Source organism: Bactrocera neohumeralis, chromosome 4, assembly GCF_024586455.1.
Source record: "Bactrocera neohumeralis isolate Rockhampton chromosome 4, APGP_CSIRO_Bneo_wtdbg2-racon-allhic-juicebox.fasta_v2, whole genome shotgun sequence".
NCBI lineage: Eukaryota > Metazoa > Arthropoda > Insecta > Diptera > Tephritidae > Bactrocera > Bactrocera neohumeralis.
The window spans coordinates 33,783,618-34,360,333 of NC_065921.1; the positions used below are offsets into that span (position 1 = coordinate 33,783,618).

At 36.1% G+C, this 576,716-nt stretch overlaps 24 protein-coding genes, 5 long non-coding RNA genes and 1 other non-coding gene across 46 annotated transcripts; 18 read left to right on the forward strand and 12 right to left on the reverse strand.

Moving 5' to 3' along the window:
* Window positions 1-36,410: 36,410 nt before the first annotated feature.
* On the reverse strand, window positions 36,411-74,624 carry LOC126755451 (protein Optix). Its single transcript, XM_050468028.1, has 4 exons — window positions 73,093-74,624; window positions 65,677-65,795; window positions 57,140-57,389; window positions 36,411-39,320 (listed from the first exon to the last, which is right to left on the reverse strand). Exons 1-4 carry the CDS (start codon window positions 73,374-73,376, stop codon window positions 38,597-38,599), a joined length of 1,377 nt encoding a protein of 458 aa, XP_050323985.1. The 5' UTR covers window positions 73,377-74,624; the 3' UTR covers window positions 36,411-38,596.
* Window positions 74,625-74,911: 287 nt separating this feature from the next.
* Window positions 74,912-75,450, forward strand: LOC126756718 (uncharacterized). The gene is made up of 3 exons (XR_007666631.1): window positions 74,912-75,127; window positions 75,201-75,303; window positions 75,370-75,450. It is a non-coding gene; the product is annotated as an uncharacterized LOC126756718 (long non-coding RNA).
* Window positions 75,451-107,915: 32,465 nt separating this feature from the next.
* LOC126756058 (uncharacterized) lies at window positions 107,916-255,482 on the reverse strand. Its single transcript, XR_007666543.1, has 2 exons — window positions 255,448-255,482; window positions 107,916-109,733 (listed from the first exon to the last, which is right to left on the reverse strand). It is a non-coding gene; the product is annotated as an uncharacterized LOC126756058 (long non-coding RNA).
* On the reverse strand, window positions 117,102-123,388 carry LOC126756057 (uncharacterized). Its single transcript, XR_007666542.1, has 2 exons — window positions 123,201-123,388; window positions 117,102-117,471 (listed from the first exon to the last, which is right to left on the reverse strand). It is a non-coding gene; the product is annotated as an uncharacterized LOC126756057 (long non-coding RNA).
* LOC126756055 (uncharacterized) lies at window positions 144,989-145,672 on the forward strand. Its single transcript, XM_050468871.1, has 2 exons — window positions 144,989-145,231; window positions 145,298-145,672. Exons 1-2 carry the CDS (start codon window positions 145,097-145,099, stop codon window positions 145,430-145,432), a joined length of 270 nt encoding a protein of 89 aa, XP_050324828.1. The 5' UTR covers window positions 144,989-145,096; the 3' UTR covers window positions 145,433-145,672.
* LOC126756044 (ATP-dependent DNA helicase DDX11) lies at window positions 150,425-154,841 on the forward strand. Of its 2 annotated transcripts, XR_007666540.1 has the most exons (6): window positions 150,425-150,752; window positions 150,802-151,179; window positions 151,440-152,606; window positions 152,675-152,872; window positions 153,510-154,396; window positions 154,519-154,836. XR_007666540.1 is itself a non-coding variant. In XM_050468854.1 (5 exons), exons 1-5 carry the CDS (start codon window positions 150,552-150,554, stop codon window positions 154,170-154,172), a joined length of 2,607 nt encoding a protein of 868 aa, XP_050324811.1. In that variant the 5' UTR covers window positions 150,425-150,551; the 3' UTR covers window positions 154,173-154,841. The 2 variants fall into 2 exon arrangements, 1 of the variants encoding a protein (XP_050324811.1); XM_050468854.1 differs by having other exon boundaries at window positions 153,510-154,841.
* Window positions 155,406-164,140, forward strand: LOC126756047 (chondroadherin-like protein). Its single transcript, XM_050468858.1, is given in 10 exon segments — window positions 155,406-155,527; window positions 156,201-156,496; window positions 158,493-159,037; window positions 159,098-159,320; window positions 160,817-160,953; window positions 161,026-161,178; window positions 161,251-161,431; window positions 161,496-161,529; window positions 161,531-161,636; window positions 161,703-164,140. Coding segments are annotated over 8 exon segments (1,497 nt in total). The 5' UTR covers window positions 155,406-155,527; window positions 156,201-156,496; window positions 158,493-158,631; the 3' UTR covers window positions 161,960-164,140.
* On the reverse strand, window positions 164,743-168,405 carry LOC126756050 (ornithine decarboxylase 1). The gene is made up of 8 exons (XM_050468863.1): window positions 168,163-168,405; window positions 167,350-167,441; window positions 167,141-167,298; window positions 165,804-165,927; window positions 165,565-165,738; window positions 165,223-165,468; window positions 165,092-165,160; window positions 164,743-165,007 (listed from the first exon to the last, which is right to left on the reverse strand). The coding sequence occupies exons 1-8, from the start codon at window positions 168,335-168,337 to the stop codon at window positions 164,867-164,869; spliced, it is 1,179 nt and encodes a 392-aa protein (XP_050324820.1). The 5' UTR covers window positions 168,338-168,405; the 3' UTR covers window positions 164,743-164,866.
* LOC126756053 (uncharacterized) lies at window positions 169,908-174,987 on the forward strand. 2 transcript variants are annotated; one of them, XM_050468867.1, is made up of 2 exons: window positions 169,908-170,361; window positions 173,642-174,987. In XM_050468867.1, the coding sequence occupies exons 1-2, from the start codon at window positions 170,320-170,322 to the stop codon at window positions 174,632-174,634; spliced, it is 1,035 nt and encodes a 344-aa protein (XP_050324824.1). In that variant the 5' UTR covers window positions 169,908-170,319; the 3' UTR covers window positions 174,635-174,987. The 2 variants fall into 2 exon arrangements, with proteins under 2 accessions (XP_050324824.1, XP_050324825.1); XM_050468868.1 differs by lacking the exon at window positions 169,908-170,361 and adding an exon at window positions 170,507-170,527.
* LOC126756049 (hairy/enhancer-of-split related with YRPW motif protein) lies at window positions 198,854-202,716 on the forward strand. The gene is made up of 3 exons (XM_050468862.1): window positions 198,854-199,032; window positions 199,095-199,309; window positions 201,367-202,716. Exons 1-3 carry the CDS (start codon window positions 198,860-198,862, stop codon window positions 202,299-202,301), a joined length of 1,323 nt encoding a protein of 440 aa, XP_050324819.1. The 5' UTR covers window positions 198,854-198,859; the 3' UTR covers window positions 202,302-202,716.
* LOC126756056 (uncharacterized) lies at window positions 203,520-206,814 on the reverse strand. The gene is made up of 2 exons (XR_007666541.1): window positions 206,401-206,814; window positions 203,520-203,667 (listed from the first exon to the last, which is right to left on the reverse strand). It is a non-coding gene; the product is annotated as an uncharacterized LOC126756056 (long non-coding RNA).
* LOC126756052 (nucleoporin seh1) lies at window positions 212,441-214,030 on the reverse strand. Its single transcript, XM_050468865.1, has 5 exons — window positions 213,817-214,030; window positions 213,299-213,739; window positions 212,988-213,193; window positions 212,783-212,925; window positions 212,441-212,725 (listed from the first exon to the last, which is right to left on the reverse strand). The coding sequence occupies exons 1-5, from the start codon at window positions 213,925-213,927 to the stop codon at window positions 212,556-212,558; spliced, it is 1,071 nt and encodes a 356-aa protein (XP_050324822.1). The 5' UTR covers window positions 213,928-214,030; the 3' UTR covers window positions 212,441-212,555.
* LOC126756051 (nucleoporin seh1-like) lies at window positions 214,312-215,925 on the reverse strand. The gene is made up of 5 exons (XM_050468864.1): window positions 215,754-215,925; window positions 215,263-215,703; window positions 215,003-215,211; window positions 214,804-214,946; window positions 214,312-214,735 (listed from the first exon to the last, which is right to left on the reverse strand). Exons 1-5 carry the CDS (start codon window positions 215,862-215,864, stop codon window positions 214,566-214,568), a joined length of 1,074 nt encoding a protein of 357 aa, XP_050324821.1. The 5' UTR covers window positions 215,865-215,925; the 3' UTR covers window positions 214,312-214,565.
* Window positions 216,201-223,410, forward strand: LOC126756046 (potential E3 ubiquitin-protein ligase ariadne-2). Its single transcript, XM_050468856.1, has 4 exons — window positions 216,201-216,384; window positions 216,514-216,919; window positions 220,343-221,727; window positions 221,790-223,410. The coding sequence occupies exons 2-4, from the start codon at window positions 216,853-216,855 to the stop codon at window positions 221,934-221,936; spliced, it is 1,599 nt and encodes a 532-aa protein (XP_050324813.1). The 5' UTR covers window positions 216,201-216,384; window positions 216,514-216,852; the 3' UTR covers window positions 221,937-223,410.
* Window positions 225,872-232,852, forward strand: LOC126756048 (uncharacterized). Of its 3 annotated transcripts, XM_050468860.1 has the most exons (3): window positions 225,872-226,356; window positions 226,456-226,642; window positions 226,708-232,852. In XM_050468860.1, exon 3 carries the CDS (start codon window positions 226,761-226,763, stop codon window positions 228,063-228,065), a length of 1,305 nt encoding a protein of 434 aa, XP_050324817.1. In that variant the 5' UTR covers window positions 225,872-226,356; window positions 226,456-226,642; window positions 226,708-226,760; the 3' UTR covers window positions 228,066-232,852. The 3 variants fall into 3 exon arrangements, with proteins under 3 accessions (XP_050324817.1, XP_050324816.1, XP_050324818.1); XM_050468859.1 differs by having other exon boundaries at window positions 225,872-226,642; XM_050468861.1 differs by having other exon boundaries at window positions 226,180-226,642.
* On the forward strand, window positions 233,103-234,453 carry LOC126756054 (zinc finger protein 239-like). 2 transcript variants are annotated; one of them, XM_050468870.1, is made up of 4 exons: window positions 233,103-233,218; window positions 233,277-233,452; window positions 233,546-234,108; window positions 234,170-234,453. In XM_050468870.1, exons 2-4 carry the CDS (start codon window positions 233,363-233,365, stop codon window positions 234,366-234,368), a joined length of 852 nt encoding a protein of 283 aa, XP_050324827.1. In that variant the 5' UTR covers window positions 233,103-233,218; window positions 233,277-233,362; the 3' UTR covers window positions 234,369-234,453. The 2 variants fall into 2 exon arrangements, with proteins under 2 accessions (XP_050324827.1, XP_050324826.1); XM_050468869.1 differs by having other exon boundaries at window positions 233,305-233,452.
* LOC126756045 (regulator of nonsense transcripts 3B) lies at window positions 235,699-237,862 on the forward strand. Its single transcript, XM_050468855.1, has 3 exons — window positions 235,699-235,911; window positions 235,996-237,327; window positions 237,392-237,862. Exons 1-3 carry the CDS (start codon window positions 235,801-235,803, stop codon window positions 237,728-237,730), a joined length of 1,782 nt encoding a protein of 593 aa, XP_050324812.1. The 5' UTR covers window positions 235,699-235,800; the 3' UTR covers window positions 237,731-237,862.
* LOC126756043 (locomotion-related protein Hikaru genki) lies at window positions 247,266-274,919 on the forward strand. Of its 9 annotated transcripts, none has more exons than XM_050468844.1 (10): window positions 247,271-247,469; window positions 250,059-250,360; window positions 264,029-265,228; window positions 265,752-265,976; window positions 266,718-266,815; window positions 267,461-267,535; window positions 268,758-269,094; window positions 269,242-269,724; window positions 271,050-271,232; window positions 271,858-274,919. In XM_050468844.1, the coding sequence occupies exons 2-10, from the start codon at window positions 250,213-250,215 to the stop codon at window positions 272,067-272,069; spliced, it is 2,961 nt and encodes a 986-aa protein (XP_050324801.1). In that variant the 5' UTR covers window positions 247,271-247,469; window positions 250,059-250,212; the 3' UTR covers window positions 272,070-274,919. The 9 variants fall into 9 exon arrangements, with proteins under 9 accessions (XP_050324810.1, XP_050324808.1, XP_050324809.1 ...); XM_050468847.1 differs by having other exon boundaries at window positions 250,186-250,360; XM_050468846.1 differs by having other exon boundaries at window positions 247,271-247,455.
* Window positions 274,920-345,872: 70,953 nt separating this feature from the next.
* Window positions 345,873-348,115, reverse strand: LOC126755439 (V-type proton ATPase subunit S1). The gene is made up of 4 exons (XM_050468015.1): window positions 347,855-348,115; window positions 347,697-347,799; window positions 347,368-347,638; window positions 345,873-347,308 (listed from the first exon to the last, which is right to left on the reverse strand). The coding sequence occupies exons 1-4, from the start codon at window positions 347,932-347,934 to the stop codon at window positions 346,596-346,598; spliced, it is 1,167 nt and encodes a 388-aa protein (XP_050323972.1). The 5' UTR covers window positions 347,935-348,115; the 3' UTR covers window positions 345,873-346,595.
* A 1,964-nt stretch (window positions 348,116-350,079) lies between these two features.
* LOC126755232 (N-acetylglucosamine-1-phosphotransferase subunits alpha/beta) lies at window positions 350,080-359,221 on the forward strand. Of its 2 annotated transcripts, none has more exons than XM_050467644.1 (4): window positions 350,080-350,372; window positions 350,431-351,837; window positions 351,902-352,092; window positions 359,133-359,221. In XM_050467644.1, exons 1-4 carry the CDS (start codon window positions 350,256-350,258, stop codon window positions 359,170-359,172), a joined length of 1,755 nt encoding a protein of 584 aa, XP_050323601.1. In that variant the 5' UTR covers window positions 350,080-350,255; the 3' UTR covers window positions 359,173-359,221. The 2 variants fall into 2 exon arrangements, with proteins under 2 accessions (XP_050323601.1, XP_050323600.1); XM_050467643.1 differs by lacking the exon at window positions 359,133-359,221 and adding an exon at window positions 352,151-352,912 and having other exon boundaries at window positions 350,083-350,372.
* LOC126755238 (decapping nuclease DXO homolog) lies at window positions 353,458-355,604 on the forward strand. Of its 2 annotated transcripts, none has more exons than XM_050467660.1 (4): window positions 353,458-354,750; window positions 354,800-354,944; window positions 354,999-355,234; window positions 355,295-355,457. In XM_050467660.1, the coding sequence occupies exons 1-4, from the start codon at window positions 354,198-354,200 to the stop codon at window positions 355,366-355,368; spliced, it is 1,008 nt and encodes a 335-aa protein (XP_050323617.1). In that variant the 5' UTR covers window positions 353,458-354,197; the 3' UTR covers window positions 355,369-355,457. The 2 variants fall into 2 exon arrangements, with proteins under 2 accessions (XP_050323617.1, XP_050323616.1); XM_050467659.1 differs by having other exon boundaries at window positions 353,968-354,750; window positions 354,999-355,230; window positions 355,295-355,604.
* LOC126755235 (protein disulfide-isomerase A3) lies at window positions 355,655-358,529 on the reverse strand. Its single transcript, XM_050467655.1, has 5 exons — window positions 358,226-358,529; window positions 357,392-357,479; window positions 356,973-357,325; window positions 356,674-356,787; window positions 355,655-356,610 (listed from the first exon to the last, which is right to left on the reverse strand). Exons 1-5 carry the CDS (start codon window positions 358,366-358,368, stop codon window positions 355,845-355,847), a joined length of 1,464 nt encoding a protein of 487 aa, XP_050323612.1. The 5' UTR covers window positions 358,369-358,529; the 3' UTR covers window positions 355,655-355,844.
* A 2,713-nt stretch (window positions 359,222-361,934) lies between the features above and the next one.
* On the forward strand, window positions 361,935-362,905 carry LOC126755243 (proteasome assembly chaperone 2). The gene is made up of 2 exons (XM_050467667.1): window positions 361,935-362,070; window positions 362,133-362,905. Exons 1-2 carry the CDS (start codon window positions 362,029-362,031, stop codon window positions 362,568-362,570), a joined length of 480 nt encoding a protein of 159 aa, XP_050323624.1. The 5' UTR covers window positions 361,935-362,028; the 3' UTR covers window positions 362,571-362,905.
* Window positions 362,906-371,839: 8,934 nt separating this feature from the next.
* Window positions 371,840-375,471, forward strand: LOC126755236 (elongation factor 1-alpha 1). Its single transcript, XM_050467657.1, has 2 exons — window positions 371,840-371,951; window positions 373,572-375,471. Exon 2 carries the CDS (start codon window positions 373,588-373,590, stop codon window positions 374,977-374,979), a length of 1,392 nt encoding a protein of 463 aa, XP_050323614.1. The 5' UTR covers window positions 371,840-371,951; window positions 373,572-373,587; the 3' UTR covers window positions 374,980-375,471.
* LOC126757691 (small nucleolar RNA snR61/Z1/Z11) lies at window positions 372,913-372,988 on the forward strand. The gene has a single exon (XR_007666770.1). It is a non-coding gene; the product is annotated as a small nucleolar RNA snR61/Z1/Z11 (small nucleolar RNA).
* A 2,133-nt stretch (window positions 375,472-377,604) lies between the features above and the next one.
* On the reverse strand, window positions 377,605-403,071 carry LOC126755230 (uncharacterized). 2 transcript variants are annotated; one of them, XM_050467641.1, is made up of 9 exons: window positions 402,572-403,071; window positions 401,850-402,159; window positions 401,570-401,791; window positions 401,318-401,510; window positions 385,571-385,717; window positions 385,327-385,466; window positions 381,356-383,309; window positions 379,270-379,488; window positions 377,605-379,200 (listed from the first exon to the last, which is right to left on the reverse strand). In XM_050467641.1, the coding sequence occupies exons 1-9, from the start codon at window positions 402,933-402,935 to the stop codon at window positions 378,826-378,828; spliced, it is 3,924 nt and encodes a 1,307-aa protein (XP_050323598.1). In that variant the 5' UTR covers window positions 402,936-403,071; the 3' UTR covers window positions 377,605-378,825. The 2 variants fall into 2 exon arrangements, with proteins under 2 accessions (XP_050323598.1, XP_050323599.1); XM_050467642.1 differs by lacking the exon at window positions 402,572-403,071 and adding an exon at window positions 402,424-402,525.
* Window positions 379,074-380,941, forward strand: LOC126755252 (uncharacterized). The gene is made up of 2 exons (XR_007666474.1): window positions 379,074-379,161; window positions 379,325-380,941. It is a non-coding gene; the product is annotated as an uncharacterized LOC126755252 (long non-coding RNA).
* On the forward strand, window positions 397,398-400,116 carry LOC126755241 (zinc transporter ZIP11). Its single transcript, XM_050467665.1, has 2 exons — window positions 397,398-397,782; window positions 397,916-400,116. The coding sequence occupies exon 2, from the start codon at window positions 397,992-397,994 to the stop codon at window positions 399,018-399,020; it is 1,029 nt and encodes a 342-aa protein (XP_050323622.1). The 5' UTR covers window positions 397,398-397,782; window positions 397,916-397,991; the 3' UTR covers window positions 399,021-400,116.
* Window positions 403,072-410,805: 7,734 nt separating the features above from the next.
* Window positions 410,806-454,793, reverse strand: LOC126755237 (uncharacterized). The gene is made up of 6 exons (XM_050467658.1): window positions 453,920-454,793; window positions 414,954-415,176; window positions 414,370-414,527; window positions 414,059-414,296; window positions 413,580-413,999; window positions 410,806-412,098 (listed from the first exon to the last, which is right to left on the reverse strand). The coding sequence occupies exons 2-6, from the start codon at window positions 415,059-415,061 to the stop codon at window positions 411,727-411,729; spliced, it is 1,296 nt and encodes a 431-aa protein (XP_050323615.1). The 5' UTR covers window positions 415,062-415,176; window positions 453,920-454,793; the 3' UTR covers window positions 410,806-411,726.
* A 51,095-nt stretch (window positions 454,794-505,888) lies between these two features.
* On the reverse strand, window positions 505,889-506,923 carry LOC126755244 (basic helix-loop-helix transcription factor amos). Its single transcript, XM_050467668.1, has one exon. The coding sequence runs from the start codon at window positions 506,737-506,739 to the stop codon at window positions 505,993-505,995; it is 747 nt and encodes a 248-aa protein (XP_050323625.1). The 5' UTR covers window positions 506,740-506,923; the 3' UTR covers window positions 505,889-505,992.
* Window positions 506,924-576,716: the final 69,793 nt, after the last annotated feature.

Consider the following 576,716-nt stretch of genomic DNA (forward strand, 5'->3'; position numbering starts at 1 on the left):
TCAGATTTTGACAATTTTCGGTCATAAGATGGCACACCCCAAAGATCGAGATCCATTGATTGATTCTTTATTTGCATACTGGTAAGTGAAAGAATCAGATTTATTTAAATTGTTTTATATGAGAAGTAGACTACAACGATTTTGCACATATTCGCACTGGAATATAATAATGTCAAGATAACATTACATGCCAAGTCCGGAGATATTAGTTTTTTACCTACTTATCTCGGATGTAAAGTTTAATGACTCTGGTGTATTAATTTATTCATTTATTGAGCTTTTAGTTTAAAGGAACCGGAATGGGCGTGGTTATCACCCGGTTTTATCCAATTTTACTACGTCGGTAGACTTTAACCAAAACATTGACCTCCAAAGGTACATATATACCCTGAAGACACAATTTGAAAGGCGGTAAGCAACCAGGCTCTACACGCATACTATTACATTAGAGATATTATCACCAGAATGCAGACTATTAATTTCCAATGATTTGACTAAAACCGCAAATGGGTGTTAAGACGGGATTTTAAAGTACTTCCGTAAACATACGTTCATTTTCGAAAATACGGTCATTGTTACAGTTCATCGCATGTTATTTATCATATTTAGGTGCGCTTGCATGTATTTAAGTGGGTACGCATGATCCCATGCCGTGGCTTTACTGCATTATAGCTTACTTTGTGATAATCACTCTTCCTGAAAACCGAATGCTTCCAAAAAGCGGATTTACAGATTTTGCCGACTAATATATCAATTTCGGTAGCAGAGTACAACAACAACGCATACAGCTGCAGATTATATCACTTGCAGGGAAGGTACTACATAAGTTGGTGACTATTACACATTCATATGTACCTTCAAACAAACACACACACACATGTATGTATATGTAGATATGCATATGCTCATAATACTCGTAGCTGTAATTGTCGGGCCGCCGTATAATCGATGCGTGTGTATTTAACGATATTTTAACAAAAGTCCAATTCGCAATTGCCGGTAATTGCTGTGTATCACTCAGAGTCCTTTTTGGGCGCACACGGCATTGATTGCTTCTCTGCTTCTGTAGCATGTACACACACCACCACAACGACATGTTCATATACCCATTTGTTTACATACACCGTTAATGTTTTGTCACAAAGTCCATATGGTTTATCTATAGTTTTCTACCTCCATACACACATACAAATATATTAAAAAATATATGTATGTATATGTGTTTACATGTATGTATGTATGTATGTTAGCAAACTCTATTTATTTGCCTCAGCGCTTTAGTTGACTGCTTATGGAACCCTGCGTATGCGTATGTGTGTATTTATCTGCTTATTTATAAATTTGTAATTGTTGGCTGCTTCCATGCGACTCTATTTCATTGTCGCATCTACCGTTTTATTTGTTTGCGGTGTGATTTCGATTTAAGGGATAATACGCCATAAAGGCAACACGATTGACTGGACGAAGCTGTGTTAACTCGAACAATAGGAGCCATGGCGGTTTGACAAAATATCCACACACACACATATGTACATATACCTACATATGCATGGATATGGGCTGGCTTATGTGCACAGTTTGAAGGTGTATAGTATGTTTCTATGGTTAGATCTTTACAGATGAGACCGGATTATGTTTAAGTTCCTAATCTTCTGCTGTCAGCCAGCTTAGCACACTTTACGGTATTATTTTCAACCAAATATTTACCAAATTTTACAAATGCATGTTGGCGAATATAAAATTGGCACCGTCAACCGAAAAGAATTATAAATACTTCGCAGTCATTGTCACCTCTGCACAACATCCAAATATAATTTTTTTGACATACATATGTACATATGTATGTATATATAGCATTTTAAATATAATATATACATATATGAATATGTACATACATATACATACATACATATGTATGTAAGAGTTCGCATACACCCGCGCTTCGAAATGTAATATTTTTATACTCTCGTAACAATGTTGCTAACGAGAGTATTATAGTTTTGTTCACATAACGGTTGTTTGTAAGTCCTAAAACTAAAAGAGTCAGATATAGGGTTATATATACCAAAGTGATCAGGGTGACGAGTAGAGTCGAAATCCGGATGTCTGTCTGTCCGTCCGTCCGTGCAAGCTGTAACTTGAGTAAAAATTGAGATATCATGATGAAACTTGGTACACGTATTTTTTGGCTTCATAAGAAGGTTAAGTTCGAAGATGGGCAAAATCGGCCCACTGCCACGCCCACAAAATGGCGAAAACCGAAAACCTATAAAGTGTCATAACTAAGCCATAAATAAAGATGTTAAGGTGAAATTTGGTACAAAGGATCGCATTAAAGAGGGGCTTATTTGGACGTAATTTTTTTGGAAAAGTGGGCGTGGCCCCGCCCCCTACTAAGTTTTTTGTACATATTTCAGAAACTACTATAGCTATGTCAACCAAACTCTATAGAGTCGTTTTCTTCAGGCATTTCCATATACAGTTCAAAAATGGAAAAAATCGCATAATAACCACGCCCACCTCCCATACAAAGGTTATGTTGAAAATCACTAAAAGTGCGTTAACGGACTAACAAAAAACGTCAGAAACACTAAATTTTACGGAAGAAATCGCAGAAGGAAGCTGCATCCAGGCTTTTTTGAAAAATTGAAAGTGGGCGTGGCCTCGCCCACTTATGGACCAAAAACCATATCTCAGGAACTACTAGACCGATTTCAATGAAATTCGGTATATAATATTTTCTTAACACCCTGATGACATGTACGAAATATAGGTGAAATCGGTTCACAACCACGCCTTCTTCCAATATAACGCTATTTTGAATTTCATCTGATGCCTTCTCTGTATAATATATACATTAGGAACCAATGATGATAGCGGAATAAAACTTTACACAAATACGGTATTGGAAAAATATGTAAATGACGGATAATGAAATCTCGATTATCACTTTATCATGCGAGAATATAAAATGTTCGGTGACACCCGAACTTAGCCCTTCCTTACTTGTTATATAATACTAGTGGCTCCGGCCACGCGTTGCTGTAGTTTACATTTTGTGTATACTATTATTCATATAATAAACTATTAAATACAGTGAAAATTTTATTTACAAATAAATGGGAAACCCTTTTGTCGGTATAAGAATCCAAGGGATAATTTTGAATATGTTCATGAAAATAAATTTCATCGGAAAAAATAACGAATTTGAGGCTGCTTTCTTAATGTCTGGTTACCAGCCTTTCTGTGAATTTAATTAATAGAGCGCCCATTTAATAGAACTTTCACTGTATTTTTTTATATATGAATTATTTTTACTATCCTATCTTCTAAGTTGGTTCGATCTGAAAACAGTGCGCTACATTTTACTAAAATCGCTTCAGTAGTTTTGGAGTCCATCGCGGACAAACTACGTGACATGTACTTTTGATACTATATACATATGTATATAAAGAATATACAGTTATGTCCCCTCCTCCGTGCAGCGAATAACTGAAGTTATATATTTAGACGAAGTTTGATGCAGAGAATCCAATTGTATATGGTTTCACCGAGTACAAATATCTTAGAAACAAGGAAAATGCATTTTGTGAGAAAAGCTTTTCTCATTAACTCGTCTCAAAACTAGTGGTAGTAACTGTAATTCAAACTTCCATTTTGTAAGTCTAGTCTATTTTGGACAAGGTAATTTTTCATTTAGATATTCATACAGGTTTTTTTGCAGTGACCACGCCGAAACTAGAGGCGACAAGTTTTTACTCACCAATTTTAAAAAATGCTACTTAATTATGGGTCAATGAGGGCTATGCAATCATTTGTAAATAAGAGCTATTTTCAAAATTTCTAACTGGACATATGAGCACCAAAGATCATCAATGCAATAGACATCCAAAGGACGCTCTTTCGGCGAAAATACGAGTATCAAAACAAATTACAAAATAATTTTGGATGATTATCTTCAAAGGAACGTGTTGGCCATATACTATTGAAATTTTGGCACAGAGACGCTCTGAACATACATACGTAGTGCCAGGAGCTCAAAATCGACGAATTCGATCACAAAATAATGGCAGCGATGTTAAAGTTGTATGAATTGGGCTTCGAATCGCTTCCGCATCTACCGAATTCTCCGGATCTGGCCTTCGGTCTTACTAATATAATTTTCTTATTAACAATTCACCTAGGTAAAAAATTGTAATAAATTTTTGTTTATACTTAAGTACTGATCTATTACTCTATCTGATTCTGTCAGTTCGGTTCATGTACACGAAGCGAACCGTTTGTCTTCAAATCAGCGATAGAGAACAACTTTGAATCACTAGCGATCAGCTTATACCTGATTTGTTTACGAACGTTCCCATCAGCTGAAAATAGCCGAAGTGATATATATAGCGGGATTCTGTAACCAGTCTCTAGTCTCTAATTGAGACATTTTGAGGCAAAGTCTCAATTTGAGACTAGTTACTATTCACTAAACAGTTTCTAGCGTTAGTCTCAAAATATTGAGACCTGGTAGTTGGCAGGTCACAAAACTAAAAAGAACTCTTGTCTGCCATTTTGAATATACTGAATAGAGATCATCATAGATATTAATCGATTGTCGTTTCTTTATATTTTGTAAGCAACTCAAACATGAAAAGGTTAAAAATAAATCAATTTTACATAAATTTCGTAAATATTATGAAACAAAGTCAACATATATTTTTATTTTTACTGATAATTATGTTTTTTGACTATCTTATAGAAAATGTAATATTTGTTATCGACATATTTATTTTCATTCAAGTGTAAAAACATCTCTGAATAATGAAATGTAATAGATTTTGTGACTGTCACTTACAGAATAGCAATATCATCTCAAGTCTCAAAAATTGTCTCTAACTTAAAATCTCAAATTTAGAGACTTGAGACTGTCTCAAGTTACAGAATCGCACGGATACTCTTGCTTCAATGATTGAAATGATCGACAGCGTTCGGTTTGTATATCATCCCCTAAGCACTGATTTACTCGTGCACTTCTGTTCTATTTCAAATACTTATGTATGTATAAACATATGTTATATGTATATGTATTATACATGCATATATACATACATTTGTAGTATGTAGTACTCGATGGTATTCCTATTGTTTATGCATCGAAAATTTGTAACATGCGCACACTTTCAAAGCTGATACATTTTTTGCCACACATGATTCAAACCAGTCCAGCAGAAAATTGTTGTTGTTTGCTGTACTCATAGATTTACTCATAGTTTACCCGAAGTTTCACATCGATTCAAACAATCGTCGCAACGCAATGAACTGACATGATACGATTGGAACCGAACCCAGCCATACCGTTTACTCGATCGTGATTGCCGAAGAAAAGATTGTTCGTGTTGCATCAGATCAGTTGATGCTGGCGGCTACTCGAATTGATCAACAGTGTTGTCTATGCTGAACTTAATTTATTTGTACATATGTATATGTATGATAATGGTAGTAATATGAGCGGTAGTTTTGAAGGAGCGCAAAATCAAAAAAATAAGTACGCAGTTCTCCAGGATCCATAAATGCTTTGAAAGAAGTTAAAAAACTTAACCTTACGGAAGAAACTCGTCGGGACGCTGATACAATTTTGAAATATATGAACAAAGTTGAGTGTGCTTTCATAGCCTCCATATGGTCTCCAGTCAATTAATGAAAGTCAAAAGCAATTTATGATGAATGCAAAATTATTGCAGGGAATTTAGATCATGTCAAGTAAAACTCCGGCATCGGATGTCGACGTCGGTCACACTTCCGCACCATGTAGCAGGACAGGAATAATGGGTGATTTGTAGATTTTGTTTTTGATTCGTCGATGAAGGGTTTTAATTCTCAATTGCCTCCACAGTCCAAAGTAGCACTTGTTGGCCAGAGTGATTCTGCGTTGGATTTCAAGTCTCACATTGTTTTTGTTTTTGTATATGTAGTTCCAAGAAAGACGAGTTGAACTACAACTTCAAAGTTATGACTGTCATCTGTGAAGTAACAGCCAAAGAGGTGAATGCGCTGACAGTTAATTTAATGACAGCAGCTATTTCCTCTTACCCTTGTTCCTCACCAGATCCAGCAGCAGAAATAACGGTAAACGTTAGTAATGCCAATGTCATCGGCAAATGCTAGCCATTGTACATTTTTGTAAAATATATTCCCTTGCCTATTTAGCTCTGTGACTCTTATGATTTTCTCCACCATCAGATGGAAGAAGCCGGGGATAGGCCATGTTTATGACTGCCATTTACCAGTGAGTGGTCAGAAACGACTCTTTTATTTTTTTTTGAAACCATGTTTTTTTGGCGATTTTTGTCAAAATGTTTTATATATGTATTTATTAAAAAAAAAACTTTTGCTTTGAACATTTTTGTTTTGTAGCACACTTCTGGAATTCTGTAAAAAAAAAACAAACTTTTATAAGAACGAGTGTAAAAAATTACTATAATACTTGTTGTATAGCCCAGATTTTTCAAAACAGCTTGACATCTGCGAGGTAAGTTCTGCACCAGTTTCTGGCATCTGCTCCGTGGAATGGAATACAACGCCTCCTTAATTCCATCACAAAAATTACCCGAACTTTTGATTGTTTTTTGCTCGATCTTAACTTTTACATCGTTCCAGAGGTTTTCTATTGGGTTAAGATCGGGACTTTGCGCTGGAAATTCTAATACATCAAAATTTTCGGTAGATAACCAATGCTTTACTGCCTTAGCTGCATGTTTCGGATCATTATCATGCATGAATATCCAATTTACAGGCAGTGATTCAAATGAGAATGGCTCCACGAAAACGCAACCACAACATGACATTACCTCCAGAAGACCATGTTTTAGCGTTTTTTAGTGAATAAAACTCGGGTTTAAGGACTGATGAAAATTTTGGACGATAAACAAACTTTGAACCCGATTAGTTTGTTCATCGGGTCCAATCACCAAAAAACGATTTAAAACATGGTGAAGGATTTCGGCCATAATGGCGTGGGAGGACTTAAATACACATTTTCAACAATTTTCATCACTCCTTTCTATATGAGTCGTTTTTAGCGAAAGTAATCCGGGTTATATAATTTTGTTTAAACTTTTGGTAGAAGTTTTCGGGGTTTTTCGAAGCTAAATGCGTCCATAGAGGTGAACGTCATTGAGGCGTCTTCAAAATGTTCGCGAAAAAAAACGAGAAAAAAGTACATGTTTAAGCCAAGTTCTTCATTAATTTCGGTTTCCATAATGGCGCGTGAGGACTTAATATCAAGCATAATCATGGTTTACCGTTACATATTACCTGGATCAACGCAAACACTCAGTCGAAAAATATAAATTTGACCTTTATTAGAAATAAGGAAAACTTTGCCTCAAATATTTGCATCAATAAGTGTGCTCTGTGAATAACTGTATTTAAACACATTATACATTAGGCGCATTTTTTTTAAAAAGGCTATATAAATAATCTTCTTCTTCTTAATTGGCGTAGACACCGCTTACGCGATTATAGCCGAGTTAACAACAGCGCGCCAGTCGTTTCTTCTTTTCGCTACGTGGCGCCAATTGGATATTCCAAGCGTAGCCAGGTCCTTCTCCACCTGGTCCTTCCAACGGAGTGGAGGTCTTCCTCTTCCTCTGCTTCCCCGGCGGGTACAGCGTCGAATACTTTCAGAGCTGGAGTGTTTCCGTCCATTCGGACAACAAATAATCAATTATTGTTATTTTGCTGAAAATTTAAAACGATTATGAATTGAAAACTTTCATATTTAAAAATGTAAATATTTTGTCCGCATTATTTTATGTTTCAAAAGCAGAGCACTCCAACAACATTACAAAAACACAAGCAAGTGCGTATTCTTTGCAACGATTCCCAGATGGCCTTTTTTCGAAAAAAATATGCCGAACCATATGTAAGTATGTATGTATATGAATATGTGCATTTGATAATACGAGTAGTTCAGAGGGGTCCGTCTATCCGAACCCATATGATGATTGGTTCTAGTGAATTATCTAAGTGAATTTGAATTTCAATTCAATTGAAATTTGGTAAGTTTGCGAAACCAGAGCGAGACGAACGAGTAACAAGCCAAAAGGCAACATTTCCGCTTGTCTTGTTCATCAACGACCTCATGGCAAACGAACCCAATTATCTTTCAATAAAGAGAGCACAAAGCATCCATCCTCAAGTTACACAAACTGTTTTCTTGCTTTTACTGCCCATTTTGTTGTTGTTGCTCATGTTGTTGTTTTGTTCATTCTATTGTTTTGTGTATGTAGCGGATTTGTATTTACTAAATCCAAAAAGCCAAAGTAACATCAACAGCGAAGTGGGAAAATGCTTTCAGCATTTGTTGTGGGCTAAAGCCGTTCGGGGGTTGCGGCAAAGCCATGAACTTGTGAAAGGGGATGCGCAGCATTAGCTCCGCAAATTCGTAACTTGGCGTAGTTGGGCTAAACTGATTTAGCGTGCAGAGAGGGCATAGCTAAATGCGGCGAGTCGGGAACGAAATACAAATCTCGCCTGCGGGCAAGCATTTTTATTAATTCATAATCAAATCCAGACAGTTTGCGTACATATACATATGTAAATGCATGCATGTACATACATATATAAATACATACATATGTATGTATGTGCATACTCGTTCGTATCTATTTAGGTATGCCCTGCACTACCCAATTGGTAATTGTGCTGTACGAAGCTGCTTTGAGAAAACTTTTTTCACTCTGTACGAATACTTCCCATACAAGTAAGTATGCATGTATGTATGAACATATGTATGTATGTACATACATGGATTATTTCGCTTTGCTCTAGTGGCGGTAAGAAACGATGATTCTGATTTGACTTCGGCGTCCGTCATTCCTGTAATTTAATACTATTTTTCAATTTTCGGATTTTACAAGCATTCATAATAGCTTGCGAGCGCTGTTGGATAGAGCGTACAATAGTCGAAAGTATTTAAATAGACCAAATATATGTACATACATTAGGGCAAATAGTATATGATATAAAAATTATTCACATATTAATGTAAACATAGCTGTGTGTACGCATTTTGGTCAAAATTGCCGGTTTACTGCTTCAGTTTTTGAACAATCAATTTTCCAATTGTAGCCATGCAAGCGAATCATTCACCCATTTGAAACACCTAATAAAGATATTAAATTTGTTCGTTACGCACGTTGCACTGAGGTCTTTAGAAGCAAAAACGATCGGTAAGCAGCAGTTGTACGAAATTATTTACTTTCACATTGGTTCTCTCGTTTTCCTTTTGAGATTGAAGATGAAATACGTACTATGTATTTGTATAATTCTAATAGAATAACAATATAATGTATATAGTCCAACCTAGAAGACATAGACCATGTATTAAAGGTTCACTTAGGCTACAATTTTATTTAATTCCTATTTAAAATTAATGAAGGTAAAAGTTATTAAGATATAAAAATACTATTCCGAAGTCTTCTTCACTTTGTTACTTTATTACTCAACCTGAAACGAATAAATAATTCCATCTTATCGTTGTACAAGTTACTTTGCCACTGCAGGTTAAAGATTTTCTCTGACACTTCCTTATGGAGGAGTACTAGACTATTTTTGTTGTTGTTTTTTTATAGTAGGGGAAGTATCGAAAGACGGAGTGCGGAACTTTAAACCGCTAAACCTAACCTCCTACTCCCAACTCCCAACTCATGACTCTACCACGGAACCACCACGAATTACAGGGACAGGACATTTAAGTGCGGACTGGCGGACGCCTAATCTGTTGAAAAAGTCTCAGTTTTGTCATTATTTCTCAGTCAGTGTCGTTATCGACTGTAAAACTAGCACCGAGTGTGGTTTTTAGTTTTCCCCTTGTACTTAGAAAGCGAGAGCAATAAAAGAACATGCCCAGAGTATTCAATGCTCTCTGAACACGACGACCCGTTTGTGCTAATGTCATTGTGGAATATGTAAAGGTAGCTTCTAAAGCATCCATTTCTGTCGTCTGTCTTATTTTGTGTGGAGTTATGTGAAGTCGCTTTTCTACGCGGATAAGCCCGACACAATTGACGCCTTGGAAGCGAATATCCGACGTGTTTTGCTGACATATGACCCCGATTGGGCCTCTCGACTGCAATTTATTCGAGGGCGAGGCGGTCATTTGCCCAAAATCATTTTAAAAACATAATGACAAACTCGTATCTGTACAATAATGTTATAAATAAGACAGGTAAATAAGGGCTAAGTTCGGGTGTAACCAAACATCTCTTACTCTTTCAACTTGCCAGAATACACTTTAAGATGCTTAATATTGGCTCAATGCCAAGTTTTCATTTCATTTTGTTCATTTTAGGTTCAAAGATACACTGTCATTAGCTAAAGAGAGGGCCTCTTCATTAAAATAACTCCCACATTGGTATAAAGTCTCCTGGAAGTTCAAACATCTTTATATGAGATATAATATGTGTAGGGTTACCATATTCCTTGATTTGTGAGGGAATTCCTTGATTCTGACCTTCGGCACTGTTTCCCTGGTTTTCGTGAAAAATGCACTGATTCCCTGGTTTCCTCCTGAATCGGCGATTTTTTAATTATTATTTTTTTTTCGCAAGTGCGTGGAAAAAGTAAGCATCACAGCGGTTTAGTCTACTTGGGCGTTTTGAATTTGCGCGCCACGCGAATATACATATGTACATACTGTGGCGTAGCTACAACTTCGGGCGCCCGGGGCCAAGGATGTTCTGCCGCCCCCTTTATCTACCTACCTACAAGTTTCATGAGGTGGTTCGAACAAAAGTGAATTTTTACAAAATATCTTCGATATTAAGTGTATATAATTTAGAAACTATAAGCCACGCAAATTCTGAAGTTCCAAATTCTCACAATACGGTTTTTGATGAAATTGATAGTAAATTTACAAGACATCTTATTAAAAGCCATAGAAAAAACCCATTTTCGCCATATATCTTGTACACTTTTGAACAATTTGCAGGAATTTTTGTAAACATCATTTTTGAAAATTTGGAAAATAAAAGTATTTGTTACATTCAAAGCATAGGGTAACTGTGAGAGTGACACGACGCTAGGCAAAGCTAGAAAAGTGCATCTTTAAGTTCTATCACCATTTTTAAGAAAGATATAAGCCAAAAGATATAAGACAAATTCAAAGACTGAAGAGTATTAGAGTAAAAAACAATATTTTTCATTGTTATTCAGATTATTACATTGTGAGTGTACAACTCTTTATCTTTTATAATAAATTTTGTAAAAAAATTTGTTGAAGTATTTTTCAGAATATTAAAAAACAGCGAAGATCGTTTTTCCGCCCCCAAGACGTTGCGCCCGGGGCGACGGCCCCCTTCGCCCTCCTCCTAGCTACGCCACTGTGTATATACATGTGTAATTCATGGTTGCGTTCCAATACTTGACCGAGTTCAACTCGCGCAGGTTTTTTTCGTTATAAAATTCCTGCGCGAGTTGAACTCGGTTGAGTTTTGGCACGCACACCATATGATATCGCCATCATACTCGTACATGTATACCGTCGCATGGAAATGCGACTGCATTATATGTCATCATATGTTGAGACAATTCAGTTTTTAGACTCGAAAAATGTTCATACAAGTATTGACGGCAACAAAATGGGGACCGCGAAATATCAGACGAGTTTTTTGCGCAATCTGTTAATGACCAGCTGTGTCAATTTTTCAAAGCTAATAAGAACGCTGAGTCGTTTTCCGAAATCTTGATAATAGTTCAGTATTTTTTATTTATCCCTGGTCGCAACGCAAATTTCGAGCGTATTTTTTCCATAATCAATTGTCCATTGATGTATGTATGCAACGGGACTGATTTTGACTGAGACTGAAATGGAAACCCTAAATATGTGTGTACTAAGGGAAGTACTGAACCCATTGAACCCATTTTTGACACGGTGTTATTTTATTATCAAAAAAATTTTTTTTTTCGAATTTCGATAACTTATCTCACATATACACCAATATTTTCGACAAAAAGTGAGCCAGACGTACTGGGCCCACATATTTGAAATGTTTGGGGTCTTGAACAGTTATGGTCCGACAATTTTTAGATTTTATTTATTTTAGTTAAATGGCTGCTATAAAGCTCTTTTGTTTCATCCTGCTTGTAGAAATAAATGTCTCTGGCGAATTTAGTTATTGATTTATAACAAACCCGTTATATCGGGAGAGGGCAGGGTTGTAATCCGATTTCATCCATTTTCAGACTCTTCGATAGTTGTTGTCATAAGAATTGCTCAAAGCAAATTTGGTTATTGTAGCTTTAGTTGTTTATTTTGAAAAAGTATTAAACATTTTTTGAGCTTGAGTTGAGTCCGACTTTGAAGTCAATCGGGAGTGAGCTATAGAACCTAAACAATGAATTAGAAGTGTTAAATGCTTTTAGGTTTAATGATTTAACTATGAAATATTTCATAAAATTATATATATATATTTCTGAGTCCAAATGAGTCCGGCGCCGTTATTAAGCTAAAATACAACCATACATACATTTTGATGGCTCTCATATGTAAGTATAACATACGATAATATAAGTATAACATCAGATAAAATCTTCTCTCTTAGTTTCACAGAAGGTGTCATTCCATCGGCATTCCAATCTGCTTAGTTGAAGAAGGTGATACAATGATATGCAGAATAGGTTTGATGCTATTATCCATGCGCTCTTCTTTATCATTCTCAGTTCCGCATTCCTTAAGCAGTATCTGCTTATGCATCTGTATGTGTAATCTGCATACTCTTTGAGCATTAATGAATGCAGCTGGATAAACAAAGTCAGCATCCAGATTAGAAAATGGAGTTCTCTCGCTTAACGGAACGAAAAATAACAAAACAATCGTCGTCCGTAACTGCCTTGTAGGAAATTCAAGGGAATATATGAGTATATAGTAAATGCTTCTATTCTCGTTTTACGATTGAGTTAACTGTTGGTAAACTTTTAAGTATAACTTAAAATAAATTAGTTTCATAGTTGCATCATAAATACTTTTACGACAATTGGCACATTCTCTCCTATCTCGAAAATAGGTAAAGCGATGAAACCAGGTTTTCCAGTGATGTTTAACGTCGACTGCGGAATCACAAAATGAAAAGCGTCGGAGACCCTATAAAAGACATTAGTCGATTTAGCCATATCCGTCTGTCAGCCTATCTGTCTGTATATACCAGAACTAGTCCCTCAGTTTTTGATTGATCAAAATCAGACTTTTGTATGGAAAGCATGGATTATTGTCCAAAGAAACAATACAATCTCCGAAGACACTGCTCAAATCAGACCACTATAGCATATAGCACCCATACAAACTGACCGATCTAAGTTCTTGTATGGAACCTTTGATATTTACTACTATATTTATATTTAGTTTACGTTGTTTTTATTTTTATTCAACATAGAGAACATTGCCGTTGTTGTACATGCTTCCACTTGAACTGGACCCAACATTCCAGCAGGGTTTGCTGATTTTAGTAGGCTTTATGGTTTTATTGTAACATTGTAGTAAAGGATGTTTAGAAATGTAGCAACAGACTGATGTATTTATATCTCGACTCTTACATACATACATACGTATACTTATATGTATGTATGTACATACATTCGCGCAACAAATTTCCTGCTTTCATTTTGCGCTTACCGATGTCAGGCAAACCCCTATCTACTACATTTGGCGTGTTTATTCGCGCCATTGAGCACTTTTTAATCATAAAATCTGTTTCTAAATTCAAAAGCCACTAAAAAGGAATACATACATACATACAAACAAACCTTGGCGTAAATTAAACCCAATATGGTTGCTCATGAATTTTGATGTTGTGGCAGTGTTGAATTGTTTTTGTATTGCGATCGAAAACCTTTTTATTTAATGTACTACTAATCCGCTTTAAAATCTCTAAACTCTATTGCAACCACAACCACAGAGCTAACCCCCGAGTCACAACAAAGCGAACCAGCGAAGGAAATGCATGCGATATTCTCTTAATCTGCATTTCTCTAATTGCTGACGATACAACAAACACTTTGGGTCGCAGCAGCATTTATTCAACGCTTGTCGCCCATTGTTCGATCTCTGCAGTTTTGTCATTTGTCGATTTCGGCGCTTATCAGCCGCACCATCATCATTACCACGGCCGACATGGGCAACTTGTCACCAACGGTGTCACGCTACAATGTAACTCCAATCCGAATATCCGTGACAACACAATCAAGTTGGCAATCTTGATCCTTGGCTGCCTGCTCTCGCCTCACCTTGCCTGGCCCGGCTGAGACTGGCTGAAATTCAGTTGGCATTCAATCGCACATTGACATATCGTATTATTTTGGTGGTTGTGGTTGTGAATGTGTCTGCTCCGCATCATAAATGGCTTTTAAAAAGGTTTTATGACGCTTTAACGCCTTCGTCGAACAATGCACCGGTAGAGGCGTATCGTCTTTCGCCAACATTCATCTGGCGAGTTGGCAGTCCGCCGTTGTTGTTGCATACCACTGTCACCACACTTTAGCATCGCTGTGCTCATTCAAATTACTTATTACCTTTGTACAACTCTATTCTCTTTATAAAATACCATTTTATTACTTATTCCTAAGAATTCAACCGAATCTTTAACTTGAAAATCCTATTAAGCTGAAAGAAGTCTCCAAATTCCATTGCAGTAATTGTGGTTGCTTGCCTTTTGGTAACAGTACTCTTCGCTAATGAGACAATAAGCATAAGTGTCAAATTATTTGTAACCGAGGGCGCGCCCACACTTGGATTCAGTTTCAAGGACTGTGCAATGCTCTTTGGAAATTAAAAGGAAATTTTTTATTGTCTACATATTCAAATGAGTGTATGTATATACTATTATTATTTGACTCCACTATGTACATATTCGAATAATGCATTTGCCTTAGCACGGATTATTTAAGTAAAGTCCTTTTGATTTAGAACATTAACCTCTATGTTATGTATCGAGCGAGATCTGTAGCCAAAACTAGTACCAAAGGAATAATAGGTCTAAAAGCACCAGAGGCTAGTGAAACTTATAGCGAGATTGACTTTGCTAATTGTTCGGAGGACCTCTTTCGGTTCACTATCTGAAGGATCTTACTATCGCACAAGCTCTTGTTATTGGGCAGTCTGGAAGCCCGTAAGTCCAGAGCAATAGGGCGTCAAATGAATTTGGTGGAAGAGCGTTCTAGCAAGCTCATTGGCCTTGCAGTTTCCGGCGATTCCGCTGTGACCGGGCTCCATACAAGTCGAATGGAAAAATCTTGAACCTATTGATAACGATGTCATGCACTCCTTGGGTAGTTTTGAGCGCACAGTCAATGAGCCAGTAGGGCCACTTGGTATAATTCCCTCCACCCATGCCAATACTTAATGCAAGGCATTTCCCTTAATTAATGGAGAAATTAATGAAAGACGTAAATTGGAAAGTACGAAAGGTAAATGTAATGGGGGAAGAAATTGCATTTTTAGCACATTTTTCAAATTCGTTCACGACCTTTTTTATATTGGCTGATGTATCGTACTTATATACATACTTATGTATGTGTATTTATACTGGGAAGCGAAAGATAATCAGCTGTCGGACCGATTTTTATTAAAGTTTAAAATTAGATGAAGATTTTAAAACATTGTTTTTAAAATATTTTTCACTATATCATTCATATCATCATCACTCATTGATTCAACAACTGTTTTCGTAACAGCTGATGTAAAATAATATCTGAAGAGGCTCACGTTTCTCTGATTAAAACGACTTTATATTCACGCATATATTTTTACCATTGGGTCGTTCACTAAGTAATTTCGTTTGATGTTAACAGCTTTTTGCAGTCAACTTTGGACTTAACCGCTTTACCGTTATTTCTTTGAACAGCTGATACAGTAAAGCTTGTTTGTAAACAATTGGTGGTCGAAATCGTCGAATAACAAGTCTAGCGGTTAAATTTGTCTAACGCGACCATTGTAGAAATATACAAGTAACAAAAGAATCATATGATCGTCAACAGCTGAGATCACCCGATCGAAATATGTAGTTGATTTTTGGGCACAGAGATTTTAAAAATAATAAAGAGGTTGCAGTATAGGCGCGTTACTGATATGTTTTGGGTATTAGGTTCCCCCGGAGGCCTATTTTCACCCATATAATATATACAATACTAAACAAAACTATTTCTAATAATTTAAACAAAAATAGATATATTCTTCAAATATTTTTAATAAAATAGAAAAGATTTACCAACATTTTGATACAATATTTTTTTTTTTTTTAATATCAGCAAATTTTTTAAATATATTAATAGTGACAGGATTGATTGTTCTCCATTGAGACTAATCAATATATTCTTAAATTATTTTATTTGCTTAAACTTCTTAAAACTACTTAAGATCTACATATATGGAAGATCCAAAATGTGAGTTCGTTTTAAGCGTCTAACATCCATACTGTTGTCTAGTAAATTTATCGCCAGTAAGTTTTCATGATTAGACAATCTATCTAAATACATTCGACAAGATTTGCTGATTTCGTCTTTAACAAAAGGCATATTTAAGTCTTTGTGGATTTCGAAGTTGCTTACATACCAAGGAGCACTTACAATGCTTCTTAAAGTTTTCGATTGATACCTTTGGAGGATATACTCGCCCTACCCCATAACTGCATTGCATACGTCCATACTGGTTTAAGGATTGACTTGTAAAGTCGTACTTTATTTTCAAGGCTAAGTTGTGATCGCTGACCTAAAAGCCAGTACATTTTTTAAGTTTTAAATTTGAGTTGCTTCGTTTTTTCTTTTATGTGTATCTTCCAAGTGAGACGTTTGTCCAAATAAAGACCAAGTTATTTCACAGTTTCAGTTTCAGGTATTATGGAGCCATTTAATGTTACGGGGGGACATTTCTCAGCCCTTAACTTAAACGTTATTTGAACGGATTTCTGTGTATTTACTTCTATCTTCCAATTCTTTAGCCATTTTTTCGACAATATTAAGTTGTTCTTGTAAGTGAAGTGAGGCATCACTAGGATTAAAACTGGTGGCGATAAATGCCGTATCATCAGCATAAGTTGCTACCTCTAAGCCATTAGCGATCGGTAGGTCAACTGTAAATATTGTATATAATACGGGGCCCAAGACGCTCCCTTGGAGTACTCCAGCGTCAATCGAATAAAGCTCAGAAAATGCATATTTTTCCTTGTCATAAAACGTACGATTGCTTAACAATGATTTTATACATAAGTTGGTAGTAATTCGCTGGAAACCATTTCTTTATTTTATAAAATAACCCTGGGTGCCATACTTTATCAAATGCTTGTTTAACATCTAAAAAAACCCCTACGCAGTATTGCTTACATTCGAAAACACTCGTGATAATTTTAACAATGCGATGACATTTATCAGGAGTTCCATACCCCCTTCTAAACCCAAACTGGTGTTCAGGTAATATGTTTTGGTCCTCTAAAACAGGTAACATTCTCTTTAAAAATATCTTTTCAAATATCTTAGAGAAGGTCGCCAGTAAACTAATTGGACGGTATGAAGAAGGGCAGTGCTCCGGTTTATTAGGTTTTGGAATCATTATTATTTCAGCGCATTTCCATTGACTTGGATAGCATAGCATTGTAGATGTAAGTAAGTAGTCTGATACATTTTTGGGGCAGGTGTCTAATAGTAAGACCATCAATTTTATCAAAACCAGGCGATTTTTTAAGTTTAATTTTCTTTATTTCAGTCGTTAATTCCTTGATAGAAATTCTTCGAATAGGCAGGCTCATCTGGCAAGGCGATTCTAGGAAGTTTAGTACTTCAGTAGTGTTTTCATTATCTGGAATTACGTTTGGTCTAAAAACTGAATGTAAATGGTAAACAAAAGCTTCGGCTTTCTCTTGATTATCTCTGCACCTGTGACCATAACTATTTTCTAAAAAAAAAAAAAAAAAAAAAAAAAAAATAGGTAAACGTAATCTTTGATTTGAACATTTTAACAAACACGTACTTAAAATAATAAATTGGATAGCATAACACGGCAACACACTCGTGCCTTTTCTAAGGCATTTGGCTGTTTTAGTAGTAGTAGAATATTTAGGAAACCCTAACGAACTGCCTGGGCTTTTGCCCTGAATCTTCCCTCATTCTATTGCATTCTTAATGTATGTAATTTCTGTCATTCTATAAGCTTTCGCCTGCATATGTATGGGTGAAATTTATAAGATTTGTTACTTGTACGTTTATACAATGAACGCGACCGATCACAAGCAAATGAGACGTTTAGGATTAATTTCCTGGCTTGAAATGAGTTCCCATGTTCTTACAGAACGAAAATTGCTTCCTCGCATTAACGACTGTGATTTGCTTATAAAGCAAGTGACTTATTTTTGAAGCATATTGTTACTGACGACGAAAAGAGGGTTGTTTACAAGAATTTAAAGCATGGTCTAAAAAGGATGAACCAGCTCAAACTACCTCGAAAGCCGATAGTCACCAAAAAAGCTTAGACAAAATAGCAATTTGGTGGGATTTCAAAGAGATCGTTTAATGCCATGACTAATTCTGAAATTTAATGTGATAAGCTGGACAAATTGAGTGATACACTCAAACAGAAGAGGCCAGAATTGATCAATAGAAAATTTCTAGTGTTGCGCTCTTGAATGAGATGTACTACCACACCCCCCATATTCTCCAGACTTGGCAAATTCGCATTATTACTTGTTCCAAAAACCATTTGATCCTGGATCAAGGATCAGAAATTATAAGAGCGTGGAATCAATCCCTTACGCGAAAGATTGGAAAAGGTATTGGTAAGGTATAAGTAAAAAATGGAGAATACACTCAGTCCTTTTTTTACGCGATCTCTTTTTACGCTATTTCACTTTAACGCGGTTATTTTTGCAGCGCAAATTCCTTTTTTACGCGAATTTCTCACTTTAACGCGATTGCTTTTTTCGTTTTTTGCTTGGTCTTATACTTGCAGCAGAATTGGAAAATTATTTTGTAGCAAATGATACTGATGCCGAACGTGCACGAATTTTTCAAAAAGAATCGAGTCTCTGCATGTTAAGATATAAAGAACTAAATCGGAATTTATTGGGTCCAAAAAGAAGCATTCAAACAAAATTAACTGAATTTATGGTGCAAACTCAGTCGGAGATGCTAAGTCAATCAGAACATCAATCCATAGTTATTACTATTGATTCTGATACAAATTCTAGTGATATCACTGCCGGCCCTCAAAATATAAGAATAATTTCCACTACGGATAATGACAGTGATTAAACAGCATTCAACGGTTTTTTCAATAAATCTACCTATTTTCTATTTTCTTCTCTTTTATATATGGTTTTTGTTTTGTATTTTTTATTTTGTTATGAATGAATAAATCATAAGTCTGAAATTTGAAACTTATTGTATTGTTTTTGAATATTTTTTTGCGCGTATATTTTGTTATACGCGATATTTTTTTATATTCGGATCCAATTTGTCAGTTAATATTGGAAAAGTAACCATTTTTACGCAATTTTTTACGCGATTAGTGGCAGAACCAAAAATCGCGTAAAAAAAGGACTGAGTGTATATAATTTCATAAAATGTTTTACACAATAAAAAAAAATCGTGTTTAAATTGCACTAAAAAAAATGAATGCCCAATTTAAAGGCATATGTACACCACTCATATACTATGTACATATGTATGTAAATATACATATATGTATGTATGAGTTTATGGAAGCGTTCGTACTTCTATGCCAACTTTACCTTTGAATGACAGGAAGAGCTTACCAACTTACTCACTTATTAACGGTTGTTTACACTTGAATCAAATAGATGTCACCGTTGGAAAGGGAGCGAAAGTCTTAGCTGGTCTTAGCTGGCAACGAGTTGAAGCTCGAGGCATTTGCATATTCACATTTTATTTTGTTTGAATTTCCTTAGTTCGACAATTGGATCTTGAGGCACTTCAAAGCATTGTTTGCCGCTGCGCACATCCGACTTTAAATTGCTCTCGACGAGCAAACAACAACAGCAATAACGCTCACTCCTAACTAGTGACAGCTATGTCAATTTTGAGATTGTTCATTTATGAAGTCGTGCAGCAACAGAAACATGGCAAGCGGGTGGTGCAGGAACTGCGTTGGCTGGCAAAATTCGGGCATTTGCTCAAGTCTGACCATCTATTTGCATAGAGTGAAAAAGTGGAAGCTGCTAAAAGACTGGCATGTGCTCTAAGTACACAAAAGGCGCAGAGGCACATTTGTCATGCTACCAAGATGTGGACAGGAAGTCGGTCTATTGGCAGTAGCGATTAAATAAGGCGTGAAATGTCAAAGGGTTGTAGAGGCTAGAATCTCATTTTCTTTGTTTGTTGTTGGTTGCTTATTAAGTAAATATTTGGCGAAAAGTGACAAATAAATTTCCTACAACAATAAAATAAGTAGGTAAATAACATGGCTACATATGTAAACTTGTAAGCAAAACGAATACAATGTGTGGGTTAAATTGCATTGAAAAAGTTAATTTGCCCCATAAAAAATATTTAAAGAACCCTGAAATGATGGCTAAAATTAATATATCGTCTAAGTATTTTTGTTTGATTAAATTTTTTTAAGTAAATAATTTTTTCACCAAGTGTTTTTAGTAGTTAAGAAATATTGAGGAGTCGAAAAAGTCTTTTCGTATTTTGTCAATAGATGTTGTTGCAGCCGTATATCTCCAGTGCTACTGGTCATATCATATAGTGTTGGAAAGGTGAAAGTTTAAGCTTCATTTAATCAAAAAAATAAATAAATTCGGCGAAGTTGAAGAAAAGTTCAAAAATGAGTGAAAATAATGGTGAAATTCGCTATATTTTGAAATTTTTGTATTAAAAAGGGAAGAGTGCCACGCAAGCCACAAAGTCCAATTGTAGATATGCAATAGAAAGTGTTATAACAAACATATCCACACATTAAATGTACTTCTTCTTCTTCTTCTTCTTCTTAATTGGTATAGGGTTGTGCGCTGGGTTTGGGACCCGCCACGTAAAAATCAGTACCAATGAAAAAGGCAAAACAGCCTCGGATGAGAGACCCTCCTTTTGATTAAATACACTTACTCATTAAAAATTTGCCACCACAAAATTTGTAAATAAAGTTTAATTCTCTATTTTTTAATCCTGTCAAAATAAATATTCGAGGTTACCTAAATTTACAAGAAATTGAATGCCAATGAATATGTTCAAAACATGATTAAAAATAACATACTACAAATCCTCATCGTTCCGATATGTGGAAGTAAAATGTTAAAGGTCAAGTTGTGTTTTTGCGATTTTCAACTTTATTAGTGAATGTTATTCTAGTTACGGTACTTTTCTTATTTTTCAAACGGTTTCTGCGCCAATGGCGGGGCCTTACTTATCTCTTCGTCGGTAATTATTGAGTCAGTTGATTCTAACTCATTTCAGTGATAATAAAATATATCTATATATTCATGTTTATGTATATGAATACATACATATGTATATATGTATATATGTACCTGTTCATACATACAAATATATGCAATACTTATGTGCGACTGTGCGTGCGTCTACAGCGCACAACTCGTTGACGATCGATGTTCGTCGGCCTGTCTTCACATCCGGAATTACGTCTGCCTTTTGACACCAAAAAATGGCCAACTGGCAGTGACAAAACAAACCGGCGCACTGATGTACTATCTATGAATGTACATATGTATGTATGTATATGCAAATGCGATAAGTGTAGAAATGAGCGCTTACAATTGTCAAAACGTCTCGTAATGTAATGCTAAATAATTGATTTTACACTCAAGCATTTAATGTGTCACACAGATGACAGTTTGGGAAGTTCCAACCACACGGAAGGAAACCGCAAACTCCAACCGCTACATGCTCACAACATATATACATATATGTATATATGTATTTCAAATGCACCGCGGTTCAGCCCATCAGCACCCACGAACAATAGGCAAATCAGCTCGTAGCTGCACGGGCAGTTAAATGGATGGCTGAAAAAATTACTGCTGTTGTTTCATCGAATTAATTCACATTGTACAAACGGCGAAATGCTCACAAACATTCATATAGTAGCTAGGTATGTAGGTAAGTATATGTAAATATGTAAAAGTATTTGTGGGTTTGAGCGCGTGTGTTGGCTTGTACAATTTTTAGGGTGACACGCAAAGTGCAAACAAACAGACAGTTCGCCACTACCGCTCTTACCCGTCCGAACGTACCCACTCATTATGTAACGCACACATTGCATTGCCTAGAAGGTGGGAGATGACTCAATTAGTTTAACCACAAAATAAGAGCGTAAAAAGGTTTATTTAAAATTGAATTTATGCACCCTTCGGTAGGAAGAAACTTTTTATTGCTTGTTGACTTAAAGAGACATATTTTCAAACAGTGGAATCAACGTGCAAAAACTCGTCCAGACTAATCGGATGTTTATTTTCGAGTTCCGACCGATTTCGATGTTGTGAAATAATTTCCCATTATTAACAAAGATTTTTTCATATTCTTTTCATTAGCTTAAGACAAATGAGATCTCTTAGATTTAGATTAGATAGAAGTTCATATATGATATTTAAGAGAATGCTGAGATCTTAATGATGGAGGAAATCTAATGTTAAGATAATAAGAGGTTCTAAAAAAGTTAATGGAAACTGTCGTTGATGCATCAGAAGGTTGCTAGTGCGTCAAATTTTTCAGGAAAAATGTTTACGGCCTAACTGATGTCGGGAAGAAAGAAGGGACAGGGGTTGATGGAAATTTATCGATTTTCAGCCAAACTACGAGTCCAATGGAATACAGTTACAAAGCAGAGTTGTAGGTAATGAAAAAATCTACAAATTTATAATAGTACATTTCTCATATAACCTTAATGAGAAAATTTAAATAAATATCCAAGTTGTTGAATAACTCCGCATTTTTATTTATTTAAAATGTTAAGGAGTAAATATTTCGATTTAAAATCGAAAAAAATCTAATTTCTAATAAAACATTTTCAGCTTTATGTTTTTTGGCATATCTACTTTCTAATGGTGTACCAAATATAAAGAATTTCTCATAAAATAAAAAAAATATCGAAACTGTAATCGTTGTCTTCGTCGACTTCGTACGAGGCGAAAAATATGAGAATGCGCAGAGTCGTAAATCACTTTAAAGCAATAGTTTTGGGCTGGATTACAAAGTGGAAATGCATTTGCTAGTGGGAAACGGTCTGTGGCCCACTGTCTTATTCTCACTCAACGTCAACATGGATTTAAATGCAAAAACAGACAGTTACATGTATCAGGCCCACCCCGGTGAAAGTGTTCAAATGGTCGTCATTAAATGAGCAAATGTAGTGTAAATAGACAAACGCGATTTGAATAAAAATATGCACCAGTAAATACACTTTTGGCATCTACATATTAGCATAAAAATAAGAATCTGCATACTAGTTTGTGAATTTCTCTAATATGCAAAAATATTAAGTTAAAGAGTTGAAAAGGTCCACCAGGGATTTCATCTTTAGAACGGTACGTTTATATGAGAGAGTGATGTTTCGAGTTTATCATCATAAACAAAGTTCTCATTAATCATCCTGAAAGTGAGTAGTAGAGGGATTACAGATACTGTGGTCCATATATTCGGTACAGTTTGTTGGATTTGGGCGTTAGATCATAAGGTGGCGTACTGTATAGGCACTGTTCGTCCAAAGTTTAATCTTGTTATGGTAATTGCTTCTCGATTTGAACACTGAAAAGGTTGAAAGCAGTCAAGCAGGCCCCGAGGTACATATATGTCTTTACGTACAAGTGGGCGTTCATTGTCCAATCGGCTCCTATAAAGCTGTCTTAAACCATCTCGGAGGTAAAATTTAATGTCTCTGGCGTATTTAATTATTGATTTAAAGCGCTTTTAGTAGTTTTTAACAGTACCGTTATACGGGGAGTGAGCGGGTTTTTGGCCTGATTTCACTTCACCCTGTCGGTAAGGATCTTATAGAATTCATCGTGAGCGAACTTTGTTATTTTGGCTTGAATTGTTTGATAGATATGTACATTAAACCTATTAGAGAGCCCCTAGGTGCCTTTTTTACTTGTATAGCGATTCCATGTGCCGTTCAATATCTTAGCTTGGTGTTTAGTTCAGACATTGTGTAGGTTTTAGTTTAATGGTTGTGGCAGTGGCCCAACTATGTACATCTCCAAACTCGTCCTTTCTTTTTTGAAAGCAACCCGTTGACCAATTTTCATTAGGATGTCTAAATGTTTACTCAAGTTAATATTAAAGAAACAAAAAAGCTAAAAATCCCCCCTCCCCCACACCTATAAAATATATAGATATCGAAAAATGTAGTCATCAGAGTTAAAAAGGGCCGTTTTCTTCGATTTCTGGTTAGCAAACATCTGTCAGTTAAGTTCTGGTTAAAACACGGTTATTTACCGAAAGAAAGTGTCTTGGTTAAGTTATAGACTTAACCTAACTAGACTAGTAAGCTATAGTTAAGTTAATGATATCCATAATATTACTATAATGCATACCGCCTTCGATCTTAACATATTAAAAGAGTATTAAGTGCTTGCTTGTACCGTAATTTACTATGTCTCTCTCTCTTTAGCCTCCATCTAAGGAAACATTACATTTTACAGCAATATATTGTACATTAAATAGATCTCATTCAGTTAGGAGAACGTCGATACGAATTTCACGAATGCAAGACATGAGTTTGACGTCTAGAACGATCATAAGGCTTTAGTATTTTGTCTCATGTCCTACAAAAATTTTTTATATTAGTCTATTCAAATATTTTAGGTATTAGCGCCATATGGTGGAGCAGTGCGTCTCCTTGACATGACATGACTGGCGCCACGTTATTGGCGCCATTGACTTAGTTTAAGGTAATCAGCGCTTGCTTTTGCGTGGGCGCAACTATAATACCGCAGCCTTACTTCAAAACAACCAATTTCAAACGAAATGCCATCCCCATTTTAAACTTTCATCGAAATGTCATAAATCGTCTCTGAAGCTCTCAGGCTGGTTGAGCACTTATAGTACATGTGTATGTAAGGTAAGTATGCAAGTACTTTCACACAAGAGCAGACGCGGCAGTAGCATTCGTTTCCGCGTCTCAACATCATCCGCGTCAATAAGTCAACTCATCATGCGAGTGCACCAGCTTCTTATTTGACCCGATTTCCTCCTCTGTCTCGGCTGCTTTGGATGTAGATTTGGGCAGATAATTGCTTGTCCGCTGAAGTGGTTTGCTCATCACCGCGCACAACACTCAAAAGTGCGACTCACCTTGTAATTTGATTCGAATAATTTTCTGAAAATTATGAAGAAGGAAGCACTTACGAGATCATGCACTCACAAACAAACGCTCCTTCAGTATATGCTATGTAAGCGCTCGTACATATGTATATACTTACGAATTGTATTAGGGTAATCAATATCTTGGGTCTAATGATATCAGGAGTTATGGATTGTAATACAGAATTTCTTTAAAAACACAGAATTACTATAAAAGAAATTGCGGTTTAATTAAGCGTTCTCAAGATAAGCGGGACGAACTAAGTCGATTTAGCGAACTGAAATTTTGCACATGTCCTTTTCTTACTAAGAAGCTAGTCTTTTTGATGAAACTGCCGATATGGGACTACTTAGCATATGTAGCTGCCATTCAAACTGAGCCATCAAAATCGTGTCCCTGTGTGGAGAACTTTTATATTTCTCAAAATATGTATCTTCCCAGAATTTGGCTTGGATTGTTCTTCAAGGCAACGCTACAATCTCCGAATATATTGTTCATTTCCGACTACTACAAGTTTACCATACAGTTGCATTCGAACTGACCGAACAAAGTCAACCATCGAAGCAGCTAAAGTCATTCCAATGGTCTTTTCCTATGCTGAGAATGCGTTACAAGTATTTTCCCTAGAATTGTTTTATCAATAGGTGCATGTAGATCCTGAATGTTTCTGGTATATTTTTGTACTCTAAGGTCGTACTTAAGGGTAGGTCCTTGTGGCATTTACTACAGTGGCCATATAAAGGAGCGCAAGTTTGGTGTGGGATTCGTGGTGGGAGAGAGACTTCGTCGCCGAGTACTATCATTCACTCCGGTGAATGAACGTCTAGCCACAATCCGCATCAAAGCGAGGTTCTTCAACATATCGCTGATTTGCGCCCACGCCCCGACGGAAGAGAAGGACGATGTGACCAACGATGCCTTTTATGAGTGCTTGGAGCGCACTTATGAGAGCTGCCCCCGCCACGATGTCAAAATCGTGCTTGGCGATTTTAACGCCAGGGTGGGCAAAGACGGTATCTTTGGTACTACGGTCGGTAAATTCAGCCTCCACGATGAAACATCCCCAAATGGGTTGAGGCTGATCGACTTCGCCGGGGCCCGAAATATGGTTATCTGTAGTACTAGATTCCAGCATAAGAAGATTCATCAAGCTACCTGGCTGTCTCCGGATCGAAAAACTACCAACCAGATCGATCATGTTGTGATAGATGGAAGACACGTCTCCAGTGTTTTAGATGTGCGTGCGCTCCGAGGTCCTAACATCGACTCGGACCACTATCTTGTTGCAGCTAAGATTCGCACTCGCCTCTGTGCAGCAAAAAACGCACGGCAACAAACACAAGGAAGGTTCGACGTCGAGAAGCTGCAATCACAACAGACAGCCGAACGATTTTCTACTCGGCTTGCACTCCTGCTCTCTGAGAGCACTCGTCAACAACTCGGTATAAGGGAACTGTGGGACGGCATTTCAAACTCCTTACGTACAGCTGCAACCGAAACCATTGGTTTTCGGAAAGTGCAAAAGAACAGCTGGTACGACGAGGAGTGCCGTGTCGCAGCGGAGAGAAAACAGGCTGCCTACCTCGCAATGTTACGATCGACCACAACACGTGCGGGATGGGATAGATACCGAGAGTTGAAGAGGGAAGCGAGACGCATTTGTAGACAGAAAAAGAAGGAGGCCGAAATGCGTGAGTACGAAGAGCTTGATAAGCTGGCCGACAGGGGTAATGCTCGAAAATTCTACGAAAAAATGCGGCGCCTTACAGAAGGTTTCAAGACCGGAGCATACTCTTGTAGAACCCCCAAAGGTGATCTAGTCACCGATGCCCAGAGCATACTTAAATTATGGAGGGAACACTTCTCCAGCCTGCTAAATGGCAGTGAATGCACAACACCAGTAGAAGGCGAACCCGATTCCCCAATCGATGACGATGGAGCAGACGTTCCATTACCCGACCACGAAGAAGTTCGAATAGCAATTGCCCGCCTGAAAAACAACAAAGCGGCGGGGGCCGACGGATTGCCGGCCGAGCTATTCAAATACGGCGGCGAAGAACTGATAAGGAGCATGCATCAGCTTCTTTGTAAAATATGGTCGGACGAAAGCATGCCCAACGATTGGATTTTAAGTGTGCTATGCCCAATCCATAAAAAAGGAGACCTCACAATCTGCGCCAACTACCGTGGGATTAGCCGCCTCAACATCGCATATAAGGTTCTATCGAGCGTATTGTGTGAAAGATTAAAGCCCACCGTCAACAAGCTGATTGGACCTTATCAGTGTGGCTTTAGACCTGGAAAATCAACAACCTACCAGATATTCACCATGCGCCAAATCTTGGAAAAGACCCGTGAAAGAAGAATCGACACACACCACCTCTTCGTCGATTTCAAAGCTGCTTTCGACAGCACGAAAAGGAGCTGCCTTTATGCCGCGATGTCTGAATTTGGTATCCCCGCAAAACTAATACGGCTGTGTAAACTGACGTTGAGTAACACGAAAAGCTCCGTCAGAATCGGGAAGGACCTCTCCGAGCCGTTCGATACCAAACGAGGTTTCAGACAAGGTGATTCCCTATCGTGCGATTTCTTCAACCTCCTTCTGGAGAAAATAGTTCGAGCTGCAGAACTAAATAGAGAAGGTACCATCTTTTATAAGAGTGTACAGCTGCTGGCGTATGCCGATGATATTTTTATCATCGGCCTCAACACCCGCGCCGTTAGTTCTGCTTTCTCCAGACTAGACAAGGAAGCAAAACAAATGGGTCTGGCAGTCTCCAAAAATAAAAGGCAGAAATATCTCCTGTCATCAAACAAACAGTCGTCGCACTCGCGACTTGGCTCTCACGTCATTGTTGACAGTCATAAGTTGTAGATAATTTCGTCTATTTAGGAACCAGCATTAACACCACTAATAATGTCAGCCTAGAAATCCAACGCAGGATAACTCTTGCCAACAGGTGCTACTTCGGACTGAGTAGGCAATTGAGAAGCAAAGTCCTCTCTCGACAAACAAAAACCAAACTCTATAAGTCACTCATAATTCCCGTCCTGCTATATGGTGCAGAGGCTTGGACGATGTCAACAACTGATGAGTCGACGTTGCGAGTTTTCGAGAGAAAAGTTCTGCGAAAGATTTATGGTCCTTTGCGCGTCGGCCACGGCGAATATCGCATTCGATGGAACGATGAGCTGTACGAGATATACGACGACATTGACATAGTTCAGCGAATTAAAAGACAGCGGCTACGCTGGCTAGGTCATGTTGTCCGGATGGATGAAAACACTCCAGCTCTGAAAGTATTCGACGCAGTACCCGCCGGGGGAAGCAGAGGAAGAGGAAGACCTCCACTCCGTTGGAAGGACCAAGTGGAGAAGGACCTGGCTACGCTTGGAATATCCAATTGGCGCCACGTAGCGAAAAGAAGAACCGACTGGCGCGCTGTTGTTAACTCGGCTATAATCGCGTAAGCGGTGTCTACGCCAATTAAGAAGAAGAAGAAGGTCGTACTCACTTTAGCATTCGTCTTCCATTATAAATTATGGCGTTTTTGATTAATTTTTGATCACCCTAGTACCACCGCAGGTAGCATATACATATACGCGTATACTCGAATAATTTGTAGTTGTAGAAGTTTTACACCGATATTCGAAAATAAGCGTCTATCTGCCACGATCAAATGAAATGCATAAGCATATTTACCAGACACATACATACATACATACTTATACATATATGTATGTATTCAATAAATATAAGTGTAAATATGTATGTATGTACACACTGCACCCTGAACGCTTCTAATCGTCATAGATCGTACCAGTCAGATATCGGATGGCTGAATGAATTCGAAGTTCTTAACCGCAAGCAGCCGCTTCCGAGCTGCAGTCAACTGACAGGCAACGATCCCAGAGCCACATCTCCCCAAATCGATCTCGACACCTCATCTACGGATATGCATATATACATACATGTATGCACTTTGTGAGTACGAAGACTGCATATTATTGACAGTGACTCGTCAATTTTCTTGCATTTGTCTGCTGACAACAACAAACTGAACCAACAGGCAGCAGCAACATCGAGCGCGAAAATTGCCAACCGATCTGATTCGGAGCGTTGCGATGCCCCGTTGCCCAAGTACAGACACATTCACCCATATGCGTGTACGCGTGTAAATATGTGTGCATATTTGAATTTGTGCACATATTTGCTTAGAGCGCATCTGCACTTCCCCGCCGTCACGAAAGAGGCCGTACGGCTCTATTTTCATAAGACAGCTAAGTAAACCACTCAAGTAGGACATCAGCGTCATCATCAGCGCTTAGTTGCCACGGTGTATTGAATTCATTTCGTATTATTTAAGTTTTGTTGGCGTTTTTGTGTTTTTTTAATGACAGCCGCTGCGTCGGACGTGTCATCGTTGGCGCCAGTCACCAAACCAGCCGGCGGACTGGGAGCCAGCACCTACATGTTGGCAGTACCACAATAGTCAACAGCCACAATCGGCGATGAGAATCGCATCGGTGCAGTGTGAACCGTCTATTCTTCTTTTGGGCCAGAGTTCGGTAAGATTTCGTGAAAGGAACATGTGCTTCTGGTCGACATCATGTGGACGCTCGCATTAATGTGTGCAGTGTGTGCATGTAAATATGTTTGTGTATATATGTAGTTATAATATTTTCGAGTGTGGGGCAGAGCCTCTTCTTTTGTTATTGTTTACACAGAAATGGATATTTTATTTCAAAACAAAACAATACAAAATGGCAAATTACTTTGTTAATGTCTTCCCGAGTAGATCTATATGATTTTTTCGACACATGCTCGTAAGCTGAAACCGATTTTATGTAAACAGTTATGCATGTGTATGTGACTTATTAAAGAAAATAAATGCTAACCGTACGCTACCGAAATCTTAAATGAAAATTGAAATCCTCTTCGATGTTGGGCGAAGCTTTGTAGCAGAGCCCGGAACTTACTAATTCCTTTTTATTATCTCTATTTTTGCATGTGTGATGTATCAGTGGGGTATTTTGGAGTTACTTAGTTACTATGAACTAGAGTGCCAGGACTGTTATGATAGTACTAATGAAAGTTAATTAATAGGCGTCTTAAAGTGCCCATACACGAGCACACAAGTGCGTTCGATCGGTATGAATTCGTTTGCCCATATTTCATCTATTTCTTTGTGTTTCGTTAATAAGTTATTCCAACTTTTTTTTTCTCAATTTTATTTTTATATAAAACCTATCACTTTTCGTTTGCCAATTCATATTTTATAAGATCAATAAATTCTGAAAAAAATATATAAGAATATGTCCCAAAAGTTATAGATGGGAATTCGAAATATTATCGAAGCTAGAAGGGAAATAGTAAACGAGCGTTTAGCAGATATATATGTATGTATGTATATGCGCTTGGGCAAAAAGCGAAAACTTTGAAGCGTGATTTCTCGGTTTTCCATTTTTACGATTATTTTTAATTAGCGGGCAGGATAGAGAAAAACCAAACGTCTTATGGAATTGGGGCAAAGTTTAGTAACTTTGGCATAAAATTATCTTCTATTTAAACTAAAAAAAACTAAGAAAAGTCAAGTTTGAACATATTTTTAAACAAGATAAAGTAAAATTTTTTGGTCAAAACCACTTTTTTTCAATTTTTAAATAATTTAATAATAAAACTAGAAGATAAATTATTAAAAAATATGAATCTTTTTGAATATTTTGTTTTGATAGAAATTGCGACCTGCTTCCTGCCCGCCGTCCGAAAAATGCACATGTGAGATGCATCGGGCAATTGCTTCGCAAAGGCAGAATATCAAAGATTTCGTATCCAAAAAATTTGTGAAAGATGTTCAAATATATAACTATAAAGCCTAGAATTTTGCATGAATCAATTATTTCTTTCCCTCCCAAAAAAATCCTCAAAAAAATCGATTGAAGCCTCTAAAGCACACTTTAAGACTTGCCATTGTTCGTCCGCGATCTTCACTGTTCCGCGACACGAAAGAAATGAGATTTTGTTCGCGCACAACGCCATACACGACACACATGTGCGCGCACCGATCGTAAAAAATCAAACATTTTGCGAACATGGATCGGTGCGCGCACAAGCTCATACACGAGTAAACCGCATGCGAACACATACCGATCGAACGCACTTGTGTGTCGTGTATGGGCACTTTAACACAAGAAGTAAGGAAGTTCGAGTGTAACCGAACATTTTATGCTCTCGCAGTTTGCATGGATCTAAGCGGGCAAATAGTGATACATTTAGTTTGGTTGATACTGGGCAAATAGTTCCTGAGGTGTAAGATTTCATTTAAAGGCGAGCTGTGCAACACCCATTGTCCAATTTTGATACCGGCTCCTTCCGTGCCATCATGAGTATAAAGTAGCAGATATCTACATACATATGTATAGTAATAAGTACGTTTTGAGTACGTCGATCCACGGTCGTGTTTTTAGGAGTTCGGCAGATAGTGCGAAATTAAAGCGGCAAAGTCATTAAATATATATAAATATTAAATTTTGATTTAATAAATGTGATTAGTTGAAGCTCTACTGAAAAATTCAGACGTCAAAGCAAAAATGAAGACATGTTATTCTATCGGGTGATTTTTTAAGAGCTTGATAACTTTTTTTTAAAAAAAAACGCATAAAATTTTTCAAAATCTCATCGGTTCTTTATTTGAAACGTTAGATTGGTTCATGACATTTACTTTTTGAAGATAATTTCATTTAAATGTTGACCGCGGCTGCGTCTTAGGTGGTCCATTCGGAAAGTCCAATTTTGGGCAACTTTTTCGAGCATTTCGGCCGGAATAGCCCGAATTTCTTCGGAAATGTTGTCTTCCAAAGCTGGAATAGTTGCTGGCTTATTTCTGTAGACTTTAGACTTGACGTAGCCCCACAAAAAATAGTCTAAAGGCGTTAAATCGCATGATCTTGGTGGCCAACTTACGGGTCCATTTCTTGAGATGAATTGTTCTCCGAAGTTTTCCCTCAAAATGGCCATAGAATCGCGAGCTGTGTGGCATGTAGCGCCATCTTGTTGAAACCACATGAGTCAACATTTAAATGAAATTATCTTCAAAAAGTAAATGTCATGAACCAATCTAACGTTTCAAATAAAGAACCGATGAGATTTTGCAAATTTTATGCGTTTTTTTTTTAAAAAAAGTGATCAAGCTCTTAAAAAATCACCCGATATATCTTCCTCTGCTTCCACAATAAAAATAAAATACGCGAATGAAACACCAACCTTCAGACAAAGTGGACAACCGGACCGAATCATGCATAAGAGACCATTGACGCTAGGGTAAACAATAAGCAATTAATTTATCTTCTAACAAATATTGGTATTCTGTTCCATGGATAACCAAATAGCTTTCCCATTTTGGCTTACTATCCTACCTTTCCAAATCATTTCTTAATTCTTTCGAAACCTTAGCATCACGGAACTTAAAACTATGTTTTCAATGTCACTATATCCATAACTTTGCCAAAAAACCTTGATTTAATTGGTGCCTTAAAAATATTGACTAATGTAATTAAAGGAACCGATATAGACAACAATATAATCACCAAAACCTAAAGTTTTTAATCTACATCAAATCCAGTGGCGTAGCTACAACTTTGGGTGCCCGGGGCCAAGGATGTTCCGCGGCCCCCTTTATCTACCTACCTACAAGTTTCATGAGGTGGTTCGAACAAAAGTGAATTTTTACAAAATATCTTCGATATTAAGTATATAAAATTTAGGAACTAGAAGCCACGCAAATTCTGAAGTTCCAAAATTCTCACAATACGGGTTTTGAGGAAATTGTTAGTAAATTTAGAAGACATCTTATTAAAAGCAATAGAAAAAACCCATTTTCGCCCTATATCTTGTACACTTTTGACACAATTTGCAGGAATTTTTGCCCGAATTGGAGTTTTTAAATGCCATTTTTGAAAATTTGGAGAAATAAAAGTATTTGTTACATTCAAAGCATAGGGTAGCTGTGAGAGTGACACGTTGCGACGACAGAGTAAAATTAAAGATACTGTTTTTTTTGTCACTCCTACGTCGCAATGTGTCGCTCTCACAGTTTGCCCTATGCTTCAACTGTGACAAATCCGTTGGTTTCTCAAAATTTGTTCGGTTAAAGAAACTATGGAATTTTTTGTCTACATGAGGCTTGTTACAAATATATCTTGAAAATGGAAAAAAATTGTTGAAGTATTTTTCGGAATATTAAAAACCAGCGAAGATCGTTTTGCCGCCTCCAAGACGTTGCGCCCGGGGCGACGGCCCCCTTCGCCTCCCCCCCCCCCCCCCCCGTAGTTACGCCACTGATCAAATCAAAAGAATATCTTTGTTTACAGAAGTGTCTGCTTTTACAAGAAACTTAACTAAGTCAAAAACAGAAACAAGGCATTTTGAAAAAATAAAAAATCTCAGCTCTGCATTAGGATTAGTATATTCCTATACCCTACCATTATGACGACCGTTGTTATGTAATATTTTAAGATGTACGATTCAAAAGTGGGGTTGATCCCTGTTCAGATCAACTTTATTATAGCCAGTAATATTAGATGCCTGTTCCTAAAAGAACAGTATTGTCAAAAGTAAAAATTTATGAATCTTTAAAAAATGTCTAAAACGATGTTGATGTGAGTACTGTTAAATTTTATGCAGTCTTCGTTTTGCATCCATTCATACTTTCTGAGTTACAGGTAGCCGTCAAAACACACTGCAATAAGTTCATGACACGGGGAATAGAAATTTTTCTGGCGTATTTTGTATTCGGTTACATCGAAGCTATAACACCCTTCACAACTACAAAACATTGTAGACAAGAACTTGATTTTAATCGGTCAGGTTGTATGGCAGCTATTTGCTGTAGTGACTCGATCTGAACAATTTCCTCGGAGATTACACGTCAAGTAAAAAAGTTTTTCATACATGCAACAGGTTGTTGGTGAAACACGATTTTAAAAAGCCAAAACAAAGATATGTGATGAAAAATCGAAATTATTTTCAGAATAAATCAATTTCTACAAATCAAATAAGCCATTACCTCCTTTAAGGGTGAAATCCTTGTCAGATGAGATGTTAACTTGGGTTGAACAGCTAGAGACGCCTGACCGTTGTGATGCCCAGAACTCCTAAGTACGGAGGCTGCTATATATATTTCTGGCCTAGGCAACACTAAGTGTTGCCAGGTGCAATCTGACATTTCCATTGGAAAGTTTGACATTTTTTAGCATAACATCACTCAGAACGTTTTGTCATTTAATCGTGAATTGTTTTATTTACAGGGAATTAAAAAATCTCGGCCAAAAAATGGAATTAACTCGTGAACATTTTCGTGCGATCATTTTTCACAACTTTCGACGTGGATTATCACGACAAGAGTGCATCGATGAACTAAAATCTTTGTATGGCTATGAAGCACCATCCTATAGCACTGTGAAAAACTGGTACAACGAATTCGATAGTGGCCGACGCTCGCTCAAAGACGAATTCCGTGAAGGTCGTCCAAAAACAGCCGTTGTGCCAGAAAACATCGATGCCGTACGTGAACTGATAATGCAAGACCGTTATGTAACATACCTTCAGATAGAGGTATGCCTATGCATTTCTCCCACCAGCATACATTTGATATTGCATAAACACCTGGCTGTAAAAAAGGTTTGTTCTCGTTGGATCCCGCACAATTTGACAATCGCTCAAAAAAAGGCTCGTGTGGATTGGTGTAAAGAAATGCTGAAAAAATACGATCGCGGTGCTTCAAAAGACGTTTATAAGATCGTCACAGGTGACGAATCATGGATCTATGCGTATGAGCCCGAAACAAAACAGCAATCGACCGTGTGGGTCTTCCAAGACGAGCCAAATCCAACGAAAGTTGTTCGTGGAAGAAGCACTTCGAAGCAAATGGTCGCCTGTTTCTTCGGCAAAACTGGTCATGTGGCGACTGTTCCGCTTGGGCAACGTAGGACGGTCAATTCTGAGTGGTACACCACCATTTGTTTGCCTGAAGTCTTCGGAGAAATTCGAAAAACGAACAAGAGAAGACGAATCATTGTGCACAATGACAATGCGCGCTCTCACACATCGGCTCAAACCAGCGCCTTTTTGTCCGGCCAAAACGTCGAATTGATGGGTCATCCGCCGTACAGCCCTGACTTGGCACAGAATGACTTCTTTTTATTCCCACACATCAAGAAAATAATCCGTGGTCAACGATTTTCGTCGCCAGAAGATGCTGTTGAAGCATTCAAAAACCATGCTTTGGAGGTGTCTCAATCGGAGTGGAAAAAGTGCTTCGAAAATTGGTTTGAGCGCATGCAAAAGTGTATAAATCCTGATGGAGAATATTTTGAAAAACAATAAAACCATTGTCGTTGATAAATATTCCTATTTTCATTATTAAGCCAGAAATATTTATAGCAACCCTCGTATGGTTTAAAAATAGCTAACCACCTCTGTATATACTCTGTAATACTTAGCAAACATTGTTTCTGCTTTGTTGTTATTTCCAAAGCCACTGCAAAACTTTTGAAGTTAGGTCCCCCAAGAAAAGATTTCATTTGGTTTTCATTTTGTATTTCATATTATCTTAACTCATTTATCTTTATTGCATTCTAATGATAAGCTATATATATAGTATATTTTTGGATCTTATAATCTATTTACATTGACTCACTCAAAATTAACATGCGATTTACGTACATATTTTCGAATATATTTTTGATTTCAACTTTCGAAATTTTGCTTACTTTTCCTACAAAAGAGCTGCAGTGAGCAAAGCAAAAAGTAATTTCAAAAGAAAACATATGATACCTTCAAACTATGAATAACTAGAAATAATCGAAATGTTAATGCTATATTATGCGAATATATATATAAGTAGATTAAATAATGGTAATTTAATTTAGTTTTGATAAGAGCTATGCAAAACTGTTAACAATTCACTCAAATCGCTTCGGCATAAACTTCAATCTTATCTGTATGTTCATGTATGGGTGAGTGTGTGTGGATGCATGCATGTGACTGGGGATATGAATTAGTTAATTTGATTATATAGTTTAGAATCATTAGATCACGAAATGCCAGCTCCGTCATTTACATATTTATTTACATCGAAAACGCAACTTTGCACATACATACAGACATAGTAACCAATATTTTGATGAAATAACGAAATAATGCTGTACAGTGATTGCTAACATTGCATATGCATATGGTGAACTAACCTTTAGTGTATGTGTATGTATGTATGTATATTAGAGCAATAAACGCGGAGTGGAAAACGCGTAATTTTTTATTCATTTGGATTGTTGTCTGTGTTTAATGTACTTATTTGCACCGGAAAATGTACAAAAATTTGCTTAAATTGCTCTATTCTCCTATGGGTATATTCACAGATTTATCTTAGGTCACTACCCGCAGCTGAGTTATTAGCAACATTAGTTTGCTCATCTTTTAAAATTAAAATAATTGTTCGGTTGTTTGCGGTTATTTCCGGAATTCTTTGCACTACACCCACTGCCGACTTACTCTGACTCTTTCACCGCAACCGAATAAACGGAATTATTTGAGGAAAGACAAAAAACATAACCAATATCATCGGTAAAGCCAGTGAAATCCAAAATGGCGCTGTTAGGGGTTGGCTAAATAGAGATCTAGCTAGGAGTGTATCCTTAGACTTAAAGCCTATAAGAAAAATATTTCGGCGAGTACGTAGATTGTCTTTATATTTCGTGAGTTAGAGACAACTATAGGCATTGGTGGGACCAGCAAACATTCAATACTGCATGAACATTTGACTGAAACGACTGCATTTTGGAGCACTCAAAATGTCGATTTGATAAGTCATTCAGCGTATAGTCCTGACTTAGGACCGAATGATTTCTTTTCATTGCCGTACGTAAAAGATAAACTAATAGTTTCGACACCGGAAGAAGCGATTGATGCGTTCAAAACGCATGTTTTTAAGATACCTCAAACAGAGTGGCAAAGTGGAGAATATTTTGAAAAACAATAAAGCGATTTTCGATGATTGAATTTGTTTTGGTTTTTAAATCCCGAAATAGACTACATATAAAAGTCAATGTGCGTATGAAACCAAATGTGATATGCAGAAATAATTTATATATATTTTTGAAGTCTCAAAACACGGATAATGTCTGTGGAACTTCCAACAACACTCAGACATACTTATGTTTCTAAACTTTAAGGCCAGAAAACATTTTCCTTGAAATCACGGGAATTTTATTGTTTCAGACGAAATAATCAGCTTTAAAATTCAATTTGTCATATAAAAAATAACATGCGAGGAACATTCTTGAAATAATTATGTGAATGTGATAACAACAATGCAATCCTAATTACGGACAAGAAGGTCCGAAGAAAGATTTTGTTAAACGTGACAGAGAAGATGATACACTCAGAGACTCCTGAAGTATATCCTTGGAAGTTTCTACATATTAATTTTGCCTTTCACAAAACTTTTGTTGAAAATGTTTTACAAAAAGTTGTAAATAAATCGAACTTTTCGAACCTGGTGGAGTACAAAGATAATTATTATAATTCGCTACAACTCAGTTAGTTCAAGAACTGAAGTTATACATCTTACGAATACTTGCATTTCTAACAAATGGTTTTCGTATTCATGATTCATGTATTATCCGAAGGAATTTTTTATTTCAAGAAGCTATATTTTTTTTCAATTACTTCTCCATCTGGTTTCAAGTCACTAAGCTGGCCGGAATATCCAAAATATCGCTATTTTCCATAAATTAAATTGATAGATAAAAATAATTTATGAAAACTGAACCATCTAAGTACCACTCCTCTGTATATAAAACCGTTAGCCAAGTGAAACATGAAAGTGACAAAACCTTAACGAGGAGGGAAAGTCAGAGAGCACCCATGTACATACATACATATAAACCAGATTATTACAGTCAGCTTTAGTGCGATGTGCTACAATGTGTAAACCATCCAAAATCTGGAGGAATCGAACAAGAGTTTTTGAAATGAAAAATAAAAGTTTTATGTATAAACTATGATGTCTGAAAGAGGCGTAAACTATTCGCTTGCCGAAAACTATAATTCATTGTGAAATTTTTGACTGGCTCTCTAAAATGCCAGATTCATTCAATATAACACCCTTATTTGGATTTTGCAAACTTGTGTGCCTCTGTTGAGAGAGAGAGAGAGCGAGAGCGAAGATCTACTAATTGAAGTGGTGCCTAGTACTAGTGCTTGTATGGGTGCCTACGGCTGGTATATCATGTGATCTCCGGCGGTGCGGCATTGTGGTTGTTGAGCGGCAAATCCGGTGACGTGGAGAATGGTCGATGCAAGAGCTGGGCGCTGTGATGATGATGCTGATATGCCGAGGTGTCCTGCAACGCCGCCACGGTACTTAAGGTAGCCGCTATGCTGTTGGCTGTCGAGTTCAGTTTTTCTGGAGAATTGACACGTATTTTCGGTGGTGTGCAATCCACCGCATAACCTGGTGGCGGATAGTTTATGGCGGCATGCAGGTGACTGCCATTCAAGCCATGCGCCTGCGCCGGCAATTGTGGTTGTGGTCTAATGACGATCGGTTGAATGGGAAATTGCTGAGACATTTCTTTGAGGTTACTAAAACTTTGTAAATAACAACCGGCATTGAAGAGACTGGTCGCTGTGTCCAATTTGAATGGTGGCAAGCAGGTGGATAATGGTGTGGCTGTGGCGTATGTGGATGCTGCTACCAAATTACTAGCCGCAATGGAGGTGGCCAAGTCGCGCGGCTTGTCATCATCGACACTGAGACTCTCTTCGCGATCGTTGGCACCGTTCGATGTGGAGCCAGGACTATGCTGTAGCTGAATACTACTAGGAACAGGTGAATGGGTGCCCAGTGAAATATCTGAGTCCGATGTATCTGATGCTATCGGGGATGGTGCTCCCTCCGGTCGCCGACTGCGGCAAATGAGTCCAGAATTATTTTGATTATGTTGTATTCTGAAATGAAATAAGACATATTGGTTGTTAATATCTTGCTCGCAAGTGTACGTAAGTACATAATTTACCTACAGACAATGATGGAATTTTAAAGTTTCTTATGTGGGAAGTAGGCATGGTTATTATCTATTTTACTTATTTTCACAGTGTATTATATTTTCAGCGAGTTTGATTGATTTTACTTTAGTGGTTTGGAAGATATGTACATTTTACTAATTAGAAGGCGGGGCAATGCTCACTTAAAAAAAAACCACAAGAGCCTCTCACTACTGTGATACCCTGTAACAAAGTATAATACAATTTTGTATGCTATCTTAATTGATTAATTTAGTTGTAACACTTTTAGGTTTCGTTTAACGACGTGGTAGGTTCCTAGACACCTCTAAGTAAGCCTCTCCAAAAATCTATTCATAATAATTTTTTTTCATTGAGTTATAAAATTAATAAGAAATAAAGAATTTTTCCTAAAATAGTCAAATTTCAACCGTTAATATCTTTTAAACGGTTGGGTTTACGAAAAAATCATAAGAGACCATATTTTAGAGCATTCAATTTCCTACAAAATCCAAGGAACAAGATATTTTTTCAAGTAGTTGGAAGCGAGATATAAATTTTTCTATCTGATAATAAGAAAAAAATAGAAAACCGTTAGGCAGAGGACCTTCCCGTTACAATTAAAAACTCATATTTGGAGAGGCTTTCTTAGAGGTGTCTAGGAACCTATTTTTGCGAGTTCCAATTGAAAAAAAAAATGTTTTTTGAATCACCCTAATGTACATATGAATGTATATGTACATATAACCACACCCATATCTATACCGACTAGTTTTAGATGTACCAACAATCGTTAGGTGAAGAAACCAATTAAACTCTATGAAACATTATGCAAGGGTATAACAACGTCAGTCACTCAGTTTCTGGAGCAGTACTTCTCACTTATAACTAAAGAATAGAAAAAAATGATGAAAATTGTTTCTGATACTTCTAATTATTTATTATTTTTTTATATAAAAAAAGATTAACAAATAATTTTTTTTTTTAATTCTCTGCCTGCTCGTCATAACCAAAGTTTTCGTGGATTTAGATCCAAATATCAACTAATTCTTTAGTTGTGCTGTTCTGCTGTTGTGAATCAGCGGTAACTACTACGAGGGTGGCCAAAGTAATTCCGTTAAACACACAATCATTTAACAAAGCAACAGACACCTGAATACTCAGATTATCAAATCGTTAAATAAAGTTCTGTTTCATTTCCGTTTAGAAAATTCTCATAAACGAAAGAAAGACCTTCGCCACGGGAGCCAAATTAAGCTAAAGTTGGAAGGTCTCCTAATAGCAAATGCACTCACACTATTAACACTTACATATGGTATATAGACATAGGTATATGGTGTATATGAGTACGTTTGTGGGTATCGACTTTTATTCAATTCTAATTTCCAATCTAAAGTGGGAAGAAAAATGGGTAATTTGGGCGATTTCACGCCTTTAATAACACGTAATTTGGATGAAAAGCTTTCTATGATGTCAGAATTTTATTCTCACCATGCAATCACACATTTGTAGCGTTTCAGGTTCGCACCCAACTAATCTCACGAAGTATGAGTATTTAGTGCACATTCCTTATCTCACACGTTGATTTCGGCGAGCTTGAGAATATTTGGTTGAGTACTTATCAAAATTTGGTCTCAAGAAAAAACTACGGTTATTAAGTGATTAACACAGTCTGCGCCATGTTGTGCTGAAGGAATTCCAACATCTTAATATTGTTCCTCAGCACATTCGTTTGTTCGGCTTTAATTTGATTCCGTTTCGTTGTCATTTATTGAAGGTCAAAGCAAATAGGTAACAGAACCAGAGGGTAGGGGTACAACTGAACTCAGAGTAAACGTACCGTGGCTTACAAAAGTGTATCCGTATATGTAAGAAGTAGAGTGGAGGGAAGCGCTCATAACACTGATTGTTGCTTTGTCGTTTGCGAGACTTTTTGAGGTGATCATATTACCAATTCGGCCTCTTCACTTCAATGAATACTATAAGAATGCTTGACATGAGCCGATTAAGATTTTCCAAGTTTTGAATTTCAGTATTTCGTTTCGAACCATTTAGCCAGTTAGCTAGCCAGACCTGGTTTGTGCTGAGGCAGCTACACGGTTAAGCAGCGCACAAAAAAGTCAACTTGACTTCCGCCCGAGTGCCAATGGAGCTGGCCAACCAATGGCATCGTAATAATGATGTGTCGCTTAGGTAGGTGCCAGTGTATCACATTTCACAAAATCCTTACGCTGATGATACTCGTATATGGGACAACTTGTATGTTTAGTCAATTGTGTGGAAAATATTGTTTTTATGCGCTGAAGTTTGCAGTCGCTCTGATAAATACTGAGGGTGCACAATGTCTTAATTTTAATCAGAAGTTAGTATTAATTACGGCCAAGTAACCTTGAAAGCAGCTTCTTTGTCACGTACAATGCCAAGATTACGCCGATCTCGTGCCCAAAGTGCGGCAGTTACTTAAGTTAAGCTGAGAGGACAGGTAGTCAAGACACAAGACATCAAGCAGAAAGAGTTCATTGCAAAGTACTCGCAAGCAAAATGTAAACTCAAAAGAGTGATATCACAAAAAATGGGCTTTTTTTTTAAATATCTTAAGATATAGGATGACCCTTGGTAATGTGAAAAATGTATGGACACATCCTTAAGTATACCCTGAACTGGGTATATTAATTTTGCAAGAAGTTTGTATCACCTGGAAGGAAACGTCGGAAACCCTATAAAAAGTATATACATATATAGCATGACGAACTGATTCGATTTCGCCGTGTCTGTTTTCCGTCCGTCTACATTTACGCGAACGACTTCCTTAGTTTTTGAGATATCTCTTCAAGTAGCTACTCATTTATCAGAATCGCCAACATCACTCCACTATATTATATAGCGCCATACAAACTGAACGATCGAAATGAAGCGCCTCTATGGAAAGTTTCTTCATTTCAAGAGATGTCGTCAAGAAATTTTTTCCAAAACAAGTTCTTGTAAAGAATATTTTGTATTTGTGAAGGGTATTCTACTTTCGGTGTAATCAATGTTAATGTTTTTTCTTATTTATTTATGTATATACTAACAAATATATAATTAATCAGGTTTATAATGTCTATGTTTTTTTTTTTACTTGAACTATCCCCACTACTATCTCTGCTACAAATAGACTGTGTCCCGGTTAAATCAAACGATTACTAAACAAGCAATATATCATGTTTCTTCTGATATGCCGTCTTTATGGCTCTTGCTAAAAACATATGTATATGAATTTTAGTATCTATTGTTCAAATGCCACTTATTAGGGTAGAACAAATGGTTTTAACAACAATATCTCACTGAGCATTACATTTCATATTATTTGGCTATTTATAAGTAATTTTAATAATTAACCCAGGTGGTAAGCATATATGGGTATTTTTCACGAACATTACGACTCAATTATACGATTATGTTTTGACCATTCGCCATATATGTATATGTATACTGTGTGAGGTTGTAGTATTCCGCGCAGCAGATCCTACTCCTTAGAAGTGTGATGAAAAATGTACCCTATCAACTGACAACACAACAATTAGCCCACAAGCGCCGCACACGGCACGGCAGAAGAGCGGAGGAGAAGAGGTCGTGTTGAGAATTAAACAATTTAAAACTTCATTTGCGTCAGACGTAAATCAGACGTGTGAGACATCGGCGAGTTGAAGGCGCGACGTGTCAGTAGCTGCCACATAACGATGGCAATCGAACGTCGTTTAGATATGATGCCGAATGACTTATTTACGTACCGCGACGACTGAATGAATGCTTCTAAGCGAGTTGAGAAGGTGAAATTGCACAACTACAATTTATGAAACTCCACTTGTGTGTGTATAGTCGACGGATCCCCACTTATCCCCTGGACCAAGTAGATTTCGTCCAACAGTGTGAGTAATGTTATTGTCATTAATCACTCAACACGAGCAGTTACCGCCGCTAAAACTCATTCACTCACTGCTCACTGCTCGCTGACCACCTCTTATAACTCACAACTCACCGCCCATGGCTCGCTAATGTTGCGGTGTGAAGATGAGGTAGCGGTGCAGCAAGAAAATGCGACTGCACCGATTATTAATGTTATGTTGGGTCAATGGAATGCGAAGTGGAGAATGCTTTGCAGTGTAGGAAGCTAAACCGATAATTATGACAGAGCAAGAGTCAGCATGATTTCGATGATGTATATCCAACATTAGGACCTGTTGGCCCCTCACCAAATCGTTCGCCAATTGTTCACCTACCAACCTTCCAGCTTACCAACCGGTCTTCTCACCCCATTAGAACAATGCAAGTGACAACACACACATTCGTCGTTGTTTTGCTTTAGGAGTGGCGATGTGTCGGCTGATGACTGATTGGATTCGTTTTCTGAGTGAGTCTCAAACGTATTGTTCATCGTTTGGTTGCCGCATTGGCGTAGCTTCGTTAATAGAGTAATCTGTAGCCAATGCGCTGCAGGCTGCTGGACGATTGGTGCTTTGTGCCGAGTACTAGTCGCCAATTGATGGGTAAGTAAGTGAGTTGTCTGTGGTGGCGGCGTGTATTGATTATTAAGTGTCGTGCCGTGCTCCCAGTGGGGAGGATAGTCAGGAGGTCTGATTTGCTCAAACATGTATGTGTATGTGACTGTGTAAGTGCCACCATGGCTATTATTTTATTATGTCTTTAAAGAATACCGACTAACGATGGGTGAAAGACGTTAAACGGTTAACTCATCCCTTGCTAAGACTTAACTGATCACTGTCATAATTGCGTTAGCCTACGGGAGCCGCTGATTACAACAGTTTACAACAAGAGCAATGATGAGTATGCAAAGGTGCGGTTTAAGCGTATAAATACGTATTGCGTAAGACATTATTCTACAATTTTTCACAGATTGTTTTGTAAATAATAAATAATGTAAATATTATATACTTGTATCTACTTTTAGACGTAAAGTTAAAGAACAAGGCAGGATAGTTCGAGCACCGGTTCAGTAAAAAATAATATATTAAATGCCGTTTGAAGCAGTATGTGAAACTTATTTGCTATTTCCTGATGCTACTGTGCCCTGCAATATCCATTTCAGATGGATTCAAATCGTGAATCTGCGAAGACTAATATGTTATATAAGGTCGACCCAAGGATCAAAATGAACTGCTCGAAAAGCGGAAGCTCCTTTGGATATCATTATAAAGTGTCGCAAAGTACTCCATGAAAGGTTGGTTTTCTGTTTAGGAAATAGAAAATAGTCGCATGATAATAGATTAGGCGAATACGGTGGGTAGTTGATGAGTTTTGGTCTTCATTTAATTCATGTGGAATAGAATTTAATTGAGGTATGCACTGCGACCTTGGGTCTATTGTGCCCTTTCATGTGGAAAAAAACGCAAAGAAGCCATTATCTTAACCAAATATTCAGCTGAAATTCTCCAAATAGTGTTTTTACCTTAATAATCCCTCAGCCAACATTCTCGTAGTAAAATTTCACTGATACCAATAATTTCGCGATTTTTTCCCACTACTTCAGCGCGTACACTATATGTAAGTACATAGCTTCGGTATGATATGGTCCTTATTAGTCATTGAAATTCTCATGAACATTCTTAAATCGTATAAATCATGTAAATACAATTATCACCATATATTGTATCACATCAATTCGTATGTCTCAGCGTTCTTTTTATTTTCAAGCTTAACTCAAAACTTCGGTCTTTGCTCCATTTATGTTTTGCGAAATATTTGCACAATGAACAGGGCATATTAGATTTGCCGCGAAGTGTGTAGTACCAAGAACGAAACGTCGGAAACCCAAAAAAATGTGTACATATGTATGATCAGCGTGACGATCTTAGTCGATTTATGAACGTCCGCCAGTCTGTCTGCACATAGGTATGTACGTGAACTACAAATAATGCCTCATCCTTTGATATTCATCTGAAATTTTGCACTCATCCTTTTCTCCTTGAGAAACTGCTGTCGGAACCGCCGATATCGGATAACTATAGCACATAGCTGTCATGCAAACTGAACAAATCAATTGAAGAGCATTTTGGATTCAGTGCAACCTCAACTAATGATTAATCTGAGTAATGTCGACTAATAATGAAAAGTAATAAGTTTTAAGTGCCAGTTTACATATTCCCAAATGAATCTAGTCCAATACCTGCTTTTGACACTTCAATGAGCGATGTCAAGCAGCGTGAAAAACTGAAGAAGTGATTACTTTATTTCGTGTATTTACCAGTAAATAAATTATTAGCATGTAAGCATGTGTAATTCGGCGCCCGAAGAGGAATTACTCACACGCGCCAAGCTGGTAAGTGTAAGGCATTATTAGCATTTGTGGCGAGCAGATCGCCCGCCACGACCGACCACATGACAGGTCGAATCGCTCCCCATCTCGCCAATTGGAAGTGGACGTGGGTGTTGGTTGTTCATTCTGCCACTACGTCGTTATGGTTACACATACACATGCACACAGAAGCATATTTATACAATTTTCCTTGATGAATGTGCGTGTTTGAACAAATGAATTGCAATTCAAAACATTTTGTATTTATCAAGTAAATTGAAATGAAATTACACAGCACTAACACGCACACACTTACAAAAACAACGTTAATAACCTACACTGCACACGAGTGGCGTTGGACGACGCAAAGCGATGATGTTTGAAATAAATAATAACCAACAAATGCGGCATAATAACAGCAACAATAACAATAACGACTTGTTTGGGTTTGGATGTGTGGGTGTCGATGTGGGTGATCAATCAAAACACTCAGACATGAGAAAAGCAATCACAGCGCTATTAAGAGAAATTATATTAGGTAAGTGTTGGCACTGCAAGTAAATATGCTGGAAAATACTTAATTTGTTATTTATAAGGCAATAATTCAATTTGTACACAAGAGCTCATGGGAATAATATTACTGAATCGGTTGTGGTTTCTAAAGGCTGGGTATGAAACTGGGTAAATGTTTCAGAGCACTCCCTATGAAACAAGTAATAAATTGAGTTATCTAAGTATGTATAACGGTATTATCACTATCATCAATAAAATAGCATTAATTCATTTGATTTTAATCTAGTATATAAACCACAGTTATTTTTCCAACAAATAGAAGGTAAAATTTTAGCCTACGATCTGATGTGTCAGCTCGGTGCTCTCAGGGCGACTTGCGTCCATTTGCGCTTTTAAAATTTCTGCAAAAATAAAAATCGTTTCTATTTGGAGCAAACACGGTAACACGGTTCTTATATAAAATACAACATCACAATTAAACCAAGAATCTAAGTTTCCGCAACGCATTTGCACTGAATCGAAGTCCACAAGGAAATGTCGGAGATCCTATAAAATATGTCGTATATTTGATCAGCATGACAAGCTGAGTAAAGTTAGCCATGTCTGTCTGTATAAACGTGAACAGTTTTTGAGATATCGATTTGAAATTTCGCACATGTCTTTTCCCTTAAAGCGGCTGCTTATTTGTTAGAACCGCCGATATCGGACTTTTATAGCGTACAGCTGGCATAAAAACTGAATGCTCAAAATCAAGTTATTGAATTTCTAATTGTGAAGGGTATTGTGCTCTAATCTAATGTTTCTTCTTGTGTTTTTTTGTCATTTTGAAAACTTTAGACTTAAAACCAATTAAAAAGTTTATAGAAGACTTCTACACAAAGAAGGAATCGTTGCACCATAATTGCCGTCCGATTGTTAATGTCTTCGATCCGCTACTCTCCACTCTCCAGCGCTTTACATGTTAAATGGTAATAAATTACAAATAATTAAATTATTCCTTGACAATACTCTAAAATACTATTTTACTAACTTTTTAATTAAGTTTTAACTGCGATCTGATAGTCACAGGATTACCTTTTTCTCAAATGGCTATTTTCTATACACAAAAACTTAATTTTCGGAAGCAATTTTCTTTGAATTCGTGATATACCCTAATGTACTTACATGGTAAGAAAACTAGTTGAGACTCAAGTGCGTCTTGTAGAACACGAAACGAATAAACATAGACACCAATAGTCTTGAAACACTTGACGTCAACTCAATCGATTCAGCTACGGCGATGGCAGCAGTGCGAAGAAAGCGCACTAAGAAAGCAAATACGTGTGTACATATATATATGTACATACATACATACAGACAAATGTGCGTATGTATGCATGAGCGATAGTGTAAAAGCTACGGACTAACACTCGATCAACACTGACAGCAAAGATTGTTACCAGAAAAGACTCGATATCCAATGACGCTTTCCAACTACTGTAACGGAGGCTGGGAACTAACAAAAGCAAACACACTCATATTACGAATCAATAAGAATCGTAATTCGTGTAACAGTGGGAAAACGGAAGTAGCTTGTCTTTGAAAATTCGGAAAGCAAGCGTGTATCTACAAAATGTGAAAAGGAGAAATCAAATAGAAATTGATTGAGCATGAAAATGAAAGGGAGCATTTTTAACAATGTACATACATATAATTTGTACATACACACGCTTGTATGTATATAGTATATTCGTACGTACATACATATGTACTTGAGCTTTCCGCTTTGGACTGCGAAAGCAATCTAGAATAAAGGTGTTGCAATTCGCGCCATGGGAAATTTGTATAAAATATTATAAATATTCAAAATGTTTGAGCTCAATTGTAAAGAGAAGTTATGTAAACAGTTTGTCAACGCCAGGTCCGTGCTGAATTTGACACAAATGTAGATAACCAGAGCTGGTACTTAGTTGAGCGTTCGCTTTGATATGCAGATGAGGGTGGGTGGTGATTGGTGCATTCAATTAACACGTGCCCCTGCCGAAATTTAAATTCAGATTTCCATTTCATTTGGTAGTGCGCAAATTCATATAGACATATATACGTATATACATACACAAGTGTATCAGAAAGCCTTTATGTCAACAGATCGACTTTGGGTGACACTCTTCCGCCGGCAAAAGGTCCCAATTACTCTATTACAAAGTACAAGTGTCGAATTTATGGCGCTGGGAATGATGCTAAAGCTTATTGTGTTGTAAAGAACTTACTGCAGCCTCATCATTTACATGCATAATTTATAACTTTTGATTGAACAATTATCACTGATTTAATGTGTAATATTTTAGAAAGCAGCGTTTCGAATTCAGGGTAAATAAACTTAAATAGACAAAATGCCGAGAATGAGAATACGTCACTTGAAGGGTCTTCTAACGACATGAAGCGATAAATCGTAAGCCGTTTCAATTCATTTAGCAAACGGCAGCTGTTATGTAAATTGGTAAGAATAAATTTTATTATTTGCCCATCAATTATCACTAAAATGTTTCTGCCTGACGCATATATTGATAGAGTTAGGTGGTTTTCGAAGAACTTCTTCTATCTTGGAACCCTTTTGAGGAAATCCTGTTACTCTACAATAGAAATTAATTTTTCTATCGTATTACTACAAGCTTTTAGGCTTATGGAGCGTAAGGCTACTCCAATCGGAGTCAGGAAAATAATACATATACATATATGTACCTATGTTTACAGGATCCGAAGTGTAACCAATTAAAAAAACCATAAATTCGGTTTGGAAAATTATTTTTTTTTTTATTTTAAAGTACAAAATGTGTGAAAATAATCATAAATTCAGGACTAATTCACTTTTGCTCGATATGACCACCTTTTGCCTTAACTATGGTCTTGAGATGGTCAAAAAACGAATCGCAAGCTGCCCGAATGTGACTTGCTGGTATTTTGGCCCACTCACGGACAATGGCTTTCTTCAGCATCTCGAGACTGGTGTATTTTTTTATCTCGGAACTTGCTCTCCAAAATGGTCCAGAGAGAATAATCCATTGGATTCGCATCTGGTGAATTCGAGAGTCATTGTGTGGTCGTAATGAAGTTCGGAACGTTGTTTTTCAGCCATTCTTGGTTCACTTGCGCTTTGTGAGACGGTGCTGAGTCTTGGTGAAACGTCCATGGTTTGCGACCGAAAGGTTTGTTTGCCCACGGCTTCAAAGCAGCCTCCAGAACACTTTCCCGATAATATGTCGCATTTACTTTGACGTCAGGCTCGATGAAAACAGTTGGAGAGCGCCCATCTGCGAGAACAGCGAACCAAAGCATTATTTGTGGCGGGTGCTGTCTCCTGGTGGCCAAACGATGACTTAGATTCTCGTATGAATGGTCGGTCAAGTAACCCTATCGAATTGCTCAATTGGAAAAATTTTTTCGTCAGAAAACACAATGTTCGGAATTTGACCGCTTTCGGTCAAGCGAAGCAACTGCTTCGCTCTCTCAAGTCTTACTTGTTGCTGCTTCGGTGTGAGATCATGGACCTTTTGGAACTTGTAAGGCTTGACCTTGAGCTCATTTTTCAATATTCGTCGGATGCTGAGGTCGGATATTTTCAGTTCTTTAGCCATTTGATTGGCACTTCGTCGTGGATTTCGCTCAAGTCGCTTCTTCACTTTCCGAACCATCTCACGTGACGTTGCAGTCTTTTGATGACCACCTCCATGGCGTTTTGCGATGCTACCAGTATCATTTTAACGAGTGATGGTGCGATAAACAAAAACTTTAGTCACATTAAGGTGTTCGAGCTCACGAACAATTGCAGGTTGTGATTTTCCAGCTAAATATAAAGCAATCATAATATTACGTTTGAATTCCATCGCTGATCACTTGTTCCTCTTCCGAACTGTCATTCAGCAAATTTATAAACAGCTGATTCCAGTGCGACAGCTGCGCGAACGGTCTGAAGTTGGTTACACGAGTGCCGGACCCTGTACGTACTATACAACTTTTATGAGCATAGCATATCTTGTTTGCCCAAAGATTCAGTAGTTTTTAGCTCCTACTCCAAGACTTTTTATTTCCTGTCTCCATAGAGTAGGTCCGGTTAGATATCTAATCAAAGGATTGCACTTGGACTACTATATGCAGTCCTTTGTGAATGCTCTCAATAACAATTAATAAATAAATAAATTTTTGAGAAAACTCTATTAGACAATCTTATCAACTTCAAAAATAATTTAAAACATTATTACATAAATAAGCCCCCTCACCGAATTCAAGGAAATATTTGTTTTCAAAAGTATGTGGACGGATTCCTTGGCTAGTATAGAACAAATCTTGCAATAATGCCTCTACTGGAAGATTTGATGCACTATTCTAAGAGTTTCAGCTGCAAGTTGTATAAACTGAACATTTTCAAGATAACAAACTTTGAAAGAACATTAAACCAACCAGGAAAAAATATTTATTAACCGAAAAACAAGTGATGTGTATTATACCTTACCATCAAATTTGATTCGGACGGACAAAAAACTATATTTTTAGATATTATATTCCAAATCTTTATTATCGTCTTCAAAATAGCTCCCTGAGCCAATACAAGCATGCCAACGCTTCATCCAAATTTCCATACAGTCGTAATAAGCATCGGATGGGATCTTCAGTGCTTTCAACAAATTTTGGTTTTTTCTATTTCGGCTTGTTTTTGGAGCGCCATTCGTTAGATTGTTGAACAATTTTGCTGTCTTACTCAAAGGAGTAGAGGATCCTCAGTAACGTTTTTAAGCATTTCCTTAGAGACTCTACTATTTCTCTGATGTAAACATGATGGTTTTCAAGCTTCGTTTCTTCCGTTTTTCGATGTTGTCGTCATTTACGAAGTTAGATGAACGACTCTAATGAGGCAAGTTTTCGATGACTTCACGATCTTCACTGAACGTTTTATGCCACTAAAATATTTGTGTTCGAGATGAAATGAACTTCCAAGACAGAGGAGACAGAAAGAGGTCCCGCATTTGCTATAGAAAGATTCCACACACTGGATATGACGTAGAACAATAAGTGATAATCAAATATAAATACGTCCTTATCTCGGCGTAATTTATTGTATTGAAGAGTTATAAAAAAGACCTATTTCCTTCTTTTAATTAATTGTTTCCATTTCTAATTTGTTGTTAATACTTCACATTTTGTTGTAGGGTCAAGACTCTTTATCAAAACATCCTGTTTAAATATCGCTTTTGTTGGGTTATTAAACATATTGTCAGCCATCGCCTCAATTTTAGAATTTCTTTCAAGCGCTTTCACATTATTGGAGAATTGTTACTACTTTGGACTCAAGGTATAAAGAAAACAAGGTCCCGCTCAGCTGTCAAACCAAATTTTCTGTTCGTGTGACGTAGTTTGGAAGTGAGTTTTGAGTTATGAGATTTGAGATATGGATTCTAAAGAGCAAGAACAAAACAAAAGTTGATAAAAGTAGTGGTCAAGTAGTTCGTTTAAGTTTTCACAAAATCGAACTTACAAACTCTTAGTAATCAGGGATGGCGGACCCCTGATATATCTCCATAGCACATTTCTACGGTAGGTAGGTATATGTACATAGATAAGCGAGCATATGGTAGTACTACTTTGAATATTGCTTATACATATATGTATGTACATACATCCATATGCAAACCTATTCTTACTCTTACTCTGCAGTTATTAAGCGAAGAACGAAATTACGTGTACATAAAGGTCCGTTTAAATATCCAATTTGCTGACATGCAATAAATTTTGCAATAAAACAACAACAACAACGCATTTTCTTAAAATGTTTTTGAGGTCAACGGTAATGCAACAGAAAACAGAAGGGCATTGCGCTTCCATGGAAGTACTGAAGAAGGAAGAACCGACTTCACTCACTAAATACATAGGCGCCTTCACTGCGCCGTTGAAGAAGCTAAGGAGACAGCAAGCCTAGAAGGTGCAAACAAAACGTGAACAAGTTAAGTGTGCTGACGAGGCATAAAACAAGTGTTACGAGTACCTGTGTAAGTGTGTAAGTGAGCAAGCAAATAGCTCCAAAGTACGTGTGTGTACGCATGTAAATATGCTTATGCTATGGCGGTTTGCTAGCTTGCCAATGGCCATGTAAAGGCCAATAGAAGAGCGTTCAGCTGCTTGGCTTTGCAATAATCGCATGAAATTGCAAAATATATATTTTTATAGTTATGCGCTTTTAAAGAAGAGGCAATGAAAACCAGCACACAACACAAACTGTGCAACAACTAAAGCAGTAATCATAGAAAAACAGCGGCGCAACTACAATTGGAACTCAAAATGTTCTTATAATTATAAATTCACATAATTTTTAGTGGCATACATATGTATGTTACGTGAAATATTAAGTAGAAATAGAGGTAGTTTGTATGACAGCTTTATGCTATAGTGGTCCAGTTCCGACAATTGAGCATTGAGCAAATTCAGAGCAAATTTCAGAACGTTATGTTAAAAGCTGGGGGACTAGATCGCTTATATACAGACGAATGGGCGAACAGATATACATACGTACTTGGCTAAATCTACTCAGCCCGTCGGGACGATCATTGATATACATTGGTATGTATGTATATTATAGTGTCTCCGATATTTCCTTCTGGATGTTGCAATCTCCGAGACAAACTTAATAAACTCTGTTCAGGGTATGAAAAGAAAATCAATATATTCCTTATTTTTCTGTTTTTTTTTTTATTTTATACATAACAACACTTTTTTGTTCAAGTATCGGTCTGTTTTAAAACTTTGCATAAATACGAGTATGTTTGTATGATTTTCTTGAAGAGATTCTTTTAGCTTTATATGACCGATGTTGATGTTAACGTAATATGGTAGTCCGTAAGTTCAGAATATTATGCGATACAAGCGGAGTGGTTAAGTACCGTGTTATTGGCGTGTTAGCCTTTCTCAAGAGGAACAGACTAGCCTACACAATATGTATAGTAACAGAAAGAGCATAGAAACACACAAAAAAGAGATATGAAAAGTGGCAAAAGGTACTTTGTTTTTGTGAGAAGCAGCTGCATGACTCATCAATGTTGTAATGTTTAACAAAGGCTCCACTCCAAGGCTACAAAATATCATTGATTGATAAAACAGGTCGTAACGAAAATAAAGAAGGTGCTGAATATGAAATATTTTTTGTTTTTATTTTATTTTTTTTTTTACTATAATCCGCTAATATACATATATAAAACAACTTGTTCTTTCGTTAACATAACGACCTACATATAATAGTCTAAAATCATACTATTAGGGCACTATGGTATGCTCTTAATCGATTTCATCTATTTTGAACACCTTTTGACTTTGATACTCAAGTATGATCTAAAAATATTTCCATTATATCCATATTTGATTTTATTGAGATAACTCATGCATGATATTATATCTGGGTAAAGAGAGAACATGGAACCGATTTTAGAAATTTGTAGTACGAGGTAGTACATTTCATTGGTCTACAGTGGTTTTGTTGCCCTAGATATAAGATCGATTATAAGCGCTAAGGTGCTCGTATTCGATATCACGTGACTTGACAAATTATTGTCCGATTTCGCTGTTTTTAGGCTGAGACGTGGCGCACTGTGATAGCATCATTATTATCGCAAAGTTTCATTCCGATATTTGTTGATGCTTCATTTACCAAAAGGTGCTCAATATTTACTTTGATTGGAAAAATTATTTTTTAAGTATTACAGTTACATATATAGCACTAGCGGCCCGGTGCGTGCTTCCCTACGTACAAAATGAAGTAATAAAAGAATTTTTTTTTACATCAAATTCATTTATTCAAACAAAAAACAAGAAAAACGTTAACTTCGGCTGCATCGAAGCTAAACTACCATTCACAAGTGCAATTCTTTTGTTAACTATGTGTTTAGTTTGTATGGAAGCTATATGCTATAGTAATCCGATCTGAATAATTTTTTCGGAGCTAATATTGTTACCTTAAGCAGTAATCCATGTCAAATTTTGTGAAGATACCACGTCAAATGTGAAAGTTTTCCATACAAGAACTTTAATCCGATCGCTCAGTTTGTACGCCAGCTTTATGCTATAGTAAGCCGATCTGAACAATTTCGTCCTATATAAATAACTCATACCAAATTTCGTGAAGATATATCGTCAAATGTGAAAGTTTCCCATGCAAGCATTTGAATCCGATCGTTTAGTTTGTATGGCAGCTATATGTTATAATGGTCCGATCTGACCAATTTCTTCGGAGATTACATTGTTGCCTTAGAAAATAATCTGTACCAAATTTGGTGAAGATACATTGTCAAATGTGAACATTTTTCATACAAGAACTTGATTCCGATCGTTCAATTTATATGGCAGCTATATGTTATAGTGGTCCGATATCGGCCGTTCCGACAAATGAGCAGCTTCTTGAAGAGAAAATGACGTTTGCAAAATTTCAAAACGATATCTTAAAAACTGAGGGACTAGTTCGCATATATACAGACAGACAGACAGACGGACGGACAGGCGGACATGGCTAAATCGACTCAGCTCAACATACTGATCATTTATATATATACTTTATAGGGTCTCACTCCTTCTGGGTGTTGCAAACTGCGTGACAAATTTAATATACCCTGTTCAGGGTATACAAATATTTTGTTAATTGCTAGCTACTTTAAAACTTAATTGTAATCGTTTGAATTAAAATGGCATATCAGTTGGAATCTTAGCGATACGCGGTATCAAAATATTTCTCGTTTTCATTTAGCAGTTAAGATCGTAGCTTCAATCAAATTTGGCAACAACATACAAGGTCTGTCGCAAAAGAAACAGGACTGTTAGAAAAAAAAGCAGCAAAAAATATTTTTCAAAAGTTATATTTTTTTATTCAAAGTAGTTTCCTTGTGCTTCGATACAGCGTTTAGCACGGTCAATTAGCATTTCAAATGAGTGTTTAAGGTCATTTTTCGGAATGCTCTTGAGAATATCGGTCGTCGCCTTTTGGATAGCTGAAATGTCCTGAAACCAGTGTCCTTTCATGGGCAAATGACGTTTTCCGAAAAGAAGAAGCTTCGATAAGTGCCATATCAATATAGGAGTGGTGAGTGTTTTCGGTCAGGTGAATTTGGTCGTCGGTCAATTTGTGTGGAACAAACTTGAAATTTCCGTGGTTAATGAAGTCTTTGGCGATATTGAATAAAGGTGGTTTTTGGTCAAATAATCGGTCACAAGCGTCGATCGATGAGAGCAATTTTTGGTCATCAGTCAATTTGTGCGGAACAAACTTGGAGCACACCTTCCGTAGACCCAATTTATCTATCAACATGCGATGAATGGAGTCTTTGGTGATATTTAACTCCATTTCCATGTAACGCAAAGAAGATTTCGGCTCATTCTTAATAAATTCCTGCACTTTTTCAATATTGTTTTGGGTAATCACTGATTTTGGCCGGCCCGACTTCTGATCGTCACAGAGGTCCTCACGACCTTCTTGGAATCGCTTAAACCACTCATGCACATTACTACGGGATAGGCACTGATCACCATAAACTTTTTTCATGATTTGAAATGTTTCAGTAAACGTTTTCCCAATTTTAAAACAAAATTCAATATTTGCTCTTTGTTCAAAATGCATTTTACGACCGATGACCAAAAGCTGCTGTCACTTTTTGATCGATAACATCGATTGTAGTTATCCAATTGTCTTAAAATTTTTACGAAATGTCAACAAGAGATCAAACTTTTTATTTCATATACCCACCAGAAACAGTTATATTTAAAAAGTTCTGTTTCTTTTGCGACAGACCTTGTACAATAATCATTATGACTGTTGTAGTTAAAAGCAGCTCGCATCATTTCAGCTAAAATAGGACGACATATTCGTGATCGTCGTGCAAGATTCAGTACAAGTACCGGGTCAACAGCTTTATTTCGTGTCGTTCGACTGATTTTGTGCAAACTTCACATAAGGCATCTACTAAATAGTCCAAACAAAAACTAAAGATTTGCTTTGGATAGGTGAGTCCGTTCTTAAGTTACAAAATTACAACGAAAAGTGGCATTACTTTTTATATATATATAGATTAATTGCTACAATTTGCTTTTCGGCAAAAATGTCTTGCACTTAGTTTTGGCGGAGCACGACGCTTAATGGAAAGGCGTGTATTAAACTCAGAAATTTCAATACTTTTATCGTTTAGTGTATATATGCACATTTGTATGCAAGTGTGTGTGTGTGTATGTGTGTGTGTGTGTGTGTGTGTGTATGTAAATACCAATGCATTACTATGCGCATTCCTGTGTATCTTTGGACATGTGTTGGTATAATGAACACAAGTACGACTATTTACAAAGTGCCGCTCTATCGGCGGTCAATTTGATGTGGCAAGAAGTATGAAAAACTCATGACCGCAAATAAGAAATTGAGAAGCATGCGTGCGGCCGGGGTCAGCCGTGTGTTCGGTAGAGATCAATCGAAGATCGTACGAATATCATTACATGTAAGTTCCCAGCGGTGGTAAGCTTATTAAGGAAAGGGTTAACAATGTACAGTAAGTACGAAAAGTGATTACTCGCCTATGCCCATAGGAACCCATTAAGTTTACATATTACTATGCGATGCGAGTATATGTTTATGGATACTCCATCCGATAGTATCCGATTTCCTTTCACTGTACACAGCTTGCGCTTGACTTGCTTCGGCAAAGCGTGCTTGTGAGCCATCACTCCACAATCGATCAGGCAACCGCCTGTGTGGATCGTTTCGCACACGTGCAAATTGACACAGGACACACTGATTTATTTGTAACCAGCTGTCATCTGCTTAGTGGTTTTCAGTGAAATGCTACACTTTCCGCTAATGAGTTTGAATATTCTCCGATCTACAACAACAACGCATGTGTATTTACTTATGTGCGCATGAAGAAAACGCATTAATAGCTTATAGTATTTAAATGAATATTGCACTCACCTATTTTTGGCAGCAGCAGCTCGATCCCTCTGCCTCCGATTTTTGAACCAGTTCCCCACTTGAGTTGGATTGAGGCCGGTTGCTTTCGCTAGTTCACGCTTTTTTGTCGGATTCGGATACGGATCCTGAAGGTACCACTCACGCAGCAAACTTCTCGTTCGCTCCTTAAAGCAATGTGTCTTTTGTTCACCATCCCAGATCGTGGGTGGTAGAGGGAACTTCTTTCGCACTCGGTATTTATCCACAGGACCTAGAATAGCAATCACAAAAACAAATTATTTATGCGGATAATACATTTTTGTAAATTTTGACTAACTACCATTAGGAAGCAAGAATTAAATTTTCCTATTTATTTTAGTTCGAATAATCTAAAACTGTTTCAACATCTGATACTGTTCAAACATTGCATGAACGTGCTCACAAAAAAAAACCTTGGCGCTACAGAGCAAATATATTTGACATTATAGATAGATGTAATCATCGATGAAGAAAAAATTTTTGGTAATAATCTCGATTTTTTAAGACACTCTGAATTATACATTTTTCACATAAAACGACTTGTTTTGGGAAGCCAACATTTTGTCAAAAATTATTTATTGGTGCTTCTATAATTCTTCTTCTTTTTAATTGGCGTAGACACCGCTTACGCGATTATAGCCGAGTTAACAACAGCGCGCCAGTCGTTTGTTCTTTTCGCTACGTGGCGCCAATTGGATATTCCAAGCGTAGCCAGGTCCCTCTTCACCTGGTCCTTCCAACGGAGTGGAGGTCTTCCTCTTCCTCTGCTTCCCCGGCGGGTACTGCGTCGAATACTTTCAGAACTGGAGTGTTTTCATCCATCCCGACAACATGACCTAGCCAGCGTAGCCGCTGTCTTTTAATTCGCTGAACTACGACATTGACGTCGTATATCTCGTAGAGCTCATCGTTCCATCGAGTGCGATATTCGCCGTGGCCAATAGGCAAAGGACCATAAATCTTTCGCAGAACTTTTCTCTTGAAAACCCGTAACGTCGACTCATCGGTTGCTGTCATCGTCCAGGCCTCTGCACCATATAGCAGGACGGAGATGACGAGTCACTTGGAGAATTTTGTCTTTGTTCGTCGAGAGAGCACGTAGAAGCTAAGTCACGGATGCGACGACTGCTTGATGACAGGAGATATTTCGTCTTGCCCTCGTTCACTGCCAGACCCATTTTCTGTGCTTCCTTATCCAGCCTGGAGAAATCAGAACTAACGGCGCGCGTGTTGAGGCCGATGATATCAATATCATCGGCTTACGCCAGCAGCTGTACACTCTTATAAAAGATTGTACCTGCTCGATTAAGTTCTGCAGCTCGAATAATTTTCTCCAGCAGCAGATTGAAGAAGTCGCACGATAGGGAGTCGCCTTGTCTGAAACATCGTTTGCTCAACGTCAGTTTACACAGCCGTATTAGTTTTGCGGGGATACCAAATTCAGACATCTCCTTTTCGTGCTGTCGAAAGCAGCTTTGAAATCGACGAAGAGGTGGTATGTGTCGATTCTCCTTTCACGGGTCTTTTCCAAGATTTGGCGCATGGTGAATATCTGGTCGGTTGTTGATTTGCCAAGTCTAAAGCCACACTGATAAGGTACAATCAGTTTGTTGACGGTGGGCCTTAATCTTTCACACAATACGCTCGATAGAACCTTATAAGCGATGTTGAGGAGACTTATCCCACGGTAGTTGGCGCAGATTGTGGGGTCTCCTTTTTTATGGATTGGGCACTTAAATTCCAATCGTTGGGCATGCTTTCGTCCGACTATATTCACCGCTTTGTTGTTCTTTAGGCGGGTAATTGCTATTCGAACTTCTTCATGGTCGGGCTATGGAACGTCTGCTCCATCGTCATCGATTGGGGAATCGGGTTCGCCTTTTCCTGGCGTTGTGCGTTCACTGCCATTCAGCAGGATGGATAAGTCTTCTATTATTATTTGCAGTCATTTATAGTTATAATAATTTACGAAATAATTGAACACTCACTGTTCGACGAAACTGAGTAGCTTAAAACTAAATTCGTACCTTATTAAGTTACTTAGATAGAGATACAGATAGTTTCATAAGGTACCTCATAAGCAATTAGTTAGTTAGAAGTATTGACCGATATTTGCGATATAAAGTCTCGCATGGAAGTTCGCAAATTTTTCTATTAGGTTTACGGGGACTTAGGGAGTTATTAATCCGATTCAAACTATTTTTGACACACGGCATATTATTATCAGACAAGGATTCTCTCAGAAATTCTATATTATTTCTCAGAGCCTTATTGATATTTTCTATAAAATGTTCTATAAAGTGTCCGGGGTTCGTATAGATAATCGATACCTGACGGTTTGAACAGTTTTGGCACGATATACTTAGATAATTTTCGGTCATAAGCTGACACACTTCAAATGCACATCGTCCAAATTTGACATCAGCTCCTATAGAGCCGCCCCATACTTCTTGGATGTAAAATTTTATGTTTCTGACGCATTTATTTATTAATTTATCGTGCTTTTGGAAGTTTTTAACACAACCGTTATATCCATTTTAACAATATCGATAGGGGTGTTTAAGGAATTTGCTCTGAGCGAATTTGTTTATAAAAGCTTAAATAGTTTAGAACCCACATTTCCAAATTTTTTAGCTTAGGTTTACAGTTGCGGTCATATTCTTCTGGAACCCCTTTTGTTGATGTGATATAATTTTTTTCCATCGCTATTTTTTTTTTTTTTTTGATTCACTTTAAAGTCCATTCGAGTCGGAAGTCAACATGAAAACATGAAATGACTTTTTCGCTTAGCTTACCGTTTTAGTTACAATTTCGGCACTTTTTATTCGCAAAGCTTTTTCAGTCATTCAAAATTATAAAAGTGATGAAAGACGTTTTTGAAAAATTAAAATACCGAATACCAGCCGAAATACATATTTAAAACAGTAAAATATGAAGGTGTAAGTATCATGGTTTGGGAGTACCTTTCTTGGCAAGGTGTGGGCCCCATTTTCAACATAACATTGAATTTTAACCTGCTTTGACGTGGTTTTTCGGCTTCGGCTCACTTTTGCCACGATATTCAGCTGAAACAGACGATCCCTGGGTCGTAAACATATATGTATGTATATATCCAAGACTAATTGGCCGCAATAATACGTTTCATGACATTGTGGTAGTCGGAAAACATTGTTTCACAGACATTAACGCGATGGTGTTTTTGGAAGAATTTATTTAATTTGGAACCAATCGTGCTTCACTTTTATTAGGTTCAAATGATCGTTCAAAATGGTTTTCACTGATCCTTCCGATAATCCAACAATGACAGTAAGATCTCTGAAATTAATCGTGCATACTCAAGAACCGATTCTTTTATTTTATTGACATGTTGATCATCAGTTGATGCTGATGGCCGTCCTGGACGTGGTTCATCGTCAACGCGTTCTCGGCCCTCTTTGAATAATCAAAAACACTTACTCGCGACAAACAATTATCACCGAAGGCCTTTTAAACATTCTGAACGTTTTCACCAGAAATTTGATTCCGCACACAAAATTTAAAGGAACTTCTTTGTTGAATAATTTCACTCATCGTAAAAATCGCCGAATGCACTTTTTGAACTTCAGAAAGACAAGCGTTTACTAAACACTAATGATTATTTTGATGTGACATTCGACACAGATGTCACTGACAGTGACCGCAAACGCTTAGTTTACGAGATATTCGACTTTAAAGTTCGAAAATTCCCAAAATTTGAACATTTCAACAAGCTATTTCACTATTTTTAACACACTTTATGCACTTTTTTCAATTTAAATTCATTTAATTATATTATATATATATATATTCTCATTTTCGCTAAAATTCCTTCTTTTTATGTAAATTGATAGTTTCTCATTTAAATATAATAAACAAATAAGTAATATTATATTATATATAATAAACTACTTAGGTTACACCGGGTCTTGTCTGAATCAGGATTATTTTTTTAGATTGCCGCCAACGGAGAAAGGAGTACCAAGCCGAAGTACTTCAGTTACAACTTGAAAAATGTTGGAAAGAATTTTTTTATAGTTAAAAAAAAATCACATGAAAGTACAAACAAAGAAAACGCTGTCGTAGAAAAATCCTTCATATTTGGTTTTTAAGATGTGGCAAAGCTGGTTTTCCTCATAATTGTAAACACTCTAACCTTTTCAGCCATGAGAGTGCTAAGTGATTTTTAAATTAGTAAATTTAGCTAAAAAATAACAAAATAAAAGGGAAATGTGAACTTATTTCAAGGTTTAATGTGTGATCAAATTGAAAGGTGAATTTTTAATTTATACTTCGCGTGTTTTTCGAATCGATAAATTTTTTTTCTGTAAGTTGGTAGTACTGTTAGTGACATCTATGCTAAATTTCACCTCAGAATATTCCTTAGAATTTGTGATACGCGTCGTTTTGTGAGGCTCTAAAAGTGAATTCTTCGATTTTTACTATGTCTGAATTTATTGAACAAAGAAATGCGATAATGCACCATCTCATACTGCATTGGTTATTCGTGATCATTTCGCCACATTTTCAACTAATATCGTGCCGCAACCACCGCATTCGCCTGATTTACCTTCGTGTAACTACTGGCTATTCAGCAAATTCACATGACCATTTCGAGGACACCGCTTTGACTCAATTGTGGATATAAAAGCTGAATCAAAGAGGGCTGTGATGGCCATCACGACGGAGGATTTTTCCAAGTGCTATGATGACTGGAAAATTCATTGGCATAAGTGTATTGCAGCGGGAGGGGATTATTTTGAAGGAGATGAAATGGACAAAATTCACCTTTCAATATACAAAGTGAAAAATATTTAGTTAAACATTGAGAAATACCATGTGTTTTAATACAAATTTTTGAATTTTTAATCGCGAATATTTTGAATAATATAAATGTTAGTTATGAAACTTTAACGGTTTTCGTTTAATGGCGAACTCATCCTCCATTTTTACCAAGCAACATGTGTAACAAGTTTCTTTACGATATACAGCTTGCACAAACGGACGGACGGACGGACAAACAGACAAAGAGACAACCGGGTTTCAACTTATCTCTTCATCATCTGATCATTGATATATGTATATATATATACATATATGTATATATACATTTATATACATATATATATATATAACCTATAACTATCTCTATTAGTTGTAGGTGATACATACAACCGTTATGCGTACAAAATTGTTATACTCCGTAGCAACATGTTGCAAGAGTATAAAAATCTTCTTCGTCGCCAGACACCTTTTTGAGTATAGCTCTAACTATTTCTTGTCTTTTTTGATGCTACTGCGTTTTTTTCTGATCTCTCATTGACTTTTTTGGATTTTAATCGTGACTTTGGGCTGGATCATTGGATCATTAAGCTTTTTGGCTTTGATCATTAAGTCAATACTTAAAGACTGGCGATGCTTGCTTCGGATCGTTGTTGAGTTTAAATCTTCAAAACAGATGCAAACCGTCAAAATGTTTCTTTATGAGATGATGCTTCATATCCTTTCCCAATACTTGTACATATGTTACGGGGCGGCAAGAAATTTTCTCGCCTGTTTTGGTAACAAATGTAAGTAGTATATTTGGGAAATCTATATAAATAAAAATTAATCGTCAAAATGTACTATTTACGCTCATAACTCAATAACGCCTGGACCAATTTGGCTAATTATTTTTCTTAAATGTTCGTTGAAGTTCAAAGATGGTTTTTACGGCGAGAAAAATTCGAATAATTTCCGGACAACCCCTAAAAACAGTCCTTTTCTATTCCCCATACCAACGTTATATAAAAATGAATGTTTGTTTGTTAGTAACACTAAGAGAACGGTTGAACCAATCATGATGAAGTTTTTAAAGATTGTTTTTTGTGGATTGGGAAAGGCTTAGAAACAAAATACCTTATACTTTTCATGAGGAGAAGTCGGAAAATTGGACAATTCCAAAGAGTAACATTTTCCATACACATTTTTTCAATTTTTGTTTGTTTTGCTTTTCAATATTTTGATTCGTAAATTATTTGAATCGTTCAATTGCGGTCGCTTGCTTTTTTATTTCGGCTATCCAAAGGAAAAATTATTGAAAATTATTCAGTGAAAACTTTATGTGTGTTTCACACAATATGATCAATTGCATATTGAAATTTGTTACGAAGCCACAAAGAGGTCGCCGTAATATCGGTCGGCATTCTTTTTGCCATCAACGTAAGGCAGCCCAAGGAAATGCAAGAATTACTCCCAAAATGCGATGACATACATACGTGCGGAATTATGGATCGCGGTCAATCAGCTAGCGATCGTAACGACATCACAGCACGTAAACAATAGCTGCGATGTTTGACGGTCTTTATCTTGAAGCAACCTAAGGTATATATGGTGCTGTTAGATGCTGAATGTATTCTGTTGAGTAGCAAAAAAGAGATTTGCCGCACACACACATTCTTCTTTGGATGCGGATGGTGATTACACCAGATCAAATTGATGAAATCATTTCAGCGGCAATTCCTTATTCAGAGATAGATCCAGAATTATACGAAGTGGTGAAAACCAATATGGTTCATGGACCTTGCGAACCTTACAATCCTACTTTGGTTTGTATGTCTGACAATAAATGCACAAAACACTATCCAAGTGCTTTTCTTTGGGAAACGGAAATGGGAAATGATGGATATTCACTGTATCGGCGTCGCTCACCAGGCGACAATGGCAGAACATTTAGCTTTTAGAGGCGTGAATATCGACGTTAACAACGCATCGAAGTTGACAACACATGTATCGTACCATATTCTCCACTTTTGTCTAATTCACATTCAAAACTCATGTCAATGTTGAATATTGCAGATTGATGAAATCGATCAAATACGTTTGCAAGTACGTCACCAAAGAAAGCAACATGGCGGTTACTGGTCTTGAACGATACGGTCGATACGTGAACTGTAATAAAGCGCTTTGTAGGATATTTACTTTTGCAATTCATGAAAGTTTTCCGACTATTGTGCGTCTCGCGGTTCAACTTCATTTAAGTCATTGCGTATTGTGAAAGGTACAGTGTGTGCAACTTTTTAAGAAGCATGCCAGCAGTAGCATTTGCTGGAACATGATAATCACTGGAAACAGACGAAGGACAATGCGATAGTACTTCGCATGCCACTGAAGTTCGCATACTTTTCGCGAAGATCATTTCGACATAACAGCCTTCAAATTCGCGTTAATTATGGGATACGAAAAATGGCATTGCCGATGACATTTTACATTGTATTCGCTAAGAATTGGCAAATATCGGTTGATACTGCCAGTGGTTTGATATCAATTCCACCTCCCTTTTGTCAATTCACTTCAACGGAAGATGAACTCATCACGAATATTTATCCGAACATTGGCCAAATTATCGTAACTTCAATTGCTTGAGTGCACGCGCAATTTTAGCTGCCAAAATTACCGATGTTAGTGATTTAAACTGGAAGATTCAAAGTCAAGTTCCGGGAGGTTTGCGCTCAAATAAATCGATCGATCCCCTTGATAAGGAAGACGAAACCGTAAATTATCCAGTGGGAATGTTTCCAATATTCATTCGCCGAGTAATGGAACCCGGTGATTGCTCCAGCACCATTTGCGTCTCAGGGAAAATTGCCTTTGCGTTGACAATCAACAGGACACAAGGAAATGTCATGTTTTTATTATGTTTTCAAATCTTTGTATATTTACGCACCAGAACAGAAATCAAAAAATTATGTTTATTAAGCTGCGCTACATTAAAAAAATCTAGAAAAATCGAAAATAAATCATTTTCGACACAATTTAATTTCAACTTTTTTTCATTTCAAAACACATAATTTCACGCAGGACAACGGCTGCGGGGTCAGCTAGTAGTATATAACTCTGTTAAATTTTTGGAATTTATTTACTGAATAAAGCATTTTAATTTGTGTTCGTGTTGATTCGTCCTCGAGGTGTGTTCGTCGATCTTCCATGGAGTAAATGCTATGTTGATTGGGGTGGATTCGGCTAGTGATTGTTTGTTTTGTTAATATAGTACAATCGATTATGAATGTTAAATGTCTAAAACTATCTTTTAAGTAGTTTTTCAAAATTTCAAAGATTTTGTTCTTTTTAGCTGTTTTGAATTTGTCACAATAAAAAATTACCAACAAAGAGGTAAATATCAAACAGATGAAATCAATACAACAAAAAAAGCAATCGGAAACTGGTAGAAAAGTGGAGAACTAGCCATTTACATATGTAGGTCCAGTTAAGTAGTTTAAAGACTGCAAGACGGACCCTAACGCATGAAAAGTTGTTGACCATTTTAAGTAAATTAGAATTTCTGTACTTTCCAGTGTACTACCGAACAACTTCAACGCTATGAGGTTCGAGTTTTCAAAACTTTACTTTTGCTGATTATCAAAATATTAAAAACAAATTGTTTCACAGTGGATATTAGAAAAGCATTAATGATAAAATGACACATCATCCATTAATTTATAATTATAACTACGGTAGCTACATACCTAGTGATCGGCCGCGCAATTTTTCCGCTTCAATGTAGTGGGCTTCGAGCCACATTGCTTGTAATTTGCCATAAGAGGCTTTTGTAAATTTATGATTTTCTATTATTGCATAAAGCTCCCTGCAAAGAAAGGAAAATATCATTGATGTGCAATAAATTATAAAGAACATTCGTAACTAATTAGTCAAATGTAAAAATATACTTAAACATAAAAAATTTTATTTACAGTTATTACGTGTGTTAACCATTTCGCATATCTCTCGCAACACTATAACGAAGGCATTAGGATTTGAGATCTGCTATGGCAGAATTTAAAAATTTTATCGAGCAAAAGTTATCACTCTGTACCTATTCGACCTTAAGGCAATGCTCGAGATTGCATTTGACCTTAACCAGAATAGAATTAGCGATATTCCTTCCGAGTTAAACGTCTAATTGTGGGAAGAGATTAAGAGGTTGTAAATATTCAATCATTACATTTACATTTTATACTTCTACTTTTGTAAACCAATCCAAATGGACAGTATAGTTGGACAGTACAGTATTGAGGTATACAATAACTCCTGATATATGTTTGTATGTATAACAATATTATGTATTTCGTCAGTCCATTTGACTCAGTTTCAAGAAAAGCAACTGTCAGAACCATAGATTAAAGCTAATAATGAAAAAAAATGTTTTCGACATTACATGTTTTCGCTTGTGAAATTAAAAAGTGTATTTTTTTTTTTTAATTCTTCAACTAAACAAATTGCAGCACTGATCAGAAAACTGAATTCTTTTAACTTCTGCTACCTGTCACATAACAGGAAACAGAACGGTAAATATATTGCAACAAATATGCAAATTTTAAAATTTGTAATGGCACGATGAGAAGTCGGATAGTTTAATCAAAAAAAAAAAAAAATAAAGCTCAGCACTTATTTTGGAAGCTTTTTGAAGCATGCAGACTCTGATGAGATATCTCTCATTGATCGACGCATTCTAAATATGGAGGAGAACATATTAACACTTTAGTAGATCTTAAGACAACACTTTAAGATCCCTTGCCGTAAGAGTTCAAGTTCCTTGAATTGATTACCGTCGGCTAACATTGGCAAGCTTCCATCCATTATGTACCAAAGTCGACTGGTAAAATATTGTTAGAGTTATGTTCAACGGAATAAGACATATCCCAAATGATTTGATTTATATTTGGAGCGAGTTGCTACATATGTATATAAATATCAAGGCTAATATAATATCATAAGTTGAATATTTGGCATTAATCCTTTATTCATATATACAAAAAAAAAAAAAATGGAATGATCCACCCTTAAACTCATACATACATACATATCTACATACGTTAGTATATAAGTGCACATTCAAACTCAATATTTTATTGTCGCCGAAACAATTTTGGCGAATGTGGCAGACTCACCCCCTGCTAGGACGTCACTCTGCGGGAGATTGTCGCATTTAGCTCAAGTATTTTTGATGAGCTTTCAAGGAAGTTTGCCATAAGTCTGTTGTTGACACCTTCTTTTATCACCTATAATTTTAAATTGCTTTCGAATCATATTTAAAAATTAATTGTATGTATGTATATTAATAAATTTGTTACTATCTGGTGCCGTAAGTCTACCATGTTGTGGGTATAGTCAGGTAATTTAAGGTACATTTAGGAGCAGTTTTTTCGAGTTCATTTTGGTTTTGTTAAATATCGAATTTCATTCAACGCTGTTATTATCTCGATATGCCTTTGCAATTCGATACACAATTTACTACAAAAGATGCATAAGTAAAGTTTTGTAGTAAATTGTCAGTTTCATATTTTTATTTTATTATTATTATTATTTTTTTTTTTTTTTAAGAAATTTGTACAATAATAAATTATTTAACAAATAAATATTTAGCAGCGCTAGCAACAAGGGCCTTCGGCTGTCTATTTATTTTATTATCACATTGGTTCTAGAAGTATATTAATAAATATCCAGTCGTTGTCATATATCTTCAAATGAGAGGGGAAACATGTTTAATAGTTGTTGTAGAACAGTAAGAAGTAGGCTTGTGGAAGTCACAAGGGAAGGGAACTCAATCGTCCACCGTTTTCACAGATAATATTTATTGCCAACTAAGAGTCAATTTTATTACCAGATAAGATTACTTTCAATTGGCAATATTTTAGTGTGGAAATTTATTATTATACCCTGAACACGGTGAGACATCAATCCGAAAATTTGCATACATCCTTTTCCCCTCCCAAAAAGCTGTTCATTTGTCGAAACCGCCGATATCGGACCACTACAGCATACAGCTTAGGGTGATTCAAAAAAAAATTTTTTTTTTTCGTTTGGTACTCGGAAAAATAGGTTCCTAGACACCTCTAAGAAAGCCTCTTCAAACATGAGTTTTTAATTTTAACGGGAAGGTCCTCCAACATACAGTTTTCTATTTTTTTCTTATTATCAGATAGAAAAATTTATATCTCGCTTCCAACTACTTGAAAAAATATCTTGTTCCTTAGATTTTGTAGGAAATTGAATGCTCTACAAAAACGGTCACCACGATTTTTTCGTAAACCCAAACGTTTAAAAGATATTAACAGTTAAAGAAAAAAAAAAGTTTTTTTTTGATTATTGTTTTTTTGAAATTTTAATCTATTTTCATCATTCATAATATTTTTTTTCAGATGAATTTTGTTATATAACTCAATCGAAAAAAAAAATTATTATGAGAGCATTCAATTTCCTAGAAAATAAGAAACAAGATATTTTTTCAAGTAGTTGGAAGCGAGATAAAATTTTTTCTATCTGATAATAAGAAAAATAGAAAACTGTATTAGGAGGACCAGGTACAATTAAAACTCATGTTTGAAGAGGCTTTCTTAGAGGTGTCTAGGAACCTATTTTTCCGAGTACCAAACGAAAAAAAAAAAATTTTTTTTTGAATCACTCTAATGTAGCTGCTGTACAAACTAAACGATCAGGATCAAATTCTTGTACGGAGACTTTTTTTATTTTTAAAGGCTATTCTAGCTTCAGTGCAACCGAAGTTAATGTGGTCGTCAAACTTTCTAAATGACTGCATATTGACGGCAATAGTTTCCAGCATAATTATTAGGATAGCTGAGAGATATCGCCATTTCTTATGCATACCGAAATTCTCAAAAATATTTTATTCCCATATCTGCAGAAAACATAGTTTCATTTTCAAAAGACAGACCGATACTTGGATACTTTCGAGACTTCATCGCCAATGTTCTTATTTGCATTTTAATAGCTAAAGAGCGTGCAGCGGTAAGCAGAACAGTGTTTTTCGGAAGCTCATTTATAGCAAGACAAATATAATGACGCCGTTATTTTGATAAACACTCTTACTGTAACTTAGTACAGTGGCTTTGATCAAAATCCATGTCAAATTGGCAACTATTGCCAATCTCGGCATAAAAACCTACACATCACTTAGCATCAAGGGCGATCATAAATCTAGCCACCACTGTGATGTATAGTATTTACAAGCAAATTGATTTGCGCTTAAAACAAATAAGGAACACAAACAGCTTGAATGCCCCTCATTGCATATTCATGTTCACACACACACACACATACATGATTATGCACGCGCAATTCATAGGAATGCTTAAGTAATTAGAGTAGTCCTGAAGTTAATTTCCAACGTATTGTTGTCGTATTATAATGGGGCAATATTCAATTATTTTAATTGTTGAACAATGAGTCCCAACTACTTCCGCCTCGTGAGTGACTCTCCTCAAAAGCCAAGCATCTGTGGTTTGCGAATTGTGTGCTTCCAAAGCTGGAGCAAAAAGCGTTTAATGCTCACAAATGATCAGCCATTAGATCCGACCTATCCCGCAAATGCGGTGGCGACGGTCGTCCCATTGTTCGCCATGCGCCGAAATGGTTGTCTTCATTGTCAACGAGGAAAGCTGTGCAATGTTGTGGCAACGATTTTCGAGATTTCTCTGCTCCAAGGCAATTCTCTAAAGAATCTTAATTAGTAAATTAATAGCATTGTTTATTAATTTAAATCCATTATATTCTGATTACTGGCAAGTTCAGCAAAACACGCGATCATTTCGTTCTAATCTGCATATGTCGGGCTTATTTTGTAGACAGCGAAGTGCTGCTGCGCTGCTGGTTCATATTCCGCCTTTTGCCTCTGGCTCCGCTTCTGGTGCGAGTATCAAGTGTCACCTCATCCGTCCACAAAATGTTTAACTTACAGTCGAATTCCTTTCATTGTGGCACTTGAGCAGGGTTTGTAAAATTCAAAAAGACGGATATTTGGAAAACAATATGTTCGCGACTGCTACCAGCTTGGAAATTTATGCGGATATTTGCTTGCAGCATAAACGTACAAATATATGTACATATGCATAAGTAAAATATCTCCGCAACAGCAACGCTGAAAGTTTTTTAACTTAAAAAAATTATCAAACGGTTCTTAGTTTTCTGGTTAGAATAATTTTGCTCATATATAATCCATATACATTGAAATTCCTCAGAACCGGACACTCACCGTCGCAGTGTTTTTGTAAAACCAGTACCAGAAGCTGGAGCTCAGGACTATATTTCTATTGAACTAATAAATATGAGCCAATGTCAGCCAGAGTGAATGAATGCCCATTTTACCATTAGTTTCCGTTGAGCCACCGCAAACTTTGCTGTGACCATTTTATTTTTGTTAAACAACTCGAAAAACACCAAACATTAATAAGAATTTCAAAAATCGCCTACACAGTTTTCTTGACAAATTATATGAAATCTTGCCTGTTGACCATACAGTGGCGTAGCTAGGGGGGGGGGGGGAAAAACGATCTTCGCTGTTTTTTAATATTCAGAAAAATACTTCACCAAATTTTTTTACAAAATTTATTATAAAAGATAAAGAGTTGTACAAATTTTCAAAAATGGTATTTAAAAACTCCAATTCGGGCAAAAATTGTGTCAAAAGTGTACAAGATTTAGGGCGAAAATGGGTTTTTGCTATGGCTTTTAATAAGATGTCTTGTAAATTTAAATCAATTTCTCTCGAGAAAAAACACCAAACATTATATAAGATATTTTGTAAAAATCGCTTTTGTTCGAACACCTCAGAAACTTTCTTGACAAATTATATCAAATCTTGCCTGTGATCACAGATAATTTGAACGAAAAATTACCTAAATGGTCACCGTGTGCGGTCATTCGAACCTACTCATGTCCGGTTATAGGAACTGATTATATATGAAAATAATAATGAAAACATCTGTCCAGTTATGGGAGATGTCCGAGTCGATTTAAATTTGCCAAAAGAGTGGTAAAATTGCAAATGCGGAAATTGTTCTACGGATCATTCTGAACAACTTTGTTAAGAAACTATTGGTATGAAACCTGTTACGAGCGAGCGAGGAGCAGTTTTGCTTTCAAGGTTTATTTAAAATTTTTCATTAGTTTTTGAGATATCTGAATGAAATTCAATATGTAAGTGCTTTTTATTATTCTATCGATCACTTGTTGGAATCGGCCATATCGAACAACTATAACATAAATGCAACCGATGATTCAGATTCCTAATTTCTCGACTCTTCCCCATTAAGCTGATTGTGAACGAATTTAAAGCCTAAAACGGAGAGTATACTATCGATCAACCACTGAATTCACCAGATTTGGATTCGTGTATTTTTTTTGTTTTTGTTCCTCAAACTGAAATTGCCGCTCCGTGGAACCAGTTTTCAGTCGATCGAAGATATACATAAAACAAAATTTGCTAAAGGAGCTGAAGGCCATCTCAAAAAGTGCTTATGAAAAGTGTTTCGAGGACTGGAAAAGGCGTTGGCATAGGCATATTACGTGTGGTGGGGATTACTTAGAAGGCGACAAAATAAATAATAAAATAACTAAATATTTTTCATTTTATTTACAATTTCCGAGTACTTTTTTGTCACAAACTTTCACAGCTCCTTTAACAGTGTCATTCAAAGAGCGACTGTTATTCGGTTTTTTTAGATCTTCACAGATCCTGCGGTGTGTTAGTGCGCACATCACTACTACATTCAGTCTAGATTACGTTTAAGCAGACCAATCTCTCGTGAGGCGAATATTTAAAATCAACTCGGCTTAATTTCTCTTCTCATTTTGATCACAATTTGTGACCTGGTCTACGAAAAGGGAGCTAACGTGCGAAAACTTTTTGGATTCTATCACGTAAAAAAGCATCTCATCATCTCATCTTCCATCCGAATCAACTAAAAAGTGAAAATTGATTTTTTGACACCTAAGCCCCCTTTCCGTAGACCAGGTCACATATGGTTATAATAATGTTTCACATTCATTAAAAGTATAGAAATATAATGGAGATCAATAACAACAACAAGAGATTTAATATGCATTTTTTATATCATTGCAAAAATTACTTCATAGGGAGATGCCGTACTGCAAAGCACGAAAATGTATGGCAACTATAATATATCTAATATTCAGACATTCAAAATATTAAATTTTTATGCCCTCATTAGAAGGTGTATTTAATTATACCCTGAACAGGGTATATTAAGTTTGTCACGAAGATTGTAACACCCAGAACGAAGCGTCGGACACTCTATAAAGTATATAAATGATCAGTATGTTGAGCTGAGTCGATTTAGCCATGTCCGTCTGCCTGTCTGTCCATCTGTCCGTCCGTCTGTCTGTATATATACGAACTAGTCCCTCAGTTTTTAAGATATCCTTTTGAAATTTTGCAAACGTCATTTTCTCTTCAAGAAGCTGCTCATTTGTCGGAACTGCTGATATCGGACCACTATAACATATAGCTGCCATATAAACTGAACGATCGGAATCAAGTTCTTGTATGGAAAATTTTCACATTTGACAATGTACATATCTTCACGAAATTTGGTATAGATTATTTTCTAAAGCAACAATGTAATCTTCGAAGAAATTGTTCAGATCGGTTAAATATAGCATATATGTAGCTACCATACAAACTGAATGATCGGAATCAAATGCTTGCATGGGAAACTTCCTCATTTGACGATATACCTTCACGAAAATGAGTTGTTGTGCATAGAAATAATATAATATCGGAAGAAATTGTTCAGATCGGCTCACTATAGCATATAGCTGCCATACAAACCGAACGATCGTAATCAAGGGCTTGTATGGAACACTTTTGCATTTGACGTGGTATTTTCACGAAATTTGACATGGATTACTGCTTAAGGTAACAACATAATCTCCGAAAAAAATGTTCAGATCAGATTACTATAGCATATATGTATGTAGCTTCCATACAAACTGAACACATAGTTACTGAAAGAAATGCATCTGTGAAGGGTATATTAGCTTCGGTGCAGCCGAGTTAACGTTTTTTCTTGTTTTTAATTTAAATTGCTGGTATTTATGTCTGTATTTATGAAAATTTGTCTCACCTGAAATTTCCGACGTGATACGCAACAACCGCTCGCGCCCTGAGTACGGCTTCACAATTCAATATTTCATGCATATTCGGCAAGGCCACCGGTAGACTCCAGAGGAAGCGCGCCAAACGCTCTATGTCCCCCGAGTCCTCCAGCGTTTTGCAGACAATTTCCACTTGTGCGGCGGAGAAGGCGAGCGTTGGCACTGCCAAGATCGGACTCGGTGCTATAATCTGGTGTGTGGGCGAGAATGTCTCTGAGGGAGGTTGCTTGCCCTCCGTCGGTCCAACGGCCATTTTATTCGTTGAATCCACTGTGAACAAATTCGCATACTATTCCAGGCCACGAATGTTTTGCAATTTTTAGCGGCGGTAAGTGTAACAAAAGCAATAACAATAACTACAAATCCGCTATGCTCTCGAACTTCTCACGCCGATTTGAAGTTAAATGTAAAATACACACATACATACATACATGTGTCAATTATAGCACAAAAACTTTACAAATTTGCATTTAGTTTATTAAACACAATAAAAAATCAATTGGATCGATTGTGTCGATTTCCAGCTGATGAAAGGACACCACACTTCATTTCTCATGGACACTTTTAGCTGTGAATTTAAATACGATTTCGAATATTTAGACAATCTCCCTTTGTTTAACTCAATTCACAACACACTTGGAACTCGCATAAAAATTCGTTTTTACATTTTCAATAATTTGAAATAATTTTCAATACTTTTGCAGTTCGATCGTACGAATTCACACCCAATTTCACAGTACTGCTCCGCCAGTTCGGCTTGTAGGCTGAAGCTATTATTTGAACCGTTTCGACGTGGCGTGTGGCTTGCGAATTAATCCACGGCTAAGTGTAAGATCTCGCAGGCAATCGGAACCGGATAGGACATTGATGCGACCGCGGTTTATTCACTGCACTCCGAACCGATCGGTGCTACTTTGGCGACGGGGTTATTGCGCGTCCACGCGTAGGTATGCTTTGCAAGTAGGCGAATGCCAATTAACTGCCACCGCTTCTGCGTTTGTGATAGCCACTGTTACTGGTGGTGCCGCTGCTACCGTTGTGTTGCTACCGATGCTGCCAATACGGCAGCTGCTCCCGTTGCTGCCGTAGCTGCTGCGGCGACGCTTGCGTGTAAATTATCGGACTCGTTTCACCAAACTCGTTTTGCGTTTCGTATCGACGGTGCTGGCATCGAGCAGCACACTCGAATCGTTGTCGTTGTCGTTGTCGTTGTCGCAACCGTCAACAAACAAAATCAAATAATGGCCTGTAACTGAGCTCACTACCAAGCCGACAGCGACTACCCCGATGACGAAGCTGTTTGTATTTGTTGTGCTATTGGTGGTGGAGGCGCAGAGTGGCGGAAGCAACGGCTGCGTACAATGCTAATAACAACTACAACAATAGCAAGATGCCAGTATTATTGTAAGCAATACTACGGAATGGAGATAACCAACTGGTAGCGTATGCTCATTCGTACGCCACACCAACACATCGACAACCCGGGCACTGCAATCGAGGCAGCAGCCATCCAGTGAACCAGCATGCAGGCAAGCAGGCAAGCAAACAGGTATTAGGTAAAGTTGCCTTGATGATTCTCCTCAAATTCAGTGCAACAATGCGCTTAGTCTAGGCAAACATGTTGAGCCAGCACACTTAGGAGGCGTTTCCATAATTTATGGACCTACGGTGGTCTCGCTCTAACCGACGCCATTTTTTCCAATTGCAAGCGACTCGCTTACTTATGTGCCTTGACTAGCCATTTCGCTCTCACTACATGAAGGCACAGAAATGAGTGCACCGTACTCATCCACACATCTTAATGCACATTTTTATATGCCTGCATTGCTGAGAGTGCGGATGGGAAACACATTGTTGGTGTGCCCTTTCAACTTAACTTCTTTATGGAACAACAATGCGAAGCTTTTTGAAAAAATCTAATATTGGTAGGTACGTGAAAGTTTCGTTTCCATTTATCCTCGATTGGATGGGATCTATTTACTTAGCATTGTAAAATTCATTAATGTAAGTATCAAAGAAACTGGAGATACATACATACATATGTATAAGCTACAGTGCACCAAAAATTATTTTACAGATCAAATAAGGAAATTGTGGAAATAAAATGCTTTTTGCATTCAAATGTGTTCAATTTAAAATTCTATATGAGATATTCGACAAAATAACTATTTTAGATTATAGTAAGTTGATTTGACAATACTAATAGGTAGGCTGTTTTATTTTATTATTAAATTTCCTTTTTCCAGAACCTTAAAGGACTGTCGTTTTCCACTCCTGTTCCTACTAAATTCTTAATTATGTATGAAAATGCACAAAATAAATATTACGTGTACCACTCATAACGGCACTTTATTTTCCTTTTTGCAGTAGATTTCGCTTTTTATATTTACCGTATTTGCCGCTCAGATGAGTGACCACTTGTCTAAGCTGGAAAAAAATAAAAACAAGCCACGAACGAAGGAATACAAACAAGCGAAATTTCTGAGTTAATGCACCACTTTCTTAAAAAAGGTTTGCTCATCTTGGGAAGTTTCACTTTTAAGAAAAAAAAACTTTTAAAAAGATTGTCTTACAATTTGGAAAAACGTATTGTGCTCTAATGAAAGAAAATTCTGATGAAAAAATGTGTGTAAGATGGCCAAAATATACTGCTTTCGATCATAAACATATCGTTAGAACACTTAAACATTGAGGAGGTAAAAATATTTATTAGAGATGGTCTCAGTACTTGGTTCGACACGATAATATACTGGAGGAGAAGCAGAGGAAGTAATTGCCTTAAAATGGTAAACTTGTCAAGAATTGATTTCAGGACTAAAATATTAATGTAATGGAGTGACCTGACTGAAATCCGACAGAGCATTTGTGGGGATATTAAAAACAGAATTGACAGTTTTAAACCACAAAGTTAGAACGAGTTTTGGTGAAAATAAAATCCTAGTGGTATGCAATTGATTTCCGCAAATCTGCTGAAATCGATGCCTTTTCGGAGCTCTGCAGTCTTCAAAAATACAGTCTGTAACAACAAATATAAATTAAATATATGTTTTAATAAGATAATTTGAGGAAGTCCAGGGTTTGTTAAGAATAATAATTTAGCAATTTTGTACATACATACATATGTATGTACATAATCTTATATTTATCAATTTGTCCGTCTGTGACGGTGCACATTGTAGCATTGAGTTCATTATTACAATTGTTTTGCTCCTGCTTTCTCAAATACATTCGCCGAAACAAGTAATCGCTTCTTTATTGCTATCTCACTCTTTCGCCCACTCCTTAAGGCTATCCGCTGTTCCATTCCTATTCGCACCATTCTCAGCAGCAGAGGCAGCAACAATAGCAGTCGCAAACTTTAAGTATCACGCATATGTTGGGATGTATGCATATATATGTATGTACATATGTTCGTAGGGATCTACACATTGTATAAATATGCATGCCTTATTGTGGTGCCATTTAAGTAGCGAGCATTATGATTACTGTTGCATAGATGGGCACCTTCTGACTGGCAGCGTGGCTGAAGCACAATGAATCGGTCGGGTGGCTTCTTTTCGACGGACAGGCGAAGTAGTGCAGTGGCGGGATTGCTTGGCACGTCTATGCCATAATTTTTTGTTGGATCCCCGCATGCGTTTGGGGGATACGTGTTTTCCGCGATAGCGGTTGGGCGTTGCCATACAACGATAGCATTCCTAATATACATATTGTATATGTATGTATATGTATGTATGTATATACAGTCATGGATAGAGAAATAGCTCAAGTCAGCACATACACTATCGTAGGATATTTGATAAAACTAAAAAATGATTTGAATAATATATTTTAAATGTGTGCTATTTCTCTGTCCATGACTGTATATACATACATATTTACACTTACATATGTACAATCTGAAAAGCGGCCCATATCATGTTGTCAGAGTGTTAACAGATTAGTTGTTTACATGCCACAAGTAAATGAGTTCTCTAAGTTGCCACACAAAAATAAGACTTTCATGATGCGCACCGACTCACAAAAAAACAAAAATTAATTGCATGTCCCATCGGCTTGAAGTATGAAAGGGGATGATTCTTGGTCAGCCGATAGAACGAATTACATAAATGGATGTTGTACACATCGTGCTGTTACGTGTGTGTGTGTGTGCGATATTCTAAATGCGCGTCAGCGTTAACAAGTTGGCGGCCTCCGTAATCAACGTCTATATTATAACTGTTCTTTTGTCAGAGCAGTCGGCTATTGTGCAAGCGTGCGAGGAGCTACACACTCACATACATAGAGCGTGTGTTTATGTGTGAGCAAATACGGGCAACATGCCACATGCTACATGATTCTTGTTAAATCTGAACGATGACTTTTTGAGCACTTGGCTAAGCATTTGGATAATCGTATTACGTGATGCTTTTGGACTGCTTTGCTTACGTTATCTACCAAAATACAGGGTGTGTGCATGTCTATAGCTAAGAATATCGCGGTAAATACATTTGTGTGTGTGAGTTGATAAATTTTTACGTACCCATATTGGCACATAAGTAGGTATGTATGTGCATACATACATACATACATAAACATGGCTATGCATGCGTATGTATACAACATTACAACTACAATTTAAGGTTTCCATAAATCGCTTAGTTTACCATTCAATTATGTTAATTTTTAATAAATTCTGGAAATCATATTTTAATATTTCTTGATTTCGCAGGCTTTAAATATTGATTGAGATTTTTTGTAAAGTGGTTATAACGCATAATTCAAAGGTTAAGTATTTGATCATAGAAATAAAGCGACCGAAAGAGGAGAAAATATTCCGACGTACGTATGTATGTAGCTTTGAAAACTAAATTATTCGTAAGGATGCGAAGTGTAAATTTAAAACAGTTTAACAGCTTCTGGGTCATTTGGTACAGTGGCGTAGCTACAACTTCGGGCGCCCGGGACCAAGGATGTTTTGCCGCCCCCTTTATCTAAATACCTACAAGTTTCGTGAGGTGGCTCGAACAAAAGTGATTTCTTACAAAATATCTTCGATATTAAGTATATAAAATTTAGGAACTAGAAGCCACGCAAATTCTGAAGTTCCAAAATTCTCACAACACGCTTTTTGAGGAAATTGATAGTAAACTTAGACATCTTATTAAAAGCCATAGAAAAAACCCATTTTCGCCCTATATCTTGTACACTTTTGACACAATTTGCAGGAGTTTTTGCCCGAATTGGAGTTTTTAAATACCATTTTTGAAAAAAAAAATTTATCTTTTATAATAAATTTTGAAAAAAAATTTGTTGAAGTATTTTTCTGAATATTAAAAAACAGCGAAGATCGTTTGCCGTCCCCAAGACGTTGCGCCCGAGGCGACGGCCCCCTTCGCCCCCTAGCTACGCCACTGATTTGGTAGAAATAGTCTGAAAGACGTTAGGAGCTTGACCTGACACAAGCGGATTAAATAAATTATTGATTAGTTAATAATTTAATATTTTTAAATTGTTTCTGCACATTTATTATATATTCAGTCGGATAATTGCGCCGGGCTTCGGCTGCGGAAGATGGGAAACATTACCAAAAACTTAGTTAAAGAGAAAAACGGATCTGTAGGGGTCCGATGTCGGCGTTTCTGAAATATAAGCAGCCATGTGGTGAGAAAGAGACGTTTGCAAATTTTTTTAAAGTATGTGATTCAAAAACTGCTGATTTAATTCGTGTACATTCAGTTACGGAGATTAAAATAGAACCAAAGTTTTGCTTTGAAGCAATGGTATAATTATTTTTTTTTAATTTTCTTTTATGTAGTAACTTTTTTGCATAATAACAAAGGCTACAATATGTACTTTTAAAAAAGAGGAAAATATAGCATTCTCAAGTTTTACAGTTAGCTGTAATTTAAAAAGTGTAAATATTGCCTTGTGTTTAGTGACAAAATAATAGAATCAATAGCGAAATGATTTCATAAATGAAAAATATTGAATAATTGAAAAATAATAAGTAGTTATATTAACTTAATTAGATTTGTGGAATGAATAATTTTATCAATTATGAATTTATTTAAAAAAATAGGTCGAGCAACACATTGTTCAGAAGAGAAAAGATTGTGCGTCCAAAATTTGCAAGGAATGGGTAAAGCCAAATTGCAAACATATGAATATGTCTCTAAAATTGGTGTTTGATGCCTTATAATTTCCGAAAAAAAGTTTAAAAAATATGCCGACCACAAAAAAATGACTGCGGAAGTCGATCGAAATATTGCAAGATTGTCGATGCGCGATCCGTTTAAGGCCTCTGCATCCATTCAATAAGAATTATGTGAAAAAAATTTCTTCACGAACAATAAGAAGATAACTTGTGGAGAAAAATTGTTTTTGCAATTTCTGAAAGGCGCCAACGTTGAGAAAACGGCATATGTAGATGCAACCATATTCATTTGGTAAAACGACACATTAATTAGGGCGGAGCTGAAATTAAAAAAAAATATGGTTCGACATTTTATGGTATGAAAAACGAAACATACTTCGGGTCTTGCAAAAAATGGTTTTCGATCATGTTGTTAGCGTTATGGCTTGGCCAGAGCAATCAACAGATCTGAATCCAATCAAAAACTTACTTAGAATTGTTAAGGAAAATATTGCAACCGTTAAGCCGAAAAATAAGACAAAATTCTGAGAGAAGGTACAAAGGTCTGGTTTTCTGTTCCACAGAACACTTTCGGTAGCCTAATTAGGTCTATGCCTAGAAAATGTGCATCTGTATTAGACGATAAAGAATACACTACAACGTACTAATAATTTTTTCTATCAATTACCTTAAAACAATACTTTTTTTTATGTAAAAAATTTTGATTCTATTTTTTTGTCCTTCGAATTGAATTTTTTTTTAAATATATTTTTACCTTTGTTTTTGTAATTTTTTGTTCAATATTTTTACTGTTACCAATAGCAATTGATATGAAGTAAATAATAAAAATATAACTTAGTTGAATTTAAAACAAATTCATATTTTTTTAGAACGGAAAATTAGTACCATGGATGATTCTATTTTATTGTCCGTAAATGTGTGTATATACTCCTGTAATCAAATTGAAAGATGAATTTTGTCCATTTCACCTTCTTCAAAGTATCCCCTCGCACTGCAATACACTTATGGGGTCAGTAGGGTAATCTTTTTTCAATTTTTTTTTTGCATTTTCTGTTCCCTTATACCCTTAGAATTAATGTAGAAACCTACTTTACCATTGGAGGTTTTCGAAAAAGGCCCAAAAATAATAATACCGCTCGACGTTCGTAGCGCTCGGAGTGCACACCTCAAACTTTAAACGCGTTTTTCTCAAAACACACTTTTTTAAACTGGCGGACATGATTCCGGTCGAACTATTCAATTGATTTGCTAGTTTTTGCTATCGTCTCTGCTAGATTTTTAATTTTTTATAATTTATTAACAATGTTATGACAAAATTTATGTAAAACAAGTAAGGAAGGGTTAAGTTCGGGTGTCACCGAACCTTTTTCTCTCGCATGATAAAGTGATAATCGAGATTTCATTATCCGTCATTTACATATTTTTCAAATACCGTATTTGTGTAAAGTTTTATTCCGCTATCATCATTGGTTCCTAATGTACATATATACATACATACATATTATACAGAGAAGGCATCAGATAGAATTCAAAATAGCGTTATATTGGAAGAAGGCGTGGTTGTAAACCAATTTCACCCATATTTCGTACATGTCATCAAGCTGTTAAGAAAATATTATATACCGAATTTCATTGAAATCGGTAAAGTAGTTCCTGAGGTATAGTTTTTGGTCCATAAGTAGGCGACGCCACGCCCATTTTCAATTAAAAAATAAAAAGCCCGGGTGCAGCTTTCTTCTGCCATTTCTTCCGTAAAATTTAGTGTTTCTGACGTTTTTTGTTAGTCGGTTAACGCACTTTTATTTCATTTTTGAACTGTATATGGAAATGCCTGAAGGAAACGACTCTATAGAGTTTGGTTGACATAGCTATAGTAGTTTCCGAGATATGTACAAAAGACTTAGGGGCCACGCCCACTTTTCCAAAAAAAATACTTCCAAATATGCCCCTCCCTAATGCGATCCTTTGTGCCCAATATCACTTTAATATCTTTATTTATGGCTTAGTTATGACACTTTATAGGTTTTCGGCATTTTGTGGGCGTGGCAGTGGGCCGATTTTGCCCATCTTCGAACTTAACCTTCTTATGGAGCCAAGAAATATGTGTACCAAGTTTCATCATGATATCTCAATTTTTACTCAAGTTACAGCTTGCACGGACGGACGGACAGACGGACGGACGGACGGACAGACAGACATCCGGATTTCGACTCTACTCGTCACCCTGATCACTTTGGTATATATAACCTTATATCTGACTCTTTTAGTTTTAGGACTTACAAACAACCGTTATGTGAACAAAACCATAATACTATCTTTAGCAACTTTGTTGCGAGAGTATAAAAAGGAAATTTTAGTGGCGACAACCATGGACAAGAGTTATAGAATTAAAGATTTCGATAATAGAAGTAATAAATTACTAAATTTCCTCAGCAAATGCAGAGCTTTTAGTCTAATGCGTAAAAATCTCTTTGTTTGAGTTCAATATTTAGTTCAAAAAAGAACTTAAAGAGTTCTTGAGCGGCTCTAAAAGTTTTTGACCACTCCTTTAAAGCAACCAGTCAGTCGTAGTGTAAGTTTGTGGGCAAAGAATCCAATCAATTCACCGAATAAAGGCACTGAAGAATCGTTTTAAATACGCCGTCAATTTGAGTTGGATGATGCTATTAAATGCTTAAAACTACAATTCCGTTAAATAAAGACTTGAAGAGGTCTGCAGTATGAAGAACAGCTCTAAACAGCAACAGTTTTAGCACTAAGGAGGCGGGGGGTCTTTGCTTTGCTTATTTTGGGTGCTATGACGGACAACCTAAACATTGTTGTAAATGAAATAAAATCCGGGGATTCTCACAAATAATGTACAAAAATGGTATGTAGCAGTTTCACATAAATTTCTGTGGCGACTATAGGTCGCAACATTGCTACAGTTTCGACTATGTTAGTACCTTCATTCCTAGAATATGCGATTGAGTGCCAAGCTTGTATAGCTGGTGCAGAGTAGAGCCTCTAAGTCGGGAACTGGCTGGTTTAATATTGCCTCAACCATTCTGGATCTCATTTGGATAAACGTGACGTTACATTACATTGGTGTATAGTGTACGCTTGTCTTTCTGAATTACATAAAGTGCATTTGGAGATTTTTACAATGCATGAAATTATTTCATTAAATTTTGTGTACGGAATCAAATTTCTGGTGCCGAAACGTTCAAAATGTTGGAAAAGGTCTTCAGTGATAATTGTTTGCGGCGAGCAAGTGTTTTTGATGGGTAGAAATTATTCAAATTGGACGAGAACGCCTTGACGACGAACCACGTCCAGAACGGCCATCAACATCAACTGAAGATCAACATGTCAATAAAATAAAAGAATTTGTGCGGCGATTACCAGTTAGAGATCTTACTGCCATCGTTGGAATATCGGAAGGATCAGTGAAATCATTTTGAAAGATCACTTGGAATCATTTGGATCATTTGGAGAAAAGTGAAAGCAGAATTGGTTCCAAAATTACTGAATTTTTCGAAAAACAGCGACGCGTTAACGTCTGTGAAACAATTTTTTTCGACTACCAGGATGTTATGAAACGTATTATTACTGGCGATGAGTGCTTAAGGTCCAGAAACGAATGATCAATCGGACGAAGTCGAAAACAACACGTCAAAGCAGGTAATGCACCGTCGCTTCTGCATAGATTCTTCATGAGTTTTCCCCAAATTTTCCACCAATATTGTGACGCAACCACCGTATTCGCCTGATTTAGCGCTGTGTGATTTCTGGCCATTCAGCAAACTCAAACGACCGCTCGTTGGAAACCGGAGCAAATACAACCCTTCAACGTTTACAGCCGAACTTTCGATAGCTACCAGCAACATTTCCACTTTTATCCACTCTGAATATTGCCATATCTATTCAGGGGAGATATTTAATTTAAACTGCCCCAAAGAAATGAGAACTCAATCGGCCCAAAACTCTGTAATTGGCCCTCTCCTCGCTCGTATGTACCGTAATACAATAAAGACGAAAATATTACCTATGTTCTTGATATAAGTAAGTTAATATTTCATTATGCTCCATGAAAAGATAATGAAGTCGGCAACTGTGTCACTTACGCGAATAAATCAAATTCCACAGCAAATCAAATCATGTGCTCAGTGACTTAGTAAATAAGAAATTGTGTCGCAAATAGAATTGCGTCAATGGTTAGACCACTTTTCTTTCACTTTGTGGTAGGTGTATATACATACATATGTATGTAAGTATGCGTGAGCACCTGCTGTCAGTAGTGTGGAGTGCAGCAACAATACCTGTATTCTCTCCTGAGCGCAGATAATCAACTCTGAAATTGGCCACAGGCGTTTTGTGCATTTTGCAGCAAAAAACAATTAAATACCAATTAAAATGTAATAACTACTATGTTGTTCAGCGAAAACGAAGTTTCATGAAATTGTTTTGAACGTGACAACTGAAAATGCACAAGTATGTACGAGTATGTGGGTATGTAGTCTGTACACAATTAATATTGACTTGGATTTCAGATAGTGCAAAGGCATTGCCCAATTATTCACAAAACACCGTGGATAAACAAAACGGGGATGTTCTTGAAAGGCAAAAGTCATTGCATTAATTATGACGACTAAAACCCATATAACTGAGATACTAATTTTTATACTCTCTCAACATGTTGCTACTGAGTATAATAGGTTTGTTCACCTAGCAGTTGCTTGTATCATCAAAATGAATCAATTTATACATGTTTATGTACTTATAAATGATTATGAAGCGATAACTTCAGTGCTCACGATCGTTGGCAGCCAGAGAAGGTGAGTATTGCAAATAGTCGCCTCACATCAAAAAATAGTCGAAATCGGATCAAAACTTATCACGTCCCAGATAGCCGATATGTGAATCTGAGAGCCTACGTTTCATTTTTACCGAGAAACGGTCAATCTATGAGATATAGCAATGATACTTAGAGTACGTTTTTATACTCTTGCAAGCTGTTGCGAGTATTATAGTTTTGTTCACTCAACGGTTGTGCGTATCACCTAAAACTAAGCGAGATAGATATAGGGTTATGTATATATAAATGATCAGTATGACGGGAAAAGTTGAAATCCCTGTATTCACACGGAGGAGTAAAAATTGAGATATCTTGATGAGTACAAAAAGAATATGAATTTGTAGATGGGCGTAATCGGACCACTTCCACGCCCACGAACCGCCATTAAGGGGGAGCCTGCTTTAGAAGCTTCAAAAAATCGATTATTATTATTTTTTTTTTGCTTAAATCTCTTTAAAAATAATCTAAGAATATGTTCCCAAAGTTTTATATGGGAATTCGAAATATTTTCGGAGCTAGAAGGGAAATAGTGACCGACCGTCTAGCAGATATACTTATCGATTGGGCAGAAAGCGAAAACTTTGACGCGCGATTTCTCGGTTTTTCATTTTTACGATTTTTCTTAATTGGCGGGTAGGATAGAATAAAAGTAAACGTCGAATCGAAACGAATCAACATGCGTTGTATTTGGAATTAAATTCTCTTCTAGGTGAACCTTAAATACCTTAAGAAAGTTAACATTAATCCGGTTTTTAAACGATTTAAAGTAAATTTTTTTTTTAAATGCATTTTTTTTTTAATCTGCGAAAAATTGTTGAATTTTTCACTTTTTGTTGAATTTTCTTGGTTCACCCAGGAATTACAATATTGAAAATTAAAAATTTCTTTTGTTTTTTTGTTTCAGATGAAAATTGCGGCCTGCATCTTGCCCGCCACACAGAAATTGCATACTCGGGGCGCCTCTGTAAATTTCTTCAAACATGAACAATATCTAATGTATAATAATAAAAAATTTGAGAAGACTCTTCAAATATATAAGAATAAATCCTAAAAGTTTCATTTCAATCAGACATTTCTTTCCTTTCCAAAAAACTCCTTGAAAATATTGATTTTTTGAAGCCTCTAAGGCAGGCTCCCCCCTTTTAACCGTAAACCCATAAAGTGCAATAACTATGCTCCAAACTACATAAGATATAAAACTGTAATTTAGCACAAAGGATTGCAGTAGCAAGGGACAGATGCTGGCAAAAAAATTTGAAAAAGTGGGCCTGGCCCCGGCTTCTAATAGGTTTAGTTTACATATTTTCAAAACTATTTTCGCTACGAAAACCAAATTTGCTAGACACAAATATTCACTCACTCTCCACATAACGGTACTGTTCAAAACTACTAAAAGTGCAATAAATCAATTACTAAATACGCCAGAGACGTTAAGTTTTACCTCCGAGGTGGTAAAAAGTATGAAAGGGCTTTATCAAAGCCCGTGAAAAAATTAGACGTTGGGCGTGGCATCGCCCACTTTTTGGTGAAATCACATATCTCGGAACAAGACCAAACCGATTTCGGCAAAATTTAGAAAGTGGCACTCTTCTTATATTCCTATGCCACAGTGCGAAAATGGGCGAAATCGGACCACAACCAGGCCTACTCCCCATAAAAACAATTTTAAATCCAGTACACAAATCAAGAAATTATAAATATAATGGGATACATTTTAGTACTAATAATTTCTTTACAGAATGCCACCTTATGACCAAAAATTGTTCAAATCTAATTAAAACTGTTCAAGACCCTCCTAGGTACCGAAAATGTGGACCCCAGTATCAATAGTTGATTTTTAACGAAAATATCGGTCAAAGTGTGTGATATATATTGATATTCTGAGAGAATCCTTTCCTGACAAAGTAATTCTATGTATCAAAAATTGTTGAATCGGGTCAATACTTCTCTGAGCTCCCATATAACTAATATAAAGATTTTCGAACTTCCGGGTGACTTTATGCTGGATATAGTATCAGCCAATCTTTGAGTTATCTTAATGAAAATTACAGAACATGCTTTACTCATAACAGTATATCTTTGAACCTAAAATATATACAATTGGGCGATAACTTGACCTAGCCCCCATATAACTAATACCAGGATTTTTAAACAGCCGGCTGAGTTTACTACATTTATATAATTGGTGATTGTATATGAGATACTTTAGTGAAACCCAGTAAATATTTTTTTAGTATGTGGCACGATAAAAGTTAATTGATAAAATCTGGTCGGTACTACCCCAACATATAATATCTTTCGTTTTTCTAACAAACCTTTTGCCGAATAATAATTGCTAGGATTCCGATCTCTGGTTGTTATTTTACATCTTAATGTATTTCCCTAGCCTTGATTCTTGCAAGTTGCCAGAATATAAAATGTTCGGTTACACCTGAACTTACATAGCTCTTCCTTGCTTGTTCCCTAGTAAAAATGTGCCGTCGTGCTAAATAGGCTAAAATCGATTCAAAACTTCCATAGCACCTATATACTTCGTATAAAACCAAATAAATCTTTTATTTTCTTAACTCTGCTTTGATAATCCTATTGAAAAGTGCTCAAAAGATAATCCTTCGTTTGGGAGAAGTGTCATGGTTTTCTAGGTGTAATTTTATGATATTATAATATGTATTAAAACTAATCATTTTCTTTCGCTTTTCTTACTTATTTATGAATAAAAATTAATTGCTACTTTTCATCAATCATCTCACAAAGCCTGTTATTTAAGTCATAAAGTTTGTCAGATGGGTCGCTCACGTAGAACATTTACCAAATATAGCTCGTGTATTGTATTCTGATAGGCTGGACATACATACATACATATGTTGCTCCACTCCACATAATTGGGTATACTAGTGTTTGCACTAGGGTTTACTAGAGTTTGCACCATCCTTAAATTAAGAAGTGATCGAAAAGTTCGAAACCAGATAGTTGATGTTGTGATAGATGGACTACATGTCTCCAGTGTTCTTGATGTGCGTACACTTCGGGATCTAACACCGACTCGGACCACTATCTTATTGTAGCAATGATACACGACCGCCTCTGTACAGCAAAGCACGCCCGTCAACAAACACAGGGAAGGTGGGACGTCGAGTAGCTATTACCACAATTGACACTGAACCGGTTTTCTACCTGACTTGCACTCCTGCTCTATGAGAGCACTCATCAGCATGGCATTTCAAATTCGAAAGAACAGCTGGTACGATGAGTACTGTTGTGTCGCAGTGGAATGAAAGCGGACAGCCGCTTGGTACACGTGTTCCTTGGCAAGTTGGCTAAGTATAAGATAATCTATATCTCAGTACCTGCTCAACAGATATCGACCAAATTTAATATGTAATATTATCTTAGCTGTCCTACGTTCAACCACACAACAACCACGCCTACTTCCCTAATAACTGAATTTTAAACTTCATATGATTATTTCATTTTCCTCTATTCAAATGAGGCACCAATAAATCTATCTATCCCATTATGAACCAAAACTGTCTAAATTTGATAAAAACTAAAAAGATAGATACAGAGATTTACCGAAAATATCGGTCTAATTGGCGCAGACACCGCAAGGTTATAGCCGAGTGTACAACAGAGTGCCAGTCGTTCTTCCTTTTCGCTGTTTGGCTCCAATTGGAAATTGCACGTGTAGTTAAGGTCTTCTTCTTCCTTTGTTTCCATCGGAAAATCGAATATCGAATACCATAAGAGCTGGAGTGTTTTCATCCATTCGGACGACACGACCTAGCGAGCAAAGCCGCTGTCTCTTAACTCGTTGAACTATATCAATGTCGTCGTATATCACGTCCAACTTATCGTTCCATCGACTGCGGTACTCGCTGTTGACAATACGCAAGGAACCATAAATCTTCCGCAGAACCTTTCTCTCGAAAACTCGTAACGTCGACTCATCAGATGTTGTCATCGTTTATGCCTCTGCACCATATACGATAGGCGTACCACCTTCCACTTTTGGTGAAATCATATACATATCTTGGGACCCAACCGACCGATTTCGACTAAATTTTGTGCGTAGCTAGTTTCTCTCGCATTCCTATGTTACAGTAATCGGCTTATTTCCCATATAATACAATTTTAAATTCCATTTGATTCTTCCACTTTCCAATATACCAATCCAGAAGTAATTATTATGACGTGATACAATTTTCCGCTAATAATTCTTTTAAAGTATGACCAAAATTGTCAAAATCCAATTCCTCCTCCCAGTATCAATAGTTGACTTTTGAACGAAAGTATCGGTCAAACAATTGATATTCGAATCCTTTTTTCAATAGTCAAAAAAATCAAAAATTACTTGATTAGATTTTCAAAATGTTTAATCGGTCAATACTTCTCTGAGTTTACTACATGATTCGTTATCAATAAGGTACCTTAAAGGGCTATACGCATGAAAAATTAGGTGATTTTGGTGAATTTTTTTTAAAGAAAGTTCTAGATTGAATGTTTCGACGTTCTATGGACGTAATAAAGTATATTTTTAGTTATATAAATTTTTTTTTTTTTACAAAAATATTGAAAAATAACGGAGTTATGTGCTGTCTGCGGAGGTGCCAAAAAAAAAAGCACCCCAACTGCTGGCATGATTCCGGTCGAATGAGTAGCTGAAACAAAAAAAATTCAAAACGTTTATTAAACTTAAATATATTTTCTATACAATGTACTGCGATCTTTGAAAAATATCAAAAATTAAGAAAATGGCGTAATTTCGAAAAAAATCGTTTTTTTACGAAAAAATTGTCGCTTTTTTAATGCCAAATTTTTAATTTTCAACCAATCAAAAAGATCGTAGGTCGTTGTATAGTAAATGTGTTCAACAATACTCAGTCTTTATTTAAAGTCGATCGGTTAATTTCTCGTTGAGTTATGATGTCAGTAATTTTGAAAAAATCGAGAAAAAAGCGTTTAAAGTTTCACTTATGTATATATGTATATATGTATGTTTGCACCTCTTATGGGTCGCTGTTTAGAACGCTGCCATTCAAAAACTATTCAAGATACGACCTTGCCGATTTCACAGAATATTTTTGAATATATATACTATCGAAAAAGCAAAAAAAAAAATTTTTTTGAAAGTGTCACCCCTAGCCCTTTAATGAAGCCCAGGGAATATTTTTTTAGTATGTGGCATGATAATAGTTAATAGCTAAAATAGGGTCGATACTACACCAACAACCCACCAAACCTTATGTTCAATATGTCGGTCAGTGTAAGAGTTATATGTAACATATGTACATACTCGTATATATTAAACTGCTTGGATTCCGACCCTCCGGTTGACGTTTTACACCTTAAGGTATTTCCCTGGCACTGATTCCTCCAAGTTGCAAGAGTATAAAATGTTGGGTTGCACCCGAACTTATACCCTTCTTATTTGGAGTTTTATTTCTTCATACACGCTGAGCAACATTCATTCGCATATTAAGTTTGCTACGAAGCTTGTAACACTCCCAAGGCAACGTGGGAGATCATATAAATTATGAGTCGAATTACCAAGATGAAAAAGCTGGATGAACCAATGGTTCTAAGCCTTGAAAATATTATATATACAAAGCTGGCATTCAACTGTCTTACATTCCAAGAAGTTGGAAAAAAATTAAAGTGGTGTTTCTTCCAAAACCAGGCAGAAGAACACACGATAATGCCAAGAATTTTGACCTATAAGCCTCACATCCTTTATGCTGAAGGTACTAGAAAGGCTAATGGACTTACATATAAGAACAATTATGGCGGATAAGCTATCGAAGTCCCAAGATGCGTACATAAAGGGCCGATCAACCGAAACTACCCTTCAGGAGGTGATAAGTGTAATTGAAAAATCATTACACTACAAACAATACACCATGGCTGTATTTCTAGATATAGAAGGAGCCTTCAATAATATAGAAGTAAGTGCTATCATTAATTCTCTGACGCATGGTGGCATAGACGACATTGTGTGCTGATGGATACAATGGATGCTTGAGAATAGAAAGATTATAGCTCAAGGAGGGGTTCTCTCCCCGCTTCTATGGGTTGTAGCGCTGAACGAAATACTACTTCAATTACACGGTGGAGGAGTGAAAGCAGTAGCATATGCAGACGATATAGTTCTGTTGTTATCAGGCATGTTCCCTTCAACAGTCAGAGAGATTATGGAAAGAGCACTACGAATGTTAAGCGTATGGGCTAGGTGTTAACCCTAAGAAAACAGACTTGATGCTATTCACAAGCAGAACCAAAATCCCCCAGTTTCAACTTCCGGTACTAAACGGTACAACACTCTCTCTATCCCCCACAGCTAAATACTTGGGGGTAGAGACTGACACCAAACTGTCCTGGAAAATAATTATAGAAAAAAGAATAAATAAAGCATATATGGCCTACTATACTTGCTAGAGAATCGTCAGCAAGAGTTTGGGGCCTTAAACCTCGTACAACATTAGAAATTTAAATGGAATACAAAGAGCAGCATGTACTGGTGCAATCAAGTCATGTCCGACTGACGCGCTGAATGTGGTCCTGCATCAACTACCCAAGACATCTTTATTCACAAAACAGTAGCATGTTCTGCTATAAGAATAAAAGAATTGGGTGGTTGGAATCAGCAGAACTATGGACATAGTGGTATCCTAAACAAGCTCAACGTTAATAAATCAGACTACATTCTCCCGATGCTGGATTTCAATAGACACTTCTAGGTGAGGATACTCTCTAGACGAGAATGAAGAAGTGACTCAATAGAGGAGGAAGGTACCATCTCAGTATATACCGACGGGTCCAAAATGGACTGCGGAGTAGGCACGGGAGTATTTTCCGATTATCTAGACATTTCTCTCTCTATCCGTCTACCAAACTCGGCTAGCATCTTCCAAGCGCAAGTACTGGGCATAGAAAAGGCCTGCGAAGTTCTATTGGAAAACCACGAGACGATACGTAAAGCAGCAATATTTACAGGCGGCGCTCCTGACCTTGTCTTCGCTCATGACAAATTCCAGTATAGTCCACAATTGCAAGAAAGCACTGAGCCCAATAAAAGACGAGCTCCACCTAGACTTGATCTGGGTTCCCGGCCAAGGGAAAATTTTCGGCAACGAAAAAGCAGACGAGTTGAGCGGAGCTAATACCAAGCCCGCTAGCATCCATCAAAAGAGAGATCAATAGACAATTTGAACAAATAACAGATGGAGAAACATAACAAAATGTATTATAACTAAACAATTATGGCCAACATATGACAAGAAAAGAACTAACGACTTATTAAATAGGTCTAGGAAAAGTATCTACAGAGTTCTTCTTCTTCTTAATTGGCGTAGACACCGCTTACGCGATTATAGCCGAGTTAACAACAGCGCGCCAGTCGTTTCTTCTTTTCGTTACGTGGCGCCAATTGGATATTCCAAGCGTAGCCAGGTCCTTCTCCACTTGGTCCTTCCAACAGAGTGGAGGTCTTCCTCTTCCTCTGCTTCCCCCGGCGGGTACTGCGTCGAATACTTTCAGAGCTGAAGTGTTTTCATCCATCCGGACAACATGACTAGCCAGCGTAGCCGCTGTCTTTTAATACGCTTTGTCAATGTCGTCATATATCTCGACAGCTCAATCGATGCGATATTCGCCGAAGCCAATGCGCAAAGGACCATAAATCTTTCGCAGAATTTTTCTCTCGAAAACTCGTAACGTCGACTCATCGGTTGCTGTCATCTTATAGAAGGGTCACTGCACCATATAGCAGGACGGGAATTATGAGCGACTTATAGAGTTTAGCTTTTGTTCGTCGAGAGAGGACTTTACTTTTCAAATCAGTCCGAAGTAGCACCTGTTGGCAAGAGTTATCCTGCGTTGGATTTCCAGGCTGACATTATTGGTGGTGTTAATGCTGGTTCCTAAATAGACGAAATTTCAATCTACAACTTCAAAGTTATGACTGTCAACAGTGACGTGAGAGCCAAGTCGCGAGCGCGACGACTGTTTGTTTGATGACAGGAGATATTTCGTCTTGCCCTCGTCTGCCCAGGTCTGAAGCCACATTGATAAGGTCCAATCAGTTTGTTGACGGTGGGCTTTAATCTTTCACACAATACGCTCGATAGAACCTTATATGCGATGTTGAGGAGGCTAATCCCACGGTAGTTGGCGCAGATTGTGAGGTCTCCTTTTTTATGGATTGGGCATAGCACACTTAAATTCCAATCGTTGGGCATGCTTTCGTCCGACCATATTTTACAAAGAAGCTGCTAATTAGTTCTTCGCCGCCGTGTTTGAATAGCTCGGCCGGTAGTCCGTCGGCCCCTGTCGCTTTGTTGTTCTTGAGGCGGGCAATTGCTATTCGAACTTCTTCATGGTCGGGTAATGGAACGTCTGCTCCATCGTCATCGATTGGGGAATCGGTTTCTTCTTCTCCTGGTGTTGTGCGTTCACTGCCATTCAGCAGGCTGGAGAAGTGTTCCCTCCATAATTTAACTATGCTCTGGGCATCAGTGACTAGATCACCTTTGGGGGTTCTACAAGAGTATGCTCCGGTCTTGAAACCTTCTGTAAGCCGCCGCATTTTTTCGTAGAATTTTCGAGCATTACCCCTGTCGGCCAGCTTATCAAGCTCTTCGTACTCATGCATTTCGGCCTCTTTCTTCTTCTGTCTGCAAATGCGTCTCGCTTCCCTCTTCAACTCTCGGTATCTATCCCATCCCGCACGTGTAGTGGTCGATCGTAACGTTGCGAGGTAGGCAGCTTGTTTTCTCTCCGCTGCGACACGGCACTCTTCGTCGTACCAGCTGTTCTTTTGCTCTTTCCGGAAACCAATGGTTTCGGTTGCAGCTGTACGTAAGGAATTTGAAATGCCGTCCCACAGTTCCCTTATACCGAGTTGTTGACGAGTGCTCTCAGAGTGCAGGAGTGCAAGCCGAGTAGAAAATCGTTCTGCTGTCTGTTGTGATTGCAGCTTCTCGACGTCGAACCTTCCTTGTGTTTGTTGGCGTGCGTTTTTTGCTGCACAGAGGCGAGTGCGAATCTTAGCTGCAACAAGATAGTGGTCCGAGTCGATGTTAGGACCTCGGAGCGCACGCACATCTAAAACACTGGAGACATGTCTTCCATCTATCACAACATGATCGATCTGGTTGGTAGTTTTTCGATCCGGAGACAGCCAGGTAGCTTGATGAATCTTCTTATGCTGGAATCTAGTACTACAGATAACCATATTTCGGGCACCGGCGAAGTCAATCAGCCTCAACTCATTTGGGGATGTTTCGTCGTGGAGGCTGAATTTACCGACCGTAGTGCCAAATATACCTTCTTTGCCCACCCTGGCGTTAAAGTCGCCAAGCACGATTTTGACATCGTGGCGGGGGCAGCTCTCATGAGCGCGCTCCAAGCGCTCATAGAAGGCATCTTTGGTCACATCGTCCTTCTCTTCCGTCGGGGCGTGGGCGCAAATCAGCGATATGTTGAAGAACCTCGCTTTGATGCGGATTGTGGCTAGACGTTCATTCACCGGAGTGAATGATAGTAACACCAAACTTGCGCTCCTTTATATGGTCAGTAAATGTCACAAGGACCTACTCGTCTCTGTCCTTGTCCCGTCCATCGCATTTTTGGACGGCGGTGATGTCAGCCTTTATTTTTGCGAGGACATCAACCAGCTGGGCAGCGGCACCTTCCCAATAAGGGTCCGGACATTCCAGGTGCATGCCCTCAAATCGTAGTCCTTATTCCGTTTGCCATGGTCGTCATCAAAAGGGGGGTCTCTTATCCGAGGCTGTTTCAACATTTTCATTGGTATTGTTTTTTACCCGCCGTCCGGGACCCGCCACCCCAAGCCCAGCGCACAACCCTATGTAGGGAATAATTTGCCTTCTCACATTAGCTCGCTTTCAAACGGATGTTCTTAGGCTACCCAGAGGATACTTGGTCAAAGACCGGAAGTAGTGAGCTGCTTGAGCCATGTGTAAAAGAATCGCTTCTGGCCACTCCCAAGTGAATGGCGATCAGAGAACTTTCCTCACTTGCGTGAACTTCTACACATGATTCCATCCTCCATCTACAGAGTTACAGCTACCATAAGAGGGCACTGGCCATTTGGAGAACATGCGTCCAAAATGGGTATGCCTTACAACAACATCTGTCGAGGCTGCGAAATAGCAAGGAACAAGGAAACAATTTTCCAATTTCTCTGTGAATGCCCAGCCCTATTGCAGATCCGACACAGAACACTTGGAATCCATCAAGCAGCTTCATCGAAGCCTCAAAATGGTTTGAAAGAGAAGGTGAAACGTGATAGCAAATATAAAAGGTCTACGAATAGTGCATCAAATGGCACAGCCAGTGCTAATTGAGCCCGAAAGACAACAGGGCTGCACTCCTACCTACCTACATACCTACCCAAGTCCGTTTGTCTGCATATATGTATGTGAACTAGTCCCTAAGTTTTTGATATACATATGTATCGATCTAAAATTTTTTATACGTTCTTTTATCTTCAAGAAACTGCTCATTTGTCGGAATATTTGTCAGATAATAAACGGAGGTGCCATACAGACACCAGTCCCTGTATGTCAAATTTTTTTATTTGACAATACAGAGTTTTTCCGGAAAGTAATAGGACTGATTTCCTTCCGGCGCGACTGTACTTCGGAGCATGCGCGCATCGACTGGATTCGGTAGAGACCGTTCCTAGCTAACGAACGAGCGGCTGGTGAGTTGTCTCCCAGCACCTGGAGAGTCAGGACATTTGAAAATTTTAAAGAATTGTAACGATTGGTTCAATATATTTTATTAAATCGACTATTACTTTCCGGACAAACGCTGTATACATACATATGAGCATATATTCATGAAATTAGGCACGGGTTTTACCCAAAGCCAAACGGTACAATCTTCATGGAAACATTTCGGAGGATTGGATAAAGTTCCAATACAAACTGACTGATGAAAATGAAGTTCTTGTTTGGAGGGCTTTTTTATTTAACACGATCTCTGAAAAAAAATTGTTCAGACCAACCACCTCTCTATGTATGTTTTTAATTATGTAGTCTTAATATCAATTTGTTGTATTCGACAATCTGTTCTTCCATTTTCTAGCAGTAACTTTCTGCCTCTCACAAAAATATAAAGTCAATTCGATCAAGTTCAATTACTTTTCGGAATAATTTGCATGTACATATGTATGTATATAATGATTAGAGTGAGGTGTAGGGATGCAAACGATGCATCAATGTTTCTGAAACACGGGACGGAAGTATCAGCTTTGATAACTAAGGTGCGCGACATTGTTAAGTTTATTAGAAGAAGTGTTAATGCCAGTGATAAATTGCGGAAGAAACAAATAGACAGTGGAGTTTCTACAAGTAATACCAAGAAAATGATTCTTGACGTAAGAACGCGATGGAATTCATGTTTTTATATGTTAGAGAGATTTGTCCAGTTAGCCCCTATTTTAAGTGAAGTACTGCTCACTCGCCCAGAAGCACCCTCTATGGTTAATGCCTCCGAGCTGAACAAAATTAAGGAGGTGATTGAATTATTAAAGTGTTTTGAAATTGTGACCAGGGAGATTTCGGCTGATACCTACGTTACCATTAGCAAGGTTATACCTTTAGGAAGCTGTTTAACTGAAGCTCTGACAAAAATTTCAGCTCAAGACGCTATTGTAGGGAGCTAAAAAGTGAACTGCAAAAGAACATGAATAAGAGATTTGACAAACTTGAATTTAATTCAGTTCTGGCGTTGGCTACTGTATTGGATCCGAGATTCAAATTTCTGCATTTTAAAGATGAACTGGCTAAAAACCAAACAGTTTTGTATTTAAATAATTTCATAAAGGATGCAAATAATGGCGTTAGTACGTCGGAATCTTCGGATGAGTGTGCAACAGAAAACCCGTTTGATATTTGGAGCCATCATAAACAGTTGGCCCACCAAAATATGAAATGTAAGTTTTCCAATTTATCTGCTATTACAACAACGGAAGTTGAAGTGCAAATGTATCTTGGATCAGCTGTTGCTTCTATCAATCAGAATCCAACAGAAATGTGGGATGATATGAAAAATGTATTTCCTGAATTGTATAAACAAGCTTCCAAATATTTATCCATTGTGGCCACTTCAGTCCCTAGTGAACGACTGTTTTCTAAAGCTGGAGCAACGATCACACAGCAAAGAAATCGCTTGACAGGGAAAAGACTTTCCAAATTGTTATTTTTAAATTCTGTTTTAAATAAATAATTTGTTGTTTGTTCACAAACTCTTTATATCTTTTATTTATTGAGAAAAGGTTTTAATGGGTAGCTAAAATATAATATATGTATATCAATTAAAGGCGTACTACTGTATTTCACTTATTTATGGTTCTGAAATAAGCTTTTTATGCTACTAATAAAATACGTTAAAAAAGTTCAAAAATCCATCGATGTTTCGATACATCGATGTTTCAATGGCCGATGTTTTTGATTTCGATGTTGTTTGAAGAAACATCGATACATCGAACCATCGATGTTTCATTTCACGATGTTTGCATCCCTAGTGAGGTGACGGTAATTATTATTAACTTCAGTGTTCATTTGCAACATGATTTTGGGTATTTATTATTTTTTCATTGAACTGACAAAATTTTCAAATTTTTTAGTCTTTAGCCTTTAATAAATGATGTCATCATTATAATTGTCTTCTATAACGGTTGCTTATCGTAAAACAATTCCAATTCTCTGATAACCGTTTATTTTTCATACACCAACCCCTTCCAATAAGTCTATAGAAACGAATGCAGTATTCTGGTAAAACGTAAATATTCTAGCATTTTACTTAAAATATATGTACATATGTATATATGTATGTAAGTACATACATATGTACATATGTAGTTGTAAAATATTTGCAACAATTCAAACAGAAGTGGGTCCCATAGGGAGTTTTAGCAAATCACACCTGCTCGTGCCTTTCAAAATGTGTCAACAATGTGTCCTTATAATTTTATCCGCTCAATAAAATGTTTTGTGCTCTGTACCTTCCCAGCACACACACGCGAACATTAATTTGAAACTTTTATTTAGGTTTCGTTGATTTCAACCCTCCAATAATACATTTTCACGCTTAAGGCGAATTCTGTTCGACACAAGGGAACAACATATACATATGTACATACAACATATTACATATTTGGATATGTAAATATGTATATATTTATACATACATTCATATAAATATCATATATCCATATTATATAGTACACAGATATAGTACATTTATGCCCTTATATTCGCGAACTGGTAGAAATTCGCTACAAATTTTTTATGTTTTCAATTTTGATTATTTACATGTAAACATTATATTCTATGTACTATATGTGTGCATGTACTTGAATGTATGTATGGGTGTATGTTCCACAGGTCTGCTTGTCAATTCATATGCGGACGCTTCTAAACTGTCATCACACTCGTTGATGCTAAATTTTATTCGAGTTAACGTAATTTGATTTAGCAGCTAATGTATCCCGTTAGGAAACATTTAAGAGCGTGGCTATCATAGCGCCTGTTTTGTCACCTTCCAATCGAAAATGGTACGCACCCTAATATCTTCTATAGCTTTGATTAATTACTGCTCTAAATAAAGTTCCATATTCATTGTCGAAAAATCGATCTTATCTCAGTGATAGGCGTCCGTAGCTCAAAAATGTACACAACAAACAACAATATTCCGCCAGGCCATTGTGTCAGCCCAACACAAATCTATTTATCCATTTAACATGCGCAGACAAAATTTAACAAATTTCGGTTGAACATGATCCCAAGCACAAAAGAAATTGAAATTAGATTTCATCGTTACACAACAATTTATGTATGATAAAATAACGGTATAATATTGGATGTGGAGCAAATTGCTCAATTTTGGCTTGTTGTCCTAGACATTATTTATTATTTGTTTTGAATGGACCTTTATCGTTTGCCGCAGCTAAGGCGTATATGTATGTAGTATGGAGAACCAAGCCAGAAGACATTCTGCTTTAAAGCTTTTCTCCAAGTAGAATGCTATGATTAAATTGTAAAAATAAGAGAGAAATTGATAATTTTTAGCTTTTTTATGTAAATGCTTTTGGTGCATCTGGCAAGACCTAATTGATGGAATTTAATACCCAGCAAGTCAACTATAGGTTAAGACATGCTTTAATTGCCAGAGAGCGCTACACTTTCTTTCAATTTCTTATGACTGGATTGTCAAAACTACCAGAAATTCATGTGTACATGATACACTCATCCGTTTGTTAATAAGACTTATGAGTTTTAAAGTGTGTATGTATTAGTTTCCTTTCTACTTTTTTTCAATATTATTGGGGTTTCGCTTAATCCTGACTTGTAAGGTATTGTTATCTTTGGAGTCATCAGCATTTCCTGTATATCCCTCTGGAGCATAGGGCCTCTGATCTCTCGAGTACCGCTGGATTAACACATAAGGTTCATTTTGCCACAAGAACATTCATATATTATTCCCGATTTAGATGAATAAGCAGAATGCAGCTATGTTAGAAATGTCCTACAAATTTAGTTAGGGGCTTTTCACTTATTTATGTAGTTATATTTTATTACCGAAAATTTCAATACAATCCATTTATTCGTCTTGGCAGATAAGAGCGGTTTCTGATTGCTTGAATGGAAGCTATGATATATGTATGTTATAGTGTATATAATACATGTAAAATTTCGTAAAAAGGTCTCCTCAAATGGCAAAATTTTTCGTACAAGCACTTGATTTCGATCATTCAGTTTGTGTGTGTTATAGGGGTCCGATATCAGTCGTTCCGACAAATGAATAGAAAAGGACGCGTGAAATTTTTCAGATCGATCTCACTAACTGTGGGAGTATTTCACATATGTATATACAGACGGACATGCCTAAATCGACTCAGCTGGTCACGTTGATCATTTATGTATGCATACATTTTATATAGTCTCTAGCTTTTGACATATTGACAAACTTCACATATCCTGTTCATCTTTTAATGATAAGCATTCGAAATTTCCCCTATTGATTTTAGCAAAATTTACCGATTCATTATAATTAGCAGAAAACCTTGATTTAAGAAAATAACTAGCGATAACGGTAAATGAACATACATTGTTTAACTCTCAACTTCTTCTAATTGGAAGCAACTTATAAGAAAACAAGTAAGGAAGGGCTAAGTTCGGGTGTCACCGAACATTTTATACTCTCGCATGGTAAAGTGATAATCGAGATTTCATAATACGTCATTTACATATTTTTCAAATACCGTATTTTTGTAAAGTTTTATTCCGCTATCATCATTGTTTCCTAATGTTTATACTCGTATTATACAGAGAAGGCATCAGATGGAATTCAAAATAGCTTTATATTGGAAGAAGGCGTGGTTGTGAACCGATTTCAGCCATATTTCGTACATGTCATCAGGGTGTTAAGAAAACATTATATACCGAATTTCATTGAAATCGGTCTAGTAGTTCCTGAGATATGGTTCTTGGTCCATAAGTGGGCGGCGCCACGCCCATTTTCAATTTAAAAAAAAGCCTGGGTGCAGCTTCCTTCTGCCACTTCTTCCGTAAAATTTAGTGTTTCTGACGTTTTTTGTTAGTCGGTTAACGCACTTTTAGTGATTTTGAACATAACCTTTGTATGGGAGGTGGGCGTGGTTATTATCCGATTTCTTCCATTTTTGAACTGTATATGGAAATACCTGAAGAAAACGACTCTGTAGAGTTTGGTTGACATAGCTATAATAGTTTCCGAGATATGTACAAAAAACTTAGTAGGGGGCGGGGCCACGCCCACTTTTCCAAAAAAATTACTTCCAAATATGTCCCTCCCCAATGCGATCCTTTGTGCCAAATTTCACTTTAATATCTTTATTTATGGCTTAGTTATGACACTTTATAGGTTTTCGGTTTCCGCCATTTTGTGGGCGTGGCAGTGGGCCGATTTTGCCCATCTTCGAACTTAACCTTCTTATGGAGCCAAGGAATACGTGTACCAAGTTTCATCATGATATCTCAATTTTTACTCAAGTTACAGCTTGCACGGACGGACGGACAGACGGACGGACAGACGGACGGACGGACAGACAGACATCCGGATTTCGACTCTACTCGTCGCCCTGATCACTTTGGTATATATAACCCTATATCTGACTCTTTTAGTTTTAGGACTTACAAACAACCGTTATGTGAACAAAACTATAATACTCTCGTTAGCAACATTGTTGCGAGAGTATAAAAACTAACAAGCATGAAAAATGTTTATGAAAATAACACACAATTTCAACTATCCGAGCATAGGGGAGAATAAATCCAAAATTTTTGTGAGAAAACGTTATTATTTACTACAGAATGTAAAGCCCTACAAATCATCCACCATGTTTTCCTCCTATTTCTGTGGTGTATAATAATTTTTGGTCAAACACATAGGATAGATTTAAAAGAAGAATGCTATGTGTTGAATTTCTCCCATTTGAACTTGGAATCTGGCTAACTCACACTACTTTTTATCATATATACGAAGATAGCCATGCTCAACGAAGTCCACTAATCTTAGCTCTCTGATGTAATCGTCTTCATAGATTTTTAGAAATTTAGAGCAAAGACAATATCCACATCTATGTTGGCATTTAAATGTAGAATGCGTGATGTTCCGACGCTAATAGTGAATAAACCAATGCGTTCTTCAGAAACTCCTTTACCCTCTCATAAAAATAAGAATTTGAGTTTCATTATATTCCATTTTTATTCCATTTGAGTTATTAATTTTTTCCTGTTGCGCTTTGGAAACTTTATTGATTTGGAATAACTTCATAAGAGTTTTTACCAAGGAGCAACATTGATGCGCCGGCGTTTCATTAGGGTGCCGGTTACTGTAGGAGACGGTTGGCCGAGAATATTTGGAATCACCACGCCGATCACACCGCATTCCATCAAATATAGCGAATACTGTGAATGCCTTTTTTGTCCAAAATAATGGAGACGCAACGTAAGCTTCTGCTGCGTTTGTGCCACATTCCGTTGTCATAAACAGTCATTGACGCTCGTCGATGATCAGACACGAATGGAGTGCACTCGCAATCGTCAACAATTAACTGCACCTTCCCGCTAACCCCCTCACACAGCACTTATGGATGGCTGTGTGGGTTTCCGTTTCGATCAGAGCATATGATGTGCTAATGTTTGGGAATCTTTCCTTTTTGTAATCATAACAATAACAGAAACAGCAACAATAACGTTAGCTGCAATAATGGCAGCGCTGACAGCAGCATTCAGTATAAGTCGCAAATATGCCAGCAATGCGCGTCATATTGAAATGCATTTAATAATTTCGAGTTTCATGCGTCTGTGGCTGCGCGATTCGGTTGATTCAGTTGACTTGACCGATTTGACCACTTTGTCGGGTACAATGCCCGCGCGCAGCGATGCTCTGAATGAAGATGGAGATGGAGATGGAGATGTTCTCCACAGTTGGCGAAGTTGGCGCAGTCAGCGCGTTCGCGATCCATTAGCGATGGTTACTTGTTTAAGTTATGATTCAGTGACAGCGACGCTGATTGCGACATCTCGTCAAATTCAAAATGCCACTGGTTTTTGCTGCGCTTTTAATGAAAATGTCAGAGCGCCAAAACACCGTCATCTGCTTACTAGCCATTTGGCTGCTGGCTGTTAGCTGCCGACTGACTGGCCGGCTGACCAGTAACCCCTTCGCTTCGCTGGTTAACGCTGCCTTCTCAAAGCGGGCTGAAAACCGTGAAGTGCCTGACGCGAAGTTGCTCCTATCCGAGCATTTGCTGTTGTGTATGAACATGTACAAGGTATGTACATGTGTTCTTCTGCGGCTGGTGGTGATGATATTTTGTGGTGGCTCCGCTATGGCTAAATAGTGGTCTTTGCGGTTGTTTTTGTGCCGTCTGCTGCTGTGATGATGCCGCATACCATATGCCGTATGCCGCTAGCGGCATGTGGCAAGCCTTGCCGCAGTCAGCATGACGACCACTGATATTGCTATGCAACACCGGCAGAGATCGGCAACATAGCATAGTTTTTCATACTGCGCCGCTCCCGTTCTCCTCGGTACGCCGATTCTTTGCGCTTTTACGCCTCTGTCCGCTGTCTTTGGACACCGTGTTGATGTTACGCATATTAATCAGATTGAGGACGACAATTGGTAACCGCGACCTCTCTATGGTGACAATGAGTTTTGAGTGTTGTGAGATTCGCGCAGCACGTTGCAAGCATGCTGATGCATTGGCAGGCGGAAAGAAATGGTGACTCGCACTTGCGCGGCGCAGTGCATTATTCAAAATATTTTCATGCCTCATTCGTATGATCGGAGTTCGTAAAATCTGCACACCAAGACGAAATGTGTTTAAAATTAAGTCCGACAAAAACTTGAAAACCATTGTTCTGTTCATCTTTGGTTGGGCGTGGAACCTGCTCTGGGTGTTTTTTGCTAGAAAGCAGTTGAGTTCTTCATCATCTCCAGATGCAAAGGTGTTCAAAAGAAAATAACGAAAGATGGACATGGTTCCGCAGTTTTAATTAAATCATTAACACCAATTCGAAGTTCCCAGATTTTATTGTATTCTCAAGTTCATTACTGCCGATGCTGCTTAAACACTCAACACGTGTAAGATTCTCGTTTTGTAAATTTAAAAGACTGTGCGAGCTTTTTTTGAGTTTTCCTTCTTGCCATAGTTTGCTGCAATAATTTTTGGGAGATCTTTATTAAAGGTTTTGTAAAATGTTAAGAAAGGTGACATCGAAAGACATTGTTAAATATACATACATATATATCCATATATTCCATATATGTACATATTTATATAGGGATAGCAAACCACGCCATATTTTTTCCCACTCTTTCGACATTTCTTTTCAGTAAGGTTTGCCATTTCATCAGGCAAGGATGTGCGATCCAACAACGAGTCGAAGTTATTAAAATTTACTACCGAAAATCGGAGCCAGTGGCCTCAGCTTTAAGAGCGGGTTTTTCAATAAAAGCGATACAAAAGTTTTTTTTTAATAAAACGCAAACGGTTTGGGATATCAATGAAATTCTTTATTCTTGTGAAAGTATATTCGTACGTACTGCATGAGTTACCATTGCATCCCGTAAATATTACGATTTGGTGCGGTTTTAGGTCGGCGGCGTCATTGGGCCGTACTCTTTCGTGACGCTCAAGACCGACACGTTATTGTGAATGGGAATCGCTACAGCGCAATGATAACCTAATATTTTTGGCCCGAATTGATGCTAAGGACTTGGACAATATGTGCTTCCAACAGGATGGCGCCACAAGCCACACAGCGAATGTCACATTAGATTTATTGAAAACCAAGTTTGATGAACGTGTTATCTTACAAAATGATCCATTTGACGTCGTTAGACTATTTCCTCTGGGGCTACGTCAAGTTTATAATCTATGCCAATAAGCCAACGACGATTGATGAACTTCGTACGAATATCGGACGTGAAATTGCAGCAGTATCGGCCGATTTATGCTTGAAAACCGCCAAAATTGGACTCAGCGTCTGTCATATCATATGTATACAAGGTGCGTTTCAAGTATACAGGTCTTTTTGAATCTAGCGCCCCCTGGTGGCGCTATCTATATGACTATTAGAATCTGCTATCTTTATCGATTGTCCAGTGAGAATTTCATAACATTTCATTGATTGGAAGTGAAGTTATTGCGTTTTAAATGTCAGTATGTTTGTGTTATCGGTGCGAAAATGAGTTTCGAACTAAGAGCCAACATTAAATTTTGTTTTAAAATTGGTAAAACTGATTACCGTGATCAATTCTGAAGTTTACTGGATGGGAGAATCACTTGGACCAGTCTTTTGCCTGCAAAAGGATCAAATTGGATCAAAATGGAGATATACAATTTCATAAAATGTTTTACATAATAGAAAATCGAGTTTAAATTGCAATAAAAAAACGAAATTACTTAGTACGAGTAAACTACCCAATACTTTCTTTTAATTCAGAAAGTTCGATCTTTCAGACGGATAACTAGTATTAAAGCATCATATATACAATATATCATATGCTCTATTCTAAATTATTATTATTTTTAGCTGAACTACAAAACTCACCTGGGCGAGTGTCAACTAATGATTGCACAGTGGTGTGTTGATGGACTGTCAAAAAATGTCAAATGAGCAGGAAGCATAATGAGTGCCATTTCACCAATTCATTATACCTCAAGTCATTTTAAGCTGAATATACACTCATGCAAACATACATACATAAGTATGTACATACTAAACTGCATTTGAGAGTAGATGTGGTTTCATATATTTTTGTATTTATTGTTTTCATCACCGCACATAGCATTTGCATTCACCTCACAATTCTTTGTTTATAATCGTTCGTACTCGTTTTTGTAAAATATTTTCTGAATGCGCAGCTAAATATTAATAGCTGCCCCGCCCAGGAGGATATCGCGCTTGCCTTGGCTGCCACGAGTAATTTCGGTGCTTCCAAATGCTCACTGACTTTTCTCTGATGAGCAGTTCATTGTTTTTCCCATAACTCATTAAACTACTTGGAGAGCGAATCAACGGGCGGGAAGTGGCAAACGATTAACAACGAACACGAAACTGCTAACTGTTAATGGCGATGAATGCCCCGATTGCCCCTTGTTGCTCACTTTATTAAATGAGTACGCCGATACGAGTTTGCTCACTTGGCTGCTAGGCCACGATAAGTTGGTTGAGTTGGTGTCGGCTTTGGCAATAAGAAACTTGACAAGACAGAGACCATTAATTAGATAAGTATCTTGAAAAATTGGCCATTTGAAATGGTTTTCGCGTAATTAGATTTACTTTTCACAACATTCTTGTAGAGCGCACGGTTCGTGCCGCCAACACTACGATTAGATGCATACCCGGCAGGAAAATTCAAATGTTCAAGGAGAAGGGGTTCTTGCACAGTCAAGACATTATATAATATGATATGTAATCTTTATCCGCTCATCCATCCTAGAATGTAAATAAAATTAGCAGCGTTTATAACCGTAAGCCTAAATGGGCGAAATGATCTATTATCAAATTAATATAACAAAACTTGCACTTTTGGTATATACCTAGTTAAAAAAATTGCAAAATTTTGGGAATTTTTGATTGTAATAGATGATTCCATGCGTTTACATGTATCGAGTGTACCCTGCTAATTTCAAAGCAATCGGTCAAGCCGTTTTTGAGATACGATAGAGAAAATTTGAGAACACACAGCTCTGAGAAAATCGTGTTTAAACTTTCAAATATCAAAAGTGCTTGAACAACAGCCGAACAGCTGCTTCTTCTAACTAATGTGTCTTTAAAACGACTTCGAATTTTTAGAAATCACTTTGCTACCGTATTCTAGACATGTTAAGAAAGTAGTTTGTGAAAAAAGAAACGATTTTTTGAGCCCATCACGTGGCATGATCCACATAAATAACCGAAATTATAATCATTTCCCTACCAAATCGCACCATTTTAAAGTATTTGAAATATTGTAATTCTGTAACCAAATCAGAAGATTTTCGAACTTAACCCTACTGTTTGCTTTCAATTTTGAAATATTTTCATATTTTATTACTCTTGGTTGAGCTTGATATAAAGTAAAGTGGACAAAGTGACGAAACAAAAAGAATTCGTCTGTCCGTTCAAAGTATATTTGAAAGCTATATTAAAAAAAAAAAATTTACAAAAATATTGAAAAATAACGGAGTTATGTGCTGTTTGCGGAAGTGCCAAAAAAAAAGTGCCTCAACTGAGTTTGGCATGATTCCGGTCGATTGGTATCTGAAACAAAAATATTCAAAATGTTTATTAAACTTAAATATATTTTCTATACAATGGACTACGATCTTTGAAAAATATCAAAAATTAAGAAAATGGCGCCATTTTGAAAAAAAAAATCGTTTTTTTACAAAAAAAATTGTCGTTTTTTTAATGCCAAAAAATTTTTTTTTTGAAAGTGTCACACTGGTATAGCCCACTTAACCCTACTTGCAGGCTTTCAATTTTGAAATATTTTCATATTTTATTACTCTTGGTTGAGCTTGATATAAAGTAAAGTGGACAAAGTGACGAAATAAAAAGAATTCGTCTGTCCGTTCATACGTCTTACTGTGAAAGCGATAACTCGGGTAAAACAAGAGAAAGACGTTAGATTTCGTATGAAATGCTTTTGGCCCCGGCCAAGTGCCTGCTAGGATTGTGCAATTTTCGTAACCTAGTTAAGGTATCTCAATAAAAATAGGCGAGAATATTTATACCACAACCTGAAAACTGAAAAAAATTGTATTACTGGAAACTCCTATATTCCAGTAAACAAATGTTCAAAACTACCAAATGCTATGTGACCACTCTTTATTATTAACGCTTAAATTGTAAAATTGGGAGAAAAGCTGGTTGTTGTGGCTCCGCCCACCTTTCGGCAATATTTCATATCCCACAAACTACTTGCACGATTTGAACAAAGTTTGAAAATCGAAAACCCAGCCACGCCTACAGCCGATGAAATGCCATCAGCTTATTTTACATAACAGTAGATAACAGCAATTTCGCAACATGCTTTCAGAAGTAGGGGAAACTAGTCTGTATCTTCTCTTAGCTCACAAATGCCGAATATGAGAATTACCCTTTGTATAAACTTTTATTGAGATTGAATTGACGTTAGCTCTCTTTTATCCTCTTTATAATGAATTAACTAGTTCAAATAGTCTAGCTGACTTTTACTCCGTTTTTACCTCTCGCAAAGTGTCTCAATGAAATAAGCTTGAGTTATCGAACCAATAGTTCGTTTAACAGCAGATTTATGAATACCTACTATATCTACCAACATACATACATATATGCATATCAAAACGTTATTTTTTCAAAGGTACTATTTGTATTTAATCAGCTCAAAAAGAATTGAAATAATTATTCTGAAGAATTTTATTGCAAACAAGCCAAGTAAGGCGATGAACTATATAAATATATTCATATTTAGGTATGGGCAATCATAACGATTTAAAAATAAAACAGAATAGAATATAAAAAACACCGATATTTAATATTTTTACCAATGATTCCTTCGTACAATTATTTATGAATAAATTAGCGTCTTTTTGTCGCGTTTTAAAATTTTCTAGTAATGAACTAAATCAATCGCAACTGACCGATTTACTATAGGGAATGTAACTGCTATTAGCCGCAGTGCCTTTGCTGTACCACCAGCCCCACATACAGGTACATAACTGGCATCAAAGCGGTGCTTGGTGGTGGCAGCCAAAGTCGGTTGCGTATTTTTGATTAATCACCACTACGCCGTATGTTTCATGTGTCGCCTATTAAGGCATTACAAGCAATAACTAACTATTTACTTTTTAGTACATAAATATATATATACAAGGCGTGTGTATGGATGTGTGTCGAGCAATCAAGAATAGCGCCTCTGAACACTTTGTAGATAAGGTGAGGACTTCTCCAATCGCCTTTGTTTAATGAACGTTTATATTACTCATGGCGCACATATACATATGTATATATTTCTTTGGATGTATGTTTGTACGAACAGCAATGACAAAGTGATAATTATTATTGATTGCATGACAATTGGAATCTGGGCTTATTGTAGTCGAATATTTTATTATTTAATTGCTGCACTAACAGGTTGGATACTCATACCCTAATCATTGCGATGTAATATATTGCAAACTCTCTTGCTTTGCCTTTTTGTTTAAGTATTTCGATCATCTCTCCGGACTAAGCAAATAAGACATAAAAACCTAAACCAGATGCACAATATTTCAAATTGAATGAAACCAAAATTTATGTTTTATTAGCATTAGATCTTCTTAGAACTGAGAAAATATTCATCATTTACAAGAAAAAGATCAAAATATCTAACCTTAAGTTATTATTGTAGATATATAGAAATTTGTATAGGAATTCTTAACGACAGTGTGACAATGCATGAAATCGGATAATAGCCCCTCTCACTTCGCATATAACGGTACTGTTCAAAATTACTAAAAGTGCAATAAATCAGTAACTGAATTCGCCAGAGACATTAAATTCTACAGACGAGTTGGTATGCGAGGGCTTTATGACGCCCAGTTTGAAAATTGGACGATAGGCGTGATGCCGCCCACTTTTTGTTGAAATCACATATCTCGGGACCCGACCGACTGATTTCGACTAAATTTGCTACGTAGTATTCTTTTTATATTATTATGTCAACGTTTGAAAATGGAATCAATCAGACTACAACCACGCCAACTTCCCATATAACACAATACAAAACTCCATTTGATTCTTTCACTTTCCCCTACACAAATCAGGAAGCAATTGATATAACGGGTTAAAATTTTGCAGTAATAGCTCCTTTAAAGTATGCAACTTTATCACCAACAAGTAAGGAAGGGCTAAGTTCGGGTGTCACCGAACATTTTATACTCTCGCATGATAAAGTGATAATCGAGATACCGTTATTAGCAACTTTATTGCGAGAATATAAAAATGATGCCCTCTGAATTACATGAAAACATCTGAGAGATTTACTGATATTTTCGGTGAAAAATTAGGTTAGGTTAGGTTAGGCACTGAATTCTTCTTGTTCGATATAAGGGACCTTGAAAAGTTATAGTCCGATCACGACAATTTTTCCACAAGGGATACCTCAGCTCAAATACCGTATTTGTGTAAAGTTTTATTCCGCTATCATCATTGGTTCCTAATGTACTATATATTATACAGAGAAGGCATCAGATGGAATTCAAAATAGCGTTATATTGGAATAAGGCGTGGTTGTGAACCGATTTCACCCATATTTCGTACATGTTATCAGGGTGTTAAGAAAATATTATATACCGAATTTCATTGAAATCGGTAAAGTAGTTCCTGAGATATGGTTTTTGGTCCATAAGTGGGCGATGCCACGCCCATTTTCAATTTAAAAAAAAAATGGGTGCAGCTTCCTTCTGCCATTTCTTCCGTAAAATTTAGTGTTTCTGACGTTTTTTGTTAGTCGGTTAACGCACTTTTAGGGATTTTCAACATAACCTTTGTATGGGAGGTGGGCGTGGTTATTATCCGATTTCTTCCATTTTTGAACTGTATATGGAAATGCCTGAAGAAAACGGCTCTGTGGAGTTTGGTTGACATAACTATAGTAGTTTCCGAGGTATGTACAAAAAACTTAGTAGGGGTCGGGGCCACGCCCACTTTTCCAAAAAAATTACGTCCAAATATGCCCCTCCCTAATGCGATCCTTTGTGCCAAATATCACTTTAATATCTTTATTTATGGCTTAGTTATGACACTTTATAGGTTTTCGGTTTCCGCCATTTTGTGGGCGTGGCAGTTCGCCGATTTTGCCCATCTTCGAACTTAACCTTCTTATGGAGCCAAGAAATACGTGTACCAAGTTTCTCAATTTTTACTCAAGTTACAGCTTGCACAGACGGACGGACGGACAGACGGACGGACAGACATACATCCGGATTTCAACTCTACTCGTCACCCTGATCACTTTGGTATATATAACCCTATATCTGACTCTTTTAGTTTTAGGACTTACAAACAACCGTTATGTGAACAAAACTATAATACTCTCCTTAGCAACTTTGTTGCGAGAGTATAAAAATAGTCCAAATCCAAAAAAAAAATGTTCAAGGCCCTAGTTACCGAATATGTGGACCTCAGTATCTATAGTTGACCTTTGATCGAAAATATGGGCCAATGTGGGAGATATGCAATTGAAATTCAGAGAGAATCTTTTCCTAACAATATTAATTTTGTATATCAAAAATGTGTTGAATCGGGTCAATAATTCCCTGAGCTCCCATATAACTAATATAAAAGATTTTCGAACTTCCGAGTGGCCTTATGATATCTATCATATACATATTTGAGTTATCTCAATGAAACAGAACATGTTTTACTCACAATTTTATATCTTCGTGCCTAGATAGATAGATACGATTGAGTGAAAACTTGACCTAGCCCCCATATAGCTAATATCAGGATTTTCAAACATTCGGCTGACTCCATATAATTGGTGATTGTACCTTAATGAAACCCGGGGAACATTTTTTTAGAATGTTTGTGTAGTTAATAGATAAAATCGGGTGATACGTATAATGATTTTTCTGAGTCTTATACCGAATTTGTCGGTCAGTGTATGAGTTATATATAGTATATCTATGTATATATAAAATTGCTTAGATTCCGATCCTCAGGTTCACGTTTTACTTCTTCTTCTTTACTGGCGTAGACACCGCTTACGCCGTTATAGCCGAGTTAACCACAGCGCGTCAACCGTTTCTTCTTCTCGCAAGGTGGCGCCAATTGGAGATTCCAAGCGAAGGCAACTCCTTCTTCACCTGGTCTTTTAAACAGAGTGGAGTTCTTCTTCTTCTTCTGCTTTCCCCGGCGGGTAATGCGTCGAATACCTTCAGACTTGGAGTGTTTTAATTCGTTGAACTCGTAACGTCGACTCATCAGATGTTGACATCGTGCATGCCTCTGCACCATATAGCAGGAGGGGAATAATGAGTGACTTATGAGTTTGGTTTTTTTGGCGGGAAAGGACTTTACTTCAATTGCCTACTTAGTCCGAAGTAGCACCTGTTGGCAAGAGATATTATGCGATTGCTTTCGAGGCTGACATTGTTGTTGGTGTTGATACGGGTTCCAAGATAGACGAAATTATCTACGACTTCAAGGCTATGACTGTCAACGATGACGTGAGAGTCTAGTCGCGAGTGCGACGACTGTTTGTTTGACGACAGGAGATGTTTCGTCTTGCGTCTGGTTCATTGAAAGACCTATCTGTTTCGCTTCCTTATCCAGTCTGGAGAAAGCAGAACTAACGGCGCGGATGATCGATATCAATATCATCGGTCTTGAAACCTTTGGTTAGTCGCCACATCTTTTCGTAGAATTTTCGGGCATTACCCTTGTCGACCAGTTTATCAAGCTCTTCGTACTCACACATTTTGGCCTCTCTCTTTTTTTGTCTGCAAATGCGTCTCGTTTCCCTCTTCAACTCTCGGTATCCATCCCATTCCATGTTGTGGTCGATTGTAACGTTTCGAGGTAGGCAGTCTGTTTTCTTTTCGCTTTGATACGCAGTCCTAATCGTACCAGCTCTTCTTTTGTATTTCCCGAAAGCCAATGGTTTCGGTTCCAGCTTTACGAAAGTATTGCTGCTCTCAGAGAGCAGGAGCGCAAGTCGAGTAGAAAATCGTTCGAGAGTCTGTTGTAATTGCAGCTTTTCAAACTTTCCTTGTGTTTGTTGACGTGCGTTTTTTGCTGGACAGAGGCGGGTGCGTATCTTGGCTGCAAGAAGATAGTGGTCCGAGTCGAGTTTCCTCATGGAGACTGAATTTACCGACTGTTGTGCCAAATATACCTTCTTTACCAACCATGGCGTTAAAGTCGCCAAGCACGATTTTGAAATCGTTGTGGGGCAGCTCTCATAGGTGCTCGCTCCAAGCGCTCGTAGAAGGCTTTTTTGGTGACATCGTCCTTCTCTTCCGTCGGCACCTGGGCGTCAATCCGCGATATGTTGATGATTGATTTGATGCGGAATTTGGCTAGACGTTCATTCTAGCGGTGAATGCCAGGACTCGGCGACGGAGTCACTTTCCCACCACGAGTCCCACACTAAATTTGCGATCCTTTATATGACCACTGTTGTAAATGCCACAAAGACCTACTCGCCTCAAGAAAGAAACTACTTCTTTTTTGTTCCCCCCTTTACCACTGTGGTATCTGCTGTACCGTAATTAAAACAAAGATATATAATTATATCTTTCTTGATGAGAATGCAAACCCTTGGTTTACCTTTATTTCGTTTGTAAAGTTTGTTATAATTGCTTCTGTTCAGCATTTTAATGGTATTGTCTGTAACCCAGGGCTCTTGTATGATGCTGAAGTCGATGCCACCATCATTCATGAGGGTTTTCAGACTATCTGTAGCATTTTTCGAGTGCTATAGACTTATCGACATCTCTTAGCTGCTGGCTATTGTCGTCGCCTCTAGAAGGTGCAACCAAATGCGACCACGCTAATTTTAGCATCACTACCCATTAAGAAGTCTAAGGCCTGGTACGCGCATTTGTAGACCCTTCAACCCATAAGAATTTACTAGGAGTCAAACTCCAGGTGGGGACCTGCTGGATTATCTGAATGGTGTTCGACGAGGAGGAGTACTCGTCCATGATAGACTGTTGAAGGTTGCCCCATCGCTGAAATACCTTGCCGTTGTGCTCAGCTCGGCTACCCCTTCTTTAGCTTTTTGGCAGGGTTTTCAAAGACAGGTTGTAGGAATGGTTCCTTTTCTGTGAGCTGTTTGGCTTGCGTTAGGCGCTTTATCTCTTGGACATCTAACAAGGTGCCAGCAGCCTGATCTTTGGCTATCTTCCCGAGTTGGTTAGAACAACCAGTAATACTCTCTACCGTCTTTTGGAGGCGAGAAAGCCGTCCTCATCGGATTCCGTTATAGGAACCCGATACGTTGTAATGTTTGTCGTTGCCCTTGTCGAAGCGTTGGTCCTCGCAGTGTCATTTGTTGTTATTGTGTTGCTGTTATTGTAGCCATTCAAGTTTGGTCCCACGTTAGCCGCAGCATCTGCAGTCTGTAGAACTGATATGCATAGCGAAGGCGTTTAGTACCTGCAATTGCGCAGATGGGAGCCTTCCCATTTGGGACATGCGCCCTTTACTATTACTTGAGCCCCTCCGCCACCGCAAGGCGACCAACGCTGAAGGAATATTATTTTTGGGTTTCCTATACGACTTGCCAGGCGGACATTTTCCGTATAGCCACCTCGTCGTCGTATGTCTTATTTGCTGAGATTCGTCAAAATTCTCTGGCGCCGTATTGCTGAAATTATGTAAAAAGAAAAAGTAATAATTCATTCGTATCATCAAATATGCTCTTGATAAATCATAATTAAAAGCGTTTTTTAAATAAAAAAAATTATAAGGTTTTCTAGTTTAGCCTCCAAGATCGAAATACAGTGTCGATTGTACGATTTTTAATTATGGTATGTAAGTTCCTACAAACATTAAAATACGAATATTTTTCACGTTTGCCTTATATTTCAATTTTCCGGTCAGGCTTTTGTGGTAGACGTTGTATGGTCGACTCTTCGAAAAAAGAATTATATTTCAAAAAATACTCAACCGATTTTTTTTAATTTATGTCATATTGTGAAAGTGATTAAACTTTTGAACTTTTCAAAAAAATTGCTTTTGCCCAAAAGCCAGAAAGAAAGTCTGTTTTGCCGCATATACGCTCTCGTAATGTGTTTTGACTTAGCTTATTGCCTCATTTTAATGATAAGGAATGTATGTATTATATTTGGATTGTCGTTGTTGTGGGAGAATTTTTTGCGCGTATTTAGCATTTTCTTTTTATCCTTTATTTGAAATTGTATACCCTGAAGAGGGTAACACCCACAATAAAAATTCTCAATTTCTCTCTAAATACTATACATATGTACAAATAATCACTATGACGAGCTGAGTTGATTTAGCCAAACACTTAGTTTTTGAAGTATCAATCTGAAATTTTGTACACGCCTTTTTCTTACGAAGAAGCTGTTCATTTATCGGACAACTCTAGCATTCAGCCGCCATACAAATACAAGAAAAAGTTTTATACCATTGCAACATGTTTATACAGAGTATAATAGTTTTGTTCACCTAACGATTGTTTGTATCGCCTAAACCTAAATGAGATGAGATACATACATATATATAATTGATCAGGATGATAAGACGAGTTCAAATCCGGATGTCTGTCTGTCCGTCGGTCCGTCTATATGTGTAAGCTGTAACTTGAATCAAATTTAAGCTATCTTGATGAAACTTGGTACACATGTTGGGCGTAATCGATGCACTGCTAAGCCCACAAAATGCTCTTAATCGAAAACGTATTAAGTGCCATAACTTAGCCTTAAATTAAAATACGGAACTCAAATATGGCACAACGAATCATATTAAGCAGAGGCAGCTTTGGTTTGAAAAAAAGAGGTCCAGGCTCCTAATAAGTTTATTATATAAATGGTAAAATCCTTCCGAAAGACATAAGAACTATGTATTATGAAAAAAATTTTTTTGATTATTATAACAAATAATACACAGAACAAAAATCATTCGAATGTAGTGAATAATAAACATGCGATCCGGATTAGAGAATACGGATAGAAAAAACCCTGTCCGGATCAGTGGAATCCGGATTAGGCCAATTAATTTATTATATAAATGCTCCGAATGACAAAGCTATTTTGCACAGAACAAATTACGATAATGGAATATAATAACAGAAAATCGAAGTGAATCCTGTACTGATGTTAGTATATACATATGAATGTCAAAAATGCGCTGAATCCGGTGAATTGTTGCTTCCCTTAGCCCCCATATACCTAATAATGTATATCGCCCAAAATTTGAGTTAAATCAATGAAAATGAGAGCGATATTTTACTAGTAACAATGTATGATGGTATGTGAGAAGCATTTTATTAGTATTTGGCATGTTAATAATATATAGAATAGATAAAATCGGTCCGATAATATCCCCAAATCGCATATTTTAAAATAAAATTTTGGCAGCAGCTGAAGCAGGAATTTCCTAAACTTTGATTCTTGCATGGACAGCATCAAAACCTCCAAATTATGCAGATCGGACCACTATATGATAGAGTTGCCATTCAAACTGATCGACCAAAATCAATTTAAAGTTGATACACTTTTATACTATAAAATTTGCACCTAAATGGAAGGGTACTTTAGCTTCGGAGTAGCCAATGCTAACTTTTTTTCTTGTTTTAATTTCCTTCAACACAACTATCCGCCAGTTTGTTTTATCTAGTTCTCTGAAATCAAGCTGTTTCGTCAGCAGGAATATTCAGAGAAACAGAAAATTTACTTTCTTCTCCATCATATGATTAAAAGCGCCAAAAACTTTTCGTTTTTACCCTGAGCACCATCATTGGTTGCAAACGTTTAACTGAACTTAACGGAACTGGGTGCTCAACTAAATAACATTGAAAAAATAGTACACGAAAGTGAAGTCAAAGGAAAAATTTAAAATCTGCTGTATAAATTGCATATATGTATGTATGCAATATACTGTATGTATGATACATATGTATGTATGTAAAAGGAAAATGGAGATATTACAGTTTTCAATTGTTGGCGGCCACATTTCAAATCAATTTAATAACCAATCTTCGTTAAGTCCTTCATTTCTCATTCATTAATTAAAAGGAAGTGTTGACGCTGATCGGAAAAAAGGAAAACGAAGGATAACGCAATTGAATATCCGACCCACAATCGACAATGTTGGTAGCTGTTTAGATGGAACTAAAAGCTCACCAAGCATAAATATGTAAGCATGCAAATATGAAGGTGGAACAAATTTCTGGATCCATGTAAAGACCAAACATACGTAAATGTGGTAAATTAACTACTGACGAACCTAATTCTTAACAATCTTACGAAAGTTTGTTGCTGGTATTTTACAAATTTTAATACGCTCTCGAAAATAGCAATAAGAAAGTCGAAAGAGCGGCCCTTCACCAGTACAAACCTAAGACGGATGTGTGCTCTGAGGAACTTCAGAGAAAAAATATTGGCCCTTTTCAAGTTAGCTCTTGAAAAAATTACAGTAAATCAAAATTCGAATAGTTGTGGATAACTGACTATAACGACATAACGTTTTTCTTAATGTTGATATCACTGTTTGAGATTTATGGAGTGGAATTATTTTCAAGTATTACCAAAACTTCATGGTCATAGTCATAGACTCCCTACGTTTGCCTTGTGTCCACGATATTAATACTAATATCAACCTAAATAATGTTCATGTGAAACAAATTTAAGGAAGAAGCTTTTAATGCAATTCTGTTTATTATTACACATTTTGAACAACTGAAACGGGTTAAAAACAGATATTTGGTAGTCGAAAAATCTTTTCGTATTTCTAATCAAACTTCAACTTATTTTTTTATATTTATAATAATAAATAAATAAACAAATATGTATCATTTTGGTCGACCCTTTTTGCTATTTTTCCGCTAGAGACATTATTCCATCAGTATAAATCGAAATTTCCAGAACGGAAGCGAGCGAACCATTGTTGTGCTGCACGAACTGATACAGCATCGTCTCCGTAAACTTCACAAATTTTATTAGTGGCTAGCGTGGCATTCTTCCCTTTTTATACAAAAATTTCAAAATATAGCGAATTTCTTCATTATTTTCACTCATTTTTGAACAGATGTAACCTATTTTCAACTTCCCCGAATTTAATTTGAATAATGTAAAGTTTCATAAATCAAAATATAGGCTGTGAGGAATGTTTGGAAGAAACTTCAATTATTAGTTCACTGATAATCGAGATTTCATATATTTTTCAAATACCGTATTTTTGTAAATGGTTCCTAATGTACTATACGATTATCATCAGATGGAATTCAAAATAGCGATTATCTTGGAAGAAGTGGTTTGAACCGATTTCACCTATTTTTCAATTTTCCCGAATTTCATTGAAATCAATATGGTTTTTGGTTTTAATTTTGCCATTTCTTCCGTAAAATTTAGTGTTTCTGACGTTTTTTGTTAGTCCGTTAACGCACATTTTAAATGATTTCAAAATAATGTACACTATGTAGAGTTTGGTTGAAATAGCTAAGTAGTTTCCAAATTCTTATTAGATAGCGGAGGGCCACGCCCACGTTTCAAAAAAATGACTTTTCCAAATAAAATCCCTTGTCAAAATCAGCCATAGGCTGTGAGGTAAGTGAAAATGGAAAGAAACTAGTATCAAAAACAGGAGAGTAATGTCGAGTGCGATGGCCGAAGCCGAGCTAATACAGTTATGGCGAAAAAAAAACACAGCTTCGATTGGCTAGTCAAAACCGGCTTTTTTATAAATCTCCAAAGACAGTGTGAACAGTCTAGATTAGTAAATATATTAAAGTTAATACAATATTTTTTATTTTAAATTTTTGGTCGGAACATGTTATAATGAAAAGATTTCAAACTTCCGGTTGACTTTGTACCCCATATATCGGCCAAAATGTGAGTAATCTTACATATCACATATACATATGTATGTATAGGCTACAAGAGTAGTATTCATGGGCTACATATATCTCTGCACTTATCTTTTATCGGAAACAGCTAAATCTCTATTTTCCAAGTACAAGAGTTTCTCATCTTTTAAGTCCATAAAGTTTGCTAATCGTTCGGCATTGGTTGACTTCAATTTTACTTCACATTGCTTCGCACATAATTCCATTAATATACATATAACAGAGTCGACGACAAAGAACAAGTCTGAACTGACATTATTTTAGAAAAAAAAAAATAATTAATTTGAATAGCTCTGCGAATGGAAAGGGTCGAAGAAACATGCATTGAAATTCGACTTCGACTATGAATATATAACTTTTCACAAATACTACTATGCTAGTGTATAGGCATATTGATGACATAGATAACTTGATACGAGTCTCTTTGGTTCGAGAGAGAGATGTCAAAACTCGCATTTTTATAACATTTGCCAATGATGTCACTGCTGAAAAATATTAGATTGGGCATGTTATAAACAATTTTTGGGTATTTTGCAGTTTCCACATTACCATTGAGGTATGCAAATAGCGCGTTACCTTTATTATTTTTAGGTGCTCGGTTCCCCAGTAGGCCTATATCACCCATATATATAAATAATTTTGCAAACTACTGACATCTAATTTTACAAAATTTTTACAATGTACTAATTTTGTTAGTTCGTTTTAGCGCTGCTCTTCTGGCATCCCGCCTTTTTCACTAACTGCAGGTTGACGGGACCTTGTCTCGCTGCCGGCTGACAAGCGAGAGAGCAAGAAAAGAGATTCTGATCAAATTATCTATGCTGATGTCAACGCTAAGAAAGGCATCGAAAGCTAACCAAATCCCAATATAACAACCCCAGCAAAGTAATTAAAAAGTCACTTTTCATAGAGTCGTCGAGGTTCACTACGGATTGGAAAGCACTTTGCGCACGCGTGTCACTTTGATCAAAGGATCGAAAGAATCCAGATAAAGTCAGTGTGGAAGTAGACCAGATGAATCTTTTTCAAAACAACTTAGATAATATATGCATATGCAATTGATTACTCTCCCAGTCTAAATTAAAATGGATATATGTATCTGGTAAAACTTAGTACTTTCAATGTGAAAGTCAGATAACTAATATGTTACCACCAGCAAGCCTTCTGTAGTTCACATATAGTACATACGTATGTATGTATGTACATTAGAGTGATTCAAAAAAATTTTTTTTTTTTTTTCGTTTGGTACTCGGAAAAATAGGTTCCTAGACACTTCTAAGAAATCCTCTCCAAACATGAGTTTTTAATTGTAACGGGAAGGTCCTCCTACATACGGTTTTTTATTTTTTCTTATTATCAGATAGAAAAATTTATATCTTGCTTCCAACTACTTGAAAAAATATCTTGTTCCTTAGATTTTGTAGGAAATTGAATGCTCTACAAAAAAGGCCTATTATGATTTTTTCGTAAACCCATACGTTTAAAAGATATTAACAGTTAAAGTTTGATTATTTTTGGAAAAATTTTTTATTTCTTATGAATTTTATAACTCAATGAAAAAAAATTATTATGAATGATGAAACTCACAGTTTTGTAGGAAATTTACTGCTCTATAAAAATTGTCTCTTATGATTTTTCGATTAAGTTAAGCGTTTACGGGATATTAATCGTCAAACATCAATGCATATTAAGGTGGATCAAAAAAAAAATTTTTTTTTCGTTTGGTACTCTGAAAAATAGGTTCCTAGACACATCTAACAAAGCCTCTCCAAAAATCTATTCATAATAATTTTTTTTTCATTGAGTTATAAAATTCATAGGAAATACAAAAACGTCAATAATGAACAATCAAAAACAGCCTTGAATGACAGAGCCCCCTTTTGATGACGACCATGGCAAACGAAATATGGATTACGATTTGACGTTATGCACCTTGAATGTGTGGTCCCTTAATTGAAAAGAAGCCGCTGCCCAGCTGGTTAATGTCCTCGTGAAAATAAAGGCTGACATCACTGCCGTCTAAGAAATAGAATGGACGGGACAAGGACTGAGGCGAGAAGTCCTTTTGGCATTTGTTACAGTGACCATATTAAGGAGCGCAAGTTCGGTGTGGTGAGAGAGACTCCATCGTGGAGTACTGTCATTCACTCCGGTGGATGAACGTCTAGCCATAATCCGCATCAAAGCGAGGTTCTTCAACATCTCGCTGAATTGCGCCCACGCACCGACGGAAGAGAAGAACGATGTGACCAAAGATGCCTTGCCGCCATGATGTTAAAATCGTGCTTGGCGACTTTAACGCCAGGGTGGACAAAGAAGGTATCTTTGGCACAATAGTCGGTAAATTCAACCTCCACGAGAAAATATCCTCAAATGGGTTGAGGCTGATCGACTTCACCGGAGCCCTAAGTATGGTTCTCTGTAGTACTAGATTCCAATATAGAAAAAATCACCAAGCTATCTGGCTGCGCGCGTGAATATTTTCAGTCCATATTTTTGGCGCATAGCAGCTTTGTAACCTGATAACCGAAAGCGTTTATTTATTGCATTTGCGTACCTCTGAACTTACCTTTATATGCTATGACCTGCTCATCAATGCTTTGGTGTTCCTCTTGAGATAGATTGTTGAAATTTTCTTTGAGCAAAGATAATATGTAGTGTCCGAATTTTGTATAAATTGCCATAATAAATTTCTTTATTTCCTCAAATTTATTTCTCGGCATCGAATCTGTTTTTGCTGTTAATTTCAATTTTTGGGGTCATGCCATTCTAAAAACCGGCAGCTGAACTACGCCCAAGTACAACTAAACTCCAAGAAATCGACGAATGTCACCATTTGAGCAATTGAATTCACTGCCGGATTCTTGAAGAGAACACATATTGATCTGTTCCACAATTGAATTGGCTTATTTATTATTTTAATGTTTTCTTCTGACTCTTTCCAAGTAAAGTCTTGAAAGTCGATTGGTCTTTTTCTCCATTTCAATTAGGATAAATCAACTTTTTCATTAATTAAGTCATCCATATTTTCTGATTCTTTAGAAATTTCATGATTGGCAATATTTTTTATTATATCGATTTCTAACTCTTCACCATTTTCTAAAAGCACAGGGTATTGCAGTAGGAAATTTTTTTTGAAAAAGTAGTCGTGGGCCCGCGCTCTAATAAATTTAATGTATACATATGTACATATATCTCCTAAACCATTTAAGCTACAACAACCAAATTTGCTCAGCACGAATATTATTAAAAGTCGCATTCTTTTCATATTCCTGTAGCACGGTGTGAAAATGGATGAAATCGGACTATAACCATCGGACTACTTCCCATATAACACAATTTTAAATTCCACTTCATTCTTTCATTTTTCATTACACAAAATCAAGAAATAATTAATATAATGGGATAAAACTTTGCACGAATATTTAGACCCCGGTACCTATAGTTAACTTTTGATCGAAAATGTCGGTCAATGTGTGATATACATATACATATATAACTGCAATTAAGGGATAATCCTTCTCTTATAACGGTTTGTCTGTATGTCAAAAATGAATTGAATCTTCCCTTAGCCCCATATACCTAATATAAAGATTTTCAAATTTCCGAGTGGCTGTTCTGCATATATCGGCCGATATATGAGTTATCTCAATGAAAATAAGAGAGCGTGTTTTATTCATAACAGTGTATTTTTGTGCTTAAAATAGATAAATTTAAGCGAAAACTTGACCTAGCCCCTATATAACTAACTTTTAGGCCTTAAAGTAGTATTTCCCTGGCTTTGATTCTTGAAAGCTGCAAGAGTATAATATGTTCGGTTTTACTCGAACACTCCCCTTCCTTATTTGTTTTTTCATTATTTGTTTGCAAAACTGTCTAATTATTTTTTTGAAATTTATCTTTTAAGTAGTTTAATTAACTTTTTATAAACTTTCGCATGACTGACGCGCTCTACTTCGCTTCGAATAATGAGTCATAACATGATTGATCATGATCATGAACATCAGATGTGTATTTTAAAGAGATTTTGTGTATTTGACTCTTTAAACGATGCTAAACATAGAAGTTGCTTATAAGCAACTTTGGGGCTGAAAGAGTTAATATGCACTGTTCAGGATATAAAAATACATATGTAAATAGCGTTCGAAACGTATTTATATATAAATCAACTAAGAGTTAAAATTGGGACTAAACATACAAATAATAAATAAATACATAAATGTATGAAACACATACTACTGTGATCAAATTGAAAGGTGTATCACGCCTTCTTCGATGCAGCTTTTATGTCCTTTGAGTCAAAACGGTGTCCTCGGAGTGGTAATGTGAATTTGCTGAATAGCCAGAAGTTACACAAAAGTAAATCAGGCGAATGCGCTGGTTGCGATATTTGCGACTTCTCTGTTCAATAAATTCAGTCGTAGTAAAAAACGAAGAATTCACTTTTAGAGCCTCACAAAACGATGCGTATTTCTAATACTAATGAATATATATTTTGACGTGAAATTTAGCATAGATGTCACTAACAGTACTACCAACTTACAGAAAAAAATTTGCCGATTCGAAAAACACGCGAAGTATAAATTAAAAATTCACCTTTCAATTTGATCACAATAGTACATACATTATTTACATTTGAAATAAATATAAAAGAGGCTACTCACACAGGGATTGGATCATTGAACAGATTTCTGTTGAATCTAACTTGAGTTAAATACAATTGCTATTTAGAGGAGAGTTGAAATTCGAGAAACTTTCTAATTCAACAAGCACACTACTTACTTATTTACTTATTGATAAATGGTAGGTAACACATTTCTGAACAAAGTTTCCATTATAAATATTTATTTGTGCGTTTGTATGTTTCTACACGAGATCCATTATGTCGTAATGTGGAATTGTTCGGGCAGAGGTGGCCTGTAATTTGAACTCATTTTCTGCGCTCAGCCGGCAGCCGGCTGCCTGCAGCGGTTTTCTTCTCAACAATTATCCATTGTGAGTTGGCATTGTTGTGTTAATGAAATAACGTTCCTCTTCTTTGCCGTCCTATTCCGATTCCAATATGTCACATTAGTAACATGACTACGATGGCGACTCAATTTGCAGTCGCAACAGTTACTGATTTTTTAATTCTATTAAATGACAAAAGACACTTTTACCTTTGCGAAAAGCATACCACATACAAACATACTTATGAGACATATACATGTAAATATGTATGTAATATATATATATATCAGGTTCATATGTATGCAACCATTTGGAAAACGAAACTTTTGTATTACGAGGACAAAGTGGAAAATCAGTGGTGGATTATTGCCACAACTCTGCTTGTGAAACTCCATATTGAATTTTACGCAGTAATATGAATGGTTGAATAACGAGGGGAGTGGTTAAATCTGCGTCAAGGCAATGTGGTTCGTCTCAATGGAAACGTGTCATGTACGCTTATGACGTGTTAAGCACTAGCCCAATTTGGACTCGCTTATACATATGTATCATATATATATATATGTATGTATGCACATATAGACGTGTTGAATTCAAAGCATCCGGCGTATTGACAAGGCATCCTCACTGAAGTACTTGCTTCTGCCGCGCCCATTCAACTCACAATCAATTACACCTATGAATGCAGTAATACAAACTTTGATTGCAGAATGTTGCCACATTTGTTGAAATTACTGTAGGCTACAGCAAGGATTGAGCATATCTGAAGACCGAGTGCCATTAGGTTTTGCTTGTAAGTTGAAGTTTGTTCCCGTTTTTCCTATTTTGCATGAATCAAGGTCGCAGAAGTCTGCTTGTGGTTCCCGGCGAAGTTTTTCCCTGATCTGGTAAATTTCAGAAGTAAATAAGTCCACCTTCTAATGATGCGTGAGATCGGTATTTCTATAGAACAGAGATGATTTAACTAATAAAACTCTCAATTTCTCACTAAAAAATTAAGCTGGCAATCGCAGTCTGCTGTTGCTTACATTTACATTTGTGTAGCAAGCTTCTTAAATTCAGGAGCTGAATCCTTTCAAAAAGTATGGCAAGTTTGTTATATAATACAATACATGCGTATTACGTATGGTCCTTTATCAAGCCCCGTAAATTTTGGCACTGTAACTGTATATTATTCTACCCATGGCGAGAAGTCAATCTCAAGAGCTGATGCATGGCCTCGTTGACAAAGACTAACGACACTTATAACCATGTGCAATTATTGGGGGATGCAGCAAATAAAATATCACCCCTACAAGCTCATGTAAAATAATAACTGTATAAATACATACTATGTCAATGCATGTATTTAGGGTGGAGCTTTTTGAAAGAACCTTTCCACCTACAAGTATGATTTCTGTAAATAAATACATACCTAATAACAAACCTAGATCTTTTATAAGCAAGCGCCGAAAACTTCGTAAACTTCTTCATTCGATGGTTTTGCATGTATTATATTATTTTACCGAGAGAGTGAGCAGAAGTTTTATCAGACCTCTTGGCATGTCTCAAATAATATCTATTCTATATTTTCAAAATAGTAAAAGTTAAGTATAAAGAAGTGTTTCTTCGAAAATATGATCTAAGATTTTAACAGCAATTGTAATTCCGATGATAACCTTAGCGTAAAGTACAGCATGATTTTTCAGCGGCGCCGAAGCTGTCATACCCTTCACAGGTACATGAATATGAGAGTATAAAAAGTTGTTTAGCTTGATTCTGACCGGTCAGTTCGGTCAGGACAGCTATATGAAATAGTCAAGACAGGTAGATATATGAAATAGTGGTCCGATCTGAACAATTTTTTCTGATGCGTTGGTTAATAATCTACAAGCATGCCATATTTCATGAAGATCACTTGCAAAATTAAAAAGTTTTCCATACAAGGACTTGAGTTTGCTCGTTTGGATTGTAAGGCAGCTGTATGCTAAAGTTGTCCGATATTTGACCAACATTTCCAAAAGAGAGTTCATTAACTGAAAAGTAGCTGTAAAGTATGTTTGATTAATATTCTGTCTTAATTATATACTCGTCAGCACTTCTTCATAGGTGAACCGTCGGAAGTCGGAAGTAAGAGCTTGCGCTCACAACGAATATTTTGAAAGTAGAAATCCTCGAACCAAAGATACTAGCTTGTCGACATAGCGTCGAAAAAAGCATTTAATGCATTGATCTAACTTAATGTACAATAATAAATACATATACATATATATGAACTTTTGTATGGGAGTATATATACTTACATATGTATGGGTATATGTATAGATACGAGTTGAATTGCATGTACATATGTCAGCGCTCCAGCTGGGTAAAGTGTCATTTAATAATCATATTTGTATGTACGCATATCCTATATGTATTTGTAATGGTAGAAAATGTGTCAGAGTTACAGAAGCTAACGGTGACTCTGCCACCGAACAACCAACCCCATGTGAATTACATGAATTCGCCATCCATTCATTGGAACCATTCGTTCTTTATTCGTTCATTGAATCACAGCTTTATGTGTTTAAGAGCGTTAGCCTACCAGAGCACAGAACCCTTGGCAGATGAAAACTAATAATGGCGCAATAATAACTGATTTCTTCCCAATTGAATTCGTTAGCGAAAAAATCGCAAATGTCGCATTTGATGACGGACAATTATGCATGTCTGCTGATTGTCGGTGTTGTTGTACGTGAGCATGATTAATTGGTGGATACAATAGCCCCAATATATGTAGGGGCCATCGGAAAATGTCGCTACTTAGACTTGCAAATATAATACATACATACATACATAAGTACATATGTATATGGTGATTGATTTCCGCGAAATTTAAATCTTCAATTTGTATTGCGCATTATGTGTAATTGTTGAAAGATGGAAACTGGCCTTAAATAAATTATAGCTCAGAATCCAATTTATTGCGGGCATGCTATTCCACTAAAATATATGTATATGTACATACATACAAGGTGCGTTCTAGAGTAAACAGGACTTTTTGAATCTAGCGCCCCCTGCTGGCGCCATCTATATTTCGACTGGTGCGTTCGAATCTGCTATCGTTATCGATCCAGTCCAGAATTTCAGAGAATTTCATGACATTTCATTGATTGGAAGTGAAGTTATTGCGTTTTAAATGTCAGTATGTTTGTGTTATCGGTGCGAAAATAAGCTTCGACTAACGAGCCAACAGTAAATTTTGTTTTAAAATTGGTAAAACTTTTACCGAAACGTTTCAATTGATGAATCAAGGTTATGGCGATGAAAAGTGTGTGCACGGTTTGTTCCGCACAAATTGACTGACGACCAAAAATTGCTCAGAATCCAAAATTCGAAGGACATCATTAAAGTGGTCAAAAAGGACAAAAACTTCCTTTACCATTTTGTGACTGGTGACGAAACATGGTGTTTCCAATATGATCCCGAAACGAAACGCCAGAGTGCTGAATGGAAGGCACCGGACGAGCGGAAACCCAAAAAATCGCGCATGGAGAAGTCAAAAGTGAAGACAATACTGATTTGTTTTTTATGAATCCAAGGGTACTGTCCACAAAGAATTTGTTCCGCCCGGCCAAAACGTTAATGCGGTATTCTGCCTTGAAGTTTTGTGGCGTTTGGTGCGCCGTATTCGACGTGTTCGGCCCGAATATCGCGAAGATGAAAGTTGGCGTTTGTTACACGATAATGCACCGTCTCATCGATCGACGCTTGTGACCGATTAATTGACCAAAAATCACATTTTAACCATTAACCACTCCCCGTATTCACCTGGCACCGTGCGACTTCTTTCTTTTCGGAAAAATGCATTTGCCCATGAAAGGAAAGCGTTATACAGACGTAGAGGCCATTCAAAAGGCTTGCACCGGCATACTGGCGGCCATACCGGCCAACGAGCTAAAACACTCGTTCGACATGCTTTTGGACCGTGCAAAAAGCTGTATAGAAGCAGAAGGAGACTATTTTGAAAAACCCATTTGTTCTGTTTTTTTTTAAAGTCCTATTTACTTTGGAACACGCCTTGTAGTTGCCGTTTAACGTTGCATTCGTCTGTGCAATGCTTCGAGTGGTTGTTAAATTTTGATTGTTTTCTCAGCATTTGGTATTTTACCCAAAACTATAATTATTATTTCTTTTTTAGTTTCGAACACAGAAGAAGTATATTTCTTTATTTATAACTTTTTTTTACCTTTAACGTAATGGAATGTAAATATTCTAATATTCTATCTTTTAAGTTGGCCCAAACTTTACACAGTGTGCTAAATTCCACTAAAATCGGCACTGTATATATATATATATATATATCTAGATATATAAAATAAAGTCGTGTTAGTTACACTATTTATAACTGAAGGTTGGCTGAACCGATTTGGCTGACAAATGGTGAGGAGGTAGCTTAGAACCAGGGACGACATAGGATAATTTTTATCTCATTGTGTTAAAAGTCAATAAAATACCAAAATTATGTTTCAAATGATAAGCATATGTTCAAAATTCATGTAAGAATCGTTTGAAAATTGTATTACTTAAAAAAAAGAAAGAAATAACTAAAAAAAAATACCAACAGAGAGGTAATGCGAGAGAACACTAATTTTCGTATGCATGCATACTTAGTATATGGGTCAGATAATTTTAATATCACAAGAAAAAATGGCATTTAGATTTTCGTCGTATAGGCATTGCCGTTACTTTGCTAAATTATGGGCGAAGGAGGCAAATGGCGTCTGACATAAAAAAAAAATAGCGGAATAGCTGCTGTGTTGATAACAAGGTCTATTATTGGGTAGTCAAAAAAGTACATATATTCGTATTTTGTCAATAGATGTTGTCGCAGTCGTATATCTCCAGTGCTACCAATCACATTGTGTCATACCATATAGTGTTGGAAAGGTGAGATTTTTAGCTTCATTTAACCAATAATAAATTCGGGAATCAGCTGTTCAAAAATGAGTGAAAATAATGAAGAAATTCGCTATATTTTGAAATTTCTGTATAAAAGTGGGAAGAATGCCACGCAAACCACCAATGAAATTAGTGAAATTTACGGAGACGATTCTGTATCAGTTCGTGCAGCACAACAATGGTTCGCTCGCTTTCGTTCTGGGGAAATAAATATTGGGAATGCAGTTTTATTATACAACTCCAACCAAATAAGCAGTGCAATGGATCAGTAATCAGTCCATGAATATTATACCACGTGCATCCAAAACGATTGATGCTATAACCTTGCCAGCCGACTTTTCACGCCAGTCCTCGGTATATCATATGCACTTTACTAGGCTGATTGTCGATTGGACTCCAGTGTGAAATGATGGAGCCGTGTTTCTATTGTCACACATCGACGGCAAAACTCGGTTTTATTATGATTAAAGAGCACTCAAACACTCGTCAGAATCAGCAATTCGTAATTTTTGTTGGATTACGAACTTGCGCAGCATCCACTTTCCACAGAGCTTTCGCCTCTTTGTGGCGTCCACTGCATTCATTGTCCTCGGTGCTCATTTCGCCTCTTTCAAACTCAGCAAATCTCTTTACAAAGGTTGATTTTCCTGGTGCAGAGTCCAAATTCAACAGCATTTTTGCCCCAAAAAGCAAAGCTTTATTAACACATGAAATGCTTTTTGATTTACTTTTAGTAAACTAACACAAGTTGCTTCACCCAAAATTCTGTATTTCATTAACTGTTAGTTCCTCAGTTGCAAAATTTGTATACGTATCTTTTAAAGGTAGGGGCTGACTAGAGATCATATAGATGGTATTAGTAGTACCATGTATGTTTATATCAGCCATAGTAAAGCAGTCCGTCCAGATTGCAGATATTTCTCTCTTTATATCACATACGCTTACTACTTAAGATAGAAAAATCTTCAAGTTTTAAGGTTTGGTTTGGTTCTATAAGCTATTTTCTACCGAAGGACCTAACAATTTGTATCGAAATGAACTATTCTTTCAAATTTTATAAATATACAAGGTCTGTCGCAAAAGAAACACAACTTTTTAAATATGACTGTTTCTGGTGGCGCCACCTATTGTTGGGTATATGAAATAAAAAGTTTGATCTCTTGTTGACATTTCGTAAACATTTTAAGACAATTGGATAACTACAATCGATATTATCGATCAAAAAGTGACAGCAGCTTTTGGTCATCGGTCGTAAAATGCAAAGAGCAAATATTAAATATTATTTTAAACTTGGGAAAACGTTTACTGAAACATTTCAAATGATGAAAAAAGTTTATGGTGATCAGTGCCTATTCCGTAGAAATGTGCATTAGTGGTTTCAGCGATTCCAAGAAGGTCGTGAGGATCTCTGTGACGATCAGAAGTCGGTCATCCTCAGAAGTCAAAAATAAAAACAATGCTGATTTGTTTTTACGATTCCGAGGGTATTGTATACCGAGAGTTCGTCCCACCTGGCCAAACGATTAATGCTGTGTTTTACCTTGGTGTTATGAAGCGTCTTTTGTCACGCATTCGTCGTGCTCGACCACAATACCGTGAGGCAGGGTCCTGGCGCCTGTTGCACGATAATGCGCCGTGTCATCGGTCGACGGTCCATATTAACCATTAATCACTCACCCTACTCACCTGATCTGGCACTCCGTGATTTTTACCTATTTGGAAAACTTCATTTGCCCATGAAAGGACACTTGTTTCAGGACATTTCAGCTATCCAAAAGGCGACGATCGATATTCTCAAGAGCATTCCGAAAAATGACCTTAAACACTCATTTGAAATGCTAATTGACCGGGCTAAACGCTGTATCGAAGCACATGGAAACTACTTTGAATAAAAAAATATAACTTTTGAAAAATATTAATTGGTTGGTTTCTTAACAGTCCTGTTTTTTTACGATAGATAATTCCCATATGTAATATATACTTTATATAACGATTAATATTAAGAATCTAAACGTACTTGTTTATACATAAATGGAAGAGGAGTATAACCTCGTAAAAATGACCGTTAAACTTTACCAGGAATCTTGAATCTTCTTCAAAAGCTTTGGAAATAATAGATCTTGTAAGAAGACATCCATTATATTTGCATCGTTAGAAAGATTGGATTTAGGTCAAATATGCATCGTTTTGCTCGGTTTGATAATGCCACTCTCATAGAAACCCGCGTCCCTAATGGAAAAAAAACGGAAAAGCCGATTTTCACAAGCTTAAGACGGGTTTTTCATCAGAAAAAGTAATCATTAATACCAGGTCCTGCATATAAGACGGATGCATAAGTAAATCCCAACCAATATCCCGGAGCATCTGACAAGTTACTGTCAATTTGTATGGCTAAGCAATGTCCTGATGGAAGACACTTCCTCTCCTATTGGCCAAAGCTTGCCGCTTCCTTAAGGCTTAATTGTTTTGCTCATAGTTGATGAATCGCTGGCAATCCCATCAAAAGCATAACAAAACCGTCCTGACCGGTTAATCCAGGCTGGTCCCTGTTTGCGCTGGCTCAACGCGATTCGGCCACAACCATTCTCGTTCTTCTACTAAAGAATGGTACATTTCTTGGTGTCCACGAAAATTCCTTAGCGCTTATAACACCATTGAGTATACGATTTAATTGAGTTTTCTTAGAATTATTTTTAATAAAGATTCAATGGTTCCTTTTAATAATTGTGGTAAGCCGCAGGTTCTAACAGACAGTGATTTATAAATATAGGTGGAGAAATAATTTATAATTGTTTTCCTTCTAGAAACTTGCGCATATCAACCCAACTCCACTTGCAAGAATTTATTTTATTAGGTTGTTCTAGAGTTAAAATTCCGCAAAATCTGTAATTAACCAATATTTGTCATATTACGCTTTGACAGTTTTTAAACCGGTTAAGGGGTTAGATGGGTTTGAAAATTTAAAAAAATCGATTTTTTTTGTTTGCTTTATTAAATTCTACAATACCTCTAGAATATTGTCCTAAATTTTAAAGTTGATCTGAGTAATATTTTCGGAGATACAGCCTTGAGAACTTGTGCGCTCTAGGCTAGCTGCGCTAAGTGCCCCGTCTTTAAACGTGTTTTTCTCGAAACTGGGTTTTTGAAGTCGGTGGACACGATTTCTCGAAGAGTCATCGACCGATTTAGTTCGTATTGTGTACACGTTTCTAAAATAACATTATCTGGTTATTGAACGAAGGATTTTTTTGTTTCATTACAACTTATTTTTTAAGGACCAATAAATGGCGAAAATTTTACCCAAAAAAGAGATTTTTTGTTCAAAGTCTGAGAAAAAAAGGAAAAATTTAATATTTTTTTATTTTTTTCGTTCAAAAACGAGATTTAGATATGTACTAACGGAATATGCTTAGTTTTTTAATTTTATATGAACCAATAATAAGTTATGCTGTCCACGGCGAGAGCACTTTTTTGTGAGACACCCAGGGAAATGAGGTCTCTACGGCTGAATTTTCAAGATTTTTGTATCGAAACTTCAGGAGATATTGTTCAAATATGTAACTTTGATATAACATATTATATTTTTCAAATATATGATATATCAAAAAAAAAAAAAATTTAAAAATAGCTTTTTTTGTACCTTTGATCAAACTCTTTAAATTTATCTGTTTGGAGCGTAACATTAATAGTCCTCTTGTGTATTGAGAAAAATTATAAAGTATCAAACAACGTATTTTTAACGAATTCTATTTTAGGCAAATGCTTCTTTAATAGCATACTGATCTGAATATGTTGACTGTGGTTTACATAATGTATGTATGTATATTGATTTTTAATAAGATAATTTGAAGTTAATTTGGGCACTATTTTTCCATTTATTTAATGACCCTTGCACTGCAAACATTTCTGCGAATAAGAAAGATTTTATGGAACTAGAATAAGCATGCGTGCACCAGCCTTTAAATGTTACCAGAAATTGATACAGAAAATGTGTTGTATTAAGGTATAATACAGCGTACATACACACATCCATACAGTTGGCAAAAGTACAAGCGCTATATGCTAGCAATACATAAAAAGACGCGTTCGTTTCGGCGGGCGTTAGCTATCAGTGGATCAAAACTTTGAAGTGCTAACCATCTGCTACGCGACAACAGACGCCTCAGAAAATAGCAACCAGCTATCAACATAGCCATCTACAAATACAACACCTACTTGTATTATTTGTTTGTGTATAATGATAAGTGAGTTGGGCAATTGCCATTCAGTGAGGACAAGAGTTATCTCACTCACTCCTGTATTGAGTATATAAGCGAGAGGAGCGCCGTGGCGAAGGAATCAGTTTGACTGAGTAGATTGGGCGTTGCTTAGCTGAACACACCCCTTTCATCAATTGCGGCAATAGCCATATCTTATATATATGCATATATGGGTGTGTGTGTGTGTGTGCGGGGACGTTCACTGACACAACAGATACAATCAATTAGATACATATGTTTATTTATATATACTAACAAATGTATCTGGGTATCCGCATATGGATACAACAATAAATATGGCCTTTCAATATGATGCTTGTTTGTAACTTCGTTGGTATGTAATTTGTAAATACCGTTAATACATGCAAAACTGCATACATACAAGTACATTTGTAGATATACATACATACATACTTTAGCCTACATACAGTCATGGACAGAGAAATGGCGCACTTCTAAAATAAATTAAACAGATCAATTATTAGTTTGGGAAAACTTTAGAATACCGTCTCAGGATTTCGGGAATAAAATGGATATGGTCGGATAGCGGAGATTCTCCAGACCACTATTTCAAGTACGTATTTTTTCGATTTAAAATTAATTTTACACTTATATTTTTTATGTTCAGTAGCACTTCACTAATTCGTTCAAATATGTGCATCGCAGTACGGTAGTGTATGTATGCTTACTTTTTTGTTGTTACTTCTTACAATCGCATTCTAATGAAATTTGATTGGACAAATAAATAGGACACATGTGGTTAGTGTAAAAATATTCATTATTAATTGACAGTCGTGAAAAAAAACATTGTTTGAACTATAGCCGTTAAATAAAATTGAAATACTTAAAAAAATGATAGAAATTTGCATTGTCCTCTGAAAAAAAAGAAGAATGATTTCTGCTCTACAAAAAAAGTCAAAACTTCAACTCAGTTTGCCAAAATTATGAATTGTTTGAGAAAAATGCATGTAAAACAACGAAACATGCTGATAGAACCATCATCAGAAAAAACTAGGCTGATACTTTTAAACCTTCTCGAGGGACTATGGCTGAAATAAATGGGGAATTTGGGTTTAGCGTATCCAGTAAACTTGAACGAAGGCGTCTCAATTATGCTCAGTTGTTTGGACGAAACATTTAGAAAAAGATGTACATTTTTGGAAAAAGGTATTTTGGAGCGATGAAGCAAAGGTGAATCGTATTGGATTAGATGGCAAACCATTTGTTCGTCCCTCAGGTGTCGGGCATATAACTCCAGATACACAACAAAAATCCTTAAGCACGGCGGAAGTATAGTAGCATGATGAGCTGGGGAGCGTTTTCCTGGTACGGCGTTGAAACATTGATGAGGATTGATGGTAGCATGCTCCAATTTTCATACTTTAGCATTCTCAAAAATACTATGCTCGAATCGATGCCTGTGAAGCAGATTTTTATGCATGACAATGCACGCAGCTTAAAATGTGAAAATTTGGCTCGCTGCAGAAAATGTTTGCGCCCTGAACTGGTCAGCGCAAAGTTTCGATATCAACCCTCTTAAATTTTATATAACTATTTCTATAACTATTTTAATATGCAGAAAACTTTATTTTTTTTTTTAAAGAACTATTGAAAACATCCATTTTGTTTCATGTTTATATTAATAATACACATCGTCTTAATTCACGATCAAAGTGTTCTATTTCGCTGTCCATGACTGTATATGCACGACTGTGTGCACTCCTGCAGCAATGCTGCTGTTGACATTTTGAATAAATTTTAATTGAATTCACACAATGAAACTATTTACTTAACTTGCCACTTTGTGCAATGAGCTTGTGATCCACGTATTCCGTTGCGATGTGAATATACGTGCATATGTACATACATACATAAGTATATTTTTAATGTGCTTCGTTTTCTATGCATGTACATATGTATGTATCAACTGACAACCACGAAATAATTGTTATTGTATACATACATACAGATATGCTTAAATGCATGTAACGATGACAACGGGCTTAATAGAGCCACACAGCAAAAATAACAAGTATCTAACTATTGTGCACAGGAATACTGCGGATTCACAAGTGAATGTGGACATGAATAAATAATTGAAATCACAATTACAAAAATAAATACAAAAAGATAAATAGAAATATCATGCGGATGCGAATTTAAAGTATCTAAATGTTAGGGCGATTAGCCCGTTCGCTGATTGAATCGAATTTAGGAACTCGCGAAAGTCAATTTCACTCAGCCATATACTAAAGTAGATTTACCTGTAGCATATACTCTTGTCAGAAGACCAACTCAGCAGACCTAATCTCAGAGAATTCATCTCGGAATGTGGAATTATGGTTGATATTATTTGTTATGCCCCTATAATTAAAAAAAATGGAAAGTAGAATTCTATATTTTATATTGATATTGCTCTTCCAGTCGAAGCCTTTTAGCTTGTTGAGCACTTATGGAATTGTCTACAATTCAACTGCAATTGGCCGAAAAAATTATTAATTTGCATGTACAGTGCCAAATTCACGCAGTTAACGGGCTCCTGTGATTAACACTCTTCACTTCAAAGGGGCCGTCGCCCCGGGCGCAACGTCTTGGGGGCGGGCAAAACGATCTTCGCTGTTTTTTAATATTCAGAAAAATACTTCAACAAATTTTTTTACAAAATTTATTATAAAAGATAAAGAGTTGTACACTCACATTGTAATAATCTGAATAACAATGAAAAATTTTAATTTTTACTCGAATACTCTTCAGTCTTTGAATTTGTCTTATATCTTTTGGCATATATCTTTCTTAAAAATAGTGATAGAACTTAAAGATGCACTTTTCTAGCTTTGATCGCTGCAATATCACATATCATATCATTGTAATTTAACGGATATGTCACAGTTGAAGCATAGGGCAAACTGTGAGAGCGACACATTGCGACGTAGGAGTGACAAAAAAAACAGTATCTTTATTTTTACTCTGTCGTCGCGAGGTGTCACTCTCACAGTTACCCTATGCTTTGAATGTAACAAATACTTTTATTTCTCCAAATTTTCAAAAATGGTATTTAAAAACTCCAATTCGGGCAAAAATTCCTGCAAATTGTGTCAAAAGTCAAATTTTATATACTTAATATCGAAGGTATTTTGTAAAAATTCACTTTTGTTCGAACCACCTCAGGAAATTTGTAAGTAGGTAGATAAAGGGGGGCGGCAGAACATCCTTGGCCCCGGGCGCCCGAAGTTGTAGCTACGCCACTGAGTTAGGGGAAGTCCCGAATTCAAAATTCGATGATAAAAATCAATAAACAGAATGTTATCTCTACAAGTGTGATGGTGGCTAATATTGGAAGCTTAAATTACTTGTTATTTTGAAATCAAAAAATCTGCTATGCTTCAAGGACAAAAAACCTCTGAATGTCCATTATGAAAACAAAATGACTTCTGCAGCTAAAAAAAAGTTCAGTTCTCAAAACAGAAGCATTGTTCCCAAGAACGTCAAAGAAAACTTGAAAAATATAGAGCTTGTCCATTTTCCTTCCCACTTCTGACCAGTATTTCGGATAAGGAGTTGAGGTATTGTCACAGAATGTTAACCGTCCGGTCAATGACCAAACTTTCACCATTCGTTCAATGGCCGGGTACCCAGGTGGAGCAGATGTAGAAGTCGTTAGTATAGTGAATAAAAATTTTTATATATGGGGACATAGTCTATAGTTCTCGTAGAAATAACGAAAGCGGAGTGCCAAGGTCAAGGGATATTTAGGTACCTAAGCCGTCCCCCTCCCCTTTCCATTTCGGGCGAAAAGAAAGAAATGTGTTCAGTTGGAATTTTACAAGCGTAGTGAACAGCGTAGAAAGTATATAGAGATAAGTGAAAAAAAATATACAAAATAAATATTATCATTACACATCATACTAATAAAAAGGCAATCTCAACGTATATAGCATATAATGAAAAAAATCCAGAAAAAAAACAATTGGAGTGGAAAAATCTCGAGCTGCAGGAATTTTATGCATTTTTGGCTATTTTGATAACTTCTGGCGCAAATAATTCAAATACTGACAATGCAACTGTATTCATATCGATTATATTGCGCAGCAATAAGTATCAATCGCTTCTGGAATATTATTCGTTTTATTCGATTTGACGATGTCAATACTAGAGCTCAGCGCTTAGAAAGTGATAAAGCTACTCCAATACGAGACATTTGGACAATGTTAAATAGTAATTTAGCAAAACATTATAAACCAACAGAATACCAAACAATCGACGAGCAACTTTATCCATACCGAGGTCGAAGGTAGATTCACTCAATACATTCCATCAATGCCAGCTAAATATGGAATTAAAGTATGGTGGATATGTGATGCTGAAAATTCGTATCCACTTATTGGACAGCTTTACACTGGGAAATCGAAAGATGGTCGTGAGAAAAATGCTGGCGAAAGAGTTGTTAAAGACTTGGTGGCACCATACAAAGAATCCGGTAGAAACATTACAATGGATAATTTCTTCACAACTCTTCCACTAGCAAAATTTTTACTATCTTGGAACTTGACGATTGTTCTTACTCTGAAGAAAAATAAAGCATACATTCCACCAGCAATGGCTGTTTCAAAAACTCGAGAAGAATTATCCACTGTGTTTGGCTTTCATGAAAAAGTAACCCTAGGTAGTTATGTGCCAAAAAAAAAAAAACAAGGTAGTAATTGTGCTATCATCAATGCATCACGAAGCAAAAATTAGTGATAGTGAAAAGAAAAACCCGAAATCAACGAGTTTTATAACTGGTCCAAGCTGGAGTAGAGACGATGGATAAAATGCTTGGTAGATATACTACAAAAAGATCAACTCAACGATGGCTTCTAGCATTTTTTACAATATTCTCAATATTGCCTGCCTTGCAGCATATATTCTGTATTATGAGAATAATAAAATGCTTGTTTAAAATGCACAAATTATGAGGCGCTTCTCAACGAAAGTGGCGATTGAATCTCTTCTTCGCGATTCAACTGGAAGGAAAAAGATTACTGGTGTAGGCTACGAATGTCTTCAAAGTGAATTCAAAAAACGTCGCAAAACTAGAAAAATATGTACAGTATGTGCTTTTTTATATATGTACATAAATCTCAGCGGGTACCCGGGTACCTGGTTATTGAACGGACGGGGTATCAAGTTTGATAGTTAATAACTTTTATTAAATAATTGATTTTAAAAAATTTTGACGGAAAATGGGTGTCAAATAACTTTAATTTTGGGGATCCAGGCGGCCATAAAATTTTTTTGAGGAGGAGTTAAGAAAAATTGGCATGTAGATTGAAATGGATACCCGGGTACCGTCATTGACCGGACGGTTAATAAATAAATGAATGTATGTATGAACAAATTTTCCTAAAATATTTTAATTATCTCAGTAAGTAAAATATGCTATTAAAATAACTAAATGATATCAGCTAAGACTAGAATTAAAAAAAAAAAAATAGATTAAATTTATTGATCGAACGCAAATGTTCGTATTCGCAATAAGCTTAATTCATCTACGCTTACAATCTCAGCACCGCAAAAGTGGGAGTCCGGCCGCTTAGCCACTGTTTGGTATTATCGGCAGCAGATGCTACTCATTTGCTACATTCATCGATTTTAGTCCGGAAATATTTGGAGTCAGGTGAATAACTGTGCATGTGTACATTAAATACGCCTACCTGCGACTTCATTAGGATAATTACAGTATTCGTGCGAAATACAAGATCTCAACGGTCTGCACTGTAGTTAACACCGGCCACGCCTTCATCTGGCATCTAACCACACTACCACGGCGCTTTGTAAGTACGAGTGCGGAGCGCTTATATCCACTCTTTTTTGCATTTGAATGAATATTATTTGTAGATTCCAACTGAAGTAAATCCGAAAGTGCGTTGATATGTACATATACATATGTATGTATGTATGTATGAACTATAAGTTTCAGTGCGTTTCAGCATTCTAAGCTGTTCACTGTGTTTCCTCAGTTTTAAATTACATTTGAGTCCTCATATCAAATCTTTGTGTGTTCTGCTTACAACCGCCCAACTACTCAACTTGTGCATATTTTGCTATATCTTGATTATCTGCTGATTACTCTGACTGTGCCAGGCGCCGCCCGCTACCTGCGAGTCTTGTTGACTCCCAGTTGAGCACCAACGCGAAGCTACAAAACCGGAGCAAGCTCGCACACACGCCAAAACGCTGCTGCTGTGGCAGAAGTCGTGTGCGCGACTCCCAAATTCAAATCCATTCAAGTATAAGAAGTCAATCAGCTTCAAATGTGAAGGTTTTTCACTTTGCCAAATTGAAAGTGCGCCCGGAATCAATCGCCTTCGTCACTCCTTTTTTCATCTCGACAAGACGGTAGGCAAATCCACCCCAAGACATCGCACAAGAAACCCACACCACAACAACCCATTGGCTTGGATTCTTTGTCGCTGACATTCTCAAAGTAGCAACAAGCTTTGGCGTATATGTGTTGTGTATCGACACGTGACAACGCTGCCGCCTTCATGCTGCGCAGCTCATTCTTCAATTACCCTTTCACAGCTCATCGTCGGCATTATCGTAATCGCATCCTAATTGCAAGAAAATTACTCCCACGTGTTTGTGTAACCCGATCATCAAAGCGCATTTTTGAACATCATCAGCGACACCGACCAACCGGTTACAATTACGTACATAGCAACGCATGGATGAGCGGTCAGGAGAGTACTCGTATGCACCGCAACTTGTTGGACAAGAAGAAACAAGGCCGTTTTCTCAATGTCTGGTTAGCAGCCATCTGCCAATTTAGTTCTGGTTTCAAAATAGGTTTTTTTTTATTGAAAGAAGGAGTATTGGTTAAGTTTACCAGAACTTAACTGACAGATGACTGCTAATATTGAGGAAACGGCCCTTATCCTTTCAGTACAAGTGTATGTATGTATTAGTATAGTTTATTGAAAAAACCGCAAAACATTAGTTTAAGTTTAATTTTGAGAGATTAAATTAGTTAGTTTTTATCCTTTGTGAGTGTTCCGATTCGGACAAACTGAAGCTAATATAATTGAATTGCCAATTAACATAACCTTTCACTGGAGGAGAAACATAGATCAATATTATAGAGTTGAAATAACAAAAGGCTTTAGCTTCGGTTGCACCAAAGCTAAGATACAATCAGTTTGCACGGCAGATATATAATATAGCGGCCGGATCTGTAATATTCTATAACAAATTTAGTAAAGATATCTTGGTATTAAAATAGCTTTCCGTACGATAACTTCATATTGATTCAGTAGTGGTAGCTATATGCTATAGTAGCCCATTATCGGCGGGCAGCGTCTTCGAGGAGACGTGCGCCAAATCCAAGAACGATAGCTCAAAAACTGAGGCGCTGGGGACATCGTATATCGTATCAGGTGTCATGTCATGAAAAAAACGAAGACTAATAATCGACTCATCAGTATTGAGCACTTTTTGCCAAACATTTGGAGGTTTTAATATGTGCTCTACATAAAATGCTTGTCGCTTCTTCTTCTTTGCCTCAATTAGGTAGGGTAAATTTCTTACAACGCGGTCGTGAATATTCGCTTTACGCAATCAGTTGCGGAAAGAGTGTACTCAGAGGGCCGTCTTGTCATCTTTTATAAGCTGTACATCAATTTTTGGAACAGATTTGAATAGATGAGAAATGGAAATATCCAAAATTCTGTTAGCAACTCTCTCCGACTTTATTTTATTTGTTGTAACCAGCAATAGCTTTCCATATTGCAACCATGCTTTTATTAAATTTTACGGCAATATATCACCGCATGTGGTCATCATTTGATTTTTTGCAAATTGATTATGGCTAAACGCTTCTCATTAGTTAGTTGGTTAGACGTTACCATTTTCAGGACTTTTTATTCACTCTAAAAGAAAAATCGCATCATCAATATTTCAATTAAAAAATTTAAAAAATAAAAAAAGAATTAATTTAAAGGATTGTCGAGCTTTTTGACGCATTTTTTAGAATTTCTTTTTACCGCCATTAAAATCTTTTTTACACAATGAGCAAAAACATTAAGACTTTGTGCATAATTTAAAAATTCTTAATTTAATCTTCAAAATCTTTGTCGTCTCTCCCAATACACTTGTGCCAACCTTCTTCCAATTCTCGAAACAGTTGTTGAAGTCAATTTTTTGGAATCGCCTTTAATGCGCGTAGCGATTTTAAGGGGGTATTCTGATGTAATCACTTCGAAGAATTGATTTTTTTATATATTTTAACAGTAAAACCTATTGAAAATATGCTGTGAAAAATTCAGACCGAAATTCATAGTATTTGATAAGTTACAGCTCATAGTCGCCAACGTGTCGTAGCGCGTTTGAGTTTGCTGAATAGCTAAAGGTCCCATGAGCCAAATCAGAATTGTTTATTTTCAAAAATATTTTTTTTTAACGAAAAAAACAAGGTGACTTTTTTTTTGGACATTTTTTTTTTTTGAAATTGGCACGATATGAGTTGAATAAAATCCATTAGAGAAAAACTCACATGAAGAATCAATGCTTTTTGCGAACTTTGCATTATCGTGGTAAAAAACGAAAAAAAAATTTTTGGTACATTTCAAAATACAAATAAAAATGTATTAAAAATTTGTCGACCCATAATACCGGCCACTTTTTACGAATAGCTTCTCGTAAACAACGCATAACACTCAAATAGTATTCCTTGTTGACAGTTTGGCTGGTCGGAAGGAATTCGGAGCGCACCAGACCTGGATAAACGAAGGAAACTGTCAACGTAACCTTGAGTTTTCACCTGCTTTTACGTTTCGGCTTTGAAGTTGAAATGATCTTTCCAAATGGTTTTCACTGATTCTTCCGTTTTCAGTAAGATCTCTGATTATTGCGATGCTAGTAAGATCTCTGACTGTTGATCGTCGATTCTCCAGCATTCATTCCTTTATTTCATTGGCGTGTTGGTCATCAGTTGATGGTTATGGCCGTCCTGATTGCAAGAATATTAAAATGAAGAATATCTTTTTACAACTTACATACATATACATTAGGGTGTGCCCTAGCTTTAATATTAATATTAAGAGCTCATCTTTTGAGTGACTTTTTTTTACACATTTCGAAAGTTTTGAGCCTGTTTTTCAGTTGAAAAAAAAGGTTGCCTCGAAATGGCACACCCTAATATACATATACATATGTATATATCACAACTGTCGAAGAGCTCCAGAAACGCGAAAGTAGAATTTAGCCTTCCTTACTTGTTATAATCGATTTTATGCTGAATAAGTCTTTCGGTGTAAGAGTTATCAAAATAAGTTTACACAGAAATATGTTCCCTGCCAAGTCCATTTTTTTGGATTTTCGATTGACTTTACACCGTAAATATCAGTCAATATATGCGTATGTGATATTTTAATGAAATTGCATGGCCATGCATGTTTTCTTGGCCGCATTATTCGGCGTCAAATATGAATAAAGTATAAAATATTCGATTACATCTGAACTTAGCTCTTCATTACTTGTTTTTTTATTTCGTTATCACCAAAAGCTTCCTTAGGAATCAGTTGAAGATGTGCGCTCTCAGTACACCTATAATAAATATAAGAAATCCGCCAATCTTCTGACACTTTTCAAGGCTTATGTGGTTGGAATTTTTTTCGCAAAAGTGTGCGTGGTACCACCATGAATATTATATGAATATTATCCAAGTGCATCCTAAATACTGATACCATAACCTTGCCGACTTTTGCGTCTTTCCACCCTTAGGGATCAGTTCATCGGCTGAATCTCGATTGGACTGCAGTGTGAAATGATGAAGCCATGTTTCATCCATTGTCACATATCGACGCAAAAATTCAGATGCATTACGATTAAAGAGTTTCAAACAACGTAGGGCCTGCCTAAAACTCATATGTATTTAATACTGTAGTATAATATCATTTATGTATCAGCCTATCGTTATTTCAACCAAACTAAGTGGGAAAATTTCTTTACACAGGGTAAATCGGATAGTAACCACGCCCACCTCCCATACAAAGGTTATGTTAAAAACTTGATATGTATAGTGCAATACCCAGTATAAATATACAGTTTTGAACATGTTGTCAAAAAATTTTATAATTTTTGAATAAATCGATTTCGTCCATCTGCATATCTAGTATTGTTATACGTACATACATATGTATGTATGTAAAATTTTACTCAAATTATTGCTTGCACCAGCAGAGGAGACACCCGAAATTCAACACTAATAATTTTTTAGCAGAGTAGTAGTCACTTTATATACATCTCGATTAGTTTTAAGTGCTACAACAAATGTAATAAATATGCCGAAAAAACTAGTATAATCCGCGCAACATGTTGCGAGAGTATAAAAGTATAATGAATGAATATTTCGAATACTAAAGAGTGGTTTGCATTGAGTTATATATCCGAAAAGCTAGATGACGCTGCAAGAGGACAACAAAAATGTGCAAATCACAGAGAATGAAAGCTAGATGGCACCACGGTCAATGACAGAGAAAATCCAACAAGTAGATGCCGCTGTACGGAAATAACAACATTGGCAGTGAAGAGAATGTTAATAAAAGGAAAAGGTAGAAATGTTAATGAATAGAGATGACGCAAATGTTATCTGCAGAGATTGTAAACAGAGAATATAAAAGGAGGAAACTGCTTGTTGGCAACAGGCAAATGCGGGATGACGGGGGGTTTTTTTGAGCCAAAATTTATCGTGAGAGATTTAGTGAGCTCTTCGCCCTCAATAAAATTAACTTTTCATAACTGGTCATGCTTTCGCTATCGGTGTCCACGACGTTGAAAATCTTTTTTATAAACTGTTTGGAAAAAGACGAGGTAGAAACATTTTAACGCTTTTTTGTCGCATCTTTGTGAGCTCACGCTTTTAAATAGCGCGGTGAGCCTGTGGGAGGGTAAGTAAAACACCCAATTAGATTTTTATTGACCATAACTGGTTTAATGGTGGATATACTGAATAATAACATTTTCAATTCCACTCCTCAACTATTCATGAAATATTATCGAACGACAGCCATCTTGTACTAGAAATTTCAAAAATTTTGCGAGTTTTCACTGCACAAATACTCCTGAAATTCTTGAAGTTACCAAATGGAAAAAAACCTACCAGTTTTGATGGAATCGCCCCATACAATTACGGACAATTTTTAGAAAAGAGGAAAATATAGCATTGTAGTGACAAAATAATAGAATCAATAGCGAAATGGGTTCATAAACGAAAAACAATGAATTTAAAAAGCGTAATAAGTAGTTATATTAACTTAATTAGATCTGTAGAATGAATAATTGTATCAATTACGAATTTATTTAAAAAAAATGGGTCGAGCAAAACATTGTTCAGAGGAGAAAAGATTGTACGTCCAAAATTTGCAAGGAATGGGTCACGCGGAAAGGCAAATTGCAAGCATATAGAATTATGTCTCAAAAATTTGTGTTTGATGCCTTAAAATTTCCGAAAAATTATAGAAAAACAGGCCAATTCCAAAAAAATTGCTGCGGAAGTCGATCGAAATATTGCAATATTGTCGATACACGATCCGTTTAAGGCATCTGCAGCCAATCAATAAGAATTATGTGCAAAAATTTAGAAAGAACAGTAAGAAGATAACTTGTGGAGAAAAATTGCTTTTGCAACTTGGTTCCGAAAGGTGACAACGCTGAAAAACGGCATATATGCAATCTTATTCAGTTGGTAAACGACAAATTAATTAGGGCAGAGCTGAAAATTAAAAAAAAAAATGGTTCGACATTTTATGGTCTGAATGCAAAATTAATATGATAGGAAATGATAGTTCGGTGTGAGTCCGCAACGAAAAAAACAAAGAAATGTGCGTCCGCTACACGACTAGGTCCTTCAAACCCCGTGGCGACAATATAATGGTTTGGCATTGTTTCTCATATTGTGTTTCGGGACCTATGTTTTTGGATTCAAGAAAACATGGACCGCTATATATACGTTAAAGTTTTAGATAAAGTCATATTTCCAAATGCTGAATGGAATTTGCCTTGCATTTTGGCAATTCCAACAAAAGAGCAATTAGCAGATCTAAATCCAATCAAAAACTTACCGGAAAATTGTTAAGGAAAATATTGCCCCCGTTAAACCGAAAATTAAGACAGAATTCTGAGAGAAGGTACAAAGGTCTGATATTCTGTTCCACGGCTCACTTTCGGTAGCCTAATTAGGTCTATGCCTAGAAGATGTGCATCTGTATTAGACGATAAAGAATACACTATAATGTACTAACAATTTTTTCTATTAATTACCTTAAAAAAAATATTTTTTTTTAATGTAAAAAATTTTTATTCTATTTTTTGTCCTTCGAATTTTGAAATATATTTTTTACCTTTGTTTTTGTATTATTTATGAATTGTTTTTTTCCAATACTTTTACTGCTATCAATAACACTTGATATGAAGTAAATAATAAAAATATAACTTTGTTGAATTTAAATCAAATTCATTTGTTTTTTTTAGATCGGAAAATTAGTACCATGAATGATTCTATTTTATTGTCCGTAACTGTATATGGCATAGTTTTCTATAGTCTAATGCCATCCAAAAATGTAACGGGATTAAACCGACGTAATCTATATTGATATAATGCTTGAAGAATTCTACCACCCATGCTTTCTCAATTACCCGGTACCTCCATCAAGCTCATTTGTATTTTTTACCAAAAAGTCGCGAATACAACCCTCACCAGAGAGTGTAAAATATTATTACTTATGTACATGTTCTCTGCCATCCTTTTTCCCGTATGCCACAAGCACAGGCCGCTTAGCGGAAGACGGCGCAGGAAGGAGAATTGAATATTTTTTTTTTCAGTTCAAAAGTATGAATATGTGTCTCAGATACCATTGCCAGTCTCAATATTGTCTACGAGTGAAATTGCTTAATTTAAAACTAATTCAATTTTAGTGAATCAGGCACTAGTACTAGTTTTCGTAGTACACTTTGGCAAACGAGCAATCGGCGAATGTAACTGACTTAAGAAGTATCCACTAACACTCCGTCACCCTTTCTTAAACTTCCAAACGCGTAGCAATAAGTCAAAAATTTGCTAAATCGTGATTAGAAACTATTATGTAATAGAACAGCCCGACGCGATCACTGCTATATTAAAGCGTCCATTGCATATTTATTATGGTTCTAAAGCAGCACACTTTTTTCTCTTTATATTACTTATTTAGCACTTCAAATACATACATATGTACATATATACATATTTCAACGGCCCCGAAAAACAGTATTGCAAATTATATTCTTTTGAACAGTTTGATCATCCTTTCGCATATACGTTTTTATATACTCGTACATATGTATGTATGTATAAGTGTAGATATAATATAAACATATGTATGTATTTGTATATTCTTTGTGGTTTCATTGTCAAGTTCTGTTCATATTTGTCGCCTTCAGCCATTGCCTTTGTTTCATATTTTTATCTTCTACATCAAATCATAACCCACTTGACCAGGTTGTCATTGCTATTGGACTCAAGTAGCGAAAATAACGATTTTTAGCCATATTGTGTTGTTGGTTTGCAATGAGAAAGAGGCAAGCAAAGTTTATTGGTCAAATGCTCACCATTATTTTACAGTTGTTTTCTGTTGTTCACATTCAGTTTCGTTCCGGAAGTCATACATAGTGCAAGCTTCGCTGATTAACAAAACTTAATTCGTTAAAAGTAAATAAATACCAATAATAAAATGACTTTGCAATTACAAATTGAAAAGCTCAAAGGACTCGATAATTATAAAGCTTGGTCAATGACAGTACGAGCCTATTTAGAGTCCGAAGATTTATGGACGGTTGTGGAAAATGGCCCCGAAAATAATGAAGAGGTAATCATTAGTTTTTGTTTTTATGGGGCGTTACCTAAAAATATACGCACTTATTTGTTTCCTCAGTCCCTACTCAAAGACAAACGAGCTAAATTCATCATTTTGTGTTTAATCGAGACGAAGCTTTGCCAATTTATGGTGAGCATCCGCACAGCCCGTGACTTATGGACCTATTTGAGAACACAACATTCTCTTCGTTAAAGCCAAATACACTGGAACAGACCCAAAACAAATGGATTAATAATTGAATTATAGGTATACTTTCTATAATAATTTAGAGATATGTGATAGCATTAGTCTTATTATTGTCATAGTGATAAAAAGAGAGTAAAAACACTTTTAATTTTCTTAACACAACTACATATGTATATGATGTACTGTTGTTACAAAAATAATAATAAACCTTAATGACAATTAATACGAATAAAGATAGCGAATAAATATGTATATACAGTCGATGCCAAATTTGAACCTTCAGGAATTAAAATTTCCAGAAATTAGAATGAACGTTCTGAAATTAGAATCGAATATTCAAACAGGAAAACATATTTAATGTGACTGGAGTGCATCTATATGTTTGGTTATGTTGCATCTATTTTTTATTTAATGAATACTTACATATGTACATATACATATGTATGCTTAAGTAAACAAGAACATGTGATATGTATTGTACTGGATTGTTGCCTTTTGTTTTATGGTTTTTATACTCTTGCAACATGTTGCTACAGAGCGTAATAGTTTTGTTCACCTAACGGTTGTATGTACGTATGTATCATCTAAAACTAATCGAGATAGATATAGAGTTATGTATATATAAATGATCAGGATGAAGAGACGAGTTGAAATCCGGGTGACTGTCTGTCTGTCCGTCGTCCGTCCGTGCAAGCTGTAACTTGAGTAAATACTGAGATATCTTGATGAAAATTGGTGTGCGCGTTCCTCAGGGCATACTCATAACAGTGTATGTTTGCGCCTAAAATATATACAATTGGGCGAAAACTTGACTTAGCCCCCATATATGTATGTATTAACATGATTTTCGAAAATCCGGCTGACTACTCCATATGATTGGTGCTTGTATGTGAGGTACCTTAATGAAACCCAGTTAATAATTTTTTCGTATATGGCATGATAATAATCGATAGATAAAAGGAGTCGATATTACCCCAATTCCCATATACATACTACATATAATGATTTTCGTTTTTCTAACAAACCTTACACCGAATAGTGTATATGTTATATTTATTATGTGCATATATGTATTATATAAAATTACACCATTACACCAATTTTTTTATAATAAGTATATTAATAAAAATTTCCAAAATTATAATTTTTCGGAAATTAGAGTCACCTTAAAAACCAAATGGTTCTAATTTGTTATTGTCAACTGTTCAAATATTTTTGGAAGTTTTGAAAACAAAAAATTCGACAATTTGTTTTAAAATATTTATCACATACTCTATAAGTATGTATAACTAAAATTAAGTTCGTGTAATACTTTACAAGATCATTGAAATTTAAATAAAAAAAAACAAGAAAAAACCGGTAACTTCGGCTGCTATTTTTTTGTTTTTTTTTTTTGTTACCGGAGGGGGAATCTTCGAAAGTTACCGTCCTGTTTCAGACGGCATGCACGATTCATTCTACACGCGCATATGCCGCCATTGTTACCAAGTGCGGAACTTGTGGCGTAGGACGCCTACACACTAAACCCTAACCCCGTCTCCTCTAGCTATTTATTTTTCCTTGCGGGACCGCCGCTAGGCATTTCTTCACAAGGATAAGCTTTAGCCGGTTGGCTCTCGATCTATAAATTTTCCAACTCCATGTGGATCAGCTGTCTATCGCTCTTTCTCTGCCATTCCTTCCGTATTTACCAAATATGGACATGGCGATGGGTTTGACTGCTCTTTTTGTGGAAACGGGAATGAGAACGCGTGGCATATTTTGGTTTTCCATTAGAGCTGTCGCGAATCTCCATTCTCAGCAAAGTTCCATACCTGCTGGGACATATCTTGCTTGTTTTTTACATGCACTGCAAGACGGCTCCTTGTTGCATGTCTTTGCAAAGAGACCTTTTTCCCCACATTTGAGGCAGCACTGACTCCTATCGTCTGAGTTTTTGCAGGTTCTCGCCAGGTGGCCATTTTCCAAGCACCGGAAGCATCTTTTAAGGTTCAGCTTCTTCCTAATCCTACACACTACCCATCCTATTTTAATTTTTTTGGCTTCAATAAGTAGCCTAGCCTGTAAGGCGGGCGGATTTTATCAAAATCCCCTAGTTTTTCTATTTGTGTGCGAATAGCATTGGCAATGTCTTCCTCTCCGGTTATTTCATCCAGATCCCGGATTTCCAGTGGTCAGTGGTCTCACTCGTTAGGGTTTTAATTTTGGCTTGATCTCCAAGCACTTTGCCTATTTCGCTGGTGTAGTCGGCAGTGTTTCCATTTGCGCGTTCTTAAGTTCCATTAAAATTTCACCTTAGGTCGTCTTTCTAATCCGGGTTACACTTTCCCCCAGTTTCTGCAGGGCATCTTCTTTTTTAACAGCCCTTAAAATATCGCTGTATGTCATGTTGCCGGTTCGCGCAATCGCATCAGGCCTAGGTCTGTGCTTATATGCTGCCTTCCTTTTCCTTCTGATTTCCATCCAGCTATCTTGTTTTCCCGGTATCTGTCCTTTGTTGATTGAGATTGACTTATCTCCTATTTCCTCGTTATTTTTAACCTTATTTGGTTCCTCTCCATGGGTGGTTTCATTCTTTTTTGGAGGAGTTTGCCTTTTCGCCAGTTTTTCTTCGCGAGGTCTTTTAGGCGTTATTTCCGTTGTTGCGGGCATATTTAAGATACTCCGTCTTGCTTCCTTGCTCTTTTGGTGCTCCTCCAAGGCTTTTTCGTAAATCTTCGTTATATTGCCAACGAGGTCCCTAAGATTATTGTTGATTGTACGCTGCGGTGGACGCATCATATCTAACAACTTCTTAATTTCTTCACCAAGCTCATTCATGTGGTCGCCGCGAGGTTTTACCGCCTTCGCTTGCGGCGTGTTGTCTTGCAGCGCTGGTAGCGACGATCTTGTTCGCGTTGGTTTTTCTACGCTAAGCATCTTTAGGGGAGATCTACTAAGTCGCGAATACCGCTTAAATGGATTTATTTCTATTACTGGTGTCCTTTGGGAGTCAGTTCCTGGCACTTTGGGATTATTCACATCTCTTGCGTTTCCCGCGTCGTTTCCCAGTATGGTAGCATAGATTTTACTGCTACTGTTGCTGCTACTTCTGCTGTCGTTTGTATTGTTTGTATTGTTTTTTCTCATGTAAAATTCCATTTCTTTCTTTTGTACCAGCGCATCGTGTGTAGGGGGGCGGACCGAAATAAACAGGAGCGGGTGTACCCTCAGTGGCTATGCACCTACCCCAGTTCCCTGAGGCCTGTTCTTCGCTTTACTGGTCCCGGAAAACACGGACGGACCAGTGCTCGCCCGGGGCAACGCAGACTACTAATCTTGCGCCCAATGTACACTCTTTGACCAGAGCCCGAAGGGGCTCACATCACCCTACCCATCTCGGCAGCAGAGAAGTCGCTGAAAAGATTTAAAGGGACTCCCAGTGCGCCGCGATGTACATCGGTCAAAAAACTTTAACAGCCGCACCTGACATGGTGAACAGATGCTGACCAGGAAGCCGCTCATTATGAGTCCGTCGCGCCTGGATTTTTGTATTACCCACCATGCCCATGCATGGTGGGGGAGGACACCTACTTTTAAGAGGCGGTATCGGCTCACCTCTGTCGCAGGGGTTTCATCAGCTTAGCTGCCTTTTTTACCGCAACCTCCACTCCTGCCGCTCCTCGTCGGGGGTTTCTTATTCGTCATAACTTATTTCGCAACTAGCCTGCTACTACAGGCCGTCCGGCTACCCGCGACCTGCCGACCCCCCCGGTAGCTTAGAGCTCAGCTGAAAAGTCTGGCTCCACTGAGAAACCAAGACCAACGGGTATAAAAATATTCAGATGCTATAGTTAGTAGTCCGATGTAAACATTTTCTTCTGAGATTGTACTTCGACAAATAAAAAAGTTTTCAACACATCACAGCCATATGCTATAGTTATCCGATATCGGTAATTCCGACAAATTAGCAGGTCCTTGATAAGGAAAGGCCGTGTGCAAAATTTCAGACCGATATCTGAAATCTAAGATACAAACGAACGTGGCTATATATACACAGTATAGGGTTTCCGACGTTTCTTTTTGGGTGTCACAAATATTGTGGCAAACTTAATATACCTTGTTCAGGGTATTATAACGTTAAACCCCTCTCTTACCCTAAAGAACTGCACTTCACGTTAGTTGAAGTTTGATGATATCGGCGGAACTAAAGTGAAATTTGACAGCAGTAAAGATTAAACTAGGCGATTGTAGTAATAAATTGTCTTAGATTTAGCTTTTTATATACATATATATTTTTCTGCCATAAAGGGTTAGGTGTAGTCAGAGATATTAAAAAATTATATGAAAATGTAAAGTATTAAGTATCCTTCGCCAGACGCTAGTTTTTCATGTTGAAAAAAGTGGTATAAATTTCATTGAAATCTTCCCTGTGGTTTCCGAGCTACAGTTTTGAGAGCGCCCGAGAACCCTTACACATTATTGAATCCCTCGAAAATATTTGTATTGTATGTATATTTATTTAAAAACTTAAAATTTCAGAGAATACTTGAAATACTCTATGAAAATGCAAAACAAAAAAAACGATTTTTTGAAAATTCTGACTACTCTTAACTCCGTAATCAAAGAAGCCAAAGTTGCGCACTATAAATGACTGGAGTAGGTACTGCTGCAGGTGCTAAGGCAGCTGCACAAGCTTGTGGAAGTGTTCCTTCATCTAAATTCTTCACTAAACATATGTAATAAATAATGAATCTATAACATCATTAATTAACGTTAAATATTTATAATCTCATATTTAAACCACAATTAACTTATTCTTTCAGCCTCCAGCAATTTGAAGAGTTCTATCTACATCTAAAATTATTCGTTTCATTTATATTTGTTTAATGCAATTATTATCATCCGATTGTACGGCTCTTTCAGAAATTGTACTTACTTTCACAACGTGTGTAGTTGCTATTATGAATTCATTCGTTCTGTTTGTTTGGATGTAGTTTTTGCTGTCAATGCAAAATTTGTAGATACAAATAAAAACACAAACACAGAGGAAGATATAAAACTGGCGGGCGGGCATTGTTATATTTAATTTATGTTTTGAACTAAAAAAACTATTTGATGAGCACTTCAAGAAATAAAATCAAATATGTTTTCGCCTAAAAAATGTTTAGATGCTCCGAATGATTATGAATTTCCATTTACTCCTTACGAAATACAGAAGGAGCTAATGGAAGCCGTTTACAATACTTTGACCCAAAAGTCAATTGGTATATTTGAGAGTCCAACAGGAACAGGAAAATCATTGACTTTAACGTGTTCTGTTTTAAAATGGATTGAAGATCGTGAGGTAATATATTTCGTAAAATATTGTTGTCCTATTAATAATTTTTTTTAAGAATTTGGAGCGAAAAGATTTGGCAGAACGTATTTCTAGCCTGGACCTAGAAGTTAAATGTATTGGGAGTACTGTTGATGTGGTGGAAGATTGGATAACTGCCAGCTATGAAGCTACGGAGAAAAAGAAACAACTTGCGATCCACCGCCGTTTCCAAAAAATGTTGCAGTTACATCATGACCGATTGAAAGAAATGTATGAGCATCAAATAGAGTTTCAAAAAGAACGTCAGAATAATAATTCGAAAAAAATGGTACTAGAAAGTGATTTAAACCAAGAGGATGAGACTGATATCGTTGATTGGGATGAGCACTCTGCGAATTTTGATAGGCAAGACCAAGATATCCACGATGAAGAAGATAAATATCGTCCCATTCAGGTAACAACCTCATATGTAATTGTAGAAAATTGTTGCATTTATTTCATAGAATGCATAATTTATAATATCCTATAATATGATATCATTTATATAAATTATTTTTTTTTTATTTGAAATTCATTGGATAAATATATATGTATTAAACAAATTAATCATTAGAGCCCTAAGATTCAAAATATCGGAGTATGAATCGCAGATACAGTCTTTTATAAAATATGTTTTTTTCTCTACAACATAAATCAATTGCATTTGTTTTCCAGGTATTTTTCTGCAGTCGTACTCATTCTCAGCTAGCGCAAGTCGTAAGAGAAGTAAAACGCACGCCCTACGGGCGCCGAATACGATGTGTGTCCTTAGCATCCCGTCAGCAATTATGTATAAATCCGCAAGTGAAAAAATTGCCTAACGTAAGTGTCATTAACGAAAAGTGCTTAGATATGGCTCCAAAAAATAAAGAAGGCAAAGAGAATGTAGGGACCAAATGTTGTAAATATCGCAAAGTTAATTTGATGCAGAATCTAAGCGAAACTGCTTTGTTTAATATAATGGACATCGAGGAGTTGGTGACGGAAGGTGAATCAATAAATGCGTGTCCATATTACGCGGCAAGAGAAGCTGCGAAGTCAGCACAACTTATAATGCTCACATATCAAATGCTTCTGCATCGGCAGACGCGTCTCCAGGCAGGCATCGACTTGCGAGGTGCCATTGTCATTATAGACGAGGCACACAATTTGCTAGATACAATTGCTCATTTGCATAGCTGCGAGTTGACTTTGCAGCAACTATTATTAGTACAACAACAACTTACTAAATATAAAATGCGGTACTTAAAACGGTTCAGTGCAGTCAGTTTACTTAAAATCAACCAACTGATATTCATTGTAAAACGACTTGTAAAAATACTACAAACTGACACACCTGTCTCTGCAGGAAAAATGTCACCAATTTCTAGAGTTCTTCGCACATACGAACTTACTGCAGAAGCTGAATTTTATAACATTGACTTATTTGCTTTGCTACAGTTTTGTGAGAAATCCCGACTGGCCCAAAAATTGCAAGGGTTTTCCGAAAAGCCAGATTTTTCAAAAGCATCAGTAGATGAACAGTTGGAAAGTTCAGCTACAAAACAACTCCTTAAACAAATTGAGACTTTGCAAAAAAATAATCTTAAGAATAAAACTGCCTTTGAGAAAATAGATGTTGTAAATAAAGTAAATAATCAAAGAAGTTTCAATACCGTAACACCAATTAGCGCACCATTCCGCGCTTTCCTTACGTTTATTCAATCATTAACTGAAAAAGCGGAGGATGGACGTGTTGTTTTAAGGGTCGATGGAACTGGTGTTGTCGGCAACAGTACGCTTAAGTACATTTTATTAAATCCTGGTGCTCACTTCGCGGATGTTATCCAAGATGCTCGCTCTGTAAGTATTTCCAGCAACGTTTTTTTTTTATATATATTTAACATTTACAACATAATAAATATTACTAGATAATTGTAGCTGGAGGCACAATGCAACCGACCAGAGAACTGACCGAGCAATTATTTAGTGCATGTCCCAATCGAGTTCGGGAGCATTTTTATGATCACGTAGTGTCATCCGATGCAGTACTACCTCTAATAGTTGCACAAGGACCAACAGGTCGCCGACTTTGTTTCAATTATACTGAGCGCAGTACTAAAGATATGGTAAGAATTCAATTAAATGTTCATATCGGGTATCATTGGGTACAGAAGGTTAATTCAAGTTGAAATAAGAAGAGTATTAGATAAGTTGGTTTCAAACGAATTATTGGTTTTATCTGAAATAAGTAATTGTGTCGAAGAATTTAATCGGCTGCAATATCGTATATATCTTTAGAACACTTCTTTCGGAAAACCTGTATGGTTCGTTAGAAGAGTTTAAGGATGAACTCAATGGAACAACGGTTGAAAACTATAAGTTGGTAGAAATGCACCGGTACATAAATACATAAATTTGTACTATTTGTAGTGAACAATCGCCTGGTGACACTGTGACATTTTAGGTTTGTGGCAAAAGCAATGTTTTCGTGTTTGTAACACCTTTCGGTCATTGACGGGTATAACCACGATTATATTTGTTTACTAAGATTAAATAGTAGGTCATATAGTAATACGGATAAGCAAATCTAATAGGATTGACTAAATTGGAAGTGATCATTTGCAAATTACACCTGAGAGCCTATTTGAAGAAATTCTAATACGGTTTATTAATCCTATAGATACATTCCTATACTTCAAAACATTGATTTCCTTACGTTTGTATAACTAACTAATGAGACGATTTGTTTTTTAATTATTGTAGCTTACCGAATGTGGCATGATTATTCAAAATGTTTGCAATGTAATACCAGCAGGAATTGTCTGCTTTTTTCCTTCGTACGAATATTTAGACCTAATATATAATTATTTGCAAAAGTGCGGCATATTGGAGAGAATAGCGACGAAAAAACGTGTATTTTCCGAGACTCGTGCAGCTGAGGCGACAGGCTCGTCGGTCGAGAAGCTTTTAAATGACTACAGTGCGGCGATAAAAGCGCAAAGTGGTGGTGGAGCGCTTCTTTTCAGCGTTGTCGGAGGAAAATTGAGTGAGGGCCTTAACTTTGCGGATGATCTGGGAAGGTGTGTTATTGTCGTGGGCATGCCTTATCCAAATCGACAATCTGTTGAGTTACAGGAGCGTATGCGGTATTTAGATGAGACACTGGGCCCTGGTAACGGCAATGAATATTATGAGAATCTTTGCTTGAAAGCGGTTAATCAATGCATCGGAAGGTCTGTGCGGCATATCAACGATTACGCTTGCGTTTTGCTTTTGGACGAGCGTTATTGCAGGGCTGATATTCAAGCGAAGTTGCCACAGTGGATAACACGTAGCTTGCAGATACCGAAAACTTTTGGCGCAGTGCAAGCGGCAATGGCAAGATTCTTTAAAAATATTAAATCTAAAAAATTGGAAACGGTATAATATTAGATATAATAATCTTTATCAGTATTTCGGTCTTAATATTACATCTAAAAACTGTTGAAAAGTATTATTATTTACAAATCTTCGTAATAAGTAATAATTGGATGTGAATAACGCTTTTGTATGTTAAGTAATTTTTGTATTTTCTTCGGTAATTTTATATTGTTTTTTGTCTTTATTCTGTCTTAAAATCATTGAACATTTTAAAGGAGAGAAATTTAACGGTTGTTCAATTCACAACCTGTCGTAAAGCATCGTAAAATCGTAAAATTATAAATTTTTACACTTGTTTTTTTTATAATTTTACGATTTTACGATGCTTTACGACAGGTTGTGAATTGCTCAGGTATTCTTTGTCGGTTCATTTGTACATGGAAGTAAAAAAATACTATGTGTTTTTTATATTGGATTATAATATATGTATGTCAAAGTATTAAAAATTATTTATTTAAATTACAATTATTTGGCATATTTTTATAGATAAAAAATCAAATTTAATGTACATACTATGTACTTTTTAAGATATACCAAGGCTTAATCGCGCAGGAGCTACTTTTCTCATTTCGATATTTCTATTTCAAAGTTTTATTAAAGAAACATGTTATAAATTAACTTTTGCTCTGGGAAAAATTTTTCTAAAGGCACAAATAGAAAAAAACTGCAAGTTTTTGCTCTTTTGTTATCACATTAATAAAATACTAGGAAGTATTTTTAAGAATAATACATACCAATTTTAAAAGCAAGTAACATTTGAAAATTGCCTCAGTGTTCGCTGAAATCAGCTTTTGAATCATTCTCCACCAAAACCACTTCTGATTTTTGTCCCGTTCGAATGCCCTATATTTTTGAATTATTTTGAAAATGAAAATTGTTGCAAAATCAATCATAACACTGTATACATACATAATAATTGTAGGATTTTTTTTTGTAATAATTGTAGGATTTTTTTTTGTTTTTTTTTTAATAATTGTAGGATTTTTTTGTTTGAATAATTTTAGGGCTTTGTTGAAAAGAACTACTCGTACGGTTTTAATAAGTAATTTAGATCCAAAAAATGGTTTCTTCAATTTTTTTTGTATTTATTTAACTTTCGATTTATACAGAACATTAGTAATTTTAACCAAGTTTTATTATTCAACAGATGAGAATGGTGAGAATGTCAATTGCGCCTAGCCGAACAAACCCCATTCGATGGGATTACGAATGCGTTGAAATGTTCTCTCATTAGAATTTCTTTCAGTCTCTGGTTGTCGGTGTTACAGTTAAAACACGCGCGCGGGATTTCCTGTCTGTTCGATAAGCGTTGAGCGAGCGCAGCAAATCGCAGTGAATTTTTTTGGGACGTTGTGGCAGACGTAATGAAAATTAACTTACATAAAAACTCGAATTTTCAATAATTTTAAAATATTAAAATAAACGGAATTGGATACAATTATCATGAAAACAATAGTCCAAACCCATATACCTATGTATGTGAATGTTTTTGTACAACGGACACAGAACATTAGAGTAGCTTGAAAGAAAAAAACAAGAAAAGAATGAAATGCCTTTAGATATAGAGACCTACCAAGGAAGCAACAATTAATTTCACTTTTAACAAAGGGAATATCATACAAAAATATTAACGGTGTGTGTGACTGTGAATGTGGATTTGGGGGAAGAACAATAAGTGGGTAACTTTCACAAGCCCATTCTTTGGGGTGGTTGTATGTGCGTATGTGTGGTTCGCCTAATTTCAGTCTGTGTTGTCAGAATATTGATTTTCTTAAGTCACTGTTATACATACACAAACAAACATTGTAGAGCATGCACGTAGTGACCATGTTTGTAGAAGTGTGAGAGTAGATTACATACATGCTCACCTGAAATTAATGCAATAAAAAGAATTTTGGAAATGAACCCATCAACGAATATATAGTATAAATTCATAAATCGTTTATAAACCAAAATATATACTTTTATCTTAAAGTTGATTATAATAGAATATTAATTCTCTTTTTTGACCACTTGACACTTTGGTGGGTGCAGTGAATTCAAATCTATTTCAACCCACATTCTTTCACACTCACTTCGATTTGGCGCGTACCGATTTTCAAAGTACATATGAACTGGTGTCTGATAAGCTTATAGGCCAATAATAGGGGCAAGGGACGTAGTCGTTTCTTGATATAAACAAATAAAACCGATATTCATGACCCAGAGCGTCGAACTGTTGTGGACTAAACGCGTATGTATGCAAGTAAATGACTTTGCCTTTAATGAAACAGTGACCGAAGGCATGAAAAAGTCGGTACTTCTGCAAGGGATGACGATTTCCAATTTGGGTAAGTAGTAATAGTTTTTATTATTTCAAAAGTATCTTACTATTGCTTAAGAATTTGATTGTTATTTAATTTATAACATTTAAGTACTAATTTATAATTATCATAAATTTATATACAACTGTTTCTGTAAATTAACAAATAACCAGTGTCTGAATTTGAAAACTTAAAGGAGAATTTTTTTTTTTCAAACAGATAGTTAATACATGATCTGGTGTGTATTTTAAAGCTTAAAGTCCACTTTTGCTGTTAATGTAGATTATATTGCTTCAATTGAATCTTTCGGGTGATTTAAGGGGTAAGGGGTAGTTAGATATTTAAAATTTTTTTTTTAATATCTTAAAAATATTCTCTGAAAATTTCACTTGATCCGATAATTAGTTTTTGAGTTATAGTTTTGAGTACTAGTTTTTTGAACCGGTGACAACTGTAACTCGAAAACCGTTCAGAAGATTTTAATGAAATTTATACAGCTTTAAGAATACATAATAAACTCGGGCCTGATCGAAGGATTTTTATTTCTTCGAAAATTTCGATTTTTTAAGACCAATTAACTGTTGATATTTTCGCAAAAATTTAGAAAAAAATTTCCTAAGGCCGCCATTTTGTTAATTTTGAAAAAAAAAATCCTTCGATCAGGCCCAAGATTATCTAGTTATAAAACTAATTTTTTTCGTCCGACTGATTTTAGATGAATCTCCAGGGACTTATGCTTGTCACCGCAAGTACCTTTTTTTGGAACAGGGTCAACACAAACAACTATAACTTTGGAAATATTTTTTTTTTTTTTTTTTAAATTTTCGTGACTTCAAGTCAACACATCCTATAATAATGCCATATTACTACTTTTGTAAAATAACATGATTTAATAGTAAAAAAAAAATTACTGAAAACTCAAATTTTTTCGTGCCTCTGACTACCCCTAACCCCTTAAGTAGATGTATGAGAAATCTATTGTTCGGCTACAAATTTCTCTTGACGCTATTTAGCACCTTGTTTTGGGAGACTGCACTTGTATAATTTCCGGATATCAGTATATAGTATAACAGATTTCTATTTAAAAAGGATTTATTCTATTGAAATAAGTGTCACGCTATACACATTCGTCTTGTTCAATTTCTATTTCACTTATTAGATAGCCGGTATATTATGTATACTAGAAGGGAATATTCGTCCATAATTGAGTCGCATGCATTGTTCAGTCACCAGTTACTACATATGTAAGTTTATTTTATTTAATTCAGGTTAATTTGTGCAAAATTACAGAACTTGTAGTTTTAAATTCAGAACGTTTTGATTTATACATGCACATGCATGTAATGTATAATATACATTTGAACATATACACCCAGTAATGATACCTTATAATCTGAGCTTACGATCGATAGTAGGAATTTATTTTCTCAGTAACAGTTTAAAATATTTAGTTTTGTTTTTAAATTATTTTGAATTTTACATATCTGGGAATCGATATGTCGATATGTTAAGCTCAAGTAGGGAACTAACAATGAATGTCGTTCGTGGGCGTGTCTGAACAGTGAGTCTTTACATACTTACATATAAAAAGTATAACCTCATACTGAAGATGTTACTGGTTTTCTGTAAGCGTTGGCACAAAGATGGATGCTTTCTATCATTGTATGTATATACGTATGTAGATAGAAAATATAGTCAAGGTCTCCAAAGTAGTAGTACATTGCGGTTAGTTTTAGACCGCTTCCGAACATTGCTGAATTTTCATTGGAAGTTTGAACATTTCACAACTAGTCGTATTAGCAGTCGTGCAAGTCTCTTCATCCAATTTGGATTTTCGGTGTGTGGTGTTTGTAGACGTACTTGCATGCATTTTTATTCTAGCATAATAGGTAGATTTATATTTATATGTGCGATTTGTGTACATGCATCCGAATCTGCACGATTTCACATTCATTTCGCCTCTGATTGGGGCTTTATTCATATGATCATTAGTTAATCACATCTCCTCCGCTTCAACTTGCAGGCATACAATAGAAGTGAATTGATTTAGTGACAGGCAGCTTCCACGACACGACGGATTTAGAACGTGAATCAAATTAACAGCGCGGGTGCGTGCGAGATCGCTTACATAGTAGTAAAGAACTAAATAGTGACAGTGCAAAATGGCGGTGGCGACAAAAGGCAATGTTTTCGGCGTTACCAGTGGCAGCCTCTTCGTATATGGCCTGACGTTTGCGTTTTGGGCGCTTTCACTTGGAATACAACAAATTGACGCCCAAAATCCACCGCAACAACAGGTGTGTCCCGAGCAGAATGATATTGCACCCTGTATCTGTACGGTAAAGAAGAATGGTTTGGATATTTTGTGTGAAACCACGGACTTGGTACATATAACAAAATCAATGGGCACCTTGAAGGGGCAGAGTCCCATCATTTTCTATTTGAAATTACGTCACAACAACCTACCTAAACTGCAAGGATTTGTTTTTCTTGCGCTTGACATCCGCCATTTGACAATTCACAACAGTAGTTTAGCAGCCATTGAGGAAAATGCGCTCAGCTCATTAGGTAAGTGCGAGCATTTTTCACCTATAACTATTTACAATGTTGTGGAAATATTTCTTACAGGTAACGGACTCACACAGTTGGATATTTCGCAGAATCAAATGAAGACAGTACCATCGGCAGCCTTAAAGCATCTTTACCACTTGTTAATACTGAATTTGAATCACAACAAAATTAGTGTTATCCATAATAATGCGTTCGAAGGTTTGGATACTTTGGAAATACTTACGTTATACGAGAACAAAATTGTCACCATAGAGCCCGAAGCTTTCCGAGGACTTGAAAAGTAAGTGTATTTAGTGGTGCGTTTGCATTAAACATAATTCTAAATAAGGGTCTTCAAAAAATTGCGACTGTAATTCAGAGATATTTCGTTATATTTTGAAATTTGTACCCCAACGAACAAGTTATAGCAATATTTTATAAAATTATATATTGCATTCCAGGAATTTTGAATAAGTTGAAAAAGTTCTTCAATATTACTTGGGCACTTTGCTCTTAAGGAGGCTTTGACTGTATTCTTTTGTACACTTGGCCGTGTTTTTAGGGTCGTTGTTCTGCATAAATATCAACGTAAGTGGCATATTGTCTTCTGCGTACTGTAGCATCAATTCTTGTAGTATTGTAATATAATCGGTTGCCTTCATAGTCCCCTTTATCCTATGCAGCGGCCCCAGACCATTGTATGAAAACTATCCCTAAACTATAATGTTTCCTCCACCATGCTTAACGGTCTTTATCGCATATTTAGGGTTGTAGGCTGCATTCTACGGTCAGAATTAAATAAATTGAATTTTGTTTTGCCAGACCAGATAAAGTTACGCCATTGCTCTTTAGGCATGAAGAACATGTCCTTCAGCAAACTTAAGCTTTCGTTGCGCGTTCAACATAGGCACTTTTCTCGGGCTTCGGTTCTTCAGATTTTCCTTTATAAGTAATTTGCGGATAGTAGATGGGTCAACATCAATATTCAAATCACATTTTATTTATTTTGACGAAATAAATGTATTTTTCTTAACATTGCGAAATATTTTTTTTTTTGGACAGACATTGTTATATTTGACTTCCTACCGCGTGTTTCAATCTGGGGAACACATTTTACTGTTTGTTCAACCATGGTTTTGGATACATTCAGCTAGTTCGCTACTTTTCTGTCCGAATTTTCTTGTTTCACTAAATATTTAATCTGTTCTCGAGTTTTCGGATCGTCGTGCTTATCCTTTCCCATATCTATTCTATAAAAATTGGTTTTAATTGATTAATATTAAAACTAAAAGTATTATTTTTGCCTTATCTCTGCAAAAAAACACGTTACATTAAAACTAATTTAGTTATTGGTTTTGAATAACACGCTGTCCTTATTAAATCGCACAATTGCTTACGGACTTTGTTAAAAACAAAATGGCTTTTTACTAAATGTGTGCAAATACTTTGCATTTGTCTAACCGAATTTATTTTTATAAATAATGAGTCATAAAAAATGCCGGTTACTGGCGGAAATTTTCATGACTTACTACAATTTTATTCTTGTTTTGTTTTTATGCATCCCTGTCCTTATTATTTTTCACATAACTGTATGCTCTTTGGAGCGTAGTAACGCTATTTCTTTCCGGTCAACTGTTCGTATGTCTAAATCGACTGAAGAAAATATAAATAGAAGTTTTAATTTAAATGTTATAATTTAAATTTCGCTGTAACACATACATACATATATGATAATTCTACTACATACATCCATAATTAAATAAAAAAACGCCTTTTATGACTTTTTATTTAATTTAGAAAACTGAAACGATTAAATCTTGGAGGAAATGATCTTACTGCGGTACCACAACAGGCTCTCTCTATACTTGACACCCTGAAGAAATTGGAAATTCAGGAGAATAAAATCGGAAGCATTCGTGAAGGCGATTTTGCAGGTGTTGTATTATAATAGAAAAACGGTTTTGGAATTTGGAAAATGTTTAAAATACTTAATAACACAATTTAAGGAATGGAAAGTTTGGACTCTTTGATTTTGGCGCACAACATGATCACCACTGTACCTGCCAATGTGTTTTCCCATCTAAGTATTTTGAATTCATTGGAATTAGAGGGGAATAAAATAGAAATCATAGACAAGGATGCTTTCAAGGGATTGGAAGGTTGATGTTATTTTATTATATGCATAGTGCATTTTTAGTTTTCAATATAAACTTTTAAAATAAATATTTTAGAAAATCTACAATATCTCCGCTTGGGTGATAACAATATTCAGTCTATACCCAGCGAAGCTTTGCGTCCACTGCATCGGCTGCGTCACCTAGATTTAAGAAATAACAACATAAGTTTTATACAAGAAGACGCTTTTGCTGGTTATGGAGACTCACTGACGTTCCTCAATTTCCAAAAGAATGAGTATGTTGGCTACTAACTACATAAATTTGCTAACGAAATATTTTATATATTTTTATATTTTTAGCCTGAAAGTTTTACCGAGCATGATTTTTGAAAATCTTGAATTCACTCGAAACCCTCAACATCCAAAACAACAAGCTGTCGCGGATACCTCAAGATATCATGGAGCCAATCACCGACACGCTGCGCATAATTGACATCACAGGTAAACTCACTTGAAATACCTAAAATGCTGCTATTTATAATATTAAACACTCCAAACCGTGCATAGATAATCCGTTGGTTTGCTCGTGTGAGCTCACCTGGTTCCCGAAGCTTTTGCAAGATCTGAAGAACAGAGATGACGAAATGGCACAAAAAAAGAAGCCCACTTGTCTCATGCCAATAGAAAATCGACAATACTATGTACAAACAATGCCATTGGAGAAGATGCATTGTGGTGGCAAAAATTCTGCTCCCACCGTAGTCAGCAGTGCAGTGCTCACCAACGTAGCCCTCAGCATATTGGCCGCAGTGAGTAGGTTTTAAGTTTCCACGCTAAGTCGCCACGATGAGGAGCAATTTTACTGGAATTTAAAAAATCATTGCAAAAGATTGCATTAGAAGCGTGTTCGCTATTACACGCAGGGACGAAATACATTCATACATAAATATATATACATTGGTACCACGCCATAAAAGTGGTACTGTTGAAGAGTGTCATAGATACGCGCACATACATAATTGCAGAGAAGAATTTGAGTAAATTGTTGAAAATTGTATATGCATACATATCAAACGGATGCCATTGGGCTCATACACACATACATATCAAATAAGTACTAAGGTTTTGTGAAAAGTTTACGATAGCCTGTAAGAGAAATGCATTAGTTATACACTGACGGTTACTTTTTGACACATTTTTTTGCCGTAAGTTACCTAAAAGGGAGAACAATTGAAACTAAACAGCTACATGAACTGTATTTATTGCAACTAAATATAGATGTATGTTTACGCCTATTATTCCTATTCTAATGTTTATGAAAAAGTATTTGCTAAATATTTGCTGAAGCTATACATATGTTATAATTTTTACTTCATATACATATGTACATACATGTATATATTGGATATACATACTATAAAACGATTTAATATCAAAGGGAAGCTACTAATGCAAAATCAATGTCGTCGTTGTGAGATACAATCATTTTTGGGTTTGTGTATATTTAACAAATGAAAACTATAAATTTAAAATCTAAATTAAGATAGTTCACTTCAAATTCTATGCTTCTTACAAAACATAGCTAAGTGTGTATTTACGTTTATCACATTAAAAAATAAGAAAATCTCTAAAACTAAAAAGTTTTGTGCGTGTTAAATATATGTAAATGCACCAACATGTTATAAGAACTGATTACGGAATAAGTAGTTTGTGCTCATAATATGAGCATGAGAGTTGGAAAAATATATTATCGAGCTACATACATACATATGCATTTTAGAATCGGAAAAATGCATTTGGTGAAATGTGCTCCAAGTAATCTCAAAATTTAATTTGCTAAATTTACTTAAAATAATCGCTTTAATTTAAATTATTACGTAAAATGCTAATTTGCTTTGGCTGTATAAAATATTCGAAACAACTTTGTTAAATTTTATTAATTTTTTTATTTTATTAAAGAAAGCGATCAAATGTTTAATTGTAATATTATATTATTGTAATTGTATATTATTCCATAAAAGGATGTAAGTTATACTCATTCGTAACTTGTATATGTACCTATGTAATAACTGTTTATTGAATTATTTACACTAGAAATGTTGTTTGCGAAATGTTACAAAAATATTTTCACAATCTGTTTAACGTATTAAAACTCTCTGGCTTCATTAGCTTTTTGTTAAGAAATAAAAAAGTTATAAATACATACATACATATCAGCATGCGCCATGCAGTTGTAAAGTCGAGATTAAAAGATGAAAGTACGTTCTCATAAACATTTTCCAGATGAATTTATTTTCGTGTAAAATGCAAAATCAGTTGTTGATTGTTTGAGATTATATTTATGTGTACGAACACATACATATGTAAGTAAATACAAACACATACTCGTATGTACAATTAAAATATAAGGCAACACATTTTTAGTATTTAAATTTTTTACGAGTAAGCTCTATAAAATATATGCATTGTAATGAGTAATGGCATAGAATCTTTGAGAAACGAAAATATGAAAATATTTTCAAAACAGTTGGGTCAATAATCGAAGGTTGTATGTTTGTACTCAGAAACATAATTTTATTATACACTCGAATATACAAGTGTAGGAATTGAAACATATTGAAAATTTTTGAAATTTCGTTTAAGTAAGATTTATGAAAGTTAAAATATTATTTTGTACTCACATTATCATTTCATTCATCCAATATACAAATGTATTAAGTTATTATCAAAAGTTATTTCATATTTACGAAAAATCTTATATCTTTAATTTAAAACTTATCTGAATTATTATTTATTTTTTGTAATTAGAGTAATATATTTTCTGTATATGCTACATGCTAGCAAACTAATGAGCAGCTTTATCAAATAGGGTCAGATTTGGCAGCTCCTAGTTTGATAATGTGATAAGCATATTCCTCGATTTCCGTTCCGTTTTTGAAATGATAAAAATATACTTGTATTGAGTTAAAGAATAATAAAGAACAGCCTGTTTAGTCTTAACAACAGTTGTGAGCGTTTTATTCAGTCATTGTAATATAGGAGATTTTGATAAATCCTCTTTAAAACAGCAATAGCATAATTGTTTTTATATTCACGAGTTTTATTCATATAACGGTTACATGTATCACATAAAACTCGTTGAAATTGATAAAATCAAAAATTATCAGAATGGCGAGATCAGAGAATCAACCTATATCCTTCATGTTATAATTGGGCGTATGCATAAGGTAAGTTGAGGAATCGACTTTCTTTCTTAGTACTGTAAAAATAAAGTTTTATTTTTTTCATTAAATTGTATTATATCCATACTTGTATATTTTGAACTGAATGTATTTGGTTGTTTTATTAAAAAGATGTTTTTATTGAAGGTAAAAAAATTCATTCGATTTGAAGAAGTTTTCTAATCTACGAATAAGATTCGTTATATTGGGCGATCACTGCAATGAATTATTTGTTGATTGTACTCTATGAAATACTCACTAAAGAGACAATTCTCTTGTTTACTGATCCTGGGCGTAACTCGGCCGATATTTGGTATATTTTTTAACTATAATAGTAACCTGCATTATATGTATATATTATTAATATCACTAGAACAACCTTGCTCTGCAATATTAAAGCAGTGACGTGCTGTGTATATTTAACCTTTATACAGAATCTAAATATGAGCTTCGATAGAAAATTAAGCAATTTTTAATTAAAATAAAAGGAAGGATATTGTGGTTATTATATCAAATTGCTTTAAAATATAATGTCTTCGGCACCATGAAACCATTGAAGGGGCTTGCGATCGGCACCGTATATGCGCCCATATTTGGAAAAGCAATCAAATCTCCACACGATAGATTTGGCAAGTACGCATCCTCAATGATCTGTGTAATTTCGATAAAGAAGATAAGAATGTTAATTGATTTATGTTTGGTCCGAGATGTTTTAAACTTAGAATCGTTACACACCTTGTCTAATGCATCACAGGTGGGACCCCATATTAAAGTCTTAAACTTTTTAAGCTTTTCGTCTTCCTCCTAACAATGGTATATTAATTCTTTAAATTCTATTATGAAATCACAATGAAGATTTTTCATACCAAGAAGTGTTCCACAGTGACTTCCTGATGATCATACAAAACACAATTGAACGATCCATATACACCGTCATTTATGTAGTACATTTTCACATCCACCTTCTTACCGGCTCGCACTTCTCGCTTGGCGTGAATCTTACAAACCAGGGTGTAGGCTGAAGCTACGAAAAAGCGACCAGGCTCGGCAATTATTTCAACCTTTTCGTCCGGAAAATATTTATTCAAAGACATGTTGACAATTTCCGCAATCTTGAAAATAAAGAATGGATTAGTATTAATAAGAAATTGAAAAGTAATGATAATGTCTAGCGCTTAGTCACGGCAGTTGTAGTTATCGGTACTCACGGTAGCAAATTTCTTATCGTCAGCCCCTGGGAATCCACCGCCAATGTCCAACAACTTCATGTCGAAACCAAGCAATTCTCCGAATTTGAACAAATTCTTCGCTGTAGCAATGGCTCGGTTATAGGCTGGATAGTCACTGCAGCCGGAGCCAACGTGAAAACTGGTTCCAATCACCTGGTGTATGCGATATTAATGTTTGGTTGGTATAGTTTTGAATTTAGTTTGAATTTTATACTCACGGAAAGCCCCAAACTTTTTGCAAGGAGCATCAATGCCGCAGCATCTTCTTCAGCATTACAACCGAATTTATCGCCCAGTGGGCATTGTGCTACTTTGGCCTCACACCGAAAACGTATCACCAAACTTAAAATAAAATTGCTAGGCAGTTAGAAAATTCTTTGAAATACTGAGGTAGTATTTAAGGTTATTTGATGGTTTATACCAATTTTTTCTAAATATTTCAAGTTTATTGGGTAAACAGTACGTTAAATTTTCTTTCTTGACTATTATTGAAACAAAAAAATAAAGAGGAAATTTTGTAAACTTATAGAGGGAAATACAGAGACTGGTTTAAATTAAAAATATTATTAAAGAGTGAAGTTGAAAACCTTCAAAGAGCATAACCTAAATGGAAGCCTACACACATTAAATTGTGTTTATTTAAACATTCCACAGGATTTGGAATATTATTTATTATATTGGTCTATAAATATATTCGTACAGTTTACCATGGGATGACGTAACTTGATTATTATTCTATTGTTCCAATAACAATAACATGCCTTTGAGAGCGAATGTCTTTAAGCATCATTTTCAGTATTTGAACCGTCACCACCATTTTTTAATGGTAAACTCATACTCAACTTTTACAAGCTCAGAAAATAAAAAGATAAAAGTTCCATATTGACGAAAGATTAGATGAGGTTTCGAGAACCACAATTGAACTGTTGAACCACCGATCCTTTGTGGTGTCAAGAACTCCTAGATATGGATTCAAAGGCGTGAGTCTCTTCTTCTCATAGTTGTTATCCGAGTTATTTGATACACAAACAAAAAGTATGACGTTGTTGCTCATTGTGTAAGTATAAAAGAGAAATGATTAATAAAAATTCAAAGTGTATTAAAAACTTTGTTAAAACCATTGACGTTATGCGTAAAATACCAAATTCTACAAATTCTAAGCCGATTTTGAACGCATCGTATACTTTATGAGAAACTTTTTCATTTTTGAATTCTCTCTAAGGTTTGACCTTGCATTTCCGCGACGTCCGTTGAAAGAAAATAAAATACAATTTTAATACTTAAAACTTAGCGCGACAGAGATTGGATGCTGCGATCTTTGTAATGGTAGTCAGTCACTGACCCATCTGTGCACAGATATATGCATGAGCAACAAATAAGCTAGAAAACTGAAGTGTTCGTAAGAGTTTTAGAATGTTGTCGGCCGTGTTCTTTATAATTAATACTGTAGGTATATGTTTAATATGGAGAAATATTTTCCTCAAACATACCATAATCATATTGTTTATAGACATATTTTTTATCGTATAAGCAGACATCAGACTTATTGCCTTACTTTGATTCCGGATAGTGCTCAAATATTTTATAGATCTCGAATTCAGTGTCCACAGTGCTTGCCATAATATTTTTCTCTTTAGCATACTGGAGGTGACTCGGTGGCTTGCAAGGATTGGCAAATATGATGTCTTCGGATTTGGCACCCGCTTCCAGGGCCTATGTCAAACCTTTTTAATATATTTATTTAGTTAATCGGCATTTACTTACAAGTTTTATCTCATTTTTGGAAGCGCAGTCAAACCCGGCCCCCAAATCAGCTAGCTCCTTCACAATCAACGCATCGTCATTGCACTTAACAGCTGTAAAACAAAACTGAAGATGTGATCTTGTCTCTTGACATTTTCAAGTAAAGAAATAAGCAATTTTCGACGATATTTTGTACCTTGTGTTTTAAGACACCTGCCATAGTTTGGAAACATTTCAATGATGAGTGTAGAAGTTTCAAAAATAATATAATAATAATAATTGGTGTGTATGAACCTTAAGTTTATTTGAAAAAGGCTTCATCCAAATACCATTAAAGCGTTTTTCACAAGCAATCAATGAGAAATCTAGAAAAAATGTTATCTAAACTAAAAACTTTCAAATACTTAAGCTATAAAGAACAAGGCACGTTCGCTATGGGCGATTTAAAGATACTATGACCAACTTATTCAAAACTAGACCGCATGTATAAGATTTTACCCAGACATATGATTTTAACTTAAGCCCTTAAATTTAAAATTTACATAAATACACTTATGATTTAAATATTTTTGAGAATATGTATGTCTTCGTAAAACTGTTTTTCTACATATGCAATTATAGGTATTATATACATATGTATGTATATGTATGAATTTTTATGTACAAAATTGTGATCTTTCATCCTAAAATTTATATGTTTGCCTATTTTTACTAAATTACACAGTCACTGCTAAACATGTAGTAGTATTAAATATTATTTGTTGAACATTATTCGTAATCAATTGTACATAAATGTACATATCTATTACATCAAAATGCCCGGGCTTAGCTCACCATAATAAGGTTTGACACGCGGCATGTGTTTAATCCAGGTTTTGTACTTTTGGGAGAGAGTAGAAAGATTGCAGATATTTAACGCCTCTTCCATTTCTTCAACGTCAACTTCCTTAACGACTCCTTTAAGGTCTAAAACTCCCTCGTATGAGTTTATTTCCCCGAATTTGTACATGATTGCTGCGTCAAGTCTGAACAACGCACAATATGAACACGAACTGATTAAACCTAGAAATTCAGTATTAGAAACAAGCATTCTTATCACTTAAATATTTTCAATATTGAAGACGCATATATTAGCAAATATGCCTATATGTATTTAATAACGAATGCATTCCCAATAGGAAATGTAGAAGAATGCTAACAAAGGTAATTGCATTTCTTTTCGTGGTTATACACTGAGCAGGGTACGTTAAGTTTGCGAAGTTTGTAACAAATAGAAAGAAACGTCGGAGACTTTATAATGTAGACGCATAATGTATAATGACGAGCTGCGTTTATTCTATAAACTAAAACTTTCTATAAACTTGCCTTAGAGAATATGGATCTAAAAATTTGTTCTGGAAAAATCTTTTCGTACAATGGAAGTAGCACCGTCCACATTTATGTAGGTGAAAACCTACAACAACTTGGCCAATTTCAATTAAATTGTGGGCTGAGTTGAAACTCGAAAAGAGTATTTCCATGACAACTATGTGTAGAATTTAATAGAATTTAATTTAATACTTCCTCTTGCCCGCATTCACCTAATATGTATAAGAATTGTCGAACTTCCGCTTGACTTTATACCACATAGTGGTCAATATTCGAGTTATCTTAATGAAACGAAAAGAGCATATTTTTTTTGGTAATGGTATATTGTATTGTCAACAATGGTTAAAATCGGGTCAATACGAGGTACGTCCAAAAACTTTAAGGCAATTTTAATTTTTGTCAAAAAATATTTATCCGTTTGTCTACATTAATGTCGTCATTTTCAAAATCTTGTAAAACAACGGACCTTTAAGTTATTTTTATTTTTGGAAATACCATATGGAGGCTGGGTCATCGTTATACTCGTAGTATTGGTGCTGGCCAAGAATTCCTGAACATATTATATGATCTAAACGAAAATCGCCAAGCTCATAAAAACACGTAACACATTAGCGGCTACTACAGCAAAGTTAGTAATGAATACAGCTGAAAATTGTATCGTACTTCAGTAGCATGTATCATATGTATATAAACATAATAAAAAAAATTAACGATTGGACACTTCAACACATCCCTTACAACAAAAACATTCAAATACATTTTCAAACAGGTTATGGATGTGGAGCTCATTATGATTACAATACAGTTGTGAATGAGATATGCCAGATCGAATTCGCAAATATTTATTGAATTAGCTAATTTTGTCAAATGTGCGAAGTAGCAAAAGAGAGTAAAAATCAGTGTTAAAAATATTTTAAACTTACACATCTATAATTACATACATTCACGCATATTACATACATAAATAACCGGAATATAATAATAGCCAAAAATTCTAAAAATAATTTCCTGAACTTAGTACTAAGTTAGGAAGCTTAAAAACAAGAGTTTCTCGAGTATTTTCGTTGTGGCAAAGCAGTTTCTTCTTCCTTACGTTATTATGATGCGTGCCTTTTTGCGTCTGCGCTGCAACCAAATCATATAAATATGTATGTATATGTGTGTCATGCGAGTCTGTCAATGAAGCACAGTGACCATTATGTGTCAGTGGAGTCCGTTTTTAACAGCTTTTCTCACCCACAGCTCCATGCATTTATGCGTGCCAAAATGTCGCCGAAGGCATACGACTACGCAATGGCCTCGGCCTCAGTGGCACCAATCGGTTACAGGCGGCAGCATTAGTAAATATTTGCTCAGACTTTGCGGTTACCAGCAAAGCAATCGTTAAGTCGTGATTGGAATTTCGGAATATTTTCACATTTTCCTTGACATTCATGGCTCCTTGCCGGCGCCTAATGCTTTCTTAGTCTGATACACTCAGACCACGAGGTTTAACAAAGTGCAACAGAATCCAGATCCTAAATCGAGGATACGAGAGGATATGAAGATTTGGAAGTATGTATGACAGGTGCTCGCTGGAATGTTATTGTTGCATACTGTCGATTAACCTAAGGAGATCCAAGAATGGCACAGTTACTGAAAATAACAAAAAAGTCATGTTTGAAGGTGAGTAATTATACAATAGTTCGGATAGGAAAAAGTGAAAGTTTAGTGTCTGTGAAAAAATCAATAATAGAAAAGCAGCGAAAACGAAAACAAAACTTTCAGGATGTGCAATAATGAGTCGGGTGGACGTCTGTTCTTTAGTATCCTACTGAACACCTGTATGTAGGTGAGCACGTGATTGCATGTGTTATTTGTAATGAATGTGAAAATCTCACGTGTAAAATATAGTAAACAATGAATTTGCATGCACGCCTTGACCGCAAACACAAATCAATAAAAATAATAAGAGCAGAAAAATAGGGTAAATTAAAATCGAGAAGTAAAATTGAAACATAGTTTGTCTTACCTAATCCCCGCTAACAGAATGAATTTAACGGTTTTTTGAAAATTTCGGAAAAAATTAATAAATTAATTTTCAAGTTTAAAAGATTATATAATAACAAAAACATTTGGAAGAGTTAAGTGCAAGCGGAACCAAACACTAAGCTTTGATATACCTATTAATACCCTTCGTGGTTACAAAGTGCTGCTATAATAGCACCCTTAACTGCAAGGGGTTAAATAGACCTGAGGGCTTAAAACAATGTCTACTAATTATTTTGAAGTCTTTCTTCACAGTAGCAAACCATGCCTCGATTATACAACAAAGTCTTATTGTATAATATTGAACTCCTGTTTTGATAATGTCAAAACAATTTTTAGCTGAAGTTAACTAATCTCTTACATGGAGAGCCTATGGTCCAGTATTTGGTCTAATATATAATTTTCCCAAGTTGATAATATAAGGACCCCAAAAATGGCTGGCTAAAACATTGCTGACTGACTATTGTGCCGATAGGACTCAGATGTGTAATTACGTATCCATGTTTTATACTTTGTCACAAATAGAGAATCTCCTTAATTAAACGTTTGATCATTGTCACAGTTTTCTTTGAAGGTCGACTACAGTCGTAATTTGAAATTCCACGACTTTTATTCAAGTTTTTTGACTTAACTGACTCTCGTTGCCTTCCTGACCAGAACTACAACCACTAACTACAAGTAAACACGCTAGAAGCACTAAAATTCACACTCAACATGATACAAAAAGCCACATAATGTCAAAATGGAATATTGGGCTTGACAACTCCCCCTTTTTAGGTGAAATACCATAGTCTAACAACTACTCAACTAAATTTCATACTTAGTCATTGGTGGCGTAAACAGTTGAAATTGGTCCACACATTACCAAGCTCGCTTATACAAGGAGCGTTTCAAAGTAAGCAGGACTTTTTCAACTGGTGCGTTAGAATCAGCTATCTTTATCGCTTGTCCAGTGAGAATTTCTAACATTTCATTGATTGGAAGTGAAGTTATTGCGTTTTAAGTGTCAGTATGTTTGTGAGACTTCTTCTTTTCGGAAAAATGCATTTACCCATGAAAGGAAAGCGTTATGCAGACGTAGAGGCCATTCAAAAGGCTTGCACCGGCATACTGGCGGCCATACCGGCCAACGAGCTAAAACACTCGTTCGACATGCTTTTGGACCGTGCAAAAAACTGTATTAAAGTAGAAGAAGACTATTTTGAATAAAATAAATTGATTTTGCCGAAAAAAACATTTTTTATGTTTTTTTAAGTCCTATTTACTTTGGTAAGCACCTTGTACTTCATAAAATGATTTTCGGTTCTTCCACCGAACTCGATGCCGAGCATGTGGTCAATTTTTGAGTTATCTTAATGGATATCTGTGTATTTGAGTCGAACAATACTTGACACGGACAGTCAAAATCACGTAATCCCTATTAGTGTACGCTGTATTAGTTTGGCTCGGAGAAACGCCCCGAAAGTTAACAAAAAAAAAAAATCAGTTATTGATGCTGTCATTTGAATTTACATAAAACGATCTTTAAAGAATGCGAAAAATTCTCAACTTTATTAAGATACATAACTCACATATTGGCCGATATATGCGGTATAAAGTCTCCTGGAAGTTCGAAAATCCTTGTATTAGGTATATGGAATCTAAGGGAGGGACTCTATGGAAGCGATTCATTCGATTTAATACACTGACAAAACCTTTGTCAGGAATGGATTATCACTGCATTTATTTATATATCTCATACTTTGACCAATATTTGTCGTAAAAAGTCAACTATAGTAGGGACTAGGGTCCACATATTCGGATACCTAGAGTTTTGGCCTGATTTGGATCACTTCTGGTCATATGGTGGCATATGTACTTCAAAGGCTCTATTCGTGCAAAGTCATTATGAATAAGGTTTTTGGGGAGGCTTTCTTAGAGGTGTCTAGGAACCTATATTTCAGAGTATCAAACTAAAAAAAAAAATTTTTTTTTGATCCACCTTAATGGATGTTTGACGATGGATATCTCGTAAACGCTTAACTTAATCGAAAAATCATAGGAGACAATTTTTATAGAGCAGTAAATTTCCTACAAAACTCTGAGTTTCATCATTCTTAATAATTTTTTTTTATTGAGTTATAAAATTCATAAGAAATAAAAAATTTTCCCAAAAATAATCAAACTTTAACTGTTAATATCTTTTAAACGTTTGGGTTTGCAAAAAATATCATATACGACCTTTTTGGTAGAGCATTCAATTTCCTACAAAATCTAAGGAACAAGATATTTTTTCAAGTAGTTGGAAGCGAGATATAAATTTTTCTATCTGATAATAAGCTTAACAAACAGAAAACAGACAGACGGGCAGTTAGGTGAACAAAACTATTATACTCTGCAAGAATATAATAATATTATTGCCTTATTTTCAGCAAGTTTAATTTTAAATTTATCGTATCATATGTATGTACATATGTACGTGTATGAAAATTTAATTTTTTTGATTCTGAAAATTTTCAATTGATAACACTATAAAAAATAGTATTGGGATACAATTTTGGCGTTTGAGAACTCGTATTAAAGGGACATTTCGAAAAAAAAATTTGACATTGCTAATTTAATAAATGCATTATTAAATAAAATTAACTTCATTTAAAAATAATATTGATTTATAACGGTCTGAATTTGTAACAGCACCTATGACTGTACTAAATAATTATATAAATAATCCAACTTTTACAGAGTTTCGAAATTTGTACTTTGTACGTTCAAAATTTACAATTTTTTTTTATAACGTGTAAACCGACCTTACAAACCGACCGACAAAATGTTAAAGCTTGTTTAATTTCAATTGTTTGATGAGTAATTTGTTTAACTTTTTTCTATCCATTCTTTTTATAAATCGATGCATTTTCACTAAATATACTTGTTGTTTTAGATATTTCGCAAGATGACACCTTTCAAACCGATGTCTGCTATAAAACTTGAAGAAGAAGACGAAATATTCAATGATAATCCCGACGCGCCTTCGCACTATGAAGAACCGTCATTACGAAAAACGCAATATACCCAGGAAAACGAAACTAGTAATCAAAAATGTAATTTCAAAGAAAATAATCCCGTCCAAGACTACGAAACATCATCGGCATACGAGGCTGACGTAGAAAATTTAAGTTTAACCGATATCGAGAGTAACACGATGCTGCAAAGTCTGACGACACGCTTGTTTCTAACCTCTGACGGCTATGAATTTCAACGATTAGAGCAACCGCGCGGCGACACTGTTTCTGATGAAATAGTGTATGAGCCCGAAATCGCTACACACTCCATTGTCTTCGAAAAAGTGCGATATAAAAAGCATATACGCTATTTCCGTCGCACTCCGTCCAATTTGAGTTTAGACAACGTTGATGATAACAAACACAATGAGAGCACACCAAACGCCGATCCGCTCACTGATCCACCAAAACGCACTCGCAATGCCGCCGAAGCAAAACGCAGCCACAACGGCGGCAGCATGCGTCAACCACCAGCCGTCCAGTCTTTTCCACAAAATATACCCGCATATGTGCCTATAAATGTAATGAAATTGGAAATTAAGAATCCGGGGAAATTCGAAAGCGTGGTTATAGCAGAGCAGCGTGACCGCTTCGATAAATTGATGCCCGTTGTTAAATGGGACATCAATGGCAACTCGCTGGACGATGATTTTTACATCGATGACAGTTGGAATGATTCCACGGATATGAATTGGAATAATTCAAGCGAAAAACGTGTTTCCCAATTTAAATTAGATAGCGAGTCACAAAAGTCTAGCTTTCGCTCCAGTTCGACGACATTGGAAACATGGCTGGATGAAGACTTGCTGGGCGGCTCCCTCAACGAACGACGCCAATTCGCTGGTGGCAATCTATGTCGGTCCAAGGTTTAAAGCAACGCTGCATTGCATAATCGTGAAGTTGTGAATCCAATGTATTATTACAAGTATTTAATAGTATTCTATTTGTTAACATTGTTCATATATCTACCTGCAACGGATATACTCGTATAGCTTATATTTACATGCATACATAAAAACTTTTTACCTAACATATAGTACATACATATGTATGTATCTAAGAATGAAATTGTGTCTTAAATTAAGCAATAATATGTACTTATTATTACTTTATTTGCATTATATAGTATGTATGTATATACATATTTCATCTCAGCGCTCCTCTAATTTATACCACCACTATATGAATATACATATATATACATACATTCATATACGAAATATAATATTTGAAATTTCATTTGTCTTTAGAAACGATCTCGATCTGATCTTCAGTATATTCAAACCTTAAGAAGGCTAGTCCATATAAACTTCGCGCGCAAACCCAATCGATAAAGATTTATTTCCCAGATTGGTGCAACTTTTTTTGTGTTCGTGTGGAGTTTGATCTCTATATGCGATTTAGTGTGTACTTGACCGATTTCGAACACGTAAAAGAGTTTAAAACTGACGTTGAGCAACACGAAAAGCTCCGTCAGGATCGGGAAGGACCTCTCCGAGCCGTTCGATACCAAACGAGGTTTCAGACAAGGCGACTCCCTATTGTGCGACTTCTTCAATCTGCTGCTGGAGAAAATAGTTCGAGCAGGTACAATCTTTTATAAGAGTGTGCAGATGCTGGCGTATGCCGATGATATTGATATCCCGCGCCGTTAGTACTGCTTTCTCCAGACTGGACAAGGAAGCAAAACAAATGGGTCTGGCAGTGAACGAGGGCAAGACGAAATATCTCCTGTCATCAAACAAACAGTCATCGCACTCGCGACTTGGCTCTCACGTCACTGTGGACAGTCATAACTTTGAAGTTGTAGATAGTTTCGTATATTTGGGAACCAGCATAAATATCACCAACAATGTCAGTCTGGAAATCCAACGCAGGATAACTCTTGCCAATAGGTGCTGCTTCGGACTGAGTAGGCAATTGAAAAGTAAAATCCTCTCTTGACGAACAAAAACCAAACTCTATAAATCGCTCATAATTCCCGTCCTGCTATATGGTGCAGAGGCTTGGACGATGACATCAACTGATGAGTCGACGTTGAGAGTTTTCGAGAGAAAATTTCTGCGAAAGATTTATGGTCCTTTGCGCATTGGCCACGGCGAATATCGCATTCGATGGAACGATGAGCTGTACGAGATATACGACGGCATTGACATAGTTCAGCGAATTAAAAGACAGCGGCTATGCTGGCTGGGTCATGTTGTCCGGATGGACGAAAACACTACAGCTCTGAAAGTATTCGACGCAGTACCCGCCGGGGGAAGCAGAGGAAGAGGAAGACCTTCACTCCTTTGGAAGGACCAGGTGGAGAAGGACCTGGCTACGCTTGGAATATCCAATTGGCGTCACGTAGCGAAAAGAAGAAACGACTGGCGCGCTGTTGTTAACTCGGCTATAATCGCGTAAGCGGTGTCAACGCCAATTAAGAAGAAGAAGAAAAGAGTTTAAAAACTAGTTTGCTAAAAATTTGTGTTTCCAATGATATCACGGTAACGGTTGGAAATGGAACCGACGTGTTTTGAGAGTCTACTCGTTTGTTGGAATTGCCGAATCTAGTGATCATCTCCAATTTTCATAACATATTGAACTAAACAAATAATAAGGACTTTTGATGAAATGTGTATCGTTGCGGATTTTCAGCGAAATACGTTCCTATAGTGTTATCTATTAGGTTGCCAATCTCAAGTAATTTATGTCACGATTTTCAGCGAAGAAGAAGTGAAGATAACATTTAACCCAATCATAATTATGTACATATATACGAACAAGTAAGAAAATGCTATGTTTCATATTCTTGCACTTGCTGAGGTCAAAGCCACGAAAATACCTTCAACTGCAAATCGTCAACCAAAGGATAGGAATTCAAGCAATTTTATATATACATATGTAGATACATACATATATAACTCGTACACTGACCGACATATGCGGAATAAGATTTGTAAGAATAAGGAAAATCTGTATATGTGGTATAGGGGAGTTGGGCTAACAGTGAACCCATTTCACATATTTTCGGCTTTAACAACCGTACATATATCCAAAATAATACCTTGAGTTAGTTTTACTAAGATAGTTATATTACATTTTGACCACTATATATGGTATAAAGCCAACCGAAAGTTTGAAAATCTTGCATTGGGTACATGTAGGTAGGGTTGGTAGTTCGTGTATTTTTGGCACTACTACATATTAATACCGGAAAAAATGCTCTCTGAGTTTTAGTAAAGTACCTCATATACCATTACCAATATACATACTTGTATATGTAAGTAGTAAAGTAAACTAAATAGAGTTAAGGCGAACTCACATATTTGCCGATATACAAGTCAGCAGGAAGTTCAAAAATCTTTCTATTAGGTATATGGGGGCTAAAGAAATTATTGTTCCAATTCATCCCATTTTCGACATACAAGCTTAATATTATCAGAATAGTAAAAGAATCACATGGATTTAAAAATTGTGTTATATGGTAAGAAGGCGTGGTTGTTATCTGATTTCGCTCATTCATAAGGCAGCATTTGAGAGTTACATGCGTAATGATATTAAAATGTAAAAATTGGTCGCTGCAAGCTCAACAGAGACTGCAGTGGACTTTGGTATAAAATATGATGATACCCTAATCAGCAAATCAACTCTTGTAAGGATCTCAGAAACAATGGACATAATTTTTTATGTTAATAACAATCTAGAAAACCTAGTTCTAACTTACGTCGAAGAGGATATGCCATTGCGATGGGTCTACCAACATGATAATGTCCCAAGACATATCTGGAAAGGATGTCAGAAGTACTAGTTTCAGAACAAAAATATTAATATAATGGATTAGTCGTGTGGTCCCACTTACTGCCGCGCTCACTCTCTATGTACTCCAGATGTACCAAAGTAAGTAAAAATCGTGGAGGAACACTTTATACTAAATGTAAATTTCTCCACAGTAATTAAATTTTCGTATAACTAATTATATTTTCTTCTTATTTTTTCGAAAAGGTTGTTTATAACCAAGTTGTGAATTTGTTAAAAACTCGAACCATTCACAAATATTTGTCGAAAATAAATTAGAGACAAATACTTTTGCAAAAATTGTATGCATACATTTCTGTGTTCGATATGGTTGTTTTTAGTATTTCGAACACGTCTGTATATACATATGTACATATGTACTTATGTAACCCGTTGATGGAACGTCAAAGTAGACAAAAAAATACTTTAGTTTTAATTTAGAATTAAATGCGAACAATCGATCTGGTCTGCAAAGCTTCAGAACTACACCTATCTTTTAGAAAGAACTTTCAGATAGAGCGCATAGGTATTTTTTCCTTAAAACATGGCGAAATCATTAAATATATTACTGATAATATAAATTGATCTAGACATCTCTATATCTCATTTGAAGACGTGATTAATATATTTGTAACCAAATTCTGACAATTGACTCTTCGGAGGGCATAAGTATGTACGTAAAAAGAACCAGTTGAGCTTGTCGTTCATACTTGGTCATTGCACTCATGTATCTGAGTATTTATATTTTTTAAAGGACTACGCGAGCGTTGCGTTTATGGTTGGGTATACACGGGTGATTCTAGTGCATAGCACTCCAACTTCGTTAATTAATAATAATTGAAAATATACGCCTTTAGAAAGATATTTACATACCTGAAGTGAATATATGAAAGTATACATACATACATATCGCCACCTAAAATGCAAAATAACGTAACAACATTTTCGAAAATTTACAGTTGCGTGAATGAAACACGAAATAAAATGGAACAAGAGTGAAAAAAAAATTTAATATTGGTTAAAACTGGTTCATATGTGAGCGCAGAACCTGAAATTGCTGGACAAATGTAATATTATGAATGTAATTTGAAGTAGTGAATCGTAATCAATAAGATACTCAATTTCGAATTTTTTGATGATACGTTATTTTGCATTTTAGGTGACGATATGTATATCGCACTTTAACTACAAAAGTGGCACAACTCGAAAAAGGGAAAGAGCACAGTCAACACAAAAGTATTTTTGTGATTTTACTGTTAAGGGGGTATTCTGGTTTAGAAATTTAAAAAAATCGATTTTTTTTTATATTTTCAAAGTTTAACTATTCAAGAATATGTGCATAAGAGGATTTTTCAAAATTCAAATTATTTTCGGAGATATAGGCATTTTTCTGACCCGGCATCCAAACTGCTTCGGCCGGAACTAATCGAATAAAAGACTTTACGCTAAACTTTAAACGCGTTTTTCTGAAAACTGACTTTTTCGGAAAGATACCCACGATTTCTCAGGTTCAACTGGACCGATTTACTTGAAATATTTATAGAGTCTTCTTTAGAGGCTTGTCTATGGTTGGAACTAGCCCCATCCCCAAATTTTTATTTTTATTATTTTTAAAAAATTCGAAATAGTCAGAAAAAGTGATCCAAAAAAACTTTTTTTTCCAGGCAGTCGCCATTTTGTGAAACAATTTTTTTCCCACTTTTCCGTAGTTCCGGCCATTGCGACATTATTCTAGATTAATAATCTTTTTTTTTTTTTTTTTGGTTTCAGATAACTAGGAGGGTTGAAATCATGGGTATGGTCACGTGGAAATTTTTAGAGACCCCCCATTTCGTCAACTCATAATTTTTGAAACTTTTTACTTTTTTAGTTTTTAATATTTTTCTGTACTCTTCTAAAATTAACAAATAACTAATAAAAAAATGGATAGTAAAAATATTAATTGCCTTTTTTTTACGACACTTTGAAAATTAACTGAAATTCATGCTTCTAGCCCAGAATACCCCCTTAAGTGTGATAGTGATGACATTACAATTTCTTGGGTAGATAGATAAGTTTATTACGAATTGATATATTTGAAAATCGAAAACTTTTGAGTTGTGACTCTTTATCTTTTGTATTTAACGTACGATATGCATGTATACACATATCTATCTACAAGTACATACATACATATGTATGTATGTATGGACGTTTTAATGTTGTAAATCATATTAAAAACTTCCATATTTTTTATATGAGCAAAGTGGTGCACATAGATATCTTGTTTGTAATAATGTATATGTACATATCGTCACCTAAAATGCAAAATAACGTATCATCAAAAAATTCGAAATTGAGTATCTTATTGATTACAATTCACTACTTCAAATTACATACATACATAGTATTGCATACATATGTCCAACATTTTCAGGTTCTGCGCTCAGCTATAAACCAGTTTTAACCAATATTAAAAATTTTGTTTTCACTCTTGTTCCATTTTATTTCGTGTTTCATTCACGCCACTGTAAATTTTCGAAAATGTTGTTACGTTATTTTGCATTTTAGGTGGTGATATGTCCTTCTGAGGACCATTACTACCAAAAGTTATTCGACGTAAAAGCAAGACGTAGTAGCCACGACACACGTACATACCATACATACAAATATTAATCATAAAGCGACGTAAAAGTGCGCCCTGCACGTGCCAATCGCGCGTGAGAAACGTCTGTTCATTGCCTTTCCCACGCTTACAATTATTTTGTTTGAGGTTACTTGGATGCGTTCAATATTTTCGTACTGCTTTTACCGTCTTGCCGTGGCCCTAGGCGAGAGGCAACTTGGTTTAATTCAGCAAATGTTTTTTGGGGTGGCTCGTCGCCTCGACAATACTTGTGCCTGTATGTGTTAGTGTGGTATTATTTGATTTTGAACAAATAAAAAAGCGAATATGCACTCATGGTGATTACTCAGAGATCACAAACATCACAAGTCCAGTTGGGGGTGTTTGATGCACTTACTGTGTGAACATAACAAAAAGACATACTCATACATATACTACGTATATAAGTGGTAGTAGCTCATGAGTGAAGAGTGTAAGTCATAACTGGTAAGGTAAGGATCAGTTGAAAAAGAGATTATCTTCATTTATTTATTGTTCTTTTATCGGATGCATACTTGTTGACATACACATACTTATGTATGTATGTATGTATGTAAGTATGTATGTATGTATGTGTATGTTTTGAGTGTAAGTTGAGTAAAGCGACAAAATGGTGGACCTGTTGTATAACAGTAAATAACTAAAGTAACACAGGGCTACAAAGCATTCGCTGGTAACCTTATAAATTTAGCGATAATTAACATTCGATATCGAAACTACTAATTTATACGTTTTATCTGATTCATGTTCTCAACAGAATGATAAGTGCAATATGTGCACTTCATATAAAACAAGCTGACGTCACAGATTTCATTCATAATTACAAGTGCCTTTCTTTCAATCGATAAGAACTTAGAATTTAAAATTTGAACCAAATAAACCAGTGGCGTAGCTACAACTTCGGGCGCCCGGGGCCAAGGATGTTCTGCCGCCCCCCTTTATCTACCTACCTACAAGTTTCATGAGGTGGTTCGAACAAAAGTGAATTTTTACAAAATATCATCGATATTAAGTAAGTAATTCTGAAGTTCCAAAATTCTCACAACACGGTTTTTGGGGAAATTGATGACATCTTATTAAAAGCCATAGAAAAAACCCATTTTCGCCCTATATCTTGTACACTTTTGACACAATTTGCAGGAATTTTTGCCCGAATCGGAGTTTTTAGATACAATTTTTGAAAATTTGGAGAAATAAAAGTATTTGTTACATAATGTTTGTTTGGGTAACTGTGAGAGTGACGCGTCCAGCGAAGATCGTTTTGCCGCCCCCAAGACGTTGCGGCCGGGGCGACACTACATTTTATTCTCAAATATTTCGTAATCTTAACATAATATTCTGTAGTTATACATAAGTATGTATATCTCCTGTTGTCTTATTGAGTCGTTTTAAATATACTTCAAAACAAGTAGGGAAGGGCTCAGTTCGGATGCAACCGAACATTTTATACTCTTGAAACTTGGAAGAATCGAAGCCAGGGAAATACTTTAATACTTTTATATATGTAGAGTAAAGTCAGCCGAATGTTCGATAATCCTGATAAAGGTTATAAGGGGGGTAAGTCAAGTTTTCGCTCAAATTTATCCATTTTAGGCACAAAGATATACTGTTATGAATAAAACACGCTCTCTTATTTTCATTGAGGTAACTCACATATTAGTCACCCCGCAGTTCGAAAAACTTTATATTAACTACATGGGAACCAAGGAAAGTATTAGTCCGATTCAACCCACTTTTGACAAACAGACATACCATTATATCAGCAGGATTATCCCATAATTTTAGTTATATAAATCACACATTGATCGACATTTTCGATCAACCATAGGTACCGGGGTCTAAATATTCGGTACCTAGGGGTTTGAACACTGTTTATTGAATTTAAACAATTTTTGGTCATAAGGTGGTACACACAAAAGACATTATTCGTGCAAAGTTTTATCCCATTATATTGATTGCTTTTTGCTTTGTGTACTGGAAACTAAACGAATCAAATGGAATTTAAAATTGTGCTAAATGGGAAGTAGGCGTGTTCCCATAAAAAAATACCATCTCAGTGGTAAAATTTACTGTTTCTGGCGTATTTAGTTATTGATTTTTCGCGCTTTTAATGGTGTTTAATAGTACCGTTATTTGGGGAGTAAGCGGGGTTATCCTCCGATTTCATCCATGTTCACGCTGCTGGTAGAAGTTGTTATAAATTTTGTACTCTTCAAATTTGGTTGTTGTACCTTAAGTGTACCGTAAACTTATTAGAAGGCGGGGCCGCGCCCACTTAAAAAAAAATTTGCCCAAAGGTGCCCCTCGCGACTATCTTTATCTTTAGTGCTTAGTTATGGCACTTTATATGTTTTCGGTTAATGGCAATTTGTGGGCGTGGCAGTAATCCGATTACTCCCATCTACGAACTCGTAATTTTCTTTGTACTAAGAACCTGCATACTAAGTTTCAATTAGATATCTCAATTTTTACTCAAGTTGCAGCTTGCACGGACGGACGGACAGACTGACAGTCAACTGGATTTCAACCTTTTCGCCATCCTGATCATTTATATATGTATATATAACTCTATATCTATCATGCTTATTTTTGGGTGATACGTACAACCGTTAGGTGAAGAAAACTATAATACTCTGTAGCAACTGGTTGCAAGAATATAAAAAAGCGGTGAGAGAACCAGTGAATCTCTTCATGATAAGGATAAGCCCACTTTAAGGTTTGGTATGTCTAATGTGCTTTACTACTTTCATCCAATTACTACTGTCACGTAATACAAGTAACTTTCTGTGGGTGCGTGTGAGGATATCTAGAGTCATATATTTGTAGTCCTAACTACCGCTTCTCGGAGAAATTATCTCAAATTTCGTGTAAAGCAGTTACACACCAAATTACAGGTTCTTAAAGCTTTCCACTAACCCACTTTTAAGCACAACCTTAAATTAGCACATAATTCTTTTATAATTTTAACCGTGACAATTTATTACATGTGCATTTCGATAGAATAAACAAGAAAACCCCTCACCTTCGGTTGTACCGAAGCCATAAACCTTTTCCAAACACAAAAGATTTCATACAAAAGCTTAATTTTGATTGTTCAGTTGGTTTGACAGCTATGTACGTACATATGTACAGCAACTTCCAATCGGCTGCGATGTCTGGTCGGACCCGATTGACCCTCTTTTGAATCTCTTGAGGACTTCCACGTAAAACTCGGCGTTGACGGTTTGTCCAGGAGGAACACATTCATAGTGGACGATGCCTTACGTACCTCTGCTCTAACGAAAGCTGCATTTTCGTCGCGCGAAAATGTTTGTCCTGACTCTTCAGGTGCTCGGAGACAACTGATCAGCCGCTAGGTTAGGTAGGATCGCCCTCTACCGAATCCAGTCGGTGCGCGCACACTGCGAAGTACAGTCGTGGCGGAAGTAAATCAGTCCTATTACTTTCCGGATAAACCCTGTATCTGCTATAATGGTTCTACCCAAAAAAAAATCAGGATTGTAGCGGTGCCTGGATAATAATTCGTACCAAATTTTATGAAGATATTTCGACAAATACAAAAGTTTTCCAAACAGAACATGATTTTATGGTTCATTTTGAATGGCAGCTATATGCCATAGTGGTCCTATATCAGCGGTTCCGACAAATAAGCAACTTCTTAGAGAGAAAAAGACGTGTTGAAAAACTTAGATCAATATCTCAAAAGCTGAGAGACTAGTTCGCTTTTATACAGACAGACGTTCGGAAAGACGGATAGGTCTTACTCAATTCAGCTTGTCATACTAATCATTTATATATAAATATACTTCGTAGAGTCTTCGGCGATTCCTTCTGGACGTTTCAAACTTCATGAAAAACTTAATAAACCATGTGCAGGCTATAAAAACCTCAAATATGTGATATGTTTATTTTGGAATAACGCGCATTGATGGCACGACAGTGTTTGTTCCTTAAAAGTGACTTTAGCTAGTAATTTCAATGATTAACCAATATTAATAGGAACTGGTTGGATTATATAATTAACAAGAGCCATCCCTCGATCAGCGTAGGTGTAGTTTTAAAATCGGCTTCTTATTAGCTATAATTATCGCCAAATCCTTTACGAACCGTTCCCATTTAATTACTTCAGGAAGTTAAGTCTGAATGTACCAGAAGATTTCAAGAATAATGACCTATCTTAATAACTATTCTTGTGAAGACGTGGAACTGTAAAACATATTTTTGAACCTATTTAGATCGCACTCATATTTCAGTATAAGACTGCATTTTTGAAAATATATTTACGAAAAATATATCTGTTTGTATCATCAAGTAAAGTTATTTAATAACAAGTGTAGCCAGAGTTATACTCTTGAAAATTACAAGGATCAAAGCACGCGAAATACGCACAGTTGTTAGCAAAACTTTATATTAAACAAGTGAGGAAGGTCTATTACTAGAAAAACATTTTTAGGGTTCCTCCTAAGTGAATTTGTTTATTGTAATTTATGAGATATGTACATTAAACCCATTAAAATTTAAAATTTTTAGCCAAGAGGTGCCCTTTGCTACTACAATCTCACGTACCAAATTACAGGTTTATAATTAATTTAATGCTTAGTTATGGCATTTTATGAGTTTTCGATTCGATCAATTACGCCTATCCACGAACTCATCCTCACTTTTTTCTAAGGAATGTCCACAGACGGACTAACAACCACTTGGATCTAAACTCGTCTCAGAATCCAGATTTTTTATTTATCCATAACTCGATTACCGTTACGTGAACAAAACTATTGTACCCCGTAGCCACATGTTGCAAGAGTATACACATTTTGGTGGATTATTATTTTAAAAAATAGATAAAAAAGAATAGGTTTGATTCACCAAGCAGACTTGGTCACCGTTGTAGTTTAGTCTACTGTAATGAGGAAAATAGATTATACATTTAACTAAACTAACCATTCTCCATGATTAATGAAAGCTGTGAATAAACATATACATATACATATATATACATATACAGACACAGGGGATCTTACGAAAATTAAACAGCTAATTTGCATAAATTTTTCTTATAAAGGGCAATAGTTTGACTACAGACTTGATGACATTTGTAACCACAACACAATTAATCTCAGAGACACGTACATTACCTAACACACATATATGAGGCATCAGGCTCTTCGGAGTCATTTAATTTTTTCAATTTAAAATTCCAATTGTATGTACATATTTTCGAATGTATTTCCAATGTAGAGAGGATACAATTGGTAGTGAAAAAGAAAAAACTTGTTTCAAATTACACTCCAAATGAAATGGTTCTTTGTATTCAATTAGTCACATCACTCAAGTTGGAGAGGGGCGAGCTGCGGCTGTGACCATTATTGTGAGACTAAAAAACGTTTAAAAGGTAAACTGTGCTAAATTAGGAAAACATGCATTAACAGTTACTTCACACAACATATCTAGCTATTGAGTGTTGAGCACTTAAAAGCTGAAATGCGTAAATGCCCAGATTAAATTGTACACAGAAATAAGATTGTGTGCGACCATTTCAATTGTGGCATGTGAAAATTGATCACTTAATAGCTTTTGAGAATCGAAAGTAATCAATAAAAAAATTATTAACTTCTGTTCAACTCCTAGCTATCCCAAACATAGAGAACAAAGGGACCTCTAATAATTCAGCTCATTCGTCGTAGCAAAACTGCATACATGTGCTACATGTTCATGCTGATGTTATGATTTTCCGAAAATATTTTCGTAACTTTGATTCTTGAAAAGTAAAGAGTTGATAAAAATTAGCAATCAACGTCCTGCCCGTTAGAGTTTTTTACGTATGTATGTATCGTACGGAGTGATGCAGCGAATTGATGAGAATGGATGAGGCAAGGAATAGCGATCATCCTGTTCAAGTATTCCCAAAACACGAATACAGAGCTTCGGCAATTATCGAATGATTGATACGTTCGATGCGATTGATTCAAAATGCTTTCCACCAACAAATATGTATGTATACACACACATACATACATGTGCAAGTGGATATTGTTGAGCCACTCAAAGGCTCGTTTGCACACGTTTCGCCAATTTGATTTTAATTTTTAATTGCAAACGAACACGTCATTGTTCCGTTAACCGTTCGTGAAACCAATGACAGTCGCCGCTTTGGCTTTGAAGTGTCATTGTCAAGGTATCGATTCCCTCCTATCAGCCACTCCACACAGATGAACGAGTGGTTGTTGTTATTGTATGCCCTTGCACTGCTCCGTCGCTTCGTGGTTGCGCGTGACACACAATGACCGCAGATCCCCTGCAGCGCTAAATTTTCATTCTATCGACATATTTGTAACTGCAGAAAGGCTAGTCGCAAGGAAAATGCACACAAACAGAGTATTGTCACAGAATCTCTAATTCTAAGCGCATCTGTATATTTATACACGAACTGCACTTGTGTTCATAGCTACGTATGTTCGTATGTGTATGTACTTGTATGTGGGCACTTGTAGGCATGAATTTCCAATGACCTTAATTTACATTTTATCACATTTACATTATATACGTTTGTTGGTGTGTATGAAATTCGAAACACATTGACAAGTGCAAAAAATTAAAATTATTTATGATTGCAAATATTGTGTATAATAAATAATTCAGAAACTGTGACCCAAATCGCCAGCGGCTCTCTGCTTGCGACCGTTGCACTTTTGGACATCGCACCCACTTAAATGACCTATTTTAAATGGACGTGACCCGAACATAATTGCAGCGATATATTTAATTAGCGTGCATTGTTCGAAACAAATGCTTTTAGCGGGATGGCTGTAGAGAATATTTTAAGAGATTTGAAATTTAATTGAGTGCTATGGGGCACCGCTTTTAACATCAATATTTGATATATTTAATTGTTTACCAAAGAATATACATACATATACTTGTATGTGAAACGTGTGATATTTTAAGCAAGCTTCAGTTCATCTTTAAATTTTTCTGGAAATCTATCTACCTATCTATATATGTACATATTTAAAAAAGAAAGTACGTCTGTATGTTCTGAGTAAGCTCCGAAACGGCTGGAACAATTTTAATGAAACTCAGGAAATCCTGTAAAGTTTTGGTGACGATCGGAGCACTTTTTTTTGAACTGCCAAATACAGTTTTTATTTACTCGTACTATGATGATATTCTATTGTTTTATAACCCAAATTTGTGTTGACATATGTGTTGTGGATATACATATGTATATGTCAATATGAAACATATTTAAGTACAATGGAGTATATTGAAGTATACTGAAGTATATTAAAGTAAATAATTAAGGATTTTTAGGAATTCCAGGTAAGTTGTAGCGCCGCGAATGTATCCGTTTACTGATGCGTTTTCATTTGGTTGTTACAACGGAAAATTGTATTTTTCTTCCCCAATCATGTTTCTACACAGAATCATTGTAATAAATAAAAAATGGCACCCAAACAAGTATTACCAAGTATTGGTAAAAACAAAACCTCCGATTCAAAGAATGTTAAGGGAAAAACAAGTAAGGAAGGGCTAAGTTCGGGTGTCACCGAACATTTTATACTCTCGCATGATAAAGTGATAATCGAGATTTCATTATCCGTCATTTACATATTTTTTTATTTTGCTGTAAAATTAATTAGATTAGTAGTTCCTGAGATATGGTTTTTAGTCCATAAGTGGGCGAAGCCACGACCATTTTCAATTTTTAAGAAAGCCTGGGTGCAGCTTCCTTCTGCCATTTCTTCCGTAAAATTTTGTGTTTCTGACGTTTTTTATTAGTCGGTTAACGCACTTATAGTGATTTTCAACATAACCTTTGTATGGGAGGTGGGCGTGGTTATTTCCGATGAAATGTATATGGAAATACCTGAAGGAAACAACTCTATAGAGTTTGGTTGACATAGCTATAGTAGTTTCCGAGATATATACAAAAAACTTAGTAGGGGGCGGGGCCACGCCCACTTTTCCAAAAAAATTACGTCCACATACGCACCTTCTTAATGCGATCCTTTGTGCCAAATTTCACTTTAATATCTTCATTTATGGCTTAGTTATGACACTTTATAGGTTTTCGGTTTCCGCCATTTTGTGGGCGTGGCAGTGGGCCGATTTTGCCCATCTTCGAACTTAACCTTCTTATGGAGCCAGTAAACACGTGTACCAAGTTTCATCACGATATCTAAATTTTTACTCAAGTTACAGTTTGCACGGGCGGACGGACAGACAGACATCCGGATTTCAACTCTACTCGTCACCCTGATCACTTTCGTATATATAACCCTATATCTGACTCTTTTAGTTTTAGGACTTACAAACAACCGTTATGTGAACAAAACTATAATACTCTCTTAGCAACTTTGTTGCGAGAGTATAAAAATACCTGTCGTTTCATAAGTATTTATTAATGTCCTTAATTCACAGATAATTCACATTTACGATGCCCAAGCCATGCGTCGTACTTTCAATTCTGGCATTAACTTGAGCCCGATATGCTTTTGTATCCATGATAAGAACGATATTGTATTTACTAACAAGTATAGTACATATATGGGTGTAGGTAATAATCTTCACCCGCTCGAAACGAGAATAGAAGAAAATGAATATGAAGATAATTGATTAAATTAATATAATTAGGAGATAAATTAAATATTTAATGTTGTAATTTTATTGTAAAAAAAGCAAAATCTAACCCGGCGAAGCGAGCTGGGTAAGCTAGTATACTATATAATACATTTTTACCCAATAATTATTGAATAATTAAAAAATAGCTGTAGCGCCACTCTTCTATTCACTTTACTACCATTTATGAAATGTACGATTCGTAGTGTTCCCAGATCATAATCGAATATTTCCTTTGGCTCAGAGTGTATTTTTTTCCATTTGGAAAAAATAACATTTTTTTTTTTTCAGTTTCGGACTTAATTTATAGTTTCTTCTTAAATCTAACTCAAAACAAGTAAGGAAGGGCTAAGTTCGGGTGTCACCGAACATTTTATACTCTCGCATGGTAAAGTGATAATCGAGATTTCATAATACGTCATTTACATATTTTTCAAATACCGTATTTTTGTAAAATTTTATTCCGCTATCATCATTGGTTCCTAATGTTTATACTCGTATTATACAGAGAAGGCATCAGATGGAATTCAAAATAGCTTTATATTGGAAGAAGGCGTGGTTGTGAACCGATTTCAGCCATATTTCGTACATGTCATCAGGGTGTTAAGAAAATATTATATACCGAATTTCATTGAAATCGGTATAGTAGCTCCTGAGATATGGTTCTTGGTCCATAAGTGGGCGGCGCCACGCCCATTTTCAATTTAAAAAAAAAGCCTGGATGCAGCTTCCTGCTGCAATTTCTTCCGTAAAATTTAGTGTTTCTGACGTTTTTTGTTAGTCGGTTAACGCACTTTTAGTGATTTTTAACATAACCTTTGTATGGGAGGTGGGCGTGGTTATTATCCGATTTCTTCCATTTTTGAACTGTATATGGAAATGCCTGAAGAAAACGTCTCTGTAGAGTTTGGTTGACATAGCTATAGTAGTTTCCGAGATATGTACAAAAAACTTAGTAGGGGGCGGGGCCACGCCCACTTCTCCAAAACAATTGCGTCCAAATATGCCCCTCCCTAATGCGATCCTTTGTGCCAAATTTCACTTTAATATCTTTATTTATGGCTTAGTTATGACACTTTATAGGTTTTCCGTTTCCGCCATTTTGTGGGCGTGGCAGTGGGCCGATTTTGCCCATCTTCGAACTTAACCTTCTTATGGAGCCAAGGAATATGTGTACCAAGTTTCATCATGATATCTCAATTTTTACTCAAGTTACAGCTTGCACGGACGGACAGACAGACATCCGGATTTCGACTCTACTCGTCGCCCTGATCACTTTGGTATATATAACCCTATATCTGACTCTTTTAGTTTTAGGACTTACAAACAACCGTTATGTGAACAAAACTATAATACTTCTTAGCAACATTGTTGCGAGAGTATAAAAACGTATGAAAATTAATACGCAACGGACAGACGGGCACAACTAAATTGACTCAGCTCTTCCCGCTGATCACTTACAGTATATAGTTATGTATATATTTTTTTGGGGTTTCCACGATTTTTCAATGACAAACTTAATATACTTTATTTAAGGTATAATACTCGTAATATAACAATGTAATGACGAGGAAAAAAATAACCACGTTTTTGTTCTAGAAATATATCGTTTTTTGAAGCGGAGTAATGTTTAAGTCGAAGTAATTTATTTTTATTTCGAAGCTCTAGACTAAAATTTTTAGAATTCAATAAAGGTATAAACATTTGGTACATTTCCAGGTCTAAATAAAACTAAAGGCAGTATGAAATGCAGAATCTAAGCGAGTTTTGCAAAAATTAAAAGCTGTGTTATGCATTGTGTGCAACTGGTGGTCTCTAAATTATGTCAATACGAAGTTACATATATATTAGGCGTACGAATTTCACAATCTTCAAAAGCAGAAGAAAAAAGCTATTCCTTATTTTTATGAGAATAATGGGAATAATTTTCAACAGAACCTCCTAAGATAGCAGCCATGTAAAGTAAATTTGAAGTTCAAAAGGATTTATATTAGACGTATGGTCGGTTTAACTGGACCCGATTCAATTCATTTTTGAGATGGAGACATACTATTATAAGAAAAATGTTCTCTCCAAACTTCACAGTGACCGATATTTTCGATAAAATATTAGTAGGAACTGGGGTCCACATATTGAGTATCTGGGGGCTTGAATAGTTTTGGTACGTTTGGACAATTTTTCGTCATATGGTGACACACCTCAAAGGCACTTTTCGTGCAAAGTTTTATTCGTTTATTTATTTATTTTTACACCGTAATGTCGGAATGTCAGAATAATATTGCATACCAAAATTCGTTGAAATCGGTTAAGTCGAGATATGGTTTTCACTTGAATGTGGGCGGGGTCACGCCCAACTTTCAAATTTGAAATCAACTCCTACAAGGCCCTCTCTTATGATCCAGAAAGTAATACGACTGAGTCGATTTAAACAATTTATTGAATTTAAAAACTTTTAAAGTAGGCTCCTTCTGCAATTTCCAAGCATTGAAGGCGTTACGCAAGGCATTCCCCGGAATAGCCTTGAGAGCCGAGATGCATGCTGCTTGGATCCCCCTCTCTCAAAAGGCCTCTTTGTCTCGGGATCATACTCAAAGATCCATGAATCGTCACCTGGGATTACGTTATTCAAAAATTGGGGCTCACTTTCACACATATTAAAATTTTCTTGGCACACTTCCACTCGCCGAAATTTGTGGTCGTCAGTGAGCACTTTTGGAACCATCTTCGCGCACACCTTGCGCATGTTCAAGTGCTCCGTCACAATGTCATGAACCTCAGATTTTGATAAATTTAGCATCTGAGCAATTAAACGAATACTTAGTCGACGGTCTGAGTTCAAAACTTTATGCACACGAATCACATTGTCGGTGTTTGTCGAAGGCGAAGGTCTCCCAGCACGGTCTTCATCAGCGATCTCTTCCCGGCCCTCCAAAAACACCTGGTGCCACCGAAACACACCACTTCTTGCTAAAGCAACATTTGGGTAAGCCTGCTTGATCATACGCAATGTAGATTTACCGAGTTTCAAAAAGAATTTAGTCACGTACCTCTGCTCTAACGAACGATGCATTTTTGGCTTGCACCACTCACAGAAACACGTCGCGCGAAAATGTTTGTCCTGACTCTCCAGGTGCTCGGAGACAACTGACCAGCCGCTCGTTCGTTAGCTAGGAACGCCCTCTACCGGATCCAGACTGGATCATCCAATCAGTGCACGCAAGTTAATTCAACCAGTGATATGTAACATGAACATATCTATTATTTGTCATAAATGTGTAACATGACACTTCCGACCCATATAGACCATTCCTAGAATGTAAGATTAATATTTGAATCTAGGCTTAAGCAAAATATTGTATTGTATATAAGACGAAATAAAGAAAACGAGGCAGTTGCCCACGAGATCTTGGCGCTGTTATTAATTCGCACGCTGCGAAGTACAGTCGCGGTGGAAGAAAATCAGTTGTTTTACTTTCCGGACAAACCCTGTATAACTCCATATATGCTTATCCTGATTAGGTTTAGGTGATGCAAACAACCGTTAGGTGAACAAAACTTTTATACTCTGTAGTAATATGTTGCAAAAGTATAAAAATTAAGCTACCAATATATAGTATGTTCTCTTTGTGCGCTGGACTATTGGTTTACTTAAAAAAGTTTAGTGTAAAATGTAGTAAAATAGTGTACTTACAAAGACAATTCGTTTAGCATTATAAATACTAGTTATGTCGAAAAATACATATCAATATCCAGGTGAGTCTGACAACTGAAAGTTAAGCCGTTCCCACGACAGTCCCGTCGAAGTAACCGGAACGGACCTGGATTTTTATCCGGCCAAGGACTGTCAACTCGGCATCTCGAAAGTACCTCAGGAATGTTTGTCTGCCGCTAAAGTAACAACAACAACCGGAAGCTAAGAACAAGTCTTTCTAGCTCCTCCTCATACGCTGTGAAAATTGTCGAAATTAGAGAAACACGCGAACACCCGATATAACAGTTATTTTGAAAACTATTAGTGAAATAACTTACTCACAAGGCTTTAAATCGTTAATGTTGGTCAATATATGTATGTATGTGATGTGTTAATGAAGTTAAGTTGACAACTTTTCGTAAAAATTGTGTGGCACTGAAACTCTCTTACTTGTTCCAATGTCCTTCTTTAAAATATTTTTCTTCTTGTTAATAGAATGATGTAACTCCAATGAAACTATTTAAACTGATTTGGGCTTTGCTAATGATTTTTAATGACTTAGATATTAAATAAATTTTTGTCGAACATTATGTTTGCTTTCATAACAAAGTTGGTGCGTTTACATATTTTTGATTATCGTTTAATTCGTATCACATTTATTTTAAACCTGTTGCATTGTTCGGTTAACATGCATACAAAGTGAGGCCAGGGCAAGGGCGCCTGCAGAGTGGGCGCTCAAAGCCGAGACGGGCGCAAAGCTGACGAATGCGAGAAATAAGCGTCAATCTGTGAGCGCTCATTTTCATAAGAAAACGCACAGGCACCGCAGAGTGGACGCTGACCGACGTCGAGCGTAAAGCTGATCAATGCAAGTAAAAAGTTTGGAAACGTTTTCGGCGCCAACCCGCTTTGAAATACATAACTAATATATGTGACCTGGTCTACGAAAAGGGAGCTAACGTGCGAAAACTAGTTTTCTGGGAAACAGTTGTTAAAAATAAACAACATCCGAATCAACTAAAAAGTAAAGATTGATTTTTTTGACACCTAAGCCCCCTTTCCGTAGACCAGGTCACATATTATATATTCAAAAAACGTTTGCGGATGACGTCTTAAATCTTTATACAAATGGTGAAACTCATTACTTCAAGAACTTTCCTTCCCTTCTTATACTCTTGCAACAGAGTATAATACTACAAGTACCTACAACTAATCGAGACAGATATAAGGTTATGTATATGTACTATGTATAAACGATCACCATGATGATACGAGTTTAAATCCACGTAACTGTATTTCTGTCCGCCCGTGCAAGCTGTAATTTAAGTAAAAATTAAGATATCTTGATGAAATTTGGTAGACATGCTCCTGGGCATAATCGAACCCCGGCCGATCACAAAAAACGCCAACATTGGAACACGTATAAAGTACCATAACTAATCAGCAAATTTAGATACCGAACTCAAATTTGGCACAAATCACATTAAGGTGGGGCACCTGTGGTTTGAAAGTCTTTGAAAAATGGGCGTGGCCCTGTCCCATAACAAATGTAATGTAGGCTATGTTCGTAAATGCATCATGACGCGCATCATGACGATTGCATAACAAACAGAACGTTCAGAAATGCCAATATTGCAGCACTGCAATAATCAAGCGTTCAAAAAGACAACACTTCTATCAGCTGGCACTTCTATCAGCTGTCACTTCTATCAGCTGTCACTGTTTTATTTTAATTTTTGTATTGAAATTTAGTTAAATTATGTTAATAATAATTGTATAAATTATTATTTTTAAATTTTTAGTGAAAATCTCAGTAATGCGGAGACACAGTTATAGCTGAGAGTACGGTAGAATATGGAGGACGAGTTTAAATCGGGTAGAAGGAAAAAAATGTATTGTGGAAGAAAGTTGTGACCGAAGTTAAAAATGTAAATGAAAACAATAAAAATTAAAATGAAGTTCATCAGAAAAAGTAATAAAAAAACAAGTAAGGAAGGGCTAAGTTCGGGTGTCACCGAACATTTTATACTCTCGCATGGTAAAGTGATAATCGAGATTTCATTATCCGTCATTTAAATATTTTTCAAATACCGTATTTGTGTAAAGTTTTATTCCGCTATCATCATTGGTTCCTAATGTTTATACTCGTATTATATCGGGTGATTTTTTAAGAGCTTGATAACTTTTTAAAAAAAAAAAACGCATAAAATTTGCAAAATCTCATCGGTTCTTTATTTGAAACGTTAGATTGGTTCATGACATTTACTTTTTGAAGATAATTTCATTTAAATGTTGACCGCGGCTGCGTCTTAGGTGGTCCATTCGGAAAGTCCAATTTTGGGCAACTTTTTCGAGCATTTCGGCCGGAATAGCCCGAATTTCTTCGGAAATGTTGTGTTCCAAAGCTGGAATAGTTGCTGGCTTATTTCTGTAGACTTTAGACTTGACGTAGCCCCACAAAAAATAGTCTAAAGGCGTTAAATCGCATGATCTTCGTGGCCAACTTACGGGTCCATTTCTTGAGATGAATTGTTCTCCGAAGTTTTCCCTCAAAATGGCCATAGAATCGCGAGCTGTGTGGCATGTAGCGCCATCTTGTGGAAACCACATGTCAACCAAGTTCAGTTCTTCCATTTTTGGCAACAAAAAGTTTGTTAGCATCGAACGATAGCGATCGCCATTCACCGTAACGTTGCGTCCAACAGCATCTTTGAAAAAATACGGTCCAATGATTCCACCAGCGTACAAACCACACCAAACAGTGCATTTTTCGAGATGCATGGGCAGTTGGCCACCAAGATCATGCGATTTAACGCCTTTAGACTATTTTTTGTGGGGCTACGTCAAGTCTAAAGTCTACAGAAATAAGCCAGCAACTATTCCAGCTTTGGAAGACAACATTTCCGAAGAAATTCGGGCTATTCCGGCCGAAATGCTCGAAAAAGTTGCCCAAAATTGGACTTTCCGAATGGACCACCTAAGACGCAGCCGCGGTCAACATTTAAATGAAATTATCTTCAAAAAGTAAATGTCATGAACCAATCTAACGTTTCAAATAAAGAACCGATGAGATTTTGCAAATTTTATGCGTTTTTTTTTTAAAAAAGTTATCAAGCTCTTAAAAAATCACCCGATACAAAGAAGGCATCAGATGGAATTCAAAATAGCTTTATATGGGAAGAAGGCGTGGTTGTGAACCGATTTCAGCCATATTTCGTACATGTCATCAGGGTGTTAAGAAAACATTATATACCGAATTTCATTGAAATCGGTTTAGTAGCTCCTGAGATATGCTTCTTGGTCCATAAGTGGGCGGCGCCACGCCCATTTTCAATTTAAAAAAAAAGCCTGGGTGCAGCTTCCTTCTGCCACTTCTTCCGTAAAATTTAGTGTTTCTGACGTTTTTTGTTAGTCGGTTAACGCACTTTTAGTGATTTTGAACATAACCTTTGTATGGGAGGTGGGCGTGGTTATTATCCGATTTCTTCCATTTTTTAACTGTATATGGAAATACCTAAAGAAAACGACTCTGTAGAGTTTGGTTGACATAGCTATAATAGTTTCCGAGATATGTACAAAAAACTTAGTAGGGGGCGGGGCCACGCCCACTTTTCCAAAAAATTACTTCCAAATATGTCCCTCCCTAATGCGATCCTTTGTGCCAAATTTCACTTTAATATCTTTATTTATGGCTTAGTTATGACACTTTATAGGTTTTCGGTTTCCGCCATTTTGTGGGCGTGGCAGTAGGCCGATTTTGCCCATCTTCGAACTTAACCTTCTTATGGAGCCAAGGAATACGTGTACCAAGTTTCATCATGGTATCTCAATTTTTACTCAAGTTACAGCTTGCACGGACGGACGGACAGACGGACGGACGGACGGACAGACGGACGGACAGACGGACGGACAGACAGACATCCGGATTTCGACTCTACTCGTCGCCCTGATCACTTTGGTATATATAACCCTATATCTGACTCTTTTAGTTTTAGGACTTACAAACAACCGTTATGTGAACAAAACTATAATACTCTCGTTAGCAACATTGTTGCGAGAGTATAAAAATTATTCAAATAAAGGAAGGTGAGGTAAAGTAAATTTTTTATGATGAAAACATAGTGGTAAAATAGTTTCTTCTATCGATTCCATTGATATCATCTGAATCAACGGGGGCATCTTGAATTCCTTCGATTTCATTGTTGGTTTCCATATCGGCATGTGTTATTACATCGTTAATATGTTCAGAATAACCGCCCTTATTTATGATAAAATTGTGTAAGATAGCACAAGCGAGTATTACATTAGATGTGGCTTTAATGCTCGAAGCTTCAATATAATTTAAAATTTTAAACTGTTTCTTAAAAATCCCGAAAGTTTGTTCTATAAATACTTTGTCTTTTAAAAGACAAACATTTGTACCTACAATTTTTTTTTTTTTTTTGACTTCAATACCCTTCTTTTTCTTAAATTTAAAGAAAATCTATCATTTCTTTGTTCACAAATTTCGTTTAGTGTTAGATTCAGCAAAATTTCCATTCTAGTATTATACGCGTTCAAAAATGCAAACAAATGTATCTGCAAATTGTCAAAAATTGTATAAGAAGTATCAAACGTCACACTTGCAGTGTTGCTACTGTTGCTTATGCTGCAAGTCATGATGCATTTACGAACATAGCCGTATTTGTACATAACCCTAATTTACACAAGGTAAATTCTTCTAATTCTTGTTACGATAATGTAAAAAATAGGCGAAATCGAAAGACAACGCTGCACACTCCCCATATAACGTCAGAGACATTAAATTGTAGACATTGTTCGAATTCGGTCTCCTATTTCAAATATAAAGATTTTCGAACAGGCGGGTGACCTTATACCGGTTATTTCGGCCAATACGTGAGTTATGTCAATGAAAATGAGAGACCGTGGTTTATTAATAACAGTGTTTTCTTTCTTAATTTATAGCGAACATTTTCAGTAAAAGTAATAAAATAATAGTTCGTAAATATATTTGCCAATTAAGTGATATAAGTATACAAAAAATCGCTGCTGGATACAAGCAATCTGTGTAAAATCCGTTAAGTTGTCACAACGTTCCGTTACATGCGGTTCAAAATGTGCACTGAACGTATGTATGTCTTCTGTATAAAAGGGGAACTGAGAATAATAAACACATTTGTATGTAAATGTGATTTTTGGTTGACCTACATAGTCGCTTGACATAAGCACTTTAAGAAGAGAGGATACTCTTAATCGCACCCATAAAAACGGATATACAGACACCTGTTTGGAGACAGGAAATCCACAAGGCCTTTGTAAAGAGGAACACGACCTTGAAAACGTGGGCAACAGATGTAGGCCAATTCACTTGTTGGGGCCGCACACGACCGGCGTTAGTTCAAGTCGCGTGCTCCACGCGTTTGCATGTGGCCGGCGGCAGGAGACAGATAAACAGAACAACACAGCAGCACGTAGGCAACACAAGCCTAGTCTTTGTTTTCGTAGAAATGTCAAGTGGCTACCACGGCTGCAGCATCGATAACGGAGAGGCCTGCGTGTATCTGGCTTGCGTTGTGTCAATCACGCAGTGTCAATTATTGCTTGAATCAAACACATTTATAGATACAGATATACTATAAATATATTTATTAGTACAACAATGAAAGTAAACAATATCAGAACACCTTGTAACTCGTTACGCGCTTAGTTGGCCTAATGCCACCCCATGCAGCCGAATGCTCCGTTTACAACCAAACAAATGCACCAATAGCAAATTGACACTGAGAGAGCATATGCTCAGCGCTCTCACATTGTTTGCTCGTCGGTGAGGATCAACATGCTCTCAACGCAAACCCTTTGCGCTTGGCATCCTTGCGTGACCTTCTCCGACGCTGAGGGCTGTGACGTGTGCTCAATGCCATTGAAAGTTGATTTACTATTTAAGCGTATGTATGTATGTATGTATATGTGGATTTGTATATACATAGATAGTCGGGCTTTGGGCTTGTTGTCACCACCTTTGTCAGCAAAGCCGACACTGGCACATGCTTGGCTATAGCCAGGGGGTGGTTTGAGTCCAGATTTTTATTGGCGGCGTTACAATGAGCTTTGTGCAGGATTCGTTAAGCGGGACAAGGGTTCAGGATATGCCGGCACATGCAGGTCGCACGTTGGTCATGCGCTGCAAAATCAGTCGAACGCCGTTCGTACACACGATAAGTCACGTGTGGCTCTAGCTCTGGTAATAATTAAGCAAAAATAAATACATAGTTGGTTTTTATATAGGCATCAAGTTGACCACACATCTATAACTCTAACCTGTTCATTCAAAATAATTGTGTATTGTTGATTTCTACTACGAAAATGGAACATAATCTTCATAACAATACGCCGGTTCATTGGGGCTACGGAGTGGCTCCTGTGCCGACTACGCCGCACAGTCAGTGGGCTCCGCCACCTCAAAGTCATAGCTTGAAGCGAGCATTATCCGAAAGTGATTGTGATGAACTCTACTCTGAGGAATCCTCAAAGGAACAGTAAGTAACTCTCTTTTCAATTGATAGAAAGAAGCTAAGACTATCTTCTTCTGAAAATCTAGAGTTTCTCCCAGCGAAACTGGAAGTTGTCAGTTATTGACACGTAAGAAAAGACGAGGTGTTATTGAGAAGAAGCGACGGGATCGCATAAATTCTTCGCTCACCGAGTTGAAACGTCTCGTGCCAACGGCTTATGAAAAGCAAGGTTCTGCTAAATTGGAGAAAGCTGAAATCTTACAATTAACCGTGGAACATTTGAAAAATCTGCAATCAAAAGGTAAATTAATCGAAATGCACTCATATAAGCTCCTTTAGTGAACATACAATCGTACATACACAATTGTCGCATGGATATTCGCATGCGCATGCTGGATGTGCGAAGAAAACAGAAATGTGTTAAAATACAACTTGTTGAAGACGAGGATTTCATTCGAAATTGAAGGTGTTTTATGAGAAAATAAAAGTTTTGTGAAGTGCAAAAACAAATTTCTATTAAAAGTAACAAGACTCTAGGTGTCTGCATTTGTGACTAAGTTGAATTAAAATTGATACGTATAAAATATTCAAGCGTTTGCTGACGGAAATCTTCAAACCCAACGATTCGTCCAAAATCTAAGTGATCTAACGAAAAATTTAATATTAATGAAATAGGTGATCCACAATTAATTCTTATCGTTTATGACTTTTAAATAATACAATATAGAAAATTCATTCAGTAATACCACTGCAGTAAAAAAAATGAATGTCCCAGGGAAAAGTACTAGTTCCGCAGTTTTGATTTAAGGGCTATGCCAGAACTTCTGCAAAACGGATAAGAAGTGATACACAACACACATAAATTTTGATAAAATTTGAACTTAATTTACGCTCAAATAAACAGTTTGTTATAGTATGAAGTCTGATTTGCTTAATTATAAGCTCATATCTTCTTCTTCTTTATTGGGGTAGACACCGCTTATGCGGTTATAGTCGAGTTTACAATTTTATCACTTTTTCGAGTTGCTGTCTCATATGTTGTAATTAATGGTTCTTGGTTGGCTGTAATTGCAGTAGCAATCAAATAAATATCGCTAGAATTAAAAAAATAAATAATTACCTGAAAATTTGAAGAAATTTTCTGTGGATTTTTTAAGTAACTATACTCCCACTTTAGGATAACTAAAAAGAAAATAATGCTTATATAAAAAGGAATGATAATTTGTTCTTAAGCCTTAAACGTCTGGCAGTTCCGGGAACTATTACTGTTTTGTAAAATTTTCATGTATGACGGTGCATTTTTAAATATTTATAACATCACATCACATGTTGCTTTGATATATCCGTTATATTTTAGCTCAGTCGCCACTTGTGTGTGAGCTTTGCAGTCATTTACGTTTTGACTTTAGTAAGAGTGCTTTGAAAAAATAATTTCAAGGAAAATTTTGTATTTTCAAGTGACTTTTGCAAAAGTGATAATAATTATTTGGTGCTGAAAGTTTAGAATCTTCATCGTTATTACAATTTAATTTGATGTAAGTGTTGATAAAAAGTTTACAAATTCAAATATAAATTTTATAAAATAAAACTTAAACGGTCCCTTGATGAACCATCAGGTGCATGGAGCAACCGCCGGGCGTTTAATTTCACTGAATCAAAGAAAACCTCTATAATACAGACCATAATAATTTGTTTATCATTTCATTTATTAAAAATTTCTTGTAAAACTTTTTCAAATTTTTATTTTAGTTAAAAAACTGTTATATTTGCCTGCTGCCTACAAGTGAAAGCATTTTCGGGCACTCATAAACTCCGTTATGTCAATTATACGCCTAAACCGTATGCGTGAATTTGGTTTTACCAGTTTTCCCACCAAAAAAGCATTTCCCACGCTTTCAATTTATCATTTTAATCCGCCAGCCCAACTATCCCATAAACCACCACCACCTTGGTGCCATTAGTAGGATCAGCAGTCAATTGCCAACAGCAAAGGGAATTGTATGCAAGTTAGCAAGTGCCTTTGTCGCGCTATTAATTCACCCGTAATGCAAATAATTCTGTACGTTCCACCAACTATGAGCATACATACAACCATTGTCGAGACACCACACTAGCATAAACTCACCCTCTCACAGGGCAAAGGGGTTATTACACTAGGGCTATGAAATATGCTCTGTTGTGGGAATAAAAATAATGATAGTTTTTATTTAGTATTTAACATGTGAACAATGTGTGTGTCTCAGTATGTACGAGTATATGTGTAACTTAGTGAGTTTATTGATTCACAAAGCCAGCGCTATTGTTTGCATACATGACTGACTTTAATGATTTATTTATAACTGTATTTATTTATTGCAGGTATTGAATCGTTCAGCTATGATCCTCAACGCTTCGCCATGGATTACCATATTATCGGCTTTCGAGAGTGCGCTGCCGAGGTGGCGCGCTACTTAGTGACCATAGAGGGTATGGATATTCAGGACCCACTCCGCCTACGCCTCATGTCGCATTTGCAGTATTTCGTGCAACAGCGTGAACTGTCGGCCAAGAGTTGTGCCAGTCCCGGCGGCTGGACGTCGGCGTCCGCATCCAGTGGCTATCAGACAAACTGTAGTGCAGCACCTTACCAACCTTACCCAGGCACACCTACTGCTCATCCCAGCCTCAATCCCACGTATATGCCCACACCAATACATGCCTATCCCACGCTGAGCACCTCGCCAAGCAGCACTACGCACCTTCAGCCGCATCCGCACCACCTTCAACAACACAGCACACAACAGCAACAGCTGCAGCAGCAATCTCAGCAGCAAGCGGCGTCTGGACAGGTTAACCGAGCTTCTTCGGCCAATGGAACAGTGACGAGTGAAACGATGCCTATCATAAGTCACGCAACCAATCAGCCAAATCAACAACAACAACAGCAGCAATCGCTCTCAACGCATCAAACACAGGCAGCGTCGTCACAGTTGCAGCAAACACCTGTGTCACACGAATCACATCTTCAACAGCAACCACAGCAGCCACCACCACCTCAAGCGCAGCCGCAGCCTCAACACTACACGCAAGAACACACGCACACCGATCAACAAGTCGTCACTTATGCGGACTTATCCAACGCCCAGGCTCACATTGATCATCGCAATCCCACAGCGGCCATTGCCGCAACTGGTCTGAACTACCCTGGCTCCACACATTATCCGGTTGCAGCTGCCCAGGAGTACAATTCAAATTACGTGGCCGCGAACGGTTCCAAGCCTTATCGACCATGGGGTGCCGAAATGGCCTATTAACGGCCATATGCAAATGTATAGCAATAACTTATGCTAACTGTTGTTAAAAAACGGAGTAATGATATTCACAACCTAGTCACGAAAGATAAAAGAATTCAAGTCCAACTTACCTAATTTATTTGTAGAAATTATGAAATAAGGAAATATTAATGTTAACATTTTCTAACTGTTGTATACTATATGTATGTATGTGAAATCTACTTACATATACATATGTATGCATACAGTGATCCAACATGTACAAATATCCACTTTAAGGGTTTTTCCGGGAAATAGGATTAATTAATTTTAAGCTTTAATATACACTTGGTAAACGTGAGAATATAAATGATAAATATATTTTTATACAAAGTTATTGTAGATATACTTGTATAAATAGTATTAGCGTGCTACCAACATTTTTATTACCTTTTAAACCACGAATATTGTATATTAAAAAAAGGATTTTAAATATAAATAAACAAACCGTAAGTAAATATCAATAATAACTTCATCTCTGAATCTGGATGTACCGATTAAAGAAATATTCCAATTTTACAGAATTTTTATAGAGCGATTGATTATTTTTTGCTCAAAGGAGGTTTCAATAGCGCGAAACAGACGATTCTACTGAGGTCTGAGGACAGGAAAACTCGTTGGAGGCGGGATCCACTTGCCAATTTTACATAGAGCTTACGCATACAATTATCATAAAATATATGTCTAACATGATCTTGATATCTATATAGCGCCAGCGACATCGATGAATTTCATTTAAAGCTCATTGGAAATCATTTTGTGACTTCTCTTGGACGTCCACTGTTTTCTTCGACTTTGGTGCTGATAAGATGCAGAATTCAGCAAACACTATACAAGGTTAATGATAGTAACCCTGCAGAACTGGGCGCTAGTTCGAAGCCGGTGAAATAAGCGTTTACCAATAGACCACCCCTACTTACTTACTAGCCCTAAACAATGCGTTTTTTATTTCCGTTTTTGTATGAAATTGCCGCAAATAATGTCAATCACCACTTCCTAGTTTACACGGGAACTGGTGAAATAGTACCTTATATTAGGCTCCAAAAATAGTAATTACAATGTAGGATTCCAAGGGTAGATAAAAAGAGTACTTACATAACACCTTATGTAAGAATCGGTAAAAAGAATATCCATGTTAGAGGTACTTATGTCCGAGAAATCACTAATTATAATAATGAAATAATAACACTTACGACTGTTAATTTTTTTTTACTTTATTTTTATTTTTTTCTTGCTGAGAATACCATAGCTCAGATTATTCTAAAACCTTTTTTCCAACTCTATTTTAATTTTATTGTAGCTGCAGTTTTTAAAGTAGCGCTTCATCCACAGACTAAAATTATTGCATCTGAGAATAAGAAAGATCAGAAAAGTTTAAAATTAATGTTGTTTGTTGATTAAAATAAGTTCATTTAAATTGCAATTAAAGCGACTAGAATTAATTGTTTAATCAATTGATCAATCGATAAAAATAATAATTTAGAGAAGCCCAACGAATTGCAATGAACTTGACAATTAGCCATATTATTGTTAGAGTTTTTTTAAATTTCGCCTTTAACGGTAAGGCTTTTTATTGCGTTAGTGAACAAAATAAGTAATAATTTGTATTAAAAGAACAATTTTGATACGGTTTGTAAGTTATATGTGGTCTTAAACAAGTTTTCACTCGATTTTATTCAATTTAGGCACAAAGAAGTTCCGTTATTAAAAAAACATGCTCTCTCAATTTTATTAAAATAACTAACATATTTGCCCTATACATGCGGTATAAAGCCAGCTGGAATTTCGAAAATTTTTATATTAGGTAGATGGAGGCTAAAGAAATTATTGATCCAATTCATTAATTTTTTCACATACAGGCATGCTACGAGTATTAAGAAAGTATTCTTTTCAAATTTAAATATCTCACAGTTTGACTGATATTTTCGATAAAAAGTTCGCAATTGAAAGTTTGATCCACATATTCGGTAACTACGGACTTGAATAGCTTAGGTCGGATTTGGACAATTTTTGGTGGTCATCTCTTAGCTCGAATTGTATTCTGGGAAATGCATGCCCGATGGAACTTAAAATTGGATTATATGGGAAGTAGACGTGATTGTGGTCCGTAGTAGTTTGTTTTCGCACTAGAACATGGGAATGTCAAGATAATACAAATACGATCGATATCGTTCGATTGGGTCCTGATATATGGTTTTGACCGAAATGTGGGCAGTGTCACACCCATCGTCCAATTTTGACCTCGGCTCCTATAAAACCTTCTAGTACAATCTGGAATCTAAAATTTAATGCCTCCGACGTAAGTATTTATTTATTGATTTATCGCACTTTTAGTAGTTTTTAACAAAGTCGATATGTGGGGAGCGCGGGGTTATCACCCTTCTTAGGGGTTGTCGGTTAAGGTGACTTGTTCTGAGCGAATTTACTTTTCGTTTAATGGCATTTTGTGAGAATAGCAGTGAACCGATTACACCCATCTACGAACTCGTCCTCACTTTTTTGCGAAGGAGCATCATCCGTATCAAGTTTCATTAAGATATTTAAATTTTTACTCAAGTTATCACTTGCACAGACGGACACATATAACCCTATATTTAACTCGATTATTTTTAGGCGATACAAACAACCGTTAGGTGAACAAAACTATTATACTCCGTAGCAACATGTTGCAAGAGATTAACAAACGGTTTTTGCTTTATAATTGTTTTTGTAAATTCTGGAACCAATGCACCGTTCCAGAATTTACATATGTGTAAACAAACAGCGTTCGAAGTTTTGTTTTCAATTTCACCTGCGCTCTTTCTACTCTTCCTCTTCAAATTCGATGCTTGACTGTTGCGTTCATGCGTGTACATTTTTTCACTAGGTGGTTCCGCGTTCTTCTACCATACCCCTTTTAAATGATTAGCTAAGTTTTTTTCCCAAATAATGTACCTAAAAAAGCATTGACGCTATTAGAATTCAGTTCAGTATCTTCGTGAATTACTTTGGTTGTCCAATTAATAATCATCGGGACCATTACGGATCTGTTAAACACATTTATTAAGTGTTATTATATTTGGCAAAGTTTTCGCCAATTTTCCGTATTACCAAGCACTCCAATTCATTAAGATTTTTCCATTTTTCTATCTTGCATATGAGAGAATGGTTTTTGCATGTTCTTCATGCGCTTCTCGTGGTGTTGCAATACCAATTATAATTGTAATTAACATACATACATATGTATGTACATACATATATATGTATGTTAAATACATACATACATACATGTATGCTGTGTTAAAGCAGTTAGACTAATATTCAATTTACCTTTCTCACAAAATTTTCGAAGTTTTCGCTATTGAGGAGTGGAAGCAGTAGTTAAAACGTCACAGTGTAAATGACAACCCTGCTCACCATGCACAAAAATAATCATTATACTTCACTGAAATGGAAATTTCGCTCATGAAGTTTTCCAAAATACTTGCTGTTTCAAAGCAATATGTACATAGGTTTCAAAGTAGATTTGCATATTATTCTGTTTCAATAGCTATTGACCACTGGTCAACTCAATTTGCATATGCACTGCGGTAGTAGCTAATGCCGCAGCCGCAGCCATAGTCAAAATATGGTATGAGTATTTAAATAGAGGTATTAATATTTACAAAAAAGACACGTGTTTATTTTACGAATACGCAATAGTTAGTGGACTAGAACTTGAAAGTTTTGCATAATCCTTGCTTAAGGAATGGTCACTAATTATGTGCATAGTTGTATGGCTGTAGGTAAGCATATTGTGGATGCGAAGGGTTTGTGATAACTGCTCTGAATACTTTTAACCGAACTTGTATTCACAAAGGTTCATGAACATACAAACGTATGCAAATAGATGGATGAGTATATATGTAGGAACATGTTTGTTGCTTATTAGGTAGGTAAATGTCGCCTTCACAGATCATTGAACACACCTTATTGCACATCCCAGTTTTACGCAATCTCCTCATGCGCAGATACAAATTTGAATGAAGAGTTTCTACTCGCAGCATAACTGCATATAAATGCAAAAATAACAAAATATTGTTTTCAAGTAACACATACTTACTTTCATTCAGCTCAAGTACACTGTTAATAATCAGCTTAATAAAGTTTTGAAGTTTTCATTTAATTGATTTGAAAACTTCTCAACGTCACAAAATTGCGGTCAATGTGATATTTTCTATTCTTTTTGTACTCATGGTTATATACTATACATATGTATCTCCTGACTACATTATTTTTATTGCTACTTTTAGCCGTAACATTTATTCACTTTTTTCAGTTCGAGCACTTTCAATTATAAATGTCCACAAGTGTGAATATCTGCGAACAATAAGTCACTGCATTGATAGTAGTGAAGTGCGAGTAGCTCGTGTTAAATGTGAGAGACCTTTTCGACTCGACTTCCCACGCTCCATTCAGATCAATAGTCACACACCCCTGTTGAATCAATCGCCTCTATCGCAACTTAACTCAAAGTTCGCACTCAAATTCGACAGGCTTTCGAAAACCAACCCCAACTCGCATGCGCTTAGAAATCTATCTACTTTCTATTTAATTTCATATAAACATTCACACACATGCATGTATATATTATGATTTGTTATTGTAGGTATGTTTCCCAATTGCCTTCTCGGGGTGGTTCCATGGGTAGCAAATTCACTGCTAAGCGTTAATTGCTGTATGATTTCGACAGCAACAGGTTCCTCAGCAGAGCTCCGAATGTCGATCAAAACGATTTGAGGTTTTTATTGTCAACATTTTAATGCGGTTAAGTGCAATTAAGTGAATAATGTTATTGAAACGTATTTTATGTTATTGTCATTTTTATTCGAAGTACAATTTATTGTCATATGTGAGCATTTGCATGTGCTGATCTATTAAAAATTGCGAATAAAATGTTAATATTGAAACCAAACCAAATACGTAAATATGTATGTATGCATGTGGTGCAGTCGATAATTTTTCATATTTCATTCTCCAAATGGCAGACACTTATAATATAATATTTGCACAGGTGGCCCACATGTTATACGTTTTAACACTCGGATGATTAAGGGAATCGATGCAAATGAACACTGGCCGGATCAACGTGCCAAGGAGTTATTTCATTTGTGTATTTTATCAAAATATTTTAACAGTAATAGTATTGTATATACATATATAAATCAAGCTTTGCGGAAATAGTGATCTTCAATATACACCTGTCACCTTTTACGCAAAATTGCCGACTATGCCCAAGATACCGAACATGTGAACATCAGCACTTTCAGGCTCCTTACCGAAAATATGCGAAAAATTATGCGAAAAGTTTTAAAGTTTAAATAAACATCAAACGTGAAGATATCAACGCTTACATTCACAAAATGTTTTGTTTTACTAAATGAGAATCTCTAGTTCGTTTCAAAAATAATTTGAATGGATTTCTCAGATAAAATGAAGACGCCAAATCCATAGTAATCGGAACATTCTATTAGCAAAAGTTAAATATTTTCTCAAAATGAATTTAGTAATTTAATACTTGATCACGTTAGGAATGATTTTTCAAATTTTTCACAGCGGTGGACGAGGTAGAAACTTGTTGTAAACATGATTGTGTTCAAAAACTTGGTTTCGAAAAGTTGAATGGTGGACTAATAGTCCTCAAATACGACGATTCATGTTCCGAAAAGTAAAGCTTGGAAAAGTTTTTTTTAATAGTCCAAATTATCCTAGTTAAAAACCTTCAACATATAAAGAAAGTAGTGACAAATTTTAAGATTCTAAGAGCAAATACTCGCTTCATCTGGATAAATGTTCGGGTAAGTTACATTATTATAGTGAGAAAAAAGAGAGCGAGAATGGTAGCAATGTTGGTGGGATCGTTCTTTTATATCAGATTATTGCTGAAAAGAATGAAAAAAGAAAGTCGACCGGAAAATTATAAAAGAAAAGCTTATAAAAGGCTTTATATTGAAATATAACACATGTTCTCGACATTTGTCTCCCCATATATTAGGTTGTCAAATATCTCCTTTCCGCCTTTTTGTCTTTTGAATTTCGCGGCTATGTTTAAAGCGCTACAGAGCTCGTATCTAGCAATACCATACATCTACAACCTACCTACCTACAAAACGACGCTATGAATGATTAGTTTGGATATTACGTTCAACAGTTATAGACGTGTAACATGGAGTTCACTAACGCCGAAATTCGCGCTATTTTAAAGTTTTCCTTCGTTAAAGGCAAATCCGCTAGAGAAACGTTCCGTGAGATTAATGGTATTTTGGGGGATGGTACTCTATCACTTCGAACTGCGGGCGAATGGTTTCGACGATTCAGAGCGGGTGAAAACGACACCATGGATAAACCAGCCGGCGGAAGACCTGAGACGACGAATACCGATCAAATCATGAAAAACATCGATTTAGACTGGCATGTGGCATCTCGTGAAATCGCACAGAAGATGGAAGTTAGTCACCAAACCATTTTAAACCATCTGCAGAAGGCTAGATACACAAAAAAGCTTGACTTTCTGGACCGAATCAACGCCTGCCATATGCTACTGAAACGGAACGAACTTGACCCATTTTTCAAGCTGATGGTGACTGGCGACGAATGGATCACATTCGACAATATCAAGCGAAAACGGTCGTAGTCGAAGGCCGGTGAATCGTCCCAAACAGTGGCCAAGCCGAGATTGACGGCCAGGAAGGTTTTGCTGTGTGTTTGGTTGGATTGGAAGGCAATCATCCACTATGAGCTTCTCCCATATGGCTAGATGCTCGCTTAATTCTATCATCGTCCCAAACAGTGGCCAAGCCGAGATTGACGGCCAGGAAGGTTTTGCTGTGTGGGTCTTCTACGAGGGGGGTATTATGAAGTTGCCGTCTAGATGGAAACATCACTGTAACACTTTTTATAAAGCATTGAATAAAGAGCAAAAAAGCGGAAGGGAGGTATTTGACAACCTCATACTTCTATTCATCCTTATTTTTCAAAACCAAACTGGCACAGATATATCTGTTATATTATGTCTGCAACAAAACCACGATAGACAAGTGTTATTGAATTTCAGAGACAGTATTTCCTTTAATTATTGTGATTTTTTTTTGTCAAAAACTGAGTATACTCGTGGCAATACCACCACTTATATAGATATATAATATACAGATTTTCCAGCATCCGATACAAGCAAACATCATATTTTTCTGGCAATAGTATGTGGTGAGGCCAAAAATGGACAAATATCGAATAATCGAATTTTAAATTCCCTCTGGTTGATGTTTTTCTCAATTAGACTATTCTCTTTTGCTGTATTTGACTGTAAAGTTTTGTCAAAACTTGACAATATTTCACTATCTTTTTACTTGTTCAATATAAACTGATGAAATTGCGAGAGTCTAAAGTGTTCAGTTACACTCAAACTTAGCCCACCCTTCCTTATTATATCCTGAATATGTAATATTAAGTTTGCCATGAAGCTTGTAACACCCAAAAGAAAACGGCAGACACTCTATAAAGTATATGGTTTTCTAAAAAGAGTGATATGATTTCTTAAAAAAAAAAACACACGCACATTATTATGCTAAATATCCTCCACGGTCTCTTTTGAAGAAACGAATTCGATGAATCCAATTTTGAGTACTCTTCCACTAAAGTCATATGTCATGAATAACACGTTCCATATTAACTTATAAAGCTTGAAGAGAGTCTGGTTTATTGCTAAGAACTAATGATCAATAAGAAGCAGTCTAATGGTGCTAATGATGTTAAATCACAACTGTCTCCAAACATTTCTCTCAATGATTTGGTTGTTGCACATGCTGTGTGGCTCGTAGCCCCCGTCTTGTTGAAACCAAATGTTGTCATGTTCAACTTCTTCCAATTATGGCCATAAAAAGTAGGTTATCATACATTTATATCGTTCTCCATTGACAGTAAAGGTATCACCAGCTACTTTTCGAAAGAAGTACGGACCCATGATTCCACCAGAGCAAAAACCACACCAAACTGTCAATGGTTGTTCATAAATAATTTTTATATTTTCTTCACGTCAGAATCGACAGTTTTTTTTTTTTACCGCACCACTCAGATGAAAGTGAGCCTCATCGGAGGAAATGATTTTCTTTAAAAAATCTGTATCGTTTTCAAATTGTTCTAAGGCAAAATCAGCAAATTTACGAAGTCCAATGTCCCTGTTCTTGGGACCACAAATTACGGTCTGCAGTCAGCAAAATGTTCATTACTTCGAGCGGTTCTTTGCTTTTTTGGCGCTTGAACGTTATGCAAAGAAAATGTACGCTGAAAACTTTCAACAATTCGACGAATAACGAGCAAAGGTGGACGATTTTTACGACCATAAAATGGCAAAAGTGCACGAAATTTTGCAATTGGAGAAAGATTCTTTTGATAATAAAATTGAATAATTTGTAAATGCTTCTTCCAATGATGAAATTGTAAACATTACTGAATACAATGAAAAAAATCATGACATACTAAAATTTGACGAAACGACACATGCAAATGTATATGGTTAATGATCAGCGTGACGAGCTAAGTTTTAGTTTTAGCCATGTCCGTCTGTCTATCCGCCCGTCTATATACTTATACACGAATTAGTCCCTCAGTTTTTGTGATATCAATCTGTACCATCCTTTTCTCACCAAGATGCTGCTCATTTGTCGAAACGGCCGATATCAGACCACTATAGCTTATAGCTGCCACACAAACTAAACAATCGGAATCAAATCTTTGTATTAGAAACGTTTTCATTTGACGAGGTATCTACATCAAATTTTGGTTTTGGTTATTGTCCAAGATTCGAATTGACCGATCAAAGTTATTGTGAGTAATCTTTTGTATTTCTGAATGGTTAAATAGAAAGCAGCGTATAAAATTAGTACTTTGCTTAAAAATGTGATTTTAAGGAAAAAATGCCAATGTTACCAAAAGGAATATGCACCAACCATTATGTGGAGAGACACGTAAGTCTACTGCAAAAGTTATGAGTCTATGTTTCCGGATGTACATGGTATGATTCCAAGACTATAAAAAAAATGAAAAATCGTCAGTCGAAAAGTTGGAAGATCTCTATAAACTGAGGTACATATGTATGTATATTGTCCCAAATGGAAACTAGGTTGAAAAATAATGCCGAACTTTGCCGAAATAAATTATATTTTTTTGAACGGTACGAATTTTCCATTTTGGTTAGTACTTAGTGATTCCTGTATTGAGATATCTAAAATATCTGCTTCAAGTGAACGAGGGGTACAAGTAATTACGTACGAAAAATAAAATATTCAATTCAATATTGTTTTGTTTCAGTTCTTAATCAAGGATTTGACAGGGTATCATTGTTGACATTAACGACATTAATCACATTAACGATACGCGCGATTTGATGAAGCTTAGAATTTTAGAATAGATGATTGTATAGTATCAAAATATATAGGCGGCAGAAGTAGAGGCAAAATTACGATTCTTTTGACGCGGCTATTTGATGGTGCGGATTTAAAAATGTATACACATATACCCGCTCCAGACTGAGACCCGTTGGACAGGTGAAGAGATGGTTAGAGTCATACGAAGACTCGTCGCACGCAAGACATACTTATATTTAGTATGGCTTGGTCAATACTGGATAAATATGTTACAATATCCAGAACGAAGTTGCACAAGGGCCACTCTAGGTTATATGGTCAACTGTTGTTGTTGTTGTATCTGTTATATAATCGGCGGTTCGGTAGTAAGGTTCACGTAAGTTGTCATCGAGATCATGTAACGGAAGGTCCAGGAAACGCGCTCTTCGACGGCGCCGTAGGAGCATAGGGAGAGGGGTGTTAAATGAGTGGGGTTAGCTGGGCATGCAAAGAGATGGTTGGAGTCTTGCGGGGACTCGGGGCATGCTGGACATATATGTGGTATGTCGAGATCCATTCTGCATAATTAGGAGTTTAACTTGCTACAGTATCCAACTCGAGGCAAATCCTCTTCACCTCGTTCGGCCAAAGACGGCCGACGAGATGATGTATTCACTGTACCCTAGATATCTTCCTTGTCGTATAAAACATTCTTCAAATATTAAGCTCATATCTAAATCTTTAAAAACAATTCGAACAAAGTTAGATATAAAACAATCTCTATTTATTTAAATTTACAAATCAATATCTTAAGTTTAAATAATTTCATAGACGTACTCTCTAGATCAACATTAAGCAAATCTAAAATTCATTCAAACTAATGCCATGGCACTTGATTTGGGTTACTAATTGAACCTTTTTTATAGTATTTGGCAGTTGCAGCAGCAGAGACAGTCATTACAGGGGAATTTAGACTTGGTTCGTAGGACGGATAACTTCCTTCCGCTTTTATTACGGCGGCACATTTCCAATCCTTGGTATAATTTTCTACACAAACATAAAAAAATTTTAATATTTATGGTATCACTCCATATATAAAAATACTTCTCCAAATTCGCACACATCCATCATCACCAGTTGAAATTAACATTGTCGCTAACATATTCCAACAAACTCTCCAAACAGGACAGTTATGATCACTAAATTTGGTTGCTTGTATATCAAGTTTAGTGTTTGCGGATGCATCTCTAAATAAAAAAGTTTTAATTAACATAAAAACAACATTTTGGATAATGATCTAAATACTTACGTCACTCCTCGGATATTGACAATATATAAGTCTTTACTTGCAACCGCGAGCATATGAAATGTCCTACCAGGATTAGGTGCAAACGCTAAATCAGTAACTGGTTGTGTGATTTCATTAATTGCATCAATTTTAACCCATTTGCGATTTTCACTATATGCAAAAATAAAAACTTTTCCGGTATGTGTAGCTGTCTCGTCACTTCCCGCCTACAAATAGTTTGATATATTTCAAGTATTCATATACACACATAAGTATATACAAGTATGTACACATTATTACTGCTTAAATAATAATGAAGTGTTATAACTCACCGCTAAAAGTTGTGAAGATAACATGTATGTTGAAGTATTCCATGATATGCAACTCAATGGTAATTTATTAGCAATTTCATGCAAAACAGGCCATTGAGTGAGGTTCATTATATCTGGTGCTTCATAAATCCTAATTATACCATCAGCCGATGTTGTGGCCAACATTAGTCCCAAGTATTTAGGAGCGAATTTAACATCAGAAACGCTTGTACGTGAATCATCCAGTGTCATTCGACGTACCCAACGACGTGAAGGAGTCGATAGGGATGCAACTTTTTCTCCAACTATTTCTTCCCACACAGACGCCGTTCGATCAAATGAGCATGTAACTAGGACTTGCCCAAATTCTGGATGAGCCCAGGAGATTCGCCAGATAGAACCGGAATGTGCTTTCCAATTACTGGATTCAACCCAATTGCCTTTTTCGTCTTCATCCCAAACCTTTGGTAATAAAAAAAACAAAAAACCCAAGTCTTAACAAGAATAGTCGGCGTATATAAATCTTTTGGAGTACAAACCTTTACGGTTTGGTCACTAGAGCAAGTTGCCATTCGTCGACCGTAATAATCAAATGCGACATCGTGGATGACATCTTTGTGATCTGCTGATATCAGTTCAACTTCAAACATTTCCACAATATAAACAAAGTTAAAATGTACAACTTAGCGCGCGATGTACAATAAATAAAATGTAAAATAATTGATGAAAAAAATGAACTCGAATATCACGGCATGCAGATAACACAGGGTGACAAAAATAATGTAAGCCATAATAAGAAAACTTTTTTAACCAATAGTAGAACACGAAAAAGTTATACGCCAACGGTGTTTAACTTCTATGCTTTTATATTGGCGGTCTAGATCCTAGGTTAGGCAAAAGTTAAATATATACAATTCTAATAATATTGGAAAAAACATAGAATATTTGTGTTATTTATGCATGTCAACATATAAAATCATACTATGAGAAATAGTAGCTTGCTGTTAATACTAATGCAATAAATAAACAATGTATTTCGTATATACATATATAGAACATATGTATGTATGTATTTATAAGCATTATCCCATAATAGATACAATTCAATTGGTATTTTAACAACTTTAAACCAACTATCCTATTAACGAAGCCACATTACTTTTTTTTCCTTATTGAACTACCTACATACTAACTAAAAACAAATCGATATAAAACTACCTTAAAATATATAAAATATATTTTCTGTGTTGTCCGGCATACACAGTAACATATTTTTTATACATTTATGTTAATGCCAAGGAACTTGGCTAGGATTGCTAATTGTTCCTTTTTTATAGTATTTCGCAGTAGCAACTGCAGCGGTAGTAAAAGTCGGAGAGTGAAGATTTGGTTCGTATGGCGATAAACTTCCTTCCGCTTTTAAAACGACAGCGCATTTCCAGTTCCTTGTATAATTCACTACAAAAACAGAGGATAGAGGAGGAGAGGATATAAAAAGTTTTTAGTATTTTCAGCAATAAACTTACATCGCCAAATACGAACGCAACCATCATCACCAGTAGAAATCAACATCGTTCCCAGCATGTTCCAACACACTCTCCAAACGGGACAATTATGGTCACTAAACCTTGTAGTTTGGGTTTCAAGTGTCATATTCGAAGTAGAATCACTAAATTGATAAAAATTTTTATATTAAATATTCCATTTCATCATATAGTTATATACTTTTGTCCGCGAATGTTTACAATGTATAGATCCTTACTAGCAACGGCCAGAATATGAAATCTCCGACCGGCAGCAGGGGCAAACGCCAAATCAGTTACTGGTTGATTTATTTCACTTATGGTTTCCACTTCAGCACACTTTCTTGCACTTTCATTGTATGCAAATATAAATACTTTACCTGTATTCATTGCTGTATCATCACTACCAGCCTGTAAAAACTTATTTAATATACAGAATTTTACCCTTTTCCCTTAACTTACCGCTAAAAGATGTGATGAAAGTTTATATGTAGAAGTATTCCATGATATACAGGTTAAAGGCAATTTGCATGTTATTTCGTGCTGAACAGGCCATTGCGACAGGTTCATTATATCCGGAGCTTCGTATATTCGAATAATACCATCAGCGGATACTGTAGCTAACAAAAGTCCTAAGTATTTGGGAGCAAATTCTATATCGGTTACACTTGTGCGTGAGTCTACAAGAGTCGTTCGCCGCACCCAACGACGTGCTGGTGTCATTGTGGCTGCTACTTTTTCACCAGCAACTTCTTCCCATACAGAAGCTGTGCGGTCAAATGAGCATGTAGCTAAAACTTGTCCAAATTCGGGATGTGCCCATGATATACGCCAAATAGAACCAGAATGCGCCTTCCAGCTACTAGAAACTGTTAACTTTCCGGATTCATCTTCATCCCATATCTAGAAATTTATGTATTACTTAAAAATAAAATAATTTTCCAACCTCTTACCTTAACTGTTTGATCACTTGAACAAGTACCCATTCGTCGACCGTAATAATCAAATGCGACATCATGGATTACGTCTTTGTGATCAGCAGATATGGGATCGACTTCAAACATTTTGTAAATTAAACGAATATGTACGTTTATTGACAACAATCTCAAATTATCGTAGCAATGTTGCAGAAAAGATACAAATTTAATCTGTGAAATCCAACACAGGGTGCCAATAGACGCAATAAATTAATTGGGAAATTTTGGTTTTATAATAAAATGATGTAATTTGTCTAGTATTTATTAAATCCAATATGAAAAAATAAGCCAATGTATACCAGGTTATTTCTTCTAATTATTTTAAAAATATATTTGATTACCAATTTTAAAGTTTAATATATAATAAATATTCCGATAATTCTGTGTTACAATTCTACCATTTGTCAACGACCCATTACAGTTTCACGTAAAAGCAACTATTCCTATGTGCAGGTTCGGTCCTTTTAAGTTTTATTAAAAGTATTCATAGAAGAGCTTACATGATTGGGAAAAAGTGCAAACATGAATATAAACTACAAAAACGTATAAAAAGTGTGTGCCTACTTTTGACGCATTTTAGAGAAAATTATTAAATGAACAGTAGAAGGTAGAACAAAGCAAGTTTAAGACCACTTAAAAAAAAAAAAACAAAACGGAAATATATCTTTTATTATCGCGAAAACAATTACAAATATACATAAAACAATTAAAGCAATATAAAATGAATTTGTTACAGAATTTTCACTGTATATGAGCAATGAACAAAACACGTAATTTAGCAATAGCTTTAAACAAGTCTGTCGCATTGAATACTACCCCGCAAAGAATACACTTTACCCTTTTGCCCATCGCTTTGACAAAGTATTGCATATACAACACAAATCGTGCACCACCACCAACGTTTTAACAGCGATCACAGTCAGCAGCTATAAGGCCCTTGATGTCAATACAACAGATAGTGGTGGTGATGATCTTTATTTACTAAATTATCACTTTGATTTTGCAATAAAGATTGTTTGAAATATTCTGCTGACAAATACCGTGAATATAGATAAATTTTATACTGCAATCCACAATGTCAGCCGATTCTGACATGGAATACTCTGACAACGATTGTGAATACGACGATTATTATAATTCAGGTGAGTAAACTTTTGAAAAATTTTAATACAACTTCTGTGTTAAATATTGCATACATTTCTTATTTTCCAAAATATACATATGTTTGAGCACAAAACAAAGTAAATCAACTTTATAACATCATGAGACATTCCCGAAATTGTTGTGGTGGCAAGAGTCCTGGTAGAAACTTTTTGTAGATCCGACTGTTGGAGAAAAGGATATCTCAGGATCTAAAAAATATGTTTGACCATTCAAATAGTGGGTGATTTAAGTTTAGATTTGTTATCGGTTGTTGTTTCTTAATTCATATTTTTCTGATTCTTATACATACAAACTCAATTTTATCAGTTATTGTAAATATTTTGGAACACATTGATTTTTAGCTTTGTGGGCTGTGATAAGAGAATTTAATGTTTGCCTTGCTTTAGAGCAGGTATACAAAGATCTCATTATCTTATGTTTCAATTTGTAAAGCGATGTCTGATTTCAAATTAAGGTTAAAAAATATGTACATATATACCTGTATTTATTTCTGTCACTATATCGATTTTTTTTTTTCGAAACCCTTCAAATTTTTGTCTTCTCTTCATTTAATATGAAACTTATTTCCTTTATATCATTATAATAACAGTTTATTTCTACAATTCTCATTTCCCCCTTCGGTAAGATTAATGTACCATTTGCATAAAAAATTATGCTACATTTGTATACCCCGAATGAAGACTGTAAAATTTGTCCCGAAATTTATAACACAGAAATAAGAGTCTAGGACCTTATAAAATATAATACATATACATAGCAGATCCTAATATAGCAAAGAATCCCTCAGGTCTCTAAAATTTTACGCATTACCTTTTTTCCCTAAGAATATAACTGGTATACAAAGTTATCGATCGACAGGAGTTGTCTTGTGGCGCTTGCCCGGGGATCGGTCCGGGATGAAGGTTGTGTTGGAGGCCGGATTGATCAAACTGGAATTCATACTGCCTAGTTAAGCAAGTTCTTTGTTGACACTCCACTGGAGTGGCAGTGCATTGTCATCAACTGTTGCTTTTGATCAATGGTCGAAGTCTTTGAAAGACATACTATATACGATACTTTTTATCTCTTTATGTTAAAAGTCAATAAAATTCATAAATACCAGGATTATATTTCAAATCATCAGCATGTGTTCAAAATTCTTATTCGAATCATTTGAAAATTGTATTACTTCAAAAAAAGAAAGAAATAAATAAAAATTTAACACCACAGAGCTAATGTGGAAGAACTTAGAATCAGCAATCCGTTGTTATTGTTGGATTATGAACTTCACCTTCCTCATTGTCCTCGGTGCTCATTTCGCCTCTGTCCAACTTAGCAAATCTATGTATTTTCAGCGGTGCAGAACGCAAATTCAACAGTATTTTCCGCCTTTTACTTTTTGAAAAATTTTTTGTAAACTAACACAAGTTACTTCACCCAAAATGCTCTTTCTCATTAACTGATAGTTCCTCAGTTGCCAAATTTGTATACATACATAAGTATCTTTTAAAGGTAAGAGCTGACTAAAAATCATATTAGTAGTATCATCTATGCATCAGCCACAGTAAAGCGTGGTCGGGTCCTCTAGTACTATATAGTTCCGTTATTTTTTTCGCTTATGAGCCTATCTTCACGTTTAAACTTCATATTATACAAACAAGCCTAAAAAATGAAAATGTCGATGTCAAAAGTAATGATTTCAAACCGTATACGAATAATAATTGTATGTAATGCATATAGACAGTTTTTTGATCAAGTTCCAAAGGACTAAGTGACCCAAAACTCGCATGGTACACACGTGCATCAGAATGTTCGTAAGCAAAATAATATACATACATATGTGCACACATATGGTACATACCTATTTAACCTTTGCTGTCTTCACTCATAATGATATAGTGTATATGGGACAATATATACATACATATATGTATATTCATATATCGCTCATTTGCTGCAAGACCGGCATAAGTCAAAAAAATCGATTTGCCAGAAAACGCGTTAAAAGTTTTCAACTGACTCCAACCTTACACGAAAAACAGGAATCATATTCTCTTCTCAAGCGGAGCATATAAGAGGTATTCATATGAATTTTTCACTCAACATGAAGTATGATATAACGAACAATTCTGCATCATTAACTCAAAAATCACGTTTTTTGATTTATGCCGGTCTTGCAGCAAATGAGCGATATATATATAAATGAATTTAGATGAATACTTGTATATACGAGGAGTATGTGATTAAAAATGCAATGAACTGCGTATATCAGCTCGCATATTGTTTAGTATTTCTTATGAAAATACAAAAGTCATGATTTTGAAAAATAAGCATAAATGTATATACAGTTGAACTTCCATAAGTCAAAGTTCTCCATAACTCGAACTCTTGAATTGGCAATAGAGGTCAAAATTCTTACAATAACTCGAAATCTCTCTAACTCGACGTTCTTTTGTGGATTATGGTGATTCGAATTAGGGAAACCCCACATAATAAAAAATCTGTCAGCCAAAGTGTACTCTTAACCTAAGTTGTATTTGTTAATATGTGACATTAAGTTTGAAGTCTAAACAATGTTTTATGCTTCTGGCTGCTTTGAAAAGAATTACGTTTTACCCTTGATTTTTATATGTATATCTATCTATCTACATTCTTTGTATTTACTGATTATACATTTGCTATTTTACATTACCGGTAAAAAGTTTTTATACCCTACCATAGAGTATAATAGTGTTGTTCATCAACCGGTTGTTTGTATCACCTCAATATGAATGGTATGAGAGTAATTTAAAGCTTGACTCTGGTTGCGACTCTTGGTCGGTCAATGGGCGTGGCATCGCCCTCCTTTAAGTGAAATCTAACACCGCGGGACTTGTTCGACCGATTTTCACCAAATTCACTACATAACATTCTTCTGACATTGCTATGTCACATTAGCTACAACCATACTTCTCATATAACACAACTTTAAATTTCATTTGATTCTTTCACTTTTTAGTTTACATACATATGTATATGTATGTATATGAAAATGTGTCCCGTATTGATTTCCAAAAGTTTGTTTAATCGTCTGCTCATGCAAGCATTCTAATGAGGTTTTGATTGCACTTGGATGAAATTAAATCACATTTATGACTATTATATGACTAAGTATATCTTATTTAATAAGTAACAGATTTCATTAAGACTCGTAATACATTTTTAGAAGCCGATTTTATTAAATAGCTCAAAATCTCTTGTCGAAATATTATACTAAGGGAAATTTAAATATAAATTAACTCCTTTTGCTCCCACAAATACATCGGAATATATACTATAATTTTGTTTTAGTCGGAATTTACTTTGTTAGTTTTGCTTCGGCTTTATTTGTTATAATTAGTGCAATTTTAAATTCGAAAATCTAAAAAACTTTCAATTTTTAGGTGAAGACTGCGATGTGGAACGGTTGGATCCAAAGAAAACTGATCCTGAGTACTTCGAATTTGTATGTCTAACTGTCGAGGAAGTGGAAAAATTGCTCAACGAGTCTGTGGAAAAACTGAACACAATTCTTGAGATTACTCCTTCACTGGCGAAAGTGCTACTGCTGGAGCACCAATGGGACAATCAAGTGGTAGTGGATAAATACCGAAAGGACGCAAACGCATTGTTGATAACAGCTCGAATAAAACCGCCGAATCCATTTCTCAGTATACCTGATCCGTTGGCGCCCTCCACCAGCAAAGACGCAGTTGTATTTGGTACCAGTAGTAGTGTTAGTAGGAGCAGTAGCTGTAGTAATGATGACTCACCACCCAACGCTTTGATCTCATTAGGTATATGCAATACATATAACACCGTGACACCTGGCGGTGGCATGATCTCACAGCGCTGTCAAATGTGTCCAGTCTGTGCTAGCTCTCAGATGGGTGATAAATTCTTTAGCCTCTCATGTGGCCATGCGTTCTGCAAAGACTGTTGGTCAACGTTTTTCGATACGCAAATATTTCAAGGTATTTCCACACAAATCGGCTGCATGGCCCCCATGTGCAATGTGCGAGTTCCAGAAGATTTGGTCTTGACCTTAGTGACACGTCCAGTAATGCGCGACAAGTATCAACAATTTGCGTTCAAGGATTACGTAAAGTCGCATCCTCAGTTGCGCTTCTGTCCCGGACCGAATTGTCAAATTATTGTTCGCTCTCCAGAGGTTTGTGCAAAACGTGTCATCTGCACTTCTTGCCATACATCGTTTTGTTTCAAATGTGGCATGGATTATCATGCGCCCACTGATTGTGTAGTTATAAAAAAATGGTTGACGAAATGCGCCGATGACAGTGAGACAGCCAATTACATAAGCGCCAACACCAAAGACTGCCCGAAATGCCACATTTGTATAGAAAAGAATGGAGGATGCAACCACATGCTTTGTTTTAACTGCAAACACGACTTTTGTTGGATGTGCCTGGGTGATTGGAAAACGCACGGATCCGAATACTATGAATGCTCTCGTTACAAAGACAATCCGAACATTGCCAATGAATCGGTGCATGTGCAAGCTAGAGAAGCGCTCAAGAAATATTTGCACTACTATGAACGGTGGGAAAACCATTCGAAATCTTTACAATTGGAGCAACAAACCATTGACCGACTACGTGATCGTATCAATGAGAAAGTGATGAAAGGAAGGGGCACATGGATTGATTGGCAATATTTGTTCAATGCGGCAGCTCTACTAGCGAAATGTCGGTATACACTGCAGTATACTTATCCATATGCTTACTTCATGGAAAGTGGTTCGCGTAAGGACCTTTTCGAATACCAGCAGGTTAGTTAAAACAACAAATAAATAGAACTTTATGTAAATATAATTTTACAATCTATTTAAAGGCTCAACTTGAAGCTGAAATAGAGAATTTATCCTGGAAGATAGAACGTGCGGAGACCACAGATTTGGGTGATTTGGAGAATCAAATGGATATTGCTGAAAAGCGTAGAACAACGCTGCTCAAAGACTTTTTTCCCGTGGACTTTTGAGTGCCAATTAAATGACTGCAGAAAAATAGTGAAATTAATGTATATTTAAGTTTATGTTTCAATGATTAATCCTTATGCCATTATCTGGTGAACATGGCTGCTAATTGGAATGGATAAACTGCAATATAACCACAATGCGCTGAATATTTTATAGAATATTAAAGAAATTCACACGCATATACAAGCATTAACGTATAATTGCGTAATGTTTCCCATATATTATTTAAGTAGAGTATAAAATGTATATATTTCTAAAGCGATATTACCTCTTGGCAATATCCAAATGAATGTGTATCGAGTTGTGTTAAATATTGACGAATTCACAACAAAAACACTAACACAGCGTGTTTACACTTCGGTTAGTTAAATATCATTCAAATAATATTAGTTTTTAAAATACCTGAGAAGTGTAATACACAAATTTTAATGTGAATATCTGAACAAATTAGTAGTTCGATCAAAAGGCGTCAACTTAAGCCAATAAAGAGATGATTGGCATGTATTAGCTTATTAAAGTAACAGTTTAACAAGAAACTGATTATCGAACCCAGTAAGCGATTTAATTACGAAAGACGACATAGGTGCACTCTATTCGTTTCAACGTTCGTTCAACGAAACAATATATGTGTAATATATACAATGTGTTTCAGGTATACATATACATATGTATGAAAATGTGTAGTGTAGTACACTCTTATAAAAAATAATCTTTTTAACATTTTTGTTTATATATTTTTGAGTGATTTGAGCGACTAGTAACTTTCCACAAAGTTTTCCATGCTAAATAGAATCCAATATTACATAACATATACGGTACCTAAAGTTATCTGCTAAAGCTTTTTTACCCAGTATTAATTCCAAAATATGAATTAAATTTTACTATTTGACGTTTTGATAAGACTAGTGTGATGGAATGGTTTTGAAATCAGCGTAAATGTTCCGTTGGATGTGACTAGTTACTACCCAACAACAGATTTAGTGTCTCGCAATCTATTTTTATAGTGTATATACAATATGTGGTATTAAATTGGCTTTAGATCTTTGTTTTGTTTTTATACTTGGTTATTTTATTTTATTTTATTGTAAATTTTACTGTGTATAGTTCGACTTACACATTTTGACTGAATAAGTAATATTATGATATAAAATAAGTGTAGAATAATATGGAGCTCTAACCTGAGCTCTTCAATTGTATAATTAATTATAATTAGTTAACGTATCCCATCAAAGAATGCGGAATATATATAATGAAAACGACCATACTACGTCCCAGATGAGAAGCTGGGACAACATGATATTTTCAATTTTACTGCTATATATATTCGATCGCGTTTTTATTTTAATTACCTTGTAAATTTTATCATAAACATGTAACCACCCTTCAATTGAAACAATTGATATAAAAAAATGCTTTTTAAAACATCATGCGTATAAAAGTGTAATAATTAGAAAATAAAGTACATTAATAGCAATAGCGCCAGTCACTTTAATTTATTTTCTTTTGGAGAGTATTGACAGTAGTTTTGTTTGTATGTACGGGGATTAAATATATATTTGAGAAAAATGTAAAACCTCCTCTGTTGCATACCGAGTTTTGTTTAGCATTTCGATTATAGTTACGCTTTGGAAAGTCGTAAATTTATTGACGAAGAACATTTCAATTGTTATATTTTGGCGTGAGATATTTATCAAAAAAATGAGTGAGAAACATACAATAAATGACGTTGTTGTTTCGGACTCGTCCCGGTTACTTAGACTCAACTGTCGTGGGAACGGATGCAATAAATGACGTTCAGCGTCGTCAAAAAGTAGTATATCACAACTTGTTGCACAGAGTATTATAGTTTTGTTTAGCTAACAGCTATTTAGAACAACTGAAACTAATCGACATAGAAATAGGGTATGTATAGTACAACTGTATATAAAAATTATAAGATGACGAAACAAACTGAATTTCGGATGGATGTCTGTTCGGTTCCACCCTTAGTCCTTCTTTACTTGACTTTTAATAAGCTTTTGTAATTATATTTTGTACACTAAAAAATTACAATACAACTGGGTACTGGCTGGAAATGTAAGCCAGCATTAAATCGATATATCGGGTGATTTTTTAAGAGCTTGATAACTTTTTTTAAAAAAAAACGCATAAAATTTGCAAAATCTCATCGGTTCTTTATTTGAAACGTTAGATTGGTTCATGACATTTACTTTTTTAAAATAATTTCATTTAAATGTTGACCGCGGCTGCGTTAGGTGGTCCATTGAAAAACCAATTTTGGGCAACGAGCATTTCGGCCGGAATAGCCCGAATTTCTTCGGAAATGTTGTCTTCCAAAGCTGGAATAGTTGCTGGCTTATTTCTGTAGACTTTAGACTTGACGTAGCCCCACAAAAAATAGTCTAAAGTCTACAGAAATAAGCTAGCAACTATTCCAGCTTTGGAAGACAACATTTCCGAAGAAATTCGGGCTATTCCGGCCGAAATGCTCGAAAAAGTTGCCCAAAATTGGACTTTCCGAATGGACCACCTAAGACGCAGCCGCGGTCAACATTTAAATGAAATTATCTTCAAAAAGTAAATGTCATGAACCAATCTAACGTTTCAAATAAAGAACCGATGAGATTTTGCAAATTTTATGCGTTTTTTTTTTAAAAAAAGTTATCAAGCTCTTAAAAAATCACCCGATATAATCTATATAAATAAAAATGAATTGTTGTTCGTTTGTCGTAGTCCAGGGTAGGTCTAAACAGTGAGCAAATAAGGAAAAATTGCGAGTAAGATACAGTAAGACGACAATTCCATTTTACCATATAAAAGTTGACCACTTACTTTCTGTCAAACATTTGACGGTATTTGTACTCTCAGTTCCACTCGAATTGAAGAACGCATTAAAACAAGACTTTTGAATCGACAACATAATATCAACTTTGCTCATAACATCGTGTATTTAAATTTCAAAATATAAAAATAATTAATGTGTTGACATGTTTGATGGGTGCCAACCTTACAGTGTTACCAACTCTCAAAAATATTTTTATTATAATAATAAGTGTATCCGAACGTTCCATTGTTTTGTCCATAGATTTAGAGACTTTTTGCTGCGCTCCTACTTTAACATCCTTGGTTTTGTCATCTCATGTTAAAAAAAAAGAAACATTTAACAGTCGTACAAGTATGGGAGAATTACGTTCAAGAGTAAATAACTATGAAGTGGATAGACAGAGAATGGAACGAGTTCGTGCACATCGATCACAACAGCAGCGAGCACGGGATAATGAATTTAATCGATTCCACAGACGCAATGCTCCTGTAAACCTCGAACGAGGAGCATTTTCCTACGATCCGGAAATTGATTATAGTGCCGACAAATCTCTGACGATTGGAGAAATGTCAATCATTTGTCCACATTGTAAAGCATTAAAATACAGTAGTGAACCTGCAGGATTATGTTGTGCTGGTGGCAAAGTTCAATTGCCACAATTGGTTCCACCACCTGAACCGTTACACTAGTTAATGGGATCCAAAAATATAATAATTGCTTCCAAATGACATTGTTTGGTGCAACGCATATAGTACAAGACGGGTTCATGACCACTTTCAAGGTAGTAACCATAATTGTTTTAGTGAAATTCTAATTTGTATTTGTATCACAATTAATTTAACCAGTTCTTAAACAATTACAGATCAAGGACAAATTCATCACTTACTGGGGGCAATGCTGCCAGTGCCAGATGCAGATCATACATTTTTGCAAATTTATTTTATGGGCAATCAAGATGCGGAAGTTGATACACGTTGTGGTCATAATCCAACCGTCAAGCGAACCATTGTCCAACAACTGCAAACATTTCTTCACGAGAATAATGAATTAGTGAAGGTGTTCAAAATGGCACTGGATCGGATGCCATCAGACAGCCATAATCTATATATATAAAAGAAAGTGACGTTAGTTACTACGCTTATAACTGGAGAACGCCTGGACCGATTTCGGTGATTACCACCAATTCGGACAGGTCTCCGCCCAAACAAGGAGAATACTTAAGAAAATTCTGCAAAATTTTCCAAAAAAAAAATTAGGAAGAAAATAAATTTTCAGTTACGATTTTAAAAAGGAAATAAAAAGGAACATGATTTTAAATGCTGTATTGCCAGTAGATGGCGTTGTGTGCATCAACTTTTGACAGCTGCATGCATATGCACAGTTGGCAACCCACGCAAGATGCAATGACATACATATGTGACTTGAGTTTAGTAACATAAATATCGGCATTTTCTTAAGCTTTTATCGGCTTTCGTTAGTTATTGTAATTCAATTTGATTTAATACATTATTTTGAAACGATATATTAGCCGTGTTTTATCGGTAATTTTATGTTCACGGCTATTGTGAAAATTGCAAGCGAAAAGTGATTGCATAGAGGTGAGTTCAGTTTGATGAAATGCTCGTTGTAAATGGTTATGGTCTTTGTTATTGCGTGCTCATCGATAATCAACCCAAACATAAATTTCGGTCGTAAAGGTTGCAGTTGTGATTGTTGGCGAAAGTCGGGAATCACGCGATATTGTGCTCACACGTCGGAACTCTGGGCAATTGCAACGAATATCCGAAACTCATCGTTCATACGATGCATTGCAATACCCACTGATGTTTTGGCAAGGAGACGATGGATATTATATCAACATCAACATGATAAATTCATCGACCGGTAAGAATAGATATCATAATAATTTTCATTTCAATATGACACTAATGTCACTGATACCATTTTAGGTGAGGAAACTACCAGGAAGGTCAGCGGAATGAATTTTTACGCGTATTGTTAGATGATTCGCCAAAATGTTGACAACTATTTGCTTCGATTTCGCCGATTGTTTCAGCAATTTTGCGTCGATATGTATGCCAAAATAGAAGCGGAGCGCCTCCTTTTTATCACTTTAAATCAAACCAAACTACGTATGGAGCAGTACATTCATTTACGCCATGCAATTAGCACCGAAGGAAATGCATCTGATTTTGGTCGGTTGACTATTTTACCGGCGACGTTCGTTGGCAGTCCACTTCATATGCATGAATATACGCAAGATGCAATGACATATGTACGTCATTATGGCCGTCCAGACCTGTTCATCGCCTTCACGTGCAATCCTAAGTGGATAAAAATTGTTCAACTGCTGCTTCCTGGCCAACAATCAAGTGATCGGCACGATATCACCGCACGTGTATTCAGGCAAAAAATCCGGTCGCTCATGCACTATATTGTTAGGCATCGTGTCTTTGGGGATACTCGATGTTGGATGTATTCCATTGAATGGCAAAAAAGAGGCTTACCGCATGTGCACATTCTCATTTGGTTAGTCGAAAGAATACAGCCAGACCAAATTGATGACATCATATTTGCCGAGATTCCTGATCCCGAAACCGATCCAGACCTGCATGATGTCGTAATTACAAACATGATTCATGGACCGTGTGGCGCCATTAACCCACAATCACCGTGCATGGTCGACGGCAAGTGTTCCAAGCGTTATCCACAAAACTTGACTGCTGATACCATCACTGGCAAAGATGGTTATCCACTGTATCGACGTCGATCTTCTGATGATGGCGATAGAACAATCACAGTCAAAGTGAAAGGAAATGATTTCGTGGTCGACAACTCTTGGGTTGTTCCGTATTCGCCACTTCTTTCCAAAACATTCAGGGCGCATTGTAACGTGGAGTATTGCAATTCAGTGAAGTCCATCAAGTACATCTGCAAATATGTCACGAAGGGCAGTGACATGGCGGCTTTTGGTCTTCAAGCTCCTGACCCCAATGATGAAATCACCCGCTATCAAATTGGTCGATACGTATGCTGCAATGAGGCGATTTGGCGTATATTCTCATTTCCCATTCATGAACGCTATCCGAGTGTTACACATTGGGCAGTGCATCTGGAGAACGGTCAACGAGTTTATTTCACCCCAGCAAATACCGCTCAGCGTGCTCAAAACCCACCAACGACAACATTGTCCAGTTTCTTTTCGATTTGCCAAAGTGATCCGTTTGCACGTGCGTTAATTTACTCAGAGATGCCACTTGGAATGCTTCATCGAAGAAATTTCAACGTCGAAAGCAAGGTAATGTAGTTCCTGGTCAGCCGGATGTGCGTTCTACTGAAGCTCTTGGTCGTATTTATACAGATCATCCGAAAAATGATGAATGCTTTTACTTACGACTATTGCTGATGAATGTTCGTGGCCCAACATCATTTGAATCACTTCGAACTGTCAATGGTGTAGTGCTGCCAACATTTCGTGTTGCATGTTAGGAGCTCAAGTTGCTGGAAAACGATGCGCATTGGGACACAACAATTGCTGAAGCAACTGTTTCCGCATCTTCAAATCAGATACGCACATTATTTGCGATCATTATTTCCACATGTTTTCCATCGAATCCACGTGAATTGTGGGAGAAGTACAAGGATGACATGTCAGAAGACATTTTGCATCGAGTTCGTGTCCATTCAGAGAATCCCCATCTTGATATGAATGAAGAGATGCACAACCACGCTTTGGTTTTGATAGAAGACATGTGTTACCTCATGTGCGGCAGTTTGTTAGCCAGGTTAGGAATGACGTCGCCTGATCGTGGAGTAAACGACGCTTTCGAACGAGAATTACAGCGTGAACGTGAATACGACACAAATGCACTAAGCCAATTGGTTCGAACGAATGTACCATTGTTGAATCCTCAACAAAAAGAAGTCTACGATACGGTGATGAAGGCAATTGATGATGGAAATGTCGGCATGATTTTCCTTGATGCGCCTGGTGGAACTGGAAAGACATTCCTCATATCATTGATTTTGGCTGCAGTTCGTGCAAGATCAGAAATTACTGTAGCAGTTGCTTCTTCGGGAATAGCGGCAACGATGTTGGAAGGTTGCCGAACCGCTCATTCTGCATTAAAATTGCCATTAAACCTGCAAGCGGTTGAAGAACCGACATGTAACATAGCGAAACATTCAGCAATGGCCAAAGTTTTGGTAGCAAGCAAAATCATTATCTGGGACGAATGCACAATGTCGCATAAATGCGCGTTAGAAGCTCTGAATTGCACTATGAAAGATCTGCGTAATGACGCAAGACATTTTGGGGGTGCATTGATTTTACTCTCAGGCGATTTCCGGCAAACACTACAAGTAATACCACGATCGACCGCTGCCGATAAGATCAATGCTTGCCTCAAATCATCACCATTGTGGCGTTATGTGCGGAAACTTCAGCTGACGACAAACATGCGAGTTGCATTGCTAAACGATCCATCTGCCGAACTGTTCTCCAATCAACTGCTAACTATCGGTAATGGTCGTGTTCCTGTCGACGCATCGAATGGATTCATTTCGTTCCCGCCAAATTTTTGCAATTTCGTCTCAACGAAAGAGGAGCTCATCAACAAAGTGTTTCCGAACATCATTGCTAACCACAAAAACTACGATTGGTTGAGTGAAAGAGTAATTTTAGCAGCAAAGAACAAGGATGTGGATCACTTAAGCTTCAAAATTCAAAATCAAATCGTTGGGACACTGCATTCCTTCAAATCTATCGACTGTGTAACAAACGAAGACGAAGCAACCAACTACCCTGAGTTCTTGAATTCATTGGATGTGCCTGGCTTGCCACGCACAATTTACAATTGAAGGTTGGTTCAGTCGTCATCATGCTTCGCAATCTCAACCAACCAAAATTATGCAACGGAACACGTTTAGCGGTCACAAAACTCATGGCCAATGTGATTCACGCGAGGCTACTAAAAGGAAAATTCAAAGGTGAGGAAGTTGTCATTCCGAGAATTCCAATGATCCCAACCGATATGCCATTCGAGTTTAAGCGAATCCAATTTGCAATTCGTCTCGCATTCGCCATGACAATTAAATATCGTTGAGTGTTGTGGCCTGAATCTGGAAAATGCATGTTTTTCACACGGACAACTGTATGTCGCATGTTCCCGTGTCGGAAAACCATCTGCTTTGATCGTTTTCGCACCTGACAACAAGACGAAAAATATCGTTTCTCACAGAGTGCTTCAATGAAATTACCTAAAAATAATTTATATGACTAAACAACATTTGCTGGGTCAACTAGTTATATGAATAATAGTAGAAATTGTATCCCACAGCAACGCGTGGCCGGATTCACTAGTGTTTATATAAAAATACATTAAATCGTATTAATGAGAGCTCTTCAATAGAGTTTGGCTATGTTCGTAAATGCATCATGACTTGCAGCATAAGCAACAGTAGCAACACTGCAAGTTTGACGTTTGGTACTTCTTATACAATTTTTGACAATTTGCAGATACATTTGTTTGCATTTTTGAACGCGTATAATACTAAAATGGAAATTTTGCTGAATCTAACACTAGACGAAATTTGTGAGCAAAGAAATGATAGATTTTCTTTAAATTTAAGAAAAAGAAGGGTATTGAAGTCAAAAAGAAAAATTTGTAGGTACAAATGTTTGTCTTTTAAAAGACAAAGTATTTATAGAACAAACTTTCGGGATTTTTAAGAAACAGTTTAAAATTTTAAATTATATTGAAGCTTCGAGCATTAAAGCCACATCTAATGTAATACTCGCTTGCGCTATCTTACACAATTTTATCATAAATAAAGGAGGTTATTTTGAACATATTAACGATACAATAACACATGCCGATATGGAAACCAACAATGAAATCGAAGGAATTCAAGATGCCCCCATTCGCCTTGTTGATTCAGATGATATCAATGGAATCGATAGAAGAAACTATTTTACCACTCTGTTTTCATCATAAAAAATTTATTTTACCCCACCTTCCTTTATTTGAAAAATTTTTTATTACTTTTTCTGATGAACTTGATTTTAATTTTTATTGTTTTCATTTACATTTTTAACTTCGGTCACAACTTTCTTCCACAATACATTTTTTTTCCTTCTACCCGATTTAAACTCGTCCTCCATATTCAACCGTACTCTTAGCAATAACTGTGTCTCGGCATTACTGAGATTTTCACTAAAAATTTAAAAATAATAATTTATACAATTATTATTAACATAATTTAACTAAATTTCAATTTTTGTATTGATTGTATTAAAATAAAACAGTTTTGCACTTACTTTTCATCAGACATCGTAGTTAAATGCAGTAAACAATTTTTTGATAGAAATTATGAGTGACAGCTGATAGAAGTGTTGTCTTTTTGAACGCTTGATTATTGCAGTGCTGCAATATTGGCATTTCTGAACGTTCTGTTTGTTATGCAATCGTCATTATGCGCGTCATGATGCATTTACGAACATAGCCTTTAGTTAACATCATGCCCTAAATAACACTAATGGAAGTTATATTAAAATTGCATCAAACTGCAGATGACTCCTACATTGTTGTTATTTAAACTCGATAACCCCTTGACAAGTTATTAGAAAAGACAAATTATAAATAAAATAGTTCTTCTTATCGATTCTCTATTAATATTTTTAATAAATAATTTCATTAATGTTTAACTACAACTGTTTGTTACCAGTTTAAAATCTTTGATATTCAAGTCAACCTCACTGACACGAAGTTGAATACTGTAACACCAAAAAAGTTAAAGTTTGACAGCACTTCAACCGAAATTATTTGATGGGTTGAGTTGAATACCGAATTTTAAAACTCCAATCAAAATGTAGTTGGGTTGAAAACTGTAATAGGAGCCAAACTCTTTAAAATGCTCATCTAATAAATATATAAGTAAATTACAATAATTGCATTTACATTACATATACATATGTGTGTTGAATTCCCGCACATAAAAAAATCATTGAAGAACGCACCCATTGCAGAATCTAGTGACAGAGATAAAGAGATGTTTAACTCCTCTCTCACTGGAAGTGAGAGAACAATTGCTAAACGTCAAAACCACCTAAACTTTGACAGTTGATCGAGTTCAGGAGGTTTTGACGTTTAGCAATTGGAAACGAGCGATGGCCAGATTGAAATCTTACCAAAAAAAATATGTAAATGGAGGGATTTGTTGCATCGTTCAAGACCACTTATTAAAAATGTAAAACAATGAAAATTAAATAAATTTGTGAAATTTAAAGGTATTTGATGAAACGTTTTGTAATTTGAAGCATCATAAGAAAACATTTAATGATTGAGAGCTAACAATCTTAAATCCTATTATTGGGTATTGAAAGGACAAAAGTCAGTTGTTATAATATTCTTTAAAAAGATGAAAATAGTTTCTCCATATAATAAATAACCATTATTTAGTAATTTTTATTCGTACTAAATGTTGGGTATTGGGTTGATAAATGCCCAAAAATGTTATTTTGTTCAATCTGGCCAGAATGGAAAATGTTATAAAAAACGCTAATTTTGAGGCGCTCTCACACTGGAATAAGTTTAACATCCCTTTATTCCTGCTAGTGATATATGAATGGCTAATTCGATTAATTTGTTGTGAATGACTATTAAGCATGGCTATTGTGAATTGGCGCACCTTCTGCAACCATTTTTAACAAAAAATTGCGCCGCGCTTCAAAAAAAATAACCATGGCAACCCTTTTCTTATTGTGCAAATGCAGAGAATTGTAACTAAAATAAAATAATTAAAATAAAGCTTTATTTACAACAAATATTAAAAAAATGAATATACCGAAACGTTATAGTGAAGTGTTAGTAAGTGAAAAGTGCCCAATATAAGTGAAAAAGTTACTCACAATACACAAATTATCAATGTAAAAGTTGTCAATTTTTCAACTTTAAATGCAAATATCTTTAAAACTATAAGTCAGCGGCAACTAAATGTATATATTTTCGTGATCTGGAGAACGCCACCTTTCCAGTGACACCCATTTTATCCCCGAAATCCGGGGATGCTAATCTAAATCCCAGCCTTAATTTTCTGCGTGTATTAGTTGTTGTGCCGGTGCACCAAGAGGAAATATATGCAATTCTTGCACCGTGCAAGGGTTTTGCAAGAGCAAGAGAATACCCCTAATGGCTATTTATACAGGTAAAACTACTTTTTCATTAACGTATACGCAACCGTGTTATATAGTTTCACCTTAATGGATTATGAAAAATTCGTTAATTAATAACGAGTTGAGCTGTCAAAAACTGGCGAGTTTTCGTCGAAAATACTGTCAGATTTTTTACCTTGTTTTTTCAGCTATTAAGAAGATTACCGCTGTTACAGACAAGAGAATAATTTGCGTTTTTATTTAGCAAATGCAGATTGTGAAGTAAATTATATAAATTTGATAACAAGGTGTGTTTTTTTATTTTAGTTTTAATATATAAGACCTTTAAAATACGTATTTTAACAGTGCGAGTTATGTATTTCCACTCTTCCAGAATCGCTAGCATGCGTTCAGTTTGTTATGTTGTGAGTTATAGTTAATTGGGTAGTTTTATGGACTCTATTCATTTCAATATGTCTGCAGCCGACGAATTTGAGGAACCAGCCCCTACGCCAACATATAATTGTAAGAGGTGCAAAAAGGTAAATAAAGTTATGTGCTAATGTACATCAGACACACACAACCGTGTCATGTTCAATGGGTGCTTGTATTAATAAATATTCTTTCTGAAATAGACTTTCTCATGTAAAAGGGATCAGCTTCTTCATAAAAAAGAAGTACATTTTCAAGCAAAATCATCTTATGAATGCAAGTTGTGCTCCAAATTTTTCTGCAATGGTGGCAATTTGGAACGCCACATGAAGGTGCATAATGATGTCCGCCCATTTGTATGTCATATATGCGAAAAAGCTTTTGCACAAGCTGTAAACTTACAACGTCACTTTTCGGTGCATAATGGCGAAAGACCGTATCAATGCAACTTTTGTACCAAATCCTTTACTCAACAGAGTAACATGCATCGCCATCAATTAACTCACACTGGGGAAAAACCATTCCGTTGTAAGCGTTGTGGTCGCTATTTCTCTCAGCGTGTTAATCTTAAGAAGCATATAATGGGTCATTTGAATGCAAAACCTTACGCCTGTGGAATATGTCAAAAATCATTTATTCAACTTAGTAATTTCAAGAAACATTTGCAATCTCATGTAAAAGAAGGTGTTGAAGTAGATATTGCAGCTACAGTTGCAGCAGCTACAGCGGCAGCGCGCCAAAGTATTGAGTTGGCATCGCAACCTGTGTAAGTAAACACTTTTAATATGATAAGTGTAACCCCAATTGTTTGTTTTTTTTTCTTGCAGAGCTTTTGAGTGTGCAATTTGTCGAAGTATTTACGATAACTTTGCAGATTTTGAAATGCATGAGAGTGCCTGTACTGGTGCAGTGCAACCGAAAGTTGAAGCTCTGGACACAAATACCTCCGTCGACATGTACTCTCCAATGAAGTTCGAGGTTGCACATCTAGACACTCATGAGATAATTATTGAAACCACCCGATAAAGTTAATGTATTGAAATACGTAATATGCAAGTAATGTGAGAAATAAATTTAAATTGACCTAAAATAGGCAAGAATCATTAATAAATATTTTTTGTGTGCATGTTGTTGTAGCGAAAGAAAATATTGCTCACATAGTTTTTAGGAATGTAGTTGGTAGCGCTTGAATGGACAACAGTATGGGTCGGTTCCGGATACGTGTTTTCGAATTTCGTGGGACGAAACAGATGTTTTTATTAGTAGGTATTCAGATTTATTCGAAGTAGTGAATATAAGTCTAGAATCGCACTACGATTTGTAAATACAATATTATCAAACGATCGGAGTAAGTTAGAAAAAATGTATATGTGTGTACATAGCATATTTAGAACTATAATACGTGAATTCTCCGGTATATTTTCACATAAAACGTTCTCTCATAAGCAGAATGCTTCCTTTATAACCCAGATGTTGCAATATCAAGAAATTACTTTCAAGTTGCAATATGCTCATATTTTTCTACTACCTCAATCTCACTCTGTCGTAGGACAAGTTGACGATCAAGTTAAAACAGCTGATGCCTAGTTTTGGAAACAAATGTCATGCAATTTTCGGAAATATGAATATTTCGTTATATTCATGTATTGATATCAAAATATATGTAAGTATATCATGTATGTAATTTCATCCAACATTTTCAAAAATTTTTGAGGTTTGCGTCATAACGGCATCTTAAAACTAGTATTGTTATATAAAGTTGTATCAAGTTGCTTGCAGCCTACGTCACCGGTGTTAATTTAAATCAATTTTGATAAGTAGTTTGTGTGATCAACATGACAGCAAGTTTTTGATCGTGTAACTGCAGCGTAAACAAATAAAAAAAACTCCAATTTTGCTAGACCTATGATATGAACTTCACGACGAACATGATGCAGATGATTGAATGGCTGTACTAACAGTCCTAACTTCAAAATGTTTCCGTTTTCATCACTTAAAGTATATTCCTACACCACGACAATGGATAAGGATTCGTATTTGGACAAGGGCTGCTTACTCAGCAACGTTTCTAAAAACACTTATGTGCTGAACACATAGAGAGCGACGTTCTTAATGATACAGTTAGGTACTCATGGAGCTGTCAAATTAAATGTCTGACGCAAAGCGAAGCGAAATTTCTTTGTGAACCTGACATCTTGATATATGCTTTTACTCATATTTATACAACTGAAATAAAAGCATTCATCGAACTTTTCTATCAAAGGCTATGTTTGAAGCAAAGCGAAGCAAGAGCAGAACATAAAAACACCTCTAATTTCAAAGACTTGATTACCCTGTACAAACTTGAAAATCAGCTGGTTTTAATGATTAACATTGCAGTTGGAAGATTATTATATTGTAAACAATTTCATTTCCAATTCAAGCATAGACTTTAATTATATTGGATTGAATATTAATAATGACAAAAGTTGAAAATGGAGGAAAGCCCGATGTTAAGTCTGGAAAATCCGAAAAGGAGCGTACCAATAAACGTGCTCATAAAAAAGAAAAGCAAAAGCCGCAAACGAAGGTAAGTTTGTTAGTGCCTTAGATTATATTATTGTATATATATATATTTGGTATATATGTATATGGGACTTTACTAATATCATAGATCGTTATTCGACATTTGCCACCTACTATGACTGAGGAAGAGTTTCTGAAACAAATAGATCCACTGCCACCACATGATTTTTACTATTTCGCTGCACCCGATTGGTCTTTGGGATATGACGCTACCTGCCGGGCCTATATAACAATGAAGAACTATGACGATGTGTTTTTGTTTAGAGATCGATTTGATGGATACGTTTTTGTAGATTCCAAAGGTGCTGAGTATCCAGCTATCGTTGAGTTTGCACCATTCCAAGGACTCGTTAAAAATAAATCACGTAGAGTTGACAGTAAAGTGAACACCATTGAGCAAGAGTCGCATTATCAACAGTTCCTAACAAAGTTAGAAGAAGACCGAGAAGCTGCAAAAGGTGGTGAAAGCAAATTAGAATTTAGTTTGGATCGCAAAAAAGAAGAGAAAATCACTTCAACACCATTACTTCAGTATCTAGCCAATAAAAAAGAAAAGCGACGTGAAGAGGCCAAACGGCGACAAGAGGAGAAGCGTCGCCAGCGCGATGACGACAAAGAAAAAAGAAAACAGGCACAATCTCAACAACAAGTAACAAAAATTATATCAAATAACGAAGGAGGCGGCGGCAAAGGTGGAAATAAGTTGGCCAGTGGCAAGGAAAATATTGTCGGTGAAAAGAACAACCAGCAACAACCGCATGAAGAGGGTAAAAGCTCACGTTCCCAGAGACGAGCTGAGCGCAATCAAAGAAGGCGAGAGGAATTTGAACGTAAACGACAAGAACGGGATCAAAGAGATAAAGGCGGCGAAGGCAAATCAAATCAAACTAATAATGTCGAATCTAATTTGGCCAACGATAAAAAAAGTCGAGAACAGCCACAACGTGAAAATAAATCAGATGATGGGAAGCAAGCACAACGTAAAGAAGGTGGAAAACGTTACAGTGAACGTCGAGAACGAGATAGAAATCGCAACCGCAAAGATAAAGAAAAAGAGAAGGCCAAGGATTCCTCAGTTGGCGATGAAGTGCTTAAAACCGAAAGTACAGCGTCAGAAGCTATAAGAGCTGCAGCCGCTGCCGCAGTTGCTGGCGGAGAAGCTATTGTTAGCGAGTCTGTTATGAATTTTATACGTAGTGTAGCAACCGCCAAGGAGTTTGTCCCCAAACATAAACAACAAGAAATGAAAGATAAGCAGAGAAAATTGTCTGACGAAAAATTATCCGAAAAAGATGACGAAAAGGAAGCTGAAACGAAACCGACAATGGAAGGTCTGAAGAAATTTGATTCGAATGTAGAACTTGATACTCGTACGCCAAAACAAAGGGCTGCTGATGAACAGCGCCGTATTAGAAATAAGGTACTTGCACTATAGTCTTTAATGTACAAGATTTATTTTATGTATATATTTGCATTTCAAAAAGGATCGTCCTTCGATTGCCATCTATCAACCGAAAGCACGTTTACGTATTTCGGAAGAGCGTGATCCCAGTACATCTCAACCTCTAAGTAGTGGGAAGAGCGACACTCGTAGCAATCCTACATCTGATTGTGAAAGCGTAAAAAAAGAGGAAACGAGAACTAAAAAGGTGTCTCGTTATTCAGAGCGACGGGCAGAAAGGCGTAACAATAAGGACAAACAAAAAACTTCGCCTGATCCCATTGAATCCGATCAAAAGGATGAAATGGAACTGTCCAAATCAATTGCAGCTGAAAATGAGGTTATTGAATCCCAAGATGCAGCAAAATGCACTGAGGAATAAAAATTGTTTAAGTTTTTATCGGAATTTATAAAAAACCTCTAAATTAAAGTTTGATTTTTTTACATGTGATTTTAACTTTTAATTTTCAATATTGGCGATATCTTTCACAAATTACATTGAAATTTACACTTTTCTGTATTGTTTTATTTTGATTAATGGTTTTAATTTCAATTTCGTTTACCGGGATTTCCATCACTCAAATAGTGCCAAGTTAGCCGGCTACTAAAGTACTACGGTTTACAATCATTTGAGTATGAGTAATATACATATGTATTTATTATTCGTAATATATTAAACATTTTATCTGAAGAAACATAACTAGATATTATTGGATTTATGAATCTGTAATAAATAATTATCTTATTCGTGCTAATACTTCTATTTAACAAATGATATGCATTCTAAAGATGCGTTTTCGCATTATCACCGTGTAGTGAGAAAGAAGTTAAAGAAATTGGCAAGGGCTAAGTTCGGGCGTAACAGAACATTTCATACTCTCGTAATGTGCAAAGCTCTAAGAGGGGGAATAATTTTCTCAATTTCATTCTCGACTAATGAAAATCATTTGACGATCGATATCGCACATTTTCTCATTTAACTATAGCATAGCCAATATTATACTATACTTTGTTTATTTTGCAACGATATCGTACATACACTGACCGATACCGTATGTAAGGTATGTAACATATGTACATGAGGGCTTAAGAATACTTTGCCCCGACTTTATACCGTTTTGGATTTAGGAGACATCAATACCAGAATTAGAGGCTCTGAATTTCATTAAAACATCTCAGAGATTGATGAATATATATAGTATATGGTTCCTAGGGGAGGTATTGCTCAGATTTCATCCATGTTAGTCAAGAAGATACTCTATTATTAAAAAGACATAATTCGAAAAGTGGCATCGATAGAAACATAACTTGCTGTGCTATATTAATAGAAATAATAATAATAAATTGAAGTTATTGTGCTAAAGTAAGATAAAAGTGTACAACAAAATGGAATCATCTACGAACAAAATCCCCAACATAAGTACATATACATACATATATAAATCCATATCTATCCCGATTAGTTATACATAAATATGAATAAACAACCGTTAGGTGAACAAAATTATAAAAAAATTATATATAAAAAGCATACTGAAGCTTCAATAAAGATAAATGTAAATTGGTAAACATATACATATGTACATATGTATGTACATACATAAATTCTTTTGTAACGCAAATGTACCAAGCAAAATAACATTGACAAGCAAAACGCCGTTAATGGCAAATTTATACATTGGGATTAAAAAGTGTGAATGGCCCACGCCTAATAGGTTTATCCCCCAAACCATCAAGCTATTGTCACCCCAATTTGCACAGAACAATTCCTTTTGACACCTCTTACGATAGTGTGAAAACCGGTGAAATCGGATGATAACCCCGCATACTCTCAAATATCGGTTTTGTTAAAATTTACTAAAAGTGCGACAAGTCAATGGCTAAATGCGTCAGAGACATTCAATTTTACATCCAGGATGGTACAAGAGGACTTTATAGCAGCCGGTGTCAAAATTAGACGATGACAGCGGACCTATTCGACCAGTTGCAATCAAATTCGGTGATAACAGTACCCTCAAATTCCTATGTTACAGTACAAAAATATTACAAGTCTGCCTACTTCCCATATAAAACAACTTTAAATCCATTTGATTCTGGGGATGTTCGAGCAAGCAAATAACTGCAGCAATATTGCGACAGTGTTGCTTTTCTGCAAATACTCAGCTGATACTTATATTGCAACATTTTTGCGTCGAATATGATGCCTTGCGATACTGTCGCAGTGATTGAGACTCGAACATCCCCTCTTTCTCATTCAGCATATATATCAAATTTGATACTTGGAGTTCCTTATAATAGTATGTCTGTATGGCGAAAATGAGTTGAATCGGGTCAATTCTCCAATATGAGCAATGTCAAAAATTAATACAACAAGACCAGACCTTTCTCTGCCCCTTATTTACCCTGTAAAGTAATTCCCGACTTTCGAGCTGACTTTAAATCGTTTAGGTTGTTCAAAATGACTGATTTTTGAATAAAATGCAAAATTTTTCTTAAAAGTTATATAATTATATTAATGGTTTAGCGCTGAATATGAATGGAGTGAAACCATTGGTTTTCGGACAATGCGAAAGAACAGCTGTTACGATGAGGAGTGCCGTGTCGCAGCGGAGAGAAAACAGATTGTCTACCTCGCAACTTTACGATCGACCACAACACGTGCGGGATGGGAGAGTTGAAGAGGGAAGCGAGACGCATTTGCAGACAGAAAAAGAGAGGGCCGAATTGAGTGAGTACGAAAAATTTGACAAGTGGGGCGACAGGGGTGATGCTCGAAATTTGTACGAAAAGATGCGCCGACTAACAGAAGGTTATCTAGTGACTGAGGTCCAGGGCATACTAAAATTATGGAACACTTCTCTAGCCTGCTGAATGGCAGAAAAAGCATAACGACAGGAGAAGGCGAACCCGATTCCCCAATCGATGACGATGGAGCAGACGTTCCATTGCCCGACCATGAAGAAGTTCGAATAGCAATTGCCCGTCTGAAGAACAACAAAGCGGCAGCGAAGAGCTGATAAGGAGCATGCAACAACTTCTTTGTAGAATATAGTCGGACGAAAGCATGTCCGACAATTGGGATTTAAGTGTGCTCTGCCCAATCCACAAAAAAGGATACCCTAAAATCTGCGCCAACTACTGTGGGATAAGTCTCCTAAACATCGCGTATAAGGTTCTATCGACAAATCGACCTGGAAAATCAACAACCGACCGGATATTCACCATGCGAAAAATCTTGGAAAAAGACCCTTGAGAAGAGAATCGACTCACAGCACCTCTTCGTCTGCTGCTTTTGACAGCACGGAAAGGAGCTGCCTTTATGCCGCGATGTCTGAATTTGGTATCCCCGCAAAACTAATACGGCTGTGTAAGATGACGTTGAGCAACACCAAAAGCTCCGTCGGCATCGCGAAGGACCTCTCCGAGCCGTTCGATACCAAACGAGGTTTCGACAAGGCGATTCCCTTTCGTGCGACTTCTTCAATCTGCCCTTGGAGAAAATAATTCGAGCTGCAGAACTTAATCGAGCAGGTACAATCTTCTATAAGGGTGTATAGCTGCTGGCGTATACCGATGATATTAATATCATTGGCCTCAAGTTCTGCTTTCTCCAGACTGGATAAGGTAGCAAAGAAAAAATCTGAAAGTATTCGACTCAATACCCGCCGGGGTAAGCAGATGAAGAGGAAAGAAGAAACGACTAGCGCGCTGTTGTTAACTCGGCTATAATCGCGTAAGCGGTGTCTACGCCAGTAAAGAAGAAGAAGAATCTCCCATTGCCTTCATTATACAAAGCTAAAACTCTGTGAATTAATATTTGAATTAAGATTTTCTAATCCCAAATACGACATTAAAAAGAATTTAATCTTACATACCCAATTAAAAAATTAGAAAAAATTTAATCACACAAACCGAATAAAAAATGAAAAATTTTAGGTTTAATCCAAACCATTTAATTAATAATTAAAAAAATGGAAATTGTTTCTGAATTAACATTTTTTCTCGTCGGCGTCATTTTATCAAGAAAATTTTCAATTTTAAATTAAGATGTTTGGGATTAAAACAAACTTTAATTTGTTGTATTAAATCAAATGCGGGTTGCCTTCGTTTATCGTACAAGTTTTGATGGTAACTAGAATTTATCAGCCATCGAACATAACATCTCCCTGCTTTTCTGTTTAATTGTTTGTTTTCTCTTTAGGAGCTTTTTTCAAGGAAGAATGGTGATAGTTTTAAGGTGGGTCAAAGACATAGCGTCGACATAGAAACAGAAATATTTTTAGTGAATTTTGTATACGAATTCAATTACCACAAGTCAATTTGTACATACATACATACATTCGGGCATCATTTCTATTGTGTGTAATTGTATGCACACAACTCTATTGTTGATGGAAACAATGGTTTTTACTAGGACGACGTTTCCGAAATCGAAACGCATCGTATTTTGTGGGCAGTGAGCAGATTTCAGATTCTTCACTTTCTCTTTACATATTTCACTCATTGATGATTACCTCTGATCGTCTTCAATATATCAATATTAATTCATTCGATTTTTACAACTTTTCCCTTTGAGAAATCTACTCATTCATTGAACTAGAAAACATACCCTTATACTATAACTACTCATATATTGTATGTATGTATACAGGTTCTTGCAAAGTCATCTGCCATTTAATTTATTTTGCGTAACAGGCTCACTATTTTTAGATGTCACTCTTGACAGCCAATTTTAATGACAAGTTTTTGTTGAGTTCAACTACTCACAGACTTGCAAACATATACTAACATACACATACATACTATTCACTTTTACGTTCTAGTCGAATGAATGATCCAATAATATTAAAATTTGTGTGGCCACTAGAAAAAGTTAATACCTTGTAATTTTTTTATGCTTTTTCGTGCAGTTAATGACAGTTACTATTCGAAATGTAATACAGTTATAGGAGTAGAAGGAACAATTGGCACAACAAAAAATTCAGTTTTATGAAAATGTTAATATAAGTATTTAAACTTTTTATTTGTATGTGTATGTACATATGTATGTATGCATGAGTTCATATATTTGATAATTTTCGTATTGAGCAAGTTGTTTAAAATCGAATAGTGATGTTTGAGAGAATATTTTACATATAAAATATGTTTCTTAAGTCAATATGAGTTATGAGATAGCTAAGGTAAAAATTAATAAAGCAAATTGGAAGCCTGAAAATCGGCTGCGCAAAGTTGTGATCCTGCATAAGTTTTATTCAGTCACAAGCCGTGTCGACTTAAAATTTAAATGTTATTACTGCTTTGTAAGACAAAAATATGTTTTGTGATACACATGAAGGGTATTTAACTATACGGTCTGAAAGAAGATCAGCAATAAACTGAAGTGCTTTTAAATGAAAATTTTTTGAAAAGTTTTTTTGGTATACCTTCCTCTGTCTCTGCAAATCACAGGTACGTTGACGTGGTGCAGGGGCTTAAGTCAGAAGGTATTTTCGGTCCCCCCTCAACCTGCATAGGGTGCCGCATGGCACTCCTCAAGTTGATTACTTAAGGCCGCCTGAGTGTGATAACCAAGAACTGGCACCTCCTAATTCAGGGCGCTATGCGACTCGCGCCAATTGGATGATTTGCAGCCAGGAGGTAAAGTCGGCTGTATTCGCACGGAGCACCGGACCGCCGCAGCGCTCTTCAGGCGACATCCGCTGAGGCCGGAAATGTTAGTGCAATCCCCACAACAACTCCTCCTGCCAGGCTCTGCTGCAAAGGAATTGTACCGGAGGTGGGCGCAATAAGAAGAGAGGAGGGAGACAGATTGTCACCTCAATCAGTAGCTAGTTGTCTTGCCAGCCCAGACTATCTGAGTTGGGTTGGTGTGAGTGGCGCCAGCCTAAACTGGTATCGCAAAAGCTATCCCGAAACAGGGTGAGAGGTAGCAATTCCAATGCAGCCTCAGAGAGACCGAAGGGTGTAAAAACCGTGTCCGTTGCAAAACGGGGTAGCAGGATTCAGAAGCGACGTCCAGTTAACGCGGTCCCGAAAGAAAGGCGAGGCAGCAAAAAGGCAGCGCAACTGATAACGCAAGTAGGACAAACATAGAAGCGCAAGAGCGAACAGATAACGCTACTGTTGTGACTGTTGTGGAGGGTCAGCGCAAGTATTCAAATGCTCTAAAAGGTATACGATTGGCTGTGGTACCTCTCAACTATCCGCCGTCTATTCAACAAGGCCAAGCGAATTGGGAACCGGGAGAAATACAAAGTCACACCACTCTAGCTAAACATACAATTCTTCAAATGAGAGCAGAAGGATGTGACCGAGGGAAGGTAATCTAGTAAATGAAGGTCTAATGTGATGAAACACCAACGGCTCTTCTCACGAGGGATAACATTACCAAAATGGTAAACTTCAGAGGGAAGTTTAAAGTTACTATCGGCAGTAAGATTTAATAGACTAATTTCACGCCTCATCTACTGCTAAGGGACATTATGGTCGGTTCCCATACCATAAAGGAACTGCTCCGCAAAGAGAACTGTTTGCTTCATTGAAATCACTTCAAAATTTTTGGAATATATCGAGAAACAATTACTCTGTTATCTCACCCAAAACTTGTTTTCGCAACATTTGTCTTGGAAAAGTAAAATTTTTATCTTATCATCCGATTTATATTTTTCTCTAAAATAAGTAATTATATAATTAAGCAAGCAGAGAAGAGCAAATTCGAGTGTAACCAAACAAATCATACTATTGCTACTTCCAAAGATCACGAGTTTATTTTAAAATAGTTGCATAAGTCAACAGTCATTAAATTGTGGAACTCCTATATTAGGTACATGTATGGCAGAAAGAGATAGTATTGATCCGATTTTATTAAGGTATCTCACTAATACGAGTATATGCGGTTAAAGTCAGCAACTAGGGCAAGTTTTCATTCGATTTTATACATTTTATGCACAAAAATATATCTAAGGTGTGTTCCAAATTAAACAGGACTTAAAAAAAACAGAACAAATAGTTTTTTCGGCAAAATCAATTTATTTTATTCAAAATAGTCTTCTTCTGCTTCCATACAGCTTTTTGCACGGCCAAAAGTATGTTGAACGAGTGTTTTAGCTCGTTGGCCGTTATGGCCGCCAGTATGCCGGTGCAAGCCTTTTGAATGCCCTTTTCGTCCGCATAACGCTTTCCTTTTATGGGCAAATGCATTTTTCCGAAAAGGAAGAAGTGGCACGGTGCCATATCGGGCGAATACGGGGAGTGGTTAATGGTTAGATGTGATTTTTGGTCAAATAATCATCCTTCGAATGTTGGATTCTGAGCAATTTTTGGGCGTCGGTCAATTTGTGAGGAACAAACCGTGCACACACCTTTCGTAAGCCCAAATGTTCGATCAAAATGCGATAAATCGATGTTTTGGAGATGTTCAATTCCATTTCCATGAATTCGTGCACTCTGCTACGGGATAGGCAATCATCGCCACAAACTTGTTTCATCAATTGAAACGTTTCGGCAAAAGTTTTACCAATTTTAAAACAAAATTTAATGTTGACTCTTTGTTTGAAGCTCATTTTCGCACCGATAACACAAGTTTAAGTGTCAGCTTAAAACGCAATAACTTCACTTTCAATATATAAAATGTCATGAAATTCTCACGGGACAAGCGATAAAAATAGCAGATTCAATCGCAAAAAGAACTGGGGCCTTGAAGATTTTTGTTCCGATTTGGATAGTTTTTGGCCATAAGCTAACACACTTCAAAAGCATTATTTCTGCAAAGTGAATTGTAATGTAGCTTTAGTGGTTTAGGAGATATCTCTATTAAATACTTTATAGGACGGGGCTAGGCCCGCTTTTTAAAAAATTTTAGTTCACAGGTACACCTTGCTAATTGCTTGCGATCCCCTGTGAAAATTACAGTTCTGTAACTTAATTTAGAGCTGAGTTACGACACTTTATAGGTTTTCGATTAGGTCCGTTACGCCCATCTATGAATTCGTTCTCAATTTTTTGCCAAGGAACACGTGCACCAAGTTTCTCAACTTTGACTCAATTTACAGCTTGCACAGATAGACGGATCGATCTGAAAAATTTCTTCGGAGATTGCACCAATCCTAAGCCATTGCTTAAATCCATCTCGTTAAATGAAAAAGCTTTTCATTCAGGCACTTTATTCCGATAGTTCAGTTTGTATGACAGCTATATGATATTGTGGTCCGATATAGGCCGTTCCGGCAAATGAGTGGAGTCTTGGTGAGAAAAGAACAGGCGTAAATAAGCAGATAGATTTCTCAAAAATTAAGAACTAGTTCCTATATATGTACTATATAGACGGAAGGATAGACAGACGGACGTGATTAAATCGATTAGCTCCGCACGCTGATCGTTTATTTAAAGACGTTTCTTACGTTTCTTTTTGGGTGTTACAAACTTCGTGAAAAACTTAAATTGTCCCGTTAAGCGTATAATTATTTCGAAATTCACAATTAACGACTAACTCTTTTAAAAATATTAACAGCATTCCTACATACACTGAAGTGCTGAACACATAGAGCGCGACACGACATGGCAGCACGACAGTGAACTGTAAATGGCGTCGTGAATTCTTCTACATGAACATTTGTAAGAAGGCAGCGACATAACAATGGCCGGCATGTACACAATTTCGTTGTGGTCATACTAATACCTTTCACTTCAATAAAATTTTAATATTTTGTTCAAAGTGAAATTTTTTTGTGCAAAAAATAAGTAAATAGGCAAATTTATTTGTTTTAAATTATAAATTGTTATTACAAATGATATAACAGAGCTATTTTATGCTTTTATTTGTAAAGGGTTGTTAGAGCTTTGAATAATTTTACATTCTCTCTGTCAACTTTACTGTCATCCTACTGTCGTTGGCAAATATAAGAATATTTTGAAGTTAGCGAGAGCGACAACTGTCGGCCTGCAGTCGTGTAGTCGTGCAGCTGTCTAAATAACTGTGTCCATTAGAACGTGTGTATTTTAATATTTGACAGATGTCGCTTGCCGACTGTCGCGCTCTATGTGTTCAGCACTTGAATTGCAAATCAGAAGACGAATATGTGTAACTACATCCTCCCCTGGGGTAACCTTCAACTTCACGTGTTTACATAAACATAATTAAGATTAAGAAGTAGATGTAAGAAATCAAAAGAGCAAAAAAAATAAGTATCTTAGTAGAAGTATGTTTGGAAGTACTATACCAAGTCATATCTCATTTAAGGAATAGCGCATTAAAGATAAACTGTTAGATTTCAAATACAGAATAGCAAAGAGATAAGTAAACATAGCGTTTAATGTAGCATAAACTCAAAATATATTATAAAATATATTTTATTAATTGATAATGTTCTATATCGGACCTTCTTTCATACCCATAACAACCACTTTATACCAACATCGATATATTGAATGAAACATGAACAATAATTACACTTCTGAAATAATGGGAGAGTCAGTAGAAATAAAAATCATCAATCGGCAATGAGTTGTTGCTGAATACAACCCGAACGTCGAGAGCAAAGATGAAGACGTTTCCACCGTCTGGCTATACTGAAATTTTATTGCCAAACTATTGGCGCTTTGCCGTTAAAAGCCGATCAGGTGGCGCCTAAAAAGCCGCCTGTGTAAAATGTTCAAAATAAACAAATACCGGCAGACTGCCAAATGAAACAGCGACGAGAGGTTGTTTGGCAAGGGGGAATCTTCAAACTGACGTGTGGAGCAGGAGCGAAGGCCAATGTTCTCACAAAAGCTCTAAATGGGAAGCTTTTCAATAAATAGAGAGGTTGTTAGTTCGGAAAAGCATTTCTAGGACGCATGTCCTTAAGGCAGGACGAACAACTGCGTTCATATTCGTGTGCGGAAACAAAGAAATGTGGATGTGTATAAATGAAGCACATCAACAGCTTTCGATTTCAGTTCGTGTTGCGGATTCGAGCTGATCGGTTAAAGGCGTAGAAGTCTAATAGTGCAAAGTGTTATGTGAACTTAGGAAATTAAAGAAGATAGAAAAATTTCCTGAAAATTAATGGTAACCAAAAATTTGGATATTCCCATAATCAACCTGAGATGAGAAAGTGAAATAACTACGTATGTGTGTGCGGGTATGGAAAATATGGATTAAAATAAGAAATCATTATATGTTATATGATGAAGAATGAAAATAAAAAGTAAATTTCCAACTTTGGTGTGTGAAAAAATTTGAAACATTCCCTTCAATTTTCCTGCGTTCTTTGCTTTTGTATGTTTCTTCCTACAAAAAGAAACTAGAAGCAAATTGCAGCAGCCGTAAAATAATAGGAATAAAATCCATAAAATTACATACTACATTTACTGTTATATACACAAGTGAATATTTGATGAGCACATGCATACATGCGTGTACTTGCATGAGTATATGTGCCCTTTTGTATAACAACACAGGAAAAATATAAACATATGTACATGTACCTACATATACATATATTGTATATATAAATAACAAGTGTGAATTGTGTTTCGAATTTGTTTGTAACTAAAGTGGATTTTTCCTTTGTTTCGGGCATTTCTACATCACCGCGTATTTCGGATATGCGTGAAAGGCTGAGTGTGTGTGAGCAGTTATATTCACTCTCACAAATCATATGTGCGCCAAGTTGTATAACAATCAACACAGACGCTTTACTAAACGCTTAACATTAAAGCATACTTTTAGGCACTCGAACATTTCAAGCGGTAAACCTTTGGGCAAACAAAGCTAAAGAATTGATTGGGATATCAAAGTGTCGGAATTGTGCTCATTTGAGTAAATAAATATGGGAACCAGTTCAATAGAGACCTTTTATATTAAAGCATTAAATAATATATTAAAATATGTGTACCACTGCATTTGTGAATTATCCGAAATTCACTAGATCGTTATATGTATGTACAAACTTCGTTTAAACAAATTAAAATTATTTCTATGAGATTCACTAAAAACTCTTTGAAGAAATTCCCTTGATAATTAAAAGACGTACATTTTTCTGCCTTTATAATTTTATGTGGAACTATTTTGCTTGCGAACAAACTACTAGACGGGTATATTGTTGTTTCAAGAATTATCTCTTTTTATCTTACGAATATTATTTAGATTTGTAGCAATTAATGCGCAGAGAATCATAGACTTACTTAGCCTTTAACATAAACAACGACATTTTTAAAGCACAAAAGTTGTTGCATTATAAAATATCGTAGTCACAAAAAAACACAACAACCGTATTTTTTTCCTAAGACTTGAACAAACCAAATCATTAATAAACAGGAAAAAAGTGAACTTCGGTTGCACCGAAACTACAATACCCTTCACCAATGTAAAAGATTCCATTCAAGAACCTGATTTTGATTTTTAGTCAGTTCTATAGCAGTTATATTCTATGTTGGTCTGACTTCTGCGGATATTGTAAAGTTGCCTTAGACAATAATCTACTTAAATTTTGTAAAGACATATATTTTCAAGTGAAAAAGTTTTCCATACAAGAACTAGATTTTGATCGTTCAATTTGTATGACAGATATATACTATAATAGTCCGATATCGGACAATCCGCCAAATGATCAGCTTCTTGGTGAGAAAGGGACGGGTACAAAATTTCTTATCAATAACGGACGGACAAATGTAATGACTAAATAGACTAAGTTCGTCACGTTGATCATCTATATACATACATATATGCTTTATTGGGTCTCTGACGTTTCCTTTTGGGTCTTAGAAAGTTCGTGCCAAACCTAAAATACACTGTTCAGAGTATACAAATACTGTGTCTGATAAAATATAAAACAAGAAAAATGTTAACTTCGGCTGCATCGAAACTAATATACCCTTCACAGATTACATTGGTGCCTTAGATAATAATCTATACCAAATTTGGTGAAGATACGTTGTCAAATGTGAAAGTTTTCCATACAAGAACTTGATTCCGATCGTTCAGTTTGTATGGTAGCTATATAGTTAACCGATCTGACCAATTTCTTCGGAGATTACATTGTTGCCTTAGAAAATAATCTGTACCAAATTTGGTGAAGATACATTGTCAAATGTGAAAGTTTTCCTTACAAGAACTTGATTCCGATCGTTCAGTTTATATGGCAGCTATATGTTATAGTGGTCCGATATCGGCCGTTCCGACAAATGAGCAGCTGCTTGAAGAGAAAATGACGTTTCCAAAATTTCAAAAGGATATCTTAAAAACTGAGGGACTAGTTCGTATATATACAGACAGACGGACAGACAGACAGACGGACATGGCTAAATCGACTCAGCCGACGCTTCCTTCTGGGTGTTACAAACTTCGTGACAAACTTAATATACCCTGTTCAGGGTATAAACATAATAAGGTGACTTTTGAATTAAATATATCCCTAAAAGCGCAGGCGAAATAAAATTACCGCAAATATCTCGCTGCATATCAATTGCCCTAAATTATAGTTTGTGTTTTATTTTTCGCATATCTGCCTTACAATGTAGTTCTTGTGAATTGAACGTTATAATTACCCTATTTATAAATTGTTCAATTCGTTGTATTATGTGCGTGTAATTAATGAAGACACGGACAACATTCCATCTCTTTAGCCGGTTCGGTTTTCAGTGCTTTATTCAGCTATAAATGTCTGAAGTAGGATAAGTGAAAAAAGCGAAAATATATAAAAATAATTTTTTTTTTAAAACATCTTTAGGCTATTAAATGGCTGTAAATAACAAAGTGTTATATAAAAATATTCTTTGCAAATTCATACTAAGTATGTAAGCAATATTATCGAAAGCAGATAATATTTATGAAGTGCGAAATTCTATACACTGCAGAAAGCTGTTGTTAACTAGAAACAAAAAATGTTATCAATAACTGCACAAGAAAGTTTGCAACACTTGCGGCATAAGCCGATGTGGATACTTTTTCTGCTGATTTTCTTCGTTATTGCATTGGATAAGACTGCAACCGCGACGACCGAAAATGAACAAACAACAACACCAGAACCAGGTATGCGAATTAGAAAATAATTTAATAGAACTCAAAGCTTATTCGATGTAAATAGATATTTTATTTTAATTATATTTAACACTTATACACTGAGCTTATATCTACAGCGTCTACCAATAGGGAAGACGTGATGTTAACGGCTCCGCCATGTTTGTTTCCGGATTTGTGTCGAATGTTTTCGGTGTGTTCAGTAAGGTTTGCTATTTCATTGTGTCACGTTTCACTTTGATACAACGCTTAGAAATTATCCCAGAAAAAGGGCTTAATGGCTTCGTCAACAAACAAAATTGTCGCTATTGGAATGAGTCCAATTGTCATAAGTTTCAGAAAAAGTAATTACATCCCCAAAAATTAACTGTTTGGTGCGGATTGTGGTATGGCGGCAAATCCATGCTTCAAATCCATCCATCCGGCTTATTTCTTTCATGATTCACGATTAAACATGGACACATTGCGTGCAAAGCGCGTCAAGATCATGTGATTTAACGCCTCTAGATTAATTTTTCTAGGATTATGTTAAAATGAAATGTATATGCCAGTCAAACAGCAACGCTGGAGAAGGTCGAAGACAACACACTACAGCCGAAATGCTGCGCCTTGTCATTTGATGTGTTGGCCGACATTTTTTTCCAATCATAAATGGCATACAATTATCTGCATAACAAAATTTTTGACCAAATTTGAGTGTTTTATTTCATTTTAACATCACATCGTTCTTGTTGGTAGATACCTTATGTGTATTCGTACGGTTTGCCAAGAGATGGCTCAACTTTATTATTATTCCATAGTTCCAATATTCCCAACATGTGTTTGAGAGCTAACGTCCTTGTGGATATTTCGCAGTATCTGTCATTGATTTAAAGTACTATAAACAACAGTAATTTTTTTTTGTTTCATATTTGAAAAATTAACAAAGTGCAAGAAATTTTTTTACTCTCAGCTCAGCGGCAACATAATTATCATACCATTTGGTTACAATCTACTCACAGATAGCATAACTATCTTCGCTCTTTTCGAAGATCTAACTATTAAAGAATGTAGTATTCATGGACTGAGAACCTGTTTACCATTTGACTTTGTTACCATTAATTTTGCTAAAATAAAGCTTTTTATGAACTCTAAGCAATGAAAGCTATAACGAACTCGGTTTTTATAATAATTAGATTTGATATCAAACTGATTTCTTGCAAATTGTCTCTATATCTGTCTAAACGTTTTCGTGACAACTTGACGCCATTGGATTGAAACTTTGCAGGAGGGAACCGAAATCACAGCAGCACCAGAGGGTAGCCATTTACATTTTCTGGCTTTCGTAATGCTTAACTCACCGGTTCTACGGATTTTTATATCACGATTATATCACGGTGGAATAACTATAAGAATGAAAAAATACTGCAAAGATTACTTATTCTTTGTATTAATATTCCTTGATTATGTAGAAAAAATATTCTGCGCGGATGTAAAAACAAAATTAACACAATTCATATGCAGGTACAAAGCAGTAGTTCAGGCAGTATTCCATTTTTGTTCATTACTTTTGTTAAATTAATTTTAAGCGGGTGAGTTCTAATTTTTGAGATGGTACCATTGCACTAAGTTACAATCAGAGAAGAGGCGTATTCATAACCGTATTTATAGTTCAAAGGAATTTAAAATACCGTAACCCGAAATATGAATAAACAAAGATAAACAACATTGAGAAAATTAGATAATATGATGGCGCGCCGTAATTTTTGTGGTTTGCATTCGAATTCACATACTCTACTACCCATACAAGAACAACACTGAAATTTAATATGATGGCACGGCTAGGAATTTGCGCTCTCACGCAATTTGTTTTCTAGTTGTGTGCGTGCGCTCATGCGTTTACATTTCGTGTGCCATGAATGCGTAAATCACTCAAAATGAAATTAATATATTAATATACGATAGACGATAGACGAAGGGTAAATGTACAACTTGTGACTATCGACCAAACAACGGAAAAAACGATAAAGTTATTATTTATGAAAAAATACTCGGTATTAAGAATTATTAAATTATACAAATTATTATAATGTTAACTTTATTTGAGCTAACCATTTTATTTACTGACAGAAAGTACATGATGTGTCCATCTTTACAAAGTGGCGCAGAAACAAAATTTCACAAATTTATTTTCTAGCGGTACTGTCTTTTGAGATGCAGTTACGACCATAATTAGCAAACCAGTGTTTGGCCTCTGAATTCAACAAACCAATATTTAAACGCTGACTATAATGTGGCAGATTTACCGTAACTCTTACCTAGCTATTTCTTTACATCAACGGTGTCTTTCTCCATCAGGAAAATATGTCTTAGCAAAATACAAATTTCGCTTTTTATATTTTTACAACATGTCGTCACAGAGTATAAGAGTTTTGCTCACCTAACGGTTGTTTGTACTATCACCTAAAACTAATACCGGGTTTTCCAATAGAGATTATATGACTTCTAGGTGTCGTTTCGGCCATTTTTAAAATGCCATGGATCTGTATTTTTTTCCATTGTATTTCGTAATGCTTACAATTTCATCATGGAAAGATATACACAAGAACAACGTTTACAACTTATTTAATTTTTTTTAGCAAAATAATCGTTTTCCAATTGCAACATTTGCGCTTTTCCACACACAACACACACAATTTTATTGGGGCCAAGGGGTATTAATTTGAGGACGACACAAATTTTGAAGAATAAATTAAGAATTTTAAAATTATGAACAAAGTCTTACTATTTTTTGCTCATAGTAGTATATTAAGAACTTAATTTTATCGATTGTACTTCACATTAAATAAAAAACATTTTGTCACCTAAAATGCAAAATAACGTATCATCAAAAAATTCGGAATTGAGTATCTTATTGATTACGATTCACTACGTCAAATTACATACATAATATTACATATGTCCAACATTTTCAGGTTCTGCGCTCATATATGAACCCATTTTAACCAATATTACAATTTGTTTCCCTCTTGTTCCATTTTATTTTGTGTTTCATTCACGCCACTGTAAATTTTCGAAAATGTTGTTACGTTATTTTGCATTTTAGGTGACGATTTGTGTTTAATTAACAACTACTTTTTTTTTGTTTTAACAAATCATATCACTTGGGAAACCGTGTATATACAGGATAATTTTGACGAGTTGAAATCCGGGTGACTGTCTGTCCGTCCATCTGTGCAAGCCGTAACCACAGTAAAAAATATCTTGATGAAACTTGGTACTCATATTTCTCCATGTAACGGTTTTGTTTAAAATTGCGATAAATCATGCCTCATTGACATTAAATTTTATACTCGAGAGGGTTTTATAGAAACAGGTTTCAAAATTGAACGATGTACCAAAATCGAAATTGATCGTCTAGGAGTCGGTTTACCGAGTTGAACTATATTTTGTATATAAGATTGCCCTTACATCACTATTTTACAGTGCCAAAATGGGCGAAATCTCACCACAACAACGCCTACTTTCCATTTAACACAATTTTAAATTCGATCTCTCACTTTCCAATATTCCAAGCAAGTACAATGAGTGTATCGGGATAAAAGCTTGCACGAAAAGTGCCTTTAAAGTGTGTCACCTTATGAATAAGTAATGTCCGATTTGGACCTTTAACTATCCAAATACCCAGAAACCTGCATGTGGTTCCCAGTATCTATTGTGAACTTTTTACCAAAAGTATAGAAATTCGAAAAGAACCCTTCTAGTATGCCTGGGTTGAATCGGATAAATTTTTGCCTTACCCACATATACTATATATACTTAAAATAAAGATTTTCAGTCAATATGAGAGTTATCTTCATAAGTTTGAGAGATGGTGTTTTTCCAATAACACTATATCTTTGTACATAAAATTCATAAGGTATCTGGTAAAAACTTGACCTATCCCCCATGTAACTATTACCCCCATGTAACTATTACCAGAATTTCCAAGCATCCGGTTGACTTTACTCCTTACATATAATGGTAATGGTATTTGAGGTTCATTAAACTCAGAAAGCATCATTTTCGTTTAATATTAAGTGGTAATGAAATAAATAGATAAAATGGGTTCTACCCCTATCTTCAATATAACTAACATAGATTTCCCCACTTCCGATTGTGTTTATACTGTATACATCGGTCAATATGTAAGATATCTTAGCAAAATTAACTGAACGTTCAATATTAGATATACTATAATTTAATGACAGAAATATGTGTAATTGGCCTACGAATTACCCCAACTCGCATTAAGGAGGTACTCTCATCTGAACGCATACATTTTACCACTTTTTAGGGAAATTTTTTTTATTACAACAAAATTCAATCATTTTAATTTTTTAATATATTTTTATTTGTATTTTGAAATGTACAAAAAAATTTTTTTTTTCGTTTTTTACATTTTTAATATATATATTTTTTTAAATCAAAGTAGTCCCCAACAAAAAAAAGTAGTTCACTGGTCATGGTGATAGCGGCTGTTCATGTTGTCTGAAATAAAAAAATCGAATGGATTATTATTCAGTAGCTCTGCGGCTATCGTCCCTACCAAATATAATCAATTTCATTAAAAAAATGTCGAATCTTCAAAAAAATGAAAATCACTAAAAGTGCGTTCACGAAAATCTTGATTTTTTTCGTTAAAAATCGTTTTAATAAAAGCTATTTTGAAAATATTTTCGAAAATACGGTAAAATAGGAACCAATGATGATAGCGGAATAAAACTTTACAAAAATACGGTATTTTCGGATAATGGGTATAAAACGATAACTGTATATGGAAATGCCTTAAAAAAAAATAGCTATAGTAGTTTCCGAGATATGTACAAAAAACTTAGTAGGGGGCGGGGCCACGCCCACTTTTCCAAAACAATTAAATTTAATGCGATAAACTTTATATCTTTAATCGGTCGTGGCAGTGGGTGATTTGGCCCATCTTCGAATTCTTTTTTTCATCATGATAAATGACTTGCACGGTTTCAGAAAAATGATCACTTTGTATATCCCTATTCTGACTCTTTAGTTTTAGGACTTACAAACAACCGTTATGTGAACAAAACTATAATACTCTCGTAAGCAACATTGTTGCGAGAGTATAAAAATGTCGAACTTCAAACAAAAGTCACGAAAATCTTGTTTTTTTCGTTAAAAGTCGTTTTAAAAAAATATGAAAATATTTTCGAAAATAAACAATTCTGGTAGGGACGATAACTATAAATGAGTAGAAGAACATATGTAAATTTTAAAGCAATCGGTTGGATACTTTTTTTAGGAAAATGACAGTTACAGAAAATGATGATTCGAGGAAAATGCGTTTAAGACAGTAAAACAGGTAGGCAGTCGCTTGCGACACGTCGGCGACTATGAGCTGTAACTTATCAAATACTATGAATTTCGGTCTGAATTTTTCACAGCATGTTTTCAATAGGTTTTACTCTCAAAATATAACAAAAAAATCGATTTTTCGAAGTGATTACATGAGAATACCCCTTAACTACAAATAGTGATGTTATTATATTTTATTGTGACAAACCTTAGGCAGAATATGTCGGTCAGTGTGTGAGTTATATGTATGAGTATACTTGAGCAAAGTCAAAAATTGGCCCAGATCTTGGTCCAAATCTCATATCGCCAATATAATTCTATTGTTGACGTTTTCCACATAAACTCAATATATTTAATGTAACGTCTTCGGTTGAGTTTCTGTCACATATATCTCATTTGAGGATGATTGTTCAAATATTTTTGAACACGCTGAATGCTGAAGCAATACAAAGCATACATACTTATTACATAAGTAAGCAAACATTTGAAGTTATATGCATTTATGTACATGCAATACGCATGCTTACATAAGTAAATGTATGCATTGTTAAAATAGTGTTTCTAAAATCCGAGTGACTGCCCGTCTATCCGTCCGTGCAAGTTGTAACTTGAGTTAAAATTGAGATATCTTGATGAAGCTTGGTGTGTGGGTTCCTTAGTACAAAAAATATTTCGAGTTCGTAGATGGGCGTAATCGGACCACTGCCACCTCCACAAAACGCCATTAACCAAAAACACATAAAGTGGCATAACTAAGCACTTAATTAAGATACTCGTATAAAACTGTTATTTAGTACAGAGGATCGCAGTAAGTGGTACCTGTGGGGAAAATTTTTTGAAAAAGTGAGCTTGGCCGCGACCCTATAAAACTAATATCAGGATTTTTTCGAATTCGGCTGACTTTACTCTATATGATTAGTCTTTTAGTATGTGGTATGTTAATAGTATGTGATATTAAGAAAAATAGATAAAGTCGGGTCGATACTACCCCAACTCCCATATACTACTATACATATACAGGGTTTGTCCGAAAAGCAATAGGACTGATTTCCTTCCGCCGCGACTATACTTCGGACGTGCGCGCACTTACTGGATTCGGTAGAGAGCGTTCCTAGCTAACGAACGAGCGGCTGGTCAGTTGTCTCCGAGCACCTGGACAGTCAGGATAAACATTTTCGCGCGACGTTTTTCTGTGAGTGTTGCAAGCCGAAAACGCAGCGTTCGTTAGAGCAGAAGTACGCGAATAAATTCTGTGTGAAACTCGGTAAATCTGCGACAAAGACAGATGATCAAGCAGTCTAAGCCAGCTGTTGCTTTAGCAAGTAGTGGTGTGTTTCGGTGGCACCAGACGTTTTTGGAAGGCCGGGAAGAGGTCGCTGATGAAGACTATGCTGAGAGACCTACGATTTCGACAAACACAGGCAATGGGACTCGTGTGCGCAAAGTTTTGAACTCAAACCGTCGACTAAGTATTCGTTTAATTGCAAAGATGTTAAATTTATCAATATCTGTGGTTCATGACATTGTGACCAAGCACTTGAACATGCACAAGGTGTGCGCGAATATGGTAACAAAAGTGCTCACTAACGACCAGAAATTACGGCCTTTCTTGTGAACCGCTACCTAAACAAGGCTTGCATCCCAACGCTCCGCAGCCGCCCTATAGCCCAGGTGTGTACCCACCGGACTTTTTTGTTTCCTTGCCTGAAAAGGCCGATGAAAGGCAAGCATTTTGAGACGACAGAGGGGATCCAAGCAGCATGTACCTCAGCTCTCAAGGCTATTCCGGAGAAACCCCAAAAAAAAAATCATAAAAACAAGTAAAACCCCTAACTTTGGTTTCACCAAAGCTAGAATACCCTTCAACAAATGAAGAAGTTTCCATATAAGAACTTGATTTTAATCGTTATATATACATACATACCATACATACATATTTTATAAGACGTTTCCTTCTAGGCGTTACAAGTATCGTGCCAAACTTAATATACCCTGTTCAAGGAATTAAAAAAATAGAGCGTTTCACACTGATTTAAAATTTTTTAATTAATTTAGCAAAACAAAATGAAGTGAGTCTGTCTAGAAGAAGATTCTTTGGCATTTATTTTTTGAATACTGCCTCTTTCAAATGATGGCCGCGGCTACGTCTTAGATGGTTCATTCTTCTTCTTTACTGGCGTAGACACCGCTTACGCGATTATAGCCGAGTTAACAACAGCGCCAGTCGTTTCTTCTTTTCGCTACGTGGCGCCAATTGGATATTCCAAGCGAAGCCAGGTCCTTCTCCACCTGGTCCTTCCAACGGAGTGGATGTCTTCCTCTTCCTCTGCTTCCCCCGGCGGGTACTGCGTCGAATACTTTCAGAGCTGGAGTGTTTTCGTCCATTCGGACAACATGACCTAGCCAGCGTAGCCGCTATCTTTAAATTCGCTGAACTATGTTAATGTCGTCGTATATCTTATACAGCTCATGGTTCCATCGAATGCGATATTTGTCGTGGCCAACGCGCAAAGGACTATAAATGTTTCGCAGAAATTTTCTCTCGAAAACTTGCAAAGTCGACTCATCAATTGTTGTCATCGTCCAAGCCTCTGCATCATATAGCAGGACGGGAATAATGAGTGACTTGTAGAGTTTGGTTTTTGTTCGTCAAGAGAGGACTTTACTCCTCAATTGCCTACTCAGTCCGAAGTAGCACCTGTTGGCAAGAGTTATCCTGCCTTGGATTTCCATGCTGACATTGTTGTTGCTGTTGATGCTGGTTTCAAGATAGACGAAATTATCTACAACTTCGAAGTTATGACTGTCAACAGTGACGCGGGTGCCTAGTCGCGAAAGCGGCGACTGTTTGTTTGAAGACAGGAGATATTTCGTCCTGCCGTTATTCACGGCCAGACCCATTTGCTTTGCTTCCTTGTCTAGTCTGGAGGAAGCAAAACTAACGGCGCGGGTGTTGAGGCCGATGATATCAATATCAAGATTGTACCTGTTCGATTAAGTTCTGCAGCTCGAATTATTTTCTCCAGCAGCAGATTGAAGAAGTCGCACGATAGGGAGTCGCCTTGTCTGAAACCTCGTTTGGTATCGAACGGCTCGGAGAGTTCCTTCTCGATCCTGACGGAGCTTTTGGTGTTGCTCAACGTCAGTTTACACAGCCGTATTAGTTTTGCGGGGGAAATTCAGACATCGCGGCATAAAGGCAGCTCCTTTTCGTGCTGTCGAAAGCAGCTTTGAAATCGACGAAGAGGTGGTGTGTATCGGCTCTTCTTTCACGGGTCTTTTCCAAGATTTGGCGCATGGTGAATATCTGGTCGGTTGTTGATTTTCCAGGTCTGAAGCCACACTGATAAGGTCCAATCAGTTTGTTGACGGTGGGCTTTAATCTTTCACACAATACGCTCGATAGAACCTTATATGCGATGTTGAGGAGACTTATCCCACGGTAGTTGGCGCAGATTGTGGGGTCTCCCTTTTTGTGGATTGGGCATAGCACACTTAAATTCCAATCGTTGGGCATGCTTTCGTCCGACCATATTTTACAAAGAAGCTGATGCATGCTCCTTATCAGTTCTTCGCCGCCGTGTTTGAATAGCTCGGCCGGCAATCCACCGGCCTCTGCCGCTTTGTTGTTCTTAAGGCGGATAATTGCTATTCGAACTTTTTCATGGTCGGGCAATGGAATGTCTGCTCCATTGTCATCGATTGGGGAATCGAGTTCGTCTTCTCCTGGCGTTGTACTTTCACTGCCATTCAGCAGGCTGGAGTAGTGTTCCCTCCATAATTTTAGTATGCTTTGGGCATCGCACTAGATCACTTTTGGGGGTTCTACAAGAGTATGTTCCGGTCTTGAAACCTTCTGTTAGCCGCCGCATCTTTTCGTAGAATTTTCGAGCATTACCCCTGTCGGCCAGCTTGTCAAGCTCTTCATACTCACGCATTTCGGCCTCTTTCTTTTTCTGTCTGCAAATGCGTTTCGCTTCCCTCTTCAACTCTCGGTATCTATCCCATCCCGCACGTGTTGTGGTCGATAGTAAAGTTGCGAAGGAGACAGTCTGTTTTCTCTCCGCTGCGACACAGCACTCCTTGTCGTACCAGCTGTCATTTTGCATTCTCCGAAAACCAATGGTTTCGGTTGCAGCTGTACGTAAGGAGTTTGAAATGCCGTCCCACAGTTCCCTTATACCGAGTTGTTGACGAGTGCTCTCAGAGAGCAGGAGTGCAAGCCGAGTAGAAAATCGTTCTGCTGTCTGTTGTGATTTCAGCTTTTCGACGTCGAACCTTCCATGTGTTTGTTGACGTGCCTCTTTTACTGCACAGAGGTGGGTGCGAATCTTGGTTGCAACAAGATAGTGGTCCGAGTCGATGTTAGGACCTCGGAGCGCATGCACATCTAAAACACTGGAGACGTGTCTTCCATCTATCATAACATGATCGATCTGGTTGCTGGTTTTTCGATCTGGAGAAAGCCAGGTGGCTTGATGAATTTTCTTATGCTCGAATCTCGTACTACAGGTAACCATATTTCGAGCCCCGGCGAAGTCGATCAGCCTCCATCCATTTGGGGATGTTTTGTCGTGGAGGCTGATTTTACCGACCGTGGTGCCAAAGGTACCTTCTTTGCCCACCCTGGCGTTAAAGTCCCCAAGCACGATTTTGATATCGTGGCGGGGGCAGCTCTCATAGGTGCGCTCCAAGCGCTCATACATAGATGGCATTTTTGGTCACATCGTCCTTTTCTTCCGTCGATGCGTGAGCGCAAATCAACAATATGTTGAAGAACTTCGCTTTGATGTGGACTGTGGCCAGACGTTCATCCACCGGGGTGAATGACAGTACTTGGCGACGAAGTCTCTCTTCCACCACGAATCCCACACTAAATTTGCGTTCTTCTATATGACCACTGTAGTAAATGCCACAAGGACCTACTCGCCTCAGTGCTTGTCCCGTCCATCGCATTTCTTGGACGGCGGTGATGTCAGCCTTCACTCTAACGAGGACAACAACCAGCTATGCAGCGGCACCTTCCCAATTAAAGGACCGGACATTTCAGGTGCATGCCCTCAAATCATAGTCCTTATTTCGTTTGCCATGGTCGTCATCAGAAGGAGGGTCTCTCACCCGAGGCTTTCGTTAGTTTTCATTGGTACTGTTTTTTACGTGGCGAGTCCCAAACCCAGCGCACAACCCTGTAGAGGGGATGTTTCGCCTTCTCACTTTAGCTCGCCTTCAAACGGATGTTCTTAGGCTACCCAGAGGATACTTGGTCAAAGACCGGAAGTCGCGAGCTGCTTGAGTGAACTTCTACACATGAATTCATTCTCCAGATGGTTCATCCGTTGAGTTAAATTTTCGATGGCTCGTTCGAGCATTTCGACTGCTAACTGGCGAAGTACATACGAGATGTTTTGTTTTAAAACCTGAATCGAAGCGGGATTGTCCACATAGTTTTTAGACTTTACATATCCCGACAGGAAAAAGTCTAACGGTTTGATATCACACGACCCAATTGATTTGCCCAAAACGTTAAATTATCTGTTCACCGAAATGATTTCTGAATAAGTTCCTTGATTGATGCGATGTGTGTGAAGTGGCGCCGTCTGGTTGAAACCAAAAGTTGCCGAAATCACGAGCTGCAATTATAGGCATCAAATAGTCGATTATTATGGCTCGATAAAGTTCTCACCGACATCATTTTTGCAGATACATGGATCGATGATTCCACCCTCCTACAAATCACACCAAACTGTTGTGTTTTCCGGATGAAATGGCAGCCCTTGAATTTTTTAGGTTGCTCTTCGTCCCGAATGCAGCAATTTTGTTTCTTTGCATACCCATTAAACCATAAATGGGCCACCTCGCTGAATAAAATTGGTTCGAAAACGTCGGATCTTCTTGGGAAGATCGAGCGGCTTCAATTTTTGCACAGACTGTATTTTTTAAGCATAAAATGCGCTAAGTCGTTCCAAACGTCAGTCTGAGTTGCTGCGAACGGCGCGAATTCACTCTCCATGGTCTTCGATACTATTTAGAAAATAAAAATTAACACGTAAGAAAAGGCTAAGTTCGGGTGCAACCGAACATTTTATACTCTTGCAACTTGCTGGAATCAAAGCCAGCGAAATGCCTTCGTAAACGTCATGACGTATGTAAAACGTCAATCAAAGGATTGGAATCTAAGCAATTTTATACATACTTACACCATATATAACTTATACACCGACCTAAATATATATTTGTCATAAGATTTGTTAGAAAAACCAAAACCATTATACTTAGTCATTATACAAAATCAGCCGGATGTTGAAAACCCTGGAAATGGTTATATGGGGGCTTGGTCAAGTTTTCGCCAAATTGTATCTATTTTAGGCACAATGATATACTGTTATGAGTAAAATACGTTCTGAAATTTTTACTGAGATAACTCAAATATTGAATATATCCAGCATAAAGTCACCAGGAAGTTCGAAAATCTGTATATTAGATATATGGGGCTCAGGGAAGTATTTACCTGATTCCACCCATTTTGGATACACAGAATTACTACTGCAGGAAAAGGATTCTGTCTGAATTTCTATTGCATATCTCACACATTGACCGATATTTTCGAACAAAAGTGAACTATAGGTACTGACGTCCACATATTCGGTACCTAGGGTCTTGAACAGTTTTGGTTAGATTTGAACAATTTTTTGTTACAACTATACACTATAGAGCATTATTCGTGCAAAGTTTAATCCCATTATATTAATTGCTTCTTGGTTTGTGTACTGGAAAGTAAATGAATCAAGTTGAATTTAAAATTGTGCTATATGAGAAGTAGGCGTGGTTATTGTTCGAGTTCACTCATTTACACAGAGTGACATAGGAATATGAAAAGAAAGCCACTGGCCAAATTTTGTCGAAATCGGTTAGTCGGGTTCCGAGATATGGGATTTCACCAAAAAGTGGGCGGTGCCACACCCGTTGTCCAATTTCTACCTTGGTCTCTATATAACCTTGTCATACTATCCCGGCGGAAATTTTTTACGTTTCTGGCCCATTTAGTTATTGATTTTAGTAGTTTTTAACAGTACTGTTATATGGGGAGTGAGCGAGGTTTTCATCCAATTTGATCTATATTCTCACTATCGGTAGGAGTTCTTTTAATATTCCTGCTGGGCAAATTTGGTCGTTGTAGCTTTAGTGGTTTAGGAGATATGCACATTAAACATATTAGGAGGCGGGACCACGACCACTTTTTCAAAATTTTGTATCCACAGGTGCCCCTTGCTACTGCAATCCCCTGTGCCAAATTACAGTTTTATATCTTAGTTTAGTCCTTAGTTATGACACTTTATAGGTTTTCGGTTACTGGCGATTTGTGGGCGTGGCAGTCGTCCGACTTCGGCCATCTATGAACTTGAATTTTTTTTATACGAAGAAATTTATGTACCAAATTTCAACAAGATATCTCAAACAACAAAACTATAATTGTCTGTAGCAACTGGTTGCAAGAGTATAAAAATTGAGTAAGCTAGCTATACTTTCTGTGTGTCTGATATTTGAAAGAGAAAATTATATAATGTATCCGTATCAGTGTCTGAAACATTCACCCACCTCTTGCTAAAAAAATGCTATAATTTTCATACTTATAGTACGTTATACTGTACTTTTGGCATAACTTGAAAATACACAATTTCAGACACATATATTTTTCATTTAAAAAATAGTGACATATATATACATATCTTTAAAACAGAGGCAAAATTGTTTTTTTTCTGTTTCGTGATTCGTCACCTAAGTGTACCTCGTTTCACACATCTTTGGAGATTGTAATGTGGGCATTGCAGCAGAGGTCTTATATGTATTATAAAGGACATTAGTCCACATGCATCAAAAAGTAATATGCATATATCTCTTCATGTGCATACATATCTGTGTAGTCTAGGAAATAAACTGTTTTACACAAGTAATACAAAAAGGTATTCAAATTTCAGCCCCACTATCCCTTTTTGTAACTTTGATTCAATAGAAACCACTTAACCTAATTTTTTAATTTAACACACCTCATAAACCGTATAAAGAGCAGGAGATTCTTGTTTTAAATGCAGCATAACATTTGCAAGTAGTAGAGGATCTCTAGTGGTTTTACTTCACTCAAAGGCAAGTGTTTAAGCGTTTCAACATTGACACTCGAAGCTAATCGTTGGTACTTCGGTTAATTGCACTTTGGTTCTACATTTCAATTAAGTGCCAATGAGAACAATATTACAATACTTTATACATTGTATCGTGTTATTTTATTCTACATGTAAAAAGTGGCATTTTAAACTAAGATTTCTTTGAACTTTTTTACAGATGCTTCACCGGGCTGTAAGGCGCCTGATATACGCTTTACAGTCATACGACCGGAAACAACCACTGAACAACCGTATGCGAAATTCGAGACAACTCAGATTTATTTGCCAGAGGACTTTACAACGTCCGATGCAGAGTTCGTTGAAAGGATTAATATTGATCTGACCGCCCGTCAGCCTGGCGTCAAAGACAATAAGATGAGCGCTATCGTTAATCCCTACCAAGTCGATCTGGATGACCAGCACGGCCTGGCAGGGGTGCACGGTGCTGATGACACACTCGCCGCCATCGATGACGAGGAAGACGAGGCGGAAGACTCCGAAGATGGCACACCCAAACGGAACCAGAATCGGAAATTAAACAAGAAGCGGCGTTCTGGATCAGGACGTCGTCGCCGTATCGAAAACGAAAATGGACAAACACGCGGTCGTGGCAGCCGATACAAGCGTCAGGTGATCCATCATGATCCTGACGCCTCTTCCGATACGGACAAATGGGGCGGTAGTAAATTAGCTGCTGAAGGCGATGTTTACTATGTGCATATTGATGACATACTGGAGTCGGGTACACCCAACGCCGAACTCAGATTAAAGTTGCATAAATTGAAGCATAAAACGAAAGCAAAGAATTCCACATGCACTGACGTCGGAAACAAAGAGCAGTGCAAGCAAGCTTTAGCGAAGAAGAAAAAGAAAAAGGCAAGCTCCAACAACTTATCGAAGCAGGTAGTAGAGAACAAACAGATGCAAACCAAAGAACCCAATGCTAAACATCATCGTAGACGAGGTGATAGTCACGAAGAAAAACGAGGTGAACAGCGAATGCTGAATGGAGAGCTAAACCCGAGTTCACGTTATCGACGCGCTGCCTCAGGAGCATTGAAGCAGAAAACTGATATGACAGCGAGTGCTTCAGGCAGCTACAACGATTTGGTAGCGAATGTAAATGCGGCAGAAAATAGCGACTTGGAAACGATAAGAATTGGACGGGACCATAACAAAACTATCAAAAATATATTTAATAAAATAACTGACGAGCAGCTGCTGGACGATAGCGATGTGCCGGCGGTGTATGGCAATGAGACGGGCGCAGAGGCGCTGCAGCGCGTCAAACGCAAGTCCGGCAAGACAACCGGCGCATTGAGTCGTCCCAAAGGCGGCGGAGATTCTAGCTCAAAAACAACAAGTCGCAAAGATAAAGGTAAGCCAATTAGTCATGAATCATCCCACTCTAATTTAAGTGCATTTTGAGAAGCATACATTTTTCATCCCTAGTTCATAAGTGTCCTTTAAACCGAAAAAAGTGTATCAATGGTTACTCATTTAATATAGAATTTATGCGGAAGTATTACAGAAATGACATCGAAACTATTTTTCAGCTCTTAAAACCTTCTTTTTAGGCAAATCGTTAGTTTTGAAATAAAACTTAATTGATTTTGGTATTCATGGCGGCTTTCTGATATGATTAAAGAAAGTGGCGATCACTTTGAGAGCGGTTGAACAGACAAGCGTTCAACGGTAGTGGAGAATATTTATCGTTGCCGACGACTCTATATGTACATATACTTTCCATTAAAACATTGTATTAAATTAAAAATTACTCTTACTGCTTACTTTGAAGCAAATATTTCGTTTGTTTTCTCATATTGCGAAAAGTTCATAGTATTCCAAATTTGTATTACTTTCCACTTTAAAATTTAAATAAATTTTGTACTTTTACATAGGTATTTACGATGAAGAAGGAGGTTATTCTCCCGTACATCCCGATGAAACCGATGAAGAAGAGGAGGAGGATGAAGAGGAAGAAATTGACATTCAACAGCAATTCACTGAAGTATCTGAAATACGTTTCCCGGGCGAAATTGGACCATTGGGCGATAGAAGATTGTGTAAAATACGTTGCGTCAAAGGAAAATGGGTTGGTCCATTATGCGCCACTAATGAGGAGGGTAAGTGGTGAAAAGGCCAACAAAGCAACATTCACTCACACAGCTACATCAAAGTATCGAAAACATCATGGACATTACCAACTCGAATAACGTTACAGCAAATACACAAATCATTAAGCAATATAAACATACATACTTAGCAGTTAACACGTGGGAGCATAAGTAGATAACATACATTCATATACAATATACATATGTTCCAATAATAACACATTTTCACAATAAAAATATTTATACGCACTTTAAAGAGAATTTAAGGTAAAGAATTCAAAGAAAATAAAAAAACAACCACATGTATACCCACAAAGATTCTAAACCATTTAATATTATATGCGATTAAACAAATATATATGCGTACATATAAGCATAATTGTAGCAAATACAGCATTTAACAACATACATACATACTTATAATTCAACAACTTACATAAATACATAGAAACATACCTATTTACAACTGCAGTAGATGGAATAATGCGATGGAAACCAAATAAAAATGTTTTATGAGTACACTGACCATGCACACGTTTTGTTTTAATTTTTCAACGATAAACCTCATATTCATACATACCTATATACTTATTGCAAAACTCTGATATATGTACATATGCTCACTTGGCTCCTACATTCAGCAACATACATACATACATATGTGTTTTTTCTATAAAAGTCTGAAGCAGTTCACTCAATATGTAATTTATTTTGTAAAATTTCTCACAAATTTGTAACCCATTCCTGCAGACGATAATGGAAATGTGAAATTTCAGCCTCTGTACAAGAGTTGCCATGTGAATCGAATTCCGCCGCATTTGCTATTGAGCTATCGAAACATTTCAGTGGTAAGTTGAGAACAATATCCGCAATACACAAGGACATAGTGCAAATGAAAGTGTTCTTTGGCACATTTTCAACTGTCGGAATGTTATTTTTACATATACATATACAAACATACACACGTCTGACTCTTACGCTCATTCGCAACCATTTATGGGGCATTTCAGAAATTTTTCACAGTTTCGAATGTTTGAAAGTGCAAAGATTTGCAATTAGTATTGCTCAATGAACATATTCACACACAATATACATGTATACTTATTTATTAGAATTTATTCATTGTTAAAAGCTTTTGAGCGAAAATTACTTAGTATACTCTATGTCAACTTGATTAATTAAGCAAAGTGGGAAATCATAACATTTTTGAATAATATTAAAATCTCTTCAAACTCTTTTGCTTATATTTGCACTCACCCTATATATGAACTTTTTATCCACACCATATCTTTATCACTCGCTACTTCTTCTATATATATATATGTATATATGTATGTATATAAATGTTGATTCATTGTATGTACTTTTTGTTATTTCTAATAAGCACGCTCCGATTTTATCTCACCCATTATAAGTACGTTCTTGCGTTAGTCTTGCGTATTGAGCGCAAACCAAAATTTCCTTTTCGTCTTATTTAATTTTCTTTCTTGCAGACCCCGATACCGTCCATAAGAGGGTCGCGTCGCAATCGAACTTCCAAATCGACTTTTATTTCCAATACACAAATTGTGAGTTTTAACGTCTTAAAACATTTCGAGTGAATCGTTGCAAAACGCCTATTCTACACTCGCATCTTCCGCATGCTTCCCGCTACTCAATGGCTCAATGGCCGTACATGGCAGCGAGTCACGTGTGCTCATGTGTCTTGCGTGACCACTGTGTGTGTACGAGTTGAGCTTGGAAAAGGCTGTTAAGCATTAATGAGCACCCTTGTAGTGAAATGAAAGTACTTTAAGTAGATTGCCTGCATTGGGAGGGTACAATGTAGATGATGCTTGCATTTGGTAATGAATAATACTATTAGTTTAGCTTTGCTTTTGGACGACTTTTTTGATAGCTGACAGCACAAAGCACTTCATCTCACTTAACATTTTTCAAGGTCGCCGCTTAAATAAATAGACCTGCGCCCTCAGACACCCAAGAGTTCAACATCGTGCCGAGGTGCTTAGGGCTCTCTTTATTGACTTATAATAAAAGTTTACACTTGTACGAAAGTTCGCACTATATCTTTTACTTTTCTTTAATTATATAACTTTTGTGATAAGAATTATTAGTGGTTGACATAATTTGAGGTAGCTAATGCAAAGTATTATAGCAAAAAAGAGCTTACTCTGTGATTAACGCCGCATAAACGACGAAAACTTTTGCGAAAAACACAATAAATTCAGGGAGTATTTTTTATGCCGATTTGGAAGCGGTACTTACCCACATTATTTTCATTTTTAAAAATAAACTTACATATGGATATTCAGGTTTTAAACTTCTAAGGTCTGAGTAAAATTAATTAATAGGTGGCTTGTTCCATTTGACGAAATATTTCTACATACTTAATTATAATTAGTAACTTATAGGAGAAAATGTATGTATGTCAACCACTGATTTTTATTGAAAATTTAGATGCCCAAAATTTTCACAACAGAATAAAGCACCAAACACTGACACAATAATCAATTACCGAGTATGCTTTTCTGTCACATAAACACCTGCAACACTGTCTCGTAAGCCATCCTGTTTGGCTATCGTTTGTAATTTGCATTTTGGCTCGTATTTTTGCTCATCTCTATATCTTTTTTCTCTCTATCTGTCTGCGCCTGTTACTTTTTGTGCTATATTCTTCAACTTTATAAAATGAATGATAAAACGACAACATTTCTACTACATACTTCTAATGATAAACCCTGTATATTATAAAAACAAAATGCAATTTGTCAAATCATTCGCCACTCTCAGAATGTTGGCTGGGACTTGCCACATGGACACTCATTACAGGCTCGCTGTAAAGATCTAGGCATGTATAAGCTTCTTGGCGAATCTCGAGTGCTCTGCTCAAACGGGCTATGGGCACCGCGTATGCCCTCCTGTGTGCCCACAACATTACTTACCAATTTCTCCGATGACAGCGCGCCCTCCATTCGCATTAAGGTTTCCAATGGTTCGGGTGCATTTGAGCCATCCGGCGTACTGGCGGTACTGCCACAGAGTTCGATCTTACTAGATTGTATGTATCCACGGGTGCGTGGCATCCCCGATTGGACATGGACAAGTTGGTACAGGCAGTATATAACAGGTAAGTAAAAATGTATACATAGGTATACGTGTAAGGAATATCAAACGTTTAATTCTTTTTAGGAACTTCATTGAGCTATTCTAGAAATTTTAGTTTTTTTTTATTGTTTTTCTAATATTATATTTGACGACCTTTGTCCTTTTTTAGGCTGGTCTCATGAAGACAAAAATTTACGATATCGCTTGACAATTAAGGACATACAAAACAGTGATTCGGGTACATTTACCTGCACGTCACCACGGGGCTTAACCAATAGCATTGCAATTGTTGTGACCACCTCGACATGTCCGCAGCTACCAGAACCGGTGTCGCCGCTCACGCTACGCTTGGAGGGTAATAAGCTCGGACAGCGCGCCATGTATCGCTGCCCTCCAGGCTATCGCATAGATGGTGTTGCGAATGCAACGTGCTTAGCCTCGGGTAATTGGTCATCGCCGCCGCCCACTTGTCAGGCTGTGCAGTGTCCCCGTTTGGCGTTAGACGATCCACATTTGAGTTTGATCGAGCTAAATACGTCGGCGTGGGGGCGGGCGATGTTCAAATGCCAATGGGGCTTCAAGCTGACCGGCCCGCCGAGACTGGACTGTGAGCCGACGGGCGTGTGGAGTGGCCCAGTACCGCGTTGTAAAGGTGAGTAATTGTCACAAAGTGTTTAAAAACCTTTGACTTTTCAAAGACGAAGGTGAACTTTTTGAAATCTATATATTTTGCAAAATTTAATTTAGCTTTTATTTATTCCACTAAAGAAGCGACGGGTACCACGCGTGTAAGCATACACATCTAATATATAGTATGTAGTATTGAGGGGATTAGGTAGCTAAGTCAGCTATAAAGTACACAGTCTTCACCGAAAGTTAGTCTGCGTAAATTGTAAAGAACTGTGCGTTCCGAGAAATGGAAGCAACAAATTTGTTGTCTAAAGGCAACCTTCCTTAAAGGAACCTTTAATTTATCATTTAATCCGAAATTGTCTGGCGCTCTTTTTCTTTTAGAATACTACTATAGGAACAATTTTTAAAAATTTAGTTTGGTCAATTTTGAGCCATCTTAGAGGTTCTCGCTTAAATTAATTAGCTAATATAACGGCATTCAGTTTATAAAGTATAGCATCACATTTGTACATAATTTGTCGATAAATAAAAAAAATTGGGGGCAACTAAACAAACCTGTGGGTAATGAGTGACTTAAGTCCAAAATTTAGTTGAATGAAACCAAAAAGTATTTGAAATGGGTTTTTAATGAGACTCGTATTTATCAATCTATATTTTCATGTAATTTATAAATGACCGGGAGGGTAAAGTTTTTAAGTAAGAAGGGTTATTTAAAAAGGCCACAGACATCAATTTATTGGCAAAGAAACACAAAAGCCGAAACACAAACGCGCAGCGACATTGATTCCTGCCTACACGTCAAAGGAACCAACTCAAAAAAAAAAACAGAAGCACTGCCGAGTAGGGACTGCTGTTGGCGTTGTCAGCATCATGCAAAGTACGAGAATAATTGAATTCTTTATTGACAACTCAAACAGGCAACGCGAGCGGTGGATGCTGTTCAACAAGAAATAACTAGCGTCAACGTCAGCAGTGTTGAAAGTTGGAAGGCGACAAAAACCATTTTACTCGTACCACATTTTCACTTTACTTAACGCGGCCAAGAGCTTAATGTTTTCCATTTGTGATTACCCTTTTTGTTATTGTTATTTTTGGTTGTTTTTTAGTTCTGCTGTAGACATGTATTTTTTTTTTTTTGCAGTATAGTTGTAAGCCACTTTTCCCTCATTGTTTTGATGCGTTTTTGTTCGTTTTTTTTTGTTCAAATTGCAACATACATATTTCACTGCATCATCGTCATCTGCTCTCTTTCTTCTCGCTTTGCTCTATCTTGCACTCGTCAACCCCATCATCTACCCCATCAAAATGAAAAATCACGCGCATGAAAAATTTATAATGAAACAGCCATCCAATGTTCGACGCCGGTGGCGCCGCTAAATGGACGCATAGGCGGCACAAATCTCAACCAGCGCCGCCTGACTGTGGGCGCTTTGGTCACATTCAGTTGCAATGAGGGACACACGCTGGTCGGCGAGCCGAGCATCATTTGCACCGAAACTGGACTCTGGTCACATCCGCCACCATTTTGTAAGTAATACCGCTAGCAGTAAAACAATAACCAAACCAATCAAACCAAAAAGAATGGTGTTAAATTGAAAATGTAGAAGAGACGCGAATCTGTTCACACTCACTCAATACTCACACGCATACACAAACACGCACACACACATAGACCTATGTATGCAACCGTTAACCTTAAAGTACACATGCAAAGCTTAGTGGCGTTGTGTGTGCGTGTGTGTGTATGTGTTAAAAATAATTGGCAGAAAAAAGGCAAAATATAAGAATTACGAACAGGCGAAAAGGACGCTCAATATAAGCACAGTTGGGCGGTTCAAAGGAAAATTGGCCATTTACTATTCCAATTCGCTATTTCTCTTCAAAAATTTTAAACACCAAACAGCTGACAATTCAACCATCAACTAATGAACCATAATAAAAAGCCGATTACTCGTCCATATGTTTGTACTCACTATACGAATTTGCATATGTACATACAAACATATGTATGTGTGTTCTTAAGTTAGCTCAGTATGAATATACCTGATCAGATTCATTTAGGCATCAACTTCATTCTCATTGCTTTGTACAAATCTGTGTATCTTTTTCTGCTCTTGCTCTCCCGCCGTCATCTACTCCATCGACTGTGCAGGCAAATCGCAATGCCCCTATCCCGGCGATCCGCCAAATGGTTTAATAGCGCCGCTCAAATTCAATTACGATTCCGGCGATTATCTGAGCGTCCAGTGTCGGCCCGGTTTTGTGCAGTACAGCGAGAATGGTCCGCCAGAGCGTCCAAAATGTCAACCGGATGGAAATTGGTCCGGACCGGTTCCCAAGTGCCGCAGCTATGAGGAAGTGTAGCTAATCAAAATGGCGGACATGATGATGCCGGAATCATCTGACGAGTCCACACAACTCCATCACCCACACGAAAACAGCATGCTTCGTTACTAGCAACACAAGCAAGAGCTTCATGTAGAGGTACAGGGCAGAGACATAACACCAAACAAATGAATACATACATATGTATGTATGGCCATAATAACAGCGCACCAGGAATAAATAGGCGGACAAATTTATGGCGACCCAAACAGCAGCACATACACGCACACACATCGTATTATGTATGGAATAGTGTAACTTAGGGTAAATGGTTGGGACATATACGATGCACACACATACACAGCCACATACATGCATGGTACATTAGCAGCTATGCAAATATCCACAAATAAGTATTTGAAAATCTCGAAACTACTCTGCAGGAAATGTAGTACCAACTGTTAGTTTCTTTAATGCTTACTGTTTTATATGTTCATGGTATGTAAGACTATACAAGTTTTTACGAGCATCTTCAAGCCATTCGTCCAGACATCTGGTCTTAGTAAACTTACTAATTCCATTAACATAACCGGTTTCCACGAAAACAAAAAACAACAAATAAATATAGATTAAATAAATAGGATTTGAATTTTGATTTTTTGTTTTGTATCCGAAAAAAGCCGAACCAAAATTTTTAAATTATTTAACAACATCATAATATAACTTAATCCAAGTCTGAATTTCGTTTCTTTGCAATAGCTGCTTTTCAAAACGTTGCAACTGGGTTCATATTTCGTAAATTGTTTGATCACACTGCTTACAATACCCATTGATCCATTGATGAAAGCAGTTAACCAAAATATATGTTTAACATATACCAAACAGATAATTACATAATGTAAACAACTATAATACAAAAACTGATTTATTCCATTGTTTTATTGGTCATAAGTGCTCATTAACCTAATTCATGTTCCTAGTAGGAATAGAGAAAATACGATTTTATAAGATCGCATCATCTATCTGACATATTTAAAACTTGAATTTCATGTGCGATTTTGAGATTCAATTTTGAACTCAATCGGTTGTTAAATATTGAAGCCCAGCGCCACTTTCGGTCATAATTTAGGTCTGTATAGTCTATTTTATGTGATTCAAATATGCATTCAGATCGATTCTAAACACCAGGCTTCTGCCCACTTGACGAATCGGAAATACAACCTAAGCTACCCAAGTTTGATTCACGTCCGTATTTGAAGTAATACTTTCTGTTGTTTATAATGTGTACATATGTATAATGACTAACACGTGTGGAGGATGTCATTTAAATTTAGTTTTCAAACTCCAATATTCGTTGCACTAGGCTTCCTAAACGAATTAAAAAATCGTTTTGCAAATATCATACTTAATAATAGAATGGAATTCATCGACAACACAATTTTCGAATTAAAACGTTTTTTTTATAATTATTACCGGATATTAAAAATTTTAGATTATTTTTTTAAATTTCCTGCAGGGTACAAATTTTTTCCGAAATACAGCAAAAATACTCATACAATTATTGATCTGTAAAAGTTTATATTACAATTGGTCTGTTCTACAACAATTATGCATACAGTTATGAATTGTAAGATTATTTGTTGTGTACTGACCATTCAAAACAACAAAACAAAAAATTTATAATACTTCAGTGAGCGGGATTATGCCATTAAAAAAAAAATCAAATCTTAAAATGTATCTGTGTATTTGTAAAAAACTGAGCGTTTTGGGCAGAGAAAATGTTAATTCTTACAAAGAAACAATTTACTGCTCCAGTGTATTAAAGAGGATAATATTTATTAGGATAAGCGTTGTTAAATTTAAATTAAAAGATACTAAAAACTTATATTAAAAACGGATAATTGCTGATATATTTACAACATTTTAAATCGTATAATAACAGAAAAAGAAAAATATATATGTACAAGTATATTGATTTGGAATATATCTAATGTCACATTTGTGATGTGCGGACAGCTTTTCATTAACAGGCCACAAGGCGGGTATTGCATATAGTATTATGTCCCTTATATTGTATAATAAGATTAAATTGCAAACCAAATTTCCAACTAATGAAATGCCTATCAAACGAAGGGAAAGCGGAAACTTTAAAGCTCTAATAAATTTGTTCGATTAAAGGAATATTTTTCAATTTATGAAATCATAGTTATGTATGCATGCCTCAATGATGATGCACCCAACTGTATGGTAAACTCTCTATTTACTCAAACTTGAAATGAATTAAAACCCAAATGAAATTGCAAACTTTCACTTCGAAATTAATTAATTTGCTGTTTCTTGAATAATATAAGCAATAATGCTTTACTAAATAAGAGCATTATTGCTATAAGCCTCCTAAATGCATACAAATAAAAACACCATTCGTATATACAAATATACTTATAATATATATGCCCATAAATAAGTAACAAAACTTCCACATGTTGCTTATGAGTGCTGTAAGTAGACCACATACTCGTATTTCAGCTAATTGAACTTAAAACTGCACAACTTAGTAAGTTTTCTTTTCTCTCAAATATTAAAATATTCTATAAATAAATACCTACTTATGTACACATATACGTATACATATATATAACAGTTAAATTGTCCAAATAAAACCAAAACCAATTGTATTGTATAATATATTTAAGCTTATTTATGTATGTAAGTGAGTATTAGTGAAATTTAAGCGAAAACGGCGAAGAATCGTACAAGTTTGTGATCATTTAAAGGCAAAATATTTAAAAAAGTAATAACAATGTATTGTAATAGAAAGACAAAATGAATTATAGCGAAACGAATATATATTGAAAATAAAGTGCATATCTGAGGAAAGTGAAAGGAGAATTCGGAACGTGTTTCATTTTGCCATGTGAAAGAAACCCGAAAGAATGGGTAAGTATCGTGAAATGAAAGGAAGCGTACTTTTCTGTATACGTAGGTTGTCGAATGGTAAACAAATAGTTATGTACACTGCGCGTTGTTCCTGTGGTATGGTTGCGATATCCAAAAAACTGCAACCATTTGCTCGGAAGGGTATCGTGCGCGAACAAATTTTGTTGGATTCGATTCATTTTTAAATACCCATGCAGTCAACTGATGTTTTCTTTTGGGTTCATGATTTCGTAGACGTGTTTCGAAGTATCGCTACTGTGTTTTTTAACATTTCTCTCAACCGATACGAGCCTTTTCTCGAGCGATTGACAAATTGTATGGGATCCAAGATGAACAATTTCTTTTATAGACAAATGGCCATGCTATATGAAATTTATGCCTACTAATGCCTATAGTTGTCACTCGCACGGCATCAATAGTTTCCGGAACTACTATTGATTTTAGACGACCCTCACGAAATTCGTCTTTTAGTTATTTACGATCTGTATTGAATTCTTCATATCATGAATAAACACTGATCCTTGATGGAGCTTCATTGTCAACAGTGGCGTAGATAGGGGGGGTGGCGAAGGGGGCCGTCGCCCCGGGCGCAACATCTTGGGGGCGGCAATCTTCGCTGTTTTTTAATATTCAGAAAAATACTTCAACACATTTTAAAGATAAAGAGTTGTACACTCACAATGTAATAATCTGAACAACAATGAAAAATATTAATTTTTACTCGAATACTCTTCAGTCTTTGAATTTGTCTTATATCTTTTGGCTTATATCTTTCTTAAAAATAGTAGGCAAAATAGGCAAAAATTCGTGCAAATTGTGTCAAAAGTGTACAAGATATGGGGCGAAAATGGGTTTTTTCTATGGCTTTTAATAAGATGTCTTGTAAATTTACTATCAATTTCCTCAAAAACCATATTGTGAGAATTTTGGAACTTCAGAATTTGCGTGGCTTCTAGTTCCTAAATTGTATATACTTAATATCGAAGATATTTTGTAAAAATTCACTTTTGTTCGAACCACCTCATGAAATTTGTAGGTAGGTAGATAAAGGGGGACGGCAGAACATCCTTGACCCCAGGCGCCCGAAGTTGTAGCTACGCCACTGATTGTCAAAGTTGAATTCGGACATTCCATTTTAATTTTTTTTTTAGTTAAAAATCTAAGTAAGTTAGGTGTTCCACTAAAACATACCATGTGCCACATTTTTGATACCGTTTATATTTTGAATTAATATTTTTTGATAAGTTACTGCTTGAGCTATTGTGATATATATTTTTTTAAACAAGAAACATTTTTCATGTCTTTTATACGGAGAATAATTATTTATTATTTAAAGACTTTAACGTTGCCTATACGTTTTATTATAATTCATTTTTTACTTAAAGTTTTCATTAGTTGGACTTTCATTTCATCCAGAAAATGCAGGACGCGACGAGAATGTGTATTACAGTTTAATAAATCGTTTCCTTAACACAACAAGTTTAGTGGGGAAAATTTCAAACAAGCACGCAACCAAGAGAAGGTCAAACCACGTTTTTCTTCAACACAACCACATATGCATGTAAGTATTACTTATTACTATGTAGTACGAATTCAAAGAAAAGAAACATACATACTGTTTCAGCCTGTGTATTTACTTATAAAAGTGAACAAGGCTATTTTAGCGCGACTGTGAAGTTAAGCGCATTAAATTAGAGCCACTCAACCTAGTTTACATCACCAATGACCCTGCCCCACTATGGCAGCGGCGCTATGAAGATAAGCGAAATGACGTGCCCCAAAGGTGGGATTTGAGGTCTCAATTGCTGGTGTGGCAAACCCATTTGCATTGCATTAAATATGCGTGCCACGTGCATGTCCTTACGTTGTTGGACGCTTAACGGCGATGGCGGGTAGCTAATTAGTGGCCTCACTCTTCTAAAGTGTGTGGTCAATAAAGCATATGGATACCATACGAACTAGATAATTGGGAATGATTAATTTGGTTAAGCCACACAAGTTTTAAATATTTATTACAACTTTTTAGAAATTTTGTGACAATTAATCGAATTGGAGGAAAATTCATAATTTTTGTTAATAGTTCATTACAGAAGAGCAATATTTTGATGAAAATATTTTCAAGTTTAAACTGCATCGAAAAATTTCTTAGTTTGCTTACGTTAAATGGAACGTTTTGTGCATTTAGTCCGCTATTATACAAAATCACAGTTCGCAAATGATTTGCGATTTGCCTCAGGTCGAATATGTCCGCTAAATATGGTGCGGGTATATGACAAATTATATGTATATTGCACATGTATCATATTAACAAGTAGTATTTAATTTATCAGAGCACGATAACACGTCTACAAATTTTGTAATCACATGTCATATGGGTGCTGAATTATCGCAATTTCGGTCTTTGTATTCCCTAGGGGCATATCCTACCAAATTCTTACATGCCAAATTTAAATTAATAAATTTACATTTCCCTTAAGAAATAATTATTTCTTTATTTCAATTTTTGATGAGAGTATTTTACAGGTTTCGCCAACAGGTTCATATTATTCTATGAATATAATAAAAGGTTCATATTAGCTACAAATCATCATTTGACTTATAAAAGTACAAATATTTAGCAAAGATTCGATCAATATCGTGCAAAGTACTTTTATTATGGAGACAATTTTGCGAAACAAATTAAATGAGGTAATAATACTTATATGTATGTATGTATATGCATATAGGTATTTGTAAGTAATGGCAAGCTAAATCTATGACAATGGTGATTGTAATTACAAAACTTTCATTAATTATTTCTACCTCTTTAACTTTTGATTAAATTTCTCCGAGCTAAAAATCAAAACTAATTTATTTTTGCTATCACATTTAGGTATATACGCATATACTACATTAGAGTATCTGTTATATTCCAAATAGATTTAATATTTTTACGAGCGCCACCTGAAGTTTCCGAATTGCCCCAAAAATAAGAATACGAAAAAAACAAGCTAACCGTGCCTAAATCATATTTAATATATTTTCCTGTGTTTATTAAATAGGAAACAAGTAAGCCTATAGTCGGGAAAAAGCTACTATAGCACAAACCTTTCGCTCTGTAAACAAAAATCTTAGTGATTTTGTTCATAATAACATTCCTTTATCAGTTATATGCAGTTAAAGTTATACATCAAATGATTTGGGCATTCATACAAGTATAAGCGATTTATACATTCTGTGTTACTCATACGGCATGGCGTACTATATGAATCTAGTACATATGATGCATAACTTTAACTTCGAATAATTTTTAAACGAAGGATTAAATGATGTATATAGAGAGGAAAGTTTTCAATTAAAATATCAATTCCTCAAAGTTTTAGATTTATTTACTTTGGAAATAAAAAATATATTGCGAAAGATCCAAAAATCCCATGTAAAATATTTGGTTAAAGTAATAACACCCTAATACTACAAGTACATGCATATGTTCATACACCAGCCAATGACCATGTCTGAGATACATACATATATAAAGTTGAATAAAACAAATAGCTTTCAACAGCGTTTTGTTGAGAAACTTTCTGGTGATGGCGTGGCCGTAAGTAGGTGCTGCGATATTTGAAACAAACTAAGAAAATTTCCAAACAACAAATTAAGAACTAAAGTGAATTGTTTTCGGTTGGCTTATTGAACACTAAAGCAGTATGAACTTTCACCCATTTTCCTCTGTCAGAGTAATTTTCTCCTCTAAGTAGCTGCATTGTTGCCACAATTTTCCGAAAATATTTTGTATATACGGTATTTGTGAGTACATATAAAAATGAATCGACCTTCAATGGCCGACAGTTTGGCCGCAAAATGTTGAGAACTATTTGCTCTTCCGCCATTCGAACTTAATGCAAGTATTCCCAGTGAGCATTTCTATATATTTAACGCATTCATACCTGCATTCATATAAACATCCGCATTCAATTAAAATAAAAAACAGACAACGTGAATTAGCTTGTATATACTATGAGTACATACGTACTTAGGAAAATACATAAGAATTTCCTTCAGGAAACCACAAAATTCGTACCAGTCTGCAAAGAGCACATTATGAATTTCAAGTAAAAGCTATCCTATTGGATGCCAGTTAGTACTTCCTGGAGCCCCACATTAAAAATACAAATATGTTGCTTGAACTGTTGAACTATTCTAGTGCATCAGAACTGAACTGGTAAATTTGCATGCAGGGCGCTTTTACAAGTTATATCGAAATACCTATGTATGACTTTCGATTCGATTACGAATATTTATAAATTATAAAAAAATGTTTTAGTGCAAATTAAATGCTAAGAAAATGAATATGTATAGGAATGAAAAAATCTTAAATCTCAACTCGTTTAACTTTTCACAATTTAAACTGATTTTTGGAACAATATCAATATTAAACTGATTATTTATTGCGAATATTTTTAAAAACATTTTACAGTGTATTCGTATATTATATTATATTATATACTCGTATACGTTTGTGTATGGACAGAAAACATGACCGAAAAACTTATTGTGAGAAATTACTACTTTTTGTTATATTTCTGTTACTATTAATTTACGTTCTGTGCTTGTACCAATACCAAGGTTGGCTATGATCTCTACAACTTCAAAGTTATGATATTTAACAGTGAAGTGTGAATCAAGATGTGAAGTTGACTGTTTATTTGGCAGGAGATATTGCGTCTAGTCCTGGTTTACCACTAAACTCATTCTTCTGCCCCTTTTTTCCAACTAAGAGAAGGCTGCGCCGAGGTTCATGATGTTGCCGTTATCAGGTGCCATGAGTTGACGCTCAATTTATTATACGTTTCTGGACAATTGAAGACTTCCTTGGTTAAAGCTTCAAGTTTGTGGGATCATTCACTTCGCGGATTAGATAGAACACGCTAAATTTGCAACCGCCGGACATGCTTTCATTCTATCGTACTGACTGAGAACGGTCTGTTATGATATCGCCGCCATTATTGATTGACGCCAACGCTACAGTTCGGCTTTGTTGTTCATTATACACTCTATTATTACTCGAATTCTTTACGATGGGTTCCATTGGTAGTTCTAGTAGATTATATTCTCTATGAGATCAAAACTTCTAGCATTTAGACAACATCCTCATCCCCTTTTCACCGCAGCATTATACTCTTTTTAATAGTACATGATTCGAGCGTTCTGAGTTAAAAATTCAAAGCTATAGAATTATTTATTTATTGAGAATACAACGTTCTGATGCAGAGAAGAGCATTCGTCTCTTAATTGCGGTAAAAAATGCTCGGTGTCACAACGTGATCCTTGGTGTTTCTACAGTTACTGCAAAGATACATTTTTCCGGTACAAACGAGAGCAATAAGTAGATTTTGACATCGTGATGCAGATGCAGATTTCATGGTGTTATTACTTTTTCTTTTCTTGGATGTCTAAAATCCACGTCTCGAACCGGTCTTAGCTCGTATTACTTCCGCTGGTATACACAACAAATACATACATATGTATGTACATATGTACATTGACATAAAAAAATATCTAACCGCATGTGCGTGTATGATATTCGTGATACTGTGATAAAGCGCTGCGCCAAATGTCGCTTTGATTTTGGTTTGGCGCTCAGCCATTTTGCGCCGAAGGAAAACTGTAATGCCAATTCTTTGTCAGAGCATTCTAAATGGAAAAGTGCACAAAAATCCAATTCTAATCGCAGAAACGTAATGACTAGACAAAGCCCTTTTACGTTGCTCTTCCAAAGTTCACAAAAATCATATACATACATACATATGTTATCTTTACATACGCACATACATATTTATTAATAAAGGCAATGTATATATGGGACACAGCACTACACATAGTTACAATAACTGAACTGTAATAAATGCTGATTTTTCATCTCATTACACTTTCTGAAAATCACCTTATTCTTGTGAATAGCCTAAAGATAGCTCGACTTCAAAGTAAATGATTCATTTATTACGTAGCACTACCTGTTCATAGAGAAAAAGGTCCGAGTTGTTAAAACTGAAATTATACTAGTAAAGTAAAATTTTTGTTTTGTAGTAAAGGGTGTAGAAGTCAAACCACCATGGAACATTTTTGAACTCAAATTAGTATTCAGGACACTTCAAATACCCCACAGACCTCTTAGCACATCAGTCGCAAATTTTTCCTTCAGATTTGATGAGTAGTGTTACTGGCGACGAGAGCTAATATCAAATCTTTGCTTCAGGTTGAGGTCGTATGATTTGATGGAATTCAAATGAATGCAAATAAAAAACATTAAAGGAACGCAGAAAATCTGCCATGATGTGGGTTTTCAACTTAACTCAAAGATTCAGAAAACAAGTGATTATAGATAAAATAATTAACAAGTTGCCGTATTTGATTATTTTCAAAAATGGCGTCCCAGCCTGTCTAAGCGAGTGTTTTTACTGTACGACAAGGACCCAAAACAAAAAGCGAGCGAAGTTCTAAGTGATGCCATTTAGTTCGATCATATACGAAAATATTTATTCAGGGGAGAGCCCCTAAAAGTTAAAAGTTATACATTATTTCCAGTGAATTTTAGATTTTTTGGATTAAATTTTAGTAAAATTTGGATTAAATTTATGGGTTTGTGCTGTAAAATAAATGTTAAAATCTGTATCAAAAATAAAATTATAATCTACAGTTACACATCTCTCAAATCAAGTACAAAATTATATAGTTCCCCCTCTTTACCTCCGATGTCTCTTAGGATATCGCCCTATTCAGGAACTCAATGGATTAGATAAAATATGCCATACCAATGCAACATTTTTTGATGCCATGCCATGGTACCGTTAACTACTTATAAACTTAACCTGAAGGGGGGATTGAATTGCGATATTTTTGTCTTTATTGTAAAAGGACAGTCCGTCTCTTTCTAGTCAGTTCACGCGGATATCAAAGTCCGAGTTACAACACTGAGATTCTTACGTCAACAAAGTACACATAAAAAACAAGTAAGGAAGGGCTAAGTTCGGGTGTCACCGAACATTTTATACTCTCGCATGATAAAGTGATAATCGAGATTTCATTATCCGTCATTTACATATTTTTTTTATTTTGCTGTAAAATTAATTAGATTAGATCAATTTGTGTACTTTGAGTATTGAATTGTATTTTCATTTCCTAATGTATATATGTATTATACAGAGAAGGCATCAGATGGAATTCAAAATAGCGTTATATTGGAAGAAGGCGTGGTTGTGAACCTATTTCACCCATATTTCGTACATATCATCAGGGTGTTAAGAAAATATTATATACCGAATTTCATTGAAATCGGTTTAGTAGTTCCTGAGATATGGTTTTTGGTCCATAAGTGGGCGACGCCACGCCCATTTTCAATTTTAAGAAAAAGCCTGGATGCAGCTTCCTTCTGCCACTTCCCCCGTAAAATTTAGTGTTTCTGACGTTCTTTGTTAGTCGATTAACGCACTTTTAGTGATTTCCAACATAACCTTTGTATGGGAGGTGGGCGTGGTTATTATCCGATTTCTTCCATTTTTGAACTGTATATGGAAATGCCTGAAAAAAACGACTCTATAGAGTTTGGTTAACATAGCTATAGTAGTTTCCGAGATATGTACAAAAAACTTAGTAGGGGGCGGGGCCACGACCACTTTTCCAAAAAAATTACGTCCACATATGCCCCTCCTTAATGCGAGGGGCCAAATTTCACTTTAATATCTTTATTTATGGCTTAGTTATGACACTTTATAGGTTTTTGGTTTTCGCCATTTTGTGGGCGTGGTAGTGGGCCGATTTTGCCCATCTTCGAACTTAACCTTCTTATGAAGCCAAGAAATACGTGTACCAAGTTTCATCATGATATCTTAATTTTTACTCAAGTTACAGCTTGCACGAACGGACGGACGGACGGGACAGACATCCGGATTTCAACTCTACTCGTCACCCTGATTACTTTGGTATACATATATAACCCTATATCTGACTCTTTTAGTTTTAGGACTTACAAACAACCGTTATGTGAACAAAACTGTAATACTCTCCTTAGCAACTTTGTTGCGAGAGTATAATAACATTTGATTTTATCGGAAAATAGTCAGTCTGTTAACTAGTTGTGTTTGTATTTCATATCAGTTGTTCATACATAAGCCACTTCTACATATACATTTACAAAATAGTAACAAATCACCTGGCATTAAATAAATTGAAATCCTGCAAAAGATAATAAATCAATTTGATTAAAATAAATTGTATAAAACAAACAACTAACTATATACAACTACACATACATACAGATTTAGCGGATTTTAGCTGTATTTCTTTGTATATGTATACATAAGAGCACTTTCATGTAATTTATCGTGTATGCAATATGTGCTAAGAAATATGGAGAATCGACGGAAGCGAAGTCTAAATAAAGCGTGCAGAAGCAAAGAAGGAAATAATTTATTTACTTGGTCAACAGTTGATTGTGAAAATTGAAATAAATTAAATGTGAGTCAAAGTAAATTCGAGCTCAAAGATGTATTGGCTCAAAGAGCTCAGCAAGCCCAATCGTTGCAGCAATCGCTGATGAACGGTATACATATAAAGGGTGGGAGTAGTGTCTCTATTTATTTAGCAAGTATATATATACGCGGAACAAGCGAGTTACCTATTACATACTTTTGCGGACCTTTTTCTCCAACACGAATCTGAAAGTAAACATCTGAGATCAACTAGGCTTACCTGTTACAGGTAAACGTTGATAGGAACAGAGCGGTTAAGTAGGTTGCCGTATGTATTTCGGGATTAGGGAACAAGAACAAATTTTAATCAGCGAAAAAAGCTTTATTGTTTTTCAAAATATTCTTCAATACATTTGTATGCGTTTGAACTAATTTTCGATGCACTTTTGTCACTCCACGTTCTGAGCGCATTAATCGCCTCTTCAGGTGTCGAACACGTAGACCTATTTGTTTACCTTTTAAGTATGGAAATAAGAAGAAGTCATTCGGCCACACGTCAGGACTATACGGTGAAGGACTCAACAAATTGATGTTTTGAGTACTCAAAAATGCAGTTGTTTCAGTCGATGTGTGAGCGTTTGCATTGTCTTGGTAAAGGGTGATCCATCTACGTTGGTTGTCCTGATTTCTTGAAAGACAATTGGCAAACAGTTGATTTTGCTATATATTACTCAGAATTTACTGTTCCGCATTTTTCTAGTCGTAGGATTGAGATATATCCAGTTCTTCAAAAAAAACAAGCAACCGTGTGCTTCGAAGTGCGTTTGTTGCATTCGGCTCATCTTGAAACATCCATACAGTCGACTGCTGTTTATTTTCGGTATATACGCGTAAATGAACAATTCATCACCTATCACGATCATAGACATGTTTCGAAGCACCGTTATTGTATTTTGTTAACATATCTCTAGACACGAGCCGTTTTATAAACGAGGGAAAAACTGTGTGTGTGAACAATTTTTTTGGCCGAGATGCATATTTAAAGTTACTGTAAGCAATACAAATATCGCTCATATGTCAAAATATTCTGAGTATTTGTAACATTAAAAATGGCGAACTTTACCGTGATATGTGATATTATCTCGACCGCAGAGGCTAAATTTAATATACTATTGTGTTTTTGTGAATTGGTTTAGGCCAAGAACTAGACAAGTTCCATTATATGTTAGCGCTAAACCACATAATTTTTAAAAAGCGTGTCCATTTAGTTTCATTAAAATATCACCAACCTGAACGGTTTATATACAGGTGGGATGAGGAAATCATTTTATGGGGTATATCGGGGGCCGATAAAGTAAGCCCATCCCTTTATTGCTTTAATTTTGACACTTTTCAGGTATACTCGAGAACTGATTTTGAAGCAATTTTATACTTAAACAAGAAAAAACGTTAACTTCGGTTGCACCAAAGCTAAATACCCTTCACAGGTACATTTCTGTTAGTAACTATGTGTTCAGTTTGTATGGAAGCAATATGCTATAGTTAACCGATCTGATCAATTTCTTCGGAGATTACATTGTTGCTTTAGAAAATAATATATACCAAATTTCGTGAATATATCTTGTCAAATGTGAAAGTTTTCCATACAAGCATTTGATCCCGATCGTTCCGTTTGTATGGCAGCTATATGTTATAGTGGTCCGATATCGGCCGTTCCGACGAATGAGCAGCTTCTTGAAGAGAAAATGACGTTTGCAAAATTTAAAAACGATATCTTTATAAACTGAGGGACTAGTTCGTATATATATTCATATTCGACAGACGGACAGACAGACGGACATGGCTAAATCGACTCAGCTCGACATACTGATCATTTATATATATACTTTATAGGGTCTCCGACGATTCCTTCTGGGTGTTACAAACTTCTTGACAAACTTAATATACCCTGTTCAGGGTATAATAATACTCATGAACTGACATACTCATCGGCATAAAAGTTGATAGAATAAAGAAAATCATTAAAAGTAGTATATGGGAGTTGGGTAGTGTTGATTCGATTTTATCTATTTTAGCCAATACTCCATACAATTAACATGCCACAGACTAATAAAATGCTCCCTGGGTTTCATTAAGCTACCTCACATACAATTACCAATCATATGTAGTAATGTCAGCCGGATTTTCGAAAATCCTGATATTAGTTATATGGGGGTTTGTTCAATAGTCACACGGAAATACGTAAATCTTTATTTTTAGTATTTGGGGGCTAAGAGAAGTTTTAACTGGATTCATTCCCTTTTTTGACACATTATATATCTCATTGACCGATATTTTGGGTCAAAAGTGAACTATAGATACTGCGGTCCACATGTTTCGTACATAGTGCTTCCGCTCCTATAAAGCCTTCTTATACCATCTCGGGGTAAAATTTAATGTCTCTAGCGTATTTAGTTATTAATTTATCGAGCGTTTAGTAGGTAGTTATTAACAGTTAGCTGTTATCATCCGATTTCATTTATTTTAACAGTGTCGGTAAAGATGCTTAAGTGATTTGTTCGGAGCGAATTTTTGGCATAAGTGATTTTGGAGATATATACAGAAAACCCCTTAAAGGTCGAGGTGACGCCCGTTTTTTCAAAAAATTTTAGACCACATGTGTTCCTTACTAATCTGATCCCTTTTGCCAAATTACAGTTTTATATCCTAATTTAGTGCTTAGTTATGTCTATTTATTCCTTATATATTGGTGTTGGTCTGTGAGATACCGGACGGATGGACAGAGAGTCCATGATATAACTCTTTATCCATCTCGATTAGTTTTAGGTTATACAAGTAACCATTAGATTCACTAAACAATTGTATCTTGCTAGAGAGTATAAGAGAGGGTTGATCCTCTTGAGGTCTGTGAATATGATTTGACTGATAATACTTGTATGTGTTGCCGTGGGATCACTCATCATAGGTTATGTGAACAGTCACCAAATACTACTTGTTTGCTTCAAAAGTGATAAACACCAGTTAAAAGGGGATAATTTCTTTAAAATATTATTTCTAGAATAGCGTTGTAACTTTTTACGATGATCCATAAATATTTATTACTCCTTATATGAAACTATATCTGCTAAAGAGCAGTTGACTTTTTTACAAACCAAAATATTATTGATTTAATATATGTACATATACAATATTTGTAATCTTTTATTGGTGGTAGCGCTTGCGCTCGGTTCTATTTATTTACATTGAAAAACTCATTGAATATGACTTTTCATAACTCAAAGTTAAAATACGCAGTACATATGTAAATATTCAAAAGCTCATTTGCACTAGTTAGATTCTTCAAGTTCTTAAAATTACTCTACATAGTAGAAAGAAATAGCACGGAGCAGACAGTGTGAAATGCTTTGCAGGATGGGCTGTCATAAATGGTGCATTGAAAGCTTGGAGGCCAACTGTCCACTCGCTGTGGGCTGCCAGTCGCATAATATATACAAATGCGTCTTGAGTACTCAAGTGCCCAGCAGAATTAGCATTCAAATGCGATGCTAATTAGAAATGGAAAACAACAGAAAACACGGGCTGCATATGTACTACATATTATCACTCTGCGGTTGGAGTGCTGCAAGCAGAAGACTAATTAATTTCATGACTTGAAAATAAACATAATTGCGTTTGTTCATCAAGGTACGAATAATGTTATTAAATCAGAAGATAGTAGAGGTTTCGCTTTCGCATACACCTTTGCTTTAAGCCTGACCCAGGTTCTATTATTACTGTAGTGAGTCTTTATAATATGCAACATTCCACGATTTCTGAAAATTGCATAATGAACTCGACACTGCCCATTGTAAAATGAAATTTTATAAACACACAAATTTTATTACAAACTACTTGATTAAGATGAACTAAATTCGGTTCATAACATTTTAATTTAAAACATTAACATTACACGTGTGAGCCTCGGACTGCAACCACTCTCACTTGTCATAAAACGACATTTTGAGTACCTTCGGCTTCTTAATATTCTCTAGAGTATACTTTAATATGACGCCAAAAATATATAAAATTGGTAAAGCTCTTCCCATAGTTTCTTTTTGCATTATTGGGAAATACGGAAGGTATATTAACTGAATGAGTACGCCTTTTTGAATAAGACCTCTTATATACTGATTACAAGTATTTCTCTTTAGTAAACCCTCTGTACATATTGTTTAGAGATGAAAATATCTCCATGAAAATGGTCGAGATATTTCGCTCACTCTCTCCCGCAATACTATTTTCGAGTTTTTACTATTTAGCAAGTTTCAGCAACATATTTTAGTAGAGGGGTTTGGGTACTTGTTCCAAAGAGCTTCTACTGTCAAGTGTTCCCAAGGGCGCATTTTATATAAATTGCGCTCTAATTAATCTTCTGCATATGAAGTACATACTTATTTGCGACCCAGAAACGCTCAAGCCAAGAGCGAAACTTCCTGCCGATTTCGGGGTGAATGCTTTTATGCGTCAATAAGCTTTTATGTCATGGAAGGTATAAGCACGCACGGAGTTTAACGAGAGTAAGAAGTGGTGATGGAGGCCATACAATTTTAGACACTTCATTATTCTTTGATGACAGCGCTGCTGGTTTTTAGGTGTTATACAAACGTGCACACATAGACGGGGATTCATAGGGGTTCATGGGAACGAACTTGGCTATAAGACTTCTGTAACATTAAATAAAATGCAAATTATCCACAGTTGAGAGACAAGTTAGCTTTGATGTTCGCTTTAAAGAATACGTGCTCCAATGCATTTCTTCAAATGTAAATATACTAATACATAGTCATATGTGAGTATTTATATATGTATGTACGTACTCTTATGGCACATTCACATACAACTTTCTCTTCTTCGCATTGCTTGACAATTCATACCTTAACAACCAAGCGAGGAAAGTAGAAGTTATCCCAGAATGAATGCTTGGCTTTCAGTGTTGGCAAAGTGTGAAAAGATGAGAGTGGCCCAACATTTTGTGTCGCCTTGCTGCGTGGACGTACCTACAAGTATACAAACGCATATAGGACATCGAACTTTTATATCAAAGCAAATGTCTGACGCAAAGGAAACAAAAGTTGTATGTGAATCAGCCCCTATTTGTACGACGAATCATAGGCTCATATTCATGTTATTAGGATAACAGATGAATCCAAAGAAGAATTACTAAACATATGGCGCATACTTTTGCACGTACATATGTATAGTTCAATCAGTTTGCAGACTCAAATTACAGACTCAACACGTCTCGTCATCCTAGCCTTATATATATACATATAACCCTATGTCTATCTGATTATTTTTAGGTGATACAACAACCCTTCGGTGAACAAAACTATTATATTATACGTTGCAAGAGTATCAAATGTGGGGCGTAAACGTTAAGCGATGTGGCAGTCTATTCGTCAAATAATAGCGACTAATTTGTCAAATGATTTGCTTTCTATATTCGATTAGACATACCTAAATCCTCACAGCACTTTCAGGTAGTTTTTAATAATTTCAATTCCAACTTTTATAGCACCAACCATTCATTAAATTAAATAGTTCTGACACTTTTCAAATAAAATTTATACGAGCAAATCTTTGAGGTAGAAATGCTTTTATATTGTAGTAAATTTCAAACATTATATTTGTACAATGGTTTCGTTTTTACCAGAACATACATATATAGTTGTACAATGGTTTCGTTTTTATCAGAACATACATATATACGTAGTAGGTTTTGTACCGGCCTTACCCTCCTTATTGGTCTCAAATTTCTAAAGAGCGACCTTTGAAGTTTGGAAGCAAAATAAAGTGGCAAAAAACAAAAATTTGGTGAGTTCGGTGGAAGTGCTGCAGTATTATTCCAGCAAGCCACGGCTACCGAAGTTCTAATATATTGAAAGAATTAGTCCGGAAATTAGCATATAGACACCGTGGCCTTTAATTACGAAAGGAAGTTTTGGTTAGAAATGTCAATAAGGCTTTAAGAAACTCATAGAAACTTTAACAGAAAATGTTGATGGTTGAGAAATTAACCAATGATGAGGTGGCTTGCAGGGATACGATTATTGTGCTTTACTTTTTTCTTTGACTTTAATCATTTTGAATTATATTTAAAAATATTTCCAACCACATTTAAAGTTACTAATATGTGTATTTTTTTATCATGTAATAATAAATTTGTTTCGTAAATATTTATATCTACGAGTGGTGCAGTATTTAATCAATAAAAAGTCCTCATTTGTAACATTCTTTACAGACATAAATGTCGATTATTTTGAGAATCAAGTCCAAACAAACAAATGCAAACTTAGTTTCGTTCCTGCATATATATTAGGTGAGTATTGTGGAAGATTGTGGAAAACAGAAAGTGAATCTCAATTTCCTTGAAAACTGGTTGAACTACATATATTTACGTGCAAAAGTATGCGCCATATGTTTAGCAATTCTTCTTTGGATTCATCTGTTATCCTAATAAAATGAATATGGGCCTATCTATGATTCGTCGTACAAATGGCGGAGTTTAATTACACACAATTTACCATAGTATATACATATTTATTTATGTTTTCAAAAACTTGACAACTAATTCTTAAGTCATAATTACATGTTGAGATCTGGATGTATGTCTGTTCGTCCTTCGTCTGTCTGTGCAGTCTGTAAATGCTGTAAAAGCAACTAAATAAAGATAATTAATGTTGAGATCTGATGTGCAAGGGATAGAGATAGTGGGCGTAAAATAGGCCCTGTCGTAATGAAATTGAAGGGGATTTAGGACACATGTTCCTTGGCAAAAAATGGGAGAGAACGAGTTCATAGATAGGTGTAATCAGACCACGTCCACAAAACGCCATTTAACAAAAAACTATAAACTTCCATAACTCAAAACTAAGTTAAGATATAGAACTGCAATTTGTAAAAGAGAATCGCAAAAAGTTGCAAAAAAGTGAGCGTGTACCCGCACTCTAATAGGTTGAATGTACATATCCCCCAAACCACCAAAGCTACAAAAACCAAATTCGCCTAGAGAAAATAAATTTTCTACCATTAGGGTGAAAATTGATAAAATCGGACGATAACCCCGTCCACTCCCCATAAAACGGTACTTTTCAAAACTACTAAAAGCGCAAAACATCCATAACTAATTACACCAGAGACATTAAATGGTTGTGGCACCGCCCACTTTTTGGTGAAATCCCATATCTCGATACCCGATCAACCGTTTCCGACTAAATTTAGTACATATCATTTTTCTAACATTCTTTTACTACAGCACGAAAATAGGCGCGTACTTTCCATATAACACAATTTAGAATTCCATTTGATTCTTTCACTTTCCAGTACACAAATCAAGAAGTAATTAATATAACGGAATAAAATTTTGCAGTAACAAATCCCTTATATATCGGTCAATGAGTGAGATATCTAATTTAAATTTAGAGAAAATCTTTTGATAATAATTTGTGTGTGTACTAAAAATGGGTTGAGTTGGGTCAATAGCTCCCTAACCTAACCTAATACAACTTTATACCGCATATATCGACCAATCTGTGAGTTATCTTTATAAATTTGAGAGAGCGAGAACGGTGTATCTTTGTGCTTGGAATGAATAAAATCGCGTGCAAACTTGCTCTAGTCCAGCCTTATGTAGATACATACCTGAATGTATTACCCCAGGTTTAATCTTCGCAAGTTGCAAGAGCATGAAACGTTCGGTTGTACCAGAACTTAGCCCTTCCTTACTTGTAATTGTTGATTTCCTGTTTTCTTTTTATACTAACGGTGATACGTTCATCACCTAAAACTAATCGAGATATATATAGGGTTATATATAAATAAATGATCAGGATGACGAGAAAAGTTGTAATCCCGTTGACTGTCTGCCTGTCCGTTTGTCCGTGCAAGCTGTAACTTGAGTAAAAATTGAGATATTTCGATGAAACTTGAGGTGTGGATACCTTAATATAAAAAAAATTTCGAGTTTGTAGATGGGCGTATTCGGATTACTGAAACGCACGTACGTTGCATTCCTCTTACTTTCTTATGTCGTAGTGTAAAGATGGGCGAAATCGGATAACAACCACTTCCCATACTTCCCATAAAGCACAATTCTAAATTCCACTTCCTACGTACTTAATATTTAGACCCCCGTACCTATAATTGACTTTTGATCGAAAATGTCGGTCGATGTGTGATATATTTAACTGAAATTAAAGGATAACCCTTGCATGTCAAAAATGGATTGAATACTTCCCTTAACCCTCATTTACTTAATATACAGATTTTCGAACTTTGGATGACTTTATATTCCCTATGAAAATAAGCGAGCGTGTTTTATTGATAACAATGTATCTTTTTTAATAGATAAATTTGAACGAAAACTTGGCCTAGCCCCTATATAACCGATATCAGAATTTCCGAAAACCCGGCTGACTTTTTTCTATATAATTGGTTTTACGCCTTAAGGGGTCAGTAGGGTAGTCTGGTCTGTTTTTTTGACATTTTTTTATAGAAATTTTTATTCTACAATAGAACTTTTTCCACATATCATGAGGTATATCGCGGAGTGTATAAACAAACTTTTCCGGAATTTTTTGATGGCATATGTCAGAGAAATGGCTGGGAAAATGAGATGCGTTTTTCCACTGAAGCACAAAAACCCAATTTATTCTTAAAAAGTACGTGAATTGTTATCGTCCCTACTAGAATCATGAAAAAATGTTGATAAATAAAAAGTAATTAACGTTTTTTTTTAATTTTTCCCCAAATTTTTTTACATAAATTTTGTTATAACATTATCAATAAATTATAAAAAGTTATGAATCTAGTATGGACGATAGCAAGTCGTTTTGTGAACATTTAAAAAAAAAATTAAGCAATTCGGTTGAGTAGTTCGACCGGAAACATGTCCGTCAATTTCAAAAAGTGTGTTTTGAGAAAAACGACAACGCATTTTTTGTCGTCATTTTCCGTCGCACTCCACGATAATTTATCTCCAGATGGGTGTTGAAATCCATTTATGAAGTGCAATGTGGTCTAAAAATAGTCCATCCCCCAGAAGATAACAAAATGGAAAAAATTCAAACAGTATAAAAAATTAAACTGCATACAACGCCCCTAAATTTTTACGTAGTCTATTGAAGACGGAAGAAAATGTACAAAATGAAATAAGTTGGTGCTGCGAAGACAGCTGCTGAGTAGTTAGTTACACAAATTTATTAAGTGAACAATAAAAACAACAAAGAGAATACAACTAAATCAAGAACACAACTCCTACATACAGTGGCTGATTTTCCAGACACAGACTTCACCATATTGTTTGTTTTTGTTATCGTTTATGCTCCACACAGCCGCCATAGTCGGCTGAAGCTTGCTTTCAGTTTTTGCTGTTTTTGTGTTGGTGTCAACATTGGAACACCCGCTGTCAACACAGATGTAACAGCTATTCGGGAGCTTATTTTCACGATTGTTGAAGAAATTATGTTTTGTTTATGTTGCCTATTGTTGTAGTCTGCACTTGTTTTCGTTATTAATGTACACTGAAGCGGAAACGAAAGTATTTCTTTTTTGCTTATGTCATTTATTATATTGAAAATAAATATATTTTCGCTTCACATAATCGCCTAGTATAATTATGTGTGCAAAAAATAGTAAGACTTTTTAATTTAAATTTCACGCGAAACACAATCCGTTGAGTGGTCGAGAACGCGTTGGCAACGAACCACGGCCAGGACGGCCATCGACGTCAATTGATGATCAGCATGACAATAAAATAATTGGTGCTTGATAATCGACGATTAACAGTCAAAAATCGTACTGGCATCGTTGGAATATCAGAAGGATCAGCGCATTTCGAAAGATAATTTGGGCCTAAGTAAAGTGAAAGCACGATTCTTATTCATCTTATTTAGCTTTGTGTAACTTCTGGCTATGCAGCAAACTCAAACGACCACTTCGAGGAAACCGAAGCCATTACTTTAAAAGGAAGGACATGGATTTTGAAGAATAAATTAAGAATTTTAAAATTATGAACAAAGTCTTACTATTTTTTGCTCATAGAATACATATGTATGTATGTGTTTTTTATGTGCATACATATGTATGTGTGTTTAAAGGAAAGTTTAAATCTTTCAAAATTATACTTAAGCACTTCAATTCTGAGGTACAGTTAAAATTTAAGGTTGGATTGGTTGCATTGTAACTCTTACATCAGTGAGGCCTTAACTCCTTAATTTTAGTACATAGACCTACCTTCGACGTCAATTATATAAACGTGTCTACTACTCCATAACTGAAAGTTTATTTTGAGAAATAAATCCATAACTAAAAGTTTATTTCATTCGCTCATCGACTCTCTGAGGTATTCTAAGGTCCGTCGCACTTCGAATGGAAGTGGCATTGACTTTTGAAAACTCTTCGAAGTGTTTTGTAGGTTTACATACAACTATGGTATATGTTTGGAATAGTCTACTAATTTACTGTTTATCTTTATTGAAGCTTGACTATGTTTTTATACTCTTGCAACATATTGCTACAGAGTATAATAATTTTGTTCTCTTCCACCTAAAACTAATCGAGATAGTAATGGAGTTACATAAACATTTAGAGTTACAATATACAACTCAAGTATCAATGAATATATCTGAATAAAACTTTGCACAAATAGTGTTTTTAAGATATGAAACCTCGAGTCTAAGAATTGTCAAAATCGCCTTAGGCGCCATATATGTACCTAATTCAAAGATTTTCGAACTTTCCGTTTACTTTATACCGCATATATCAGCCAATATGTGAGTTATCATAGTGATAATGAGAGAACGTCCTTTACTCGATCTCATATAAACATTTCTGTCTGTCCCTCTTACTTTAAACCGTACAGGCTGGTCAATATGTTTGATATTTTAGCTTAATGATGATAATTTAGCTTAAGTAGTTAAGTTTTCTTGAGTATTATGTGGTTAATGGTAATTGGTCTAGACCTTGATATAAACTTCAAACCTCTTCGGTTGAGTTTGTATCACATATTTCTCATTTATATATGATTTTAATATCTATTTCGTTGATGTGATTAAAATATATACATATAAAACTAACTAGCTGACCCGGCAGCCGTTGTCCTGCCTGAAATTATGTGTTTTGAAATGAAAAGAAAGTTGAATTTATATTGTGTAGAAATCTTTTATTTTCGATTATTCCAAATATTTTCAATTTTAACGAAGCTTGATAAACAATATTTTTTGGTTTCTGTTTCGGTGCGTAAATCTACAGAGCAGATGGTTTTCCAACTCGTGAGCACGCCACGTATATCCGTCCTTGTTAAAAACATAGCATTTCCAAATTTATGCCACACACTTCTAGCGACTATCCTTGTGTCCTATTGATTCTCATCTCAAATGCAATTTTCACTGAAAACGGAATGCGTTGGAACTGATATGGAAAATTGTAGAACTCTTTGAAAACTGAAAAGGTTTGAATTGAAATGGCAAATCGTTGGAGCTCAGAGAAATTCGTAGAGTCAAGCATTCTGCCCCATTCTATAAGATAGTTAAATTCAATCAGTCGGGTTGCATTACACAGTTTCGGTGCTTGAAGATTGCGAAACATAATAACGCATAGACGCAAATAATGCGGTGTCATACCAAGCCTCTCCAAAGCACTTAGAAATTCCACTTGATAATTCGCGGCTTCGTCTCATTGTCAAGACGATCGATCGATTTGTATGAGCGCAAGTTTCCCGGAATTTGACTTTAAATCTTCCAGTTTAAGGAATCGTACTTACGATAATTTGGCCAATGTCCAAACATTCGTGATGTTCATCTTTCGTGAATTGATAAACGACAGTAGGAATTGATATCGAACCACCGGAATTGATCCATTTCCAATTTTTAGACGCGGATTTGAAGGCTGATTTGTCTAAATGTTTATAGCGAAAAGTGTGCGTACTTCACAGTACGCAATGACTCAAATAAAGTTGAACCGCGTACATTAATCAATAGCAACCTAAGGTAGAAACAATCGTCGTTTATCGGGTGGATTGTGTAAATTTGTCCTAATGCATTAGTTGATAACACACCTGGATGTTAATCTACTGGTTGGAATTGCTTTCTGCGCAACTATTTCTTTGACGATGCATTCCAGGTATAATATCAAGGTATTTCCGAATAGAGCAAGGTTCTTCTCGCAAACGGCGGTGTTTCCACTGGCTGTACTGTATTCTCTGGGTTGAAATACAAAACGTTCATGAATTGCAAAAGTAAATATCCTACAAAGCGCTTTATTGCAGTTCACGTATCGACCGTATCGTTCAAGACCAATAACCGCCATGTTGCTTCCTTTGGTGACGTAATTACAAACGTATTTTATCGATTACACCAAACTGCAATACTCAACATTTATATGAGTTTTGAATGTGAATTACACAATAATGGCGAATATGATACGATCCATGTGTTGTCAACTTCAATATTCATTCTTCTAAATTGAATGCTGAATGTTCTGCCATTGTCGTCTGGTGAGCCACGCCTATACAGTGGATATCAATCATTTCAAGTTTGAGTTTCCGAAAGAAAAGCACTTGGATAGTGTTTCGTGCATTTATTGTCAGACATACAACCCGAAGTGGGATTGTGGTGTCCGCAAGGTCCATGAACCATATTGGTTTTCACCATTTGGTATAATACTGCATCTTTCTCTGCATCAGGAATTTCCGCAGAAATGAGTTCATCAGTTTGATCTGGTGTAACCACCATCCAAAGAAGAATGTGTGCGTGCGGGTAACTTTTCTTTGCTACTCAACAGAATACATCCAGCATCTAACAGCACCATATATATGTACCATATGTTGCTTCAAGATAAAGTCCATCAAACATCGCTGCTGTTGTTTGAAAAGTCGTGCTGTGACATCGTGACGATCGCTTGCTGATTGACCGCGTTCCATAATTCCACATGTATGTCATCGCATCCTGGGAGTAGTCGTTCATGTGTCTTGGGATGCCATACGTTGATGGCAAAAAGAACGCCGACCGATATTAGCGCGACCTCTTCGTGGCTTCGTAAGAAATTTCAATCTGTAATTGATCACTTTATGTGAAAAGTAACGTTTTCACTGAATAATTTTCAATAATTTTTCTTTTGAATAGCCGGAATAAAAAAAGCATGCGACCGAAATTGAATGATTCAAATATTTGACAAATAAAAATATTGAAAAACAAAACAAACAAAAATTGAAAAAAAAATTTGTATGGAAAAATGTTACTTTTTGGGAATTTTCCAATTTCCAATTTCCCTTAACATTTAGGAGGATGAAAAATAGATGTTGTCCGATTCTCCACCCTAGCCGATATGCACGCTAAGATTCACGAAAATCGGTCGAGCGGTTTCAGAGGAGTTCAATAACGTACACCGTGACACGAGAATTTTATATATGTACATATGTATTAGATGTTTTTTAACTACATACATACACAGTATACATATAAACAGAAGCACAAATGGAATATAATCATTAAAAGATAAAACTAAGCAGCTTTTTACCTCCATTACCTTCAATATAAGTTGTTAATATATCAAATTTAGTTGTTGTCCCGATATTGTCGAATAATAAATGTTGAATTTTTTCGCAATATTTATCCGGCTTTTAACCTTACAAGTTACAAGAGTATAATATGTTCGGATGTGTTAAGATAGCTAGTGGATATTGTGGTTTTATAAAGCAGTCATAAGCTATGTCAATTTTATAATGAAATGTTTCAGTTAAACAGTAAATACACATACAAAAATTAACATTCACACGCGTATTTACCATATAAATACATACATATATACAAGTATAAACGTTTTTTCACCAAATTTTTTTCAACAACCTTTCTTACACGCTGTCAATTGAATAGTGTGATGGGTATTGCAAACCCACATAAGTAAGTGAGCCGCACTAGGTAAACAGAATTGCGGAGTGCAACGTTTTAATTCATTCATATATGATTACATGGAATGCCTCTCTCTTGCCACCAGCGACACCCCTCTAATTTGTTAGGTCTTTTGTCGATACTGCAGAAAAAATACGTAATAAAAAAATTCGAAATACCATAAATCCTAATTAACTTTTACTCTTTATTGCACATAAATGAGTCTTAAACCCAAGTTTGTATGAGGACGTTGCCCAATTTGAAGTGAAAGTCTACTTCGAAATCACCCACTTTAAAGTGACGCAGAAGATAACAGATATTGATTGATATAAATTATTCAAAGAGAGTCCAGATCGCGTTGACCACGAACCACATCCAGGACGCCATCAACATCAACTTATGATTAACACGTCAATAAAATTAACAGTCAGAGATCTTACTGGCATCGTTGGAATATGGGAAGGATCGGTGAAAACTATTTTGAAAGATCATTTGGGCCTAAGAAATGATAAAAGTATGATTGGTTCCAAAATCACTAAATTTTCTCGAAAAACAGCGTCGCATTAACGCCTATGAAACAATGCTTTTTGACTACCAGGATATCATGAAACGTATTATTACTGGTCTGAAATCTCTATCCAAAAACAGAGTGAGTAATCTTATAAATATAATGAATGCTTGTTTACAGTTGAGTTTCTTTCCCGAATCATGCAAAAACGCTGAAATCATTCCAATGAAAACGTCTAATAAACCATCAGAAGACCCATGTTCTTACCGTCCCATTAGTTTACTCTCATCGATCAGCAAAATATGGGAAAAGGTTATTAAAGAAATATTAAGAACTTTCGGGGAAGACAATAGAATTCTTCTAACTCAACAGTTTGGCTTTAGAAATGAACATAACACTCTTCATCCTCTAGTTAGAATAAGAAATTTCATAAGGAATAATTTCAAAAGGATTAATGGTCAAGAAATCTGCTTTTGACACAGTGTGGCATAATGGGCTCTTTGCAAATAGAATAAATTTAACTTTCCGATTGAATTAATTAAGATCGTTCAAACTTTTTAAAAAATTGCAGTTCCTGACTTCATTATTGGTAGTAAACAGTCCACAATTCTCTAAAGGATGTCCTCCAGGCGATTGCTTGTTCCTACTGTTATAGGGGCGGATCCAGAAATAGTTTTTTGGGGAGGGGGGAAATAAACATTTATTTGAAACATGAAGATTATTTATTAAACTATTAAATATAGTAGTCTGTATACAGTTTAATATCATGGTGGAAAAGTTTCAAATCGATCTTCTAATATCAAATCCTAATAAATTGAAAAAAAAACACATAAATCGTGGACGTGCATACTTTATTGCAAAGCATAATGCTGTAGTCACTGAGTACCGTTATAACAACAATAACTGTAGTCAGTTCGTGTATTGAATAGAAAAATTTCACAAAACAAAACGATGTGGTGCAAGCTTTGGTAATCTTTCGAGAATACCTTCTGCAGTGACATCAATGTCATGACGCGTGTGCAGCAACGCCAGGCCGATCAATCTATCTTGGAGCATGTTCATCCTCAGTCACGTTTTCATGCGGCGAAGTGGCGAAAAAGAGTGTTCTTGGCTCGCATTCGTCACAGGAAGTGTGCGGAATATGCGAAGAAAACTATGACTTATGGGGTTCGGTGACTTGTTGCCTTTTGACTTTTGCTTCTGCCCCAATGGCGCTGCCAGTGATCAAGTTTAACTTTGAGATTCCAACGTCGCACGACATTGTCATTATCCAAAAAGTGTTTGAATCTATCTATCAGGTGTCAATAAGATTTTCCATTTCTTTGGTTTTCAAAGCACATGCTTTTTCTGGAAGCAGTAAACTCAGTTGCAACCTATCCAATACTTCTCTAGAAAAGCGCGTCTTCAAATCTTCGCCGATTGTATCCAACAGAGGAATGTACACTGAGACCCTGTAGTATTCTTCTTCAGGTTCTTGATTTTTCTTCGTCAACTTTCCGTTCTGCCGCCATTTGAAAAACAAACTGTTAAAAAAGGTAGTGAACCTCCGCTGGCACCACTCCACTGTCAATCTGTACATTTTGGCTAATATAGAGCTGGTATCGGACTGACTTCATAAACTAACACAAAATTATAACTCCAAATGCAGTAATTTAGTTTATCAACACCTATTTGAACATGTGTCATAACCCTAGTACTAAGCTTTATAGTATATACATATATTCTTAATTTTTGTTTCTCCAAATTGGTTTTATTTTTTAACAGAGGGCAATTATATACTGGCATAATTATATAATGCTTATATCATAATAATAACCATTGTTTTAATTAAGTAGATAAGAAAATTATGACTAAACTCTTATTTTAATTATTACTCGACACCACTTTTGTACACATAAATTTGATAAATAAATAAATAATTTTTTGTATTTTATACTTTATTAAGAGAGTTATGTATTGGCCAACTCAATAATGTAAAACGAAAAGTGTACCGAAATTAATTAAATTGTAAGAAACCTTTTCAATTTGCCCACATTTAAATTGTTGCTGTAAATTCAGCACACCCTATTGGTTTTGTTTTTTACATATTTCCAGTGAATTCATTAGATATTCCTTTTTTGCTTTATTTTTGTTTTCATTTCTATTTATCAATTTATTTATCACGCTTGAGCGCAAATATTTTCTCACTCCGAATTCCTTTATTGGAAGAGGAAAACAGGAATTGGTTATCTTTCGTTTAGGGGAGGTGTTTTTGCCGAATATATATGTATGTAAGTGCGTATCTAAGTGTGTCTGTAGTAGAGGGATTGTAACAAATTGCAATAAATTGCGATTTCAAGCGAACCAGCTGCGACGCATCAATAAAAATGTAAAAATGATGCCAATTCTCAAGAACTTTGCTGTCCCTGTGCCTCATACCATCTCATCCCTTCCTTCACTACAGCAGCACCTGCACTTTTTACAAGAAATATTGTTACCTTGTCGGCTTCTTCAAGCTATTTCCTTTTTTCATTTCATTTCAAATTTATTCCTCATCCTTGGATTCACCTGCAACCGAAGCCAATATCTGCCAATATACCCACAAGATTTTTTTTTCACAAATAACATTGCGTTATAGTCAGCGGTAACGCACCAACTATCATTTTAAATTTTATCATGAACACACAAAAATACACCTACATACAATATTGATAGAAAATTTTGTAGGCAAGACCTTCCGAAGAACTCGTAAAAGTGTTGGTTTCATCCCAGTGTAATGACATGAAGCCAACCGTAAATAATTGAAAAATAATTGCAGGTGTGTATTCATTTTGTCTGAAGGTGGCAAGCAGAAAATAAAAAATATAAATATGCCCATATTACTTTTACATTAAAATGATAGCAATAAGTTAAGCCACTTCATGAAGTTGATTATAACATAGTAGGAACAAGAGAAGATGCGCTGAGTTCGGGTATAACCTAACATTTCATTCTCTTGCAACTTGCTAGGCTTAAAGCCGGGGTAATACCTTCAGGTATGTACATAAAGCTTGTTAGTTATAAGGGTCTAGGGCAGGTTTTCACCCGGAACCCGGAAAGATTCAGGACACCACAGTCAATCCGAAAATTAAAAAGTATTCTGCTTTAGATTTGAATAGTTTCATGGTTCTCTGCATGATGTAAAAAATTTAAATCTCAACTTTCATTTTCGTAACTAATTTTCTATCTTATTTATCTCAGGTTTTATGGTCATTTGGAAAATAGGATAGGATTTTACAGATAAAAAATAAAATAAGTACCCCGATACTTATGTTAAGTATATATTGACAAATTACCATGAAAAGACTTACACTAATACAACGTTTAATAGTCCGGAAGAAAGCCAAATCACAACAAGAAAAAACGTTAACTTCGGTTGCACCGAAGCTAATATACCCTTCACAGGTGCATTTCTTTTAGTAACTATGTGTCCAGTTTGTCTGGAAGCTATATGCTATAGTAATCCGATCTGAACAATTTTTTCGGAGATTATGTTACTACCTTAAGCAGTAATCCATGTCAAATTTCATGAAGATACCACGTCAAATGCGAAAGTTTTCCATACAAGCCCTTGATTCCGATCGTTCGGTTTGTATGGCAACTAAATGCTATAGTGAGCCGATCTGAACAATTTCTTTCTATATTGCATTATTTCTATAAATAATAACTCATACCGAATTTCGTGAAGATATATCATTAAATGAGGAAGTTTCACATGCAAGCACTTAAATATTCCGATCGTTCAGTTTGTGCAAATTTCTGGAATCGTATTATATTCATTAAATATTTAATTTGTATACTGTGAAATAATCAGATGGATCGTTAAGTTTGTTTATGGAAGTTCACGTGTTATTGTCTGCACATTTTCATAGTGTCCAGTTTCGACAAATGAGCAGCTTCTTGAAGAGAAAATGACGTTTACAAAATTTCAAAACGATATCTTAAAATCTGAGAAACTAGTTCGTATATATACAGACAGACATACGGGCCGGCGGACATGGCTAAATCGACTCAGCTCAACATACTGCTCATTTATATATCTATATACTTTATAGGGGCTCAGACGCCTCCTTCTTGGTGTTATAAACTTCGTGACAAACTTAATATACCCTGTTCAGGGTATAATAATTGTATTTAAGAGACGAGTACTAACGGATATTATTTGTTTTAGATATCCAATCTTGTCATTATTCCAAAAGTATTTCTGGAGATACAAAAACGAACATAAAATATAAAGTGATAATAAGTTCCAACTTCGCAGATGAGACTATAACGATACAAGTTTTCACGAATACCACTTTATAGGAGACGTATACATACATATAAATCCGACTTATAGAGTTTGGCTTTCGTTCTTTGGTCGAAAGGTTTTAGCTTTTCAATTGTCTACTCAGTTTGAAGTAGCACCTGTTGGCAAGTGTTATCCTGCGTTGGATTTCCAGGCTGACATTGTTGGTGGACTGGTTCCAAATATAAAATCGTTGTTTTATGAGCTGTCAACAGTGCAACGTATGTTGATTGGATGTAATAGTAAATACATCATTGAAAACAGAAAAGAAAACGATTATCTTGTGTGTCTATTCACGGCTCATGCAACTCCCAATACACAAATCAAATAAATATAGTTTAAAATTAAAAACGCTTCAAAGCGCATTAAACTAAAAGTGAAAATTTCTGGAATGGTATTATATTCATTGGTATTTAATTTGTATACTGGCAGTGAAATAATCAGATGGAGTTTTAAGTTGTGTTTATGAGAAGTTCACGTGGTTATGGTTCGATTTCGCACATTTTCACCGTGTATGATATTAAAGGCTGGATAACCTCACATACCAAATATTCAATGTGAGAAGTAAAAGTAGTTGACTTCAGTGATTTTAAAAATTATCTTTGTGTGGCAGTGGGCACAGTATCCTATTTTACTCATTTCCACACTCTGTCATGAAATTCTGGATAATTATTCAGCAAGTTTGGTTGATATAGCGCTCGTACTTTTTAAGATATGTCTCTTCTTCTTTTTTACTGACATAGACACCGCTTACGCGATAGCCGAGTTAACAACAGCGCGCCAGTCTTTTCTTCTTTTCGCTACGTGACGCCAATTGGATATTCCAAGCGAAACCAGGTCCTTCTCCACTTGGTCCTTCCAACGGAGTGGAGGTCTTCCTCTTCCTCTGCTTCCCTCGGCGGGTACTGAGTCGAATATTTTCCGAGCTAGGGGGGTGTTTTCGTCCATCCGGACAACATGACCTAGCCAGCGTAGCCGCTGTCTTTTAATTCGCTGAACTATGTCAATGCCGTCGTATATCTCGTACAGCTCATCGCTCCATCGAATGCGATATTCGCCGTGGTCAATGCGCAAAGGACCATAAATCTTTCGCAGAACCTTTCTCTCGAAAACTCACAACGTCGACTCATCAATTGTTGTCATCGTCCAAGCCTCTGCACCATATAGAACGACGGAAACTATGAGCGACTTATAGAGTTTGGTTTTTGTTCGTCAAGAGAGGACTTTACTCCTCAATTGCCTACTCAGTCCGAAGGAGCAGCTGCTGGCAAGAGTTATCCTGCCTTGGATTTCCTTGCTGACATTGTTGTTGCTGTTGATGCTGGTTTCAAGATATATGAAACTATCTACAACTTCAAAGTTATGACTGTCAACAGTGTCGTGAGAGCCAAGTCGCGAGTGCGACGACTGTTTGTTTGATGACAGGAGATATTTCGTTTTGCCCTCGTTCACTTCCAGACCAATTTGTCTTGCTTCCTTGTCCAGTCTGGAGAAAGCAGGACTATCAGCACGGGTGTTAAAGCCGATGATATCAATATCATCGGCATACGCCAGCAGCTGTACACTCTTATAAAAGATTGTACCTGCTCGATTAAGTTCTGCAGCTCGAATTATTTTCTCCAGCAGCAGATTGAAGAAGTCGCTCGGAGAGGTCCTTCCCGATCCTGACGAAGCTTTTCCTGTTGCTCAACATCAGTTTACACAGCCGTATTAGTTTTGCGGGGATACCAAATTCAGACATCGCGGCATAAAGGCAGTTCCTTTTCGTGCTGTCGAAAGCAGCTTTGAAATCGACGAAGAGGTGGTGTGTGTCGATTCTCCTTTTACGGGTCTTTTCCAAGATTTGGCGCATGGTGAATATCTGGTCGGTTGTTGATTTGTCAGGTCTAAAGCCACACTGATAAGGTTCAATCAGTTTGTTGACGATGAGCTTTAATCTTTCGCACAATACGCTCGATAGAAGCTTATATGAGATGTTTAGGAGAATTATCCCATGGTAGTTGGCGGGGATTGTGGGGTCTCCCTTTTTGTGCATTGGGCATAGCACACTTAAATTCCAATCGTTGGGCATGCTTTCGTCCGACCATATTTTACAAAGAAGCTGATGCATACTCCTTATCAGTTCTTCGCCGCCGTGTTTGAATAGCTCGGCCGGTAATCCATCGGCCCCCGCCGCTTTGTTGTTCTTCAGGCGGGCAATTGCTATTTGAACTTCTTCATGATCGGGTAATGGAACGTCTGTTCCATCGTCATCGATTGGGGAATCGGGTTCGCCTTCTCCTGGTGTTGTACGTTCACTGCCATTCAGCAGGCTGAAGAAGTGTTCCCTCCATAATTTAAGTATGCTCTGGGCATCGGTGACTAGATCACCTTTGGGGTTCTACAAGGGTAGTATACAAGAGTTTTCAGATATGTATGGTATATTAAATCTTTTCAAGCAAACATTTACACCATTGCCTCCAATAATGTGATCCTTTGTACTAAAATTGCTTTTTAACATAGTTTTTCGACTAACGTCTTTTTGTGAACGCGACAGTGGTCCGATTTTCCTCAATATCAACTTTCTCAGGGTTCCATGGAACACGTGAACGAAGTTTAAACGAGTTATATTTACTGAATTTACTGTAGTTATCGCTTGTACGGAGAGATAGACATTCGGAACCAATTTATTTCGTGATCCTAATCATTATGATAAATATAACTCCGTCCCATGTTAAAAATATCATATATAAATAGAAACATATATTACAAATATTTAGTTAGTATTCACCTGGACATCTGATCGATATACTATTATTCTTTCCAAAGGCATGTAACAAGTATATTCTTTAAAAGCGGATATGTAACGTTCTATTATAACATTATTTTAGATTAAATTAGATTCAATATAGATCTCCTTTTGATTTTGTTTTAATTTTCTATTAACTTAATCTTTAAACTTTAACTTGTCTACATATTTAATAGAGTGAAATAAAAATGTGGAAATTTGTTTATTCACTTAATTTCTCTTTGATATAAGTAACAAAATTTTATATTAAACTAGCTGGCCCCGCAGCCGTTGTTCTGCGTGAAATTATGTGTTTTGAAATGAAACTAAAGTTGAATTTATCATTTCATTTTTTTTCAATGTAACGCAGCTTGATAAACAACATTTTTTGGTTTCTGTTCCTATGGACAGAATAGATGGTTTTCCAACTCGTGAGCACGCTCGTATATCTGGCCGTGTGAAAAACATGGCGTTTCTAAATTTATGCCACACACTATGCGACTATCCTTGTGTCCTGTTGATTGTCATCTCAAATGCAATTTTCACTCGAAACGGAATGCGTTGGAACTGATATGGAAAATTGTAGAACTCTTTGAAAACTGAAAAGGTTTGAATTGAAATGGCAAATCGTTGGAGCTCAGAGGAATTCGTAGAGTCAAGCATTCTGCCCCATTCTATAAGATGCTACGTTACAATCAGTCGGATTGCATTACACAGTTTCGGTGCTTGAAGATTGCGAAACATAATAACAACAAATCCAACTTTGAGACGCAAATGATGCGGTGGCATACCAAGCCTGTCTCAAGAATTTAGAAATTCCACTGGATAATTCACGGCGACGTCTTCATTGTCAAGATTATCGATCGATTTGTATGAGCGCAAGTCTCCCGGAATTTGACTTTGAATCTTCCAGTTTAAGTCAACAACATCGGTATCTTTTAGTTGCGATAATTTGGCCAATGTCCGAACATTTGTGATGAGTTCATCTTTCGGGAATTGATAAAGGGAAGATGGAATTGATATCGAACCATCGGAAGTATTAACCGGAATTGACCCATTTCCAATTCTTAGCGAATGCGATGTAAAATGTCTTCGGCAATATCATTTTTGCTCGTATCCCAAAATTAACGCGGATTTCAGGGGTGATATGTCGAAATGGTTATCGCGAAAACTGTGCGATGTTCATTTGTATTCGAAGTAGCGATCGCATCGTCCATCGTTTGATTCTAGTGATTAACATGTTCAAGCAATTGTAATTGCTGGCTTGCTTCTCAAAAAGTTGCACACGCCGTACCATTGACACTACGCAATAACTCAAATGAAGTTGAATCGCGTACATTAATCAATAGCAACCGAAGATAGAAGCAACCGTCGTTTTTCGGGTGGATGGTGTAAATTCGTCCTAATGCCTTGCTTTCTGCCTAACTATTTCTTCGACGGTGCTTTTCATGTATAATATCAAGGAATTTCCGAATAGAGCAATGTTCTCGCAAATGGATCACAGACGCAAGTTGAGAAAAAACTCGTCAATGTTAATTTTGTTGCTATCGGTGTTTCCACTGGCAGTACGTATTCTCTGATTTGAAAACGTTCATGAATTTCAATAGTAAATATCTTATAAACCGCTTTATTGCAGTTCACATATCGACCGTATCGTTCAGGACCAATAACCGCCATGTTGCTTCCTTTAGTGACGTACTTACAAACGTATTTTATCGATTTCACCAGACTGCAATACTCAACATTGATATGAGTTTTGAAGGTGTAGTACGATACATGTGTCGTCAACTTGGATATTCACTCTTCTAAATTGAATGCTGAATGTTCTGCCGAAGACGATAGAGTGGATATCCATCATTTCCAGTTTTTGTTTCCGAAAGAAAAGGAGAGTGTTTCGTGCATTTATTGTCAGACATACAAACCGAAAACGGGTTGTAGTGTCCGCAAGGTCCATGAACCATATTGGTTTCCACCACTTCGTATAATACTGGGTCTTTCTCTGGATAAGGAATTTCCGCAGAAATGATTTCATCAATTTGATCTGGTGTAATCACCATCCAAATAGGAATGTGTGCGTGCGGCAAACCTCTCTTTTGCCACTCAACAGAGTACATTTAGCATCTAACAGCACCACATGTATGTACGTTGCTTCAAGATAAAGTCCATCGAACATCGTAACTGTTGTTTGAAAAGTCGTGCTTTGGCATCGTGACGATCGCTTGCTGATTGACCGCGATCCATAGTTCCGCACGTATGTCATCGCATCATGGGAGTACTCGGTAATGTGCCTTGGGCTGCCAATGGATGTTGATGCCAAAAAGAACGCCGACCGATGTTAGCGCGACCACTTCGTGGCATCGTAACAAATTTCAATCTGTAATTGATCACTTTGTGTGAAGCACTCATAACGCTTTCACTGAATATTTTTTTTTTGAATAACCGGAATAAAGAAAGCAAACGACAAATTTGAACGATTCAAATAATTGCAAAACAACCGACTTTTCCTCACGAAAACCATCCGTTTTTTTATTTCTAAACCTTCCTTGATCCACAATGATCAACCTCTGAAAATTTCATCAATATTGGTTCAGCCGTTCTCTTAGCGTTACTAACGAACAAACATTCATTCGTTTGTATGAGAAAAAGGAAAGGGCTATTTTTAGGGGTTTTCCGGCAATTATTCAAATTTTTCTCTCCGTAAAAGCCATCCTTGAACCTCAACGAACATTTTAAAAAAAGAATTATGAAATTTGGTTCAGTCGTATGAAAGTTATGCGCGTACATACATTTTTGCGATTAATATTTATTTATATAGATATGTAATATAAATATATTTATATATTTTGGTTTTGGGTAAATATTATATGATTGAAATATGCATTGATTAACCAACCTAATTCTAAAATCGCAGGTTGATATTTTTAGGGCTACAAAAAGTATGAATGAGGGTCGAAACTCTATACAAACAATTCTATCAACACAGGTAAAGGGTTCAGCTGTCCAAATCCTGTAGCTTTATCATCATGGTACTGTATTTACTGATCATACAAATTACAACAAAGTGAAGGGTAACGTCCGACCTTTCCATATGCACATTCGCTCTGTGATGAACAATACATATAAATTGCAGTGAGCAAATTCAATAGACGCATTGCAGTTAGCGACTGGTGCAGCGTTTGTTGACAAACCACAAAAAACACGACAGACAATCTACAAACAATACCCCATAACAACAACTATACAACCGGTAACGCGACGCATCAACGCCAAGGACAGTGGTTGGCCAACATAGCGGAATAGAATGATGGAATGCGGAAACGGAAGTGGATATGGAAACGGACATTCCTTCGTTAGCATGTTTTTATGCCGTAGAAAATGTCAGCTAATTGGCAACGTCACTGCACAAAACACAGAAAATAATTGAATTAATTAACTTTTAAATTTAGATTTTCATTTTTTAATCCCGATGTTGAGGTTAAAAATAAAATAAAAATTTAATTTTTATTTTTTAATCCCGATGTTGGGTTTAAAAATAAATTTTTATTTTTTTTAGAAAATTCGGACAAATGTTAATTCTGAAATATTTTCTTAAATTTTAATTATATGCTTGGATTTAATTTTTTTTATTTCTTTGCAACTTTGAATATTATACATTCATATGTATGTATATAACCTTCACGAAATGTAGGCATTGTGTTCAAAGCCTGCCATATTTTGCAAATCTTCACGAATGTTTGTAACAATTATTTTATTTTCTATATCAACATCCAGTTGCATTTGTAACTGGTTACTTGTATGTTTATGCTAGAGGACACGTTGAGCGGTTTGCACGTTTTCAAACCTAAATTCTTTTGCAGGCGTGCTGGCACACAACCATGTCGTGTCACGTTCATGGCCAATAACAAGTGCTACCGATATTCAAAGCCGCAAAAACGCACATACGTACGTATGTATGTACTTGCATGTGTTTACTAAGTATAATAAGCAGCACTGGTAAGAATTGTTAGCAACAGCTCAACCCCTTCAGCGCTAACAAAAGCATAGAAAAGTGTCAGCAACAACAACTGCGTTCAATTTGCCAAAAGTTCAACAATCTGAGACCACATCAAATACATTTTCGCCGTATTCCAAAAGCTATTGTCGGAATACATCGGCAAAAGTGTGAACGAGTAACTGTGAATACAATCTTTGAACTGCAGCTGAACTAGATAGCTATACTCGTAAACATCTGTCACAACCCTCGACCTCATAAGGCTTAGAAAACTTTCATCTCGTGTTAAATCAAAGAGCACGCATGCATTCCTTTGTATCTCAAAAACCAAAAAGGGTGCGTGTGCCTTTTGTTTTTAAAGGTATAACCTACACAATATAGTTCATTATCAAAGGGGAACTAGTCACTTGCGCGCTAAGTAACTCCGTTAACAAATGGAACAACTTTTGATAAAAATATTCTATTGTAATTAGAAAAAGCAGAGAGATTCTGGATCAATCAACAAATTTCTTCATTTATGGTAAGAGGGATAGGAGAGTACGACATGCAATGTAGTACGATAGATTTTTTTTTGTAATAAACCAATAATTGTGCAAATTTTCGCGTTTTTTCGTACTGTGTTTCAGACGTACTTTGCTAAAATTTTAAACAACTTTGTCTCGTATAGTTCAAAAGTTCACCCTTTTTAACTTAGCTCCCTTCATAAAATCGTGGTCAGTTGCTCCCGAAAGCATTACACAACATTGCCCTTAATGTCTGTTAAAGAATTGTGAAGTAACCAAAAATTGTCTGAGTTGAATAACATTAAAATTATTGCTAGTCCAGCAGCAAAAAAGGAATCTTTCACATCAAAGATACAGGTATACAAGTGTAAATTAATGCTACTTTATTCTTACCATAATGCAAATTGTCATCTGATTCTAGTGTATATGTGTAGTATAGTGCGAGTCATTTGTATAGGCGAAGCAAGAAGACAATCGAAGTACCAAAAATCTTCTAAAGCAAAACTCTACAAAATTCTCTGTACAAAATTTATATAGTGCTCGCCACACAACAGTTCGAAAACTCACGTGCACCAAAAATATGTGAACTGTTTCGCTTTTTCTTTGCCACAAAAGTGCCCAGGGTTTAATGTGGAAGGGAAAAGTTTTGTTCATTTCTGTACTATTTCTTTGCTTATACTCGTATTGTCTGCTAACGTGTTTCTTTTTAATGCGATTACTCTTTCTTTTCCGATTTTTTATAGTTTTTACTCCAGTTTGCTCTTAATTTTTATTGCATTCTCTTGTTTAGCAAATGGATTATGGGTGTTGATTGCATGTAATCCTCTTGCGAGCTCTGTCATCAGTTGATGTAGTTTCCACTGTGATAAGATACTTATAATGATACTGCAGCTAAGATAGCAAATACACAGAAGTCCAACATAAAAGCACAGAGAAAGTGTAAGTTATATTTAAATTAATTTTAAGTTTTGGTCAGAAACCAACTAACACTCTTATCTTGTACCACATAACATTCCACATTTAAATTGTTCGATTATATTCAAATTTAGCTTGGCCGATTAAAATTATCCCACTGTTTCAAAAGTCAAAGGGTCTGTCAACTGTCAAAGTTCAGGCGGTTTTGACGTTTAGCAATTGAAAGCGAAGAATAGCCAGATTGAAATAATACCAAATTTATGTAAACGTAGGGGTTTGTGACATCGTTCAGGATCGCTAATAAAAAATTTAAAGCAATGAAAATTAAAAAAAAAACGTCAAAACCCCATGAACTTTGACAGTTGACAGAGATGAGTTGGGCATCTCTTTATCTTTACAGTACTCGTCCGCTTTAAAAAAAATTGTTACTTTTTTAAATCCTTTATGCCAAGATCTATATCTTATCTTATTTTACTGCTATGAATTTATGTCAGTTCTTAAGTTTTCCTTTAATGGCGTTCGTGGGTGTGGCAGCGGTCCGATTATTCCCATCTACGAATTCATATTTTTTGCCAAACATGTGTACCAAGTTTTATTAAGATCTTAATTTTTACTCAAGTTACAGCTCGCACAGACGGACGGACGGACAGATTTCAACTTTTCTCGTCATCCTGATCATTTATATAGTACATATATATAACCCTATATCTTTCTCGATTAGTTTTTGGTGATAATATAACTCACAGATTGAGCAATATGTTCGGCAATAAATCAGCCAAATGCACTGGAGTTCAGATGTTTGGTGTCTGGGTCCTTGAAAAATTATATCCCGATTTGGAAAGAGTAGTGGTTGTAGTCTGATTTTGTCCATAGTAGATAAGAAAAGCTGGCTAATTTGCAAACAAATTTAGAAATTGGTTTAATAGTTCCTGAGATATAAGATTTGACTTTAAGGTAGGCATTGTCACTCTCATTGTGCAATTTTTACACTTCCTAGTTGTCAACATAACCATTATATGGAGAGTGGGCGTGGATATTACCTAATTTTAAATTTCAAAGCGTATGAAGAAGTGCTAAACAATATCTTCCCAGCACGTTTTGTTAACTTCAGCGGTCTGAAAAATATGTCTGTCTAAGTTTTTGCCAAACAGGTTTACTTTGCCACTGCGATTCCCTATGCCAAATAATAGTTATATGTGACCTGGTCTACGAAAAGGGGACTAACGTGCGAAAACTAGTTTTCTGGGAAAAGCTGTTAAAAATTATAGTCAGTTTCTCGTTATCTCATTAATTGTTCTCCTATTTTTTGACACTTAAGCCCCTTTTCGTAGACCAGGTCACAAATACATATCTTAATTAAATGCTTAGTTATGGAACTTTATAGGTTTGGTCCGATTAAATCCATCTGCAATACCGACCCCACTTGGGAGCCAAGGGTAGTATATAACAAGTTTCATCAGACGCACAGTCACCCGGATTTCAACTCGTCTTGTCAATCTAATATTTATATACATAACTGTGTCTATACTCTGTAACAACAAGTTGCGCGGTTATAAAAATATATTTAAATACAAATATGTATGTGTATAATTGTATTTATTTATTTTATACTATTGGATTTTCTAATTTATTAATTAAAGTTCTTAGATTTTAGTTTTAATGCATAATTAAGCATTTTAGATGGTTCATTAATTTTAATTTTTTAATGGCTTTAAGCATTACAACTTATATATCTCTTTGTTGATTAAACACTTATAATAAAAGCATGCAATGTAAATAATTTCATTCAGGAAGCAATATAAATGAGAAATTTTCTAATATATTTTTTTTTATTATTTTCGATTTTTAGCGCCCCTTATTACGAACTTTCTAATGTTTGCATACATATAACTCGACTGTTCCTATGATTTGAATAAATTTGCTAAAAATAAAAAAGATCTGTGTTAGTTTCTGAAGTGAAGTACAAAGTATTAATTAAAATTATAATTAAGAGAAAAGTATTATACTAAAATACTAATAAATTAAACTCATATTAAAGTCTCGTTTATAAAATGTTTATGCAATAAATATTATTGTATCAACAAACTACTCTTGTGTTGTACATACATATATGCACATATACACATGTATTTGTATTCACAACTTACATTTCTACTATATCAGGTGATGTAGTGCGAACAAGTATACTTGTGCCGAGTCCAATGCGCACGAAATGTTTTAACCACCGAGCTATAAATACAATATTAATGTGGCATGTAGGCCATATCGCCGCCGAGTAATGCGAACGTGCCACATTGCAGCGCACAGCAACTTGTAGTGGCTCGTAAATTTTGTGACGGTTATTATTTAGCAACGAAAAGTCGTCCATTTCCGCTTTTAAAAAGCGTAATCTGGTATTTCCGGTTGGTTCGCTGCACATTTCGTTTAGTATTAATGTACTGGCTTAGTTGCACAGCCAACACAAGCACAGGCTAATGAACGCATTCGTGAATGCAGTGCTTAGCCAAAGCAATAAATTATTTAAAAAGTGCAATTAAAACGCACAAATGCACATTAGCGGCCAGCGAGTGTGTTAGGATATGCTACTTACATATCTACATACATATATATGTATATATACTATTTATATATTAATAGAGATCTACTTAGGTCACATATCTACCTACATAGCAGTTAGGTATTGTATAAGAGTCAGACATTTAGAACGTATTAAGCGACCTAATTTCTGCGCTAGTTGCTCTTACGAAAAGGTGATTGACCCTTGGAGATTATTTGCTGGTACATAATGATATTTTATAACGCTTTTATTATCTTCATCTGAATGTAAGTATGTATGCGTGTAACTTTTTCTAGTCCGTCTGTAACTTGTGTAAAAATGTCCGTGGCACGGCATTTTTATAGGTGAAACCCATTAAGTATTCTGATGTCCCGAAACAGGGAGCTGAGGGTACACCAGGTGAACTTCCACAAAAATAAGATCACCTCTTTGGAGCTTCTTCTCAACCTAGATAAAGGCGGCTACATCATCAGGTAAGGTGGTCACTGTGCTAAAGTAACCAAACTACGCAACATACACCCCAGGCGTGAATAACAAGGACGAACGGCGATATTGGTGAACAAAAATGTATACTCGCATATTGACCTCAGCGTTTCCACAGGTGACCTAACGATTGTGGCAGTAAAGCGTGTCAAGGACGAGCCTTTACTCCTTGCAACCTGTTATATGCCACACGAAAGCGAGGCACCTTCGACAAAGCTTCAAAAGATGGCGGCTAAATTAAGCAGAAGAAAGCAGGTGTTGTTGGTGGACGCTCAATTCTCAATTTTATTTTACAAAATAATCTAGGGGTAGCTGAAGAGGTGAGTAACCTACGTATATAGGACCAACCTCCAGAAACGTCCTATACATAACACTCTAGTAGTAAAGATGCAATGTTAGAGAATTGGAGGGTGCTCTCTCTCTGACCATAGGTACATCTACTTCTCCATTAAACCCGATGCAAATATAAGACAATAGGTGAGAAGAAATCCCAGAAACACAAACTGGGATCTCTAGAAGCAAATACTATTAGGTAACAGGTTTAGACCTTGCATTTATAACTCATATGAGGAGCTTGAATGGAGCGTGAAATGTGTTCTCGAATGCGCTTAATACAGCTTTTCATTACGTCCCCTCTACGCTGCGACTCAACCCCTAAAACGTATTTTTCAACTGAGCGAAGCCTACGGAAAGCGAGGACTGTTGGAATGAGTATAAAGACCTTCGAAGAGAATAAGTTAGTGTGTAGGACAAAATGACAACCTTGGAAGAACTTTTTTTTAGCAGCTTTTAAAAGACCAATGAGGTGGCGAGGCTCTGAAAACTAGTATCTAAAAACCCCGCCTCGCTAGGTGTAATTCGCAAGAGTTGCGGAGAGTGGACAGGCAACTGTGAGGACTTATTAGCAGACCTAGTCAGTGTGCATTTTCCTGGCTGTAAGCACGCAGTAAGCAAGTGGTATCCAGTTAATAGCTGTTGGTCGTGCTATTCAACGTTGGATCAGAAGCCTGTTGACCTCCAGAAGGATAAGAGCAGAATGGAACGACGGTAGAATGACCACGAATTCCATGCTATATCCGCTCCCATGGACATTAATGGTGCATAAACTGCTAAGAAACTTAGACGACAAAGCTGCTAAGATAATGGCATATGCGGACGAAGTTACCATCATAATAACCATTCTCAATACTATCCAGAATTGGGCGTCGCAGGCGGGACTGGCGTTGAATACGGAGAAAATGGATCTGCTTGTGTTCACAAGAAATGCAACACAACACTCTCTCAAGGAAAAGCACCTTAGTGTAGTTTAGGATAGTAAACTGCTGTACAATCACAATGTGGAATAAAGAGTGAAAAAAGATAGCAATGCCTTATAAGACCAATTCTGTCATATGGTGCAGTAGTATGGTGTCCAAGCATGCGGAAATCCACCTACCGGAACCAATGGAAACGGTACAGAGACTCGCTGTACTGTGCATAACTGGAATTTAAAAAAACACTCTAACGACAGCTCTTGAACTAGTGCTAAACCTACCACCTATAAATCTCTTCGCTGAAAACTGTGCAGCAACATCGGCGTAGCGACCACTGCCTGTAGGAGAATGTACATATAGAACCTTCGAGAATAGTTCGGTGAGTAATGGCCGTTTTGCAAGCACCGACTATATTAATCCATTTTTCAACTGGAAGAGAAAGTTCAAAGTAAACACTGAAAACGATGGTTGGCTGGTCACTGGTTACTGTCTGGTGGTGGCACACGTCTGCAGAATGGAGCTGACAGATCAAAAAGTCTGCAGTTAATGTCAAGAGGAAGACACCGGGAAATCAATGGATCACCTCTTGTGCACTTCTCCAGCATTGGCAAGGCTACGCTTTAAGAATCTAGGAGCCCACGGTATGAGACACTGGAAAAGGTATTTAAAGTTAGGCCACAGAGTCTATTGTAATTCGCGTCAAGCGCAGGCATCCTAAATCATAACTACTCGTCATGGACCTCGTAACTGAACTCCATCTGGTATCGCAAAGGACCAAAACTTTGTCTATGCGTGACTCATTAGCCTATCAGGCTAACCTAACCTTAAACCAATATACGATGCTAAAAAAAATATAAATGGAAGCCAAAATCTCTAATTATTCAAAACAATATGTATTCATAAGAACACAAACTGCGTTTATATGTTGAATACACGAGGTATATGATTCATATTGGTTGTAAAACGGTTAAACGATTGCTTATGTTGCTCACTCCAATATCTTGTTACATGTGGTATTTACTAATATCAGTATAAAATCAACCAACAGGAAGACGTATGTACCGCTAATAATTTAAAGTCAGTTGCTAATGTCTATATGTATAATGAAAGTGGTCGCTGTAAATACATATGTGACCTGGTCTACGGAAAGGGGGCTTAGGTGTCAAAAAAAAGGAGAACAATTAATGAGATAACGATTATTTTTAACAACTTTTCCCAGAAAACTAGTTTTCGCACATATGTATATCGAAATTGGACTACATTTCGATATAATCTCGCAACTGTATAAAATCACAGTGTACATAGATACATATGTATCTATTTTTTTAATATTAAACTGAAGAAAATCCCATAAACTAGAACACAAATTGGAAGAAAAATGTGAAATTAATCTACATCTATTAACCAAAGCTAGAATATTGTAACCACAAAGTTCTAAAAATACCAGCAATAATACCCACACAAAACAAACAACAATCATGGTAAACTCTTATGTGGTTTGTGGGGGTTATAGCGTCGTAAATTCGAATTTAAGACCAACAAAATCATAATTTTTGCACATTAAAATCGTAAATCTGAAAGCATTTGGGGAAATAAGCAAAATTTAGGTAAGTAAAAACTATTTCGAGTTTGTTCTTGCTTATGAGTATGTATGTATGTATTCATGTATTCAAATACCTTAAATACCCTACGACAAGATGTTCAGAACGGGTAGAAATATTGGCAAGTGATGACGCTTAGAAAGTATGCAAATGACCTACAAGCTGTCACATACATAAGTATTTTTGTAACATATGTATGTATGTAGCAAAAATGTATGTATTAAACTTTGCAACAAATTGCGGTTTTTGACTCTGAGACCTCATCTGCTAAATCCGCAAAACCACGAAAGGTCACACAACAACTTTAAGAGTATTGTTGTTTTCGACTCTTGTGGTTTAAGAAGAAGTTTCTTTTCTGGATGTATATGCCATTAATGAAAGTACACGCATTTGGATTGCATATATTTCGGAAAAATTTGTATGTAGAATGTGCATTTTTGAAAACTACATTAAACATAAAAGCGTACCATGCTATTCTATTGAAAATATTTTTAATTATCTCTTTATTTTTTTTTGGCAATATTTCCGTTAAACATAAAAATGAACCAGTAGGCAAGAACTTTTGCTTATTAACAGTATAATTTGTATATAATCTGTATTCAATTAATTTTACTCAAATATAAATAAATAATTGTTAATTAATAACATATATCATAAATTATATATTTTGTATTGTTGTTTTGTTTAATTCATGAAGGCTTATCACATTTATAGCTTATCAAAATTTTGTCTAGCTCTTTAGAGATCGTTTCAGCGTGACGCTCCGAAAAAGCGATAGCGATGACGTTGAAAATTTCCTCTCTAAATTCAAACTAGATATCTTCAAAACTCTTCTTTTGAGAGTGGAGTTGTAGCGTTCCCCATTCTGTTCTCTTTCTACAAGAAACGCTATTAATTTGAATTTCGATTTTAAAATTTGAGAGAATGTTTATTACAGTGTATACTATCTGATAACGCAACAAAAATTCTTAAGTAGCTTATAAAACTTTTAATATTGTCAATTTCGAAAATATGGAAAGCTAACATTAAATAAATTATAACAGCTAACGATGGATATACAATAAATATGAAAATTTGATCTTAAAATTGTGAAAAGGCAAATTTCTATCATTTGAAGTTGATATAGCGTAAGCGGTTTGAAAGATGTGCACATTAAATCATTTGGCGGAGCCATGTTGACTAAAAAATAAATTTAGCTGACAAGTGTCCTGGCTGTTGCAATTTTTCGTACTAAATAGCCGATTTGTATCTTAATTTAGTGCTTATATGACACTTTATATGTTTTCGTTTGATGGTGTTTTGTGGTTTGCAATACCAACCTCACTTGAGTGTCAGGGAATATGTGTACCAAGTTTCAACACAAAATAAGTGCTTCAAAGATAGACAATAGCATCGCTACAACATACAGGAACTGTAGCAAGAGCTTTACAAGAAAATAGCTATGGAAGCAGAGTTCTGCGTAAAAAATCTCTCACATTTTATAAAAATAGGCAACTTCGACTTGAATTTGAAATACAATGAAATATAATTATCGTGAAAAATTTAATACCAACTGTATAAAACGTCATTATTTGGAGAGCCTATTGGTGTTTGAAACTATATCTTGAAGGTCGTTTGCTTGTATCTCTTTTGGATATTTCATCAAGGCGGCGGATATTCCCTAAGCATACCGCGTGTTTGGTGAAGGAATTTGTATCTTATTATGCATATCGTCGATTGAACATGTTTGGAGCTTTAGCCACGGAAATATAATAATAATGTGGTTTTAAGTAGCAACAGTCCCTGAAAGAAGCTATAGAAACGGAATGGTCTGAAATTAAGCAATCGGCAATAGTAAAATGAGTACGCCATTTAAAAACAGTTACTGAAGCACGTGGTGGACCAATAAAATACCAGCAGCACGCTACTCCCGTAGCATTTAATTTTGCTATCGCTACCGCTCTCACTTTGTCGGGACACAGCAGACCCATAGCAGAGTGGTAAAGAGCCCCTCTCTCACTGGAAGTGAACTTTCAAAAGCCGAACTTTGACAGTTGATCGAGTTCAGGAGGTTTTGACGATCAACTGTCAAAGTTCAGGAGGCTTTAACGTTTAGCAATTGGAAACGAGCGATGGCCAGATTGAAATCTTACCAAAAAGATATGTAAACGGAGGGATTTGTTCCATCGTTCAAGACCACTTACAAAAAATGTAAAACAATGAAAATTATATAAATTTGTGAAATTTAAAGATATTTGATGAAATGTTTTGTAATTTGAAGCATCACAGTATTATTTTCAATGGAAAATGATTAAAAACATTTAATGATTGAGAGCTAACAAGCTTAAATCCTTTTATTGGGTATTGAAGAAAGGTCAAAAGTGAGTTGTTCTAATATACTTTAAAAAGATTTAAATAGTTTCTCCATATAATAAGTAGTAATTTTTAAACGTACTAAATGTTTGGTTTTTTAATTTAAATGCGCAAAAATTATTATTTTGTTCAGTCTGGCCATAATGGAAAATGTTATAAAAAATGCTAATTTTGAAGCGCCCTCACACTGGAATGAGTTGGACATCCCTTTATTCCTGCCCATAGCATAACATGTAAAAGTATGTGCTCTGCTCTGCTCCAATTTTGTTTAGGTAAAAAACTATAGCTGAAGCGAGAGCAAAAAATTAAGTGCTGTGCTGTGCTCTGGCGTAGCGGTAGCAAAAAATTGGGAGCGGTAGTAGAGCAGAGCTAATGAAAATTTTCATTGTGTTTGTTGTTTTTTTTTTTTTTGCTATTTTCTGTCATATACATATGTATATATGTATGTTATATAAAAGAAAGCCGTATAAGTTACAACATTTATAACTCAAGAACGGCTGAGCCGATTTGGCTTAAAAGCAGGGTAAGGACATAGGATACAGCAGAGCCATATGCTGTGGCTCCCAACAAAGTGAGAGCGGTAGCGATAGCATAGCAATAATTCTAGAAATTTTGCTGCTACGGAGTAGTAAATGAAAACCGTAATAGAAAAACGCCTGATAAAGTTTGTCAATAAAGTGATGTTGAGAATTAATCTTTACGATAATGCTTTTTATGTACTTATTCATTAGATATACTGTCTTGGTTCCTCTGTTGCATATTTTTGACTTATAACTTATATTAGACTCCTAGATTGTCTCATCTCGTCTTAAGCTAAAATAAGAAATTGAGGCTAAACTAGAACAGCACACTCACAGACACTGCTCCATCTATCACATAACAACTAAGTCCAAACATCAGAACATTTACATATCTAATACATTATTTATAGTCCAAATATATCACTTTTGTGGAACTCATTATCATTTTAAGATATAGAAGATATAACGGGGAGTTCAGATTGCAGTAATCCGCACACATATAAAACCAATTGTTTACGTACCCAAAGCTTGCCAAATTTGCACTGCTTTTGAATGAAGCTGAAGTCAAATAATGACTTTAAACACAGCGCTCATATTAGAATAGTTTAATCCACAATAGGGGTAACACTAAAAAAGATTTACCAAAATAACCTGACCTCTACGAGTTCCAAATCTACAAGTAACCTTGTACAATACCATAGGGAACCGCAGCAAAGTAAACCCCAACATCAAAAGAATTTTAAACAATGTCAGCACAATTTGCCAGCGGCAGCATAGTGAAACCAAAAACAAACACAATAATGTCATATTTCGCCTGTTCGTAGCATATTGACATGACAGCTTAAACAAAAACATTAATATCAACTTTTGCTGAAACATGAACTTTATAAATTGTATGTTTAATAAAATTAAAAGCAAGTAAGGAAGCGCGAAATTCAGATGTATCCGAATATTAGAAATTTCAAGTTGAGAATATATCAACAAGCTGACATACATACATATTTATATGTACAGTAGTGTGTCCCTTTTTTTCCAAGTTCATTGTTTTCCTGATTTTATAAAACAAAAGGATCCAACGAAAAATAGCTCTTTATTTACAATTTAAATCGTGCCTACATAATTAAACTTTTCCCATAATTTTATTTTACATTTTTTGAGCTTATGCAATGAATTTTTCTATCTCAAAGCAGGTCAATATACAACTTTAAGAAATTAATAAACTATTTATTCAACTTTTCCGCTGCACATCATTATGTTTTTTTTTTTTTGAACAGGCGTGGTGAGGAAATCTTCTAAAGATACCCTGGCGGGTAGTGTCGGATGCGCTTGATGCGCCTACCGACTAAACCCCCCCCCCCCCACACCGGTTGCCAACCATATGGTTATGAACCTATAATATATATGTATTTTGCGTTAGAATGAGAGGATTCAGTTGTGAGCGGTAGTGGCCCTCAAAAGAATCTGACGCTAAAAAGCGAAGCACGGTAAATTATTTATGTGGGAGCGGAAGGTGTTGTTAGGATGCGTGGCTTTCTGGAAAGATGAGTTTTCTCGCGTCTAAGAGAGGCAAGACAGTTAATGCTGGGGATTGCTGACGCCCAGAGCGCTGCAGCCTAGGAGATAGCTGCCGATGAAGTCCCGGAAAAGCTTCTCAAGTTGAGGAGCGATATTCGGGACAGAATTTTGTTTTTTGGTTGCATTTTTGGCAACCTCGGCGTAGGAGAAAGGAGGTCCCTGCCGTTGCGGTTGGGGTTGGGATTATGGTGTGGTTTGTGCCCGGGGGCGGGTGGCTCTATGTGGAAGAGCCTTGGGAGTATTGTGGGCCTTTTTTAGAGATCCGGGTTGGTGTTTATTGGGGGCTTTAGGGCTGCCCCTATAGGTAGCGCGATGTGGGCCCTTGCAATGCAAGCAGGTTGGCTTCGCGTCTTTTTGCTCTTTGAGAGCGCAGGATGCCGTGGCATGGGAGCGACCACAGAAAGAGCAGGCCCAGGGAGCGTGGCAGTAGTTTGCCGTGTGGGCGAAATTAAGACAGCGGAGACATTGCGGTATGACCTTAGATTTCCGCTTTGCCTCTACTTTAACGCTGAGGCCAGCGATTGCTTTTAGGCCGAAAATCGCCTTCGCTGAAGAGTGCGAAGGGTCGAGATTGACCGTTATTAGGGACCAAATTTTTGGGCCCTTGCGCATGCGGTGAATGCTTTTCACCGCTGGATTTTTCGTCCTCAACTCGTTGAGGATGGTTTCGTCATCGAGGCATTCGAGGACGTCTCTGATAACGACAATCAGGTCCTTGTACTGGTGGAGCTGATTGGTTGTATAGGGGATTTCGTGCCTTTCCAGGGCAGAAGTAAGTTCCCGAAACCCGTCAACGGTTTCGGGGTAGACAATGATGGCTTCAGGTACCACTTTAGCCGATCTGATTTGTATGTCTGCTTTGCGCAGACCGGAACTCACCTTCTTTCACAATTCCTTCTTGAGGATTCGAATAGGAGGAGGGTTTCTTTCCTTAGGGGGGGTTATGTCCTCGCTCTCATCTGAGGAGGATGAGGAGAGGAAGTCGTCAATTTTGACGGTTTCCGGGGGGGATGTGGTGCGACGCCGCTTTGGAATTTCCCGCTTCGGGTTTTCCCGTTTGGGTTTTTTCCGTCTACGAACTTCGAAGAACACGGTGTCATCGGGCGAACCAATGCTCATTTCAGCATTTTCGGGAGAAGGGGCGGTGGTAGCGTCGTTGGGGTTGTCGTTGGAGTTGGTGGTGGTGGTTTTGTTATTATTGAGTATGTGCTCTACTGAGAGCAGATACTCACGGAGGTCTTTAACGAGGGCGGTATACATCATTATGTATTCTATTTATATAGAACACTATGTCGGGTCAGCAACACAGAATTTATGTATAAATATATCTCCTGTACGAATGCTCAGGGCATTTGATGTAAAAGCTTAACTGCGTATAACCTTTATAGGGACGTTTTTATAAACAAACTCATCCCCATAAATTTTGTATTCCAATATGTATCACTTTTTGAAAGTTATATATTTACTTGCTTAAATGATTTAGAAAGCTCAAAATCAGCAGTCTCTAAATTGAGACACTAACACTAACCAACACGAAGTCTTTCAATCTGCATACTATATACATATTTAAGTACATAAGTTAGTAAATGCGAGATTGGATAAGATGTGCAGATGAAATTTGCTTGTTTTATTTCAGTCATCCTTCCATATATAGCAACTTCTCTTCCTGCTCCATGGGAATCGTTGCAAGATATACAAAAATACTTCAACAAATTTTCACCTTACGTAACCTACAATCATTCATATACAAGAGTGTAGACATCTAAATACATACATATGTGTAAACGAATGTATGCCAATTAGCACACACCTTGTCGCTGACGTGCTTGACATTTTATGTGCGCATTCACCCACACTCAAAGTGACGCGTGAAATCGCACTTAACACTCCCATACGCAAAATATTCATAACCACGCACAATTATTCGCTCTCGACACCAACATGATATGTTAATCCCAGCTGTTGACATCTTTATCATGCCGGATAGTGGACTCCACACACTCATCATTCAGGCAGTTGAGCTGTGCCTGAGATTATCGCATAAATCAAAGGTAACGAAGGAAGAGTGATGGCGCGAGAGTGAGTGCATATAGTATATAACGTGAAGCAAGAGAATATACGAATTAATGTATTTTTTTAAGAAACTACATTGCACAGAGTATCAGCGTCGAAGCGTATTTGAGATTTACATAATAGTTTTTATGAACAAAACTCACATATTATTTACGCCATATCAACCACACTTGCTGGGAACATTTTCCTCAAGTACCTCATCATACAGTGTCAAAATAGATCCAATCGGATAGTAATCACGCCCGCAGTTGAATTATGTTAAAAACTACTGAAATTGAGTTGACTCACTAATGAAACAAGTCTAGAGCATTCAAGATAGTGCGCAAGTGAATTCCCATATGTTATGTTAGCAACTTCTCTACCAAAACCAACCAAATTTAGTGCACAAAATGCGCGAAATAGAACTACAACCACTTATACTTTCAATATATGACAATTTTAAAAATTGTTTGTAAATTTTCTTGTCTTTTTCTTTCACTTAACACCATTTAAATAAACACTAATGAGGATATCACAGTAAAACTTTCCACAAATAGTGTCTGCACGTTATGTCACTTCTTCTTAATGAAATTCGTGTTGAGTGTATATGGTATTTTCCTGTTTATAATGTGCCTTGGTGGGAAAAATCCCCTTCGCGGAACCTCAAAAACGCGCCGCTAGAAGTGAGCTCTTCCTTACTTCTTCCAACGTAGAAATATGAATGTTCATATATATACATATCTCCTAAACCATTAGAGCTACAACGACCAATATATACATTCAACTTATTAGAGAGCGGGCCACGACCACTTATTTACGAACTCGTACTTTTTTTGTACTAAGAAACTTGCATGCAAATTAATTATTCGATTTGTTTCGTGGGCAACTCCGTGGTTTTCTTTATTTCGTTTCTTCTTAAATACAATATTTTTCTTAAGCCCGTGAGCATCGGAGATCGCATGGGAAGACTCCTTTGTGGTTTTCTTTATTTCGTGTTCGAACTTAAATCGGCAATACCGTTTTTTTCTTAAGCCTAGTTTACAGATATTTCAAATATTAATCTTGTATTCTAAGAAGTATATCTCCCAAAAGCAGGGCATCCAAGGAATATAGACCATATGTTACAAGTAGCTACAAATATTAATCTTACATTCTAAGAAGTATATCTACAATCAACTTAATATAGACCATATGTTACAAGTAGAAATGTTCATCTTACAATCTATGAAATACATCTTGGTACCACTTAAGGCGGACCGTATTAGCAAAGTACAATGTTTCAATACGGAACATATGGGTCGTAAGTGTCATATTACATATTTATGAAAAATAAAAGATATGTTCATGTAATATGAACTGGTGGTATTAACTTGCACGGACAGGCGGACGGACAGAGAGACAGTCAACCGGATTTCAACTTTTGTCGTCACCCTAATCATTTAATAATATATAACCCTATATTTATCTCGCTTAGTTTTAGGCGATACGTACAACCGTTAGCTGAACAAAACTACAATACTCTGTAACAACTGGTTCAGCGACCGATAGGAAACTTTAACAATTTACCTTAACCCACAATTGCATTATACATAAGTTTATTAATTTCATAAGCTAATCTTCTATGATCTATACGGAAATCTGTTAAACATTTCTCAAAACCCAATCGCTATTTTTTCTTTTAAAATTTCATGTTTTCAACTTATAGCCACATTGCTAAGTCACAATTATTTTTTATAATATTATTTACATACATACATATATATTTTAACTAATAAAGTATTTAATGCAATGAAAATATTATTTACGAATAATGACGAAAACCCTATAGGATATAGGCAGGGACGAATGGAGAAATAGTTTTTTGGGGGGGAAATAAACATTTACTCGAAACATGAAAATTATTACATTAAATATAGTAATCTTTATACATTTTAATATCATGGTGATAAAGTTTCAAATCAAATATCAAATCCTACTAAATTGAAATTACACATTTTAAATCGCAGACGTGCATTGTATAGAAAAATTTCACAAAACAAAACGATGTGGGTCAAGTCATGCAGCAACTCCAGTTGAAGTTTGTCCGTCCTCAGCCACGTTTTTATACGGTGATGTGTCGAAAAATAGCGTTCAGAGCTCGCATTCTTCACAGGAAGTGTGCAGAATATGTGTAGGAAACTATGAATTATGGAGTAAGGTCTACATCGCAGTTCTTTAACGTTTCCAATGCAGTAGTCGGTAACTTGTTGTATTCTGACTTTTGCTTCTGCCCCCAATAGCACTGCCAATGATCAAGTACAACTTTGAACTTCAAATCTTTAAGTATATCTGTCAAGCAGTTAATCAAAATTTCCATTTCTTAAATTTTCAAAGCACATACTTTTTTAGGATGCAGCAAACTCAGTTGAAGTCCGTCTTCAAATCTTCACCGATGGCATCCAACAGAGGAATGTACACTGACACCCTGTAATATTCTCGTACGTTCTCACGCAGAAATTTTCGCGTTTTGTTTGTCGACCGCACATCGGATCGATCGATTCTTTCTAAAGGATCACGCTAAGTGAATGGCTTAAAGAAAAAATATCACAGAGGCAAAATGTCCCAATTTTAAATTCAAATTTGCACGGCTGCGATAAGTATCGTTGCTTTTCTCGCTGTTCCTTATTTTTCCAGATACTAATTGAACAGATCACAACTGGGGCTGAATGCAGCATCTATTTCAAGTTCTCTATCAAGCCGAGCCGTTTCAAATTTAGCACTTTCAGTTACGGATCTGATTGGATTTATTAACAATTTAATCTGCATACGTTGCTACAATTTGTAACTTCAGTGGTATCTTAGCATTATTTGTTATATCCAAAAATGGAGATAGTCTTTAATTTTGTTTCTGAAATAAAATGGCAAATTTCTTGATTATATTTCTGTTACTTTATATTTTTTCAGAGAGTAAAATTACTACTGTTAGTGGGGTAGCGTCGAAAATCGAAATGTCCCACATTACCACCCTCTGAATCCGCCACTGATATAGGAATTCAACGGATTGTATTTTAGGTTTAATTTTGAAATTTATTGATATAAATATTTGTCAATGAAAAGAAGAATAAATTTTCAAACTCTAAACCGAGAATTGATGTTTTTGGCAATGAGAGATTAGTTTGAGGTGCCACAAACCACCGTTAGGTTAAAAAAACTATTATACTCTGTCGCGAGAGTAAAAAAAATGTGAAAATTCTATGTATCACAAAAACTATACATTTAAGAACAATTTTAGATAATTAACAAATAAGTAAGCAATCCTAGTACTCAGGATCTGAAACTTAGAAACTCCCCCATCACTTTTTGGGATGAATATAATTCATAACAAGGTTAACACACAAAAAACTAGCTGGAAACTAACTCTACACCATGGCCACAGGATGCAAGAATTATACTTTCTTTGAAATGAAATCTACGAGTTCAGTGTATGCAAACAAATACCGAAAGTATGGGAATATTAACTAAACACCAGAAATTATACACGCAAAAGAATGAAACCAGAGATTCATCAGAACATTTTTATAATGTGATCAAGGCATTTGGAAATTTTTAGAAGTTAAATTTCGACCAGCTATATTAGGGCTAACTTAAAGTAAATAAATTGAAAATATGACCAACATGCAGAAATGGAGATTATGAAGCAATTTCTGTTCGATAAGTAAATCTTATATGACTTAGTTCGTGGACGCATTATCCATTATCATTTATTATTTCCCATTTTAGTCAAAAATGAAAATAATTCGTAATAGTGAGCAAAATCCAAACGATACAAGCGCTATATATGCACATACATATATGTAAATAAAAAGTGCTGCTTACTCTCCAGGGAGATTTTTAACTTTTCAACTTTCTCTCTAATACCGGGTTTCCAATAGGAATGATGTGATTTCTAAGTGGAAACGACACTAAATTAATATGTCATAAACTGTATTTTTTTCATTATATTCAATAACGTTTATAATTTCATCATGAAAAGATATACGCAAGAACAACGTTTACAAATTATTAAATTTTATTATCAAAATAATCGTTCTCCTATTGCAATTTTTCGTGCGCTTTTATTATTTTATGGTCGTCCACCTCTGCTCGCGATTCGTCGAATTGTTTAAAATTTCGAACATTTTCTTTGGATAAAGTTCAAGTGCCAATTAGACAAAGAACCGCTCGAAGTAATGAAAATATCGCTGCCGATCAGGCAAGCGTTGCTGAAGACCGCAATTAGTCTATTCTCAAGAATTAGGATTGTCTCAAACCACAACCTGGCGATTTGAAAAAGGACTTAGGCTTGCATCCGTATACAATTGTTCTCACTCATGAACTAAAGCCATTGGACCACCTTAAGCGTTTCGAAATGTAGCTGTGTACTACTGTTGGCAAAAAGTTGTAAGTCTTTTTAATTTAAATTTCGCGCGAAAACCCATTTGTTGAAATTATTTTTTTCTAGGTTGGTATGACTGTTTCGACATCTGTGCCAAATGTCATATCAAAGTAATCAATACATCAGCGTTTAGCATTCGCTTGTCTTTCTGAAGTGCATTCGGCGATTTTTACGATGTGTAAAATGATTCAACAAAGAAGTTTCATTAAATTTTCTGTGCGATAATGCACCGTTGCATACTACATTGATTCTTCGTGAGTTTTTCGCCAAATTTTCAACCAATATTATGCCACCGTATTCGCTTGCTTTAGCTCCGTGTGACTTCCGACTATGCTGCAAATTCAAACGACGGCTCCGGGGAAATCGTTTTGAGTCAATTGAAGACTCGTGAATCGCTACACGCATTGAAGGCTATTCGGAAATTGACTATAAGGCCAAGACATGCCTCGTTCTGGACGACCTTCGACCTCATCAACTGATGAAAATATTAAAATGATATGGTGCTTTAAAATCATCAGACAAGTGTCAGAGAGATTGCTAGAGAGCTTATCGAATAATTTTGGTGGATATTTTAGGTATGAAATGCGTTCTTGCTCGATTCGACCCGATATTGCTGAGCATTATAACTGCCGATGAAATAGGGGTTTATGAAAAGGCGTTCAAAAATCACCATGGTTTTTTTCGATATTCGTGGTTTGGTACATCATAAATTTGTTCCGGAGGGTTAGACGGTCAATAAGGAGTTCTATTTGGACGTATTGAGGCGTTTGCGTGAGAACATCTGTCGAAAATTACCGGAATTGTGGAAGAACAATTCATGGATTGTCCACGATGATAATGCACCATCGCATCGAGCCACGACTGTGACCGAATTTAAAGCGAAAAAAGCCATCGATTAACCCACGCATTCACCAGATTTGGCTCCGTGTGATTTTTTCTTGTTTCTTGTTTTCTGGAAAAATCGTTGACATAAGTGTATTACAACTGGTGGGGATTACTATGAAGGCGATTAAATAAATATTGATGAATAACAAATAATATGCAAACTCAACCAAATAGGTAATATTTAATTATCAGTTACTATATATTATTAGGAACAAGTAAACGAGAAAATTTAAAGTCATCAAATTAAGGTTTAAATTTAGGCCAATTTCATTTACAATAAGTTTAACTATGTAAGGTATATTAGCGTTAGGGTAAGGTATAGACTGATTGCATTAACTTTTGAGATTTCTCAAGTATACTCGATAACGTGTTTCCCCGAAAATTTTACGCACAAGCGTCATAAAGTCTGCTAGAATAACGAAAATCATTATTTTGATTGGCATTAACTAGAATATGCCCAATATTAAAAGTTTACTTAATTTTTCTATGGCTTCCTACAAATTGATCAACATATAGGATTAATAGTATATTGTAAAGTGAAAGAATCGGAAAGAGTTAATCGCATGTTTAAGTGACATTTCCACAATGTAATACAGGATTGTCGATATATGTTATGCGCAAAATTTTATTGAAATTGGTCAAAATTGGCTGTGCCATGCACATTTTCCAATTTGCACAGGCTTCTATGAAACCCTTCGGATTCATCTAGTCTGAAATTACTGAAAATCAATGCTTCTGAAAATTTTATTTCGAGAGATATCAACCTTTTAGTAGCTTTCTACATAACCGTTTTATAAGGAGTGGGTGTGGTTATCATCCTAAAAAGAAATACTGGTCCTCAGCAAGTTTAGTCGACGTAACTGTAGCGATTTGTGAGATAGGCACATTGTTACACATTCAGCCACTACAACCACTACAGCCACTATGTCCCCAGCAGTAGCAACAACCATTAATCCGATATTCCAGAGCTGATACATACGCATGAACATACAAACGAACATAACGAGCTGATAACATACATACAAACAAACATAATTACAAAATGAGCTGATATTACGAATTTACATAATTGGACACTCAGATGATAACATACGATCAGCCACTAAAGCGATGACACATCTTTATACATAAATACTTACGCAATAAAATTTGACACTTAAGGGGCTATACCAGTGTGACCCATGAAAAATTAGGTGATTTTGGTGAATTTTTTTAAGAGAAATTACGCAATTGAATATTTCGAACTTCTTTGAACGTAATAAGGTATGTATATTTTCAGCTATATTTTAACATTTTTTTTTTACAAAAATGTTGAAAAATAACGGAGTTATGGGCTGTCTTCGGAGGTGCCAACAAAAAAGTACACCAACTGCTGGCGTGATTCCGGTCGAATGAGTAACTGAAACAAAAAAAGTTTATTAAACTTAAAGATATTTTCTATACAATGACCTACGATCTTTGAAAAATATCACAAATTAACAAAATGGTGTAATTTTGAAAAAAAAAAATCGTTTTTTAGGTAAAAAATGGTCGTTTTCTTAATACCAAATTGACAATTTTCAACCAATCAAAAAGATCGTAGGTCATTGTATAGTAAATGTATTCAAAAATACTCAGTTTTAATTTGAAGTCGATCGGTCAATTTCTCGTTGAGTTATGACGCCAGCAATTTTGAAAAATGTCGTTTCGAGAAAAACGCGTTTAAAGTTTCACTTATGTATATATATGTTTGCACCTCCGAGCGGTCGCTCTTTAGAACGCTGCCATCTATTCAACAAACTATTTCAAGATACGACCTTCCTGTTCAAAATTGAACATGTTCGACTAATATTAGATATCTATTTCAAATATATTGAACATACATACACATAAACATAAACAGACAAATACTAAAAAGGCATTGTCATGCAAAACAATAGCATTCAACAGACATTACCACACATGATAAATTAAACACACACAACATGCACACATGCCATTGTATAAAACAAAAACATGTGGTGTGCTGTAACATTTATTTGGATTAGATAAGATAGTTTTAAAAATTTGTATAGCAAAGAAAAATACCAAATAAAATTAGAATGAAATGTCACACTAAATAATCTTTTTTGAGTTAAAAGTTTAATCTTACAAATCAAACATAATTCAAACATTTTGGTCCTTAACGCTGTATTTAAAAAATTGAAAATACAAAAAACCATATTAGAACATTTTTTCTGACTAAGAAAAAGAAATCTTCAAAGAAATCCGAACCAAAATTAATTGGACACGTCTTAGAAATCAAATTACAAATATTTCATTGGATGCCTCACTGACAAATTCATAACGATCAGTTTATCACGACAGCAGGAGCCAGGACCCCAGCATTTAAGTATCCTTCATAAAATCAAAAGCTTATTCACTTTCCTTTTGTAGCTCTTAATAAAACACGATTGTAATATTAGAAAAGAGAAAAATCTTATCTTTTATTCCAACAAGATAAAATAGAAAAAAATAGATTATTGCAACGCAAAATCTATTATTATATAAAACTTGCAAAAGTTGAGACTGTATATTTATGTTGATTAGTTTTAGGCGTAACAAACAACCGTTAGGTGAAAAAATATTCCTCTGTTACAACATTTTGCGCAAGAATAAACTGTACCTGAACACAGATTTGTAAATAGTTTTGTGTAAGTATGAAAAGAAAAATTTAGAGAAGTGCCAAAAAGACCTAAAATTTTGTCTTTTTAGCCGGGATAAGCTACTACACTTGACTTTTCAGCTGCAACTCAAAATTTCCTACATAACTGTAATCATACTTTACCGAGGCTAAGGCTTTGAAACTCTTAACACAGTCGAGCTATCAAAAATATGTATATTTATGATTTGGAAAACACCCAAAACTGTATATTAATAGCACACAATAGCAACATCAAACTATGTATCTACTCTAAGCCAACAACGAATCTTAATCTACATACATATGTGGTACTTATCATCAGAATATTCAATTATTTTATACTGATAGATCAAGGTAAAGGGTACTGACCGAAATGTCAAAAATTATAAGTGTGCAAAGCGGTGAAAATGAATACTTTGGATTTCATTAGCATGTTCGACAACGTCACATCTACTCATACACTATTTAAAATGTAAACACGAAGCCATTTGCCGCCCATGACCGATTGTCACACAACGGCTTTCGAAGGTCATTTGTCAATCTCATCGCTTTCCTAGTTTCGGGAAAGTGCAAAACGGCAAAAGAACTAGTAACAATATTATTGTGATGGTATTAAATGTATGTATGTCTACGGATGATTAATGGCTTTTCTGAATACCATACAGTTTAACCATTACTTCATTTACTCATTTATTTGTACATAACCAAGTATGTCTAAGTGTGTGTAGTCACTTAAGGTTTCAGTGAAATGATGGAGGATTTATTAAGTATTCGAACGTTTACTCCACTTGTTTTACATGCAAGCGCAAACAAACTCATATTTACATATCCGCTTATGGACGTTAAAGAGTACGAAAATAAGGGCATTTCTTTATTCAACTCTACATTTGACAACTGTTATCTTGTAAATCTTACTGCCAGTGACGCACAGTGTTACGCAAGTGCTCAACAACTTTTTGAATTACAAGGCTTAATTGTTGTTTGTTCACCTAACGGTTGTACGTATCACCTAAAACTAATCGAGATAGATATAGAGTTATATACATATATCTAAATGATCAGGATGACGAGAAAAGTTGAAATCCGGGTGAGTGTCTGTCTGTCTCTCCGTCCGTCCATGCAAGCTATAAGTAAAAATTGAGACATCTTGATGAAACTTGGTATACAGGTCCCTTAGTACAAAAAATTACGAGTTCGCAGATGGGCGTAATCGGACCACTGCCACGCCCACAAATCCATCAACCGAAAACCTATAAAGTGCCATAACTAAACACTAAATTAAGATATAAAACTGTAATTTGGCACAGGGGATCGCAGTAGCAAGGGGCATCTGTGGAAAACAAATTTTTAAAAAGTGCTCGTGACCCCGCCCTCTAATAAGATTAAAGTACATATCTCTTAAAGTACTAAAGCTACAATAACCAAATTTGCTAAGTGCAGTTATTATAAGAACTCCTACCGTTTGTGTGAAAATTTATTAAATCGGATGAAAACCCTTTCACTCGACATTTGACCGAAAATATCGGTCAATATGTGAGATATATAATTGAAATTCAAGGATAGCACTTCTCCAATGGTATGTCTGTCTGTCATAAATGGGTTAAATCGGACCAATACTTCCCTTAGCTCCGTATACCTAATATTGTATAAAGATTTTCGAACTTCCAGGTGACTTTATACTGGTTATATCAACCAATATTTCAGTTATCTTAGTGAAATTAGGAAAGCGTATTTTAATCATGACAGTGTATCTTTGTGTCAAAAATGGATAAATTTGAGCAAAACTTGATCCAGCCCGATAATAAACATTACCAGAATTTTCAAACATCCGGCTGACTTTCATATGAATGGTGATTGTACGCGAGGTACGTTTTTCTAACAAGCTTATATCGAGTTTGTCGGCCAGTGTATCAGTTATATAGAGTATATGTATATATAAAATTGGTTGGATTCTCTGGTCGATTCTTTGACTCTCGCAATTTTCAAGAATAAACTTCTAATATACGCCTTTTCAATGCTAAGTTCAACCGATCATTTTATACTCTCGCAATTTTCAAAGAATAAAGCCGGCTAAATTTAACAGTATGGTTAGAAGAAGGTCAACCGGATGGTCGGAAATCACTATTTTATGAGATATGAGGATACCAAACAGTGTACACTTAATTTCAATAAAACATCCGACACATTTACCAACATACATAAGTTGCTTAAAGTCAGTTGAAAAAAATCGTTAAATTATTTTATTGGGAATAGGGGAAGTGTAGGGTTTACTCTAACAGACCTTTTATCAAATATACATACATACATATAAAATTGCTTGGATTCCGAATCTCTGGTTGAGGCATTCCCCTGACTTTAGTCCTTACAAGTTATAAGATTATGAAATGTTCGGTTTCACCCGAAAATAGCGGTTCCTGATTTATTTAATATAAAACTTTACCAGCGCCTGAAGTAATTTCCGGAGCTTTCATTCTTTGCAAGTTGTAAGAGAATAAAATATTCGGTTACACCCGAACTTAGCACATTTCTTTGCCTTGTTTTTTACCTATAATTACAATAATAGTTATATTTTAAAAAGTAAAAATTATGTTACAACAACAATTGTAAATCAGAAATTATAAAATTTTGTTGACCAAAAATTGCAACTTATCAGACCTGGCCCAGAGCTTAAGTCCACCACTGCTAAAGATTAAAAATCAAATTAGTAAATTACCTTTTTAGATTGCAAAGTTTTTTCCTAAAATCCTATAAAAAAGATTATTCGGAAAATATCACTTATTTATATCATGGTAATTATATTTATTGTAATTGTAATATTTTCCAACGCGACGTAATGAAACTACACACTATGCGACTGTAGGAAAACGAGTTGAAATGTCCCAAATGTTAGCTTCGTCTATACTTACATATGTTTGAGTGTGTGTGTGTGACAACATAGCGATAAAGACACGTCATTGTATGACTGCAAACTGACAGATTCAAGATGAAGGCGCAAATGGAAAAGGGTTCACAACCGGAAACCGGAAAACTTTTCAGCGCGATAAGAGCAAACAATGTCCAAATGAAACAGGCCGAAAAATGTTAAAATTCGAAAAGCAAGGTGCAAACGAAGTACAGAGAATTCACAAGTCAGAAAAGAAAGCAAATTTACACCCGTGAAATTTCTTGCAGTGAAGAAGCAGCTGATGGACCTACATATGTACCAAACAGTTGAGAGCGGAAGTCATTTTAAGATATATGAGAAATTGCGTAGCTTTGATATGCAATTAATAATGGATATTATAAACTCTGATTAATATGTATACTAAAAAAATTGAAAATTATACTTTACTATTGAAGCCCAAATTCTGCTTCCAAACATCAAGCCCTCTCCAAGTATAATATACCTGTAATTCAAAATAGATATATTTATCAAACTGCCGACTTAACGTGCAAACTAGTTTATCTGATAGAAAAAACGTTAACAATTATCACAAATAAGCAAATTTCCATAAAAGAATTTAATTTTAATTTGTATATCAGCTATGTATATGCAAGAGTAGGAGCTTAAAAAGTTCGTCGGAAATTATACTTTTGCCAAAAAAAAATAAAAAAGCTTTCTAAATAAGGACACTAATTATAGTGGTCCGAAATGAGTAGCTTCTTGTTAAGAAAGGGACGGGTGCAAAATTTACTACCTGGTCAGTTGAATAATAAAGTTTACAATCTCAAAGTCCGAGAGGTGTTGAGGTTGTCTATTTGGGATATTGAAAGTTGGACCAAGCAGATCAAGTTAATGTCTTTTTTTTCAAACAGGATACATTCATTCCTTACTCTTCTGCATCACCCTTTTATATCTGTCAAAGTTACCATTCCTAAAAGTTTATAATTCTTACTTAGTGCTCCTTACACTTCACAATTGTATTTTTATTTTTTCCTTTTCTAACTTTTTCGTGTATTGAGTTAAGTTCACACCATTGTTGTTACTTTAAAAAGCTAGTCGGCCACAGGCTCGTTAACTTACATACTCAACTGCATCTACACATACCTTTTACATTACATTTGAGTATACCCTTATTTGGTACCCATCTTACGGAACCTAAGGACTTCAACTGGCGTAGTGTGGCAAGCTGTCGAATTTGAATTTCACTAAGCGTACTCTGGTATTGCCGCCTCCAATATTCAATAATTGTTAAAGTTCACATATAATTTTATGAACACGGTGGAATTAAACACAGAAGATAGACGTCAACCATTATATAACAGTTATTGAAATATCACAAAGACAGCTCTTGATCAAAATTATTGTGTACAGATTCGGTTATTGCACATCAATGTTTGCGATAACACACTCTTGCACAGAGTTAAAAAAAAATTAAAAAAAAGAAAACAGAGTTCCAAAAGAGAAAACAAGATTTTTTTGTGGCCATTGGCTTACTTGTCTTCATAGTAGAAAGCTTCAAATCGACGCGATCATTTTGAACGTCATAAATAGGTTTTCGCATAATGACCTCTTTCAGTATTCAATCCCCAAAACGTAGTTTTTTTTTATGTTAAACTACGTTTTTGCCAAAATGTTACAACTAAGCGAAAAAACATCAAGATAAGGAAGCAATTTAAAAGGTCATAAAAAAAACTGACACATACGAACGCCAAACCCTTTGACGGTTTTACTATACTGACCTAGTACCATCACCCTGACTTGGAATTTCTCACCCCCCAGATTAGCTGTTGTACTGTGTTATCAGACTAAACCTACGGCTATCACAATGAAAAGTTCCATTCCCATATATAAATCAGGCATCAAATATTGGCACATCTTGTCCAAAATTATAAAAATTGTATCATAGTATTCCAAGCCATCAGATAACGAATATAAAGGCCTCATCAGTAGCTATAGCTGACGTTATGCCGAAATATACTGAAATCTGTAAGGTCTATGGATATTTTCCCACAGCACTAATATTAATTAGATTGATTTTAATATAAATATTTATAATTTAACTATAAATACTGAATCTGACATACAAGGTGCTTTCCGAAGTAAACAGGACTTTTTGAATCTAGCGCCCCCTGGTGGCGCCATCAATATGTCGACTGGTGCGTTAGAATCTGCTATCTTTATCGATTGTCCAGAGAGACAATGACATGGCATTTCATGCATTGGAAGTGAAGTTATTGCGTTTTAAGTGTCAGTATGTTTGTGTTATCGGTGCGAAACCCTGCCAATCATGAGCGGTTAAAAAATCAGTGAAACTGTAGTTAGTAAAGTGGGTAGATTGCCATAGGCCGCGTGAAGATTCTACCCACTTTTCCCATAGCACGTACGTTTACATGTGATCACACATCTCTGTTGCGCTCAATCAGCAGTGTTATATAAAAAAAAGGTATATCTGTCCTGCTCTAATATCCTCAATCGACGGTTGATGCAGGGTTGTATTTTCTCTTTTTAAACAGCTGATGTAGGGTTGCATTTTTTGATTCCTAATTTAAAATATTTTTAAAATTTCATACAAAACTTTTCAAATTTTAAACTTTGTATTTTATTTTATTTTTTACATATTTACATAAAATTTATTATAATTTATATAAATAAAAATATATTTAATTTAAAAAAATAATTAATATCTAAAAAAAGATTTATTAAAGAAAAGCATATTAATACCTGAAAATAAAAGCCAAATATCTGAAAAAAGATTGAAACAAAATAAAGGTTATTAATGCCTGAAAATAAGTAATAATTACAATGCATTTGTAATATCTAAACGAAAAAGAAAGATTAATTGTATAAAATCATAATAATATCTGAAAGAAAAGATTGATATTATCTGAAAAAATAAAATATATTAAATACAAATAGAATTTACCCTGAAAGAAAAGATTAATTAAATAAAAATAGTGATAAAATCCGAAAAGAAAGAATAATTAAATAAAAATAATAATAACATCTGAAAGAAAAGATAAGTATTATTTGATCATTTAAAATATAAAACAAACATTTGTTTTCACATACATATTATATTGGATTGTGCAGGCTGCTCTAAACGGATAAAATACAGACTTATGTATATATGTACAAATGTAATTATTTTTGCGTATTATATTGGACTGCGCAATCCAATTTCAAACAACACACACTTTTTTTCACATACTTAACAATTGATATTTGCTGCTTCTGATGATATTGCTGCTGCTGCTATTTCCAATTCATTCTGATTTCCATTCCTATAAAAACAAATGAAGTAATTATTTGCAAATTATTAAAAAAAAAAAATCACATAAAATTTACTTCCTTACCTTCTTGTTGTACGAACCTCCTTTACGATGGTACGATCACGAATTACATGCGTCTTTCAATCGTTTTTTTATTACCCTCTTTGTGATTTTCTTTTGGCACTATTGACAATAATGTTTTCTCCTTCGCACTCATTCAAATAAATCAAGAAATGAAAGAAATTTTTTTTCATCGCATTTAGGTAAACCAAAAATAACCCGAAAATGTGCGTTGGTGTTAGTGCATAGAAAAAAAATGTCTAGTTGTATTGAAATATTTGACAAAAGTGGGTAGCCGTGGTTGGCGGGGAAATGAGCTTCGTACAAAAAGCCAACATTAAATTTTGTTTTAAAATTGATAAAACTTTAACCGAAACGTTTCAAGTGATGAAACAAGTTTATTGCGAAGATTGCCTATCCCGTAGCAGAGTGCACTAGTGGTTTCAACGTTTTCAAAGTGGTCGTGAGAACATAACTGATGATCAACATGTGGGCCAATCAAAATCCGTAATCACCGGATATTCCATCGAAACTATGCGTGAATTCATCAAAAATCAGCTGAAATCATCATTGAAATTCATGGAAATGGAATTGAACATCTCCAAAACATCGATTTATCGGTTCACGGTTTGTTCCGCACAAATTGACTGACGACCAAAAATTGCTCAGAATCCAACATTTGAAGGACATCATTAAAGTCAAAATTCACATTTTAACCATTAACCACTCCCCGTATTCATCTGATATGGCACCGTGCGACTTCTTCCTTTTCGAAATTTGCATGCATTGCAATGCATTTGTCCTTAAAAGGAAAGCGTTATGCTGGCGGCCATACCGGCCAACGAGCTAAAACACTCGTTCGTCATGCTTTTGGACCGTGCAAAAAGCTGTATTGAAACAGAATGAGACTATTTTGAATAAAATAAATTGATTTTGCCGAAAAAACCATTTGTTCTGTTTTTTTAAGTCCTGTTTACTTTGGAAATCACCTTGTATATGTACAAAACATTGAAAACCTATAAAATGTTTTAACGAAGCCTAAAATTAAGATGCATAACCGTAATTTTATATGGCGAATCACAGTAGAGATAGGCATCTGTGGTTTAAAAATTTTTAAATAGAGGGCGTGGCTCCGAACCTTAATAGGTTTCATATACTTACATATGTCACAAACCACCAAAGCTGTATTAACTAATCTTGCTGAGAACATATATGACTGAGGCGCAATACTCCACAGAACTGTTGCCTTGGTGCTTTAGTAATGAGACTTTGGAGCTAAGGACTATGGCAGCCAAGCCGATCCATAATGCGGCTGTTGCAGGAGGAACTTAAAACGAACTTCCCAGCTGGCGTCTTGGAGAGCTACCCGCCAAGCAAGAGGGGTTGCATGGACAGAATGCTGGTATAACACCTGTTCGTCATACAGGGTCCGGCACTCGAACCGGCACTGTAACCAACTTCAGACCATTCGCGCAGCTGTAGCACTGGAATTAGCTGTTTATAAATTTGCTTGAATGACAGTTTGGAGTATTGTTCACAAGTGTACAAAAGCGTTTTGCCAAAAGTGAACGCAAATAAAAGTGATCAGCGATGGAACTCAAACGTAATAGTGTGATTGCTTTATATTTAGCTGGGAAATCACAGCCAGCAATTGTTCGTGAGCTCAAACACCTTAATGTGAATAAAGTTTTTGTTTATCGCACCATCACTCGTTACAATGATACTGGTTGCATCGCAAAACGCCATGGAGGTGGTCATCAAAAGACTGCAACGTCACGTGAGATGGTTCGGAAAGTGAAGAAGCGACTTGAGCGAAATCCATGACGAAGTGCCAATCAAATGGCTAAAGAACTGAAAATATCCGACCGCAGCATCCGACGCATATTGAAAAATGAGCTCAAGGTCAAGCCTTACAAGTTCCAAAAGGCCCATGATCTCACAGCGAAGCAGCAACAAGTAAGACTTGAGAGAGCGAAGCAGTTGCTGCAATTGAGCAATTCGTAAACTCTCAAAACGATAGAGTTTACTTGACCGACCATTCATACGAGAATCTAAGTCATCGGTTGGCCACCAGGAGGCAACACCCTCCAGATAGGCGCTCTCCAATTGTTTTCATCGAGCCTGGCGTCAAAGTAAATGCGACATATTATCGGGAAAGTGTTCTAAAGGCTGCTTTGAAGCCGTGGGCAAACAAACATTTCGGTAGAGACGTTTCAACTAGACTCAGCACCGTCTCACAAAACGCGGGTGAACCTGGAATGGCTGAAAAACAACGTTCCGAACTTCATTACGACCACACAATGGCTCTCGAATTCACCAGATGCGAATCCAATGGATTATTCTCTCTGGGCCATTTTGGAGAGCAAGGTCCGAAGTAAAAAATACACCAGTCTCGAGATGCTGAAGAAAGCCATTGTCCGTGAGTCTCAAGGCCATAGTTAAGGCAAAAGTGAATTGGTCCTGAATTTATGATTATTTTCACACGTTTTGTACTTTAAAATAAATAAAAATAATTTTCCAACTAATTTATGGCTTTTTTAATTGGTTACTTCGAGTGCCGGACCCTGTAGAGCCCATCTTGTAACAGTCACCCACACAGAAGTTGTACAGATGAACTTGCAACAACATGAGATTTCCAGAGCTCAGGAACTTTTCGCCGTTGTGCATCCAAGAAACACAAATTGGGATGTCTTTAAGGATACTCTAGGGTCAAACATAAGAAGGAAAGATCAGTTAAGTAGCTTTATGACAGTTAACGGATTGCAGAGCAGACTGGCAGTTTATTATTGATGAGGAGCACTACAGTTGCCCACTAGAAGACAGATCTGACTTGTCGTAGGCCTTAAAAAAAATTGTACCGGAAACCGAATATCTTATAAAAAGGAAATTGGGTCAGCGAAACAAAATACAGGGTTTGTTCGGAAAGTAATAGGACTGATTTTCTTCCGCCGCGACTGTACGCGATTAAATTCTGTGTAAAACTCGGTAAATCTGCGCCAGAGACGTTTGATATGATCAAGCAGGCTTACCCAGATGTTGCTTTAGCAAGAAGTGGTGTGTTTTGGTGGCACCAGACCTTTTTGGAGGTCCGTGAAGAGGTCGCTAACGAAGACCGTGCTGGGAGACCTACGACCTTCGACCTACGACCTTCGACAAACACCGGCAATGTGACTCATTGCGCAAAGTTTTAAGCTCAGACCGTCGACTAAATATTCGTTTAATTGCCCAGATGGTTAATTTATCAATCTGTGGTTCATTACATTGTGACGAGCACTTGAACATGCGCAAGGTGTGCGCGAAGATGGTCCCAAAAGTGCTCACTGACGACCAGAAACTTTTGAATAACGTAATCACAGGTGACGAATATCATCCCGAGCCAAAGAGCCTTCAATGCTCACGCTTCAACGCTAACAGCGCTGCGTCGACGCAGAAGGAGCCTATTTTGAAAGTTTTTAAAGAATTGTTTGGTCGATTGGTTTAAGAAATTTTTTAAATCAACTCAGTCCTATTACTTTCCGGATAAACTCTGTAGTAGTAGAGAAAATATTATAAACAATAAAATAGGTTTTTGACAATGCGTCTCTCAAGTGCAATAAAAGCACTAGAGAAGACGGAAATGGATATATGCTGAATTGCGTGAAAGTAAAGCGGAGACCACTAAAAAGGACAGCAAACGCGTCTCGGCACGATGAAATGCTAAACAGTTTTATCTCGTTATATTAATTTCCTCCTGATTTGTATACTGGCAAGTGAACGAATCACGCAAATTGTTGTAGGACAATTTTGCAAATTTTCACACTGTTAGATAAGAATGTCAGTAACCGAATTTGATTGAAATCGGTAGCGCCCGAGTCCCGAGATATATGATTTTACCTAAAAGTGGGCGGTCCCACGCCTTCTCCAATTTTGACCCCGGCTTCTATAAAGCCCTCTTATACCATCTCGGGGCTAAAATTTAATGTCTCTGGGTTATTTATAATAGTTATTGATTTATCACGCTTTAGGAGTTCTTCTAATATTTTCCCTAGGCGAATCTAGTTTTTGTAGCTTTAATAGTTTGGGGATATGTATATTAAACATTTTAGAAGGCGTGGACACGCCCACTTTTTCGAAAATTTTAGTCCACAGATAAGTTATGGCTTTCTATAGGTTTACGTTTAATGGCGTTTTGTGGGTGTGGCAGTGGTCCGATTACGCGCAACTACGAACCCGTCCTCACTTTTAATATATTAAGTTTTACACCCAGTTGTGCCTTCGTTAGAGGATCGAGTCATGTGTAGAAGTTCACGCAAGTGAGGAAGGTTCTCTGATTGTCATTCACTTGGGAGTGGCCAGAAACGATTCTTTTACATATGGCTCAAGCACCTCACGATTCCGATCCTAGACCAAGTATCCTTCCAAAAAACATCCGTTTGAAGGTGAGCTGAAGTGAGAAGGCGAAAGATCCTCTCCAGAGGGCCACGTAAAACTCGCCCCAAATGAAAAAACACAAACAGCCTCGGATGAGAGTGCAAACGCACTAAGGATAACGATTTAAGAGAATGCACCTGGAGAGTCCAGTTCCTTAATTGGGAAGGTGCCGCTGCCCAGCTAGTTGATATCCTCGTTAGAGTGAATGCTGACATCACCGCCGGAACAAGTGGCCATATAAAGGAGCGCAAATTCGATGTGGGATTCGTGGTAGGAAAGCGACTCCGTCGCCGAGTGCTGTCATTCACCCCCTTCTAGCCACGATCCGCATCAAAGCGAAGTTCTGCAACATATCGGTGATTTGCTCTCACGCCCCTACGGAAGAGAAGGACGATGTGACCAAAGATGTCTTTTATGAACGCTTAGAGCGCACCTATGACAGCTGCCCCCGCCACGATGGTAAAATCGTATTTGGCCCACTATCTTGTTGCAGCGAAGGTTCGCACCGGCCTCTGTGCAGCAAAAAACGCACGTCAACAAACACAAGGAAGGTTCGACGTCGAGAAGCTGCAATCACAACAGACAGCCGAACGATTACTCGGCTTGCACTCTTGCTCTCTGAGAGCACGCATCAACAACTCAGTATAAGGGAACTGTGGGACGGAATTTCGAGCTCCTTACGTACAGCTGAAAACGAAACCATTGGTTTTCGGACAATGCAAAATAACAGCTGGTACGATGAGGAGTAGCGGAGAGAAAACAGACTGCCTACCTCGCAACGTTATCATCGACAACTACACGTGCGAGATGGGATAGATACCGAGAGAGAAAAAGAGAGAGGCTGCAATGCGTGAGTATGAAGAGCTTGACAAGCTGGCCGACAGAGCTAATGCTCGAAAATTCTTCGAAAAGAAGGTTTGAAGACCGGAGCATACCCTTGTAGAACCCCTCGGGGTGATCTAGTAACCGATGCCTAGAGCATATTAAAATTATGGAGGGAACATTTCTCCAGCCTGCTGAATGGCAGCGAAAGCATAACGCCAGGAGAAGGCGAACCCGATTCCCCAATCTATGACGATGAAGCAGATGTTCCATTGCCCGATTATGAAGAAGTACGATTAGCAAACAACAAAGCGGCGGGGCCGATGGGTTGCCGGCCGAGCTATTCAAATACGGCGGCGAAGAACTAATAAGGAGCACGCATCAGCTTCTTTGTAAAATATGATCGGACGAAAGCATACCCAACGAATGGAATTTAAGTGTGCTCTGCCCAGTCCAAAAAAGGGAGACCCCACAATCTCCGCCAACTACCGTGGGATAATTCTCCTAAACATCGCATATAAGCTTCTATTGAGCGTATTGTGTGAAAGATTAAAGCGCACCGTCAACAAACTGATTGGAACTTATCAGTGTGGCTTTAGGCCTGAAAAATCAACAACCGACCAGATATTCACCATGCGTCAAATCTTTCAAAAGACCCGTGAAAAGAGAATCGACACATGCCACCTCTTCGTCAATTTCAAAGCTGCTTTTGACAGCACGAAAAGTAATTGCCTTTATGCCTCAATGTCTGAATTTGGTATCCCCGCAAAACTAAAACAGCTTGTGTAAACTGACGTTGAGCAATACTAAAAGCTCCGTCAGGATCGGGAAGGACCTCTCCGAGCCGTTCGATACCAAACGAGGTTTCAGACGAGGCGGCCTGCTGCTGGAGAGAATAATTCGAGATGCAGAACTTAATCGAGCAGTTACAATCTTCTATAAGAGTGGATAGTTGCTGGCGTATCCCGATGATGTTGATATCATTGGCCTGAACATCCGCGCCGTTAGTTTTGCTTTCTCCCGAATGGATAAGGAGGCAAAGGAAATGGGTCTGGCAGTTAACGAGGGCAAGACGAAATTTCTCCTGTCATCAAACAAACAGTCGTCGCACTCGCGACTAGGCTCCCACGTCACTGTTGGCAGTCATAACTCATAACTTCGAAGTTGTAGATAATATCTATCTTGGGACCTGCATTAACAACAACAACAATGAAAGCCTCGAAATCCAACGCAGAATAACTCTTGTCAGCAAGTACTACTTTAGACTGAGTGGGCAATTGAGAAGTAAAGTCCTCTCTCGACGAACAAAACCAAACGCTATAAGTCACACATTATTCCCGTCCTGCTATATGGTGCAGAGGCATGGACGGTGACAGCATCTGATGAGTCGATATAACGAGTTTCCGAGAGAAAGTTTCTGCAAAAGATTTATGGTTATTTTGATAAGATACTACTATAAGGAATACTTTCCTTAACTCGCTTATGTCTTAATTTCTTTTGTTAAAGTTTAAATTTTAGAGCATAATCACAGTAACTGCTATAGTCTATTGCATAATTCCATAATATTTAAAGCAATGCAAATTTGACACCATAATTTCATAAATAAATTTACAAAAAACAGTCTCTGGCAGCGCAGAAAAAGTCATCAAGTAGTAAAATGGAAAGAGTGGTCCCACTACTGAAACCTGGGAAACCCGCCAACAAAGGGGAATCTTATCGACCAATAACTTTCCTCTCACCAGTAGTGAAGACACTTGAGGCCTTGCTACTCCCGACCTTCATTCACCACCTGAGCCTAGTCAGCCACCAGCATGGATTCCGAAAAGTGCACAGCACCACCGCAGCACTTAGCGTCATAAACGCTTGGATAGTTCGTGGCCTCAACCAGAAACCACCCTGCGAAAGAACGATCGTCGTAGCGTTGGACCTGTCAAAAGCTTTTGACACGGTCAATCACACAACGCTACTGCAGGACATTGAAACAACTACGCTGCCTCCAGGGCTAAAGAGGTGGACCATGAACTATTTGAGCGGTCGCCAGTCATCCGTACTATTTCGAGGTGAAACATCTAAACTGAGAAGAATTAAACAGAGGGTTCCGCAGGGTGGTGTCCTCTCCCCGCTACTGTTTAATTTCTACATCTCGATGGCATGTGTTCGAAGGTAAACAGCTACCTCTCCGACCTTTCTCGTTTCCTCACTGCACGAAATTTCACACTTTCCCCCACCAAATCCACAGCGACCATATTCAAAAACTGGACGAAGGAGTATAGACTAGAGCTTAATATTGCAGTCGACGGCGTCAAAATTCCGACTGTGAATAATCCTAAGATTTTAGGCGTAACATTCGACAGCCTATGCTCCTTCTCTCCTCATACCACCGCGATTATCGCCAAGGTACAGAGCCACAACAAAATCCTCAAGTCGCTAGCCGGCAGCACATGGGGAAAAGACAAAGAAACGTTGTTGGGAACATAATAGGCAATCGGCCGGCCGGTCCTCAATTACGCAGCACCCATATGGTCGCCTGGATGCAGTGGCACGCAGATGAGGAAACTTCAGACCTGTCAAAACACTGCACTCCGGACCACTACGGGATGTCTTTTGATGTCTCCCGTTGAACACCTCCACAGTGAGACGCTTATGCTCCCAGTTAAGGAGCATAATGAACTCCTCTCCAGGCAGTTCCTGCTGGGATGCTTTCGCAGAAATCACTCCTGCAGCCATCTGCTTGGAGAGGAACCGCCTCCTAGGAGCATCAAAAGGTCATTCCTGGACTACGTCGACGACGTCGTACAGTACGCCGACTGGACTTCGGACGCAACTAACTTTCGGCAGGTACTGACCGCCATTCACAGCGGAGCCATCAACACCTTCACCGACTCCCTTCCCGTGAATGGCGTTCTTGGAGTCAAACCACCACCCATAGCAAACGAAGAGCTCCAGCTGCCGCGAGAAACGTGTGTGACCCTTGCGCAACTTCGTTCTGGATACTGTAGCAGGTTAAACTCCTACTTATCCAGAATAGACCCTGACATACCGAATGTATGTCCTGCATGCAACGAGTCTCCGCATAACACTGACCACCTCTTTGCATGCCCTACGAATCCTACTAATCTTACACCATCCTCCCTTTGGTACGACCCCGTCGAAACAGCAGGTTTCCTGGGTCTACCGTTAGATGACATCGACGACAACACAAATGACATTTACCATCCCAACGGGGATTGAATTTCCGTTAAAACAACAACAACAACATAGTCGAATGACACTTGCTCACAAATTATAAAAACTTGTCAGTATATTTTGAAAAATATCTTCATAATTTGTTACTCTATAGTTACCGAGGAAATTTTCGACTAATAACACACTAATTCTAGATGTTTCACCCTCCTATTCACTTCCATTGCTAGACTGTACCGTTATCTGGGTATTTAGCGACTTCATGGTTCCCAAGTAGTCCATGTGAATTACTTTTGATGCCAAAGCGAGATTTTTCTTTTGCAAAACAAAACAGTTTGTGGACTGTAATTCAAGACATCTCCACATTTGATTTAGTAAATTCTTAAAAGCTTCCACATAATTTACCGGATATTTTCGGTGAGAATCATGGGATGTTGGTACGGAAGTTGAAAAAAATATAAGAAATGCATTAGTCATAAAGACAAGAGCACATTCCATGTTGAAAGTTGAAAGAATGCAAATATTTATCAACAAAGAGAACAACTTTATTGTAATTTACTATATTATTTAACATTTTCGCTTTGTGCTTAACGTATAATACATGAACATTTAAAATATATTATCATATGTATATGTATACATTTCTTAATCGAAAACACACCACGTCGTTGATATATTAAGGAGCAAACATATTCACACACTTAATATGTTTGCACCACACAGCACTTAGCCACTTTGTTTTAAGGCACATACGTAAACACTTTATGTCCCTCATAAAGATATTGAATATTTGTAAACATTCCAAATGAATCAAAAAATATATATATGTACATAAGGATATAAGTCTAATCCACAATTCCCACAAACACACATATGCGAAATCAAATGTGGTCGATGCTGAGTAAAGAGATGGAGTAAATTTAATGGAAATTGTGAAGGAAACTTGTATTTGAACTAAACAAATCCTCATGATTTTAGTAAGGATATCAAACGAATATTTCAATGCTACTATGGAGAATAACTTTAACATTACTGTAATTCTAATTCCCAATTTATATTGTTATTAGTATGATAATGGAAGATTTTTTTAATTTGATTCAAGTAATACAGTAATCAAAAATACATTGCAAGCGAAGACTGTGACTAATAGGTTGCTATAACATGTTAAAATAGAATAAAGGGGAATGAAATGTGCGCAACTGACAGTGCAAAAAAAAATTGTTGACAGTTGATCAGCAGTTTAACTACTCGTTTGTATTTATTGTGATCGTTTTGCCTTTAGGATCATCAAATCGATCCATGGTATTGATATCCATCATCCAGCAAATACCAACGAAAAGTATTGCAAGCAAAATTGCGGACACGAATAGACCAGCAAGAATGGCATGTGTAACGAAACCTACACAATTCCACGATTCACCAAATTCAAAATAGTTTGTATTTACAGTCGTAACGGCACTACCGAAAGGTGCTTGGAACTGGACAGAGTTCCAAAGGAGTTGATCACCGGCTGCTGAATAAACAGTTAAATTACCGCAAAAGTAAGAGAAGGCTGGAGGTGCATTTATATCATTTGTGCGGAACACTGTATCCTTATTGTATGTCAACTCTTTCATGTAGTAGTAACCCTTCTGTAACTCAATGTCAAATGTGATCACGTCAGCTGCATCACTGCTACTGAGTGTGACAGTAAAGTCGGTGGTATTGTGATCATCGATTGTCATACTGCTTACAGTAATTGATTTTGTTGGGTTACTACCAATTTTTACTGCCAACGTTGTATAGAAAATTTGGAATTTGGTATCAGTGAATATAATACCACCTTTTGGTGCTGCAGTCTCCCCCACGGACAGTGCACGCCGAGAGCGTTTAACTGTCACATCTTTTGCAGGAGATGATGTATACATAAATACAGTTGGACAAGATACTTGTTTCATTACATTCGAAATGGCAATGTCTGAAAAAATAACAAATCTATATAAATAATTATATAATAGAGCGAAGTATAAAATATACCATGTGTCTCCAAAGTTTCCTCGCGATTTAAACCAGTTTCGTCACTGAATCGCAAAAATACTACTTTTCCCGCTTTGCACTTTAGTGGTATTTCAAGCTTTCCGCTTCTAGAGATAGTAATTACCTCGTAATTAGGATCTAACTTTTCCAATACTTTTACAGGGCTATCGACTCTCATGTAAAAAGTGCTGGGCGTGATGTTTTGAAGGTGAGAATAACATGACTGTTGTTCAGATCGGTTACTCTTACACAGAAAATCGTTGAATGATAACTAAAGTACATATGACTCATAAAAATATATTGAAATTATTATCTAAAAGGATACTTACATCATCTTCCTGGAAAACAGCAATCATGTGGTCTTTAACAAGTGGTTTTGCAATGCGAGTGAAACTTTCATTATCTACTCTAGTTAGTGCAGGAATTGGTTCACTATAAAGATATGAGTTAAACAGAGCAATGTTTAGCAAAGATGTTGAATTCATACACTGGTGCCAAAACTAAAACAATGGAGTCCGATGCGGATGCAACTCCAATTATGAACAACGTTAGAAAGGCAATCTTCATTTTCGTTTTTTCCCCTCGTATACGATTTACGCCAAATAAAGTTAATGCAATTAATATTAAATTAAAATGCAATCTAACCGAAACTTAACGAAATTATAAGGGAATTAATGGCAAAAATTCAACAGTTTTCACCTTCCCATGAAAATTGCCCTGTCAAAATGCAAAATTCTTTGTAGCTGCGTATGACAGTCATGTGATATATTCGAATTGAACATACCTTCGAATTTCTGAATTTCGAAACGATACTCGAACTCGTGACATGCAGAGTTGCACATAATTCCTGTTTATATTTTAAGGCAGCTGTTATAGCATTGACAGAAGGCAGCGTTAATCCGGATTAACTGCGCGCTTTATCAGATACAAATTTGTAGGTGACAGAAGGCAGTTATGCGAGTTTGAAACTCTCGTAAATAGCTGATTGTCATTTTTATAATATTTTCAATGAAAATGGATAGAAGATAAACATTGCAGTTGATAGCCAACCAATTTTTACGAAACCACTTTTTATTATAAAAAAATATCAAACACGTTATTTTTAAAACTGCATCATAACATAACATCAAAACATAAAAAATCTTTTTTTTTTATTATTGAAAATTTGAAAAATATCTGTCAGTGTGCCTGTCTTTCATTTACAATAGATTCAAATTGGTCCTTTTTAACAATGTTGCCAACGAAAATGCAGTTAACTCTCTAAAATTTTGAGGGTGGTAATGACGTACATACACGACACACATGTGCGTTCGCTCTGTATGAAACCGTTTCGCCATACACGACATACAAATCTATTTTGCGTTTGTTCTTCACACAGTGAACATTTCTTGGAATTTATTTCTAATGTAGCACTTTTATCTATTTCTTTCTATTTCGTTAATAAGTTATTCCAACTTTTATTTTTCTCAACTTTATTTTTATATTTATCACTTTTCGTTTGCCAAATTGCCACTTAATTTTTTATAAGATCAATAAATTCTGATACGAAATCTTTATTTAGGGGGGAGCCTGCTTTAGAAGCTTCAAACGAACGAATCTTTTTTTTGCTTAAATCTCTTTAAAAAATATCTAAGAATATGTCCCCAAAGTTATAAATTGGAATTTGAAATAATTTCGAAGCTAGAAAGGAAATAGTGACCGAGCTTCTAGCAGATATATTAGCGCTTGGGCAGAAAGCGAACACTTTGATGCGCGATTTCTAGGTTTTTCATTTCTACGTTTTTTCTTAATTGGCAGGCAGGATTGAAAAAAAATTAACGTCGTATGGAATTGGAGCAAAGTTTATTATCTTTGGCAATAAATTATCTTCTATTAAAAATAAAAAAGTAAGTAAAGTCAAGCTTGAACATATTTTTAAACAACATAAAGTAAATTTTTTTTGATTTTTTAAAATCGATTTTTTGAAGCCTCTAAAGCAAGCTCCCCCGTTAACACTTGCCATTATGTTCGGCGACGCGAGAGAAATGAGAATTTTTGTGCACACAGCGCCATACACGACACACATGTGTGCACACCGAGCGTAAAAATCAAACATTTCGCACACAAGCCCATACACGAGTAAACCGCAATCGTACACATACGGATCGAACGCGCATGTGTGTCGTGTACGGCCACCTTAACTCCTGAATTAACTACATTACACACCCGGCGTTCAACGGCTTCCGGCGTTCAATGCTATAACACAATCAAGAACTTGCTTTTAAATTAATCACACAAACTACTTATCAAAATTGATTTAAATTAACAGCCGTGATATAGACTACAAACAACTTGATAATCAATAACAGTTTTAAGATCAAGATAAAAAAGTACCTGATTTATTAATGAATATTATACTTTTAACCAGGGCCAGCGCCGTTCATATTGGCAAGTTTGGCATACTGGCAAATTCTCTTTAAATATTTTATTTGTTTACTTGGCAAATATTCAAAATACGCAATTGGGTTTGTTTTGAACTTCAACTGCGAAAATTTTACTTTCCATCAATATATGCAGCACAGTTTTTCACCCCAACTCAACACAGGGAAAAAGGTATTATTTGGCAACAGCCAAAGTACTATTTTAACCCAATACTCTAAAATAAATGAAAAAACAAAACTTCGTTTTAGATTCTGGCAACTTTGTGTGTTATCAGCCGTAGAAGAGAGTGTTGAAATCATATATATTTATATATATATGTATATTGGTCCTTTGATTACAAATGCAAAGGAAGTGTAATCAGAAAATTTTAAAGAGTATATATAAATTACAAATAGAATTCTATTAGATATATGGTGATGTAAACAAATAAGGATGCGCGAAATGTTTTGAATTCCGAATTATTCAATATGCGTATTCAGAGGAAGTGGGGTCGAATGTTAAAAAATAATTGGAAAAGATTACGACGAAGGCGATTGTTGATTATATTTACTGCAATAGTACTCGCTTTAATGTTTTTTGTCAGAGTAAGTAATATTATATTTACATTAAATTAATGCGCCAATAAATGATTTTTATTTCAAGAAAAAAAAATCGAGTTACACGTATTGTGAACCCATTGACGTAGTTTATACTTGGGTTAATGGATCTGATCCTATGTTTATTGATTCAGCAAGGCGTTATAATCCAAATTATGATCCGGCAAGATTCGATGACAAAAATGAGCTTCGCTATTCATTGCGATCTCTAGAAATGTATGCACCTTGGGTACGGCATGTTTACATCGTAACTAATGGACAAATTCCATATTGGCTTGATCTTAGTTTTGAAAAGGTTACGGTCGTTCCGCACGAACTACTTACTTCAAAACCAGAACTCCTACCTACATTTTCAAGCTCTGCTATTGAAACTTTCATTCATCGTATACCGCATCTCTCTCAACGTTTTCTCTATTTGAATGACGACATTTTTCTTGGTGCCCCATTATACCCAGAAGACCTTTATACTAACTCAGAAGGTGTGCGCATTTATCAAGCTTGGATGGTACCCGATTGTGCGGAAGACTGCCCTTGGACATACATCGGTGATGGGGCATGCGACCGGCATTGTAATATTGCCAAATGCCAATATGACGGAGGCGATTGTAACACATTCGGATCAGACAAAAGTGAAGAAAATACGATGGAGCAGCAGGTTGATGTAAATAAGAATGTAAAATTAATTACCCAATCGCTTTTAAACTCAACAACGCACATAGAAATAAGACATTTTCCTTTACGAAAAAAGTTTCGTAACAGAAAATATTCTGCTCAACGCAACGGCTTACACTTCCGAGAACTAGTATTACATAAAAATCTGAGTACTCTTGCAGAACTTAGACGTATTGTCGACAACTATAATAGTCAACTTAAGTCAAATAGTCACGCCAATGACCCAGTACTATCAACCGACACTTTACAAAAAAATATGGTACGATTGGAAAAAAGCGTAGAGAAAACATCGAAAAATGAATCCAGTAAAGATATATATTCTCATTCGTTAATATATACGAACATGTTGTTGAATCGTTTCTATGGATTCAAAGCTCGTAACGTGCTAGCGCATGTTGGATTCTTGCTAGATCGTAATATAATATATGCCATGCAGCAAAAATTTTTAACAGAGGTAGACGTTACTTTGTCTAATCGGTTTCGCTCAACAAATGACTTACAATTTGCTTTTATATATTACTCGTTTCTTATGAGTGAAACAACAACTTTAACAGTAGGTGAAGTGTTTGACGAGTTCGATACTGACGACTCACACACATGGTCAGATCGTGAGGTGCGAACTTTTTTGGCACGTATGTATCCTCTTCCACTGGACTGGTCAGCAGTTCGTTTCTTCGAAGAAGTTGTAAGCAACTGCTCTCGCGATCTAGATATGGTTTCACATAAAATACATAATGAATATACAACTTTGGTGTATGAACGTTACGAAGATTCAACTGTGGTGAGTGTTGCTAAATTAAATTATATTTAATTTTCAAACAATAATCATCCATACGTATTTATAGCCGACTATAACACGAGAGTTGGTCGAACAATGTCGTTTGCTGGCGGAAGCCTTAGAAACAAATTTCGCTACCCGAAGCAAATACAAATTTAACATAATTCCAAAAAGAGCTATCCATAACAATTTTATGATGTTAACATCTAACATCACCGATGTTGTAGATGGGTTTGACAAAATACGACGAAACCCACGGTGAGTAAAAAAATGCTAGTTTCTTTAGAATAGTAAAATATATATGGCATACATTTAGAAAATTCAACTGCATTAATGATAATTTGGAGCCGCTACTAGTCGAAGATAATGAACTGATCCGTCACTTGTTAGAAGACTTCTATCTTTCCTTTTTTCCTCGCCGAAGTAGTTTTGAATTACAATTTGAATATAGAAATCGCTTCACTACCTGGCACGATTACCAAAGATGGCGTAGACGTAAGCGTGCAGCTCTTGTAGTGGGTTATGCAGCTAGTGTTATACTTATTCTATTTATTGTAAGATACATATGCATACACAAAACAAAGTTTGTGCGACGCTATGTGCAAAGTCTATAAATATGTTTAGTATTATATGATATAAGGAGAAAATGTACTTATTACTTAAAAAAGATAAAATGAACGATGATTTAACAAACAGCTTAAAGAAAATCCTTTATGTCTAAAACCAAGTCTATTCTTAATACAAATGCAATATTACATATACAACAAGGAAGGGATGACTAAGTTTTGCGTTACCAATTTGTTTAGGATGGTTTGGAAAGATATGGTTTGTGCCATATACACAATCATATATACACCAATATCTATCTCAGCTAATTTTAAGAGCTACAAAGCCGAAGTTATTCGTGTGTAAGATATTGCGAGAGTATACAAATTGTTCGAAATAAATAAAAAATAGCAGTTAAGGAAGTCCTCACTTGCTGGAGAATGTTTCATAGCAGTTACCTTTTATGAACAAATTACATGTACATAAATACATTCCCTATTATTAATAAACATTCTTATAAACGGTAAGCGAAGTTTTGAGAACTTTTGTCTAGTTTTGTTAAATCATAACCGCACTCGTCAAATAAATACGAAAATATTCTGCTTTGTTAATAACAATATTAATGAAACTAGAAAAACGCATTCGTATATGGGTATATTACTGATTGAGAACGCTTGTTATCTTTAATATGATACTTGCATTGGATGTACTATATATGTATGTATGTACATAATTATATCACTATATGAAGATTTGACGGTATATTTTGAGGATATTTTCTATCTTCACCAGATAATTCAAATTTCAGATATTTTATTTTAAAGATGACATTGTATATTGATTTCAAGGTTATTTAATGATCTTACTATTAATTGTGTGAAATAAACAAGAAAAAACCTTAACATCGGCTGCAGCGAAGCTAATATACCCTTCACAGGTGCATTTCTTTTAGTAACTATGTGTTCAGTTTATATGAAAGCTATATGCTATAGTAATCTGATCTGAAAAATTTCTTCGGAGATTATTTTATTACCTTAAGCACCAGAAAATGAAAAATGTCTATTATATGTAAGCTGTGCCGTGCTTCTTCAGGGGAGTTTTCTGTAAGAAGCTCTCCGCCAATCTTACCTTTAGGTTACCAGACCACTGTAGTGTCCTTCAGATAGAAGTGACTGCTAATGAAGGAGTGTATGGACTCACTAGAAATAGCAACAAGCTACTTCAGCAGAGACTCGTTTGGGTGCCTAGACAAATCGAAATGGCTGTAAACCTCAAAAATGCTAAAATGATTCAACCCAAGGAAGAACCCTTGTCCCCCTCACATTAGAAAGGAGAATAGTTGGATCTCATTGGCGTCTAGAGTTCTAGAATTGTACCAATGGATGTTGATGGTCAACGTCCCGATCCTGTGCGCCTCCGAGATCCTTTTGACCTAGATAGAAAGTTCATCTTGCTGCAATAGTACGGGATCTTTCTGGAGACTCTCCATGAAGTAAGGTTAAAAATCTTGACGATATGGTAATATGTATATTATATAGAAGTCTTAGATTTCTCTTAACCTTACTTAATTTTCTAAAATATTAATTTCTAGTTTCGAATCAAAAATAAAGCATTAAAAATAACACAAACTACGAAATCATATGATTTTACAACAGTATTTTGAAGACTATAAAAACTTGCGCTAAATCACCAAACAATAAAATCCAGCAAGCTGGCAACTTTATACCCATATGCGTAGATTGTTGAATTTAGATTTTACGCGAGTAAGTTTAAAATTTTCGCAAAGAGAATTGTTCATTTCTGAATCCACATAAACGATGTTTTCCAAGGGAAATGCAGGCTTGAGTGTAAGACCAAATCGTAATGAAATCATACCCTTTCCTCCGTTCAAGAAACCCCAGCCTATTGGATATTTTAGCATCGTAGGTGGAGTTTTGCGAGAATATGAACCTAATGCTCAACAACTGCGTTACTACAGACCGCCGTCAGCTCAAAAATTTCCTCTTGACTTAAATGAAGGTCTTAGTTTAGCTATCAAAAAACCAGAAACAGTACAAGAAGAAGGGCTTGACCACTTATTAAAATTTATCTTTGATAATCGCGATCATTTAACAAGGTCTTTCCCTGCTTGCGAAGACAAAAAATGTCTTGTTGCTGAATTCGTGTGCTGGCGAGGGCTTTTACGTTTGTTGATGTGCACTCCATATGAATATCGAGGTGATTGGTCAATAGTTGTAACACGATTTAATGGCACATTTTATCTTTGGAAACGGGACACTGATAGTGATAAGTTTCAGCGTTCTCAAGAGACCGAACAACAGCGTACATTTGCATCATGGGGTTTCAAATTTGAACAACATTGTCTGACAGGTGCGTAGTTAAGCCAATTCTATAAATTAAATAATCCTACTCTTCACAGAATCGCCGTTTCTGGAGCCGGACACAAGTGCACCAGTCGACGAATGCAGCGAATTTTCGTGTGTTTTTACAACAAAAATTGGGAGTCTGGATGTACTATACGGTGCTGAAATGGATGGCATTGAAAGTGAGCAACCGATATTGCTGTAAGTAAAAATATTTATTTATGTTGTTTTTAGATATAGGATTTATTTTTTTAGTGATGATAACCCAACATATTTAGAAAAATTAAAATTTGTCGAAGTAAAAGTACGTCAAAGAAACCTAAATAAAAATCAAATTCAGTCTTACAAACGTCATAAAACTCGTAATTGGTGGTGCCAATCATTTTTGGTAGGTATTCAAGATATATATTTGGGCCTACGGAATGAGCAGGGACAAGTTGAACGCATCGAACACGTTGAAGTACGATCTTTACCAAAGCAAGGAATAGTAGGTATCAAGAACTAATTAAGGAATTGATATAAATTTAATATTTAAAATTTTATATTTTCAGAACGAATGGACACCAAATGTATGTGCGACATTTTTGATAGATTTTTTGAATTACGTAAAATCACTAATGTCTGAAGTAAATTGCCCGTATACTGTTTACGACTTTTACTTCAACTCCAAACGCGGTACTGTAACGTATGAATTCTTGCGAGGGAAGAACGAATATTCATTTCTACCAGACTACTACATTGAGTTAATGAACCCTAAAAACAACAGTAAAAATAGTAAATGAAATTAAAATGATACTTTGTAACAGACGTGATACATACGTAAAATATGTGAATAAATTAAATACTTTTCATACAAAATAAGACCACATTTTATTTCTTTCCTATCAGTATATTTTATTCAAATAAAAAAGTTAATTTTATCACTATTTATTATACGCTTTAACGAAAGTTTATAGATTTTCAAGCGCTGTAGTATATGCCGAACTTAACATGAGAATGTTTAAATTTATGTAATGGAAAAGTTTGAACATGTCAGTGGTGACAAAATATGCAGCGTTTTTAAGCTCTCAAAATGAAATTTCAACAAATTTCCGCATACATTTAGAGTTCTGTTTTCTTCGATTTGCCACTGCGGTCAAATTCATTGAGTTCATTGGTAGCGTGTTTGGCGATGTACTTAATGAAGTCGTCGACCTCACGTCCTTCGTTGTAAGCAACTGGTTTGTCTTTTTGATTTTTGGGCAGCCAGAAAAGTGTTGGGAATCCACGAACATTGAACTCTGGTGGAACATCGTTGGCAGTGGCATCCATTTTAACAAGTTCTACTTCTTCATTCTGCAATTTCTCGGCAACTTCATCAAATACTGGTGCCAATTTCTTGCAATGCCCACACCAAGGTGCATAAAATTCTACCAACGTATCTTTATTGTTATTAATGACTACTTCGTCGAAGTTTTTGGCAACAGCAATTTTTACGGGGGCATTATTGTTTTCTGGAATAGGCTCGGACTTCACGTAAGGCTCAAGTTCTCCATCAAGTAATTTTTCAACAAAATCTCGTAGATTTTCGACCGAAAATTCCTCCTTCAGAGCATATTTGAGATTCTTTTCATCGCGGGCTAAAATGACGGGCTTGTCTCCAACAAAGTCATAGCCATATTCATTTAGTTCATGTTGGAAATCATCTTTTGCGCTAATAGCGAATGTTGCTTTGTTAGTGAATTCCTTCGCCACTTTGAGAACGCGATTACGCCAATAATTTGTTCCTTTAGGATTCTTTACATAATCAACAGAATAGTACGCAACTATAAGTGGATTTTTAAAATCGCGAATAGTATCCTGGGTACGATGACCTACCAAACCATGGCTGTGGAAGTTTTAAAATCATCATTATTTAGTAAATAGAAAGCACAAACATTATACAACTTACAAATTCTCCTTCACGAATGTACTTAATTCAGATTCCGATGATCCCTCGAACTGAACGTTCGTTTCCTCAAATTTGTTCGCCAAATGTGGTGCACGGAAGAGCACAATCTTTTCTCTGCGCATTGTGTATATAAAAGAAATTGTTAAATTATTTCGTTTTAAAAATATAGTATAATTAAAGAAGTTTATTTTTTATAAAGTTACAAAAAATATACATCTGATCAAAAGTAATATTTGAATAAGTCTTCTAATTTAGATTAATCTTCGTTTTAGAATATTCTTTTTCGTGGGTTCACTTACGTTTCTCCATATTTAGCGAGTACATCAGGGTCATTACTATGACCAAAACGATATTTCTCTCTATTCTTATCAGCGAATTTGACGAACAGTTTAGCAAGGGCTACATCTGGGTCTTCGAAGAAGCCAAATATCGTTGTATCCTTGGTGTCTAGGAATTTATTAATTTCATCAACCGATTTAATATTTCTGGAAGCTGGTCCAACTTGAGCTCTCATGTATTTCACAATTCCACTTGCTTCTCGTGGTCCACTATAATCTTGTGAAACTGAATCACCACGGAAAATCTTAAGGGTTGGATAGCCGCTAACAGAGAATTTACCGCAAGTTTCTTTACCGGCTTCTGTGCAATCAACCTTAATAATTTAGAGTACATAAATATCTCAAATTGTATAGTTAAATTAGTTTATCCACAAACATACCTTTGCCAAAGTTATTGGAGGGTCGTCTCCCTTTACGAGCTCCGCAGCTTTGGCATACTCGGGTTTTAATCTCTTACAATGTCCACACCTAAAAATAAAACAAATTGAAAAAATTTGATAACATCAACGCTTCCTCAAAATTACAAATTTAAAAGTTTTCAAACAAAAAAATAATCTTATCTGATGTGTGTAAAGTATTTAAGGCAAAACGTTTAACGCGGTTAAAAATACAATGAAGCCTTATGTACCACATGTACTTCTTATCGCCACTAAGTGTGGTACATGCTTTAGACATTTCTACGGTGTTTTTTTCTATGAGATTCAGGGTGTGAGACCGTAAGATGCTGTTAACACATAAAAACTCATTGAATATGGTAATATTTTACAAATTTTAATTAAGGTTTCATTCAAATATTGTTACATGTTTGAACATACACATGCATATAAAAATTCCAAATTTACCCTAAACAAGGTGCAGATTAGGAGCTTTTTCAGTCGGACATAGGAAATATATGTAAACGTATACAAACTAAAATTTAAAATAATAGTTCTTAAAACAAAAAAAAAAATCATGACACACCCCAAAGTTTCTTTAAGGAAGCTAAATGTACCATATACATATTTTTATACACAGTTTTAAGTTATAATCAATCAACGTGGCTTAAAATGAGCCTTTTCTCTTTTATTTGTTGAGGAAAGTACGAGCGAGATGAAACATTTTACCGAGCAAAATTAAAATGGCTTCCAGTAGCGATGACGTGTTATTATTGTCTTGGCAATTTATGTATCAATAATATACTTTTTGTAATTTTGTTTCTAAAACTTATAACTTACCATGGTGCATAAAACATAACTAATGTAGTTTCATGTTGCTTCAACACAGAATTGAAATTGTCATCCGTCAATTCCAGCACATCTTGCTCAGCGCCAGCAACTAGTGCCACGGAAATGCAAAGTACCACTAGTAGTCGATGCATTACAAATCTCTTATAATCGGCGCCTAGTTTATTATTTATGCAATCACAACTTTTAATGAATCTTGAATTTGCTAATCGGTCTAAGTAAAATAATACTTTTCGGTAATACGATCAACCACAAAATCATCTACCGGCTTCGGATGATGAATGCAAATTAATTGATTTCTTTAGCAGTGTAGAGTTGTACATTTGTAAAGACAGGTGCTGCCATACAACAAGCTTTGGCCTTTAACTCGGACCTTTCAAAGAAAATAATATTTAACATGTGACACCGCAATGAAAAAATAATCTAAATTAATTTTTTAAATGCAATTGTAATCTATGCAAAAATAATCTAAATTAATTTTTTAAATTCTTAATAATAATATTAAGATATATTAAAAAGGAAAACTTTGTATCCTCTCTATAGATATGGCAACTTTACTTTGATTGATTTGTGTTGGCCGGCTCTGATTGGCTGAAGCTTTGTAGAGAAATTGCGTTTATCTTGGATATTAGAAAAATTAAAATTATGAATGGAAATACGGCTATTTTATGTGTTTTTTAAATATTAAATGAAAAATTCCTCAATAATACATTACAGGAACCTTAAAATTTATGATATAAGTAAAACATTCTAAATATAAAACGTCATGGCCCAAATCGGTTATTCAGAATATATTAAGTTCTTTTAGCAAATCAGTAATTTTTAAATTTAAACAAAACATTTTTTCTGTTTCATTTCATTTCACCCTGCATTAATACCATTTTTTTTGTATTTTCAGGATTATTCCATGTAAGTGGTGGTTGAAGCAGAGAACTTAAAAGTATACTTTTAAATTCTCTGCTTCTCTATACTTTTATGTTCTCTGGCTGAACACATAGAGGGTGACAGACTGCAAACTACATCTGTCAAATATTAAAATACACACGTCCTTAAGGACACTGTTATTTTGACAGCTGCACGACTACACGACTGCAGGCCGACAGTTGTCGTTCTCGCTAACTTCAAAGTGTAAACACAATGACTGCGACAGACTGCAGCAGCACGACAGTGAACTGAAAACGTCGTTGTTCATCTTACTACATGTACATTTTTAGAAGCAACAACAACACAATGGCCGCCATGTACACAAAACAATGCAGTTGTCCATTTTGTATGTACACAATTTCGTTGTGGCCATACTAATTCCTTTCACTTCAATGAAATTTTAATAGTTCAAAATGAAATTTTTTATGCAAAAAATAAGTAAATAGGTAAATATTTTTGCTTTAAATTATCAATTGTTATTACAAATGATATAATAGAGCTATAATATAGCTATTTTATGCTTTTATTTGTAAAATAACGTCAAGTTTGTTAGAGCTGTGAATAATTTTACATTTTACATATTAGTGGCATCACCACTCTACCTCCTCTTGCTGTCTTCCATTCTACTGTCAACTCTACTGTCGTTGGCAAAAATAGGAGGATATTGAAGTTAGCGAGAACGACAACTGTCGGCCTGCAGTCGTGTAGTCGTGCAGCTGTCAAAATAACACTGCCCTTAAGAACGTGTGTATTTTAATATTTGACAGATGTAGTTTGCAGTCTGCCAACGACAGTACGACGACAGTAGAATGGAAGATAGAGAGATGAGGTAGAGTGGTGATGCCACTAATATGTAAAATGTAAAATTATTCACAACTCTAACAAACTTGACGTTATTTTACAAATAAAACAATAAAATAGCTCTATTATATCATTTGTAATAACAATTGATAATTTAAAGCAAACATATTTACCTATTTACTTATTATTTGCAAAAACAATTTCACTTTTAACAAAATATTAAAATTTCATTGAAGTGAAAGGAATTAGTATGGCCACAACGAAATTGTGTACATGCAAAATGGACAACTGCGTTGTTTTGTGTGCATGCCGGCCATTGTGTTGTTGTTGCTTTTCACAAATGTACATGTAGTAAGATGCACAACGACGTTTTCAGTTCACTATCGTGCTACTGCAGTCTGTCGCGCTCTATGTGTTCCGCACTTCATTTTTACGCAATTTTTGGTTCTGCCACTAATCGCGTAAAAAAAAATCGCGTAAAAATGGTTAGTTTTCCAATATTAACTAACGAATTGGTTCCGAATATAAAAAATCTCGCGTATAACAAAATATACGCGCAAAAAAATATTCAAAAACATTACAATAAGTTTCAAATTTCAGACTTATGATTTATTCATTCATAACAACATAAAAAATACAAAACAAAAACCATATATAGAAGAGAAGAAAATAGAAAATAGGTAGATTTATTAAAAAAAACCGTTGAATGCTGTTTAATCGCTGACATTATCCGTAGTGAAAATTATTCTTATACCATGTTCAGACCGAAAATTGAAAAGATTAGATTACATTTAAGCATTTCAAAAAACAGCTGTTATTGTCATTCAAGAATTCACATCGCTTAATATTTATCAAAAGGAAAGATTGTCATATAGTTTTTTCAAATAACAGCCGTCTTTTTTTAATATTTTACATATAATAGAAATAATGGATGCATTTTTTCATTTGTTAAGTCGATTTTCAGGTGAAGTTAGATTCATTGCTTTAAAAAAAATTTGTTTGCTTACATTTTTTCCCCTTTCTAGTGTCTAAATCAGCTGTGATAATGTAACAGATTTCCAGTGCTGACAAGTAGATTGCGCAAAATCAGAGTCGCACAGAGAGATTTAGCGTGGATCAGTTTGAAATCATTTCAATGAAGTGATTTGGAACTGTCATTTTTGTATGGCGAAATTTTGATAAATTTTTAAGATTAGTGGGATAATCCATTCAACAGCCGAAATCGTGTGATTAAGTGTCGGTCTGAACATGGTATTAGCCGCTTATTTTGATGGCCGGCACTGATATCACTAGAATTTGTGTCAGAATCAATAGTAAGAACTATGGATTGATGTTCTGATTGACTTAGCATCTCCGACTGAGTTTGCACCATAAATTCAGTTAATTTTGTTTGAATGCTTCTCTTTGGACCCAATAAATTCCGATGTAGTTCTTTATATCTTAACATGCAGAGACTCAATTCTTTTTGAAAAATTCGTGCACGTTCGGCATCAATATCATTTGCTACAAAATAATTTTCCAATTCTGCTGCAAGTTTAAGACCAAGCAAAAACGAAAAAAGCAATGGCGTTAAAGTTCCGCGTAAAAAGGAATCGCTGCAAAAATAACCACGTTAAAGTGAAATAGCGTAAAAAGAGATCGCGTAAAAAAGGACTGAGTGTATTCTTTTCCATAAGCAATATAGAGTCTCTAGACAATAACTGCAGCAATAAAGTTAGTATACCATTAACTTTTGCTTGTCGTTAGAATTGTTGAAACCATGTGGTATCTCCACAATTTTGTTATTGTTTTTTTTTTTTGTCAAAACGAACAAAGCTGCATTACTATCATATTTGATGTAGATTTAGTTCTTGCTTTCAAGTTAATTTATATTGGTTTTAATATGTTGCAATTAAAGGATAGAAACTCTTTGAACCTTGAAGGATACACGATAATAATACCCAGTATATGTGTGGGAAATGCGGCACAACTGGCTTGTGATTTGTTGATAGCATCGAAAAAAATGCGACGAGTGGGAAATCTTATGCATCCAGCATTGATTCCTGTTTTTGGCCCATCAGCTTACCAACATGATCCGGAAGAGAGGGTCGCTGCTTGTGAAATATATGAATGTACTGCCAATAAATTGGTCGTTTTTCAATTTCGAACTCCTCTCATATCACGTCATTCACAGAGTCTACATAATTACATAGCGGAGTTAGTACGTCCTGCTGAGAGAGTGGTAATACTCAGCGCAAGTTTCGGTTTCGAGAAACGTGAAATAGGTACTTCGCCATATGAATACTGCGTTTCCAATAGCTTTCGTGAAAATCATGAAACTCAATTAGCTAACGTAAAATGGATGGAATTCAAAGGAAATACAGTGTTTGGTGGAGGCAATGGCTTACAATTATATCGCTTATTAGAAGAAAAACAAGTTCCTGTAATGTTGCTTTTTCGGTATGTTCTCGAAGGAGATAATTCGACTGATGCTACGCTCATAATCCGAGAACTAAACGATTTGTGCTCGAGCTTTTTACGATTGGAAGTAGAAGATAAATCCATAAAGCTAATTGTTCCAGTATCATGGAAATTACTGTTTGGAAACGACGTAACTTCTTTGATTTTCTAGTTTAAAATTTTGTTTATATTTATTTTAAGGTGTGTGTTAAAACTACAATTGTTTAATATATTTTTTTAAATACTTTGCTTTTTTCGCATTATACTAAATTACACGCATTTGTAGGGATACAATAAAATATGAGGCAATTTCAGGACTTACCTTTCTTTAAAATATGTTTGGATCGATAAGCAGGTAATGTTTTTGGGGAATCATTTTGAATTTACAAATTTGGTCGATTTACGCTTAGTTCCCTTTCACTTGCTTAGATCCAGTTCATGTAGTTTATTAATGTAATGGGTTAAGGATATTACAAGCAAATAAACAATGTCCAACCATTAAACATATTTATCACTAAAAATAATTTCTTGTACCATTCGAGAGGGTATTCAAATGTTCTCTAAGTTTTTGGTAGAAGTCATTAAAATATGCAAAACGATGAATGATTAAATATGAGAATTCAAAATAAACCATAGGATTTGAAAGGTTACATCTCAGTTTAAGGTATCTAACTTTGTACAATATTATGACATGAAAATTAGAAAAGAAATTTCAACTTGAATGATAAAAATAAGCTTAATCATACCGTACAAAAATCTGTTTATTAGCTCTGATATTGGAAAATAATGTTTAATCGTCAGTCCATGTACATACCTATGAAAAGATCAAAGTCAACATTTCTTCATTCTTCGGAAACAAAGGTCGTTTGTAGATATTTTTCCCTTTATTTCGTTTCTAATATGCTAAAATAGTAATTTTAATTATTGCGCACTCTTTCAAAGGCAACGCGGTATTTCGAAACTAAGCTTTCCAATCGTTTGAAAAAATGGCTTGCACGTGTTTCCAATAAAAAAGCATGAGCATGAGCCATCGCATGTACAAAGGAGTTTGGTTAATTTTGTGAATTCGTCATAAAGGATGCCTGCAGAATGGACGTTGAAAGCCCAGCCGAGCCTAAAGTTGATTTTAATCGTATGCAAAAATAGATGGTTGCTTCCTTTTTGTTGTAACGTTTATCTAGTCCCCGTTCAGATAATGCGGGAACTAGTTGTACATTGCACATGTGTATGTATGTTTGATATGTCAGGGTCGATTCTGGATAAGTAGGAGTTTAACGTGCTACTATATCCAGAATGAAGCTGCGCAAGATTCAACTCGAGCTCCACGTCTGCAATGGGTTGTGGTTTGACGTATTGTTTCAAATCGTCGACGCAGTTGAGGAAGGACCTCTTGATGCTCCTAAAAGGCGTAACTGTTTGGAGAGGAGTACGACCCTCACTGTGCAAGTGTTCTATGCGAGACATCAACGTTCGGTGTGTTTAACGTGGGTACCTGCTGACGACAGCCTTACCCCACGGCGCTCAAAAGCACAGCGGATCAAATCAATGCGTTGATCAGCGCCCTGAGAATGCTAAGCATTTTCAGTACCAATTGGCAGTGTGGAATGGACATACTAACCATCTTTGTAGGGGTCGAGACCCATCTAAAACCTCTGCAGTGCTTTGGGCCCGGCACCCGGTTGCAATGCAACTCCACATTCAACTGACAAAGCCAGTTCTTCCCGCATTTGGGTTTTAACCACAACCACCACGATACTCCCCGAGGGGCCAGTCCGCATGAGCAGATTGGAGGAAGGGCTCTTGCTCGCCGTGGTAACAGAATTAAGTCTCCGGTCAGACCTCGTAGCCGAAACTACTACCAGTTGAGCTTCCATACTGCTTTGGACTGGTTGCCAGGGGTTGAACCCCTTACATACATCACATACGCACACCGCTCATACAAAAACTAAGCCTAATTCCCAGCGAACCGCCTTCGCCGCTTAAATAATTCACGCGCAAATGACCCTAACTGTTCAGTATTCCGACTAGTGGAGATCACACACTAACATCTAATTGTCCATCAGTCCAGCTAATCCCCATACCACCCAGATCCCTAATGTCCGAGTACATCGAGCACTCTGCAATTAAATGCCACCAATTTTCTAACCCCGACGTATTCGATAGGTGCCTCTGATGCAAAAATGCATTCAGAGGCCCATGCCCCGTAAACAGAAAACCCAGACTCAGACAGAATCTTAAGTCTGGGTTATCCTCAACGAACCGAATGTACTTGTACGTCACTCGGCCGTTAGGACTATTGTCCCAACGTTCTTGCCACCTACACCTAACCCTATCATCCAGAAGCCTCTTGTTCCCCAGATATCCCTCCCTTTCCACATCATCGTCGTAAATCCAATCATTCCGCAGCAATGACACACTCAAACCCCTTCTTAACCTGAATGAAACAGCACGCTGTATGACAATCAGGTCTAGAGGGGGTGCACCTAATAAAACCTGCATCGCATCCGTTGAGACGGTGCGACATATAGGAAAACAAGCAAGCATCATACATCGCTGTATTAAGAGGAGTTTTATATGCTAATTTTACTTTTTTAAAGGTATTCAGTACAACAGAGTATTATTTGCGGTTACGGATGCGGCGGCGTACATGTTATCAACTATGAAGGCTATGAAGACGTTGTACCCAAAGATGTTGCATTGCACATGCTTCGCCCATGACGTGCATAGAATAGCGGAGTTCGTACGACTCGAATTTACAGATGTCAATGCACTTATTTCGAATGTGAAATCAATCTATTGCAAGGTATCACCTCAATTTGAACAAATTAAGTAAATGTTCACCAATAATATTTTTTGTTTTAAAGCACCGTCTCGACGCCGTCAATTCAGGGCAGACTTTCCAGAGTTGAAACTACCCCCACAACCTTGTATAACTAGGTGGGGTACATGGATTGATGCGGCTGAATATTATTGCGATCATTTATATCACGTAGATTCAGCAATTAATAAACTCAGCAATGACGACTCAGACGTTATTTGTCGAACTAAAGAAATATTAAAAAATAAGAACCTGAAAAATGAACTTATTTTTATCAAATCAAACTTTGTTTGCCTTTGTGCAGGGATTGAAAAGCTGCAAACAAAAGGCCTATCTTTGCAAAAAGGTATTGACGCCATGGAAGTTGTAAATCAATCATTAACACAAATCGAGGATAAACGCTTTTTGCAAAAATTAAATGCAGTTCTAAAAAGAAATGAAGGCTACACGTCTTTATGCAAAATTAAAAGAATTATTTTCAATAACTCGAAGGAAAATGATAACTTCATCGATTCTTTAACACCGTTGGAAGTTGCTAATTTTAAATACTGTCCAGTGACTTCAGTGGACGTTGAAAGATCTTTTTCCGTTTACACCACTTTGTTAAATGAAAAACGACGATCGCTTTTATTTGAAAGTTTGAAGCAACATTTAATTGTGCATTGCAATTTTTCTCTTTTTAACAACAATGAAAATTAAAACAAATAAAACAAAATTTTTTGATTAATTGAATACTTTTTTATTGTGCATATTCGCGAGCATATTTCAGCCTTTTTTAGTGCATATCTAAGCGCTTAAAACTGCATTTTTCGTGCATATTTTGGTTGGCCCTGATGATCACTCAATCCCCACGCTCCCTTAACCTCCCATCTAACGCTGAAAGCCCTACTTGCTGTCTCATTCCCACGCGTCACGTCAATGTTGCTCACGCCCACAGGTCCATCGAACGTATACCATTCGCTCGGCTCATTCAAAATGTGGATGCTATTAGCCACCATCCATTCGCCTAATGCATCGCCTTGACTGTGGCTTTGGTATCCAGACGAATACCGGGATACCTTACTAAACCACATCGAGGACGAGGCATTCGCATCCAGCCCTAGGATAAATGGGCTACTACTCGCAAGTAGTAGGAGCTTATCCATGTAGTCCAGGTAGGGCTCTAGGGGCTCGCTATATTTACAATATAAACTAGCGACAATCAACCTCCGAACTCCCCTTCTACAGCTACACATACACCCAGTTGTGAAGAATCCACAACTACGCAATTGTAGCGTGGATCATTCACAACTATTGCGGCGTTAGCTCTAAGGTCCGTGAAGACCTTAAAGTTGCCATGAAGACCCCGAACCACCCCTTTGGTGGCGTAGGGCTCCTGGAGTAGAGCGATACCACACCCACCCACAACCATGCAACCCCCCAACTCGCACATCTCGGCATAAGAGCCCTGACAGTTGAGCTGGATGATTCCACCCTTCAGTGTCTGGCGAGGGCGCCCTCAACAATGCCACAATAGATAGGGCAGACCGGGCTGAAATCCTGGAGGTTCAGCCGGAGTAGTTCCTCCATGAATTCTTGATGGGGATTCTCCGTATGGACCCCCTGGATCACCACCCGACGACCCAACTTCCGGTTGACAGTCACGTCCAACCCCACCTCCTCGATTTTCTTGTTATTCGCCACTCTCTCCCTCTCTAAAACAGAGAGAGTGCGAATAACCACCTCCCTTAATTGGTTTGACTTCGCGGACCCACGTGAGAGATCCACTTCCTTGACCACTTTTTTAATTACCTCCTTAGAGGAAGTTTCAGGCCCCTTACTCCTGACAACGACCGACTACGTCTCCACAGGCTTCGGCGTCACCTGTGTGATTGCTTCCAGCACAGGTGCTGGAGGCGCAGGCATCGGTGCCGACGGAGCCGGCATTGACTTGCTCGGCGCCGAAGAGAAGTGTCTGCCACAACTTCCGCCCTCTTGACGCGGCGACCCCAAACTCGGCTTACTCCGCGGTGGGGACCTTAACGCTCCCATCGCTTCCCCCTCACCACCCGTCGTGGAATCATCCACCACCGTAGAAGTGGCGGATTCTCCGCTTCCAGCGAGGGTCTTCGTCCTCCTTTTCCGTCCAGGGGGAATCTCGCTTCCCGACAATCCTTTCAGTCAAACTGATCGTTGGCTAAACGTTTCGCTATTACGACCGTTGGTCCTCACAAGAGTCGCAATCTCCAACGCTGGACAGATGCTTGCACCCTTTGGGCAATCCTGTCCAGATTCTCCTGACACTGAGCCAACTAAACGCCAGATGCTCAGCACAGAACTACTGGCATGCAGTCCAGTCAGCAAGAATGCCAACAACACGGTGCTACACTGGAACCGTGTGAAGCTTCCGCCAATAACAACAACGTGCATGACCACGTTGCCCGTATATTGGTAGTAATAAAAAAAGACTACTCACCCTTTATATTACGCCGAGTCAGTACACAAAATTGTACAAAGAATGTGTACCCGCACAAATCACTCGCAATAACCCTCACACCCAACGATCGCACAAACAATTTAACCGACCGCTACGTACACGCGCCAGGCAATAACGGTGCCAGCTAAAACGCGTAAACAAATTACCGCACAAAAGAGAATAGCAAAATATCGCAGAAAAAACGATGCCCACGCATGTCTATCCGCGTCGACAGTCAACTAACGAATGAAAGAGGGATCCTATTGTAATCCGGAGTGTAGTGTTCTGACATGTCTGCAGCTTCCTCGTCTGCGTTTCACAGCTTCCAAATTTTCACGCCATCGACTGCAATATTAAGGTCAAGTCTGTACTCCTTCGCTCAGTTTTAAATATGGTTGCCGTGGATTTAGTGGAGCAGAGTCTTAGGCTCCGTACAGCGAGAAAGGTCGGAGAGATACCCGTTTACTTTTGAGAACATGTCATCGATTCCATTGCCCGACGTCATTATCATGGTGATAGAAATTCCCTCTGGTGGTTGAGAGAACTTCGAAATATAGAAATTAAACAGCAATGGGAGAGGACGCCACTCTACGTAACCATTTTTTTGATTCTTCTCAATTTCTCAGTGCCAAAGGCTTTTTACAAGCCCACGCTACGTCCTCTCGCAGGGTAGTTATTGGTTAAGACCATGAACTATCTAGGCGTCGGGAGTAGCAAGGCCTAAAGTGTCTTCACTACTGGGGAAAGGAGAGTTATCGGGCCATAGAACTTCCCTTTGTGGGCGGGATTCCCAGGTTTCAGCAGGGGGCCGATTTTCCACACATCGAGTATTTGAAGAGTAGTCAGCAACAGATTGAGGACTTTGGTGAGGAAACTTACTCCCGTCGGCGAAGGTGCTTTATCATCAGCATGTTTATTCCATCAGGGCCAATGGATTTGGAGGGTTATGCTTTATTGATGACACTCCGAATCTCCTCATCGGTGAAAGTAAGTGGTGCGCAGTCATTTGGCATTTAGCGCAGTCGTCGGATAACACATCCTTTGGCTTTGTCTACCGAAGGGTGTAGTGTAAATTGCTGGCTAAAATAGCTCGCGTACTTCTTCGGGACCGAAGGGGCCTATTCATTGAATTTAATTTCAACTCGGTCATCATGTTTCTTCGGGTTAAACAAAGCCTTGACAGTAGTCTAAACCTTACTGACGCCGGTAAAGAGGTTCTCCAAATCGAGAACCCTTATGGCGATTATATCCGTAGTTAGATTGTTTTGTTAAAATTAACGAAGGTACGGCTGTCCACAAAAATAAAGTCGGGAGGTTTCTCGATCGAGATAATTAGGCGAGAGTTATAAGCCATAGGTTATGTTGGGTTATTTATCGGACCACTACTACCGATGATAATATCGGTCGAGCTATTATGGGTGCCTATAATTCTGGCGAGGACTTTGTTATTCGTTGTGCAGAATTCGAATCGTCTATCTGTTCCGCCAGCTGCATCTCCCTATGATAATTTGGCATGCAGGAATCGTGATGCGCATTAAAGTCGCCTAATACCAAACGGTTTTCACCACGAAGTAGCGCACCTATGTTCGGGGGATATCTTGTAGGGCAAAATGTAACTCGGAGGGATGCTGTACCCCGACATTCAAGAGTAGCATTACTGCGGTCGATATCGCCATCGACAGAACGATATTGCATATTGTTGTCCCTCCACCATTGTCTCACTCGCGATCCTTACGTAGGACTTTGAAACCTGCATAACTCAGAAGATCTGAGCCGCTGTTTAACTTGGTTTCTTGGACCGCAGCTATCGATACACGTTTCTGAACTATCTTCTCGATCTTACTTTGGAATCCATTGCATTTGAATTGTAGAACTCTATTTTGTCGCGAGTGTCCGTGGGTGGTCCTGGGGATGAGGGGGCACCGTGTAGGTGGTGATTGTTGCAGGGACGTCGTCGCACCGTAATGTTGGTTGGCGACTTTGTGCAGATTGTACAGTCGTAGAGGCTAATGTCGCAGTAGTGCGTTGACAGCATGAGGCCACGTTACCCGTGGTCCACTCCCAGTGTGTCATAAGACCTGAGCAGGTCTTAATATGGCTCCCTCCATCCACAATTCCCACGACAGCCAGTTCTACGCAACGGAATTGACTCGGTTTTCATCCGACCAAGGGCTGTTTTTTCGCCGATCTAAAAAAAAAATGGCTCCATCCACTGCATGTATTGCAGCTAACTGAGGAAGGATGCGGAGCAACCCTTCATGACGACAAACTTAATTTAGAACTCACCGATCCCAAAGAGGTTAGATTTCCTAAAAAACAGATCTTGGCCGGATAAAATCATGCTTTACACAAGCGTGGTTATCAAAGAAAAGCTAATTTGCCTATAAAAACGTCTTTATTAAGCACTTCTAATTGCATTGATAATTCACAAAATATTAGCACATTTCAAATAAAAAATGCACAAAAAAGAAATTCCCCTTAATTTGTACTATTTACAATTGCTCTGAGCAGCACTCTGCAGTGCCTGTACGGTTTCGTTTGAAAATGTAAGCACAAAGTTTTAAAGCTATGCGCTCGGCTCGGCTTCAAGCAAGTTAATTTTTACAAAAGATAAATTTTTGAGCTGCATCGAGAAGTGCCCTCCTTATTAATACTCTTAAGACTAACTTTTACATGGCTCTTCCTGCTATTTATATTAACTAATGTGTTTACTTATTACTAGTTTGTTGAAATAAAATATTTTGTTGCTTATACCATGTTCAGACCGACACTTAATCACACGATTTCGGCTGTTGAATGGATTATCCCACTAATCTTAAAAATTTATCAAGATTTCGCCATACAAAAATGACAGTTCCAAATCACTTCATTGAAATGATTTGAAACTGATCCACGCTAAATCTCTCTGTGCGACTCCGATTTTGCGCAATCTATTCTATACATTATCACAGCTGATTTAGACACTACAAAGGGAAAAAAATGTAAACAAACAAATTTTTTTAAAGCAATGAATCTAATTTCATCTGAAAATCGACTTAACAAATAATGCATCCATTATTTCTATTATATGCAAAATATTTAAAAAAGCCGTCTTTTTATTTCAAAATACTATATGACAATCTTTTCTTTTGATAAATATTAAGCGATGTGAATTCTTGAATGACAATAACAGCTGTTTTTTGATCTTTCTAACGGCAGTGAGAACACTGTTGGGTTATGAAATGCTTAAATATAATCTATGTCTGAACATGGTATTAGATACATTTCCTTTGTTCTGAGATAAGGTTGTTTTGATATTTTTTGTTAAGGATATTTTGATAAAATAATATTATAAGGAATATATTCCTTAATTAGCGTCCACTCTGTAGACACCCTAAGAAAATCAGTTCTGGTAGCGCTCTGCGTAACAAACTTATGATTTTATCGATACCAAACTTGCAGGGCGAGTTATCTAAAAAAATTTCGCAAAAATGTATGTCAGAATAGAAATACCGGAAACTTATCTCCAGGATTGCACAGTAAAGTCTGTAAAATTTCCAGGGAAAGTGTATTAAATTCACTGTTGCTATTTATTGCTGTAATACAGTTCAAGAACTTCATTGCATATGTATGTAGCAATGAAGCTGGTCATACAGTTTAGCAAAAATATGTATTACTTATTTATTTATAAAAAATGTATTCGTAAGACACAATATTTCATATTACATGTTGCTACTACGTAATTTTTTCTCTTTTAAATAGAGAAGTAATATTTGGATGTGCTTAATAGATTTACATTTTTTCAATCTCCACTCAAGCATTTTATTTTCTCTATTATTGTATTACCCTTAATTATTGAAAAATGTTTTCAAGCATATTAATGTTTTTGATTGGTACAAAAATATATATTTATGGGTTTCATATAGTCTCATAAAGTTATAGTTATAACGAACCGAAAACAGCGCGTTGAGAATTGTAATTGCGTAACTAATTTTTGTATGATATCCAGCAACAATTTTATTAAGCAAGCCTAAAAATGTATGATTTTATGATGGGTTATGACAGTTTTTAAATCCCTTAAATGTAAATCTTATAAATCTGAATATTGATGAACTTCACTACCAAAAATAATGCGAATTATATGGAAAAAAGTAGCAAGTCAACCCTGTCATCAACGTGGCACTGGAAAGACGAAGGGAGGCATATCTTTCGTTCACGACGAGTTTCTCGTTCACTTTGTTCAAGTCTGTTGGCGGATCAGCATAGACTTCAGTGATTTCTCGATTCAGTTTATTTGAAAAGTAAGTTATAATTTTGATACAAATGAAGTGAAGTGCATTCTATTTAACAAATGTGTATCTGGATTGGTGGATGGTGCAAAAATATTTGATTGTTTATTAGTAAACAAAAGAATAGTTGTGCATTTAATATGGGAGATAATTTCTTTTAAAATTAGGAATCGTAAATCGGTGTGCAATAGGTTTACACAGCAACAAAGAGTGCGTTTGTCAAGTAGTGAAGTAAAAGTGGTAAAAAAAAAAAAAAAAATTTAAACACGTGGCATTAAAATGTGCTGCAATTTTACGAAAATCGTGAAATTGTACCACTACTTTGATGTCGACAACGCCCATTTTGTATTATATAGGTGATGAAATTGTGAAATTCAAATGCACTTAGTAATAAAATCGTGTTGCGTATGAAATTGCGCACATATATGTACCAATTAAAGTCATCGACGAGGGTTAGGAGTTCCGTACATATATTTCTCTATTACTGAAAATTACAAAATGGCGACCATTGAACTGTGGTTGGTTTTATATAGGTTGCTTAAACATGAGAAGTGCCACATTTCGTAGTAAGTTACTATAATGCATTTTCAAAAGTTTGGCATGAAAATGTATGTATTACAATTGTTAAACGCAAAAGTTAAGATTAAAAGCCGGTCGGGGTTTTCGTAAAGTGGAACGATTTTTGTTTCCAAGATGGCCGCCATGCCAGAAAATGTGAAGAGTCGGGATGTAGTCGTGGATTACTGGCAATTTTTATTTAGCCGAAGCAATGGTTACGAACCGAAGTCGCCATTTTTTCATCCCACCTTTCGTTTATTTAAACCGGCATTCTTCAATTTGTATGTTAATAAATAAGCACAAATGGAAAAACTTCGTATTATCTTTTCTAAAATGGTTAATCAAATTCTTCCTGATGCACATTTGTTAATCGAATGAGTACTTTAAAATATAAATGTAATCTTTTCCTAGTTTTTTTTTATGATGACTTCTATCAGTTCTGCTACTGAGTATCTTTGACGATAAAAAAAATACCAAAAAAACACTGATAAAAGCTAGGAAACGAATACATAAATTTAAAACAGAGACCAATTTGCAAAATTTTATGACTATATATTTTTAATTGTTGCATGATTTGCCCTCGCATACTTTTTCTAATGTGGTATTATACGTCTTAACACATTTAAAGTTAATCAGAATTCCAAAGCAAGCATGGCAAAATAACCTCAATTTCTGGCATGTGTAGCGACATGTGAAAGACCACGTTGTCCGATTGAGGTTATGTTGCACAGTAAAACGAAAGCATTCGTGTTGACGCCGGAAACTTATTATTGTCGGTTTTTTCCCCCCTCACACCATTGCTTTTTTGCAGCTGTTGCTAATCTTAAACGGAAATTGTTATTTATATTTGAAAACAATAAATTTGCAAATTGCGTTTGAAATAAATAAATTTTTTTTGATTATTTAGCATATTCAACAATTAACTTTAAAATTCCATTACACTTTGCTAACGAATTATATGTTTTCCCCTACTTTTATTTTCATCCTTTTCACCTGAAAACCTGCTTATCGTCCAATGAAACACCCAACCACGAATGTAACATTCCACTTCCCAATGTTTTTATGTTGCATTAGCTCATAAAAAAGGAAAATGGGTAAGGAGAAGGTTCATATTAATATCGTCGTTATTGGACACGTCGATTCTGGAAAGTCGACCACCACCGGTCACTTGATCTACAAATGCGGTGGTATCGACAAGCGTACAATTGAGAAGTTCGAGAAGGAAGCTCAGGAAATGGGCAAGGGTTCCTTCAAGTACGCCTGGGTTTTGGATAAATTGAAGGCCGAACGTGAGCGTGGTATCACCATCGATATCGCCTTGTGGAAGTTTGAAACCTCCAAATACTACGTCACCATCATCGACGCCCCTGGCCACAGAGATTTCATTAAAAACATGATCACTGGTACCTCACAGGCTGATTGTGCTGTGTTGATTGTCGCCGCTGGTACTGGTGAATTCGAAGCCGGTATCTCCAAGAACGGCCAGACTCGTGAGCATGCTCTTCTTGCTTTCACCCTTGGTGTGAAACAACTGATCGTTGGTGTCAACAAGATGGATTCGTCTGAACCACCATACAGTGAGGCTCGTTATGAGGAAATCAAGAAGGAAGTATCCTCATATATCAAGAAGATCGGTTACAACCCAGCTGCTGTTGCATTCGTGCCAATCTCTGGATGGCATGGTGATAACATGTTGGAAGCATCCACCAACATGCCATGGTTCAAGGGATGGAAGGTCGAACGTAAGGAAGGTAATGCTGAAGGCAAGACACTTATCGATGCTCTTGATGCTATTTTGCCCCCATCTCGCCCAACCGACAAGGCCCTCCGTCTGCCACTCCAGGATGTGTACAAAATTGGTGGCATTGGAACAGTACCAGTCGGTCGTGTTGAAACTGGTGTACTGAAACCCGGTATGGTTGTTGTTTTCGCCCCAGCGAACATCACCACTGAAGTTAAGTCCGTCGAAATGCACCACGAAGCTTTGCCAGAGGCTGTTCCCGGTGACAACGTTGGTTTCAACGTTAAGAACGTTTCCGTTAAGGAATTGCGTCGTGGTTATGTCGCTGGTGATTCTAAGGCAAGCCCCCCTAAGGGTGCTGCTGATTTCACCGCCCAGGTTATTGTGTTGAACCACCCTGGTCAAATTGCCAACGGCTACACTCCAGTGTTGGATTGCCACACCGCTCATATTGCCTGCAAGTTCGCTGAAATTAAAGAAAAGGTTGATCGCCGTTCCGGTAAGACCACCGAAGAGAACCCCAAATTCATCAAATCTGGTGATGCTGCCATCGTTAACTTGGTGCCCTCCAAGCCATTGTGTGTTGAATCTTTCCAAGAATTCCCCCCATTGGGTCGTTTCGCTGTGCGTGATATGAGACAGACTGTTGCTGTCGGTGTCATCAAGAGTGTGAACTTCAAGGATGCCTCCGGTGGTAAAGTAACCAAGGCCGCCGAAAAGGCCACCAAGGGCAAGAAGTAGCTGCGTACTAACGACGATAAAGACCAACAGTTATTAATAAACAAAATCAATAGCAACAACAACAGCTTGATAAATTCCAAGTACGATAGTAACAATAGTCAAACAAACAGCAACAGTAAGGAAAACGGAGCGGTGTTCCAACTGAATTTAACATTAATGATTAATCAAAAGTTCCATTGCTTCCATCGGAAAGAGTTTCGTAGGAAACGAAAGTGTGCCTTCGGCGCTGTCAAAATATATACAATGTGGTAGGCACAAACACATAAACATGCACAATAGCCATTACACCTACACAAGACGGCAGAAATACGAAACATCTTTTTAAGCAAATCAGCATTTGTATCTTTAGTTTTATAATTACTTTTAATGTTTAATTATTTGTTGGAATTCATTCCATCTCTTCTCTGTAGCGTTTAAAGCACAATACTATTGCTTTTCTTAAGAACATTCAAAAGCATAATATAAATTGAACCACTATTTAAAAAAATAAAACCACAATTTTGTATTCTTTTTTTATAAAGAAAAAAAAAAAACAAAAAAAAATTAATCGGATGTATTCTATTTATACAGTGAAGGGAATTGGAATATTTGTTTAGTTCTTTTTAGTTAAATATATATTTTTTTGGTTGGCAGTATTATTGAGTTGGTGCTCCCTTCCTTTCCTTTTTATTTTACTTCCTGATTGAACAATGGCATTGCATTTAATTTCAACAGTACATTTTAACAGTAACATAAAGTACAAATACGAAGATGCAGTTTTATATAAAACGAAACACCTTACAACCAACGATCACAAAACAGATAAAACGATGCCCAGAAAAGTATTGTAAACCTAACAAAGTTGAATAAAATTTAATAAACGTCCCACTATGATGGATGGTAAAAACGAAAATGTATTAAAAACTGCTTTGGAAAAAGGTTTTTTTTTTTTTTTTTTTTTAAATTTTGATGTGTGGTTGTCCGAACAAATCTGTTCCCCAGTTTGGTTTAGGTTTAATAGTAATATGCAAAACAAACCGGAGTATGGGAGCTTAATTGTTGATGTAACAGTAACAGAGTAATGTATAAGAATTAGGGGTGTCGATAACTGGTCACCTCGTAAGTCAGACCTAGCCCTTATGCAATTTTATCATCCCATACAGTAGCAACATTTTTGTAGCCTAAAATCGTTACGGACATTCCAGGTGCATGCCCTATTATCGTAGTCCTTATTTCGTTTGCCATGGTCGTCATCAAAAGGGGGGTCACTCATCCGAGACTTGTTGCGTCTTTTCACTGGGGTGTTTTTTTACGTGGCGGGTCCCAAACCCAGCGCCAACCCTATGTAGGGGATGTTTCGCCTTCAAACGGATGTTCTTAGGCTACCCAGAGGATACTTGGTCAAAGACCGGAAGTCGTGAGCTGCTTGAGCCTTATGTAAAAGAATCGATTCTGGCCACTCCCAAGTGAATGGCGATCAGAGAACTTTCCTCACTTGCGTGAACTTCTACACATGACCCCATGACCTGCTACTGGAGAAAATAATTCGCGCTGCAGAACTTAATCGAGCAGGTACAATCTTTTATAAGAGTGTACAGCTGCTGGCGTATGCCGATGATATTGATATCATCGGCCTCAACATCCGCGCCGATAGTTCTGCTTTCTCCAGACTGGACAAGGAAGCAAAGCAAATGGGTCTGGCAGTGAACGAGGGCAAGACGAAATATCTCCTGTCATCAAACAAACAGTCGTCGCACTCGCGACTTGGCTCCCACGTCAGTGTTGGCAGTCATAACTTTGAAGTTGTAGATAGTTTCGTATATTTGGGAACCAGCGTAAACACCACCAAGAATGTCAGCCTGGAACGCAGGATAACTCTTGCCAACAGGTGTTACTTCGGAGTAGGCAATTGAGAAGTAAAGTCCTCGATTTATTAATATGAGGAATGCACCGCGACCTTTGGTCTATTGTGAAAAAAAAGTCCTCTCTCGACGAACAAAAACCAAACTCTATAAGTCACTCATAATTCGCGTCCTGCTATATGGTGCAGAGGCCTGGACGATGACAACAACTGATGTGTCGACGTTGCGAGTTTTCGAAAGAAAAGTTCTGCGAAAGATTTATGGCACGTTGGCCACGGCGAATATCGCATTCGATGGAACGATGAGCTGTAGGAGATATACGACGACATTGACATAGTTCAGCGAATTAAAAGACAGCGGCTACGCTGCCTAGGTCATATTGTCCGAATGGACGAAATCACTCCAGCTCTGAAAGTATTCGACGCAGTACCCGCCGGGGGGAGCAGAGGAAGAGGAAGACCTCCACTCCGTTGGAAGGACCAGGTGGAGAAGGACCTGGCTGCGCTTGGAATATCCAATTGGCGCCATGTAGCGAAAAGAAGAAACGACTGGCGCGCTTTTGTTAACTCGGCTATAATCGCATAAGCGGTGTCTACGCCAATTAAGAAGAAGAATAAAATCGTTACGGTATTTAAGTTTTTTTTTAATAAATAAAACTACCGAATTAAGCCTTTAAAAAACTTTCCATTTGGTACGTCAACTAAAATGCTCCAAAGAGGTTACCTTTAGTAGTTAATCCGTTTATTTTTAAATATACATATATACACAATAATAAAGGCAACATGAATTTGGAACTCATCCAAAATGGACGGTTACATGAGTCAAAATAGTTTTAATAAATATAAGGACTCTTGTGTACTACCGCAGTGATTGAAACTACAACAGCCACATTAGTGTTCTAATTAGATAAAATTCACATGTTGGCAGTATCTTTAAGGGGCTATACCAGTGTGACACTTGCAAAAAAATTTTTTTTTTGCTTTTTCGATAGTTTATATATTCAAAAATATCCTGTGAAATCGGCAAGGTCGTATATTGAATTAGTTTTTGAATGGCAGCGTTCTAAACAGCGACCGCTCAGAGGTGCAAACATATATACATAAAGTGAAACTTTAAACGCGTTTTTCTCGAAACGACATTTTTGAAAATTGCTGACATCATAACTCAACGAGAAATTTACCGACCAAAGTAAAACTGGGTGTAGTTGAATACATTTGCTATACAATGGACTACGATCTTTTTGATTAGTTGAAAATTGTCAATTGGGCATTAAAAAAACGGCAATTTTTTCCGTAAAAAACGACCATTTTTTTCGTAAAAAAAACGAATTTTTTTTTTCAAAATTACGCCATTTTCTTAATTTTTGATATTTTTCAAAGACGTAGTTCATTGCATAGAAAATATATTTAAGTTTAATAAACATTTTGAATTTTTTTATTTCAGCTACTCATTCGAGCGGAATCATGCAGTTGAGGCACTTTTTTTCGGCACTTCCGCAGACAGCACATAACTCCATTATTTTTCAATATTTTTGTAAAAAAAAGATTTTAATATAGCTAAAAATATACTTTATTATGTCCATAGAACGTCGAAACATTCAATCTAGTACTTCCTTTCAAAAAAAAAATCACGAAAATCGCCTAATTTTTCATGCGTCAGACTGGTATAGCCCCTTAAGGCTTGAATTGACTGGTCGTTCGTTTAAGCTTTGAATGAATATTACTTTATGCGCATTGTGGACAATGCTAGGTCCGAAAACATACAAATCAGAAATAGAATTAAGTAATTATATATCCACTAGAAATTTTTGAAATACAATTTTAAATAATAGTTTTTCATTCTGACTACAATTTTATTTAATTAAAAAAAGCATAATTATTAGATACTATTTTATTAACTAAAATACTATGTGCTAAGATTGCAATATGGAAAACTAATTCTGCGTCGAAACGAGCAAATATATGATTGTCACATTACTATATTGTTTATAAATATTTATAAATGCTCAGCCAGATACAACAGGTGGCGTAGAAACAGCAGGCGCAACATTTACTTGCGGTAATGGTGGCTGCGCTTTAACAACTGTGTTGGTAACATAGGTATACTTTTGCTGACGCATCACTTGCATATGTGTTATGCTATCTAATACCCAAAATGGAGTTACATAGACTTTATCTTCCAGTGTTTTGTGTGGATCACCGAGTATGTATTTGGCACGTTTGCGATGATCTACTACTTTGCCGCCGCACAGTTCAATTAACTCCTTTAGATTTTCTTTTGAGATCGGGCCGCAGCGCGAAGATATATAAAATGTACCTAAATCCGCAAATAGTTCACATTTGTATGTATTGCCGAAAGCCTGTCGTTCTGTGCGACATATCTAGAATAATTCATATTTTATGTTATAATAAGAGGTTATTTATTTATTGCTTTTACATTTTGTATTTACCTCAATGGCGCGTGAAAACACTCTTAATTCATATTCTTCCTCATTTAACCAACAGCCAGCTTTCAGTGAGTCCAGCACCCATTTGTAGTCTAGTATCCACAGGCCGCGTATTAGTCCTCTTAATAAATTCAACGTCCTACGCGGCTCGTAACTCACCACGTGTGTGGTATCGTCGTTAACGCAGTGATTCAGTTGAAGACCACCAAGTTCAGCAATTGCCTATATGTTGAACCAAGGTATGAATATAAGCAATTAAATGAGGAATTCCGATTAAATAACGCAAGTTTATGCGTATGTATGTATTTGAGAATAATTGAGATATTAATTACTGTCATAAATTAGTTCTTAAGACTGTTACCGTATAGTAATTCAAATTTATATACATATGTACATAAATATGTATGCATGTACATATGTACGTATAATTGGAATACTTACTAATGCTAAAAAGCACGAAAGGAAGGAACATAATAATACATAATTGAACCATTTACCGAGTTCCCTTTGTACTGGTGAGTATATTCATGGATTTTCTTTTATGAAGAGTTTAACAGTCTTTACTGCTCCAAACTCAGTTGAGTTGGTCAATCTAAAATTTTGAATTATTGTAAATCCCTAAAAAATATTTAGGAATGCTTCAGAGCTAACAGTCTTTGGTCACATCAGAATTCGTAGCAATTTGTTCGAATTTGCTGAATAAATTTATGTTTTGAACATTTTAAATACGACCTTCCAAATAGGTGTTCCAACAAATGTTATCTAAATAGAAATATTTTCAACAAAATATTTCAAAGTCTGACGGGAGATTGTATATGCTTACATTGATTGTATGGTATTGAAATTGAAAAATGTTTTGTTCTCAAATCAACGTTGGACGATATAAAAGACATGGGAGAAGAGCGGAACGCCGTAGCTTAATCATGGTTATTCACTGAATAATGGTATAGAAAAGGAAATACCAACGTGGTAATGATCATAAATTATGATCAATAGTTTCAAGGTATGTCCCCTGGGCTCAACCGCACTCATAATATAAAAACAATTTTAGGAAAACACCAGTAAATGATATATGCATAAATTTTAGTAAAAATGTACTCAATTGTTTTGCTTTCGTTTGAAGGCATAATTAGTTCTAAAAAAAATAAACTCTTATAGTAATTAAAAAATAACCCTCAAATCTGAGTGTAGTATTGTAACAAGTATATTTCAAACTTGTACTTCACTTTTACATATTGAGGAGCCTTACTTTTAGAAGTAAAGAAAAGTAGTTTGTACAGAAAATATTTTGAGGAGAGTACAGTATTTGATGGAAATGTAAAACAAAATATGCACACTAAATACAACTTAATAAAATAAAGATTTATTAACGTAAAAACAATCAATAGAAATTGAAATGATAAGAAGGAAAAGAAAAAAAGGTTTTAAAAGTAAAATAAACTAAACTTTACTCGAAGGAATTATACGTGCAAATTAATTTTCATTTGTAGGACGTCAAGAAAAATTTCAATAAAACTTGAGCCTTGTTTATTTTCTGTCTATCCATCTAAAATTATTAGTGTCATCTTACAAATATATAATTAATACAAAAGTGTTAGAATCAACTGTAAATCCAGCAAAATATATACATATATAAAAATAATGATATAAATAAAAATAAAATGGTTTTCTTGTACATGTCATTTATTTCGTAAATGTTGTAGTTTTTTTAAATTCATAATATTTTTTAGATGTGTACTATCAGTCAATGTACAAATGTTTGTATACAGTATTGTTAAAAAATAGACTAAATTAATTCTACTCGTACAATTTTGTGAGATACTTTTAGCTAATCAAAACCACTATTCATCAAGAGCAAAACTAATTCAACAACTTACAAGTAAAATTATAAGAGAAACTATTTAACTCAAAAAAGTAAAAGCATAAATCAAATATTAATCGTAAACTAAAATTTAATTAAAAAACGGAAAAGCGCAAAAAAAATTTTAAACAAATAAATCATACTAAAGTTACGCCAGCGCCAGCGCAATGAGAAGAAGCATGGAAATTGACAAACAAAATTGAGAAAAAATTATCGTTGTTTACGAACCTCGCGCATAACTTTGATCTGCTCCCGGTGCATGTTCGTGCATACAATATATGGCCATTTTTTGTTGCCACCGGGTGCATTTTTTGATATTAGCGTACAACCGGACGCTCCAACTTCAACTGCATCCTTCGCTTTGTCTGGTGTTTCACTCATTTGTGATTTTTTAACGACTTTTGGTGCTGTTTGATTCGTTGGGAGAAGAGTTGAGTCCAATGTAGATAGCACTTTCGGATTTTCAGTAGCTATAGACGGCGCAGTAGAAGCTTGTGATAATACCGTGGTAAGGGACGGAGTATTTATTGCGATGTTTTCATCTACTCCCATATCTTGTTGCAATTGTTGCTTGACTGTGGTATCAGATGTATTACTTGAAATTATGCTCATAAAAGATCCTTTTAATTTTGGTAGCGGTGCAGCCGTCATCACATGGGCCTCGTTCTTCAAAATAAAAGCTTGTGATACTGGTACATTCGCAGCGCTGGTCGCATTTAATGTAGTACTCGATGCACTTATTTTGGTGTTTACCGCTGTCGCAGGTAGGGATGTAGACGACATCTTCAATGTTTCTCCATTTTCACTATCGTCTAATTTATTCCTTAACGTAGGCACTGACTGCGCGACACTTTTGGTTAAATTCGACACCTGTGCTGTCGACAAAGGTGGGATAATAACTTCTGATCGTGACTTTGTATTAGCGGTGATATTGTTGCGTGATTTTGTCATTACTCGCTTTTCTTTCGGTTGTGCTGTCATGGTTCGCCTACGCTTTACGCGTGCTTCATTTGGGCTCTTCTTAACTGATCCTGAGGGGTTGGCAGATAAAATCAGTGAAGTATCATTTGGCACAAATAATTTGCGTTTTGTAACAGTTTTGATCGTGGAAATTGTATTTTCAATGGTAGGTACTATTGGGGTAATTTGTGAATAGCTTTCGCGATCAATCTTACTTGTGTCCTTTGCTACTGTCGAATCTAAATTAATTTTAGATGAAACCACATTCGGACTTTGATCATGGTAAGTTAATTCTTTTGCCACCGATCGTCTTGCAGAATTATTTATATTGTGTAGGCGTTGTTGTATTATGTCCATGGAAACGTCGAATAGCGTACGTCTTCGATTGGTGCTGGGTAGGCGCGTAGAACTAAACACCATAGTAGATGAATGATCTTCAAGTAATGAACCCACCTCGGGATCGGTTTTATTTAGATTTTCTTGTGAGCTACTTTTACTATTTAATAGAGTTGTTGGCGTTAGAGCAAATCGTAATAAGCTTTCGTCTAGTACTTTTGATGAATCGTTTGTTTTTAATATTTCCAATTGAGATATGGATTCCTCTATGGGTTTTGGTGTATATAGTGTGCGTCGACTCGGCGTTTTCGTTTTCTTTTGGGGTGAGATCTCGGGCGTTTTATAAGAAAATATTGTGCGTCGGCCTTTTAGGCGAGTTTTCTCGCCACGTGGACTTTGCTGATTAGCTGCGTTATTAGCATTTGACATAGTCGTGCCTTCTCTATTTTCTTCGTGTATTGGACTAAATGTTGAGTAATTGACATCCGATTTTGAAACAGGTGTATTTGGGTCTATTCTACTTAAGCTCATGTTAACAGCAGTATGTATTGAGCTTCGACGACGCGTAACACGTCCGGACGTATCAGTCTCAGTCAACTGTAGCGAATAAGCACTTGTACTTTGCGTTACAGGCATCTGAACACTGGTACGTCGGTGAGGAATACGTTTTCTTGGAGATGCCGAAGGAACAACTTTTTTTTTAGCGTACCTCGGCTCAGTAGGAGTAAATTCTAAGTTTTTCCCTGATTCACCTGATACACTAGTGTGCTCCAATACATCACCACTTTTAGAAGGTTTTAAAGACATAACAACTTCTAAAGTTGTTGAGTTGGCAGCACTTTGACACTTTCTCGGTTGAAGTGGTGTAAATGACTTGCTCTCAATTCTGAAAAAAAAAATGAAATTAATTATTTATATTTTTTACCTCAGAGTTTTTTTTATATGTTTCTGATAAAAATATACATATGGTACGATATTTAGATTGAAAACACTCCCTCAAAATTCCTATTAATTTGAAATGGTTGTGCATCATTCTTAAAAAAGTTATTATTAAGTAAGCTATTAATTACAAGTATTGGGTTTCATTTAGTAGGTTTTCATATAGCCCATGCATTAAGTGACATTTGTTTGCATTTTTAAATACAAAATGTGGCAAATGAAAAGGTTAATATTTGGCATTTTATTAACTTATGTACGAGTATATTATAGGTCGTAGACACACTTAGCTTCTTTATTATATTTATTTTGCTTCATAACCGAGATGTTTAATTGCGAGTATAAAAGCATAAAACACCTTAAAATGTGACACGACATTGAGAATAAGTTGAATTCGTCCTATTCTTTAATATCGAGTACTTATTTATTTTGCTTTTCTTTTCAAAAAAGTTTAATATAACTTTAACGCCCACCTTGCCTTAGAGCATAGAAAAACTTTTTATGAGTTTAAATATAGCAAAAATTGCTTGGACAGAAATATAAGATGTCTGCTAAAAAAAATTGTGAATTTTAAAATTAAAATTTTGCGAGTTTTGTAAGCCCAATTATAAAACAAATTTATGTCGATACACATGCTCCTGAAGTACAATACAAATTTCAGATGTATTCATTGCTTATTCTACGAAAAGATGCGATGACTAACAGAAGGTTTCAAGACTGGGGCATACTCTTGTAGAACCCTCAGAGGTCATCAAGTAACCGATGCCCAGAGCATACTAAAATTATGGAGGGAACACTTCTCCAGCTTGCTGAATGGTAGAGAAAGTATAACGCCAGGAGAAGGCGAACACGATTCCCCAATCGATAACAATGGAGCAGCCATTCCATTGCCTGACCATGAAGAAGTACGAATTGCAATTACCCGCTTGAAGAACAATAAAGCGGTAGGGGCTGATGGATTGCCGGCCGAGCTATTTAAATACGAAAGCGAAGAACTGATAAGGAGCATGCTTCAGTTTCTTTGTAGAATATGGTCGGATGAAAGCATGCCCAACGATTGGAATTTAAGTGTGTTCTGCCCTATCTACAAAAAGGGAGTCCCTACAACCTGCGCTGACTACCGTGGGACAAGTCTCCACAACATCGCATATAAGGTTCTATCGAGCGTATTGTGTGAAAGACTAAAGCCCACCGTCAACACGTCAACAAACTGATTGGACCTTATCAGTGTGGCTTTAGGCATGGAAAATCTAATTGTACAACTGACCAGATATTCATAATACGCCAAATCTTCGAAAAGACCCGTGAAAAGAGGATCGACATATACCACCTCTTCGTAGATTTTAAAGCTGCTTCTTACAGCACGAAAAGGGGCTGCCTGTTTGCCGTGATCTCTGAATTTGGTATCCCTGGTATCCTGTGTAAACTGACGTTGAGCAATACCGAACGCTGCGTCAGGATCGGAAAGGACCACTCCGAGCCGTTCGATACCAAACGAGGTTTCAGACAATGCTCCCTTTCGTGCGACTTCTTCAATACGCTCTTGGAGAAAATAATTCGAGCTACAGAACTAAATAGGGAAGGTACTATATTCTATAAAAGTGTACAACTCTTGGCGTACTCTGATAACATCGATATCATTGGCCTCAACAAACGCGCTGGTAGTTATTCTTTCTCCATGTCGTCCGAATGGACGAAAACACTACAGCTCTGAAAGTTTGTAAGTTTGAAAGTGCATCACTGAAAGAGGTGAGGGTTATCGCAAAAATCGAGGTTGAGAAGAGTTTCGATAATTGGAAGAAACGCTGGCATAAGTGCATAATATAGAATTGCAACCATTTTGAAAATGCCATCATTAATGTAGCCAAATGAATAAATATTTTTTTTTAGAAAACGTCCGTTATTTTTTTAACACACCTCGTACATTATGTACATATATATGTACATGTTATAACAATAAAACTTACCTATTTAATAGTTGCGTAGCAGGTGACTCAGGGATATCAGCTTTCGTTATCGATATTGTTGACCCAGGCAAACTATTGTTATCAGTCATAGGTGTGCTGTTAGCATTGGTTAACTTTCTGAAGTATTGACTTATATCACTCTGTTGAATTGTGACGTAAACAAACGAAAACAACATTAAACAATAACAAACAATGGAAAGTTTATGGATTGACTACTTAGCTTTTGTGAATCAAGTGCATTTACCTGTTTTCTACTAGATTTGGGCGTATTATTTATAGCCGAAGGTGTTTTGGTTACCGTTACAGTCTTTGGTGTAGAGTCTTTAGGTGTACCCTGTCTCAGTCGAATGCGTTTATTGCATTCTGAGTCCGGCTGCATGGATTTGTGGCGCTGAAATAAGAAATTTGAATGATATTGAAATGTTTCACATTTTAGAGAACCTTTACTATAAAAAGATTATAAAATTTTTTGCGCCTCAATTTCTTTTTGTGGATTTTGTTTACTTCTAATATATTAATATTAAGACACATGCCTTGTCGCCTCTAGCTTTAGCTAAAAGCTTTATTCTGAATTTGTGATTTGAATAAGGTAATTATGTAAATGTTCTATAATATACTTAATTCGGGTTATTCGTTTTTGGTAGGTTGTATTAAATATTGATTGGTTCTTCAGATAAGTTGTGAAAAATTGACTTCTATAATGCATACGAGTATAAAATTTAAAGTTTCTTGATAGGAAGTAACAATTTTTATGACACGCTAAAAGTTATGTTAATTAAAATTAACAAAGGTGAAACGAGTCGAAAGACTTTGTTAACCATTTCTACAAAAAACAAGTAAGGAATGCCTAAGCTTTAAAAACATTTTCAAATTAGTGATATGTACTACTATGAGCAAAAATAGTAAGACTTTGTGTATACTTTTAAAATTCTTAACTTATTCTTCAAAATCTATGTTGTCCCCCTCAAAGTAATCCCCCTTGGCCGAAATACACATGTGCCAATGTTTTTTCCAATCTTGGAAACAGTTGTTAAATTTTCGGAATAGCCTTTAAGGGGCTATATATACATATTATGTAGTACATATGTATTAGTGTAACGCATGAAAAATTAGGCGATTTTCGTTATTTTTTTTAAAAGGAAGGACTCGATTGAATGTTTCGAACGTCTTTGAACATAATACATATTTTCAGCTATGAAAAAGATTGTAGGTTATTGTATGGTAAATGTGTTTGTCGGAGCGCTTATGCTTGTATTTTGTATGTCACTGTAAATGCATATGTTGTAGCGCAAATATTTCGTAGGCAACTGTATGTGGCAGAACGATATTATAAGTAGGCGACGCATTGGCAGCATATATTACGGTACTATAGAATGTAAATGCGCAAATAAGCATAGTAACAGGACTAGAGAAACTGTTACTGAGTGAGGTCTGGTCGTATTCTGCAAACAGAGTGAAAAGACTCAGGAACCGTTAGCTATTTTTAGAGCAATGAAGGGGCGCTATGTCCTCGCAGAATCAGTTCAAGAAGTGATCTTGATAGGAGCAGAACTTGCAGTGCTCGTGTAGTGAAAATAAAAAGTGAAGTTATTGAGTTATAGTAAAGTGTAAAAGTGTGAAGTGTAAAGCGATATGGAGTCATCAACAAGCAAATTCTCTACAGAATCATCAACGAACGAAATCCCCGACATATTCAACAATACTTAGTTTTAATTTGAAGTCGATCGGTTAATTTCTCGTTGAGTTGTGATGTCATCAACGAACGAAATCCCCAACATCAGAAGTGGGATTGGCTAATCCTACAAGCCGAGATTCGTGCCAGATCCTCGTAGCGCTAGAAGTATAGCACCGGAATCTAATGGACATAATGAAGTTCATGCAGATACCAAGACCGGTACCAGACGCAAGGCCTGTCCACGTTGCTTTGACAAAATTCAATCCCGATTGTGCTGGAGCGGATGTCTCTGCAAGGTGTACAACGGTGGACCAGCTTTTTGATGAAAATACCCTCGAAGGCGGCGCACTTGGGATAATGTTGAGCAAGGCGCTTGACGAAAGCGCATTACAATGGTTATTACCAATATGTTTCGCAAGCATAACCAAGTGGAAAGAAGATTTGGAGGAAATCGCAGAGTCGGTAACATTGGCATACATGGCGTAAACCGACAATAGTTTGTTACACTGGGTATGTACATATCTCAAATGTAACAAGTCGCAATGAGTTACAACAACTGGAGGCCTACGCTTTTAAGAGGCGTTACACGGAAGAGGATGCATATGTAACCGGACCAGGCGGAAGAAGTTCAAGTTCTAATCGACTGGAAAGGCGAAACAACGCAAAAGGAAACATCGAAATAAGAGTATCAATTCTGGAGTGATAGATCGGTACAGTATGCGATGTTTCAAGTGCATTACGCTACTTCATGTCCTGAAATCCGGATCAGTGGGAGAGGGAAAAGATAGAAGATGCGTGTAGATATTTGCACATTAGTTTCGCCAAAGGTGGTGGTAAAATTATCAGCCGAGTCCGTTCCATTTTGATTTAACTCTGGAGCTGAATGTTCATTGAAGGACTTTACTGTTGGTAAAATTTGTGGTTGGTTGGTAATGTCGAAATTGATTTACCTGAATTTTAACGTTAATCCTAATCCAGTATACAGTTAAAAATGTAAAGCGAAATACAAAGTGGAAACGAGATTGTAATACATTAAAATTAAGTGCATTGAAAATGAGAAGGGACCAAAATTATTAGATAATCGAAAGAAGATGTGGGTGTAGCTCGCAAATAGATAGTGAAGGGAAGAGAAACAGTAATAACAAAAATAAAATAAAAAAAAAATAAAACATGGGCCCTTCCTATTCCTTAAATGTGGGTCAGGCTTTTATAAGGTGTGCGTGTGTATGTGTGGTAGTATGCGTTTATTTATTTGTATGGATTGTGATGCCCAGCAGTTGATAAAAGCATAACCAAAAGTTACCTATGATTAAAGAATGTAGGAGTATGGAAAAAAATAGTTAAAAGACGGATCGAATTCACTTAGGTAAATGATAATTGGCTAGTATCTGAATAACTTGATCCTGAGGTAGCCAAGTTATCAACTAAGCTAAAAAATGATGATTTGATAAAAAATTTAAAGAAAACATATGAATTTAGGAAAGGAGTTTTACATAGAAGGATACAAAGAAAAGGTAAAACTAAATGTTTTTCCATAATTTCTAGGGCATTTAGATGGGCAGTGATTAATCATGTCCACGAAGCTCTTATGCATTTAGGTTGGGAAAAAACCTTGGATAAAGTCGATGGATTTTATTTGTTCGAAAATATGTCAAAGTATGTTCGTTGGTTTGTCGAAAATCGTATCAGCTGTAAATTAAGCTATCAATTGAAAAATTGTAGGCTGAATTAAATTCGATTTCAGAGAAAGACATTCCATAGTGCAATAGGCATAAGGTGAAGATGATTGAAAAAAATACCTAAAGGATTAAGTAATTTGTTTATTTTTATCACATCTTAAACATTGACACTGAAAGTTCTATTATAGTCGTTAAAGCCGCTGTGTGTTTGTTTGGTATGCCTACTCGATTTACAGCGGATTAGGAACGTAACTTTGCAAGCTCAGAATTTAGTGAATTTTGTTCTTAAACAAAAAAAAATATGGAGAGAGAGCTACATTTAATTCCTACAGGTTTGAGCAGTGCAGGGTAGAATGCATAATGAGCATGCTAAAGAGTATGCCGATCGCCGATGAAATCAGTCAGAGATTCTGGCAAAATGCCTTAACCGAAGTACAGTTGACAATGAATTGTACGGGCAATCGAGTCACCAAGATCTTTAGAAAGGCTAATCGGTAGAGAAGTTAGACCTTTAGGCCTATTACCAATAGATGAAGAAGTGGATAATTTATTTGATAGGGAATCTTTAAGAGAACAAGCAAAGGAAAATATTGAAGTTAATGCTCGTTATGACAAACGTAGTGCTTTATTTAGGCAAAAATAGCAAAATGTAATGTAGAAGACCATGTGTTTCTAAAGAAGAAAAAGAAAAATGGTCACCAAACAAAACTTATAAGTTCAGAGAGAGTTTTGTTTTAAAATCATTAACAAGAAAAAAAACGCAAGTATGCGCAAGAGTTTTAAAAAGCAATGCCAAATAGACAAATAAGTAAAGAAGTTGATTTGGTAGACTCAAGAGGAGATGCGTCTGCTTTTCAAGTGAGAAATAAAGATTAAAAAAATGGCGCAGTTGGTGTCCTGAAATCTCAAGAGGAGATACATATAATGACCGCACAGATGGACTTGTTATAGCGGGGGGTCGGAAGATATGGATGGCACGGTAGGTGCTTTGGAATCCCAAGAAGGGATAAAATTATCGCACCATAACAGAAGGACTTGTCATGGCGGGGGTCAATAAGTGGGTGTAAAAGGAAATACACCAGTTGGTAAAGATAATTAATTTTGCATGAATTGTAAAGTATGGTGAAGAAGAAAATGTAATGAAAAGAATTTATGAAATGTTATCAAGAAACTAATTTGCTCATTTGTATGTTTTGCTTACATACTTTAGTCTATTGCTTGATTTTGTCTAGAAGCTTCAAACTTTATGTATGTGAAGAAAAGTGAATGAAATGTTTGTAAATGACAAAAACAATAACAACTGATGTGTAAGAATATTGTGGTTTAAAGTAAACACACGAGGACGGGTGATTTATCAGGAAGGCCGTGTCGGAGCGCTTATGCTTGTATTTTGTATGTCACTGTAAATGCGTGCATATGTTGTAGCGCAAATATTTCGTAGGCAACTGTATGTGGCAGAACGATATTATAAGTAGGCGACGCATTGGCAGCATATATTACGGTACTATAGAATGTAAATGCGCAAATAAGCATAGTAACAGGACTAGAGAAACTGTTACTGAGTGAGGTCTGATCGTATTCTGCGAACAGAGTGAAGAGACTCAGGAACCGTTAGCTACTTTTAGAGCAATGAAGGGGCGCTATGTCCTCGCAGAATCAGTTCAAGAAGGGATCTTGATAGGAGCAGAACTTGCTGTGCTCGTGTAGTGAAAATAAAAAGTGAAGTTATTGAGTTATAGTAAAGTACAAAAGTGTGAAGTGATATGGAGTTATCAACAAGCAAATCCTCCACAGAATAATCAACGAACGAAATCCCCGACATATTCAACAATACTTAGGTTTTTATTTGAAGTCGATCAGTTAATTTCTCGTTGAGTTACGATGTCAGCAACTTTGAAAAATGTCGTTTCGAGAAAAACGCGTTTAAGGTTTAACTTATACATATATATATGTTTGTACCTCTCTCTTTAGAATGATGCCATCCAAAAACTATTCAAGATAGGACATTGCCGATTTCACAGAATATTTTTGCAAAGAAAAACTATCGAAAAAAACTGGTATAGCTTCCATTGACTCAAAACGGTTTCCCAGGAAGTGGTCGTTTGAGTTTGCTGAATAGCCAGAAATCACACAGAGCTAAATTAGGCGAACACGATGGTTGCGGCACGGTATTGGCTGAATTTTTGGCTACAAAATCACGAAGAATCAATTTATTTTGCAACCGTGCATTGTCGTACTGTAAAATCCAAGAGTGTTGGTCCATAATTCCGGCCTCTTTTTACAAATAGCTTCACGCTAACGACGCATAATACTCAAATAGTATTCTTTAATGACAGTTTGGGCGGACGGAAGGAATTCGGAGAGTGCACCATAACCTGCTTTGACGTGATTTCTCGGCCTAATCGTCCGTATTGGATGAAGATATCTTATTTCGTTTTTTCCTCTCTTGTTAACTTATGTAAAGTAATTAGGAGTATACATACATATGTACATATGTACATACATACGCTGGTGGCAGAAATAATACGGACACTCAACGTAAATTTGTTTAAAAAGTAAAATTTCGAATCAAAACTTGTCAACAACGTTTCCCTTTTGAACGGAAAAAGACGGTTGAACTAAACTATACACGAAAAGTATCAGGGAAATAACCAATATCACGAGCTACATAAAATAGCTAACGAGCTAGATAAAATTGGGTTAGTACTATATCCTATATACCTAATAATTACTCAAATTTTCATATAGTGTATATATATGTAATTATTTTCGTTCCTCTAACAAACCTTATGCCTAATATGGCAGTCAGTGTATGAATTGATATATAATTGCTTGTATTCGGATCGTCTGGTTTTGCACCTTAAGGTATTTTCCTAGCTCTGGTCCTGTCAAGTTGTAAGAGTATAACATGTTCGGTTACCCCCGAGCATAGCCTTTCTTTACTTGTTAAATTAAAATTATTTTGACATTAAATAATATTTCATATAATATTTCAGAAGTCACTCTAATATTTACTGAGCAAATATCATTTTAAATCAATAAATAATTAAAATATCTATAAATGTATTTTTTTATTTTTTTTTGTAGTATGGGTAGTATTGATACGACTTAATCCGTTTAGGAATTCAAGACTTATTCAGGGGTGTTGGGGAATCCAAGACAGAATTGCTTAGCTGTCAGAATTGCAAACCAATTCTGATTTTCAATGGTGTCACAGAATCTGTTTGGGTTTTCGTCTTTTCGAACATACGCAAAACCAATATTCGAAGCAGTTTTTTACTAATGTGGCAAAACTTGCAAATGAATACATTTGGAAGCAATTCTACATATTAAAGTTTTTAATGGGTTCCGAATTAAAGAAAGATTTTAAGAGATAACATTTATCGAATGAATAAAGACGCATCTGGGTGTTAAATTATGTTTATTACGTTTTGTAAACCCAATATCTTTAAATATCCGTATTTTTTTTCAAAAACTCAATAATTAAGACATTTTGTGTTCTATACTTATGTTTTCCCCTATAGAAATAAAGATAATTTAATTCGAAATAATAAAATAACTTGATTTCTTAACTTACATTTCAAATCTGTGAGCTTTGCTTTGTTTCTGATAGCAAAATTCTGTTTTGAATATTAAACCAATAATATCTGAATTCATTACACCTACTACTTTTTTTTGATCGGTTTCAATTCTGATTCCGACAACTATCAGATTCCACAACACCTCTGATTATTACTAGAATGAGGTACTCTCTGAAACTCATTAAGATAACACGCATATTGAGCGATATTTATGATATATAAACAACCGGAAGTTGGACATTTTTTTATTATTTTTTATTATGTATGTAGAAAATATATAGTAGCGGGCATATAAGTATTTTGTTGTTATTCTGCATCATTAACTCAAAAATCACGTTTTTTGATTTATGCCCGTCTTGCAGCAAATGAGCGATATGTATATAGTAGGGGGGTTGTTATGTCTTACAGATTGAGCGATATTTTTGGTAAAAAATCAGCCGTAGGATCTCAGTTTCACATATGTATGTGGTATCCAGGTAAACCCCCTGGATAAGTTATAAATTTTTAGATATGACAAGACGTACCTGTGTACCTTGAGAGCATTATTCTATCTCGACTTAAATACTGTAATGTATGTATGTACATATAGGAAGTAGTTGTAATCCGGTTTTATCTCAGCTCACAGTGTAACATAAGAGTTTCCAAACAATGTTAACTACCAAACTTGAAAATTGAATTTTTATATTTGTCGAGTAGTGAGTTATAAGATTCCCAAATGGGTTGAGGCTGATCGACTTCGCAGGGGCCCGAAATATAGTTATATGGCTGTCTCCGGATCGAAAAACCACCAACCAGATCAATCATGTTGTGATAGACGGAAGACACGTCTCCAGTGTTTTAGAAGTGCGTACGCTCCGAGGTCCTAACATCGACTCGGACCACTTTCTTGTTGCAGCCAAGATACGCACCCGCCTGTGTGCAGCAAAAAAAAAAAAACTTAAGGAATGTTCGGCGTCTAGAAGCTGCAATCACAACAGACAACCGAAAGCATTGGTTTTCGAAAAATGCAAAAGAACAGCTGGTACGATGAGGAGTACCGTGTCACAGCGGAGAGAAAGTAGACCGAGAGTTGAATAGGGCTTTAGACATGGCAAATCAACAACTGACCATGATATTCACATGCGCCAAATCTTGGTAAAGACCCGTGAAAAGAGGATCGACAGGCACCACCTCTTCGTCGATTTAAAAGCTGCTTTTGACAGCATGAAAAGGATCTGCCTTTATGCCGCGATGTCTAAATTTGGTATCCCCGCAAAACTAATACGGCTGTGTAAACTGACGTTGAGCAACACCAAAAACTTTATCAGGATCGGGAAGAACCTCTTCGAGCCGTTCGGTACCAAACGAGGTTTCAGACAAGGCGACTCCCTTTACTTCTTCAACCTAATTCTGGACAAAATAATTCGAGCTGCACAGAAAAGGTAACATCTTCTATAAGAGTGTACAGCTGCTGGCGTATGCCGATGATATTGACATCATTGGCCTTAACAACCGCGTCGTTAGTTCTGCTTTCTCCAGAGTGGATAAGACAGCGAAGCAAATGGGTCAGGTGGTGAACGAGGGCAAGAGGAAATATCTCCTGTCATCAAGCAAACAGTCGTCGCAATCGTGACTAGGCTCCCACGTTACTGTTGACAGTCATAACTTCGAAGTTGTAGATAATTTCGTCTATCTTGGAACCAGCATTAACAACAACAACAATGAAAGCCTCGAAATCCAACGCAGAATAACTCTTGTCAGCAAGTACTACTTTAGACTGAGTGGGCAATTGAGAAGTAAAGTCCTCTCTCGACGAACAAAAACAAAACTCTATAAGTCACTCATTATTCCAGTCCTGTTATATGGTGCAGAGGCATGGATGATGACAACATCTGATGAGTCGACGTTACGAGCTTTCGAGAGAAAGGTTCTGCGGAAGATTTATGGTCCTTTGCGCGTTGGCCACGGCGAATATCGCAGTCGATGGAACGATGAGCTGTATGAGATATACGACGACATTGACATACAGTGGTGGCCATAACATATGCAACTAATACATTAGTTTAGAAAAAGTGTATATATTTTACCAATAACCTTTGCAGACCGTCGATTGAATATGAAATTATTAAAATTTGGTATTTTTACATTTATTTAACGTTTTTAAACAAAAAAATTTCATTCATAAAAAAAAATAAGAATACCATTTTGATTTCAACTCTAAAATTACGTGGACAAAACATATGCAACTTTTTGGAAACAATGGTAAATAATAGGATTTACTAATATTTTGTTCCAAGTCCATAGTTTTTTTATCACTTCCGCACATCTGGATTTTACTAATTTTAACACTGTATAAGGAGGTGTTAACTAATTTTTCTACAGCAGTTTGATCATTATATTTGTATAAATATTTTACTCCAGTTATCGCTTTAATGAATGGATGGACAAACATTTACAGGAATTCAACTCGTCCATTCAGCATGATCATTTACATATATACAGCTGCGGTCAAATTCTTAGTTGGGCCCAAATGTAAAATAATGCTTTATCACTTTTTTGAAAAAAGAATATTTTATATTACAAAAGCTATAACAGTATATAAAACAAATAACAAAAAAAACTAGAAAAAAGTTAGTAAAATGATTCTATTTCTGTTTTTAAATTGGATATTGTATTTTGATTTTTATAAAATTTTTATTTAGGACATCTTTCAGTGGAAATATACTCTCATTCCTTCTTCACAGCCTCCGATGGTTGTGTTATCAATATCGGTTAATATGGGGTTAGAGTGTCCTTTCATTAAGTTGGCATTCCGTTCTTCTAGCCACCACTTAGCAACTTTTTTTATGTATTCGGTTTGTTATGAATGCCTGTGCATCGTTCCACTCTAATCTAATAAAGTAGCCACAATGTCTTGGCGATGCAACTGTCAATGCGCTTTTCTGTTGTGATATTAAAAATGTCTTACCGGTTACTAATAGTGCGTCTTAGCGCCTTGTTCAGTAGCAACAATCAGTATAATTAAAACTAACAACCGTTAGTTGAACACAATTATTTTATTTGTTGCAACATGTTGAAAAAATTTATTAAAAAAACGTGTGTTATTTATATCAGAAATTTAGTTTTTTAGCAAGTTAAGCTAATATTGTGTGTTTATACGAGAAATTTAATTTTTTTAACGAGTTAAGCTAATATTTTAAAATCTTTTATTTTCTATCAGGTGATAGGTGATCACCAAAAAATGAAGTACCCTAATGCACAGTGTTATTTTGTAACAAATGTAAAATATTTTATTCTTAGCTGAGAATAGTGACATTTAGTAGAGTTATTCGATCCCTTTTGAAATATAGATCTTGCAATGAAAAAAAATGTATGGACACTTTATTTCTTGGCTCAATAGGCGTGGACCCGCCAACTGGTAGTTATATTTTAATCATTTGTCTGTGTCAAATCTAATACTCAAGATACCAAAGTACTCGTAGCTATGTATTTAAATCAGTGTTACTTATTATATGAGATAAGTTTAAAGACGTATACATATCTACATACATACAGCCTTACGCATTAAGTATATAAACAACTTTTTCCTTTATGATGATAGTCATATTTTAAACCTAAGTATTTGTGAAGGTGGCTTTGTTGCTGTTACCAACTTTGATTCATGCCCATGGATATAAAAAGTACTATTCAAACTAGCGCTTCTTGCTTGCATTTATTTACATATAAGTACGTGCGACACAAGTCGTTTTGCTTGACATTATCAAATTTAAATTATTTATCGTTATAACGCGTAAGGTTTTACTCTGTTTTGCTTCTATTCATCGCTGTGCTGCAGACATTTGTAAGGGTTGCCGTGAAGAATTTAAAATTGAATCCTTTTTTAGCTGAATTTTAAAGTTATATGTACATGCATTTAAATATTAAACATATATATTATTTGTTTTTGTTTTTTTAACTTTTGATATATGAATATACTATATGTATATAGCATTCATTATCATTTGTAAAATAATCTTGAAACAAAAAGTGGACGAGAAGTAAAATGGCTCGCTCATAGTTATATTATGTTAGAGTCCGAACTGGTATATTAGATCAAAAATATTTTATAAGTAAAAATTTATAATGTTCCGACTGCTTTTAGACACATGCTTAATAATGAAATTAAAATTAACTTTACTCTTCAAGTTTTTTTGCCGGATTTTGTGTATCAAAAAATTTTGAAACTTACTATCACCTAAATGCAAAATCACTTTTCATAAGCTTACAGGAGAAGGAAAAACGATATAATAAAAACCACTCAAAAGTTGAGTTTTGGTTATAAAATGATTATATATTGCTCATATTTGACCGCGGAAGCTGAAAATTATGTGCTACATATACATACATACATATTAAATATGGGTTGTCAAAAAAGTCTTGCGGTATTTTCGCTAGTTGGCGCTGAAAGCGCGTAGTTCTAGTTTTATTCGTCGCATCGGGTCATGCTATACCTTTTTAGAAAGCTCATTTCACGCGCTAACACGTGTTTGATTGATTGTCGTTTCTTTTATGTCGTTCGTGAGTTATAGCGCCGCAAACACGGAGCAAAATAAAGAGAAAATACGGCATATTTTACAGTACTACTACGATAAAGGCAAAAATGCATCTCAAGCCGCCAATAAAATTTGTGCTACGGCGGGACCCGATACAGTTTCCATTTCCACCGCACAACGATGGTTTCAACGTTTTCGTTCTGGTGTAGAGGTGGTCGAAGATGCGCCACGCTCCGGAAGGCCTGTCGTCGAAAATTGCGATAAAATCGCTGAATTGGTCGAAAGAGATCGGTATAGTAGCAGCCGTAGCATCGGTCAAGAGCTGAGCATGAGTCATCAAAAATTCATTTCAATTTCAATTAAAAAAAAAAAAAATTCAATAAAAATACCGCACGACTTTTTTGACAGCCCATTATGATGTAGTGAATCGTAAGCAAAAAAAAAAAACTAATTTTCGATTTTTTTGTTGATACCTAGTACCTATCGTCACCTAAAATGCAAAAAAACTGTTACACAGGTATTGTATGCACACTAAATTTTTGCTTTGTAAATGCAACCATGCGTATATCTGTTTTATCTGCTGCCACTTTCAGCATATGACCGCAGCTGAAAATAAAAAGCAGCAAGAGAACGAGCAGACTTCTGACAGTTGACAATCGCCAACGCTCTCACTTTGTGTTGTATTCATTTGTTGTAGCTTGAAGTTGGAGCAACAATCTGTGGAGCTCTCGTTGGTCATATTGGCAAACTGTGTTTTGTTTTTGCACCACAAAATACGTTAATGGATTCGATAGTACGGCAGAAAGATACAAAAATTATTTGCTACGTTTCTTGGCAAATCTCAATATAAATCAGTGGGTTAATTGTAAAAAACGCCGACTTGGTGATTTCCCAAAGTAGCATTTACTTTTGAAGGCTATTAGCGCTTAGAACGTGGCATTTTCTAAAGTAATCAAGGGAAGTAAACATTAAGTAGAGGTTGTGACCTGGCTTACGTGTGATTTTTCTCGGTAAGCATATTTCTATTATTAATCAAACGTTTGTATTTCATAGAAAAATACACATGTATGTATGTATATGATTGCATCTTTTTTTCTATTGAGAAATAATAATTAAAAAACTTTTGTATTCCGCATTATATAGATAAGCAACGCTCATTGAATATAATTTGTTTTGCCTGAAAGAGAGAAAAGCTGAGATAGAGTAGCAAGACCTCATAATGATTCCTGGGTACGGACCGGTGATGCAAGCCCTTTTGGGTACACTTTTTACATGGGGATTAACAGCTGCGGGTGCAGCGTGCGTGATATTTGTGCGCGGCAATCAACGCAAGTCACTTGATGCTGCATTAGGTTTCGCCGCTGGTGTCATGATTGCTGCTTCGTTTTGGTCACTTTTAAATCCCGCCATAGAAATGGCAGAGAGTTCACATCTGTATGGCGTTTACGCCTTTATGCCAGTTTCTGGTGGTTTTCTTTTGGGTGCCATCTTTGTGTATGGATGTGATAGGCTTATGTCGTATCTTGGACTCAACAGCACAAATATGATGATTTCGATGACACAAACGAATAAGGATAAGGCTGATATTGCTATCGATGATATACGTAATAGTCAAGGTGTTTTGGATCGCACTGTAACAAAAAGCATGGATAGTTTTTCTGATTGCTTGAGTACACAACACGGCAACCTTGAGCCACGACGTCGAAAAAAAAACAGCGCAGCCGAATTAGAAGCTCAGCGTACATACACAACAGATAGTCAACGTAACCTTGAAAACGCAGTGGCACAATGGAAACGTATTATGTTACTGGTTGTTGCAATAACCGTACATAACATTCCCGAGGGTCTGGCGGTCGGTGTCAGCTTCGGCGCAATAGGCAGTACTGAATCTTCCACATTTGAAGCTGCTCGAAATTTAGCAATTGGTATTGGAATTCAGAATTTTCCAGAGGGCCTCGCTGTAAGTCTGCCTTTACACGCAGCTGGCTTTAGCGTGGCACGCGCATTGTGGTATGGTCAACTGTCTGGTATGGTGGAACCGATTTTTGGTATTTTGGGTGCAGTTGCAGTGACATTTGCCAATCTCATATTACCATATGCACTGTCATTTGCAGCCGGCGCAATGATATATATTGTTGCGGATGACATATTGCCCGAAGCTCATGCCAGTGGCAATGGAACGATTGCCACTTGGGGCACGGTAGCAGGGTTCCTTATAATGATGTGCCTTGAAGTTACCCTATCTTGATGTTACCACTACTGCCGTTGTTATATTTGTTATATTATTAACTACAAGTACAATATTTTGCGTTTACAAAGCTACAACAATCGCTTGATCAGTCACATTGATTTGGTACAAAAGCCTATCTATTTTTTAAATGACTATTTACGGATGTAAATGCGTGTGTTCTGATGTAATTGTGTATATATGTACTTTGACATGTATTTAAGCAGCGTGATTGATTGTAATGCTCGCTAAGTCGCTTAAATATGAAAATTACGATAGCCGAGCACTATTTTCATAAAAAGTTAACGCATTAATATTTTGTACTTTTTAAAAAATCTCATAAAACGGACAACTGAGTATTACTTTTGTAAATATTTACTGAAAATAAGAATTCTTGTAAACACTATTGTTTTAGAAATTTCTGTCTCGCAAAAAGTTATTAAAGCGAATACCATCATTTTACTTAAATGGAATACTTTAATGTATCTCATTAAAATACTATTTGTTAGATACAGTATAATTTAATTAGTTTCTAAGTATGTTTTGAGCAGAGAAAAAACTAAGTAATTTAATGAAGAAAAAAAATATATACAATATATATTTACCTAAAGTGAAGGTGGCATACTTATTTGTGAGTGTAAATAGTTTATATGTATACACAGTAGCGATGAAATATTGTGGTAAACAATTTCCGCTGGAAGCCAAACAAGACGTTGGTAATCAATCAACGTATATTTTCAACAGTTACTATACGCAAGTAATTAGCTACATATAACAACAACAGTTAAGATAGCTAAATTAAATTCTGATAAATTTAAAATGTCACGATAATTTGTGATGTACACAGATAAAGGCAGATACGTGCACTGAGTTATCTTCAAAAAGACAAATAAACGTGTAAAATATTCACGTTATCGTTTTGTGAACAATACGCTGCCTATGCAAGCTCTATTTAATCCTGCTTGCACATATTTCATTTGCAAGTCTGTTTAAAGTTTTCTTCCTTCTTTCTTTCATTGCTTTGGGTTTCCTCAGTTCTTCATTTTGCATAATTTTTTATAAATATATTGGAGTTTTTAGATAAAGATATGATAAAATATAAGCACAATGACTATTATTTGATTTATGATTGTTGTTATTGGGGCCTTACTACTATCCAATAAACATTTACATATATTTTAATGTTAACATATTGTTAACAAGATAACAGCAACTGTTACAATAATAACTGATACGAGAAGAGTGTTGTTATACTTTAGCAACTTGGTGCAAAGAGTTAATAGTGTTGTTAAGTGCTAAATTTCGGACAAAGCAAAAAAATTAAATACTATTTAAAGAATTATTACAATATATTTCACTAACTTTCTGAAAAAACAGTTTCTAATGCCAAGTGATGTATTCTACAAATAGAAAATCTACGCCATTTACACCTCCATAACATTATGCCCGTATAAGACGTTCTGGATGTTAAAACATTCTCTATTGAAACAGCTGAAACTTTTACTTAAAAAGTATTCCTTCCTGCATACAACAAGACTATGGTTCTAATTATCTCTTTGCTTGTTCTCAATTTTCCTACACCCCTTGGTTAGAGGACGTCGATGACAACTCTTAATATCTTATCATTAAACAGTATTTTGTGGTAAAGTTTTATATTTCTTCATTTCGGAGATTTAAAGTTAACGTGTTTTCTTTTGCCTAATTCATTTTAAATGTGTTCGTGAGTACAAGCTAGTACCTCATAAAGTTGCAAATACTTGAAATTTCATAATATTCCATGCAAATAATTAATTTAATACTTCTAGTTTCAGGAAATCCAGTGGATTATATGTTATTACTTCTCGATACTATCTTTATTTCCATGAATGTACATGTGACATGTAATTGCTTCTCAATAAAATATTTTAATGCAATCAGTAAACTATGCAACCACTAATATTATTCAACATACATTTTCTGTTGTGGATCTCTCATTGTCGTTAGGTGTTATTGTTATAGAAAATTCATTTCTCTCCTTATGGGGATTTCATGTCAAGCTTTTAAATTTAAAGTTTTAAGTGCATGGTGCACGTTTTTCAAGTTAATTCCAATATTACAGCATTTCAAGTCTCTCAACATTACATTTAAAAGCAATTACACATAAGTCGAAACCAGTAGCAACAACGACACATTTCTGACAACTAATTCATTTAAATATTTCTAGTAAACCGGTTTGCATTTATACTTATTATTATTCGTCATAAATGTATGCAATATCTTCTTCATAGTAATGATAAATCATTTGCATTTAGTACTTCGAGAAATAAACATCGACTTACCTTCATTTTTTCGTAGAGTTCAGGGTTTTCATAGCGATCTATATTTGATATTGGAAACTCATTTGGATCGCATATCATCCGCTTTTTTTTGCAAGCTTCAACCCACAAAATCGAAACAACTGGTATGTTCCAGTTTTTGGCTTTTTTGTACGTGGACAGCAAACCATCTTTAAATATCACATGTGTTGTACCTCTGAAAATATTGATAGATTATAATAACTGAAAAATCATAAGTTTATTAACTTTGAATACCTTAGTAATTTGTCATTTACGCGTGCACCTAGTTGTGAAATAACCTTCTTCACTCCTTCTGATCGATTATCTTCGCCAGTTCGCACTTCAACATACACTATAATGTCGCGCATGAGTTCCTCTATTGATGGTGGTGGAGATGGATGGTATTCTTCTAAGCTGATAATGTTTTGTTCCTCATGTGGGATATCAAAGTTTGTGTAACCATCATTTACAGGATTTCTAATGATAAAAAAACGTTCAAATTACATATAAGCAACTTCGATCACAAATTATATACTTTAAAGCTCTGATCGCGCGGACACGCAATGATGCTGAAGGACTGTTGAGATCACGTTGTATGCGTGCCATTTGAGGATTTTTACTAAATGTTGTTGGTTTAGAAGTTTCTTTTGTATTATTTGTGTTTATTTGCGTATTAGTTATGTGTTCAATATTTGAGTTAGGAGAACCAGCTGCAATTTCTACGGGATTGTTTTCGATATCTTCATAAATTACTTCATTAAATGTTACTGGTGGCGATTGGGAAATAAGGAGCTTTTCTCGTTGAGGCATAGCATCGGGACTGCTCACATAGTCGCTCAATTCGCCTGTGAGTTGTTTTGAAATGCGATAATACGCATGCGCATGTTGAAGAGTGGGCACAGGAAACAAAAGGAAGGATAAATTTATATTACAAACACTTAATGAGATCAACAAACTAAGGAACTTAAAATATTTTTTCACATTTTCTTTTCATTTTGTTATCATTCGCACTGTCAGAAAATGACAGCGCGAAATTTTAGCAGTGCTACCCATTGAAAACCTCACATCACAGATAACGTAAAAGGTAACAGAACTTGGAATTCGCTTACCATTTATTATAAATAATTTAGTACACATGAAATTTAGTTTTATAGCTTTTTGTGAATTTTTTTTGTGTGAAAAATATATTTGACAGTCTTTATTTTCAAAATATTGAAAACAAAGTCATTGCTTCTATTTTCAGTGCGGTGTACTTACGCAAGTTGTGCTTTTCCACAAACAATAATTGGTTATTGTCAACAGTCGGGTGTGCTATGTCATTAAAACGTTCAAAAGAACAATGCGAACTACTGGTCAATGCACTATTTTCTTTTGACGGCATTAATGGCTGATCAGGTTTGCTGGCAAATATTTTCAATAAATGCTCGTCTCGTATGCTTAATCGCCGATTATTCTGCAAGGATGGACTTAAATCGATTGCGATTTTTTGTAGTTGGCTTTCACGCAATGGCTTCTTGTTCACAACTTTATTTTTATCCTGGGGCTCTTTTCTGGATCGATTTAGCGTACTTGTGTAGGTTACCGTTTGCCAAGATGGCATTCGTGTAACAAATTTATCCATATCAAAAAAATTGTAAATTTTAAATTTTGCTAACCAATATTCATGTGCGCCAAATTTATTTTCGTTATTGACTTAAATAAATCTATCAACTTTTATGAAAACAATCCTACTTTAAATCACCAGTTCAATTCCTTGAAAATTTTGAAAGTGACATTCAGTTGAATTGGAACGTGGATTGCAACCTACAAATTCGCAAAGGGATCGTTCGGAAACTGGTTAAAATATCAGGGTTGCTTTGTCACAAACAAAATACTTTTTAACGATCACCTACAAAAATCCAACAGTAATATGTTTCAGTTTTTAAAAAGTACAATAGAGCACGTTCTTTTGGACTTAGTGAAATATAAGCGAAGGTTTGACCATTTTTTATTTATTTGGTGGTATTATAATTAGAAGTATTTTTTGAGTACATATGTATGTACATAATTTTGTATATCCCTCATCTCGTCTTTTTTATATTATTGACTTCTTTAACGTTTCTTTCTCCGGTGGCGTTAATTCTAAACGGTTTCGGCCTCCTGCTAGGAATTGCGTATACCTGTTGCTGTTGTTGTAGCGGCAGAATTCTGTCGAGTTGACAGACCTTCACCGGATTCAAAATTTCGGGTCCGTATAAAAATGTTTAATGTATTTTACTAACGCCAGTAATTCCTTCTGAGTTACACAATAATTTCGCTCTGGCTTTATTATCACTCGTTTAACGTTGTACTAACATAAGTGCTATGTTCATGTTTTTTCTTGATTTGCTAGACAGTCTATTCCTATTATGATTTCGTCAACAAACTCCACCAATATACTTATAGTTGTACTATATAACACGGCTGGCTTTATACGTTACTTTACCGAGAACTTTAGTGTCCAATTGCGGTACGGAGCTTTGCCTCAGCTAGCGATCTTTATTAACCAGATCAAATCCTATTATGAAATGAGATGCGCCCGTACTCACAGTCAGTCCGTGCCACTTCGGCTGGCTCGCTTTAGCTTAACGATTGCTTGATTGACATTTGTTCGATCTTCCTCAACTTTGCGTTTACGTCCAACTGAATTTTTTTACTGCATTATGGATTTTGTTAACTTTTTGGTTCACCCAAGAGTTTTCCGTGACAGAACATACGAAACGGTTTCCGTTAACGTAATTTTTGAACATTCTAAGGCAGCAAAGCTCCGAATGTTCGTGCTGAACTCCATGCACTAATGTACATAAGCTAATTGAGCTAACCTCTTAATCTAGATGATCTTTCAATTCATCCACTTCCCCATCTTCCGAAATCTATAAGGACATCTCTGATATTTGTGATGTCACCTGCCAAATTCGTGCACCCTGCTCTTTATTCCTCTTATTCGAAAAACTTAACGCTTATTACTAGTTATTCGAGTTTATAACTTCTTATTTACAGCTCTTGACTGAGCAAGCCTCTAATTAGGAAAGTGTCTGCTGCACAATCCTGCACATCTTATATGGTAGATTGTTACCAAAACATCGCCACTCGGACATTTTGGCAACTACCAATTTCGCTGTTTGGTTGGTTCTAGCAGTTAATCGTCGATACTATTTTGTTTTGGCATTTTGGACATTAGCATCCAAAGAACACGTGTACCAAGTTACATAAATTTTTACTCAAATTACAAAAATTTAAAAACTTAGCTTTGCTAATTACAATATAAATGAGACTATAAGTACATCTGTATGCTTTATTTTAACATTTTAGGCAACGTGTTAACCCACTACTATACTATTTTTATTTGATATGCATATGTACATATGTATTTCTATTTTCATATTAATTTTGGAACAAATCCTTTGAAGAAACAGTTTATATTCATATAAAAAAAATTTGTGCAAGTTTATCTTTTTTGAAAAGTGAAAATTCTAACTCCCGCAATTTTTGAATTTTTTTCGATGAAGCTCGGGAGCTGTATTTCATTTTTTTTATAAAGTTTGGTATACAGGCTTAGATTGATTTTATTATAAATATCTCGGATATCAAACAAAATGTATTAAAGAAGTTAAGTGAGTCTATGACTTATATTATAAGTTAATAAGATATACATACCAAACTCGAGGTGTTTTTTTTTAATGACGGTAATTTTTAACTTGTCAAATAAAATTTCCAACTGATTGATAAATGAATAAATCAGAATTTCAACAGGTAAGAAAGAGTTAAGTTCGGGTGCAAGCGAACATTTTATACTCTTGCAACTTGGGGGAATCAAAGACAGGGAAACCTTAAAATGTAATTATGAAGTCGACCAGAATATCGGAATCCCAGCAATTGTATATATACAGATACTCTATATAACTCATAAACTGATCGAAATAAATAAGATTTGTTAGAAAAACGAAAATCAATATATGTAGTACATAGTATATGGGAGTTGGGGTAGTATCGACCCGATTTTATCCATTAACTATTATCATGTCACATACTAAAAGCATGTTCATTGGGTTTCATTAAGGTCGAAAATTCTGATTTCAGTTATATGGAGGATTTAGGCACAAAGATATACTCTTATGAGTGAAACATGTTCCGTAATTTTCATTGAGATATCTCAAATATTGGCGGATATATCCAGCATAAAGTCATCTGCAAATTCGAAAATCTTTATATTAGGTATAAGTATAAGGTCTCAAAATATTGACACGATTCAACCAATTTTTTATGCACAGAATAACTATTGTCAGAAATGAATTCTCTCTGAATTTCAATTATATATCTTATACATCTAACTATAGATACTGAGGTCCACATATTCGGTACCGAGGGGGTTTAACAGTTTTGGTTGGACCTGGGCAGTTTTTGGTCGTAAGGTGGCGTTGTTCAGATTTCTGAACAGTTCTTAACGGCTACAATTGTAAATAAGATATAGAAAATGGAGAACCAAATTAAATTAGCAGAAAACTTCATTTTAAGTCCAAAATTCATTTTAAGTCCAAGATAGTTTGGACAAAAATGGACACAGTTTCAACGAAACCATTTAGAATTGTCCAAAGATCCCAAAAATCAAAAATAAAAAAGATAATTATTTTAAAAATGACGTAGAACGGACGGTAGGTACGCTTTATTTGACAGCGTACGCCAAGTTAAGCGAATTGATTGCTATAAATCAAAAAAATAGTGCTCCCAGGAAAATGGAATGCCTTCCAAATCCTGGTTTAGTTCGCAGGCTTTAATCCTTATTAACAGAATTAGAAAAAAATATTGAAGACTGCGAAATAAACGAAATATGCTCTCTAGACAGCATAGAGGGACTTATAGAAAAAACTCGTGATACTGTGCTTGAATTATTAGCCAGCACGAAAATGAAGAGTTAACAAGTAAATTCTATGATTTAAGAAATAGATTTTACAAACTCAAATTAAAATCTATTAATAAAAAAAAATATTGCCAATTTTACGTTGCCTCAAGTTGATATTCCTATTTTTTCAGGAGATTACGTTCAGTGGCAAACTTTTAAAGAATTGTTTAAGCAACTCGTAGTCTCTCAAAATGTTTCAGACACGTATAAAATGTGTATTTTAAAAACTAAATTAAGAGGATCGGCTGCAAGTTGTATTGCAAATCTGCCTTCAACCTCGACAATTTTTTCAGTTGCTTGGAACCTTCTTAATGAAAAATTTACTAATAAAAGGTTACTAGCAAATACTTATTTCAAACAAATTTTAGATGCACCAGTAGTGTCTGAGACTGCTTTTAGTGTACGAAAATTTCAAGAAAAAATTTCTAAAAGTACACAAGCATTGGAAAGCCTGAGTTTGTCCGCAGATAATTTGTTACAAGCTTTATTAAATTATACGCTTTTGCAAAAATTAGACAACAATTTAAGACTTAGGTATGAAAATTCCCTTAAAAATCCTAAGGAAATTCACTTCAGTCGTTTTTAAATCATGAAGGGAATGCACTAGAAGCAGCACAACCTTCAAAAACATCACCAAAATTTCAAAATGCAGAACTTAAATGCATAATGGAATGTAATACTTTATACAATAAATTTTATTGTTATAAATTTAAAGCTCTTTCTACACAGGACAAATGGGTTGCAGTAATGAAAAACAAATTATGCACCAAATGTCTTAAAACAGGGCACAATATAAAAGACTGTAAAGGCGAAAGTTGCCTCACATGTCAAGGAAACCATCATTTATGGCTCCACAAAGACAAATCCTTTAAAGCAAAAAGCACAGTGATTAAAAATACTAAAAATGAGAGATTAAAAAATGATTCTAAACATGTTCTGCTAACCACAGCAATGGTTGATATAAAAGGTCGTGATGGAAGAATAATAAAGGCACGTGCTTTATTAGATAGTGAGTCTCAAGTTGACCTTATAACCAAAGAACTGAAAAATAAAGTAAAACTTCCTTCCAGGTGAGAATCTATGACCATTGAAGGAGTTGGTCAAAAAAAGACAAATACAAATGAAAGAAAAAATCATCAATAGATCCTTTCGAAACAAATTTAGACAACATTGTGGTACAAAGTATTGTGTCTCATGTTCCCACAAAATTCATTAAAGTTAAAAAAATTCCAGAGAATATAAAACTAGCCGACCCTTCATTTAATGGTCCAGGTAAAATTGACTTACTATTAGGCGCGGACATATTCTTTGATTTGATAAAAGAAGAAAAAATAACTATTGAAAATATGAATTACAAACTACAAAACAGTGTGTTTGGGTGGTTGATATACGGATCAACTAACATAAGCTCCAATTTAGCGCACTGTGGTGTTGTGACATATTTATATCAAAAACGAAATAATAAACTAAAAAAGTTTTGGAAAATAAAATCCCTTAAAAATAGATGTGTTAATAAAACTGAAGAAGAAACACATGGAGAGGAGCACTTTTTTAATAATTTTAAAATTTCTGTAGATGGTAAATTCACTGTAGCTCTTCCATTAAAAAAGGAAAATATAAATTTAGGTGATTCTTCTTTACTGGAAAAAAAAACTTAAAAATAATGATCACATGAGAAATGTTAACATGCTTAAGTTAAACTATTATTTACCACACCACTGTGTACTTAAACCAGTAAGCACAATTACCAAATTAAGGGCAGTTTTTAATGCATCCTGCAAAACAGACCAGACTATTTCATTGAATTTAATAATGCATTCTGGACCTAAGTTCCAAGAAGACTTATTTACAATTTTACAGAGATTTAGAAAACATAGGTATGTCTTCACAGCAGACATCGAAAATTTTTTTAGGCAAATATGGATTCGCTGAAAAGATGAAAAATATCAATGAAGATAACGAAATACTGCCAACATACACTCTTAAAACAGTTAGTATTGTACTGCATCTGCACCTTATTTAGCAGTTAAATATTTACAGAAAATTGCAGAAATGGAGAGAAATGATTACCCAGAAGTAGCGGAGATTATCAATGCAGATTTTTTACATTGACGATCCTGTTACAGAAGAACATAATCTAGATAATATCAAATTAACTTGAAATAAATATGGATTCAACCTTTTAAAAAATATTCCTCTGGAAGACAGAGAAAATCAACTTGACTTAAGCAAGGAAACTAACAACAAAGTTAAAGCATTAGGTGTCACTTGGACTCCATTCGACGACCACTTTCGTATAGCTTGCAAGTGGAAGTGCAACGACAAGCCGTCACAGAAAACAGTGGACACTTGGTTAAAAATCAAAGGCGAACTTCCATTGTTAAATCAAATACGAATATCTAGACGTAGACATATTTTGTGCAATGAACCGCTAAACACTGATTTACATGGATTTGGTGATGCTTCGATGAAATCGTATGGGGTCGTATTTTATGAAAAATCTGACAACCAAACAGGCGAAACTTATATTTATATATGTAGTTGTAGCTGAATCACGAGTCGCGCTAATAAAGATAATAACATTACCGCGGTTGGAACTGTATGCGGCTTTCCTATTAGTAGAATTAACACAAACAATTTTAGAAAGTTTTAAATTTAAATGTTCTATTTACTTTCATACAGATTCCACAATAGTATTGAATTGGTTACAGCTATATCCTGGACGTTTACAGATATTTGTGTCGAATAGAGTAAATTTCATACAATCCAACACAACATAAATAATTGCAGGCATATCTGCTCAAAGGACAATCCGACTGATATTATTTCTAGAGGAGTGTCACCAAGCGAACTTATCACCAACAAATTATGGTTTAGAGGACCGGAAATTATTTATATAAATAATTATAAAATCCAACAAAAGGTAAAAAATGATAATTTAATTGTTCCGGTAATAAAGAAATCCAACATTGTTGTGATTTTAACCGAAACATTGACAATTCTAATGAATATAAACCATAAAATTGGTTTTGAATTCCTACAAAAGGTACAAATCAACATATTTAAATTTATAGATATCGTTAGTAAAAAAAGTAAAGAGAGATGCGTTCGACTCGAACTAAAACACAAGAAAAATAAAAACCTTATATTTACTTCGTTAAGCTTACTTATGGTTTTACCATGCATAAAATGTTTAAATATAAATTACTTTAAAAATATTTCAGGAGTATTTTTTGAAAAAAGAGTGCTTATTGGGTTGACTTGGACAGCGTGGGATAGAATTGTCCACATCGATCTAGTTCAATATTCGGTTGAAAGGCAGCAAATTTCAAATTTACTGAAATATTTAAAATACTCAACAAGTGAACTCAATGATTCAGCAGCTGCACAACCAATACTTATTGAATAGCTTCACGACATCCTCGCGTTCACGGGGAGGAGGATGAAAAGGAAAACTAGGTGAGTGTTACCCTTCAAAGGATCATTATACTACTCCTTGTTTGACCTGATGAATGAAGACTGCTTATGGTGTATTGAACAAACCTTACTGTTCTCAGATGGCCAGCTCTTGAACTTGATTCTCGATAATGGTGGTGAATTGACTAACTCAGTGCATGAAAAGTTCCCACAGTATCCGAAGGGCATCAAAGGTTTGAGCGAAGAAACTACAACCGGTGTACACAATTTATATGAAATGGTGAAGGAGAGACGTCTCGGTGTGCCAGCCATCAACGTCAACGGCTTGGTGACCAAGAGTAAATTCTATAATCTGTATGGTTGTCGCGAGTCGCTAATTGATGATATTAAACGGCCCACCGATGTGATGAATGCTGGCAAACTGTGCTGTGTTGCTGGTTATGTGATCACGCCTTTTTTCACACATAGGAATATGAGAAGAATGTCTCGTACTGATTTTTAGTTAAAATCGGTTGTTCGGGTCCCGAGGTATGTGAACTTGGCTCTCATACAGCCTACCCATACCCTCTCGGAAGTGATATTTAATGTCTCTGGCGTAATTAGTTATTGATTTATTTCGCTTTTAGTAGTTTTGAGCAGTACCGTTATATGGGGAGTGAGCGCGGTTAACTTCCGATTTCATCCATTTTCACACTATCGGTAGGAGTTTTTATAATATTTACGCTCAGCAAATTTGTAGCTTTGGTAGTTTAGGAGACATGTACATTAAGCTTATTAGAGAGCGGGCCCACGCGCACTTTTGAAATGTTTTGACCACAGATGCCCACTGCGATCCCCTGTGTCAAATTACAGTTATATATCTTAATTTAGTACTTAGTTATGGCACTTTATAAGTTTTCATTTAATGGTGGTTTGTGGGCGTGACAGTTATCCGATTATGCCCATCTATGAAATGTTCTTACTTTTTTGCCAAGGAAAATGTGTACCTAGAATAACGAATATAGCGGAGGAATAAAGCATAATACTCGGCTGCCCATAATCGTAACACTTCATTGCTTGTTTTCATTGTCATAGCCGAAGAAACGCGTTCAATTCGGATGTTACGTATTAAATGAATAATCCATTTTCGGACGTTTTTTCCAGGATATTTTTTATTTAAAGTTCATATGCGTTTTTTGTAAATCAAATAAAAATTTAATATTTGTGAAATTCGTACGGAGTATTATGTTAAATATTTATTACAATTGGGCTTATCAAATTGTTTGAAATATAAATTTAAAATCATTGGAATAATCCATATATACAATCCAATTAAAATCAAATTACCACGTACACTTAAAATGACATTTTTTAGGCATTTAAGTACTTATTCATAAGTATGCCATCTAGTATGTGCTATACTTAAATGTTATACTACGAGCGTAAACTTAACTTAAACATAAATATTCATTACTTTGATAGATTTTCACACACTTATCTTAAATAATTTCTGATTACGAAGATTTTAAATTTCATTATGTAATTATTAATTTGTTTCATACGTAAAAATGTGATTTTTGCGTAATATTTATAGTGTGAATATTTCTAGGACATATTTCAGTCTTCATTTTAGAAAAAACTATTTATGTGCACATACCATACATATGCTATTTGTATGCATCTAAGTAGGTTTGATATGTCAGCGGCTACAAAAAATCAAACAATTATGGCAATATCGCAATAGTGCTACACTTACACGAAGCAAGTTCACTAAAATGTTTCTTATAAATAAATAAAATTGTAATATTTACTAATATTGCGTGTATGCAGACATGCACATTCATACAAGCAAAATAATGGACTGCAAATAAGTAATCACTTCGTAATCACCGTTTTTAATTCTCGGCTTACATCAACGTTCTGGCGCAGAAAGTGATTTTTTATTACTACAACTACATATTCACTTAAGTTTATTGATAAAGGAAGAAATCACATGCATCTTTACAAGAAATGCCTTTGATTAACGCTGTAACGACGCACACTGCTTAGTTTTATTTGCCATAATCCCATGCGTCCGTGTCGAGCCACCTCACCACTACTATTCATGTGCGCTAATCAGGCTGCGCGCATCCCACAATGACAGCTGCGATTGGGAGAGTCTATGATGTCGCGCATGCAGTAGTTTGTATGGGTAATATGGTGGCTGGTGAGCCGGATACTGGTGGAATGTGGCAATGGGCAGCGGCTGTGCTGGCTGTGGTTCGACAATTTGTTGTTGCGAAGCTGAAATTTTCCGCGATATTTTCGCCTCCTTCTTATTGGGCGTCTTTTTTGAAGATTTAATGAAATTCGGTATGCGGGCAAGTAAGCCGCAGTAGTAAGGATCATCTTGTTTTTTACGTAATTCACATTTGCTCTTCTGCTTCGACGAGAGCATTGGCACTGATTGGTTGTAGACTTCATAATCGGGCTGCAACGAAAGTCGAGAACAAATTTAATAAAACACACCCAAACGTGTGAAGAATAAGGAAGAGGAGTGAGCTTTCACCTTTTTTCTAGGCGGAGTTGTTGTTAGCGTTAGTTGTGGTAATCAAATCTTCACCTTAACCGGAGAGTACATTTTTGATTTCCCAATATGCAACTTTATACTGTGTATGTATGTGTGCGTGTGCAGTAAAGTTATATATGTATGTGTATGTGTGTGCGCGCGGGCGGGTCGAGAGTGTAGTTGGAGTATGCCGAAAATACAATACATAAAATAATTGGTTAAAAAAAATTTGTATTCATTGCCTTGTACCTCACATTCAAAGCCAACTAAGTGCAACCCAAGTACGTCCGAAAATAATTTTAGCAAATTTTTATTTAGTTAATGGTAAAAGTTAGGGACATTTATCCAAATAAAATTTAAAATGGGAGTTATCTTAACTGATCAATTGCAGTTAAAGTGTTCAATTTTCCAAATTTGCTTGTCTTCTAAAAGTGACTTTCGGCCTATTCCTAAGGTTTTCAAATTTAAAGTAGTCGTTTTCAAAAATCGATTTTTGTTAAAGTGTACTTTTGGGTAATAAATTCATTATTGAAAGATAAAACTTCCTAACCAAATTAGCATTTTTAGCATCATTTGGCCTCACCGTAACATGAGATAGTAAACTGTCTAAGATTTTTAGTTATTTCTGCAATTTTGTTGGAAACAATTTACTGCCGTATTTTCGGTCAAAAATATAACATTTTTTAAAAACACGACAATTAGCGAAATATTTGTTTAGAGCTGAGTTTTACATACATGTTCGATGCCTTCGTGCTAACTCGTAGAATAAATCGGATGCAAAGCCAAAGCAGCTTAGGAGAAGATAATTAATTTGGAACACAAACAGTGAAAATGGATAATTTATTCTTAAAATACGTAAATGGAAGAAAAAAAGACGCTATTGGGGTGAGTCAAATTGTTAAGTTTATTTAACGGAATTGCATCCTCTAAAATTGACCGGTTGATGCGAATTTTCGCCATCACCAGGCCTTATTTCTTTCGAAATGGGGTAGAAAATGCCGTTATTATCAATAGCGAGCATTATAACACGATGTTGACCGATTTTTTTCCCCAGAATTGAATGAAATCGACCCGGACGATCTCTATTTCCAAGAAGACGGTGCGCTGCCTAATGTTTCACGCCTAAACATAGACATATTACATGTAAAGTTTGGAGAAATGTCCCAGTCAATTGACAATCAAGATCATGCGATTTAACGCCCATAGATTATTTTCTATGGGGGTATGATAAAACATGGGTTTCCGCCAATTAACCAGCAACGCTCGAGGAGTTTGAGGACAAAGTTCAGGGCACTTTAGTCGATATCTGGTCACCTAATATTAGTGTAATAAATGCTGGCAATCTCATAACGCACAACATTTAACTCTATTAATTGGTATGTGGAAATATTTTTTGAAATTACCTTTGGCACATATGGACTGTCATCAAGGAATCCTGTATTGTAAACACTGCGGCGTCCTTTGCTCGATTGGCTTGAGTTATTCGAATTATTTGAATTATTTGAGTCATCGGAGGCAGCAGGCGTGGGATAAATAAGGCCGACCTGACTCTCAATGGTCGAATACGGATCTTCACTTCCCGCTATTGGCACACGCGAACCCACCGCATCCACCGATTTAGGGAGTGCTTGTAGGCGATTCTTTAGCATATCAATTGCGACTATATTTATGACCAGAATCCAAAGCGGATTATTGATTAGATTATTATTCGATTTGACTAACGATATGGCCGACAAGCATTGACGTTCCAGACGTCTGCTCTCTGGATATGAACGTGAGAACTCTCGATTTATGTTAGTCGTATATTTACGCATGTCAAACAGCTGTAACAAAAATTATAGTAATTAGTAATACATTTTTCGATTTTGCGCCGTTTACTTACCTTCGCAGATGTGCCTGGCGTCAGGCCCATGTTAGGCATTTGAAGTATATCGCCACCAATGACTGTCTCCTCATTGACCATTGAGGTATTGTGTACAAAGACATTACTCTTGCCATAACGTTTGATTAGTATGTTTCCAATATCATCCATTTTAATTTTGAAACCTTCACCAACAGACTTTTTGACAAGTTTCGTATCCGCATCACGCATAGGGTTTTCAAAACCACTCAATCCAATTCTGTTGATAAGACATTTCATTAAAAACTATTATTTTAAGTTTATTGATTGCTATTAATAGAAAATATACTAACCTCACACCGTCAAAGCCGTTTTTCCCTCCGTTTATGGTGATAACCGAAGATCTGGCATAAGCTTTGGCCACTCGTCGATTCTTTTCGAATACTATTACCTTCGCCCAAATCTCATCATCGATTTGTTCCCATTTGCTGAGCACTTCGTTGATGTGGTCCTAAATGGATGGATTTAAAAAGAAACTGTTTCAAAATATTTGAAAAATTGCCAATATATAATTATTTTTTCGAAGGTGGTTTGTGAAAAAAAAAATCAAGTCGACGCCACTCCTGGATATTTAAAATTCATTAATTTTATTTTTTTTGCAAAATGATCATAATCTATTTCCGTAAAAGTTATTAAAGATAAGCACCAACATTTTTTGCAGTTTGAAGAAAACTGTTATATGAGAATAATGATTAATCTGGATGTGGAATTGTATGTATTTGGTGGTCTGAATAATACAAATAATTAATACTTGAAGATTTGATCAGTTGAAAATACCAGAAAATTTAGCAAAAATTAACAATTGAAATTTGATGTTTTAAGAGATAAAATATGCCTAAATACACAAATTTTGATATTTTAAAAACTGTATCCTTACCCTAAAGAGTTTCTCCTTGTTATACCATATATCCTCTTCCTCTTCGATATTTGGTATCATGTCTAGATTGTCGAGGGAACGCGATATAATTTTTCGACGCGAAATCATTTTGTTAACACTTTGTTGTTGTGAACTACGTTTGCGTGGTGGCAGTATTTTGTGGCCGTTTGTGAAAGCCGTAGCTTTTCAGTCTTTCGAGAGATTAAATTAAATCACAAAATATCTGAAAAGAAGAAGAAGTAACTGTGTTACTAGAACGAATAATATGTATACATATATAAACTTTGCGAAGCGCTTTAAATTTTCGATGAATTGCCATAAATTTGTAATTAATTTTGAGGATTAAATTAACATACATATTTGCATTTAAGGTACCTACAAATATAAAACTCAAACTTCAAATCCACTTTTTAATCACAAATGACAGTTCTATAACCAAAAGAGGAATGTAAATATGTATTGGGGTCATATTTCATCTCGGTTGAGCTCATTTGCGAAACACAAATATTTACTTACACAAATTGGCAGTCTTGGCCCAAAATGTGTACGAAAGCAAGAATCATTAGCCGTTCTACATGCAAAACACCCACACACAAATAAACGAAGTATGCAAAGAGAAAAGAAAAGAAGTAACCTTAACAATTAAAAGCAAAGTAAACAGAAATGACAAATCTAAAAGCCATTATGTACAGAAATCAACAACATGTAAAAGACGCCGTAAAGTAGGCAGCAGCAACCAATGTCCGTTAGTGCTAACTTGCCAGCTGCCCAGGCATAAACGCACTTAATTACAGAAATTATGACTACCACATAATCAAGCGTCGATTTTGGGTTAATGAACTCGATATTTTTTTCATTTTTTCATATTATATAAGTGACAAAAATGGCCAGTACCACAAAAGCTAAAAATAACAAATTACGTGTAGAATTGTGTGAAAACCATACTAGTTTGGCGCTTGAGTCTTTTGATTGCGGGCGCGCATTGAGCGACACTGTGGCATGAGAATTGCAACAGTCCTGTCGAGCAGATGCGCTGCGGAATATTGATCAAACGGCGAGTGGTTCTTTAAACAATGCGAGCTGGCGAAGAAGGTGTTTATAAAAGCTACTTCTCACCATCAACAGAAAGCACTCGTTAATGCAGTCATGCTGGAAGGCAAAGAGAAAGGGAATGAATGCAATGCAAAGTTGGTCATAAAAGCGTTTTGTTTTCAGTTAACGCTTTATGCTTTCGAATGAAAGGCAGCTGTGGAATTCAATCATTTTCTGGCTTATGGGCGTGTATGTTAATGAGAGTGGCAGACAGTGCATCACCTAATTTGCGCACGATTGTAAACATTTAAAGTTAAAATTCTTATATAAATTATTGGCTTTGCTTATTTCTACATATACAGTTTTTATAATTTTTGGTTATTTTAATAGAAAAATTGTGTGTAATGGTTTCTTATTTTTTTATACACGTTAGATATTTAAAAAACAAATTTCCAAAAATTGTTGAGGACTAAATGGAAAAAATAATTGGATTACTATCTGATAGAATTTACATCAAGCTGATAGCCTTAGAGCCATGATCCTCAAAAGATAATCAGTACAACTTTTTGGGTGGTTCACTAAATAATTTCGTTTTATTAGAGCAGCTGATCTTATTGAATTTTTTCGCAGCCAACTTCACACTTAACCGCTTTATCGGTTGAACAGATGACGTAGTAAGGCTTGTTTGGTGCTCTATCGAAGATGGAAAACCGAAAACAACATTTTCGGCATATTTTATTGTTATACTATCAAAGGGTACAAAAGCAGTGCAGGCAAGGCGAAAGTTATGTGATGTGTATGGAGAAGATGTGTTGACCGATCATCAATGAAAATTTTGCAAAACTCTGTTCCGAGAATTTCGATCTTGAGGATGCACCATGTCTTGAAGCCGATGTGGATGAAAAACTCGTTGGTCAATGCAAATCGTCGAATAATAACTCAAGAGATTGCCTAAAAATTTAATTTTTTTTAACACAGACACGTGAACCGTCTACGATGAATTTCTAAGCTTGACATATGGGTCCCACATGTTTTTACAGAATGAAACTTGCTTCGTCGATGCATTTTTGAAGCGCATTGTAAAGTGGGTTGTTTACAAGGCACCCTCTGACTATTACTTGTTGCGGTCTCTGCAAAATTTTTTGGACGGGAGGACCTTCACCTCAAATCAGGCCGTCAAAAACCACTTGAAGCAGTTTTTTTCCTGCAAGGAAAAAATTTATGAGCGTGGAATCAAACTCTTGTCCGAGAGATGGTAAAAGATATTGAATCAAAATGGAGAATATACTATAACGTTTTACACAATAAAAAAATTGTATTTAAATTGCATCAAAAAAATGAAATTACTTAGTGATCGACTCAATGCAATAGATAGTTCTCATAATAAACTAGATACTTATTCGAATGATAAAAAATCTTCCTAAAATATTACTTTATTAAAAACCAAAGTGGAGAGTTCGAAGTAATATCTAATTTTTGGCTCCATTCTGACAATTGTCTTCCTTATTTCTTAGTTATTTATATTCAAACGTCACAAATCATAAATTATCGTTCGATACAAATTGCAGTGGCCTTACTTGGCATCTTGTGGTAGAACTGGTTGCGCCATGTCTTCGAAAATTCAAAACAAGTTCGTTGTGCAAATGCTAAGTATAAGTATACTTCTTAATAATTTTTTATAAAATATCTATTTAATTTATGAATATCAAGTATGACTAGTTCAGTTATATTTTCTTGTTGACATAATCGTTCCAAATCGTTTTATAAAATAACAGAATAAATTTTAAACATTATAATCGCTATGCAAATAAGTTGAAATTAAATATAAATTCTACGGCGAAGATAGACTCCAATATCAAGCTGTTTGACGAAATCACATTTTACGCACACATATGTACTTACATATGTGTTTTAATCTACTCGTAAGCAATCGACTTGCGGCGATTTGCTTGCTTTCTCAAGACTAGAAAATGAGCTCTCAAAAGTTATCTCACATATCTTTTCGTTTTTAATCTCGAAGAATAAATGAATAGATGAAATATTAAAAAAACAAGTAAGGAATAGTTCGGGTGTCACCGACATTTAATTTCGCATGATTGATAATCGAGATTTCATTATCCGTCATTTACATATTTTTCAAATACCGTATTTGTGTAAAGTTTTATTCTGCTATCATCATTGGTTCCTAATGTATATATGTATATTATACCGAGAAGGCATCAGATTGAATTCAAAATAGCGTTATATTGGAAGAAGGCGTGGTTGTGAACCGATTTCACCCATATTTTGTACATGTCATCAGGGTGTTAAGAAAATATATATAAAATGAAATCGGAAGTAGTTCCTGAGATATGGTTTTTAGTCCATAAGTGGGCGACGCCATGCCCATTTTCAATTTTTAAAAAAAGCTTGGGTGCAGCTTCCTTCTGCCATTTCTTCCGTAAAATTTTAGTGTTTTTGACGTTTTTTGTTAGTCGGTTAACGCACTTTTAGTGATTTTCAACATAACCTTTGTATGGGAGGTGGGCGTGGTTATTATCCGATTCTTCCATTTTTGAACTGTATATGGAAATGCCTGAAGGAAACGACTCTATAGAGTTTGGTTGACATAGCTATAGTAGTTTCCGATATATGTACAAAAAACTTAGTAGGGGCGGGGCCACGCCCACTTTTCCAAAAAAATTACGTCCAAATATGACCCTCCCTAATGCGATCCTTTGTGCCAAATTTCACTTTAATATCTTTATTATGGCTTAGTTATGACACTTTATAGGTTTTCGGTTTTCGCCTTTTGTGGCGTGGCAGTTGGCCGATTTCGCCCATCTTCGAACTTAACCTTCTTATGGAGCCAAGAAATACGTGTACCAAGTTTCATCATGATATCTCAATTTTTACTCAAGTTACAGCTTGTACGGACGGACGGACGGACGGACGGACGAACAGACAGACAGACATCCGGATTTCAACTCTACTCGTCACCTTGATCACTTTGGTATATATAACCCTATATCTGACTCTTTCAGTTTTAGGACTCTACAAACAAATGAACACAACTATAACACTTCCTTAGCAACTTTGTTGCGAGAAAAAACGTTTGATTTAAAAATTTGAAAAACAATTTAAAACGAGTAGAGTTAACTTACGTGAATTGAATTAATTAACCTAAATTTATTTTTTTTTGGTTCCTCAAGGGAGTACTGAAACCAGGTGTGGATTAAAAGACGATGTTTTTAAATTATTTTAAACTTCGAAAAACTAAGCTATAGAGCCTAGGTGCTAATTAAGGGTCTAACTCGATAAAAAGGATGGCAAGTGAGCAGAACCTATCGTAAGGCGCTTTTCAAATGGTGCGTCTTTCATTTGAGGAAAAAGAAGCAGATTTTTTTGTAAAACTTGAAGCATACTTGAAATTCCATTCAACTCACGACAACTTCTTTAAATAGTAAACTAATTTGCTCAAATTTGTGTCTTTTGTGTCACAAGTCGTTTGCCTACATGAGACAAGTTGAATTTCTAACAACCGAAAATCATGCAGAATATTAATTTGAAGAAAAGCATGCGCTGTCTCACATTGCAACTTAATGTATACTTTTATGTGCGTATATTTGTCAACGAACGCGAAGTTCGTTACGCGTTACTAACTGCAACTGTTTGCGTGGTTACTTTGTTGTTGTTTTAATGATTTTGTCGCTTTTTGTTAATTGTGTCAATTTGTTGCCTTTGTAAAGGTACTTTCAATGGAATGGCAATTTTCAACACAAAGCCATAGCAACGCTTATAAGCAACAACAACAATTTATCCAAGTACACGAAATACGGTTTGAATGGTTTTGTGCATAAAATTCGCTTGCGGTGCACGTAATCAGAGCAAAAGTGCGTGGTATACTCCGTTTGTGACGCTGGCGATTGCCGAGAGCGCTGCTAAGCCCTGGAAATAAACTGGCCAATAGCTAAGGCAGTCAGCTTTCAAATCGAACCATTTATGACAAAGCCATTTGCCAGTCGCTGGAAAACGTCAAATGAAAATTAAATTGGCTCTTTGAAAACAACGCTAAGCAGGTAGTTATATACCAACGAAATGACATTGAAATGCCGAAGCGTATTTCTAAATGAAACAGAATATTTTATGTTTGTTTTACAACAGTTTGCAGTTTCTTTCTTGTACAAAAATTAACATGTGAAACATGTAATGTGCCCAAAAATTATGGTGACATTGTATTTATTTTGAAAATTCTTTATTTATTTTTCCAAATCAATTTCATCCCCTTCAAAGCAATCCCCTCCCGATGCAATGCACTTATGCCAACGGATTTTCCAATCTTCGAAACACTGGTTGTAGTCACTTTCCGGGATGGCCTTCAGTTCCGTCTTCGCTGCGGCTTGAGTCTCCTCTATCGTATAAAAACGGTGTACCCGGAGCGGTCTTTTGAGCTTGGTGAACAGCCAGAAGTCGCACGGCGCCAGATCAGGTGAATACGGTGGCTGCGGAACGATATGGGTTGAGTTTTTGGCGAAATGATCACGAATTACGAGGGCAGTATGGGATGGTGCATTATCGTGGTGTAAAAACCAAGAATTATCTTTCCACAATTCCGGCCTTTTTAGGCGGATAGCGTTACGCAAACGACGCATAACGTTCAAATAATATTCCTTGTTGACTGTTTGACCGGTTGGAAGGAATTCATAATGCACAACACCACGATAATCGAAGAAAACGGTGAACATGATCTTGATTTTTGAGCGACTTTGGCGCGATTTTTTTGGTCTCGGCTCTCTTTTGGCACGATATTCGCTCGATTGATCGGTTATTTCGGGGTCGTAAGCATAGATCCAAGTCTCATCGCCAGTTATAATGCGTTTCATGACACCCTGATAGTCGGAAAGCATCGTTTCACACACTTCAACGCGACGCCTTTTTTCCAAAAAATTCAATGTTTTCGGTACCAGTCGAGATTTGACGTGCTTGAGGCCCAAAACATCCTTAAAAATGGTATTGGCTGAGCCTTTCGATATGCCAACTTCATCAGCAAGGTCTCTAATTGTTGATCGACGGTTTTTCAACACCAAATCTTTGATTTGTTGAACGTGAGCTTCGTCGGTTGAGGTTGATGGTCGCCCTGGATGCTCTTCGTCTTCGACATGTTCACGGCCGGCTTGGAACTCACTATACCACTTGTAAACATTTTTTTTAGACATAGCCTCATCACCAAAGGCTTTCTGCACCATCCTCAACGTATTCGCAGCAGAAAATTGATTCCGTAAACAAAATTTAATGCAAATTCTTTGCTCAACAAATTTCGACATCGCCAAAAACGAAAAACTCACTTTAAGCAGCTCACAAAACGACACGTATCTCAAACACTAATGAATATTTTGACATGAAATTTGACATAAATGTGACTGACAGTACTACCAACCTAAAAAAAAAATAATTCTCAATATCTTCTTAGTGACATTGGGATCAAACCAAACCACTTCTGTAAGCTATCAATTACAGCACAAATTGACTTACGAAAACAAGTTTCCACTCAGAGCAAGTCAGCAATACCAACACATTCGTATTAAATTGAGCTAGTGAAACAATGGTATTTTTATCTAAATATTCATGTATGTATGTATATCAAAATTGCATGAGAGGAAGTGCATACATATGTAGGTCTTATAATCGTAATCAATAGCGCAACTTAGTAAATTATTCACTGGTGATTCTTAATGTCTAAAATCGTATGACTATAACTTGTTTTGTGATAGGCGACCACTGAAAAGTAGTTTCGATAATGAACTCATATAAATGAGAATTGTTTTTTTTTTTTAATTGAAAAGGTAATTTAATTACAATTACAATTTATATATGTAGCACTAGCGGTTAAGCCATCAGCTTATAAATCAGAATTAAAACTAATAAAGCTATGTGAAGCGAAACGTGCCAAATCTTAGTTTTCATTTCTTCCCCCAAAGCCTTTGGATTCCTTCCGACATATTTTGCTACTAATACTTATGTGGTGTAAATTTTCACACACACATCACGAATTCTATAAACTCAGTAATAAGAAAGAAATCCTACACATATTTATGTATATTAAGCAGCGCTACTAACCACACATGCACATCGGTCCAAATGCATTGCTGGAATTAGTAACATCTTACAAGTAACAGTCTTTTGGAGCTGGCACTTTAGCTATTACTTTCTACGTTGGAAGACAATTATGTGAAGATGCATCAAAATTTGTGTGAACGATTTGTATGCACTGCAGTAAGAGGAGATTATGTGGCGCAAGTGAGATTACTTATTTTTTACTTTTAGTGTTTAAAATGGACTTTTAATTTTTAGGAAAATTAAAAAAATTTATTCCACAAATGCCACTATTTATTTACTAGACTTAAGCTCGCGGCTACACTTGCGTGGAATTCGAGACTGTCATCATATATTTATTGCGCTGTTGACAAGGATATCATGCGATAATCGCAAATTATGATTGAACTTTTTCTCACTGTAGCTATTCCACTATTTTTTTATGTTACATGTTCCGTTTGATTTGTTATGAATGTTATAAACTAACGTCGAAATCCGAAATGTTACACTAGCGGACGAAAATAAACAATGTTTCTTATTGGCAATTATCCTTTGTATATAATTAAGCTAAGAGTTTACTTAAGTGGTTAGGGGTAAGGATAGGCTAATTGTCCTCAACTATCAAAATCTCATGATTGAGTAAGAAAGTTTTTAATGTAAAGTGCCATAGCATGCAACTAGAATCTGCAAAAGAATGAGTAAGCAAAACTAACAGTTCGCTACAGCAATAATTATACAGATGAGAGAGAGAGTGCCGTTGATTTGACATCACTGGCATTGTTCTCAAATTTTCGACGAATTCACGGATTATTGGTGTTTCTTGCTGTGTAAATTTTTTGGTGTGATGATCACATCGCAGAAAATTAAGTGGCTGGCCTTTGCTATTTCTCTTTATTTAAATATTTTTTGGTGTTTTCTTTTTGTTAGTACCAGTCGGTTCAAAACTTTTATTATTATTTTTGATATTTTCCAAAATGATTTATGCATGTTGTGCTCTTTATCGTCCATCGCAGAACTTGAGCAGTTTGTAACTATCCAACTGAACAAGTCTGATGAGTTTTACAAGTACTAAGATTCCATTCCAATTCATGAGTTCAATTGTTAAAATTGTGTAAAGTCTTGGTACTCCTATTAGATCGAAAACTATACATGATCACTGTCAGTTTTAAAGATGCTCTGTGCTACTACTCGATCAAATTTGATTTTAATTGTTCAACCATGCTATTTATTCCAGTTTAACCGAAAAAGGGATGAAGAAACCTTGTACTTAATTTTCAGGAAAATTCCTTAATTCTGTGGAGATTCATGAGAGAGAGAGGAGAAAATAATGTATGCAAATGGCAAACAACTTTGCTTTTGCAATGTTTTGTAACTATCTTGTTTAGTAGTGATTTGGCAAAAGTTTTTCCGTGATTATTTAGTAAAGTTTAGTAACTTTTTTACAACCAGCTGATGCAAGTCAGCTATTCTTTCATCTTTTTCTTTTATAAATGTCAAGTGATATACCCTAAAGTTTTGGTTTGCTCACCAGATAACGACTACATCATATGAAAGACTTAAATGTATGTCTATACGGATTTGTGATATATGTATGTATCTATACATTTTTTTTTAGTCTTCAAAAAGTACTGAAATTAGACAAATTTTGTCAATCAAGTCAAAATTTACTTAATTGACTGGACCAGTCTTCTATGTATGTATGTATTGTATGACAGTTATGAAAATATGTGCGCACTCATTAATATCAATCAAAGAGCTTTTCTCATCTACCCCACAGCACTTTCAAGGTGAGAGCAACCTTTTCACGAAACGTTTTGTATACGCTAAGCCGCTCGGCTGTAAAACACGTATGTAAACAGTAATAAATTAAGCAACGAAAATTGGCAAGCAATTTTATTTCATTATCGCCGCAATGCGCTGCAATTCAAGGAATCAAAGCATTGCACAGCCCCAATTTAAAGCGCGAATTGTGATGTTTGTGTGCAACGCTCGTAATGGTGCCAATGTGATGAGTGACCAAGAGCATTGGCAATGCATAAATCGAAAAAGAAGCATAAAAATAAGAAATCAATGAATAATCACTAAAGACCTATCAGTTGTGCGCATATAAGTACGTGTGTGTGCGCATTTAAATGTTGCTACAACGCGCAGCTTACTACGCAAGCGCAGTGGTAGCATAGACAAAGCGCCACTCAAGAAATCAATTGAAAGTGCAAAACAAATGTTTCAGTAGCAAATGGGCGCTGCACGCATAATTAGCGATGCATAAAACCAATTACAATGCCGAATGACGGTGAAAAATCGCAATTACAATTTACCAATTATAAATTATCAATTACGATATTTAATTACAGTTATGCATCAGACACGAATCGATCAATGCTTGTGTCTGTAAGCGCGTTCATCCTATGGTGCTTACAATTACATCAACAACATGCGGTGTTGCTATGCTAGTGTTATTTTTAAACTCCACAGAATTCGGAACTAGTGCAGTTCGAACCAGAATCGCTGCTTTTAAATAAATTGATTAGGTAATAAAATATGAAAAATGAAATAATAAATTGGAATGTAAAATGAGAATAAATAAAAGTGAAATAATTAATAAAAAAACTTAAAAAAGTACGTTCATACACAGGTATGAAACTGGGATATTTCTGAGCAAATCAGTACAATTTATGTGAACAGCAAAGTTTTAGTAAAATATGGTGGTTGTGAAAATAGCGTAAATAAAGTAAAGTTAATAAAAATTTTTTTAAATGTTGTATTACTATATATGTATATATGGTTATATAAAAATTATCAGCATGCCGAGCTGAGCTGATTTAGACATGCTGATTTAATGAGATATCTTCACGAAATTCGACACACAATCTCCGGAGAAATTTTTCAGATCAGACTACTATAGCATACCACTGTGAGCAAAAAATAGTAAGACTTTGTTCATAATTTTAAAATTCTATATTTATTCTTCAAAAAATATTTCATCCCCCTCAAAGTAGTCCTCATTGGCCCCAAAACCCTTGTGCCAACGTTTTTTCCAATCCTCGAAACAGTTCTCAAAGTAAATTTGCGGAATAGCCGTTAATGTTCTTAGCAAATGACGTTTAATGGTTTCAAATGATTCAAAACGGTTTCCCCGGAGCGGTCGTTTGAGTTTGCTAAATAGCCAGAAGTCACACGGAGCTAAATCAGCCGAATACAGTGGCTGCGCCACAATATTGGTGAATTTGGCGAAAAACGAAGAATCAATGCAGTATGCGACGGTACATTATCGTGGTGCGAAATCCAAGAGTTGTCGGCCCATAACTGCAGCCTCTTCTTACGAATAGCTTCACGCAAACGACGCATTACACACAAATAGTATTCATTGTAAACAATTTCACTGGTCGGAAGGAATTCGTAGAGCAGCACACCTCGATAATCGAAGACAACTGTCAACATAACCTTGAAACCTACTTCGATGTGGTTTTTCGGCTTCATCTTTTTCACTATATTTGCCCGATGGATCGTTTGTTTCCGAGCCGTAAGGGTAGATCCAAGACTCATCGCCAGTAACAATATGTTTTATGACATCCTGGTAGTCGGAAATTAAGGAACATCTCCAGCCTGCTGAATGGCAGTGAACGCACAACACCAGGAGAAGGAGAACGATTTCGATGACGATGGAGCAGACGTTCCATTACCCGACCATGAAGAAGTTCGAATAGCAATTGCCCGCCTGAAGAACAACAAAGCGGCAGGGGCCGACGGATTGCCGGCCGAGCTATTCAAACACGGCGGCGAAGAACTGATAAGGTGCATGCATCAGCTTCTTTGTGAAATATGGTCGGACGAAAGCATGCCCAACGATTGGAATTTAAGTGTGCTATGCCCAATCCATAAAAAAGGAGACCCCACAACTGCGCCAACTACCGTGGGATTAGCCTCCTCAACATCGCATATAAGGTTCTATCGAGCGTATTGTGTGAAAGATTAAAGCCCACCGTCAACAAACTGATTGGACCTTATCAGTGTGGCTTCAGACCTGGCAAATCAACAACCGACCAGATATTCACCATGCGCCAAATCTTGGAAAAGACGTGAAAAGAGAATCGACACACACCACCTCTTCGTCGATTTCAAAGCTGCTTTCGACAGCACGAAAAGGACTTTTTATGCCGCGATGTCTGAATTTGGTATCCCCGCAAAACTAATACGGCTGTGTAAACTGACGTTGAGTAAGCTCCGTTCGGGAAGGACCTCTAGCCGTTCGATACCAAACGAGGTTTCAGACAAGGCGATTCCCTATCGTACGACTTTTTCAACCTGCTTTTGGAGAAAATAGTTCGAGCCGCAGAACTAAATAGAGAAGGTACCATCTTCTATAAGAGTGTACAGCTGCTGGCGTATGCCGATGATATTTATTCTGCTTTCTCCAGGCTGGACAAGGAAGCACAGAAAATGGGTCTGGCAGTGAACGAGGGCAAGACGAAATATCTCCTGTCATCAAACAAACAGTCGTCGCATTCGCGACTTGGCACTCACGTCACTGTTGACAGTCATAACTTTGAAGTCGTAGATAATTTCGTCTATCTTGGAACCAGCGTAAACACCACCAACAATGTCAGCCTAGAAATCCAACGCAGGATAACTCTTGCCAACAACTTCGGACTGAGTAGGCAATTGAGAAGCAAAGTCCTCTCTCGACAAACAAACAAACTCTATAAGTCACTCATAATTCCCGTCCTGCTGTATGGTGCAGAGTCTTGGACGATGTCAACAACGGATGAGTCGACGTTGCGAGTTTTCGAGAGAAAAGTTCTGCGAAAGATTTATGGTCCTTTGCGCGTTAGCCACGGCGAATACCGCATTCGATGGAACGATGAGCTGTACGAGATATACGACGACATCGACATAGTTCAGCGAATTAAAAGACAGCGGCTACGCTGGCTAGGTCATGTTGTCCGGATGGACGAAAACACTCCAGCTCTGAAAATATTCGACGCAGTACCTGCCGGGGGAAGCAGAGGAAGAGGAAGACCTCCACTCCGTTGGAAGGACCAAGTGGAGAAGGACCTGGCTTCGCTTGGAATATCCAATTGGCGCCACGTAGCGAGAAGAAGAAGCGACTGGCGCGCTGTTGTTAACTCGGCTATAATCGCTTAAGCGGTTTCTACGCCAATTAAGAAGAAGAAGAAGGTAGTCGGAAAGATTATTTAATAGACGTTAACGCGACGCCTGCTTTTACTTTTCTTAGGGCGTGCTTTCTACCGATATTCCAACGATGCCAGTAAGATCTCCGACTGTCGTTGATTACCAAACACCAACTACTATATTTTATTGGCGTGTTGGTCATTAGTTGATGTTGACGGCCGTCCTAGACTCGGTTTGTCTTTGAATAATTTGTAGCAATAAAAAATACTTGCTCGCGACAAACAATTATTACCGAAGGCCTTTGCAAGATGCTGAATGTTATTGCAACTTCTTTGTTGAATAATTTCTATCATCGTAAAACTCGCCGAATGCACTTTATGTAATTTAGAAAGGCAATCGTATAGTAAACACTTGTGTTTATTTTGATGTGACATTTGGCACTGATAACATCGTTGAATCTGCTTGTTGGATTCTCTGTACTATGCAATGTTGGTTGCACAGATCGCACCTCACAGTAGAATACTATACATCTAAACTAGTTAGAAACTAGAAGAGTAATCATGATCAAAGTAACATATATACTATAGTAGATGGCTAAAAATCGCGAATTTCGTAACAATTTCAGTCACAATGCGCCACCACGATTATGACTCTCTATATGTATAGCTTCTCATAAGCCGTCAGCAAACTCAGCACACTCTTTTGCTGTACAACTCGTGTATAATGTACGATTTGAAGACATATATATGTATGTGCCTGGCCGAGAGTGCTATGGTGAAAATAGCAGATGATTTATTTTATTTACTAACCAACTGAGACAGAGATGCGCACATAATTACAATCGAAGAAGCTATGATGTTATGGATTTTGGTGTGAACTTTTGGCACAATGGACACACCAAGAGCTAGAAGTAAACAAAAGATGAATAACGCGAATTGGTAATAGTAACAGCAAAGCAGCAGGCAGCTGACAACAATGACGCTAGGCAGCGGTTGTAACGGAAATTTTATGAATGTGGTGTGGAGTAGAATTATTGGATGAGTCCATTGAGTGAAAATAAAGTATTATGTAATCCAAAGTTTCTCAGTTAATGATGTTTAGAAAAGCAAAGAGAAAAACAAATAGAGACACATATTTCAGAGCAGATTAGCATTTTAATTTTTTAATGATACCTTTGACCTTTGCTGCAAGTTATTTAGGATTGAAAGTATTGAAAATTATTGAAATGCACATTGAAGAAGTGAGGAAACTCACACTGCATTAAATACAAAAAAATCGTTGAACCATTTAATTATTATTTATCGCTTCAACTCTCCGCTATTTTGATAACAATTTTTCATCAGCCCTGCTGTTTCTCATTTAAAAAATATAATTGAGTTTTGGTTTCACTAAACCGTCTTAATCTTGTGTGATATTTTTGCTTCAGTTTATGCATTTGTTTGTCAGACGATAATCTATGGATTAGAATGGACTGTGGATCAGAAAACCATGAATTTGAATTAAGTCAGCAAGTCAAATATTTATTATAGCCATTATTGATAAAGTAAGGGCCAAATACACAAACTACTGCTCCAAAAGAAATAGAATTTCAGTCATTAAAATGACAAATGTCAACACAATTTCTAATTAATTTTTGAACAAACACAATTGTAAAAAAAAAAAAAATAAAATAAAATCCCTGATCATGAAAAGTGAAAGTACAACAATTTAAGTGCCAAGTGCCGTTTTATAATTACTAATGACAGATTACAATACAATAGTGGAAACAGCAGCAAAGTGGCAATGAAGCCTTGTAAAGAAGTCTCATAAAAAATTCACACAGCCAAAAATGCGTTGGTGACTGGTGGTTTCGAAAATGATATTTCTATTTCAGTTTATATGTAAATTTACGCACTTCAAGTAAACCAAATAAATGTCTATTTAAGCATTTATTATTGTTGTTGCTGGTGTTTAATAATATGTTTTCGGCCCAAAGGTATTTGGCGAATAATTTTCGAAACTTTGCAAAGCGATATCCTGCGGCAAGAACAATATTGTTTTACTGATGGTATCTTTCTTTGTTTTAATTAATTTTCACAATGTGTCATCGCCCAACATGTATCGCTTTTCAATAAGCCAAAACACTAATTTGATCACAAATGAATTTCATTTTATGAGCTGATAAGCAAGAATTCGGAAATGCAATTCGTTCTTAAATGAACTCGTTAATTAAAAACTACATAACATTTTTGCATTTAAATCGTGTGTAAAATGTCTTAAAGTTCGCTGTTTAAGTCTTTTGTTCTGTTTTGTGTTGTGGCGGCCGCTGCTTTTAACTCGTGCAATGTCAGGCGTTTCAGGGGCGCAAATGCACTCGGAATCACCGATGCACAGCGTATTCATACGCAATGACACTATAAAAACTATATTTAGTACACAGTTTCAATCTTTTGTTTCATTGTGCCAAGTAAATGTATATTGAATTGGTGTTTTCTTGTAATTGTTTCTGCTCACGTTCGTATTGTGGACTGTCAGATGGTTATATGTTCTTAGTCAGCCGCATTTGCGCTGTTGCCGCGCTGTTACCTTAGCCCAATGACCTTGCGTTGCTTACGAACACAATACACGCAAACACATGCGAGCAATGATTCCTGATGGCTGAATGTTTCCTGAAGCAAATAGAAAGCTGCGTAAACCAACCAATGGAATGCAGGAAGCCGCTGAAGGAGATGCCGTAATAACCGATAAATGCGGGTCAATGTACAGCTGCCAATGCGGAGTAAGGCGATGGCTGAGAAAGAGGGAGGTTAAAGATGCGGAGAAAAGACAAAGTGGCACGAATGCTACAAATTAGTACTGGAATAAGGGTCAGCAAGTTTTTAATGAGGGCGGAACCAAAAAAGTAAATCGGGGACGCAAGAAAGCGAAACTAAAAAGAAGCACAAAATAATGGCGAGGATAAAATTAAAATAACAATTTTGAGGTGCCTGTGAAAGAACGATGCATTTTCGAGCGGTGATCATTATTCTAAAGTTTGTCAACTTTAAATTTTAAGCGTTCGAAAGCTAATGACATTTTTAACCAACTTACTAATGAAAATAAATTATATGTATATATGATACTAAATATGTATGTACTTTAAAATCGCATACATAAAATGTTGTGTTCAAGAATCTTTGATTGATGCCAGCTAGGGCATATTTTTTTTAATTTTTTCACTTTGTCGTTTTACTAAATTATACTTATCATTATTTTGGTTTGAGTTTTGTTGCATTGTTACCTCATTTCAGACTGATTTTCCCTTCATTCAGCGGCTATTTACGACTGCCATATATATGTGTAATTATATAAGCTCTTTCAAGGTTGGTGAGTTGTTGCAATAATATACCACGCTACACATAACAAGCAGGAATGTGTGCATCTATGTGATTACACTAATGCGTGTATTCGCTGGGTTGGCAGTGAGTGGCGTTGAACCGGCTGGCCGGCGTTCATGCGCACTTCTGTGCTAATCACTCTACTATTCACACAAGTAATTCGCGTGGTTACTTCAGTCGGCCAGTCGGTCGCTCGCATATACATACATAAGTGAGTTCACATAGATGTCGGTCACCAATGCCGTTGTTGGACTGGTTGAGTTAGTTGGGCGCGTGTTTCGCCACGCAATGTGCAGTTATGCCGAACGTCGAATGCCTGAATGTCTCCTCCTGAGGTCGCGAAGAGAGGACATATTATTAGTAGTATGGGTGCTTTTAGTACGTGCAAAATATATATACATACATATATGGTGGGCCTGTCAAGTGACAATAGTGAGCACTAGTGATTTCGATTTTTGGTTAAAATTAGGTTACAGTTAGTTAAGACAGTAAATAGATGAAGCTATGTAGTATATGATGTCGAAAGTATGCGGTTTATTACTTATAAGTTATTGTAAGGTAAGAAGGAAGGATGATTGCTTGACGCCAATAGCACCGGTCAACACGATTTTCGGCTCTGATATCTAAGTACATGTTAAATTTTAGTTTTTCCTATGACAAAAATAAGAACAATTTTTTTTTGTGGCTAAAGTTTGCTTTCGTAGAAATTAGAGCAATTTTTCGATGATTTTTATATTTTTTCTACAATTTCACTCTAGATTATAATTAGAAAACTTTTTTTTAGATACAAGAGTCGTTTTTATTTAAGATGTGTGATAAACTATAATACATAAATGTAAAATAATAAAAAAATTACTGTCTAAAAGTGAATATTTTTTGTATTTCTTTTATGCTCATATGAGCTCTCTCGTATTAAACCCCAAATATACTTATCGATGTAGATCAGCCCAAAGCAAACTTAAAGAACTAAAGATTAATATTAAGTGTTTTTCAATGTCTAGAATCAGAATTCAAGCATGAGAACAGAAACCCCAAAAAAAAAAATATTTTTTTGTTGACCGGTGTAATCATTGGTAGTCGATAAGAAGTTTTGAGTTATGTAAAGTACTATTTATTTTAAATTATGTGTTACACACCCGATACATTTTTGTGATCATCTGTGGTATGAACGCAAATGTTATTTCTAATTTAGGGCTGTTACCAGACTGCTGTTAATTGTTTCAGAAAAAGATCTAACTATCAGAAATCAAATTCTGGTAACCAGGAACCATCTCAATGAAAATACATTTCGATGATTTTTGAATAAATAAATCTTCTTTACGATTTTTTTTTAATTTTTTTAAATATTCTGAATATTACTTTTCAGCATCAATCTGAAGACCTGCAGTTTGCAGTGAACTAAAACATTTGCATTTTTCTCCATCTTTTTTAAGTATTGTTGGAAAACTTGGATATTTGTTGAGATTATTAAAAAATTAATTTCAACTTTATATAAATTTAACCTACAAATTTAATTTCAATTATCAATATTTACGCTTCGATTGATTTTTATGCACCAAAGTGATACTCAGAGAATGTGGGAATAGTTTATTGTGCGGAGCTTTTGAGTGCGAAAAGTGCTGGTCTTAAAACAGCTGTTTCACGCACAAGCATAAAATATACACATGGCTACAAATTCGCCGACATATTTACTACACATGAGCACAGACATAAATCAATTATGAAGTGAGTGTGTTTTGCTCGTTTATAGTATGTGGCCCGATGTAGCAAGGTCGTTGTATGGTTAAATGCCAGCACAAACATATACGTTCCTTTCGCTTTTTATAAAAATATTTTCTTTCAATTTGCCTACGTTTGCTTTATTCGCTTGCGCCACAGTTTCGTTTTCATTTCAACCGCTATGCACTGACACACTTACCGGTGCGCATTCGAGCACATTTGTGCATTCATACCAATGTATGTGTTTCTTGTTACGTTATCTTAGCACCTACTTTGTGGCAGTTCTTGTTTTGTTTTTATTGCCAACCGTCAGCCAGAAGGATAACTTGGCAGCTGGCAGGTGATGAGAATTGCACTAAAGAGGTGTGCGCAGGCGCAGATTAAATATTTTTCATCGTCACGCCTGCCAAGCTTTCGTGTTCTTCTGCTGCTGCTGAGTCATGTCAATTAGTTGATTAAAAGTGGCCACAACTTTAATTTAAACAACAAAATCATTTGCCGCAAAATTGGTTGTGGCAGCACAAAACACTTTAATTCCACTTTAATTTTATGGATATCACAATTCCCGCTCTGCATACAGTGTTGTATGCGCTTCTCAAGAGTGGCAAGCAAAAACTGCGTTAAATGTGTGTAAGTGGGTAGAGGTTAATTTGCTGGCGCTGGGCCACCTAGGTATACGCATATAGCCTTGTCTATAAATAGAATCAGCAGAGCTATAGGGAATAAAACTTGACTTCAGATGCATGTAAGTGTTGATGGATTTTTAATAGGTGATCACAAGATGTCTCTATGACAATAGTAGAAGATGGAAATCCAAATTGGCCGCTAAAGGTGTTTAAAATTTAAAAATGTGGAAATGCAGTACACGTTAACTTTTTATGGCTATAATTTGAATTTAAGTGTGCATAAGCAAGGGGCTTGGAATCTGTATTAATATGAAGTATGAGAACACAAGAACATTTTTTGGTTATAATTCTGATCCCATATGGTAACAATATATCATTGTAACTAACAATATAAAATTAAAGTTGCATATTGGAAACAGAACGAATATAGCAGAAACAGGTGGTCGATGGGAAAAAATGAAGCCTTCTTCTAGAAATTACTAACCCACAGATGTTAGTGTTCTTTGTTTCACCAAACTTCGAAGGGTGCGAATATACAAAAACAAGTAAGGAAGGCTAAGTTCGGGTGTCACCGAACATTTTATACTCTCGCATGATAAAGTGATAATCGAGATTTCATTATCCGTCATTTACATATTTTTCAAATACCGTATTTGTGTAAAGTTTTATTCCACTATCATCATTGGTTCCTAATGTATATATATTATACAGAGAAGGCATCAGATGGAATTCAAAATAGCGTTATATTCGAAGAGGGCGTGGTTGTGAACCGATTTCAGCCATATTTCGTACATGTCATCAGGGTGTTAAGAAAATATTATGTACCGAATTTCATTGAAATCGGTATAGTAGTTCCTGAGATATGGTTTTTGGTCCATAAGTGGGCGACGCCACGCCCATTTTCAATTTTAAGAAAAAGCCTGGGTGCAGCTTCCTTCTGCCACTTCTTCCGTAAAATTTAGTTTTTCTGTCGATTAACGCACTTTTAGTGATTTCCAACATAACCTTTGTATGGGAGGTGGGAGAGGTTATTATCCGATTTCTTCCATTTTTGAACTGTATATGGAAATGCCTGAAGGAAACGACTCTATAGGGTTTGGTTGACATAGCTATAGTAGTTTCCGAGATATATACAAAAAACTTAGTAGGGGGCGGAGCCACGCCCACTTTTCCAAAAAAATTACGTCCAAATATGCCCCTCCCTAATGCGATCCTTTGTGCCAAATTTCACTTTAATATCTTTATTTATGGCTTAGTTATGACACTTTATAGGTTTTCAGTTTTCGCCATTTTGTGGGCGTGGCAGTGGGCCGATCTTCGAACTTAACCTTCTTATGGAGCCAAGAAATACGTGTACCAAGTTTCATCATGATATCTCAATTTTTACTCAAGCTACAGCTTGCACGGACGGACGGACGGACGGACAGACAGACATCCGGATTTCAACTCTACTCGTCACTCTGATCACTTTGGTATATATAACCCTATATCTGACTCTTTTAGTTTTAGGACTTATAAACAACCGTTATGTGAACAAAACTATAATACTCTCCTTAGCAACTTTGTTGCGAGAGTATAAAACACAGCAATCATAGTCAATCAAAGTATCCTTGATTACAAAAAATTAATTAACTTGATATAGTAAAATCTAGATGGGATAAGAATCAAGTCGCCGGAAAAATGAAAAACATGATATACTACAATGTATATAGGCTATCAAGTCGTTATTTGATATTGAATACAACGTAATGCTCTTAGCAAGTGAGTGTCGATAAAGCTAGCAAGTAGAGAAATGCAAATCGAAAAAGCCTATTGTTAGTTAAGGATAGATATATGTATGTTTTTATTAGTAGAATATACTGCAATATAGAACATTTTACATATTTTATAAAAATTAGGGATTTTTCCTTCCACTTAATGATCGTCTGTTCTCAACCTATATTCCGATTCTGTCGCTTGGTTGCAGAAAACAGTAAGTAGTCATTTATCATAAGTCGACCATTTCAAGTTTTCAGTTTTCATAAAAATTGGCACGCGTGCTTTTTAGAGATTACTTATGTGTATGAACATATAGAGATTTTTAGCGTAACAGCGTCGCTATATCATGTGTTTAGTTATCAAATTAAATCCCTTTAAGCTATTACTCACAAGTATAAAAAAACAAAAGCATTATAAAGAAAAACTTTGCAGCATTTTAAACAGAATGCAATTGGCGCATGCCATTACAAAAACAAAATTAATAATAACATGAAAATGAAATATTAAGCTTTAGTCACCGGTCGCCAAAAATATGGCCTTACTTCGAACACATATTTATGTATATCATAGGAACCAGTTTTCCAATATAAGGCGGACATACAGCTGCATAAAACTCGAATATATTTTGCAAGTAAACCTTTAACCTCAATTTTTATGAATAACGAATGTGTATGCTTAACGCGTCATAACGAATTTATTCGTATCGATTTACGTATAGACGCCATGCTTTCAAAATTTATATTCTATTGTAATGTAATTTGAAAAGTGTGTGTGTTTCACGGGATTAGAACCGCACAGATCCGCTTACGCCAACTCAAAGCAAAAACAAAATATTAGTGGCAAGAAAAAAATGAAGTCAACTAGCTTACGTTTTACATGTATTAGCAATATATGTATGTATGTACATATGTACATACATATGTATTTGAACAGAAGTGCACCAGTAAGTCAGTGTTTAGGGAATGATATACAAACCGAACGCTGCCGATCATTTCATATGTGTAATCAATACTTAACTCCACATTTATAATGGGTTGTCAAAAAAGTCTTGTGGTATTTTTATTGATTTTTTTTTTATTGAAATTGAAATGAATTTTTGATGACTCATGCCCAGCTCTTGACCGATGCTACGTCTGCTACTATGCCGGTCTTTTTCGACCAATTCAGCGATTTTATCGCAATTTTCGACGACAGGCCTTCCGGAGCGTGGCACATCTTCGACCACCTCTACACCAGAACGAATACGTTGAAACCATCGTTGTGCGGTGGAAATGAAAACTGTATCAGGTCCATAAACTGCACAAATTTTTTTGGCGGCTTGAGATGCATTTTTGCCTTTATCGTAGTAGTACTGTAAAATATGCTGTATTTTCTCTTTATTTTGCTCCACATTTGCGACGCTGTAACTCACGAACGACTTAAAAGAAGCGACAATCAATCAAACACGTGTTAGCGCGTGAAATGAGCTTTCCAAAAAGGTATAGCATGACCCGATGCGACGAATAAAACTAGAACTACGCGCTTTCAGCGCCAACTAGCGAAAATACCGCAAGAATTTTTTGACAACCATTATTAGAAAACCTTAGCAGAGTGCATTTGTTGGATAATATTTTGTCGAAAGCCAATAAAAACAGGATCGACTAAAAGTGAAAATAAGCGATCTTTCTTTTTGTTGAATGTCGTCTAAAATCATTTTTATATTACTCATATCATAATTTCTTCTTATGGTAATCGCGCTCAAAGCCTTGAGAGTTCACTAAGATTACAGTAATGTTTATAAATAGAGAACAACTTATGAGCACTCTTACCGTGCGATTCTGTAACTTGAGACAGTCTCAAGTCTCTAAATTTGAGATTTTAAGATAGAGACAGTTTTTGAGACTTGAGATGATATTGCTATTCTGTAAGTGACAGTCACAAAATCTATTACATTTCATTATTCAGAGATGTTTTTACACTTGAATGAAAATAAATATGTCGATAACAAATATTAAATTTTCTATAACATAGTCAACAAACATAATTATCAATGAAAATAAAAATATATGTTGACTTGGTTTCATAAAATTTATGTAAAATTGATTTATTTTTAACCTTTTCGTGTTTGAGTTGCTTACAAAATATAAAGAAACGACAATCGATTAATATCTATGATGATCTCTATTCAGTATATTCAAAATGGCAGACAAGAGTTCTTTTTAGTTTTGGGACCTGCTAACTACGAGGTCTCAATATTTTGAGACTAACGCTAGAGACTGTTTAGTGAATAGTAACTAGTCTCAAATTGAGACTTTGCCTCAAAATGTCTCAAATAGAGACTAGAAACTGGTTACAGAATCCCGCTATTAATGTATATTGAACCAAAAAGCTGAAGCAAGATATTTGCACCTCAAAAATGCAGAACGACTTACATTAATTTTATCACCTTCTGTATACTCGTCGGTGGAATGCAAAATGAATTTTTGTTTTGCACAACAGCCGGTCGCAATACTTGATGAACTGACAACCTGCTAGCACAAACTTATGAGTGACAGTGACAGTCGGTCTCTCATAGCAATGGAATTGTATTTAATTTTAAATAAAAATATGTAAGTACATTTTATTCTTGTAGGAATTATATTTTTTTCTGAGAGAATTATTTAAATTTTATCGCGTAATATAGATAAGCTATAAATTTATTAACAATTTGAATGTAATCACAAACGTATTAAACTGAGTACAGCATGGCTGAAGCGAACCTTAAAGAATTTTTCATTTCTCCACTTTTCCTGCAGGCATTGCAAAGAGCACAATTTTTCACTTCTTTGATGGTTATAGTTTGGCAGTGTGTATATGTATTTGTTCAGATTGACCAATTGATTTGAAACAAATATTTTATCGCCGAAAAATATTTAAAATCGAATGTGCTTTGTCGTGTTTAACTATTGACAGATAATAAAAATAAATAAATATAAATTATAATTATAATTACAACTGGCCATGTATGCTAATAATGAGTTCAACATTTAATGTTATTTCGAATTGGAAAAGCTCATTGCAGTCCAAGGACACTTCGAAAAGCTCGATATGTTTCATTTAATTATGAATGCTAACATACTTGGTCTCATTTTGTCATGCAATGATTCAGCATGTGAGTATGAAGTTTGGATTGCAATTACGTTACTTGGCGAATAATGAATCATTTTCACAAAAACTGTATTATTCTTAATCATAGTTGAACTAACAGAGCTTTAAATTTAAATAACCACCAAATACCAACCAAAACTATAATAACAAATATGCCAAATTTTTGGCAACAACAACCATATTTGTTGCTTTTGCAACTTCAAGTCAGGCGGGGCTCGAAACCAAAAAAATGTTGTCTAAGAAAATGCATATTAAAAAAATAAAAAAAGGCAAGCTAAATGTCGCAACTTTGCAAGTGAACACCCAGCAAAAATTACACTAAAAGAGACTGAGAATTGAAAAAAACAAGAAACATAAAAAAGGCAATGCTTATAAAACTTGTAAAGACACTTGTTGATAAGCAAAAGCATGCAAACATCATTCATATATAGTATATATGTTTGTATGTGAATTGCATTTGTTTCTATGTAGATAAATGCAAATACTTGCTCTACAAGTATAATGACATAGTCACATGGGTAAGCTTTTAATATAATACTAAGCCGTCAATCAATGCAAGAGTGCACATTATACAAATGCTTTTAGTTGGCCATTTCTTGCACCTCCTCTAGCTCACATATTGCGGTGTTAATTTGAATATGCAGCACGCTTATGCTTATGGCAATAATAGTTCTACAAAACTTGTGTTTATTGGCCACTTTGATTTCTCTATTCCTAACTCGCCACAAAGAAAATGAAAACATTATAAAAAGCCGTAGCCGACCCATAATTCTTCATATAAAACGATTGTTTATAATGAATTTTTACCCTCTCGAGCAGACTTGCGAAATATGCTCCATATTATTTATTGTCTCTAAATGTGGTCTGGCGTGGCAAAATCAATTTAAAAGTTTTTCGTTTCTTGAGGTAACTTCAAATCCAAAAATTTCGCTCACATTTTGAAAACGTTTAAAGAACTCGCTTTTATCTCAGTTTATTTACTGGCCTTTCTTAAGGTCACATAAATCCAAAACACTCATGACAAAGGCAAAGACAAATCCGGCAATTCAATCAATGTAGATAAATTAGCTTCAGATGAACAATTTTAGAGCACTGGCAGTGAAATAAGAAGCCCAAAATTTATACCTACATTCGACTCGGTCAACGTGCCAAGGTGTGGACTTACCTTATAAGCGCTTTGGCAATTATCAGTAACACATTTAACCACTTACCGCCTCTGTAGAGCAATTGACTTGTTCAATGAACGTTTAGTTGCCGTTACATTCTATGGTAAGCACCGCAATTACACCTTCAATAAAAGTGCCAAATACAAAGGCAAAATTTAAAAGATTGAACCAGATTGCTTACGTGCAAAGCAGTAAATATGTTTAATACAAAGCCGTTGAATAAGAAAAAATCTGTACTGACTGATATACAATAAAACATAATATCATTAAGGAGTCGGCATTCTTCTGCGGTCTAGTCGAATATGTGAAGGTCGCAACGCTAATTATAAACTTTAGGTATATTTATGCCATATGCTTGTAATTATTTTATTCGTATTAATGGCTTGTAGAGGTTGTTATTTGCCAAGTAAGTGCTTCAACAAAAAATATTAGTCAGCGATAATGTTAGATGATAGTAAACTATGACCAGATTGCCAGCTTTGTGCACACAGTTTTACTTGCATATAAACATATCAATTAATATTGGTTCATAACAATCAATTGAAAATAATTTGGTTTTTCAAGCGATTCTAATTGAAAGCAAATGCTTTATACAGCTTTATGTATTGATATATACGAATATATGTACTTCACACATAAAAATCATTTAGCGTGTTGTGCAACACTCGCAAACTTATTGGGTGTGTTTTGCCCTCATTTGGCCATGATTTGAAAAATTCGCTATTAAAATAAAACATACTAAAGTAAACGGTGTTTATTTAAAATTAAGTGAATTGCATGAAAAATTTTAGAAAAAATATTCCCAGATTGTATAAGGAAATATGTATTATAATGCTCACGGTACTCAAAATAAATCTATCAGCTGCGTACCTTATTTATGTATAATCTTTTTATCTTTAAGTAAATTATTATGAGATTATTGCATCTAAGGGGAGGTGTTCTAGTCTGGAGTCATGGGTGGATTTAAGGTAATTTTTAGGTGGCATCGGCAAAGGTAATTAACAGTTTTGGTATTAATTTTCCTAGTAGTTATTTATTAACGTTACAAGAAAACAGGAAAAAATTAAAAAAAAAAAATAAAATATTTATAAATTACACACAATTTCAACCCTCCTCGCAGTCTGAAACTAAAAAAAAAAATAAAACATTAATAATCTAAGATAATGTCGCAATATCTGGACTACGCAAAACTGCAAAACATCTTTTACAAAATGAAAAACAAATAAAAATAAAAAAATTATGTGTTACTTTTTTTAACTGTATCTTATTTCTTAAAAATAGTTAAAATAGAAATTTTGACAAAGTTTATAAGAAAGAATCTCTAAAAATTGCAGATAAATCGGTCCAGTAAGACCTACATATATCTCCGAAATTAATATGAGTTTTGAAAAAAACCTCTATCTTTTTAAATAATTAAAATTTAAAAATATAAGAAAAAAAAATTTATTTTAGTTTTTATTTATAAAATACTCCCTTGACAAGCGCTGTATGAAATTGGAATATAATGCAATAGATGTGCAATTGTTTTTTTAATTTGTTTTTAAAAAAAAATTTTATGCTTTAGAGGTGCACGTTTTTGTATTAAAACGGTAATATTTATTCTGCATTAAATACTTATCAACTCATGTACATACACATATAAACAAAATTTCAAAGATCAGTACAGCCGTTCTCGAGGTTTAAAGGAAAAATCGGCTTAGATGTATGTAATCGTGAAAAATTCAGAAGAAATCTGGTTAAACGGTTAAGCAAACTAAAAGCTAAAATAAATTAAGAATCGTAAGTAGGAAGCCATTTTATTTAAAAAGACATTTTATAACGAACTAATAGTATAGATATTTTTAGTGGCGCCCTCAAATAAAGAATATTTGCAGTGATAAATACCCAAGTTTAATTTTTGCATTAAACGCTTATTATAAAGCATTTTCTCAAATTTTCGAAGTTTTTTTTGTTGTAATTGTTTTTTAAAGGTTTACCCACCAGCTGATAAATAACTGTATCGCTAATTGCAAAAACGTTACGTGATTAGGATTCGTGTAAGTCAAATATATAATATATGTAGTATATAGAGTAGTAAATATTTCGCTGGATGATATTTATTCGAGTTTTTTGGACCATGTGAAATGTGTGTATGTATGTATACAAGCAACATTAGCAAATACTTCTTTATATAAATAAATAACCATAATTGTATGTAAACACAAACCGTAGCCTGTGTCCACTTTTCCTTTTGTTCGCCTAGTCTCCTTTCGGATTTATAGGCTGACAGGAAGCGAAATTGTTGGCGCAGAGTATAAGCTGCATACCAATAGACAATTTCAATTTGCACACACACACACACATACATATAATGGGTGATGTCAGCGTGTGCCGAACGAGTGCCACCAAATGAGTCTCGCTGCAATGCTCAAATGTGTACGTGTGTGGTTTCACGTCAGCGCGATTGCGCAATATTGCGCGCTCACGCCTTTGCTCTTGTTTTTGCTTCTGTTTACACTTTTGTATGGTAATAACAATTTCGCAATAATCTTTGCGCCTGCCATGTTCATGCATGTTCGTAATCTTGTAAGTAGCTGTTGCTGCATCCCAAACGGGCCAACTTGCAACAAGCACACAGACGTTGGAAAACTGCAACGTGATGCGCTAAAGCGAGGAGACGCGCACGGTTTGACGTCTGATAGCCAGCAGAAATTCTCCGCACAAGGGGAAATTAATTAGGCCTCAATGCAACAATTACTTTGTTTTGTTTTTTATAGTGGATTAATCCAACGGAAAATGGTCGAAGTAGTGGCATTTGTGAGGCAAGCGCGAGGCAGCGGTTCAGCAAGCTCACTTACATATATACTTACATATGTAAATATGCGTGCAGCCATCGTTGCAAATGTGTGTGCCTGGTGGAAGTCGTCACACCGGGCGTATGCGCTATTTTTATGGTTATATCATACACTTCCGCTTCTCCATTTTTATGGTAGCTGTGAGTGAGCGAGTGAGTGTTTAGCGTTCCACTCTTTATTTTAATTGTTATCAACGCTTTGTTTGTATTGGCATGCCGATTTTTCTTTGCTTACCACTTTAAAGCGCGTGGAGGTATACTGTCGAATTATTTGCGGGCTCATCGCTTGGTCGTTTCACACATTTATCTGTCACGTTTGTGTGCTCAGCTGTGACGCGCATCCATTTGTATTTGGATACACTCATCTTTTGCCGCTGAAATGACCACTCAATTGTAGTTATTGCTGTGGTTGGCGGCAGAACAACCATTCCTGCCTTCGGTGTTGGCACCTTATTAATTGCTGAGTGAGTGATGCTGAGCAAATTGACCGCTGTCACTTTGATGTTTTTCGTTTTAAATTCTAGTTTTGTGTAATTCGTGTGGTATTTGCCTTTGGTCTTCTTTAGTTGGGCTCTTTTTGTTGTTGTGCTTAGTCCGCATTCGGATTTTCAAATGTATAAATTTGTTTAAAATTTTTTCTTTTTTTATTAGGATTAGCTTCATTTTGCTTAATTAGTGTAATTTTGCAGAACTTTTTTTAATTATGCGTGATTTAAGCCAAAATATTTTTTTCTACTTATTATAATTGATTTTGGCCGCGGTTAGACAATACTTGAAAGCTTACATACTTACTATATATCTGAAGCATTCATTATTATAAAAATGGAAGGTACGAGGTTTTCAAACTAAACAAATTCTCTATGTTTAAACCATTTTGGAAATAATTAATATTTTCCATGACAAACTTATCCTAAAAGTAACAAAAATACTTTGATATAACATACATACATATGTATTTAAAATTGACATTATTTTTGATTAGTTTTTGACACGCTCGTTCTTTAGAGTTGAAACATAATAGGTTGTGAAAAAGTCTTGCGGTATTTTTTAGTTGGCGCTGAATGCGCGTAATTCCTAGTCCAATTTTATTCGTCGCATCGGGGAATGCTTACCTTTTGTTGAAAGCTCATTTGCGGCTATTTCTGTTTGATTAATTGTCGTTATTTTAAATCGCATGATCTTTCGCCAAAATGAGAAAAATGCACTGTTTGGCATATTTTGCTGGTACTATTGGACGATAAAGGCAAAAATGCACGTTCTGAATGGCGATCGCTATCGTTCGATGCTAAAAATTTGTAAAGTTTATGAACCCGATACTTGTTTGACATTTCAACAAGATGGCGCTACATGCCAACATGGTTTCAATGGCCATTTTGTTCTGAGTCTCAAGAAATGGACCCGTAAGTTGCCGCCAGATCATGCGATTTAAGGCCTGTGTCGTCAAGTCTAAATTACGATAAAATCGCTGAAGACAAATTGGTCGAAAAGAGACCGGCATCGAAAAAGTAGCAGCCGTAGCATCGGTCAAGAGCTGGGCATTTAAAGTCATCAAAAATTCAAATTTCAAAAAAAAACGTTTCAATAAAAATACCGAAGATTTTGACAATCCATTAAAAATTCTGTCCACAATCAAATATTTTTTCTTTGTTGAAAAGTTGATTAAAGGCTCCTCTAAAGTCAAAAAAACTTTAAATAAAATTTTATAAAAACGAAAAATAACTCAAAAAGCTATGAAAACAAAAAATATAACGTAATTAATTTAAGTAAAGCATAGGTCAACGTACAATAGAGTACAACTTATGTGAATCAGTACACCGAACATGAAAATATAATACTCGTAGGTCTGTAAGTTTACGCTGAGTTTGAAGTTATTCGCAACAAAGACACGAGTGACAAACTTGTGCACTTGAAGACTTCAACACAATCAAGTTTTTAACTTCCTTTGTATTATTATAAATTGAAGCCATTATGAAATAATTTTGGTTGAAGAAGAACTCAAACATACAAATTATTAATTTCTACTAGGGTGGTCATAAATTGAACTTTTAGCTTAATATTTGAAAATTGAATTGTTTATAAAATATAAAAAATTGGTGCGTAAAATAAACCTTAAAATAACTACCGTTATATAAAATGTGAAGTTTCCACAAAAAAAAAATGAATTATGAGAATCTTGATTTATGCGGTTTTCAACTGCAGAATTTTATAGGCCTCATTTCGTTTCGGCAAAGATTAAAATAAAGTAATAGTTGATATAAAATGTGTTATTTGCAAAAATAAAATGAATTATGAGAATCTTGATTTATGCGGTTTTCAACTGCAGAATTTTTTAGGCCTCATTGCATTTCGGCAAATAATCAAGTCAATAAATCCATATATACTACTTGTTTTCTTTTAAAACAGCTTAAGTCTACATACGGCTCGATATATAAGAAGTGTTTACTATTTTTTTACCCTGAACAAGGTTACCACGAACCATAAGGAAATGTTGGATACCCTAAAAAGGATGAGCGTGATGAGTTGAGTCGATTTAGCCATGTTTGTCTGTCTGTATATATGCGAACTAATCCCTCAAATTTTGAGATATTGATCTGAAATTTGGCACACGTACTTTTCTTCGCAATAACTTGCTCATTTGTGGGAACCGTCGATATCACAAATAGCTGCAATGAAAACTGACCGATCCGAAACAATTTCTTTATTTAATTTTGCGAATCATATTCATTGGCAGTTACCGTAGGCCTAATTTATTTCAGAGTAAGGATTTTTATAATACCTTTTACAGGTTATTCGGTTTTCAATAACCACCCTGACCATCCTTTTGTTAAATATTTAACAAAATTACACAATATATACATATACATATGTATATGTCTTAATATTGCTTGTGCAGCCGATTACAATTACTGCTTCGCGCTTAACATATTTTTTTAACCATTACAAGCTATTTTTTTGTATGCAATCAGCAAACTGTCATTATTATTTAGTTATATTACATAATAAATGCTGACACGAAATGGAGGACAATATAGAAAGAAGAAAGAGAAATTGAAATTAGTGCCGAATCAAAGGCGGAGGTGTTTGTGAGAAAAAAATAATTAATAAAATGATGAAAAAATAATGAGTAAAAAGTAGATAGTCAGGCTAATATAAGTATACCTAAGCAGTTTTATAAAAATCTGACGAAAATGAAAATCGGAAATTGAAAAAAGTCAACGCAGGTACAAATAATAAATACTTTGTTGCGCTGTAATAAATCTATTAGTAATAAACGGTTTAAAAGCAGCCATTGAAACTTATTCGACTGAGGAGAGTTGTATATTTCTTCACATTCGGTGCATTCTGTGCCGACTACAATTTCAATAGGAAAAAAGAAATGTACACGTAAATGGTACAAGCGCTTGTTTAATTTTTTATCAAGAGAAAAAAACCACAAGTATATATGTACTATATGTAATTACTTGACGAAAATGTCGCACACACTAATTAAAATACTTACATACATGGCTAGTGTATCTAAGCGCGTTGATTGACTGCTGGCATTCACTCCACTGCAGAAAGTAATGTCAATGATTTGCGTTTGTTTTGCTTTTAATTAACCGTGTTTTACTTTTACAAATTTAGAGAAAATAATTAGCCTGCTTTCTGCTAGTTAGTACTCCGACTTGCTTATTTTGATATCTAAGTTGAACGCTTGTGTACCGATTGATTCGGTTATAAGAAATACTATATAAAATTAAGCTCTAATCATTGATATACAGTAAATGGAAATTTTTCGTTTGTATTAATACAGAGTTTGTCCGAAAGGTAATAGAACTGAATCGATTTAAAAAAATTTATTGAATCAATCGTTATAATTTTTTAAGGTTTTTGAGATAAATTTTATTTCTGTGTAATCTTTTCTTGCGAAAAAAGGAAAGACAAAACATGTTCAGCAGAGTAATTTAAAAAGGGTAAAACTATGAGAAGGCAATCTAATATTTGTAGTAGGCTACTCCATTAACGATAAGCTCCATTAAAAATCAGCTGTTCTGCGTTCTTCATTGTGTAGTTATTTTAATGAATAAAATTTATCAGCTGATTGTTATTTTATTCATGCATACAACCAAATTTACAGCCTACAGGAAGAGTAACAAAGATAACTCGGAAATGCTAAGGGAATCAGCGATGGGCATGGCTGCAAGTTGTATGGTCGCGATAACGACTCTCAGGCTCCAGCTAACTCCGTTGCTGAAACAAAAAATAACTCTCAAAATTTTAGGAGTTTGTGAGATTTCTGTTGGTTCAAGTTAAAAATGGCCAATTTTCATCTTTTGAATACAATCTCGATAATCAATAAAACTTCTATGTTATGATATACAGTTTTAAAAATAATGTGTTGATATGCTTTTGTAATAAAAAATGGTTTGGTAAAAATTGGTCGGCTAACAACCGTAATGTTTATCTTCTATCAATTTTCATTGAAAGAGCAGTTAATCCGGGTTAACTGCCGTCTATCAAGAGCTAAAAGGGAACCAGCGATGGGCATAGCCGCAAGTTGTATGTTCGCGATAACGACTCTTAGGCTCCGACAATCTCGATACTTAGATATCGAGCCTAGCCCTGGCTGCCTTTTCTCTGCCCATATACGTATACATTCGAAGTAGGTAAGGAAGGGAAGAGGAACGATGAGCTCTGATAATATGGCAGCCATATTACTGTGCGCTCAGGAACCATTAATCAGAACGTATTGATCTCCTCGAATGTCTCGCTTTTGCCAGATCAAGCCAGAAATACCACGAATATTATAAATGTAGACACCCAAACGAAAAAGCGGATAGGCTCAGGGCGTTTTATTGCTATCTGCTATCTAATTACAGGAGTAGGATAAGTGCACATAACAGTCTAAGTGTGATCCCTCTGAGGTATCAGCCATCTAACCTAATCTAAGGGAAACATACTCTTATAAAATATTGTACAAGTGAACATTCAATGCCTTAAAATAACCAAAATAAGTTATAAGTATTAAAGTTTTCGTCACTCATGAAAAATTTTTGCGCTTCATAAAGTTTTGCGAGAGAAATTTAAATAGTATTGGAGTAATTTTGATATCCAACTCAAACCAAAGTTGTCGACTACTTTTTTAATGGTCTATAATTAATATTCAAGTAGATTAACTAATGAGAGTTACACCTATGAATATTTCAATCGTCAATAAAACAGTGAACCCACCCATTTGAATACCGTTCGGTATATTTTACCAACATAATCGTCGAATTTATGAATTCTGTAAAATTTCTAACATTTATGCATTTCTGCGAATGTTCTGACGGTGAAAGACATGAATTTGAATTTCACTCGACTACATTCTTCCCAGGCAAAACAAACTGCGGGCGGGCCTTATTGGACATGACATGTATATACATACATGTGTGATTGTATGTTTAATGAAATTGGCTTAATTAATATGCGAGCATCGGAAGGAGTATACGCTTATTTGCGTATTTATTTAAACAACAATAGAAAAACAGATCCAAGTATAAAGCAACGCGAATGGTCCGAAGAAATGCAAATTAGAAATGAAACTAAAAACAAAAGTATTTCAAAGTTAAACAATTACTATGCTAAGATACTGGATGATCATTGTATTTGTGCGTGGGGCCAAAGACCTCGACTAATGGACAACACAAAATGTGACGGCTTTTCTGCGCTTTTTTACATTTCACGCATTCGTTTGATTTCTCCTACTTTTATCTGGCTTTGTGCGTGCTTTCGGTGTTTTACGGTCTTTTGTACGCTACATACACACCCACATTGCGACGATGCGTACCTCCGTTTGATTTTCCCTGCCCTGGCGCGCTGATTGGCGTTTCGCAGCAGGTAGATTCATATGTAGATTAATCTGGGAATTCACACGTTGCTGTCATGGCTTAGACCTGCTTGATGATTTTGTTGTCTATAGCGGCAGCAGCCTGACATTACGGTGCGTACATCATTCCTGTCATTCATTAGTGGCTGGTGGCGACGTCGGCTTTGTTTGCCCCTTGTTGATGATTTTATTGCGGGAAAATTAAATTGTTTGATAAAATGGAAGCTAAACGCTGACAAATGCTGGCGTGGGCAAACGTGACTTGTGTCAAATTTTCGATTTGTTTGGCGTGTGAGTCAGCGGGCGCACCGAGAAGTCAACCCTCGAGCGCGGCTCCGTTAATTGGCTTTCAAATTTGTTTATTTTGCTAGATACATTCTGACAAGACATATATAATATGTAGATTTCTAATGCTGGAATTGGCTTATGTAATTGAATGTATGTGCAAATTAAAAAACATAAAATTTTACTTTTATATTTTTGGGCAAATGAATCACCTCTAATAGATACTTACGCCGTAAGCCGTTTGAAATTATTTTTTTTATTTTTATTATTTTAATTATGTATGTGTGTCATATAAAATATATTGCCAATTGGTTGCTAATTTAAGTTTAAGATCTATTGTAGAAAATTTACTGCATTACATAATCAAACATAATGTTATGCAACTTGTCATTTTAATAAAAGTTTGTCCTTACGTAGTGTCTGCAAAGAATATTTGAGCCAAATATATGTAAATGACAGTATTTAAAATAAACTTTAACTACTCTGAGGGAAGAAATTATTTTAAGGGTGTGTTAGAAGAGAGAAGAATACATTTTTTTTTTGTAGATTGGCATAGTTGCTTTTACTAGTGAAATTTCCTCTATTTAAGGTTTCTTCTGGTTGAGAATCAGATTTCAGTTTAAATTTAGCTCTAAGTTTATATACCCATAAAACCAGCAGTTTAACTTAAGTATTTTGAAATTATCTGATATCTTATTTTCATAATTGTTATCTTCTTAAATATCTTCAAATTCCGAACACCGGTTTTGTTCAGCTCATCGCACGCATAAAAATACACAAAAAAATCCTTGTAGAAGTTTCCTCTCTGCCCTCCTTGCTTCCGTTCGTTTCGTGTCGCTTTTTCATTGCTAATTTGTGATCGTGGCAATTCTTTAATGTCGGACTTTACCATTGGTATGTTTTTTTTCACCAATTTAATTCGATTTTTGTGCCGCTGTAAGTCGTTGGCATTGACATGCCGAATCTTTTATGGTATTTTAATTTTAGTGTTTCAATGCGTGCGAATTAACGTTAAAATCGTAAGGTGGTTGCTAAAATGCAACAAATTTTTTATATTCGAATTCCCAGTTGGTAATATTGGGCAGTCGAAAAAGTTTTTTCGTATATTGCCAATAGATGTCGTTGCAGTCGTATACTTCCAGTGCTACCAATCACATTGTAGCATACCATATAGTGTTGGAAAGGTGAGGTTTTAAGTTTCATTTAATTAATGTCGGAGAAGATGGAAAAAGTTACAGCTGTTCAAAAATGAGTGATAATAATGAAGAAATTTGCTATATTTTGAAATTTTTATATAAAAAAGGGAAGAGTGCCACGCAAGCCACAAATGAAATTTGTGAAGTTTACAGAGACGGTGCCGTATCAGTTCGTGTAGCACAACAATGGTTTGCTCGCTTCCGTTCTCGAAATTTCGATTTACGCTGATGGAATAATGTCTCTAGCGAAAAAATGGTAAAAAGTGGTCAACCAAAATGATACATATTTGTTTATTTATTTATTATTACAAATATAAAAAAAAATGTTAAAAATTGATTAGAAATACGAAAATACTTTTTCTATAACCTATATTTGGTTTTGAGTTCCTAAAGTCAAAAATTAACTGAATTTGCCGAATATTTTCGTGAGTTGCATTAGGTTGAGGGGGAATCCTTCCTCGGTAAGAAGCCTCGCACAGGAGCACCACCACAATAGAACTGGAAGTGTGTGATCACAGTAAGGAAGATGGGGTTATCTCCCACGAAGAACGGAAGCGGGTCGCGGCGGCTTTATCCGCAGTTTTCATGAAGGTGGTCAAGGGAAACCCCGGAGTGCGTATAATGCATGTTGGCACCATAGCATACAAGCTGTTCAGGAGTGCTGACTAAAGGTTGGTTGTATAAGGAAGTGGTAGGAGGTAGGAGGTCTGGAAAGAAGCAAGACTAGAGGTGAATCTTCCACTGTGCACTCGAGCTCGTATCTGGCTTCCACCCGAACCCTTAACCCCCGAGGAGATAGTAGAAATGTGGCGGTACTACAATTCGTCTTCTCCAATTCACGACAGGAGGGTCAAAAGGCTCAAGAGAACCAACGAAACATATCGGTCGGTGCTGGTTCTTCTCAAAAAGGAGACCATAGGATCTCTCACCGACGCAAAGGGTGTCATCAGCTATAGGTTTGAGAGAGTTGCTCTTAGCATCCTTCCTTCCGATGCCTGGGTGGATGTTCCACAGATTCCAGAAGGGACAGAATAGAAGGAAACTTAGGCGCAAATGGGTATAGAATGGAATTCGTTCCTTTCAGACCTTTCATATTCAGCGAGCGTTGGAAACAGATTGTCAACTGTTGATTCTGCCTTCAATCTCGAGCTGTTATTCGAGGAGGACCGTATTGAGAGTCTTGATAGTCCTTTTGGAAAGGAGGATGAAGGTCCTATAGATTTAAGACGGTGGAAGAAAGCTTGTGGCATTATCGGCTTGGAAGAGAACTTACGACCCACTGTCTGGCGAAGCTTGGACATCTTTTTATTATATTTTTTAACATTGGAAACTCCCTATTGTAGCTGCATGCATGGAAGAAGTCATTGATCTCACAATGGCAAGAAACTTCGATTAGCTCTTAATGGTCGTCTCAAATCGAGGCTCAATGCTGTCTGCCATCGAAAGCTCTTGTGCTCTGAAAACTCAGAAAGAAAAGGGAACCCCTTGTTGGAAACCAGAAATCCGATCATCAAGCAGAAGGCTTTTCAATATAGACCTAAGAAGCGGGCATAGCGTACTGCAGCCTCCTTTAGAGAAGTGTGTACTCTGATAGCTGAACGGCTATACTGGCTTTGAGCTCGCTTAATATGCGCTCAAAACAGTTTCAAATTTCTTCGATATTAGACTTGACCATTACCTCAATTTCAACCGTATTGGCTGGGATTGATATTAATAAATTTAATAAATTTGTAGTAAGGTCAATCAATGAGATGATGTACTGTAGGGAGTTATTGGGTAACGTTAAGGGCACTTATTTGTCCGTGTGAGATCCACTGATTGTGGTTCAACCCTATACCTAACCTTACCTAACCTGCATTAATAGTTTTATTTAATGTACAAAAATTCGAAACTCACTAGGACAGACTTAAAATGTTGTTAATAAGAGATATAAAACATTAAAAATAAAAATCGCGAAAAAGCCAATAACTTACAATCGCTTAGAACAAAATTCTCAATAATTTTATTCTAATTTTGCTAGCTATTTAACAGTTAGTATTCGTTTGAATACATTTTTTTTTCTTCTTCAGAGTTCAGAGAGAGTGATTTATAAAATTTTTTTCCCACAATGTTTGTTTCATTCCAGCAATTATAAATTTAAAAAAACAGCCGAGTATATTTGTCAAACAAAATAAAATTTTCAAGAATATATGTATTTCAACAGATCTTACATAAAAGGTTTTGTCCCACGATACTCATAGCCATCAATTATGCTATATACATATATCAGCATAATCAACGAAACTCCGCTAGTAAAGCTAGCCTCTAACTGTGTCATCAGGGGTCATAATTTAAAATGGGCGTGCACACGCCGATCTTCCATTTAATTTCTATGTAAATTCTATGGACGAGAGATAAAACGTTCAATGCGAATTAGCGACTAATTGTGTGCATGCGCACACGTTAATTACACACTCGAAGTGCTGTGCTAGTTCACTGTGTATAGTATGGATAAATACATATGTATGTATAGTATATATTTATGAATTCAGATATGCATACATATAAAATCGAAAGACCAAACGCGGAGCTGTTGTCCAAGCAAAGCTGAATTGCGATGATATTTGCTTTGATTCAATAGCTTCAAATACACTAACACATGAAATCAAATCAAACGCGTCTCTGTCTCTGCCCCAGCAGTTGTGAATGTTCGCTAATTTATTGCTAATATTTTATTTATTTATTTTTATACCACATTGCTTTGCTTTTTATAACTGGCAATTACTGTTTGCGGTCGCTCGTGTGAAGTACGGTAAATAAGTAGATACATATGTACCATATGTAACCAGACATATATGTATGTACTACATAAAAAGTGTGAGTATTTGAAGGAAGTGCTGGATAAAAATAGCGCAAATTCAAGCCTTTTGTTCATCGTTTAAGAATTTTTAATTAACAAGCGTAAATCAATAAACTTGTTTATTGTTGTTACTTCTTTACTTTTTTGCGTAAAGTCAAGGTCGCTTCGCTGACCGCCGCACACTGCCCACTCTGGCATAAGTGCGCTCATAACAGTGTCTCAAACGAGTGGAGGCAATAAAAAGTGAAATAAGTTGTTTGTGTGTATGTGTGTAAGAAGCATGAAAAACAAATTAAATACAAATATATTTATTCAACATATTTTACATTTAATGAATTTGTTATGAGACGATAGAAAAAGCTCAAAAGAAATAGTATAGTTGTAATTGAGTTGCGGCTAGTGTTTGTATTGCATTCCTAATTTTTAAGTATTTTATTAGCTTCTTCTTCTTCTTCTTTCTTAATCAAATTCAAAGCACATACAGTGGCTTACTGGGTTTTTAGGTGACACCATGCGACACTTGGTGGTGGTGGTCCATTTTATATCAAATTCAATCGAACGCTCTGATTGAAATAAAAAGAAAAAGTGAAAAGCAAACAAGAATTTGTTTGGCACTCTATGTAAACTTATTAATGACTTTAATTTGAGAAGAGGTGCTGGCAAAAAATAAGAGTGAGGGCTGTTTTAGGTACGTTATTGTAAAAATTCTCCTGAAATATAAACTATCACATCTATTTCATTGATTAAAAAAAATAATATACGTATTAATTTGTTACTAAAAATAAACTTTATATTTTGTACTGAAAAGTTTTAAAACGTTTTCCTCAATATCAATAGATATCGGACCACTATAGTGTAAATTATGACAAAAACGTACCCGGAAATTGTAATTTAAATTCGCCGCGTAAATGATATTTCCAAAAAATGTCAGGACTGTCCTTAATTACTATGTAAAAAGTGACAGTGATCTTTCACAGTTTACAGCAGCTGCTTAAGTCGTTACAACTCAGTAGTGCGTTACGATTTCTACAATGGATAAAAATATCGAACAAAGAATTTGTCTAAAATTTAGTATTTCTAACTGAATTTCGTGCGCAGTATCATTTAGAATGTTAGAAAATGCTTACAATGATTAAGTTTTATCAGAGACACACGTCTACGAAGACGGTTGAGAGATCGTTTAAGACATGCCTCTTTCTTTACGATCGTAAACAGGTCTCTTTGGGCGAACTCTGATTCCACATTCAAGAAGTGCATTATAACTGCCCATGTGACGTGGAGTTATGAATTCGACATGCAATAAAATCAACAATCATCGGAATGAATGAAAAAAAAACAAAGGAAAACCGGAAAAAACAACGCCAATGGCGCTCAAAAATCAATTTTTTTTCGATATGTGGTTTGGTGCATCATGAATTTGTTCCGGAGGGATGCTGGCAGAAGTATATTACATCTAGTGAAGATTACTTTGAAGGCGACAAAATAAATATTGATGAATAATTATACTTTGTGTTTTAATTACAATTTCTGGGTACTTTTTTGTCACAATGTGTAGCTGCCATACAAAATGGACTATCAAAATTAAGATAAATTTCTCCATAGACGATATTTTTTCCTAATTTAAATACCTTAATTTGATGTGAAATTTGTTTATTTCAAACAAATTGGCTAGAAGGAACTAGCAAAATGTTTTCCGTTGTATGTAAAACGTTAGCCGGTTACGTTTTCAGATCTAGTTATATGGGTACCTACTTATATAGTTGCTATAAGTAATGTACCTGTGAGGTGTAGTATAATCTCGGTGCAGCCGTTGTTAATGAGTTTTCCTTATATTCTTAATATAATATACCATAAGCATGAATTAATAAATTCCAAATAGGTATTTTCGCATATTATTATTACTTTTTTATTAAATTATACAGAATTGTATCTGATGACATAATTTATACAAGTATGATACGTTTTTGTAAGACTTACTTTGTGCTGTTTGTAGCTTTGTGCGCTTGTAACGCTTAGCTAAGCCGTTTAATAAATGTATGTATATAACATATGCTCACAGAACTTTTGCGTTTTTTTGCAAAAATGTTTGAGTGTACTTTTGATTTTGAGTTTCCGCCAATTATATTGTTAAATTTTGTATTTAGCGCACTTCGCACTTAGCCAATTTCGATAATTTTGCGAAATTGCTCGTAGAAAAATATTGCAGCCTAAAACTTGGTTTTTCGGTTTTGTTGTGTCTCAAATTTATTGACTCACGTCCACTGTGGAGCACGCTGACAGTCTAATTTTATTACTGTGGTCACTTTGCGTGTCTAAATGGCGACAGTTTTGAGTACGAAATTCATCTTAGTTCACTATGGGTTCCAAGTTTCAGTTATAGTTTGGTCAGCACTTTGCTTTCAGCTTTATTGTTGCTTTCGTAATTTTTTGCAAAAATCACTGACACTCACTTTTTCACAAACACTGTGCTGAATTTTTTTTTTGAGACAGCTGCAAAATTTTCCAGTATTTTTCCAATTATAAGAAATATTTTCGCAATCGCAATCGATATATTTGCGTTTACCACTGCGCGGCCGCAAGCGTCTACAGTTAGTTATCAACAAGTTATTTGTTTAAATTTTGTTTACGTTTATTTTCGGTTTTCGGTTTTCGGATTTTTTGGTTATTGTTTTCCTCAGTTGTCACCCACTGTTAGTATTTGTTTGTTGCGGGGTCTACAGCGTTAATTGCTAGTCATAAGCTAAGTCGTTTTGCTTCTGATCTTGTTGTTGCCTGTGTGGAGCGCGCGCAACCGCTCGCCAACAGCTATCAAAATTAACTAACAAAGTAACGGTGCGTTCGCGTACAAGACACCACTTGCAAATCCGCGTAGAATCTGAACCGAGCCAAGAAAGTCCAGTCACTAAGCCAACTGTGGTGAATTCAAAGCACTCTGATTTACGCTATGGTGTGAGTCGCTGAAGCAGTGTGAAGGTTGAAGTATACCAAGAGAGCCGGTGCGAGAGCTACCAATCCACTTCTCCTTCTTATTGCAAATATAAATAGTAATATTCCCTCTTCAATCGCTACAATCGCTCCAAACGATCAGCTGATCGCAAAACGCTTAGTAGAGTTAGTGGCTGAAAAGCTCTGCGCTTACGCTTGAAGAGCAACAATACATAAAGCTCGAATTCTTCTACATTTTGACATGGATGTGTCATATTTGTTTTTGCTTTTTCTCTGCTACCAATTATTACCATTTTAATTATGTATTACTTCGCTCTCTCGTTCGCTCGTCTGCAAAAGCTTATAGTTCTCCACGGCAAGTTCGTTTCTTATGTCGTTTGTTTTGCTTTTATGAATTTGCATTTATCTTCTACTTCGTTTGTTTTGTTGTGCACCACTTCGTGTCTGCCTCGCGTGCCGAAGCTACGCTCTGCACGTTTCTTGCACAGCGTTTTAAGTATTCACAACAACAACTTGAAGTTTATTTTAAGTGGAGTAGCGGGTGCGGTGACTCTAATAAAATTTTTTGTTAGTTTGCGAAGCGGAGCTTGGCCTACCTGCCTACCTTGACAGTTTATTCTTAGCGCATTTATTGCTGTATTTGATGACGCGCGTCCACGCAGCTATTCGCTCATCTTCACTTGACTATTTTCTCAGCTAATCAGCATATACGCTCTTTCATATTGACGTCGCTTCAGACCGTTTGCGATTTACATTTCCATTAATGATCTCATCGGAGTTTTGATCAACAATTATATTTAAAATATTCTGCGCAGACCAAGCCAATGATGTTACCGCGCCGTCATTTTGTATTTTATTCAATAAGCTTAGCTAATTTTGCAGTAATTTTCGCGTTCACGCTATATAGTATGTGTGAATTTTTTGGAGCATTTGATTTGCAGTCCCCTTACCCCTTGCTATGATGCTGCTTTCATTGTTGTGCATCTGTGACGAAGCACGGAATTCCCCAGAACCGTTCGGCACTTGCTTGTCTGTATGTTTGGTTCAGTATAAATATTTCTCTCAACTGTGTGGGAGTCAAATTTAATCAGACGCAAATTACAGTTGTCACGTTCGCGATTGTTTTTTGCTTATATCTATTTTGTTCTTGTTGTTCTTTTCAATTTTTTCACTTAATAATTTGGTTGTTGTTGCGCTGAAGCGTTGCTCTTGTGGTGTAAATAGTTTGGTTAATCTACCAAATTACTAAATTTGTTTGAAAGCGTTGTGTTTGGGATCTCTTGAATTCCCAAAGATATTCAGCTGTGCTAAGCGCTTTCCACTTTTTAAGGCACGACAAAAAAGTTATATCAAGAGAAGAATAGAAGATATGCGCTTGTTTAGCCAAAGAAACTGTTCTTAGAAATTTCGGTGGTCCTTAAAGCTTCTTTGTTTATACAGAGAAAAATACTCTGAGACCATAATCGAATTATTGGACATATGTACATATATGGACATTAAAAAACTGTTTAAAGCATAATAATTGAATTTTCAATCAATTTCAAGCTTTTCTTTCAAATTAGAGATGTTATACTTTACTTAGTTCAAAAAATAATTCCTGACAATTGGCGCTAGGGATATGGTGAGAATTAATGATTTCTTTCTGATTTTTCAAATTTTAATAATTATCATTTTTTTGTCATACCTAATATAATTAAGGCGATTAATTAACTTAATTCTTTAGAGAGTTCATCTGTGTAAGTATATACAAGTGTATTGGGGGCTAAGAAATGATCGAATTAATTTTGACAGTTATTGAATATACTCGATAATATATTTTGAAGCAATTTTTTATTTGGATAATACTTACTGACACGTATTCAGTATAAAACTTTTCTGAATAATGAAAATATAATGAAAATCATTATACATAGTATATGAGAGTTGAGGGTATTATTGACTCGATTTTATCAATTTTTGCCAAATTAAATACTATTAACATGCCTCTAACAATTAAAACGTTCTCAGAGTTTCATCCTGATAGTAGTTATAAGGGTGCTAGGTCAAGTTTTTGCCCATTTATTTCCATTTTCAGCACAAAGATACACTGTCATGCGTAAAACACGCTCCGTCGTTCAATGAGATAGCACACATATTGGGTGATATATCCCGTATAAAGTCACCTGGCAGTTCGAAACTGTTTATATCAGGTAAATGTGAGACTAAAGAAAGTATTGACCCAATTCAAAACCACAGATTTACTATTATCAGGAAAGAATTCTCTCTGCATTTCAGTTTCACACATTGACCTATATTTTTTTAGAAATAAAGTTTTATCTCGTGATATTGACTGCGTCTTCATTTTTATACTAGAAAGTGAAGGAATGGAAATGGAATTCAAAATTGTGTTATATGGGATGAAAGCGCACTACAACAATGTTAGAAGAATGTTACACACCGAATTTGATTGAATCAGTCGAGCAGGTCCTGAGATATGTGATTTTACTTAAAAGTATGCCGTGCCACGCCCATCGTCCGATTTTGACAAAGCTAGTATAAAGTCCTCTTATTTAAGCGATAAAATTTAATGTCTCTGGCGTATTTAGTTAACTATTTTTCGCGCTTTTGGCGGGATTATCATCCGATGTCATCCATTTTCACATTTCACTGTCTCAAGCAAATTTGTCTATTGTAGCTCAAGTGGTCTAAGAGATATGTACATTAAACCTATTAGAGGGCGAGGCTTTTGCCGACAGGTGCCCCGCGATCCCTTCTGCTAAATTATAGGTTTATATGTTAATTTAGTGCAAAGTTATGTAACTTTGTAGATTTTCGTTTAATGGCCATCAATTAATACGTGCACCAAGTTTCATTAAGATATCTCAATTCTTACTCAAACTACAACTTGCGTAGACGGACGGACGGTAGTCACTCGTCGGTTAGGAAACAAAACTATTATACAAATATGGTGCTTTGTAGCAATATGTTGCGAAAATATAAAAATAGATTAATTTTCAAGTGTTGCTAAGAAGAGATTGTGAAAAGTAACATTTTGATATTTTCTTGCTAGTTTATCGTTTCTTAACTCTTTCATTATTTCGCTCTTTGGGAGAATAATTTGAAGTTTTAATTTTCATGATAGCTAGCAAATATTAGCAGTTCAGACACAAGCTTGTTTTATATGAGGAGTAGCTGTGGTTGTTTTTTTTTTTTTTGTTGGAGACCCCACAATCTGCGCGAACTACCGTGGGATAAGCCTCCTCAACATCGCGTATAGGGTTCTATCGAGCGTATTGTGTGAAAGAATAAAGCCCACCGTCAGCAAACTGATTGAACCTTATCAGTGTGGCTTTAGACCTGGTAAATCAACAACCGACCAGATATTCACCATGCGCCAAATCTTGGAAAAGACCCGTGAAAGGAGAATCGACACACACCACCTCATCGCCGATTTCATAGCTGCTTTCGACAGCACGAAAAGGAGCTGCCTTTATGCCGCGATGTGTGAATTTGGTATCCCCGCAAAACTAATACGGCTGTGTAAACTGACATTGAATAACACCAAAAGCTCCGTCATGATCGGGAAGGAACTCTCCGAGCCGTTCGATACCAAACGAGGTTTCAGACAAGGCGACTCCATATCGTGCGACTTCTTCAACCTGCTTCTGGAGAAAATAGTTCGAACTGCAAAACTAAATAGAGAAGGTACAATCTTCTATAAGAGTGTACAGCTGCTGGCGTATGCCGACGATATTGATATCATCGGCCTCAACACCCGCGCCGTTAGTTCTGCTTTCTCCAGGCTGGACAAGGAAGCACAGAAAATGGGTCTGGCAGTGAACGAGGGCAAGACGAAATATCTCCTGTCATCAAACAAACAGTCGTCGCACTCGCGAATAGGCTCCCTCGTCACTGTTGACAGTCATAATTTCGAAGTTGTAGATAATTTCGTCTAACCAGCATTATCAGAAACAGAAACAACAATGTCAGCCTTGAAATCCAAAGCAGAATATCTCTTGGCAACAGGTGCTACTTCGGACTAAGTAGGCAATTGAAAAGTAAAGTCCTCTCTTGACGAACAAAAGCCAAACTCTATAAGTCGCTCATAATTCCCGTCGTTCTATATGGTGCAGAAGCTTGGGCGATGACAGCAACCGATGACTCGACGTTACGAGTTTTCGAGAGAAAAATTCTGCGAAAGATTTATGATCCTTTGCGCATTGGCCACGGCGAAGCTGTGGTTGTTGTCCGATTTCGCATTTTTGCGCTAGAATATAGGAATGTCAAGATAATGTTACATACCACATTTGCTTGAAATTAGTGGAGTAGGTCTTAAGATATGGGATTTCCGTCGACCATCGACTAATTTTGATCCCGGCTCCTATAAAAGCAACCATTCCATTTTATCCATTTTTAATTTTTCAGTAGGGTACTTAAGGAGTTTCTTCTAAGCGATTTGGTTATTTTGTAAACATTTTTAGCCACAGCTGGGTCTTAATTTAGTAGTATGACGTTTTGTGGGAGTTTCAGTGCTCCGATTATGCCCATCTACGAACTCGTCCTCGTTTTTTGCTAAGGTATCGTTTTCCAAGTTTTATAACGGTTTTATATAAACAAAACTTCTAACTATTTTAATCGGTTTTAGATGACGCAAACAACCCTTAACATTTAGTAAAAGTATAATAACGGCACTTTTTTCTGTAAATTCGCCTTCACTGTATTCATTGTACACTTTGTTAGAGAATTTTTGACAAGACTAAGTATGTATATCTTTTGGAGTAGACTGATTGCATAATTAAGATACGTTTCAGTTTGTCACTAATTTATTTAATGATCGTAATGAGAAAATTTATTTCTTTGTTTCTTTTTATTCTCACTTGTAATTTAAATAAGAATTTAAATTTTTCATTTCAAATCAAATAATCTTTTGGTAGCGACAGATTTTATCATCACAAGCGGATCTCGGTTAGCAACAGTGTTTTTAAGTTCTATGTGTGCGAATCTAAGTCTAACGCCTTACATAGGCCAAATTTACATAACCCGAAAACGAGTTGCACAAAAAAGCAAATAAATAAAATGTCGCAGAGCGGAGTAAAACGGCCAAAAATGTTGTCATTTGAACCTCAGAATATTCCCCTTTTATTAATCGTCAGTAGGTAGCTAGCAATAAATATTTACAAATGTATACATACATTTATACCATTAAATCTGTAGCAATAAAATTAGCGCGTTTGTAGAGATGCGAAGATATCTGCTTCTGATTACGTATGTAAGTGCACTTTTTTGTGGCTAAATTGCTCTAATTTATATAAATGTAGTGAGTGCTTTCCATTTACATTTTACGATGTTACAAGACAACAGATATGTATATATTTTAGTGTTTTTTTAAATAAATTTTATTCAAAATTCTTGTATTGGGTATATTGGGTAGGTATGTAGGTAGGTAGCGCTGATTCGATTTTGACATAAAGGCACATTTTTTTTTATAGTTTTGAGGTACATATGTTCGGTATTTGGGGGCTTGCAAAGTTGTGTTCAGATTTCGATAATTTTTTGACTTGATTGCTTCAATTCTAATACCCATATTGATATATTCTTAATGTATAAACGGTATAATGAGAGAATTATTTGAAACTTAAACTTATGATAATGTGGGACGGAGGCGTGGTTATAGCCCGACTTCACTAGTCCTCACAGCGTAATATACGGATATAAACATAATGTTGTGAACCAAGTTTCTAGTGCGAACTTTAATGTCTCTGACGTATTTATGTATGGACTTATTCTCAAGTTTGTACATTATGACAAGAATGATCTGTAATCGGACCACTTCCACTACCACAAAAAGCTGTTAATCGAAAACTAATAAAAATGCAATAACTAAGTAAGATAAGTATAAGAATGTAATTTGGACAGGGGATTGCAGTAGCAAGGACACCCCTCCCTCTAATAGAATAAATGTACATAGCTCCCAAACCACCAGAGCTACAACAACTAAATTCGCGTATGCAAATCTCTATACGAATTCCTACAAACAGTATGCGGAGGAAATCGAATCATAACCCCGTTTACTAAAAGCGTGATAAATCAATAAACAAATGCGTCAGAAACGTAAAATTTTACTTCGGCGATCATATAATAGAGCTTTAGACTTATCGATGAGCGTGACACCGCCCACATTTAGGGGAAAACCCATATCTCGGGATCTAAACAACCAAAATTGGCAGGCTGAATTTATTTGACATTCCTATCTCGCAGTGCGAAAATTGGCGAAATCGGTCTATAACCTCACATATAGTAACCCTCTTTTATACAAGTGAAGCACGAATATATGTATTGAGCTAAAACTTTGCACAAATAATGCATTTGAAGTGTAACAGCTTTTGACCAAAAATGTTCAAGCTCCCAGGATATAAGGTCATAAGGACTCCAGTTCCTATTGCGAACTTATTATCGCAAATATCCGTCATTCTGTGAGATATATTATAGAATCTCAGAAAGAATTCCTATCCGATAATAATATGGCTCTTTGCGAAAAATCGGGTGAGTCGAATTAAGAATTCTCTACATTCTCCACATACTTAATAGAAAAATAATAGCGTATCTGTGTCTAAACTTGATAAAATTAAGTGAAAGCTTGCTCTTACTTCACATATGTTTTTTTGTTAAAATTAATGCTAGAAATAGATAATATACTACTACTACTACTCATACCTTGAACTCATTAGAGAGTACGAGCAGATTTATATTATGTACATATGCCATACAAAAGCTTTAATATTGAGGGAACCTAGCTACAAATGCCAAGAAGTGGTCCGACAAGAAATATAATGATTTGGTTTACAGAATACTATCGGTTCTAGGACCTAGCGCCGGAGACACCAAAGCATCTATTCATTGATAGCGACCCAATTGCAAGTAGAAATAATCACGATATCGGTCTCAGTGATAATAGGAGATATTACTATAGATACCGGGTGGCAGTACATTCCATATGCAGTCTATTACATATTAATTATACATATGTGACCTGGTCTACGGAAAGGGGGCTTAGGTGTCAAAAAAAGGAGAACAATTAATGAGATAACGAGAAACTGACGAAACGAGTTGTTTATTTTTAACAGCTGTTTCCCAGAAAACTAGTTTTCGCACGTTAGCTCCTTTTTCGTAGACCAGGTCACATATAATCTTAAACATACATAGATATGGGAGTTTAATATACATATGGGAGCCTGGTAAGGAATATGGCATATGATAGTATTCGAATGTTTTTTAATAACTTTGACGTTTTCAAAGAAATTACCTTTAGCAATTACAACGAATGAATATTGGTGGATGTTAGTTGGAAAATGCCAAAGAAGAAAAGTTGCTGACAGCCACTGGGTATGGATAACACTTTAAATCCGCTACCCTTATAAGGCGAAATTAATTGGTAATTGTCTTTCAGTTAGAATGCATGCTTATAATTATATAATATAATGTATTTGTTTGTTTGCATAAGTTCATATAAAAATATAAATTATGTGCTAACGATTAAGATGTCATCGACGGCGAAACTCTGGACGATGCGTCAGACCATGACTGATATATGAACCTTTAGATAGAGTGCCATAGATCCATAAATATTCTTTACTGAGAATATACTATAAAATACATATTACATACCTTACGCCCGCTGTATACTATATCCTAATCGGATCATGAAAGAATATCCTTTGGTATGAGGAGACATGTGTTCTGTTTCTTCTCATAACCCTCACTAGGGAAAATGAAGAATGCTGTTAAATGGCTCTCCAGACAACAAAATTTTGCATTAAATTACTATATATCTATTTTGGCAATTTTGTTTATGTTTGTTTTGCCATTTTCGAATAGATTTCATAACTATCGGCTCGGCTACACTCTTGTTACTCCTCTGCAGTTATTTTTGTTACCATTTCTACAGCAGTGCATTGTTTGCAACAAGTCGTGCGTCGCGTTTCTGTTTCTTGATTTATTTTCAAAAATCAGAAGAGACTTAAGAGCATTTGTTTCTGGCTCGAAAATGCTCATGCCTTTAAATACCTTGCCACTATACTACTAATAGTGTGCTGAAGAGTATTTCTTATTACTGTTTTCTACAGTTGTTATTGTTTTCTTGCCTTTGGCGCTTTATTTCCACAAGCCAAGTTCAGTTCGGAACAAGTGTTTGCAGCTGACGCGCTTTTGTTTTTGCAATAATGTTTTTGTTGCTGTTGTTAGTGCCATTGTTGAACATTATCTTTAAGTGGAATTAAGTTATTAAGTATGTGATTGTTTGCTTTAGTGCCGATACACGAGCAATTACACGATCTTATGCAGATTAGACAATTGTAAAAATCATGACTACAAGAAAATTTGTACGTTGTTTTTGTTTTAACAAATTGTAGAAAAGACCGCCAAAATAACAACATTAGTTCGCGGTTTTTTTTTTTCAAATGAACATATGTTGAGTCCCCTATCAATTTACAACACAACAGACAGAAATGTGAATGATTTTTTCGTTTGAATATTTTTCGAAAAGTATTTCTTGCTATTCATCTGTGGGATGGATTATCAGCACATGTATGTATGTACGTAACATGTGCTAAAAATATTTGGTTAGTCATCGCAAGATCGCAAAACGCAGCAGTTAGAGTTGTAGCCCACTCCTCGTTATTAGATTTCTTCCGTGAGTGTTTTCAGGTGTAGAAAAAACAACACTTCCGGATGCAAGAATGTTTGAAGTTTCTCCAATTTATGCGATTGGTTTAAACGACGTTTTTTAAAAAACAAATGGAAGTGGATGTTAAAAAATGTTTAACACAAGTGGGGCTGATTAAAGAAATATACTTTGTGTATAAATTTTCAAAAATAATGGGTTGTCAAAAAAGTCTTGCGGTATTTTTATTGATTTTTTTTTTTTTTTTTGAAATTGAAATGAATTTTTGATGACTCAGGCCCAGCTCTTGACCGATGCTACGGCTGCTACTATGGCCATCTCTTTCGACCAATTCACCGATTTTATCGCAATTTTCGACGACAGGCCTTCCGGAGCGTGGCGCATCTTCGACCACCTCTACACCAGAACAAAAACGTTGAAACCATCGTTGTGCGGTGGAAATGGAAACTGTATCGGGTCCGCCGTAGCACACATTTTATTGGCGGCTTGAGATGCATTTTTGCCTTTATTTATCGTATTTTTCTTTATTTTGCTCCAAGAAACGACAATCAATCAAACACGTGTTAGCGCGTAAAATGAGCTTTCCAAAAAGGTATAGCATGATCCGATGCGACGAATAAAACTAGAACTACGCGCTTTCAGCGCCAACTAGCTTGACAACCATTACCACAACTTAGGAATCTGCCATTACAGTTTTTATTAAAGCCCCATACTTTGAGTGCATCAAATATTGTCTTTAATGTGACTTTGGCTGGAAGAAGTGTTTATTAGTTATATTGTATATATAATTATCCTTCCTTACGACAATTTGAGTAGTTTATAAAATGAATCTCTTCTTATAGGGAACTGTATACGAGCCGTCTTAGCTTTGTAAAACTTTGTGACGAATCGAACCAACAACTGGTATAAATGTAAAACACTGTCATAATCAATTGAAGTTAGATTGAGGCAATGCCTGTTTATTATGGAACCCTTCTATTAATTTAATTTAACTAGAGCAATCAATTTATTCATCTGGTTTATTCTAACAAATCTCTTTCAATATATAATATCATAATCGTATTGTATAGGTTGAGCTTATTTCTGCCAAATCTTTAGGGATACCAATTGTTTTAGTCTTAAAATCCTATATATTCTTTCTCAATCAAATAAAATTCAATAAGTGAAAATTAATTTATCAATTTTTTCATACTAATTATACTATTTTAGACTATTAATAAACATTATATTATTAAAATATTAATAAAGCGGTATTAGATTATTAATTATTGAGGAAATATGAAATAATATTAAACTCTTTCTGGAAAGAACTTGCCTACTTAATATACCGAATTAGCTTTTTCAGTTAACTTCATTACCAAATAAAGCGTACTATGCATGTTAAACAAGTAAGGAAGGGCTAAGTTCGGGTGTCACCGAACATTTTATACTCTCGCATGATAAAGTGATAATCGAGATTTCATTATCCGTCATTTACAAATTTTTCAAATACCGTATTTTTGTAAAGTTTTATTCCGCTATCATCATTGGTTCCTAATGTATATACTCGCATTATACAGAAAAGGCATCAGATGGAATTCAAAATAGCGTTATATTGGAAGAAGGCGTGGTTGTGAACCGATTTCACCCATATTTCGTACATGTCATCAGGGTGTTAAGAAAATATTATATACCGAATTTCATTGAAATCGGTCTAGTAGATCCTGTTATATGGTTTTGGGTCCATAAGTGGGCGAGGCCACGCCCATTTTCAATTTTTAAAAAAAGACTGGGTGCAGCTTCCTTCTGCCATTTCTTCCGTAAAATTTAGTGTTTCTGACGTCTTTTGTTAGTCGGTTAACGCACTTTTAGTGATTTTCAACCTAACCTTTGTATGGGAGGTGGGCGTGGTTATTATCCGATTTCTTCCATTTTTGAAGTGTATATGGAAATGCCTGAAGAAAACGACTCTGTAGAGTTTGGTTGACATAGCTATAGTAGTTTCCGAGATATGTATAAAAAACTTAGTAGGGGGCGGGGCCACGCCCACTTTTCCAAAAAAATTGCGTCCAAATATGCCCCTCCCTAATGTGATCCTTTGTGCCAAATTTCATTTTAATATCTTTATTTATGGCTTAGTTATGACACTTTATAGGTTTTCGGTCTCCGCCATTTTGTGGGCGTGGCAGTTGGCCGATTTTGCCCATCTTCGAACTTAACCTTCTTATGGAGCCAAGAAATACGTGTACCAAGATTCATCATGATATCTCAATTTTTACTCAAGTTACAGCTTGCACGGACGGACGGACGGACAGACGGACGGACAGACGGACGGACGGACAGACAGACATCCGGATTTCGACTCTATTCGTCACCCTGATCACTTTGGTATATATAACCTTATATCTGACTCTTTTAGTTTTAGGACTTACAAACAACTGTAATGTGAACAAAACTATAATACTCTCCTTAGCAACATTGTTGCGAGAGTATAAAAATCGATGAACAACCGAACAATTTAACCTTTTCAGCTAAAAGTTGTTATTTATCAGCAATTAGACTATTGCAAATTTAGCGAAGTATCTATTAAAGGTGAAAGGTATACTCCAATGGCCAAGCTAACTTCACCGACAAAACGCTGATTTTTTGCAAGCACGCTTGACCTTGATTGGGGGCGTTGCTAATGGTCAGGCGGCCAATTACAAATATAGAAAAAACGCAACATTTTGGCTTAAGATCATTCATCCAAAATTGTATATTCAAAAAACTTGAAATGAACATAACAGAGCTATTTGTAAGTGCAAAGCGGTAATTTATGATATGTGAAACAACAGGGTGGACCATGAAACCTTTTAAAGGAAATATTCTTGGGTATATTTTTTGTTGTTAGAGCAAGGCGCTTAATTTATTAAGATGTCTCACATTGTGTGAAATATACGGTATACATTCAAACAGAAGTCTGAGAATATCTCTATTAGATATGTTTTTGACAACTCGATTTATTATTTCGAGCAAAAGGCGCTCTCTGATTTTCCCTTAGGTACCTCACAGATTGACTAGTATTTTCAGTAACAAGTAATCTCTTGGTATTGAGACCATATTTTCGGTATATGGGGACTTGAAAAGTTATAGTACGATTTCGACTATTTTGGGCGTGATAAATAGACATTGTTTTCAAAATTTTATTTCGATAGCCTGCCCATTGGCTCTTGATTTATAACAGGTGATCGAAGTAGCCTTGTTTTGACAGATCAAGCTTTCATGTTATTTTTGTTCAGTATTGCTTGACATTTCATTGTGAAAAGACTTTCGTCTGAACAACGTTTACAAATCGTTCAACTAAATTATGAAAGTTCATGTTCTGTTAAGAATGTGTTTCGCGCGCTTAACTTATGATCAACATAATCGTCCTAATCAGGTACTATTCGCACCCCATCATTACTGCATAATATTCGACCGAATAGACCACGTCCAGTTCACAGTGAATAAAATATATTAACCGTAGAGGAGATTGTACACGAAGACCGTGGACAGTCGATGCGACGCAGTTCTCAGCAAGTCGGACTGAGGTATGAAACGATTTGGCGCATTTTATGTCGAGATCTTAAGTTGAAAGAGTACAAAATACAGCTTGTGCAAGAACTGAAGCCGCTCGCCCTTCCCAAGCGACTTCGCTTCGCTCTCTAAGCTTTTGAAAAGTTCCAAGGAGATTCTACGTTTTCGAGCCCATTTCTGGCTCAATGGGTATGTAAACAAGCAAAATTGCCGCTTTTGTGACGAAGAGCAGCCTGAAAAATTTCAAGAGCTGCCATTTCATGCCATGATAACTGACTATTTGATGCCTGAAATTGAAGCGACGGTGACGTTTTGGGCCGGATTGCCCACCAAGATTATGTGATTCAAACCGTTAGACTTTTTCCAGTAGAAATATGTAATGTTGAAAGTCTATGCGGACAAATCCACGTTGATTCAGGCCTGGGAACAAAACATCACGCCTGTCATTCGCCAGTTACCATACGAAATAATCAAACGAGTCATCGAAAATTGGACTCAACAAAAATCGGTTGCGTAGTTCCTGAGACGTTGGATTTTACCTGGATTTTGATCTACTTATAAGGACCTCTTGTGGGCGTGGGAATGGTCGGATTCTGCCCACATACAATCACTCAGAATTCAACGTAACTCATAACCCTGATCATTTATATATACATAACTCTACATAAGTATATTTCGAAAAGTCTTAGACGTTACAAACAACTGATGGTTGAACAAACTATGGGAAACAGGTTCGGGTGTCACCGAACATATTATACTCTCACATGATAAAGTGATAATCGAGATTTCATTATCCGTCATTTACATATTTTTTTATTTTGCTGTAAAATTAATTAGATTAGTAGTTCCTGAGATATGGTTTTTGGTCCATAAGTGAGCGACGCCACGCCCATTTTCAATTAAAAAAAAGCCTGGGTGCAGCTTCTTTCTGCCATTTATTCCGTAAAATTTAGTGTTTCTGACGTTTTTTGTTAGTCGGTTAACGCACTTTTAGTGATTTTCAACATAACCTTTGTGTGGGAGGTGGGCGTGGTTATTATCCGATTTCTTCCATTTTTGAACTGTATATGGAAATGCCCGAAGGAAACGACTCTATAGAGTTTGGTTGACATAGCTATAGCAGTTTCCGAGATATGTACAAAAAACTTAGTAGGGGCGGGGTCACGCCCACTTTTCCAAAAAAAATTTCGTCCAAATATGTCCCTCCCTAATGCGATCCTTTGTGCCAAATTTCACTTTAATATCTTTATTTATGGCTTAGTTATGACACTTTATAGGTTTTCGGTTTTCGCCATTTTGTGGGCGTGGCAGTTGGCCGATTTGTCCATCTTCGAACTTAACCTTCTAAACCTAACCATCATATCTCAATTTTTACTCAAGTTACAGCTTGCACGGACAGACGGACGGACGGACAGACAGACATCCGGATTTCAACTCTACTCGTCACCCTGATCACTTTGGTATGTATAACCCTATATCTGACTCTTTTAGTTTTAGGACTTACAAACAACCGTTATGTGAACAAAACTATAATACTCTCCTTAGCAACTTTGTTGCGAGAGTATAATAAAAATTGATTTCTTGTTATTGATTGATTGTTAAACGGTCGGTATGTATACAACTTTTAAAATGGTGCTCGCATAAAGTCTGAGCGCTCAAAGCGTGGGCTTAGCTGCTCTCATGTGCAAGCATCACAATGAGGCAGTATATTATACTTGCCATGATAGAAAGTAAGAAATAACATTTTATTCCATGAGTTTTGAAAAAAACTCATGAAAACTGACCCGCTCGAATAAGTGCACTGTGTAACAGCTAGTGAGAGAAGTTGTCTAAGAAATAAATCAACTCTGGTTTGCAAATTATATTACATGGGTATGTGTATATAGTACCCATGTATCTAAGAGCGTTTGTTTTGCTGCTCACGTTTTCTCCACAAATATTGTTGTTGTGAATTTGAATTGCTGCTATTTACAACAAAAACATGCTAAACAAAATTATTTAATAAAAGTCTAAAACCTTCGTAACTAGAAGCATTAGCTTGTTGCTGTTGTTGCTATATTTTGATGATTGTGTGCACAGTCAATGGCGCTTTGGCAATTAATACGCATGAATTGGTTAAATTTGCGTGGCCAATTGGTCGATGTTGTAAAGTGTAGCGTTAAGCTTAAGGTCACCAAACGGACAGACAGACAAACGGATACCCCGTGAACTATGCATATATAAATAGTCGAGTATGCAGTCATTCACACACCAACATATGCTGGCCAATAAATGTGGTGTTTAATTGGTGGTCAGTTTGACATACGCAAGCTACTGTTGGTGAATGAGGTGAATAACCAATTTCGTGTATTCGTGTATTCGTGCAAGCGGCCGACAGTCGAAGCTAAGTATTTCACATATGCACATATCTAAACTGAAATAGTTCAAACATATGTGAGTTTTACAATGGAATAGTGCAACTGATGAATTACGTGCCTCCGCTGGGGAATGTTTCAATTTCGCATTTGAAATACTGTCGAAAATTCCCAAAATAATTGTGAAATTAGCGATATACATTAATTACAAACGAAACAGTTTGTATAGACATATGTAGTACAAAGATAGGAAACCATGTGTGCTTTATACAGTTGCGCTAAAAGCTTCGACATCAAAACAATTGAATTCTAAATTAGAGACTCAAGTAATGCTGAAGCCTCGTCAATATTTCTGCAGTCATTTTCTAGTCTCTCACACACTAGTTCTTACTTTTATAACTGTTGCATTAGAACAGAATTTCTTCGTGAAACCAGCAACCAGGAGAAGTGATTCAATGCACTTCTTTTACATACATACATACATACGTACGTACATGCATATATAATATTAATTAGTTGTACAAATTCTTGTCGTTAATACAAAATACAAAATAGTGGGTACAATGCTTCGCTACTTGGCAGAGCTGTAGCAAATAATGAACTTCCTTCGCCGAAGTGGTTCGGCTGTGTGTGCACTTGTCGTAATTTGCTTGTGCTCATACGAGTACGTTTATCTTGACCGGCGGCAAGGTTCAACGGGTGACTGCGACTACTGTTCGCTGCCAATAGTATTTGATTGAGTTTAAATTGACATTAGACTATTTGCTTTTGGCGTTATTGTTGTTGGGTTACTGCCGAATCGTTCGCTGCCACATTTTTTCTATCAAGTCGTTGACATGTTACAAGCTTGGGCGTCATAGTATTTTTTTCAATGCCTTAATTCTATTCAATTATGTTTATGCCTTACTGTGTAATGTAATGAGTAAATGAGTAAATAAAATCAAAATTAAGTAAATAATTGCGAGATACATACATTTGCTGTTTTTGTTGCATCATTGTTGTCTTTTCCATGGTTGGTAAAGAGAAGAAATGATTCATTAAATTTCGCAAAGCCTGGCGTCTAGTAATTTAAGTATCATTAATATATCTTAAGGCTCAGGTATTGGTAAAAAAAAAATTAAGCCGTCTTTAAAAGTGATTACTTCTTCAATTCAAGCACATGACTTGTCGCACGAAATTTGGCTGAATTCACTGTCACATACCACACGCCTACGTTAGTACATACACAGACTAGTACTTTGCTGTCCAAAAATCTAGGTTTAGTTATTTACCTTGTGGCCACTGCATACCGGTTTACCTTTAAAGGCTTAAATAGGCATTTCGATACTTTTATTTTCATTTGTTTTGTCTTCGGCTTTTATTTTCCGACCACAATATCGTCGCGTTTTTATTGATTCATCAACTTCCGTTTTTAGTTTGTAATTTTCTACTGTACGCTGGATTTTTGCCACCAAAGTTGACACTGACATTCTCAATTTGTTGTTGTATTGTTATTATATATTACGTTTTTCATTTACTTTATTCGCTACTGTTGCTTTTTAACTCATCTGGTTTGGTTTGGGGTCACTGAACGCCCTTTCGGCTTTTTTGCATATAACATATGGTACAAACATATGTTGTGATGTCTTCTTCTGAGTCAGTACCTCTTTTCGCTCTCATTTATAAATAGTTTGTTGAATTAAATGACTGCGAAAGGAGTGACGAGTCACATTCAATTTTGTGAAATTCATGAAAACCTTGGATGATTCTTGGCTGGCTTCGTCCAATCATTGATTATTGCACAATATTACCGTGTCCATTGTTAATATAACCTTTGGGCTTTTCGTGAATGGTGACTAAGACCAATTCGGTACGCATATCCTGTTAGCTAGTTTGATCGGCCCTTTTTTGCTTGAAACTACATATAAGAGGAAGGAAGTAAGGAAGAGCTAAGTTCGGGTGTAACCGATTATTTTATAATCTTGCAACTTGCAATAGTGAATCCCGGGAATTAACTTTCAGGCGTTGGCAAAAGTTTATATAAGTAAGTACTAAAAGAGGCTAAGGGAAATATTGATCACATTATACCCATATTCGACATATGGGACACATGTTCGCTATCTGGCGGCTTGAATAGTTGTAATCCGATTTTGACAATTTTTGGTCATAAGGTGGCACATCTTAAAGACACTATTCATGCAAAGTATTACCTCGATCAAAGAATCATATGGAACTTAAAATTTTGTTATATGGAAAGTAGATGTGGTTCTTTTCCGATTTCGCCCACCGTTTAAAAATTTTCAAACAAGTGCCTTTCAAGTGCTTAGCTATTTTCATTGCCACCCTAGTGTTGCAATTTGGCAACTCAAAACTTTGTCGTATGACATTTTTGATATTGTGCATACTCAGAATATTTTGACATAAGAGCGTTATTTATGTTGTTTACAGTAACTTGAAAAATTCGTCTCGGCGAAAAAGGGGAATTGAATCGCGTACATTTGCGGCGATTTTTCTTTACAACTTGAGACGAAGATGAACTTAGCAGCAGTCCATCGATGAACTTAATTAATTTTTTGGCTAAGAAGCTCCATTAAGGTACTTTTTGATCAAGGGTATAGTGAATTCAATCGAGGTCGTAGATCACTCCAAGATGAATTTCGTAAAGGTCGTCCAAAATCAGTTGTTGTTCCGGGAACTATTGCTGTGGCAGACTAATATTGCAGGTTCGTCATGTGACCCCATCATTAAAATGAGATAACTAATCGGTAATCAAAAAAGGCTCGTGTCCATTAGTCGGGATAAATAAAAAAAACGATAGCGATGCTTCAAAACACGTCTATGACATCATGAAGATGATGAATCGTAGATGTTTGTGTATGAGCCCTAAAATGAAGAGCCTGCATGAGTTTGTAAAGATGAGCCGAAGTCAACAAAAGTTATTCGCGCACGAAGCACTTCCCAGCAAATGGTTGCCTATTTTTTGGGGGAAAAAACAAAACAGAACAGTAAATTATGAGTGGTATACCACCATTTGTTTGCCAGTTGTCTTCCAAGAAATCAAAAAACCAGCCCCCGAAGACATATTACTTCACCACGATAATGCGTAGTGATACTTTGGACAGAATATGGAATATGTGTTTTGATAAGTCTCGCAAGTTATTCTTAAGGGATGGTTTCAGTGTGAAATTTTCGAGAAATCTATTTGTTTTAAAAGTATTTATTTATAACTAAAATCGGACTGATGAGTTAATTACAATATAAAAAAAATCAGTGAGTTTTGGGAGGGTCACACTGACACGATCCCTTAACCATTTGTATTTATTCCAATACGAGTGATGTGCTTTCTTAAAAAAACACGCTAATGTTAAGGGAATTCAAATGTTTTTTATTTAATATAAAGTACAATCGATACAATTAAGTTCTGAATATAACATCATTCAAATGGCCTTCTCGACTTCTTTTGTAGGAACGAATTCGATCAACCTAATTTTCGAGTTCTTTTTCCGTTAAATCAAGTCATATGTCATGAGTAACATGTGTAATATTGACTTTTAAAGCTTGGAGAGAATCTGGTTTATTGCCAAAGACCAATGACTTCGAAAATGTTAATTCACAACTTCTTGGAGGCCATTCAATGTCACAATTTCTTGAAATAATCGAATCTCCAAACCTTTCTCGCAATAATTATTTTGTTGCACATGCTGTGTGGCAGGTAGCCCCGTCTTGTTGGAATCAGTTGCTGTCAAGATCAACTTGTTCCAATTACGGCGATAAAAAGTTTGTTATCATCGATCTATACCGCTCTCCATTGTCAGTAACGGTGTAACCTGTTTCATTTCGAAAGAAGTTCTGAGCGATGATTCCACCAGTTCAAAAACCACACAAACTGTCAATTTAGGTGAATGTAATGGGTTTTCATGATTAATTTGTGGAATTCGGAAACGTTTGTTTGTTGAGTCTTTTATCTGATTGCGGAGCTTTGTTATGAAAATTTATTGGTTTTCGATTAATGCCATTTTGTGATCGTGGCAGTGGTTCGTACCAAGTTTTTTTGAGATACACAGACAGTCACTAGAAATTCAACTCTTCTCGTCATAAGTTATACTTGTATATACATAACTCGTTGTCTATCTCGATAAGCTTTAGGTGATACAAATAACATAGGTGAACAAAACTGAGTAAAGCTGTGACAATATTTTGCAAGACTATAAAAGTAAATAACATATGTATGTAAAGAAACTTTGTTAAAATTCCGCCTTAAAAATCTTGAGATTTAGGCAATTGCCTAACTTGCTATATGGATTATGTATTTTCCGCTGAGGCCATTAAGTGGTATACCTTAACATGTCCAGTAAGTATTTTTTTATCTCAACACACCTATTTGTCTACACCTTGAAGTGTGAGCAACCCTTTTGTTAGATGTAGCAACCCCTGTGGAGCCTGAAGCTTCAGCAGAGTCACTTCAACATATTCGGTTTAAGGATTATTTGAAATCTTATTGTGTATAAAACTTTACATTACTAGCCTAGCGGGGTTGTGCGCAGGGTTTAGGACCCACCATGTAGAAACCACTACCAAATGAGGTCCTTGTCCATCACTGCAAAACTTTTCAGCATAACACAGATTTGCGCTCACGCCTCGACGGAAGAGAAGGATGCCTTTAGGAGCGGTTGGAACACGTTTATAATGACTGCTCACCAGGATGGGAAAATTGTGCTTGGCGATTTTAACGCAAGAGTGGGCAAAGAAGGCATCATTATTACAATAGTTGGAAAATTCTGTCTACATGACGAAACCTCTCCAATAAAATTTATCGAGCTACTTGGCTGTCTCTGGATCGAAGGTTCAAAACCCGATCGATATTCTTCGAGGATCTAACATTGACTCGGACCATCTTACTTGTTTTAGCTAAGAAACGCGCTCGCTTCTGTACAGCAAAGCACGCTCGTCACCAAACACAGGAAAGGTACGACGTCAAGAAGCTACAATCACAACCGACAACTAAACGGTTTCTACTCGACTTGCACTCCTGCTCTCTGAGAGCAGTCATCAGCAACTCGGTATAAGGGAACGGTGGGACGGCATTTCAATCTCCTTACGTACAGCTAGAAGCAAAACCATTGGTTTTCGTAGAGGTCGAAAGAACAGCTGGTACGATGCGGATTGTGGTGTCGCAGTGGAAATAAGTGGACAACCTACCTCCCTATGTTGCGATCGACTACAACAAGAGCGGGGTGGGATAGATATCGAGAGCTGAAGAGGAAAGCGAGGCGCAAATAAAGAAATAGGCCGAGATGCGGAAATATGAAGACCTTAAGAACCCTACAAAAAGATGCGGCGACTAACGGAAGGTTTCAATACTCGGAACATACGGAACATACTCTTGAGTTAGTGCCAGATGCTCAGAGGATACTGTAGTTATGGAGGGAACACTATCCAGCCTGTTGAACTCCAGTGAAAGTGTAATATCTTTAGATACCGAACCTGATTCCCCAATCGATGTTACATTGCTCGACTATGATGAGGTTTGAATAGGAATTACCCGCGAGAAGAACAACAATGCGGCAGGGGCCGATGGATTAAAGCTTCTTTGTACGATATGGTCGGATGAAAGCATGCCTGACGATTGGAACCCAAGTGTGCTCTGCCCAATCCAGAAAAAATGGGGGACACCAGAGTCTGCGCCTCTTTGTACGATATGGTCGGATGAAAGCATGCCTGACGATTGGAACCCAAGTGTGCTCTGCCCAATCCAGAAAAAATGGGGGACACCACAGTCTGCGCCTGGAAAATGTACCATCGACTAGACTTTACCGTACGCCAAATCAGGGAAAAGATCCGAACCAAGAAAGGAACAACGGCACACACCATCTATTCTTCGATTTTAAAGCCACCTTCGTCTGCACGACAGGGAATTAATTGTCTCTTTGCCGATATGTCTCAACGTGGTATCCGCGCAAAGCTAATACGGCTGTGTAAGCTGACGGTGAACAATACCAAAAGCTTCATCAGGATCGAGAAGGACCTCTCTGAGCCGTTAGATGCCAAACGAGGTTTCAGTCAAGGCGACTCCCTTTTGTGCGACTTCTTCTATCTCTTGGAGAAAATAATTCGAGCTGCAGAACTTAATCGTGCAAGCACTATCTTCTATAAGAGTTTACAATTGCTGACGTACGCCGATGTCATCGATATCATTGGCCTCAACAGCTGCGCCGTCATCATGGAACGATGAGCTGCCCGAGATATACGGCGACATTGACATAGTTCAGCGAATCAAGAGACAGCGGCTGCGCTGGCTAAGTTGTGTTGTGCGGATGAAAACTTTAAAAGTTTGCGATTACCCGCCGGTGGAAGCAAAGGAAGAAGAAGTCCTCCACTCTGTTGGAGAGATCAAGTGGAGAAGCACCTGGTTGCACTTGACAAATAGCGAAAAGAAGAAACGGCTGGCGCGCTATTGTTAACTCGGCTTTAACCGCGTAAGTGGTGTCTACGCCAGTAAAGATGAAGAAGAAGAAAACGACTTCCACAGACGCGGCGGGCATCTGTATTTACTCAATTCTAAATATTAATTTCGTCTTCGGTACTACGCGCTGGTAATTGATCGGTGATTTTATCTTAGTGACAAAGTGTTAACATGATTATAGGAGCGTGTTCATTTTTCAATTCGCGTTCTATTAGACGATCGAAATCTTTGTGTGACTCACTTTCCTTGGCTGGCAGGTACGATAAGTTAAAGCAAAAAATAAGCCTCAAACAATTAAAGGTGAGAGCAGATGATGGGAAAATATCAATCGCAAGAACTCTAAGATGTCAACAATCTTTATTTAGCACGCATTCTGCTTTCTCTCTTATTCAACGTAAAAGACACGCAAAGAAATAAAAAAAAATGTTTACATGATTTAAAAGAATATATGTATGTATGTATAATAGAGTGCATTTAGAGAGGTAACAGGGTTATCGTGAAATAATAAAAGTGATTTGCTTTGCAAATAGTAAAAGTTGATGATTGCCTTTATATTTGCGCGAAATAGCCAAATAAAATTTTTAATACACTTTTGATATTCTCAAAGCACACAGCAGCTTTTTTAAGTGCGTGTGGAAAAAAGTTTCAAGCGAAGTAAGCATAATAATAAAAAAAATGCTGAAATGGCGATAGTGTTGATATTAATTGCGCACATAACTCATTTTCAAGGCCATCGCACAAGCGCGGCTAAGACATATTGGCGAGAATGAAAATTGTTGCTTTTCTTCGCAAGCAAACAATGAGTCGCTAAATAAATATGTGGCAGGCATATTCAGTAGTGGGCACAAAGTTATAAAAATAATTGTAAGCCTCTCTATGTTTTTTGGCATGACGCTGAGATTTCGCGTTTATTTAACACGGCTACTACGGTTGCTGTTAAAATAGTATTTTTTCCTTTTTTGCAGGTCAGCAAGCGCTTGTAAATTGTCAACTCGACTGGCAATCTGTATGCGAAAGATGAATGATGCTATTGCCGATGGGTGGACGTCTGTACGCCTGTACGTCGGTCGGTCAGTTGGATTTTTTTTTGCGACCGAGTGTGTAATTCATGTTTTGGACACCACGAAATCAGAGAAGTTTTAAGTAGCTGTGAAGGAAGCATATGAACAATAGCATTTGTGGGATGAGCTCTGCTATGCTGGCAGTGGCGTAGCTACAACTTCGGGCGCCCGGGGCCAAGGATGTTCTGCCGCCCCCCTTTATCTATCTACCTACAAGTTTCATGAGGTGGTTCGAACAAAAGTGAATTTTTGCAAAATACCTTCGATATTAAGTATATAAAATTTAGGAACTAGAAGCCACGCAAATTCTGAAGTTCCAAAATTCTCACAATACGGTTTTTGAGAAAATTGATAGTAAATTTATAAGACATCTTATTAAAAGCCATAGAAAAAACCCATTTTCGCCCTATATCTTGTACACTTTTGACACAATTTGCAGGAATTTTTGCCCGAATTGTAGTTTTCAAATACCATTTTGCCAAGACGTTGCGCCTGAGGCGACGGCCCCTTTCGCCTCCCCCTAGCTACGCCACTGTATGCTGGAGATGCGTAGCAGCACAAGTGTAGAAATAGTTAAGTGCTTGGGGGCTGTGAGTGGAGTGACTTGTAAACAAGTGACTGTTACTGGCGATAAGAAATGAGCAATGCATCATTCATATGGAATCATATTGTATGTGTATGTGTATCATATTGTTAGTGCTATGTAAACGAAATCGAAATCGAAACCGAACACGAATATTGAAAATTTATAAGAATACGAAAATTTGATTATATGTATGGTAAATTTATGTATGAATATTGCCGAATAACGAAAACCCGAAGCGATACTGATTGCTGTTTTCTTAAGTTTTTTTAATGAACGGAAATTTTTTTGATGAATTGCAATACGAAATTAAATGCCGCATACTTCGATTCAAGGATGATATAGGAAAAACTGAATTTATTCCTTTCACTGATTATCAAATGTAAAACGTTAACTACGGTTGCACCGAAGCTATAATCAACTTCACAAATAAAACAGACTCCTTACAAACAGAATTCCGATCGTTCAGTTTGTGTGCCTACTATAGAGATCTGCACAATTTCTTAGAAAATATTTCAAGCCCACTTTCCTTAAGATATCTCGTCAAATGAAAAAAAATTCGGCCGTTGTTATGTTGAAAGATCCAAATCCCCTAAGTTTTCAATGCCAGAAGCAACATTATTTTTCAAAATGCTTAAATAATACAAATTTTTTTTTATCGTGGACTCAGACCATTCCCGACTCTCCACTGTGCCTTACGGCGTTGGTAACACATTTATCATCAAAGAATACATGTTTGGATAGCCAAATTTTAAGGGCTTTTTTCGATACAAATATTTCGAATTTGCTTTCATCTGTATACAAAATGCTTTTACAGAAGTTTTTGCAGAACAAAAAAGTCTTTGCATGAGATTCGTCCATGCAGACTGCTTCTGTGCAAGGTTTTTCTGACCCGAAGTCTCCGTCATATCTTTTGGTATTTGTACAGCTCTTGAATCTGGTTTTGCTTTTACTATTCGTACTAAATTTTCAACAGTCTGATGTTTACCACATTTATCAATTTTTAGAAAAAAATTTCTGCAATGGTGTCTTCGGACAATTTCTCCGACTTCACCCCAAGATGTAGCTTATTATTCAAATTTAATGTGATTTTTTGCGTTTCAGTGATATTTTGTTTTAACGACTTTAATTCAGAAAAAGGCAATAGTGCTTTGTGAAAACATTTATTTGATATTTATCGTGGTGAATATTAAAATTCAACCCGTTTAAAATGCTTTATATCATAAATAAACTCATTTAAATATACTGAAAGAGATCCTTCAAGTTATCTATTATAAAACACAATGTCATTGATATCTTCTGAGATATAATAGCTCTTGGGTATATATAACCATTTTACGAAAATATTCGAACGCATATCTGCCGGCTAGAAAGTTGTATAAAGTTCTCAAATCATAATAAATATTCAAATAATACATTTTTTCGAGTTTCATTCATAATCAAAAGTAAACGTGACTATCTTCTCCTAGTTTTCCCACTTATGTCTTGATTTTAATATTTCATATAGACCAGTTTAATCTTGTATTAATAATCTAACGATTACACAAGAAATCAATCCCTTATCTCATATAATCGGCTTTTGTCTGATATCAATACCGTGTAATAAATATAAGTATTCCTCCAATTTCATAATTTCTTTAAAAAAACATTCGTTGGTCGTGAAATATTAATGTAACTTTGATTGCATTTCGATACTCTATACTTTAATTGCAACTTGCAACAATCAAGGCCAGGGAAATTCTTTAAGGTGCAAAACGTCAACCAGAGAATCGGAATCCAAGCAATTTTATATATACATTAGGGTGTGTCATTCTGAGGCAACCTTTTTTTTCAACTGAAAAACAGGCTAAAAACTTTCGAAAATGTGAAAAGAAAGTCACTCAAAAGATGAGCTCTTAATGTTAATATTAAGAGGTGCCTATTTCAAATTTTCTGTTTTCCATATAAATTACATGGAAAAAAAATCATTTTTTTTTGTGGTGGTTATTGTGCGGAGGTTATTCTATGTGCACGCGATGGCTGCCAGTAGGGATGGTAAACTCGATTCCGATTCTACTGGAAAATCGAGTTTTCTCGTAAAATAATCGATTTTTCGAATGTCAAGAATCGATTTTTAATCGAATTCGACTACTGAAGATCGATTCCGATCTACTGAGGGGTTATCTTTCGGGTTCCTCCATTTTAACACTGTCGATAGGACTTCTTAAAATATTCGAGCGCAGCAAATTTAGTTGTTGTAGCTTTAGTGGGTTAGGGGATATATGCATTCAACTTATTAGAGGGTGGGGCCACGCCCACTTTTTCAAAATTTTTCACCCATAGTGCCAAATTACAGTTACATATCTCAATTTAGTCCTTAGTTATGGCAGTTCATAGGTTTTCGGTTAATGGCTTTTTGTGGGCGTGGCAGTAGTCCGATTACGCTCATCTACGAACTCGTAATTTTTTTCGTACTAAGGAACTGGCGTATCAGTTTCATCAAGATATCTCAATTTTTACTGAAGTTACAGCTTGCACGGACGGACGGACGGACAAATAGACAGTCACCCGGGTTTCAATCTTTCTCTTCAATCTGATCATTTATATATATACAACATTGTATATCCGTATATCTACCTTGTTTAGTTTTGGGTGATACATATAACCGTTAGGCGAACAAAACTAAAATACTCTGTAGAAACAGGTTACAAGAGTATAAAAAAAAATTATTCGATTGATATTTGCATTTAAGATTCGTAAAGAGTGCATTCTCCGTTACATTAAATATACTTCTCTGCGAACACTTTTACGAATACGAATTCGAATACGAATAGAACTACGAATAGTTGGCAGCTAACTAGCTTCGAAAGTATAAATAATCACATCAATAGTAGCAATTCTAAGTAAATTGACATGTTGGTGAGGTGGTTAAATGAAATCGATAGTTGGGAATTATGTTTTCGCACCAATGTAATCGGCAAGAATGTTGAAGTGCGAACACAAAATAAATAAAAAGAAGGCTTGCTCGTAAAAAATGCGGAAAAATCTCAAAAGCATTACTGTAGGTGAGTGTAATAAATAATGATTATCCATTTGGCTGACAGAAGACAATAAAAGTACTGTAAATGAAAATTTATAAAATAGAAACGCCTTCATAAAATATTGATAACAAAACAGTATATGTAAATAAATCTCTGCGTGGGATTACGAGCGAGAAAAGTGTAATTTGTCTAGGGGGACCCAAAAATTAAATTCAACAAGAAACATGTACGGAAGTGCTAAGTTCGGGTATGACTGAACATTTCGTACACTAGCAATTTGCAAAGGTCAACGCTAATGTCAAAGCGATATGTTATAGTTCGATTTCGACAATTTTTGGTCGTGTGATGAGATATCACACACATATATAACTCTTTGTGCAAAGTGTTACTCATAACTTCATTCATGTTTGATCTGTAAAGTGAAAGCATCACTAAAGTAGGCGTGGCGTCTTCATAGCGTACAATAAAAATGTTTGTATAACTCGCACACCAAATAGTGCTAAAATTGGTGAAATTGTTTTTGAGATATACGATGATAATGGGCAGTGTCACGCCCATTGTCCATCTATACATACGTACCAACTTGTTAAGCATAATCCGGACTGTCAAAAATAACAAAATTTCTCGCATTTTATTATAAATTTTTAAAATAGACTCACGACTAAATAGACATATTTAACGCTTAACACAATTTTCCACTGCACTTTCCTTAGCGTCGGTTGGGATGGGTTTCAGAGCCTCCTCATGTGCGTTCCCCGAAGCGGATTTTCAGCTTCGAAAACAGAAAAAAAGTTACAGGGAGCCAAATCGGATACGGCGGCTGAAAGATAACTTTCGATTCGTGGTTAACCAAACAGTCAGGCACAAAGAACGCATTATCGGGGTGAAAAAATCAATATTTCTGCCCTTTAATCCGATTTTATTTACAAAAAAAAACGCTTCCTCAAAAGGACCAAGTGGCATTTTTTATTAACTACATATTTGGTTCTGTGGCAGGAATTGATGGTGCATCAAAATCATTTTCGACCGACTTTGACGTGGTTTCTGCTCATTTTTTGAACACCATTCACGAGGTTGTTGGACATATTCGAAGTCATATTCATAAATCCACGTCTGACGAGACAAAAAAATCCAAAGAAAATTTTAATGATTCGGTTTGCGCGCCGTTTAAATGAACTAGTCCGAGTCAAATTTGATCATATGATATGCTATTAGAAGAGCGTACATTTAGAATATTTGCAAATTTACTTAAGAAGATCAAATACAGCAATATTCACACTTTAGCACTGAAATTGTCGCTGAGTGTTATTATTGACTTCCTAAGCAGTGAACGGAGATAATTACAGTTTTGTAATTTGAATTATTTGAATTTCGAGTTCAAAGAAAGTTATATACAATAATTGCGTTTAAATCGTTTGTAATAGCATGATATATTCAACGACAGTGTGTCTAACAGGCAAATATATGAATTTAATTTCGTCTTTCCCGTCTTCTATTTACATGGCTCGGCGTCTCGTGCCTCGGTTGTCAGAGACGTTCCAACCTTAATTAAACAGAAACAACAATAAGTACAACCCACTGCGAAAACTGCCGATGGATTAGAACCTATGCTATTAATAGTGAGGCTTGGGGCGGTCATATGTGTTGGTGACTTCAAGCAATAATCACTCCATTCCACTACTACTACTGCCTCCAATGGATGAAGATCAAGCTTAGTAGCTTACGGGAAGACGAGTATTTATTAATTTAGTTAAGTGTTGATTGTTGCTTTTGTTGCTTGAGGTCATTCGCTGCTGACGATGCGGACGTTAGTGCAAGTGTGAATCTGAATGAAAAGTTGGCTGCAGGAACCGCACTTAAATTTCATAGATAAACGCGTGCGATTGTATTAATTGCAGCTCTCAGAGTTGAGTTGATAAAAATCAGAGCTGGTGGCAAAAATGCGTTGACACTGACATCACCAGCAGCAACTACTTTGCTAATAACAAAAACAAAATAGTGAGCTCTTACTGTGAGATAGCAAGTACAACAAAGCGAAGTGTGCCACCATGTTGGTGCTAGTGTTAATACTACCCAGTGGGAAAAGGGGATGAAAACATGTGCGAGTATTGCACAAATCGTTGAGTAAAAAATATTTGTAAATTTTCAAGGGATTTTACCCTAAACAACGACACCACCACACTCCAACATCTGATATCAACACACACCATGACATACCACACGTCTAATTAATAAAAGGATCAATTCGACTGGACACCTCTTCGCAAGCGTTTTATACATTCGATTTGATATTTTTGACCATTAAAAAATATGGATCTATTAGTGTAGTGTTTTAATCAAAAACATTGCAAACAGTAGAACTGCTGCGAAAGGCAACGACTTTCCTAAAGGCCGTATAAATGTTTAGATGTAATTTACATCAACTACTTAGGGAAGGGAAAACGGTCACAGAGCTCTTCTTTGCCGAACTATTGCAGATATAAAATCTTAAACTGTTGAAAAATAGCAATGCGTGCGGCTTCTTTTTCTTTCCAAACCTGAACTACTCCCCTTCTGGATTTCTTTCATGTTTTAAAAAAATGTTTTTGCAAGCCAAGTACTTGCTGAACCGCCACCGTAATGTTCTCATAAAAACTCTATAGAAACATATCATATCATGAATTCCAAATTTTTTATATGAAAATTTAATCTGCAAAAAAGTATTAAAATAGATATTGAATTTGGAATACAAATATTTCCATTTCCCTCAAAAAACCAATAAATCACCAACTGATAATTTTTTTTGGTTTGCCCAAAAAATGTTTGAGTGGCTAATGAAAGCCGCAAGACTGAAAGGTATCAATTGCTAGCTTGTTGATACCCTTAGTATTCCAATCGCTTCTTTTCTGTTCGACAATAATGCTTTTAAGAGCTCAAGATGTTTTCTACTGGGAAACTGACTAATAGTCCACATTTAACGCGGCTGTTGCAAGCATTTCGTTCCAATCGCATCATTTCTGATGTTTTCGCAGTGGATTGACTGCGCTTTAAACTGCATTGATTTATTACATAGAATTAGTGTTGAAGCGTGAAGGCCCCTGTGAAATTAAAAGTTGTTACATGACCTTTATATATTATTCATTAGATCTGATATGCCTCTATTAGCGATTTGATTGACTATTTGTTTTCCAAATGATAGTTAAAATTAAACAACAAACAAACTTAATTCCACAAACTGATTTTAAGAAAGTATTTTGGAATAATTTCGAGACCATCATACGTGAAAGTGCTCATGCTTTGGGGAAAATTTATACGAATTCACACTATTTAAAAGCACGAAAAATAAATAAGAAGTCAAAATATTTCGAAATTTAGAAATGGCATAAGTATTATTAGTACATTAAATACAAACGTACTGTTTTGTTATTTTAGATCAACAAAATTAGAAGTGAACAGCTACATTCATTCAGTAAATAGGTGGAGCTTAGCAAACGGACTTTGCCGTAACTCAGTAAACAATTAACTTAATTTGAGCATTGGCTGCACAGGTGTTAAGTTGATTTTTTAAGCAAGCCGAGAGCTCTTTTTGTTGTTTAACATTTAAGAACATTTTGTGCTGTTGTGGGAAAATACAAGAATTTAGGTAACATAATAACCACCGCTGTTTACCACCATGCTTTTTATGTTAAAAACTACTAAAAGTGCGTTCAATTTTTATAAAATAAGCTTACAAGCTTTAAGGACAGCAAAGTTGCGGAGTTTTTATTTATTTAATGTAGGTTAATACTTTTTCATTCCGGTATTTGGAATTTAATTTTTTTTTAAGACTTTCGGGATTAAAAAATAATGTAAACGAGGGCCTATATTCGGGTGCAACCGAACATTTTAATACTCTTGCAACTTGCAAGAATCAAAACCATGGAAATACCTTAAGGTCTAAACCGTCAACAAAACAATTTTATATATACTATAGCTCATACACTGACCGCCATATTCGGTATAAGGCTTGTTAGAAAAGCGAAAAAGAATATATGTATGCAGTATATGAGAGTTAGGGTAGTGCCGACCCGATTTGAGATATTTACTTTTATCACGCCGCATACTAAAAGAAAGTTCCTCAAAAGGTACCTGACGTACAATCACCAACCATATGGAGTAAAGTTAGCCGGATGTTGGAAACTCCTGACATTAGTTATATGGGGACTAGATCGAGGTTTTCCCAAATTTTATCTACTTTTGACATAAAGATACAAGTTTCATTGTGATATCTCAAATATTGCCGATAAATGTAGTATAAAGTTACCCGGAAGTTTGAAAATCTTTGTAATAGGTATATGTGGGCTCGAGAAGTATTGGCCTGAATAAACCAATTTTTGACACACAGAGTTACTATTATCAGGATTGTCTTTGAATTTTAATTGTGTATCCAATACATGACCGATATTTTCAGTCGAAAGTCAGCTTAAGATACTGGAGTCCACATTTCCGGTACCTACGGGCTTGAACAGTTTTGGTTGGATTTGGCCAATTTAAATTCATAAGGTGGCATACTTAACAGAAATTATTTCATCGATTCGATTTCATCCAGAGCCTCAAACATATCTATTTCGATATTATCTCACTGCAACACTTGTGCAACGCACAAGAGATGTTAATATTCTTAAGCACTTTTTTTGACTGATATGGAAGGTGAGAACACAAAATATCTAAAACGACTTTTCCGTACTTCTATCGTTCTTTCAACCCCATTACGGGGAGAAGAGGACTTGGTACTGAATCGCTGTTGCATTATGTTTCATTCGGGTTAAGGTAAGGCCCCAATAAGAATGGTTCTACCGTATACCCATCGCCCACAAGAAGCCAAGTTCGCCATTCACCATATTCATAATTTCGTGCGTTTCTTAAGCTCCAAATAAAAGTTTCTTGACATGAACCGAGCCTACGTGCATCAACAGCATGAAATAAATAAGTAATTTGAATGTGTACATTTACCTCATTTTAACATACTTATGTATGTAGATATCAAAATTTAAGTTTTTGGGATAGAAAATATTTAGATACATATCTATTCAAAACAAATGTCATTTGCAGCAAACAGCTGCTTCGACGTGAAAAAGAAAAATTTAAAAATAAATTTATTCATTCTGTTTGAAGAATTCGGCCATATTTTGATTGAAATTTTCGAATGCGGTCGCCATGCTTTAAATTTTCAAATATTGTTCAATAATGAATGCACGTTGATCAAACGTGTAACGGTCATTTTTTACTGTCGATTTGTTGGCATGGCATGAAATGTGTTTGTAATACCATTCCAAGTGATGTTATATAGCAGTTAGATGTGGTTACAGTTGGATTCTGCGCCTTGTCAAAGGTTTGTTTGCGTGTTACAATAGAAATACTTGTATTTTGCTCTTGTCCAGTACATACAGTGAGTTCAAAAAGTGTTCACGTAATTCACAGGCAGGCCTAAAAAGCTCACTCCTGAAACAGAAAGGACTTTACGGCGTCTCATCATGACTGATGCAGCTAAAAACGCAGTGGAGGCTAACAAAGTGTTATTCTCATCTTTAGGCACTAGAGTATGCAACAATACCATTCGCAATTCGCTGAAAAGTTCCAATTTGCGTGCAAGACCAATGATTAAAAAGCCTTACATGTCAGCGAAAAACAAAGCAGCTAGGATGAAATTTGCAAAAGAACACAAAAATTGGACAAACGAACAGTTCAAATTAGTAATTTGGTCTGACGAAACGAAAATTAATCGTATTAATTCAGATCGACGCATTTGGACATGGTATGACAAGCGATGCGGTCCCACGGATAGGAATATGCTGCGCACACTTAAATTCGGAGGTGGTTCGCTTATGGTGTGGGGTTGTTTCTGTGGCGGAAAGGTGGGAAAATTGCGTCGAATTAACGGAATAATGAGGGCTACGGACTATATTAGCATTCTAGAGGATTCACTTATCCCTAGTTTCGAGATTTTTGGATGTGAACCCGGTGATTTGTTATACATGCAAGACAATGACCCTAAACATACCGCCCGCATTACAAAATCTTGGTTGGAAAATAACGGAATTCGGGTGATGGAGTGGCCAGCTCAGTTACCCGATATGAATCCTATTGAAAATTTATGGGCGATTGTTGAAAAAAGGTTAATTGCTCAAAGAGAAACACCAAAAACCATACATGAACTTTGGACTCAAGTTGAACGAGTTTGGAACAGTTTCTCTTCGGAAATTTTAGATAATCTAATCAACTCTATGCCGGACCGTATTAAAGCAGTCATAAAAGCCAAAGGCGGCCCCACAAGTTATTAGTTATTGAACTTTAATCGCCACTTTACCTGTAAGTTCAAATATTGTTCACATGAATTGTATTACTTTATATGTATTATAGCCACCAGAGATTATTGAATGAAGTGCTTGTTTATGTTAAAGAGTTTTTAATTAAATATACTTTACTTCTCGTAAAAAAAAAATCATTTGAATGGTTATTTTTCTAATAGGCAGCTGCAATGCAGAATTTTTTACTATACGTGAACACTTTTTGAACTCACTGTACCTCACAAAAGCGCAAAGAAAGATGGAAAGACAGACATCAGAAAATAAATTCAATATTTTTAAAATATTGCTTACAGAACAAAATTGGTCTTTAGGGACAAGGAATATTGAATGGTTCTAACTATGGACATCGTTCTCTATTATACCGGGTGATCCAAACAGAGGTATTTTTTTCAATAGCCTAGTAGTCGAGTCAAGCTGTAATGTTGTTCACGTTCTAAAAGAATATGTTTCGCGGGCTTAGCTCAACTTATGGTCACCATATGGTCACTCATCTTGACACCCAGAATTCATTATTGGATAATATTCGGTCGAATAGACTACGTCCAGCACGCAGCCAAGAAAATACAGTGCCATAGCTTAGAGTGTTCGGAGGCCGTGGAGAGTCGATTCGGCGCCGTTCGCTGACTTGGACTAAGGTATAGAACGACTTGGCGCATTTTATGTCGAGATCCGAAATTGGAGGCGTACAAAATACAGTTTTTTTAGCTATGAGATTTATTTCTGGTTCACTGGGTATGTAAACATGCAAAATAGCCGCATTTATGACGAAGAGCAACCTGAATAGATTCAAGAGCTGCCATTTTATTCAGAAAAAACAATCGGTAAGTGTGGTTTGTAGGTCGGTGGAAGTATCGGTCCTTATTACTTAAAAAATGATACCAGTTAGAACGAAATCGTCAGTGGCAGTGGCGTCAGTTATCGCGCTATGATATCTAAGGTATGTCGGACAATCCCGCTTACCAGTTACCAGTCGAAATACTCGAACAAGTTATCGAAAATTGAACTCAACGGATGGACCAGCTGAGACGTAGCCGCGGCCAACATTTGGAGAGATAATTTTCAAAGCATAAGTGCCAAAAATGTTTTTTTTAGAGATAATGAGCATTCCCCATTAAATTTGAAGTATCTTGTTTTTTCTTTAAAAATTGGGGAACCTCGAAATGCGTCACCCTGTAATATCCATAACATATTCATCTTATTTACCTGTCACACAGTGTACTTTGCGCAATAGCTTATATTTCGAATTATTATTATGTATTTTTCCGCACAGAAGCATTTGAGCAACAGTATTTTGTGATAAAGTATACACTTCGAAAACGGAGCGAACAACTTGAGTGGAACGTAATACTTGCCTACGCCACTTAAAGAGGCGTTAGAAGCCACTTGACAACGCTTTAAGCAAACAAAAACAAATAAATAATTAAAAGAAAGATTAAAAATTCAGCTTCAAGTAAGCTCGATGATTCACACCAATTGTAATTAACCATCGCCAATGGTGAAGTCAAAGACAAAGAAGTATTGAAATTCTATATGCCAAATGCCAAATGCGAAATGCGGAAATGCGAAAATAAGCGCGAATAAGAAAAATTGCAAAGAACAAATGTACATACTTTTGTTTTATTTTGTAAGCGTGTACTTAGCTTGCTCATAGCTCGCATCATTGCGTAAGTGTACGTATGCTTATATTTATTTCCAAAGTTTCGAATGCTAACAGTGGCAGAAGTAAAAGGTGCATAATTCATACATTTGACGAAAGTATAATCTCCTAAGCATTTAAAAGATATTTTCGTCGTATAAAATATGTGGTTTTTTAGATAAATTTTTATCTATATGTTTTCAATAAGCTAGAAAATGCTTTCCCAAACATATGTTAAGTCTATTATGACTTAAACAAATTCCCAACCACGTTTATTTACGCTGTTTTCGACAGTTTTTATGAAAATATTATCGTTATCAATTATTTGCATTGAACCAATGTCCTATAGTAAATTGATAGCACATATTTTAAATTATAAGAGATGCAGGTCATAGCTGAGTCCTCTTCGCCAAGTGTTTGAGAGTCGTCAATCGAACAAGGAATAACTGCGGTTCAAACAGACTGTCAGCAATTGGAAAACAGCATTGTGCTAACATGTTCTCTGACGCCTGCGAAATAGTGTTAAGAATATTTTTTGGTAGTAAAGCTTCTTTCTGCGTCAATTAACTCAATTAACATTCTAGCCTTAAGTTCTATGTTTTAATTTAACTTAATTAAACGATCTTTGTACGTCCATTTGTCAAAAGATCAATGATATTGGGAAAAGACGGCTATTATCTCTACATATTTAAGCTTCAAATTTTCTGCGCCCCACTGTACTGCATACATTTACTAATAAATGCTAGGTGAGTATTTTGTTTGGCAGGTACACACCACTCACCTGGCATCAAAATCAATCGTCTTAAAACACTTGCAAATGCCGACTAGCAAATTGGCTGCACTTTGACTTGCTCGTACACTTGTTACTCAGCTCCAACTACATTGATGTCTGCGCATGCTTTTGTGTACGAGTGCGTTGGCTAGAAATACCAAAACACGCGAGCAGGCCAATGTCGAGCACACCCCATATTCGTACCAATTAATTTTGAAATCTGTTTTTTCCATTTGATTTATTTTGGAATGATTTCAAGTGATTAATTGAGCAGTGAGTATTCTAAACAAGCAGCCACCACCCACCTATTTGACGTTCGTATTAATTTGGTCTGCTTAAGTGAAGCGAAGATTCCGTATGGCTTGTCCAAATTAAATTTAAACAAATGTTTTGCATATTCTTTAATTTTTCAAATATTTTGCTTGGTTCCTAAAATACTTCGATTCGGATTGATGATTCGCAATTAAGCTTCATATCGGTGCAATTAATTTCGGTAAAATATTGAAAATACTGAACCATTAACTGAGCACTAATACCAAGTGTCGCTCATACGCCCGCGCATGCGCAGTAAAAGCGAACCGCTGCAATTTGTCGCAATTGGAATTAAATTGACTGCAATCATCTTGAAACACTAAATTATGTGATTGCTTAGGAAAACTAAAAACATCCGGCTACGTCATAAAATTGTAATAATTCAAGAATTCTAATGGCTCTAAGTCTATTTTGGCGCGGTAATAGTTACTAGAGTGAAGTGGTATAACGGAGTGGCATATTAATATTTTGTCATTGCTCAATACGAAACTAATTGACGAATACACAGAGCTTTAGTTATACATAATTTTTAAAAATTAAAAACGCTCATTTTCTTGCTGTGCCGTGTGAAAAACACTGTAATTAATTATAATACTTTTGCTACTCGTAATTTTCTGCGGTAAACTAAAGACTCAAGCAGCAAACGCGCCAGCGTTTTTGCTTTAAACTTTCGCATTTTGGCTAACTAAACTTGGCGCTAATCCGACTGGCCAGCCACTTCGTTTGTTCTCTTCGTTCCAGCATAGAACTATAAGTCACAAATAAATAAGTTTAGATTAGTGTGTGTCTGTAAATAATATGTATAATATGTATAATAAACAATAAGTGGAAATAAATGTTTTCATAAAATATATCTCAAGCTAGTTATTAAATTTTGTCTGGTTTTTACTTTTCAAGTTGGCATTCTTTCGAGCTGAAATCATATTTGGTGACTAACTAATTTCTTGCTTTAAATTATCTCATAATGATAATTCCCAAGCTAATAACAATTAAATTGTTGCTAATTTATGTGGATTAAGTTTTTCACTTAAAAAGTCAGCTTTGAAGTTAAAATTGGTAAGATTTGAAAGTAAACTTTTTCTTATAATTTATATTTTGTTATAAGTATTTATATTTAAATACACAAATTCACTTCGGTGTTACCTACATATATACAGTGGGGAGCGAAAAGTGAGGCCATGATCAAATTTTCATGTTTGAGCGCGGTAAAAAATAAACGAATAAGTAAATGACAGAAACTTTTTTTTCTTGAATATCATATGCATTGTAAAATATTTTTATTTACAAATTATTAACATGATGGGGTATATTAAATTCAAAAACAAAAAAAAAAAAACAGCATGTACTCAGTTTTGCACCATCCATTATTCGCACATATTTTTGCTGTTCCTACTTTCTTATCAGCAATTAACCTGCAGATTTCCACGTTATATGTATTCCAATTCAGAGTGAAGGTCATAATTCAGAAAATCTTTGCTTTTCCCGGCAAGTACTGTAGTCAATACTTTCAGATTTGGAAAGTGTCTCTTCGTCCAAGAAGCTGTCTCCAGCCAGCATAGCCGCTGTCTTTTGATTCGCTGACTATGTCAATGTTGTCGTGCAAATATCTGCTCATCGTTCCACGAATGCGATATTCGCCGTGCCTAACGCGCAAAGAATAAATCTGCAGAACTTTTCTCTCGAAAAATCGTACCGTCGACTCATCAAATGTTGTCATCGTCAAACTCTGCACCATATAGCAGGACGGAAAAATGTTAAAAACTGACTTACCTGTTATCTAGACCGGTTAACCGTTTTTGGATGGAAAACAGTACTGTTTTTGTTCGTCGAGAGAGATTTCGAAGGCATCACGTGAAGCAAACAGTAAAACATGGAGGAGGCAGCATCCGAAGTGGAACGTGGGACCGTTGCACAAAATTGACGGGATTAAGCGTAAGGAAGATTATTTAAGTATTTTGCAAACCCAACTTCCCAATTTTCTTGACCAGTGTGCTTATCCAGAGCATGAAATCACTTTTCAGCAAGATGGGGATCCCAAGCAACTGCGAAATTATGAATGTCAACAGTGACGGAAAACCAAAATTCGCGAGGTGATGGGTGTTTGTTTGATGACAGGAGATATTTCGTCTTGGTCTCGTTCACCACCACACCCATTTGCTTCGCTGCCTTATCCATTCTGGAGAAAGCAGAACTAACGGCGCGGTGGTTAAGGCCAATGATATCAATATCATCAGCATACGCCAGCAGCTGTACACTCTTATAGAGGATGGTAATTTCTATGTTTAGTTGAAGAAGTCACAGGAAAGAGAGTCGGCATAAAGGCAGCTCATTTTCGTGCTGTCGAAAGCAGCTTTGAAGTCGACGAAGAGGTGGGGCGTGCCGATTTTCTTTTCACAGGTCTTTTCCAAGATTTGGCGCATGGTGAATATCTGGTCAGTTGTTGATTTTCCAGGTCTAAAGCCACGCTGATAAATTCCAATCAGTTTGTTGACGCTGGGCTTTAATATTTCACACAATACGGTCGATAGAACCTTATATGCGATCTTAAGGAGGCTTATCCCACGGTAGTTGGCGCAGATTGTGGGGTCTCCCTGTTTGTGGATTGGGCAGAGCACATTTAAATTCCAATCGTTGGGCATGCTTTCGTCCCACCATATTCTACAAAGAAGCTGATGCATGCTCCTTATCAGTTCTTCACCGCCATGTTTGAATAGCTCGACTGGAAATCCATCGGCCCCCGCCGCCTTGTTGTTTTTCAGACGAATAATTGCCATTCCAACTTCTTCATTGCGACCTATTGGGGCATCGGGTAGGCAGACACGGCACTTCTCATCGTACCAGCTGTTCTTTTGCTGGATGGAGTCATGTGTAGAAGTTCTCGCAAATGAGGAAAGTTCTCTGATTGCCATTCACTTGGGAGTGTAACCGATTATTTTCAACTCCTTCTATTAAATAGTAATATTTTATTAGTTCTATTTAACAAACAATATTATGAGCGCGTACGAGTACATTCTTCAAAGTTATATTTTTCGTCGATGATTTTCAGGTTTTAAGTTTTATTTTTCAAAAAAGGTTATAATAAAGGTTATTTTATAATAGCGATCATATGTATTTAGTAATGTTTTCACTTTCATTATGGAAAGATATAGGCAAGAACAACCTTTAAAAATGATTAAATTTCATTATCAAACAAAAAATCGTTCTCCAATTGCATCCTTTTATGCGCTTTGCCATCTTTCACCTGTGCTCGCTATTCGTCGAATCGTTGGAAATTTTAAGTATACATTTCTTTGCATAATTTTCAAGAGCCAATAAGGCAAAGAACCGCTCGAAGTAATGAAAATATTGCTACCGTTCAGACAAGTGTTGCTGAAGACCGCTTTTTGTCGATTCCGAAACGTTCTGAAAAATTGAAAATGTCTCAAACGACAACCTGGCGGATTTTAAGAAAGGATTTGGGCTTGCATCTATATAAAATTGTTCTCATTCAAGAACCGAAGCCATTAAAACACTGTAAACGTCATGAATGGGCAGATTGTGCCTTGGAAAAACTTGAAAACGATAACGATTTTTTTAAGACAACCATCTGATGAAGACAACCATTAAGACAACATTCATCTGAATGGTGCGGTAAATAAACAAATCTGTCGATTCTGGTGCGAAGAAAATCCACAAATTATTCATGAACAACCATTACATTCACCTAAATTAACAGTTTGGTATGGTTTTTGGTCTGGTGGAATCATCGGACCGTACTTCTTTCGAAATGAAGCTGGTGACACCGTTACTGTTAATGGAGAGCGGTATAAGATCGATGATAACCAACTTTTTATCGCCGTAATTGGAAGAAGTTGATCTTGGCAACATCTGGTTCCAACAAGACGAGGCTACCTGCCACACACCACGTGCAACAACCAAAGTATTGCGAGAAAAGTTTGGAGATTTGATTATTTCAAAAAATTGTGACATTGATTGGCCTGAAGTTGTGATTTAACACCATTACAATATTTCTTGTGGAGTTACCAGGTTGTTCAATAAGTTTTGTCCTTTGATAAGTAAAGCACAATTTTATGATTCAAAATACACTTTATTTTACGGTGGATGCTTCAACAATTCGAACTTTAATTCATGGATTTTAGCCATTGTCAAAATGCTCTTGTAACACGGTGCATTGTCCTGACGATTTTTTTCTTCTGCAAACCGGGTCTTTTTTCACGAATTATTTAAACTGGTCCAAAACGTTGCAATAATATTCAGAATTAATTGTTTTACCAGTTTGCAAGTAATCCACAAACAAATTCCTCTCGCATCCCAAAAAACTGATGCCATAACCTTCTTGGCCGATTTTCGGATACGAACTCGTTTCGAAGCCGAACAACCAGGTTCACACCACTCTTAAGCCTCTTGTTTAGATTTAGGATCATGGTGATAGACCCAAGTCTTATCCATAGTGATGAATCGATGCACAAAATCCACTTTATCCTTTTTAAAACGCTCCAAATGTTGCTGAGAAAGTCGTATTCGAATGTGTTTTTATTCCAATCAATCGACGATCTTCCAAAATCATATCCTGTATATTGGCTATGATTTCTGGTGTTGATGGACTTTTCGGACATCCTTCACGTGGCTCGTCTTCAAGGCTTGTACGACCACGTTTAAATTCAGCAACCCATCTTTCTACTGTTCTAATAGTAGATGAACAATCATTATACACTTTTAACATTCGTTCGTGAATATCTTTTGGTGCTACACCTTCCAAAAATAAGAACTCTATAACTGCACGATATTAATTTTTTTCTATTGTAAAAAAATACTGTGACACAGCGACACTAAATGACTTGTAAGCAAAGAATGAATTGACAGATTGAAAATGTAAACAAAAAAAAAATTGTGGGCTAGTAGCAACGCCCGCTCTTATCGAACGACAAAACCTTTTGAACAACCTGGTATTTTCTTTATACATGCAGTATTTTTAATAAAACCGTTTATAAAAATTCTTAATCCCGAGTTTTAGTTTATAGAATTAAAAAGGTGCATGGGCTAAATATTTTGAATCATTCTCATTATTCTTGCGTTTGTTTTAATTTCATTTATAACAGATGGATTAATGTATCGTCTCATGAAGGAAACGAAATTGTTCATTGTACTCAGGCTCTGCAATTATAAGTCTGTGAACAGTTGGAATAATGTCAGCCTGGAAATCCAACGCAAAATAACTCTTGACAACAGGAGCTACTTCAGACTGAGTAGGCACATGAGAAATAAAGTCCTCTCTCTATAAGGCACTCATTATTCCCCTCCTGCTATATGGTGCAGAGGCATGGACGATGACAACATCTGATGAGTCGGCGCTAGGAGTTTTCGAGATAAAGGTTCTGCGAAAGATTTATGGTCCTTTGCGCGTTGGCCACGGCGAATATCGCATCCGATGGATAGGCGAGCTATATGAGATATACATATAGTACGTCGATATTGACACAGTTCAGCGAATTAAAAGACGGCGTCTACGCTGGCTAGGTCATGCTGTCCGAATGGACGTAGTACTAGACTTTTGATCGAAATTGATCGAAACATCCGGCTTCGGTTTTACACCTTAAAGTATTGCAAGTTGCAAGAGTATAAAATGTTCGGTTGCACCCGAACTTAGCAATTTCTTACTTGTCATATTTGCATTTGATGAAGTTTAAAATAGTAATTCTATATTTTATATGTATCTCTTGCCGAATATTATCACATCGTCAATGTCACAACATAGCAATTCACTCCTATGTATTGTAGAAGAATGTTATCTAGGGCTTTTTGGAATGAATTTTCGTGATCTAAGGGAAATAGCAGAAGTTCATACTTTTCACTATTTACGAAAATGCAGTATTTTTTATCTGACTCAAGAAGAGCAATGTGATGAAACACACACTATCGATGGCAGTAAATAATTTATTATTTCCAAGATGTGTAACAGAATTGAGCTAACGATTGTCTACGACCATTCAAAATTCTTTTCACCAGAGTCATCTGATTTTTTGTTATCGATCCATATTGGGGAAATATGCATATGCTGATTTCGATCTACGAATTATTTTGTTAGCAAGAAGTAATTTGACGGTTTCTTCTTTCAATGCCTGGTCCATACAATTGACGTAAACAGGAGCTTCGGTTGTTGTCTGGATTTCACCTATTACGAAAGTAGTTTAGGTGAGATTTTCGTTAGGATCGGCTAAAAGGCTTGGACATTTATTAATTATATAATTAATTTTATTTTATTGTGTAAGTGAATGGTGTGAAATATCGATTCCGACATTATCGGCGCTTTAATGCCGTATTTCCATATATTTCGACAAATTGTCATTAAATTTTTATCGCTATAGATGATTGCTTTAAATTTTTGAGTATCTTGTTGACTAGAATGCTTTGAAACGACTTTAGATTTAGAATTTTTATTTCTATTACTGGTTCAGAAGTTTCTACAAAGATTTCAAGCGTGCCAACAACTATTTTTACCGTAAAAAGTTTTTGGTTCCAAAATTGAATGAAGATCATTTTGTTTTGCAGTATCATAATTGTTTAGGCGGTAAACGTCGTCATAAATTACGTTCGGGTATGATTCTTCTTGGTAATAGTTTGGATCTGTTGCTTCCGTGTTCGGTCCCTAAATTGAGAAGGTGCCACTGCCCAGCTGGTTGATATCCTTGTTAGAGTGAAGGCTGGCATCACCGCCGTCCAAGAAAAAAGATGGACGGAACAGGGACTGAGGCGAGTAGGTCCTTGTGGCATTTACTACAGTGGCCATATAAAGGAGCTCAATTTCGGTAAAGGATTCGAGCTGGGAGAGAGACTCCGTCGCCGAGTACTGTTATTCACCACGGTGGATGAACGTCTAGCCACAATCCGCATCAAAGCGAAGTTTTTCAACATATCGCTGATTTGCGCCCACGCCCCGACGGAAGAGAAGGACGACATGACCAAAGATGCCTTCTATGAGCGCTTGAATCCGACCTATGAGAGTTGCTCCCGCCACGATGTTAAAATCGTGATTGGCGACTTTAACGCCAGGGTGGCCAAGGATGGTATCTTTGGCACAACAGTCGGTAAATACAGCCTCCACGAGGAAACATTCCCAAATGGGTTGAGGGCCCGAAATAAGGTTATCTTTAGTACTAGATTCCAGCATAAAAAAGTACACCAAGCTACCTGGCTGTCTCCGGATCGAAACACCATCAACCAGATCGATCATGTTGTGATAAACCGAAGACACGTCTCCGGTGTTTTAGACGTGTGTACGCTCTGAGGTCTTAACATCGACTCGGACCACTATCTTGTTGCAGCCAAGATTCCTGCCTCTGTGCAGCAAAAAACGTACGTCAAGAAACATAAGGAAGGTTCGACCTATATGGGTATACGACAACATTGACATAGTTCAGCGAATCAAGAGACAGCGGCTGCGCTGGTTAGGTCATGCCGTACATATGGACGAAAATATTCCATCTCTGAAAGTATTCGACGCAGTACTCGCCGGGGGAATTAGAAGAAGAGGAAGACCTCCACTCCGTTGAAAAGACCAGGTGGAGAAGGACTTGGCTTCGCTTGGAATTTCCAAAAAAAGTACATTCAATAAGACTGGATATTCTGGGCTGTGATGTCACGATGCTCAAAATTTCTTTGCTCGAAACATCAATGGATATTGAGAAGAGCAAGACAGTTTAATCTGTCTTCGCTAGTGGCTTTCCGCAAGTGACGTGTCGTCATTATAGTTTCATCGCTAAAATGAATACCGGCGATTGAAATTAAATTAATAATGTATAAAAATATTTAAATATTGTATAATCTAGTATACGTAAAAATTATAATAATTCTTTGCGCACATAATGATATTTCAATTATAAATACTTAAAGTTCGATATTAGTGAAATATATTAATTTTTGGGGGTAAATTAAATTATTCATTATATTTACCGCTAGAACTTTTACTTGACCACTTAAAAAACTTAGCATTTATTCATTACAATTTCGGAGTTATTTGAACTCCCAAAACCGTCCTTTGCGCCTGCTGCAAAATATAATATGAATACAATTCTGATGGCACCTATTCATAGAAACTTTTCACCCTGCCTGGTGAAATGGAAATTGAGTATTGTGTTAAAACTTTCGATTTGTTCGACAAAATGTTTCGACAAAAAATAGTACATCGTTGAGATCATCAAAACGAATTCTACAGTTTCTTAAAAACTATTTTGCTTGTTTGGATCGCTTTTGTATTGCAAATTAATTTGCTCAGAAGAATATTTTTGTATTTAGTTTTTTTGTTAATTTGCATTAATTGGTGAAAAGAACAAACTCGTGTCATTAAATACAAGTTGTAATTTAAAGTATGAGCATAGTAAAGTATTAAGCCAGTATTTATTTATAGGTGAAGCTAAAACTATTCTGATGTCTTTAGAACAAGTTTTCATTTTCAAAGTCACGCATAAATAATGATACGCATTGTGTAAAAAATTTTGGAACAATGCTGAATGATAAATTACCGCATTGAAATCATGGTCTGCCGGCTGGCAGAAATCACATGCGTACAACGTTTGGTAGAAAAGGGTAAATCTCAAAAATCCGTCTAAAGCCTCCGGGGGTCATTTTGGTAAAGAAAAGAAAAAAGTCGGAATTTTTTCAAGAACTCTTAAAATTCTACAGAAAGCAAAAGTTATTACCGTTTGTATCTTGATATGTTCATATGTACATAGCTTATGTATATGGCAAAGTAATCCGTAAATGGAAGGTAGTAATGAAAGCCGCAGGTAATATTTGATTCGCTTTTCATTTCATTCGAGAGATGTCGTTGACCGCTGACATAAGACTGTAACGCTATTTATTTTAAGTATTAAAAGGACTCACTAACTTTTATTGTTGCGTAATTGTTGTATTTAGACCATGCTTATTTACATAAGCGCCAGTTGCGTCTTTAACTAGAAATATCACGTTTACACCAAGTGACAACCATTTAAGACAAGGCAGGCGAGCCAATTGACGTTAACCCACTGATCAGCTGACGTTTGATATGTAGATTGACAACGTTTTTGCAAGTCTCCTGGTTCTTACATCGCACAAACATGCATCAGACACGTTGTGCTGCCAACCGACGTCTTACTGGCTGCTGCGGCGACGAAGAGGTGACAACGCTGTTTTATTATGTATACGCTAATATTTACATACATGGCTATGTCAGTCCCAAGTTTCGTTTTTTTTTTTTTTTGAAATTTAATTAACATTATTAAGAATAAAAACAACAATAGCTAGATATATATAAAACGGTTGCGACTGCGGCTAGTGGCTGTACCAGTTTCTAGTCAACATATTCAGTTAAAATCGTGTGGCTGAGGTTGAGTTGAATTTGAATTTGGCCACAAACTAGTTTACTCGCCACCTTCTTGCGCCTGCCGCGCCCGCCACTCTTAGCCCGCAAAAGCTTACCGATTATATTATTGTATTTTATGACTTATATTTGTCGAAATTAGCATTTTGCTTGCATCAAAAGCTAAAAAAGTTAGGAGCAGCTAGAAGGCTGCCGATAAAAAGTGAGAATAAGAGAATGATTACTAAACATTATTCAAGGTCGGCGGCTTCGGACAGGCTGGTCGACTGTACTGCACGACTATTCGGTTGCTTTTAGCACCGATAAAGGCCGTGACTCTGGCTAGAACGGCTACAACTTTGATAAACAACTCAAGATTTTTTAAATTCAAACACAAATATTCATATTTTGTATATTTTGGTGTGACTGGAAGAGATTCTGCCACAAAATCTGCCATTTATATCTATACGTGTGTTATATATTCATATACATGTGTTTGCATAAAATTAACGCTTTTTAAAAATAGACTTGAACTAAAAGTACAAGTTTGGGAGAGTTTCGTTAATATGTTCTAACGATTGCCATATTTGCATACTGGTAGGATTTCTTTCTTCTGGCGCTTTCATTCGCTCGCTTTGTGCTTCTTTACCTTTATTTCATTTGCTAATTTCCAGTTTAATTCTATTAATGTTTAATTGGTTTGTATATTGGTTTATCCATATCGAACGTAAGAGTCAAAATGTGAACAATTGCTGAAATTTAACGATCTGGTTTTCAGCGTAATAGCAAAAGATGGAAAAGTGAATGCGGGTGCGCAACAAAGAAATGAAATTAATATGGATTATATAAGATGTGCATTCTTATTTAATATAGAAGAAATCTGTACGATTAAAATATATGGCTGACATAAATTACCAGCAAGTAAATTTTCCGAAATGTTGGATAATTTCTGACACAACTACAAAATTATATTAACAAGTTGAGAAGGACTAAACTCAAAGGTTACCAAACAATGCATATTCATTCAATGGCAACTTGTCCGGATGAAAGGCGCGGAAATACCTTCAGATGCACATGATTTGTTAGGCATTTGGGTCTAGAGCTAGTTTTTAACAGATTTTATCCATTTTAGGTACAAAGATACACTGTTATTTGAAAAATTCGCTCCCACAATTACACTGAAATAACTCCCATAGCCGTTTTTTGTAGTATAAAATCAACTGGAATTTTGAAATTTGTTTAAATATTTTAGAGCTATGGGTATTGAGCCGATTCAGCCCATTTTTGACACTATCCACAAAAATTTCCAACATAACACTGATTTGCGCCCACAGATAAGGACGATGTAAAAATTGTGCTTGGCGATTTTAACACCAACGGTGGTCAAAAAATGCTTCTTTGATACAAAAGTCGGGAAATTCAGTCTCTGTAGGGAAATCGCTCCAAATGGGCTGATCGACTTCTCAGGGGCCCGAAATATGGTTGTTTGTAGTACTAGAATCCAGCACAAGGAAATTCATCAAGTTGCTCGGTTTTCTTCGGATCGAAAAGTTCGAAACCAGATCGATCATTTGATAGATGGATGACAGCCTCCTTAATATCATATATAAGGTTTTATAGAGGGTAGTGTGCGAAAGACTGAAGCACAAGGTCAAAAAACTGATTGCACCTTATCAGTGAGGCTTTGAACCTGGAAAATCTACTATCGACCAGATTTTCCAAATCTTGGAAAAGACCTGTGAAAGGAGGATCAACACACACCACCTGTTCGTCGATTTTAAAACCGTCTTTGACAGCGCGAAGAGGAATTGCATCTACATATATCGCTATGTCTGAACTTGATATCCCCGCAAAGCTAATACGGCTGTGTAAACTGACGTTAAGCGAGGTTTTTGACAAGGAGATTCCGTACCGTGTGACTTCTTTAATTTATTGAGAATATACGTCCTTTTGGTTCCAAACAGCTTCCATATCAATCTTTGACAAACCTCTAATGCACTGATTACAACTGACATAAAAGTTAATGTAGGACGTCCTACCTTCGTATTCAAAACCCAATGTTAAGTGTAGGATGTGCAGATGTAATAGAATAAATTTTATTTTCAGTAATTTCAATTTCTACTCAACATAAATCCTCTTAAGCAATAAATGCTTGAATGTAATCCAAACACATGTCCAATCGGCTGACAAATGCATTCCATAGAAAATGAAAGCGGCCAAGAATAAATGTCGGCCAACACAGATATACTATATGTACATACATATGTATTTCCGTCCAGAGTTGACACGATCGCTGGTGGAACCACAGTATTGTGAAATAATTTATTATGTGCACGAAAGTGCGTCTGTGTCTATTTTCGGAATAGTACATTTTGATTAATGGAATTGGAAGTAAAACTTGCAGTGCTCCCGATTTTACACATATGCACATACCTGTGCACATGCATACAAACTTATTGAAATTTCAGCACACAATTTCGTCGTGGTTGAAATGTCAGCTTCACGCGTGGTTGTAATTCGAAAACAACAAAAAGTGTCGCATGACTACGTGTGGCAAGGACAAGGCGAGCGGAAAAATATACATATCTCTCGAAATAAAAATAAATGCAATCATAAGTGTTTTATGACCGGCACATTATTTATCACGCGCATCGCGTAATTGTCGCAAATTGTGCGAAATATTTTGCCATCCCGAAAATTTATGGAAAGCCAGAACATGTGAGTTGAAAGTGCAGTGAATCAGTGGGCAACGGATGAGCGGCATACGTAATGGTATTGAAGTTGGGAACAATAAATAAATACATTAATTTATCGAAAGTGCTCCTACGTTGGTAGTCCTCAACTCCTGAGTGCGTCTGCAAATTTATGACGATAATGCGTGTGTGAAGACTTGTGTGCCACAATCAAGTGAACCATTAATAAAAAGTACCACAGCATAGTTCGATGCTTTGACATTAGCGGCGAATAAGTAAAAGTGTGTAGGATAATTGCCAATCGAACCTCCTACACATAAAAAAAGCTTCAATAAACTGTAAGAAAAAACCCTAAAGCTGTGGCTTCGAGACCATAGCTAGATGTAAGATGTATATAAATTATATATGTGACCTGGTCTACGAAAAGGGGGCTTAGGTGTTAAAAAAAAGGAGAACAATTAATGAGATAACGAGAAACTGACGATTATTTTTAACAGCTTTTCCCAGAAAACTAGTTTTCGCACGTTAACCCCTTTTTCGCAGACCAGGTCACATATAAGAATAGAAGAATAAGTAGACTGATTTTTTAATAATTTTTAACCCATTGTTTGATTATTTTAGTTACAGTTGCCATCTATCAGATATTATTTGTATTAATTTTTGCTTCAATAGTGGGAAACGGAAGTGGACTATTTAGGTTATTACGATTTGGCACATTTCCAGGTGAAGGTTATGTACAAAGTTTGATTTTACTTACTTTCGTAATAGATTATATTAAATTTTTTTTGCGATCATCAGAGTATAAGAGTAGTAGTAGAATACTACTATCTATACCATAAAGGTAAGACAAAAATTGAATTACATTACATTGAATTATTACTGTTTGACAGGACCTAATGTAGGAAATATTGTTTAACCTCACTTTTAAGGTATGCACATTTAAAACTGTACCATGTTGGTTTAGAAATAAAATTATGGAATTCAATCTTAAGTTGAAAAATATGATGAATATAAAATATATGAGAGGTCAAGGGCCAGAAAATTTTATGATATAAAGTGAGCTAAAATAATCGTTATAATATGCACCTAATTCTGAATCACCTATGAGGTAGTGCACTTAGTGCACGACCCCATCGACGTGGCACCGCCAACTTATAGGGAAAATCACATATCTCGAGACCCGCCTTACTGATTTGAACCAAATTTAGCACGGGACGTTCTTCAAATATTCCTATGTCACAGTGTGAAAATAGGGGAAATCGGACTACAATCTAGCCTATTTCCCTTATAACAAAAATTTAAATTCTATTTGATTTTTCCATTCGAGTGTACAATAAAAAAGAAATTAATATAACGACATTTAACTTTGCACAAAAAATGCCCTTAGAGTGTACCACCTTATGTCTAAATCCAACAAAAATTCTTGAAGCCCTTACGTACCGAATATATGGACCCCAGTACCATGTGCCACATTTATAATTGAAATTCACAGATAATCCTTTCTTGATAGTAGTGGTATAAGTGAGTTTAATCGGCTCAGTATTTCCCCAAGTCTCCACATACCTAATATAAAGATTTTTGAAAAGCTACTTTCTTAATACTAAGTATCGCGGAATCTGGTTATAAACTATAAGTGAAGTGAACACTTGATAAATGTCGCCACAATCAATCAAGAAAAATAACTTGTAGTGAGAGGAATTTAAAATTTTCAATTTCCCTTCTCTCCCTCGAAACAATGTATTCTTTTTTCTTTAGGCGTCCTTTGACTTTGACAGCGTGTGTAACTGATGAGTGTATATGTAAATAGCAATTCTTGGCCGTTGCCACGAAACCGCTGCTTATGAATTATATTAGTATTGAATTGCTTCGTGGGTACAGTAGCTTACAAATGGCACGAGGGTGTCACACTCCACTCATTTATTTACTGCACCTGAATACAATTGTGTGGGTAAAACGTACGTACATATGTAGATATGAATAAAGGGAACGACGGATGTGCTGTGTGATATTCTATCTTACCATGTATATGGTATATTAATTTAAAGTTTAATTTAATTTCATTACTTTTTTCCATTTGTATTTTCGTAAAAATATAAATCGAAATAACCATCAACGCTGTCCGGGATAACATTCGTTTAATTCTTATACAACATTTTTTTAGAAAAACTATCTCTCAAGAGATTTTCTTATCAAAATCAGAACTCTGTGTTACTTAGCCCCATTTTGTGTTTACTGCACAGAAAATTCAATGATATAAATATTTACTCATTTTATTTAAATCATTTATTTTTATTAGATCATCAATTTCTATTAGAGATCTATTCTGTTACTGTCAGTTTAATATGAAATGTAATTTATGTTTGTGTATTGAACTTGTTTCCGTATTCTAGTATGTAAAATGCCAAAATACCCCTGACTATCGATTTTGGTGGTTATCCCTTCGACATGGTGGGCGTTATGCATCATTGATTCATTTGCTGTACTCAAAATTTAGTTCCACAAAGTCGCTTTACGCTATTTCATAAGGGGTCTCTCTATGGCCATGCTGGTTTTGGGTGGTTAATTGATCGCTCATGGTTGAACCGCTGCTGTTTTTTGTAAATTTTTTTTATCCCGTTTATTGAATGTTTATTGAATGCTTGATTGATTGACTAATTTAATTTCAATGCTGAGTAGCGAGTTAAATAATCGCGCTGGTTGAATGAGAGTGCGTTTTATCGCTAGATGAGGTACGATAGAAAGTATCCTTCTTGATAACATTGAAAGTTGGCAATCGACTACTTAAATTGTTCTTTCCCCGATAAAACTTTTTTAGGGTTTTATAATGCCAATAATTATATAAATTACTGAATACATTTAAAATGAAATCATTACACGTTTTATAGATATCTGCAAACTCATTTGAGGGTGGTTCATAAATTGGAAAATTGGTGAAAAACAAAAAATAACAAATTTATATATTGTAGACATGTTTTGTATTGCGTGTTTTTTATTCACAATGAAATTGTTAACATGTTGGTCAGTATAATGTTTATTTTCTTAACGGTCAAGCATGGCGGTGGAAATGTTATGATTTTCTGGAGTAGTGCTTGGTATTCTACTCTAGAATTTTGAAAAATTCGATTTTTTTTCATATATTTAAAGTTTAGACCCTTAAGGACATATCCTCCAAAGGATTTTTAAAAATTAAAATTATTTTAAGAGCTACAGTTACTTTAGTGACGCAGTACCTAGCCCGGTTCGGCCGTATCGAATTTTTTAAACGCGTTTTTCTCGAAACTACTTTTTTTCCACACGGTACCGACAGTATCTCAAGTTCTATACAGCCGATTTACCTGAAATTTTGCGTGAATTTTCTTTATATTATCCTTTATCGTTCCTACCAGCATCGTGTCAAAATTTTTGTTTTTAATATTTTAAAAAAATTCAGGAATTTCAAAAAAAAGCGTAAAAAATGATTTTTATTTTCAGGCAGTCGCCATTTTTCAAAATAATTTTTTTTTCAGACCACCAGGAGAGTCAGGATCACTCCAGGATGCGCCATTTTTTTACACCTTATCTCCTGTCTCAATTTATTTTATTCAAAATAGTCTCCTTCTGCTTCAATACAGTTTTTTGCACGGTCTAAAAGCATGTCGAACGAGTGTTTTAGCTCGTTGGCCGGTAGGGCCGCCAGTATGCCGGTGCAAGCCTTTTGAATGGCCTCTGCATCTGCATAACGCTTTCCTTTCATGGGTAAATGCGTTTTTCCGAAAAGGAAGAAGTCGCACGGTGCCATATCAGGTGAATACGGGGAGTGGTTAATGTTTAAAATGTGATCGGTCACAATCCACTCCACTTTTGAAAAAAAATCCATACCATAGGAGGCGAAAGTGGTCTACGAACTCATCCCTCCTTTTCTGCTTGAAAACGTGTACAAAGTTTCATTACAATATCTCAATTTTTACTCAAGTTACAACCTGCACGGATAGATGCACAGACCCACTGTCACCCGGATGTCAACTCCGTCTGTCATGCTGATCATTTATAAATATACATTTATATATGTATATATAACTTCATATCTATGATATCTCGATTAGTTTTAGGTGATACGCACAACCGTTAGGTGAACAAACCTGTTATACTCTGTAGCAACATATTATGATAACGAACAACACCTTCTTTAATTGTATAAAATCACACACATTTATTTAAATTTTAATTAAAAGCACTTATTCTTACATAAGATAGTTAAGAGTATTTCTTTATTCACTTAACACTACAAGAGCATGGCGGGTACTCCAGCCATGCTGCGGTTTGCTTTGGTTTAGAACTGCACAGCACATCTCCCATTACTCATTCCTCTTTCATTTACGGTTATCGTGCTTCGTTGTCACTGCAACCGGATATCCTCTTGGAACGTTGTTTGATCGCCACTCTGGATTATATAGTTGCCTGCGCTAAGCCCGTTCTCCAGCATTTCACAAAGTGCCGTTATATAAGTCTGCGCCATTTGTAGCGTCTCATATTTGGACAGTTTTTGATCAATCGTAGGAGCGGGCACCACTTCTCGCAGGCGGTCGAAGGCCTCATTCAGACCGTTCATGCGTTTGCGTTCCCGTGCATTTGCTGCTTGGCGCCGCCGCTTAAGCACAGCAGGGCTAGGAGTTTGCAAAGCAGTATCTGGTCTTTTTGTCAGTGAATCTTTGCGGAAATGACCGCCAGAACGTCTGCTGGATTTAGCAGTTTTAGTTGTCACAGGTGAACCAGACACACTGGGTGTGGTGCTGGTAGATGCAGTTTCATTACAGGAACCTATACTGGTATTAAAATCATAGTGCTGCTGGAGCTGTACCGAGTTATAGGTGTAGCTTTGATAGAGTTCGGCTTCGGAGATGTGTTGTAATGGGTTGCCTTGCGTATAGCTTACAGCTGAAGGCCAGTCGCGCAACATTTTGCAATTTTCTTTGTAGCCGCTCACATCAATGTGCGCGTAGCTGGGACTACTTATGCAGTGTTGCGACCCATCCTCCTCAGAAGATGCGTAAGATAAATCACTAAAATTGCCTGCAAATGTGTGAAACAAGTGCGATTGTTGACTTTGTTGCTGTAAGATCTTTTGCTGTAATTCTAAGTTCATATTCTTTTGATCCTCACTTCACTGTGTTTCAACACGGACTGTTTGTTCGTCTAAGCTACTTTCGCCGTTGAAGTGTTCAAATATACTCCGTCATCGAAAATATTTAAAAGGCCAACTGTTCATCTGCGCGCGTTCTAGCTGCCATTTGGCTGTCGGAATCCCCGCTGATGGTCTGCAAACCAAATTTTGACCAACTGGCACGCGAGAGACACGAGCGCGCGCGGCAGACATCCCTCATTGAGTCGGCGTTGACCATATGGTCGCAGTCAGCCAGCCGCAATATAGGAAAACAAAGCAAAGAAAAAATTAAAATAAAATATTACATTGAAAAAGTGCGATAGGAGAAACGTAAAACAGTTAATTTAAGGATCATCACAATTAACATATCAGTAGCGGCAGGATCAGTGCCACACTTCTTTGTGCCCCTAGTGGCTATTACCTCAACGGGAATTAAGGGTTGGCTTTCGTGCAAGTCACCTTTGTTTAACCTGCGCTTGGCCGTCCTACCTCTACGCTGTTTCTTCCCTAAATTGAGGCTATCGTGGAATGCGATCGTATAATTTGTGACTTTCACGGTTAGTGGCTCTCTATAACCGCTCCACCGCAAATAATAAAAATACGAGCAACAACAACTGTCCACAAACATCAAGAGAAGAATAAATGGTAGTTCGTGTCATCGTTGACTCTTCGGCCATATGTTGCACTCAACGCACTTACAGGCTCTCCAGTGCGCGCTAAAATTGCCGTTATCCTCACCCCAATGCCCATGCTCTTCCTGCATTCAATGTACATTCAGATACCCTTAAGTATTACTCCTTGGGATCTCTTTAACGTTCGTTAGTGTTGAGTGTAATGATTGTTATATTTTTGTTATAGTAAAGCTGGAGTTGCTACTCGCTTTACTATTTTTGTTTTGTCTTTATTACTGTTTATTTCATTATCTTTTGCGTTGCCTTGCCATGTTTTAATATTCTATTTGTAGCCTTATTCTTAATTGAAAAGTTTTGAAAGTTGTGCGGAAATAAGCCAACGAACTTGACATTGAAAGCCTTTAATTTTCACCTTATTCACTTAAGTATTTATCATGGCAAAGCCCGAACCGATTCGTTCGATAATTTTCGGTAGTCTTTCCTGGTATTTAAGCCAAGACAGAATTGTAAAACATAAATATTGCTCATTGCTCCAAGTGTATAAACCCAGATTTAGAGAATATTTGAAGGTTTCTGTAAAATAATCAACTTCTGGTAACATTTTGTAAATTTAGTAAGTAAAATCTATTTAAATTATTTTACGTTTTGTGACAATGATTGGAGTCTTGCCAACAGAATCCCTCAAGAAATTTTATCTTTACAGTTATACTTGCAATTCCTGCTTATACTTGTATGTCAACACTATTTTTTTGAAGTCTTCCATTTTTCGTTCGAATTCCTTACTTGCCTTCAGATATTTATAATCAATTGCCTGACAAACCTGAATTATCTAATGAAATAAAATAATATAAATATATTATTAGGGTAAATAATATATAAATAATTCACGAAATCCTTCATTCCAAATTTAGTATTTCATGTTTATTTCAGAAAATATAATTTTACTTAAGAGTATTAAAATTACCGGCTGCCTTAATAAGAAATGTGAAGATTTGTTTAATAAGATTATTTGAGTATAATATGGTTTTCTTGTAAAATACAAGGTCTGTCGCAAAAGAAACAGGACTGTTAAAAAAAACAACAAAAAATTAATATTTTTCAAAAGTTATATTTTTTATTCAAAGTAGTTTCCTTGTGCTTCGATACAGCGTTTAGCCCGGTCAATTAGCATTTCAAATGAGTGTTTAAGGTCATTTTTCGGAATGCTCTTGAGAATATCGGTCGTCGCCTTTTGGATAGCTGAAATGTCCTGAAACCATTGTCCTTTCATGGGCAAATGAAGTTTTCCAAATAGGTAAAAATCACAGGGTGCCAGATCAGGTGAGTAGGGTGAGTGATTAATGGTTAATACGGAGTTTTTTGTCAAAAAATCAATGACAAGCGTCGACCGATGACACGGCGCATTATCGTGCAACAGGCGCCAGGACCCTGCCTCACGGTATTGTGGTCGAGCACAAAATACGCTTCATAACACCAGGGTAAAACACAGCATTAATCGTTTGGCCAGGTGGGACGAACTCTCGGTGTACAATACCCTCGGAATCGTAAAAACAAATCAGCATTGTCTTTATTTTTGACTTCTGAAGACGACCGACTTCTGATCGTCACAGAGGTCCTCACGACCTTCTTGGAATCGCTTAAACCACTCATGCACATTACTACGGGATAGGCACTGATCACCATAAACTTTCTTCATCATTTGAAATGTTTCAGTAAACGTTTTCCCAAGTTTAAAACAAAATTTAATATTTGCTCTTTGCATTTTACGACCGATGACCAAAAGCTGCTGTCACTTTTTGACCGATAACATCGATTGTAGTTATCCAATTGTCTTAAAATTTCTACGAAATGTCAACAAGAGATCAAGCTTTTTATTTCATATATCCACCAATAGGTGGCGCCAGCAGAAACAGTTATATTTAAAAAGTTCTGTTTCTTTTGCGACAGACCTTGTATAATGCTATGAAGCAGTACGTCTATGTATGACATGACAGGCGGGCAGTATAACCTAATCAATGCTGATAAAATATTGTAAATTGTAATTAAATTCCGCGGGTAAATTATATTTAAAAAAATATATTTTGAAAAGTTGCTAGAACTGTCCTTAATTACTATGCCAAAGAAGAGCGCGATCTGTCCATGAATTTGTTTACAACAGCTGCTGAAGTCAGTACATGGATAAAAATATCGAACAAAGAATTTGTCTTAAATTTTATATTGATAACCAAATTTCGTGTGCAGAATGGTAACGAGTGTTGGAAAAGGCTTACGCTGATTCAGTTTTATCAAAAGCACAAGCCTACGAGAGGTACAAAGTCTTCAAACACGGTTGAGGAATCGTTGAAGACATGCCTCGTTCTGGACGATATTTGACCTCTTGAATCGATGAAAATATTAAAAAAATGAAGGATATGAATTCTTTTCAAAAAGAGTACGATTGTGACCGAATTTAAAGCCAAAAACGCAATGAATACCATCGAACTATCACCGTATTCACCACATTGCCTCCGTGTGATTTTTTCTTGTACCTCAAACTGAAATTGCCGCTCCGTTGAATCCGTTTTCAGTCGATCGAAGAGATAAAACAAAATTCGCTGAAGGAGTTAAAGGCCCTCCCAAAAAGTGGTTATGAAATGTGTTTCGAGGACTGGAAAAATCGTTGGCATAAGTGTATTACATCTGGTGTATTACATTTGAAGGTGGTAAAATAAATGATGAAGAATTAAATATTTTGCATTTTTTACAATTTCCGGGTACTTTTTTTGTCACAAAAAATATGTAGTTAGTCAATACATATCTATATTCTAATAAATTCAATTTATTTTAAGACTATTACTAATCGAGATAGATATGCTCTAGTATAGCATAAGGAGTTTATAGGAATAGTATTAAAAGTTAGGCAATGGTTGTGGTAAATTGTGTAGGTAATATCGTTTAACTATTTCCCCACGCTCGCATTTACACAATGTAATGAATTTCGTCTCTTTGGCTTACCTATCATTCATATTATCAAGTACCAAATATGAGTAATATCGGTCCCAACCTTTCTTCAAGACCAATTTGATGCATATAGGACTTCTTTTCTAAGATTATTTAACAAAACTAAATATGGACTTGATTTATAGTTTATAGTAAATTAATATTTTTACAAGGTACTTTTTAAAGTAAACAGGACTTTTTGAATCTAGCGCCCCCTGGTGGCGCCATCTATATGTCGACTGGAGTCTGCTATCTTTATCGATTGTTCAGTGAGAATTTTATGTCCTTTCATAGAATGGTAGTGAAGTTATTGCGTTTTAAGTGTCAGTATATTTGTGTTATCGGTGCGAAAATGAGCTTCGAAGAAATTTGTTTTAAAATTGGTAAAATTTTTTCCGAAACGTTTCAATTGATGAAACAAGTTTACGGCGATGATTGCATATCCCATAGCAGAGTGCACGAGTGGTTTCAACGTTTTCAAAGTGGTCGTGAGGACATAAATGACGATCAACATGTGGGCCAATCAAAATCCGTGATCACCGGAAATTCCATCGAAACTGTGTGTGAATTCATCAAAAAGCAGCCGAAATCAGCATTGAAATTCATGGAAATGGAATTGAACATCTCCAAAACATCGATTTATAGCATTTTGACCGAACATTTAGGCTTACGAAAGGTGTGTGCACGGTTTATTCCGCACAAATTGACTGACGACCAAAAATTGCTTAGAATCCAACATTCCAAGGACAGATTGTGACCGATTATTTGACCAAAGATCACATTTTAACCATTAACCACTCCCCGTATTCACCTGAAATGGCACCTTGCGATTTCTTCCTTTTCGGAAAAATGCATTTACCCATGAAAGGAAAGCGTTATGCAGAGAATAATCCATTGGATTCGCATCTGGTGAATTCAAGAGCCATTGTGTGGTCGTAATGAAGTTCGGAATGTTGTTTTTCAGCCATTCGCGCTTTGTGAGACGATGCTTAGTCTTGTTGAAACGTCCATGGTTTGCGACTGAAAGGTTTGTTTGCCCACGGCTTCAAAGCAGCCTCCAGAAAACTTTCCCGATAATACGGGATGTCGTATGTCGCATTTACTTTGACGCCAGGCTCGATGAAAACAATTGGAGAGCGCCCATCTGCGGAGACAGCGGCCCAAACCATTATTTGTGGCGGGTGCTGCCTCCTGGTGCCCAACCGATGACTTGGATTCTCGTATGAACGGTCGGTCAAGTAAACCCTATCGTTTTGAGAGTTTACGAATTGCTCAATTGGAAAAATTTTTTCGTCAGAAAACACAATGTTCGGAATTTTACTTGTTGCTGATTCTGTGTGAGATCATGGGCCTTTTGGAACTTGTAAGGCTTGACCTTGAGCTCATTTTTCAATATGCGTCGGATGCTGCGGTCGGATATTTTCAATTCTTTAGCCATTTGATTGGCACTTCGCCGTCGACTTCGCTCTCACGTGACGTTGCAGTCTTTTTTGAAGTTGGTTACATTTCGAGGGTCGGACCCTTTAAAATAAATTGATTTTGCCGAAAAAACCATTTGTTCTGTTTTTTTTTAAGTCCTGTTTACTTTGGAACACACCTTGTATTCTATGCTATGCTTCTAATAGTCTTTAGACTAATAGGCTAAATATGAATTTTAACTAACTTATTTTGTTTGATCATAAGTTATAACTTTTCATTTCGCCCAATTCTTATTAAGTTCTCTTAAAACTGTTCCTTAATTTGTAATAAAATTTCAAAATAATAAAAACAACTGCGCAAATTACAAGTGGATTAAGTGATCGCCCATAGCAATTTGTTTAGAGTTTTCGAACTTATTATTCGATGATTCGTTAATATATTAATCAAAATTGAAATCCTCGTGACTTACATATATTGAAGGCTATAAACTTAGACTTACTTTTACAGCTATATTTTAGTTCGTGTTAGCTAAAACTATGTTAAAAACATCTTTAACTGAGATACGTGTGACATGTGATACTAACTCGACCGAAGAGGCTAAATTTAATATATTGTGTTAATGTAGAAAATGGCAACCATAGAATCGGAATTTGCAAGAGGCTTAGGACATGGTCTGAACTAATTCCATTCTAATTTAGCGCTAAACCATATAATTTTGAAGAAAAATTGTTTGTTTAGTTTCATTATAATATCACATCACATCATCACCCTGAAGGTGGTCAGGTGGAAAGACCGAAATAATTTTTGGGGCATATTGGGGCCAGTGAAGGTGAGAGGCTCATTGTATCCAATTTGGCATGGTTTAGGTATACTCGAGAACATATTTTCAAGCAATTTTGAATATAACTAATAATCACTGACTGATGTGTTCGGCATAAAATAACGAAAATCATTATAAGTAGTATATAGATATAATTGCCATATATGAGAGCTAGGCCAAGTTTTTGCCAAATTATTCCATTTTCATTGAGTTATCTCACAATTAGCGCAGAAGTTCGGAAAGAATAAAAAGTCAGCTATAGGTACTGAAGAGTTTTGATTCGATTTGGACAATTTGCACTTTATCTCGTTATATTAATTGCTTCTCGATATGAATACTGAAAATAATTATATATTTTGAATATCGTAATCACAGGTGATGCAATCAGGGAGGCAATCTTCCGAGGCTATTCCGGAGAATGCCTTCCGTGACGCCTTCAATGCTTGAAAATATCTCTGTCGCTGACAGCGCTGCATTGACGCAGAAGGAGGCTATTTTGAAAGTTTTTAAAGAATTGTAACGAGTGGTTCAATAAATTTCTTAAATCGACTCAGTCCTATTACTTTCCGGACAAACGCTGTAAGAGTATAATATAGAGTAAAGAGTTGTTCCGCTATTTGTTCGCTATTTCACATAGAGTAACATTTGCCTTCTTGCAAAGTGAACGCTTTGGTTCACTTTTTAGCTTCAGCCCAGATGCAACCTTAGCTAGGCTTTCGTTCTTTGCACATCAGATGCCCAACATAGTGGTTGTTGCTGTCTTTCATTGTTTATCCTTAACACTTCATCCATTAAATATCCCGTATTAACCGCTCGGCTCTTAGTCGGGTAAAAATGAAACAAGTTAATGGCGCAGTGTGTTTAACTGGACTATGTCAATGTGCATTTATGTAGATCCTTGCAATGGCCGTTACACTATTCTTATATACATATAAAAGAATATTCAGGTACATTTATAGATTTGTAGATATATTTGTACTACAGAGCATCTGCATATAGTATGTACATAACTTCGAGTGTGGCTTTGTATCGATTTTTTTTAATTTGGTCATACCTCTTGTCCTTTTACTTCTGTTCTTCTTTCCATTTGTAATGTCCAAATTGTTTAATAGGCTTATGTTTCATTTATAGTGTTTTCTTTTCGCGATGAAACTGTTGTTTCATTATATGATAACATGTACAAATTTTCCATTACACCATACATAATAATATTACATAATATATCGGTATACAATTTCGCAGAAATAATTCCTTAAGGTATGCCATCTTATGACCGAAAATTGCCCAAGTCCAACCAAAACTGTTCAAGCCTCTAGGTACCGAATATGTGGGTCCCAGTATCTACAGGTGTAGTTGACTTTTGACCGGAAATATGGGTCAATGCATGAGATATACAATTGAAATTCAGAGAAAATCTTGTCCTGACAATAGTAATTTTGTGTATCAAAAATGGAATGAAACAGGTCAATACTTTGTGCTTAAACTGAATACAATTCGCTGAAAACTTAAACGAACCCCATATAACTATTACCAGGATTTTCGAACATCCGGCTGAATTTACTCCATATGATTGGTGATTGTATGTGAGGTACCTTAGGGAAACCCAGTGAACATTTTTTAGTATGCGGCATGAGTATATATGTATGTATAAAACTAAAGATTTCGATACTTTTACGTTTTACAAGATAAGATAAGATATTTCTTTGGATTTGATGCCTACATGTTACAAGACCATAAAATGTTCGGTTAGACCCCTTTCTTACTTGTTTATTTTCTTAACTTTAAATTTTAGCTCAGTTCTATCCTCTATTCACTTGCTAAGTATTACGACAGTGTTAACCACTCTCATGCTAAAACTACATGATGATATGTGATATGCTGAACTCTTTTTCGACTCTCGCAACAATGTTGCTAAGGAGAGTATTATAGTTTTGTTCACATAACGGTTGTTTGTAAGTCCTAAAACTAAAAGTGTCAGATATAGGGTTATATATACCAAAGTGATCAGGGTGACGAGTAGAGTCGAAATCCGGATGTCTGTCTGTCAGTCCGTCCGTCCGTGCAGCTGTAACTTGAGTAAACATTGAGATATCATGATGAAACTTGGTACACGTATTTCTTGGCTCCATAAGAAGGTTAAGTTCGAAGATGGGCAAAATCGGCCCACTGCCACGCCCACAAAATGGCGGAAACCGAAAACCTATAAAGTGTCATAACTAGGCCATAAATAAAGATATTAAAGTGAAATTTGGCACAAAGGATCGCATTAGGGAGGGGCATATTTGGTCGCAATTTTTTTGGAAAAGTGGGCGTGGCCCCGCCCCCTACTAAGTTTTTTGTACATATCTCGGAAACTACTACAGCTATGTCAACCAAACTCTATAGAGTCGTTTTCTTCAGGCATTCCCATATACAATTCAAAATGGAAGAAATCGGATAATAACCACGTCCACCTCCCATACAAAGGTTATGTTGAAAATCACTAAAAGTGCATTAACCGACTAACAAAAAACGTCAGAAACACTAAATTTTACGGAAGAAATGGCAGAAAGAAGCTGCACCCAGGCTTTTTTTCAAAATTGAAAATGGGCTTGGCGTCGCCCACTTATGGACCAAAAACCATATCTCAGGAACTACTCGACGGATTTCAATGAAATTCGGTATATTATATTTTGTTAACACCCTGATGACATGTACGAAATATGGGTGAAATCGGTTAACAACCACGCCTTCTTCCAATATAACGCTATTTTGAATTCCATCTGATGCCTTCTATGTATAATATATACATTAGGAACCAATGATGATAGCGCAATAAAACTTTACAAAAATACGGTATTTGAAAAATATGTAAATGACGGATAATGAAATCTCAATTATCACTTTATCATGCGAGAGTATAAAATGTTCGGTGACACCCAAACTTAGCCCTTCCTTACTTGTTATGTGTTGGTTTTATTTGCTGTCTAGATAAAGTGTCGCTGACCATTTTCGCAATTTTTTGAATTTTAAGCAGATTTTCTTAAGACTGAACGTTTTTCGATTATTTCGCATATTTAACAGAAACTTCATTTCTGAGCTAGCGTTAAGAAAATAAAGTGTTTAAAATCAATAATGGGGTTTGGGATAAAACTGGATTAACGTTTTCGAGTTTCGTTTGAGAAGTTTATTTTCGAAAATGTTTGATTATCTTATTTGGTAGTTGACGATATAAGAATGTAGTAAGTGGAAAATTCTGATTCTACTTAAATTTCTTCCCGGTAAGTTACTTTTATATGTTAAGACACAAACAGATGTCGTACGACGGTTTGCGGCAGAATACCGCAACCTAACCTGGTATTAAACCACTTTTTAGTTCCCCAATTGAGGCTGTTTTCTGCATTTCAGCGCCCAATCGCACAGTGGTCGGTCTTGTATGGAATCAGCGGCCAAAAATATTTCCACTGCTTAGATAAAAGTGAAATTTCTGCCAAAGCTTTCTAAAATCTCCCTCCCCCATTTCCTACTCGCACACCCGGCGATGGTAACGAATATTAATTAATTATAATATATTAAATTAAAAAGAAAATTATAAACGAAAAAAGGAATTTTTTGAATATTTTTCATCTAAATCAAAAAGTGATTTTACTTTGCATAACGGTTTTGTTCGACTGGTGTTGAAAGGATCTGAGCTCAAGAGCAATCGGTTCAACAAGTTCTGATTTATAGTAACCCGTTAGTTCTTTCATGTATGATGGAGTCGATACATCTTAATGTCCTTATTGCCTGACTCAGCAGATTCTTCTGAGAGCTCTTCAATTAAAACTAGTGCATATTGAATAACATCGGGAGCGTGAATTAAAGTTTTATAGACTGATGAAGAAAGATAATACCAGGAAAGTTTTGAAGGTAATTCCCTTGCGGATTCCTTTTGAAATTGAATTAAAACAGGACGGCCATCAAATCCACATTTTCCTATGTAATTAGAGGACTCATTGCGTTCATTAATTACATCGCGTTGCTCCTCTAAAATTTGTGTCGCAGTGTGGTCCAATAATTTTTTTAGCTCAACTTCAACATCAGATTCTGAGAATTTTATTTGCTCAGGATATCTGTTTTTCCTTTAAGATTTTATTACAGTAGAGTAAAAAGTTAATATCAAGATTTTTGTTAACGAAGCTTCTAATAAGTAGATATTAATGCTTCATTAAATTTGCTTCGGTGATATTACTTTCCTCACACTTTTTCTAAACACCACAATTCAAAAATATATAGGCGGGAAAGTTTACATTGATATGATGTGTCTGAATAAAAGTCCGTTTAAAACAAACATTATATAACTGTATACCTTTCTTCTCAATATTCATTTCGATTTGCGGCGATTAAACACGATTTTATATTGCAATTTAAGATATTATAAGAGATCATTTTTAAGCTATTTTCTCTGCACAGCCCGCGTGTTTCTATTGTCTCACTTTTCTAGATATTCGTAGCGCGTATGAGTGAGATAGAGCAAAAATGTATTTACCGTTAGTTTTATTGTTTTTTTAAGAAATAGCTTTGGTACATACAGTGGCAAATTTTTAACTTCCATTTTTTTATTTTCGGCCTATGGAATCGACCACTGTGAATCGGGCCAATAATTCGGCTTAGTAGTACCTGTGGAGTTTTTGTTCTTATCCAGAAAACCAGGGCCTATTTCCACTCCTTTGTCTCTGGTGTGTACACGTGGATATATGAGCCTTTTTGGGATATCGCTTAAACAGCTTCCAATATTGCCAACCGTCTACAAAAACATAATACGATAGCAATACTCCATGTAAAGTTTTAAGATATATGAATATATATGTAAAGTATATAAGAAAGTTCGACTTCAAAGAAAGTTTTTTTTTAAGTAAGGGTGTGGCACATTAATTAACAAATTTATCTCTTAGTACGCGATGATTATCTCATTGGGATAAATGAATGTGAGATCAGCGGCGTCGCTACAAAACCGTTCGAAGATAAATGATGTTCAATTAGAAGCCGATCAGCTTCACTTCTTTGGGCTAAAACAAGTTTTTACTTTTTAAAGTTAATTTTATTTATTGTTCTTAAACCGAAACAGTTGCAAATAAATATGCAACAAATATGACTGACCAAATTACCCATAACAATAAACTCGCCAAAGTGCCATAACCCAAGCTGAGACCAAAGTGTAAATTCAGTGTATCTAAGCGATGAATAAACCAAACGTATTAGCTACACGTGAGCATCATTAACGTAAGAAAGCCATGTAAGAAGTACAAATACACATATCGATAATGAAGTAGGGACGTAGGACACATACTTTTGTAGGTAGGTAGGACATGTTTGCAACGGATCAACCGCAACCATTTGCTTGGAAGTGCTTCGTAGTCGAACAGCTTTTGTTAGATTCGGCTCATTTTGAAACACTCATACAGTCGACTCTTGTTTACTTTTGAACCCATTCGAATAAATTAATGATTCATTATCTGTCATGTTGTCACAGACATGTTTCGAAGCAACGTTATCGTAGTTTTTTAACTTTTCTTTGGACCAATCGACACGAGCTTGTTTTGAGCGATCTACAATAAAATGTTAATGCAATATTGAATGTATGCTAGTCCCATTAATGTATATAGTTATCTTAATCCCTCGATAGGCCACATGTCCATCTTGCAATATCAGTTTGCGGACAGCATCAATAGTTTCCGGAACAAAAACCGATTTTCAACGACCTTCACGAAATTGGTCTTGGGGTGATCTCCGACCTCGATTGGATTAACCATAGCATTCAAAAACCCTGGTCCTGGATGAAGCTTGATTCAAATAAATTGAATTAAGTTCATTGATTGTCGGGTTATTCCAAGTCAAAAGTTGTAAAAAATAATCGCACGAAAACGTTCGCGATTTAATTCAATTTTTTCGCCGAGATGAATATTTTAAGTAACTGTAAATAACACAAATATGTCAAAACGTTCTGAATATGTATAACAACAAAATTGTCAAACTTTACGATTAACACTAGGGTTGCCAAATTCGGAAATATAAAAGGCAACCTACGTATATATGCATATAAATGATGAGGATGATGAGGCGTGCTGAAATCGGAGCCACTGCCACGCCACTAAGCGAAAACCTTTAAAATGCCATAACTAAGCACTAAATTAATATATTGAACTGTAACTGTAGCAGGAGATCGCAGTAGCATGGGACACCTGTGTGTGAAAAAGTGGGAGTGGCCGCACAACTTATTGAATCCATATGATTGTTGATTGTATTTGAAGTACCTTAAAGAAACCCAGTGAACATTATTTAGTATGTGGCTTGATAATAGTTAATGGAAAATGGTAAGATATTTCCCTGGCTTTGACAACCGAACTTAGCCATTTCTTACTTGCTGAATACAAAGTTTTTCCAACACCAGAAAAAATTTCCCAATCTTTGATTTCTGCAAGTTGCAAGAGTATAAAATGTTCGGTTCCAACCGAACTTAGCCATTTCTTACCTCTTTCTACTGTTATATATTAAACAAAACGAAATACTACAGTCCTAAAAGAGCATATCGACTTCTTATCCTCTGTCATGTTTTACATAAGTACATATACATATGTATTTTAGTATTATTTGTACCTATTTTATTCTTTTCATAACTATAAAATGTAATGTTTTTGACTCTGTTTAGTTTAAAAGTTTTACTTACTTATTCAACAGTGGTAAAAATTAACATTTTATTGAAATTTGACAGGGTAACTATTTTAGTGGCCGTGTGCGTAAATGCCTAATGTTAAAAAAAAAAAACATTTCATTTTGTTAGCCTTCTGTACGGTTTGCTAAATTTTATTGAATATATACATATGTATATGTTTCTAAGCTTAATAATTAGACAATTAAAATGATGAACAAGAAATCAACACCATGCACACATTCTCAGAAAGCCACTTTCATACCCATACATAAAAACAAAGCTTAGACAAAATCTCTAACACCCGAAAGCAGTCCAAGACAAAGCGCCTTGACACTGACTCAATTAATCAATTCGACTGGATAGTAATTAATCAATTGCGCCATTCACTGGCAGCTACCATAAATGACTTTCGTAATGAGAGTGTTCTGTTAAGGCGGGATTTGGCCTGAGATGGCGTCGACTGTCTGCGATACCGGAAAGTATTTTAATCAATGAAATATTATCGATATATCTACTTTACCATTTCAGTGACAATTCTGTAATAATATTCTTGCTGTTTAATTTGTTGTTGCTACGTCTTTGATTCTCAAATATAAAGCGATCGTTGCTAAAATAATTTGCCATGTGCTGGAACATGCTGCGCTTCAAAGAAAGACTTCTTGCCAAGGTAGGCGAAGGCGGTTGGAAGGAATGCTGGGGAATTAATGTCTGCTTAGGTTGACAGTCGGGTTTTAGCTTGATTCGCTTGCCTTTTGGCTCTTATGTCAACGCTGATTTGCACTCTTGACGTCAATTGCTTATTAAAATATTGTTAACTTTGCCTTGTTTCTTTAAAAGCTGGTAAACCAAAGCCTTTATCGCCATAACTCTTGTCAGGGTTGTTGTTTCTTTTTTTTATTAAAAACTTTCTTGAGGCAGTGGCATGACGAAATTTAGTATTAAGCTGAATATTTGTTTTATGTAGATATTTAAATATCGGCTATTGAAAGCTTGCGAAGATCAAATATGTATAATTACATATGTGGTTGAAATAAATTATAAACGGTTTCTGAAATGTGTTTTTAAAATTAATTTAAAAATAAGCAAATATTATTATACAACTACATATAAGTTTAGAAGCTGAAGTAACTATGGAATAGGTTTCTGCATCTCTAAGTCTATAATATTATTAGGTTTATATAATGAAATGAATAGTTTTAGAAACATCTGCCAAAGTTTTGTATGTAAATTCATTCCTTAGTTTTACTATGCGTCAATTTTTATATTCTGAACAGGGAGTATTAAGTTTGTCATGATGTTTTAACATCTAGAAAGAAACGATGTTTGTATATACGTGAACTAGTACCCCAGTTTTTGAGATATCGATCTGAAATTCCACGTCCTTTTCTATTACAGAAGCAGCTCATCTATCGGAACTACCGATATCGGACCAGTGTAGCAAATAGCTGCTTCAAAAACTGAACGATGAAGTACATGTACAAAGTCATGTGGAACATTTCACTAAATTTGAAATTATTTGCAATTATTGTCGAGACAACAATCTCCGAAGAAATTGATCAGATCGGACCACTATAGAATATAGCTGTCCTGCAAACTGTTCTATAAAAATCAAGAAAAATAGGTAGGTAGGTAGGAGTGGAGGTGGAGTAGGATGATATTGATATCATCGGCCTCAACACCCGCGCAGTTAGTACTGCTTTCTCCAGACTGGAGAAGGAAGCAAAAGAAATGGGTCTGGCAGTGAACGAGGGCAAGACGAAATATCTCCTGTCATCAAACAAACAGTCGTCGCACTCGCGACTTGGCACTCACGTCACTGTTGACAGTCATAACTTTGAAGTCGTAGATAATTTCGTCTATCTTGGAACCAGCGTAAACACCACCAACAATTTCAGCCTAGAAATCCAACGCAGAATAACTCTTGCCAACAGGTGTGAAGCAAAGTCCTCTCTCGACAAACAAAAACCAAACTCTATAAGTCATTCATAATTCCCGTCCTGCTATATGGTGCAGAGTCTTGGACGATGTCAACAACGGATGAGTCGACGTTGCGAGTTTTCGAGAGAAAAGTTCTGCGAAAGATTTATGGTTCTTTGCGCGTTAGCCACGGCGAATATCGCATTCGATGGAACGATGAGCTGTACGAGATATACGACGACATCGACATAGTTCAGCGAATTAAAAGACAGCGGCTGCGCTGGCTAGGTCATGTTGTCCGGATGGACAAAAACACTCCAGCTCTGAAAGTATTTGACGCAGTACCCGCCGGGGAAGCAGAGGAAGAGGAAGACCTCCACTCCGTTGGAAGGACCAAGTGGAGAAGGACCTGGCTTCGCTTGGAATATCCAATTGGCGCCACGTAGCGAAAAGAAGAAACGACTGGCGCGCTGTTGTTAACTCGGCTATAATCGCGTAAGCGGTGTCTACGCCAATTAAGAAGAAGAAGAAGGCAGGAGTGCAGCCCTGTTATCTATCGGGCTCAATTAGCACTTGATGTGCCATTTTGATACACTATTCGTAGAACCTCCTGTATCTGCTATTACGTTTCACTTTCTCTCTCAAACCATTTTGAGGTCTCGATGAAACTACTTATGTCTGATATGCTTTTAGTGGAAATCCATTCAAGGTTTGGTGCTTGATGGATTCCAAGTGTTTTGTGTCGGATCTGTGCTAGAGCTGGGCATTCGCAGAGAATGTGGAAAATTGTTTCCTTGTTCCCTGCTACTCCGCAGCCTCGGCAGATGTCGTTGTAGGGCATACCCATTTTGGACGCATGTTCCGCAAATGGCCAGTGCCCTGTTGTGGTAGATGTTACTCTGTAGATATTTTTTCTTGACCTATTTAATAAGTGTTTGGTTCTTTTCCTGTCATATGTTGGACATAATTGTTTAGTTATGACGCATTTTGTAATGTTTTTCCACCTGTTATTTGCAACTTGTTGAAATTGTCTATTGATCTCTCCTTTGATCGATCCTAGCGGGCTTGATATTAGCTCCGCCTCGGATTCGTTGAGGAAAGCTTCTGCCTTTGCCAACTCGTCTGCTTTTTCGTTACCGAAAATGTTCCTGTGGCCGGGAACCCAGATCAAGTCTAGTTGGAGCTTGTCTTTTATTGAGCTTAGTGCTCTCTTGCAGTTGTGAACTATACTGAAATTTGTCATGGGTGAAGACAAGGCCAGGAGCGCTGCCTGGTATAGACTGAGATGGTATCCTCCTCTCATATTGAACCTCTTCTCCATTCTCGTCTAGATGGTATCCTCATCTGGAAGTGTCTATTGAAATCTAGCTTTGGGAGAATGTAGTCTGATTTATTAATGGTGAGCTTGTTTAGGATTGCACTATGTCTTATCTCCGCAATAGCTGCTGTTTTGTGAATAAAAATGTCCATGGGTAGTTAATGCTGGACCATATTGAGCGCATCAGTCGGACATGACCTGATTGCTCCAGTAACACCCGCACATGCTGCCCTTTGTATTCCATTTAATTTTTTAATGTTGTACTGTTTGTTCAGCGCAGGCCACCATACCAGAGCCATATACATCCACATGATTATACTTGGTTTGAGGCCCCAATTCTTGCTGAAGATTCTCTTATAAGTATAGTATCCGTAGGTCATGTATGCTTTATTTTTTCTTTTTTCTATATTTGCTTTCCAGGACAGTTTGGTGTCAGTCTCCACCCCCAAGTATTTAGCTGTGGGGGATAGAGTGAGTGTTGTACCGTTTAGTTCTGGAAGTTGAAACTGAGGGATTTGGGTTCTGCTTGTGATTAGCATCAGTTCTGTTTTGTTCGGGTTAACTCCTAGTCCATTGTTCTTAGCCCATAGGTTTAACCTTCGAAATGCTCTTTCCATAATCTCGCTGACTGTTGAAGGAAACATGCCTGATACCAACAACACTATATCGTCTTTCACTCTTGTTTATTGAATGCGCTACAACCTATAGAAGCTCTTGAGGCGTCCCTCTTATTGAAGGCGCCCTCTATGCTAGAAAAGCAGCCATGGTGTAATGTGTGTGGGGTAGTGATTTTTCAATTACCCTTATCACCTCGTGAAGGGCGGTTTCGGTTGGTCGGCCCTTTATGTACGCGTGTTGGGACTTCGATAACTTTTCCGCCATTATTGTTCTTACGTGTAAATTTCAGCCTTTCTAGTACCTTCAGCATACAGGAGGTAAGGCTTATAGGTTTAAAATCCTTGGCCTTCTCGTTTGTTCTTCTGCCTGTTTTTGGAAGGAACACAACTTTACTTCTTTTCCAACTTCTTGGGATGTAAGATAGTTGAATGCTAGCTTTGTATATATTTTCAAGCCTTTGAACCATTGGTTCTACCAGTTTTTGCAGCATTGTGGGCATAATCCCGTCAGGACCTGCCGCTTTAAATGGTGCAAAACTATTTATGGCATATTTGATTTTGCTTTTGTCTACTATTTGGCTTCGATCAGCTGCGTTTGACGGTGGTTCTGGTTGAACCCTCGCTGAAGGTGTTTGCTGACTCCCGGGGAAGTGCGTTGTAATTAGTACCACCAGATCCAATCTCTTCCCTCCGCCCTAATGTAGGCAGTATTAATATGATCTTTGGATAGCATTTTGCTCAGCCTAGTGGTTTCTCTGCAACTTTCTATCGATGTGCAGAAAGACTCATCGTAAATGGCCACCAGTATTAGTCTACTTGCTTTATTCGGTTTTTCTTCCTTGATCAGCTGCCACTCATCTATACCAGGTATAGATTTGTTTTGCAGCTTGTTGCACCTCATGAGTTTTTCGCCTGGCTCCTCTAGAGGGGGTAGCCAAATGCGAGCACGAGGTCTCTTCGGAATGTCCCTGGCGGGTATAAGCCTCAATTGGAGGCCTTCAAAGGCGTTGCTGATTTTGGCAACACTACCCGCCAGGAAATCCAGCGAGGCCTGGTCCACGCACTTGATGACCCTGTAGCCCCTGAGGGTCTCAGAGGAGTCAAACTCCGGGTGAGGACCCGCAGGATTGTCGAGGCTGGAGAGTATGCTCTGGGCATCGGTCACTAGATCACCTTTGGGGGTTTTACAAGAGTATGCTCCGGTCTTGAAACCTTCAGTTAGTCGCCGCATCTTTTCGTAGAATTTTCGAGCATTACCCCTGTCGGCCAGCTTATCAAGCTCTTCATTTCGGCCTCTTTCTTTTTCTGTCTGCAAATGCGTCTCGCTTCCCTCTTCAACTCTCGGTATCTATCCCATCCCGCACGTGGAGGATGGGGTCATGTGTAGAAGTTCACGCAAGTGAGGAAAGTTCTCTGTTCGCCATTCACTTGGGAGTGGCCAGAAACGATTCTTTTACATATGGCTCAAGCAGCTTACGACTTCCGGTCTTTGACCAAGTATCCTCTGGGTGGCCTAAGAACATTCGTTTGAAGGCGAGCTAAAATGAGAAGGCGAAATATGCCCTACATAGGGTTGTGTGCTGGGTTTGGGACCCGCCACGTAAAAAAACCACCCCCCCCATTAATGAAAGGAAACAAAATTGTCATGAATGTCACGCTACATAAATATTAAATTAATTTGCTGCCAAATTTTAAAAGCACTTTCTTTCATTTAAAAACATTATACACAATCTTTTTAACGTTTATATACAAACATGTATATTTGAAATGCGAGATGTATATGTACGGAACGAGTCAGATGGATTGAAACTTAAAACTAATAGTTATTGTCATGAATGTCAACGCTACTATAAATATTAGTTGATTTCATGCGGAATACTTTGATAAATATGGTGAATTTTTTATTCATATACCACCTTTTTCTATAATTTTACTGGCACCATTTCCATGCGAAATTGCGAGAGTCTTTAATGTTATTATTTATTTTATAGCACTACTTTATTCAAGATTTTATTATAAGGAATTTTTGAGTTTAAGTGCCCGTGCTCTGTTTTGTTTGGAAATTCGTGAAGATCATTTGCGTAACCTGTATTTATCCTCATTTTATATATCATATGTTTGTACATTAGAGTGAGTAAAAAATGATTGTTTTTCCCTTGTTATTCTGAGAAATTGTTTTTATTCTTGTTATCAGATAGAGTTCATTCTAGGACAGACTTTCTTAGAGGTGTCTATCAACCAATTTTTGGGAGTACCAAGTGAAAAAAAAAACATTCGTGTTTTGACCCACCCTATGCATATACGATACATCCATTTGAACAACACTTTTTTGAAGAGCGATTATGTCTTTTATTAATTCTTTATTACCTCATTAATAATGCAAAATTTACAGTTAGTTTCAAGCACATTTGCACAATACAACTTGTTTCATCGCTTCAATATCCGGTTTGCCAACGCGCAAATCAAATCGAAATTATTTAAATTTGAACGAAATGTGAACTGTATAAGTTGCTCAAACATCTAAACAGTTCGCTTGAGATTTAAAATGTGTTGCAACAAATATATGAGAACAACAGCACGACACTCATACATGCCTACATTTACTGTTGCGTGATTTTTTGCTTGCGTTTACTGAAGTAAAGACGGGTTTGAGCACAAAAAACATTTATTGTTAATTATCGGTTAAAAATGCTCAAACAAGTAAAAAGAAGTGAGAAAATAATAAAAATTAAATGAGTCGTAATGTGATATTTATGAACTGCACAATCGAGCTTTGTTGCTTACATAAAATTTAAATCCCAAACTCTAGATAAATACCTATGCACACTCCAAATACATATGTCCACACATACATATGTTCATAAGCTATATATGTGCGTATATTAAACGCCCACCAGCCACTTGCAATTGTCTTTTTACCTGGGCACCTTTCCACAATCTGCTTACCTACTATACGCAGCTCTAAATTCAATTTATTGCCACTATCATTCAATATTTTTCCAAAGTACAACACTTAATGTCATTTCTATGCATCCTACATAAACCAAATTAATAAAGCAAAGCCGCAAGAATACAATGCAAAGTCACACATTCTACAATAATACGCGCATATCTAAATTCATATCTATGAAATTGTACATATATGTACAAGCGCCTTTGTGTTAATATGTATCAAAAATGTGGAAAATATTCGCAAAATTCCCAGTCCTAAAACCACACTGAGGCGGCTGTGCATACATACACATACATTTGTGTGTGTTAACCCATAGACTTTGTACAGCTCTTCGTCATCACATCCGCAAGCAACCGCTAACTGGAGCTCCAAAAGCAACAAACGTCCTTGTAGACGGTACGTCATTGCTAAAGAGTTCTGTATTCTGAATTATGTTGTGTGATTTGTTTACCATTTCTGCGATGCTTTAATTTTATTGCCATTCTCATTAGCTTTGTAGTCTTAAGTTGAGTTGTGTGATATTCACTTGTAACATCTTACTTAGTACCAAAAGAGTAATAAAATTTATGTTTATGACTCATCAATTTACACTTGTCTACATACATACGACGAATAGTTCAGAAGCGATGAGAAGCCGGACGGTGCAAATTGCTGCATTGTCAACTATGTTGTAAGAACATATTGAGTTTGGCTTGAGCGAGAGCAGGTGTCAAAGAGCAATAATAGCTGAGAATCCCCAGAGTCAATCAGAAGCGTTGACAATTAACGGTGATGTAGCGCTAGAGAGAGCCAGGTTTTTAGATAGCGATCTATGATTAAAACCAATTCGAACAAGTAAGGAAAAGCTAAGTTCGGGTATAACAGAACATTTCATACACTTGCAACTTGTCAGGACAAGTACCAGGGAAGTAACTTCAGGTACATAAGGCTTGTTAGGTATATGGAGTCTAGGTCGAGTTTTCACCCGATGTTATTCATTTTAAGTACAAATATGCACCGTTATAATAAAAACGCGCTCTTTCTATTTTATTAAGATAACTTACCGTGTGGTTCGAAAATCTTTATATTAGTTATATGGGTGCTAAGGAAAGTATAGACCCGATTCAACCCATTTTCAGCACGCAGGCATATTACTATCAGGAAAGAACTCTCTCTGAATTTCAATTATATATCTCTCATTGACCGATATTTTCGGTAAAATCTCAATTATAAGATGTGGGTCACCATATTCAGTACCTAGTGTCTTTAATAGTTTTGATTGCATTTACGCAATTTTTAATCATTAGGTGGTACACCTCTAATTCACTACTCGTGCGCAAAGTTTTCTCCTGATATATTAATTCGTTCTTGATTTGTAAACTGAAAAGTGAAAGTTTTAAACGGAATTTAAAATTGTGTTATATTGGAAGTAGACGTAGCTGTAGTCCGATTTCGCCCATTTTCACACTGTAACAAGAATATCCCGTACAAAATTTGGTTGAACTCGTACTGGCGGGTCTCGAGATATGTGATTTCCCCTAAAAGTATGCGGACTCGTACTTTTTTTGCCTTGCCAAGGAAGGTAGCGTGCACGAATGGACGGAAATACAGACAGTCTCCCGGATTTCAACTCGTCTCGCCATCTGATCACATATCTATCTCGATTAGTTTTAGGTGATACGCACAACAGTTAGGTGAACAAAACTATAATACTCTGTAGCAACTGGTTGTCAGAGTATAAAAATGTTACGAAAGAATTAATTAGTCATTATGAATGTATGACAATCATTATATCAAACTTAAGCTGTAGGCCAAATAATCATTTAACATTAGTATAGTTATATTAAAATCAACCTAACTCGCATAAATCTCTACATTTATCATACCTATTGGTACTTGGAGAAGGTAAATTCCGATATCCATAATGACATACAAGTATTAATAATTAGTTTATTCTCCCTTAATTTAGTTTAGTTGTCCTCTATTGAGTTACATACATGTATACTTAAGATATATGTAAACTTAACCAAAGGGACGAAATTTAAAACATTGAGTGTATAAGGGGAAGGAAGCTGGAAGCACGGGTAATAGGCGGGTATAAGCATATTATATTTCTAGTTACATAAAATAGAAGACATTGTCGCCAAGACATTATTTAAATTTAAATTTAAATTTTGGCTTAAAATGTTAAATATTTACAAATTTTATTAATGGAAGTTGTAAGATAATGGTCAAGAAAACAAAAAAGCTTCAAAATTAAATGCAAATAAAATTTACATGGTATGTCCTGAATTTATTGAATCAATTTGTTCAACTAATTTTGAATAGAATCTTTCAGCGCCAACAACAGTATACCAAAATTTATAATTTCTAATACATACTTTCCTTTTAGACCAAGTATCCTCTGGTAGCCTAAGAACATCCGTTCAATGATGAGCTAAAGTGAGAAGGCGAAATATATATTTGGGACTTGCGACGTAAAAACCGCCCCGAATGAAAAGAAAATAAGGATGTGACCAAAGATGATTTCTATGAGCGCTTGAAGCACACCTATGAGAGCTGCCCCCGCCAAGATGTCAAACTCGTGCTTGGCGACTTTAACGCAAAGAAGCTATCTTTGGCACTACGGTCGGTAAATTCAGCCCCCACGACGAAACATCCCCAAATGGATCGAGGTTGATCGACTTCGCCGGGCCCGAAATATGGTTATCTGTAGTACTAGATTCCAGCATAAGAAAATTCATCAAGCCACCTGGCTGTCTCCGGATCGAAAAACCACCAACCAGATCGATCATGTTGAAATAGACGGAAGACACGTCTCCAGAGTTTTAGATGTGCGTGCTCTCCGAGGTCCTAACATCGACTCGGACCACTACCATGTTGCAGCCAAGATTCGCACCCGCCACTGTGCAGCAAAAAACGCACATCAACAAACGCAAAGAAGGTTCGACGTCGAGAAGCTGCAATCACAACAGATAGCCGAACGATTTTTTACTCGTCTTGCACTCCTGCTCTCTAAGAACACTCCTCAACAACTCGATATAAGGGGGAACTGTGGTTCGGCATTTCAAACTCCTTACGTACAGCTGTAACCGGAACCATTGGTTTTCGGGAAAGAACAGTGAAGAGAAAGCAGACTGCCTATCTCGCAACGTTACGATCGACCACAACACGTGCGGGATGGGATAGATACCGAGAGTTGAGGACGGAAGCGAGACGCATTTGCAGACAGAAAAAGAAAGAGGCCGAAATGCGTGAGTACGAAGAGCTTGACAAGCTGAAATTACCCGCCTGAAGAACAACAAAGCGGCGGGGGCCGATGGATTACCGGCTGAGCTATTCAAACACGGCAGCGGAGGACTGATAAGGAGCATGCATCAGCTTCTTTGTAAAAGATAGTCGGACGAAAGCATGCCCAACGATTGGAATTTAAGTGTGTTCTGCCCAATCCACAAAAAGGGAGACCCCACAAGCAGCGGCAACTACCGTGGGATAAGTTTCCTCAACATCGCGTATAAGGTTCTATCAACCGTGTTGTGTGAAAGATTAAAGCCCACCGTCAACAAACTGATTGGACCTTATCAATGTGGCCTTAGACTTGCAAATTAACAACCGACAAGATATTCACCATGCACCAAATTTTGGAAAAGACCCGTTAAAGGAGAATCGACACACATCATCTCTTCGTCAATTTTACAGCTGTTTTTGACAACACAAAAAAGGAGTTGTCTGTATGTGGCGATGCCTGAATTTGGTATCCCCGCAAACCTAACACGGCTGTGTAAACTGACGTTAAGCAACACCAAAAGCTCCGTCAGGATCGGGAAGGACTCCTCCAAGCCGTTCGATGTCAAACGAGGTTTCAGACAAGGCGACTCCCTATCGTGCGACTTCTTCATTCTGCTGCTGGAGAAAATAATTCCGGTTGCAGAACTTAATTGAGCAGGTACAATCTTTTATAAGATATTGATATCATCGGCCTCAGCACCCGCGCCGTTAGTTCTGCTTTCTTCAGACTGGATAAGCAAATGGGTCTGGCAGTGAACGAGGGCAAGACGAAATATCTTCTGTCATCAAACAAACAGTCGTCACTGTTGACAGTCACAACTTAGTTTCGTATATTTAGGAACCAGCATAAACACTACCAACAACGTCAGCCTGGAAATCCAACGCAGGATAACTCTTGCCAACAGGTGCCACTTCGGACTGAGTAGGCAATTGAGAAGCAAAGTCCTCTCTTGACGAACAAAAACCAAACTCTATAAGTCACTCATAATTCCCGTCCTGCTTTATGGTGCAGAGGCTTGGACGATGACAACAACTGATGAGTCGACATTGCGAGTTTTTGAGAGAAAAGTTCTGCGGAAGATTTACGGTCCTTTGCGCGTTGGCCACGGCAAATATCGCATTCGATGGAACGATGAGCTGTACGAGATATACGACGACGACGACATCGACATAGTTCAGCAATTAAAAGACAGCGGCTATGCTGGCTAGGTCATGTTGTCCGGATGGACGAAAACACTCCAGCTCTGAAAGTATTTGACGCAGTCCCCTTCGGAGAAAGCAGAGGAAGAAGAAGACCTCCACTCCGTTGGAAAGTCCAAGTGGAGAAGGAAATGGCTTGGCTTGGAATATTCAAAGTGGCGCCACGTAGCGAAAAGAAGAAACGACTGACGCGCCTTTATCAACTCGGCTATAATCGCGTAAGCGATGTCTAAGCCAATAAAAAAAATGCATACTACTTTCCACAGTTAATTCAGTCGGCGGCCACCATTTTGTACAAGTATATTATCGATTACTATCAACATTGTTATAAAGATCTTCACAAAAATCATTGCTGCTTAAACACTTCATGTACAAGTCAACACACAGATATTTAGTAATTTCACTATGAACATATGTACAAGTTAGTTATCCCTCTGGCTGCCGATTTGGCAAGAATTTGTGTAGATGGCTTGATGCACGTTCTAGAAATAGACAATATCATGATCTTAAAAAAATTAAAATATTCGTACCAAACCAACTAGAAATACTGAAATGAATGGGAATAATGGTGATAATACACATTCACGTATTTTTTCAGATTCTGGGGAAGGATCCTGTTCTAGTTGATCAATATGGCTATTTTTAAATAAAATTCGGTTTATAACTACGCTTTCCTAAAAACTTTTTGTAAAACGTGTACCCATTTTCTGTATTTGAAAAACAAAGCAACTTATCAAGATGATCTTACTCAGCGGCGACATTTCTTTGAGCCTCATAACAACCTCTAAGACACGGTCGCTAACAACAACTATCCGAAAGTGAGATGGGATTTACTTAAAACCTACAAACATCCACACAAACGCCGATCCGAAAAGACAAAAAAATAGAGCAGACAATGCGGCAGTCACGTCACAACATTTTGATATGGCGCATAATGTAGCGTGGATAATACCAAAAGCACTGGCCACATGGTTGCTGATGTTGCACCATTACGAGCGCCATGTGGACAACAAGCTGCTACTGTTGGTGGTATGGACGACTGACTGACGGCCAGACCAGTTGGCTAGTTAACTAGCTACCACGACACTGTACCCACCCCACCCCCACTTGGCACTATGACTTCGAGGGTATTGCTCATCTTCTTTTGTTCACTTCTCATAGGTGAGTGATGCTGTTTGGCTATGGAGTGTTTGTTGTTTGTTGTTTCTTGCTGGTTGACTTCGTTTGCAACATGATTGTGCAATCACCCGAACATGTCAAATGAAATGGTGCCTTGAATTATGTTAATTGCATTTTTCTGCTCCATCGTAAAGGCCTCTCGTAAATAATTGATTTCCAGGGGCAACTGAATGTAACAGTAGAATTCAATAAGAATACTACCAAGAGACTATTGAAAGTTTGGTTCTTATGCAAAGAACTGATTAAAACATTTCCATTCGCTTTGAAATATTGATTTCTTTCATAGTGATTTTAAACTAGTTTTCTTCGCCTTTAGTTAAGTAACTAGGCTGCCAATGCCACTCGCGAACTACAAGTATGTACAAATACTTATAATACAGTGTGTTCAAAACAGTGTGTTCTAAAAAAGCGTTCTTGTTTTCCAAAGTGCAGGTAGGGGTTGACAGCTGCTTTTGATGCCAGATCTCTGAAGGTTGGCCGCTTTAGTATTTAGAAAAATCAGTTTTTAAACAAAAATTGTTAGCTTATCTTAGACGGAGCAGTAGTTTCTTCTCTAAAATTTCATTTTTCTTTTCGAGCATCTCCAAAATGGTCAAACCACCTCTTCATAAACGTACAACTCGTATTTAATAGCCCAATTTCGACCTTTAAAACTTTTCGCTAGAAAGGTAATATAAAGTTAAGTAAATGGTAAAAAGTTAGTTCATGAGAAATAAAACAGCTTTTCGCAAATTAAACGCGCAAAGCAAAACAGTTATCTTTTGAACGCACTGTAAGTACAAGTTGACTGGTATAAAAGCTTTAGGGGTTGTCTCAGTGTGAAATTTTCGAAAAAAATGTTGCATTATCGCATAGTATACATTGTAAAAATATTTTCTCAAATTTCGAAATCGGAATTCAAATAAGTACGTCTTGTAGAAAGGGAAAAGAGTGGCGAACCCTACAACTCCAATCTTTAAACCCGTTTTTCTCAGAATGGTGTTTTTCAAAACGGTTTCCACTCTCAAAGGAAGGTTTTTGAATATATCTAGTTCTAATTTGGAGAAAAAATTTTTAAGAATCAAATATAAATATATATTATATATGCCCGATTATATAGATTTGGTTAATCTATTTCAAAGTCTTTAAGACAATTTGCAAAAATAAGTCCTATATTTAGTTTTTTAAGAACTTCTTCTTCTTAACAGGCGTAGACACCGCTAACGCGATTATGGCCGAGTTAACAACAGGGCGCCAGTCGTTTCTTCTTTTCGCGAAGCGAAGGTCCTTCTCCACCTGCTCCTTCTAACGGAGTGGAGGTCTTCCTCTTCCGCTGCTTTCCCCGGCGGGTACTGCGACGAATACTTACAGAGCTGGAGTGTTTTCGTCCATTCGGACAACATGACCCTGCCAGCGTAGCCGCTGTCTTTTAATTCGCTGAACTATGACAATGTCGTCGTACTATATATCTCATAAGTATATATAAATCTTTCGCAGAACTTTTCTCTCTAAAACTCGCAATGTCGACGTCACATTGCGAAAAGAAGAAACGACTGGCGCGCTGTTGTCAACGTCGGTAAAGAAAAAGAATTACTAGTAAAAAAGTTCCCATTCTTTAATAATTGTTTTTATGTTCTTACTACTTGTTGCTATAGAGTTTTGTTCAACTAACTATCATCTATAACTAAGCGAGATAAATGAAAAGTTATACTATGTCTATAAAAGGTCAGGATGACGAGAGAAGTTGAAATCCAGCTGACTGTCCTTGAGTAAAAATTGAGATATCTTGATTAAACTTGGTAACCGAAAACCTTTAAAGAGCTATAACTAAGCACTAAATTAAGATATAAAACTCTCATTTGGTACCGGAGATCGCAGGAGCAAGTGGCACGCGTGGAAAATATTTTGAAAAAGCCCCGCCTTCTGAACCCGACGGACCGATTTCGACAAAATTTGGTACATAGCATTTTTTATATTGCTATATTACAGTACGAAAACGGACGAAATTGGACAACAACCACGCCTACTTCCCATATAGCACAATTTTAAATTTCTTTTAATTCTTTCACTTTTCAGTACACAAATCAAGAAGCAATTAGTATTACAGGATAAAACTTTGTATATGCCATCTTATGACCTAACATTCTTCAAATCCACCAAAAACTGTTCAAGTGCCCCTAAGTACCGAATATTTGGACCCCAATAGCTATAGTTGACTCTTGATCGAAAAAATCGGTCAATGTAAGAGATATATAATTGAAATTCAGAGAAAATTCTTGTCTGACAATGAAATATCAGTATGTCAAAATAGGTTGAATCGGACTAATACTTCACTTTGCCCCTACATACTTAATATAAAGATTTTCGAACTTCCGGATGACTTTGTACCGCATATATCGGCTAATATGTGAGTTATCTCAATGATAATGAGTTATACTCATAACACTTTACCTTCTTCTTCTTCTTAATTGGCGTAGACACCGCTTACGCGATTATAGCCGAGTTAACAACAGCGCGCCAGTCGTTTCTCCTTTTCGCTACGTGGCGCCAATTGGATATTCCAAGCGTAGCCAGATCCTTCTCCACTTGGTCCTTCCAACGGAGTGGAGATCTTCCTCTTCCTCTGCTTCCTCCGACGGGTACAGCGTCGAATACTTTCAGAGCTGGAGTGTTTTCGTCCATTCGGACAACATGACCTAGCCAGCGTAGCCGCTGTCTTTTAATTCGCTGAACTATGTCAATGTCGTCGTATATCTCGTACAGCTCATCGTTCCATCGAATGCGATATTCGCCGTGGCCAACGCGGAAAGGACCATAAATCTTTCGCAGAACTTTTCTCTCGAAAACTCGCAACGTCGACTCATCAGTTGTTGACATCCTCCAAGCCTCTGCAAAACTTTACCTAGCCCCTATATAACTAATATCGGGATTTTCGAACATCCTTTTGACTTTACTCTATCTGATTGGTGTTTTAATATGTGGCATGTAAATACTTGTAGCATATGGTATTGGACCTATGTAATTATCTCAGGATATTGGAAGGATTTCGATTTCTCTTATTCATATTCTGAAAGTGCAAATAGAGACCGAATTATTTACTTACTTCTACATTTATTCAATTCTTTATAGAGAGGATTGTTTTTTGCATTCGGAAACTTTCTGTGTCAGTACTCCCCAAATGTTTTTTTAACATTGACGTCGGAGGAGAAAAGCGGCTAATCATTTTAACAAATCGCTCCTACATATATCTATAACCTTGCTAAGTGTTATTCCAAATCTGCCCAGCATAGTCAACAGTTAAGTGCAGATTTACTGAATTTCTTCGTAGCTAGACACATGATGCACTCCAATAACCCTTTTCTCTTTCTTGAGACAAAAAGCAACTCACTGGAAAAAGATTCAACGCAAATGAAGAAAGGCCTATTCGAAGGCCTCGAAGCTAAGCTAGTGTTATTAACCGGTTTCGATATTTCTATGTCGAAGCCAAATTCATATTTTCTTACCAAAAAAAACTCTTTCTTTAGATAGTATATTTTGAATATCTTCAATTTCGTATGTACATATTTAGTATGCATCATATTCATACTTTTATTTAAATAACACGCTGCTAAAAAGTTATCAAAAAGGCAACTGATTAGTATTGGAAATACACTCAGTTACATGTTGAAATTTACAACAACCCTCTCCGAGACATTTGTTGGAGTTTTAATTTCTTCATCATTGGCAGGAGCGCAACAGAAATTCCCGGAATTCCATACGCCATTTCCCTTCCTACGTTCGCAATCTGACGATCGCATAAACAAATCGCTTCTAGTTGACATGACATGACCAGTTGTCCACTTAAAGGCAACAGTCTAGCTGGCAGTATCATTATCCCGTTCTTTCAAAAGTGTTTGCCATTTACTAATGTTGTTGTTGCTGTTGGTTACTTGGGTTGGCGCTTTGCAGTTGAAATGTCAAGTCAAAATAAATGCAGGTTTCGCATTCATCTGTGGATTTGCATTGAAATTGAAAGTGAACTGAATTTGAAAACGCAACAGGAACAAAAAACAAACAGCTACAGTTCTAGGTCTTGCGGCACTGACCCTGTCTACCAAACCTTAATCTGACTGTCAATACAAGAAGGAACAACCACCACTAACTGTGTGTATCCAAACGCTCTAGCAAGATGTTTATGTAGTCACACAAAGTCGAGTAGACCGATTGAGCTGACTTGTTGGCCATAAGCCACCAGCTTACTCACTCCCATGTGATTGTGTCCGCCTTGTAAGTCTTGTTAACAACAACAGCACGTAGCAAATGCCGGCTAATGACGACAATCAACAAATGGAGCGTAAAAAAATCGGCACCAGTAAAAGTTGTTAAGGCCTCAGCTGAATCGGACTGAAAATTGGACCGTCCAATTGCAATGCTATACAATATCCAAAACTGACGTGCTGATGTAGAATTTTCGATAAAGGCGAAATATACGAATTGTAAGTATTGGTGGCTGGCAGGGCAGTGGGAGCAAGAAATGTTGCTTGCGTAGTGGCAACGACCAACGAAAGTGAGCGTGACAAATTAGTTTAGGCGAATGACTTAGTGCGCTACAATTTACTGGTGCATATTAGTGCTCTCATAGGATTTAGCAAGATTTGTGGATGTTCGAGTCACAATCGCAGCGGCAGTATACAACATTTAAAGATATAGTACCAATATCTAAGTAAGGGTCTACTAGAGTTGAATTACATCTCTTCACACAAAAGATTTTATTTACCCTATATTCAATGAAATAAAAATTAAAACAAGAACCACGGTTAAACTTTAAGATTTGTCAAAAATGTCTGCCCTAATTCAAGTAAAACTTAATAAAAAATGGAATGATTCATAAATTGTTGCTTTAATTTATTTCAAAATTTAACAAAAAGCTTCAATCGATGACGATGGAGCAGACGTTCCATTGCCCGACCATGAAGAAGTTCGAATAGCAATTACACACCTGAAAAACAACAAAGCGGCGGCGCCGATGGATTGCCGGCCGAGCTTTTCGGAGATAAACACGGCGAAAGAACTGATAAGGCGCATGCATTAGCTTTTTTGTAGAATATGGTCGGACAATACCAAAAGCTCCGTCAGGATCGGGAAGGACGACTTCGAGCCGTTCGATACCGAACGAGGTTTCAGACAAGGTGACTCTCTTTCATGCACTTCTTCTATCTGCTCTTGGAGAAAAGAATTCGAGCTGCAGAACTTAATCGTGCAAGTACTATCTTCTATAAGAGTTTACAGCTGCTGGCGTACGCCGATGGCATTGATATCATACCTGCGCCGTTAGTGCTGCTTTCTCTAGACTGGACAAGGAAGCAAAGCATATGGGTCTGGCAGTGAACTAGGGCTAGACAAAATATGCCATCGAACAAACAGTCTTCGCACTCGCGACCAGGCACCCACATCACTATTGACAGTCATAACATCGAGGTCGTAGATAATTTCGTTTATTTTGGAAATAGTATCAATGCCAACAATAGTATCAGCCTCGAAATCCAACGCAAAACAAATCTTGCCAACAGGTGCTACTTCTTACTAAGTGGGCAATTGAGAAGTAAAGTCCTCTCTCGACGAACAAAAAACAAACTCTATAAGTCACTCATTATACCCGTCCTGCTATATGGTGCAGAAGCATGGACGATGACAACATCTGATGAGTCGACGTTGCGAGTTTTCGAGAGAAATTTTCTGCGAAAGATTTATTGTCCTTGCGCACTGGCCACGGCGGCTTCCGCATTCGATGGAACGATGAGTCATATGAGATATACGACATTGACACCGGGGGAAGCAGAGGTGGAGAAGGACCTGGTTTGGCTTGGAATCTCCACTTGGCGCCACATAGCAAAAAGGAGAAACGACTGGCGTACTGTTGTTAACTCGGCTATGACCGTGTAAGCGATGTCCAGTCTACGTTTAGCACAATTTGCGCACATTTTTCACCTAAGATATCTGTAATTAGAATGTACATATTGAAATACATCCAAAATACGGATTTATTGTGCGTTTAAAAAAAAAAAACAAAATACATATTTGAAAAATTACTTGAACACTCACGAGTTGAAGGGATTTGTGTGTTTACATTTATGACAAATACGAGTGTTGCCATGCTTTGTGTCGAGAAAAATCTAAAAATTCCTCTTTGTTATCTTCGAGATATTCGACAAATATATGTATTTTGTGCTTGTTATTTCATCAATTTAATAATAGTCTTGCAATATTTTTTATTGAAAATTCTTAAACGTTGCATTAATTTTAGCTGGTAACGCTTTTTTAGACTAATGGGACTTTTTCTAATTCTTAAAATCAAACCAAACAGGAAGGACAGTTTCTTGCGTAATTTTAAAACTAGAAAGGTAAATATATATATATACTACTTTTAATTATTTATAGCCCAAAAATATGCAATATTGCAGTTTAACAAATGTTTAGTTGCTTTAAGACAGGAAAATCTACTTTGAAGTAAAACCGTGCTGGAAGATATAAAAAATTATGTTTTTTTGCCAAGAAATCGCGAGAAAATATACCTTCTATCTTGGACTTGTCAATAAAATAAAAACCCAAAATGATTTAACAGTTAGCGGGATTCTGTAACCAGTCTCTAATCTCTGTTTGAGACATTTTGAGGTAAAATCTTAATTTATGACTAGTTACTATTCACTAAACAGTCTCTAGCGATAGTCTCAAAATATTGACTCAAACTTGAGACCTGGTAATTAGCAGGTCACAAAACCAAAAAGAACTCTTGTCTGCCATTTTGAATATACTGAATAGAGATCATCACAGATATTAATCGATTGAAGTTATTTTCTATTTTGTAAGCAACTCAAACACGAAAAGGTTAAAAATAAATCAATTTAACGTAAATTTCGTAAATATTATGAAACAAAGCCAACATATATTTTTACTTTTATTGATAATTATATTTTTTGACTATGTTATAGAAAATTTAATATTTGTTATCGACATATTTATTTTCATTCAAGTTTAAAAACATCTCTGAATAATGAAATGTAATACATTTTGTGACTGTCACTTACAGAATAGCAAAATCGTCTCAAGTCTCAAAAATTGTCTCTAACTCAAAATCTCAAATTTAGAGACTTGAGACAGTATCACAGTACAGAATCGCACGGAGTATCACAAAAGGGTAGAGCGCGTCCGCAGAAGTTGCCTCCAACTGTTGCATGAATTGCCTGGCGTTTAATTGTTGCGAGAGCAACAAATACCGCTGTAGACACTAATAAAGTCATTAGAAGGGTCAATGATAGTTCGAAGATGCGGCCAAAGGCTAAAGCGATGGTAAAACGGCGTTCTTAAGTAATAATCACGGTAAGGCTAGATTAGAGCTCGCCAGAAGATATGAAAATTTCACCATCGATGATTGAAAGGAAATTACTTGGTCCGATGAAGCCAAAATTAATGAATTAAGATCCGATAATGCACGCATGGACATTCATTGACAAACATTTTGGCGATCACTACATATGCCACGGAATGAAATTTGGAGGTGTACCACAGATAGCTTGGAAAAGTTTTCGCGAAATTGAGCTGGGTGTCAATGGTATAATGCATGACATACTAGCATATTATATTGATATTCTGGAGGACTTATATCTTCCAAGTCTTAGCATATTTGGACTCGAACGAATTTTTTCATGCAGTATAACAATCTGAACCATACGGCCAAAATTACCAGATCGTAGTTTGTTTATTGAAAGGGCAGTACCATTCACCATAATTTGAATAAAATTTTCTGCACCAGAACTCAGCCCTTTCTAACTTTTTTACTTAATTAGTTATTTCAATATATCGGGGTCAATACACCTTTGGATTATATTGTCTATTAGCTCAAAAATATAACTTCTTTTAATATTTAACACCAAATATCTTTTAATTTATTTTAAAATTGCAGCTCCACCCTAATATCTATGTACATATGTATGTTTATAAGGGTATCTAACGATCGGTTTTCCCGTTCTTTGCTCATCTACTCATCACTTTTTTTTCCTTTGGAAAGTTTGGTAAAGCCTACTACTCGAGTTGTTGTCAAAGCAGACCAAACCAGGTAAAGAGACAGAGCATTTCGGGCGCAGAATCGCAGGATTACTAATGTTTGAGGCATTAGCGGAAATATACGTAACAAACAATGTGTTGGTCGTTTACACTAGGATAATTGATCGGACAATGGAAATAATGATTATTTCTTTTCATATTATAAGATCGGCATTTGGCCAGACGGTCGGCGGCGAAAACAATAGCAAAGCGCTCACTGCACTGATTTTAAAGAATAATGGACAGCGCGCACGAGCGAAAACAAATTTAGCTACTGCTCACCGCAAGTGAGCGATCACTGTCGCGATTCGGTCACGAAAAAGCACAATAAAATACAATAACAATAAGTGCAGTACAAAAGGCAAAGCAATTCAGTAATTGCAGAAAAAGCTTCAACCACTCGAACATTAGCTTACTAACAGCTAACTGGTTGTCAATCGATAAATTTACAAGGTTGCAGTCGAGTTGAAGGTCGTAACCAATGGAGGCAACACTTGTTTATAGAGAAACACATTGTTAAAACCAAAAAGTTTGCATGCAACACACACAGGCGGATTCCGAACAAGCATTCGGTCCGTTGCCTTTGACTGACTAATATGGGGCACAGCTTCTTTTCGACATGCAAATTACGCCTGTTGTTGGCGGCCGCGTGCGAAATGATTGTAAATGTTGGAAAGTCGGGAGCTTCGCATTTGTCATTGGCTTCTATTCACTGCATTGCCTGATCTGTGTCGCTTTCGCTTTTATTTAACAAAGATTTTTCCTGCTTTTATTTCCTCGCCGAACGTATTTATTTCTTTTATGTATGTTTAAGTATATTCGTTAATTTTGCCAGCACGTCGCCTGTGGCATCCACACATATTCGCGTTGTAGGCTACATGCTCCGAGTAGAAGACTGACCAATGTCACGGTCTCTCCTTTGCCGCCATGTTCCGCTATCAATGTTAATTAATCATCTCTGATTAGAGTGTGAATTCGCATGTTCCGGAGATCGCGATGTAGTAGGTAGGATCCACCAGGAATGGTTGTCATTCGAGCTGGCAGCGTTGACAGTTCCACGGCTACCGCTAGACGAGTGCGTGAGAATCTGATTGCGTACTGTGCGCTCACGATGATGATATTTTGTATAAAAAAATCGAAAGCGATAATCCAAGAAGCACTCGTAAATATTATCTTTTTAGTATGGTCCACACAGTATTTGACATGCAGATACGTTTTTAACAACCAAAGTGGTTTCTTTGTCTAAATTTTTGTAGCAATGTCAAAATTAATTAATTATGTAAAATATCTTATAAATCCGCATTATCAATGCCTAAAGAAATAAATTACAAATATTACATTCAATTACAATGTCAGCTCAAGAAATCTATAATAATATTTAATAAGAGGTCTAGGCTCTCTTGAGGTTAGTAAATAAGGGTCAACTTTCAAATTAAATAATACTCAAACATACACACTCACATACATATATTACAAAATAGTCAAATGTAACAATGGTATTAGTTATTTAATATTTTGTTAGATTATTCCTCCATTTCTTGGTATTTGACATATAATATGTACACCATCAGTAAAATTGATATTATACGAGTATGTTCCCATTCTTTCGATTATCCGTCACAAGATTTGAAAATTATCGTCTTTGTGTTCATTTACATTGGCTGGAATCCGGATGTACCAAATAAACAAATAAGAACTTCTTTGTTACAATGTGACCGTTACTTATTAAGCCACATAAAACCAAACTTCAATGGATAGGCCATGGCCATGGCGGATTTTAGAAACCACACAATTACGTTTAAAATATAAGACAATAAAAGACCTATTTAGAATCCCTTAGGTTCTAGAAAGTCCGTACATTCGCTTGTCTTTAACCTAGATATTTAGCATATTGGGATTTAGAAGGGGATTTAGCTCGCCTTCAAACGGATGTTCTTACGCTACCCAGAGGATACTTGGTCAAAGACCGGAAGTCGTGAGCTGCTTGAGCCATATGTAAATGAATCGTTTCTGGCCACTCCCAAGTGGATGGCGATCAGAGAACTTTCCTCACTTGCGTGAACTTCTACACATGACTCCATCCTCAACCACGCCTACTTCTCATGTAATACAATTTTAAATTTCTTTTAATTCTTTCACCTTCCAATATACTTACAAACCAAGAAGAAACTAGTGTAACGGGATTTAACTTTGCACGTTTAATTCCTTTAGGGTATTTCACTTTATGACAAAAAATTGAATATTTGGACCCCAGTACCTATAGGTAACTTTGTGCCTCAAATTCCGGTCAATGTGTGAGATATATTATAATTGAAATTAACGGTCTGTGTGCCAAAAATGGATCCCATATAAATAACACAACGATTTTCGAACTTCCAGCTGACTTTATACCGTATATATCGGAGAACATGTGAGTTATCTCAGTGAGTGCCTTTGTGCCCCTATAATGATTGATAATGGTATGAGGTACCACACTGGATCTCAGCGATCATTTTATGAATATGCGACATGTTAATAGTATGTAGTATTGACAAAAATAGGTAAAATCGAGATAAGTTGATTATACCGAATGTATCGATCAATATGTACAAGTGTGTTTAGACATCTTAGAAAATTAACTTAGCGTATATTATTGGATATACGATGGTGTATTGCCGAAAATGAAAAAAATGGGTGCACAAATTACCTCATCTCCCATATACTACCTATAATGATTTTCGTTAGTCAAGCAAACTTTATGTTCAATACGTATATATCAGTTAGTGTGTGAATTATCTTCACAAAAAATCGTGAAAAAATGTTGTCGAGTATGCTTGGGGAATGTACACGTGATAGAGTGAATTTGAGCCCGGCAAGCCCTACACCTTCCTTTTCTTAAAAACATTGTGGTTCAGAGCTGAATATGAATGGAATTAGTTTAGATCTTAATTCAAACCACATATTCTTAATATAATAATTTCCAATCCTATAGAAAAGCATCAAATCTCATATACGATCATTCAAAATCATAGTATATCACAACTTTGCAAAAGAGTGAGGATGAGTTCGTATATAGGAGTGATCAGATCACTGCCTCGCCCATAAAACGCCATTAAACGAAAACCTACAAAGTGTCATAACTACCATAAGTATTAAATTAAGATATAGAACTGTAATTTGGTAATTTCTAGTTTACATGTCAACAAGTAATTATTATAACGAGTTAAAACTTTGGACTAATAGTGTCTGAATATTACGCATTATTATCCCCTATGAGCCACTAGGTACTGAATATGTAGATGATGTATAAGATGCATAGTTGAAATTCAGTGAGAATTCTTTCTGAATAGTAGTATGTATGCGTGTTACAAATGGGCTAAGTCGGGTCAATACTTCCCTTAGCCCCCATATACATACTATACAATTTTTTAAACTTCCGTGTGACTTTATACCGCATTTATCGGCCAATATGTGTGTTATCTTAATGCGTGTTTTTCTAATAACAATGAATATTTCTGCTTAGAATGATTAAAGTGATTATGAAACTTGCCCTAGAGCCCATATAACTAACAAGCCTTTTTTACCTGAAGGTACTCGTATTAAAGCAATATTTGCTAGTTGCAAGAGTATGAAATGTTACACCCGAATTTAGCCCTTCCTTTTTTAATTTTATTTATTTTAATTTAATTCCTATATAATAGTTTGTTTTAAAAATGTTATAACATATTTTAAAGTAATTTTCTTTTACTTAGTTTTATTTTAAATCGAACATGCAGAACTGGTAATAGTATACGCAATGAACTAGGAAAGAGTCTGTGCCGTTTGAGTGTTTTACATTTACTTTTAATTTTCTCTGACCATCTACCGAATTATAATTTTTACAGAAGCCTTCTTTTATCTGCTTAAGTAAACTAGTTATCCAACCATTGTGTTGCTAATAAATTCTAGTGATAAACTCAGTCTTCCGCATTTAGTGAGGAAACGGTGCCATGCCTCTTTAGAATCAGAGCACAGCTGAAGTGCCTTTGCAGAGACAATGTAATGTCAATGTCAACACATCAATTAGTTTACCGTCAATTCGCTTTCTAATGTCAATCTAGCTAACTTCCTCATTCCATAGCAGAAGCTTTTTTATATTATATGTACATCTTGGCACTTTACATACAGCAGTACACCTACATATACATAAGTACTACATATGTAGTTACTCAATCACATTTGTTTTGTGTATACTTATGTAAGTTTATCCTCGTTGCAGATGTCCCTAGAAAATTGTACTGGAAGCCTCCAACTAATTAGCAATGCTGGTAGAGCAAAAAGTTAGAGGCTTGTGGACAGTTAGGAAGTCAGTTTCACTCAGCGCTTGATGGGTAGGTGGTGGGATGAAACTCTTAACTGTGTGGCTGGGAAATATTATTCTAAGCATAAGGGGCATGACGATTTGCATATTAAGAATGTATTTTTCTTCATCGTTCCTGTTCTAAATACTATAAAAAGACAATAATAATCAAGATTTGTTCAAATCTATTTTCATAAATATTTCACGATACTGTTGAATGAAATTTTGCGCTATTCTTGAATACAAGCGCCAGTACGGTTCGAAAAGGTTATAGCAAATGATAACTTTCATCTTTAAAATTGGTCAAACCCCATAACATATGAAGGGGAATTGTCAAGGCATCAATACTAAAATGAACTCGAATGTAAGCCTGCAGCAGCCTTTGACGATTTGTGTCTGGCTATCAATACAACGAGTTCACTTTTCACATTTTTCGCTCACTCTTAGAGATCTGTGCCCGTTTGTATGTGGTGCGTAGGTATTATCAATATATGCCTGCCTGTATGCACTTTTATATTGAAAGTAATGTAGTGCCACGTAGCATGCAAATTGTGTTGCTACTTCGCCACCATTTCTTCCCTGCTGCAGTGTCGTTTATTGTGCCACATTATCGGTTTGCAAGCATCTTAATTTATTTCTCAATGGTCGCAATGAATGAGCTGGTGATGTTCATAAAGTTGTAACTGACAGGTAGGCAACAAGAAGCGATGGATAACAGACAATTTCAAGTACACAGCATCCGCCACGCAGCACACGCCACAAAACGCTGAAGGAAGGCCCGAATAGTTGTTACTTGCACTAAAACAATTCCTTTTCATTTCAGACGAATGAATTTGCACTAAATTTTTCCGTCAATTCAATCTGAATGCTTGGCATAAGATCGCACACCACAACGGCGGATCCGCGTCTGCTGAGCAGCAACTCTTTCTTAAGTGATTTGATATAAATTTGATTATGCGTTTTTTCTTCAACGCCACCTGGAAGCGTGTCCGCCCTTGCGGCTATTCGCCTGCAGACCTTTAGGCGGGCCATGTAAAGTTACTCAAACTTATCGGTTTCGGCTGCAACCTAGAATGTATGGTACATTCTCCCCATCTGCATGTCGCAAGAGCTTTGCATTGCCCTTCGCGTTCATTGTTTATGCTCTACAAGAAGTTCTAACATTTTTACTATTATTGCCAAGCGTGTTGTTGCACATAGTTATACTACTTGCTGTTGTAGCAGAAGTGAAAAGTGCGTTCATATTTGTTGTTGGCGCGTGGCACTTCTTTCATCGGGAAGTTCATATAGGAACCTTGTCCCTCAAGTGTGTCTATTAATTTTCAGAATAACACAATTGAATTTATTTCATTGACGTTTATTCTCAAAACCATGTTGTAGAATGGCATAACAGGCCTGCGACTCTCGGTGGATGGCCAAACCTTTGCAGCCAGCCAATAGCTGAGGGCGCAAGCGCGTGGGCTGCGTGTCAGCAGCCACAAAGGGCCGATATGAATGTGATGTGCGCTGTGGACAACTTGTGTTCATACTAATGTACAAAAATTGCAATAACAACAATAATAATTTACGCACACATGCACATGTGTGTATATTGTTTACACAGTTCCTGATTGGGGCAAGGTTTTAGTTCCCCATTCTCTTCTGTTTGATGTTATGCTAATGTTCGTCACTATCCACTATCTAACAGTTGTTGTTGTAATTTAAAACTTCGAAGTATACCGTAATTTCAAAGATAAGGAAAGTAAGGGGACCAACCAACTCAATATTTGTACGCGGTGAGCGCAGCAAATAAAGGCGTATCCCACCTTTGAAGTTACCAATATGGTTTTTACCTTATCACCTATGAAATGAATGTGCGCCAATGCGAGTGAATAAATAGATAGCGCCATATATAATACTTCTGGGCGAAATAATTTCAATGAAACCACGGAATTTTATTGGTTTCGAAACAAAAAATATCGTATGATTTCTATGAGATGGCGTCACTGTAATTGAGTCTCTGTGATATGAAATTGTCACAGCTATCGAACGGTTGGGGAAATATCATGCTTTTGGTGACACATGTGTCAGTATTTTGACGTCCGAAAAATTTATTACGGACGAAATATCCAAATAACTAAGAAACTTTAGAAAACCGACCTCTAACTTCATCCCCCTAATCCCAAAATGATAGCGCCCAATAGCACTGAGTATAACGAAGTAATTTGCCGAATTTCCCCATTACATACTAAAGGATGATCCATTTCTAGGTTTCCAAATACACAGAAACTTCAAATTTAATGCGGAATGTTTATTATCATTCGAAACAACATTCTACTGTGTTTTTGCAACCAAATATGGCTGAGATTACGAGCTTCAACTCAGGTATGAAATTGTGGGTTATCATGGCGCCATAACAGTCACCATTGACGGTTACGTTCTCACCGGCATCATTTTTGAAGAAATATGGATCGATGATTACACCGGCCCAAAAACCACACCAAACCGTTGTTTTTCTGGATAAAATGGCAGATCTTTGAGCCAGAAATGGGCCTCATTGCTTAACAAAGTTTGACTCGAAAACGTCGGATTTTACAAGAGCCTACAGAGCGAAACGATGTCGCTTGGGTAGGTCGAGCGACTTCAATTCTTTCTATTTAAGATCTCGACGTGAAATGCGCCAGGTCGTTCCGTACGTCAGTGCGAGTTGCTGCGAACGGTGCCAAATCGACTCGACTTCACTTCATGCTGAACGCGGTCTATTCGATCGAATATTATTCAATAATGAATGCTTGGTCTCAAGATAGATGATTGTGTACGCTCAGTAGGCCGATTATGTTGACCATAAGTTAAGCGAATCGCACGAAATACTTTATAGAACGAGAATTTTTCGTTGCACGATTTGTAAACGTTGTTCAGACGTAAGTCTTCCCATGACGAAATGCTAAACAATACTGAACAAAAATAATATGACAGCCTGACTCAAAAAAAAGCTATTGGAAGAAGTACCTCACTTGGATCACCTATCACCTAGTCTATAAAGTTGACAAATTATTTTTACAGACTAATTAATTAAGAACAGAGAGTATATAAAATTAATAAATAATTTCAATAACTTAGTGAAACGTCCGGAGCCTAAGCAATCATTCTAAAAATTTTGTCAATATTATTTAAGGTTCTTTTATATTTATTGAATGAATTTTGAGTTATGGATTTAATATACTTGTAGTATGTAAATGGTTTCATTTCATTTTCGTTTAGTACTAACCGCAACTAAAGATACTTTAAACACAAATGGAGCTTTATGAAACAACACAACATTTCTTTGTGTTGAAAAATATACAAAGTAATTTACTTATTTTTGTGGTGCAATTTTAAAAGCGAATAGATAAAATAAAATTGAATTCCCTACATCCCGGTGGCAAAAGAAGAAAAAAGCCCTTTATACGTCATGTTGAAATTATTGGTTTCTTTCCGTGACTTGACTGTTCTCGCTTTTGAGAGTACAGGAGAACACGAAATTCTGGTGAAATTATAGACAAACAAAAATGCTGTAATCATTTTTAATTTTGAACGTCAATAAAGGAACGAACAAACGGTTTAACAAACTTCATAAATAGTTATATTTTACTCAGCTTTGAATGTGCTCAAGAGTAAATACTTAAAACTATCAATTAATTATATTTTAACTTGTTAAGCAAAAGTTTGGAAAGCAAAAATTTCTTTCAATTCTTTAGAACGGTTATCCAATTATTTGATAATTGTTTATCTCATTTTCAGAAATGTTTTCATCCATGATGAGTTCATAATGTGGGCGCGATTATTCTCATGTCACGTTGCTGTGACGTAAATATTTTGATATCAAAGCATAAACAAACAGTAGCGTTATAAGGACGTGACATGCTTTAATAGCATTTACTGTAAACTTATACTGCCAGGTTCCTGGTAGCACTCTACGTATTTAACAGACATTACGAGGCCGAATCACTTTGCAGAGTTCAAGCATATCAGATTAATTAATGCAGCAGTGCGAACGTGAAAAGCGGAGCGCAAGACAAACGTCAGGCGCATTTTGTAAATTTCCGTGATCTGCATAATGCTTGATAAGTTAATATGTACATATGTACATAACGTGCAACAGCGAGACAAAAAAACAAAAACAAGTCGCATCTTTTTAAACACGAATGCATAACTCACTGTGAAGTCTTGTTTCAATATGGCGCTTCCGAGCTGACAGATATTTGCTAAGCTTCCCGTCGCACTAGCACCTCTGTTGTATAGTGGCCCTTGAGTTGTTAATATAGGATCAAAAATCGGTCTAGATTCATTAGGTTCTACCATCCGAATATGAATTTATATCGGTACTTTACAGCCGTATTTATCAGTCACACTGTGAAATGTGTCTATTTATAAAATTAGGAAAATATGTTTACAATTATAATTGAATATGGTACGTAGGTTGCTATATATATTTCTGGCCTGATAATGTAAATAGGCATATTTATCAACGAAAATGTTTTTTTTTTATTTTTACTTTTTTTTTTTTTTTTTTTTGTCGATTGCTGTTTTGTTTCGTGCTCGTACGCATAGATCCATGATTCGTCACCTGTGACGATCTTATAAACGTCTTTTGAGGCACCGCGATCGTATTTTTTCAGCATTTCTTTACACCAATCCACACGAGCCTATTTTTGAGCGATTGTCAAATTGTGCGGGATCCAACGAGAACAAACCTTTTTTACGGCCAGGTGTTCATGCAATACCTATCGAATGTACTTACATAAGTATGCTGGTGGGAGAAATGCATAGGCATGCCTCTATCTGAAGGTATGTTACATGACGGTCTTGCATTATCAGTTCACGTACGGCATCGATGTTTTCTGGCACAACGGCTGTTTTTGGACGACCTTCACGGAATTCGTCATTGAGCGAGCGTCGGCCACGATTGAATTCGTTGTACCAGTTTTTCACAGTGCTATAGGATGGTGCTTCATAGCCATACAAAGACTTTAGTTCATCGATGCACTTTTGTCGTGATAATCCACGTCGAAAGTTGTGAAAAATGATCGCACGAAAATGTTCACGAGTTAATTCCATTTTTTGGCCGAGATGAATTTTTTAATTCCCTGTAAATAAAACAATTCACGATTAAATGACAAAACGTTCTGAGTGATGTTATGCTAAAAAATGTCAAACTTTTCAATGGAAATGTCAGATTGCACCTGGCAACACTTAGTGTTGCCCGAGGCCAGAATATATATAGCAGCCCTCGTACTATAAATATATAAAATCAGTCCACAAGTGTCGCTGAACTCCGATTATACAGATCTCTGATTATGTATATAGATTCCCGGTATTACTATGATCGATTTTATATGTATGAATATATCAGTTCTTATACGAGATAGTATATTAATTAAACTGGGTATACATTATAGATTAATTTGCGCAATCGGTTCACAATTTACTAATCATGAATTTAAAACTTATTTGTTCTATTATTTGTTATTTTGTCGATTTCACACCACATTATTTGTTGCATGTCCTCAGAGTATTCAACAATAGACTGATGTTTACGTTCATATCAAAGAAATGCGGAAGGATTTACAATAAATCAACCAGCTTTTGACAAAGTTAATATAATTTTTTAATACATATGTAGTTACTTAGAATAAATTGAACGTGTTTCCCATAAATTGTTAAGTTCGGCTAGGACATGGTCACAAAGGATATCTAATGGACAATACCCTCATTTATCGAGGAAGCCCTTTTAGCATGTCACAGATTTTTTGAGGCGGCTAATATCAATTCCAGACAATTGCCAGCTTCGCCAATTGTGTAACTTCCGATCAATTACAGAATTCTTGACTAACGGTTGTAATATTGGCGAATCCTTTCACTTCAATCTTAATACCACAGGATATACTAAGTTTTCCACGAAGTAACACCCAGAGGAAAACAACGGAGAGCTTAGAGAAATACCTAATATATATATTAGAGTGATTCAAAAAAAAAATTATTTTTTTTTTCGTTTGGTACTCGGAAAAATAGGTTCCTAAACACCTCTAAGAAAGCCTCTCCACACATGAGTTTTTAATTGTAACGGGAAGGTCCTCCTACATACAGTTTTCTATTTTTTCTTATTATCAGATAGAAAAATTTATATCTCGCTTCCAACTACTTAAAAAAATATCTTGTTCCTTAGATTTTGTAGGAAATTGAATGCTCTACAAAAAAGGTCTACAATGATTTTTTCGTAAACCCAAACGTTTAAAAGATATTAACAGTTAAAGTTTGATTATTTTTGGGAAATTTTTTTATTTCTTATGTTTATCTAAAGTTTGATTATTTTTGGGAAATTTTTTTATTTCTTATGAATTTTATAACTCAATGAAAACAAATTATTAAGTTCATTACGAAACATTCGCCACAAATTGAAGTGATGAAGTAATTTGAATAATAATTTTTATACTCTGTTACGACGTTTATATTTGTTTTCTGTTAAACGTTAAATAACTCGAATATTTTTCAATGGCAGATACTCCTCATGATCCAAGAGGAATCACAATTATTGCAGGCTCGCTGTGTCTATACGAGTATAAACAATATCAAAGATGTTGATGTCTCATAAGTCACGCCAGTTAAAAGAACAACTTTGGAACTGCTTTTCTACAAATTGATAAAAGGGGTACAACATCAGCAACATGTTTCATAATCGTGCTCCCTCCCTGCAGAATAAAAAAATTAATAATAAGAAAAAAACGGCTTACTGTCTGTCTATTCATTTATTTGCGTAATTTATGAAGTATCTGCTTGCTAAGTTACTTTAGACCCAACAGGTGCCTTTGTTGTTGATTTACAACCAGCGATTACGCCGCCCATATTGTTAGCAATTGAAATATAGCCAAATACAAATTTTGTTCCTTGTAAAGCCGTCCACTCTATGGTAATTGATCTATCGCTGTCCAGCGCAACAAATGTACTGTTTACAAAAATAAATTTCTTGTAAGGAAGCTTGTGACTATAGTTCTTTGTTTGAACTTTGGCTAGAAGAATAAAAACAAATCATCCGTGTTGGTTGCCATCATGCGGGTGTGCCGCATTCCAGAGACATTGAGACGTTGTAAAGAATATACAGACGAGACTTATGAACTTTGCTTACACATTTCAACACATATTTAGATCAGAAGCAAACACATATTGCAAACACCTATCAATGGATTGACAGTTGAAATCTGGAACAAGTATTGATAGAGCAAAAGCTGATTGCGGCTAACTGTTTTACATACATATGTTTGTTTATATTTCGAAATTACAAAGTCATTGCCACAGCGCAAAACTACAAAAGACTTGCGCATTCCTAAGGAATATATTTTTATATTTTCTCATACTTCCCACTCCACCAATCGGAATATACGGCAAAATATCTACGCTAAAAATAGAGAACCAAAACAAGGGTATTTCAAATTATGCTTTCTCGTTTTACACACATTTATATGTACATACACTTGCGGTCAATAAAAACGCACCACCAAATATAATTAAAAATCACATGGGAAATTTGTTTATAAAGATACATATATCGAATATTTTTAGTTAAATAAATTTACAATAATCTATGTACATTCCATGATATTCTTGATTAATTAATAGAAAACAATATGAAGTTAATTTAAAGCCACTAAATCATTTTAACCACAATCGTTAGAAAAATAGGCTTCACGATAGGCTCTTCTAATAACGAGTCATTCATACTTCAGCCTCACTAACTACCTTAATACTTGAAGGCTTGGAATTCACTAGGACCTCAATTGATTTCTTTATAACCGGACCATATCAATTTACAACAATTAACTTTTATTTGCTGACTTCGTCTCTGCAACTTCATATTTCATTATATGCCATAAGTGTTCAGTAAGGTTTAAATCGAGTGAGTTTCCAAGCTTTGAATTCTTAGATCGTCAAATGTGTTGGCCAACTAAAAATAAAGATTAATTCTGTATAGGAGCATATACACAACAATATTGTATTGTACTAGTATTTGTTGTATACAAGATTCGTTTCCAATTAAAACTGAGCCATTCTGCACGATGACATTATGCTCAGTCACCCTGGAAGATTAGGCGATACGTAAACATATATGGGTTTATGGATAATGCCCTGCAATTGCAGATACTAAAAATTTGTTAACGGCTTTCGCAGTTGTCTCTTCTCACGGTTGCCTTTCCAGGACGACCTGATTCCTTTTTATGCTCCAAAACATCATTGTTCTCTTTTTCTTTTGCAAAAGATGAACAATAACTGAATGGTGTTCAACCCAGTTTCATAACAAGTAAGAACCTTTTATACTCTTGCAACTTGCAAGAACTGACGTCAGGGAAATAACTTAAGATATAAAACGTCAACCAGAGGATCGGAATCTATGCAATTTTATATACTTGTATATATACATACATATACTCTATATAACTCATAAACTGAAAAACGGAAATCATTATACGGAGTATATGAGAGTTGGAGTAGTATCGACCCGATTTTATCTATAAACTATTATAAAATGTTCCCTGGGTTTCATTAAGGTACCTCACATACAATCACCAATCCTATGAAGCAAAGTCAGCCGGATGATCAAAACTCCTGGTAATAGTTATATGGGGGCTAGGCCAAGTTTTCACCCAATTGTATCTATTTTAGGCACAAAGATATAAAGTATGTATGAGTTGAACATTTCCTGTAATTTTCATTGAGATAACTTAAATATTGGTCGATATATCAAGCTTAAAGTCACCTGGAAGTTCGAAAATCTTTGTATAAGGTATATGGGGGCTCAGAAGTATTGACTCGATTCAATCCATTCTTTGATACACAGAAATAATATTGTGAGGAAAGGTTTCCGTCGGAATTTGAATTGCATATCTCACACATTGACCGACATTTTCGGTTAAAAGTCAACTATAGATACTAGGGTCCACATATTCGGTACCTGTTTGGATTTGGACAATTCTTTGTCATAACGTGGCACACTTTAAAGGAATTATTATTGCAAAGTTTAGCTCGTTCTATCAAGTGCTTCCTGATTTCTACACTGTAAGTGGTAGGCGTGGTTGTAGTTCGATTTCGCCCATTTTCACATTGTAACTTAGGGATATGAAAAGAACCAAATTAAATTGAAATATGAGATATATGATACCACCAAAAAGTGTGCGGTGCCACCCCCATCATACAATTTTTACACTGGCTTCAATAAAACCCTCTCAAACCATCTCGGAGATAAAATTAAATCTCTCTCGCGTAATTAGATTACTAGATCTAGTTATTTTTTCTTCGAATTTATAATTATGGATATAGTCGAAGATAGTTTACAAAAGTGGTGGTGCGTTTTTATTGATCGCAAGTGTATGTATAGGAATACATGCGAAATTTAACAAATGGCGCCCCCTTCCACCCTTTATATGAGTTCACTTGTCCTTTGCGCTCCGCCTCATTATGATGGACGACGCCGTCGGCGGCTGCTGGCAATGTCAGAATTCTGCCCTAACAGCTGCCAACAGTCGCCAAATACAGATAATCATCCGACATACGCTCGTGGAGGACCGTCCAAAGTTGGCTTTTCAGCCAAGTCGAATCATGCTCAGCAGTCGCGGTGTGCAGCCAACGCAGTCATAGCAGAGTAGTGGGTTGGAGTTGGGCTATGAGAGAATTTTCTCAAGTGTTTTTCTATTGCTGCTAGGCGGCGGCATTTTGGGAATTTGTCACGTACGCCCATTTTAGAGAAAACGGACATGATTATGCATTGTTAATAACTTCATTGGGCAAGTGGACTCATCAGCGGTGGACGCGGTCTTCCATCCTCTAGTGCAGTACATGCGATTAACTTACGTATGTAAGTACTTGCATAAGCCCATGTGTACTTAGATACAAGTATATGTATATGTATGTATTTGTCGTTTGCGCTGGTGATGCTTTGAGTATGTTTGCCGTTGTATTTTGGCTCGTTTGTTTGTTGTAAAAATTCTAATGTGTCGCCAAGTTGGTGGCTTGCCAACAACGACAACGCCAGTGACCGTTATTTACGAGCAGCGGCTTAGAATGATTAAAGGTATAGTATAATTGCATTATGGACCCTCTTCCGTGGAAAATCACACCGAATTACAATTGTACACGGGACACTCACGTAAAATTGTATCATTGCAAAGTATTCCAATGCGTGCAATGGCACAAGAGCAAACAAACAGTTTAAAACCAATTAACATGGGCTGTTAACAGTTTAAACTGGATAGAACAAATAATTATTGGAGTTTCCAAATATGATTAATGCATTATTGATCTTGTAATTTTAACTGTTCCTCGAACTAATGGTCGTGATTCGATGCTTTGTGAAACCTGTTTAAAGAAGTTTGTGCTTTGTGTAGTTGAAGAAATTTTTGAAGATATGTTCATTAGGGTGGGTCAAAAAATAGCAATTTTTTTCTTTGGCTTGTTCACTTATAATTAAAATACTTATTCAAAAATATATACGGACAATTTTTGTAAAGCAGAAAATTGCTTACAACACTATTTGGAGACTCACAACTTGTCATAACGCATCGTAAAATCATAAAGTGATAAATTTATACACTTCTTAAACAATGAGTTTACTCAATTACAATACTACACGCTAGGGCAATTCAGAATCTTGTGCATCTGAGTTTCTAAAAGTTGTCTATCAAACACTTATTCATAATACCATTAAAAAAAATCGATTTTTACCCATCCTAATGTACACACCATACATGAGAGTGACCCATAAAAGTTATATTATGATATTTATGATTTAAAATTAACCTAAGTATATACAGAAATTTTTTCTTACATGACAGGATGTTCAGCTGAATTTGCTATATATCAGAATTGAAATTTTTTCCGCTTTGATTTGAAAGCATTAAAATAATTCTAAGATATGAACAAATTTGGGACGAAAATTTGACTGAAACCATTCAACAAAGGCTCTTAACATACCTATTTTATGAACCCTTACAAACGTTTTTAGCCTTTTATATAATGGGTTGTCAAAAAAGTCTTGCGGTATTTTTATTGATTTTTTTATTGAAATTGAAATGAATTTTGATGACTCATGCCCAGCTCTTGAGCGATGCTACGGCTGCTACTATGCCGGTCTCTTTCGACCAATTAAGCGATTTTATCGCAATTTTCGATGACAGGCCTTCCGGAGCGTGGCGCATCTTCGACCACCTCTACACCAGAACGAAAACATTGAAACCATCGTTGTGCGGTGGAAATGGAAACTGTATCGGGTCCATAAACTGCACAAATTTTATTGGCGGCTTGAGATGCATTTTTGCCTTTATCGTAGTAGTACTGCAAAATATGCCGTATTTTCTCCTTATTTTGCTCCATGTTTGCGACGCTGTAACTCACGAACGGCTTAAAAGAAACGACAATCAATCAAACACGTGTTAGCGCGTGAAATGGGCTTTCCAAAAAGGTATAGCATGACCCGATGCAACGAATAAAACTAGAATTACGCGCTTTCAGCGCCAACTAGCGAAAATACCGCAAGACTTTTTTGGCAGCCTATTAGTTCAGTCAGATATTTCTTAAAGAAATATAATTCGCCCATTGGTGTTATTAGATTAAACTCGGCTTTTTATTATGAATTTACTTTTGAAAAAGTAAGAAAGGGCTAAGTTCGTGGGCATCCGAACATTTTATACGTTTGTAACTTGCTGGAATCAAAGCCAGAGAAATACCTCACGATGTAAAACGTCAACGAAAGGATCGGAATGTAAGCAATACACCACATATTACTTATACACTGACCTTCGTATATATTCGGTATAAGATTTGTTAGAAATTCACCACCAAAAAGTGGGCGGTGCCCCGCCCATAGTACAATTTTTATAGGGACCGTACTAACCGAATTTAGTCTTTTTGGAAATAGAGATTTCTCACGTCTATTTCACCAAATTCCAGGAAAGTAAGTAGGAAAACATCATATAACTTATTATAACACTCGTTATTGATTCATAAGCAGCCCAAAATGGTCCGTAGTCCAATGATGTAGAACTCGGATGGCTATCCTCCCGTTGAGTCAATAAATTAGCATAGAGGAACCAACGGAGCACGCCCAGTAAAAAATAACAACAAACTACCGAAAACCGTGCTGAAAGCGTGCCGCTGCAAAGTTGAATATCACAATCCTATGTTATTTAGTATACATAGGCACACACATATTTGAGTATTTATGTGCATACCGCAGCATGTCATAACTGATCTCAACAAGCATTTGCAACAACAACCATTTCTCACTCATCGTCAATTAAAGCAACAATAGACTAAACGGTTAAACAGATAAGCATAACATTTATACTTCAGGAGCCTTGAACGACTTGAACGCCAGCCCCTCAACGCGTGCTCCTCTACTTCATGCCTCATCTAACCCACGCCGACATTGCCCAACGCCGCTTTTGGTCATGGTTGTATTTTGCAAATTCGGCTTTTTTCGTTGTATCTAACATCCCTGACAATTAAGCCACGAGTCCCGTTACACACGTACCCAGGCGCTTGGGTGTCCGTTGAGCTATCATTTATTTTTTATACATATATAGGTACAAACTAATGTGTGTTTGTGCGGCCGTGTACGTCCGCGTTTCCTCTATGTCGCCAAGCTGCAGCACGTTTCTGAGCAAAACATTGTTGGCATTGTACGGTGGGTGCCACAAACGCAAGGTCAATAAGCGCCTTTGCTGTGTACTATCGAAGCTGTTGTACCCATTGGTGTGTGTATATTTGCTTCCTTTTTCATTTGCATTTCTGCATTTGTTTGCGGCAGGCTCCACGTTCAACAGCATTTTGTCATGTCATCGACGGAATTATGAAACGTTGATTTTCTGCAATTTTTCTACAAAAACGTATGCAAACAATTGATTTGTGGCAACTACAAAGCGAAATTAGGTTGCAAGTTGTTGAATGTACGCGAGTTTTCGAGGCATGAAATTGGAGCAAATTGATCATGACAACTATGTTCGGCTTGCGCGTAAGCAAATAAACGCAAATAAACGCCAACAACCGCTAACTTGTGATGGCGGTTTTGAATTGGAATTCGAGTGAATAGTATGTTGGTGTAATGGCATTTATTTTGGTTATGGCAGTTCAATTGATTTGCAAGCTTGTGGAGTGAGTTGCAGATTTAGCTTTGGTTATTTTCTAAATGATACTTGTTTGTTTAATGTTTACAGATGCAAAGAGTTGTATGCAGTTATTACCGTTTAATTGCAGAACGAATTACTTTACACTAAAAAGAAACGAACAAAATAAAATATTTGCATATTTATGACTTTGAATATGTAAGTTGACCTACTCTTGTCTCGAAGTGGAATCTGTTAAACCAATATAAAAAGTAGAGTTGTTTGTAATATTGTTAAGCTGTGTGGCCTAATATATCTTATCCATTTTTGGCACAAGGACACATTATTATTAGAAAGAGACAAACTATAAATTAATTTAGATATTTCAAACATTGGCCGATATGGGATAAAGTCAACTGGAAGTTCAAAAACTTTTTATTAGGTATATGGGAGTTAAGGGAATTATTTATTTGATTCAACATTTGGGCAAATTATTGTTCCGCTGACATCATTTATAGTATATAAACTAAAGGCGAAGAAATTTGAGAGAATTTAAGATTGTGATAATGAGAAGTAGTTCAATTCCACCCATCTGCAATACAAACAATATCTTCTTACCAAAAAACATGTGTTCAATTTCATTAAGATATTTCAATTTTTACTCAAGTTATCGCTTGCACAGACGCACGGGCGGACAGATCTGGATTTCATCTCGTCTCGACATCTTGATCATTTATATACACAAAAAATTACCGATTCGAAAAACACGCGAAGTATAAATTAAAAACCTTTCAATTTGATCATAGTAGTATACAATGTGTTTTCCAAAGTAAACAGGACTTTTTGAATCTAGCGCCCACTGGTGGCGCCATCTATATGTCGACTGGTGCGTTAGAATCTGCTATCATTATCGATTGTCTAGTGAGACATCCATGACATTTTCATCGATTGGAAATGAAGTTATTGCGTTTTAAGTGTGTTGGTATTATCGGTGCGAAAATGAGCTTCAAACAAAGAGCCAACATTAAATTTTGTTTTAAAATTGTTAAAACTTTTACCGAAACGTTTCAATTGATGAAACAAGTTTATGGCGATGATTGCCTATCCCGTAGCATAGTGCACGAGTTGTTTCAATGTTTTCAAAGTGGTCGTGAGGACATAAATGACGATCAAAATGTGGGCCAATCAAAATCCGTGATCACCGGAAATTCCATCGAATCATTGAAATTCATGGAAATGGAATTGAACATTTCCAAAACAGCGATTTATCGCATTTTGACCGAACATTTCGGCTTACGAATCCAACATTCGAAGGACAGATTGTGACTGATTATTTGACCAAGACCATTAACCACTCCCCGTATTCACCTGATGTGGCACCGTGTGACTTCTTCCTTTTCGGAAAAATGCGCTTACCCATGAAAGGAAAGCGTTATACAGACGTAGAGGTCATTCAAAAGGCTTGCACCGGCATACTGTATTGAAGCGAAGGAGACTATTTTGAATAAAAAGTACTGTCATTCACCCCGGTGGATGAAAGCCTAGCCACAATCCGCATAAAACCGAAGTTCTTCAACATATGTCTGATCTGCGCCCACGCCATGACGGAAGAGAAGGACGAGCGCACCTATGTATGAGAGCTGCCCCCGACACGATATCAAAATTGTGTTTGGCAACTTTAACACCAGGGTGGGAAAAGAAGGTATCTTTGGCAATACGGTTGGTAAAATTTAGCCTCCACCATGAAACATCCCCAAATAGGTTGAAGCTGATCGACTTCGCCGGGGCCCAAAATATGGTCATCTGTAGCACTAGATTCCAGCATAAGAAAATTTATCAAGTCACTTGACTATCCCCGGATCGAAAAATCACCAGCCAGACCGATCATGTTGTGATAGACGAAAGACACGTCTCCAGTGCTTTAGATTTACATGCGCTTCGAGTTCCTAACATCGACTCGGACCACTATCTTGTTGCGGCCAAGATTCGCACCCGCCTCTGTGCAGCAAAAAACGCACGTCAACAAACACAAGGAAAGTCGAGAAGTTGCACTCACAACAGACAGCCGAAAGTATTTCTACTCGATTTGCACTCCTGCTCTCTGAGAGCAATCGTCAACAACTTGGTAAAAGGGAACTGTGGGATGGCATTTCAAGCTCCTTACGCACGGCTGCAACCGAAATCATTGGTTTTCGGAAAATGCAAACAAACTATAAATATTGAAGCTGGTACGACGAGGACGGTACGCTGTATTGCAGCGGAGAGAAAACAGACTGCCTACCTCGCAACGTTAAAATCGATCACAATACGAGGGGAAGAGGGATACGAGAGCATTTGCAGACAGAAAAAGAACGAGGCCGAAATGCGTGAGTATGAAGAGCTTGACAAGCTGGCCGACAGGGGTAATTCTCGAAAATTCTACGAAAAGATGCGTCGACTAACATATGGTTCACGAAGGTGACCTAGGGACTGAGCATACTAAAGTTATGGAGGAAACACGCTACGCTAGTAAAGAAGAAAAAGAAGTATACTTAGCTTGCCGCTTATAAATTCTCACAAAAAATTCTCCTCTTATCTTTAGGAAATTTGGATTTTTCACCATGAATCACAAGCGTCTTTACAAACTTCAGGTAATTGAATTCGTTATGTATTATATGTACATATGTATATACATACATACTTGTATGTTCACTATAAATATTGAAGTAAAATGGGATTTTTGTGCGTCAGTTTCCTGTGTTCTGACTTTAGCGGTCACAATTTCTTCGCAAATATTTGTAATGAATGCCGTATTTTGTGTTGTGGTTTCGTTGATGATTAATAAAATTTTCATATATTATAATTTTATGTATGATTTGCCAAATTAGCTAATGGACTTACCCATAAGTTTAATTAATAAGACCGGTTAAACAGTTCGATTAAATTTAAGCCGTTTTGGAATTTTTCTTTTTTCTTTTCAACTTTCTTTCTTATCTTTTGTTCTTAAAAAAGGCAAGTGTTTTAGTGTGTTTCATAGTGTTATTTAAGTCGAAAGAAATAATAATTCAGTGACGTGATATAAAAGGTAATATTTTTTTTCAAGCGTTCGAGAAATAATACCTATACTAATTTTACGAAATTCATGATACTGCATTGTTTCAACTTAAATAAAAAAGTTGGTTCAATAATAGTGCACGCTTTGGTATTCCCTACTATGATTAGGTTCTGGAAAGGTAGCAGAAAAATGAAGAAAATATATTGAGTGGTCGAAAAAATCTTTTCGTATTTCTAATCAAACTTCTACTTATTATTTTATATTTATAATAATAAATAAATAAACAAATATGAACCATTTTGGTCAACCACTTTTGACCATTTTTCCGCGAGAGACATTTTTCCATCACTGTAAAACTTTCATCAAATCGAAATTTCCAGAACGGAAGCGAGCGAACCACGAACTGATACAGCATCGTCTCCGTATACTTCACAAATTTCATTGGTGGCTTCCGTGGCCTTCTTCCTTTTTTATACAAAAAATTTCAAAATATAGACAATGTCATTGGTAGCACTGGAGATATACGACTGCAAAGACATCTATTGACAAAATACGAAAAGACTTCTTCGACTACCCAATGTTTATATTTATATGTATGTAGTTATTTCACATTCGTTTGCACAACATAATTCCAGTCTTTCTATAATTTCAGGTCCAGACTTAATCGTGGTATTGCTCAACAAATCTGAAAGAAAAATTTGCGACTGAAATGACTGAAGTGTCTTCATTACGAATTTTAATTAAAACAAGTAAGGAAGGGCTATGTTCGGGTGCAACCAAACATTTTATATTCTTACAACTTGCAAGAATCAATGCCAGGGAAATACTTTAAGGTGTAAAACCAATCAAATAGAGCAAAGTCATGGATGCTCGAAAATCCTGATATTAGTTATATAGAGGCTAGGCCAAGTTTTCGCTCAAATTTATCTGTCTTAAGCACAAAGATACACGGTTATGAGTAAACCAAGCACTCTTATTTTCATTGGGATAACTTTGGCCGATATATGCGCTGCAGCGTCACCCCAAAGTTCAAAAATTTTTATATTAGGTATAGGGATATTTAACATACAGATATAACATTATAAGAGAAGGATTATCCCTTAATTTCAATTATATATATCACACATTGACCGACATTTTCGATCAAAAGTCAACTATAGTTACCGGGATACAAATATTCGGTACTTAGGCGCTTGAATAGTTTTTATTAGGTTTTAACAATTTTTGGTCATACGGTGGCACACACTAAAGACATTATTCGTGCAAAGTTTTTTGCCGTTATATTAATTGCTTTTTGATTTGTGTACTGGAAACTGAACGAATCAAGTGAAATTGAAAATTGTGCTATAAGGGAAGTAGGCATGGTCGTTGTCCGATTTCGTCCATTTTCACAATATGACATTAGAATGTAAGGAGAATGCTACGTACTAAATTTTGTCGGTTGGGCGATTCCCGAGATATAGGAATTCACCAAAAAGTAAAATTCAATGGCTCTGGCGTATTAAGTTATAAATTTCTCGAGCTTTTAGTAGTTTTTAACAGTCCCGTAATATGGGGATTGAGCGGATTAACCTCATATTTCATCCATTTTCACATTACCGGTAAAAATTCGTATAAGATTTTTACTCAGCTAATTTTGTTGTTGTAGCTTAAGTGGTCGTGGCAATGATCCGATTACGCCTATCTACGAACTCGAAATCTTTTTTGCACTAAGGCACCTACACACGGACAGACGGATGGACGGACAGACCAACAGTCAACCGGAAACAAGTTTTCTCGTCATCCTTATCATTTATATATATGTATGTATATAACCCTATGTCTATCTCGATTAGTTTTAGGTGATAAATACAACCGTTAGATGAATAAAACTATAATACTCTGTAGCAACTGGTTGCAAGAGTATACAAATTTTCCATCACGTACAGCTCCTTTCGTCATCTTAGTAATTGGTGGTTGTTTGACTCCTACACCTCTTGACTACAACTCAAAATTAGCTAGAAACAGCCTCTAACATCACATAAACTAGTTAATTGAAGCATAATGTTCACGTATATTTTAACAATGGGCCATGGAGATGCAACTGCCAAGAAACAAAGCCAGGAAAATACCTTAAGGAAAATCAACAAGAGGATCCATATAAGAATTTTATATTTATACAAGTATGGTCCTCAAAATCAACTCCATTGTATTATATATGAGCCATAATTGATTGGGATTTAAAAACAAAAGATATCAGCACATTCATAAAAAGATGGATTTGGTGTAGGCGGAACCGAGATTTTTTTTTGTTTTTGTATAAATAATTGTTCAATGAAAACGATTTGTTTATATATATTGCCCGGACTAGAGAATAAACAAAAATTTTAATCATCTAAAATCGTTTTATTGTTTATAAAAATATTCTTCATTAGGATTTATGTACATATATACTTTTGCATGCGATTGAACCAATTTTCGAAGCACTTCTGCCACTCTGATTCAGGTATCTCAAAAACATGCCTACCTAAGGCACCTATCGCCTCTTCAGATGTCGAAAAACGTTGTTTATTTTTTTACGAATGGGAATAAAAAGAAGTCGTTCGGTCCCAAGTCAGGACTTTACGGTAGCTCAAAAATGCAGTTGTATTGTATGTGGTATGATTGCGATATATCCAGTGATTCCAAAAAAAAACAAGCAACCATTCGTTAGCGGTGCTTGGTGCGCGTGTAACTTTTGTTGAATTTGGATCTTATTGAAACACCCATACAGTCGACTGATCTTTACCTTCGGGTGTATACGCGTTAGTCCACGTTTCCTCATCTCACGATTTCATAGACGTGTTTCAAAGCACAACTATCATATTTTTTAACAATTCTCTCGACCAATCAACACGAGCGAACGGCAAATTGTCTGAGACCCAACGTGAACATTTTTTTTACAGTTTAATAATGCCTAAAGTTGCTGACGATAGGTCAAATGACGATCTGCCAATATTAGTTTCTGCATAGCATCATAGTTCCGGAACAAAAACTGATTTTGGACGACCTTCACGAAATCCGACTTGAAGTATACCAAAACGTTCTGAGTATTTATAACATCACAAATATCAAGATTTACGATAAAGTTGTGGATTACCAAATTGCAACACTGGGGGTTACTAAATTCCGAAATATAAAACACACATTACGTATGTATATTACCTTGAAAATACTAAATGGTCATACATTTTCCATAATTTACCTTATCAAAGTATGTGGTACATATAAATTTAGCCACGAAGTTTTTACGCCTTGAAGGACACGACGGATACCCTATATATACATACATACAGTAAATCGTGGTATATATCCAAAAAGTAACTAGCTCTCAGTTTTTGAGATATCGATCCGATATTTTGCACACGTCTATTTCTCTTCAAGAAGTTGTCAAAAAAGTCTTGCGGTATTTTTATTGAATATTTTTTTTTATTGAAATTGACCTATGCTACGTCTGCTACTATGCCGGTCTCTTTCGACAATTCAGCGATTTTATCGCAATTTTCGACGACATATATTCCGGAGCCTGGCGTATCTTCGACCACCTCTACACCAGAACGAAAACGTTGAAACCATCGTTGTGCGGTGGAAATGGAAACTGTATCGGGTCCCGCCGTAGCACAAATTTTATTTTAGAATTTTTGCCTTTATCGTAGTAGTACTGTAAAATATGCCGTATTTTCTCTCTATTTTGCTCCATGTTTGCGACGCTATAACTCACGAACGACAATCAATCAAACATGAAATGAGCTTTCCTTTACAATTAAAAAGAAATAGCCTTGACCCGATGCGACGAATAAAACTAGAACTATTATTTCAGCTTAATAGCGAAAATACCGCAAGACTTTTTTGACAACCTAATATATTATTGGAGATTACAGAATGATTTCTCACAATTAAGTGTAAAATTGATCTACATACATTTATAAGTTTTTAATTAGATTCCCCTGGCGCAAAAAAAAATTTTCGTATTCCGGTTGACTTTGCACCGCACAATTCGAAAAAATAACTTATTTAAATTTATTATAAAGTTTGAATTTATTTATTTACCTCTCTAATAATGCACAACACTTTTTTTGAACTATTCCGATAAATTAGTCTATAATTGTTACAATTAAAGAGCATGGAATATATACTTAAGGGTATATACAGTTAGGAGGTCGAAAAAAGGCATTTTGGTTTATTGATTTCAAACTTGGAAGGTATATTATGACAACCTTAAACTATATTCACATAATTTTTATTGCCAAAAATAATGATGTTGATATTGCCAATTTTAAATAAAAAAAAAGGCCTCTTGCGCTGAATACGATATCTCTGGACTGGATCATCTAAAATGCAAAAACCAAATAAATTTCATTAATATAATAAATAATCTAGTGATTGATCGAAGGAATTAGCAAAAAATGGCGGCTACTCAAAGCAAAAGGTTCGATTTTCGACCAAAATTCGGGTTTTAATTGTTTATAAAAATAAGAAATTTTCATCGGATGTAGAAATCCTTCGATTAATTACTAAAAAATATAGTTAAGAAGCTTGTGTAAAAATTTCAGACCGATCGGTTGAGCCGTTTCTGAGAAATCTTGCTCACCGATTTTGAAAACACCGTTTCGAGAAAAACGAGTTTAAAGTTTTGAAAGCACTTTACATGTAGTCGGCGCGCCATCACTAATGTGTCTATAACTTCGAAAATATTCGTCGGATCGACTTGAAATTTTGTACGTGCATACTCAGATATATACTATATATATTAAGAAAACGCAAAAAAAAAAAATCGATTTTTTGAAAATCCTAACTGTACATAACCCCATAATATAAAATGTAGCGAATTATCTTATTTATAATGCTTATTAAGTAGCATTTGCTTCTGTGAGGCTTTCAGTTACAAAGTGGTTTCCATAACTTGGTCAAAACCATAATTAGCCGGCTTTGATTTGTGTTTTGCTGATGAATGGTGCAAAAATTTCGATTTGTTTACAACTTTACTGCAACAAAACAATTTTTGGAGGCCACACCCTTGAAGTCTCGTTGCAATGATGACACATGCATTTACTGCGATATCCATAGACTTGTACATATGTATGTAAATACATACTTCTTCTTTACTACACAATACACATGTATGCAATTATCAAGGACTTTGCAAAGCATTGCAATTGCTTGCTCTCATTTGATTGGGAAATGTGTTCCATTTTAATAAAACATAGAGAGCTGGCTATAGCAATGGCTTATATACATATGTATGTACATTAGACAAAAAAAAAAAATTTTTTATATCGTTTGGTACTCGGAAAAATAGATTCCTAGCTAGGAAAGCCTCTAAACATGAGTTTTTTCTTGTGGCCAAGGTTCCGGGTACATACAGTTTTCTATTTTTTCTTATTATCAGATAGAACAATTTATATCCCGCTTCCAACTACTTGAAAAAATATCTTGTTAATTAGGTTTTGTAGGAAATTGAATGCTCTACAAAAAAGGTCCATTATGATTTTTTCGTAAACCCAAACGTTTAAAAGATATTAACAGTTAAACTTTGATTATTTTTCAAAATTTTGCTTTCTTTTTTTTTTTTGAATCACTCTAATGACATATATCAATTAACGAAATAATAACTATCGGGCATGCATGCAAGCGTTATTGCGATTGTTTTCCGCCTTCGAAACATATTCTAATTTGTCAGTTTTATTATTTTATATGCACTTGCTGATGCACTCCTTCTGCTACCAAGGTGCTCCGCATATTTTTACTGCCGCAACTTGTGCCTATGTGCATGGCTATGTGCATATACATATATACATACATTGAGTTCAAAAAGTGTTCACGTAATATACATATGTATGTACATTTTACCTTTCGCAACGATTTTCCTCCAAATATGATACATTTCATGATTTTTTTATAGCATTTTAATTTTCTATAAATATTGTTCAAATCAATGCGCGCACGCGAACAATATTTGAACTTGGAAATAAAGTGGCGATTGAAGTTCAATAACTAATAACTTGTGGGGTCTCCTTTAGCTTTTATGGTTAATTAGATTATCTGAAAGTTGGGGAAAGTAGCTGTTCCAAACTCTTTCAACTTGAGTTCATCTATGGTTTTTAGTGTTTCTCTTTGAGCAATAAACCGTTTTTTTACAATCCATAAATTTGCGATGAGGTGACTGAGCTGGTCATGCATCACCTGAATTCCGTTATTTCCAACCAAGATTGCGTAAGATATTTACATAGGTTTAGGACCATTGTCTTGAATGTAAAACAAATCAGCGGGTTCATATCCAAAAATCTTGAAGCTCGTTTTGTTTGCGTTTTTGTTGCATACTCTAGTGCCTAAAGACGACAATAACACCTTCACTGCGTTTTTAGCTGCATAAGTTATGTTAAAATGCCGTAAAGTCCTTTTTGTTTCAGGAGTGAGCATTTTACGCCTGCACAACGTCTGGATAGTGTGTTAAAAATGCTGATAACACCAACTGAAAATCTGTATTCTTGTGCAAACGCTCTAACTGAAAGCTCTTTTTGCAAGTCCGAACATACAGTTTTTCGCCAAAAGAGGTTCAGTCTTTAATTTATGTCTAAAAATGTCTCATAATAAAAATATTAAGGAAACACTGACAACTATTTTGCAACAACGGAATTATTTACGTCACATGAGCTCAGAACTTGAACACTGTGCGCTTATCGATTTGTATAAAATTTTTTTTAGTTAAAATAATTATGGAAATCAACCGAAGTAGGATTTGAAAAATAGAGTATCGATGCTATATAAAAGTCAAAAATATTTCGTGAAGTGTTGCCATATTCGGATAAAATTCAGTAGTAAAAGTAAAATGTTCACTACTTGAACGCTTTTAGAACTCACTGTATGGAGAGGTATGTCTATCGGTCGGTCTCGGATGACTAACCAAGTAATGCGGCACTCGTTAAAGCAGATGCGTACATTAAATACTCTCACAAGTTAAACAAATAGGATATAACTGTAATGAATTTTAAAATGGGTGTTGTTACATCCAACATATAAATACGTACATATGTACGTATATACATACTTACATAACTTACTCAACAAAATATTTCTATTAAATTTCGTGGTTTACAAGATTTTATATAATTTGACACAACTTTCAAGAATGGTTTTGTAGAAAAAAATAAAATGATATGATTAATTTTTGCATCTTATTTTTACATATTAAAACGAAATATAATCATAACTCCAAACATGTATACAGTGGAATCGCGATAATTCGTACCCTGATATGTTGGCTTGTCATAAGCTATCATAGCGTGTATATTGAACTAGAGGCATTGCCTCTAAGTTTATCGCTTTTTTCATTCACAATAGCAAGTTTTTTCCTAAAAAAAAGTAGTTGGCAAATCGAGAAACCTCATTTTGACAAATGAAAATCTAAACAAACCAAAATTACATATTTTTTGGATGAGTATTGAGTTAAAATTAAGACAACTATGAACACTTGTTTTCAGTTTTTTGTATTTTAGACCTCAAATAACTAAAATAAATATATTTGTATAGTATATTAATATTCCGTTTACAAATTTGAAATTTCAAACTAAATTGTATATCAGCTGATTGTTCTTGTCCGCATTACCAACCCAATTCATTTTTAAGCGAATATATGGAATAAGCTAATTGCGTTTTATTTGTCCATGATTTAGCTATTAGCTTGTGATGGTCAAATAAAACACGGCTATTGATGAAATTATAAGAGAATTTAATGATGTAATAACTAATGCAGCTGTATTGGCAACCCCAAAAAGAAACAATAAATCAGTTGGTTTTAGAAAAATCACTAATAATGAAAGAGAAAAACTTGTAAACTCTACTTCAACTGAAATCTGCTGTACGTACGTTAAAAAAAGCGCTTAAACGCGAGGAAGAACACAACACTGACAATTACTTACTACAATTAAGAAACAGAATTCTAGCAAGCAAAACTTGCTTTGAAAAGCCCAGAAGTCTTTTAAGACAGTTGAATGGTAATTGGGACCGTAGTGATGAGGAAATGGCAAGTCGCTTTGTAAATCACCTAGAAAGGTATTTCAACCTAATTGCCCAAAGAACAACTTCAAGTTGCCAACTTTGCCCACGAGACTTGTCTATTAGGACTTCTACTTCTAAAGTTACTTGAATCATAAAAGAGCCAAATCCGAAAAAGGCGCCAGGACACGATAATATTACTTCAAAAATCCAAATTGAGTTACCAAATATTGCTATAACTGTGTTTTCGCTGCTCGCTCTTCAATGCAATTCTTGGTTTCGGATACTATCCAATTTCGTGGAAAAAGTCGCAGATCATCATGATAGATAAATAAATCTGGGAAAGACTTAGCACAGCCGTCTTCCTACAGAACAATAAGTCTATTATCCTGTATTTCTAAAATATTTGAAAAAGTGTTAATATCAAAGATGACTTCTTTTCTCCACGAAAATAATATAATACCAACTCACCAATTCGGTTTTCGTGTTAAACATGGCACTATAGAGCAATTAAATCAGGAAAGCATTCGAGCACTGAGAGTACTGTTCAGCTATTTGTCTAGATGTACATATGTAGCTCAGGCGTTCGATAAGGTCTGGCATGAAGGTCCTTTGTGGAAAATCAAAAACGTTTTATCTTACGAATAAGGGCTGGTGTACCACAGCTGTAGTAGGCCGTAACAAATATCCCATCAGAGCATCAAGAGTATTAGAGCAGCGCTTAACTTTTGTCGAAGAATGGCTAGCCAACTGGCGTATATGTAAATATTAATGAACAAATACGCAAGCATGTTACATTCTCGCTAAGCTCAGAAACGTGTCCAATCGAATGGAGTAACTTATCTTGGGATTCACCTGGATCGAAGGCTCACGTGGAGAAAACATATAGCGAGTAAAATAAATTGCATGAAGCATAAGTATTTAAATTGGCATTTGAACAAAAATTCTAAACATAGCCTACACAACAAAGTCCTGTTATTCAATGCAATCATAAAACCGATTTGGATGTATGTCATTCAACTGTGGGGTACGACCTGTGCAACCAACATTGATATAATACAAAGGCTCCATTCTAAAATGCTTAGAGCAATCACGGGTTCACCATGGTACATGCGTAATGAAAACATTCATAAAGATCTTGATATTGCTATGGTAATGAAGGAGATAGAGGACAGCAGAATGAGATTGTATTTCTAAACTTCGCGAACATCCAAACCCATTGGCTAATGCCTTGGTAAATTCCTGCATTCAAATACGTACTAGAGAGCAAGCAGTTCCACCAAAAACTTTTTCAGTTTTAAATAGATTTAAGATTTGAATACTTATTGTTAGGCTTCCCCAAACAGATCAAACTGTCTTACTCTATATAATAATAATTGAATTATTATTTTACATATAATAAATATGTATATAAATAAATAAAAATACTGAATTTGGTTAGTGATATGCCAGAAATATCCCGGCTGACTAACATTAAGTTTGGCGAAGTCCAGCCTCTGTTTTTTATTCGTTCGCCAAATAAATCGCTTGCGTCGTGGAACTCGTCCATGATAACCAGTTTTGTTTAAAGTGTTGCATACAGTTTGGGGGATTAAAGTTTTTTTGCAAAGCTTTGCTTTATCTCAGTCAGCGCAACTATTATAGCTCGCGTGAATTTTTTGGTCGTCCAGATCTACCCTCACAATTTTACTCGTTGATTAAGTGTTTTTATAATAACTATTTCGCACACTTGAATAAGGTTTCTGCACTATAGTATTACCAATTTCACGATAGGATTTCTCTGCACATACGAATTTATTTTAATTTTATGGATGACTACATAAATTTCTTATTCGCACTGACATAAAACGATTGAAAACTGAACTACCATACCTCGATAATCGGAGAAAAGTTCCAACATAACCTTGAATTTTGACAACTATTGGTCCTGGGGCCTACATATTCGTTACCAAGGGGCTTGAACAGTTTTCGTTGAATTTAAACAATTTTTAGTCATGAGGTCGCACACTTCAAAGGCACTATTCGTGCTTTTTACCACCTTATATTAATTGGTTCTTGATTTGTATACTGGAAAGTGAAAGAATTTAATATTCATATAAAGAATTTGGTTGAAATCATTCGAGCAGGTTATGTGATTTTACATAAAAGAAACTTCTAACTAATCTAATAGATACATATGTAAGTATGTATATAAACAGGTTTATAGAACTCATCTAATGAAATCATAATGCATTGCACGCCATATGCGCGGGGTACAAATCTTAATAAACATTTTGTCTTTTACCCAATTAAGTTTAAAGAACTTGCCATAAAATATTTTGAGTGATACCTTGAAATGTGAATCCGTTCGGCAAACAACTAGCTGTCGTCCATTCGCGTCTCATTAAAAGGGAATTTCTGTCATAATCCACTTGTTGGAAATGCACGTATCTCGCATTGTAAGAACTGACCCACTTTCCACTCTACGCTGAAGTGACAACGATTCTGTGGTGAGTACATTTATCTGTGTTCTTTTTTCGCTTTCAGTTCTTTTGCACACATTTTTGGACGGTAGAATTTACTTTTATTAGTGGGTGCATTTAATTTTCGCTTTTAATATGATCTCTCCGTAAGAGCAATTTGCTATCAAGATGGCTTACTAATCCAGTTAAGAATTTGTTTGGTGTAAATTATTTTCGCAAAAATGAATTCAGAATTCCTCACCTCCCATAAAAGCTTTCTTCAGGAGTGTGTGAGGTTAATAAAAAGTTTAGTGCCGCAGTCATCGTCACCGCCAGCATGTGGGCCAAATTGAAGTGTAAAAGTACAAATTGAAATAAAATAAAACACGTTTAATATCGCTTTTATGAGCAGCCCGCAGGGTAAGCAACAGAGAGTATGTCTCATCATACGGATTATGGATCCCCAGACATATTGGTTTAATTGTCGAAAATCAAGAATAATACATACATACATAAATGTTTGATGTCTTTATAATTGTGCAACTGCAAAAAAGGGATTTGAGTTTTTGATTTCTCTGGAATTATTTTTAAAGACATCATATCAATAATTATAATAAGTTTAGTTTAATCTTTACTTAAATACATACATATGAATGTGAGTAGATGTCTACCAGGGGAATTATGGAGTAATAGTTCGGTTAGCTTAATACTAATGTCAATGATAATGATAATTGGAAAGGTAATAGTAACGGGAATAGCGTTACGGTAATCGTTATATTTGCTGGATTGGATTATGAAACTAAGCAGATTATCTGGAAACAATGGATAAAATAACATTGATTGATTTTCCCTGAAACTATGATAGATGATATCTATTGATAAAGCTTATTAACTGAAAACGAGAAAAATAGCTTAGCTGAGGTTGCACCAAAGCCTTCACAGGCGCATTTTTGTTTGATTAAAGTGTATAAAAAGACGCTTATCATGCCAAATAGCGAAAAGGTACATTGTCAAAATAAAAAGTTATCCGAACAAGAACTTCAGCTTCATCGATCGTTTATATTGCAGCTATATCCCATAATGAACCGATGTATGCGGCTCCGAAAAGCATCTTGAGGAGAAAAGGACGAATGCAAAAATTTCATATTGATATATTTGGGTATACATATGTGTATCATTTATATATTTATGTATGTATATGCTTTATATCGTTTCCGACTTTTCCTTCTGGGTGTTATAAATTTCGTGACGAACTTACAGGGTAATATGATATACTGTGCCCAAAAAATAAGGTGACATTGTATTTATTTTGAAAATTCTTTAGTTATTCTTCCAAATCAATTTCATCCCCTTCAAAGTAATCCCCTCCCGATGCAATGCACTTATGCCAACGGATTTTCCAATCTTTGAAACACTGGTTGTAGTCACTTTCCGGGATGGCCTTCAGTTCCGTCTTTGCTGCGGCTTGAATCTCCTCTATCGTATAAAAACGGTGTCCCCGGAGCGGTCTTTTGAGCTTGGTGAACAGCCAGAAGTCGCACGGCGCCAGATCAGGTGAATACGGTGGTTGAGGAACGATATGGGTTGAGTTTTTGGCGAAATGATCACGAATTACGAGGGCAGTATGGGATGGTGCATTATCGTGGTGTAAAAACCAAGAATTGTCTTTCCACAATTCCGGCCTTTTTAGGCGGATAGCGTTACGCAAACGACGCATTACGTTCAAATAATATTCCTTGTTGACTGTTTGACCGGTTGGAAGGAATTCATAATGCACAACACCACGATAATCGAAGAAAACAGTCAACATGACCTTGATTTTTGAGCGACTTTGGCGCGATTTTTTTGGTATCGGCTCTCTTTTGGCACGATATTCGCTCGATTGATCGGTTGTTTCGGGGTCGTAAGTATAGATCCAAGTCTCATCGCCAGTTATAATGCGTTTCATGACACCCTGGTAGTCGGAAAGCATCGTTTCACACACTTCAACGCGACGCCTTTTTTCCAAAAAATTCAATGTTTTCGGTACCAGGCGAGATTTGACGCGCTTGAGACCCAAAACATCCTTCAAAATGGTATTGGCTGAGCCTTTCGATATGCCAACTTCATCAGCAAGGTCTCTAATTGTTAATCGACGGTTTTTCAACACCAAATCTTTGATTTGTTGAACGTGAGCTTCGTCGGTTGAGGTTGATGGTCGCCCTGGACGCTCTTCGTCTTCGACACGTTCACGGCCGGCTTGGAACTCACTATACCACTTGTAAACATTTTTTTTAGACATAGCCTCATCACCAAAGGCTTTCTGCACCATCCTCAACGTATCCGCAGCAGAAAATTGATTCCGTAAACAAAATTGAATGCAAATTCTTTGCTCAACAAATTTCGACATCGCAAAAAACGAAAAACTCACTTTTAGCAGCTCACAAAACGACACGTATCTCAAACACTAATGAATATTTTGACATGAAATTTGACATAAATGTGACTGACAGTACTACCACCTTATTTTTGGGTATATCATACCAATATATATATTAGTATATCATATCAGCCAACTATGCCAAACAAACTAAACGACCAAAACCAAAATATTTTTAGCTTTTAGCTTTATATTTCAGCTTCGGTGCAACCGAAGTTAACGTTTTTTCAAACGAATTCTTTATTCTTCAAAAGAAGACATAAAATTATTTTTAAAAACTTGCAAACTTCCTTGTTATATCGGGTTTCGGCTTGAAAATTTTAATGAAAAGCGAAGTGAATTTTTTCCATCTTATTTTCAACACATCTATTGTCTATGCAGTTGCGGGATTTGTGCAAACCACATCAGGTAACTAAGCAACTGGAGTTTTTTAACACTTCCAAGCTAAGAAAAAAATATTCAAAACAGCTGAAACAAATTAAGTGACCTCTTAATTTTTATACTCCTGCTACCTGTTATAGTTTTGTTCACCCTAAGGTTGTATGCATCACCTAAATACAAATAAATATAGATACATACATACTTATATAAATGATCTGGATGACGAGAGAAGTTGAAATCTGGGTGAATATATGTATGTCTGTCCATGCAAGCTGTAACTTGAGTAAATATTGATATACATACCTTGATGAAACTTGGTAAACAGATTTCTTAGTACAAAGAAAATTACGAGTTCGTAGATGGGCGTAATCGGACGCTACGCCCACAAAACGGCATTAACCGAAAACTTATAAAGTGTCATAACTAAGCTCTGAATTAAGATAGAATTTGGCACAGAGAATCCTGTGAGCAAACAATTTTTAAAAGGCTAAATTTTGAACAGGCCGTAACTCTCTAATAAGTTTAATATATAGTACATACATACATATCTCCTAATTTAATAAAGCTACAACAACCAAATTTGCTCAACGCAAATATTATAAGAACTCCTACTGATGGGACCCGACTAAATTTGGTCCTTCGAATTTTTCTCACATCCTTATTTTACTGTGCGAAAATGAGTTAAATTAGACTACAAGTCTGCCTAGTTCTCATCAAAATGGCACATCAAGTGCTAATTGAGCCCGATAGGGCTGCAGTCCTACCTACCTATGCCTAGTTTTCATAGAGCACAATATTAAATTTTACTTCATTCCTTCACTTTCCAATACCAAAATCAAGAAGTAGTTAATATAACGGGACACAATTTTGCACGAATAATTGCTCTAAAGTATGATCAAAAATTGTCCAAATCCAAATAAAACTTTTTAAGCCCCAAGGTACTAAATATGTATGTGGATCCCAGTATCTGTAGTTGACTTTTACCCAAAAATATGTGTATGTACAGTTCATCTTTATGCCCAAAATAGAGATAATCGAGCGAAAAGCTCCCCATATATGTAACTATTACCAGAATTTTCGAATATTCGGCTGACTTTGATCCATATGATTGGTGATTGTATGTGAGGTACCTTAGTGAAACTTTTTTTTTTTGAAAATTTTTTTAGTATGTGGCATGATAATAGTAAAGAGATAAGAGGAAAGAGAGTTTTTCTAACAAATATTTTGCCGAAATTTTCGGTCAGTGTATGAGTTATATAAAGTATATAATAATATAAATATAAATTTGCTTAGATGCCGATCCTCTGGTTGATGATTTTGATTTTAAGGTATTTTCCTGGCTTTGATTCTGGCCAGTTGCAAAAGTATAAAGCGTTCGGTTGCGCCCGAACTTAGCCCTTACTTACTTGATAGATAAAAAATTCATCTGCAAGTGCAGTGAGTGTGTTATTTATTATTTAAATTCAGTCAATTGCAGCTGATAATTACCATTAACGTGGGTAGAAATTTTACCGAAACATGGGTCAGAGAGCGTATATTTATTTTATTATTTATTATTTTACGTTCTCTGCTAGTATATTAGCTACCGCCTAAAATTATGCAATAATTTTTAATCACTTCAATTAATTAACAGAATATTATTAAAGGCAAAGAATATTAAAAAATCAACATCATTCTTTAACATTCCTTGTTTCAGTAAGCTATTTTCAGAGAATGTTAATAAATTTATTAATATCATTTTATCTGCTTTATCTCTCCTTCATTGCACACGAAGATAGAGTTACCGTGCGATTCCGTACTGTGATACAGTCTCAAGTCTCTAAATTTGAGATTTTAATAGCGGGATTCTGTAACCAGTCTCTAGTCTCTATTTGAGACATTTTGAGGTAAAGTCTCAATTTGTGACTAGTTACTATTCACTAAACAGTCTCTAGCGTTAGTCTCAAAATATTGCCTCAAATTTGAGACCTGATAGTTAGCAGGTGACAAAACTAAAAAGAACTCTGGTCTGCCATTTTGAATGTACTGCATAGAGTTCATCATAGATATTAATCGATTGTCGTTTTTTTATATTTTGTAAGCAACTCAAACACGAAAAGGTTAAAATAAATTAATTTTACATAAATTTCGTAAATAGTATGAAACAAAGTCAACAGATGTTTTTATTTTTATTGATAATTATGTTTTTGACTATGTTATAGAAAATTTAATATTTGTTATCGACATATTTATTTTCATTCAAGTGTAGAAACATCCCTGAATAATGAAATGTAATAGATTTTGTGACTGTCACTTACAGAATAGCAAAATCGTCTCAAGTCTCAAAAATTGTCTCTAACTCAAAATCTCAAATTTAGAGACTTGAGACAGTATCACAGTACAGAATCGCACGGTAAGAATTCAATATCCTTTATTCGAAGAAACCGAGGGTAATACAAACAGAATTGGTATCTTTGTAACTTACATATAACATGTACTCGTATATTATAAGTCGTAGATTCAATAAGTTTCATTACTCCATTTTGCTTCGTCCCCGTAATATTTATTTGAAAATCAACCTTACTGACTTAATAGAGATTGAATTGATATCCTATAAACTCAACCAAACGGAGCTAAGTTTATTTATTGTCAATTATATTGTCAATTATACTAGCGAGTTGAGGTTCAGGCCAAGGTTTAAACCAATTCGATACATAATCAACACTAAACCAGATTATTTTTCAAAAACCTGTATAATAGTAATATTAAGATGTCACACTCGAATTTTCTGAATAGATCTAGTATAGGACATTCACTTCATTCACAATTTTGCTAGATATCTTACTAATTGACCGATACATCCGCTGTATATGCAACCATTATTTATTATTGAGCTGACCTGAGGACACAAGGACACACTATTATTAGGGCGTCACATTCTCTTAATTTGTTTAAGGTGCCTTATATATTGACCGGTTTACACGGTATAAAGTCAAAAGCAAGCTGAAAAATATTTCTTTACATACATCCATACATATCCATAAGGGGAAGTATTCAATCAATATCATCTATTTTTGGCAATACGAAATACTAACATATTTCTAGAAAAAGATACTCTGTGGCATTCATTGAGGTACCTCATGGATTGCAAAAACCCTATCTGCAAAACAATATTTTAATAACATAATTTGCTGTAAAGTGGATGGTATATAGTAGGAGCCACACCCACTGTCCGTACC

What these genes read in the sequence shown, in the direction of transcription:
- LOC126755232 (XM_050467643.1), top strand. Translation starts at nt 350,256, where the DNA reads ATGCGTATTCAGAGGAAGTGGGGTCGAATGTTAAAAAATAATTGGAAA. An exon ending in GTTACGAAGATTCAACTGTG is followed by an intron (nt 351,838 to 351,901) that starts GTGAGTGTTGCT and finishes ACGTATTTATAG; the next exon opens with CCGACTATAACACGAGAGTT. An exon ending in AAAATACGACGAAACCCACG is followed by an intron (nt 352,093 to 352,150) that starts GTGAGTAAAAAA and finishes GCATACATTTAG; the next exon opens with AAAATTCAACTGCATTAATG.
- LOC126756043 (XM_050468844.1), top strand. Translation starts at nt 250,213, where the DNA reads ATGTTATCAATAACTGCACAAGAAAGTTTGCAACACTTGCGGCATAAG. An exon ending in ATGCGCCACTAATGAGGAGG is followed by an intron (nt 265,977 to 266,717) that starts GTAAGTGGTGAA and finishes CCATTCCTGCAG; the next exon opens with ACGATAATGGAAATGTGAAA. An exon ending in CCCAGTACCGCGTTGTAAAG is followed by an intron (nt 269,725 to 271,049) that starts GTGAGTAATTGT and finishes ATAATGAAACAG; the next exon opens with CCATCCAATGTTCGACGCCG.
- LOC126756045 (XM_050468855.1), top strand. Translation starts at nt 235,801, where the DNA reads ATGACAAAAGTTGAAAATGGAGGAAAGCCCGATGTTAAGTCTGGAAAA. An exon ending in AGCAAAAGCCGCAAACGAAG is followed by an intron (nt 235,912 to 235,995) that starts GTAAGTTTGTTA and finishes CTAATATCATAG; the next exon opens with ATCGTTATTCGACATTTGCC. An exon ending in AGCGCCGTATTAGAAATAAG is followed by an intron (nt 237,328 to 237,391) that starts GTACTTGCACTA and finishes CATTTCAAAAAG; the next exon opens with GATCGTCCTTCGATTGCCAT.
- LOC126755243 (XM_050467667.1), top strand. Translation starts at nt 362,029, where the DNA reads ATGATCCGGAAGAGAGGGTCGCTGCTTGTGAAATATATGAAT. An exon ending in TGCTTGTGAAATATATGAAT is followed by an intron (nt 362,071 to 362,132) that starts GTACTGCCAATA and finishes CGTCATTCACAG; the next exon opens with AGTCTACATAATTACATAGC.
- LOC126755244 (XM_050467668.1), bottom strand. Translation starts at nt 506,739, where the DNA reads ATGAACTTAGAATTACAGCAAAAGATCTTACAGCAACAAAGTCAACAA.
- LOC126756051 (XM_050468864.1), bottom strand. Translation starts at nt 215,864, where the DNA reads ATGTTTGAAGTCGATCCCATATCTGCTGATCACAAAGACGTAATCCAT. An exon ending in CAAGTGATCAAACAGTTAAG is followed by an intron (nt 215,704 to 215,753) that starts GTAAGAGGTTGG and finishes ATAAATTTCTAG; the next exon opens with ATATGGGATGAAGATGAATC. An exon ending in GTAAACATTCGCGGACAAAA is followed by an intron (nt 214,947 to 215,002) that starts GTATATAACTAT and finishes TTATCAATTTAG; the next exon opens with TGATTCTACTTCGAATATGA.
- LOC126755235 (XM_050467655.1), bottom strand. Translation starts at nt 358,368, where the DNA reads ATGCATCGACTACTAGTGGTACTTTGCATTTCCGTGGCACTAGTTGCT. An exon ending in CTCCAATAACTTTGGCAAAG is followed by an intron (nt 357,326 to 357,391) that starts GTATGTTTGTGG and finishes TAAATTATTAAG; the next exon opens with GTTGATTGCACAGAAGCCGG. An exon ending in CTCGCTAAATATGGAGAAAC is followed by an intron (nt 356,788 to 356,972) that starts GTAAGTGAACCC and finishes CACAATGCGCAG; the next exon opens with AGAAAAGATTGTGCTCTTCC.
- LOC126756046 (XM_050468856.1), top strand. Translation starts at nt 216,853, where the DNA reads ATGTCAGCCGATTCTGACATGGAATACTCTGACAACGATTGTGAATAC. An exon ending in CGACGATTATTATAATTCAG is followed by an intron (nt 216,920 to 220,342) that starts GTGAGTAAACTT and finishes TTCAATTTTTAG; the next exon opens with GTGAAGACTGCGATGTGGAA. An exon ending in ACCTTTTCGAATACCAGCAG is followed by an intron (nt 221,728 to 221,789) that starts GTTAGTTAAAAC and finishes ATCTATTTAAAG; the next exon opens with GCTCAACTTGAAGCTGAAAT.
- LOC126756050 (XM_050468863.1), bottom strand. Translation starts at nt 168,337, where the DNA reads ATGTACAAATTCGGGGAAATAAACTCATACGAGGGAGTTTTAGACCTT. An exon ending in ACGATAAGAAATTTGCTACC is followed by an intron (nt 165,469 to 165,564) that starts GTGAGTACCGAT and finishes TTTATTTTCAAG; the next exon opens with ATTGCGGAAATTGTCAACAT. An exon ending in CCTGTGATGCATTAGACAAG is followed by an intron (nt 165,008 to 165,091) that starts GTGTGTAACGAT and finishes GAAATTACACAG; the next exon opens with ATCATTGAGGATGCGTACTT.
- LOC126756055 (XM_050468871.1), top strand. Translation starts at nt 145,097, where the DNA reads ATGACTTTGCAATTACAAATTGAAAAGCTCAAAGGACTCGATAATTAT. An exon ending in GCCCCGAAAATAATGAAGAG is followed by an intron (nt 145,232 to 145,297) that starts GTAATCATTAGT and finishes TTGTTTCCTCAG; the next exon opens with TCCCTACTCAAAGACAAACG.
- LOC126756048 (XM_050468859.1), top strand. Translation starts at nt 226,761, where the DNA reads ATGATTCGCCAAAATGTTGACAACTATTTGCTTCGATTTCGCCGATTG.
- LOC126756054 (XM_050468870.1), top strand. Translation starts at nt 233,363, where the DNA reads ATGGACTCTATTCATTTCAATATGTCTGCAGCCGACGAATTTGAGGAA. An exon ending in ATTGTAAGAGGTGCAAAAAG is followed by an intron (nt 233,453 to 233,545) that starts GTAAATAAAGTT and finishes TTTCTGAAATAG; the next exon opens with ACTTTCTCATGTAAAAGGGA. An exon ending in GAGTTGGCATCGCAACCTGT is followed by an intron (nt 234,109 to 234,169) that starts GTAAGTAAACAC and finishes TTTTTCTTGCAG; the next exon opens with AGCTTTTGAGTGTGCAATTT.
- LOC126755451 (XM_050468028.1), bottom strand. Translation starts at nt 73,376, where the DNA reads ATGGCCGTTGGACCGACGGAGGGCAAGCAACCTCCCTCAGAGACATTC. An exon ending in ATTGCGCGGCCGATCACTAG is followed by an intron (nt 57,390 to 65,676) that starts GTATGTAGCTAC and finishes TTGCTATTCTAG; the next exon opens with GTCCTGTGGATAAATACCGA. An exon ending in GCTGCTGCTGCCAAAAATAG is followed by an intron (nt 39,321 to 57,139) that starts GTGAGTGCAATA and finishes ATTTCATTTCAG; the next exon opens with AATACAACATAATCAAAATA.
- LOC126756052 (XM_050468865.1), bottom strand. Translation starts at nt 213,927, where the DNA reads ATGTTTGAAGTTGAACTGATATCAGCAGATCACAAAGATGTCATCCAC. An exon ending in CTAGTGACCAAACCGTAAAG is followed by an intron (nt 213,740 to 213,816) that starts GTTTGTACTCCA and finishes TTATTACCAAAG; the next exon opens with GTTTGGGATGAAGACGAAAA. An exon ending in ATGTGTGCGAATTTGGAGAA is followed by an intron (nt 212,726 to 212,782) that starts GTATTTTTATAT and finishes ATGTTTGTGTAG; the next exon opens with AAAATTATACCAAGGATTGG.
- LOC126756049 (XM_050468862.1), top strand. Translation starts at nt 198,860, where the DNA reads ATGGAACATAATCTTCATAACAATACGCCGGTTCATTGGGGCTACGGA. An exon ending in GAGGAATCCTCAAAGGAACA is followed by an intron (nt 199,033 to 199,094) that starts GTAAGTAACTCT and finishes CTGAAAATCTAG; the next exon opens with AGTTTCTCCCAGCGAAACTG. An exon ending in GAAAAATCTGCAATCAAAAG is followed by an intron (nt 199,310 to 201,366) that starts GTAAATTAATCG and finishes TATTTATTGCAG; the next exon opens with GTATTGAATCGTTCAGCTAT.
- LOC126755237 (XM_050467658.1), bottom strand. Translation starts at nt 415,061, where the DNA reads ATGATTTCGCGTCGAAAAATTATATCGCGTTCCCTCGACAATCTAGAC. An exon ending in AACGGCTTTGACGGTGTGAG is followed by an intron (nt 414,297 to 414,369) that starts GTTAGTATATTT and finishes TCTTATCAACAG; the next exon opens with AATTGGATTGAGTGGTTTTG. An exon ending in CGCCAGGCACATCTGCGAAG is followed by an intron (nt 414,000 to 414,058) that starts GTAAGTAAACGG and finishes TTTTTGTTACAG; the next exon opens with CTGTTTGACATGCGTAAATA.
- LOC126756053 (XM_050468867.1), top strand. Translation starts at nt 170,320, where the DNA reads ATGGCACAGTTACTGAAAATAACAAAAAAGTCATGTTTGAAG. An exon ending in CAAAAAAGTCATGTTTGAAG is followed by an intron (nt 170,362 to 173,641) that starts GTGAGTAATTAT and finishes TTGTTGTTTTAG; the next exon opens with ATATTTCGCAAGATGACACC.
- LOC126755439 (XM_050468015.1), bottom strand. Translation starts at nt 347,934, where the DNA reads ATGAAGATTGCCTTTCTAACGTTGTTCATAATTGGAGTTGCATCCGCA. An exon ending in GTTTTAGTTTTGGCACCAGT is followed by an intron (nt 347,800 to 347,854) that starts GTATGAATTCAA and finishes ATATCTTTATAG; the next exon opens with TGAACCAATTCCTGCACTAA. An exon ending in GGAAACTTTGGAGACACATG is followed by an intron (nt 347,309 to 347,367) that starts GTATATTTTATA and finishes TTATTTTTTCAG; the next exon opens with ACATTGCCATTTCGAATGTA.
- LOC126755241 (XM_050467665.1), top strand. Translation starts at nt 397,992, where the DNA reads ATGATTCCTGGGTACGGACCGGTGATGCAAGCCCTTTTGGGTACACTT.
- LOC126756044 (XM_050468854.1), top strand. Translation starts at nt 150,552, where the DNA reads ATGTTTTCGCCTAAAAAATGTTTAGATGCTCCGAATGATTATGAATTT. An exon ending in AATGGATTGAAGATCGTGAG is followed by an intron (nt 150,753 to 150,801) that starts GTAATATATTTC and finishes ATTTTTTTTAAG; the next exon opens with AATTTGGAGCGAAAAGATTT. An exon ending in ATAAATATCGTCCCATTCAG is followed by an intron (nt 151,180 to 151,439) that starts GTAACAACCTCA and finishes TTTGTTTTCCAG; the next exon opens with GTATTTTTCTGCAGTCGTAC.
- LOC126755236 (XM_050467657.1), top strand. Translation starts at nt 373,588, where the DNA reads ATGGGTAAGGAGAAGGTTCATATTAATATCGTCGTTATTGGACACGTC.
- LOC126755230 (XM_050467641.1), bottom strand. Translation starts at nt 402,935, where the DNA reads ATGGATAAATTTGTTACACGAATGCCATCTTGGCAAACGGTAACCTAC. An exon ending in CCAAATCTAGTAGAAAACAG is followed by an intron (nt 385,467 to 385,570) that starts GTAAATGCACTT and finishes ACAATTCAACAG; the next exon opens with AGTGATATAAGTCAATACTT. An exon ending in GCTACGCAACTATTAAATAG is followed by an intron (nt 383,310 to 385,326) that starts GTAAGTTTTATT and finishes TTTTTTTTTCAG; the next exon opens with AATTGAGAGCAAGTCATTTA.
- LOC126755238 (XM_050467659.1), top strand. Translation starts at nt 354,198, where the DNA reads ATGTTTTCCAAGGGAAATGCAGGCTTGAGTGTAAGACCAAATCGTAAT. An exon ending in TGAACAACATTGTCTGACAG is followed by an intron (nt 354,751 to 354,799) that starts GTGCGTAGTTAA and finishes TACTCTTCACAG; the next exon opens with AATCGCCGTTTCTGGAGCCG. An exon ending in AGTGAGCAACCGATATTGCT is followed by an intron (nt 354,945 to 354,998) that starts GTAAGTAAAAAT and finishes TTATTTTTTTAG; the next exon opens with TGATGATAACCCAACATATT.